The 490,562-nt window shown below is 49.5% G+C and overlaps 11 protein-coding genes, 3 long non-coding RNA genes, 1 other non-coding gene and 2 pseudogenes across 94 annotated transcripts, besides 97 other annotated features; 10 read left to right on the top strand and 7 right to left on the bottom strand.

The window, feature by feature from the left end:
* Positions 7,288-7,337: an enhancer, noted in NCBI's record as "active region_23416". NCBI's record gives its function as "activates an Ori minimal core promoter by ATAC-STARR-seq in GM12878 lymphoblastoid cells {active_cell/tissue: GM12878}" and the evidence as "EXISTENCE:reporter gene assay evidence [ECO:0000049][PMID:35858748]".
* Positions 7,678-7,727: an enhancer, noted in NCBI's record as "active region_23415". NCBI's record gives its function as "activates an Ori minimal core promoter by ATAC-STARR-seq in GM12878 lymphoblastoid cells {active_cell/tissue: GM12878}" and the evidence as "EXISTENCE:reporter gene assay evidence [ECO:0000049][PMID:35858748]".
* Positions 8,366-8,865: an enhancer, noted in NCBI's record as "H3K4me1 hESC enhancer chr5:149807883-149808382 (GRCh37/hg19 assembly coordinates)". NCBI's record gives its function as "activates a minimal SCP1, AML or CMV promoter by ChIP-STARR-seq in primed H9 embryonic stem cells {active_cell/tissue: H9 hESC(primed)}" and the evidence as "EXISTENCE:reporter gene assay evidence [ECO:0000049][PMID:30033119]".
* Positions 8,866-9,367: an enhancer, noted in NCBI's record as "H3K4me1 hESC enhancer chr5:149807381-149807882 (GRCh37/hg19 assembly coordinates)". NCBI's record gives its function as "activates a minimal SCP1, AML or CMV promoter by ChIP-STARR-seq in primed H9 embryonic stem cells {active_cell/tissue: H9 hESC(primed)}" and the evidence as "EXISTENCE:reporter gene assay evidence [ECO:0000049][PMID:30033119]".
* On the bottom strand, positions 12,840-15,126 carry LOC124901106 (uncharacterized). The gene is made up of 2 exons (XR_007058994.1): positions 14,979-15,126; positions 12,840-14,578 (listed from the first exon to the last, which is right to left on the bottom strand). It is a non-coding gene; the product is annotated as an uncharacterized LOC124901106 (long non-coding RNA).
* Positions 23,797-24,706: an enhancer, noted in NCBI's record as "active region_23414". NCBI's record gives its function as "activates an Ori minimal core promoter by ATAC-STARR-seq in GM12878 lymphoblastoid cells {active_cell/tissue: GM12878}" and the evidence as "EXISTENCE:reporter gene assay evidence [ECO:0000049][PMID:35858748]".
* Positions 23,916-24,485: an enhancer, noted in NCBI's record as "H3K27ac-H3K4me1 hESC enhancer chr5:149792263-149792832 (GRCh37/hg19 assembly coordinates)". NCBI's record gives its function as "activates a minimal SCP1, AML or CMV promoter by ChIP-STARR-seq in naive H9 embryonic stem cells {active_cell/tissue: H9 hESC(naive)}" and the evidence as "EXISTENCE:reporter gene assay evidence [ECO:0000049][PMID:30033119]".
* On the top strand, positions 24,275-35,546 carry CD74 (CD74 molecule). 6 transcript variants are annotated; one of them, NM_001025159.3, is made up of 9 exons: positions 24,275-24,560; positions 29,861-30,033; positions 30,225-30,304; positions 30,864-30,926; positions 32,005-32,100; positions 32,418-32,505; positions 33,873-34,064; positions 34,560-34,622; positions 34,935-35,546. In NM_001025159.3, the coding sequence occupies exons 1-9, from the start codon at positions 24,436-24,438 to the stop codon at positions 34,943-34,945; spliced, it is 891 nt and encodes a 296-aa protein (NP_001020330.1). In that variant the 5' UTR covers positions 24,275-24,435; the 3' UTR covers positions 34,946-35,546. The 6 variants fall into 6 exon arrangements, 5 of the variants coding, with proteins under 5 accessions (NP_001020330.1, NP_004346.1, NP_001351012.1 ...); NM_004355.4 differs by lacking the exon at positions 33,873-34,064; NR_157074.3 differs by lacking the exons at positions 32,005-32,100; positions 32,418-32,505.
* Positions 25,907-25,956: an enhancer, noted in NCBI's record as "active region_23413". NCBI's record gives its function as "activates an Ori minimal core promoter by ATAC-STARR-seq in GM12878 lymphoblastoid cells {active_cell/tissue: GM12878}" and the evidence as "EXISTENCE:reporter gene assay evidence [ECO:0000049][PMID:35858748]".
* Positions 26,557-26,606: an enhancer, noted in NCBI's record as "active region_23412". NCBI's record gives its function as "activates an Ori minimal core promoter by ATAC-STARR-seq in GM12878 lymphoblastoid cells {active_cell/tissue: GM12878}" and the evidence as "EXISTENCE:reporter gene assay evidence [ECO:0000049][PMID:35858748]".
* Positions 29,537-29,596: an enhancer, noted in NCBI's record as "active region_23411". NCBI's record gives its function as "activates an Ori minimal core promoter by ATAC-STARR-seq in GM12878 lymphoblastoid cells {active_cell/tissue: GM12878}" and the evidence as "EXISTENCE:reporter gene assay evidence [ECO:0000049][PMID:35858748]".
* Positions 29,927-29,976: an enhancer, noted in NCBI's record as "active region_23410". NCBI's record gives its function as "activates an Ori minimal core promoter by ATAC-STARR-seq in GM12878 lymphoblastoid cells {active_cell/tissue: GM12878}" and the evidence as "EXISTENCE:reporter gene assay evidence [ECO:0000049][PMID:35858748]".
* Positions 30,927-30,976: an enhancer, noted in NCBI's record as "active region_23409". NCBI's record gives its function as "activates an Ori minimal core promoter by ATAC-STARR-seq in GM12878 lymphoblastoid cells {active_cell/tissue: GM12878}" and the evidence as "EXISTENCE:reporter gene assay evidence [ECO:0000049][PMID:35858748]".
* Positions 31,867-31,916: an enhancer, noted in NCBI's record as "active region_23408". NCBI's record gives its function as "activates an Ori minimal core promoter by ATAC-STARR-seq in GM12878 lymphoblastoid cells {active_cell/tissue: GM12878}" and the evidence as "EXISTENCE:reporter gene assay evidence [ECO:0000049][PMID:35858748]".
* Positions 31,957-32,176: an enhancer, noted in NCBI's record as "active region_23407". NCBI's record gives its function as "activates an Ori minimal core promoter by ATAC-STARR-seq in GM12878 lymphoblastoid cells {active_cell/tissue: GM12878}" and the evidence as "EXISTENCE:reporter gene assay evidence [ECO:0000049][PMID:35858748]".
* Positions 35,067-35,336: an enhancer, noted in NCBI's record as "active region_23406". NCBI's record gives its function as "activates an Ori minimal core promoter by ATAC-STARR-seq in GM12878 lymphoblastoid cells {active_cell/tissue: GM12878}" and the evidence as "EXISTENCE:reporter gene assay evidence [ECO:0000049][PMID:35858748]".
* TCOF1 (treacle ribosome biogenesis factor 1) lies at positions 36,892-79,488 on the bottom strand. Of its 50 annotated transcripts, none has more exons than XM_005268502.5 (28): positions 79,331-79,488; positions 75,974-76,029; positions 72,933-73,072; positions 69,268-69,341; positions 68,283-68,469; positions 67,583-67,656; positions 64,949-65,179; positions 62,799-63,011; positions 62,374-62,568; positions 62,022-62,231; positions 61,631-61,846; positions 61,276-61,464; positions 60,855-61,103; positions 60,565-60,762; positions 58,143-58,280; positions 57,777-57,956; positions 57,453-57,653; positions 54,013-54,123; positions 49,097-49,283; positions 47,162-47,298; positions 45,528-45,641; positions 45,009-45,228; positions 44,395-44,480; positions 43,633-43,813; positions 40,343-40,903; positions 38,734-38,831; positions 38,115-38,163; positions 36,892-37,375 (listed from the first exon to the last, which is right to left on the bottom strand). In XM_005268502.5, exons 1-27 carry the CDS (start codon positions 79,436-79,438, stop codon positions 38,137-38,139), a joined length of 4,581 nt encoding a protein of 1,526 aa, XP_005268559.1. In that variant the 5' UTR covers positions 79,439-79,488; the 3' UTR covers positions 36,892-37,375; positions 38,115-38,136. The 50 variants fall into 50 exon arrangements, with proteins under 50 accessions (XP_005268559.1, XP_005268561.1, XP_005268560.1 ...); XM_005268504.5 differs by having other exon boundaries at positions 44,395-44,477; XM_005268503.5 differs by having other exon boundaries at positions 54,013-54,120.
* Positions 36,897-36,976: an enhancer, noted in NCBI's record as "active region_23405". NCBI's record gives its function as "activates an Ori minimal core promoter by ATAC-STARR-seq in GM12878 lymphoblastoid cells {active_cell/tissue: GM12878}" and the evidence as "EXISTENCE:reporter gene assay evidence [ECO:0000049][PMID:35858748]".
* Positions 37,047-37,136: an enhancer, noted in NCBI's record as "active region_23404". NCBI's record gives its function as "activates an Ori minimal core promoter by ATAC-STARR-seq in GM12878 lymphoblastoid cells {active_cell/tissue: GM12878}" and the evidence as "EXISTENCE:reporter gene assay evidence [ECO:0000049][PMID:35858748]".
* Positions 37,697-37,766: an enhancer, noted in NCBI's record as "active region_23403". NCBI's record gives its function as "activates an Ori minimal core promoter by ATAC-STARR-seq in GM12878 lymphoblastoid cells {active_cell/tissue: GM12878}" and the evidence as "EXISTENCE:reporter gene assay evidence [ECO:0000049][PMID:35858748]".
* Positions 38,047-38,206: an enhancer, noted in NCBI's record as "active region_23402". NCBI's record gives its function as "activates an Ori minimal core promoter by ATAC-STARR-seq in GM12878 lymphoblastoid cells {active_cell/tissue: GM12878}" and the evidence as "EXISTENCE:reporter gene assay evidence [ECO:0000049][PMID:35858748]".
* Positions 38,837-38,936: an enhancer, noted in NCBI's record as "active region_23401". NCBI's record gives its function as "activates an Ori minimal core promoter by ATAC-STARR-seq in GM12878 lymphoblastoid cells {active_cell/tissue: GM12878}" and the evidence as "EXISTENCE:reporter gene assay evidence [ECO:0000049][PMID:35858748]".
* Positions 59,952-60,474: an enhancer, noted in NCBI's record as "H3K27ac-H3K4me1 hESC enhancer chr5:149756274-149756796 (GRCh37/hg19 assembly coordinates)". NCBI's record gives its function as "activates a minimal SCP1, AML or CMV promoter by ChIP-STARR-seq in naive H9 embryonic stem cells {active_cell/tissue: H9 hESC(naive)}" and the evidence as "EXISTENCE:reporter gene assay evidence [ECO:0000049][PMID:30033119]".
* Positions 60,998-61,520: an enhancer, noted in NCBI's record as "H3K4me1 hESC enhancer chr5:149755228-149755750 (GRCh37/hg19 assembly coordinates)". NCBI's record gives its function as "activates a minimal SCP1, AML or CMV promoter by ChIP-STARR-seq in primed H9 embryonic stem cells {active_cell/tissue: H9 hESC(primed)}" and the evidence as "EXISTENCE:reporter gene assay evidence [ECO:0000049][PMID:30033119]".
* Positions 74,417-74,556: a silencer, noted in NCBI's record as "silent region_16509". NCBI's record gives its function as "represses an Ori minimal core promoter by ATAC-STARR-seq in GM12878 lymphoblastoid cells {active_cell/tissue: GM12878}" and the evidence as "EXISTENCE:reporter gene assay evidence [ECO:0000049][PMID:35858748]".
* Positions 79,061-79,280: a silencer, noted in NCBI's record as "silent region_16508". NCBI's record gives its function as "represses an Ori minimal core promoter by ATAC-STARR-seq in GM12878 lymphoblastoid cells {active_cell/tissue: GM12878}" and the evidence as "EXISTENCE:reporter gene assay evidence [ECO:0000049][PMID:35858748]".
* Positions 79,361-79,700: a silencer, noted in NCBI's record as "silent region_16507". NCBI's record gives its function as "represses an Ori minimal core promoter by ATAC-STARR-seq in GM12878 lymphoblastoid cells {active_cell/tissue: GM12878}" and the evidence as "EXISTENCE:reporter gene assay evidence [ECO:0000049][PMID:35858748]".
* Positions 79,765-83,912, top strand: LOC105378226 (uncharacterized). Of its 2 annotated transcripts, XR_944407.3 has the most exons (4): positions 79,765-80,679; positions 81,515-81,617; positions 82,022-82,210; positions 82,905-83,912. It is a non-coding gene; the product is annotated as an uncharacterized LOC105378226 (long non-coding RNA). The 2 variants fall into 2 exon arrangements; XR_007058993.1 differs by having other exon boundaries at positions 82,022-83,912.
* Positions 80,301-80,470: an enhancer, noted in NCBI's record as "experimental_82342 CRE fragment used in MPRA reporter constructs". NCBI's record gives its function as "activates a minimal promoter by MPRAs in K562 erythroleukemia cells, with activity observed for both the introgressed and non-introgressed 5:149736363 variant alleles {active_cell/tissue: K562}" and the evidence as "EXISTENCE:reporter gene assay evidence [ECO:0000049][PMID:34662402]".
* Positions 86,578-86,707: an enhancer, noted in NCBI's record as "active region_23400". NCBI's record gives its function as "activates an Ori minimal core promoter by ATAC-STARR-seq in GM12878 lymphoblastoid cells {active_cell/tissue: GM12878}" and the evidence as "EXISTENCE:reporter gene assay evidence [ECO:0000049][PMID:35858748]".
* On the top strand, positions 96,530-102,303 carry LOC105378225 (uncharacterized). The gene is made up of 3 exons (XR_944406.2): positions 96,530-96,659; positions 96,777-96,947; positions 102,088-102,303. It is a non-coding gene; the product is annotated as an uncharacterized LOC105378225 (long non-coding RNA).
* Positions 119,081-120,280: an enhancer, noted in NCBI's record as "BRD4-independent group 4 enhancer chr5:149696468-149697667 (GRCh37/hg19 assembly coordinates)". NCBI's record gives its function as "activates an origin of replication core promoter dependent on BRD2, P300/CBP, MED14 and CDK7 cofactors, and independent of BRD4, by STARR-seq in HCT116 cells {active_cell/tissue: HCT116}" and the evidence as "EXISTENCE:reporter gene assay evidence [ECO:0000049][PMID:35650434]".
* Positions 119,645-119,939: an enhancer, noted in NCBI's record as "tiled region #14436; HepG2 Activating DNase unmatched - State 5:Enh, and K562 Activating DNase unmatched - State 8:EnhW". NCBI's record gives its function as "activates a minimal TATA promoter and a strong SV40 promoter by Sharpr-MPRA in HepG2 and K562 cells {active_cell/tissue: HepG2 | K562}" and the evidence as "EXISTENCE:reporter gene assay evidence [ECO:0000049][PMID:27701403]".
* Positions 127,006-127,639: an enhancer, noted in NCBI's record as "NANOG-H3K4me1 hESC enhancer chr5:149689109-149689742 (GRCh37/hg19 assembly coordinates)". NCBI's record gives its function as "activates a minimal SCP1, AML or CMV promoter by ChIP-STARR-seq in primed H9 embryonic stem cells {active_cell/tissue: H9 hESC(primed)}" and the evidence as "EXISTENCE:reporter gene assay evidence [ECO:0000049][PMID:30033119]".
* Positions 127,640-128,273: an enhancer, noted in NCBI's record as "H3K4me1 hESC enhancer chr5:149688475-149689108 (GRCh37/hg19 assembly coordinates)". NCBI's record gives its function as "activates a minimal SCP1, AML or CMV promoter by ChIP-STARR-seq in primed H9 embryonic stem cells {active_cell/tissue: H9 hESC(primed)}" and the evidence as "EXISTENCE:reporter gene assay evidence [ECO:0000049][PMID:30033119]".
* Positions 133,408-133,947: an enhancer, noted in NCBI's record as "H3K4me1 hESC enhancer chr5:149682801-149683340 (GRCh37/hg19 assembly coordinates)". NCBI's record gives its function as "activates a minimal SCP1, AML or CMV promoter by ChIP-STARR-seq in naive H9 embryonic stem cells {active_cell/tissue: H9 hESC(naive)}" and the evidence as "EXISTENCE:reporter gene assay evidence [ECO:0000049][PMID:30033119]".
* Positions 133,948-134,488: an enhancer, noted in NCBI's record as "H3K27ac-H3K4me1 hESC enhancer chr5:149682260-149682800 (GRCh37/hg19 assembly coordinates)". NCBI's record gives its function as "activates a minimal SCP1, AML or CMV promoter by ChIP-STARR-seq in naive H9 embryonic stem cells {active_cell/tissue: H9 hESC(naive)}" and the evidence as "EXISTENCE:reporter gene assay evidence [ECO:0000049][PMID:30033119]".
* Positions 134,280-140,842, top strand: ARSI (arylsulfatase family member I). The gene is made up of 2 exons (NM_001012301.4): positions 134,280-135,122; positions 138,573-140,842. Exons 1-2 carry the CDS (start codon positions 134,812-134,814, stop codon positions 139,969-139,971), a joined length of 1,710 nt encoding a protein of 569 aa, NP_001012301.1. The 5' UTR covers positions 134,280-134,811; the 3' UTR covers positions 139,972-140,842.
* Positions 134,489-135,029: an enhancer, noted in NCBI's record as "H3K27ac-H3K4me1 hESC enhancer chr5:149681719-149682259 (GRCh37/hg19 assembly coordinates)". NCBI's record gives its function as "activates a minimal SCP1, AML or CMV promoter by ChIP-STARR-seq in primed H9 embryonic stem cells {active_cell/tissue: H9 hESC(primed)}" and the evidence as "EXISTENCE:reporter gene assay evidence [ECO:0000049][PMID:30033119]".
* Positions 143,068-143,648: an enhancer, noted in NCBI's record as "H3K4me1 hESC enhancer chr5:149673100-149673680 (GRCh37/hg19 assembly coordinates)". NCBI's record gives its function as "activates a minimal SCP1, AML or CMV promoter by ChIP-STARR-seq in naive H9 embryonic stem cells {active_cell/tissue: H9 hESC(naive)}" and the evidence as "EXISTENCE:reporter gene assay evidence [ECO:0000049][PMID:30033119]".
* Positions 143,649-144,230: an enhancer, noted in NCBI's record as "H3K4me1 hESC enhancer chr5:149672518-149673099 (GRCh37/hg19 assembly coordinates)". NCBI's record gives its function as "activates a minimal SCP1, AML or CMV promoter by ChIP-STARR-seq in naive H9 embryonic stem cells {active_cell/tissue: H9 hESC(naive)}" and the evidence as "EXISTENCE:reporter gene assay evidence [ECO:0000049][PMID:30033119]".
* Positions 147,055-217,694, top strand: CAMK2A (calcium/calmodulin dependent protein kinase II alpha). 5 transcript variants are annotated; one of them, NM_001363989.1, is made up of 20 exons: positions 147,055-147,290; positions 147,462-147,621; positions 164,026-164,120; positions 172,170-172,229; positions 179,568-179,622; positions 180,354-180,419; positions 180,540-180,612; positions 183,639-183,741; positions 185,120-185,203; positions 185,341-185,435; positions 186,375-186,497; positions 186,876-186,959; positions 189,371-189,413; positions 191,984-192,024; positions 197,449-197,481; positions 198,437-198,485; positions 205,805-205,880; positions 208,899-208,993; positions 213,968-214,196; positions 214,472-217,694. In NM_001363989.1, the coding sequence occupies exons 2-20, from the start codon at positions 147,560-147,562 to the stop codon at positions 214,473-214,475; spliced, it is 1,470 nt and encodes a 489-aa protein (NP_001350918.1). In that variant the 5' UTR covers positions 147,055-147,290; positions 147,462-147,559; the 3' UTR covers positions 214,476-217,694. The 5 variants fall into 5 exon arrangements, with proteins under 5 accessions (NP_001350918.1, NP_001350919.1, NP_057065.2 ...); NM_001363990.1 differs by lacking the exon at positions 197,449-197,481; NM_015981.4 differs by lacking the exon at positions 147,055-147,290 and having other exon boundaries at positions 147,412-147,621.
* Positions 150,050-150,159: a silencer, noted in NCBI's record as "silent region_16506". NCBI's record gives its function as "represses an Ori minimal core promoter by ATAC-STARR-seq in GM12878 lymphoblastoid cells {active_cell/tissue: GM12878}" and the evidence as "EXISTENCE:reporter gene assay evidence [ECO:0000049][PMID:35858748]".
* Positions 171,962-172,497: an enhancer, noted in NCBI's record as "H3K4me1 hESC enhancer chr5:149644251-149644786 (GRCh37/hg19 assembly coordinates)". NCBI's record gives its function as "activates a minimal SCP1, AML or CMV promoter by ChIP-STARR-seq in primed H9 embryonic stem cells {active_cell/tissue: H9 hESC(primed)}" and the evidence as "EXISTENCE:reporter gene assay evidence [ECO:0000049][PMID:30033119]".
* Positions 179,559-179,742: a silencer, noted in NCBI's record as "fragment chr5:149637006-149637189 (GRCh37/hg19 assembly coordinates)". NCBI's record gives its function as "represses an EF-1alpha promoter that drives an FKBP-Casp9 reporter gene in an ReSE screen in HepG2 liver carcinoma cells {active_cell/tissue: HepG2}" and the evidence as "EXISTENCE:reporter gene assay evidence [ECO:0000049][PMID:32094911]".
* Positions 208,648-209,209: an enhancer, noted in NCBI's record as "H3K4me1 hESC enhancer chr5:149607539-149608100 (GRCh37/hg19 assembly coordinates)". NCBI's record gives its function as "activates a minimal SCP1, AML or CMV promoter by ChIP-STARR-seq in primed H9 embryonic stem cells {active_cell/tissue: H9 hESC(primed)}" and the evidence as "EXISTENCE:reporter gene assay evidence [ECO:0000049][PMID:30033119]".
* Positions 209,210-209,771: an enhancer, noted in NCBI's record as "H3K4me1 hESC enhancer chr5:149606977-149607538 (GRCh37/hg19 assembly coordinates)". NCBI's record gives its function as "activates a minimal SCP1, AML or CMV promoter by ChIP-STARR-seq in primed H9 embryonic stem cells {active_cell/tissue: H9 hESC(primed)}" and the evidence as "EXISTENCE:reporter gene assay evidence [ECO:0000049][PMID:30033119]".
* Positions 225,634-226,205: an enhancer, noted in NCBI's record as "H3K27ac-H3K4me1 hESC enhancer chr5:149590543-149591114 (GRCh37/hg19 assembly coordinates)". NCBI's record gives its function as "activates a minimal SCP1, AML or CMV promoter by ChIP-STARR-seq in primed H9 embryonic stem cells {active_cell/tissue: H9 hESC(primed)}" and the evidence as "EXISTENCE:reporter gene assay evidence [ECO:0000049][PMID:30033119]".
* Positions 226,122-247,123, bottom strand: SLC6A7 (solute carrier family 6 member 7). Of its 7 annotated transcripts, XM_017009767.2 has the most exons (15): positions 246,825-247,123; positions 242,274-242,457; positions 240,338-240,469; positions 239,909-240,143; positions 238,132-238,242; positions 237,819-237,957; positions 235,962-236,096; positions 234,735-234,838; positions 234,482-234,606; positions 233,406-233,518; positions 233,147-233,278; positions 232,554-232,653; positions 232,258-232,358; positions 231,562-231,729; positions 226,122-227,779 (listed from the first exon to the last, which is right to left on the bottom strand). In XM_017009767.2, exons 1-15 carry the CDS (start codon positions 247,098-247,100, stop codon positions 227,570-227,572), a joined length of 2,265 nt encoding a protein of 754 aa, XP_016865256.1. In that variant the 5' UTR covers positions 247,101-247,123; the 3' UTR covers positions 226,122-227,569. The 7 variants fall into 7 exon arrangements, with proteins under 7 accessions (XP_016865256.1, NP_055043.2, XP_016865258.1 ...); NM_014228.5 differs by lacking the exon at positions 238,132-238,242; XM_017009769.3 differs by lacking the exon at positions 246,825-247,123 and having other exon boundaries at positions 240,648-242,453.
* Positions 227,046-227,589: an enhancer, noted in NCBI's record as "H3K4me1 hESC enhancer chr5:149589159-149589702 (GRCh37/hg19 assembly coordinates)". NCBI's record gives its function as "activates a minimal SCP1, AML or CMV promoter by ChIP-STARR-seq in primed H9 embryonic stem cells {active_cell/tissue: H9 hESC(primed)}" and the evidence as "EXISTENCE:reporter gene assay evidence [ECO:0000049][PMID:30033119]".
* Positions 227,564-228,763: an enhancer, noted in NCBI's record as "P300/CBP strongly-dependent group 1 enhancer chr5:149587985-149589184 (GRCh37/hg19 assembly coordinates)". NCBI's record gives its function as "activates an origin of replication core promoter dependent on BRD2, BRD4, P300/CBP, MED14 and CDK7 cofactors, with strong dependence on P300/CBP, by STARR-seq in HCT116 cells {active_cell/tissue: HCT116}" and the evidence as "EXISTENCE:reporter gene assay evidence [ECO:0000049][PMID:35650434]".
* Positions 230,718-231,344: an enhancer, noted in NCBI's record as "H3K4me1 hESC enhancer chr5:149585404-149586030 (GRCh37/hg19 assembly coordinates)". NCBI's record gives its function as "activates a minimal SCP1, AML or CMV promoter by ChIP-STARR-seq in naive H9 embryonic stem cells {active_cell/tissue: H9 hESC(naive)}" and the evidence as "EXISTENCE:reporter gene assay evidence [ECO:0000049][PMID:30033119]".
* Positions 250,355-251,295: an enhancer, noted in NCBI's record as "NANOG-H3K4me1 hESC enhancer chr5:149565453-149566393 (GRCh37/hg19 assembly coordinates)". NCBI's record gives its function as "activates a minimal SCP1, AML or CMV promoter by ChIP-STARR-seq in naive H9 embryonic stem cells {active_cell/tissue: H9 hESC(naive)}" and the evidence as "EXISTENCE:reporter gene assay evidence [ECO:0000049][PMID:30033119]".
* CDX1 (caudal type homeobox 1) lies at positions 252,627-270,407 on the bottom strand. Its single transcript, NM_001804.3, has 3 exons — positions 269,864-270,407; positions 254,272-254,417; positions 252,627-253,711 (listed from the first exon to the last, which is right to left on the bottom strand). The coding sequence occupies exons 1-3, from the start codon at positions 270,306-270,308 to the stop codon at positions 253,505-253,507; spliced, it is 798 nt and encodes a 265-aa protein (NP_001795.2). The 5' UTR covers positions 270,309-270,407; the 3' UTR covers positions 252,627-253,504.
* Positions 275,350-276,259: an enhancer, noted in NCBI's record as "H3K4me1 hESC enhancer chr5:149540489-149541398 (GRCh37/hg19 assembly coordinates)". NCBI's record gives its function as "activates a minimal SCP1, AML or CMV promoter by ChIP-STARR-seq in naive H9 embryonic stem cells {active_cell/tissue: H9 hESC(naive)}" and the evidence as "EXISTENCE:reporter gene assay evidence [ECO:0000049][PMID:30033119]".
* Positions 277,046-277,115: an enhancer, noted in NCBI's record as "active region_23399". NCBI's record gives its function as "activates an Ori minimal core promoter by ATAC-STARR-seq in GM12878 lymphoblastoid cells {active_cell/tissue: GM12878}" and the evidence as "EXISTENCE:reporter gene assay evidence [ECO:0000049][PMID:35858748]".
* Positions 278,634-279,422: an enhancer, noted in NCBI's record as "H3K4me1 hESC enhancer chr5:149537326-149538114 (GRCh37/hg19 assembly coordinates)". NCBI's record gives its function as "activates a minimal SCP1, AML or CMV promoter by ChIP-STARR-seq in naive H9 embryonic stem cells {active_cell/tissue: H9 hESC(naive)}" and the evidence as "EXISTENCE:reporter gene assay evidence [ECO:0000049][PMID:30033119]".
* Positions 281,340-323,346, top strand: PDGFRB (platelet derived growth factor receptor beta). 4 transcript variants are annotated; one of them, NM_002609.4, is made up of 23 exons: positions 281,340-281,788; positions 300,132-300,177; positions 301,307-301,630; positions 302,169-302,435; positions 303,177-303,304; positions 303,425-303,599; positions 304,243-304,435; positions 305,091-305,206; positions 306,523-306,646; positions 307,217-307,428; positions 310,571-310,665; positions 311,608-311,740; positions 312,354-312,458; positions 312,825-312,935; positions 313,984-314,143; positions 315,145-315,305; positions 315,863-315,981; positions 316,175-316,297; positions 317,062-317,173; positions 317,619-317,718; positions 318,333-318,438; positions 319,335-319,567; positions 321,239-323,346. In NM_002609.4, the coding sequence occupies exons 2-23, from the start codon at positions 300,138-300,140 to the stop codon at positions 321,420-321,422; spliced, it is 3,321 nt and encodes a 1,106-aa protein (NP_002600.1). In that variant the 5' UTR covers positions 281,340-281,788; positions 300,132-300,137; the 3' UTR covers positions 321,423-323,346. The 4 variants fall into 4 exon arrangements, 3 of the variants coding, with proteins under 3 accessions (NP_002600.1, NP_001341946.1, NP_001341945.1); NM_001355017.2 differs by having other exon boundaries at positions 302,169-302,469; NM_001355016.2 differs by lacking the exon at positions 300,132-300,177.
* Positions 283,580-284,099: an enhancer, noted in NCBI's record as "H3K4me1 hESC enhancer chr5:149532649-149533168 (GRCh37/hg19 assembly coordinates)". NCBI's record gives its function as "activates a minimal SCP1, AML or CMV promoter by ChIP-STARR-seq in primed H9 embryonic stem cells {active_cell/tissue: H9 hESC(primed)}" and the evidence as "EXISTENCE:reporter gene assay evidence [ECO:0000049][PMID:30033119]".
* Positions 284,100-284,620: an enhancer, noted in NCBI's record as "H3K4me1 hESC enhancer chr5:149532128-149532648 (GRCh37/hg19 assembly coordinates)". NCBI's record gives its function as "activates a minimal SCP1, AML or CMV promoter by ChIP-STARR-seq in primed H9 embryonic stem cells {active_cell/tissue: H9 hESC(primed)}" and the evidence as "EXISTENCE:reporter gene assay evidence [ECO:0000049][PMID:30033119]".
* Positions 289,952-290,478: an enhancer, noted in NCBI's record as "H3K27ac-H3K4me1 hESC enhancer chr5:149526270-149526796 (GRCh37/hg19 assembly coordinates)". NCBI's record gives its function as "activates a minimal SCP1, AML or CMV promoter by ChIP-STARR-seq in primed H9 embryonic stem cells {active_cell/tissue: H9 hESC(primed)}" and the evidence as "EXISTENCE:reporter gene assay evidence [ECO:0000049][PMID:30033119]".
* Positions 299,084-299,595: an enhancer, noted in NCBI's record as "H3K27ac-H3K4me1 hESC enhancer chr5:149517153-149517664 (GRCh37/hg19 assembly coordinates)". NCBI's record gives its function as "activates a minimal SCP1, AML or CMV promoter by ChIP-STARR-seq in naive H9 embryonic stem cells {active_cell/tissue: H9 hESC(naive)}" and the evidence as "EXISTENCE:reporter gene assay evidence [ECO:0000049][PMID:30033119]".
* Positions 300,106-300,617: an enhancer, noted in NCBI's record as "H3K27ac-H3K4me1 hESC enhancer chr5:149516131-149516642 (GRCh37/hg19 assembly coordinates)". NCBI's record gives its function as "activates a minimal SCP1, AML or CMV promoter by ChIP-STARR-seq in primed H9 embryonic stem cells {active_cell/tissue: H9 hESC(primed)}" and the evidence as "EXISTENCE:reporter gene assay evidence [ECO:0000049][PMID:30033119]".
* Positions 300,618-301,127: an enhancer, noted in NCBI's record as "H3K27ac-H3K4me1 hESC enhancer chr5:149515621-149516130 (GRCh37/hg19 assembly coordinates)". NCBI's record gives its function as "activates a minimal SCP1, AML or CMV promoter by ChIP-STARR-seq in naive and primed H9 embryonic stem cells {active_cell/tissue: H9 hESC(naive and primed)}" and the evidence as "EXISTENCE:reporter gene assay evidence [ECO:0000049][PMID:30033119]".
* Positions 301,128-301,639: an enhancer, noted in NCBI's record as "H3K4me1 hESC enhancer chr5:149515109-149515620 (GRCh37/hg19 assembly coordinates)". NCBI's record gives its function as "activates a minimal SCP1, AML or CMV promoter by ChIP-STARR-seq in naive H9 embryonic stem cells {active_cell/tissue: H9 hESC(naive)}" and the evidence as "EXISTENCE:reporter gene assay evidence [ECO:0000049][PMID:30033119]".
* Positions 304,805-304,974: an enhancer, noted in NCBI's record as "experimental_82275 CRE fragment used in MPRA reporter constructs". NCBI's record gives its function as "activates a minimal promoter by MPRAs in K562 erythroleukemia cells, with activity observed for both the introgressed and non-introgressed 5:149511859 variant alleles {active_cell/tissue: K562}" and the evidence as "EXISTENCE:reporter gene assay evidence [ECO:0000049][PMID:34662402]".
* Positions 306,647-307,257: an enhancer, noted in NCBI's record as "H3K27ac-H3K4me1 hESC enhancer chr5:149509491-149510101 (GRCh37/hg19 assembly coordinates)". NCBI's record gives its function as "activates a minimal SCP1, AML or CMV promoter by ChIP-STARR-seq in naive H9 embryonic stem cells {active_cell/tissue: H9 hESC(naive)}" and the evidence as "EXISTENCE:reporter gene assay evidence [ECO:0000049][PMID:30033119]".
* Positions 308,894-309,395: an enhancer, noted in NCBI's record as "H3K4me1 hESC enhancer chr5:149507353-149507854 (GRCh37/hg19 assembly coordinates)". NCBI's record gives its function as "activates a minimal SCP1, AML or CMV promoter by ChIP-STARR-seq in naive H9 embryonic stem cells {active_cell/tissue: H9 hESC(naive)}" and the evidence as "EXISTENCE:reporter gene assay evidence [ECO:0000049][PMID:30033119]".
* Positions 315,870-316,777: an enhancer, noted in NCBI's record as "H3K27ac-H3K4me1 hESC enhancer chr5:149499971-149500878 (GRCh37/hg19 assembly coordinates)". NCBI's record gives its function as "activates a minimal SCP1, AML or CMV promoter by ChIP-STARR-seq in primed H9 embryonic stem cells {active_cell/tissue: H9 hESC(primed)}" and the evidence as "EXISTENCE:reporter gene assay evidence [ECO:0000049][PMID:30033119]".
* Positions 318,438-319,025: an enhancer, noted in NCBI's record as "H3K4me1 hESC enhancer chr5:149497723-149498310 (GRCh37/hg19 assembly coordinates)". NCBI's record gives its function as "activates a minimal SCP1, AML or CMV promoter by ChIP-STARR-seq in naive H9 embryonic stem cells {active_cell/tissue: H9 hESC(naive)}" and the evidence as "EXISTENCE:reporter gene assay evidence [ECO:0000049][PMID:30033119]".
* Positions 323,137-323,915: a promoter, noted in NCBI's record as "0.77kb promoter fragment". NCBI's record gives its function as "drives expression in BeWo chroriocarcinoma, Molt-4 lymphoid leukemia cells" and the evidence as "EXISTENCE:reporter gene assay evidence [ECO:0000049][PMID:1531036]".
* Positions 323,137-324,576: a biological region, named in NCBI's record as "CSF1R promoter E1". NCBI's record gives its function as "regulatory_interactions: CSF1R".
* Positions 323,760-323,807: a protein binding site, noted in NCBI's record as "AP-1/GRE element". NCBI's record gives its function as "mediates induction by dexamethasone" and the evidence as "EXISTENCE:protein binding evidence [ECO:0000024][PMID:11891846]".
* Positions 323,760-323,807: a protein binding site, noted in NCBI's record as "AP-1/GRE element". NCBI's record gives the evidence for it as "EXISTENCE:protein binding evidence [ECO:0000024][PMID:11891846]".
* CSF1R (colony stimulating factor 1 receptor) lies at positions 323,820-383,890 on the top strand. 7 transcript variants are annotated; one of them, NM_001375320.1, is made up of 23 exons: positions 323,820-323,924; positions 345,624-345,728; positions 350,578-350,806; positions 356,161-356,418; positions 356,849-357,133; positions 358,937-359,073; positions 359,750-359,909; positions 363,692-363,884; positions 366,614-366,729; positions 366,883-367,003; positions 367,122-367,312; positions 368,855-368,970; positions 375,336-375,462; positions 375,590-375,694; positions 376,213-376,323; positions 377,323-377,485; positions 379,593-379,681; positions 379,801-379,898; positions 380,844-380,966; positions 381,048-381,159; positions 381,849-381,948; positions 382,755-382,863; positions 382,961-383,890. In NM_001375320.1, exons 3-23 carry the CDS (start codon positions 350,758-350,760, stop codon positions 383,114-383,116), a joined length of 2,919 nt encoding a protein of 972 aa, NP_001362249.1. In that variant the 5' UTR covers positions 323,820-323,924; positions 345,624-345,728; positions 350,578-350,757; the 3' UTR covers positions 383,117-383,890. The 7 variants fall into 7 exon arrangements, 5 of the variants coding, with proteins under 5 accessions (NP_001362249.1, NP_005202.2, NP_001362250.1 ...); NM_001349736.2 differs by lacking the exon at positions 323,820-323,924 and adding an exon at positions 344,563-344,648; NM_005211.4 differs by lacking the exon at positions 345,624-345,728.
* Positions 323,827-324,576: an enhancer, noted in NCBI's record as "H3K27ac-H3K4me1 hESC enhancer chr5:149492172-149492921 (GRCh37/hg19 assembly coordinates)". NCBI's record gives its function as "activates a minimal SCP1, AML or CMV promoter by ChIP-STARR-seq in naive H9 embryonic stem cells {active_cell/tissue: H9 hESC(naive)}" and the evidence as "EXISTENCE:reporter gene assay evidence [ECO:0000049][PMID:30033119]".
* Positions 325,287-325,799: an enhancer, noted in NCBI's record as "H3K27ac-H3K4me1 hESC enhancer chr5:149490949-149491461 (GRCh37/hg19 assembly coordinates)". NCBI's record gives its function as "activates a minimal SCP1, AML or CMV promoter by ChIP-STARR-seq in primed H9 embryonic stem cells {active_cell/tissue: H9 hESC(primed)}" and the evidence as "EXISTENCE:reporter gene assay evidence [ECO:0000049][PMID:30033119]".
* Positions 326,845-327,139: a silencer, noted in NCBI's record as "tiled region #12786; HepG2 Repressive non-DNase unmatched - State 22:ReprW". NCBI's record gives its function as "represses a minimal TATA promoter and a strong SV40 promoter by Sharpr-MPRA in HepG2 cells {active_cell/tissue: HepG2}" and the evidence as "EXISTENCE:reporter gene assay evidence [ECO:0000049][PMID:27701403]".
* On the bottom strand, positions 342,071-342,900 carry RPL7P1 (ribosomal protein L7 pseudogene 1; annotated as a pseudogene).
* Positions 344,099-344,699: a DNaseI hypersensitive site, noted in NCBI's record as "-6197 to -5988 DHS region; the nucleotide coordinates are approximate for this feature". NCBI's record gives the evidence for it as "EXISTENCE:in vivo cleavage assay evidence [ECO:0001075][PMID:20436485]".
* Positions 344,099-344,732: a biological region, named in NCBI's record as "LTR-CSF1R promoter". NCBI's record gives its function as "regulatory_interactions: CSF1R".
* Positions 344,376-344,732: a mobile genetic element.
* Positions 344,413-344,574: a promoter, noted in NCBI's record as "-142/+14 core promoter". NCBI's record gives its function as "drives expression in Hodgkin/Reed-Sternberg (HRS) cells of Hodgkin's lymphoma" and the evidence as "EXISTENCE:reporter gene assay evidence [ECO:0000049][PMID:20436485]".
* Positions 350,326-350,758: a promoter, noted in NCBI's record as "CSFR-430 promoter fragment". NCBI's record gives the evidence for it as "EXISTENCE:reporter gene assay evidence [ECO:0000049][PMID:7964503]".
* Positions 350,326-355,647: a biological region, named in NCBI's record as "CSF1R promoter/intronic regulatory region". NCBI's record gives its function as "regulatory_interactions: CSF1R".
* Positions 350,544-350,559: a protein binding site, noted in NCBI's record as "C/EBP site; -88 to -73". NCBI's record gives the evidence for it as "EXISTENCE:protein binding evidence [ECO:0000024][PMID:8622667]".
* Positions 350,544-350,573: an enhancer, noted in NCBI's record as "region II (-88 to -59)". NCBI's record gives its function as "enhancer when multimerized" and the evidence as "EXISTENCE:reporter gene assay evidence [ECO:0000049][PMID:7969146]".
* Positions 350,557-350,573: a protein binding site, noted in NCBI's record as "PEBP2/AML1/RUNX1 site; -75 to -59". NCBI's record gives the evidence for it as "EXISTENCE:protein binding evidence [ECO:0000024][PMID:7969146]".
* Positions 350,575-350,602: a protein binding site, noted in NCBI's record as "PU.1 site". NCBI's record gives its function as "positive regulation of promoter activity" and the evidence as "EXISTENCE:protein binding evidence [ECO:0000024][PMID:8264604, PMID:8628293]".
* Positions 350,601-350,628: a protein binding site, noted in NCBI's record as "Pu-ets site". NCBI's record gives the evidence for it as "EXISTENCE:protein binding evidence [ECO:0000024][PMID:7964503]".
* Positions 350,601-350,628: a protein binding site, noted in NCBI's record as "PU-ets site". NCBI's record gives the evidence for it as "EXISTENCE:protein binding evidence [ECO:0000024][PMID:7964503]".
* Positions 354,847-355,647: a DNaseI hypersensitive site, noted in NCBI's record as "DHS-FIRE; the nucleotide coordinates are approximate for this feature". NCBI's record gives the evidence for it as "EXISTENCE:in vivo cleavage assay evidence [ECO:0001075][PMID:12773394]".
* Positions 354,900-355,541: an enhancer, noted in NCBI's record as "FIRE; 4143 to 4785 from exon 2". NCBI's record gives its function as "orientation-independent enhancer in macrophage cells" and the evidence as "EXISTENCE:reporter gene assay evidence [ECO:0000049][PMID:14530429]".
* Positions 355,231-355,440: an enhancer, noted in NCBI's record as "active region_23398". NCBI's record gives its function as "activates an Ori minimal core promoter by ATAC-STARR-seq in GM12878 lymphoblastoid cells {active_cell/tissue: GM12878}" and the evidence as "EXISTENCE:reporter gene assay evidence [ECO:0000049][PMID:35858748]".
* Positions 358,970-359,190: an enhancer, noted in NCBI's record as "CSF1R fragment used in the pGL2-Promoter reporter construct". NCBI's record gives its function as "activates an SV40 promoter by reporter assays in HEK293 embryonic kidney cells, with higher activity for the rs2228422 G allele in the absence of RORalpha {active_cell/tissue: HEK293}" and the evidence as "EXISTENCE:reporter gene assay evidence [ECO:0000049][PMID:25913741]".
* Position 359,070: a transcriptional cis regulatory region, noted in NCBI's record as "rs2228422 single nucleotide polymorphism affecting enhancer RORalpha responsiveness". NCBI's record gives its function as "allelic activity of the CSF1R enhancer in HEK293 embryonic kidney cells, where the A allele is sensitive to RORalpha presence and preferentially associates with RORalpha {active_cell/tissue: HEK293}" and the evidence as "EXISTENCE:reporter gene assay evidence [ECO:0000049][PMID:25913741]".
* Positions 368,538-369,248: an enhancer, noted in NCBI's record as "H3K4me1 hESC enhancer chr5:149447500-149448210 (GRCh37/hg19 assembly coordinates)". NCBI's record gives its function as "activates a minimal SCP1, AML or CMV promoter by ChIP-STARR-seq in primed H9 embryonic stem cells {active_cell/tissue: H9 hESC(primed)}" and the evidence as "EXISTENCE:reporter gene assay evidence [ECO:0000049][PMID:30033119]".
* Positions 370,175-370,224: an enhancer, noted in NCBI's record as "active region_23397". NCBI's record gives its function as "activates an Ori minimal core promoter by ATAC-STARR-seq in GM12878 lymphoblastoid cells {active_cell/tissue: GM12878}" and the evidence as "EXISTENCE:reporter gene assay evidence [ECO:0000049][PMID:35858748]".
* Positions 372,175-372,350: a silencer, noted in NCBI's record as "fragment chr5:149444398-149444573 (GRCh37/hg19 assembly coordinates)". NCBI's record gives its function as "represses an EF-1alpha promoter that drives an FKBP-Casp9 reporter gene in an ReSE screen in HepG2 liver carcinoma cells {active_cell/tissue: HepG2}" and the evidence as "EXISTENCE:reporter gene assay evidence [ECO:0000049][PMID:32094911]".
* Positions 377,372-377,574: a silencer, noted in NCBI's record as "fragment chr5:149439174-149439376 (GRCh37/hg19 assembly coordinates)". NCBI's record gives its function as "represses an EF-1alpha promoter that drives an FKBP-Casp9 reporter gene in an ReSE screen in K562 erythroleukemia cells {active_cell/tissue: K562}" and the evidence as "EXISTENCE:reporter gene assay evidence [ECO:0000049][PMID:32094911]".
* HMGXB3 (HMG-box containing 3) lies at positions 384,057-436,446 on the bottom strand. Of its 3 annotated transcripts, NM_014983.3 has the most exons (20): positions 436,006-436,446; positions 432,196-432,334; positions 430,538-430,712; positions 426,577-427,074; positions 424,832-424,930; positions 418,488-418,619; positions 412,505-412,923; positions 410,304-410,479; positions 410,068-410,165; positions 406,346-406,444; positions 404,582-404,731; positions 400,248-400,549; positions 399,658-399,785; positions 396,306-396,437; positions 395,216-395,400; positions 391,500-391,719; positions 389,428-389,561; positions 388,500-388,616; positions 386,724-386,933; positions 384,057-385,460 (listed from the first exon to the last, which is right to left on the bottom strand). In NM_014983.3, the coding sequence occupies exons 2-20, from the start codon at positions 432,330-432,332 to the stop codon at positions 384,993-384,995; spliced, it is 3,879 nt and encodes a 1,292-aa protein (NP_055798.3). In that variant the 5' UTR covers positions 432,333-432,334; positions 436,006-436,446; the 3' UTR covers positions 384,057-384,992. The 3 variants fall into 3 exon arrangements, with proteins under 3 accessions (NP_055798.3, NP_001353430.1, XP_047272919.1); NM_001366501.2 differs by lacking the exon at positions 426,577-427,074; XM_047416963.1 differs by lacking the exons at positions 384,057-385,460; positions 386,724-386,933; positions 388,500-388,616; ... (3 more) ...; positions 399,658-399,785; positions 400,248-400,549 and having other exon boundaries at positions 396,312-396,437.
* Positions 401,589-401,798: an enhancer, noted in NCBI's record as "active region_23396". NCBI's record gives its function as "activates an Ori minimal core promoter by ATAC-STARR-seq in GM12878 lymphoblastoid cells {active_cell/tissue: GM12878}" and the evidence as "EXISTENCE:reporter gene assay evidence [ECO:0000049][PMID:35858748]".
* Positions 401,919-401,968: an enhancer, noted in NCBI's record as "active region_23395". NCBI's record gives its function as "activates an Ori minimal core promoter by ATAC-STARR-seq in GM12878 lymphoblastoid cells {active_cell/tissue: GM12878}" and the evidence as "EXISTENCE:reporter gene assay evidence [ECO:0000049][PMID:35858748]".
* On the top strand, positions 407,733-407,836 carry LOC124901207 (small nucleolar RNA U13). The gene has a single exon (XR_007059171.1). It is a non-coding gene; the product is annotated as a small nucleolar RNA U13 (small nucleolar RNA).
* Positions 415,135-415,654, top strand: RPS20P4 (ribosomal protein S20 pseudogene 4; annotated as a pseudogene).
* Positions 435,552-435,631: an enhancer, noted in NCBI's record as "active region_23394". NCBI's record gives its function as "activates an Ori minimal core promoter by ATAC-STARR-seq in GM12878 lymphoblastoid cells {active_cell/tissue: GM12878}" and the evidence as "EXISTENCE:reporter gene assay evidence [ECO:0000049][PMID:35858748]".
* Positions 436,519-437,307: an enhancer, noted in NCBI's record as "H3K27ac hESC enhancer chr5:149379441-149380229 (GRCh37/hg19 assembly coordinates)". NCBI's record gives its function as "activates a minimal SCP1, AML or CMV promoter by ChIP-STARR-seq in naive H9 embryonic stem cells {active_cell/tissue: H9 hESC(naive)}" and the evidence as "EXISTENCE:reporter gene assay evidence [ECO:0000049][PMID:30033119]".
* Positions 436,531-444,067, top strand: TIGD6 (tigger transposable element derived 6). 3 transcript variants are annotated; one of them, NM_001412172.1, is made up of 3 exons: positions 436,531-436,711; positions 436,869-437,257; positions 440,756-444,067. In NM_001412172.1, the coding sequence occupies exon 3, from the start codon at positions 440,837-440,839 to the stop codon at positions 442,400-442,402; it is 1,566 nt and encodes a 521-aa protein (NP_001399101.1). In that variant the 5' UTR covers positions 436,531-436,711; positions 436,869-437,257; positions 440,756-440,836; the 3' UTR covers positions 442,403-444,067. The 3 variants fall into 3 exon arrangements, with proteins under 3 accessions (NP_001399101.1, NP_112215.1, NP_001230182.1); NM_030953.4 differs by lacking the exon at positions 436,869-437,257; NM_001243253.2 differs by having other exon boundaries at positions 436,531-437,257.
* Positions 436,712-436,791: a silencer, noted in NCBI's record as "silent region_16505". NCBI's record gives its function as "represses an Ori minimal core promoter by ATAC-STARR-seq in GM12878 lymphoblastoid cells {active_cell/tissue: GM12878}" and the evidence as "EXISTENCE:reporter gene assay evidence [ECO:0000049][PMID:35858748]".
* Positions 446,295-446,354: an enhancer, noted in NCBI's record as "active region_23393". NCBI's record gives its function as "activates an Ori minimal core promoter by ATAC-STARR-seq in GM12878 lymphoblastoid cells {active_cell/tissue: GM12878}" and the evidence as "EXISTENCE:reporter gene assay evidence [ECO:0000049][PMID:35858748]".
* Positions 449,785-476,427, bottom strand: SLC26A2 (solute carrier family 26 member 2). 2 transcript variants are annotated; one of them, XM_017009191.3, is made up of 4 exons: positions 476,206-476,427; positions 458,834-459,557; positions 455,360-456,892; positions 449,785-455,256 (listed from the first exon to the last, which is right to left on the bottom strand). In XM_017009191.3, the coding sequence occupies exons 2-3, from the start codon at positions 459,530-459,532 to the stop codon at positions 455,372-455,374; spliced, it is 2,220 nt and encodes a 739-aa protein (XP_016864680.1). In that variant the 5' UTR covers positions 459,533-459,557; positions 476,206-476,427; the 3' UTR covers positions 449,785-455,256; positions 455,360-455,371. The 2 variants fall into 2 exon arrangements, with proteins under 2 accessions (XP_016864680.1, NP_000103.2); NM_000112.4 differs by having other exon boundaries at positions 449,785-456,892.
* Positions 476,372-476,491: a silencer, noted in NCBI's record as "silent region_16504". NCBI's record gives its function as "represses an Ori minimal core promoter by ATAC-STARR-seq in GM12878 lymphoblastoid cells {active_cell/tissue: GM12878}" and the evidence as "EXISTENCE:reporter gene assay evidence [ECO:0000049][PMID:35858748]".
* Positions 477,408-478,011: an enhancer, noted in NCBI's record as "NANOG hESC enhancer chr5:149338737-149339340 (GRCh37/hg19 assembly coordinates)". NCBI's record gives its function as "activates a minimal SCP1, AML or CMV promoter by ChIP-STARR-seq in naive H9 embryonic stem cells {active_cell/tissue: H9 hESC(naive)}" and the evidence as "EXISTENCE:reporter gene assay evidence [ECO:0000049][PMID:30033119]".
* Positions 477,532-477,611: an enhancer, noted in NCBI's record as "active region_23392". NCBI's record gives its function as "activates an Ori minimal core promoter by ATAC-STARR-seq in GM12878 lymphoblastoid cells {active_cell/tissue: GM12878}" and the evidence as "EXISTENCE:reporter gene assay evidence [ECO:0000049][PMID:35858748]".

Below are 490,562 nucleotides of genomic sequence, written 5' to 3'. Positions count from 1 at the left end.
TTTTTCTTTCTTTCTTTCCTTTTTCTTTTTCTTTCCTTCTTTCTTTCTCCTTCCTTCCTTCCCTCCCTGCCTGCCTCTTTCCTTCCCTCCCTCCTTCCTTCCTTTCTTTTCTTTCTTTTTCTTTCTTTCTTTCTTTCTTTCTTTCTTTCTTTCTTTCTTTCTTTCTTTCTTTTTTCTCTTTCTTTCTTTCTTTCTCTTCCTTCCTTCCTTCCTTCCTTCCTTCCTTCCTTCCTTCCTTCCTTCCATCTTTCTTTCTTTTTCTTTATTTAGAGGTGGGGTCTTGCTATGTTGCCCTCACTGGTCTTGAACTCCAGGGCTCAATTGATTACCCAACCCAGCCTCCAAAATGCCGGGATTATAGGCATGAGCCACCGCACCCGGTCTGAAGATTTGTATTTCTAAGTTCCCAAGTAGTGCTGATGTTGATGGTTCAGAGACCACATTTTGAGAACCACTGGGCTTGGTGACTACTGGACTTTTCCGTTCAGGTCACTGCTGTCCCAGCACCTGAGACAATGCGTACCTGGTATCATATAAATATTTATGACTCATATTACAAGTATTACCTCATTCAGTCGCTTTGAGGTAAGTACTGTTATTATCAAAATTTAACATGTGAGGAAACTGAGGGTCAGAGAGGTTAAGTGACTCGTCCAGGGGCACACAGCTGGAAAGGGGCAGGAGCAAGGATTCAAACTTACATACGCTTGTCTATAACCACAGACCGTGCCCTTAATCGCCACACTCTTTCACTTCTAGCAGGCTGGGGCTCAGTGCAATCAGGCTACCAAGGAAGTCGAGGAGGAGGAGGACCCGCCCTGTCTCAGCATCTCTTCAGAGGGCTGGGAAGTACACGGTAGCAGAGTCCTGCCCCTGAAGGGAGCCCCGTTGCCGTGGGAGCTTACATCAGTCATATATAGGTGGCCACCAGGTGGCAGCATTGTTCTGACAGGAAGCCGCGTGCTGCCTTGCTGTCTTAGTTCTGATCTGGGTTCTGCCACCCCTGGTTCAGTGGCCCTCAGCCTATCCATTTCTTATGTGCCTCCGTTTCCTCATCTTTACAAAAAGGAGATTGCATCTCTGTGATCTCTGAAGAGCCCTTGCACCTCAGATGCCATGTAAAAGAGAAAGGTGCAGCCAGTGGAATTCAAATGCTCCCAAACCAAACCAGATCTCCTCCCCCCCACTGAAAACAACAATAAAACCCACTAGAATTAGCACCAAAGAAATATGATGCAAGCCACAGAAGTGAGCCACAGGTGTAATTTCAAATTTTCCAGTAGCCACACTGATAAAGTATCACAAAATGACATTAATTTTAATAATATATTTCATGTAACCCAATATGTTCAAAATATTTTCATTCCAACATATAATCAATATAAAAATTATTAAGATGTTTTACTTTTTTTGTGTGAAGTTTGAGATCCATTGTACTTTTTTTTTTTGAGACGGAGTCTCTCTGTCACTCAGGCTGGAGTGCAGTGGCACAATCTTGTCTCACTGCAACCTCTACCTCCCGGGTTCAAGCAATTCTCCTGTCTCAGCCTCCCAAGTAGCTGGGATTACAGGCACCCACCACCACACCTGGCTAATTTTTGTATTTTTAGTAGAGACAGGGTTTCACCATGTTGGTCAGGCTGGTCTTGAACTCCTGAACTCAGGTGATCCACCCGCCTCAGCCTCTCAAAGTGCTGGGATTACAGGCCTGAGCCACTGAGCCCGGCTGGTCCCTTATATATTTCCACTTATAGCACACTTCCATTTGGACTAGCCACATTTCAAGGGCTCAACCACCATGTGTAGCTAGTGGCTGCCATGTTAGACAGCACAGCCTTAGATATTAATGCCAAACATTTATTGAGGTAGGTACTATGCCGAGTGTTTTACATGCATTCTCTTTTTTTTTTTTTTTTTTTCCGAGACAGAGTTTCGCTCTGTCACCCAGGCTGGAGTGCAATGGCACTATCTTGGTTCACTGCAACCTTCGCCTCCCGGGTTCAAGCGAGATTCTCCCCTTCAGCCTCCCGAGTAGCGAGGAGTACAGGCACCTGCTATCATGCTGGCTAGTTTTTTGCATTTTTAGTAGAGACGGGGTTTCACCATATTGGCCAGGCTGGTCTCGAACTCCTGACCTCATGATCCACCTGCCTCGGCCTCCCAAAGTGCTGGGATTACAGGTGTGAGCCACTGCGCCTGGCTGCATTCTCTTAATCAATCTTCACAACATGCTATGAAGCAGGCAAGATTATTATTATTATTAGTCCTGTTTTGCAGATGAGAAAACTGAGGCTTGCTTAGGGAGACTAAGTGCCTCAGCCAAGATCACACAGCAAGTAAGTGGAGGAGTCTGGATTTGAACTTAGCTCTGCCTGGCTCCGGAGTCCGGGCCCTTCATCATGACATCATCCTGCCCTGATGGCAGATGCTTAGGGTATGCTGTCAGAGAGGCCTACCGACAGGGATTCCAAATCCAAGTAATGCAAATTCCTGGGAGTAAACAATCAGGCCTGTCAGGGCAGGAGGGGAGGCCCTGAAGCTACATTCTCCCACCCGCCGCAGTTGTGTGTCTGGCAAAGTTGAGCTTGCCTGGCAAACAACCAATGACTCTGACAAGAAGAAACCATGATCTTGGGGAAATTATGTTTGCATGATGAAAAATGGAACTTGCAAAAAGAAAATCTGGCATCAAGTGGCCGGGTGCAGTGGCTCAAGCCTGTAATCCCAGCACTTTGGGTGGCCAAGGCAGGCGGATCACTTGAGGTCATGAGTTCAAGACCAGCCTGGCCAACATGGTGAAGCCCTGTCTCTACTAAAAAAAAAAAAAAAAAAAAAAAAATTAGCCAGGTGTGGTGGCAGTCATCTGTAATCCCAGCTACTTAGGAGGTTGAGGCAGGAGAATTGCTTAAAGCCAGGAGGTGGAGATTACAGTGAGCCGAGATCATGACACTGCACTCTAGCCTGGGCGACAGAGGGAGACTCCATCTCAAAAAAAAAAAACAAAATAAAACCAAAAACTCTGGCATCAGGAGAAAATTAAAATTGAGAAATGGACTAGGGTGGCTCACGCCTGTAGTCCCAACACTTTGGAAGGCCAAGGTGGGCGGATCACTTGAGCCTAGGAGTTCGAGGCCAGCCATGGGGAGACTCTGTCTCTACAAAAATACCAAAATTACCCAGGCATTGTGGTGTGAACCTGTTGTTCCAACTACTCAAGAGGCTGAGGTGGGAGGATGGCTTGAGTCCAGGAGGCAGAGGTTGCAGTAAGCTGAGATGGAATCACTACACTCCAGCCTGGGTGATGGAGCAAGACTCTGTCTCAAAAAAGAAAAAGAAAAATTGAGAAATGCAGAACAATAGGAATAACCTGCAGGTGAGTGCGAAAGAGGGTAGAATTCCAAGGGACAGAGCTAGACCTAAAGTATGGAAGTTACAGGGAGGCAAGCTGTGGTGCGACATTAGGGAAAATAGCACTAACTAGACTGACGATGTTATACAGCTGAAATTTATTAAGCACTTATCAAGCAACTTAAATGTAGCAGCTTATTGGCTGGGTGCGGTGACTCACGCCTGTTATCCCAGCACTTTGGGAGGCTGAGGCGGCTGGATCACCTGAGGTCAGGAGTTTGAGACCAGCCTGGCCAACATGGTGAATCCCAGTCTCTACTAAAAATACAAAAGTTAGCCAGGCATGGTGGTGCACACCTGTAGTGCTAGCTACTCAGGAGGCTGAGGCAGGAGAATCACAAGAACCCAGGAGGCGGAGGTTGCAGTGAGCCAAGATGCCGTTGCACTCCAGCCTGGGTGACAGAGTGAGACTGTCTCAAAAAAAAAAAAAAAAGTAGCAGCTTATTTAATTCTCATACTCACAGTAGGAAGTAGCATGCAAGTAGACCATCAGAGGTGTAAGGAAGTAGATACTGCTATTATTACCCTTTTTGTTTTTGTTTTTTTAGAGACAGGGTCTTGCTCTGTTGCCCAGGCTGGAGTGCAATGGTGTGATCACAGCTCACTGCAGCCTCAAACTCCTGAGACTATCAGAGATGTGAGGAATTAGGTATTGCTATTATTACCTTTTTCTATTTTTTTTTGAGATGGAGTTTTGCTCTTGTTGCCCAAGCTGGAGTGCATTGGCACCATCTCAGCTTACAGCAACCTCCACCTCCCAGGTTCAAGCAATTCTCCTGCCTCAGCCTCCCAAGTAGCTGGTATTTACAGGCGTCTGCCACCTTGCCCAGCTAATTTTTATATTTTTAATAGAGACAGGGTTTCACCATGTTGGCCAGGCTGGTCTCGAACTCCTGACCTCAAGCGATCCGCTCACCTCAGCCTCCCAAAGTGGTGGGATTACAGGCGTGAGCCACCACACCTGGCCTGCCTCTTTTGGTTTTGTTTTTTCAGAGATAGGGTCTTGTTCTGTTGCCCAGGCTGGAGTGCAGTGGTGCGATCATGGCTCACTGCAGCCTCGAACTCCCAGGTTCAAGTGATCCTCCTGCCTTAGCTTTCAGAGTAGCTAGAACTATAGGCATACACCACCATGCCTGGCTAATCAAAAAAAAATTTTTTTTGAGATGGAGTCTGGAGTGCAGTGGCGCAATCTTGGCTCACTGCAAGCTCCGCCTCCCAGGTTCACGCCATTCTCCTGCCTCAGGCTCCTGGGATTACAGGCGCCCGCCACCACGCCCGGCTAATTTTTTTGTATTTTTAGTAGAGACGGGGTTTCACCGTGGTCTCGATCTCCTGACCTTGTGATCTGCCCGCCTCGGCCTCCCAAAGTGCTGGGATTACAGGCGTGAGCCACTGCACCTGGCCTAATTTTTTTGTTTTTAAGAGATGGGCGTCACCCTATGTTGTCCAGGCTAGTCTTGAACTCCTGGGCTCAAGGCAATCCTCCTTCCTTGACCTCCCAAATTGTTGGGATTAGAGGGATGGACCACTGTGCCAGGCTGTTATTACCATTTTACAGGTGAGGAAACTGAAGCACAGGATGCTAGTAGGCAGCAGAACTGAGATTCAGCCAAAGCAACTTAAGAGCATAGACTCTAAGCTGTCATGCAAAGCCTACTGCCTAGAATGGGTTACTCATGGAGATAGTGAGCTTTCTGTCTCTGGCGGCATGTAAGTAGACCGTCAGGCATGTGAGGAAACGCTCAAAAAGCATCATTCCTGGGTAGGAAGGAAGCCTGGAGGACTGATATTAAGTTTGTCTCGAAAGTACTAGAGGTAGGAATTGCCCATAAGAAACAATGATTGGGAAGGAATCCCATCTGCCTGCCTAATCCATCCCCTTGGGAACAGAGATTGCAGGTGACCTGATCCTAAGACTGCTCGAAGTAAGAAGCCTGCGGGAAGCAGTATGACATGGGGATTGAGAGGAAGTGCTCTGGAGACAGCTCAGACCTGGCTTCAAATCGTGGCTTTGCCACTTACTAGCACTCAGCTGGTGCTTATGCAGCTCATTTAATCCCCTGAAACTCACAGGGCTTGTTGTGACAATAAAATGAGAAGCCAAGTGGGAATAATTTACACTCAATCAAAGAGGTGAGGCTCAGGAGCCAGGGCCTTTGTGGGATTTGGAAGTTTCACTTTCCCTTCAAACCCAGCGGATGGGAACTGTGGTGGCAGCATTAATCAGAGAGCCTGGGCTGTGCAGGACCACTCACTGATTGACTGATTGACACAGGGTTTCCCTATGTTACCTAGGCTGGTCTCGAACTCCTGGGCTCCAGTGATTCTCCTGCCTCGGCCTCCCATAGTGCTGGCATTACAAGCATGAGCCACCGTACCCGGCCTGGACCCCTCCTTTGCTGCCTCCCCTCGTCAGCATCATTGGCTCTCCCTCCCCACGGAGTCACTCCCTCTGCGGACAAGCATGCTCGCACCCGGGGCTGCATCTTGTCCAGCCACTGCCTCACCTCCTGCCGCTGCTCCCAGTGCTGCTCCACCCATCCTCAAGCAGTTCACAAGCCTGCTCTTGTCAGCTTCGCCGGCGACCTCACGTGCCCAAGTCCACCGGGCTTTCCTCTGCGCTTGTCTGACTGGTCCTCTCAGCGGTATCCGACACAGCTGACCACACCGTCCTTCAAGTCTTTCCTGGGACTATGGTGGCCCCTCTCCCAGGTTTCCTTCCACCTCCCTGCCCCTCCTCCTCACTGATCAGAGCTGCTCCTCCATCCACACTCTTTTTTTTTTTTTTTTTTTTTTTGAGACGGAGTCTGGCTCTGTTGCCCAGGCTGGAGTGCAGTGGTGCGATCTCGGCTCACTGTAAGCTCCGCCTCCCGGGTTCACGCCATTCTCCTGCCTCAGCCTCCCGACTAGCTGGGACTACAGGCTCGTGCCGCCATGCCTGGCTAATTTTTTGTATTTTTTAGTAAAGACGGGGTTTCACCATGTTAGCCAGGATGGTCTCCATCTCCTGACCTCGTGATCCACCCGCCACGGCCTCCCAAAGTGCTGGGATTACAGGCGTGAGCCACCACGCCCGGCCCCACACTCTTAAGTATGGGGGCACGTTGATAACCCACAAAGGTACATGTTCGTTTCTCTCTTTAGGAAGTTTCAGTGTGCATCCTCAGCCACCTACTTGGTGGCTACAGATGAGTGCCACAGCAGAAGACAGCCAGAACAAAACTGGTTTCTACCTACTCCAGAAGGTGTTCTCCATCTCCCCATCTCAGTGGAGGCCAGCACCATGCCTTGCGCAGCCCCAAGCCTGGGCACTACCTTCACCTCCTTCTCCCTTCCTCCCACGGCAAATCCTGACACTTCTGCCTTCAAGACAGCTATGGAATCTGCCCCCTTCTTCTTCTCCACCACCACTCAAAGTCACCACCATCTCTAAACTACTTTGGCCCGTCACTGGTCTCCTGGTCCCATTCCTGCCCCCCAGCCACCCTCCCTGCTTTTTTTTTTTGAGAGGGAGTCTTGCTCTTGTCACCCAGCCTGGAGTGCAATGGCGTGGTCTCTGCTCACCGCAACCTCCGCCTCATGGGTTCAAGCAATTCTCCTGCGTCAGCCTCCCAAGTAGCTGGGATTACAGATGTGCACCACCATGCCGGGCTAATTTTTGTATTTTTAGTAGAGATGGGGTTTCACCATGTTGGCCAGGCTGGTCTCGAACTCCCGACCTCATGATCTGCCCTCCTCCGCCTCCCAAAGTGCTGGGATTACAGGCGTGAGCCACCATGCCTGGCCTCCGGCCCCCTTAAATCTGTGTGCTACGCATAATTTTCAAAGACAAACCAGACCCAGAACCTCCTGCCTGGCCCTCTGAGGGCTTCCCATTGTTCTTGGAATAATTCCCCAAGAGACTACCAGGCTACATGACCTGGTCCCAGCCTGTCTCTTCATCTGAAACGCCTCTCCCCGCTCATCAGATGCACTGCACTCTTTCTGTTCCTCAAATGAACTAATGCCTTCCTGCTTTTATGAATGACATCATCTTCTTTGCCACCTAAACGTAAAAGCTCAGTGGCACCTTGGTCCCACCCCTACCATACACAGTCTGGCCCGTGGTGTGTGGCCTTCTCCTGACCTCCACAGCCCCCAGCAGGCCTTGCCTCTCCAGCTTGACTTTCCACAGCCTCTTGACTGGGCTGCCTGACTCCAGCTGTGACCTGACCCCAGCCCCAGATGGACTCTTGACCCTAAGTCCAACACCAGCCTTCAGTAGTGTGGCCTCTAACACTTGACTCCTGCACAGACCGACTGAGCCCCACCAGAGACCAACTCCTCCAGAGATCAACCCCACCAGAGACCAACCCCACCAGAGACCAGCCCCACCAGAGACCAAACCCCACCAGAGACCAACCCCACCAGAGACAGACCAACCCCACCAGAGACCAGCCCTACCAGAGACCAACCCCACCAGAGCCCAACCCCACCAGAGACCAACCCCACTAGAGACCAACCCCACCAGAGACCAAACCCCACCAAAGACAGACCAACCGCACTAGAGACAGACCAACCGCACCAGAGACCAGCGCCAGCAGAGCCCAACCCCACCAGAGCCCAACCCCACCAGAGACCAGCCCCGAGACAGACCAACCCCACCAGAGACCAAACCCCACCAGAGACCAACCCCACCAGAGACAGACCAACCCCACCAGAGACAGACCAACCCCACCAGAGACCAACCACACCAGAGACCAGCCCCACCAGAGACCAAACCCCACCAGACGAGACCAACCCCACCAGAGACAGACCAAACCCACCAGAGACAGACCAACCCCACCAGAGACCAGCCCCACCAGAAACCAGCCCCACCAGAGACCAGGACTTAGCCCTTGCCAGGTGTCTCCCAATATCTCTAGGTCCCAGCTTCTAGTCCAGATCAGTGCCTGGCCCATAACCGGCACTTAACAAATATTTGTGGAGTGAATGGATTTTCAAGGGAGGACTCAGTCCCCGTCAGCCGCACTACAGCCATCACAGGTCCAAAGGCTGCACTACTTAGCCACCTGCCAGATGGTATTTGCCCTGGGAGAAGAGTGGGAAGTCCCCGATCTTGAATTGGTTGTAGAACATATGACCCTGGGCAAATTATAACCCTCTCCTGAGCTCCACTGACCCTTCAATAAGACGGTTGTGAGCAGAGCCACTCAGCTCTCTCTCCTGGAAGCCCTGTAACCACAGTCAGGGCCTTTTGTTTCTAAGCATTTCCTTGTCCAGTGTCCCCCCGTGACCTTCACAGCAGCCCATGAGGCACGGGGATGATCTGCCCATCTTGTACAGATCCCCCACGCAGCAGCCCTAGCCACCCTTTCACAGCAAGAGTCAGGAGGCGACTCCTCTGCTCAGAGCCTTCCCACGGCTCCCGGCTTCACTCGGCATAAAGCCAAAGTCCAGTGGGTGGCTGCAGGATCTGGCTGCACACCTCGTGACCTCCCGTCTGTCCCTCCCTCTCCCTTTTCCTCTCAGTCGCTCCACCCCAGCAATGCTGGCCTCCTTGTGGTTCGTCAACCAGGCCGGACACATTCCCACCATGGGACCTCTGCTCTGGCTGTGATTTCTGCCCGGTTGTGGGCTTGGTGAACTTCCTCCCCTCCTTCAGGCCTATGCTCAAATCTCACCTTGTCAATGAGGCCCATCCCAACACCCTATCAAAGACTACAACCTGCCCCCAACCCTGCATCTCCAGAAACAACTTTCCTTTCCTCCATAGCACTTACCACTCTCTAACAAAAGTATAATTTACTGACCTGTCTCCTGCCCCTGGAATGTAAACTCCATACGGATGGGGATACTTGTCTGCCTTGTTCATCCATGTATCCCAAGCTCCTAGAACAGTGCCTGGCATAAAGTATTCAATAAATAACTGCTGAACAAGTGAGAGAAGGGATGATGTATACTTGCCTGGGGCACATATGGAAGGTATAGGACTAGAGCCCAGGCCTGCTCCCTCCACACAAACAGCCCCCTTTCCAGCCCCTTATTCGTGGCCAAGGTGTACTGGGGTCCAAGAGGCCCCACACAAGATGGGTGGGCTGGGCCATGTGGGCTGGTGGGCAGGGCTGGGTGCACACTGCCTGCCTGCTTCTTGAGGCAGCTCATCAGGGACTCAGGGACCAAGAAGGAGAATGGGGAAGGGGAGGTCTCAGGAGACTCCACCTGCCCGGCTCACCCAGGGTGAACTGGTAGGAACTCACACCTCTGGGGCCTGGAGTGTCCAGACCAAAAGAGGGCAGGCATCTTAGAGAGTCACTCAGACTAGCTCAGGGGTGACACCAGGGATGAGACTCCCGAGATGAGACCCCCAGGAAAGTCCAGAGAGGGAGGATGAGGCTCCCTCTGGCTCTGTTGAGCAGCTCCAAATCTCTGAACATGCACAGGGTCCCAGATTCAGAATGAACAGGTTTATGGAAAAGAACATATTGCTGAACTCTCTGACATGTATTGCACGCTGTCTCTATGCCAGCCATGTGTGTATTACTTCACTCAATCCTTTCGCAACCCAATGAGATGGGTTCTATTAGCATGCCCATTTTACAGGTGAGGAAACTGAGGCACAAAGGATTTAAGTAACTTGCTAAAAATCATACATCTGGTAAGTGGTTTGACTTAGAATTTTTTTCCTATGAAAATAGAAAACTGGCAGAGTCTCATGTCTGTAATCCCAGCACTTTGGGAGGCTGAGGTGGGCGGATCACTTGAGGTCAAGAGTTCAAGACCAGCCTGGCCAACATGGTGAAACTCCATCTCTATGGAAAAAAAAAAATTATCCAGGCATGGTGGTGGGCACCTATAATCCCAGATACTTGGGAGGCTGAGGCAATAGAATCACTTGAACCCGGGAGGCGGAGGTTGCAGTGAGCCAAGATCACGCCACTGCACTCCAGCCTGGGTGACAGAGCAAGACTCCATAAAACAAAACAAAAACAAAACAAAACAAAACAAAAAAACACAAAACTGAAAAACAAAATAGAAAACTTCTCATAAAGTACTGAGACATTTTGATGAGGATTAAAACACACATTATGGGCCAGGCATGGGGGACCATAATGTAATCCCAGCATGTTGGGAGGCTGAGATGGGCAGATCACCTGAGGTCAGGAGTTCAAGACCAGCCTGACCAACATGGAGAAACCCATCTCTACTAAAAATACAAAATTAGCTGGGCGGGGGCGGCGCATGCCTGTAATCCCAGCTACAGGCTGGGAGGCTGAGGCAGGAGAATCGCTTGAACCCAGGAGGCAGAGGTTGCGGCGAGCCGAGATCGCGCCATTGCACTCCAGCCTGGGCAACAAGAGCGAAACTCTCTCTCAAAAAAAAAAAACCACACACACATTATGTGCCTATGCTGTAAAAGAGCCCATTGTCCCCCAGTTGTCAATATAACCACAATGGGAATGAACAATGTCTTCTTGGCAGTGAGGACAATTCCTGTACAAAGGAAACTGAGTTTGTACATAATTGACTTAAAATTTTTTCTAACCATTTATTAAGAAAAAATTTAACATACAGAAAAATTGATCAGATACCCACCACTTAGCTTCAACTACTATCAATTTCACTTCTCTCTCTGTGTTTTATTTTATTATTTTGTTTTATTTTTTTTTTTGGAGACAGGGTCTTCTCCTGTCACCAAGGCTGAATGAAATGCAGTGGCACAACACAGCTCACTGCAGCCTCAATCTCCTGGGCTAAGTGATCCTCCCACCTCAGCCTCCCAAGTAGCTGGGACCACAGGTACATGCCACCATGCCCGGTGAATTTTTTATTTTCATTTTTTCTTTTTTCTTTCTTTTTTTTTTTTTTTTTTTAACATTTTTTGTAGAGATGGGGTCTTTCCATGTTGCCCAGGCTTGTCTTGAACTCCTAGGCTCAAGGGATCCTCCCATCTTAGCCTTCCAAAGGGTTGTAACTACAGATGTGAGCCACTGTGTCTGACCTCTTACTTTTAATTTTATTTATTATTATTTTTTGAGACACGGTCTCACTTTGTCACCCAGGCTGGAGTGCAGTGGCATGATCTTGGCTCACTGCAGCCTTGACTTCCTGGGATCAAGCAATTCTTCTGCCTCAGTTCCCCAAGGAGCTGGGACTACAGGCACGTGCTACCACATCTGGCTTATTTTTTGTAGAGATGATGTTTCACCATGTGGCGCAGGCTGGTCTCAAGCTCCTGAGCTCAAGTGATCTGCCTGCCTTGATCTCCCAAAGTGCTAGAATTACAGCATGAACCACCATGCCTAGGTCTTTATTTTTAGTTTTTTGAAACAGGGTCTCTGTTACCCAGGCTGGAGTGCAGTAGTGTGATCACGGCTCACTGCAGCCTCCATCTCCTGGGCTCAAGCCATCCTCCCATCTCAGCCTCTTGAGTAGCTGGGACTACAGTTGTTTGCCACCAGGCCTAGATAATAAAAAAAAAATTTTGTGGAGATGGAGTCTCACTATGTTGCCCAGGCTGGTCTTGAACTCCTAGGCTCAAGCAATCCTTCTGCCTTGGGCTCCCCATGTGCTGGGATTACAAATGTGAGCCACTGCATCTGGCCTTTATTTCTATTTTTGAGAGAGAGTTTTGCTCTGTCACCCAGGCTGGAGTGCCATGGCATGAACACAGCTCACTGCAACCTCGAACTCCTGGGCTCCAGCGATCCTCCTGCCTCAGCCTCCTGAGTAGCTAGGACTACAGGCACGCACTACTATGCCTGGCTAATTAAAAAAAAAAATTTAAGAGGCAAGGTCTCTCTATATTGCCTAGACTAGTCTTAAACTCCTGGCCTCAAGCTGCCTTCCCAAGCAATCCTCCCACCTCAGCTTCCGAAAGTGTTGAAATTACAGGTATGAGCCACCACACCCGGCCACTCTCTCTCTCTTCTCTAAACAATGTGAAAATAAGTTCAAACATCATGTCATGTTACCTCCAAGTACTTCAGCCTCATCTCCTAAAAAAATTCTCCTACCAGACTAAAACTTCATTATCATACCTAAGAAGATCAATAACAATTTCCAAATGTCCATCTGATATTCAAATTTCCCTGCTTTTAAAAAAATCTTTACGGCCGGGCGCGGCGGCTCAAGCCTGTAGTCCCAGCACTTTGGGAGGCCGAGGCGGGCGGATCATGAGGTCAGGAGATCGAGACCATCCTGGCTAACACGGTGAAACCCTGTGTCTACTAAAAATACAAAAATTAGCCGGGCGTAGTGGCGGGCGCCTGTAGTCCCAGCTGCTCGGGAGGCTGAGGCAGGAGAATGGCGTGAACCTGGGAGGCGGAGCTTGCAGTGAGCTGAGATTGCGCCACTGCACTCCAGCCTGGGCGACAGAGCCAGACTCCGTCTCAAAAAAAAAAAAAAAATCTTTTATACTTGTTTTTTTCAAATCGTACATCTTACAAAGATTTACAAATTGCATTTGGTTTATTGTTTTTTAAATCCTTTAAAATACAGATCCCCATGTATCTACACACATACACCTTTTTTTGTGACATTGATTCTTTGGAGAATGCAGGTGTTATCTTTTTTTTTTGGAGACGGAGTCTCGCTCTGTCACCGAGGCTGGAGTGCAGTGGCGCGATCTCGGCTCACTGCAACCTCACCTCTCGGGTTCAAGCAACTCTCCTGCCTCAGTCTCCTGAGTAGCTGGGACTACAGGTGCACACTGCCATGCCCGGCTAATTTTTTGTATTTTAGTAGGGACGGGGTTTCACTGTGTTGCCCAGGCTGGTCTCGAACTCCTGAGCTCAGGCAATCCGCCCACCTCGGCCTCCCAAAGTGCTAGGATTACAGGCGTGAGCCGCCGTGCCTGGCAGCAGGTGTTATCTTATAGGCTGTCCCTGGATATATCTGATTGTTTCTTCATGGTGTTATTTAACTTGTTCTTCTACCCCCTGTATTGACTCTAAACTGGAGTTTAGGTCCAAAGCCAGATTCAGGCTGGGCGTTGTGGCTCACGTCGGCAATCCCAGAACTTTGGGAGGTCAAGGTGGTAGGATCATGAGGTCAACAGTTTGAGACCAGCCCGGGCAACATGGCGAGACCCTGTCTCTATTAAAAATACCCACCACCCCCCCAAAAAAAAAGCCAGGTGTGGCTCTGCATGCCTGTGCTCCCAGCTACTTGGGAGGCTGAGGTGGGAGGATTGCTTGAGCCAGGGAGGCAAGGAGGTTGCAGTAAGCCAAGATTACCCCACTGCACTTCAGCCTGGGTGACAGAGTGAGACTCTGTCTCAGAAAAAAAAAAAAAAGGCAGATTCAGGTTAACAATCTTTAGTAAAGATACTGCCCAGCTCATGCTGAGTATTATTATTATTATATCCCATCCAGAGACACATGTCAGATTGTTCCACTATTGATGATGCTAAATTTGATCACTTGTCTGAGGTGGTGACAGCAAGACTGCACCATTTTTTACTACTGTAAAACACCTCTCCCCTTTGGCAACCAGCAAGAGGCTTCAGGTGGACTCTTTGGCATGTGACTGTTCTGTCCTCCCCCAGCCTTTCATCCCAGGGTTCTGACTCCCTGGATAATCCTGTCAATTATTATACGATCAATTATTGATCAATTATTTTACGAAGGGTTACAACAAGATGATTTTCTATTTCTGTCTTTTCTTCTGCAGAAATGCAAGAAGCTTGCACTCTTCTGTAAAGAAGAGTTTTTTTCTCATCAACTGGGATTGAACTACAGCTCCTTCTAAAGAGGCAGGACAAATTATTATTACTATTATTATTATTATTTTGAGATAGGGTCTCTTGCTCGGTTGCCTAGTCTGGAGTGTGATGATGCAATCACAGCTCACTGCAGCCTCAACCTCCTGGGCTCAAGCCATCCTCCCACCTTAACCTCCCAAGTAGCTGGCACTACATGTGTACACCACCACGCTTTTGCTAATTTTTAAATTTTTTGTAGAGACAGGGTTCTTATGTTGCCCAGGCTGGTCTTGAACTCCTGGGCTCAAGCAATCCTCTCGCCTCAGCCTCCTGAAGTGCTGGAATTACAGGTATGAACCACCAGGCCTGGCCAAATTATTCTTATTGAGGCTGGCATTGTTCCGTATCTGGCTGGCGGTGCCCCTTCAAGTTGGCTCCTGGGTCCTTCTTTCAAGCCCCAGGAGTCTTTGAGAACTTCTTGGCTTTCTGGAAAGAAAAAAACAGAGATGTCTCAGCATCACCTGCATTCCCCCATCTCCAGCCCTGAAACCAGCCATTTGGAAGCTGGGATGTGGCCCCAGGCAGTCTGCCTCAAGTTCTTTTGTTTTTCACACTCATGCAAACTGCAGAACAGTTCCAGTTCTGGGGACCTTGCTGTGTGACCTTGGGCCAGTTCCTTTCCCCTCTCTAAGTCATACTTTCTCTGTATGAAACTCTGTGGAGCTGGGTTCCACCTTACTCCATCTCCCCATCAGGGTGTGGCATCCAAGCTCCACTGCTTCCTGTTACTCTGTCTCCCTCCTCCTGTGGTCAGGGGTAGGTGGGACAAGGCTCCTTCCCTGGGCGGTGGAGCCTGTGTGACAAGTGAGAAACTGGGACTTCTTACCCTGTAAGGAAAGATGCAGGGAGCCATTGTCCACGCCCTCTGGGAAACTCAGTCTTGGGACCCTCCCTCTTGGCTGGCATCAGTCTCTAACCTCCAAGGGCACGGGCAGGATGACCGTGGGATTTCCCTCAGCTGTGTCCTGAAACTGCTGCACAGAGAAAAGAGTTCGGACTGCCATTCTATCACCATTGGTTTAGAATCTAGTGACTGTGATGCATTATTCCCTTTATTTTAAATTTAGGCTGGGCGCGGTGGCTCACGCCTATAATCGCAGCACTTTGAGAGGCCGAGGTGGGCAGGTCATTTGAGGTCAGGAGTTGGAGACCAGCCTGACCAACATCGTGAAACCCCGTCTCTATGAAAATACAAAAATTAGCCGGGCATGGTGGTAGGCACCTGTAATCCCACCTACTCAGGAGGCTGAGGCAAGAGAATCGCTTGAACTCAGGAGGCAGAGGTTGCAGGGAGCTGAGATCACGCCACTGCACTCCAGCCTGGTGACACAGTGAGACTCCGTCACACACACACACACACACACACACACACACACACACCCCAAAACAAAAAAAACTATAAATTTAGTTTTACCTTGTATTGAAGTTGTAAATTCACATAGTCTAAAGAATCAGGCCGGGTGCAGTAGCTCACGCCTGTAATCCCAGCACATTGGGAGGCTGAGGCGGGCAGATCACCTGAGGTCAGGAGTTCAAGACCAGCCTGGTCAACATGGTGAAACCCTGTCTCTATTATAAACACAAAAAAATTAGCCTGGCATGGTAGCACGAGCCTGTAGTCCCAGCTACTAAGGAGGCTGAGGCAGGAGAATCACTTCAACCCAGGAGGCAGAGGCTGCAGTGAGCCGAGATCGCTCCACTGCACTCCAGCCTGCGCTATAGAGTGAGACTCCGCCTCAAACAAGCAAACAAGAATCAAATAGTTCTACAAGATTTGCTGTAAAATGAGTAGCAGATCTTCACCATCCTCTTTACATCAGTTTCAAACTTAAAAAAAATTTTTTTTTCCATCTCCGTCCCCAAACCGCCTACCCAATTTAAAACTTTTTCAGCTGGGCATGGTTGCTCACGCCTGTAATCCCAGCACTTTGGGAGGCCAAGGCAGGTGGATCATCTGAAGTCAGGAGTTTGAGACCAGCCTGGCCAACATTGTGAAACCCCATCTCTACTAAAAAAAAAAATACAAAACTTCGCCAGTGGTGGTGGTGGGTGCCTGTAATCCCAGCTACTTGGGAGGCTGAGGCAGGAGAATCACCTGAACATGGGAGGCAGAGGTTGCAGTGAGCTGAGATTGCGCCACTGTATTCCAGCCTTGGGTACAGAGCAAGACTCCATCTCAAAAAAAGAAAGAAAGAGAGAGAGAAAAAAAGAAAGAACTCTAAAGTCATTCTGATTCCTAATCTTCTGATTCCTAATCCTTTGTATCTGTCTTGATTTTTCCTTTCTGGAAATTTGCAGAATCTTCTCTTTGTTCTTATTTTGCTGAAACTTCACAACAGCATCCCTTGCTGTGAAATTGCTTTCACACCTTGTCCTCAGTGCTCACTGGGCCTCTTCAGTTTGGAAATTTATGTCCTTGAGTTCTGGAAAATGTATTGACTTATTTCACTGATGATTTCTTCCCCTCTATATTTTCTGTTCTCTATTTCTGGAACTTGGTATTTGGCTGTTGGGCCTCCTGGACTGGTGTTTAATTCTCTTATCTTTTCTGTCTGATTTTTAAATTTATCTTTGTGGTCCACACTTTGGGAGATTTTAAAAAAACACTTTATCTTCCATCTATTGACTGTTTAATATCTGCCCTCATATTTTAAATCTTCAAGAGCTATGCTTTGTTCTTCTATACTACTTATACTTTTATAGCATCCTATTCTTGTTTCATGGGTGCAGTATCCTCCTTTTTCTCCCTAGGGCTATTAATGACAGTTCATTTCCTCCATAGTGCTTTTTTTTTTTTTTCTGTGTGGTTGTTTTGTTCACTCTCTTTTATGTTAAAGGCTTTCTTTAGATGTCCCAGGATTCTGGATTATCTAAAAAACCTGATTGTCTAAGACAGCTGTGACCCATGAGTAGGACTTATCCACCAAGGGCTTCCTATAGGGTATTCTGGTTGAGTTGTTTCATCAGGAAATTCCCAGTGTCAGAGTCCTGAGGCCTTTTTTTCCTGGGATGGTCATGCTCCACAGAGAAGCTTCCTCCAGGCTGTGGCTTGGGTGAAGGCCTGGCTTTCACACTGTGGGTAGGGGAGAACACTGGGCCTCTCAGCTTCAGTACCAGGCTCACGTTCTTTATTTGTCTGGGAAAGACACTTGCAATTGTCCCTCAAGGAGGGGGACGGGTGGCCCTCGGGGAGGGAGAGGGCGTGGGTATCTCACTGCCTCAGAAACAGACTTCCAAACTACCTTCCTCTTTTTAGTCCCACCTCTACTCACCACCCAGGTACCCGACACACCAGTTCCTGAGTCTGTTCTGCCACCTAACTACGTGGCTTCTCAGCTTTTCTAGCCGCAGGTTTAGGATGCAGTTTTTTTGGGGTCTACTAAGGGACTTAACACTTGCTCACCTGCTTTCCTGCTTCTCAAATTCTATTGTTTTCTCATCTCCTGTTCTCTTTGTTCTTGTAGATTTACACTTAAAACAACCTATGGTCATTTTAGTGACAAAAGCAAAGTGAGAGAGGAAGCAAAAGTAAATGTGTGCTCTATCCATCATTACAATCTTCAAAAAATAAGACCTAATTCATGTACCATAACATTCACCCTTTAAAAACTGTATAAAATTCAATGGTTTTTTGTACATCCACAAAGTTGTGCAACCATCATATCTATTCTAGAATATTTTCATTACCCAAAAGGGAGCCCCATACCTGTTAGCAACCACTCCCCCTCCTTTCTTCCCCACAGCCCCCCAGCAACCCCTAATCTATATTTTGTCTCTGTGGATTTGCCTATTTTGGGCACTTCTCATAAATGGAATCATACAATGTATGGCCTTTTGTGTCTGGCTTTTTTCACTTAGCATAATGTTTTCAAGGGTCATCTATGTCGTGGTATGAATCAGTACTTCATTATTTTTTAAAGTAACAGTTTTATTGAGTATTCATTCCTCTTTATGACAGAGTACTATTTCATTGTATGGATACACCACATTTTGTTTACCTATTCATCAGTTGAATATTTGGGTTGTTTCTACTTTTTTGATATTATGAATAATGGCCCTATGAACATTCATTTGTGGGCAAATTTTTGTGTGGATATAGGATACCATTTGTCTTGACTACACAGAAAATAGCTTAATAAATATTTGAGCTGGGCACAGTGGCTCACGCCTGTAATCCCAGCACTTTGGGAGGCCAAGGCGGGTGGATCACTTGAGGTCAGGAGTTCGAGACCAGCCTGGCCAATGTGGTGAAACCCCATCTCTACTAAAAATACAAAAAAATTAGCCAGGCATGGTGGCGCACAGCTGTAGTCCCAGCTACTCAGGAGGCTTAAGCATGAGAATCGCTCGAACCTGGGAGGTGGAGGCTGCAGTGAGCCGAGATCACATCACTGCACTCCAGCCTGGGTGACAGAGCAAGACTCTGTCTTAATTAAATAAATAAATAAATAAATATTTGAACAGTACAGTTTCACTTTTTTTTTTTTTGGTGGGGGTAATATCCATCATCTCAAACTTTTATCATTTCTTTGTGTTGGGAACATTCAATATCCTTTTTCCAGCTGTTATTGAACCTAGCGAGGTTCTGCTCACATGGCATCATAAGGCCAAATATTTATATCGAGGTTTGTAGTGGAATAAAAGAGGGTATTTATTTGTAGACGACCAAGTAAAAGAATTGGGCATCTCATGCTTAAGAGCTGACCTTGGTTGGGTGCAACAGCTCATGCCTATAATCCCAGCACACTGTGGGGCCAAGGCAGGAGGATCACTTGAGTCCAGGAGTTTGAGACCAGCCTGGGCAATATAGTGAGACACATGGTCTCTACAGAAAAATTAGCTGAGTGTGGTGGTGTGTACCTGTATCCCCAGCTACTCGGAGGCTGAGGTGGGAGGATCCCTTGAGCCTGGGAAGTTCAGGCTGCAGTGAGCCATGATTGCATCACTGCACTTCTTCAAGGGGGACAGAGTGAGACCCTGTCTCAAAAAACAAAACGAAACAAAGAAACCCATCTCCAATGAGTGGCTTATAAGCAAGGATTTTTTTTTTTTTTTTTTTTTTTTTGAGACAGAGTCTCGCTCTGTCACCCAGGCTGGAGTGCAGTGGCGTGATCTTGGCTCACTGCAAGCTCCGCCTCCCGGGTTCACGCCATTCTCCTGCCTCAGCCTCCAGAGTATCTGGGACTACAGGCGCCTACCACCACGCCCGGTTAATTTTTTGTATTTTTTTAGTAGAGATGGGGTTTTGCCGTGTTAGCCAGGATGGTCTCGATCTCCTGACCTCGTGATCCGCCCGCCTCGGCCTCCCAAAGTGCTGGGATTACAGGCGTGAGCCACTGCCCCCAGCCATAAGCTAGGATTTTAAAGGCAGGGGTAAATCTGAGGAAAGCAGAAGTTATAGGCAAAATTCTAAATCAATACATGAAGGTTATATATTGGTTTGACCTAAAAAGGTGGGACATCTTGAAGTGGGGGTCCACAGGTCATGGGTGGATTTAAAGATTTTCTCATTTGTCATTGGTTAAGGACACGAACGTTTGTCTAAAAATCTGGGGTCAGAAAAAAGGAATGTTAGCTCTGGCCTGTGGGCATGACCTCCTCCAGGCCCCTCAGAAAGAAATTTATTTATTTTTAATGTTTAAAATGTATTATTTATTGAGACAGGGGCTCGCTCTGTCACCCAGACTGGAGTTTAGTGGGACAATCAGTGCTCACTGTAGCCTCAAACTCCTGGGCTCAAGTGATCCTTCTGCCTCAGCCTCCCATCTAGCTGGGACTACAGATATGTGCTGCCACACCTGGCTAATTAAATTTTGTTTTGTTTTGTTTTGTTTTTGTAGAAATGGGGGGGTCTTGCTTTGTTGCCCAGGCTGGTCTTGAACTTCTGGCCTCAAGCAGTCCTTCCACCTTGGCGTCCCAAAGTGCTGAGATTACAGGTGTGAAAGGAAGAAATTTAGAGCAAAGATTGGTGGTTAGAGTTTAGTCCTCTGCTCCCCCTTGTCTGAGATCTATGAGCCAGTGGATCTGTTTGGTGGGGGTCTGGGTTTATGAAAAGCAATGCAGGGACATAAGTTAAGATGTTATCTTTAGTTTTTATAGGGAGCCAAATACCCCATGATTCTAACTTTTTTGGCTATTGTCTTAAGTTATTACTATATTTTTGTTTATCAGCTTGCTCATTTACTTCTCAAGGCTAGCTAGGTGCCTGAAATACTTTTGAAGAAACGTAAGTTTCTTTTTCTTTTCTTTTCTTTTTTCTCTTTAGAGATGGTCTTACTCTGTCACCCAAGCTGCAGTACAGTGGCATCATCACAGCTCACTGCAGCCTGGACACTCAAGCCTCCGGGGATCCTCCTGCCTCAGCCTCCTGAGTAGCTGGGACTACAGGCACGTGCCACCACGCCTGGCTAATTTTAGAAAAATTTTTGTGGAGACGGGGGTCTCACTGTGTTGCCCAGGCTGGTCTCGAACTCCTGGCCTCAAGCGATCCTCCCACCTTGGACCTGCTAAAGTGTTGGAATTACAGGTGTGAGCCACCATTTCTGGCCTAGATTTTTCTCTCTTTTTATGTTGGTGGGGTGCTCAGCTGGCCCCTAAGAAGGGTCCCTGCTCTGTCTCACAGCTATTTGAAACTGTATGTTATTGTTAACTATAGTCATCCCACAGGGGTATAGAAAATGAGAACTTAGTCCTATCTAGGTGCAATTTTGTATCCTTTTGCATCCCCGTCCCTCCCTTCCCCCTACCCTTCCCAGCCTCTAGTATCCTCTGTTCTACTTTTCACTTCTATGAGTTGAACTTTTTTTAGCTTCCACATATGAGTTAGAACATTCTGTGTTTAACTTTCTGTTCCTGGCTTATTTCACTTACAAAATGTCTCCAGTTCCATCCAGTTTCATATCTTCAGCATCTTCTATGGTGCGAGGCTCTGGCTAAATGCTTATTTAGTCTAACAGCTCTGCAAGGCTAGTATTACCATCCCTGCATTACAAAGCAGAAAGCAAAATCAGAAAGGTTGAGGGGCCAGGCGTGGTGGCTCACGCCTGTAATCCCAGCACTTTGGGAGGCCAAGGCAGGCGGATCACGAGGTCAGGAGATCGAGACCATCCTGGCTAACACAGTGAAACACCATCTCTACTAAAAAAATACAAAAAATTAGCTGGGTGTGGTGGCGGGCACCTGTAGTCCCAGCTACTTGGGAGGCTGAGGCAGGAGAATGGCATGAACCCGGGAGGCGGAGCTTGCAGTGAGCCGAGATCGTGCCACTGCACTCCAGCCTGGGCAACAGAGCAAGACTCTGTCTCAAAAAAAAAAAAAAAAAGTAAAGAAAGGTTGAGGGACTGGTTCAGGGACTCACATGCCTAGGATGTTTCTGACTTGGGATTTGAACTCAGGTCTGGCCACATCAAAGGCCATGTCTGCTCTTCGCTCTCCTCCCAAAATACATGTACTATCTCATTTGACTCTTGAAATCCAAAACTCATTGAACCTTCGAACCACAAGTCTAAATTTATTAAAAAAAATTTATTAATGCAAATTGTAAAGCACACACAATACATAAAGATTAATAAAACAAATATGGTATATAAAAGGAAACTTGTTTTTTTACACTCACAGCACTTCTGACACCAAATGTGTGGATTTTTTCTACACCAACAACAAATGTTCTAACTCTCTGGACACCAACTGGGCATCCTACAATTCAATTCTGTTCAGACACTATCTACCTGGGGTTAGCATCTGAACCCATAGGTTGAGGGCTCAGTCAGACAAGACTCATCCACTTCAGATGCCAATCCTAAGTCCCGGGACTCCAGTACTTCTGATGAGTTGGCTACAAATTGGGAGTTCCCACGACTCCCTCTTCATACTTGACAAATAGCTACAATGGCCCACAGAACTGAGAAGCACTTTACTTACTATTACCAGTTTATTATAAAGGATACAGATGAGCAGCTGATGAAGAGGTCTATAGCGTACGGCATGTGGGAGGGGTCCTGAACACAGCAGCCTCTGTCCCTGTCCTTGTGGAGTTGGGGTGCACCACCCTCCTGGCACATGGATGTGTTCGTCTACTCGAAAGCTCTCCAAACCTAGTTGTTTGGGATTTTTATGCAAGTTCCATTATGTAGACATGGTTGGTTAAATCACTGATTGAACTCAACCTCCAACCCCTCTCTCCTCTCTGGAAGTCGGGGTGGGGCGGGTGGGGGTGAGGTCTGAAAGTCCCGACCCTCTCCTCACATGGCACCCAGCCTCCATCTGAAGCTCTCTAGGGGCTTTCAGCCACCAGCATTTCCTGAATATATAAAAAAAGACATTCTTCTCACTCTGGAGATACTTTTTTTTTTGAGATGGAGTCTCACTCTGTTGCCCAGGCTGAAGTGCAGTGGTGCGATCTCGCACCTCCGCCTCCAGGGTTCAAGCGATTTTCCTGCCTCAGCCTCTCGAGTAGCTGCGATTACAGGCACACGTCAACATGTCCGGCTAATTTTTGTGTTTTTAGTAGCGGGGTTTCACTATGTTGGTCAGGCTTGTCTCAAACTCCTGACCTCATGATACACCCACCTCGACCTCCCAAAGTGCTGGGATTACAAGCGTGAGCCACCGTGCCTGGTCTTTTTTTCTTTTTTTTCTTGTTTTTTTTTTTTTAGACAGAGTCTTGCTCTGTCACCCAGGCTGGAGTGCAGTGGTGCGTTCTTGGCTCACTGCAGCCTCTGCCTCCTGGGTTCAAGCAATTCCCCTGCCTCAGACTCCCAAGTAGCTGGGATTACAAGTGTGTGCCACCATGCCTGGCTAATTTTTAAATTTTTTGTAGAGACAGGGTTTCACCATGTTGGCCAGGCAAGTCTCGAACTCCTGACCTCAACTGATCCTCCCGCCTCAGCCTCCCAAAGTGCTGGAATTACAGGTCTGAGCCACCACACCCAGGCTTACTCTGGAGACTCTTTGGTTCTTAGTGGTCCTTGTGTCAGGAACCAGGGACAGAGACCAGAGACGTTTTTCACTATGTCACAGCACAGGAGCCTTGCCAACACAGTCCCATCCTCCCAGGCACCCTTTCCCAGGCTGTCCTCTTCCCTCCCAGCACAGGCCCCCATTCTCCTGGATCTGAACCACACAAGGAGGCAGAGGGGTGGAGTGGTTAAAAATGCAGGCGCTACTACTTTCTGGAGGTGTGATCCTGGACAAGAGCCCCTGTGTCCCTATCTGTAAATGGAGATGATAAAACACTCCTCAAAGGGCCTCCGTAAAGATCACAGGAAACAAAGCATGGACAACGTGCCTGGCACGAAGGAGAGCTTGGTAAGTGGAGGCAAGTCTGAGTGCCAGAGCCTTAAAACCATGGACTCTTAGGTTTGAAGGAAATCAAAATATTCCTCTCTAAAAACCTGCGGATTTTAGTTAAAGGTAAAAGGTTAAAACCCAGGGGCACCCTCTGCCCCTTCTCTCTGTCTTGATCAGCTCAGAAGCAGAGCTCAGAGGATCCTGGATCAGACTTGACTGTTCCCATACATTCACCTTCCCACATTTCCAGCCCTTTGGAACCCTGAAGATATCCTCTTCTCTGTCCTGTCACTCTATGGGACTTACGGCTCTTTGTTAAAATACTATTTAAGCAAGGCCCCTAAGCCACTGCCTTGAGAGAGAAATACTTCTCAACTGAGGCCTCTACTGCATAATGGGTACAGCATGTGTTAATCAACTTTGGCTGATTTTTCTTTTGTTAAGTTGACTTTTGTTTCCAGGGGAGCGTGTCAACTAAGAACCTAAACAGGGAAAGAAAAGAAATGTTTTCACCCCTGCACGTCGTCCAAACTTCCTCCTGCGTGTTTGAGACGACATAACGGAGGCCAGAGAAGAGGACTTGTCTGAGCTCACCAAGGGTGCACAGCCCCTTTCTGCACCCACTCATCTGTGGATGAGAAGGGGAGACAAACAAAGGTGTCTTCTGTTTCAAAGTGCTTTCCTGTCTAGGGAGTGGACATTTGCCTGTTTCTTGAAACATTCAAAGAGCCTTATGAATCCAAAGGCCTGCCCAGAAACAAGTGATGAGGGCCCTGGGCAGCCAATGGGATCGTGCTGGCCTTTCTACCTGCCTGGGGAGCCCCCCCGCCCCACATCCTGCCCCGCAAAAGGCAGCTTCACCAAAGTGGGGTATTTCCAGCCTTTGTAGCTTTCACTTCCACATCTACCAAGTGGGCGGAGTGGCCTTCTGTGGACGAATCAGATTCCTCTCCAGCACCGACTTTAAGAGGCGAGCCGGGGGGTCAGGGTCCCAGATGCACAGGAGGAGAAGCAGGAGCTGTCGGGAAGATCAGAAGCCAGTCATGGATGACCAGCGCGACCTTATCTCCAACAATGAGCAACTGCCCATGCTGGGCCGGCGCCCTGGGGCCCCGGAGAGGTATGTGTGAGCACCAGGAAAGGGCACACCGATCCTGGACTGCAGAGCCGTGCGCATGTGCTGGGAAGAAGCACCGGCCAGGAGTCACAGGAAAGAGGGATTCAGGCTCTGACTCTAACATTGACTTTTTGGGTGATTTTGAGCAAGTCTTTGGCCTGCTCTGGGCTCCGGCTCCCTCTCTTGTCAAATGAGGGGGTTCCTTTAAGAGCAGGAGTTTGTAACTTTCCTTGCATCACACCGCCTCCTTCTGAAAAGCAGAAGAGAGCATGGGTTCTCTCCCTAGAGTTTCACATGCTATGCAGGGGCTTTGAGATCCCACTAAAGCTGGGCTGTGAATGCTAGGTTAAAGGCCTTGGAACAGGCTGTGCCTGGTGGCTCCCGCCTGTAATCCCAGCACTTTGGGAGGCTGAGGCGGGCAGATCAGCTGAGGCCAGGAGTTCGAGACCAGCCTGGCCAACATGTTGAAACCCCATCTCTACTAAAAATACAAAAATTAGCCAGATGTGGTGGTGTACACCTGTAATCCCACCTACTTGGGAGGTTGAGACATGAGAATCACTTCAACCTGGGAGGCAGAGGTTGCAGTGAGCCAAGATTGTGCAACTGTACCCCACCCTGGGTGACACAGTGACACTCTGTCTCAAAAAAAATAAATAAATAAATAAAGACCTTGCACCAGATTTTGAAAATGTTCAAGATCCCAGTGGAGAAAGAGTTTCTAAAAGAGGATGGTAGAAGCAGTTCTTCACAGAGGAGTTCCCTCCTAATTACCACGGATCAAGGGAATGATAGTTGCAGGTGTCTGTAGAGTAGATGGAGACATCTGCCATCACAGGAGGGATTGTGAGATGTTGGGGGCAGGCAAGAAAGGAGGGACAGGCTCTGGTTAAATTTCTGGAGGGGGCTCAGGGTTGACGGGGGTCATGTCCTTGCCTGTGCCCCTCTCCCTTGCAGCCAGAGGCCAGCACAGCCATCCAGGGGACACCAGGCCCCCACTTCCCAGCCCCAAAATAGCCTCACCCATGTGTTTCCCTCAAAAAGGGCTAGAAGGCTATTACCCCAATGCCCCTGCTACCCCCAGTCTCCAAAAAGTAATTTGCGATCTACAGGGACTTACAGCTAGGTGTGATGTCAGCTGTTGCCAGGCAGAAAGGGGTTTGGGAGAACCCTGCAGAGATGTTATGACAAGCTATGTTCTGGGGAACAAGGTAACCTGCTGCAGACCATTAGAGCTGTGGCCTGTGAAAACCCCAGGGAATCCCATGGCAAGGAGGGAGACTGTTTTGTGAGGAATGGATTCAGGTCTAGGCCACGCGTGACCTTGGATAAATCACTGCCTCTCCCTGAGTCTCAGTAATAATATAATAGCCATAATAGTTCTCATCCACTGTGTACCTGTCACCAGGCCTCAGCCACTGTTAGTTAGTACTGTGATTATTTACATACGTAAAGGCTAAACTCAATTTTAATTCTTACAGTCACCCTATGAATCAGGTACTTTTGTTGTCCCTTTTTACAGAAGAGGAAATTGAGGTCATATTGGTAAGTGACTTACCCAAGTAATCATAGCTAGTGAGTGGTTGGAGGCAGAATTTGAACCAGGACTAGTCTGACATCAAAGTGTTAGCTCACTCCACCATTTGGCCCCCTTTCAGAGGTGCATTTTGTGGGAAGGGGAGGTGAGACCCCTCTGAGCTCAGACCACTCAGTGATTTACAGACCCAGGTGGGCTCAGTGTTCAGAGTGCATGTCCCCTTGTCTAATCCTTGTCTAGTTTTCCCTTTATTCAGTTACTGCTTCTAAAGCTGGCTATGTGTGCTTAGGCCATTCCAGACTGGAGCCTGTTTTGGAGGCTTTTGTGAATGCTTCTGCCTGGCAACATCTGTGTCACGATTCCTGCTAGCTCTGGTTGGCTCCTGACTTTGGCTTTTTTTTTTTTTTTTTTAATTGCAGAAGAAGGTAGTGTAAATGAGGAAATAAAGAGGGGGGTGACAAGAGTTGGCACTCTACCAGAACCAGGGGACAGGCGTTCAAGATGCATAAAGAGGAAGAAAAGCAGATGCTAAACTTAACTACGAACTCCCCTGAGAATTGCACTGAGTGTAATTTATTTATAGAGTGCTAACAATGTGCTAGGTGTGGAGCCAAGAGCTTTACCCTCATCATCTTATTTAATGTAACAGCCCTTGGAGCAGATGTTTTACCCGATTTTACTCACACAGAGGGTTAATCAACTTAGATGGTCCCAGAACTAACCGACTCCAGAGCCAGGATTCCAATCCAGGTTATGTGGTCTCGTCTTCAGGGTGAATCTCTAGGTTCTTAGGCCTCCTGAGGAACTGTGGTGCAGAGAGGGGAAGGTACTGTCCCATGTCGTGTGTGGGAGGTAGAGCTGGGGCTAGAATTGGGTGTGGGGTTGCAGAAGCACTGAACAGGTGGAGGATGAGGCTGGAGAGCCTGAACACAGGCTAGGCCACCCGTGTTCCTTGAGAAGGCCAAGAAGTAGAATTTGTTTTCCCTTCCTGTCTGGTCTCCCCACTTCCCCCCCGCCCCCCGCCCACCGTCGGGTTTTTGCTGTTTCCTTCCCGAATAACTCTCCCTTGGGCTGGGCCTTATCCCAGAAAGCACAGACTGGCACGCAGCAAGCCAATGAGAATGAGCCAGTCTGTGATGTCATGAGTTACCAGGCACAAGGGACTCCTGGAGCGTCCTAAACCATCCTTGCTGGTTGCTGGAGTAGGCAGGGTGCAGCCTCATCCTTGCAGTTCCCAATGGGTCTGTTTTAGTCCGTTTTGTGCCGCTTTAACAGAATACCACAGACTGCGTAATATACAAACAAACAAACAAACAAACAAAAAACACCCAGAAATTTATTTCTCACAGTTCTGGAGGGGCTTTCTTGTTTTTTTTTTTTTTTTTTGTTATGTTTTTTGAGACAGAGTCTCACTCTATCCCCCAGGATGGAATGCAGTGGTGTGATCTTGGCTCACAGCAACCTCTGCCTCCCAGGTTCAAGTGATTCTCCTGCCTCAGCCTCCTGAGTAGCTGGGACTACAGGTGCCCACCACTACGCCCGGCTAATTTTTTCTTTTTTTTTTGAGATGGAGCCTCACTCTGTTGCCCAGGCTGGAGTGCAATGGCATGATCTCAGCTCACTGCAACCTCCACCTTCCAGGTTCAAGGGATTCTCCTGCCTCAGCCTCCCGAGTAGCTGGGATTACAGGTGCTCGCCACCACGTCCGGCTAATTTTTGCATTTTTAGTAGAGACAGGGTTTCACCACGTTGGCCAGGCTGGTCTCGAACTCCTGACCTCAGGTGATCTACCTGTCTTGGCTTCCTAAAGTGCTGGGATTACAGGTGTGAGCCACCGCGCCCGGCCTAGCTTGCTTTCTTTTTTTTTTCTGAGACAGTCTCCTTCTGTCACCCAGGCTGGAGTGCAGTGACGTGATCTCGGCTCACTGCAACCTCCGCCTCCCGGGTTCAAGTGATTCTCCCACCTCAGCCTCCCAAGTAGCTGGGACTAGAGGTGCACGCCACCATGCCTGGCTAAGTTTTTTGTATTTTTTTGTAGAGACGGGGTTTCGCCATGTTGGCCAGACTGGTCTCGAACTCCTGGCCTCAAGTGATCCACCTGCCTTGGCCTCCCAAAGTGCTGGGATTACAGGCGTGAGTCACCACACCCAGCCTGGTGAGGGGCTTCCTTGATGTGTCCTCATATGGTGGAAGGCAGAAGGGCAAGAGAGAACCAACTCCTTCCATCAAGCCGTCTTACAGGGCACCTAATCCCATTCGTGAGGGAGAAGGCCTTGTGGCCCGATCACCTCCCAACACCTTCACATTGGCAACACCTGGACTAGGGTCTTAGTAGTCCCACCCCTGGGGTCGTCAAAGAACAGATCAGAAACTCCTGGGGTGTAGGGGCAGGATCCTTACATCCCCTGTACTGTAACATATGCATGCACCCCCCAGTCGCATCCAAGTCCCACAGATACAAGGGCTTGCTGAGGTCCGAGGGTCTGGATGGTGAGTCCAGGGAGCATGAGAAATTCATCCAGGCCACACAGGCTCAGGCACCTATACTCCTGCCCACCCCCTGCAGGATGGATATTACCATTTGAAATACTTTGGCGCTTGCAGTGAGATCTTGCTTAAAAGAAGAAACCCACCAAATTCTAGAATCGCAGAGGTGGGGGCACCTATGTGACAAATGAGGGAACAGAGGCACAGAGATTGGCAGGGACATGCTCAAAGACATGGAGAGCCTGGGCAGAGGATGGCCCCAGAGTGGGTGGTGCCTGGCCCTGCTTCAGCCTGACATTGTCCAAGCCTCCCCCAGCCCACTCCTAAAATGGCCAGGCCCCACTTCTTCCCAGGTGGGCTACATTTTCTGCTGTCCCGGTCCCACTTCCTTACCTTTTCTCCTTAAATCTGATTTCACTGTGAGGGTGGGAGGTTGGGCAGAGGGGTGAAAACCCTCTTCCCCTTACTTGGTAAGCACATACAATTTTTTTTGGTTTTGTCAATTAAAAAAAATAACATACCTGGTTGATCCTGCCAGCAGAAAAAAAAAACAAAACAAAAGGCTGGGCGCGGTGACTCACGCTTGTAATCCCAGCACTTTGGGAGGCTGAGGTGGGTGGATCACGAGATCAGGAGATCGAGACCACGGTGAAACCCCGTCTCTATCAAAAATACAAAATAATTAGCCAGGCGTGGTGGCGGGTGCCTGTAGTCCCAGCTACTCGGAGAGGCTGAGGAAGGAGAATGGCATAAACCCAGGAGGTGGAGGTTGCAGTGAGCCGAGATCGCGCCACTGCACTCCAGCCTGGGCGACAGAGCAAGACTCCGTCTCAAAAAACAAAACAAAACAAAACAAAACAAAAACCAAACCTGTTCCCCTTGAGGGCAGCCCTGATCATCAGGAGATCCGCACGGCAAAGGGAGCCTGGGAAGACCCCCCCACCTCAACCCCTCATCGCACAGGCAGGACCCTAAGGTCCAGAGAGGACAAAGAGCATGCCTCTTTGCTCTTCTCTGTTCAACTCAGGCCCGTGGCAGCTGCAGGGTCTCTGCCAGGGAAGACTTCAGGCACATCGATGGTTGGAAGGAGGGGTGGGGTGAGGTCTTCAAGCTGTGTTTCCATAGCCAGCTTACTGTTTGTGCTTCAAATGCATTGTTTATTAGGGGTGGCTTAGGGGTCTAATGGAGATGGGGGTATACATTTCCCCATTCCTAGCCAGCCCTTGGGGCAGCCACCACTGTGGATCCTCCTCTGACCTATCCTCCCCACCTCCCACAGCAAGTGCAGCCGCGGAGCCCTGTACACAGGCTTTTCCATCCTGGTGACTCTGCTCCTCGCTGGCCAGGCCACCACCGCCTACTTCCTGTACCAGCAGCAGGGCCGGCTGGACAAACTGACAGTCACCTCCCAGAACCTGCAGCTGGAGAACCTGCGCATGAAGCTTCCCAAGCGTGCGTGCACCCCTACATCCTGATACCCCCCACCTCCCACCATCCCTCAACTCAGAGACCCGCATCCCTGCACCCAGCTGGGCCCACTGTCCTCTCCCTCCGGTTTGGAATTCCAGCCCTTCCTCATCTGGGTCTGATACCCTCCTCCCTGGGCACCGGGGCCACACTTACCCTCGTTCCTGTCCCCACAGCTCCCAAGCCTGTGAGCAAGATGCGCATGGCCACCCCGCTGCTGATGCAGGCGCTGCCCATGGGAGCCCTGCCCCAGGGGGTAAGGACAGCCCCAGGGTGGTGGGAGGGGCAAGGTTATCCCGCCTGGATGGAGGACAGTGCCAAGGGGAGGGGCAGGGAAGAGAGCCCACCTGGGGAGGGGTCCTGACTGCTGCGGGAGGGACAGTGCCTGCCTCAGGAAGAATCGGGCTCCCCAGGTGTGGAGGGCACAGGTGAAGAGTCTCTTGGTGCCATCCCTGGGAGGAAGGCTCAGCCCTCTACAGTTTACAAAGTGCTTCTCATTTCCTATAGCATCTCACTGTCCTCTCCCATTCTCAAAGACCTTGCTATCATGCATTGACAATATTTATATTCACAATACTGTGCTGTGGACAAAACCCTGGGCAGGAAAGCTTATGCCAGTTTGACCAATGAGGACATTGAGGCAGGAAGCTAAAGTGACTTGCTCGAGCTCTCATGTTTGGAGGTGGCAGAGATGGAACCATTGACCAAGTGCCTGCGATTCCAGTCTCTTACCTAGATCCCAGCAACCGGCTCCTGCTCCATACCCCCTGCTCCAGGGACCAGCTCTGGTAACCTTCTGTTACTTCCTCCCACAGCCCATGCAGAATGCCACCAAGTATGGCAACATGACAGAGGACCATGTGATGCACCTGCTCCAGGTGAGTGCAGGGAGCTAGCTGGGTGGTCCTGCCTGCCCACCCAGGACCCTGGCCGGGCCAAGCTCCAAGGCCTGTATACCTGGCTCATGGCAGACTTTCAACATGTGCTCTCTGGATTACTGAATACAAGGGTGACCCTTAAATGTTATATGTAGTCTGGCCTCTGCATTTTTGAGATAAACAGGCTCGGCTGGGTGCAGTGGCTCATGCCTGTAATCTCAGCACTTTGGGAGGCCTAGGCAGGCAGATCACCTGAGGCCAGGAGTTCGAGACCAGCCTGGCCAACATAGTGAAAGTCTCTACTAAAAATACAAAAATTAGCCGGATGTGGTGGCAGTCACCTGTAATCCCAGCTACTCATGAGGTTGAGGCAGGAGAATCGCTTTAACCCGGGAAGTGGAGGTTGCAGTGAGCCGAGATCATCACGCCACTGCACTCCAGCCTGGGTGACAGAGTGAGACTCCATTTCAAAAAATAAAATAAAATAAAAATAAAAAAAGAAACTGAGGCTCAAAGTTTGGAAGTGACTTGCTCAAGACACCCTTTTTTTCTCCCCAAATTTGTACTGCGTGTCTGTCCTATGCCAGCACTGTGCAAGGCTCTGGGCCCACAATGGGGAGCAATTGGACCCAGCTCCTGAAGCCATGGGGATCCCAGGCTAGTGTGGGAGACAGACAAGTGACCAGGTGATGACAGAAGTGCAGGGGGCTTTGTGAAGAAAGAGGCAGAGGACTCAACCTAGCTGGGGGCAGTCAAGGTTGGGTCCTCACCTGCTGGAGCAGGTAAGACCTGAAAGCTGAGCAGCCATCCACAGGGAGGACACTGGGGCTTGTTGGTAGAGCTGGCCTGGAATCTGGAACTCGACTCGCAACGCTGCAGTCTCGTAGCTGAACAGCTGGACTACCCTTACCCGTACCCTCCCCTCCCCTCCCATCATGGCTGAAGTCCAGGGTTTAGGCTTGGTGTAGCTCTGGTCCATTCCTCAGAATGGAAGACCAAGGGAACGTGGGCTACACATTTCACACTGCCTGCCAGGGAGCTCTTCTTGAACCATCCTTCCTGCCCTGCTACCCTGTAGAATGCTGACCCCCTGAAGGTGTACCCGCCACTGAAGGGGAGCTTCCCGGAGAACCTGAGACACCTTAAGAACACCATGGAGACCATAGACTGGAAGGTCAGCAGGTTTCCCTGCATGGGAACTCTCTCTTTCCTCTGGTGTCTAGGGCAGGGCTAGGAGAGGTGGGGTGAGGGTGGGCTGGGGAAGCCATTCTCAGGAAGCTGAAGGGGTTTACCAGCACTTCCAAAACCTGGATGCTGCAGAGTATGTGGGGTTCAGCCCCAGGGGTCTTTAAGAGGGAACCAGGCTGCAGCTGGACCCGGGTGTTGGGGCCCTATTTGGCCCTGCATGTTTCTGTCCCCAGGGGCAAAGCCAGGCAGTGTAGGGGCTTGGTGGTGGCCATCGAACCTGACCTCCACCTCTATCCGTATTAGGTCTTTGAGAGCTGGATGCACCATTGGCTCCTGTTTGAAATGAGCAGGCACTCCTTGGAGCAAAAGCCCACTGACGCTCCACCGAAAGGTACAGGGAGTGGGAGCTTTAGCGTGCCAGGGCTTCTGGACCCTCGGGGCTCTCCTGAAGCTGCTGAGGCCGGGGCCTCCAGCACTCCCTGGTCCCAGCACCGCGGAATCTCCCATCCTCTCAGCTCTCACTTCTTTCTCACTTCTCTCTCTCTCCTGTCTGTTCCTTCTTGGTTTGGCTGTCCCCCTCCCCTGACCCACCCCCATCTTGTCTAAGGGTTCCTAAGGGCCCACAGAGGCCTGTCACCACAGGGTACAGGTGACCTCTCTCATAGAGGATGGTACAGCACAGGGTGCCTGGGGTAGAACCTGCCCGAAACACTGCAGAAAGGAATCCTTGTAATGACCTTGCCCCAGTGCTGCCCGCAATCCAGTGAGGGCGCCAAGGTCACAGCTGCTGCCAAGAGAGCCTTGGGCGTTTCCCACCTCATGGACAATGCAGACTAGGATGTTTTTAGACCCAAAGACAGAGTGCTGTTTCTATCCCGGTGCTGTCTCTAATTTGCTATGTAACTTTGGACAAGTCCCCTTCCCTCTAGGATTCAGGGTCCTGAAGTAGAAGGTCAAAGGGCCACCCTGCCTGGGGCCTCAGTTTCTGCATCAGATTCATAGAAGGCACCTTACATGCTATCTCCAACTCCTAGCTGATGCTTAAACCCCTCTAAGACATCTCCAACAAACGGTAAACCCCATTTCTACTTGAGAACTCCCAGTAACAGGAAGCTTAGACTTACCAAGGTGCCCATTGCTTTTCTCTAGAATCAGAATCGCAAGTGCAATTCCAAACTGTAATGGTGTTTTTTTGTTTGATTGTTTGTTTTTGAGATAGAGTCTGGCTCTGTCGCCCAGGCTGGAGTGCAGTGGTGCGATCTCAGCTCACTGCAACCTCAGCCTCCCGGGTTCAAGCAATTCTCCTGCCTCGGCCTCCCGAGTAGCTGGGATTATAGGCATGTGCCACCACGCCCAGCTAATTTTTGTATTTTTAGTAGAGACAGGGTTTCACCATGTTGGCCAGGCTGGTCTTGAACTCCTGACCTCAAGTGATCCGCCCACCTCGGCCTCCCAAAGTGCTAAGATTACAGGCATGAGCCACTGTGCCTGGCCCAAAACTGTAATGGGCTTTGAGTGTCAGAAGAAACCATCAACTTCTGAGGTGAATTGGACACATGGCCATTCACTTCCTTTTTGATCTCAGACCTTGTTGGTCTAGGCCTCAGTTTTCCCATCCGTGTGATGGCTGGAGTGAGTAAAGCCACTTGGGAAGAAGGCATTAAGCCCACAGCAGTGGTGTGTGGGTCTTTAGCTCTGCTCAGACCCTGGTTCAGAGCTCACTCACTCACTGTGTCCTCATCATGCCTGTCGCTTCAGTACTGACCAAGTGCCAGGAAGAGGTCAGCCACATCCCTGCTGTCCACCCGGGTTCATTCAGGCCCAAGTGCGACGAGAACGGCAACTATCTGCCACTCCAGTGCTATGGGAGCATCGGCTACTGCTGGTGTGTCTTCCCCAACGGCACGGAGGTCCCCAACACCAGAAGCCGCGGGCACCATAACTGCAGTGGTAAGCAGTGGCACTGTGCCAGTGTCAGAGGACCAGGAAGGACTAGGAAGGTTGAGGGGCAAGAGGTCCCCTCTGAAGCACATGGGACCAGGACACCCAGGATGGCAGCTCCTGGGGGCAGTGACGTAGTCATGCGTCCAGCCCTTTATCCATCCACCCACCTGTGCATTCCTATTTGTCCATTTATCATCTCTCCTCTTACATGCACTCATATTTGTTCACTTATCCGTCAGTCCTTTCATCTGTGAATTTCATCCATCCACGCGCCATCCTCTAGCATCCAGGAGTCCTACAGACCCACCCATCTCATTTCATCACCCCCTTCTCACTCGAGCCCCCATTACACCTCTTTGTTGCTGCTTGCAGCTGTCCTTCCCTGGGTACCTGCTTTCCCAGGCACTAAGCCTGTGGCTAGGTGGGAAGCACTGCCCTCAGGCATCTTGGGTCAGGTAGGCTGCACTTCAAGTGACAAACGGACTTGCTGCTCCTTTGCAGAGTCACTGGAACTGGAGGACCCGTCTTCTGGGCTGGGTGTGACCAAGCAGGATCTGGGCCCAGGTAAGGGCCTTGCAGAGGGGCATCTGGTCACCAGCAGCTCATCCCCAGCAGGGCCAGCTCCTTTGTGGGCAGGTGAAGGAGTGTGACGCTGGGCCACTCTCCAACATTCCTGGGATGTCCATTTCACAGACGAAGGAACAGGGTTGGGGGGCTGTGGGGAGTTACACAAATCCATGATGGTCATTATTGGACCTGAGCAGGGGGCAGGGGAGGGTGGACAGTCCTTAACTGCTCTGCAGGTCCAGGATGTTAGAAAGGGGCAGGGACAACAAATGGGTGACCCCAACCTCAACCTGCTGCTTCTCTCTCCAGTCCCCATGTGAGAGCAGCAGAGGCGGTCTTCAACATCCTGCCAGCCCCACACAGCTACAGCTTTCTTGCTCCCTTCAGCCCCCAGCCCCTCCCCCATCTCCCACCCTGTACCTCATCCCATGAGACCCTGGTGCCTGGCTCTTTCGTCACCCTTGGACAAGACAAACCAAGTCGGAACAGCAGATAACAATGCAGCAAGGCCCTGCTGCCCAATCTCCATCTGTCAACAGGGGCGTGAGGTCCCAGGAAGTGGCCAAAAGCTAGACAGATCCCCGTTCCTGACATCACAGCAGCCTCCAACACAAGGCTCCAAGACCTAGGCTCATGGACGAGATGGGAAGGCACAGGGAGAAGGGATAACCCTACACCCAGACCCCAGGCTGGACATGCTGACTGTCCTCTCCCCTCCAGCCTTTGGCCTTGGCTTTTCTAGCCTATTTACCTGCAGGCTGAGCCACTCTCTTCCCTTTCCCCAGCATCACTCCCCAAGGAAGAGCCAATGTTTTCCACCCATAATCCTTTCTGCCGACCCCTAGTTCCCTCTGCTCAGCCAAGCTTGTTATCAGCTTTCAGGGCCATGGTTCACATTAGAATAAAAGGTAGTAATTAGAACACTCTGGCTCCTGGCTCTTCTGTTGAGATCCAGTTCATTTATCCTAAAGAGGTAACTAAAGACGCTAAATCCAGTCACTGAGGTGGGAGAACGCAGCCCAAGTAACCCACAGAGATGCCTGCGGGGCCAGGCAGGCCTGGGGGGGGGCTTGTAGTCTTTGGACACAGACATACTTGATTACATGTTTAACACACACGAACACTCTACTTCCAAAAAGAAATAGGCTCTTGCCTAGTTTAAGCACAAGCTCTTCTTGGTACAGCTTTCATTTTCCTATGTCCCCAATTTCATTTCTATACTAAGAACAGTGTGAATGTGATGACAGATGGCAACCGACATAGGGCCTCCGTGTCAGGATGGACAGGAAGTAGGGGACTGTGGAGAACTGGGTGCCCATGCCTTACCTAAGGGGCTGACTGCTACTCAGCTCTATCTGGTTGCTGCCAGGAGGAAGCACAGCCCCCGTTGCCAGATGTTATCTTTTTAAGAGGAGCCAGAAATCAAGAACTGCAGTGAAATCACCCCATTTTTAAGTTTAAAGTCTTGCTGTGGGTCAACAAGGCCCAATGAGGACACTACTCTGTAGTTCTGTTCTAGAGCAACATGCTTGAGAGGAGAGAGGCCAGATGGTGGAGGGTCTGGCCCCGGGCCCCGAGTCAAGGGTGCAGCTGGATGCCAACCTGGGTCTCCGACACCTCCAGCCATGCATTCCTTTTCTGCACTGCCTCTGGCTGTTTCCAGCATGAGGCTAAAAGCTCTGGAGACCATCTCCAGGACCCCTGGTGTTCCACATGGCTCTGGGCCCAGGGAAGTGGGCTTCTGCATTTCCAGGCTGGAGCAGCAGACCACCTCCTTTGCTATCCCTCCCCTCCCTCAGTCCACACCCAAGACATCATCCTGTCTTTCATGTTCATCCACTTCTTGCCCTCACCACCACAGAACCATGGTGAGCTCGATTTGAGGGGCAACTCACTTCCGATTTTCCTAGACCTGCTGTGCCTGCCACAGCTGTTCACCAGGCACCTCCAGGGAGCCTGCCCCTAGCTCGAGGCCTAACTCGAGGATTCTCAGCCCCTTCCATTTCTTGTCTTTGGGTATTTACATGACTTACTCTGGCAACAGGAAATCAACCATGACCATCCTTTAGTTCCATCCTTTAGTTTAGATGCCACCTCATCCAGGAAGCCTTCCCCACCAATTCGGCACTCAGGCACTTCACTGCTCACTGCCTGTCCCACTAACCACGGTCACCCATAGCCTCAACATGCAGGCAAGAGGGAATCCCGAGTGTCGGCGAGACAGTCCCTTCCAAGAAACATGTGCCCCAGATGCACTGGGAGCTTGCACCCTTCCTCCAAGTCTTTTATTTTTTTTTTGAGTTATTAAAAAAAAAACAAAAAACACAACCAAAAGAACTGACGAGAGGAAGACAAAGCCTCGGGATCAGCCAGAGACCGAGCGGCACGGGATGAGGCACAGGTCAGGCCTAGCTGGATCTGTGGAGCAAGGTGGTGGGAAGTCCCGAGGCCTTTGGGCATGTGGGGTCTGTGGAAGGAGAGGAGGTCACTTAAAAAAATACATATACTGTACACATCTATATGAAGCGTCCTGTGTTGGGGGAGTGGGGTGAGGTCATGGGAGCTGGTCCACTTTCTCCTTGGACCAGCCTCCCCGCAGGCTCACTGGCTTGGCCAGCACAGGGACCCCTGAAGCTGGCTGTCTTCTTCTGTGGAGCGAGGGAAGGTAACAGTTTAGTTCCAACCCATGGTGGGCAGAGGTCGGTGGAGGTCAGAGGCATGGGGATGGCCACTGCTCGGCTAGGAAATCCCTAGGGGAAGGAAACACATGCAGATGTCAAATTTCCTGACCCTTTTCCCCTGCAAGGAAAATGAAATCTGGCATCTCCAATGCAGGGGGGAGGCATTAACCACAGTGGACATTTTTTAGCACTTGGAATGTTCTGAGAACTGGGCTGAGTCCTTTAGTGTTTAGTTTAGCTTCACATAAGCCTCACCACTGGCCCAGGAGGCGGGCTCTGCATCACCCCCATTTACAGGAGGCTGGGTGACCACAGGGCCAGCAGAGCCAGGTGGAGCAGCTAACTGTCACCACCACTTGGCAGGGCCTGTCCTCCATAGGGAAGCATAGATCCATGGTGATAGCTCATCTTGAGTAAACCATCTTCCTTCCCAAAAGGAAATGCCCCCAAGTTACAGGATCATGAGGAAAATGAACCGCTCACAAGTGAAGGAGGAACCAAGCTGTATCCGACCTCACCTACAAACAGGCTCCATCCCAGGGCACACCCCCTAAAGCATGCACAACCCCTGCACCCAGGTGCACTCGGTGTCACCACTGCCATTACTGTTCTGGATCCTTCTGATGCTGCAGTGCCAGCTCCTGATGTCACCCCAGTGGCCCCATGGACCCTTGGCAACAGAACCTCTTTCCCCAGCCTCCTTTCCCCTTAGAGCCCACCTATCAGGTCTGCCTGGCTCTCTGGGACCACAGGGGACACCAGAGCTGTCCTCCCACCCTGAATGCTCAGGAATGATTGGGAAGCGTACCTGTGCCTGGTGCTGGTGCTCGTCATACAGTCTGCTCTGCTGTCTTCTTCTGTGAGGAGGGAAGTACGAGAGGCTCTCAGACCTGCAGCTTTTCCCCACCCACTGCTGCCCCCACCTCCTGAGGACTAGTGAATTCCCCTAGAATAGATACTGGGTCTGCAGCGACCTCCAAGGGCAGAGGCAAACAGATGTTCAGCTCTCCTAAATACAGCTGAGGCCCTGCTGGCCAAGGTGAGAACTTCATCTGTGTCTGAGGTGCTAAGGCCCCGCGCCGTGAGGACAGCTGTTGTTCAGGGCTAGCCTGCCAGCTGGGGCACACGCAGCCCAGGCAACGTTTCCTTTCACCTGGAAACCTGCCACAGTCTACCTGGTTTCCCTGTGCTGGGGGGAGTCTCTCCTTCCTTCCCCAACACCCTTCTACCTCCGGCAGGCCACTTCTACGGCTTCCATGTGCTCAGGGAACATGCCCTGCCAGCCTCTTCCCTGGTGTGTCACAACCCCTGACGCCCCCGACTGGGCCCCGAAAATGGGAAGGGGGCAGGAACCAGGTCTGGGTGTGTAGGAGGGGGCTTGGGTTTGGGTCTGTTTTCTGGCCTGAGACACCCCAGGAACTCTCTACCTTTTTCTTCTTTTTCTTCTGGGACGGTGACTCAGAATCTTTGGTTGAGGCCTTTTTTGCTTTCTTCTTCTTTTCTTTTTTTTCTTTGTCTTTTTTTCCTAAGGGAAGTAAAGTAAAGTTCCTGAACAACAGATGGTAATCCTAAGTGCTGGGGTCAATGTTGGGAGGTGCACAGGGCAGGGCTCCCAGCTTTCCCCACACCACCAGAAGCCATCACAACAGGCCAGCAGGGCGGGGCGTGGAGGTTCATTCCTGCAATCCCAGCACTTTGGGAGGCTGAGGCGGGTGGATTGCTTAAGCCCAGGAGTTCAAGACCAGCTTGGGCAACATAGTGAGACCTGTCTCTACAAAAAATACAAAAATTAGCTGGGGATGGTGGTGCACGCCTGTGGTCCCAGCTATTTGGGGGGCTGAAGCAAGAGGATCGCTTGAGCTTGGGAGGCTGAGCCTGCAGTGAGCTGCGTTCCTGACACTGAACTCCAGCCTGGGTGACAGAGCAAGACCCTGTCTCAAAAAATAAAAATAAAACAGGCTGGCAGCTGTGGTGATCACCCAGCAGGGCCAGTTCACCTGCCCCCTGGAGGCCAGCTCATGATTTCTGTCCCATCCATGGACCACCTGGATGACTACCATTTTTCTTTAGCTCAACTCACTTTTTAAAACTCCCGCAAATTTATTTTAAATGGACACTATCTATCCCTACTGTAAATGGAAATCTAGCACAGTTCTGAGCACCAAGGGGCTGCAAGTCCTGCTCTGAGGGTGCCCGACTTTTGTTCCAGAACGAGCTGGCTCTTCGGGCGTCACTGGCAACCCACCGTCCAGGGCGATGCTCGAGAGTGCTGCCTAGGTTTGACTCTGGCTCCACCTAGCAAAACTCTGTGGCCCTGAACAGCATCTCTACTTCTCCGAGCCCGAGCCGCAGTTTTCTACCTGCTGAGTCTCATTTCTACCTAAATGAGGTCCTGCTGCATGCGGAGTCTAGAACAGCACTCAGTAAAGGGCCAGTGTTACTATGGAGGGAAAACTGAGGTCTAGAGACAAGATGGGGTTTGGGATGAGGATTCTGACAGTCTGGTTCCTGGTCCATTCTGCACCCAGGAGCTGGCTGGAGAAGCAGGTTCCTCCAAGATCTGCTGCACTGGGCTTGGGGAAAGAGGACATGACTCCTCGTCCTTCTGGAGCATTCCTGGCAGTGCTGACTCAAGTGCTCTGGAATCGAGTTCGGGCTTTGCCACAAGCTGCCCCTGTGACTCTGGACAAACCACTTCTCAGCCTTTTTTTTTTTTTTTTTTTTTGACAGTCTTGCTCTGTCACCCAGGCTGGAGTGCAATGCGTGATCTCGGCTCACTGCAAGCTCTGCCTCCCGGGTTCAAACAATTCTCCTGCCTCAGCCTCCCATGTAGCTGAGATTACAGGTGCCCGCCACCACATCCAGCTAATTTTTTGTATTTTTAGTAGAGACGGGGTTTTGCCATGTTGGCCAGGCTGGTCTCAGCCTCTCTTTTCTACATGGGAGGAATGAGACCAGGTGCTGGCTGAGGGTCCCTCCCGCCCCCGTGGGGTGCCCAGCAGCCCTTGGGGTGGGCTGGGAGAAGCGGTCACTCACTCTTGTCGGATTTCTTCTTCTCCTTCTTGCTCTTTGGGTTGCTTTGATCTCCACCTTCAACCGTCCCCATCCCCTTCTGAAGCTCCTCTTCTGGCTCGTCCTTGGCCCCTTGGGAGCCAAGAGACCCCTTCCCTTTCTTCTCCTTGACATCACCACTTGCTTTGTCTCTCTTTGCTTTCCCCTTGGAAGTCGTGGAGGTCTTTTCTGGGGAAACAGAGGCCTCCCCACCTTCCCCGGCCCCCAGCTTCTTCTTCTTCTTGCTCCTGGGGGTCCTGGCAGCTGGCTGGTCTCCCGATAGCTTCCGCTTGCGGCTCTCCCAGCCCTTCCTGCTGCTCTCCTTGGTGGTGTCCACCACCTTCTTTCTTTCCTGTTCCAGCAGCTCAGTCAGGACCTTCACCACTGAGGCCTGCACCTGGGCCTCATTCAGGGGCCAGGGTTGGCCCAGGAGGCACTGGGTGATGTTGCTTTGCAGCGCCAGGGTTGAGGCTTGGGGGTTCCCAGCCCCTTTCTTGGGCTTCCGGGACTTCTGAGGTGTGGTGCCTGAAGCAGCCTCTTTTCCACCTATGGAGAGAGAATGTGGGGTCACAGATCTGGGAGAGTTGGGGGACAGATCTTATGGTACCTAAGAGCGAAGAGGGTGCAGGGAGTGACTCCATCTTTTCTTACAATGGCACAGATGGGGAGAGCAAGGCTTGGCGGTCACTCTGCCCCAGCTGGTCTCCTAAGCTCACACCTTTCCACCAATTTCACACCCTGACTTCATTTCTAACTTACAGCTTTTCCCTGTCTCTTTATACTAAAAACTCCAGTTAGGGTGGGGGACAGAAAATGACTCCAGAATGTTAATGAAAGGGCCTGAAATCTATCAATGGAATGAAAATTCAGAAAGGAGGGAGATGGAGTCTGGAGCTGGGAGGAAGGAGACCTGGGTTCTAGGTCTGACTTTCCCACCCACTTTCAGTGTGATTCTGGCCAGGACCCATCTCCTCCCAGGGCCTTGGTTTCCCTGTCTATAACGTGAGGGGTGGATGAACAGTAAGGCTTCCTATGATACATTGTAGATTTATAATAAAAGTGGGGGCCATGCAGACATTCAACTGATGATTACCCACACTCGGCCCTTCCTGGTCAGGGGGTCCAGGCAAGGTGGGGAGCTCTGGGTGCAGTGTATATACACGTGGTGGCTGACTAAGCAGGTTTACTGCCTGCCAGAGAGACTTCTGGTGCAGCCTTTGTTTAGAATTTTCCACGCCTCTGCTTGCCTTTGATAATTGTGTGCTGACTACACGTGTAAAAAAAAAAAAACCTTCCACAGCCCCCTCTAAAATGTCTCCTTGTCGCACCGCCTCTCACAGAGAATGTTGGGGAAGAAAGTGAGCAGCAATTCCTCTTCCGACCCAGCCTGGGGCAAGCTGCAGCTGAAAGCCCCATGACTGGGTCTCCTCACCGGCTCTAACTTCCAAGTGACTTGGAGGTCTCTGCCCCATTCTGGGTCTCATGGGCACAACACTCCTGCATGCTGGGCTCTGAAAGGTGGCTTGGTGGTTTGGTCCTGGAGGTGTTTGCCTGGAGGAAGGCCCAGGTGGATACTCCATGTCACACTCTATGTGGTACTCATGTCACACTGAGGCTAGGGCTGCCCCCTGCAGCATGCAGTGAGCTTGGCCCCTCAGCCCCAACCAGGATTTCTGGCGACTTTTGGCTCTAGAGCTGCGGTGGGCTGGGGGAGGTGGACTGGGCAGGGCAGGCCAGGTTAGGCAGAGGGGCCCCCGGGACGGCTGGAGGCCCAATTCCATCCTCTGGGGATTCTTCAAGATGGCAGGAGCCAATGGAGAGGGAAGCTGGGGAGGGCAGTTAGCCCCGGAAACCTCTCTCCCCAGAGCCTACGTTTCTGCTGCTGCCTTTTTTTTTTTTTTTTTTTTTTTTGAGACAGAGTTTTGCTCTGTTGCCCAGGCTGGAGTGCGGTGGTGCAATCTCGGCTCACTGCAACCTCTACCTCCCAGGTTCAAGCGATTCTCCTGCCTCAGCCTCCTGAGTTGCTGGGAGTACAGGCGCCTGCCATCATGCTGGCTAGTTTTTTGTATTTTTAGTAGAGACAAGGTTTCACCATGTTGGCCAGGCTGGTCTTGAACTCCTGACCTCAAGTGAGCCACTCGCCCTGGCCTCCCAAAGTGCTGGGATTATAGGCACGAGCCACTGCGCCAGGCCCACTTTTCTGCTGCTTATCTGCAAACACCCAGAACACCAAGGCTGGGGAAGCCCTGGAGCTGTCCCAAGTGTGCCCAGCTGGTACATATTTGACCCTTAGCTCCAGTAGGGTCAGGGAGTGTGGATGCCCCAGGTTAGGTGAATTGAATAATCCAGTCTGCCCTCCAAATACAATGTGACTATTTTCTACATGTGCCATGCCTTGACACAGACTGGATACATCAACTGCTGTTTTGTATGGTTAAGACACAGAGGTCCAGAGTGGCCAGGGGATTTCCAAGGCTTTACAATGAGTCAGAACAGCCTGGGGCCAGTCTACTGCCTGGGGTCTCCTGCATGTGCTGAGTGTCCTCCAAACGTGACTGTCAGCCTATTGTCTAAGCTATCCTCTGAGGCCCAAGGCCCACACCGTGAGCCTATTTACAGGGAAGAAAAGTTGATGGTGATGGTTGGAGAGAGCCAACACTTGCTCCACAAGCCAAAAGACGCAGCTTCCTCTGAGGCAAGGGCTATCCTACCAGGTGCATCAGCACCACCCAGGGCTGGATACACCCCCACTTCCAGGCTGTCCAGGGCCATGGGAGCCAGACACCTGGGCGTGGGGCCCACCTGTACTTTTTTTTTGAGACAGGGTCTCACTGTACCACCCTGGCTGGAGTGTAGTGGCATGATCATGGCTCACTATAGCCTCAACCTCCTGGCTTCAAGTCATTCTTCTGCCTTGGCCTCTCAAGTAATTGGGACTACAAGCGTGCACCATCACACCGGCTAATTAAAATAAATTTTAGAGATGGGGTCTCTCTGTGTTGCCCAGGCTGGCCTTGAACTCCTGGGCTTGAGCAATCTGCCCACCTCGGCCTCCCAAAGTGCTGGGATTATGGGCATGAGCCACTGCACCTGGCCCCACCTGCACTTTGATGAGCATCTTCAGGTCCAATGCAAGGCCACAAGGTCTCACTTGGAGAGGCTCTGGGGGCAGACAGGACCATGTTGGGAGGACTGTTGCTACAGGAGGGCAAGAAGGGGCCCACTGCCCTGTCCCTCTGTGTCCTGCTATGTCCCTCCTGCAGACCTTAACTTACCTGTTTTAGGGGACAACATGCCTGCTGCCTGTTGGGGCTTTGCCTCCTGCTTGCCATCTGGGTCATCTTTGGCGGCCAGAGTAGAGGAAACTGAGGGGCTGGAGTCTAGCTTGGGAGTGGCTTTTGAGGCCTGGGAATTGGCTGGGGTTAGTCCAGGGGTCATATAACCTGAGAGGAGAGACTGAAGAAGCCCATTGTGAAAGAGGCTGCCACCACCCCACCCCACTGCCATAACCCAGCCCGAGTCATGGCCTGCTGTGAGGAAAGCAGCCTGGGGCCTCTAGGATCACCCTGCCCTATCAGTGCAGAGTGGGTGGACAACAAGGCACAGAGCAGCACTTCAGCCCTTGGCGTGTGCCTCCTGAACTATTTTAATTAATACACTTTCTAGACAGGCACATTTAAAAAGGAAATTTCTTATTAATACAAATGGAAAATTACTAGCTTTTGCCACATACAGATAGTAACCTTAAAATAAATCTGCTAAAGAATGTTTTTGTCCGGACATCACCCAGAATCAAGGTCAATCCCTTCTACAGACCCCAAGGGTCAGCTACTCAGGGCTCTATGAGGGGACGGAGGCAGCCTGGCTGTGGTCTGCTGGCTGGGCCACACGTGGTGCCTTGCAGACAGGACCTTGCCCAAGGCCTCTGTGAAGAGAGGGGACCCAGACCCCTGACCTGAGGGATCGGGTAGACAGGAGCCTGGCCTGGGGCTCCACCCTAAGGCCTATGGGCTGCCAGTCCTCTCCCTTGCAGTTACCTGGGATGGCGCCACCACATCATCCTCGCTGGACTCTGCTGCGGTCTCCTCCACCAGGGTCTCTGTCCTGGAGGGGGTGGGACCTACTGGAGAAGCACAGTATCCTGTTGGTAGCCCCAGGTGGCCCCTGCCAGCCGGGAAGGGCAGAGCCCTTCAGGAAGGCCCTGGTCTCTCTGCAGGTCCCTCACCCCCATCCCCTGCCCCGCCTCACCACAAGTCTTCCTACTGCTTCAACACTCCTTGCACACTTATCGCTAGTCACAGCATGCTAGGTGCGACATTTGAATGCCAAAGCCTTATTTCTAATTCCTGAGGCCCCATTTCTATTTCCCTGCTTTCCACTGTTCCAGAAACATGGCCCTGGAGTTTTTGGGAGCCAGTGAAGGGAGTCTGATACCAAAAAGCTGAGAGTGGTCAAACAGCAAAGTCAGGTCTCTGAAATCATTTGGATTGACTTCCTCATGAAGTTGTACAGGTGGGGAAACTGAGGCCCAGGCTCAGCCACAGGTGCAGAATGAGTCTGAGATATGGAGCTGAGGCCAGAGCTATGGCTCCACCAGGCCACACAACACCCTCTTCCTGGCCCACCCTTGCCTTTCCCCTGGCACCCTCACCCAGCGTGTGGGCTGACTTGGCCCCCTGGGGCCCTTCACCATCTTCCTCACTCCCTGAAGAACTGTCGCTGCTGTCCTCACTGTCATCTGAGCTCTCAGGGGCTTTGGTGGCCTGCTGGACCTCAGGAAGCTTAGGTTTTCTGAGCTTGTTGGTCCCTTTGGCCTGGACGGAGGTGCTCTGGGGACTTGTTGCAGGGAGTGTTCCCACAGCACTGTCAACCTAATTCGGTGAAAGGAGAAGGAATGGAAGGAAAAATTAGGGCAAGTAAGACCTGGTCCTTCCTGAACACTTCAGTAGGGCCAGGAACTGTGTTAGATGGGGCACACATGCAGCCTCATTTGATCCTTCCAACTACGAAAGGTACTGTAATTCCTTCTTACAGATTAGGCCACTGAGGCCGAGGGAGGCAAACCAAGTGCAGAGGTCATGGGGCAGATGAGTGCTGGTGCCGCGATGCAGGGCCACGCCTGCACCTTCTACGCTCCGTGGGCTTGCTTCCCCTGGCTCCCCAAGCTCACCCCACTTGAAGGCTGGGTCCTGGCAACAGGAGGCTGAGCCTCACTGGCTTTCTGGGCGAGGACCTTCAGGGCAGCCTGGGTCAGTGGGAGGGAAGCTGGGTTCTTCTTTGACACCTGTGGGTGGCAAGAGGTAGCCCTCAGACTCACAAGTCCTTGGGATGCCAGCTGTGCCACACCCTGGTCAGATGCTGTCTGGCTGGGGTGAGGGCTGGAGCAGGGACTGAGGGGCAGTCAAAGGGGCAAAACTGGTGGCAGGCTTCAGGTTATGAGCGAATCACATTGTTCTCAAGGAGCAAGGGACAGTTCCCAGCCCAGGGCAGGGAAGCAGCTTAGGCCCCACTACTCAATCTGCACCTTCACTGGGGATAATCTCCAACCTGGTGGACCCCCATCTCTACTTCTTATAACCACTAGCAGTCAGGGAGAGTGGTGGGCATGGAAATTGGGCATGACCCCTTGCTGAGAGCCTTCAAATGTGGCGTGGCTCTTGCCACGGCCTGGCTCATCTCCTCTCCCCCAGCTCCTCATCCAGCTGTCCCCACCTCTCAGTTTCCCTCATTCCCAAGCGCTTCCCCCGAAGACCTGGTACCTGCAGTTTCCCTGCCTGGAGGGTGGCCCAGCTCATCCTGTGACTGGCTGCTTTTTCTGCTTAAGCATCGCTGTCTCAGGAGGCCTTCATATAGCAGGTCACCCCACTATTCTCTAGTTTTTATTGTTTCCTCTCCTACCAGCTGGTGAATACTTTTTATTTATATGTGGGTTTCCTTGTTTAATCGCTGCCCCTCACCACTCCCTGACTGGCCTGGGAATTCCTTGTCCCTGTCTTGGTTCCTGCAGTATCCCTAGGGCCTGGCAGGAACCGATGCTCATGGATGCAGTGACCACAGCCTGACTTCCCATCCGACACCCATGTTCCCAGAAGTTTTTGACCTGGAGCTTGTGATGAGCCCAGGGAGTGGGTGGCACACCAGCCCCACCGCCCCCCAACACCCCCTTAGCCCACCCCTCAGGAAGAGAGGTCAGAGTGTGTCATGGACTTCATCCTCTCAGTGGGATGGGAAACCAGACTGATATGGCCCAAAGAGCAATGAACTGGGTCTCAGAAGACCCGGGTTCCGGCCTTGCTGAATGCTGGTCACATCGCAGCCCTTGGGGTGGGGATGTGTGCTAAGTTTTATGATCTAAACAATGCACCAGCCATTAACCCTAAAATGCCCAGCTTTTAGATTCAGGCAAGGACCAAATAAAAATGCACTGAAGATGGTAAAGGCTTGGAAGAATGCTGAAGTCACTATTACAAACACCAAAAAAGGGCAACTTTTGTTCATGGCATTTCAAAACTGGAAGAAAAAAAATCAAAAGCCCCACTACGCTGGAAAATCTCATGAGGGACTCGAGTGCTGCAGGGCTTGCTTGGCCAGGAGGCTGTGTCCCCAGATTACTCTTCCTCATAACTCAAAGGTGATTTGGGGGGTTGTAGCTAGGAGGCCAGAAAGCCTCTGGCTGTGAGGCCACGACCTCTGGAGTGTGGGCGTGACAGCAATTGCAGGCCATCCCATCAGCACATGTGGGTAAGTATGGAAGTAGGGCCCCACCCCACTGGCCTGCATTACCCTCCCTTGCCCACCAGGTACCTGAGTGGCTGGTCCCTCCTGTTTCTTGCCATCTGATATCCGACTGGACTCCTTGCTGCTGCTGGCCCCAGCCATGCTGGCTTTGGGGGCTATTCTTGGGTGGGCAGTGGGCATGGTCACCACATTGGTTCTGATGCCTGAAATGGAGCGAGATGGGGGCACATCAGGGCACAAAAGCCCCATCGCCTCCTCAGCAGCGGCAATAACCCAATTTACCGGCCTGTGCTGGTGATCTAGAGCTGTGCTCAGGGCTTACAGAGGTAGAAGCTTGTTTACTTCCCTCTCCAAGCCTCCCAGGCAGGAGATGTCATTATGTCATTTGACAAGGCTCAGGGAGCTCAAATGGCTGCTCTGGGGGTGACCCCAGGCTTCCTCATCCCCTCCCCTCCCAACTGGTCGGGCTGCCACTCCTGAGCAATGGGCCAGAGCACCGGCACCAAACGACTCTCCTTGCAGTTAAAATCGTCTCTCCTAAGAGTCCCCGTGGTTATCTGCAGAGGCCTGGTTACATGCATGTTCTTCAAAGCACTGTTTATAACAGCCAACTCCCTCACCCCTCCACCCTGAAACAAAACCCTCTGCTTCCTCCAACATGGTGCTGGCTACACACACTGTAGCATGTCCACCCAAGGGATTTCTCTGTAGCCATTAGGAATTGTGCTGCAAATATGTAAAGATGAAAAAAACCCGATGTCATAAAATATCCAGTGAAGGTTACTGAACATTAGATACAGTATGGTCTTGCTTTAAAAACACACGTATATTTTAGGTTTTTATAAAGTTAGCATTTGTCAAATGTTAACAGTAATTATTTGGGGCAGAATTACAGGTGATATAGTTTCTTATGTGCTAATCTGTATTTTTATTAAAAAAATATACACACACATACACACATATATGTATAAGTATATGTATATGTACATATGTATGTAGGTAGGTAGATAGGTAGAGATAGGGCTCTCACTATGTTGCCCAGGCTGGTCTTGAACTCCTGGGCTCAAGCGATCTTCCTACCTTGGCCTTCTAAAGTGCTGGGATTACAGGTGCGAACCACCATGCCCAGCAGTAATCTCTATTTTGCCTGCTTTCTGTTTTTTTGAGACAGTCTCACTGTCGCCCAGGCTGGAGTGCTGTGGCACATCTCAGATCACTGCAACTTCTGCCTCCTGGGTTCAAGCGATTCTCGTGGCTTACCCTCTCAAGTACCTGGGATTACAGGCGCCCGCCAGGCTAATTTTTTGTATTTTTAGTAGAGACGGGGTTTCGCCATGTTACCCAGGCTGGTCTTGAACTCCTGATCTCAGGTGATCTGCCTGCCTCAGCCTCCCAAAGAGCTAGGATTATAGGCGTGAGCCACTGCACCCGTCTGCATTTTTAAATTGTCCTATCAGGATCAGGTATTATTGCTTGTAAAACTGTTACAATAACTGTAATAGTAACATTAACCCTTTTCCTGTTGTCATTGGTAGAATCACAGATTCTCAGAAGTCAAAGAAACCTCAGATTGGTCCTGTCTCTCTGATAGATGAAATCTATCCCTGTGATGTCTCTGGCTTAGGGATTGCCTAACCTACTTTACATGCCACCAAGGACGGGAAGCTCACTACCACCCTGACCACTTGTTCCACAGGCAGTCAACTGATACAGAATTCTTTCTTAGACTATGTAGGAACCTGGTCCCTGCAGCTTCTAGCCACTGGTCTGGGCTCCATGACTGGGGCTGCCACAAAAAAGCTCTGGCAACTATTCCCCCAGAACTGCAGGTCTGAGCCAGGCCCTAATCAGAATGGCTAATGCAGGGCCCAGAGACCTGACCCCAAGCCCCTCCCGACCAACACCTTGCTATGTGACTCAGCCAGTGTCCTGTCCCTTCTGGGCCTCAATGTGGGGCAGTGCTGGCAGCCCCTCCCACCACTGCATAAGGGCTGCGCTCACCAGGAGTCAAGCACTGTGTAGCGGGGATCACGTCCTCATCCTCGCTCTCGGAGGAGGAGCTCCTGGCTGTGCTCTCCGAGGCTCGGGCCTTCCTCGGGGTGCTTGCAGCCTGGGCTTGTGCGGGTGTAGCAGCTGGGCCAGCTGGACTACGATTAGGGTCGACAAAAATCAGAGGGGGTTTAATCACCTTGAAAAACAAAAACAAAACACCCCCCCAGTGATTAAAGGCTTGGCCAGGGAAAGGAGGTGATGGGGTTAGGGAGTGTTTTACAAGGCAAAGGGTCCACTGAGCTCAGGGGCAGCTGGGCACAGAAGCCATTCCAGCTGCCCAGGGTGCCCCCTCCCACCCCACACATCTGCTAAGACCCAGCACAGCACTTCACAACTCCCAGAGCCCACCTGACCCTCACAGTGAAGCCCTACATTCAGCAGGATCAGCTCCCTTATACAAAGTGGGAAAACCACAAGCCCAGAGGGAAAGGGAGCGACCCAAGGCTGCTGTCCCTACTGGAAGCAAAGCCACGGCCAGAATGTCCAATTCTGCCTTCTTTCCCCGGCTGGCTTCAGAAACAGTTACTTGCTGAATGCAGGGAGTGGTCTAAGCAGTTTTCCAAGGCTGCCTGGTTGGAATATGCAATTCACCTGGGGAGGTATTTACAGTCTAGTTGCCCCAACCCCAGAGGTTCTGATGCAGCCCTCCTGATACATGGCCCAGGATGAAACTCCCCAGCTATACCAATTCAGTTTCTTCAACAAAAAAATGCACAAGAGAAACAAGGGTTGGGTGAGTGGGTGAGAACCAACAGATTAAGACTTAGAGGATTAATAACTCAATGCCGTACGTGGCCTTTAACTGAACTCCATGAGACAATCAGGGAAATAGGGACACTGACTGGGTAGATCAACTTATTAGGTGTGACACTGTATCGTAGTTGTGCTTAAAAAGGTCCTTATAACTGAGAGCTGCATACTGAAATCCTGGTGGATGAGCTGACATGTCTGAGACTGGCTGCAAAGTAATCCAGGGGCGTTGGGGAACTGAGTGGAGGGTTTGCGTGAAACGAGCCTGCTCAGGAGTTCCTAACTGTTGAGGCTGGGGATGGTACGTGGGGGTTCTTTACATTATCTATCTTTGGGTATGCTTTAAATTTTCCAAGGAAACAATAAAAGAAAAAGCAAACAAGCAACAGCAGCTCCCTGGTATTCTGCAGGCCAGTCTGGTTTTGAACTGCACCATCCCTGAACATGTTCACCGCACACGAGGGCATCTCCAGGCCCATTTCCTTCCTGAACCTCCAGCTAACGAGAACACACATGGTTGTGAGCCAGGGAGCTGGTCAGGTCTACTTTCCATTCCCCAAATGTCAGATCTGGTTTGAGCTCTGCTCCCTCTCTGGCCAGTGAAGAGCTGGAGGGCAGGAAGAGGGAGCTGCCTGAGGCTAAGAGAGGAGTGGAATCAGGTCCAGACTGGTCTCTGTTTCACCATCCTGTTTACCCCCTGAGCCTGACTTAGCACACCTGGCTCCTCAGGGTGCTAAGGTGCTGTGGAGAGGCATAAAGTAAAAAGTAAAACAGAAAGGTGCCTGCCTGAGGGTGGAAGCTTCTCTGGGCTTAGGCCTTTCCTACCCCTGCCAAATAGCCTCCCCCGCGGCTGCTCCGATCTGCCACTTCCAGAGCCTTCCTTCCCACGATATAAAAAAGAGAAGGATGGAAAGTGGGAGAAGGCTTACAGTTGAGGGAGGGGGGATCTATATATATGTGAAGACAGGAACAGATTGTCGGGGACGAAGAGAAGCAACGAACCCACTGAGGCAAACAATAGCGTCTTGGGATGTTAAAAGCAGCTCAGCAGCAAAAGCCTCCTGTTAGTTCCACCTGCCCACGCCACCCCACTGGGCCTCTGGGCCGTAGGAGGGAGGTGGTGCAGGGGGCTTGGCTGTGGGGGGTTGGGGCGGGGCATTAGCCTGTAGAGTTCATAAAGGTGGGCAGTGAAGCTTGCCCAGGGTATAGGAGAAGACCTGCTTCTCATTACGCCTCTCTCATGACTTCACTGTGTGGTCAAGCCCCTCAACTTTCTGATCCTCAGTTTCCCGTTTAATGAAACGGCTAGTAGTTATCCCAGCCTGGGCTCATTCACTGGAGGGGTTCCAATGCACTGTGGAAACTGGAAAGCACAGTATACACAGGAATGTAGTTCTGGGGTCAGTTAGAAAAAAAACTGATGGGAGTGAAGCAGCAAAACCAGCACTGGCCTGAACATTTGGTTGTACCTCCCTATAGGTGCTGGGCAGTAAGGACCCAGAGGGAACCCTGGGATACCCCTCCTACCTGTAGGTCTGATGCCTGCAGAACCAAACCTAGGGGCTTTCTGGACAGTGCTCACCCCATCCTGTCAAAGCTGAGCTCATTCTAACTGTGCCTTCATTCCAGCAAGTCACAGAGTGGGGAGAGGGGGCTGATGGCCTAGGCTGCGGACCCTGGCAAGGGACATGACCACAAAGGCAACAAACACTCCAAGAACCTCTCTCAGAATTGCCTGAGGCTGCTTAACAGATCTAGGCCAGCCCCACTCCAGGGGACTGAGAAATTCTACTCTCTGGGGATGTGGCCTGGAGCCTCAAGGTCCACCCCACCAACCCAGGAAGTCTCATCCCAGAGATTGAGATGAATGAGGCTCAGAGAAGGCAAGTGGCCTCACCCAGGGCAACCAGCAAACTGGTGCCAGAGCCAGGATTAGAAGTTAGTTCTCCAGGCACCAGACTGGAGCTCCTTCTAGAACCAATTATGCTAGGCCTCAATGTAACACCAGAATTTAGTTTCTTACAGGTTTCCTTTTTCTTTGATTCAACCTAAAACTTTGAGAGCAGGGCCTACGTCTTTGACAAACTAATAGAAGAAGTTGGCCTTAAAAAATATTACCGACAAGTGAAACTGCATATATTTGTGGTATATAACATGATGTTTTGATACACATATACATTGTGGAATAGCTAAATTAAGTTATTTAACATATGTATCACCTACTTGTTTTTAAATCTGGAAGCTGTCCTGACCCCAGCACAGACTCTGGCCTGAGGTCTACTCTGCACAACAGGGCGGAGGCACAGTGAGGGGTCTAGGAATGGAGCCAAGGTATCTATCCCTGCCTCCCAGCCTGGGACTCTGCCCACCACCCTGGCCTCAATCCCTTTCCCCACTGATGGGCTAATAAAATCAGACTGAAACTTGTCAATAGAGAGGTGCTCAATAAATGTACAATAATGAAAATAATCATAATTAGTGAGCTGGGGATTAGGAACTAAAAATCTCTCAATCAGGAAGAGGCTGCAGCTTCCCCGGGCTATGCCCGTCTTCCCCGAATCCTCCTGGGGGAATGTACAAACCGCTGACTTCTTTTCTGCTTTTTAAATAGACTCCAGAATCTTCAGGACTAACATACCAATTAAATGGTTCAGTTTAAGCAGGATGTTCATTTTAATTGTGTTAGTCCACCCCCACAGAGAAAGGGGGAGCGGTCCCCTCCCTCCCAGTTGTTTAGATCCCTCAGAGAGGCAGGTGGCCTCGTAAAGGCTCCACACAGAGCCAGAGGGCAATGCCCAAGCCCAGGAGAGGAGAGTGTCGGGGCAGCACCAGGCAACGGGTCAGAATGTGAATGGCCTGTGCTCAAACACCAGGTCTGTCCACTTGTCATCAGCCATGTGATGCTGGGACAGGTCCCTCAACTTCTCTGAGCCTCACTCCCAGTTCCTTAAAATGCAAACAACAAAGGGAGCCACCCTCATAGGGCTGTTGTGGAGATTAAACAGAAAAATGAGAATACAGGGAGTTACCGATGTTGGTGGTGGTTGTTCTTTACTTTTGTAATCTGTGCCATTGGAAAGTGAGAGGCAGTGAGCACCCTATTGCTGGAGGTGTGCAAACAGCATCTGACCTTACTGATGAATTGATAACAATGTGGTATGTGATATTCAAGGGGAGGTGGTTCATGAGACCGCTCTGGTCTGGAGGTTGCAGAACTCCAGGATCTGTGGTTAGGCCCTGGGACAGGGGAGCTGGTGCTCTGAGGTGCCTGGCAGAAGCTTCTGGGAGCTTGGGGCTAGAGGAGGACAAAGGGTAATGCTGTCTGATGGAAGGGCCAGGGTTCACACAGAAGCTTGGACCACACCAGCATGGCTGACTTGGGCCTCTGGAGTACAGGAAGATAAGGTGGGCCTGGTCCCACCCTTGGAGGTGTAGCCTGAGCAGGACTGTGGCTTAAGCTCTGGGTGCAGTGGAGCACATGAAGGTATGCCACAGGTGCTTGAGAGAGGGTCCTGGGCAGAGCTCATGGGATTCAAGAAGACTCCTGGTCCTAAACAGAAAACAGAGAGATACAGGGAGCCAGGGGACCAGCGTTTGGACCTTTCCTCAGCCTCTTATGAATCATGAGAATTTGGGGAAACTGCTTCAACTCTAAGGCTTGATTCCCAATCTGTCAAATGGGGCAACACTCCCTGCCCTTCTCACAGTTAACAGGCACCCTTTCTTAGGCAGGGGACTGTGGCAAGTACCTTGTGTGCTGGCACCAGTGCACAGAGGCAGGAGAGAGGTGCCAGTACTGTCCCCATTTTATGGCTGAAACATTGAGCCTCACACAGGGGAAAAGGCATCTGCCCAGGACCATGGGGCTGTTGGGTGGAAGAGCTGGGCTTCGCCCCAACACCACCTGGCTCTGAAGCCTGTATGTTTAACTGTGTACTGCTGCCTGCCTCACAGGGCTCAGATGAATGTCACAATAGAGGAAAGAGCTCTGGAAGCTGTGAGGTGCTGTTTAAATATGGCGAGATTTTCCCTATGGGCAAGATCTGCCCTCTCCTGCAAGGCCTGCCAGCCCAGCTCTGATCCTGCAGCATCTGCAGAGAGAAGGCATGGCGCACCTGGGTCAGTGGCAGCTCTTCCTCACTGCTCTCCGAGGACCCCTCCGTGTTCCTCTCTGGGGGTGCTGGGGCCAGGGTCTTGCTTCTGGCAGGTTTGGAGTTACTGTCCTTCTGAGGGGACAAGACCTGGATAAGCACGTGGTCGGGGAGTGGGGCATTTGCTGAGGGGGAAACAGCCAGTAGGCAATGACCCTCAGGCACTCTGGTTTCCAGGGGAGGCAGCGTGGCCCCTTCCTGCACATGCACAGGGATACCTGCTGGCCTGACCTGCCCCACAGCCACTGGAAACATGCTTCCACCCTGCTAGCTCCTTCCAGAGCTGACTCCGAACATGAAAGGGATTTATGACTCCGATGCAGCTAAAACCTGAGGGCTGCAGGGCTGTTGGCCCAATGTCTCGACAAGAGGTGACAGCAGCCTGGGACAAGGTTGCAGGCACAAGCCAGTGGTCCCAGCACAGCTCACCTCCGGTTGTAACACCCCCAGCCAAAAGCAGGAGCCACCTAGAAGTGTTCCACTGGCTACCATCCCCTCCTGTTGGGGCAGGTGTGATGATGGGGGCTGGAAGGATGAGCAAGCACTGCAGTCAGAGGAGGACTCAGAGATCTGGGTGGAAATGCTGGTGGTGATGGCAGCTCAGTGGTCCCTATTGGAATGGGGGCCCCCCTTTTCCCTACTCAGCCTAGCCAAAAAAGTAGGACCCAGGCTGCCTGAGCTTCCAATTTATCAAGAGAAGCTGGAAGATTTGTACATGTCATTTCCAATTTTTAAATGGGGCAACTACAATGCACACTGCAGGCTGCCTCCTAACAGCCATGCCCCCATCTGTTCCTTGCTAATAGAACCCTCACTCTGTTCAGTGGCCCCTACCACATGCTTCAGGGAGGGTGGGCCCTCCTCCCAGCCAGTCATGGGAACTACCGGCCTCTTGTCTATGGCTAAGGCGGTAGAACGTCCAGCCTGAGGTCTGAGTAGCCTTAAGTCTACCCCCTAATCTCTTTTTTTTTTGAGATGGAGTCTTGCTCTGCTCACTCTGTTGCCCAGGCTGCAACCTCCTCCTCCACAGGTTCAAGTGATTCTCTTGCCTCAACTGGGATTATAGGCTGGTGCCACCAGGCCCAGCTAGTTTTTGTATTTTTAGTAGAGATGGGGTTTCGCCATGTTGGCCAGGCTGGTCTTGAACTCCTGACCTCAAGTGATCCGCCTGTCTCAGCCTCCCAAAGTGCTGGGATTACAGGTGTGAGCCACCGTGCCTGGCCTGCCCCCAGCACTTTAGGAGATGCTGCAGCCCTGCTATGACCATAAAGCTAGTGGAGTGCAGAGATGAAGAAATCTGGTTACCACTGACGCTCAGCTAAAGGAACCAGCTTTTCAGCAGCTGGAACCTGGGACTTTGTGCACTTTAAGACAGTCAATCCCCTTATTTAAGCTCTTTTGAATGGGGCTTTCTCCTACAGATTAGGCCATTCTGACTAAGAACTCATTGAAAACTTAAAAACAAAAAAACTACACAGCCCAAAATATGGCCGGGGCCTATGTCTTAGTCTGGCATTTAGGTCCTCCATAAATCTACCAGTAACAAGCACCTGGGAGGGCCTACGGCCTGCAGGACAGCTGCCTTCAGTGACCATGTGCCTTCATGCCCAGCCCCTCTGCACACACTGAGGGGCCTTCTCCACTTTTGTGCCTGGTCATCCTTCAGGTTCAGCTCAATCATCTCCTCCTTTTCTGGCCTCTCAGAGACCTGCTCTTTCAGCTGTCAGCACCACTAGCATAGTCTGCGATAATCCGGTCACCTGTCTTGCCCCACAGACTGTGAGCTCCTTGAGGGTGGGGCCAATGTCTTTCACCCCCAGTAATTGTTGGTTTGGTGTATCAAAGGCAGAGGTTAGGGCTAGGGAGCATTCATCTCAGTGCTTGTTTTACTCATGAAGAAAACAAATCTAAGAGGTTATGGAGCTTGGCCTGGCACAGGGACTTCCAGCTTCCCTTAAGAAATGGAAGACCTGGCCACACAGAAGGTCCATCTCCACAGTCATGACTGGCTGAAGCTGATAAGAACTGCCCCTCTGGATGGGGCAAGGGCTCTCCGGTCTGCCCTACTTGCTACCACTATCTACCATCTCTCCTGACATTTATCATCTCTTTTTTTTATTTTTGTGACAGAGTCTCACTCTGTTGCCCAGACTGGAGTGCAAAGCAATGGCATGATCTTGGCTCACTGCAACCTCTGCTTCCCGGGTTCAAGCGATTCTCCTGCCTCAGCCTCCCGAGTAGCTGGGACTACAGACGCCTGCCATCACGCCTGGCTAATTTTTGTATTTTTTTAGTAGAGACAGGGTTTCACCATGTTGGCCAGGCTGGTCTCGAACTCCTGACCTCATGATCCGCCCGCCTTGGCCTCCCAAAGTGCTGGGATTACAGGCTTGAGCCACCGCACCCGGCCGACATCTATCATTCCTGCCAGGCCTGCATCAGTCATTTCCATCACACACCTGTGCCTTGGCAGTGCTGGAGTTTGTCATCCTACACTTCTGTAGGATGTAGCAAGCCCTGCTATCTTCTGCAAGCAGACAGAGGGAATTGTTCAGATTTTCTTTCTCCCCACTCTCCAGGGTCCAGGCTTTGCACTAAGCTAGACAAGCCCTGCCTGAGAAGATGCGCCTGCCTATGTGAGGCTCCGGGCCAAGGTGCAGGATGAGACTTCCTCCATCTCTCCAGGACCTCAGGGGGACCTGTGCCACACTCCAAGCTTCCCTGGGACTCTGACAGGGAGAGTCATTTTGTATAACGTTAACGTATGCACAATAACTAACATGTAGATTCTTGGTCTCATATGCCTTGGTGGGAAATACTGGCCTAGCTTATAGAGCTGGTGGAGACCTCGACCTAGATATAGACCCAGGACACTTTTAGCTACGGAAGTCTTCGTTTGGGGGGTTTTAGTAGCAGGTTTTACCTAAGGAGATGTGGATGACAGCAGACGGAGGAGGGCATGGTGGAACTGGAGCCTTAAGCCTTAACCTGGCCTTCCTTTCTTTTCCTTACCTGGCCCTAAACCCTGGTTTTTCACTTTTCTTTTTTTTCTTTTTTTTTTTTTTTGAGACAGTCTCACTCTCATCACCCAGGCTGGAGTGCAGTGGCATGATCTTGGCTTGCTGCAGCCTCCGCCTCCCAGGTTCTAGGGATTCTCCTGCCTCAGCCTCCCGAGTAGCTGGGATTACAGGCACCCGCCACCATGCCCAGCTAATTTTTATATTTTTAGTAGAGACGGGGTTTCACCATGTTGGCCAGGCTGGTCTTGAACCCCTGACCTCAAGTGATACATCTGCCTCGGCCTCCCAAAGTGCTAGGATTACAGGTGTGAGCCACCACGCCCAGCCCTATACCCCCGTTCTGAGGAGTGAGTGTTGGTGGCTCAGAGGCCTGGCAAGTCTTACCTGGGCAGAGGTCACAGCTGCCGGTGCCTCCCCATCACTGTCTGATTCCTCGCTGCTGCTCCCTGAGTCATCCTGCTTCCCTGCCTGGGCAGCCGAAGGCCCTGTCTTCCCAGGAGGTGTTGGGGCAGCCCCTTTCCTGGGGGACTCCTTGGCAGGAGCCAAGGCAGCTCTGATCTGGTGGGTCTTCCCTGAAGGCTTCACCTGGAGGGAGAAACAGGATGAGAGGAGAGAGCCTGGAGGGTGGACGTGTGAGAAGACAGGAGCTGGATGTGGCAAAGGTGTTACATCCCATGTAGGGGATGATCTCCATTCCCTCCCCCTCACCTGAGCCAGCGTCTCCGCCTCCTCCTCACTGTCTGACTCCTCCTCACTGCTCCCTGAGTCCTCCTCTGGCCCTGTCTGGGCCTGAGCTGCTGTAGCCACGGCCTTCCCCACAGATGGCACAGATGCTGGGCCCCTCGCCAAGACGGTACTGTTCTGGGGGTTTCTCACTGGTGGCTTCACCTGAATTGCAGGGGGATAATAGTATTGGAGGCAAAAGTGATTCCTTTCAGGTCCCACTCCCCACTATGGCACAACTCTGGGTGGGTGGCCTGCCCATGCACGCACCTTCTCCTGGCTGGGCTCAGTGACTGGTCCTCCTCTCTACCCCAACCCTCCACACCTCCTGTGGCTTCTGGCCCCACTTGCCTTGGATGGAGACCTCTGCTTGGCTTGAGCAGCTGCAGTGACAACTTTTCCAGGGGCTGAAATTGTCCCTTTTGCTGAAGGTGCTCTGGCGGCAGCTGGGTTGGCTTTGGCCTGGGTTTTCTTTACTGAGGTTTTCACCTGAGTGGAGAAAAGGGAATTAAGGAGGGAGAAGGTGAGATTGAGTAAAGCAGCTAGCCAAGAATACAGACTCTGGAGCTGGAGCCCGAGTCTGGATTCTGGCTCCTCCATGCAATAGGCGTGTGAACCTGAGCTCATCACTTGATCTCACTGGGCCTCAGTTCAGTCCTCTATCAAATGGAGATAATAATAAGGCCCACCTACGGGTTATGATGAAGACTAAATAGGAGATTCAGAGTTTAACATGATGTCTGGAACATAATAAACACTCAAACTCATTGTGCGTGCCTTCCTTAGCATTAGCTAAGCACAAGACTACCTAAAACAGATGTTTTCCAGGCTCCCTTTCAGCTAGGTGGCAATGTCATTAAATTCTGGCTCATAGGATGTAAGTTGAGTGCCATAAAAGGTCAGAAACATGTCTCTTCCTCCTCCAGGCTAGATGGAATGCTGAGGTCAGAGCTGGAGCTCAAGCAGCCACGGCAGAACAAGATACTTGTTGTTTAAGGTTTTCTTCAGCTTAATCTAGCCTTAACCGATATCCAGAGAACCCCCAAAAGGCCTGTCAGGGATTCCAACAAATAGAAGGAGAACAAAAAAAAAGGGAAATTCCCAGAGTGAGATCCTTAACAGGAGTGACAGCAAGCCTAATGTGAAACAGAATGAGGACTCTGGCAGCATCTCAAGGCCCCTGCCTCACTCAGGGATGGCATCTGGTCAGTGTCAGAAAACAACCCCATCCCCCAGCATTCCTCAAACACATGAGGTCAAATGAGGTGAAGAATCAGGACTTCAAGAAGATTCCCTACAGTGTGGACCAAGTATGACTCAGGCCGAGGTGCTCATCAGTAGAGCACGTAAATCCTCCAGAGGGGAGCCATGTTTTCCACAAGAAACAAGACACAAGACTGACTTGACCTAACAAGTCTCAATACACAAAAAAGGATTTAAATCATACAAAATATGTTCTCCAACCACAATGTGACTAAATTAGAAATCAACAAAAAGAAACCTGGGTAATCCCAGATATTTGGAAATTAAACGGCTTACTTCAAAATAGCCCATGGTTCAAAAAATAAAAATAAAACACCCACCTCATGGTACAGGTGGGAGGCTCAGAAGGGAAGACAAATATTTAAGTGAGCTGCATAATGAAACTCTGTAAGGCATTGGGTCTGGAATGTGCCTGCAGCTTGGGAAAGAGTAGAGGCGGCTCTGGAAGGGGCCCCTGCAGAGCTTAAAAACCTCAATGGAGGAATTCTAGAGCCCTGAGGTCCCACAAGTCAACGAGAGGAGGACAAAAAAAAATCAGTAGAAATGTGTGCTCTGGTACAGAGAAAAAAGAAATGACTAATTTCTGAGTGGTTACAGAAAAAAACAGAGCGACAATTAAAAATAATAAACAGTGGGTGGGTGAGTGCAGGGAGTGAGCCATCTTCTCTCAGCTCTTCCAGGCTTGGAGACCTCACTCCTGATCTGTTCCACATTAGCCTGGCCCATCGTCAGGGTGACAGAGACAACTTGCTGTGTGCAGCTCCCTTGCTGGGTGTAGCAGGTGAGATCTCACCTAAATTCTCACCCAAACCTGTGAGGGCTGATTTCCTGTTTATAGGAGAGTAAGGGCTCTGAGGGCTTACAGCACTTGCCAGGCTGTGGAGCTGAAACTTGAACCCAGGCGGTCTGGCTCTAAACAACTGCCAGCCATCCCACCACAATGTGCCGCCTGTGGCAAGGCACCCAAGCCAGGCACTCTCTCATTCCCTGGCCTCGCACAGACTGCTTCCTCTGCCTGGAACACTCTCCCTGCCCATTTCACCTGGCCAACTCTTTCAGCCCATGGCTCAGATGCTGCCACCTCCTGTAAAAGGCCTAGATGCTCTCACCTGTCATGCTGCGCAGCCCAGGCTCACACCCTCTATCTCAACCCCATCGCTCCACACTGCAGGAGCATGTCCATGCTCCACAGAGACAGGACTTCCCTGAGGAACAGCGCCTCAGCAACCCCAGACAAGGGCAGCACCTGGCAGGGTGGGAACTCCAGAGCTTGTGAAAACCACAGGGAATCAATCAGCAGGAGGACCTCAAAAGGCAAACAAGACAGAGACCCTGGAGCTCTGATGGGCAGAGGAGACATGGAGTGAAAGATAGGGAAGGAAGCTGTGTTGAGGCTACCTCTGAGGCTTCTGCACACCTGCAGGCAACACTAGCCCCCAGTCAAGCCCATCCTCAGCCCTGGCTCAGGAACAGGTGTGGGTGGGATGGGCCTGCTCCTTCTAGGCCTCACCTGTGCTGGAGATGCAGCTGCTTCCTCACTGTCTGATTCCTCCTCACTGCTCTCAGAGTCTTCCTGCTTTTCAGCTTTCACCTGGGTGACTGTAGGCCCCGTCTTCCCAGGGAGTACTGGAGCAGTCCCTTGCCCCAAGGACCCCTTGACAGGCACTGAGGCTGCTTTCACCTGGAGGCCTTTCCCCACAGACTTTGCCTGGGATGACAAGGGGAAGAGAGGTGTCTCCAGGAGTCCAAAGGACCACGTAGGGGCGGCCCTGAGGCCCGCCCAGAAAACACAGGCCTCACCTGTCCCACGGTTACTGCAAGACCTGTCTTCTCTTCCTCACTATCTGATTCCTCACTGCTTGAAGAATCCTCTGCTGGTCTCTGGGTGCCCCCAGCCACAGCTGGGGATGAGCCTGCTGGAGAAGTCGCAGTTCCTGCTTTCCGGGGGGCTTGGGTGCCCACTCGCACAGGGGCGACCTTGGCAGATGCAGTGGTATTGGTTTTCTTTGGGCAGGCCTTGGTCTGAGGAATTTTCAGAGCTGGTTTTGCCTGAGGGGACACCAAAGAAAGGCTGGAGAAGGTTCCTGAACTCAGAGTCCCCCATCTGTTCTGCCCCACCAGCCAAAACCCATGCTCTGCCTGAGGGAGCACAGCTCCCCGGGGGTGCTGACTGTGGTGTGGCAGATCAGGCCATGTAGCAGCCTCCTTCCCCAGGCCTCACCTGAGCTGCAGTCATGGCTGCTGGTGCCTCCTCACTGTCCGCACTGTCCGATGACTCCTCGCTGCTCTCCGAGTTGTCCATGGGCTTTTCAGCCTTGACCTGGACGGCTACAGGCCCTGCCTTCTGAGGGGGCCCCTTGGCAGGACTGGAGGTGGGTTTGGCCTGGAGGATGTTCCCCAAGGACTTTTCCTGGAGTGAGATACACAGGATCGGGAGAGGGAGCCCAGGGTAGGTGTGTGCAGACATTAAGAAACTAAGATTGTAGACAGAGTCCCAGTGTGAGGTTGGGAGGCCACAGGCAGCTCCACTCTGAGTGGGGGGGAAAAAGAAAGAGCCTTACAGGAAGGGGCCTCACCTGAGCCGGGGCCACAGCTGTGGGCACCTCTCCATCACTGCTGTCTGATGACTCCTCACTACTGCTCTCTGAGTCCTCCTCCCACTTCCCCACCTGGGCTGAGGGGGTTGCAGGCCCCACCTTCCCGGGTGGCACTGGGCCGGCGCCTTTCCCCAAGGGCCCCATGCCCATGGTAGAGGCAGGTTTCACCTGGGGGCTTTTCCCCAAGGGCTTCACCTGGGAGACACAAAGGACAAGATTAGGGAGGGAGTCCAGAAGGAGAATGTGAGTGAGGGGAGGAGAGCAAACGAAGCCAGCCGCACAGGGCTCTAGGTTCAGAGAGGAAAAGTCAAAACCACAGGAGGTCTTTTGAGGCAGGGCACAGGCCATGCAGGGCGGCTTCCAGCCTCACCTGAGCTGCATTCATGGCTGCCAGTGCCTCTCTGTCACTGTCTGACTCCTCGCTGCTGCTTCTTGAGTCCTCCTCCTGCTTCCCCACCTGGACCTGGGCGGCTGCAGGCCCTGTTTTCCTAGGAGGTGCTGGGGCAGCCCCTTTCCTGGGGGACTCCTTGGCAGGGGCCGAGGCGGCTCTGACCTGGGGGGCCTTCCCTGAAGGCTTCGCCTGGAGTGAGAAACAGGATGAGGGGAGAGCCCAGAGGGTGGACGTGTGGAGACAGGAGCTGGATGTGGCAAAGGTGGCCACACCCATGCAGGTGCTGGGGTTTAGGCATGGGGCTACTCTCCACCCCTCCCCTCTGCCTCACCTGAGCAGGCGCCTCCTCCTCACTGTCCGATTCCTCGCTGCTGCTCTGCGAGTCCTCCTCCCGCTTCCCCGCCTGGGCCTTGGCAACTGCAGGCCCTGTCTTCCCAGGGGGCGCTGGGGCAGCTCCTTTCCTGGGGGACTCCTTGGCAGGGGCTGAGGCAGCTCCGACCTGAGAGGTTTTTCCTGAGGCCTTCGCCTGGAGAAACAAGACAAGGGGAGACAGCCCAGAGGATGGACGTGTGAGGAGACACAGGACACCACGTACAGAAGACCAGATAGGGCAAATGATGCCACACAGTGAGAGGGGAGTAAGGGGCTGGGGTCTGAGGCACGCCCGGGGCTCTGGCCCAGAGTGGGAGAACAAGTCCTGAGAAGGCCTTCTGGGGACGGGCCTGGCTGCATGGAGTCTCCCTCCTCAGGCCTCACCTGAAGCAGGGCCTTGGCAGCTGGCGTCTCCTCCTCACTGTCAGATGACTCCTCGCTGCTGCTCTCTGAGTCCTCCTCTGGCTTCCCTGCCTTGGTCTGGGAGGCTACAGCCCCTGCCTTCCCAGGGGGTGCTGGGGTAGCCCCTTTCCCAGGGGTCCCCTTGGCAGGGGCTGAGGCAGCTCTGACCTGGAGAATTTTTTCAGAGGCCTTTACCTGGTGAAAAAGAAAGGGCAGCTTGCTCTCCTGCTTGTGAAAACTCTCTGGTGATGCCTTTAGGATAAAGTCCAGAGGCCTTAATGAGGCTCCTAAGACCTCCCCTGCTTCCCTCCCCACTCCCCACCTTGACTGATACTTTGGCCACACTGGCCTCCTGGTTTCTCAAAAATCGATCAGCTTCACACACTCTCACTCCTGGAGCCTCCATGCCCCCTGTTCCATTTCACTTAGCCACTGCCTCCTCTGTCTCTGGCTCCCTAAGAGACACCACTTCCTTAACATGGTTCCCCCTGGTGCCCCAGCACACTGGGTAGTTAGAGCCTGTCCTCTGCTGGGCTCCCACTGGCCAGAGAGCTCTGGAGGCACAGGCACTGGCTTATCGGGAGCATCATCAGACTGGGCTGTGGGGAGGGGGTGTGCAAAGGCCCAGGGAAGGGAAGGAATGAAGAGGCAGTCTGAAAGTGGGGAAGGGACTGAGGGAGGCCCTCACTGGACTTTCTGCACATGGACAGCAGCAGGACCCCTGGAAGCCCACCCTCAGCCTCATGGGGCAAGGTTTGCACACCTGGCCCCCTCTTCACTAACTCCTCGGTGGGGCTCTGCACTGTCTTGGGGCTTTGGCAGGGTGGCTGCAGGCCCTGTCTTCCCTGGAAGGCCCTGGGTGTTCAGCCCTGGGCCAACAACCCTAGAAAACAGCAGCTCTGATCTTCTAAGAAGCTTCTCATGCAGAAAGTGCAGGCTGCTCCACACAGGTCTTGCTTGGCTAGCTCCTTTTTAAATTTTTGAGCCAACATGGAGAAAGCAGATTTTACATAAAAGTTCACATTTATGGCCAGGTGCGGTGGCTCATATCTGTAATCACGGCACTTTGGGAGGCCAAGGTGGGAGGACTGCTTGAGTCCACAGCTTGTGAAACACAGTGAAACCCTGTCTATACACACACACACACACACACACAAGCTGGGTGTGGTGGTGTGTGCCTGTATTCCTAGCTACTCAGGAGTGAGGCTGCAGTGAGCTATGATTGCCGCTACTGCACTCCAGCTTGGGCAACAGAGCAAGACTCTGTCTCAAAAAAAAAATTCACATTTGTGTTCCTTCTCAAAGTGGATGCCCATCCAACACTGTGTAGCCCCCAGACACTGCAAAATAGACAGCCGAGGCGTAGAAGTTCCCTGTAGATGGGGTGGGAACAACAATTTGTCACAATTCGTAGTCCTACTTCTACCTCAGGGCCTTGACACTTGCTGAGCCCCTGCCTGGAATGACCTTCCTAAGAGTGCTTCCTCCTTCTGGTCTTTACTGAGACGCCTTCTCCCAAGGCCAGCCCAGAGCACTCTGCTTCAAGTTGCCATTCCTATGTCCCCCACTTCCTCTTTACCATTTACCAGCAGCTAACGCAGGGGATCTGCTTATCTACTGCATGCCCCCGCCTTGTCCTGCCCCAGGCCTGGGGCTGGGTGGGTGACCCTCACTCTTCCTCCTTCCTGCTCTGACTTCCATTGCTTTCCAGCCCCCCTGTCTTGCCCTTGGGATACACCCAGGGCCTTGGGGCTGCAGCCCTGCCCACTCCCAGCAGATGGGGAAGGGAACTGGATTCCCTTTAGCTAACGTAGTGTTTGCCTGCTCAGGGTCTGGTTTGTCCTGAGAAGTCAGAGGATTAGGCAATCAAAACTTCTCAAGTCCCTCACAGCAGGACTGGCTGGGACGAGGACAGCGGCCCATTTACTAGGCAGAGAAACTGAGGTAAAGTTGGTCACAGACAAAGTGGAGTGCAAGACTCCCCTGTGGGAAGCAGGCTGTTCTTGCTCTTCAACTTCACACCATAGTCCTCCCTCTCCCCAACTCCAGTGGCAGAGGTGCTCATGGCAGAGTGCTCAGGCTGCTGGGGGACCCGCAGGTCCTCCAAGGGGCAGCCCTCCTCCAGGCCTCACCTGGCTTCGTGTCCCTGCAGGGGCCTCCTCCTCACTTTCAGATCCCTCCTCACTACTCTCTGACTCCTCTTCTGGCTTCTTGGCCCTCTTGGCTGGGGGCAGGGCCCCTCCTTTGACCTGGGGTGTCACATCCCCCACCTTCCCAGGGGCTGGGGCCGCCTTTCTTGCTGGAGACTCCTTAGTAGAAACTGATGAGGCTTTGACCTGGGCTGGTTTTACTGAGGGTTTCCCCTGGAACAAGAGGATGGAATTAGAAAATGAATAATAATTACTGTTTCCCCCTAAGGTTCTGTATTAGGGGCTTCAGCAGTTGATAAAGCTCTTTCCTAATGTCACTGGATTTTTAAGCAACTCCCTGAGACGGCTATTAGCTTTAGATCCATTTTCCAGAAAAGTACACAAGGCTTAAAGAGGTAAAATCACTCATGATCAATATGAAGGGACAGAGCCCCACTGGAACCCTGGACTGTCTGACTTTGGAACAGATCTCAAAACCATTACGTTCATCTCCCACCTGGCACACACCGGGCTTGGCCTGAGAGAAGGGCTTGCATCTCAATCAGGAGAGCGCATCCTGTCTGCCCCTTAAACTCAAGTATCTGATCACAGCAGCCCTCCTGAGGGCCAGGAGTTCAGGATGTGAACACCACCTCTGCCACTGGCTTGCCACACCTTGGGCAAATTCCTTCCCTCTGTGAGCTCTTTCCTACACTTCCACAATTCAGACATTTCCCAGGCAGTCAGTGCCCTACTTCTACCTCTGAGATCCATCAGACCCCTTGCGGCCCTGGGTTTCTGGGGCGTCTGCTACTGGAGCTCTGCACAGCCTCAGCCCATTGAGGTTGTGTGTTTATGGAGGGCTGGGAGTGGTCTTCTTCCCTTTGGCAAGGCCTGGGGTGACAGAAGCCAGGGATGTCCTTACAGCTGGTGGTATCTAGGGCGCAAGGGTGAGGACGGAAGGTGGAGGGCAGCCCTTGGTAAGGCCTGGGGTAGATGGGGGTGAGCTTTCAACCTTCACAGGGTTACTGGGCCAGGCAGCACAGTAAAGTGAGAAGTTCCCTGGGCACCAGATCAGTTCATCCCTGACTTGTGCTGGTTTTCCCTTGAAAACATCTTTCCAACTGTGGACACCTTGGTCTCCCAGCCCCCAGCCTCTTATGCCAGTATCAGTATTACTCCAATAGTCTCCTACATGGTCTTACTGCTTTTATTCTGCACTGCCCTCCAACCCAGGCTGCAGCCAGCAATCTTATTAAATGCAAATCAGGCCATCTCTCCTTGCTGGCATGGCTTCTCACAGCCCCTAGAATAAAACCCAAATTCCTTATGGTGGTCCTCAAGGTCAGACAGAAGATCTGGCCCCTGTCTACCTAGGACTTCATCTTGTGTCACTTTCCCCATAATTTATTTGTTTTTTTAAAAAATAACATCTTGTAGAGACAGGGTTTCACTATGTTGCTCAGGCTGGGTTCAAACTTCTGGCCTCAAATGATCCTCCTGCCTTGGCCTCCCAGAGTGCTGCACTTACAGGTGCGAGCCACCGTGCCTGGTTTCTCCCTCTCATTTAAAGATCAAGGTTTTGGCCAGGCGTGGCGGCTCATGCCTGTAATCCCAGCACTTTGGGAGGCCAAGGCACATGGACCACTTGAGGTCAGGAGTTCGAGACTAGCCTGGCCAACATGGTGAAACCCTGTCTCCACAAAAAATACAAAAATTAGCCAGGCGTGGTGGCGTGCACCTGTAATCCCAGCTACTTGGGAGGCTGAGGCACGACAATCGCTTGAACCCGGGAGGTGGAAGTTGCAGCTAGCCAAGATCGCGCTACTGCACTCCAGCTTGGGTGACACAGTGAGACTGTCTTAAAAAAAGATCAATGTTCTTTAAAAGCACCAAACTCTCTTTGCCGCCTTCTCTGCACATGCCATTCCTTCTGCTTACGCCTACTCATCAACGTCAGGTTCCTGCCCTGCGTGGCCCTCTACATTTCCACTTCATAGCAGCCATCACCAATTAAATATCTGAGGGACGCTCCCTTGCCCCATGGCAGCAGGAACTCTGCCTGTCCTGCTCATCACTATATTCCCCAGGTCTGCCACTTAGTAGGTACACAATAAAAAGTAACCTGTGGAGACCTTTTCCAGGTCAAAGTTCACAAACCCAAGAGTCCTGCCCAACTCTAGCCAAGTGTCTAGGCCTGGCATTCACCAGTTGGCCCAGAACCCTCTCAGCAGCCGCAGCCCTAGCCAGACCACGACAGCCACACTGTTGCCTCTGGGCCCTGTTCTTGCCCCATTTCCTGTCTGGAATGCCCTGCCTCCTCCACATCCCTTCCCAGTGAAGCCCACTGTGCTTTGAGGCCCTACTCCAGGGCACCTCTCCCAGGAAGGCTTGTCTAGTCTCACAGGCAGGAGGGTGTCCCTCTCCTGCCCCCAGGGCTGATCTCACACTCAGAGTGCAGCAAGCAGCACCAGACTCCTCTCCCTGCCCCTCTCCGGCTGCAGCCTTTCCAGCTCCTGGTCACCCTACCACAGTTGCTGAACTCATCTGGGCCCACTGGTGTCTGAAGCCCCAGACAGGTTCCTGGAAGGGTTAGAGGCTGGGAGAGGGCAACTCCTAGGGATGGGTGGCAATTACCTCCACGTCTGTCTCATCACTGGAGCTGGAGGTGTCCTCGCTGGAGCTGTCGGCCTGGCCCGCTGACACCATCCCTGAGGATCGGACACGGAGGGGACTGAGGGACTCCCTTTCCAGCCTCACCTGCCCCTCCCCAGCACCTCCCCACAAACCAGCTGCTCATCAAAGCCAGGTGCTGAGCGCTCACCCCTCGTGTGCCTCACATGCACTGAGCTGTGAAGCCCCCTTCTGAGGTGGGTACCATCACCATCCCTATGTTCCCACACATCTCTGAGGCCCTGGGAAGGGCTGTGAGGGGACCCAACAAATATGCACCAGCACCTGACAGTCTACAGAACCTCCATCCACCATCATATCCACTGATGCAGGCCAGACAGATGTCTACTCTACATAGGAAACAGAGGCAAATCAGGCCTTTCAGTTTAGTCTCTGAGCTGCCAGTTGTCCCTGTAACTCACCAGGGAGTCATAAAGCAGAAAATGCTCCAACCACCAGGTGGGCTGTTCAGCCTGAGGCCAGGTCCCTGTAAGCTGACCCTCCCTCGTCTAGGTGATGAGAAAAGTCCTAAGATGCAGGAACCTGGCTGTCCTGGAGACAAACTTTTGATTCCAGAAATGTCCCAGAACTTAAAGCAATGCCTAGGCCTGCCTCACCAGCCCAAGTTCTGGGGACTAGGTTCCTAGAGGTGGGGACTTCTTACCAGGCTTGGCAGCAGCTCCAAAGGCCGGGACGCTGCCCTCCTCCTCAGTTTCTGAGACCAACGTAGTATTTGCTGAGGGCTCTGCTGACTTCCTGGGAGACTTCCCAGAAAGAAGGTTGGCCACCGTCTTCCCAGTGGCAGGGTGTGGCATGGAATTCCCAGTCTTGCCAGCTTTCTCTGTCTCTGCCTACAGAGAACAAGAGTGACAGACACATCTGGTATGGCATGGTGAACTAAGAGCACAGGCCACTTGCATCTGAACCCAATCTTACCACTTCTTAGCTGTGTGAGTTTGGGTAAACTACCCCTTCAATCTGTTTCCCAATCTTTAAAGTGAGGTTAAAAACAGCACCTCCTCTCACCAGAGGTGTTGAGAAAACAGAATCCCAGTTCTTGGGACATGGTAGTTATTTACTAAGTGGTAAGTAGCAGTTTGTTGTTGATCTTATCATTACTTCATAATTACTTTGAGACATTGTTGCTAATGCTCCAGGCAATCGCAGAGGCACAATTCTTTATACATGTATGTATCTAACTCTGCTTTCTGGATTATTAGAAAATGACACCTTGTTTTTTGAGCAGTTTCCAGTTTGGAAAATGCTTTTAGAGTTTCAGAACCACAGATGTCTTGATCACTACGGTGCCTCCACACCTAGCACAGTGCCTGGAACATAACAGGTATTAGTCAAGATCTGTTGAGTGAACGGGTGAACGCAGGCATGAAAGAGGAAAGAAATCGCCTACCCCAGGTGTAGAATGTGCCCAGTGGCCCACTGCAGCAGGCATCATCCTTATCTTTATAGAAAAGTAAACTGAGGCCCAGAGAGGTGAAGGGACTAAGATCCCACAACTGGTGACACAGGTTGAGCTCTGAATCCAGGTGGGGCAATTACTCACAACCCTATCCTTCTCTGACATGTAAGACTGTCCCCTACCAGGCACCTTAAATCCCATAGGCAATAGCTTGGAAGGCAGTCCCACTCACCTTGGCTTTTTCTTTCATGCTTGATGGCAAGTCCGCCCCCAGGACTGAGGAGTTGGTAGATGCTAGTCTTGGGGCTGCAAGAAACAAACATCTGCTAAAGGAGCCAGATGAGCTTTTCTCATCTATGAATGGCAAACAGGTTTCATCTCACCTAACAATTCTATTGGTATTGGCTGCCTGGTGCTGGCATGAGGATCTGAGGCTGAGCCCAGACTTGCAGGAATGAGCTCTGTGATGCATCAGCCAGGTCCACCAGGAGCAAGAGAGAAGAGGATGGTAACATGAAGCTATGTGTCTGCATCCTTGATGGATTCCCAACTCCCCCGCAGCATGAGACGTGGAGGCCCCTGGAGGGAAAAGGACTGGCCCACATTCTTGCTGCCTACTGGGCACTGCACACTGCAATGGGCACCATTCACACAGGCCACCACACTGTAGCCCTGAAAGCTGTTCGGCAAGAAGGGGCAGTGGTCAGGCAGGCAGCCAGCCTCAGGTCCACAGAGAAAGTTGCCTGGAATTCAAATGGCTTCTTAGTGGAGAGGTGGCTGAACCATGCCACCTGGGCCCCGTTAGATATCGATATTCACTGATTCTCAGTGCTTATTTATTTACTGGGACAGAGTCCTGCTCTGTCGCCCAGGCTGGAGTGCAGTGGCACAATCTCGGCTCACTGCAAGCTCCGCCTCCTGGGTTCACACTATTCTCCTGCCTCAGCCTCCTGAGTAGCTGGGACTACAGACGTCCACCACCATGCCTGGCTAATTTTTTGTATTTTTAATAGAGACGGGGTTTCACCGTGTTAGCTAGGATGGTCTTGATCTCCTGACCTCGTGATCTGCCCACCTCGGCCTCCCAAAGTGCTGGGATTACAGGCATGAGCCACCGCACCCAGCTTCTCAGTGCTTTTATACCAGGGTATTGTCTCCTTAAATCTCAGATTTCTTTTTGTTAAGAAGAATGTTGGGCCGGGCGCGGTGGCCTCACGCCTGTAATCCCAGCACTTTGGGAGGCCGAGGCGGGTGGATCATGAGGTCAGGAGATCGAGACCATCCTGGCTAACAAGGTGAAACCCCGTCTCTACTAAAAATACAAAAAATTAGCCGGGCGCGGTGGCGGGCGCCTGTAGTCCCAGCTACTCGGGAGGCTGAGGCAGGAGAATGGCGTGAACCCGGGAAGCGGAGCTTGCAGTGAGCCGAGATTGCGCCACTGCAGTCCGCAGTCCGACCTGGGCGACAGAGCGAGACTCCGTCTCAAAAAAAAAAAAAAAAAAAAAAAAAAGAAGAATGTTGCTGAGATGAATGGCATGATCTAATTCTTTTCCTGGCACTTCACTCCATCTCTCTCTTTCTGTAATTATGGAAAATTTTTAAGTAGTAAATAGAAAGGAAGAACCAGGCAGCTCCAACCATTAACAACTTGTGACCAATCTTTTCATCTCATGTATTATCTCACTCACCCTTCCCCATCAAGCATTACTTTGAAGAAAATGCCATAGATCCTACCACGTTGCCCACAAATACTTCAGCATGTTTCTCTCTCAATGAGGATGCGTTTTTAAATTTTTTTTGAGACAGGGTCTTGCTCTGCTGCCCAGGCTGGAGTACAGTGGCACATTCATAGCTCACTGCAACCTCCAATGCCTGGACTCACATGATTCTCCTATCTCAGCCTCCTGAGTAGCTGGGACCACCAGTGCATGCCACCATGCCCAGCTAATTTTCTTATTTTTTGCAGAGACGGAGTCTCACTATGTTGCCCAGGATGCCAACGAGGACTCTTCTTCCTTTTTTTTTTTTTTTTGAGACAGTCTTGCTCTGTTGCCCAGGCTGGAGTGCAGGCACAGTCATGGCTCACTGTAGCCTTGACCTCCTGGGCTCAAGTAATCCTCCCACCTCAGGCCTCCTAGGCAGCTGAAACTACAAGCACACGCCACCATGCCTGGCTAAATTTTAAATTTTTTGTAGATACAGGGTTTTGCCATGTTGCCCAGGCGGGTCTCCAACTCCTGGGCTCAAGTGATCCTTCTACCTTGACCTCCCAAAGTGCTGGGATTACCGGTGGGTGTGAGCCACCATGCCCAACCCAGTGAAGACTTTTAAAAAAATAAAATTACATACCCGGAGGCTGAGGCAGGAGGATCACTTGAGGCCAGGAGTTCAAGGCCAGTCTAGGCAACATGGCAAGACCTCATATCAAAAAAAGCCCCAAACAAACAAACAAAAAAATGTAATTACACCTCCATTATCACAGCTTATAAAATTGATTAATACCAAATAGCCAATCAGTAAGAAATTTTACCATTTGTGTTTCAAATAGCATGCAGGTCTGTATATATGCATGTAAGAATACATGTTTGAATGAATATAGAGGCAAAGGAGGAAGTTTTAAAGGTTACCTATGAGGAGATGCACTTAGGAATGATAGGGAACAGGGTAGGACAACAAAAAACCTTTAAGTTTTCTTCTATATGCTCTTCTACAGTTCAAAGTGAACTCGTTTTGCATTTATAATGTAAAATTAAGCGATATATAATATATATCCAGGGCGCAGTGGCTCATGCCTGTAATCCCAGCCCTTTTGGAGGCCAAGGTGGGCGGATCACCTGAGACTAGTCTGGCTAACATTGTGAAACCCCGTCTCTATTAAAAAAAAAAAAAAAAAAAAGAAAGAAAAAGAAAACCCACAAAATTAGCTGACAGTAGTGGTGCATGCCTGTAGTCCCAGCTACTCGGGAGGCTGAGGCAGGAGAATCACTTGAACCCAGGAGGCGGGGGTTGCCCTGAGCTGACATCACGCCATTGTGCTCCAGCCTGGGTGACAAGAGTGAAACCCCGTCTCAAAAAAATAATAAAATATATACCTAGTATGATCTCAAACACTTTAAAAGCAGACTCAGGAAGCTGGGCATGGTGGTATGTGCATGGAATTCCACCTACTCAAGAGGCTAAGGCAGGAGGATCACTTGAGCTCAGGAGTTCAAGACCAGCCTGGACAACATGGCAAGACTTTGTCTTGAAAAATAAAAAATAAGTATTAAGAAATGTGTCTTCTATGTAAGCAAAAGAAGATAATACGATGCAAAGGAGACACAGCAATTCCTCTGTAGAGTTATGGCTGCTGTTGGGGAAAGTACAAGGAGCCCTGGGACCTTAGGAGAAGAAGGGGCTATAAAAGCTTTGACTGAGTTACTCCTGCAAACGGTGTAAAACCAGTGCCCAGTACAGCGTTCCAGTGCTAATGGGTACAATTCTAAATGAACATGAAGATCAGCAATTCCTAAAGCATCCCACAGGTCACACAGAAAATGTGTCCGCTAGCTGCTTTCTGAAATCCCTCCAGCAGTACTTCTGAACGTGTGTCTTCTTTCCAGCTAATAAGAATCACCTGGGAGCCTGTAATAGGGCAGCTCCTGGGCCCCATACACCAAATGAGACTGGAAGGGCCCATCTGGTTGTTTTGGTTCGGCCTTGCACCCCCAGAGCATGGAGATATAATGCCTGGCACGGAGGAAGGGCTCAAATACTGCCAAAGATATGTGGTGCCCTCCCAATCTCCTCCCCAGGGTCTTTTAGGTCTTCTAGTGATAAGAGAAGAAGCTGGAGGTAGACTCTACCCTAGAACAATCAATATTCCATAGCCTGTTCCCAAAGCTGCAAGGCTCTTACTGGCTTTGGCGGTTTCGGCTTCTGCTTCTTCCTCCTCTTCCGAGCTCTCCGAGGTGCTGATGGGGTCTGACACACGGGTTTTCTTAGCTTGCAGTGCCGCATCTTCCTCTGCCTTCCGCTTCCGACCAAGCTCTGAGGTTCTGCAGGACAAGGGTGACTGTCTATACCAACTGGGTGACAGAACAACTCCACAAGAATTGACTAGACAGACCTTCCCGCATCCTTCCAGCTCTTAAAGGCAATGTGCATAGAATCTAAACAGTGGTGAAAACACAGTATAGGCACAATTTTGTATTCTGCATTTTCACTCACTTCATAAAGTGCTTTTACAATTCTTGATTAGTCTTTAAAATAATCAGGAATGCTGGATAATGTTATATAACAGCTGCAGCAGCTACCAGTCTTTAAGTGATAGGAGCTGACCCATGCAGGCACCTCACAGAACCGCCCAGGCTCTTCCCCCTGCAGAACATGCTGTGTGTACTGTGCCTTCTTGGAAGACTCTGCCCAGGTCCTCGTCCTTCCCGTCTCAACTTTAATGTAGCCCCCCAAGAGAGGCCCTCGAAGATTGCCCCTCTTCCAAGGCATGCTCTGCCCTGTGATCCTGTTTCATTTTCTTCATAGCTTTTCTCTATCTCCTGTTATTTTACTTACTTCCTAGACTCCTCCCCTACACAGAAAGGCCCAGGGAGGAAGGCAGCTGGCAGCTCACTACAGTATCCTCAGTGCCTCACACATGTCTCAAAAACTGAACAACTAAGTGACTTGCTCATGGCAAAGTGAGTCTAGGGCATGGGTAGGATAAGCACCCAGATGGCTGAGGCCCTGGACTTTGAAGTCTCACGCCCATTGACCCCCATCCCAGGGAGTCACTGTCTAGGCCCCAGGTTTCCCAGCTGCGATGGACTCTGCTCTGTCATGGTTTGGGATGTGATAGTAGGGTCCCTTGTTCCCAGGAAAGCCACTTGTCAGGATTCTCCTGTTAAAAACAGGTTTCATTTTTACATGTATCAATTTATTCTGCCTCTTTTCCCCCAACAAAAATGTTGAGCAGGGATTTTTCTCTGGTTTGTTCCCAGCTATATCAAGAATATTGCTGGGTTGTAGTAGATGCTTAATAAATACTGAGGCGGGTGCAGGAAGTCGGGGAGCCTCCAACCGGTAGTTTTAGCACTTTATATGGAGCACTGTGTCTAACCCTCACAATGCAATGAGATAATTGCCATCATTATTTTCATTTTATAGGTGAAGACAGACTCAGGGAGGCCAAGAAATCCACTCAAGGTCATACATACAGCTAGTTGCTGGGTTTGAACTCTGCAGGGAATTGCTAGGCTAGGCTGCCTTTCGTGGGTTTGAGGTCCTTGTCCCCCTCACCCATAGAAGGGGCCAGTGGCAGGGAAGAGTGTGCAGAGTAGCTCACTGAAGCAGTTTTTTGGGGGAAGGAAGTACTACGAATAACACCCACTCACCTGGGCAAGTCAGGGTGAGGAAGTGTGGGCTGTGCCCTGTGCTCTAAGCTCTCCTTAGCAGCAGAGGACTGAGGGTTGGCAGGGTTTTCAAAGACCTTAGCTCTCCACCAGAGGCTGTAATCCCTTCCACACCATTTTTGCCTTTGTTTACACACCTCTAATGACAGGGAGCCCACCACTTCCACCTAGCCCACCTCATTTTTAGATAGCTCTGATGTCATTATATTCAGAAGCTGAAACCTGTCTTCCTGAAGCAGGTACATTTGGGGCCCACTTCTGTCTCCGGGGCCTCAGAGAACGCACTATTCTTGGTCCTCAAAGATGTGCAGTGGTCCCTCACACCCCTCTCCTGCCTCCTTTCCATCCAAGGCAATTCAGTACTCTCTACCATTCCTCATGGGATATGTCTGCATGTCCTTCACTCCCTTAGTCAGCTGTGGTCAGGCCAGTGCATGAAGAGAACACAATTACTCTCTCCATTTTCCAACCATTCCTCTGTTGATATATCCTTGGATGATTCCCCCTTCCTTGAAGAGTACATAAATTTTACATGTTTAAAAGGCATCTCACACTCAACATGTCATTGAAATCTTTCCCCTCCAAACTGAGTTCCCTTCAAGCTCTATGCATGGGTACACAAGTTAGATGTGGAGTCAATAAGATACTTCCTCTCCCACCCATCCACAGGCCCTGGTTTCATCCCTATGATTCTTGGGAATCCACTTTCTACCCTGTTCTCCCTGTGTCAAGCCCCATCAGCTCTTGCCTGGACGATGGTGACCATGGCCCCACCAGTCTCACCATGGTGCAGAGCAATCTCCTCACTTTTTCACCCTACCATGGCCCCACTGCTCTTGGATAAAGACAAAATTCCTCACCATGGATAACCAGCCCATGCATGGCTATCCATGCGATGACCTAGCCCCATCTGTACTGTCCACCAGCCACAGGACTTAGCATTAGCAATTTCCACTGGCAGGTACACTCCACCTGCCACTCTCTACCCACTGCATAGTTCACTCCTCCAATTCCTATAGCTCTCAAGTCAAAGATCACCTCAGGGAAGCTTCCCCTGGACCCCCAGATGAAGCCAGACTTACCCATTTATGTGGCTGTGGCAACAGATTCCTCTCTTTTGTAATCCTTACTACCACTGTAATTTAACATTCATTTGTTTCATTCTTTGACTTATGCCTACCTCCTTGGCTACAATGTCAGCTGCAGGAAAGAAGGAACCATGTCTGTCTCACTTGTGACAATATTTGCATACTAAGTAAGAACAGGACTTGGCTTTCAGGAGGTGCTCAATATACGTTTGCTGAGCAACTGACAAGCTGGTGAGAAGCTCTTGTTCTTAAGAGATCACAGCTCTCAATGTCCCCTCCCACTACCAGATATCCACACAGAAATACCCATCCATGTGATGTGAGCTGGCTTTCTGGAGGCAACAATGGTGTCCACAGTGGGCTATGGGGACAGATCTTAGACCAGATAGGTATCCCAGCTTATTCCAAGCTGAGTTGCTTGGGGTGTCCGTCCCTACTCCACCCTATAGGCCCCACCACTTACTGTTGCCAGTGTGTATAGATGTCCAGAAGGGTTACGGGCTGAGCCAGGAAACACTTCTGCAGAGAGGTAAAGAGAAAGCCACAATTAATCCCCAGCACAGTAAGGATCCTTCTTGGGCCCAGATCTCCCCAAACTCATGACTTGTATAGACAGGTGGTTCAGAAGAGGGTCTTTTTGGCTGGGCATGGTGGCTCATACCTGTAATCTCAGCACTTTGGGAGGCTGAGGCAGGAAGATCACTTGAGCCCAGGAGTTCAAGACCAGTCTGGGCAACATAGTGAGACTGTCTCTATAAAAAAATTTAAAAATTAGCTGAGAATGGTGGCATGCACTGGTGGTCCCGGCTACTCAGGAGGCTGAGGTGGGAGGATCACTTGAGCCCAGGATATCGAGGCTGCAGTGAGCCATGCTTGTGCCACCGCACTCCAGCCTGGGCAACAGAGCAAGACCCTTTCTTTAAAAAAAAAAAAAAAAAAAAAGAGGGTCTTTTTGCTCTGGGAAGTATGTCTGCTTGGCCCTGCCAGTTCTGTCCCAAACCTTCCAGAGACAAGAAGAACAACCAATCCCAACTAAAACCTTTTTAGACAACCCCTTTGAAAGGCCAGAGGTGGAATGTTCCAAGCTAGCATTCATCCAGCTCCCAGCCTCTCTGGCACTATCCATGCCTAGAGGCCATGAGACAGGGTTTTCCCCACCTTTGACCTTTAAAAAAGCTTTCAAAGACGTGGCCAGCCAATCTTCCCAAAGCACGAATCACAGCCCAGACACCTGAGGCATCCAGGTGGCATGACCACAGTCTACTAGTCTGCTGGGAGAAGACTGGGCCCAAATGGTACCAGTCCCTTGGTGGAAGCAGAGGGAACCAGGTGGAATCCAGGCCTTTGGAGCAGAGGCCAGAGGGCCCAATGTCTCTGTAAATGTCAATAAGCCAGGATATCAAGTACTCTAATGAGGCTAAGCAATGTGGGGCACGGGTGGACTGAACTAATCTCGTCACGTCTTCGAACTTCAGATTTCTTCTTAACATGGGGACAACAGCGATACCTACCTTGCAGGCTGCTATCTGGTTTGAACAAGACCATCTGTCAGTGCCCAGCAGTGAGCCGGTAACACTAAGATTTCAAGAGTCAGTTTCCCTCTGCTCCACCTCAGGCAAAGTGTCCTCCTTGCTGTCCTCAAATGTGTCAGGCCACCCTGCCTCTAACGCGGCCTTGCTATTCTTCTTGTCTGGAATGTTCTCTCCCCTGTTAACTACACAGCTCACTCCCTCATTTCCTTCAGGTCTCTGCCCAAATGACACCTTCTCAATGAGACTTCCTTGACTACCCTACTTATAATCGAAGTCTGACATCCCTTATCCCCCTTGCCTGCCTTTTATAGCAAGCACCAACTATCATTGGATATACTATATCATTAACTTATTAAACTTTTTCTATTTGTCACCTGTCTGCTCCTACTAGAATGTGTGCTCCATGACGGCAGGATATTTTGCTCCAATGAAGATGGGTACTATCTCTTGCTCCCCTTATCTGTGAAGTACCATAGCTGCGGTAGGAAGAGCAAGTGAGGTTCAGAGAAACTGGGAAAAGCATACATAACGTCTTAGGGCCCATCACCCTTTAGTCCCTCCAGGAGGTTCTGAGAGCAAGCATTAGGAGCAGAGCCTACACCACAGGGCAAAGGGATCTGACTACTTAGGATACTGTCTCACCAGTTCAAAACTCTCCATTGGTTTACCACTGCTCTTCCAAGGAAGATCAAACTGCCCACCAGACCACTCCAGCCAGCCCCTGCCTCCATCTCCCCAGGGGCATCTGGCCCTTGTACTTCACACTTCAGCCACTATGGACGTTTTTTTTTTTTTTGAGATGGAGTCTCGCCTTGTCACCCAGGATGGAGTGCAGTGGCTCAGTCTCAGCTCAGTGCAACCTCTGCCTCCTGGGTTCAAGTGATTCTCCTGACTCAGCCTCCCGAGTAACTGGGACTACAGGTGCATGCCACCATGCATGGCTAATTTTTGCATTTTTAGTAGAGACAGGGTTTCACCATGTCGGTCAGGCTGGTTTTGAACTCCTGGCCTCAAGTGATCCGCCTGCCTCGGCCTCCCAAAGTGCTGGGATTACAGGCGTGAGCTACCGTACCTGGCCTGCTATGGACTTAAAAAAAATTTTTTTTTGAGACAGTGTCTTGCTCTGTTGCCCAGGCTGGAGTGCAGTGGCATGATCATGGCTCATACTGTATCCTCAAATTCCTGGGCTCAAGAGAGTGGACTTTCTCCAGGCCAGTGTGTACACAAGTTCCCTCCCACCACAAGGCATTTACACCTCAGCTATTCCTGACCAGGGCAATCTGCCATCCATCTCTCTTTTTTTTTTGAGGCAGAGTCTCGCTTTATCGCCCAGGCTGGAGTGCAGTGGCACGATCTTGACTCATTGCAACCTCTGCCTCCCGGGTTCAAGCAATTCTTGTGCCTCAGCCACATGAGTAGCCAGGATTACAGGCGTGCGCCAACATGCCCAGCTAATTTTTGTATTTTTAGTAGAAACGGTGTTTCACCATGTTGGCCAGGCTGGTCTCGAACTTCTGACCTCAGGTGATCCGCTAGTCTCGGCCTCCCTAAGTGCTGGGATTACAGGCGTGAGCTACCGTGCCCGGCCCATCCCTCTCATTCTTAACACTTATTGCGGTGCTAAGCATATAGTCACTTTTGTGATTCTTTGATTTGTCTACCTTACTAGAGTGTAAGCTCCAGGAGGGCTGAGAGATGGTGCTCACCATTCGAACACCAGGAAGCACCCTGAGTACCGGATTAACAGTTGAATTAATCAAGTAAGAAATGACTGTACCACGAGTTCGAGTACCAAAGCTGACCGTCTCAGTACAGACAATCGCTAAAGGCCTGAGTTCCAGCTCAACTAAGAGGCTGTAGGGTCCCTTTTCCAGGCGCTCCCCCGAGGGGCTGGTCGCAATCCACCCCCGAGACTCGCAGCAACCTCCTTGCCCCAGGGGGGGCCGCGCAGAGCCTAGCCACGTGGCGGGAGACTTAGGAAACTTAAAATACCCGCTACCAGGAAGGGCGTGGAGGTAAGGGAAGCGGGAATTACAAAGTTCGGCCCCTGCGAGCACACTTTCTGGCCCAACCCACTGCCCGGATGAGGAAAGTGAGGCCCAGGGGAACTGAAGTCGCAGTGGGAAGGCAGAGATTGCGGCTCCTCCGGTACCCCTGGCCGCGCCGTCGAGCACTGCGGGACCCGGCTCCGGGCGCCTGCCGGGTCGCCTGGGGACGGGGCGCGGGCCGCGGGCCGCTGATCTCCACATCTTGCACGCGGCCCTCGCACACGGCCCACGAACGCTTACCTGGCCGCTCTGCTCCTTCACTTCCCGCGCCGCACGCACATAGCCAGCCCGCAGCAGATGGTGGTAGATCAGGGGAAGTAGCTCCCGCCGCTTCCTGGCCTCGGCCATACCCGCGACCCCCGGCCGGCCGGCTACCTGCACGCCCCGCCTTAGTCCCCGCCCGCCACTTCCCTCGCGCCCTTAGACCTCGCGCGCCACACTTCCGGCTCCTCTTTCGCTCCGGCCGCGCGGCGCGCCGGGAAACGTAGTCCCCTCTCCGGGAGTGGCCGGCCCCGCCCCTCAAGGCGAAGGGGGCGGAGACTCGTGATCAACAATACCGCCCATTGGCGCGGAGCATGCGGGGCTAGACAGGGACCCGCCCCCGGGGCCGGCCGGGACTTGGACGACTCTCTTTTAATCCTTCCGGCTGGCTTCTTGAAGAGATTTATCTTCCTTGTTAATTCTCTGATGGCTGGGTCTGCGTTTTACTCATCTCTGAACTCCCTAATCTGGATCTTTCTCTAGATCCGAACTTTGTACTGCCATTACCTGCTCATTTATCCATTTCGCACGGTTTTTGGTGCCCATGAACCAGACACGAATTGCCAGTTTATTCATTGATTCATTCGCTAACTGAACAAATCTGTAATAAGCACCTAACTTGGGCTAGCACCCGGCTAGGCTAGGGGGATTCAAAAGATGCATAATACATGGCAGTTGCCCTCAAAGCTCACAGAGACGACTGTCCGTAACCAAGCAACTATAGTTCAATATCTTGTGTGCCTTGTCAGGGACAGATGCAGCCTATGGGCGCCCCAAGGAGGAGCACCGAACCCCAGAGAGATATCTAAGCTGAGGCATAAAGACACCCGAAATTGCTGGGTGCAAAGGAGAGGACTGGCAGAGGGCACTGCATGAGTCTAGGCATGAGAAAACACCCTGCTATTGCCTGGGAACCCTAAACCCAGAACCCCTAGTCTGCGCTGCTGGGCTGTCCAGGTGGGGTGGGGTGAGGTGGGGAAGAGGGAACAAATGAGGGCACATGAGGATGAAGAAGTAGACAAGGCCTACAACTCCCCCACCCCCAACAGAGTTTGGACTTTGCTCTGAGGGCATTAGATAGTCTCTGACTGGCTTTTCCGAGGAGGTTGACCCTGTTTTGTGTTTTTAAAAGATTGCTAAAACCAAAGCACATACCATTAATACTAAATGTGAGGCTGTTGTAGTTGTTGAGGGAAGGATGGCAGGGAAAAGGTGAGGTAGGCTGGAGAATGTTAGAGTGAGCTGTTCTTAACTTCACCGACCCATTGAGAATCTGAGGGCAGCATGTTTCTTACGGGCGCAGGAGTCCCTAACCCTAGGAGGTCCAGGTATGTGGTTATCTTTGTCTTGAACTTGAATGGAAAATGTTATGTGTCTGTACACATTCAACATTTCCCATTTTCTTGAGCAAATATTTATTGAGTACCTACCATTGGGGATGGAATAGTCTCTACTCCTATAGAGCTTACAGTCTAGTGATGGAATTGTCTCTACTCCAATAGAGCTTACAGTCTAACGGAGGAGACACATACTAAACTAATAGTCATACAATACAGTGTTACAAACAGCGGGTAAGTGCAGGAAGGAAAAGGATAGTGTTTTCTTATGTAATAATATAGTGTTTAAAAGCTGCACTGGAGTCACACTGCCTGGGTTCAAATTCTGGCTTTGCCTCATTAACTAGGTGACTTTGGGCAAGTCACTGTGACTCAGTTTCTTTATCTGTACAATGGAGATAATTATAATTTCTACCTCACTGGGTTGTCATAAGGAGTAAATGAATTCTCAGCAGAAATGCTTAGAGGAGCTCTGAACAATAGCGCTCTCTGTGTGCGTGTGTGCTATTATTGTGAAAGCATATAACAGGAAGGAGGGATCTATTTTTTTCTTGGGAGTTAGGGAAGGATTCCCTGAGAAATTAATGGTTATGAGGAAACCAGAACTGTGTGTAAGGGAGAGTCAGAGAGAAGAAACCTGAGCAGAGGGAAGAACCTGTGCAAAGGGCCTAGGGCAGAAGGTACAGCTGAGAGAATAGACACAAAAAGGCCTTTGTAGCATAGTCCGGAGGGAGAGCAGGGGGACTGGGGAGTGTAGAAGGTGGGCAGAGGGCAGACTCCATGTGAAGGATTGGCCACATCAGGGTTTTTTTTCCTCCATCCTAAGAGCCATTGGAAGCCACTGACGGTGTAAGCCCAAGAGGTACAGGATGAAATCTGAATTTTACTGTGACCTGTGTGCCTGCCCAGTGGAGAGTGGAGTGTGTCTGGTGGGTATGAGTAGATGTGGGAAGACAAGTCAGGGTTAGGAGTGCAGGCAGGCATCCAGGGAGAAGACAGTGTATGTGGGGGGGGGGGGCGGGTGGTAGGTGGCGGGGGCAGCGGGGAGGGTGCTGGTGGCAGTGGAGTTGAAGAGAGTGGAAGGTTCCCAGAGTTAATCAGGAACTAAAGTTTTCACAGAGGTGTGTTGGAATGGGAGGGGAAGGAAAAGGCAATGTCAGAATGGACCTTGAGGTTTCTGTGCAAACAAGTAGGCAGTATTTTTCACTGAGATAGAAAAAACTAGAAGAGGACTGAGACAGGGGGGTGGTTTGATTGAGGAGAGGAGGATGTGGACAGAGAGGTGAAAGTATATATTCTATGTTAGACATCTTGAGCTTGAAATGCCTTACAGTCACCACATGCAGATGTTGAGAAGGTTCTTGGAAACCTGGGTTTGGACGTGGCGTGGAGGTCTGGGCTAGAGATGAAGATGAGAAGTTGTCGATAGACAGATGATAATTGCGGCTGTGGATGAGGAGAAGCTTACCCAGGGAGAAGAATGTGGAGAGAGAAGAGAGATGGCCCAGGATGAAGTTTTGAGGTACATCTACAGATTAGGGCTGTGTACAAAAGGATCTGCCTGCAAAGGCTGATCAGGAGTGGCTGGACAGCTTGGAGAAAGCCCAGGAGAGTGGGCTTATGGAAGGAGGCCAAGGGAGACATTTTAGAAAGCTGGGAAGACTTGATGGAGGGAATGCTCTGAGAGGTCAGATAGGAGGAGGGTGCAGCCCTGGGCTTTGGTTTATGGACAGGCGTGGAGATTGTTGGGGACTTAGGGAGGGCTATTTATGTGTGGCATGATGGAGGGGGTCAGATGGCAGTGGTCTGATGAGTGCAGGAGGGATGAGGGAGGCAGTGGGTCTTTCGAGAAGTTTTTGTATAAAAAGGACGAGAAAGATAAAGTGCTAGGGCCAATATGTATGTTAGGGGAGGTGTGTTTCAAGGTAGAAGAAACCTGAGATTTGTTTAAAAGTGAATGGCAGATCCAGGAGAGAGAGGTTAACCAAGAGTGTAAGAAATAGGGGAGATAATCAGCGAGTAAAGTTCTCTCAAGCATGTGCGAGGGGCTGGGATCAGGCATGTGGGTTGGGGGGGTTCGTCTTGGGGAGGAGGAGGGATGAGTTCTCTAGAACCCAAAAGCAGGAACAAAGAGAGGATGGGTGCAGATGTAGATGTAGGTTTATAGTGGGATGTTAAGGGAGATTTCATTTTGAGCTTCTATTTTTTCTGCAAAGTGGGAGGCAAGGTCTTCTGCTGAGAGTGAAGAAGAGGTGGTGAGGAGTTTGAAAGAATGATCATTCAGAGTGTTGAGAAGCAACTTGCCCACAAAATCCCCAATTGCCTGACAGCCTTGGCTCCCCAGTTGAGGTTGGTGGTCCTTAGTGTATGTGTGTCTCGTCCTGTCCTGCTGAGTGAATTCCTCCATCAGGGCTCACCTACCCAGCTGCAGGCTGGGGAGATGTATGTACATAGTGGGATTTATCCAGGCCTAGGGCTTTGCCAGATGGGTGGGGAAAAAAGGGCACAGGAGTCTAAAGTATTGGCAAAGAGATGCTAAAATTCTGGGTCCTGGGATCTACACTGGGTAGCGAGGGAAGCAAGGCAGATGGATGTTTGCAGGGAGAGAGTGGAATCCTTCACGGGCCAGGCCTTATGAGGGACCCCTGAGATCAGAGAGGGCTGGGAGCTGGAACTGGTGGTGACACCCAGGTTTCTGCTTGGGTGGCTGGATGGGTGATGAATGTACATGATGAGCATACAAACCATTGTAAGATCTAAGATTTTTTTCCACCAACACCTCCAGGAACCAGTTTTCATTTCCTCGAGGGCATCAAGGCCCCATTTGAGAATGCATGCCTTAGTAGAATGTAAACTCCCTGAAGGCAGACTTACCTTTGCCTTGTTGGTTGCATTATTTCCAACATTTTGCACAGTGCCTGCATACAGCAGGCACTTAATAAGTATTGGCAAGTGCAGGAATGGTTACAGACCTCTCCTGAAGAAGAAGGGAGGGCAGGGCAGGCAAGGTGCTCACTGAGTTTAGGCCTGGAGGCAGGAATGTGGAAGGCTTTGGAAGGCAGTGGGGAAGGAACTGGATTGTGCATCCTTGGCTGACCCTGGAAGAAATGCAGAACTGGAATTAAATTAAAGAACGAAAACAAAACCACACCAGGATTGTCTAATACCTTCTGTCTGGCAACAGGTTGTTTTTGTTTTGCTCCTAATAAAATTCATTGTCGGCACTTATGCTTTGTCCTCGGCTCCTGGGAGGCTGTCTCTTCTGTGGACAATTTCTTTATTTCCCTCATTTTCCAAATCATACCCTTCACTGAATTGCCTCAGGGCCCAAGCACAAAATTAGAACATTAAACTGATAAAATATAACATGGCAACTATTAAGACAGCAACAAACAAAACAGTGCATTAAAAAAAAAATTAGCCTCAGAGCATTTCTCTACCAGTAAGAGAAAATGCCTTTGTTAGTGGTAGAAGCCAGATGCTCCCAGACCACTGAACTGCGAGTGCCTCTTGGGGAAGCAGCATGCTTTAGTCACCTTGGATTCCCATGCAGGGCACGGCGAGGTCACTTAGGAAATGAATGAAGGAAGAATGAACAACAGAAGAGAAGGAAGCTCAACAGATGGGGCACTCTACCTGTCTCTCCCAGCAGGAATGGCTCTGACACAGAGGTGGGAGGTAGCAGCGATACAGGGGAAAGGTTACTGGGCCTCTCCCCTGTGTTACTGTCAGGAGTCAGGCCCTTTTCACCTGGCTCAGCTGTGTGACCTTGGGCCAGTCTCTTGCCCTCTCTGGTCCTCAGCATTACCTTCTGTTAAATGAAGCTGTTGAACAAAGACCCTTCCAGTAGTGGAACTCTTAAGAGAAGGGCCCATCTGGGAAGGGTGCCCTTCCCAGTAGCTCCCTTCATCCATTGTAACAACAGGTTTTCCCTGGGCCAAGTCATTTTGGCCAGTAGATTTCCCAAGACTTCCTTCCCTTTCGTGAAATGACACGAAATCTTTAATCTCACAGGAGCTTTTAAAGGTTTACAAGTTGTTACTGAAGTAACAAGTTAAACAATTCAGAGATATATTAAGACAAAGTCCATCATTTTTCCCTCCCTCTTAGCCATTCCCTGCCCACTTCTCCACACTAGAGCCTCTTCATTTCCCAATCAGAAAGAAGCCTGGTATTCAATCCCTTCACATCCTTTCTCTGCCCAGACAAACACAGACATCCTTCATAAGGTTTAGTCCTCCTTCTCCTTTTCCTTTTTCACTTCTCTTTACTTCTTTTCTTTTTTCTTTTTCTTTTCTTTTCTTTTTTTTGAAACGGAGTCTCGCTCTGTTGCCCAGGCTGGAGTGCAGTGGCATGATCTCTGTTCACTGCAACCTCTGCCTTCTGGGTTCAAATGATTCTCCTGCCTCAGCCTCCCGAGTAGCTGGGACTACAGGCATGTGCCACCATGCCCAGCTAATTTTTGTATTTTTAGTAGAGATGGGTTTCACCATGTTGGCCAGGCTGGTCTTGAACTCCTGGCCTCAGATGATCCACCCACCTCAGCCCCTCAAAGTGCTGGGATTACAGGCATGAGCCACTGCACCTGGCTTCTTTGCTTCTTTTCTTACAAAAGGGAATCATACTAAACACTCAACTCTGCAACTCTCTTTTTTCACCTAATAACAATACAGCAGAGCTATTTCTCTAGATGCTGGGATCTGCCACACTCTTTTGAGTAATAGTAACAGCTATCATTTGTTGAGTGTGTGCAGTGAGCTGGAGCTGTGCTTCCAGGCTCTAACACTAACCAATCAAAACCTCACAACATCCTATAAAGCATGTCAAATGGTTGTAGATGAGGAAACTGAGGCTCAAGACAGGCTCCAGCTGCCAGAGGGCTCATAACCAGTCCCTCAGTAGGGCCATCAACAGACAGAGATGGGAGATGATATGATACAGGTTATTCGCCTCTAGTTTTTTGGCTAATAGAGTAGTGTTGCTCTAAATATCCTAGTAAATACATCCTTGCAGACTGGAGCTTTAATTCTGTATGATGTAATTGCAAGTGGACCAGAGGGGATGCATGAGTTTTATTTTAATAGCTAAAGCCCAATTAACTGCCAAAAGGGTTGTAGCAATTCATAGCCTCATCAGCATAATTTCTTATTTTTGTGGTTTTATTTCTCAGAGCTAGAAGGGTCCTTGGAGAGCATCTAGCCCAGCTCACTCCTCTTGCTGATAAGGAAACAGGCCCAGTGACAGGAAGTGACTCGACAAGGACCCCAGCAGGTTAGAGGCAGAGGGAACTACCTGTCTACCTTTCCCTGGGCCATTGCCACATCCTCTTCCCTCTGCGCTGCCCCTGCCTTGTCCTTTCCTGTCCACTCTCCACGCTGCACTTGGCATCACATCACTTCCCTGCTCATTAAACCTCCCCTAGCTTAACCGCTGACCACAGGCTCAAGTCACAGCTTCTTCTTAGGCATTCAAAGCCCATCCCAGTCTGTTCTCTGGTGTGTCTCCTATCATCCAAACCAGCAGCTAAATCTTGAGTACTCTCTGTCCTCAGAACATCTCACTCCCTTCACACCATTTGGACAGAACTGCCTTTTTGCTCTTTGAAGTTTGACTGTTTCCTATTTATGTTTCAAAGCCAAGTGCAAAGGCCGCCTCTGCAATGGTGCCTTCCCTGACTGCCCAGCCTTCCAACCCTGGGCAGTCAGTCATCTGTGTTCTGCAACAAGGTGGCCCTGCCTCCACCCCTGGCTGCTTCCTCCCGGAGGTCATGTGTTGCAGAAGAACCAGCCAGGAGAGGGCAGTGCACAACCAAAGAAAGTTCTCTCAAAAGGTCAAGGTCACCAGAGTGCCTGGGGCCTGCCCAGTGTGGCCACCTGTGGATATCAGGTTCCACCCCAGTGGCAGGACCTTTGGCTAGCTCCACCCCTCCGTGGGCCTCAGTTTGCATCTCTGTGCAAAGGCAGGGTTGGACTAGCTCAGTGTTTCTGAAAGTGTGGTGATGCACAAAGTGACTTCAAGAGATAAAAAGATGGACATTTTAAAATGGAAATCATTATGTATTTATTTTAATGTGTATTAGACAAAAAATAACTAGCACATCAAACCTGTTATTTCGCAGATATTATTGCTTAGAATGGGGCTAAAGTAGGCATTCAAGTAAAAAACAGTGAGTCAATGTAAAAGAAAGTACCAATTAAATAATATACAGGTGGTAAGACAGCAGTGAATGGCTGCAATCGGGAAAACATTAGTCTGCTTTGATGTTCTAGAATGCTGTGATTTGCAGACTCCTGCCTTTGGTAGGGGTGGAGACAGGGAGAAGGAGCTGCTCCAGGGCTGGAAGGCTGGGCCTTGGGCAGAGGGTCAGGAACTCAGCAGATGGGCCCTGTGCCCCTGCCCCCCAGACCCTCCTCCACCTGTGGAGGGTACGAGGGCTGGCTCCCCCTCCCACCTTCTTTCTCAGCTTCTCTGCGGTTACTAAGGAGTGGGAGGCTGAAAGGGGCCTCATTCTGGAAGCTCATCTGCTCCCTCATTCTCACCCAGCACCCTGCTTGGCATAAACTATTCAGGGTGATGATGATTAACAAGGATGCAGGAAGGCACTGGGGGTGGGGAGAGAAAATAGGCGATGTGGACAGAGTTTGCTCACATATCTGAATGTCCAACCTGCCACGATTGTCTAATGATTCCTAAGCTTAGCTGTGCAGTGGAATCACCCGGCTAGTCAATGGAAATACAATTCCAAGGCCTCACATCAAGCAACTCCCATTTTGGGACCCCCACATCTGGGCTTTTAAAATCTCTCTAGTGGATTCTGAGGCTTCAAGGTTTCGAAGTGCACACCTCCCTCAGTGTACCTGTCGAGATTCAGAGAGGTTGTGTCACTTACTCAAAGTCACCCAGCAAGTCAAGAGCAGTTGTCCTGACTCCCAGCTCAGTTCTTCCCACTGAGTGTCCCTTGTTGAGCCTAGTCCATGGTTAGCAAAGACAACTCCGCTGAAAAAGTGGTGGGGTTTCTTTGAGCCTCCCTCTGGGCTTGTCAAGGACTTTCTACAGAAGAAAACAGGCTGTATGAGCTACCATCTGCTGAGAAGGCCAGACGGGTGGCGAGGGATGGTGGTGGGAGAAGGTGGAGGGAGATGCCAATGGAGGGGGTGGCTGGGAGACGCGGCCTCCTCTCACAGTTGCCAGCCTGAACAGTCAGCCTGCTGAGGGCAGGAGCTAGTCCGCATGCATGCCATTAGCCATTGGATTTTCACATGGGATCCTTAAGGAAGAGAATTAGGGCCAATGAATGGGAAGTTAATTCCAGATGAAACTCTCAAACAGTAATCAGTGACCTGGAAGACAATTGACCTTAGGGCAACTGTCCAGCTCCCTGATTTTTAATAACTAAGATATTTGGCATGTGAAAAATGCAGGGACACACACATACAGTTCCATGTTCCCATGATCTAGATTTCTTTCTTTCTTTTTGAGACAGAGTCTTGCTCTGTTGCCCAGGCTGGAGTATAGTGGCACGATCTTGGCTTATTGCAACCTCTGCCTCCCAGGTTCAAGCAATTCTCCTGCCTCAGCCTCCCAAGTAGCTGGGATTACAAGCATGCGCCACCAAGTCCAGCTAATTTTGTATTTTTAGTAGAGATGGGGTTTCACCATGTCATCCAGGCCAGTCTCGAACTCCTGACCTCAGGTAATCCAAATGCCTCAGGCTCCTAAAGTGCTGCGAAAGGTGTGAGCCACCATGCCCTGCGTAGATTTCTTTTACTTTTTTTTTTTTTTTTTAGAGACAAGTGTCTTGCTCTGTCACCCAGGTTGAACTGAGATGGTGATCATAGCTCACCGCAGCTTGAAATTCCTGGGCTCAAGCGATCCTCCTGTTTCTTCCTCCAGAATAACTGGGACTACAGGCACACACCACCATGCCCAGATAATTTTTAGAAACTTTTTGTAGAGACAGGATCTTGCATTGTTGCCCAGGCTGGTCTCGATCTTCTGGCTTCCAGTGATCCTCCTTCTGCCTTGGCTTCCTAAAGTGCTGGGATAAGAGGTGTGAGCCACAGCAGCCGGCCTAGATTGTGAAAAAAGACATTTCAAATACATAAGAGCATCTCAGTTCATTTCCCTTCCCTTTGCCCAGAGATAGTCACCAGCCCATTCCCGGAAGTTGGCATGAGTTGTTCCTGCACATGTTTATGTATACATGCTATACATGTATTCATTCATAAAACATAGAAAGTGTTGCTTTGTAGCTTTAAACTCTTTGTAAATGACATAATATTGTGCATAGCCTTCTGCAACTTGCTTGTTTTCATTCAACATTGTGTTTGAAATTTATCCACATTTGATGTGCAGAGCACCAGTATACACATATCCACTATTCAATCAATTTCATTGTAGGGGCATGTACTACAGTTTATCAATCCATTCTCCTGTTGATGGGCATTTGAATGATGTCCAATTTTCCATAATAAAAACCGCACTGCCGTGACCATCCTCATGCGTGTCTTGCATGTGCCTGGGGAAGAATGGCCGGGTGTGTGAGTATCTTGGGGCTCCCTGCCATTGCCTGACTGTATCTGAAAGGGTCAGTTTCTGTGGCTCCACATCCAGACTTGACCTGGCAATAGTCAGACTTTGGGATGTTTATCACTCTGATGGGGGCCAAATGTCTCTCGTTCTTGTTTTTAAGTTCTATTTCTCTGAAGAGTGGAGTTAAACCGTTTTCATAATTGTGCTAGTGGTTTGGATTTCCTCTTCTGTGGATCGCCTCTTGTACCCCCTGTCCGTGTTTCCATGGTGCTGTTCGTGTCTTTCTTATTGATTTGCAGGAGCTCTAATCTTGTGGTCTGCTGCGACTGTCTTTTGTTAGTCTGTGAATTATTTTTTCACTTTATGTATGCAGTCTTGCGATGCACAAAGGCTTTAGGTTTGAATATAATGAACTGCGTCAATGTCTTCCTCTATTGTTTGGGGTTCTACAATCCGCAGCAAGCTGAGGCCATTTCTTGGTGTGGCACCCTCCTCAGGAGGCCTTGACCTCAGGTGGAATGTTAGCACGGGCTTTAGAGCAGGGCCCACTTGGGTTGAAATTCAGGCTGAGTGATTTATAGGCTGGTGAACTTGGGGATAAGTCATTTTACCTTTGGGTTTCAGCTTCTTTACTTGTAAAATAGGGAAGAGAACTGTCTTGAGCTCTCAGGGGTGTTATGAGGCTGGAGGAAGCAGGTCAAGGCACAGTGGGAAGTCTTGAAATCCCCCAGGGAGAGGGAGGACTCACTGAGAAAAGCCTCAGAAGACGCTGCTCCCTGAGAGCCATCCAGTGTGAATGTCCTAATCTTGCCTGGCCCCAAGATTACAGTCTCTTCAAATCTAACTTTGCATCTGCAAGTGGAGCTGAGTCTCTGGAGGAGCTGGGACATGCGAGACATGAGACACCAGTCTCCCTCCTTTTCCCTCCCACCCATGGCCCTGGGTTCTGAGCTGTTCCTGGGGCCATGCTTGGTGACTCTGGAAGCAGGAACTTATGGAAGTGGCATACGTGATGTCTCAAGAAAACCGGAAGAGGACGGAGGATGTATCCCATGGCCTCCATACACCATGGCCACTCAAAGCTGCCCAGTCACCCTCGCAGCAGGGTGGGGAGGGCATCTGAGGGCTCCAAGAGAATATTTGTCTGGGGAAAGAAAAGGACACACGTGCCTGGTGACTCTCACTCATATGTGACCACGTGCCAGCCCACACAAACAGGTCTCTTGAGGCCATGGCAGGGGGCTACCCCATCACCTCTGAGCAGTTCAATCCTGGGCACAGCATACACAGGAACAGGTTTGGAGGGGAGGTGGGCAGAGGCCTCTGGGTCCAGCAGCCTCTTGGACAAGGCCATAGAACCCATGGCAAATAGGTCTGGATGATGCCTCCTTCTTCGTCCCACTTACTGACCGCGAGTCACCCCACCATCACCACCTCTGAAAGGTCAGCCTGCTCACACGGCCAGAGCACTGGATTCCAGTGGAGAATGTAGTTCAAAAACTGAAACCTGTTTTTGGAGAAGATGATGTATACACATGATGCAAACGTGTAAAGGTATGCAAAGGGTACCGAGAAAAGTAAATCTCCTGGGCTCCCATCCTCTGTTCCCCAGCTTCTCGGTTCTCTTCCCAGGAGGATGCAATATTACCAGGGCTTAGATATGACTGCATACACACACACACACACACACACACACACACACACACACACACACAGAGGCACACAATATTGATAGTAGTACATTATATACACCAAGGTAAACCTTGCTTATTTTTTCACCCCATCTTCTCTCCCACAAATGTGGACCTGGAATGTAACAGGCGAGAGTGAATGCAGAACGGATGCATTAGTGGATGAGGTGGTGGAAGGATGAACAATGTCCGTCCAGGTGCAGGCTTTTTCTACTCTGTGTTTTGAGACTCATCCTGTCCCTGAGAGGATCTCTCTCCTTTGGCCCATTGCTGCAGGTGGGTAAATTCAGGCCTTCTTGACCCTGGCACAGAGCCATAATGGGGGAACTAAGTGAACCAGGCAGCTGAACAGCTTAATTGTCATTTCCACCAGCAGATGGTTACCAGGGAAACTCAAAGAATGTTAGAACAGGGACGGGTTTTCAGGCAATGTGGAGGCAGCCTGACAGAATCTCAGAATGGGAAAGGGGACGGTTCCGACAAGTTCTTCAAGAGTTTGATTTTTAATTTTCATTTCAATGATAATCTAAAATAATTAAAGATTTTAACCGGATGCAGTGGCTCATGCCTGTAATCCTAGCACCTTGGGAGGCCAAGGCGGGTGGATTGCCTGAGCTCAGGAGTTTGAGACCAGCCTGGGCAACCCGGTGAAACCCTGTCTCTACTAAAATACAAAAAATTAGCTGGTGTGGCAGTGCGCATCTGCAATCCCAGCTACTCGGGAGGCTGAGGCAGGAGAATTGCTCGAACCCAGGAGGTGGAGGTTGCAGTAAGCTGAGATTGCACCACTGCACTCCAGCCTGGGAGACAGAGTGAGACTCGATCTCTAAAAAAAAAAAAAAAAGAAAAATTTTAGGCCAGGCACAGTGGCTCACGCCTACAATCCCAGCACTTTGGAAGGCTGAGGCGGGTGGATCACCTGAGGTCAGGAGTCCGAGACTAGCCTGACCAACGTGGTGAAACCTGCCTCTACTAAAAATACAAAATTAGCTGGGTGTGGTGGCAGCGCCTGTAATCCCAGCTACTTGGGAGGCTGAGGCAGGAGAATCGCTCTAACCCGGGAGGTGGAGGTTGCAGTGAGCTGAGATTGCACCATTGCACTCCAGCCTGAGCAATGAGAACGAAACTCTGTCTCAAAAAAAAAATTATATTTTTCGATAATTTGAACATCTGCCTTATAACATTGTATGGACAAGTGATTTCAATGCTGTGTTGATGTTTGCCTTTGTGATCACACTGGCGCTGGGGTAATCAATGACTTTACAGCCACCTGAATAAACCAAGATTTTGCTGTAAATCAAACTTAGAAGGTTCTTAAATTTGTGTCTGCAGACTCCTAAGATTTCTGGGCATATTCTTGGGCCAGTGAGAATTATTTTGGAGGCATCTGTATGTTACTCAAGTATGAGAAACCCTGGTGAGGACAAAAGGACCCCAGGCAAGAGTTGGAAGCTTGGATTCGGCTCCTGTCTCTGCCTCTTCTTATCAATTGGGTCACTTGGACTCTTCTGTCTCTTCTGCTTTAATTTTTCCACCAGTAAAATAGGATCAAAATGCCTTCTTCACAGCATATTAAGAACACAAAATGAGGTAGTGAATGTGAAAGTTCTGACTTTGTAAGCATCAAGCATTTCATCTTATAAAGGAGGGAAACAAGACTTGAAGAGGTGAAATGACATCTCTGTTATCAAACCATCATCGGCAGAGCTGGGCTGGGAGCTTGGGCTTCTAACCCTCAGTTGCCCTGGGCACGTTGGCCACTAGCAGTAATGGTGTGACTAATTCTGGAAAGCGTAATAACATCTCAGGTGGGGCCTTTTGCTATTTGGGCAAACATGCTATCTTTATTTTTATTTGTTGAGAAGATTAAATTAGGGAAGCCAAACAAATAAATAAGCACATTGAATTTCCCACAGCTATACCTCTCTTCCTGGAGCAAAAACAAACTCTTTCCTCAGGCAGAAGGTCAGACAGGAGGCATGTGGGGACAAAACACCCAGGTACTTCAGTGTCAGCCTCCTGGATTTGCTGTTTTGCTGGGTTGAAGGGCCACTGAGCCAGGCGTGTGGGCTTCATGTCAGCACCCAGCTGCTCTGAGGAATGTGTTTCAAGGTTGGGGGCACCCAGGGCAGGCTGAGAGTTCCAGAAAGCAGGGACTTTGTGTGGCTACTGCTGTTTCTCCCAAGCTCAGCTCGGTGCCTTGCACATATGGGTGTGCAATCAATATTTAAAGAATAAGGCCGGATGCCGTGGCTCATGCCTGTAATCTTAACACTTTGGGAAGCCGAGGGGAGTGGATTGCCTGAGCTCAGGAGTTCGAGACAAGCCTGGGCAACATGGTGAAACCCAATCTCTACTAAAAATACAAAAAATTAGCCGGGTGTGGTGGCACATGCCTGTAATCCCAGCTACTCGGGAGGCTGAGGTAGGAGAATTGCTTGAACCCGGGAGGTGAAGGTTGCAATGAGCCAAGATCGTGCTGTTGCACTCCAACCTGGGGGGACAGAGCGAGACTCCATCTCAAAAACAAAACAAAACAAAACAAAAAACAAAACATAGGAATAATGGAAGGAAGGAATGAATGACTAGAGTCACAGTCTTTGTGTTAAAATATTTGGAGTGGTCTCAGAGAAGATGTATCTTGCAAGTCCAGGTTCAAAATCAGGAGATCAGGAAACAAGGGATCTCAGGGCAAAATGGTCTTCTGGCCTGGATTTCAGGAATCAGGGAGGTAAGTAGGAAGTGAGGCTCAGTGCAGAGGCTGAAGTCAGTCACAGTGGATCGACTGACTGCTTTGCTGTATCAGTCTGTTCACTGAGCGTCTTCCTCTGTGTCAGGCTCTGTGCCAGTTGCTGGGGATCCCAAGTGAAAAAGGCCCACATGCCAAGAACTCCCACCTATGGTAATGTGCCCCTACTAGTGAAGAAGAGTTTGGACTTTGAAATCACAAAGACATGGGCTCAAACCCCAGCTCTACGATGTATGACGTTGGGCAAGTTATAGTACTTCTCTACGTTTCAGTTTCCTTACCTGTAAAATGGGATTAAGAATGCTAACTGCTACCTTGAATGGTAAATAAGATACAACCCTAAGGCACAGAGTGAGCATGACCATCTGCCTGGGCTTGGATCCCACTAGAAAATGAGCCTATCTCAGGTCATGAGGTCAGGAGTTCAAGATCAGCCTGGCCAACATAGTGAAACCCTGTCTCTACTAAAAATACAAAAATTAGCCAGATGTGTAGTCCTGTAGTCCTGTAGCCAGACCTGTAGTCCCAGCTACTCGGGAGGCTGAGGCAGGAGAATCGCTTGAACCCGGGAGGTGGAGGCTGCAGTGAGCCGAGACCTCACCATTGCACTCTGGCCTGGGCAGCACAGCAAGACTCTGTCTCAAAAAAAAAAAAAAAAAGAGCCCATCTCTTCTGTCTGCCCTGAACCCTGCAGGAGCTTCTTTGAGCTGACAGAAGGAAGTGGCTTGGTTGGGCATCTCCCTTGCATGGACCTGAGGTTATTTATAGTTGTTTGGTTATTGTGGTTGTTGTGGTTATTGTTGTTTCTATTAAGAAGATTGATTCTACGAATAACCTTGTGCATTTCTCTTGGTGCATGTGAGCAAGGGTTTCTCTAGGGTGGACACAATAAAAATAAACAACTGGAGAGGTGAGGGCACTGAGCAATCAGAATGGACGCTGTGGAGCTGGAATGTGGTCCTGGGGGTAGTCTATGGGGTATTAACATTTTAGTTGTTGGATCATGGGGAGTTTGGGTGGATACCTAAAGGAAAGGCTGGGGGCAGCTGGATCACAGGTGGTCACAGGTAAATGGGTGGGGGAGACTTGGAATAGTAGCTATTTACCAACTGGCATGGAAGAATTTCAAGATTCTATCAACCAGTGTGTTCACAATGGTAAGCATGGGTGTGTATGTGCTTGGGAGTATATGTTGCCTAGGAGGGGAACTGTGAGACTGCAGGGAAAGTGATCGATCAGCTTTACAAGATCATACTGGAATGATTTTCCAAGTCACTTATTCCCATAGACATTCCTCCCAGCAGTGTATAAGCATCTGGTTGATCCACATCCTTGCCAACACTTGGTATTGTCAGGCTCTTTAATTACTTGCCAATCCAGTGGGTGTAAAAGGATGTCATAATGGTCTCAATTTGCATCTCTCTGAATTCTAATAAGGTTGAATATCTTTTCATATGTTTATGGGCCTAGAGCTGTTTGCTTGAAAGTCCTGGGTCCTATATATATTAAATATGTGCAGTTTTTGTTTATCAACTACACCTTAATAAAGCCATTAACACACACACACACACAGACACACACACACACACACACACACACACCACAAAGGCCTGTAATTTTATCCCTAATACAATGGCTAACAGTTAATAGGTGCTCAATAATATTGAATTAAAAAAAAGGGGAGCCTGGTTCCCTCACACCACAGTGAACATTCCACTAAATGCCTTGGACAGCAGCCAGGTAGAGCGGTAAGAGCACAGGACAGGGAGCAAGGATACCTGGGTTCCAGCCTCAGGATGACCACACCATAACTCTGTGGCCTTAGGCAAGGCGCATTGTGTTTTCTGACCTTCACATTTAGAATTGGCCAAGTTGAGGAGAGGCTTAGTCTGCTCACAGGGAGGGCAGTTAAGGGATCAAGTGAGATTATGAAAATCGATGTGTTTTGGGGACTGAAAAGTCCTGCACCAGTCAGGGATTAGTGTTCCCTCTCTGAAGACAATTTAAGAGGCTCTGGAGCGCAAGGGAGCAGGAGCAGCCAGCCAACCTCCAGCAGGCAAAGAGCATCAGCACCAAGGCTTAAATGCACATCTTCTTCCTTTACACAGCCCTCACCTCCAGGCACCCATCAAGCAGAGGAGGAGCCAAACTCCATTAACTCCTGACCTAAGCGTGCCTTAGGCTACCCTGAGGGTCCATGGGAACCAAAACTTGTGCCAGCCTGCTCTAATGTGAAGCCAGTGGCTCCCTGGTACCTGGTCCTTTCCTGGGAGACCTGACACTGCAGGCTGTTGGACCCACAGGCAGCCACAAGCTTAGCTCCTTAGGCCGAGATGCAGCAATGTGGCCAAGCCATCAGGTCTAATATGTAGGCTCATGGCTCTGTCCTGTGTTCCTTCTGGCCCCACGTGCCTCACTTGTTCAATGGCACGACTGTTAGCTACACAGGCATTTCTGACAGCATGTGCTTTGTGACATTCACCACTGTGGATGATGGTTAAATGGGGGTGGAGGAGGCATGGATAGGGGAAGTTTCTGTGGTCAGGTTGAAACATTGAGTAAAATTATTTATGCAGCTAACATTTACTGATTGTGACAGATGCTGGGCTAGGCATTTTATAAGCATTGCCTCTTGACGGTTTTTTTTTTTTTTTTTGAGATGGAGTCTTGCTCTGTTGCCCAGGCTGGAGTTCAGTGACGCAATCTCAGCTCATTGCAACCTCTGCCTCCTGGGTTCAAGCAATTCTCCTGCTTCAGCCTCCTGAGTAGCTGGGATTACAGGAGCATGCCACCACACCCAGCCAATTTTTTTATTTTTAGTAAAGATGAGGTTTCACCATATTGGCCAGACTGGTCTTGAGCTCCTGACGTCAAGTGATCCATCCTCCTCGGCCTCCCAAAGTGCTGGGATTACAGGCATGAAGCACTGCGCCCAGCCATCCCTTGACTTCTTACAATAACCTTAGGAAGCAGGAACTATGATTGGCTCCATTTTACAGGTAAGGAAACAGGCTTTGCAAGGTTAATGACTTACTCAAGCGTCCCTCAACTGATAAGTGGCAGAGCCATGATTCAAACCCAGGCAACCTATTTCCAGATCTCTCGTTCTTCACCAGGTTGAATGAACAGGACTTGCTGACTGGTCAGAGTGTGGGGGCTTCGGGAAGGAGATGGAAGCATTCATGTATCTTTCTTTGATTCATCTCAGTGTCAGTGTCTTGGGAGCTGGTAGAGGAAAGTAAGGGAAGAAAAAGGCCGCACCTCTACCCTCCCAGAAAGAACTTCAGGTAAGGAAGTAAGTTCAGCAGAGCATGGAGGCACACTGAGGTTGGTTTTGGGAGACAAGCCTTCCTAGTGTGGTCTCTTCCAAGCCATGACTTAAGGGATCATCAATCACATGAAGATCTGGGGAAATGGAGCATCGGGCAGAGAAAATGGCATGTGCAAAGGCCAGGAGCTAAGGGAGAGAATGTCAAGTCACATACTCAGCTGATTGAGGGGGTGGGGCATGGGAGGTGAGGCCAGATGTCAGAAAAGGCCTTAACTTTTTTTTTTTATTTTGAGACACGGTCTTACTCTGTCGCCCAGGCAGGAATGCAGTGGCAGGATCATGGCTCGCTGCAGCCTCAAACTGCCAGGCTCAGGTGATTCTCCTACCTCAGCCTCCCAAGTAGCTGGAACTACAGGCGCACCCACCACACCCAGCTAACTTTTGTATTTTTGTAGAGATGGGTCTTGTTATGTGGCCCAGGCTGGTCTCAAATTCCTGGGTTCAAGTGATCCACCCCCCTTGGCCTTCCAAAGTGCTGAGATTACGTGCGTGAGCCACTACGCTGGCCCAAGCCCTCAACTTTGAGGCTTCTAGATTGGGGTGGTACAAAGGAGAGACGAGAATGTTGTGAAAGTACCCAGGAACAGTGCAGCTGCTGGCTGAAACTGGGAACATGAGCAGAGGAGTGAGTGAGGGGCTGAGGAGGTGGTGAGAATGAGCTTGGCCCTGATTTTCAAGGGGTCTCTGCTAAGGTCTGTCCCAGTGCTGATCTTCTCAATGTCCCTGGAAGGAAGGCACATCTCACTATGGCCCCTCCACCCCCACATATTCTGGGCAGGAAGGAGCAGGATCTGTTTTGTCAACGCAGCTTGCAATAAAGACTCTCATTCAGAGAGGCAAACAGCTGCTTGACTATTAATAGGCAGGGCGGCAGCCACAGCCTGCTGGGAGGGCCTCCTCATGCAGTTCTGGAAAGGTGAATCGGTTCCTTCTGCCTGTCTGGGTTTTGCAACCCCGTGGTGGGACAATTGGCCAGGTGCATATTCCTCAGAAGGTCAGTTACCCCCAGTCGTTTTCTGGGGCAGCTTGGGAGCTGTGTGGGCTGGCCCTGCTGGGATGCTGACTCTCCCCCAGGCAGAGGGAGAGGGGGCCCAGAGGCCCCAGGCTGACCAGAGCAGTAGGCATCTAGGGTGACTGGGGTTGGGGGTGATGTTTGGGTGGGGTCTCATAGCTGCTCATGTGGAAGATCAGGCACCCACCCTTAAGGGGATCATGAAGAGATCAGGGTTGGGTGGCTGGAAGGGAAGGGTGTCAATCTAGGAGCAAGAGGACTGATGAGAGCAGCTGGGGATAGACAGGGTGGAGGTAGAGCCTGGGATCAGGGAGAACCATGAGGCATCCCTGATCAGGAGCCAGACCAGGCCGAGGGGAGCTTGGAGTCCAGACATGAGAGGGTGAGGCCTAGGGAAGGCCACAGTCTCCTTCTGGCCACCGCCATCATGACGCATGACCTCATTGTGGCCTGGCCAGCCAGATCGCCCATCTGAATGGGCCTGCAGAGAGGGTGGCTGGGAGTGAGCTAACAGCAACCCGACAGGCATCCTGGGCCCCACCGAGGCCAAGTCTTGCTGTGCTAGAGGCCCCGTGGCTGCAGCCCAAGCGGGCGCAGGGCTCACAGGCCCTCGTTGTTATCCGCCACTCAGGTGGCTGCTTCAGGTGGTGGCCACTTCAAAGAAGCCCCATTTAAAGCAGGGCCTTGCCTCAAGTTTCCTAAGGGCCCTGTCCAGGCTAATGAGATCATTAAGAGGCTCCTTGTTAAATGGGTTTAAATAGAGTTTGCCTGTAAGGCCTCTGGCTGAGCCCTGTGCCATGGCTGTATTTTTTTTTTTTAATATATGTGTATTTGTACCTGTGTGTGCACTTAACCACGTGCTGGAAAGTGTAGGCTCTGGACTCAGATGGCAGGGAATCCTGGCCCTAGCACTTTCTGATAGTGTAACCTCTGGCCAGTTACCTAACCCCTCCTTGGTGCCTCAGTTTCCCATCTGTAAAAGCAGACTAATAACTGGTGTTGAATTGTACTGCAGAACCTTCAGTGGCTCCCCATTGCCCTCGGGGAGGTGTCCAAGTTGGACACTTGGAATGGTTAGACTTCTGCGGCTTGCCCTTGGCCCCCTCAACAGGTCCATGTCTCACACCTCTCTCTGTGACCACATGGAGCAGTCCTCTCGGTCCAGCCTTCTGAATGCTGTACATTCATCTTGGAATGCTCCTTCCCTTCACCGTCCTTGGCCTCACCCTTCTTCTTCAGGTGTCAGCTGAAGTGCTTTTCCTGGGAAGCCTCTGTTGATGGGCTGCACTGGTTCCAGTTTGTCCGCCATGACGGTGCCCACCACGCTATGCTGTCATGCCCTGCCATTGTTGGTTTTCTGTGCTTGATGGTAAACTCCATGAGGGCAGGGACTATGCCCCACTCCTCACTTCATCCCTAGGCCCCAGTGCTGCTTGTGACAATTTCAATAAGTCTCTGTGGTTTGCTTCAGTTGATTTGAAGATTAAGGCTCTGAGTCTCCTTCCATTAGCTGTTCCTTGTAGTTGCTCCCTGCTCCTTCCCACCTTCTCACTGGCCTTGACTTAGAGCCTCACTGTAGCGAAGTCTGTACCAGGAATGGGGCACAGGAGGGCCCAGACCTAGATGTCTACGCCCAGCCCACCTGAAAGCACACTACCTTTTCCTTATCAACACCATCCATGATCTCCAACCTCCTGATACTCAGCGTATTGAGAATTCCAATGGAATGCAGAGCATTCCAAGTCTTTGTGATTTTCTTCCAGAGCTCCATAGCAGGTGCCTAGATTGATCCATTTGTATAACCCTGGTGGGCAGGAAGGTAGGGAGGCCTAGGGGGTGATACGTAGCTTTGGTGGGAGGTCTACAGGCTGTCTAGCCAGCAGGAGCTGGGTTATAGTCATTACTGAGGGGGTAAAGCATTTTTCAAGTCAAAGTGTAGGAAAAGGGTAAAAATGGGAGGCAGAGTCAAAAAACAAAGGTTGGGGGCAGGGCAACCAAGAGAGAAGGAAGGTCAGCTTTGAGAAGCACACGGAGGCCAGTAGTTCTGGATCAAGCCTGTGAACAGAGTGAACCCCACATCTAACTTGTTCTACACCTGGGCTAAATACACATCTCTCCATGAAACCAGGAGCTCCTCAAGTGGTGGGACCATATACTCTTCATCTCAGTGTTCCCTTTATTACAGAATGAATCAGAACTCCTTTCAGGAAGTTGGTGCTTAACGGAAGAGTTCTCTCCCCGGGGTGCTTGAAATTGATGATACTATGCTACTACTAATAAAAATAGGTATCATTTGTTGAGCTCTTACCAGGTACCAGGCACTGTGCTAAATACTTTACATTCATCATCTCAAAGACCATCAGATCCCCGAGAGCAGGAACCGAGTCTGCTTTGTCTCACCATTGCATCCCCAGGGCCTAGCACAAGCCTGACACATAGAAGATGTTAATAGATATTTATTGAATAAACAAATAATCGTGCCTGTTATTCCTATTTTACAGATAAAGAGCTGAATCTCAAACAGGCTAAGTAACTAATATTATTCAGCCAGTGGGATAAGGAAGCCAAGATTTGAACTCAGGCCTATCTGACCCCAGAGTCCATGGATTTAGCTGTGCTCTGCTGTCACTGCCATTATTTTGACCTGGGAACCAGCATCATGGCATCACCTGGGCACTTGTTCATGCAGGATCTCAGCTGCATCCGAGTCCTATTGAATCAGAATCCAAATAGTAACAGGATGCTGGGTGACTCAGATATACATTAAAGTGGGAGAAGCTCTCACTCGGGAGTCATCCTGCGCCCACAGTCACTCAGGGGGTCTATGTCCTTGGCTCAATCAAACTACATTGTGCCATTGCGTCCTTTGTCCTTTGCCACGAGACTGCTGAGTGTAATTGTAATGCTGGTGGTGTTGGCCGTGGCCTTTAAAATGATTACCACTTCAGGATCAAAAGCATATTTTCACCTTTTAAATCTTGTTACATGTCCATCAGGTTTCTACCACCCCAAGGAACTCACTCATGAGAACAGAGGCAGGGTTTTCTAGCCATTGGCCTTGCCTCTGAATGGGACCATCTCGGATGAGGTCTCATCCCCACAGGGGCCCTTCTTGATTCCTTGCCTGTCTACATCTAATCATGGAGGTTGTGGATTCTCAGCCTGGTCTCTGTTTGTTATGAAGAGATGATTTAATTCATAAACAATTCCCCAGTGATTTAAGAGGCTCTGCTTGTTTATGTTTTGAAGCTTATGAGTTTAGCCTTCTGAAACAGCATAAAAAATTGCTTCGTCTAGCAGAAGAGACAGAGAAGGTGGCTCATGGCTTATTTCACCCAAGCTTCCCCGTGACCCCTTCTCTCTGATCAAGACCTCTCAGGTCCTGGGGCCATCGATCCCAAAGTGTCTCTAGCCTCTCCTACAAGCTTGTATGGTGCCCTGGTTCAAGAATTCAAGTTAGGGATTTGCTCCAGACTTGCCCGACTTCTGCTTACAGGTTTATCTAAATCAATAGTTCTTAACCTTGATTAAGAACTGTGATGAGTTCTGTGAGATGAACTTGAAGGCCTGTGATCACCTGGCAATTGTATGTAAGATTTGGTGCATTTGGTATGGTAGGAGTGGGGGGAGGCCAATAATTGTCTCAATTTCTCAGTGGGGTCTATGACTTCTAAGAGAACTTTCTTGCCTTTTACTGGTCTCTCCTGCCTCTGAACTTTCAGGACCCACATCTGTTTCTCTCATCGTATTCAAGTTGCTTGGGTTATATCTTTGCTAGGCTGTAAGCTCTGTCCAAGTCAGGATGATAGCCAGTGCCATTCACACCAGAGCTTCTGCCCTTTCAAGTGTGAGGCCCTTATGCAAAGTTGATTAACCTCCTGTCTCCAACATACACAAAAGGAATCGTAATTTTGTATATTATTTACAGATAATGGTTGATGCATAGACTACTTCCCAGACCTCTTAAAAAAATTCTAGTCCCTCTGCTCTGGGAATCTGTAGCTCACAGGTTAAGATGTTGATCATAGATAATAAGAAAGGAAACATCCTTAGATATTAACAAGTCCAACACTCCATTTTGCAGATGAGGATGCTAAAGCCTAGAGGAGAGAAGTGATTTGCCCAAGATCACACAGAGAGTTCCTATCAGAGCTGGGGCTGGAAACCAAGTATTCGGATTCCTCAAATTCCATGCCTGTCCTTCACACTCTTTGTAGCCCCAGCTACACAGATATTCTCAAGTAGAAAAGTTAACTATTGGGTACTGAGCTTAATACCTGGGTGACGAAATAATCTCTACAACAAACTCCCATGACACAAGTTTACCCATGTAACAAACAGCCACATGTAGCCCCAAAACTAAAATAAAAGTTAAAAAAAAGAAGTGTTTGTGGAATCAATGATTGAATACTAGGCAGGGTGAAAAGCTATTAAAAAGCCTGAATATGCCCATAGCTTTGAAGTTTTTGGCTGGGCGCGATGGCTCATGCCTGTAATCCCAGCACTTTGGGAAGCCAAGGCAGGCAGATCACGTGAGGTCAGGAGTTCGAGAACAGCCTGGCCAAAATGGCAAAACCCCATCTCTACTAAAAATATAAAAATTAGCCAGGTTTGGTGGTATGTGCTTGTAATCCCAGCTACTTGGGAGGCTAAGGCACGAGAATTGCTTGAACCCGGAAGGTGAAGATTGCAGTGAGCTGAGATTGTACCACTGCCTGCCAGCCTGGGCAACAGAGCAAGACTCTGTCTCAAAAAAAAAAAAAGTGAGTTTTCTCTAGATAACTAAAATAAGTTAATAGAGCCTTGTTCTCCTCTCTGCCCCCAGCCCCAAGCTCAGGCTAATGCTGCAGTTTGAGCCTGGAGGAAAAGAAAGAGGGGGCTTCTCTCCTTGGAGTTTAAAATCAAGGAGCGTTAACTTGATTGCATTTGACTTCAACTTCAGTTTTCTAATAAGAATGCTTATCATACAGTTCAAGCATACATATATTTATTTGATCATTATTTGTTGAGCAAATTTTATGCATTGACCACCCTGCAGATGTGAGGGTTAGTAAATCACACATGGCCTCTGTCCTCTGGTTGCCTACAGTTTATGGGATAAAGGCTATACACATGGGTCATGGAGCTGATTGTCCCCATTCTCCTGATTCCAAGTTTGACAGGGTCTTCATTGAGCAGTTGACTCTAAGCAGTCAGGGTCATTTCCTTTTCATGGTGGGCACTACTGCATATGTCATTCCCAATGCCACGACTGGAAGGAGCTTGGAGGTCATGCAGTTCAATCCCTTTATTTTGTATGGGGAAACTGAGGTCCAGAGCAGCCAATCAGAGAATCTGGGGCCGAGCCAGGACTATTACTATTACCTGGGTTTTGGAGGTTGGTTCTGAGGGCTGGATCAAGCCATAGGGAGAGAGGAGGACATCGTAGGGGAAGGCAAGAGCAAGAGCAACAGCAAAGGCCTGGAGATGGGACTCTGTGTGGGGTGAAGGGAGCAGGGGAAAGGCAGCCCTGGTTTTTCATATATTGTTCTGGAGTCAGACAAAGAAAGGCTGTCTTCAATGTGAGGCCGATGTCACTATCACAGAGAAGTCATCAGGCCAGCTTCAGAAGCTGAGCCCAGGCCAAGGACTGATGCTGCCCTCAGGCACTAAGGCGCCTGGCAGGAAGGAAAAAGAAATATTGTTATCAAATATACGGACTACTTCTGTGTATGAAAACGTTTCTATATGTTGCCCCTGTCAATGAGAAAATTGTTGCTCATCTCACCCTTTCTCAAAGAATCGTGAAGACCAAATAATAATTATTGTTATAATGATAATAGCAGCAGCCATTTATTTGAGTGAAACCACGTGCTGAAGATAGAGTTGTGAGCCAGCAAGCATTCTTATACCCCTACTCCTTGCAGAGATAGTCAGAGCCAGTATGTGCACCGATTGTACAGAGAGGATGTTGCCCTGCAGAGGAAAAGGGCCTTGCTCAAGGTCACACAGTGGGCCAGCAGCAGGTGGGATTAGAACCTGGGTCCTCCTGCCCACATGTCAAGGCCTGGCCTGATACCACCCTGGCTCTGCAGCCAGCCCCAGAGAGGATGAGTCCAGCCTTGACCCTCCCGGGGTATGCTGAGCTCTTCCAACAGGCTTTTCCTGTAGACCCCCACTCCCGGCTCTGGAGGCCAGCACCCCCAGAGCTGTGTCTGCTCTCTCTGCCCCACAAGCAAAAGCATCACTTGCAGGCCCAGCTGTCACCAGACCTGCACTAAAGAAAGTGTATTTCTGTCCAGCTGAGTCCTGTTGGCAGCTCCAGAACCACTGACATCTCTAACAATCTCCAGGTGATAGGCTTGTGGGGTTTTAGTCTGCCTCTTCTTATCCGGGGAAGACCATGAGAGGGAAGCCCCAGGCCTGAATCTGAGGGACTGCTTTTGCAATAATGCAAAGCTCTTCCTAGCTCAGAAGAGAAGAAACCAAATGGACTCTCTGGACAATATTCGTGTGGCCTGAGAGGTGATAGTTTAGGTTCCTTTACCATGTGGCAGAACAAGGAGTTTTACACTAGGTGAACCTACTGAAGGGACATGCCCCACAGTGAACCTAGGTGATGCCCAGGTACAGCACTGAACAACGTGGAACCACTTACTGAGAAAGAGATGAAAAGTTCAGTTATATTTTCAATCCTTCTCATTATACCATTTCAATTCGATGCTAACGTGTCTTTAATACCTCTCTAAACCTTGCTAATATATATATACACGTATGTATATTAAAACATTTTTTTAAAGAGCAAGCCTTGGACTTGCAGCCTTTGGCAAGCAACAATATCTAGTTAGAATTTAATAGCATTGTTTTTATTGTATTTATTTTTACTTTTAGCTCTTATTTATGGCAGGTGAGACTGGTTTTCCATTTGCAATAGTGATATAAAGTTTCCATTTTAAAGACACTTATTTAAGTTAGAAAGCTTCTATTTAAAGAAAAAATACTAAATGAATAATAATACAGGTGGTATGCAGACGCAGTCTATGTGCTAAAGGTGGTACGGGAACAAGTAAAATCTGGGAAACTCTGACATATGCAATCATGGAATGAAAAAGTCATATACTCTGAGAATCAAAGACCATTGAATTTCAGAAGCTGATGCTTCTAGGATCCCAGAACACAGCATCTTAGCACCATAAATCCTAAAACGAACAATATAATCTATGAGATGCCTTAAAACATAGTCTCTCACAAAATATTAGCATGTGGGAGAGAAAGCCTTGAAGCCATCTGTCAGTTCAATTCCCTCATTTTGATGTGAAGAAACTGAGGCCCCAAGAGATTCAGGACAGAATGAAATAACATATGTGAAAGAGCCTTGTGAAACATAATGTGTTCTTCAAATATTAGGATATTTGTAAAGGTCTCCCAAAGTCACAGGGCTTTCCAGCAGAGATCTGGGACTGAAATCAGCACTCTTGATGCCTTTCCCTGCAGATGGTACTTTCTTGGGGCCCCTCAGCTATGACGAGGCTCTTGAGGCTCAGGCCTGGCCTCTGCTGGAGCTGGGAGCAAATCTGTGGGGGGATGGCCTGCTGGGCCCCCTCCAGAGATGAGAGCAGAGGTAGGGGAGGCCATGTTCAGGGCACCTGGGCAGAGGGAATGGTGCAATGCTGTGTGGAGGGTGTTGGGGACATACTTAGTCTCCTCTATTCTCAGAGCTGTACAGTTCTCACCTGCAAAACCAGTGTGTTGCCAGATGGCCTCCAAGGGAAAATCCATTCTATGACTTGAACTCAGCTTTTGTTCTGAGGCCTCAGTTTCTCCTTTTGTCTAATAGTCAGGCACCTAAGCACTCTTTTCCTGTCCCACAGGGCTGCAAGTGGATTTCTGGGGTCTTATCTGTAAACAGAGTAGGGCCTCATTCCATGGGAGTCTTGGAGAGTCTCAATGGGGACCATGACATTAAGTAAGGCAAGGTCTTGAGAACTGTTGATGTGATGAAGGGAAGAGAAATCCATCACCCGGCTGGGAAAGAACCCCATCTCCCTGCTTCTACAAGCATGGACTTCATTTCTTCATGTACCTGGAATTTATGGGCCTTCCTTGGCCTTGGGGGCAGCTGCCCTGGAAATTAGGGCTTCAGGGTATGGTTCTAAGTTGGGCCATGTGGTTAGGTCAGAGATGCTGTTCTGACTTCGTATTTCTGGGTATCCAGCTTTTAGAAATGCCCACCTAGCCACAGGCACAAAGTGTGGTCCCATCGGGGTCCAGGCCTTCATCGCACCACAAGGAGGGGGTGGGGTCGTGGGGCTGCAGCCGGGCAACAGTTTCCTCCAACCTCACAGCCAAGGGGCCCTTCCTCCTGACGATCAGATTGAAGGGAATTCCTTCAATGAAGTCTCCAGGATGTACAAGACCACAGAATTGCCCCTTTCTTGTGGATAGCACTTCTTGTCTGCCAGGCCCAAATTTTCACAGCCACCTCAGAAGTGTGTTCTCTCTCCCTGTCCCCCAAGAACTGTTTCATGTGGCTGCTGGGAGGGGAAATACCAGGGGTAGTTGCTTCTCTAGAGCTGCCTGGCTGGGACTGCAGCAGCCCCCTCTTCCTGAGGTCACCCGCAGCCCACCTTCTGGGTGCCAGGGGCCCTGGGTGTTCAGTGATGTGGATTCCTGTGCAAGTTCCAGGTGGCCCCGCAGCCGTCCCTATCAACACAACTGACCCTTCCCTGCCACCATTCTCCAGACGGGCGCCTGGGGAGGAGGGAAAAAAAGGACCACTTCTCTTCGCCGGCCCTCAACAGCGTCTAAGCCATTCTCTCCACATTAATCATGGAAAAGACAGCGTGCCCCAGCCTGGGAGGGAGAAAGTGCCTTTTTCATCTGTCTGGCTACATGTGTCTCAACACAAAGCTCAGTCCTGGCTAGGTTCTCACTCCTGACTGCTGTCCCACCGTCTCTAACCCATCTCACCTTCTTCCACCCACACCTTCAAAGTGTAACAAGATTAAGTCAATTTCATTTTTCTGAGAAGCTGATCGATAGCCTGTCTTGTCCACTGTGCCCAGCGGAGGCCAGCTCATGGCTCCTTGGCAGCCGTCTGTGGGCTCTCTGCCCTCCCTGGTCGTCACCCTGGGCTGGGCCTGTTAAGTATTTCCTCATTAAAGCTCTGGCAGCTCAGTTCAGGTCTGCAAGCCAACACCAATGGTTACAACTGCCCCAGAATGTTCGGACAGATTTATGCAGTTACGAGTTTATGAAGTTGAAAGGTTTTATAGATGGGGGACCATGTTGGTGTTAAGGGAGACCATTCCTCCAGAGGCCTGAATCTGCTGTCTTAAGATCTCAGCAGCAGGAAGAGGAGAGGAGAGGGCCAGAAGGAAAACCGGGGGGCCAATCAAGGAGCAAGAATAATAGAGCCAGGTCCCTCCAGCTGAGCGGATCTGCTGAGTTAGAGACAGGAGTGTGGGAGGGGGCACCAAGACATAGTTTTGGCTCCAAATGAGGAAATATAAACTCCGCAAAGACAGAGCACCAAGTCCTGATCACCTTTTACAATCAATGGAACACCCATTTGATCTTTGTTGTCTTCTGTTCTCAGATCTGAAAACCTCAGAGCATGATCAGGGATTCTGGGGTAGGCTTCAAAGGGGGTGGGGACCTCACTGGATGCACAATGTTATGTCTGTGCTTTCCTGAGCAGAGGATCCCTAAATTTCATTATATTTTAAAAGACATCTGTGACCAGAATGATTGAATTCTCCTTACCCTCTAATTGTATTGCTAGGCACATTGAGGCCCATTCAATCATTCATTCATCAAATATTTATTGACTGTCTAAGCACTGAGAACAAAGTGGGGAACCAGACAGTAGGTCATGGGCATGGTGTTCAGTGTCATGGGACTGGAAAGATGGGGGATGTGCAAAGATAATGAACATGAGAACATAGAAACAGGAAATGTTAGATAACAACGTGTGCTGTGAAGACGCTGACATGGGCTCATGGGATAAAGAGCTGTGTAGCTAGGGAAACCTCTCTGAGAGTGACATTTTGGCTCCAAATCCAAAGAGGCAGTCAGGGGAAGGTCTGGGGAAGAGAGTTCCAGGCAGAGAGAACAGCCAGTGCAAAGGCCCTGTTGGGGGAATGAGCTTGACACAAAAGCAGGGAGGTCAGTGTGGCAGGCGGGGCGTGAGCAAGAATCAGGAATGGGAGCAGACAAGGCTGGCAGAATGGATTGTGGAGGACCATGGTAAGGAGTTTGGGGTTTATTCCGGAGGCAATTGGAACCATGGAGAGTTTGAAGCAGAGAGGACAGGGGCCTCAAGAGGGGCAGATATTGCTCACTGAGTATTTCCAAATTAGAGTTCCTCTTCCCACTATACCACCCTGCCCTGCTCCAGATCATCCTGCTTCACTCCCTCTCTGCTGTTTGTGGAAAAGGAGGAAACTCAAGAAAAGGTCTTGGTGGCTGGAATTGCTTCATTGGCTGTTGCAGTCATTGAGCTGTAGACCACACTGTGTTAAAGGGCCCCACTGTAACATCAGGCTCAGAGAGGGAAAGGGACTTGCTCAAGGCCACACAGCGCATGTCTGGCAGAGCAGGGACTAGGCTCAGTTTCTCTGCCAGGGCCATGGTCTTTCTGCTGGCCCACATGCTCTGGTTGATCACAACACACTCTCGTCCTGGTCATCAGCCATTGATTAGAGCCAGGCTGGGGCCCCGAAGTGGAGTGGGCAGGGGTCCAGAGCCAGAGAGATGATAGGCAGAGAGGAGCCAATTGGTCCTGGAAGGGAAGCTGGGGGAATGGCCAGGAAACCCCATAATTCTTTCCTGTCCTACAGGTGAAACTACTAAAACACAGCAAAACACCCACTTCATTTCTATTGTAAAGAAATTCATACTTATATTAAAAAGTAGCTATACAGAAAAGTAGAAAAATTCACCCATGGTCTCACCCTCCAAACAGCCATTGATGAATAATTTGGTATATTGTATATTATACCTGTCTCAATAGGGACATTGTAGATTTTTAGTGAATAGATAATTTTAGGTTTTGCTTCCTCTGTTTAACTTAACTCCACCATCTAATGGAAAGCAGCGGTGAACAATGGCAAGAGCTGGACTCTCAAGCCCAGAAGCAGGGTTGCTGTCATGGGTGTGTGACCTGAGCTGCTGCACAGGCCTGCACTTAGAAGGGCCCCATGCTTGGTTGAACAGTCTGCTGTCCCCGTTTTAAAATTCTCAATAATTTATGAGTAAGGAGCTCCACATTTTCATTTTGTACTGACCTTGCAAATTATGTAGCCAGTCTCACAGAGTGGCCTGGGTGAGAACCCCAGCTCTGCCCCTGATTGCTGCATGACCTTGACCGTGACTTTAACCTTACCGTGCCTCAGTTTCCTTAGATGTCCAATGGGAATAACTGGAGTACACTCATTGCAGGATTGTGAGAAGTAGATGCGATCAGCGTCTGAGGGAGCCCTTAGACACTCAGGTGTCCTTAGAACAGGTTCTGCTGCCTCTTCCTTCCCTCTCCCTGGAGTTCCCCTTGGCTGTGGAGGTGAGGTGGTACCTGCTTTCCACAGCCCAGGGATGCACTCCACCTCTGAGAAGCCTTCCCCAGGGCTTGCATCTGCAGCGACTGCCCCTGAACCATACTCTGCACTTTGGCAGAGTCTTATGAAGGCCCCAGTTTCTACTTCAGGGTGAGATAACATGTGTCCATCTCTTTCTTCCTCCTCAACTGAAGAACTGAGATTTCCCTAACCAGGCACATTCCAAAAGATTAAGAACTGGGAGACTGAGGTAGGATTGCCAACTATTTTCTTTTGCTGAAGACACTTTTAAATAACTTTTGTTTACCGTAGTCACAAATTCCTTAAAGAAAGGGCTTTGGACATCAAACAAAGCAGGAAGGGCATAACCCCCGTAAAAGATGATTCTTTCAAAAGAGGGAATGGAGCTTTGGGAAAATCTCCCTTTTCTTACTGCCCCTTTGCCACAGAGCTAAGAACACGCCCCCTGGACCAGAATTTGGGGCTGTTCCTCATCACATTCAGCCTAAGCAGACCCCTGGCATGGCTCTGGATGATTTTTTTCCTCCAGACCCCAGCAGCTGTGATATTCAAGGGGTTATTTTTTTCACCTTGAAAGAGCAACAGGGTCCATGGATTCCAAAAACTGTTATTAATCCTTAAAAACTTCCAGATTCCAACCAAAACGTGGCTATGCTTTTCAATGTTTGTAGTGCCTCCCTCTCCCTCTCAGCTTTCAAGAAGCGAGGACTTCAAAGGCCATTTCCTTGCTGAAATAAACAATGGGGCTAGAGGGAGGGGAGAGAAACATAGGCTTGTTGAGTGGAAAAGAAAATTGTATTTTTCTTCTGCAAGGGATCCAGACCCATCACTGTGCAAATGGCCTCTAGACTGGAGGACAAATGTTCAGAAGGTTGAGGACAGGGGCTTGGGGTGTCTGTGGGATGTGACAACCCATCCCTTTGTCCCTGTGTGTCCCAATGCTTGGGTTGAAGGTAGCCTGGACAAAGTGCTATATTAGTGACTGCCTGAGAAATGCTTCAAAGGGAAGAGCTTGACTGCAGAGCCTGCTGGGTTCACTTGCAGCTCCAGCACTTAGTAGCTGTGTGGATGAGTTTTCATGCCTCAATTTCCTCATCTGTAAAGTGGGGAGGATAGTTTTTGTGTGGATCGAGCCAGTGAGCACACATGCAATTGCTTAGAACAGTGCCTGGCCCAGAGTAAGCCCCAGGTGAATGTCAGCTCCTGCGATTATTAATATTTATGAGAATATCCAGAGGACAGGATCCCTATCTAATTCCCTTCTCCTGGGTCTTGCTCAAGCTTGGAAAGTTCTATGATTTGAGTCCCCTCTCAACCTATCCCACCCCCTCATTAGAGGAAACAACTGGAGTCTCTGGAAAAGGAGCAGGCCCTGGGCAAGCCCCGCACAGTGTCGTGGAGTAGATGGGCTCTGAGGCCACTGCTCTTCCAGAGAGGCATGGAGTGGAGGGGATGCACAGAAGCACAGAACCCCCTGGGTTGGAGCCCCTGTTCAACTACTTACTATGGTGAATGTCACAGGCTTTCATCTGTAAAATGGGACTAATGAGAGTCCTCATGAGGATGCATGAGATGACACATGTGGCGCAGGGAACACTTTATTATTAAGTGGAGCCCACCCGAAATTGGCTACCTTGGATGTCCTGCAATGTCACCTGGGGCTCACATGGGAAAGAAATGCGAGGCTGCACCTGAGCTCCAGGGAAAGGGAAAAGGTGAGTGAGGCAGGAAAAAAGTGGAAGGATTCAGTGAGATGATGTCCTACAGGCAAGGCTGCAGAGAAAGGAACCCAGTCTGGAAGCTGGTGCCCAGCAGAGACCAGGGACAGTCTCCAGAGACCGACCCCACCATGCATCAAGAGGGAGGGGAGAGGGCTGCTCCCAGGAGGGTCCAGGCAGCCGGAAGTCCACGGCAAGGGAGAGGCAGCTCAGAGGGAAAGGATCTGGCCACCTTGGTGTGCAGAGGGTGGAGGGAGGGCCCTGCCTTAGCTGGGGCAGGGAGGCCCTAGGGTGGGTAGCTAAGGAGAAAGCATTCCCACAGGAAATGATAGCAAAGGCCACAGCTGGGAGGCTGAGCCCTGTCCCTGCACTGCCATGGTCCACACCAGGAGCCAGTCCCACCAGCCCCACCAGCCTCCTCCCCAAACCCTAAGTGACCACCCAGGGCCCACATCACCTGCACTGAGAGGCCCTCCTCCGACCCCTCCCTGCCCCCTGTCCTCTGTCTCCTAGTTACCTACATCCCTGTTCTCCTCCTCCCCTCACTGACCATAGTCCTGGTTACTATGTACGTTAATAAGATCAGAAAGAAGGTGGGGGTATCAGGTTCACCTTCCGATCACCTGGGCTTAACACCATACCTGGGCAGAGCTGGCCAACCGTGCGTATTGGTTGAACAGATAAATACAAGCTAGAAAGACATAGCCTAGCAACAGCAAGGGTGAGAAAGAAAAGGCATTTTATGTTATCTTAGGCTAACTTCATACAGATAGGTAAAACCCTCCTTCCTTTCTCCCTCCCTCCCCACTCCCTCTTTCCTTCTTCCCTCCTTCCCTCTCTTCCTTCCAAAATACATCAAGTAGCTACTAGGTGCCCAGCTCTATGTTAGGCACTGGGGTGCCATGTTGAACAAGTTAGAGAAGATCCCTGCCATTATGGGGCTTATATTCTATTGGTGGGGGGTGGGTGGGGCTGGCAAAAAGACAAAGTACTGATAAATGTGCAGTATGAGATCAGGTAATGATCAGTGTTTAGGGAAAAAGAGTATCAGGGCTGTGTATATGCATGTGACTTTAGGTTGGGTGGAAAGAAGAGGCTCTGCTGAGTAGTGAAAACCTGAATGAAGAAATGCACCGTGTGAACACAGCGGGGAACGGTGGTCCTGGTGGAGGGCATAGCAGATGTTAAGGCCAGGTGATGAGGATGACCATGGCATGTTCCAAAGGTGTTGGCTGTTGGACTCCAAAAAAGCCAAACTGGAAGGGCTTTCATCCAGGCCAGTCTCTTTTGTGATGGCAGGGGAAAAAGCCCTAAAGAAGGGAAGGAATTGGCTGGGCTCTGTGGCTCATGCCTGTAATCCCAGCACTTTGAGAGGCCGAGGCGGGGGGAATCACCTGAGGTCAGGAGTTTGAGACCAGCCTGACCAACATGGAGAAACCCCATCTCTACTACAAATACAAAATTAGCTGGGCGTGGTGGTGCATGCCTGTAATCCCAACTACTTAGGAGGCTGAGGCAGGAGAATTGCTTGAACCTGGGAGGCGGAGACTGTGGTGAGCCGAGATCATGCCATTCATTGCACTCCAGCCTGCGCAATAAGAGCAAAATTTCGTCTCAAAAAAAAAAAAAAAAAAAAAAAAAAGGAATTGCCCAAGCATGTCAGTGGCAGAGCAGGAGACAGGACCAGGCATCCTGGCGTTTGTCTGAACTCCTGCCACCGTGCCTATCCTCAGGTCAGGACCCAAAAGTGTCCTAAAGGACCACCCCAAGCTAAAATCACACAAAAAGAAAGGTGGCAGGGCCTCTCAGATCACCTAAAGCCCTCAGGGTACAGACTGCCGACCAGAAGACTAAGGACCAGAGAGACGGGCCCGTCCCCAAGCCACACAACAAACCACTGGGGTTTCCAAACGAGCAGGGCCCATCCTTTCTGAAGCCTGGCAAGGAACTGAGTGTGGCTGAAGCAAAGGCTGCTAGAGGGCTGCCTGAGTGAAGGCCTGGGGGCTAAGTAGAGAGGCAGTGGTCTCCATGTCCCGCTTTTCTGTATGTCAAATGTGGTATTTCTCTATGGCGATGATGCTTGCTTCAATATAAAATCAAACTAATGAGGGCTGAGGGAACAGCATCAGAAGTGCCTAATTAATAAGGTTGTGTAGAAAAAGTACCCTTGCAGGAACTCTCTGTCAAACTCACGGGTGAAGCGTAAGAGTACAATTAGGGCCTAGGAGAAGTTCTTCTCATCTGTGCATGGTGTTTGGGCTGCAAAGCAATTTTCCTACCTTTACGCTCCCTACCTTATTTGGGTTTCACAAGAACCTATCTGGTGAGCATGGGGGACACTTTTCCTCATCTTACCATGAAGAAGAATGAGCTGAAGGCAGGGTCCAGGTGTCCTGGTTCCCGGGCCAGAGCTCCCCAACTCACCCCTTCTCTCCTAGTTTCTATGACCCCTTCTCTCCTACTTTCTATGAAATGGGGGAAGCCCAAAGGTCCCAGTCTCCTAACTCCTGGTGTTACGGATTGAATTGTGTTTCCCCAAAAGGTACGTTGAATGCCTAACTCCAGTTCTTGTGAATGTGAGATTACAGTCGTGAATTGCGTAATGACGCTTTGGTCAACAACAGATTGCATATGCAACAGTGGTCCTATAAGATTACAATGAAGCTGAAAGATTCCTGTTGTCTGGTGATGTCATAGTACAATGCATTATTTACGTGTTTGTGGTGATGCTGGTATAAACAAACCTATTATGCTGCCAGTTGTACAAGAGTATAACACATACAATCATGGGCAGTTCATAATACTCTTGATAATGACAATAAACAGCTGGTATATTTCTGGTTTATGTATTTACTATATATTATTATTATTTTATTTTTAGTTATTTATTATTATCTTTATTAGTGTTATCAACATCATTATTTTAGAGTGTACTCCTTCTACTTGTACATAAAAAAAATGTTAGGCTGGTGCAGTGGCTCATGCCTATAATCCCAGCACTTTGGGAGGCTGAGGCAGGTGGATCACTTGAGTCTAGGAGTTTGAGACCAACCCAGGAAACATGGCCAAAAGCCATCTCTACAAAAAATACAAAAGTTAGCTGAACATGGTGGCACATGGCTGTAGTCCCAGCTACTCAGGAGGCTGAGGTGGGAGGATTGCTTGAGCCCAGGAGTTCAAGACCAGCCTGGGCAACACAGTGAGATCCTATCTCTAAAAATAATAACAATAAATAAAAAAATAAAAAGTAGCCAGGTGTGGCAGCACATATCTGTAGTCCTAGCTATCCTGGAGGCTGAGGTGGAAGGATTAATTGAGTCCTTCCACTCAGGTGTTCAAAGCTGCAGTGAGCTATGATTGAGCCACTGCATTCCAGCCTGGGTAACAGAGTGAGACCCAGTCTCAAAAAAAAGTTAGTGTAGCCTAAGTGTCCAGTGTTTATAAAGTCTACAGTAGTGTACAGCAATGCCCTAGGCCTTCACACTCACTCACCATTGACTCACTGACTCACCAGAGTAATTTCCAGTCCTGCAGGTTCCATTCACAGGAAATGCCCTACACAAGTGTAAAGTTTTTTTATCTTTTTCATCTATTTTTGTCTTTTTTTAGAGATAGGGTGTTGCCATGTTGCTATGTTGCCCAGGCTGATCTTGAACTCTTAGAGTAAAGGCTGAGTCCCAACCTCAACCTCCTGTAGCTGGAATTACAGGTGTGTGCCACTGTACCCAGATTTTTTTTTCTTTTTTAATTATCTTTTACATGGTGTTTTACTGTGCCTTTTCTGTTTGGATATGTTTAGTTACTCAATTACTTACCGTTATGTTCCAATTGCTTACAGTATTCAGTACAGGAACATGCTGGACAGGTTTGTAGCCTAGGAGCAATGGGCCCTCTCATATAGCCTATGTGTGTAATGGGCTATCCCATTTAGGTTTGTGTAAGTGCACTCTGTGATGTTCACACATGATGAAATTGCCTAACAACATATTTCTCAGAACATACCCCAGCAGTTAACTCACACATAACAATATTTGGAAATAGAGGCTTACAGATTAACTCAAATTAAGATGAGTTGTACTGGATTTGTGGGGAAGTCTAATCCAATGTGATTGGTGTCCTTATAAGAAGTGAGGAGACACACACATGGAATTCCATGTGAAAACACAGACACACAGGGACAATGCCACGTGAAAACAGAGGCAGAGATTGGAGCGATGTGTCTACAAGCCAAGGATTGATGGCCACAACCAGGAAGGAAGAAATTACAGATATCAACAGACATGGTTCCTGCCATGGAAGAGGCAAGAACAAATTCTGCCTAGAGTTTCAGAGGAGCATGGACCTACTGACATCTTGATTTTGGACTTCTAGCCTCTAGGACTGAGAGAATACATTTCTGTTGTTTAAGCCACCCACTTTGTGGTTCTTTGTTATGGCAGCCACAGGCAGCAAATCTACCTGTATTCGGTCTTTCCACCTGAAAGTGAGGGAGAGGGCCCCAGGCTTTTGATGCACTGACTTGATAAGACCAGCTCCTCCCAAGAGGCAAGGCCAACACTCAGAGCCTTCTTGTCCCTGCATGAACCTCAGTGATGCCCAAGGTAGCTCTCCCTACCCTGGACTATTCTGTTCAATGTAACCCCCATTCCTTGGTCCTCCTGTATGCCAGGCCACTGTGGAGGGAGGTGGGGATATCCAGATAATGAAGATGTGACTCTGCCCAAGGAGCTTACAACCTAGGGAGTTTGAAAGCACCAGGCAATTTGCCATAAGAGTGGGCAGAGAGTGCTTCCATTTGGGGGACCTCAGAAGGCTTCATGGAAATGGTGAAATGTGAGCTAGTCCTCAAAAGGTAGGCAGGATTTCAACAGGCAGGGTTGCTAATGATAGCTTAATGCTGATAAATATCTTACTATGTGTGAGACATTGTTCTACATGGTTTCCATATGTTAACACACTAAATCCTCACAACAGCTCTGTGAATAACAGAGTCACGACTATCCCATTTTACAGATTAGGAAACCAAGGCCCAGGGAGGTTAACTGAGGAGCCCAGATCACACAGCTGGCAAGTAGCAGAGTCCACGTCGAAACGCAGGCAGCCTATCTCTTTACCATGTCTCCAACTGGGGCAGAGATGGAGGTATATATCATTCCTGGCAGAGAGAAAAATGTAAGCAACGCTCTGACATGGGGAGAGTCAAGGGCACTTTGGGGAAATGGGTAGTTTTCCAAGGTAGTGGACTTGGGGAAGGAGGCAACAGTAAAGGTAAGAGCATTCCACAAGGAACATTAAGGCTTTGCTCCAGTCTTGGCTTGGTCAATGTCTGGCACAACACAGCAATTAAGACTGTGGGCTTTAAAGAGAGGGGCTGCATCTTTAATGTGATTTTAGATGATATGCTGTATGAGTCAGAATAGCTTAGGTTACGCTGCAGTAAATAAACAACCTGAAAGACTTAATGAATTATAACACCAAGCTTATTTCTTGCTTGTGTTACATAATCACTGTGGCTTAGCTGGGGGCTGTCTCTCCTCTTCACTGACCTCACTCTGGGAACCAGGCTCTGGACAAGAGAGGGCTGGCTGGCCTCACACCAGGAATTAAAATGTTCTAGCCCAGAAGTAATGTGCCATTTAGAAAGGGCCAGAACTGGTCACATGGCCCCACCCAATCACAAAGGAATCAGGAGGTGTCAACCCTCCATGTGCCTGGGAGGCAGAAAGCCAGAAATGTTTGCTGAACAGCACTAATGATGACTACATAGCTAAACCATATTAAATAACAGTGAAGCACGCAGTGAAAAACTGATTCCCTTTTCAATCTCATTTTAGCTTGCAGATTATTTCAAGAGAAATCCTGACTCAGTTCAGTGCTTGTGTATCATCAATACCTTTCTAACATTTGTTAATCTCTCTTGTTCATCAGTTGAATAAAGGTTTCAGATTTAGCTCTTTGAACAGCAACAGTATCCAGCTGGAATTTACTAACATTATTTCCTTTTTTTTTTTTGCTTTTATTTTTACTTTTGCCTAATATGTGTTTCCATTAATAGTAGTATTATAATAAGTTCCCTTTGAGAAAAAATTAATATAAGGAAATCAAACACAATGAAAACCAGAGCGAGCTCTAGAGTCAGAAGGCCGGGGTTCAAATCTTGAGTCCTCTACTTAGTAGTTGCTTGATCTTGGGCTTGTCATTAAACCTCTGAAGCCTCAATTTCTCCATCTGTAAAATGGCAGTAACACGAGTACCCACACCAAAGGTTTGTTAGATGTTACTCAAGCTCTGACCACACCGCCTGACCCATAGTAAGTTCTTGATGTTAGCAATTGTTATTATCTAGCTGGGTGGCCCCGTCCGTCTCTGGCTTCAGAGGATGATCTGTGGCAGGCTGTCTTCCCTGCTTAGGATAGTCAAGGTAGATACAGGTCCTTGAATGCCAGAGTGACTGAACTTTGCAGGCAGGGAGAGGACCCCAGCAAGCCTGGGCAGCCCCCTCCCCTGCCAGGCCCGGTCCCTTCCTGCAGGTGTTGTGCTGAGCCTCTGGCTGACAGCTGTGTTTTCTCTGCTCAGCAAAGGCTTTAACCATAAACAGGAGAAATCGGGTGACCCCTAGTCCCCGGAAAGCCTCACCTCAGGGGCCTGGGTGAGAAAGGGCTCCTTCTGTCTGAGGTAGGGGTGGGCTCTGCATTCCTCAGTTTCAACCATTTGGTCAGATTTCCTCCTGGAATGCAGCTGGAGGGCCCGGCCCCCCGCCAGAAATAGCACAGTGCAGGGTGGCTTTGCTGTGGTCTCCCTGCCTACTTTGGGGAGGGGCTCACTTTCAAGGTCCCTGCTGGTGCTGAGAGGGCTGATGTTCACAGCTGTCTGGATGGGACATGGATGCCCCTCAGAAAGATGGTTAAGCTCTTCTCAGCTTAGTTCTCATTCAGGTATTCGAGAGTCTTACTCTGAACTCCAGCCTACGGAGGCATGGACTTGCATTTAGCAAGAAATGAACATGTTTTAACATGGCCCACAAGGTCTGGCCACTCCCTGCCCACATCTCACCCTGCACTGCTCCCTTCTCCCTGCAGTCCCACTGCCTCCTTGCTGTGTCATCCACAGCAAAGCCTTCTCCTGACACTGGTGCCTGCCTTGACCTCGCCGTGCTTGAGACACTCCTCCTGCCTCTTCACAAGCCCAGGCTCCCCTCATGGCTCAGCCCTCCTGGCTCAGGAAATGCCACCTCTTCAGAGAGGTTGCCCCTGGCCACTCCATCCAAAGTGGCCTCTTCCCATCACTCTCCACTGTATCTGTCATTTTCTTGTTTATTGTCCATTTGTCTATTTATTGTCTCATTTTCCCCCACTAGAATATAAGTTCCATGATGGAAGGAACCATGTCTATTGATATCTGTATTTTCTTTGCTCAACGAAGGGGTTAACCGTGAACATCAGTGATACGGTTAGGCTTTGTGTCCCCACCCAAGTCTCCTCTTGAACTGTAATCCCCATAATCCCCACGTGTCAAGGGAGAGTCCAGGTGGAGGTAACTGGATTATGGTGGGTGGGTCGCGATAGAGTTCTCATGGGATCTGATGGTTTTATAAGGGGCTCTTCCTTTTTTGCTTGGCACTTCTACCTGCTGCTTTGTAAACAAGGTGCTTTGTTTCCCCTTCATCTTCTGCCATTATTGTAAGTTTCTTGAGGCCTTCCCCAGCCATGCTGAACTGATGAGTCAATTAAGCCTCTTTCCTCTGTAAATTACCCAGTCTCAGGCAGTTCTTTATAGCAGTATGAAAACAGAATAATACAATTAGCAATTGGGTGACCGTCAGTCCTCAGAAAGCCTGTTCTGAACTCTGTCCCCCAACTCCTATAGGTACTCAATATATAAATACTCATCACATGAATGAATGAGTGAATAAATGAAAGGAGAATGTTAGAAGAGACCCTGGATAATGTCTACTATAATATTATCTAAATAATAACTACCAATTTCTAAGAGCTTTATCAGTGTCCTATACTGTGCTAAGTGCATTACATACATGATCTCATTTAGTTTTGCAGTAGCAGGCACTGGTTTTCCCAGTTTCCCTTTTTCAGAGGCCCAGAGAGGTTAAGTGACTTGCCAAGGTCACACTGTAAGAAGCAGACTTAGGACTCCAACCCCAAACTAGGTTTGCCTTGTGGCAAAACCCATGCTCTTAACCCTCACCCCAACAGCCACCCGGAGATGGGGTTGACTTGTACTCAAAGGGGTAAGGGAGGTTATCAGGGAAACTTCTCACTGCCTCCTACCATCCCTTCCCAGCCCAGACAGTTGCTGGTACTTTCTGCCCAGTACTACTTCACAGAGTCAGTGTCCAGCTTCCGAACAGCATGGAGGCAGCTCTGAGTCATCCGAATCCCAGTGGCCCCCACAGGTCAGCTCTCAGGCCATGACCCAAGGCCACTCATCCGCTGACTCTTTTACTCCTAGCCTAGCTGGAGGATGTGCCAGGCTCACCAAGGTACAGGGGAAGGGCCCTGAGGTTGAGCTGCGCTGCTCTCAGCCACAAAGAATGCCGCTGACTCACAGCAGTGAGGCAGGCAGACGGTGACTCAGGGGTCACACAGGCACAGCCCCCAGGGAGGAGAAGAGAGGGTCTTGTGGTAGGATGCGGACCAGGCCCCAGTTCATGGCCTGACATGCAGTGAGGGCTCTCTCCATGCCAGCGATTATCATCTTGCTTAATGACTCAGACTGCCTTCCCCTCAGTGGGCCTTGACCTCCCTGCCTGTGCATGGAGCAGATGCAGAGGATGTCCTGTGATGGGATGTCATCTGTGATTAAGGTAATCAAAGCGGGTGAGAACCAGGTGATGCAAAGCTGCGAATACCAATGTGAAGAATCGAGACTGGATTTTCTGGAGGCCAAAGCCCAGACCTGAGAGTTGGGAGTCCTGGGTTCGAGCCCTGCCCTTTACAAGGACTCACTGTATGACCTTGGTAAACATTACCTTGCCTCTCTGAGCCCTGATTCTTGCATCTGTCAAAAGCAAGCTTCTAATGGACAGAGTGTCCTGTCACCAACTTGACTTTGTCTATACTCTGCCCTCTGCTGAGAACGCTCTGGCCACCGTCTCAGCCTCCTGATTCTTCAAGGGTCTGTTTTCAAATGCCACTTCCTCAAAAGAGTCTTGCAGAATCTCCTGTTCAAAATTAATCTCTCACAGATATTAAAATGATGGCATAAATCTACATTTAATGACATAAAAAATGTCCGAAATATATTAAATGAGAAAAAAGCAGGAGACAGAATAAAATGCATTTTAATCTATATATATGTCTATGAATGGAAATGCATAGGAAAAAAAAGGCCTAGAAGAATATATATAAATGTTAACTATGACAATCTCTGAGTCATGGAAATTATGTCGGTCTTTATTTTTCTTAATATTTTTTGAGTGTTTCTAAAATGCATGCAACAAGCATGTTCCTTTTATAAACAAGAGACAATAGAGCTTCTTCCCAATTAAAAACATCATCTCCACTTTTCCTAAACTAAGCCCTGAGTGTTGGTTATGGCTGCGGCCCTAAATTGTTGTGTGTGCTTATATAAGATGCTTCATCTCTCTAGGCCTCATTTTTCTCACCTATAAAATGAAGAAGTCGGCTGGGCATGGTGTGGCTCATGCCTGTAATCTTGGCACTTTTTGGGAGGCTGAGGCTGGTGGATCATCTGAGGTCAGGAGTTCAAGAGTGGCCTGGCCAACGTGGCAAAACCTTGTTTCTACTAAAAATATAAAAATTAGCTGGGTGTGGTGGCGGGCGCCTGTAATCCCAGCTACTTGGGAGGCTGAGGCAGGAGAATCGCTTGAACCTGAGAGATGGAGGTTTCAGTGAGCCGAGATCGTGCCACTGCACTCCAGTCTCAAAAAAAAAAAAAAAAAAAAAAAGTCATACTCTGCAGTCTCTAAATTAATGTTCTTCAATATAACTTTCTGTAATGGTAGAAAATGTCTACGTCTTTGCTACCCAGTTTGGTACCACTAGCTTTTGAAAGGTGGCTATTGTTATTTAGGAATTGAATTAATTTAAATCTAACTAGCCACAGGCAGCTAGTGGCCACCATGTTGATGGAGTAGTTCTAAATTTTCTCCTATCTCCAATGTTTGATTGTGTCACATCTTGTTTATTAAACTATAGTTTAATAAATAACTACTCTTTTCCAAAAGAGTACTCTGTCTTCCACCCTGCAAGAATGTGACTACCCTCAACTGTAGCCACCTGACTCCAGTGGGAGCTGCCCTTTCTTTTGTAAGTGCCACCCTACACCCTGTTGATTGATCATCATTTCAAAAGGAAACCCTCTCCATTCTCCCTTTCCCGTAGACCCTGGCAACCACCAGTCCAGGTTCTGTCTCTATGAATTTACCTATTCCAGATATTTCACACAAATGGAATTGCACAATACACGAACTTTTGCATGTGGCTTCTTTTACTTAGCGTAATGTTTCTGAAGTTCATCTGGGTTGTAGTATATATCAGGACTTCATTTCTTTTTTATGGCTGAATAATATTCCATTGTGTGTATTTACTACAATTTATTCATTTATCCATTGAAAGGACATTTGGGCTGTTTCCACCTTTTGGCTATTGTAAATAATGCTATGAGGAACGTATATTTGAATCCCTGTTTTCAACTTTTTTGGGTATATACCTAGGAGTGGAATTGCTGGGTCATATGGCAATTCTGTGTCTAACTTTGTGAAGTACCGTCAAACTATTTTCCACAGGGGCATTTTACTTTCCCACCAGCCATGTCTAAATTCTCTGATACATTTTAACTTGGACCTAGAGAGTGGCTCTTAGTTCCTTCCTGGTCATGGTGAGGGCTACTTGTCTGGAAGGATGACAATGACGCCCAAAGAAATGTAAAGGTGAAAGGTGGAAAGAGTTCAAGTCATCTCCGAAGCTTGATTCCATCCTGTCTCCTTCCTTGTGGTTACGCGAGTCAGGAAATTCCTCCTTCTTCCCTAAGCTGGCAAGTTGGGTTTCTGTCACCCAAAGAGTTCGGACTGATGCCCGCTCGGTGCTGGGTTCAGAGTCTTGTATTTGAGGGTGCTCTAGGTAGAACCATCTACAATGTCAGCCACCAAATGCCAGCCTGGACCCTGCAACTGAATCACTTTTTGATTCCCTCTGTTCTTCCCCAGGTCCTGAGCCAAGAGCTTCAGACAGAACCCTAAGGAAAACTTGACCCCCGGCAGGTCACCTGAATATGATAGCAAGCCAGAGAGGCTGGTGGCAAAGGCAGGCAGGAGGTGGGTTGGAGGAGGAGAAGAGGGCTGGGGTTCCCCTGAGGACACTGTGGAGCAGGGAAGGGAGCCTGGAGGCCTGGCTGGGGGGAGGAGGAGGAGGAGGAGGATGAGGAGGAGGAGGAGGAGGAAAAGGTGGAAAGAAAAACCCAGTGGAATCGCCGATGTTTAGATGGCCTTTCCCAGGATAATTGAGACAGCTCGTCTGTCCGTGGCCAAACATGAAGGCAACATTTTTTCAGGTTCTGAGAGGAAATAACTCCAATTTCATTTTCTGGCTGGAGGAAAGGAATGAAAAATGATGAAGAAGGGCAGTTTTGGAGACAGAGTCCAGGCCACTCTGACCCCTTAATTCTCTAGAACCTCAAACCTGACATCTGGGCCCATGGGAGCAGAGCCCAGCCAGTTGTTTCTCTAAATAGGACCCAGAGAGCACACTCAGGCACCAGGGAAGTCCTAGATGCAGACAACAGAAAAAAGGCCCAGACTCAGGAGCAGTGTAGTGTTGGGAGGATGAGCACCGGCCACAGGTGTCACCACAGTCTTGACAGGAAAATGGTTTTGTAATCATTTTCTAAACATAGAATGGAAAGATAATCCACTCTTCCCCCTTGCATGGTTAATTGAATTTTTCTCTTTAATTTTTGATGGTTGGAATGCATAAAACATGAGATGTAGTCACTGTGTGTAATGCTGCTGCTGGTTGGTGGGCCACAGACATGGGTTTTCTGGTAAATTCTCCTTCACGTGCTATTGGCTTGCTAGGGCTGCCATAACAAAATACCATAAACTTAGCAAGCGATCTAATTTCTCAGTCCTGGAGGCTAAAAGTTGGAGATCAAGGTGTTGGCAGGGTTGATTCCTTCTAAGGCCATGAGGGAATCTGTTCCGGGCCTCTCCCCCAGCCTCTGGTGGTTTGTTGGCAATCTCTGGTGCTCCCTGGCTTGGAGATGTGTCACGCTAATCTCGCCTTCATCAAAGCTTGGTGTTCTTCTTTTGCACGTCTGCCTGTGTCCAAATTTCCCCTTTTTATAAGAATACCAGTCATATTGGATTAAGGGCCTACCCTAATGACCTCATTTTAACTTGATTATCTCTGTAAAAATCCTATTTCCAGATCAGGTCTACATTCTGACACATTCTGAGGTAGGTGGGGTTTAAACATTTCTTGTTTTTTTATTTTTTTTTTTTTTTGAGGGGTGGGGACATAATTCAACCCATAACATGATATCCATCAAAAAAAGAAAAAGAAAACAGAAGTCCAGGCATGGTGGCTCATGCCTGTGATCCCAGCACTTTGGGAGGCTGAGAGGCAGGCAGATCACTTGAGGCCAGAAGTTTGAGACCAGCCTGGCCAACATGGTTAAACCCCGTCTCTATGAAAAATACAAAAATTAGCCAGGCATGGTGCTGTGCACCTCTAGTCCCAGCTACTCAGGAGGCTGAGGCAGGAGAATTGCTTGAACCCGGGAAGCGGAGGTTGCAGTGAGCAGAGATCATGCCATTGCACTCCAGCCTGGGAGACACAGTGAGACTTTATCTCAAAAAAAAAGAAAAAAGAAAAAGAAAAGTCCTAGCCAGGGCTAGGAAAAAAAAAAAAAAAGAAAGAAAGAAAGAAAAAGGTTTTGGTGTGTGTATTTATAATGATATGTACTGTATTGTAGAATATTCCTGACAGGAAATAATTTCCATTTTGCTTAAGCATCTTTGAGCACTGAGTCTTTTGCTTAGAATTTTACAGGTCTGATAATTGGAAGAATTTTCCACAGCTTAGCTCTTGGCTCCTTAGATTTCAAAATTGTCCCTCTTCTCCGACACATATACTTCTATTGCCGGGGACTGGAAGACACCTTCACGCTGCCATCCAAGCTTGGGGCCTGCACCTTTGTGTCATAATATGTCAAGTGAGTCAGCTCAGCAGACAGCAAGAGCCCTGGAAGACATTTCTATACCGAGACAGCCGACTTAACTGTGCATGTATCCCCAGTTCAACTTCCCGTGAGCCAGACCCCCAAAATGCCACAGTCCTTCTAAAGCCATCTGTCCTGAGGAAAATAACAGTGAAGAGGTCAGAGGCAAGAGTCATTGATCACAACTGATTGCAGTTAAGATGACGGGCTCAACTTTCAGATACGTGATCATGTGAACACAGTGTCGGAGCCCCCCTCAGGGATTAGAGAGGACCCTGTGCTAGGGAGGGGTCTGGAAGCTTAAGCTGTACTAATTTCATGGTCAATCTGTCTCAGAATGGGTGCCTCTCCCTATCTTAAAATAATCGTATGAGCAGGCTGGGCGTGGTGGCTCACACCTGTAATTCCAGCACGTTGGGAGGCTGAGGCTGGTGGATTACCTGATTGTCAGGAGTTCGAGACCATCCTGACCAACAGGGTGAAACCCTGTCTCTACTAAAAATACAAAAAAAAAAAAAAAAAAAAAATTAGCTGGGCATGCTGGCAGGCGCCTGTAATCCCAGCTACTTGGGAGGCTGAGGCAGGAGAATCGCTTGAACCAGGGAGGCGGAGGTTGCGGTGAGCTGAGATCGCGTAATTGCACTCCAATCTGGGTGACAGAGCAAGATTCTGTCTCAAAAAAAAAAAAAAAATCCTACGAACATTCATGAGATACAGACTTACTCATCTACTATAAGCCAGGGTCTGTGCTAGGAACTGAGGAGGCAGAGAAAAACTAAGCCAGCTGAGTGCAAATCCAATTTCTAGGTATCACAACCTCCGTGAGAGACCTGGCCCTGAGAGACTGGGTTTGCCCAAGAGACTAGGTTCTCCCAAGGGTGGGTCATAGGATAAAGGAAAAAACTAGGCTCAGGTTAGGCTATAAGATGGGGCTTTTCCCTTTGATAAGCATATTGAAAATCCCTGTGAGATGAAGCCTCCCTCCAGGGTAATCTTGATGCTGAAAGGCCTCTTCATAATCAGAATTCCAGACCAAAGCGAGTCCACCCATAAAGCCAGGAGCATGGGAATTGACACCCTCAAATGAGACCTTGGAGCCATGCTGCTCGCAGGAAACTATCCCCTGCCTGAAGTCCTGGATCCAGGGGACGAGGGCTCAGCCTCCAGGTCCAACTGCCAGCGTTGGTCTGGAAGCTTCCTGCTGAGCAGAAACTCACTAATCCCTAAACCAGCTCTTCCTGCCAGTGACCAGCCAATTACCACTGCCTGCCTCAGCTCCAGCCCAGCTTCATTCAGGACCGAGGCACTCTTAATCATGTGAAGGACACATATTTTGGGGTGTTCTCCTCTCTGAGCCTCAGTGTCTTCACAAGTCTAAGGGAATGACAATGGACCATCAACTCCAAGAGGGCCAGGTGGTTTGTCTTGTCCATATCTGTAGTCTTAGTCCCAGTGAGTGAAAGGCACATAATAGTTGCTCAGTAAGTGCTTGTTGAGCAAATGAATTGGATAAAGAGATCCTTGATTTCTGTGTGGATAAGACAGCATTCTCGCAGTAGTTGGTACTCATCCAGTAGCAAGTGACAGATGTCAACACAAATTGGTGTAAGAAAGAAGGAACGTATTGTTCCCATAACTGAAGTCCAGGGGAGTAGTTCTAGCTTCAGGTAGGACTGGAAAGGACCCATGTACTCAAATGGTGTTATTGGGAATCTGTCTTTACCTCTCACTTTGCTTTTTTTCTCTTCACTACAGTTAGCTCCAGGCAGGTCCAGGCTTCTAATCTTCTTGCTCCAAGTCTAGCAGCAAAGAGACAATGAACAATCTTGTTCTCAAAAATCCAAACAAAATTCTCAGAATTGAGTCTCACTAGACAGTCTTAGGTCACTTGTGCATTCCTGAACTAATCACTTTGACCAGGGACATTTGATGCTCTAATTGTCCAAGCCTGCTCCTGGAGTCAACCCATCAGTGGAAACCCATCAAAGAAAATCTAGGTTCTGTTTCCAAGAAAGGGGAGCAGCTGCAAGGCAGACAATAGGTGCCCATCACAGTATTTGACTAAAGTCTGAACACCTAGGCAACTCTTACCTTCTCTAAGCTTCAGTCTCTTCATATGTCATTGATAACAATGATGACACTAACAAAATTCCTGCCCCTTTTACATCCCAGAGCTTTCGTGAGGTCCAAACAAGATCATGAGTTATGATAATAATTAACATTTATTGAAGGATCACTGGACATCCGGCCCTGTGCTAAGTAAACCCTTTACACATTTAGTTTTATCGTTACCACAATCCACGTTACTGATGAGAAGCAGGTTGAGAGAGGCTACAAGGCTTGTATACTGGTCACACAGCTAGGAAGGGTGGAGCTGGGGTTTAAAGCAGTACCCTCAAGCATGAAGCTATATATAAACTGTAAATAATTTTACAAGTGTAAGGGATTATTAGTAACGGCCTGTACTATTAATAATAGAAAATATTTAAAACCCTGAAAGGAAATTCAAATAAATTCAAACAAATGTTTGTTTAGCACCTACTATGGGCTGATCACTCACCAGGGGCTCAGAAAGAGACACATAAATAACTCTGAAACAGGCAGACTGTGATCTAATAGAACCATAAACATGCCCCAGGGGACTGTGGAGAGCAAGAGATTGACTGAATAGGGAAGGAAGGGAGGAGGAGGTCTAGAAAAGTCTCTTGGAAGCGGTGGGATTTGAGCTGGGCTTTAAAGATTAAAGGACTTCAACAAAGGAAGGGAAAGGGAAAATCAACTTTTAAGAGACCTGAAAGGATCTAAAGACTCAGAACAGAGTTCTTGGATAAGGGTTCAGCACTTCTATGCAAAATAACTTTAGCACCAGCAGGGACTTCAAAAGTGATTGACTTAGCAGAGCACAGTAGTTGCCATGGGAACAGAGGCAAGCCTCATCCCTGTCATTAGAGAGCATCTCTGGCTTTGAGCAGTCTAGCCAAGGCCAGGAGGCAGCGGGGGCTGGGTTGTGCTATCCCTTAGAAGAAAAACCCAGCAAGATTGCTGCCCCGAGAGACTGACTCTCATTTCACAGGGAGGCAGAGCTGACAGGTGACATCTGGGTCTGAGAACATAGAAAGCCAGAGGAAGCCTCTGCCTCAAGGGGCTTTGGGACATCCTGAAGCTATTGGAGCAGGCAAGGGAGCCTCAAGGAGGGAATGGGAAGGGCAGGGGACAAGCCTGAGAGCGGCTTCCAAGATGGATCAATTCCCACTCAGTCTGGGAGGAGCAGAGCAGTGCTGGAGGCAGCTCCACCCAGCATCCCAGCGTGGCAGGGGGTGGAGGGCGTCTCCCAGAGCATGCACTCATGTCACTCCTAGGCCCACTCAGACCTCTCAGGCCTCTGGGGCCCACTGCCAGGGCATTCCAGTGCATTGGGAGCGTTGGCATCTAACCACTCAAGTGCAGAGGGGACCCCATTCACAGGCTTGGTGACAGGAGAGCATATGGTGGGGACTTTAATGCAGCAGGCAATAGGTTTGACACCTATATTCAAATCATGGCCTTGACACTTTCTAGCTGTGTGACTTTGGGCAAGTTACTCACCCTTTCTGTGTTTCTCGGTTTCTCCATGGGCAAGATGCAGATAATGATAATAATTTTACCTACCTTATAGGTAGGTAAGAATTTAGTGAGATAATAGATATAAAGAGTTACGCATGGTACCTGGCACAGTAGATCGTCAATAAATGTAAGCTATTATATTATTATTATCACTTCCGAATTTCAATTTGGTATCGAGTCAGGTTTTTTTAATTTATTTATTTTTATTTCAGGCAGTGTCTCTTATCATTTGTGCTAAAAGCCAGTTTCTCCAAGTATAGTAGATGATGACAATGACAGCAGTAATAGTAGTGACGGGACCCATTTACCTTCCATATATCCAGTGACATTATCATGAAGAAGGAAGGCAAAGTTCTAGTGCTGAATGCCAGGCTAAACGCTCGAGCTTTTTATTTCAGGCAGCTAGTGGCTATTGAAATTTTGGAGGAGAATAACTTGATCAGGGGAATGTAGATTTTTGCCCTGAGGCTATACACTTGTAGAAATAGAATCTAAGTATAACAACAACAAAGCTTAGTAACAAAAACAATAATAGCTACCATTTTCAGAGAGCTAATTGTATACCAGGCACTGTGCTAAGAGCTTCAGAAGCCTTGTCTGTTGTAATCCTCACAACAATCTTATGAGGTTATATATTTCTCCTTCTCCTTCTCCTCCTCCTCCTCCTCCTCCTCTTCTTCTTCTTCTTCCTCTCACCCCCATTTTACAAGTAAGAAAACTGGGCACAGAGAGGTTAAGTCATGCAGCTAGCAAATGGCAGAGCTGGGCTAGAACACAGGCGATCTAGTTCTAGGAGTCTCACATTTAACCAGAACACGCTTTTTCCTTCCCTGAACCTTGGAAGGCCCTCGTGGTGGGGTTGGGGGGCAGCCTGCCACCCTCACTTTTGGGAGCCCCTCTGTTTGTCTGCATCTGAGCACTGCCACTCTCTATTTGATTCTCTGGGACTTCACCTCTTTCTTTGAAAGTATGTGTGTGTTTGTGTGTATGTGTGTGTGGGGGGTGTTTGTATAAGAGAGAAACTGCAGCTGACCAGTGATGACAGAAGCCTCTGGACATCAAAGTGGGCAGAGCCCTGGATGGATGGGCTGGAGGCAGGCCTGGGTCCCATTAGGCTAATTCCTCTCAAGGTTGGAAGAGGCCAGGGCGGGAACTTCTGAGAACATGGAGAACAAGTCCTTTCATACGACCTCCCTTTGAGCAGGCCTTGGGGTGGGACCGGGGTCGGGTGGGTGGAGGGTGGGGAGTGTGTGGAGAGGTGAGGCCACAGTCAGGCTGGGCAAACAGATTGGGCAGCGGCTGTGAGCACAGAGCGCCCATTGTGTACCCAGAGCTCTGCTTTCAATAATCTTCTCGGAAGAATGTTTCATTGAGCGCCAGAGAAAGGAGCCATTGAAATGCCAGGGCTGGGCCCTATGAAGGGTTAAAGACAAGGAGGCCATGGGTACCTGGGCTCTTGCCTATCCTGGCTCAAAGACCTGATATAGGGATCCTGATCACTAAGACAAGGGCACTCAGTGAGACCACCCAGAGGTCTGGAAGCGAGGGTCAGAGGGGGAGATGTATGTCTGCCCCAGAAAGGCTAAAGTAGGTGCCCCAGTATCAAGGAGGAAAACCCCTGTCTTCCCAGCACCATTTTGCCCAAGTAATATCCAAGAAGATGTTAGATACCTTCTCAGATACCCCTTCAGCCTGCCTTCTGTGGAGAGCAACCCATCGGGCAGACGTGTCTCTGCGTGGACTTCCTGCGTGGACCTCCTGCGTGGACCCATACCACGGGTCCTGCAATCCATTCTCCACAATGCAGCCGTATGGCTTCCTTAAACACCTGTGGCCTTTCCATTAATCAGTAATTAATTATAATGAATGATGCTGAAGCAGAGAGTGTGGGAGTTACGGTAAGAGCCAGTGGTCACTAAACTAGGTGACCAAGGGAACATGTAGAGTTTTCTCTTCCAAATAGAAAGACCTGCTCATTAGAGGGATATGGCCTGGCTGTCAGAGAGGGCACCAGAGTGGGATTCTCTGCTTCCACACTGAGTCCCACGTGTCTTTGCCAGCTACTGAAGCTTGTGGGGCTTGAAGTGTGGGTAACACCATGCTGGCCTCAGTGGGCTGCACAGAGGAGGCAGAAGGTGGATGAGAGGGGCCTGCCACTGGGGAGGGAGAGCACTCTTGTTGGGCAGCTGAGAATGACCTCCGGCACCACCATGGAACCCGCTGAAGATGTTGCTGCCTCACTGAGCCTGTGTCTGCAGAGAGGATGTTCTGCAACTGAAGCTGACCTTGCACTATGAACCGTTCATATTAACCATTTTGGATGGAAACCTTAAAAAACAGATGATGCCTTTCTGGCTTTCTTAAAAAGAGATCCTCAACTCTTAAAAAGAGATCTAAACTCACTTCTGTGCGGAACGGTGATTTGGCGATGTTTCTGGGTCTGTTCAGGTGAATATAGTTCTTGGCTCCTGCACCGATAAACCCCAAACTCCCAGGCTTTTGGAATTCATCAGTTTGAATTTTTGTTTATTCTTTTGTTTCTCCTTAATTTTTCACTGTGAAACATGTAAGCATATTTTACTATAAAATAGGCAAGTGTCTCACTTTCTTATATATTCCATCTGAGCTGCTTCTAATATTCTCGGACTGGGAAAGGAAATGATTGGCCTTATAAGAATTGTGAATGAAGTAAGAGTCAGTAGACTTAAGAGTTAGGAAGGCCTGAGGAGCTCTCCTCTGAGTTAAGTGATTGAACTCTGTGATATTTTGAGTGTTCAGAGGCCTTCTATGTTTTCTTTTGGTCTTTGATTTGATCCTGCCTAGACAAATTGACCCCTAGAGAGAGGACGACAGCATGCATAATTTATGCATAAGGTCTTTGCCAAGGGCAATAAATCAGAAGGAAATAATATTGGTACTTAGATAATTTTAGTTCAAAGATGGCCAAACATACACATATACCTAGCCACTAACATGCACACACACACACACACACATACACACGAATAGCAATGACAGACAAAGCCACAAAACCAACTAACCCAGTTTTTCACTTTTATATCTCCGCTCCCTAAAAAGTTGTCTGGGAACAAATGATTAAAATCTTAACATTTTCAAATGGGAAAGAGCTTTCACAGTCCTTTCATTTTGCTTCCCTCTTTTTAGTTCAGGAATCTCTTCTATTATCTCCTGGATAGACAGGCACTTTAACCCCCTTCTTGCATGGATCCAGTAATGGGAAGCTCAGTACTTTCTGAAGTCTGATTTCATCAATGGAAATCTGTGACAGGAAGTAACAAAACTACACCCTGCCACATCTGAAATGCATTTTGTATGCAGATATTAGGCTTTCTGTAGTGTTGTAATGTGGATGTCGTTTGGGGGTTAAGGGAGGAGATCACATCTGTGAGAATGGGGGGACAGATCTTTCCTGTGTGGGGTGGACATTCCTCTTGTCAATTGTCTTGGAAACAGCTGAGTTCTGAGACAGAAACTGAAAAGGCTAGTTTAGCTTGCTGGAGAGGGAATGTCTGTGTCTCTAAGTCTTAATTCTTGGGCCTGAACTTGAGACATGTTGGAGTTTTGAGAGTCTGTGTAGGTTGGGGTAGGGCTGATGGACATTGTCCCAGGGAAGACGGCAGGTAAGCACCTTGTCTTGTAGAGAACACAAAGGGAAGATAAGTGAGCCAATCTTGAAAGCTATATGACCACGATTCACATTACACTTTGTGTTTATTCCCTCCTTGTCATCCTTGAGCCTTTGGAAATGTCTGGTTTAAATGTTGCAGCCTGGCCTAGCTGTGTAATGGCATCACTGGAATTGCTGAGGGTCAGTGTTTATTTCCTTAGAATGATAGAGGGAGGATAGTGCTCTCTGAGGCCTCTGTGGATTTTGGTGATTATGGAGACTCTTAAGAAAAAAGTGAGTATTGGGGAACAAGAGTTGGGCCCTAAGTCCACCCACTCCCCTCCACATGGTGATTCACCAATCACTGTCATCCTTTTATTAAGCAGGTGGCCGGATTTCTTACAAAAGCAATCCCTTAAATTGGTCCGAAATCTGTTTTCCTGTAACTTTCACCCACAGGACTTAGTCCTTCCTCTCAAAAGCACAGAGAACAATCATCGTAACCATTCACATTCACCAAGTGCTTACTGTGTGCTGGGCACTTTACTGAGCATTGTAGTAGATCTTATATATACTATTATCCCATTTTACAGATGAAGAAATTGAGGCTAAGGGAGGTGAAATAACTTGTGCAAGGCCAGACCCCAAATGAGTGGCAGGATTTGAACTCAAATAGTCTGATAGCAGAGCCCACTGTCTTGAATTCTGAAATACTACTTGTCTCAGTGACAGCCCCACAGAGGTCTGCCGCCTGTGACCTTTCCTCCCTGGGCCTTTTTTGATCCAGGTGGAACCCCCACCCCATCCCCTTGCTGCTTCTCTTTGTGCTTGGAGTAGAAGGGAGGCAGCCCTGCCCAGTTCCTTTTGCCCTGGGGCAATAGAAAGAATGCAAAACCCTAGTCCACCTGACCTCTGGTGACTTGTTCCACTTCGACCCCCCAGGACAGACAGCCTTGTGGAAGCCTCTGGAAGCACCATTTTAGCAGCCTTCCCCTCAGGAGGCTGTATTTTTCCTGTCTGTCCTCAACATGTCTTCTGCCAGAACAACAAGCTCAGTTTTCCCTTCTGATAAATCTGGTCACCCTAAATATGGGGCTTTGAGCAAATGGGAGCGGCTGGCCCCACGCAGCCCTCATTTCAAAATGCAGATTCACACGGGCTGCTATTTTGGAGGTCTGGTTTCTTTCCCCACACGCAGTGGTTTTAAGTAAGAGGGAAGGGATCATGACAGAATCTTGGCAGGGGAAAGATGCTAGGAGAGAAGATGCACCTGGGCAGTCTTTGCTTCCCAAAGTCCCCAAACACTGGCCCTTCAAGAAGCTGGTTGGGGGGTGGGGGGAGCAGGAAAGAGGGTCCATGGTAACATAACACTGGGAAATACAGCCTAACCAGCCCCTCCTGCAGATCAGCAGTGTGCATGTTAAACATTTGAAATCCTAGAAGTAAAGAAGCCTAACTGGTTTTGTTTAGCCCAGTTTTTCCATTTAAAAATGTAGCCTAGTAAAATTTTGCAAAACAATGATGCAGAGCAGAGCTTGCAAACCGGCACCGATGGTCTGATATATTCCTGGGAGAGGTCTGATTTGGCCTACAAAGTGCTTAAATTTTGCTTTCAATTAGTCACTAACATTTCACAATTGGAATAGTTCTCCTAATAGATAAAGAGGGTATTCCTCTTGAAAAATCAGAAGATCTGGAAACACTGGTCCGTATTCTTGCCTGACTGTAGTCAGCTGGAAGCCAGGCTGTGGTTTTTAACTTGCTGCAGCCCCTGTGTCTCCTTAGGGCAAGACAACTATCTCTTGCTCTACTCATTTATGATGCTCATCGGGTTCCAGAGTCCCCCAAGCTTGCCTTCTCTGGTGTGGAGGTTTCCTTGGGTAGGCTGGCCTAGGTGACCATTGGGGCCCATTCATCCATTCACTCATGCAACATATACTGATTGAGCTTATACTGTGTGCTGCACCCTGTGGATACGAGATGGATAAAACAGCCCCTGCCCTCTGGATTCCAGCGCTGGCATTCTAAGATTCTAGTTGGGAACTGCAGAACGAGGAGGAGGGAGGGGTTGAGGAGAGGGGAGCTGGCAAGGCTACAACCAAGCTTCCTGACTTGCAGCCGCGGGGGCTTGCCAAAGTGCTTGCCATTCTCCATCGCTTTCTCTACCGGCTCACCGAAGGGAGCCGCCACTCCAACAGCCACGGTGAGCCTTAGAGACATAGCCACTGACTTGTTCTGTGACTTAGACGCGTTGAGGCTCATCTCCGGGCCTCAGTTTCTCCATCTGTAGAATGACCCGGTTGGACTAGGAAATGATGGGCTTTCCTTCCAGGGCTGGCACTCAGAGAGGCTAAGACTCCATGATCGAGGAATGTCTGACCCAGCCATTCTGGAGCTGTTCCATCGAATTCCAAGCAGCCCCACTCCCTCCTTTCCCCATCCCGGTCAGGGGCGGGCGCTGGAGCCAGCAGGCCGAGAGGGCCGGGGCTTCCCGCCCGGGAGGTGGAGCCGCTGCTCTGCGTCCCGCCCCTCCACCTGGGGCTCGGCCCGGCCCGGCAGATGTTACAACTTTTTCGAATTCTCTCCCGCCGTGTCCCCTCGACCCGCCCAACTTGTGCCTCCCTCCCCTTCCCCTCTGGGGTCCTGCCCACCTCCCTGCAGGGAGCTGGGCTGTTTTAAGGACTCCGGGTGGGGCGAGAGGCCGGGAAAGCAGAGGAGAGAGAAATTAGGAGGCGGGAGAAATCCAGGGCAAGAAGGAAGAGGGGAGTCAGAGGATGGTAGAGAGCACTTTTTGGAAGCTGCCACGCCGCGTCTCAGGCTGGCCGGGCTGAGCTGGGGAAGAGGGAGCAAAGGCGGCGCAGGGCCTGCGCTTAGGCAGCGGGAGGCAGCTCGGCGCGGGCCTGACCTCCCCAGAGCGCCCCGCTGCGGCCGAGCAGATCCGGCCCAGCCGTCCGGCAGCCAGTCCCGGACCAGACACTGGACCGTCCCCGGGGGGCGCTGAACTCCCTCGCAGCATCCGAGCCGGCGGGCCGGTGGTGCGCCCTGGGCGCGCGAGGTGGTGAGGCCCCAGGAGCCCGGCGCGCCGGGACGCGCGGGCCGGCTTGGCGATGCACACCCTCACTGGCTTCTCCCTGGTCAGCCTGCTCAGCTTCGGCTACCTGTCCTGGGACTGGGCCAAGCCGAGCTTCGTGGCCGACGGGCCCGGGGAGGCTGGCGAGCAGCCCTCGGCCGCTCCGCCCCAGCCTCCCCACATCATCTTCATCCTCACGGACGACCAAGGCTACCACGACGTGGGCTACCATGGTTCAGATATCGAGACCCCTACGCTGGACAGGCTGGCGGCCAAGGGGGTCAAGTTGGAGAATTATTACATCCAGCCCATCTGCACGCCTTCGCGGAGCCAGCTCCTCACTGGCAGGTAGGCGTGGCTCAAGGCCCCGGGGCTGGGCATCTAAACCCCAAATCAACCCAGTTGATAGATTTCTCCTGCCAGTACCACCCCATGCTGGGATCTGGGAAATCTCCTGTTGGCTGTGTAATCATTAGTAAGTCCCTCGCCCTCTCTAGGCCTCAATTACCCTTCCTTTACACTGAATGGGCTTCATCATCTTTGAGGTCTTCTTGCTTTGATGTTCCAGGACACTCACATTCCACACAACGTGGAGACATCTGGTCATCCCTTTGTTAGAGGAACATGGCAGCCTCTGACATTTACTGCTGCTTCTATTTATGGACCCCGAGACCCTGAGCAAGTCATTTAATTTCTCTAAGCCTCAGTTTTCTTGTCCATAAAATGGAGCAAAGAACAGTTTTCATCTTGAAAAGGAGTGGCAAAGTTGGAATGAGTTGTGTGTAACCTGCTTGGCTGTCAATATATGGCAGCCTCTATGTCTCCTGAGGGATTCAGGTCCCCATACTGCTTGATGAATACATTGGGAGAAGACCAAGGAATTGATAGGTGGAAGAGAAAGACACATAGGATACCATGACCTGTGTAGCCTTAGGGTGGTTACTTCATTTCTCTGAGCCTCTGTTTTTTCATCTGCAAAATCCTCCCAAGTTGGCTGGGAGCCCCAAGTAGACATGCTGCTTCCTCCACAAGGAAATGTCCACAGGCGAGGCAGCAGGATTACAGGATTAAAAGAGCAGGGAAACAGGAGGTGGGGGTATGGAAGGCAAACTCTGGCCACTTAGGAGAAAATCCTTTGGCAGTGCTGAAGCTAATTCTCCTTGGATGGGGTCCAAGGCATGCTTTCTCCCAAGTTCCACCCAAGAGCCACTAATGTGATCTCAGGAACCAGAAGCCTTAGTCTCCCTGTTTCTTAGTCTCACTATTTCTTGGATGGGAGAAATTGAGGCAAGGACTCAGGGAGGGCCTAGTTTGGTGCCCGTGCCCAACTTCAGGGTCTGTGGGAGATAGGATTGAGAGGCCAGGTGTTTGGCGGGGGTCCCGGAGCTGGGCATCAAATGGCGTCCTTTGTTCCTTCGATCTGGCACCCAGCGTTTAGATCCAGGAATCAGAAGGAGAACAGAAGAAAGAAGGAGGGGTGTGGGGTGTGTATGGGTTGGGGTGGTGGTGCAGGTTAGTGGTGTAGTGGTGAAGACCAATGTTGACCTGCAGAAGAGGGTGGAGGAGTCTGCATTCCCAAGAGTTATACACAACTTAGCGTTTCTGTCCTAAGAGGTGACTTTTGGTTTAAGTAGCGGAATGAGCAGACAGCAGGAGGGCAGTGCTCCAGTCCCCTGATCTGCGAAGCTAACTGAAGGTGGCCGGCCAGTGCCTGCCCTCCCCCACCCTGCAGCTGGCTCCATCTCATTGATGCTTACAGCCCTCGTTAGTGTTTGTTAACACATCCAGTTGTGTTTTGTGACACTGGAGAGAGGCAAAGTTTCTCTTGTGACTCACTTGCAGGTGGGCTTTGGTGACTCTTAGCTGGCCCATCCGCTTTACAAGCCAGCGCTCCACAGCACCCCACCTCTATGAAGACCGGCCCAGTTGGGACTCAGGGCCCTAGGGTGCTTCTCATATCAAATCCAATAATTTATTAGCTTGATTGAGGCCTGGAGAGGCCGTTATCACCAAAAGATTTTGAGCATGACTTGAGTGGACCCAGGTTCAAAGCTTAGCTCCACTGCTTGTCAGCTCTCTGAACTTGGGTCATTGCTGCACTTTCGGGGGACTTGGTTTTATCATCTGTAGAATGGGGGTGGTAATAGACTTCCCTGTAGGTTTTTAAAATGAGAGTTAAATGAGATAATGTATGTGTATGGCACATAGTGTTAAAAATGGCAGTAGTAGCTAATTAGAGCTAACAACAATAACAGCTTTAAGATAAGGAAACCAAAACAGAAACTCACTCCTGTGCTCTGGTTAAAGATGTCAGGTATTCAGGGCTTGGATTAATTTGGATGCCTGGAGGTGAGAAAAAGGTGTGGGATTTTAACATACTTGTGAAGTTCCAGGCTTCTTATTTACTCTGGGACTTTCAAGACTTGAGTAAAGGCAAGACACCATAAGCAGATCACATGGGAGCCTTGACCACAGAAGGGGGAAGATGGGATATGAATGGATAAATGAGGAATTCAGGATTTGCCTAACCATTTACTCCTGCCTCAGGGTGATAGCCTGGATCAAGGGGTCATATGAGCTCACAGGCAGGCACTTGGGAGCTGGTCTTAAAAAACTGGGAAACTAGACGAGTCTTAGAGATTTCCCATTTCAACCAACTCCTATACGGGAGCAAACTGAGGCCCCCATGTGGGAAGAGATACGGCAGCCCAGTTTGCTGAAAAAGAGTCCCTGCTTAGACTCTGCTTGGATTTATGTTCAAGTCCTGGCTCTGTTCCTGACCACCGAGCGACCTCAGTTAAGGCCCTTCCCCTTCCCTTAAAAAGACCTTAGGTCCTTTTTAAGATGAGGTGAGTAAACTAGAGAATGAATTGGGTCCCTTCTGGCTCTAAAACCCTCTTAAGTGTCATTCATTCATTCATTTCATAAATAATTGAGTGCTCTTTGAACATCACTTGGGTGCTAGGAATAGAAGGTTGAATAAAGGACAGTCTCATCACATGTCACTGGGCGCAAGAGCATGTGCAGACGAGTATAATCCCACGGCCAAGTAAGAAAACGATGGTGTGTACTAAATGCTAGGGGAACCCAGAAGCAAAAGTGACTAATTCTTTGGGAGAGTTATGAAAGACTTTATAGCATGGATAACATTTGGACTGAGCTTTGAAGAGTGAGTAAGAGTTTGCCTGGGAAAGCAGGGCTTGCTCTAGGCCCCAGTGCAAGTTAATAGCTTAGAGCTTAGGGATTCCGAAGTCTGGAGCCAGACTGCTTGGGTTATAAATCCCACTCCAACTACTAGCCGTGTGAGTCACCGGGCAACTAATTTAATTTACCAAGCCTCAGTTCCCTTATTTGGAAAATGGGAACAATAATATGTACCTCTGAATTTGTGGTGAGGATTAAGTAAGATAATTCACATAAGAGGATTAGTGTAATGCCAAGCTCACAGTGAGTGCTCGGTATTAGCTATTATTATTGTCATTATTACCCTGGGTTCAACTTTTATCTCTCCAACTTCCTAGCTGTGTGATCTTGGGTGAGTGGCTTAGCCATTCTGAGCTTCAATCTCCTCATCTGTAAAACGACAATATGATCTACTTCCAGTGATTTTGAGGATTCGATGAGATAATGCATTTGAGGTGCTTAGCATAGTAGATAGTACCTGGTGGTTACTGTTATTATTTTTGCTGGTAGTGCTGGGACCACAGCCCACCTCACAGTGGTACTGGGGACTGGATGGCCAGAGCAATGGTCTGTAGCTTACCTGTGCCTTCTGTGCCTTCCCCTCCTCCCCACCAGGTACCAGATCCACACAGGACTCCAGCATTCCATCATCCGCCCACAGCAGCCCAACTGCCTGCCCCTGGACCAGGTGACACTGCCACAGAAGCTGCAGGAGGCAGGTTATTCCACCCATATGGTGGGCAAGTGGCACCTGGGCTTCTACCGGAAGGAGTGTCTGCCCACCCGTCGGGGCTTCGACACCTTCCTGGGCTCGCTCACGGGCAATGTGGACTATTACACCTATGACAACTGTGATGGCCCAGGCGTGTGCGGCTTCGACCTGCACGAGGGTGAGAATGTGGCCTGGGGGCTCAGCGGCCAGTACTCCACTATGCTTTATGCCCAGCGCGCCAGCCATATCCTGGCCAGCCACAGCCCTCAGCGTCCCCTCTTCCTCTATGTGGCCTTCCAGGCAGTACACACACCCCTGCAGTCCCCTCGTGAGTACCTGTACCGCTACCGCACCATGGGCAATGTGGCCCGGCGGAAGTACGCGGCCATGGTGACCTGCATGGATGAGGCTGTGCGCAACATCACCTGGGCCCTCAAGCGCTACGGTTTCTACAACAACAGTGTCATCATCTTCTCCAGTGACAATGGTGGCCAGACTTTCTCGGGGGGCAGCAACTGGCCGCTCCGAGGACGCAAGGGCACTTATTGGGAAGGTGGCGTGCGGGGCCTAGGCTTTGTCCACAGTCCCCTGCTCAAGCGAAAGCAACGGACAAGCCGGGCACTGATGCACATCACTGACTGGTACCCGACCCTGGTGGGTCTGGCAGGTGGTACCACCTCAGCAGCCGATGGGCTAGATGGCTACGACGTGTGGCCGGCCATCAGCGAGGGCCGGGCCTCACCACGCACGGAGATCCTGCACAACATTGACCCACTCTACAACCATGCCCAGCATGGCTCCCTGGAGGGCGGCTTTGGCATCTGGAACACCGCCGTGCAGGCTGCCATCCGCGTGGGTGAGTGGAAGCTGCTGACAGGAGACCCCGGCTATGGCGATTGGATCCCACCGCAGACACTGGCCACCTTCCCGGGTAGCTGGTGGAACCTGGAACGAATGGCCAGTGTCCGCCAGGCCGTGTGGCTCTTCAACATCAGTGCTGACCCTTATGAACGGGAGGACCTGGCTGGCCAGCGGCCTGATGTGGTCCGCACCCTGCTGGCTCGCCTGGCCGAATATAACCGCACAGCCATCCCGGTACGCTACCCAGCTGAGAACCCCCGGGCTCATCCTGACTTTAATGGGGGTGCTTGGGGGCCCTGGGCCAGTGATGAGGAAGAGGAGGAAGAGGAAGGGAGGGCTCGAAGCTTCTCCCGGGGTCGTCGCAAGAAAAAATGCAAGATTTGCAAGCTTCGATCCTTTTTCCGTAAACTCAACACCAGGCTAATGTCCCAACGGATCTGATGGTGGGGAGGGAGAAAACTGTCCTTTAGAGGATCTTCCCCACTCCGGCTTGGCCCTGCTGTTTCTCAGGGAGAAGCCTGTCACATCTCCATCTACAGGGAGTTGGAGGGTGTAGAGTCCCTTGGTTGAACAGGGTAGGGAGCCTGGATAGGAGTGGGTGGGAATAAACCAGACTGGGATGCCTGTGTCTCAGTCCTGCCTCCTCACGGACTTGCTCTGTGACCTCAGGTGACCCACATGAGCTTTTAGCCTCAGTTTCCTCATCTGTAAAATGAGCTCTAATGACTTTGTGACTCTTTGGTGTGGCCCTGGAGCCTGGGGCCACGGTGGAGTTCCTGGCCGGCCTTGCCACTTGACAACTCCTTTAAGGCTTCCCCCTTAACACGGGATCCCTGTGGTGGTGTTTGGGAGTTGCCTGGAGGCAACTCCAAGCCTGGCCCCCAGCTGAAGCATGGCAATCTGGCTGCTCTCTACAGGGACCCCCAAGCGCTGTGGGTGGAGGGCAGGGGTCGGGGGGGTTGACCTTCTTGGGTCTTCACATGGCCTAGGCCAGTCCTCCGGTCAGACTGGTGTCAGGCACCGTGGTGCAAAATTCCTCTTCTGGCCCCTCCAGTACCCAGAGAAACTGGCTGGGCCATTAACTGCTGCAGCACCAAGGGTGGTAGAAAGAGCTGTGAAGAGCCCCCAAACCAGTACCAGGACACCTGGGTTCTCCTGTGACCTGGGGCACAGTTCTTGCCCTCTAGGCCTTGATTTCCCCACCTGCAAGTGGGGATGCCAGCCCTGGCTCTGCCTCCTTCATGAGGCTCTGGAAGACTGGCCAAGGTTGTGGAGGAGCTTGTGAACTTGATTAAAGTGTCGTAACATGGAAGTGAGGGATGCAGTGCTGTCTGACTATGAGCATGTGTGGGTGTGTGCATGTGTGTCCTGGGGGCAGGTATGAGCTCACGGTCGGCCGAGTGAACAGGAGAGGAGGTGGACAGCCTGGCTAGGCGGTGGGGGAATGGGAGTCCTGCCACAGACCCACTATGTGACCTCAGGCACATCCCTGACCCTCTCTGGGCCTCAACATCCCACTATGTTCAGTGATGATCTAAGAGCACTTCCCATTTGGCCATTCTGGGCTAGTGTGCATGTGTGTGTGTTGGGGTGGGGGGCAGGCTGAGTGGTAGCGAGGAGGCCACGGGTGTTGCAGAGCCCGCCTGCCGCCTAGCGCGCCTCCATCCGCACACTGCGTTCTGCATATCTCCCTTCAGGTTCCAGTCGGCGCAGTGTGTGTAGGCGAAAGCCCTGCTGTGAATTTTTAAAATAGTTATTTTTGTCACTGGCAAAGGAGGCCTGTTAGGACTCATCAGCTTGTGGATGAGCAGGATGGGTGGGGTGGGGTGGGTGCGGTATGTGTGGGGGTTCAGGTATTGGTTACAGAGTTCCATCCCCACTGCAGATGTGGCTGAGTCCAGGAGTGAGGGTCTGGCCTGAGGCTGTTGGGTGGAGGTGACCATTCATGCTCTAAGCCCCTTCCTCCTGGCCCTATTCTTTTTACCCCTTATCACCTCCCCCAACTAGCATCTTTCCCTGCCTCTATGATGTTGATTCCCAGCTGTGTCGTGGGGCAGGAGCCAGGATAGGCAGAGGCCTCTGGATTCCAGTGACCTCCAGCATTTCAGTCTGCTCAGGAGGGAGGCTCTGAAGAAGTAAGTCACCTGTTAGGGCGGTGGCCCAGGCCTGACACACCCTGGGAGATGAGCTGTCCGTAGTTCGCCCACTCCTCAGGGTACTCTAGCTCTGCTGGGTGCTTGTCCCAGCTGTGTGGGTGGGGCCTTTCCAGGGTGGCATGGAGCCAAGGCTTCCCTGCCACTCCGGGCTTGCACGAGTTGTATGGAGGCCTCTCCTGTGCCTGCTGAGTCAGCCCTGCCCGAGGCTTACCCTCCAGCTCCAGCCCCCACTTCTCTCCCAGGGCCCCTGCCCTTTGGCACCGCAAGTGCAGGACCGTGAATGGCCCTTTCTGCTGTCCCCTAATCACCGAGGCTTACTGCCTGTGACCAACCTAAACCAAGAAAGACTAGCTGGGGATGGGGCTGGCACCTGTTCCTGGTGCCCTGAGAAGGAGACTTGACCCCAGGTCTTGGTCCAGTCTCAAATCCAGCCCAGAGCTTGCCTAGCTGAGTCCTACCCAACCCAGCGCTCAGCAAACAGCCCGGTGGCCCCACGCAAGCTTGAGCCTGCAACCTGGTCTAGAGGAGCTGGCGGCTGGCCTAGGCCTGAGATTGGTGGAGGGTCTTGGGTGCCCCAGAGCACTCAAGCACTACGATAACAGGCTCAGCCTGTGGTGACTTCTGCTCTTCCCAGCAATCAGCATGGCTCCTGCCAGCCCCCTCCCATCTCCTGTGGCCCAAGTTTCCTCCAGCCGGGGCACCTGGGTCTGGACTCTGTGCCAGGCCGCCAACTGGCACTGCCAGGCAGGTGCTCGTACCATTTGAGCACCTGTGCTTGTGGGGAGGGAAGGGAGGGCAGATCAGAGGCAGCTCCGGTCCCTCGGGCCACAGATCTGGGGAAGTGGAGCCCAGAGATGCCTGGTGAGACCCCCTGTTTCTTCCTTGGCTGCACCAGATGGCAGCTGATCTGCCAGCTGTAGGGGCCAGAGCCAGGGGGCAGCCTGTCCAAGCTGGGCCCTGCCAGTAGAGTCCTGGGCTCTGGTAACCCATTCCCCAAGGGCCAAGTGATAGCCCCACACCTGGATGGAGGGCCAGTGCTCTGGGCTCCATCTTTCTCAGGAGGAAGTGGAGGTTCTACTGGGGAGACCTCCTGCAAGCTCTTCCAGGACTCGAACTCAGGTCCTCTAACTGCAAGGAGTGCTATGCAGCCATCGGCCCAGTAGCCATTGTCCTCTGTCCCATGGCTCTCTGCTTCACTCTCCCCTGCAAGAGTGCCTCCTGTGTGGGAGACCTCAGGGACAGTTCTGCTCCCTGATCCCTGACTTCCCCCACTTCTTCATGTAGGCCTAGCCTTACTTACTGCAATGAATGAACCCAATCTCCCTCCACCCAGACCCTCAGCAGGACCATTTCTCTCTTGGCCCACTTTCCACCAATTCTGCCCCCCATGCTCACTGCCCTTAGTGGGACAGGCCCTGTGGGGACCCTTTGGATGGCACACTTTCTGTGGTGCCTGCCCAGGCCCTGCAGGACCCTGGGGCACTTGGGCATATGTGTGTGGGCTGTGGAAGGTGGGATTTGAGTCAGCTGTCACAATGCCACTGGGGCTACAATCACCCATGCAGGAACCCAGCCCTGGTCACTTTTCATCCCTTCTGTCTCTGTGGAGCACTGCCTGTGTTCACGTGCCAATCCCTATTCTGGCATGTCAGGACTGGGTTCAGCAACCTCCAGGGCTCCCACCCCTGGCGACCAGCCCATAGCATGGAGGCCTGCTCTCGAATACCACACGCGTGTTGCAGATGGGGGCACACGTGCTGCCTCTCGTGTCTGCTTTGGCCCTGGGGAGTGGGGAGTTTGGCAGGAACAGTCCCCCTCCTGCAATCATCGGCTCATTCTCTCAGCGCCACAGAGGCACGGCTGGCTCCTCAGTGCCCGCCACCACCGGGCACAGCTGCTAGCCTCGCGGGCTCAGGGGAGGTGGTGAATTAGCAGTCATGCCTTCTCAGCAGAGTGGCTATTACCCTCAGGAAGGTGGGGGGTGCCTGTCCGAGGCAGTGCCCACACCGCTGAGCTAGGCTCTGGAAGGCTCAGAGGGGTGTGTGTGTGTGCTCATGTGTAAGACTTTCAGAGGGGACTTCTTCCTCTTCTCCCTCCTCTTCTTCTCTCTTCTGCCTCTCCAGCCATCTCTCTGCTATCTGGATCCTGCAGCCCTCAACTTGCCCATCCCCCAGGACCGCATGCACAGTGCAGGCCAGCAGGGGAGGGAGAGAAGAGTGACAGAAAGAGAGGGAGCTGGAAACCAGAAAGGAAGTAAAAAAGATGAGAAAGACGGAGAACTGAGAAGGAAGGATGCAAAAGAGGGAACAGGAAAAATGAGGGAGAGGGGAAGGCAAGAGGAGAGAAGAAAGGAGAGTGGAAAGGAGAGATGGAAGTAGGGAAGAAAGAGATGACAGGAGCGGGGCTGTGCTGGCCCTGCTCCCAGCAGCCACAGAGGCTGCCCCCGTGGTCCACATCACATACAGGGAGAGAGGTGGCCATCTTCCTGCCTCCATTCCTTCACACCTTCCTCTGAGGGACCTGATGCCAGGGTCTTCCCCATGTGCTCTGCTCACTTCTGAGCATGCTCCATTTCATCAGTGGGAATCGGGAGAGGAAACAGGGGTCAGGCCAGCACCCAGCCACGCAGGACTGTCCCAGTTCAGAACATTAGATTTCCATTAATACAGCCTCATAATCTCACAGCATAGTTGCTTTTTTGTTTTACTGTGAATTTTTAAAACAGCATCATCATTCCTTTGGCACCCGATGAGCTGGAGAGCCTTGTGGTTCCTCTCCTTCTAGCTCTAGTTCTTTGTTCTACAGAAATTGCTGCAAACTAGGCTTAGACAAGGTGATTTCCAAACCATGAGCTAAACTCCAGTGCAGACTAAGGGAACAGTGCCCTGAAGTGCTGGGACTCAAGATGATGGTGTGTGCTTCCGTGATTCAGGGAGTGGTGTGTGAGGGGAGAGGACTTTTGAGTTTCTTGATTATAATTTCCCATTTATTGAGCATTTATAGTGTCAGCCACTGTGCTTGTCTCATTTAATCTACAGAACAGCCTGGAGGTAGGGAATATTATTGACCCAATTATGCAGATGAAGACACAGAGGCACGGAGAAGTTAGGATATTCATCCAAAATCACATAGCCCGTAAGTCGTGGAGTCACCCTAACTACTAAGCAACACTGCCTCTCCTGTCCCTGTGCAATGGCAGGTGGCCTTGGTGGTCACTAAGGGCTCTTCCAGCACTTTCTTGTGTGGAAGCCATCCCCTCCTGGGGGACAGGCTAGAGGGTCTGGGACAGGAGGGTGGCAGTGCAGCCCTCCCCCACCTCCCCACATAGGCCTGTAGCTTGGCCACCGTGTTCTGTGCCCTGCCTGCTGCCCACTGGCTGTGCGGCCCCCAGGCATAGGCCTCTCCACTCTGCCTCTGAATTGCAACGTTGGCGGCAGAAGCGGGAAGCATATTGTGCGCAGAAACAAAACTGAGTGGTTTTCCCTTTTCCCAAAGGTGGTAATGGTGCAATTAGTGGCTAAGCCATTACCCCCCTCCTCCCTTGCTCACTTCCCCTCTTCCCCTCTGCCACCCTCCCTCTCCCACCCTCCCTCTCCTCTCCTGGGAACAGCGGCTGAATGGGTGAGCTCACCCTTTATTCTCCCCCACAGCCCACTCCCAGGAAGAAGGGCAGAATGGGAGGGTTATCCAGATGTCTCCAGGGGGCCCCTGCAAGTAGGGTAGTGAGTCAGGGACTTCATGGGGTTGGAGAATACCAACAAGCAGATAACATGTCCTGCAAGTGAGAGGACTAGCAAGGCAATGTGGAGGTTCAGAGCGGGTGGGCTAGAATCCCTGAGGGTCTGGATGCCTGGATCCTTTTATCCAACCCATGCTCGCTGGGGGCAGGTGCTGGCATGAAGCCTCTGCCCATCAAGCTGCGAAATGGGCCAAGGCACCCTTTTTCCTCAGTGGAGAGGGGAAGGGGTATGCAGGGTCTGAGATGCCAAGCCCAAGCTAGAGTGATGGGGTGGTCACGGGCCAGCTTTAAACCTTCATTTTCCTCCTCTAGAGCCTAGAAAGAGGCCTCCTATTTACATAGTTCCCAAAGGCCTTCACAGCCCTTAGCCCACTCCATCTCCACAGCCTTCCCCTGCAGGGCATCTTCATTCCCCTGTTGTGTAGAAAAGGAGCTGGAGGCTCAGAGAGGGTGAGTGACTTGCCCGTGATCACTCAGCTAATAAATGTCCAAAGGCCGGGCATGGTGCCTCACACCTGTAATCCTAGCACTTTGGGAGGCTGAGGCAGGTGGATTGCCTGAGCTCAGGAGTTTGAGACCAGCCTGGGTAACATGGTGAAACCTTGTCTGTACTAAAACACAAAAAATTAGCCAGACGTGGTGGTGTGCGCCTGTAGTCCCAGCTACTTGGGAGGCTGAGGCAGGAGAATCACTTGAACCCAGGAGACGGAGGCTTCAGTGAGCCGAGCTTGCACCACTGTACTCCAGCCTGGGTGACAGAGTAAGACTCTGTCTCCAAAATAAATAAATAAATAAATAAATAATATAAATAATAAATGTCCAGGAATCAGAGCTCAAACTCAGATCCTTAGTCTTAAACTCCAGTCCCTTTTCTTCCTAACTCCAAGACCTTGGAGTAAGATCTTGTGGCTGTAGGTATGGCTGATGCCCTGAAGAGTTGAAGTTGGCAGGGAAGGTGCCCAGAAAATTTTGGATTGAAGATTTCATGGCAAGTCTCTGGCCAGTGGCCTAGCCCGGGTAAGCCATGCTATGCTCACCTCCCCACAGCCCCCTCTCGCCTTTTTTTTTTTTTTTTTTTTTACCTTGACTGGAAGCACAAGCAGAAACTGGGACATGAGCACCAGGAGACCAGATTTCCATGGTCCCGTTGGGGGCATGGGGTTGGGGAGAGGTTGCAGAGGAGGGCTCTGGAGGGGAGCAACTGTCACAGCTGTGAGAGGTGGGGGTGAGCAGGCAGTCAGGGCTGTTCCCTCCAGAATCCTGGGGTGTCCTCTGCACTTCTGCGCCAAGCTGGAGTGCTAGTGTGATGGACAAGGTGGTAAGAGAGCTGAAAGAGCACGAGCATAACAAGAAAGACAGAGGCAGAAGCAAAAAAAAAAAAAAAAAAAAAACAGAGGGCAACAGAGAGACAGTTACAGAGACTACAGTGATCCACAGAGGGAGAGCCATCCCTGTGAATTAGCCATCATTTCCCTGTAAACCTTAGAACCCAGCTGTTGCCAGGGCAACGGGGCAATACCTGTCTCTCTAGAGATGAAGTTGCCAGGGTAACTGCATCCTGTCATTCGTTCCTGGGGACCATCCGGAATGCGGCACCCACTGGCTGTTACCATGGCAACTGCCTTTTTGCCCCACTTAATCCCATCCCGTCTGCTACAAGGGCCCCACAGTTGGAGGTGGGGGAGGTGGGAAGAGAAAAGATCACTTGTGGACAAAGTTTGCTCTATTCCACCTCCTCCAGGCCCTCCTTGGGTCCATCACCCCAGGGGTGCTGGGTCCATCCCACCCCCAGGCCCACACAGGCTTGCAGTATTGTGTGCGGTATGGTCAGGGCGTCCGAGAGCAGGTTTCGCAGTGGAAGGCAGGCAGGTGTTGGGGAGGCAGTTACCGGGGCAACGGGAACAGGGCGTTTTGGAGGTGGTTGCCATGGGGACCTGGATGCTGACGAAGGCTCGCGAGGCTGTGAGCAGCCACAGTGCCCTGCTCAGAAGCCCCGGGCTCGTCAGTCAAACCGGTTCTCTGTTTGCACTCGGCAGCACGGGCAGGCAAGTGGTCCCTAGGTTCGGGAGCAGAGCAGCAGCGCCTCAGTCCTGGTCCCCCAGTCCCAAGCCTCACCTGCCTGCCCAGCGCCAGGATGGCCACCATCACCTGCACCCGCTTCACGGAAGAGTACCAGCTCTTCGAGGAATTGGGCAAGTGAGTTGTGCCTCAGGAAGTCCTGGAAGGCATGGGGGGCGGGGAGGTCAGGGTCTCTAGTGGGGTGTGTGTGCCTGCAGTGCTTGGGGAGCATTCCTTGTACACAGATGAAGGCAGGCTGCATGGGTTTGGGGGCACCTGCCTGTGTACAGAGTGTCCAGAGTCGGGCGTGGGTATGTTTGTGGGTGCACAGATGTGCCAAGCTAGCCAGGCCAGTGTGTATGTAGGGATGAAGGGTTGACAGTGTATGCCAGTGCACACACATACACACAAAATGCACACAAGTACACACAACCTGGATACACACAGATTCTTAGAGACTTAGGGTTAAAAAGGGATTTTCCTAGTCAGCTGGGTCCAAAGCTGGAATTCCTTCTCTAGTTTTGCTTGAGGTGGCCATCCGCCCTCCACTTAGATACCTCCAGTGACAGAGAATTCACCAGCTCCCGGTAGTTCTTCCTGACTTTAGACACCCACAGTGACTGTACAGAGTGGCCAACTTCTCCCTCCCTACCTCCCCTTTCTCAGCTCCTGCCAGGAGTGAGGGCGTCAGTACAGTAGGGGTTAATATCTGAGCATGACAGGCTTCCCGGGTGTTGGGAGGTGGGGAGAGGAAATCAGGAAAGCTGTAGCGGGGAGCACCGCTGTTTCAGGGGCTAGGGTATGAAGGGTGCAGTGGCTCTGGACAAGCAAAGTTGCCCAGCCCAGAGCTCATTTTCTGCCCTGATGACTGCTGTGTAGAGAAGGATGGGAGGATGAGGAAAGAGGGGAGGCCCTTGTGGGTGGCCCAGTAGGGTGTGGAGTGTCAGGGAGGGATTCCTGGATGTCCCCAGCTGGGTTTCTGGAGGATCCTGGGATGGGTCAAGGGTTGGGTGCATTTTGGAGGCAGAGTTTGCCTTGTGGGCAAAGGAGCACCGATGCCCTGGTTGGTTTCTGCTGAGGCAGCAGGAGCACGGGGGGAGGGGCCCTGGAGGCAGGTGTGTATTGGTGTGAGTTCTGAATGTGTGTGTACTAGTGTGCATTTTGAGGAGTGATGTGTGTGGCTGTAGAAGGGCTTTTGAGGGAAATTGCTTGTGACACTGGGGTACGCTGGTGTGCCCTGCCAGGGTGTGCAAGCATTCATGCATGTGCACCAGGAAGAGGTGCTTCGTGTGTAAGGCCTGAAAATGCAAGTGTGCCTTGCAAGGGTGCATGTGTGTGAGTATTACAAGAGTGCTGTTGGCTGGGTTGAATGAGAACAAGGGTGTAAACATGACTCATTAAATGTGCACATGTATGGCAGGTTAGAGCTGTGTGCACATAGGAAGGCACATGTGTGTGAGGTCTAGGGGTGTGTGAGGATGCTCATATGAGATGCGGACACAATGGTGTTCCTGTGAGGTCTTGATATGCACATCTACGTGAAGACTGGGGTCATGCACACAGGATGATGTACGTGTGTGTGCACACGCATGTGTGTGCATGTGTGAGGCCTGGGCTCACAGGGTTATGTGGGAGTATGGGTGTTATAGGCATGTGTGAGCTCATGCTGGTGTCTGCATATGTGTGGGAGGTGGCCCTGTGACTGTATACAGGAAGGCTGCTTGCACACACACACACACACACACACACACACACACACACACAGAGGCTATCCTACAGGCATGCACCACCTCCCTTGAGCACATATACCCCCATGTGTACGTGTGTTCACTCTTATCTGCAGACTTTCAGCTTTTCTGAATGTGCTTTTTTTGCGGGTAGGGGCAGGAACAAAATGTTTGGGGCTGCTCTGGAGGACTGAGGCTGTCTACAAACTTGTGCAGGGACCCCTCTCCAGGTGTTTTCCAGTGCTCGCCTAGAACCCAAGAATTCCCTGATTAGCCATGAAGCTGCCTTTCAGGGAGTGACCAAGACTGGGTCCTGGCAGGACTGCGTCATGAGTACAGTGAGATGGAGTTGAGATGTGACTCAAGTGCTCAAAGTGAAAATAAAAGTGATGTTTTGCCCCAAGAGGAGATGGATATCATTAAGACTGGGTTTTGTGGGGGCAACTTGGTAGAGAGACCCTTCGTGAGCCTTCACAGAGAATTTCAGGGGCAAGGGAGCCCTGGTGTGGCCATGGCAGGAAAACCGAGGGTAGCAGGCATAGCTAGGCCTTGTTTAATCAATTTCAGACTTCTTCCTTCCAGAACCATCAGACTGCTCTTAACCTTTTTTAGGTCACATATTCCTTCAGGAATCTGATGAAAGTCTAAATCTACGTTCCCCAGAAAAACGCACAAACCTACGAAATGTTGCATGCAATGTCAGGAGCTTGCAGGGACATCGGGAAGACTGTGTATGAGCCTAAGTTTGCAGAAGCTTGTGTTAGAGACAAGGGGATAAAGTGGACTGATTCCGCACCCCTGATGTCTGTGTTAAAAAGTCCAGACCACATCATTGAGGAGCCTGGGGCTCCTGCTCTCCACAGCAGCTTCAGTCTGAGCATCCAGTGGTGCAGGGAGGGGCAGTGCCCTGCGTAGCCACTAGGGACACAGGCGCTGTCCCTCATCACCCATAGCTCTGTGACACCAGGCAGGCTATGCTACCTCTTTACCCCCACCTGTAGTCTGGAGATAAAAAGGGCTGTGAGCATTCAATGAGATGGTGCATGTAGAGATGCAGCCTCGAGCCTGGCACATGACAGGCCCCCAGGGCCGATTGCTACTGGGGTGACTGTTGTTGTTCTCAAAGGCTGGGCAAGGCTGAAAGTGAGGAATGGGATCTGCTTGTACCTTTTGTCTGGAGTTGGCCCATCCGGGGCTGGGAGGAGGTTGACCAAACCGTGCTTCCCCCCTGGCTGGCCTCTTCTGTGGGAGGAAGCTATGAGGGTACCTGCAGGGCCCATCCTTCAATTGATGATCCACCGTCCCTGCCAGCTGGGACACTGCAGTCACCACCCAAAAGCTAAGCCCCCGTTCCAGAACCCACTTCAGATCACTAGCAGGGTGACTGGAAAAGGCAGCCAGGTTGGCCCTAAAAGGGCACATGGGAGCCTTTGGGTCTCCTTCAAGGCGTTGGGCTGCCCAGCAGGAGAGGAGGGCAAATCCCTCTGGAGGGCTTCTGGCATCCTGCCCAGTGAGGTCTGGCTCAGGACTGCAGGCCTTTGAGGAGCCCCGGATAGGGCTGGCTATGGATGTGAGAGTAGCTGCTCTTCTCCAGCCCTGGTGGGCAGCCCTCTGGGAACCTGTGACTGGGGCCAGGGCCCCAGGCAGGGCTACTGGAGCCTCTTGATGCTACTCGACTGCAGGTTCCATTGAAGCATATGAATTCAGATGAGTCAAGAACTTGATTCCGGTCTCCTAGAAGGTTGGGGTGGGGCTGTCTCTTGGGATCCAGAGATGAGCTCATCCCTCTTCGTTTGACCCAATCCTCTTCTCTCCTGAGGATGAGAGAAATAAAAGCCCAGATCCTAGCGGCACCGAAGCTTGCAGGAGGCGTGCTGCACCAGCTCCAGGGTTCAGTGTGGACTGAAGTGGTCAGGCCAGAGCTCCCAGCATACCCAGCCTTCTCCAAAGACCTCTCTGAGAAAGGGAAGAATGCTGGTTATTGGGCAAAGGGGTTGCCACGGATGCAGCAGATGGCCCAGGGAAGGGGTCACGTTCAAGGAAGTGGAAAACGAGCCTTTTCCAGCCATTGGCATTCTCCGGGCTTCTGATCCTACCCCCAGGAGAGGTTAGAAAGGTAGAAAGTTGCCCTGCAGCCTGTGTCATCACTGGGCTGTATAGGAAGAGTCTCTGAAGGAGATTTTACTTGAGAGAGGGAGAGAGAGGGAGGAAGAGAGACTAGAGAGAGAGCTCAGCCCACTCTTTTCTCTCTAGAAACAGAGATCTGAAATTGACTCAAGGCAGAGCTGGGGTTGGAGAAGGGGTTGCCAAGGCTGCAGTTGGCCAGCATGGTTGACAGGGAGGAGAGGGCAGCTTCCTCGACCTAAGCTCCTTCTCACCTGGGTTGATCCACAGGTGGCAGTGTGGCCCAGAGGCAACTCCCTGTACTGAGGTCCTGGGGCCTGGGTGCTCAAGTCCTCTCATGGGACCCAAACTCTAACATCTGTAGAATGTGCTTAGCAATCCTGCCTTTCCCAGGCAGAGCTGTTGGGTGGACAATGTCACGTTGGAGAGAGGACACTGGGCATCCATGTACCCAAAGACTGGGGGCCGTGCTTTTCTTCCACCTCTTATACCCTCTCCTATCCACAGCACTTTGGGGCCGGCAAGGCTTTTCATCCATGAGCTCATCTCTGAAGGAGCTGGGCAGGGCTTACTCATCCATCTTACAGATGAGGAGACCGCAGCTTGAGGAGGTGGAGAGACTGGCTCAGGGGATTATGTCCAGGTCTCCAGCACCCAGCATATCGGGGGAAGACTGCTGAGAGGGATCGTGACTGGTGCCGTATCTGGGGAACATCCTCCCTCTTACCCACTAACAGGGGAAGAGGAGCAGTGGCCATGTGGGCAGGGAAACTCTGATGTTGCTGATTTTCCAATCATGATTCTGCCTCTAATTTACTGGGCCATCCTGGGTGAATCACTTGCTGTTTGTGTGCCTCGGCTTTACCATCTGTAAAATGGGGATCATAATACCTCTGGAGATGCCTGCAATGCCCCATTAGAGATGCCACGCTCTGTAGCCTCCCTCTGTGGAGGGCACATATGGGAAATTGCAGACCTCCGGAACATCAGAATTGTAAGGACCATGGAGATGCTCTGCTCATTGCATAGATGGTCCTTGCCTTGGTCTCTGGGAGCCAACACTCAGAGAGAAGTGGTTTGTCCAAGGCCACAGGAGAGAGAGGGCCCAGGCTAGGGGACTAGATGACGTGCAGGGACCAGAGGCCAAAGGATGGGAAATTGAGGGGCAGGACCTCAAGGAAAGGGTGGCAGGAACAGGGAAGGGACGAGCTTTCCTCCCTCTCCTCCAAGCCATCAGAGCGGCAGGCACGCACATGTTCTGGTGCACGCTGCAGCCCTCCGCCCCCGCGCAGCCGCCCCCACACAGGCTGAGACACACTGACACTCTGCTGAGCCTCCCTCCCTCCCTCCCTTCCTCCCCACCTCCCTCCACAAGCACACAGTGACACTGCTGCCAGCATGCCCTGCAGTCTGGGCCATGGCCCTCTCTGTGGGGTGAGGGCAGAGCCTCGGAGTGCAACACTCGCATCCTGTTGCTGATGCATGCGTGCTCACACACACACATGCGTCTTCACACAGCTCACGGGAGCACACACATGCACATGGACACACACACACACACTGGCTGTGACAGGGCATAGAGCACGAGTCCATCTCCCAGTGCAGGGATAGCAAGATGGTGCTAGCAGGGCTTGTCTTTCTCTGTGTTCTTCTCTCCATCTCTCTGGTCTCACTCTGTCTCTGTCTCTCTGGTCTCACTCTGCCTCTGTCTCTGTCCCTCTTTGCTGCAGTCCCCTTCTGCATGTGAACCACCTGTGGCATTCTCTTGGAGCTTCTCTGTGGCACTGTAGGAAGCCTCCTACCCCAGGCAACCTGCTGAGTGCAGGTGCAGCCCAACCTCCTGAGACCCAGCCCAGGTCCTCTAGGTCCTCGTGTGGCATGGCTGTCTACCACGGTGTCAGGTGGGACTCTAAGGCCAGTGAGACTTTCTGTGCTGGAGAAGGTTGAGGGCCTTGGTGTCTTAGGGTCATATAAGAAGAGGAACACATCTGGAATCCTTGCATCCTTTCAACAGGTATTTCCTGGGCGGGGTACTCTGTTCCCAGGCCTAGGTTGAGCCCAGCATGCACCACATGCAAGACTTAAGTAGTCTCTGCCTCACGGGGCTCACAATCCAGTGCAAAGCCAACATTAATTAAATCACTTCAGAAATCATTATTTACATGCAACTGGATAAGGGCTTTGGCCACACACATGGAATTGTGAGCTGCAAAGAGACCTCGATTAGTTGGGGTGAGGAAGGTATCAGGGAAAGTTCCCTGAGGCGGTGACATTAGGGAGCTGGAGGCTGAATAAGAGTTACCCAGAGGTTAGCTGGGCACAGTGGTGCACGCCTGTAGTTCCAGCTACTCGGGAGGCTGAGGTGGGAGGATTGCTTGAGCCCCGGAGTCTGAGGATGCAATGAGCTATGATCATGCCACTGCACTCCAGCCTGGGTGACAGAGCAAGACCTTGTCTCTATCTTAAAAAAAGAGAGAAAGTAAGAGAGAGGAGGAAGAGTTAACCAGAGGGAAGAGGGTGGAAGAGTGTTCCTGAGAGTGGGAACAACCCAGACAAAAGCTCTGAGGTATGTATTTCAGTGGAGCATGTCAGCCCTGGGGGATCTGGGGTCCCACTCTTCTCTGGCCTGTTCAGCCTGACCCCAATTTCCAGATGCTGGGTCCTAGCAGGACTATTAAAAACCTGTAGATTGTCTGGAAGAGGGGGCCAGGCAGGGTGGTGAAGGTCTGGAAGCTGAATCAAGTGAGAGAACACCAAGGAATTGGGGGGCTTTAGCAGACAGAAGAGATCCCTTGGGGACTATGTCTCCCCCTTCCCCAACATCTTATGTCTGCAGAGATGTCCTGGGGCCTGAGGGGCCCTAGAGGCAGAGCTGCCGACTCTGTAGAGTAAGGGAGGTAGCTTTCAGCTCCACAGAAGGAAGACATTCCAATGGTCAGAACTGCTCCTGCATCCCACAGCTGGCTGTGGCCTCAGGAGCTAGTGCTCTGGCAGCAGAGATGTGCAAATTCCCACTCTCATCCATGGCCTTACCTTCCTTGCAGGCCTCCTGCCCTAGGTCCCTACCCTCATCTGGGGAGATGTTTTTCTGAAAGAATGATATGGGAGATGGTTTAGAGCCATGGTACCCTCAGTTCGATTCAGTATATTGGAGGGAAGAGGGCTCCATTGTCTTACAGATGGTGAGCTAAGGCCCAGAGAGGGTGAGGGCGTTGCCCATGGTCACACAAGCCAGTGACACATGAGAACTGGACACTCCAGTGTCTGTCCACTCCAGTGCTTGGCTGTCCTACCCCTGGAGGCCTCTCTCTCTTTGACGCTTGGACCTCTGAAAGCCTTTGTGGTGTATACTCTGGACAGGGACAGGCCATCAAAGACCGAGGAGTAAGTCACCCCTTGGCATGTCCCTTGCCTTGCTGGGCTCTGGCCCTTCCTTTAAGCACTGTAAAGAGAAAATAGAATATTTTTCTGTTTTTCTTTTTGTGACCCATACAAAAAAACCCTTGCACAGCCAAAACAAGGAATATGTTGGAACTTCTGTTGGTTCAATGTTCCCTGCAGCAAACAGATTCTTCCGGTTCCTAGCCCTTCTGTGTCCCCCACGAGACTTCTGCTGGATTGGTGTTTGGGGGCGGGGGGCAGTGTGGGACAGCTCGAGCACACTGCGTCCCTGCAGCATCTTTTAGAGTCTGGGAGTGGGTGGCTGCAGCCTCAGGCGGTCGAGAGGACGGGAGAGGTGTGGTTTCAGTAACAGGTCCTAGGATTTTCTAGCTGTATAATGCTTTGTTCTGTGGAGTTCTGCTTACAGAGCTGGGAAGAAGTGGGGAGAGTCAAGCAAAGGGGATAGTGAGCATCCAGCCCCATCTCCTCTGATCTATTTGCCATTTGAGAAGCTGCATAGCTGTGTTTTGTTTGTTTATTATTAACAAAAGGTACTAATGCCTAAATGGGAAAGAAAGAAAGAGAAGGCTTAAAAATTACTTATCAACAGTTGATTTCACAGATGGGTAAGCTGAGGCCTAAAAGCTTCTCATTGTTTCTGAATGAAACTGACCCCAGCTTTTTAACTGTTTTGGGAATTAGGAGCCCTCAGAGAATCTCAAGTAAGCTGTGGGTACTCTCCCCCTTCCAAAATGCACACTCACTGCAACACGCAGAATGCTGCTATTTTCCACAGGTCCTCCTACTCCAAGCCCAACTATGGACCTCAAGGTCGGACCCCCTCTAACCTGAGAGTACTGGGTATTGGAAAAAGCAATGACTATGAATCAGCAGTCCTGGGTTCAAAGTCTTGGCCCCAGTTTCTTCAGCTTTGGAATAGGAGGGGGTGGACTTCAAAAGTAAGACATTATGGGCTATACAAGGTTCTGATGCAGCCACATGTGGCCCAAACTCTAGCCCAGTGCGTGGTGCTGCCTCTGTGGCCAACCCCAGCTCTTTCTCTTCCCCCAGGCATTCTAACCTCTCTATTCTGGGTTCCACGTCCTGGGTGATCAAATCAGCCAGCTTGGGCTATGTGTTACTGACCACCAAGGGGTTTTGGATGCAGATTCTCTTACAGGTAACAGATCTATCTGCATTTGACCAGGAACTTTCTGAAATACCCCCAGCTCATCTCAGAGAAGTGAAATGCTTAAGTATCTTAACCAAGAGTGGGGAAATTTTGGGGAAGAGACTGGGCTTTGATTATGAGGTAACTGCCATGTAGCATCTAGGCAAGATAATGAGTAGCTAAAAATACGGGGCTAGAGTTCCTAAGACAGGAGGGGGCTCTGGATGTGGATTTCAGTTTTGGGTGATGGTCAATGGCTTTAACTATTTGCAGAGTCATGGACTGCTTTGCAGAGCTGATGACTACGCATCCTTTGCCCAGAACAATGCACAGACACAGAATCATTTTAATACAGTTTTAAGTGGGTTCACAAATGCCCAGAGCCTCCCCAGAGATCACAGCTAATGGCCCCTGGTAGAGGGGATGGGCAGGAGTGGTAAGAGGGTGGGTAGAAAGAGGCCGGGAGCAGCAATACTGAGGGAAGGTGGGGCAGCAAAGGCACTGTCAGTGATGGAGAAGGCTGGGAGAGCACGGCGACCCAGAAACAAAAGGAAGGGCGAGCTCAAAGCTGTGTTCAGTGGGGCCAAATGCTACCTGGGGTGGGGCAGGCAAGGTGCATTAGGCTCCAGCGGGGACTGCAAGGGGTAGTGGTGAGGGTGGGAGGAGGCATGGGTGGGCGAACCTGGCGCAGGCATTTCTTCCATGGAGCCCTGGGGGCGGCAGCCAGATTGTGGTGGGTTCATGGAGTGTGGGAGGTGGGAAGAGGAGGCGGCGGATGTCGGACATTTGTTCTGGAAGTTTGGCAGCAAAGAAGAAGGGAGGAAGGAAACAGCCCAGGCTGCTGGGTCGAGAGAAAGGTTCTCGGTTGTTTTGTTTTATTTGAGGAGAGAGTTTTATTTTTCTGGAAGGAAGGAGACCTGAGCGTGTTTGAGGAAACAGTCAATGAAGAGCAGACACTAAAGACTACCGTAAGGGGCCCAGACAATCAGACCCCCACGGAGAACAGAGTGGAGGGAAGTGTTGGGTGATTGCTGTCCCCAGAAGGCCACGATAGATAAAAAGTGTTCCTGTTTGCTGAGACTCACAGATGTAACGTGGCTCTGAGTGGCTTGGGGTGAAGGTGAAGAGGCTTCCTTTAGAGAAAGTGGCAGCAACCAGTCTTGAGTAGCAGAGACCCCTCACAAATAGCCCCAGAAGGGAGCAGGGCTGGTCGCATCTTTCAAATGAGGAAACTGAGGCCCAGAAGAGTAAGCAAGCTGGTAGCCAAGCTGAGTGAGGGCTCAGGACTTCTGACTCCCCATCTAGTGCTGCTGGAGCTGCACTTGGCTGCCATGTCAACTCTTCCTGCTGTTTCAGGCCAGAGAGGGCAGTGGGCCCCTTTGGGCTGGCAGCCAGCTACACCCAGGCCACCTTGTCTGCCAGGCAGCTAGAAAGCAATTTCCCAGCGTGAATCTTGCTTTTCACAGCCCATTAGCACGTTCCCACATTCTCAGCCATGCGCCGGACCCACTGTCACTGTGCCCTCTCCGTCTGTCTGCCGAAGTGCCGGAGGGGGGCCTCCCTGCCTGCCCACACTCCTGCTCGTCCACCCTCAGGGGCAGGCTACTCAACCCTGGTGAGCAGCCCCTTCTTTACCTCGCTGTGGCTCCCACACACGTCCACCTTGGCTTGCTTCTTCCCCGAGCTTGGCAAACAATGTCCATTTTGTTTCTGATGATGCCAGCTGTCCTCCTCTCTTCATGGATAATGATGCCTACACAAGGCATTGTTCCTTGAGCATTTACTATACCCCAGGGACTCTGCCAAACTCATTGCCTACCTTATTATCTCATTGAATCCTTGAAACAACTGCATAGGGTTGGTACTATTATTATCCGTATTTTGCAGTGGGGAGGAAACAGGCTTACTGAGGTGAAGTAGCTTGCTAGGAAGAAGTAGCTGACCCACAATGTGAACTCTGCTCGGTCTGATTCAGGAGTGCCTGCTCTTCTCTATGTTGAACCGCGCTCTCCAATGTGGCAGTCATTAGCCACATATAGTTATTTAGATTAAATAAAATAAGAAATTTGGTGCTCAGTTCCACTGGTCCCATTTCAAGTGCTCTGTAGCATCTGTGGCTAGTGGCTGCCGCAGTGGACAGCTCAGGGTGTGTGCATCATCACAGGAAGTTCTGTTGAATGGCACTGGTATGAAACACGAGAGCTGAAAAGCCACTGCATTCCTGAGCCTCATCCTTACCCCAGCCTCCACATTGTAGATGAAGAGACTGCGGCCCTCACTGGGGCTGGTTCTTGCCCAAGTCCTCCCAGCAGGGCTGAGGGCTGAGACTTGGTTCCTCCGGTGTCTGCCTGTCTGTCTCTCCCCCCACACACCCCTCCCTGCCTACATTCTGTGACCCTCTGGCTCACGTGGATGCACGCCTCATACCTAGGGTGATATACGTGTGCTTTGTCACACCTACAGCCTCACAGCATCACACTCTTAGGGGCTAGACCAGGTTGCCAATACACGCCTATGGCCAGACACCCGCCCCTTGCACCCAGGAACACTTCCCCCACCCCTCCTCCTTTGCACCCAGGGGCATTCCCCTACACCCCTCGAGGAATTCAGAAACACTTTCACAGGCACTTCCAGGACTGCCCATGGCCATCCGCCACAGCTCTCACACCCAGGCCTCATCCCTTCCTCTTGGGACTCTTGGCCATCGCTTCCCACCCTTGCCCTCCCCAACTTGGCCTCGTTGCCTCTCCTGCCCTGTCCTGTTCCCAAGCTCTGGCCCACCCACCCATCTGCTGGCTGCCTGCTCAGCTCAGGGCCACAAGAGGAGTGGGCTGGCTCTTCTGTTTGCCAAGGTTTCTGGGCTATTGCCACTTGTTCATGCAGGACAAGAATACAGAAACATGCTTTTTTTTTTTTTTTTAAACAGAAGATAAAAAAGGGAGGAAGTTAGGGCTGCCGACTCACTGCCTTCACTCTCATTTTGGCTATGACTTTCCTCTGATCCCCACTGCCATGGCAGGCAGGGATGGAGCCTGGGGCTGCCTAGGTAGCAGCCCAGCCCCTTTCCTTGCCTCATTCAGACCCCCTTCTTTCCCAACTATGTCTCATGTGCTTGGTACTGTGCCAAGTGTTTTGCACTAGTTACCTCACTTAATCTCCCCAACAAACCCAGGAGGTAGAGGCTATTATTGCCCTCTAACAGGAAGACGCAGAAAGGTGATGTGTCAAGTTCAGCGTCACACAGTTGGGGGTGAGCTAGGATTGGACTACAGGTCTTTGTGACCCCAGAGCCTCTGCTTTTGAGGACCACATTCTTCTGTTGTTGGTTGAGTCAGAAGAAAAAGTGCAAGTGACCTGGATTCTCTTCATAGCCTCAATTAAGAATATGCCTGCTCACTTGAGGCCTCAGTTTCCTGATCTATTAAATGGGAGATCAGAATTCCAACTTCACAGGATTGCTGTGAGGATCAAAAGGGTGCTTAGTGGTGAATGTATATTTGAAGGGAAGAAGACTTCTGCGCTTGTGAGGGGCTGGTACCCTCTGGATCAGCAGCTCTAAACTTGTTTTGAGAAACTCCTCTCTCTGAGCATCTGATAAAAGCCATGCACCCTTACCTGCCTCCAAAAAATGCACTTGCTTACATTGGGATGTACAGGGTATCCTTCAAGGGGTTCAGGGTCCCCACACTACCCCATCTACGGCATGGACCTTCAGTGAGGAGCCTCTAATTTACACAAAAGCTTGGTGCTGTTCTGAAGAGGAACTTCAGCACGTATGGCTTCTCTTGTTTTATAGACGTAGCTCTTACGGCCTTGGCTCACTGAGCCAGAGCCCAGGCTCATGGGGCCTGTCAGGCCTCCCTGTGCAGAGCCCCCCTCGCTGGCCCCCATCAGTGCTGATTTCCAAGGGAGACAGGATACACAGCAGGACTTCCCCGGAAGGCGTTGGGCAGTGCTGGGCTGCCTGGGAAAGAATCACCCACAGACAGAGTTAAAATGAAATTACAAATTCCCTGGGCCTACACCCAGAGGTGCTGATTTAGGAGGTGTGGGTGGGACCTTGGAATCTGCTTATTTTTTCTTTTGAGACAGAGTCTTGCTCTGTCACCCAGGCTGGAGTGCAGTGATGCTATCTCAGCTCACTGCAACCTCCCACTCTGGCACTTAAGTGATCCTCATACATTAGCCTTCTGAGTAGCTGGGACCACAGATGTGTACCACCATGCTCAGCAGTAGAGATGGGGTTTCGCCATGTTGCCCAGGCTGGTCTCAAACTCCTGGGCTCAAGAGATTCTCCCACCTTGGCCTCCCAAAGTGCTGGGATTGCGGGCGTGAGCCATCACGCCCGGCCAGAATCTTTTTTTTTAAAGATCCTCCAGGGGATTCTGAGGCAGCCAATTTGATAATCACTGATCTAAGGTCTTTACCTAGAATGGAGTTTTGCCTCTCTAATGGAGAAATTATACTCATCCCTCCCTCCCCCGTCCAACCATCCCTTCCTCTATCCCTCCATCCACCCACATATATTAATTGAGCTGTAGCTCTGGACCAAGCTTTGTCAGGTGCTGGTGAGCAGGACGAGACCCAGCTCCTGCACCCTGGAGCTCACAACCTTCCCTGCTTCCTGCCCTTCTCTTCCTGGAGTTCTCAGAACCTTGCCCAGATGTGGCCACTTTAAGCTTCTTTCTCATAGGGCTTTTGAGAATCATGGCCCCCAGCTAGAGGGGGACCTAAAGGTCTTTGGGGTCCATCCCCATGCCTGGGTAGGGTGGGCACCTTTGAGAGACTAGTTGTCCCCCACCTTCCTTAGATGACTGTTCCTATTCCTAACACCCCATCTGAAAATCTCTTCTCCTGTCTCACTTCAGTTTCTCTCACTCTTGCTGAAATCCACCTCCTTCTCCTGCAAGTAACACTCATGGAGGCTCTATTGGCACTAGACGCTGGGTATTCAAGCACTGGGGGCAGAGAGAAGAAAGTGAAAGTCCTGGCCCTCAGGAACTCACTGTCAGGGTGGGAGAAATAAGCAGGTGGAGGAGCCGCCACCAATCTAAGTTAGATGGGGATGTAGGGTTGTGGAAATCTAGAAATAAATAGTTGGTCATTGTCCCTGGTTCTTGGCACAGAGCTCCCCAAACCCTTGTAATTTTCTAAGTGATGGGGGTACTAACAGCATCTTTTGTTCTAATATTTGGTCTTAGAACCCAGTTCCTGACTGAAAGCTCCCAACTGCCTTGGAATTTCCTGGGTGATGAGAACATCTTTTGTTCTAATGAGGCAGCTTTGGGTGGGTGCCTGTATGGGAGCTGGTCACAGAAAGACCAAACCGTGGCCAGAAGCTTGGAACTTTCAGCCCCTCTCCCCATTCTCAGGGAGGGGAGGGGGGCTGGGGATTGAGTTAATAATCAATCATGCCTAGTGATGAGGCCTCCATAAAGGTCTCTTAAGTACGGAGCTGGGAGACCTTCTGGTTTGGTGAAAACATCCACATACCCCGAAGGTGACACACCCCAACTACATGGGGACTAAAGTTCCTGTGTTCAAGATCCTTCCAGACCTTGCTCTGTGCCCCTCCTCATCTAGCTGTTCATCTGTACCCTTTATCATAACCTTTAATGTAAACACACACACATGCACAACTGGTAAATGTAAGTAAGCGTTTTCCTAGTTTTGTGAGCCATCATAGAAAATGATAAAAGGAGGGGGTTGTGGGATCCCCCAGTCACTAGCTGGGTGGACAGAATTGTGGGTAACCTGAGGACCCACTATTTGTGATTGGTATCTGAAGCAAGGGGAAAGTCTTGTAGGACTTAGCCCTTAACCTGTGGGGTCTGCACTAACTCTAGGTAGTTAGTTTCATAACTGAATTATAGGATACCCAACTGGTGTCCAAAGCATCAGTTGGTGTGAAAAAAAACCCCTTCATAGCTGGTGGCCAGAAGCATGGGAATGATGGAAGAAAAGTGAATTTTTTCTAAGCAGGGGTGCTCTGGAAGCACGGAAGAGGGGCTGCATAGCAGGGGAGAGTCTCAGGGAGGGGACTGGGGTCTTGCTGCTTTCTTCCTGGTAGCATATGGACAGGCTGCACGCCCCAAGGAGGAGCCACAGCTGTGTGAGGCCCTCTGTGTGCCCATGAATTCTGGCCCTCTCTAGCTTTCCTACAAGGTTATATTTCTTGGTCTCTAGTCCGTATCCTGGCTCCTTCCTCCTCATCCTTCTGCACAGTTTCCCAGCCGCTCATTTCCTGCTGCCCAGACATGAAGCCAGTGATACCATGTTCAGGGCTGTGTGCAGAGCAGGCATCTGTGCTAGCCTGCAGGCTTCTTCGGTGCCTGCCAGCATCCTCCTCTGCCTTGTCAGCCTCATCTTTTTGTGGGCTCGGAGCTGCCCATAAGCTTGGGATGGGGCATCCAAGTTTGAAGGATGTGATGGGTGCAGCCATGTCAAAAACCTGGGCATGGCCCAGCATGCCAGGAAGTGGAAGACTTACTTGGTGTGGAAGTCACATACCCAAGAATGCTAACATCTGAGTTCTAGACACAGCTCTGCCTGTTATGAACCATGTGACCTTGGGCAATCTACACTGAACTATACTGGAGCTCAAAGTCTTGAGGAATCATAACCTGCATTTTAACAAGGTGCCTGGGTGATTTCCATGGACATTTAGATTTGGGAAGCCTGCCCAGGAGACTCTCTTCTTGCCATTAGCATGGGGTTAGGGTGCCATAGTGGTGACTACGGTCAGTATCGGGCCCTTTAGGAGTCTCCTCTGTAGATGAAGGGGTTGGAGCACATGGCCTTTTTGGCAAAGAGTGCAAAATGGCATCTAGACTCCAGATCTAGCCCTTAGACAACTTTTGTTTGGCCTAATACCATCCTCAAGTTCTTTTGGAATAGGTGCCAATATTTAAAAATTGGGAAACTTCTCATCAATATCCAGACTTGTAGCTTTTCCTGAAAAATCAAATGAGGTAGGAAATGGGCCACATTCTACATGGTGACAATGTTTTTCCCCTGTGAGCTGGAAAGCTCACAGACCTTGCCCCAAGTTCTCTTATAATTACTAATAGTTTGAGGATAAAATCCCAAGAGCCTCTTAACACATGAAAAGATGCTCAGCTTCACTCTTAATGTGACAATTACAAATTAAATTACAGCAAATTGCCATTTTCCACCTGTCTCTTTAGCAGATATAAAAAAGTTTGATAATACACTGTGTTGACAAGGGCAAAGGAAACAGGCACTCTTGCATTCTAGTGGGAAAGTGAGTTGGTACAATCTTTAATATGGACAATCTCTCATTATCCATTGAAATCAGCAAACAACACCTACCCCTTGACCAGATAACATAAGTTCTGGAAATGTATCCCACACAGACACATGCATACATAGGAGATATAATTCTAATGCACACATACACGGCTAGTCATTGTAGCATTGTTTGTAATGGCTATAGATTGAAACTAATCTGAGTGCCCATCAGTAGGGGACTGGCTGAATAAAGGATCGGACAGCCATACAATTACATACTAAGTAACAAGGAACTCTTATGTTATGATATGGAAGGATGATCTCTAAAAATATATTATTCACTGAAAAAAGGAAGGTGGAGAACTCTATACAAAGTCCAGTCCATTCGTGTGTGGGACACCATCTGTGGAAAGAGACTCAAGGACATGGTAACAGTGGTAATCTCTGGGAAGGGGACCTCAGGGGCTGCAGTACAGGGGCGGGAGGGGGTCATTTTACTACCTATACCCTTATATCTTTTGAACTTTGAACCATATCCACGTTTACCTACTCAAAGAATAAAATCTAAAAATGTTCAGAGACCTGGATTCCACGGTTCTAACACTACGTGATTCTAATGTTTTACAGCATGATGAGCCCGACTTTGATGACGTTGGCAGGCTCCTCTCACTTGAGGCCAAGCTTCTAATCTTCTGCTTCTGGATCCATCTTCTGGGTCTCTCTGGCCTCGCTGTGTCCCTGAGTTGGGTCACAGAAGCCCCTGTGAGCTTGAGCAGCTCTGATGAAGGGCTTCTGTCTAGCGTGGGGCAGTGATGTGAACTCCAACATCTCCTAGGGACACAGCCCTCAGGCATTCCCTCACCCTCTCCACCTTCTCTGTCCTCCTAGGGGAGCCTTCTCGGTGGTGCGAAGGTGTGTGAAGGTGCTGGCTGGCCAGGAGTATGCTGCCAAGATCATCAACACAAAGAAGCTGTCAGCCAGAGGTAGGTGCCTGATTTCTACCCTGCCCACCCTCCAGGGCTCTCCTCTCTCCCCTTACCTGTACTGCTTGGTTTAGACCAGGATCCAGGGCTGAGCCCCTGGGTGATACTTATGGCAGGGGTGGGGGCTGCTCTTCCCGGGGTGTCATGAGAATAGACCTTCCCTTTTTCCTTCTTTTCCTTTTTTTCAAGGCTGGAGAGCACAGACTCGCCCAGACAGGCCAAGCTCTGTGCCTCACGGGTGAGGGCTGAGACACCAGATGGGCCCTCCTTTCCCTACTCTCTTGCCACTTGCCATCACTTCTCCCCTCCAGACCTCTACCCTTGCCATTCCCTCTGCCTGAACGCCATCTCCTGGCTCCTTTCATGAATGGCTGTTTCTCAGCCTTCAGGTCTCAGCTGAAGGTCACATCCTTTGAGAGGTTTTCCTGACCCCTCAATCTGATGAGGCCTCCTCCATTTTCTGTCTCTCTCTCTCTCTTTTTTTTTTTTTTTGAGATGGAGTTTCACTCTTGTCGCCCAGGCTGGAGTGCAATGGTGCGATCTTGGCTCACTGCAACCTCTGCCTCCCGGGTTCAAGCGATTCTCCTGCCTCAGCCTCCTGAGTAGCTGGGATTACAAGCGTCCACCGCCATGCCCGGCTAATTTTTTCTCTTTGTATTTTTAGTAGCGATGGGGTTTCACCATGTTGGCCAGGCTGGTCTCGAACTCTTGACCTCAGATGATCTGTCTGCCTCGGCCTCCCAAAGTGCTGGGATTACACGTGTGAGCCATCACGCCCAACCTATTTTCTCTCTCTTATTACTATTCATTTCCTTTATGGCTTTCCCTGACCTAGACTCATCCTGTTTACTGATTAGGCCCCTTGTTTAATACCCACCTCCCTTTCTGGGCTGTAAACTTCAAGAGTATGGGCTACTCTGCACCCAGCACCTAGGACAGCACCTGGCACTCAGAGAGGGGCCAGTGAACTCCAAGTGTGCTTGGCTTCAGCCACGCCACTCTCGGGTCCTCCAGAGAGTTGGTCTGGGGTGTGATCTGGGTTTTGGAAAAGATGCCCAGATAACTCTAATTTGCAGATGAGTTTGAGAACCACTGCCTTAAGACCTTAGAAGTGGTCCTGGGCCAGCGACATCAGCATCCCTAGCAGCTTGTTAGGAAGGCAAAGCCTAGAGCCCCACTCCAGACTTGAAGAATCTGAATCTGCATTTTAACAAGACACCGGGGTGATTGTGGACGTTAAAATTTGGAAAGCCTGCCCAGGAGATGCGCTTCTTGCCATTACTCTGTGTTTGAGACAGTGATGGTGGTAACCATGGTCAGTGTGTTGGAAAGGGTTATCTTCAGAGAGGCCAGTCCCCACCCTGAATGAAATGGTGTATAAGCTTTCCTTGGGACCGCCTGGTGGTGGAGGGAATTCTGTTGGGTGAGGTGGGTGCAGGTATGGGCTGTACAATCCATGGTTTGTGCAGTGCGGGAGATGTTGTGTGAGGGGCTGGCAGAGTGTCCAGGTGTTTGATAGGCGCAGCTGTGTGGGGCCAGGGCCCAGCAGGTGCAGGTTCGTGGCAGTCCTCACAGTGGCTGGTACAGGAGGCTCATGCTGCTCCCCGCAGGCCTCCCGGCAGGCCTCATGTTGGACTGTGTGTTGCTGCCTTTCTTCTCTGGCTCAGTGTTGCTGGGAGCTCAGCACTTTCTTCCAGTTACCGACCTCCCGCCAGTGTCTTGCAGGTCAAAGAGGATCAGCAGAGGGGGTGGCTGGGGTTAGGGTGAGGGTCTCTGAAGGACCAGGAGCCCCACGTGCTATACAGTCAGTATGAAAAGTCCAAGCTTGTGGAAGGCTGGGAACTAGAGACAGGGTGGGCAGGAATGCCAGCAGAGGTGTTGCCTCATGGCCAGATGCCTGGATTGGCCTTGCCATTGCTGTGTGACTAGCAGCAGTCTGGTGCCCTCTCTGTGCATTGGGTGTTGAGTAACCAAGGGAGATGTCCCAATCCCTGAGATACAACAGGGACAGGGGGTGACGGGTTAAGATTGCCCCAGTGGGAGAGAGGGTCAGGCACCAAGGTGGTCCCTGGATGCTGGGGATCTCGGGTTAGTTCACCACACTCTCGAGGCACATTCACACACACACTTGCACGTTGACCAAAAGAGACAGATGTGTATGGGAGGGTGGAAGGGCCATGGCTCCTGTTTTGGAAGGTGACTAAGCACTCCTGGGACAGTGCAGACCCTGGGCTATGCCAGACAGTCACTGTCCAAACCGCCTCTCTTTGGCAACTTGTTGAGTCCTTGACCTCTTGGAAGGAAGGTGGCCCGGCCTAGGTGAGTGTTGAGGGGGTGGGGAGGTTATCAGGGAACCTTCTGGAAAAGTCTGCCAACTGCCAGCCGCTTTTCTTCCCAGCGGGAGAGGAGGAGCAAAAGCTTCTTTTAGCAGGATTCTTTGTTTGCCGCTCATGGTGCCTCGGGGGCGGGGAGGGGGGGTTAATGCTGAATATTTGGCAACACACTCTAAGCATCTCCTGCTGGTGCTCCTGGGTGACTTCTGGCAGCACCCAGCAGGGGCTGTGCCCACCCTCCCGGGAGCTGTGGCTTTCTTTTGCCCACCCTGCCCAGCCTCTTCTAGCAAGCGGTTCCCAAACCCACGATATATTTGTGTATGTATTTTTAATCTAGTCTTTTAAAAAATGTTCGTAGTATAAACAATTCAAAGAAACCATGAAGAAATGAAGTGAAAAGTGAAAATTTTGCCTGTTCTAATCCCTGCCGAATACCTTTGGGAGCTTTTTAAAAAAGGCAGCTGCCTGAGTTCCACCCATGAAGTTGGATTCAGTAGGTGGGGCCCAAGCCCCTGCATTAAAAAAATCCTATCATCAGTAACAGTAGCTATTAACACCAACCTAATACAATAATACAGGCTCAGTGTTAACCCCCATCAGGTGCTGTATAGCCTCCTAGCTCGTCCTCCCCACTGCACACACAGAGGTAGAATTCTAAGGGCGCATTGGGCACATGCATGAGGCTGGTGCAGCTAGAGGTGACTGGCCTGGGCACTGTGACCTCCACAGGCCCCACTCTCCAGCTCGAGCATGAGGGGGTCACTTCCTCGGCTCCCCAGTGACAAGTCTCGGGGCACCAGGTGGGGAGCATGACAAGCTCATCCAGCCTGCACTAGAGTGTCATTCAGTTCCCTGCAAGGAAGCCTCTGAGGGGACGGCAAGACATGTGCTTCCCATCTCTCCTGTTCTCCTCCCTACCCCTTGCCTGGCACTCTTGCTCCCAGGATCAGGCTGTCCTATGCAGGGAGCAGGTACTTCCTGTTCCCAGACTTCAGGTCTCTTTTCTCTCCTGGCTTGTGTGTCTCCTGCTGGAATTTCGGGCCGCCTGCCTGCTGGAGTCCACTAATTATTAGAATGGGGCTGGGTTTGGTGGCTCACGTCTTTAATCCCAGCACTTTGGGAGGCCAAGTTGGGAGGATCACTTGAGGCCAGGAGTTCAAGACTAGCCTGGGCAACATGGTGAGACCCCCGTCCCTATTAAAAATATAAAAAATTAGCCGGGCGTAGTGGCGGGTGCCTGTAGTCCCAGCTACTCAAGAGGGAGACTGAGGAGGGAGAATCACCGAGCCCAGGGGAGTCCACTCCCTTCTGGAGGTAGAGTCCTGCCCATTTGTGTGATTGAAGGTCTTCCAGGCCTGCCCTGTCCTGTCCCACCCTGCTGGGACTGTCTGGCCCCAGGGACCTCACCCCAGAATGTCCATCCACCTCTGCCTGCTGAGCTCTGCTGAGCCTTGCCATGCTCTTAGCCCCCACACCCTGGAGGTGACCCAACCATCTGGGGAGGAAGCAAAAAGGTTCCCAAGATATCATCATGGGCATTGGGGAAAGCTCCCCCAGGTCCCCAGGCAGGAGGCTGAAGACTTCTAGCTTCCCTCAGATCTCTCACCATCATGGGACTCTGCTGAGCCAATGGATCTATTCATCAATTAATTAATTATTAGAGTGGGGCTGGGTTTGGTGGCTCATGTCTTTAATCCCAGCACTTTGGGAGGCGGAGGTGGGAGGATCACTTGAGGCCAGGAGTTCAAGACTAGCCTGAGCAACATGGTGAGACCCCCATCTCTATTAAAAATATAAAAAATTAGCCGGGCATGGTGGCGGGTGCCTGTAGTCCCAGCTACTCAAGAGGGAGGCAGAGAAGGGAGAATCACCTGAGCCCAGGAAGTAGAGGCTGCAGTGAGCCGTGATCCTGCCACTGTGCTCCAACCTGGACAATGAGAGTGAGACCCTGTCTCAAAAAAAATTATTAGAATGGGAAGCAATATAGTATAGTAGCTATGTACATGGATTGAAATCTCAGCCCTGCCACTTGTTTGCTATGGGATCTTGGACAAGCTGCTTAGCAGCTCTATGCCACGCCCTGGGAACGTGGCAGTGACCAACAGAAAAGGTCTTACTCTCATTGTGCCCATTTTCTGGGCAGTGAGACTGAAAAGAACATTAAACACATATGTCAGCTGGGTAGCTTCAGGTAGTGACAAGTGTTAACCAAGAAAATAAGACAGGGTATGGGGACGTGATGTGGCAGGAGGGACATGCTTAGAAAAGGCAGCCAGGGAATCTCTCTAAGGAGGTGACGTTGTGCCGGGGCCTGCCTGATGAGAAGACCCAGGGAAGAGCTTTCCAGGCAGAAGGCACAGCAGGTACAGAGGCCCTGAGGTGGGAAGGAGCTTGGTGTGTCAGGGCAGAGAGGAGGCCAGTGTGGCTGGAGCTTCCTGGCCGGAAGGTGAGGCCGGACCCAGTGAGGAGTTTGGATTGTGCTCTAAGTATATTGGGAAGCTGTTGGAGAGTTGGAAGCCAAGGAGGGACAGGATTTAATTGATGTTTTAAAAAGAGCTCCTTGGTGGGTCCGGGCACGGTAATCCCAGCACTTTGGGAGGGCAAGGCGGGCGGATCACAAGGTCAGGAGTTCGAGACCAGCCTGACCAGGCCAGCATGGTGGAACCCCGTCTCTACTAAAAATACAAAATATTAGCCTGGCATGGTGGCATGTGCCTGTAGTCCCAGCTACTCGGGAGGCTGAGGCAGGAGAATTGCTTAAACCTGGCAGGCAGAGGTTGCAGTGAGCCAAGATCGAGTCACTGCACTCCAGTCTGGCCGACACAGCGAGACTCTGTCTCAAAAAAAAAAAAAAAAAGCTCCTTGGCTGAGGGGAGGAGTGGGGGGAAGATGCAGGGGTAGAGGCCTCAGAGCTCTGAGTTTTCAGAGTGATTTTGGTGAGTGATTTTGATAAAGGGACTCTTCCTTTGTCAACAGGCCTCAGTTTCTCCACCTATATAACAGAACACGGCCTCGGAGGTCAAAAGAAACATGGTCCCTACATGTCTTAAGGTTCTCTGTATATTGGAAAATGAAAACACTGCAAACAGAGTTACCAGAAATATTGTATAATGTATATGTTTACACTCAGTAGGATGAATGCTTTCAACAGTGAAAATGCAGGTTAATTGTACCATGCATAAGATGATGTAAGATTTATACAATTAGTTCCTAGCATTTCCAGCAATAAGGTCTGGTAACCAGATACAAGTTTACAGTTGCATGGCCAGCGTTTTCTTCTTTCAATCCTGTCAATATTCTCTGCTCCTGGGTAAACTCACAGGGAGAAAACAGCAACATTCTGGATTTGGGGCTTCTGCTTCCTGAATGTATAGCCTAAGCCAGAAGCCTCCTTCCCACTCTGACAGGCCTGACCTTGACCTGCCTGAGTTCTGGTTCTGCTGGAGGTGGGATGGGGGGTAGGGTATGGGACGTGGGGTAGGGCATGGGACGTGGAGCAGGGGGAGGGCCCCGCCTGGTCAGCTCTGGATGGGCATCCCTTCCTCTGCCCAGAAGTCAGCCTCCCCTACCCTGGAGGATATGAAAGGAGCCCACGGAGGGAGGAGGAATCAAGGGATGCCCCCCAACTTGGCCCCACCTCCTTATCCCTAGCTTGCAGCTGGTTTTCAGCTGGGGAGTTGAGCCATGGAAACTGAATTGGACTTAATTGCTTTGCTGGTGGAAAAGCCACCTTTCAGTATTGATTTTGGCTTCTGCAGCCCTTGGAGGACAGCCAGTGATTGCTCTAGTGAAGGGGGCAGGGGAAAGGGGAGCTGGATTCCTGGGAACAAGGGCTGGAACTTTCTTCATTCTCACCACCCCCCCACCCGCATACCTGCCTACTCTGAGAGGGCCATTCAGGGCCAGGGTTCTAGTGTTGGCTCGGTGTCTGAGTGTTGGCATGAGTTTCCTTCTGTGGGTCTTAATTTTTCTATTTGGGAATTGGGGGCAAGTGGAGGTAGTGGTTATGAGCTGGGGCACAGAGAACAGTATAGCCCAGGATTGAAAGCCCAGCTCTGGAGTCTAACTGTCTGGGTAAAAATCATAGCTCCACTGCTCACTGCGGGATTGACTTTGGGCAGGTACTTAACCTCTCTGAAGCTCTGTCTCCTCTTCTGGACAGCCAGAAAAATGATAGTAACCCCCTCAAAGGATTGTAGTGAGGGCTTGAAAGGCATATAAAGCCCTCTGCACAGTGCTTGGCACAGAGTTTTTAAAAAGAGATTTCTTTTTATGGTTTTGTTTGTTAAATTAAGGCGTTAACTACCAAATTGTGAAAAAAGCACCAAAAAGGAAAATGGGAAATGCATTTTCAGTTCCAGCTCTGCCACCACGGAGGCTTCAGCTTGTTCAGGCTGCAGTTTCCTTATCTATAAAATGGGGAGAGTGGTGGTCCCAGCCCAGGATTGCTTGGGGGCACGGAGTAGGATCATGTGTCCCACTGTTCCCAGCAGCTGGAGAATCAGAAGCCACAGTGGCAGATCCTGAACAAGGCCTCTCTCCCGAGTGTGTGGGGAGCCCCAGGAGACTTGCACAGCAGTCCAGAAGGCAGGAGGGAGAGCTCTGGGTGGGCCCCTGCAGATTCTTTGGGGCTCTCTGTGTCCCTGGTCCCAGAGTCTCCTGAAAGGGAGGTGGCTTCTGGGAATCAACACAGCCCTCTGGAAGAATAGCCACTCCCTTAGAAAGGCACATTCATTCAATCATTTATTCTTTCATGTGGTTATTTCTTTTTTCTTTTCTTTTCTTTTTTTTTTTTTTGAGATGAAGTCTCGCTCTGTCGCCTAGGCTGGAGTGCAGTGGCGTGATCTCAGCTCACTCCAACCTCCATCTTCAAGCAATTCTCCTGCCTCAGCCTCCTGAGCAGCTGAGATTACAGGCACCTGCCACCACACCTGGCTAATTTTTGTATTTTTAGTAGAGATGGGGTTTCACCATGTTGTCCAGGCTGGTCTCGAACTCCTGAGCTCAAGTGATCCACTTGCCTCGGCCTCTCAATGTATTGGGATTATAGGTGTGAGCCACTGTGCCCAGCTTCATTCAGTTATTTCTTGAGCACCTAGTATGTGCCAGGTGTTTGGGTAGATGTCAGGGGTACAACAGAGACGAAGTCCCTGCCCTCAAGGAACTAGATATCCATGAGACTGAGTGGGTCATGCTGTTCGGGGGCTCTGAAAGCACAGAGGATGGGCCCCTGCCTGCCGCCAGGGGCCTGAGACTAAGGATTGGTAGGAGTGAGTGATGGCCAGTGAACGGCAGGTGGGAGGTAGAGTAAGTGTTTCAAGCTGAGAGAACCGCATGTGCAATTCTCTCCTGAAGTGAGAGGGCCCAGCGGGATCTGCTTGTAGAGGTGAAGTCGGCCATTTAGTCTGGCTAGAGTATAGGGCCTGAGGAACAGGCCTGGAGGAGTCTCGGAGAAGCCTCACATTTAAGAATCATGGAAACGGAGGCCAGAGAGGGCGAGGGATGTGCTTGAGTCACTGCAACCCAGGCCTCTTCCTCTTTCCACTGCACCCCATGGTCTTCCTGGAGAACTCAGAGGCCCTGGCCAGAAGGTGAGCTTTCCCAGCCCCCAGGGGCTGCCCTGGGAGGTGGAGATAATACGAGGCTTTGAGAAGGGGGAGATGGAGGGTAATGGTTCCTTCCTCACCGGGGACTCACATGAGCCTCTGTGTTTCAGACCATCAGAAGCTGGAGCGTGAAGCCCGCATCTGCCGCCTGCTGAAGCACCCCAACATCGGTGAGCCTTGTGGGATGAGAGGGGCGCAGGGGAGCCAGGCCCTGCTCCCCTGCCCACCCTGGCACGTGGGTGTTTGCGGGTTGGGTGGAGAGCAGCTGCTCTCTTCTCTGGGGATGGAGGCAGCAGAGATGGGAAAGGGGGCGTCTTTAATGGTTTCCACATTCCTCAGAGCCAGCTTGTTTCGGGGGAAGGTGAAGAAAGGCCCTTCCTCCCATCCCACACTGCCGGCAGCCTCCGGAAAAGCTGTTTCAGGAAAACTTCTAAAGCTCTGGGAGAGATGAAAATAGGCCAGGGGGACATGCTTGGCCTTGACCGCTGTGGCCCATTCCCCATACCCACACCCATGCCGATTCAGCCTGGCACCGTGGCCCTGCCCTCCTCCGTCGACCTGGCACCTGCCTGCCTACAGGGTCAAGCTCCAACTCAGGCCCTGGCCCACAGGCCGGGCACAGGCTGCATGGAGAGGCTGGGCCATGGCAGGCTGGGACAGAGCCAGGGCAGCAGAACCCGTGGGGATGGGCTCTGAAACAACACCTCGCTGCCTGGCCCCCCTTCTTCAGCCCTTGTGCAATTGGGGGGCTGATCCCTGCCTATGAGGGTGCTGAGTCATGAGGGCAGGAAGTGTGGCTTTGAGGGCTAATTCTGTCAGGGAATTGCTGTGGGACCTTGGGCAGGAGCACTGCCCTCTCTGAATCACTTCCCCCCATCCTCTGAGGGAAGGTCTGTCTGAACCAGCATCTTGGGCACCTTGTGAAAAGGTAGACTTGGATTCACTGGGCCTGGGATGGGGCCAGGATTTTGCAGTTCTAACACTCTCTGAGTTGATGCCAAGCCTGCTGACTCATAGACCGCACTGAGGAGCAGGGCCTAGGTGATCGCTAAGGACTCTTCCAACTCTGACAGCCACCATGCCTTCTCACAAGGCAGGGAAGCCTCTCTCCGTGCCCAGGGCCCCAAGGGTTAACTCTCCTGCCAGAGAGAAGCATCTCCATCTGCTATTTATACCCAGAAGGCACCTCCCCTTCCCTGCACAAACAGCAGCCAGAGGCTCCGGGACCAGCATCAGAGAGACATCCCTGGGTTGGCAGGGAGCAGCCCTGTTTGAACCCTGGTCCCTGACCTACTAATGTCCTCACCATGTGGCCTTCAGCAGCCCCTGCCTATTCTGGGCCCCCAACCCCCCAGCTGTGTGATGGAGGGGGTTGAGAGTGATCTCTGACTGTAAGATCTTATGGTCCTTACGGAGGCTACCAGCTCCAGTGGAAGGAGGGGAGTGTGTGTTAAGTGTGTGAGAGTGTGTGGAGTGTGTGAGTGAATATGTGTGTGAATGTGAGTGTGAGTGCGAATGTGTGCGTGTGAGTGTATGTGTATGCATGTATGTGTGTGTGTATGTGACAGTGTTGGAGTGTGTGTGAATGTGTGTCTGTGTAAGTGTGTGTGTGAATGTGTGTATGTGAGTGTGTGAGTGTATGTGAGAGTGTGTGGAGTGTGTGAATGCACGTGTGTGAGTGTGTGAATGTGTGTGTGAATGTGCGTATGTGAGTCTGTGTAAGTGTGTGTGTGTGAATGTCTGTGTGAGTGCATGTATGTGAGTGTGTGTGAATGTGTGAATGTGTGTGTGTGTTGCTGCACAACTGCAGCTATCTCAGGTCAACACTGCCTCCTCATGTTCACACCTCCCTCTCCCTCTCATTCCCAGCTATAAAATGGGGAGCAGGAGGTTATGGCTTTGGAGCTGACAGACTACAGCTCAAATCCTGAGTTTGCTGCTTCATTGCTGTGTGACCCTGGACATGTAGCTCCACCACTTTGAAGCTCAGTTTTCTCTGCAAAATGGAAATGATAACTAGCTCATAGGATTGTGATGATTAAATAGACCACAGCACAATGACAGTCATTATCATTAAGCTGCCCCCCTCTTCCCCAACCAACACCTTCCATCAGAACAACCTTGCCTGAAGACATCTTCTTGCCTAAAACTCCATATGATTGTCATTCCTCGGGGCCATGAGGATTTTTAGTGGTTACTGGAGGCACTATATTATATATAACATGGTGGTTAGGAGAATGGGGTTTGCAGTCAGACACCCGGTTTCAATCTCAGCTCTGCCGTTAACTAAGTGTTTGAGCTTGGGCAGACTGTGAACCTCTTAGCCTCAGTATCCTCCTCTATGAAGTGGGGATAATCACAGCACCCACCTTCTAGGACTGTTGGGAGGGTAAAATGAGATAGCGTTAAGTAAAGCACTTGGCACAAAGCCTAGTGTGTGGTAAAAGCTCAGAAATGGTAGCTATCATCATCATCATCATTGAGTCATTTACTCCTTCCTTCATTCACCTGATGTCAGGTGCATCGTAGACCCACCCCATGCCAAGGTCTCTGCTAGGCACTGAGAATGTGCAGGAGAAGTGAGGATGGGGAATGGGAGTGGGGGTGGTGGCGATGCGCAGGCGGGACTGGAAAGCAGAGCTGAGCATCCAGCACAGGAAGACCCCAGAGGAGCTTTGAGCTGCTGTCAGGGCTGGAAGGTTCCTTGGAGGGTGCACTTCCTGATCCTCCAAGCATCTTCCTTCAAAATTGTAATCTTCCCAAAGACGTGCAAAGAGGTACAGATGTGGGCTCAAAACCCGAAAGGTGAGCTTGTGCCTAAAGACACTGGACTGAGTCCTGTTCAGCCTGCTTGGCCAATCTAGACAAGGTTACTACTGGTCGCTGCTTCTGTGTGGCCACTGCTCTGCTCCCCAGGGGTCCAGGTCAGTGAGGTCCCAGGTCAGTCCAGTCCCCAGGGGACCAGGTCAGTGAGGCTCAGCACAGGTCAGTCCAACTGTGTTGTGCACAAAGCATTTACCTCCCAGATCCTTCTTGGGAGAGGTCGGTAACCTGCTGTCTCTACCATCACCACCTGCAGATGAGGGAGACGCCAGAAGGCCACCCCAAGGCACAGGGGACTTGCACTGTGCTAGGGACAACCTGAAAGTTTAGTAGGTGATTTGTGGTGGGGAAGGGAAGTATGGTAGGTCAGTGATGAAGTTGACAATATCTCCATTTATCGAACTCTTCCTAGTGCCAGGTGCTGTGCTAAGTGGCTTACAGGAATCATCACATTAATGACTATAGCAGTCCAGTGGTATTAGCATTACTGTTTGGAAGGGAGGCTCAGAGAGGTTAAGTCATTTGCCCATAGCTACATAGCTTGTAAGAGGTGGATCTGGGAGACGAACTCCGCAAGTCTGACTCCAGAGCCCTTGTTCCCAGTCCTTCTATTTAGCTTTCCAAGTGGATATCACATATATGGTGTCAGGGGGACATGCAAATAAGGGAACAAGTACTGTCCTTCAACCTCCAAGAAAAAAATCCACTGTCGGAAAATCACAGGCATGCCAGAAGTGCATGAATCAAGCCACATAAATAAAAAGCTAGGTTACAGATTTGTTTGTTCTATGACAATATTTTAAACAGTCAAAAGTGACAGAATGACTCAATGGGCACGGACACGTCAGTCACTCCACCAGGAGACAGGACCATGATGATAGCCTATGGCCCTTGAATCTTGGGCTCTGGCTGAGTCGTTCCTCAGGCAGCCTCCACTGATGGAAGGGGAGGCTTTGTGTGTGAAAACGGCCCTGAAACAAGAAATCCTGTCTCCTGGGCTCTGAGGTGTGACTCGACCTCAGGGACTGAAGCCAACTCTAGTACCATCACGTGTGTGGTGCACTGCAAACGTAGGGGCTGAATTCCAACCCATGTGCCCCTTGCCCAGCTGCTCAGAGGGGTAGCCTCTTACCATCAACACAAAGTCACCATCTGAGGGAGAGTCAGCTCTGGAGAAAACCTCCCTCAATTCTGTCCATTTCCCTGAGACCTGAGGACATTCTCTAAAGGGGCTGAGGCCCTGGGTCAGAGGGTAGATCTGGGACTCCAGTCTTCTTGTGGCTCCTTCCAAAGCCTGTTGCCATGGTTCTAAAAGCCCTTTCTGAGATGATTCTAGCTGCAGCTTGGCTTCTCAGAGCTTCTTACACTCAGGAAAGGGAGGTTAGAGATGATGGCCCACCAGAAAGAATAGGAGAGGGTTCACTCCCCAGAGACCACGTGGAGGAAGGCAGGGAGAGGGAAGAGTCTTTTGCAAAACTTTATCTTGATACACTAACAATACAAGTTTATTGCAGATAAATGAGAAGACAAATACTTTTTAAAGTATCTTCTATAACCTCACATCTAGAATTAACATTTAATGATACGTGCTACCATATGATATATGACATATGTGCCTTCTCAAGGACTGTATACTTACATATATCATCTCAGGTCAGGTTACCTGGAAGCAGAGCCTGAGTCAGGGATTCAGGTGCTGTTAGCATCCCGCACTCCAGCACGTGGGGTTTGGATGCACCAACTTACCAAAGGGCTTCTGGGCAGGGCCCAGGTATAGAATTGCCAGATTCTACACACCAAAAATACAGTTAAATACCCATTTACACTTTTTTTTTTTTTTTTTTGAGACGGACTCTCACCCTGTCACCCAGGCTGGAGTGCAGTAGCGTGATCTCGACTCACTGCAAGCTCTGCCTCCCGGGTTCACACCATTCTCCTGCCTCAGCCTCCTGAGTAGCTGGGACTACAGGTGCCCACCACCACGCCTGGCTAATTTTGTTTTGTATTTTTAGTAGAGAGGGAGTTTCACTGTGTTAGCCAGGATGGTCTCGATCTCCTGACCTCGTGTTCCACCCGCCTCAGCCTCCCAAAGTGCTGGGATTACAGTCGTGAGCCACTGTGCCCGGCCAATACACATTTACACTTTAAAAATTAAGCCTGCATTTACTTTGAAATGTACTAAAAATTAAATAAACCAATGGACAGAGGAATGGATAGAAACGTAATAATGCAAGTATAGGAAAACATTAATGATAGAACCTAGGTAGTGGATATCTGGGTGTTCACTTAACTGTATGTTTGAATTTTTTTTATTTTTAATTTTTTTTATTTTTTGAGATGATGCCTTGCTCTGTTGCCCAGGCTGGAGTGCAGTGGCATGATCTCGGCTTATTGCAACCTCCGTCTCCTGGGTTCAAGCAATTCTCCTGCCTCAGCCTCCCGAGCAGCTGGGACTCCAGGCGTCTGCCACCACACCCAGCTAATTTTTGTATTTTTAATAGAGACGGTGTTTTGCCATATTGGCCGGGCTGGTCTCAAACTCCTGACCTCAGGTGATCTGCCCACCTCGGCCTCCCAAAGTGCTGGGATTACAGGCATGAGCCACCGTGCCCGGCCTGAATTTTTTATAAAAAAATGTTGAAAGGAATTAAAGCAGAATTACATGTGCCTTTAAGATTTTGCTTTAGAATATATTTAAAACATCTTTTAGTTATTATTTATAAATATATATCATCATTAAAGAATGTTTTAAAATTTCATTTTATTATTATTGTGATTATTTTGAGACATTCTCACTCTATTATCTAGGCTGGAATGCAGTGGGGCAATCTTGGCTCACTGCACCCTCCGCCCCCTGGGCTCAAACAACCCTCCCACCTTAGCTTCCCAAATAGCTGGGACGACAAATGCCTGTGCCACCATGCCCAACTAATTTTTGTATTGTTTGTAGAGATGGGGTTTCATCATGTTGCCCAGGTTGGTCTTGAACTGCTGAGCTCAAGTGATCCACCCACCTCAGCCTCCCATAGTGCTGGGATTACAGGGTGAGCCACCGCACCTGGCCTAAATTTTTATTTTATTTTATTTTATTTTATCTTATTTTATTTTAGTTTTTATTTTTTTGAGATGGAGTGTTGCTTTGTCGCTCAGGCTGTAGTGCAGTGGCACGATCTCGGCTCACTGCAAACTCCACCTCCTGGGCTCAAGCAATTATCCTGCCTCAGCCTCTGGAGTAGCTGGGATTATAAGCATGGGCCACCACACCCAGCTAATTTTTGTATTTTTAGTAGAGATGGGGTTTCACCATGTTGGCCAGGCTGGTCTCAAACGCCTGACCTCAGGCGATCCACCTGCTTCGGCCTCCCAAAGTGCTGGGATTACAAGCGTGAGCCACCGCTCCCAGCCTAAATTTTCATTTTAATCTGTGCCCCTTCCCTCTCCATCTCTGGTGCCCATCCACCTCTCCCTACTGGCATCAGCTCTGGGGTATCTGATGCCTGCCTCTCTCCAAATTTTATGTGCAAATACGACAGCCATAAACAATTCAGGGGACTCAATATTGAGCCAGAAATATATGCACATGGCAAACATTCAGATGGCACTAGGATTCATAGTGAAAAGTGAGTCTCCTCTCATGACCCAACTCCCCCAATTCCCCTCCCCAGAGGCACCCTCAGTGCCTGCTTGTCTGTATTCTTCCAGAGAGACTTATGCCATATATAAACTTAAATACATCCTTTAAAAAAGTACTACGCATACTGTTTTGCACTTTGCTTTTTCACCAAGCAACATAATTTGGAGATGACTCTGAACCAGTAGATACATAACTGCCGCATTATTTTAGCAGCTGTGCCATTTTCCATTGTGCGGATGAATCGTCATTCACTGAGCCAGCACGCCCCTGCATGGACATTTTTAGGCTGTGGTGCGGGGAAGGATGTGAGCCCTGTCCTGTGAGACTTGCTCTTGACTGACAGGATGTGGTCCCAGAGTCAGCCCCAGGACTCAGGCCCTTCCTTCTAATAGCTCAGGGGTGCATGCTGGGAGCCCTGGGCTCCTGGGAGCTTTGCCTCTGTTCTGGGTAAATGGGGTGTGAAGAGATGACAGCTCCTCAGCATGCCAGAACGCAGGGACCCTTTCACTCCTGCCTCTGGCCTCCATGCTCCATTATCTCCTCAGACTTGGGAGCAGAGCAGGATATTAGCTCAGGCAGCACTGAGTGAGCACCAACTGCATGCCTCCTGGAACTCTCATAACAAGCCTGCAAGTCCAGGAGTTTCATTCTCATTGTCCAGGCAAGGAAAGAGAGGCTCAGAAAGGCCTAGCAACTTGCCAGAAGTCACACGGCTAGTAAGTGGCAGAGATTGGAGTCACAGGCTTTCCATGACTTGGGCCTGCCCAGCAACCAAACAGGGTTTCGGAGAGGGGAGGGCGCTAAACTCTGACCTAAACAGGCATCTTTCATGTTGAAGCCCAGCCCTCTTTCAGTAATGCCTGAGGTCTATTCGGACTCAATGCAGTGAGCCCTTGTTCACCAGCGCTTGTCAAAGCACCTGGCACCTGGTGTATACTCAGTGACTGTCTGGGAGCGGGGGGTGTTGGATATACACGGGAGGGGAGAGAGGGAGGGCGGGCCTGTGCAGCAGTGTGTCCCACTGTAACCAACTGCCTTGCCCCGCCCACAGTCCGACTACATGACAGCATCTCAGAGGAGGGACACCACTACCTGATCTTCGACCTGTGAGTTTGGCCCCGCCCTGGGATGCGCCAACGGTGTTGGGGCTGCCTAACCAGTGATGGCCTCACTGGACCTCTTGGGCTGAATTCCCTCTTGTGGTCCAGAGTTTCCCCAAATGTGGTGGGCCTGCCACCCAAGCAGTGCAAGCTGACTTTCCTAAAACACCAACAAACACTTTTAGCTTTCATCCTATATTTATTTTTGCTTCTCTTCTATTTGTGGCCAGTGATGCTGGTTTTCCATTTTCAGTGGCAATATAAAGTTTCCTTCTGGAATATGTTTAATTTTTTTTTGAGGAGTGTTGATTCAAAGAGAAGCAATAATGAAATGATAGGCCACAGTAGTTCCTGGTATGGCAATGAAAATCAGTGATGGGGCCAGTCTCATCGATAAAAAATAGCCTTTGAGATATTGATCATGGGGGAGGCCATAGGCTTCCTAATGAGCCTAGTGATGTGCTCTGACTTTCCCTAACCTCCGGACTCCAGCCTGGGTTAGGTGGGGAAGAAGGGCCGGGGATGGAGGAGGAGAGGGGACTGGAGTCAATGGAAGGGTGCTCTGGAAGACAGGAAGGGCATTGCAGCAGGGGACACCCCCGTGACCCTGGGGCCCCTCCTTTTGTGGCTGAGGTCCTGAGGTCCCTGGGCCCCATCCTTAGTTTCCTGGAGACTCCTCCAGATGAGGCAGCACCTGTCGCCTCTATTAGAGGGTGATTCCATGCCTGTCTCCCCAGGGTCACTGGTGGGGAACTGTTTGAAGATATCGTGGCCCGGGAGTATTACAGTGAGGCGGATGCCAGGTGAGTGTCAGGTGCTGCCTGGCAATGGCACCCGGGGACAGGGCACTCTTGCCTGCTGTCAGCTTCCCAGGGGAGGCCTGTGCTCACACCACCATGACCCCTTCCTCTCTCTCTCCCTAGTCACTGTATCCAGCAGATCCTGGAGGCTGTGCTGCACTGCCACCAGATGGGGGTGGTGCACCGGGACCTGAAGGTGAGCAACCCACCGTGGGTGTGGCTCACCCCGGGAGCCCCTCTCTCCTCTGCACGTCCCTAATCCTGCAGAGCTGGACATTATCAGAATCGCTTTAATTTCTCTGTGTTAGGCTGGAAGGTGGGGTGGGTGAGATTATTTTCCCCACTGTTCAGATGAGGAAGCAGAGCTCAGGAAGGTAGAGCGTCTGTGTTTGGGCCCCTGCTCTTCCAACTCCCAGCCCACATGCTTTGTGCCAGGATGGGTGAGCTGCAGTTATACTGTCATGACTGGCTACGGTGGGTGGGGAAGAAGGCAGGCTGGGTCCAAATCTCAACCAGGCCACTTTCCAGCCATGCAGCCTTTAGTAGCATGACCTTCCTGAGCCTCAGATTCTTCACAATGGGGGTTGCCATAGCAACCTCTGCAAAGGGTTGGTGAGGATATGAAATGAGATAGCACGGGGCCTGGTATACAGATGCATTCTTAGTCTTGTTCCTGCATCTCTGGCAGGCCAGGGGAGAAGAAAAACCAGACTCTAGGCCCGTGCAGTTCTCCTTTCTTTTACCTGAAGGAGATTGCAGAGTCTAGGACTGGCACCAGCTGCACAGCCTTGCTCCTTCAGCAGGGACTTCATGGATCTCCGCTGCTGATCCTCATGGTATCAGTGGCTGGTAGTTCATATTGTCTCCATTTTGCAGAGCAGGAAACTAAGGCCTAAGAGTTCAAGCAATTTGCCCAAGAACATGCAGTTCAATTGTCCTTAGCTAGGGCGGGGGAATTCTGGCCTTCTAACCCCTGATCCTGTGACCTTGGGAGTCTGGTGCCAAAAGGTCACTCTATCCAGCTCCTGCTTCCTCAGCAGCCCCTTCTAGGGTGACCCTGCCAGATGTCCATCAAACCTCTGCTTTTTGTTCTTCAGTGACAGCAAACTCACTTCCCATGGGGTAGCCCCTTGCACCACTGGGGAACACTCTTCCCTGCTGGAGGGGCTTTGCCCTGAACCTCAGTTCTGCCATTTGGAACCACACAGAGACCAAACCTCCAGCTTGGAAGAGCCCTAGACGGACTCCAGCAGCTTTGTTGTAGCTGCTAAGTCCCCTGCAGGGTGTACCCACCCCTGCCACGGTCCTCCCGGAGTGTGATTTTCAGGCCAGCCTCATCCTGGGCACCTTCCCTGGGCATGCTTCCACTGGTCTGGGTCCCTCTTTGGGGCACAATGCTCTGAAGAGAGACCCTGCCCCTCTCTGACTGTCCTGGGCAGACACGGCTTCTCTCCTGAGCCCTAGGCAAGCTCCCTGTGGCTCAGTCTAGATGAGACGAGTGTGCACTCCAAGAGGGTCTCCAGCCAGACTGCAGGGCACCTCTCCCAGAGGGCCTGTTCCCATTATAGCTGCAGCCCCTGCACTGGAGGAGGAAGGAGGAGAGGCAGCCCAAATTTAGGCCACTCTGGATATAATAATTAGTGACACATTCATCAAATCAGGGCAGGACGGTTACCGAGACCCAGGACATGTTAGGAACATTGTCCCCAGAGGACAAAGGAGGCCTTTGAGCCAGGCGGAGGGAGCTATATTTGTTTGGGTCCAGCCTAGCTTTAGACAGTGAAAGGTCAGAGGTGGGACCCTTCAGAAGTCCCACTGGGAAGGGGATCAGAGGAGGACTCAAAACCAACAGTCTTCAGAGACTCTGAGCCCCTCCCCAAGCCAAAAATAGAAGTACTAACATTTACCAAGCACTTACTGTAGGCCACAGCGAAGTGCTTACACAGATTATCTCAGTTAATCCATGCACCACCCCATAAGGTAAGCATTTTTCTCAGAGGAAACTAAAGCTCAGAGAAGTGAAATAATTTGCCCATATGTCATGGCATAGAGGTGGGCAGCATCGGGATCAGAAACTGGGACTATCTAAGCGAGCCCACAGTCTTAGCGCCCCTCCATCCTGAGTCTCAGGGTGAAGGGACCAGCAGGAAGTGGAGGAATTCTGGAGGCTGAGCCAGTGCAAAGCAGCAGCCTCGATGCCCAGAGGCCAGGTGTGGGACCTTCCCAAGTCAGCTGCTGGCCCCATGTATAAGCCTCATCATCTTTCAGCCTAGAGCAGTTAAGATAGAGTCAGACTTTGCCTCGATTCTGGCTCTATCCCTTACCAGCTGCGTGATCTTGGCCAAGTCACTTAACCTCTCTGAGCTTCAGTTTTCTCATCTTTATATACGTGACAAATACTTATTAAGTGCCTGCTGTGTGGCCCCCCAACCTAGGTGCTGGTGATACAGTGGTGAACAGGACAGATAAGGAACTCACATTCCCCAGGGCTGACAGATGATAAACAAGCACATAGACAGATGGGAGAAAACACTGCAAATTGTGATGAGATCTATGAAGGTAACAACAGGAGCAAAGACACAGGATGCCTGAGGGCTTCCCCTCTAGATAGAGTAAACTTGGATGGCCTCCTCCATGGGGTGACATGAGACTGAGGGCTGGACAAAGTAAAGGGGCCACTTTGAAGCTTGGGGGAGAAAAAATTAGAGGAGGAAAACAGGAAGTGCAAAGGCCCTGAGGTGGAAACAAGATGGACTGTTTCAAGGGGCATAGGAAGGCCACTGTGGAAGATGTAGGTAATAATACCTACCCGAAAGGGTCGTTGATACAAGAGATGATGCACGCAGAACACTTAACCCAGCAGCTGACATATAGTAGGGGCACAATCAATGCTGCTGCTGCTGCTGCTGCTTTATTGTGGTGGTGAATGTACCACCCCGCTCTCACCTCAGCCCAGCCCCAGATCTTGAAGTGGGGAGGGAGGAGTGGCTGATGGAGAAAGGGCCTTTCTGTTGTAGCGGATGGAGGTCTTGCCATAGGATAGTCCCCTCTCTGGGGACTGAGACTCAGGAGCCTGAGGCGGGGCTGGAGATGAAAGCAGGGGCCCCGGAGGGCCGGGCTGTTCTTCCTGTGAGCCCAGGCCCCTAGAGGTGAGGCTCTGAATCTGCTGACTGTCTCTTGGCGCTTTCCTCCCCTTCCTCCCTCTTCTCTGGTCCTGACAAGCCTGAGAATCTGTTGCTGGCCTCCAAGCTCAAGGGTGCCGCAGTGAAGCTGGCAGACTTTGGCCTGGCCATAGAGGTGGAGGGGGAGCAGCAGGCATGGTTTGGTAAGTGGGGTGGGCTGGCAGAAGTGTTGGGGGTCAGCACCCATTTGTGTTGACACATAAGCCTCTGGGAACCCCCTGCCTGAGTGGGTATGGCTGGAGATGCTGTTGGGCCAGCCGGGGCTGGTAGAGCAGAGGCCCTGTCCCACCCAGCCTCTGAGCCAGTGGGCAGCACCTATCTGTGTCCCCAGGGTTCAGGCATGGGACCCTACGGCCTTCCACAGGGCTCCCTGGGGCCCCCTCTCTCCTTTCCTGTCACTCCCCTCCGCCATCTCTCCTCCCCAAAGGGCTCCCTGTGGTTGAAGGCCTTAGGGAAGTTTCCACAGAGCTGCCCTAATAGTCTAGGTGCTTGAGATTATTATCCTGATTTTATAGATGAGGAAAAAACTGGCAGAAAACTTGCAGAAGGTCAAGAAAGTTTAAAAGGGATAGACCAGGACTTAACTCAGATGATCCAGCCTGCTTTGTGATTTTGGTATAACTGGGTCTCTTTAAGCTACCTGGGAGTACTTTTTAGTGGGCAATATTGAGCCATGGTTAAGAACCAGAGTTCTGGGTTCAAATCCCGACTCTGCTACTTATGAGGTATGTGACTTTGGCTAAGTCACTTCACCTCTCTGTGCCTTCGTTCCTCATCTGTAAAATGGGAATAATAATTGTGTGTCCCTCAGGAGTGGTGTCAGAATTAAATGTGACCAGGCATATGAAGTGCTCAGCCCAATGCTTAGCATACACACTCGGTAACTTGTAAGTGTTCTTAAAAGTGCTTGTTAGAATACCTCAGGTGTCCATTATTTGAACTGACCGGCTCAACAACCCTGGGAGGCACTTAAGATAGGAATCCCTAATCCTTCATTTGACAGATGAGGAAACAAGGACTAGAAGATAAAGAGACGTACCCAAGGGGCAAAGTCAGTTAGGACAGGCCTCCCGACATCCCATGACCAACTCCAACAAGGGGGTGCAGAGTGGGCTTAGCTCTCAGCCTGGGGCTGACATGGCAGGTGCATTTCATCTTGAAGCCACCAGCAATGGATCACTAGTGGCTCCTGGAAGAGTGGTGCTGAGAAGCTTATGATCCTGAGTCAGGACCCAGTAGGAAGGAGTTCTGTGGCTGATTACCACTGGCTCTGAAGTGGGAAGTGGTGACAGGTGTGCTAGGTAGTTGTCGATCTGATCTAGAGGCTTTGCTGGCTCATCAGGCTTATGTCTTGGGCCGACTGGGGTTGCACAATACAAGCCCAAGTGCACCTGAGGGGCAGGGGCTGTTTTCCTCAGCTCCAGAGCAATCCTCATCCCCTCTTCCAGCAGGATCTTGCTCCAGGTTACTTACGAGACAACCTCTGTGTATGTGTCTGCCTGTCTGTGTGTCTGGGAGCAGGGTTTGCAGGGACTCCTGGATATCTCTCCCCAGAAGTGCTGCGGAAGGACCCGTACGGGAAGCCTGTGGACCTGTGGGCTTGTGGTGAGTTCATCCTAAGGCCCTTTTGTGCCCCTGGCTGCACCCCGGCCTCTGGGGCCCCCTCTCTCCTTTCCCATCACTCCCCTCCCCCCATGTCTCCTCCCCACAGGGGGTTGAAGGTTCTCTGGTCCTCTTTCCAGGGGTCATCCTGTACATCCTGCTGGTTGGGTACCCCCCGTTCTGGGATGAGGACCAGCACCGCCTGTACCAGCAGATCAAAGCCGGCGCCTATGATGTGAGTGTCGCTCCTCTCTTCAGCTCCCATCATCCTCTGGTGCCCTTCCAGTGAAAGCCAGCGCCAAGCCACTCTCTAGTTCTGGCACAGGGGTGAACCCCAGGGGAGCATGAAGACTGACCAGGGCCAGGTGGTTACCATGCTGTGCCTAATGATTGGAGATTTATCTTGCCCCAGAAGGCAAGAAGCAGCACCAAAATGGAGTGAGGAGTAGGGGAGAGGCGCCTCCCAAGCCAGGGTTTCTCTGTTTCTCTCTCATATATACAAATAATAATAGCTAACAATTCTATAGCACTCTCTGAATGTTTTACACATATTATTACATTTAATCCTCACACCAATCTATGATATAGGTGCTGTTATTATTCCCATTTTACATATAGAGAAGCTGACATACAGAGAGGTCAAGTAACTGCCTAGATCACACAGCTAAGAAATGGTAGAGGTGGGATTTGAACCAGGCAGTCTGGCTCTACCATCCATGCTTCTAACTACCAAGCTATATTGCTTTTATGCAGATAGCTATTAAGCTCTGTGCCGTATGTTTTATATTGTATTTAATTCTCACAACATCTCTAGAGATAGCTCAAGAGGTCATGTGACTTACCCAGGTTACACAGCCCAGGAGGCAGAGCCAGGACTTGAATCCAGGCCTTTTGATTCTGAAGTCTGGGCTAAAGCCACTGACCGGCTGCTCTGCAAATAAGGCACAGTCTCAGAAAGATGGTTGGAGGGAGGCCTCCTTTCCCTCTGCCGTGTTCTGATTTGTATGGGGCTAGGGCCCTCCCCTGCAGTGAGGAGCCCCAACTCCTCCTGGTGTGGATGTCCGAGTGGATGGGCAGTAGGACCCCTGCCTGCTCCCCTGCCAGTCAGGGGCTGGGGGATCGCAGGGGTGGCCTGGGGCAGGCTGGGCAAACCTGGCCTCTCTGCCCCTTCCAGTTCCCATCGCCGGAATGGGACACTGTCACCCCGGAAGCCAAGGATCTGATCAATAAGATGCTGACCATTAACCCATCCAAACGCATCACAGCTGCCGAAGCCCTTAAGCACCCCTGGATCTCGGTGAGCCTTCCTCAGCAGGACTTCTCCCAGGAGCCCCTCCAGACCTCATGATCCAGGCCCCCACAGAGTTCTGGCCCTTCCCCTGGCCCATGGGGCCAAGAGGGCTTAATCCAAGAGACTGCCCCTGCTGTGGTTCTCAGGGGTAATGTGGAAACGAGGAGTGAGTGTTCTGGGTTGGCATACAACTGATGGTGCTACTGGCATTGAATGTCTGGTGCCAGGATGCTAAACACCCTGAAGCATCTCCTAGAGCAATGAATCGTTCTTCCCAAGATGTCAACCACACCTCCATTAAGATGCCCTGCTGAAGGGTACCCTTGGGTGGGCCTGTCTTCCAGCCTGCCTTCCACTCACAGCCCTCTCCCCTACTTCCTCCAGCACCGCTCCACCGTGGCATCCTGCATGCACAGACAGGAGACCGTGGACTGCCTGAAGAAGTTCAATGCCAGGAGGAAACTGAAGGTAACAGGTCCTCACCCTCCACAGTCCTGGCCATGGGACTAGCTCTGCCTGGGTCTCCACAGAGGCCAGGAGACTCGCTCACTAATTCTTTCCTTCATTGATTCAATAAGCATTTATTGAACACCTACTGCATACTGGACAGCAGGTTGGGCTTGGGGAGTGAGCGGTGAATGACTGAGCCCTTGCTCTAGTGGAGAGGACAGACAAGTTCCTGGGGCGTTATGGGGCAGTGGTGAGTGCCATGCCTGGGAAAGCCTCAAGATGGTGGCAGAATGCAGCAGGACAATGGTATTCTGGGTCTGGAGCCAGGGGCGTTTAAGCTGAGACCTTGGAGGATAAGCAGGTATTAGCCAAGTTAGAGTCAGAATGGGAAAGTGTGGCCGGGCGCAGTGACTCATGCCTGTAATCCCAACACTTTGGGAGGCTGAGGTGGGCAGATCACCTGAGGTCAGAAGTTCAAGACCAGCCTGGCCAATGAGGTGAAACCCTGTCTCTACCAAAAATACAAAAATTAGCCAGGCATGGTGGCACATACCTGTAATCCCAGCTACTCAGGAGGCTGAGGCAGGAAAATTGCTTGAACCTGGGAGGCGGAGGTTGCAGTGAGTGAGATCGTGCCATTGCACTCCAGCCTGAGTAACAGAGAGAGACTCTGTCTCAAAAAAAAAAAAACAAAAAAAAGAATGGGAACGTGTTCCAGACAGAGGAAGCAGCCTGTGCAGAAGTTTGGAAGTGCGCCTGACCCCTTAGGGGCACCACAAGTGGTTCAGAGTGGCTGGGGAGAGCTTTTGGGGGTGAGACATGACTGAACGTGAGACCCTGGTCAGGGAGGCGCCCCAGCTGCCCAGTACTGTGGAGGAATGGCTGAGGCACTCAGACAGTGATTGTGGCCCTGAGGAAGCTCAGTGGCACCCAGGTGGTCCCAGAGCTTCACACTCTTGCAGGTTCTGTGTGCTCTCAGGGTGGTGACAGCTCCTGGCCTGGCCTTTGCCAGGCACTGAGGGGCCCCTGGCCAGTGGAACAGAGGAGCCGTCAGCACGCTGGGGATGATGAGGGAAGAGGCGGAGGCCCCAGCTCTTGTGGAACCTCCTTATCTGCTGCTCCCAGGCCTGGAGTGGAGGCTTAGGATGGGGACACAGACCAAGGGGTGGTGGCCAGCATGATGCCAGGAGAACTGAGTCCCATCCCCATCCTGCAGTGGAAGCTGTGTCACAGAGGAAGTCTCAAAATATCAGAATCAGGGATTCTTAACATCATAAGCAGTGGGATTCAGACAGTGTCAAGTCAGGTCTGAATCAGATGGCTCTGGAACAAAAGGGGCCATTAGCCCCCAGCCTGCTTGTTGATGGAGGAGGCTTTCTCTACATTGAGAATCCTCCTGGGATTCAAAAGATTATAAATCATGGTGCTATAAAGACACATGCACACATATATTTATTGCGGCACTACTCACAATAGCAAAGACTTGGAACCAACCCAAATGTCCAACAATGATCGACTGGATTAAGAAAATGTGGCACATATACACCGTGGAATACTATGCAGCCATAAAAAATGATGAGTTCCTGTCCTTTGTAGGGACATGGATGAAGCTGGAAACCATCATTCTCAGCAAACTATCGCAAGGACAAAAAAACAAACAGCGCATGTTCTCACTCATGGATGGGAATTGAACAATGAGAACACTTGGACACAGGAAGGGGAACATCACACACCGGGGCCTGTTGTGGGGTGGGGGGAGGGGGGAGGGATAGCATTAGGAGATATACCTAATGTAAATGACGAGTTAATGGGTGCAGCACACCAACGTGGCACATGTATACATATGTAACAAACCTGCACGTTGTGCACATGTACCCTAGAACTTAAAGTATTATATAATATATATATATATATAAAATAAAAAACTTGGAAATAAAAAAAAAAAAGAGAAAATCCTCCTGGGATTCTCTGAGCCCAGGGGCCATGGAGGGATGAGCTAGTCCTGGAGCAAGATGCTCTCAGCACGGGGCAGAGGGCTAAGAGGTGGAGGGGTTGGGGGACACGAGGTCTGCTGTTGTTGCCCAAGCAAGAAAAGTCCATCATCTTCAGGAGCCTCTGCTGGTAGGTGTCCCTCAAGCTCTTCAGCTTGGGCGGGCCAAGGGGCCCATTAATATCTGCCCCTAGGACGGCCTTGTCCCAGGAGCTGTACTGGCTAAAGCCTAGCTCACCCCGACTTCTCCAGGGGGCGAGGGATGGGCTCTGGGCTGGGGTTGGGGTTGGGACAAATGGAGGGGCAGGGCAGAGGCTTTGGCTTCTTCTCTGAATGCAGCACCTGCCTCTCCTTCCCCGTGGCCCTCCCGTCTCTCTGTCCCTCCTGGGTCCCTTCACTCCGGCCTCCTCTCCCACTGCCCTCTTCTTATGTCTTGCAGGGAGCCATTCTCACCACGATGCTGGCCACCAGGAACTTCTCCGGTAGGTGGCAGGACCTCAGGGTCCCCAGTAAGCCCTGCACCAGTTCGTTGGGGGCACCGTCCTGTCAGATATTGGAGTGCCCCCAGGCCACTGGGCCTGGGGAGAGGGAGTTGTAGAGGACTCTGTGACTAAGGGCTTAGCTCACCTGCCACGGCCTGTACCCAGAAGTGAAGAGAGGTCAAAAGTCAGCAAGCCCAGGGCCCACCAGGACTGGTTACAGATTTAGTCTGGCTGCCCACTCCTACAGCAGTGCTGGGGTTCTCAGGCTGGGCCGCCTAGAGGGGAAGGCTTCTGATTGCAGGGGATTGAGTTCTAGATGGGGTGGAGCCAGGTCCAGGGAGTAACAATATTGCCCACCATGATTGGAGCCCTGTGCTAAGCAGTCCCGTGCTTCCACTCAGGTGGCCTACATGACAAGGCAGCAGAGGGGATGATGGGGGTGCTGCCATCCCTATTTCTGGGATGAGGAAGCAGAAGCTCAGGAAGGTGAGCTCTGACTTGTCCCAGGTCACATGGCTAGAGAGGCAGAGCCTGCATTCAGCACAGGTTTGACCAAACCCAGGGCAAGTGCCTTTAACTGGATTGGGTCACCAGTGAGTCCAGGGCAGGAGCGTCCCAGGCCCTTGGCCAAACTGGGCTGGTTAAGGCAGGGAGTGCCCAATCACCTGAGGCATGTGGCTTTGCAGAGAGAAGGGGAAGGGATTATTGTCAGGGTTTAGCAAGAAGCTCCTCTTGGCACATCAGAGAGGGCTGGGGCCAGTGCCCTCCAGAGGCTTCCTTCTGGGGAGCGCAGGCCGCTGGCAGGCAGTAGAGGAGATATAGATAGCAGATAGAGCAAAGCTCACCCGAGGGGCCCTCTGACTGGGGCTGGGGCCAGCCGAGAAAGCTGCTGCAGATTTGTGGCCAGCACCACAGCAAGAGGGCAGCTCTGAGAAGGGGGCAGCTGGCTGCATTGAGTGGGTCCACCTGCCCATGTAACCAGTTGGGAGGAGTGAGACCCAGAGGTGGGCAGATACTAGAACTTCTGACTGGGCTTTTCCTACCTCGTTAAACTGCCTTCCCACCCTCTCCCTGGACAAGGATCCTGCCATTCCGTAAACTGAAAGATGAGCTACCCAGATAGTCAGAGTCTTTTTTTAACAACTGAAGCACCCTAAAGAACTCTAGTCCTGAGCTCACAAAATGGCGGCCTGTGAGCTGGATTGAATCTCTTGATATGCTTTGTGGAGGTAGGGGTGTTTTAAAAATTTTTTTGAATGAGTTTCTAACACTTAAAAATTAGGAAATTTCATAGAAAACCCCAGATTGCTGTCGTCTCTTGAAAATTAGACGCTGTGGCCTCACTGGACCCACGATCCTGTGACAGTAGGCTGGAGCTGAGAGGGGCGTCTACCTTGAGGCTCGAGGAGAAAGCACTCCCCCTGCCCCACTGCACATCCTAGTCCAACCCTCCAAAGCCTGTGGTGAATGGACAGCCATTCCTGTCAGCTTCGGGATCCAGAGGTGGCCCCTGCCTTGGTTTGCAAGTAGGGAACTTGGAATGAGAGCCTCGAAGGGGTCATAGGTGGAAATGTGGGGGTGACTGGGAAGGTGACCTGCCATGAGCCCCATGCCTCAGAGCCCCTGGGGCATCAGTGGCTCATATGACCCTCCTCCCAACTCCCCCTCTCAAGGCCACCAGGAGAAGTCTTATCATGGCTACCATTTCCTGAGCATGTGCGGCTTATGGGTCAGGTGCTTTGCTAAGTACTTCACAGATACCTTGTTTCATTTAAGGTATTTGCTTAAGTCTGAAGCAGCCGGATGCCTGTGGGCAGGGCTGGACATTCAGGCCATTTCCTGGCTGATGCCCACTTCCAGGGCTCTGGCCAGGAGGTGAGGAGGGAGGTAAGGGGAAATGACAGCAGGGGAAGCCCCCAAAGAGCTGTTGCTCTGGTTGTCCCTGCCACCCGGGCCATAGCCAGTGCCAATATGGGGCTCTGGAGTCTGAGGTTGGGGAGGCCTATATGGCCTGAGGAGAGAGGCAGGGGATGGGTGCTCTGGCAGGGTGGGCCCCAGTGGGGGCATCTGCTTCTTGTCACTGGCAAGACGCAGCCTGCAGCTGTCCGGAGTGAGTAGGCAGGGCTGACACATGACCTCCGCAGCAGCATGGGGCTAAAATTAGAGAGGGCCAGGGTGGGGAGGGCGTGTCCAGCCTGGGGCCAGGCAGCCAGACCTCGGGTTGGCCACCGCCAGCACGGTGGTGACAGGGATTCAGAGGGAATCCCCGGGCTGAAACAGCAGCCCACAGTCCTGGGACATGTTGGACACCTCCCTCAACCCATGAAGCCAGAGGGTTACGCTTGAGATTGCTGAGAAGGCGGGGAACCCAGGCAGTCCCTGGGCCTCCAAGGAGGGAGGAGGAGGAGGAGGAGGAGGAGGAGGAGGAGGAGGCCTCCCCCAGGATCGCTGGGCCAGCTCTGCTCCCTGCAGTCTGCCCTCCGGCTGCGTGTGGATGCTGCTCGTCCTCGCCCTGTGGGCCCTGGTGCCCTGCCTGGCGTTGTTAACCCTCTACTTTTTCTCCTCCACAGGAGGGAAGAGTGGGGGAAACAAGAAGAGCGATGGTGTGAAGGTAAGCCCCTCCAGGAGCCTGGCAGGGCTTGGCTCTGGCAGCGTTTCTGCCAACAGAGACCGGCTTTCAGGCCTGGAGCAAGACCCGGGCCTTGCTGATGGTGTCCTGGGCAGACGTGGGCCACATTTGTGGCCAGGCTGTCTCCAGACCCACGACCTAGGCTTTGGTGCCCACCGTTGCGCCGTGACTGTTGGGGGGCAGATGGGAGAGGGGGGACTGGAGGAGGGTGGAAGTGACAGGTGTGCTGGGGTGGGGGCAGGCGCAAGGAAAGGGGCAGGTCAGAAGGAGATTTCTGTGGTTCTCCGAGGCTGGAGAGCTGGTGTGCAAGAGAGGGTGCAAGGAGAGGACAGAAATGGTCATGAGGGGTGACCTCCGTCCTGCCTATGTGTGGGCTGGATCGGGCCCCTGCCCCGCTGTACACCTTAGTTCCACCCAGAAAGCTCGTGGAGGATGGACAGCCATTCCTCTTGGCTTTGGGTTCCAAGGTGCCCCCTCCCGGCAAGGCTTGCTGGTGCTGGTTCAGTTCCAAAATCCCCTCCCGGCTCCAAGGGCCTGCCCTGTCCCACCCCTAGAGCCCGAGTTACCCTGTGGTCCCTCCACATCCTGCGGTCCTCCTTCCCGTCTCTTCTCTCTTCTCCCTCTGCTCTCTGGGGCCTGGTCCCCTGCTCTCTGCAGTTCCCTCCTCCTCTGCCACTCGATCTTATCCTCTCTTGAGACCCTGCCTTTTTCTGGGCTCAGAGCCCTGCCTGGCGAGGGCCCCAGGGCTGGGATGTGCCCAGGACATTGGAAGGTGTGGGATGCTGTATGAATACAGCCAGATGTGCTGGTGGCTTGATGGCTTTGTCTAAGGAGGCATTTATGGTCTCTGGCCGCTGGTTTTGGTCTGTCAAGGTTGCATGCGAGGGAGTCTGGGCTAGATGTCCAAGGCCAGGATTGGGTCTCCCCTCTGTACTTAGCCTTCTCCTCCCAGCTTGAATTTTCCCCTAAGTACAACGAGTGGGGTGTGGATTTGATGATCATTTCCAAGATTGCAGCTTTAAAAACAAACAAAAAAAGCAATAAAATCCTATCTAATCATTCTCCCTTCTCATCTTGGGTGCTAGAGGAATACATAATTATTTGGTTATTAGTCCAAGACAGTGGTTTTCAAATTGAACTCTTTAGATCCCAAAGGTACTGGACTGGGGAGGCACCTCTGGCAGCGGATGGGGTGCTGTGGGATGTGGAAGGGGGATGCCAGGTTAAATGGTTCTGGGCTTCTCATACCCACTTCAACCAGAGCATGATCATGGTGAAGAGAGCCCTTGGGCTTGCCTGCAGCTGGACCTCGGCTGGGTATTTATATTCCCTGAGCCTGCGCTTCTTCATTCATGCAATGAGGTTAAAAGAGATCTCCACCTCCTAAGCCTATTGGTGAGGATTAACTAATACAATGCGCCCTGAGAGCTTAGCAAGGTGCTGGTATGTAATACACACTCATGAGATGCTAGGCACTATTATCTTTCCTCTATTTTATGTATTAGACTTTTGGGTAAAATTTCTCTTGAAAACCAAGTTTTCTCAAGAATATTTGAAAACCACAGATCTAAAGCCAACTTAATTTATAAAGTTAACAGGCACTCATTCCAAATCCTGTAATGGAATCGGGCATTGAATTTTGGCTTGCCTGCTGTTTTGGGTTAACCCTGAGCCAACCCGCCATCCCTCTATGTGTAGGGGTAATAGAGGGATGTGCAATGTGGGAGCTGCCAGCTTTGGAGTAGCTGGGGCCCTCTCTGACCCCTGTGTGGAGACGCTGAGCTAGGGGTGCTGGGCGCCCTGGGGAAAGCAGACTTCCTGGTTCCGATTTGGGGGATGTGGGGATAGAGACCAGAGACACCGGTGGGTTGTGGCCCAGGTAACTAGAGGAGAAGGAAGTAGAGAGAGAAGCTGCCCTGGTCTGCTTGGCTCTTGGATGTAGCCCTGGTAGAGGCTGGGCAAGGGGTCAGGAGAGGCCTCCATCAGGCTGGTTCTTGGGAAGAAATGCTTATTAGCTCTTTTAGGGCAAGGCCAGGAGGCAGAAGCTGCCAGATGGCAAGGACAGCTCACAGCATGGTGGGGCTCTGCTGGCCACTGCAGGCTTTCCAGTGGGCACAGCTGAACAAAGCGTCACTGCTTCCTGTGGCGCAGGACAGACTTCTCAGGGTGGCCTGGGTGTGGAAGAAGAGGAGCTCAAAGGCAACTCCTGGCCCAACCATCTCTTTGTAGCTCATCCTCCTTCACTCCCTTGGATGGAGGACAGAAGAAGTCCTATTGGAAGATAAGAATAACCTGGGGGCCTGGCCCAGGATCTGGGGAGCCTGGCCTGCCATGTCTTGCTCCCGGAAGGAGTGTGGGGAGAATGGCGGAGCTGGGGGTCCAGGTGCATTTTCAGTACGATTGAAACTGGATCGCAAGTCAAGAAGCCATGGGTTCGAGTGTGGGCCCTACTGTTCTCCCCCTGGGTGACCCAGGCCAGCGATTCTGTTGCCTGTTCCAGGGGAGCACAGCAGTTCTTTGCAGGGGCCTGGTGAGAGGGTCACACCAGAAGGGCCTGGTGGAGCCACATCACAGGCTCCTTTCACTGTCTCACCTTCAGCCCAGCAGGGAGGCACACATTCCTCCTACCGCTGGGCAGCTGGAGACAAACCCCATTTCATCCGGGGCTTAACTGAAGAGGCAGTGATTGGCTTCAGCGCTGCAGGAATGGCAGAGATGTGAAGCTATATTATCCTTTATGGGCCTTGGAGGGCTTTTCGAGGCTAATTTTGACCATACTGTTTCTATCATCCTTGCTAACCTTAGAACCATGCTTCCACATGTGATTCTAAGAGATGCGGTTTCTACTTTTGGTGAAAGAGGGAGATTTCTACTTTCAGTGAAAGTCCCTTTAAATCAAACTAAAGTACTGGTCAATACAAGATTATTAGCATCATCGTTTGTGATCCAGGGAAGTTAAGTCTTTCTATCACCAAGAAGCAACGTCCCCCTCCCGGCCACCCCAGGCCTGGACTTCTAGGAGGAGGGCCGACTGCTCATTCCCCTCAGCCCCACTCACTGCCCCTGTTGGTGTCCCATTGTGCATCGTGACCTCTCTCCCCATGTCCCATCCTGTCACTGTGCGTCCGAATCTGATGCAGTCTCTGCTCTGTGTTTCCTCCTCGTGTCCCGCCTGGAACCTCCTGGCCCCTGCGCGGCTCCTCGGGTTTCTGCTGACAGCTGAGCTGTGTGGGGCCTGGCCCCTTCCCCATTCTGTGCCTGGCCTGGCTCCAGCCAGGGAGGGAGGACAACCAGGGGAGAGGGGAGGGGAGTGGAGGAAAGAGGGGAAGAAGGAAGAGAGAGAGGAGGAGGAGAGGAGAGGGAAGAGGAAAGGAGAAGAGAGGAAGAAAAGAGAGGGGAGGGGAGGAGAGGAGAGAAAAGAGGAAAAGAAGGAAGAGAGGAAGGAGGAGGAGTTGAGGAGAGGGAAGAGGAAGGGAGAGGAGAAGAGAGGAAGAAAAGAAGGAGGAGAGGGGAGGAGAGGAGAGGACAGGAGAAGAGAGGAGAGGAAGAGGACAAGAAGGAAGAGAGGAAGGAGGCAGAGGAGAGGAGAGGGAAGAGGAGGGGAAAGAAGAGTGGAAGAAAAGAGGGAGGAGGAGAGGAGAGGAGAGGAAGGAAGAGAAGAAGGAGGAGAGGGGAGGGCGAGGGAACGGAGTAAAAGAGAGAGGAGGGGAGGGGAGGGGAAGAGAAGAGAGGAAGAAAAGAGGAAGGAGGAGAGAGGGAAGGAGACAGGGGAAGAGAGGAAGAAAAGAGGAAGGAGGAGAGGAAGGAGAGGAGGGAGGAGAGGGGAAGGGAATCGGGGAGATGAGGGGCTGACTGCAGGCTGATGACTGTGGAAGCCACACCATCCAGCCCAGCTGGGGAAAATGCAGGGTCTGTGAGCATTTATGCCCCTGTGAGCACACGGGCATTGGAAGTGTCCAGTGAGCCACCCCATCCCTTCTGTGGAGGCCCCGGATGGAAGGCACAGGGCCTTGAGTTCAAAGGCCACTCCTGGCCCAACCATCACTTTGTAGCTCAGCCTCCTTCACTCCCTTGGATGGAGGAGGGAAGAAGTCCTATTGGAAGATGAGAATAACCTGGGGGCCTGGCCCAGGATTTTGGGGAGCTCACTGGATCTTGGAGTCAGAAACCCAGAATTAGACCTGAGACCCTCAAGGCATATCCAGTGCCTCCCATGGCAAAGGCCTGCCCTGTGGGCTCCTCGAGTCCCTTCTTTCCAGCAGGGAGAGGGGCCTCCTGGCCTCTCTGGTATAAGGGCATCTAGAATAGGATGAGCCTTTGGAGAGGGTCTGACTGTGGGTGCCTGGAGACCTGGACAGAGGAAAGAGCCTGAACGCAGGGCCTGGGTTCTAGCCTCAGCTCTGCTAGTGGCTTGCCGCGAGGCCTTGTGCAGGCCACTGCACCTCTCTGGGCCTCAGTTTCTCATCTGTGCAATGCAAGGGTCTGTCTTCACCTACCATCTTCTGTGAATGGGAGTCTTTAAGACTCCTGGCTTGGAGAGCTGAGGGAAGGAGAAGGTAATTTACATTTGTCCCCCTCTCCTTCTCTTGGTACCGTAGCCAATACAGGGGATGCTACAAATCCCCAAAATGCTAGTGTAAGCTGAATGGCAGGGCCAAAAGACTCAAGTTCTAGACTCAGCTCCACTTCTGGCTGAGCCTCAGTTTCTCCATCAGCATAAAGGGGTGGAATAGGCCAGCCACCAGGAGGTTGTGAATGCAAGCTGGATTGCAAAGGCTACTTAGAGGACTGGCTCCCATGCTTGGCCCTGCTTTGGCATCACCTGCAGATATTGTTTAAAATGGAGATGCTCAGGCCGCACCCCAGACCTAGTTATCAAACTCCTCAGAGGGGACCTGATTCTGTTTATTGTAACGAGTTTCCCAAGTGACTGTGACAGTCAATTGGGAATGAGGTCCTCCTAGCCGAGATGCACGGGGAGCCTAGGAGAAGACATTGGGCCTCACTTCCAGGCCTGAGCACCCTTTGTCCTTCAAGAGCATTGGATTCTGGAGGCCTCCAGTGACTGGCTTCCAGAGCCAGGATTGGCTTTTGCCATCAGAGTTAGGCAGGGTGGGTAGCCCTGGTCCCAGGGAGGCTTGGCCATGAGCTTGGCTGTTAGATCGCTAGACCCAGGCAGTGTGCATGAGGACTCAGAGCTTCAGGACGAGGACTGGCCCCGCCAGGTCAACTGTTGCTGGTGGCCTTGACTCCTTGACTCCTTGTCCCGATGCCAAGCCGACAAAGGACTACAGAGGATGACCCCGAGGCCCATCCTCCTCCCAAACCTCCCCTGTCGTTCCTCTGCTCCCTGCCGTTTTCACGCTGTGTCTTTTCCTGTCCCATCTCTTCTCCTTGTTTTTCCAGAAAAGAAAGTCCAGTTCCAGCGTTCAGTTAATGGTGAGTGTCTGCCGTCTCCTAACGCCGGTAAATGCTGGGCCTCGAACCCTTGCTCCTGCCTCCCTCCTGCAGGCTGCACTGGGAACCTGGGGCGGGGAGAGGGTGCTCAGGGCGTGCTTGGTACGTGTGCCTTGTGTGACAATATGTGTGTTGTGTGTGTGTGTTGTTTGCGTGTTTCTGTTGACACCTCCAACTCCACGGCCCAGACCAGCAGGCTGACAGCAGACCTGAGATCCTCCTCGGGTGTGAAGGTGGATCTGAACCCAGTCCTATGTCCAGACCTTGGCTTCTCGCTTCTCCCTGCCCCTCTGCTCTAGAATTCATCTCAGGCTTGGTTTGTGCCAATCGCGGCGAGGGTGGGGCTTGGTTTGGCCAAAGTAGTAGGTGCCACAGAGGCCCCTCTTGAGCTGGTGTAAGGCTACCAGGCCCGCCGGTGGCAGGGGAGCCACCAGCCCTGCCTCTGTCTAGGGTCCAGTGGTGGCATGGTGGCCCACCTCCCTCTTCTGGTTCCATCGCTGTCTCACTCAGTCGTGTGGTTTTTCTCCCCTCTGAAGAGCCCACCATCTCTCACACTGGGCCTCCCTCTCTCTCTCTTCCTCCCCTGCCAGTGTATGTTCCTCCCCACTCTGCGGCCGCCATGGTGTCTCTCTGCTCCTCCACACCCCTTCTTCACCCCCTCGAGCAGAAAGGACCCAGGACGCCCCTCAGTCCTTCCAGAAAGGCCAGGGTTCTCTTTGCAGCCATCCCTTTCCCCCACCCGGCCCCTGGCCACCTGCTCAGCTGGGCCCTCCCCGTCTTGAGGCTGGAGAATCTGACAGGGTTTTCAGGACAGCATCTGGAAGGCAGAGCCTGTGAGGCTCACAGAAACCAGCCGCGTCACCAGGCAGCCAGGGCCTGGCCATGCCTCGTCCCGCTCCCAGGCAGGCCTCACCATCTCCTGTATTCTCTTTGGCAGGAATCCTCAGAGAGCACCAACACCACCATCGAGGATGAAGACACCAAAGGTAGGGAGGGGCCTTCAGTGTCGGGACCCCTTAGACTTCTGGAACCAGCTCTGAGCAGACCTCTTTTTCCTGACAGCTCCCACGTGCCAACCTCATTTCTTGCTCATCTACAGAGAGCTTCGCTCTGGTGCCTTATAAACTGGGCACACTGGGAGGCATCATTCCCATGGAGGGCGGGGGTGGTACTGGAACTACTGCTGGTGTGTAGATAGGTTTTCTTATTTTATTTATTTTTATTTTATTTTTTTGAGATGACGTCTCGCTCTGTCGTCCAGGCTGGAGTGCAGTGGCACGATCTCGGCTCACTGCAACCTCTGCCTCCCAGGTTCAAGCGATCCTCCTGCCTCAGCCTCCCAAGTAGCTGGGATGACAGATGCCTGCCACCACACCTGGCTAATTTTTTGTATTTTTAGTAGAGATGGGGTTTCACCATGTTGGCCAGGCTGGTCTCCAACTGCTGACCCCAGGTGATCCTCCTGCCTCGGCCTCCCAAAGTGCTGGGATTACAGGCATGAGCCACTGCACCTGGCCAGTTTTCTTATGTTAGAGGATATATATTATATGTGTATTAGAGAAAAATTTAACATGTTCAAGTCATAAGTGTTTGGTAATGGTATACATGTTCCTTTTGAAGTAAGTGTTTTTGAGTTTTTTTGAAAAGTGAATTGATTTTAAAAACAGTAATAACTGTAAAGGAAGGGAGAGCAAAAATCCAGAAAGCTCCAGTGGCTGGAGTATGGGAAACACTGCCTAAGACCCACCAAAGATGCCGGCGCCACTGGAGCTAGTGGCCAGCAGTCCTCAAAAGCTCTCAGGTGGGGGAAGCAAAGCATCAGGTAATTGATTGGATTGTGAGTAAGGATAAAACAAAAATAGTAATAAGGGCCGTCATTTATGGAATGCTTGCTGTGTGCTAGCCCCGGTCTCAGCACCTTATCTGGACTGACTTCCTGGAGTGTCACTATAGCCCATGAAGTAGGTGCTGCTGTGAACCTCATTCTACAGCTGAGGAAACAGAGGACAGAGAGGCCGGGTATGTTGGCCTGTACTCTGTCGTCCCGTGGCTCACAAGGATGTGGCTAGGGTTTGAACTCAGGCAGTCGGATTCTAGAGCTTGGCTGGTAACCGCCACTCTGAAGGCCTCGGTGGTGGGAAGTGCCCTTGGAGCTTGGAGGAAGGGGCAGGGATTGCTGACTTCTGCCCTGGGGACACCAAATCCTCCAAGTGTTAGCAGCCAGACCTCCTCCTTCCCCAGGACAGGGAGCTCAGTGGTTCACACACTCAGGTGTGTAGCAGAGATGCCTGGTGGTGGTGGTAGTGGCAGGGGGGGGTCTCTGAAATATAAAAAAAGGCCGTTGACCTCGAGGGAACTCAGCAGTACCAGTTTAGATATTTTGCCTTAGAAAACAGAGATGGGAAAAAGAGCATTGTATTACGTAGGAAACATTTTTGTAAAATTGTGATTCAGGCTTTAAGGCAGTTTTGACGCACCACATACCAAGGCTGCCTCCTGACGCTGCCAGGATGCCTGGAAGATGAGACCCGCCCCGTGTGTGTCCCTTCCTGGTCATTCCCAACCTGGGCGGTGGTGGGTACTCTATCACCACAACCTGGCCCTAGAGCAAATCCATCTTCTGTGATGGCACCAGGGACAACTTATAAAAATACATTATCTTGAACTACTCAGGAGGCTGAGGCAGGAGGATCGCTTGAGGCCAGGAGTTTAAGGCTGCAGTGACCTATGATGGTGTCTGTGAATAGCCACTACACTCCAGCCTGGGCAACATAGCAAGACCCTGTCTCTTAAAAAAAATGAATGAATGAACGAATGAGAAAATACACTATCTTGAAGAATTCCCTGGTAGGGTCAAGTCAGCATTCTAGTTTCACAAAAGTCCAGTGTTCTAACCACATTCCCAGCCCTGCCCTGTGAATTATGACCCCAGGGGCATGTGGCAGGCCAAGAAATGGTGCTTCTAAGCTGTTCCCCTTATTTGAGGCTAGCTGCCCAGTGATAAGAGTTGGGCCCTGGGATGTTGAGGAGACTGGATAGATATAGCCACATAATCCTGGCCTCAGAACAGGCAGGGACCGTGGAGGTAATCTGGCTCTGTCTTCTCCACTGGAGTCCATTTGCTGAATGACCTCAGACAACTTACTCAACCTCTCTGAGCTTCAGTTTCCTTCACAGTAAAGAGGTAATGAAAATAGTACCAACCTCAGAGGATTGCTGTGCAGATGAAATGAGAAGATGCATATGAAGTGCACATGTAGTGTTTGGCCCAGAGAAGCTATTTAATCAATCTCAATTTCTTTTTTCAAACTGTAGTTCGTGGTTGAATGACAGGAAGCCAGGTGACATTTTCTTGGAGCACCAATTTTACTCAAAGATTATTTTAAGACAAATTTAAATGTTAGAGAGAGAAATATTTGGAATACAATACCAAATTTGTATGCACTATTAATGTAAATTAGGAGCCATCAAGGACGTTTTTTCTCTTGGGGTAATGGCTTTGGGCTGCATCCCTGAGGTCTCACATTTGCCGTCATTATCCTCTGCTTTAGAGCGATCAGGATGGGGTAATTTGCAAAGTCTTGAATTTTGGCTCACTTTCCAGATTTTCCCCCTTTCCAGAGGGAAATTTGAGGCCTAGGGAGGAGAAAGGGCACATATGGCTTATTAATGGTAGGACTGGGACCCTGTTTCCTGCCTCAGTTTCCCCACATGTAAAAAACCCCAAAAGCCACGTCTGATGGAAGAAACGGTCAGCCAGGAGCTTCTCCCCGTGTTTGGCAGGAAAGAGGAGTCCTTGTGCCTCCCCCAGCCTCTCCCGGCCTCAGAGAAAATTTCCAGGGAACCGTTTTCTGGTGTTAATTTGTTAAGTCTTCTTACTAAGTGAGAATAACAGCTGGTGGGGTGGACTCTGACCTGACATTAAAGTTAATTAGAAATGTCATCCTCCAGGGAACATCGTCCCCTGAGGAGAGAAAGAGACATTAATATTTCAAAGCCCCTCTGGCTCACTGCACAGGCCTCTTGCCCTCCGAGCTGCCTGGGGCTCTGCTTCCTTCCCACTCCCCCATCCCTCCTGATTCGCTCCTTGAAAAATTAATTTCCTCTCCAACTAAAGAGCTACCTCTGCCTTGGGCAGAGACATTCTGGGAAATATCAGTCAGGAATGCTGATCCCGTTTCAGTCTTAGCATGCTGTATGATCTTGAGAGAGTGTCTTAACCTCTCTGGGGTTTGGGCTTTCCCATCTGTAGGGGAGCATTCCCGGATTGTCTGGGTGAACAGCTGGCAGATGAGAAAGGCCAGTGGTTGCTACTAAGCAGCTGCTGAATGAACACAGCAGTGGGGCTGCTGAGGGCATAGTAGAGGCCCAGAATCAGAGTGGACTTTCCAGATGTAAGAAGCACCAGGCCCCCAGATCTTCTGTCCCACAGAACAAAGCTAGGGAGATTCCTGCCCACTAGGCTTTATTGTTGGTAACTTGGTGTCCCAAGTAGCTGGAGACACAGCCAAGTCAGGCACTGTCTCAGGCTACATTAATAGAGGTATAATATCCAGAATTGGGGAGGGGATAGAGAGTGCTACCCCAGACATGATATTCTGCATTATTCAGGCCACACCTGATATTGTGTGCACGTACTCAGAGAGGTATCTAGACAGCTCCAGGACTCTCAAGGATTAAATGGCCAGCTTGAGTCAGTACCACAACCTGGAGGCCTTCAGCTCTGAGAAGAGAAGACTAGGCATAGAGGCTGGGGAAGCAGGTGTTCACTTCGGGGCCCCAGAAGGCAGAAAGAAGACAAGAACTGTATCTAGCGGGTTTTGGAAGGACAGATTTCAACTTGAAAGGAGAAGGAAGTGAAAATAGCCAGGGCAGTCCAACATTGCAGCCAGCTTCCGGGCAGGCCACAAGCCCTGGGTTCCAACCAGAGCTACACCCCCTCATATCAGGCTGCTGGGAAATATCCCTGCCCTGACTAGAGACTCCAGGATGTCCTCAGGAGGAAGTTCCAATTCAGAGATTCCCAGATGATAATAACCACACTCTCATTTCCCAAGAGCCAGGCACTGTGCTAACTTCTTTACATAATGCAGCATCCTTTACATAAGTGCTTTGATCTAAAGGACTCGGAACAGCAACTGGCTCTCTGTGAGGACCATGTACATGTTAGCTATTTCTATTGACATATTCTTAACTCAATCCTTAGAACAACTCTACAAGGTAAGTACTATTAGTATCTTCATTATACATATAGGGAAACTGAGGCACTGGAAGTTCCCTTGTCCAAGGGAACAGCTATTAAGTAAGTGGCATAGCCAGAATCCAAAGCCAGGGACTTTGGCTCCAGAATCCATGACCTCAGCCACTGTGCTAGACTCTCTGAGATGGCAGGGAGAAGCAGACCTCAGGAAACAGGCATTGAGCACAGGCTCCTGGAACGGTGAGCCAGAAGGGTCTTAAAGTCCATGCAGAGAAGGCAAGGAGAGTGACTCAGGTCTCACATCAGGAGCACGTGGGTTTGCTCTGGTTGTCACCCCTGATTCCATGTGGGAGTGGCAAGAAAGAGGTAGCTCTGGACTGGGCACAGTGGCTCACACCTGTAATCCCAGCACTTTGAGGCCAAGGCGGGCAGATCACCTGAGGCCAGGAGCTCGTGACCAGCCTGGCCAACATGGTGAAACCTCATCTCCACTACAAATACAAAAATTAGCTGGGCGTGGTGGTGCATGCCTGTAATCCCAGCTACTCAGGAGGCTGAGGCAGGAGAATCGCTTGAACCCACGAGGGGGAGGTTGCAGTGAGCTGTGATCACACCACTGCACTCCTGCCTGGACAATGCAGAGAGACCCCATCTCAAAAAAATGAAAAACAAAAAACAAACAAACAAAAACACAAACAAACAAAAGAGGTGACTGGCTGGGCTAGGCTTCTTCCCAAACTCAGTTTCCAGCTTCTGGGAAGGAGGGCACAGGTGATCAGGAAGCCAGGTTCTGGGTCTCCTAGGGACAGTGGCTACCAGGCAACTTGGGCAAGTCCAAGGGGCAGGATGAAGATAGCAGTCCAGACTCTGGTTTGGTCCCATTCACTCATTCATTCATTCACTCAACACGTATGTATTGAGTGCTGCCTCTGCCCCAGCCCCAGGAAAGTCCCCAGAGAGAGAGGTGCAGCAACACCTGTGTGACCCGGTGGCACTCATGGTCTAAAAATGGACTCATTCCCAGCCCAGGTGATTCTGACTGGAGCCAGGAGGGAGAAGGGAATTAGCTGTTCACAGTGGTGGCTGACGTTGAATGATCACTGCTACATCTACCATGTGCCAGGGGCGGTGCTGGGTGTAGTGTGGGAGAATGTGATGGGCTTTAGGGCTGCAAACTCTGATTAGGGTCCCAGCTCCACTGGAGCTAATTATTTAGCTTCTTTCACCTTCAGTTTGCTCATCTGTGACGTGGAAATAAAGTTGTGCTGTGAGGCTCTGGAACTTGGTAGACTAAGCACATAGCACATGGCCTGGTACACTTATTCATTCATTCAGTGATAAAGGCTTATGGGGCCAAGCCTGTTCCAGGCTCCAGGACGCAGTGAGCAAGGGATGTCACAGCCCAGCCCCCAAGAGCTCATCTATGAGCTGGGGCATAGATAAAGCATTCGGGCAAAACAATTGCGTGAGGTTAGTGTTAGGACAGACAGTGAGCTGGGGCCTCAGGGGCCTATGGAAAAGGCCCTGGGCGAGGAGCCAGGCTCTCCACCTGGTATGTGCCATGTCCTTGGGCAAATCACAACCCCCTCACTGGGCCTCAGTTTCCCTAAAGTTTGATAAGGAGGCTCTGGCCTCCAAGGGTTCTTCTAGCCTGGATGTTCTATGATTCTGTGTCCTCTGGGCCTGAGGTGTGCTCCTGTGTGGGGTGGTGTGGTGTGGGCAACTGGTGAGGACAGGGCTGGTGAGGGCCTCTGCTAGGCTTGGGCTCCCTCCCAGGCTTCCAGACTGAGAAATGCTGAGGCCAGGCCTGAGCTTGCAATCCTGGCAATGTGTTCATCTATTCACCTGAGACAACTCCAGTGGACCAATGAGCTGGCCAGGTTTAAAGCCAAGCTTAAGCCTGTGGAAGGAGGGAAAGGGGCCTGCCTCTGGGAGACGGAGCAAGGCTTCTGTTAGGCTCTGCCAGGAGCCAGGACACCTGGCTTCAAATTCCTCCATCACTGAGGCTCAGTCACCTTGTATGTGAATTGGGAGGAAGCTGACCTTGCCTACCTCCCAGGGTATTAGTGAAGAGCAGAGAGGCAACCCCTGGCAGGGGCCTAGGGAGGCAGGGCATGGTTGCACTTATGAGGTGCACCCACTATGTGCCAGGCTTTGGCCAATGCTTTGTGTACATCACATCACCCCACCCTCATAACAACCCTCGGAGAACACTATCATCTCCATTTCACAGACCTTCAAACCACCTTGTGGCCCGCAGTTGCACAGCTTGAGGACCTGGACAGTCATTTAAATAAACATCTGTCTAAGCTGAAGCTTGGATTCTGCTCACTATGTATTTGGCTTTGAATGAATGAGAGGTGGTGGTGTCCTCATTTTACAGATGGGAAAACTGAGGCTCAGAACATCACACATCTAATAAGACGGCCATCTAACTCCACCAGAAAGACCAGCTGTTTGTGGTGTTTCAGTGGCAGATAGGGGAGGGCCAGGTCTCAGCAAATGGGATTCATTATGCCTAGAAAGTTCTGGACAGCTCTGTGCCTAATTCCTATCGGCACCCAAATAGAGCAAGAAGCTCATCTAGGCTCAAGGGATGCGTATACCCTAAGATTTTTCTTAGTGGTGCTGGTTTTGGCCATAAGAAAGCCCCTGGCTCATGGCTATCAGTGACAGTGCCACAGTTGATCCTGTTTTGATTTACATGGCAAAGCAAAGGTGGTAGGAATAAGTATTTGGGAGCCAAGACCTGGATTTACATCAGGCGTAGATTCAGAATGTCCACCATGTATTAGAGGCAAAGACCGCCAACAGAGACACTGGCTCTGGCCTTTGTAGTTGAGGAACTTTCACACCTTTTTTTTTTTTTTTTGCCTTTCTGGGCCTCAGTTTCTTCTGTGAAATGGGGGTGATGATGCCTAGCCCCCAGCAGCAATGCGAGGATAAATGAGATCATCTGCATGAGGTCTTCAGGTCCCAGCACAGAGTCTGGCACATGATAAGGACTCAAGAAATGGTAGTTGGTGCTTCATTACCATCACTATTATTATTATTATTATTATTATTATTATTATTATTATTTCTGTGTCCCCTTCTGCCTTACAGTGCGGAAACAGGAAATTATAAAAGTGACAGAGCAGCTGATTGAAGCCATAAGCAATGGAGATTTTGAGTCCTACACGTGAGTCAGCTGGGCTCATTCTGCATGTCCTGCCTGGATTGTTGTTCAGGGGGTACCAATGGCTAACTTTGGGGGTCCTTGTCTCCGATCCTCATCCACTCACTTTGCATGTGCTGTGAATCGGGCTGAACTCATATTTCTATTTTGCATCCGGACTTGATGCTTCTATTGAGCTTTCTGTTCGCGACACTGCTCTATATGTCAGTCCTCCTCCTCCTCCCATCCTTCCTCCTCCTCACATCTTGTTCCCTGGGAGGAACTCCAACAAAACTCCCTTGCTTCCCCAAGGAAAGAGGGGGTGGACAGTATCACAGCATGGGCCTCCTCAGGAGATGAGCTGGGAAGGTGGGAAGGGAGGCACGTTCCCTTCATTCCTGCCCAGTAGGCCTGAGTGCTCACCCTAGACTCCCTTGGACCTCTGACCTCAGATGGGCAGGAGCAAGCAGGATCCACAGGGCACGTCCCTTCAGTGAGCAGGCATGAGCAGAAGTAATTCTAAGCAGAATCTGAACTCCTCTGAGAAATAAGGCAGCTTGCACAAAAATAACATAAAATGAGACATCACATACACACCTGGACTTGCCTTTGGAGGGGCAGCTGTGTGTGCATGGGCTGAGCCAGAGCACCCTGTGCTGTTCACTCACACCTTTCCTGGCCTGGCCCAGAAACAGACTTCACTTGGGCCCTCAGCTGGCCCCCGGGAGAGCAAATATTTTGGGCTTAGTCCTCAATATTTTGGCCAGTGCTGACAAGGCCTGGGCCTAGAGACCAGACATAAGCTTTTTGGAGGACAAAGACTGCCAGCCAAGGCAGAGTTATTTTTGCCTGTTGGGTTAAATTGAGTTGGGCATAACCTGGCTGGGGTTTGCTCCTTGGGCAGCCTGTTCCTGATTTCCAATGTGCCCAGAGCTGAAGTTTGCCTCTCAAAGGCTTGGCAGACCAGGTGCATTCTTTTTTTTTTCCCTTTTTTTTTTTTTTTTTTTTTTTGAGACGGAGTCTCACTCTGTCACCCAGACTATAGTGCAGTGGCACGATCTTGGCTCACTGCAACCTCCGTCTCCCGGGTTCAAGTGATTCTCCTGCCTCAGCCTCCTGAGTAGCTGGGATTACAGGTGCACGCCACCACGCCCAGCTAATTTTTGTATTTTTAGTAGAGACGGGGTTTCACCATGTTGGTCAGGCTGGTCTCGAACTCCTGGCCTCATGATCCACCCACCTCAGCCTCCCAAAGTGCTGGGATTACAGGCGTCAGCTACCGAGCCCGCCCGGCCTGCCAGGTGCATTCTAATTGTGGGAGAGTTTTCAGGAGCAGCAGGTGGCAAAGCCCCCTAGAAGGTCACTGGCTCCCTCTGGAAGAACAAGGGGCTTAGAAGATGCATGTGTGGAACTGAGGGTGATGTGTACATATGTGTATGCATGCACTTGTACACATGTGTGCACGTTTAAAACTGTGCACAAGGAGGGTGCGCAGGTGCGTGTGCATGTATATACCTGAGTGTTGCATAAAAGCATGGAAATAGGCTGTTAAGCTGGTCTTGCAACCAGTTCTAGAAAGAATGGACTTGGAATGTATCATGCCAGTGGCTCTGGAAGGACACAGCCAGGGAGTGAAGGAAAGAGAGGTGGCCCCTGTGGTCCCCAAGCTCCTCAGTGGCACTTCTGGGGGTCCTGGGGAACCCCTCCCACCTATGTGATGTCACCTCCTCTGACATCTGCAGCCTGCTCTAGGTTCTGACCCCTTGTCATGACCTCTGGGGTCCAGGATGCCCTGTGTAATCTTGAACATGTTCCTTCATCTCTCTGAGCCTCAGTTTCCCCATATGTACAATGGAGTTGGGGCAGATGGCCTCCAAGTCCCTTCACTCTAGGAGGCAGGAACACCCAGGTGCCTCCAGGGTTGGGGCTTCTTCAGTGGGGGCGCTCAGTCTCCCACATGTCCAGACCCCCACTCTTGGGGGATTCTGGAGCTGGAAGGGTCCTGGGCATCCCGTTTGGTCTGAGCACAGTCCCCCAGCCCCAGGCTTAAGCCATCTGGAGAATTTGGGGTCATGAGTAGAGAAGCAAGTTGTCTGGGGTCACCCAAACAGAAAGGACAGAGCAGGGACAGTGCACCCTGTGAATGCTTTCTCCAGCTCAGACGGTGCTGGGCCTGACACCTTCTCCTGGGTGTCTCCAATTCTACCCTGGGTTGGGAGCTTTGCTTGTCCTGGGACATTTCCTGCCCCTGGCTTCATTGCTATTGTCACAGGGGTCCATGTTATACCACAAAAGATCCCACAGACCTGGAGATGGGAAAGACAGCTTGTTCCCTTCCCCTGCCTGGCTGTCAGGATCTCCGAGAAGACTAAGACCTGGAAGGGAATAACAGCTGAAAATACACAGCCTCCGTCATGCCCTGTGCTTCTCCTCCCAGATATTACCTCATCTAATGCTATTTTTCTCATCTTACAGAAGAGGAAACTGAGGCTCACAGCCAAGGCTGCTGTTAACAATAGGGCACCTTTGTTCAAATTAGAAAACTCGCCCCTTCCAGGTATATACCTGGCTTGATGAGCAGAAGTCACTTTTATGTGAAGGAAAAGGCAGTGTCCCCCATCCCGACCCCACAGGAAGACAAATTAGAAAAAGCCCCCTCTGGATCCACTGCCCTGAACCAGGGAGTACAATTTGGAGAGTAGAGAGCAAGCTGAATTTCCTCCCCACCAGCACCTTTAGTGCACTGCACAGCCCTGTACACTATTCATGGTGCTCTTGCTTAAAGGGATTAAGCCACTTGCTTGGGGTCTCACAGCCATTGGCAGAGCCAGGGCCTGAACCCAGGCTTCCCGGATCTAGATGGCACCAACCAGTCAGTGATATCCCATACTTTATAACTTGCAAGCCCCTGGCCCCTTCCCATCTACTAACTTCAATGATCCTGTGAGGTAGGTGCAATCATTCCTATTTCACAGGCTCACCCTCCAAGGGTCCAATGAGAAGCCGCCCCAGTCCCTCTTCCCTCTGGCTTCTTTCCCCCAGGAAGATGTGCGACCCTGGCATGACAGCCTTCGAACCTGAGGCCCTGGGGAACCTGGTTGAGGGCCTGGACTTCCATCGATTCTATTTTGAAAACCGTGAGCAATTCCTTCTCTCTGTGGTGCCTGTTGTCTGCTCTCGTTCCATGTCCTGCTGGATGGCACAGCAGGGTGACGGGCAGGGCCCCAGGGGCGGCTCAGGAGCCAGCGAAGAGGAAGCTCCCGTGTGGACTGGGGTTGGTACCCTCTTGGTTCCCTCTCCTAACCCTGGCCCATCAACTACCAGCTGCCCCTCCTGTGGTTGAAGATGGGGCAGGCGAGGTCCCAGAGACCAGGGACACACAGGACAAGCCCTCCCAGGCCTCTCCTGCCCATGACCCTGGGAGGGGCCTGGGGAGGGCCTTGATTCCCATATTATAGATAAGGGAGGCTTCCCACTGACACACACACCCGAGTTACAGTCATCTTGATGCCTGGGGCCATCCCAGCTGCCCAGCTGGTCACAAGCTGGCTGGTGGGTTGTTACGCAAGTGCCCTCTGTGGGTGGGCAGTTTGGGAAAGAGGAGGACAGAGAGCTCACACTGCTGTGCCCCTGCCTGTTTGTCTAGGTCTCTGTCCTGCATGTCTGTCCTTCCTGGGCCTCTCCTTTGCAGGAGAGACCTTGGCAGCTTTGCAACCAGGAGCTTCAGGGGGTTGAGGCTGGGGCTGACCCAGGGTGCTTTCTGCCTGTGTCTGTCTTTCCCTAGGCCGGGGGTCAGATAGGGATGAACCAAAACGCACACAGGTTAGAATCATGCAGCTTAGGACAGGGAGGAAGGACCTAAGAAGTGGTATATTCAGGGTCCCCCAAATCAAGGGCGTGTACCACTGAGGCTACACAGTGATTTAGGGTGTATGTGGGCACCACTTAAAACAGCATGGGTTTGCACAGTGAGAGAGCTCTTTCCTTCTTAATTCTCTCTCAATACTCTGGCTCCATCAGGGGGAAAGACTCTGCTGGGTGCTAGCCTGTTTTCAACACCTCTCTGCCACTTTGTAATTTCCCTCTTTATCAAAGAGAAAGCAAATCTCAGGCTCAGATCTCTTTCAGGCAGGAGCATGGTGCAAGGATTATGTAACTTTCTTTCATTTTCACAGGCCTTATTATTAGAACTTTATTCATGATACTGATTGTTCATCAATGACTATGTCAATAAGTTTTCTTTTAAAATAAATCTATAGCCGGGCGCGGTGGCTCACGCATGTAATCCCAGCACTTTGGGAGGCTGAGGCGGGCAGATCACTTGAGGTCAGGAGTTTGAGACCAGCCTGGCCAATGTGGTGAAACCCCATCTCTACTAAAAATACAAAAATTAGATGGCCATGGTGGTGGGTGCCTGTAATCCCAGCTGCTCGGGAGGCTGAGGCTGCAGTGAGCCAAGATCGCACCACTGCAATCCAGCCTGGGCGACAGAGCAAGATTCAATCTCCACAAAAAAAACACAAAAAACAAAAAACCTATAGAAATTAGTAAAGTCAATCAATTCAGGAAAATCCCCCCCCCCCCTTTTTTTTTTTTGACTGAGTCTCACTCTTGCCCAGGCTGGAGTGCAGTGGCACGATCTTGGCTCACTGCAACCTCCGCCTCCTGGGTTCAAGCAATTCTCCTGCCTCAGCCTCCTGAGTAGCTGGGATTACAGGTGCCCGCCAACACACCCGGCTAATTTTTATATTTTTAGTGGAGACGGGGTTTCACCATGTTGACCAGGCTGGTCTCAAGCTCCAGACCTCAGGTGATCTGCCTGCCTCGGCCTCCCAAAGTGCTGGGATTACAGGTGTTAGCCACCAAGCCCACCCCAGGAAATACTTTAATGAAGTACGTACAGTGGCACTTGTGAATGGCAAAAATAACAAAGAAGGTACTTCAGTGACTGAAGTAGGATCTAGTCCAGCTCTTCATCATACAGAGGGGAAACTGAGACTCAGAGAGAAGTGACTTGTCTAAAGGAACCCAGGAAGCCGGTGGCAGAACCTAGACCTGACTCACCCCAGTGCCCTTTCCCTTCCCTGTAGCACCTGCTGTATCTGCACATTAGCAAACCCCACTGGGACTGACACTCCTACCCTGGCTTGCACCCTCTCTGACTGAACTTTGTAGAGTACAGAGGCCAAGGACACCCTCCAAAAAGTTGTGAAGAAGAAAACAACATCTTCCTTTAATAAATCAAATGAATTCTCCAAGGCTAACAAGGAAGATTGAATTCTCGGCCGGGTGCGGTGGCTCACGCCTGTAATCCCAGGACTTTGGGAGGTTGAGGTTGGGAGGATCACCTGAGGTCAGGAGTTCAAGACCAGTCTGGCCAACATGGTGAAACGCCATCTTTACTAAAAATACAAAAATTAGCCAGGTATGGTGGTGCACACCTGTAATCTCAGCTACTTGGGAGGCTGAGGTACGAGAATCACTTGAACCTGGGAGGCACAAGTTTCAGTAAGCTGAGATCATGCCACTGCACTCCAGCCTGGGCAACAGAGCAAGACTCCATCTAAAAAAAATAATAATAATAATAATAACAATTGAATTCTCATGCAAGGAGAGGTAGCTGGACCCCATATGTCCCTATCACCCTGGAGCTCCCTCACTGATCATGGTAGCCACCATCTTACAGTCTGTCCTCTGGGGGCACTGGTCCCCCAGTGTGAACTTACAATCCCCACAAAGCAGGGACCAGGCTAAGGCCCAACTGTAAAGGCTCAGCGATGGCAAAATTGAAATAATCACAGAGAGGAAGCCATGCAGCCCTTGGCCTGCCTCTATGCAGCGGGCCCCATCTTAGTGCTGGCCCCCAGACTCCAGGCTTAAACATCTGCTCACCTCCAAGGCTGAACCCACAAGGGCAGACCCAGAGTAAGTGCTCATTCCCGGCCAAGTTCCACCCTCCAGGGCCCTATTTTTTCCTGTCGGGGACTTGGTTCTCTCCCACCCTATGCACAGGGGTAGATATTGGAAGCCACCTATCTTTTCAAAAGACACCATGTCAGGTGGCTTTTCTTTACAAATGCCTCCTAGGACTCCAGCCCTTGCTGACTGCAGCAAGGCCCAGTGCCCCCAGCAATGCTAAGCTCTGTTTGTCCCTTCTGGGATTGTTCTAGATTGTTCTAATGCAGTCTCACTTGGAAACTGACTTTTTTTTTTTTAATTTTATCTATCCATTGTCTCTCTCTCTCTCTCTCACTTTCTCTCTCTCTCTCTCTCTCTCTCTCTCTCTCCCTACCTACCAGGTTATGAGACTGGCTATTTTTTTGTATTTTTTGTAGAGACTGGGTTTCACCTTTTTGCCCAGGCTGGTCTCAAACTCCTGGGCTCACGCAGTCCACCTGCCTCAGTCTCCTAAACTGTTGGAATTACAGGAGTGAGTCACTGCTCCCGGCCAAAACTGACTTTTAGATTCCACTGCGTTTTTTTCAGGAATTAGCCCAGCTTGGGACGAGTCAGATTGCTTCTCTGGACCTGAGTTTGCATATCTGTGGAATGGATATGTTGGTCTTGTATGCCTCCAGCCCTGAATGCTGTCAGGGACGCTTATAGAGCCCTTCTCAGATTCTATAGTTCGGCTGCTGGGTGACCTCTGACCTCTGAGGTCACTCCCAAGTCTATGACGCTGAAACCCTACATTCTGTATGTCTGAGAGCCCAAATTCAAAGTCTGTTATTCTATGGTGCCTAAGACTTGGTGATTTTAAGTCCTTATTCAAAGCCTGGGTGTAGCGTGCTTCTGATATTAGGGGATGGGTGTTATTGGATATTTTCTGCAATCCTGAAAAAAAAAGACATTTTACATTTTTCAGGAAATAAGTGGCTCACAAACCTGGCTTGGCACCAGGATCAAGTGGTAGGGAAGGAGAAGGGAGATTTTTAATATTAGAGATTCTTGAACTGGGCTCTCTAAGGGTGGGGTTGGGGAAGCTGTGTTTTAAGTCAGCACCTCACATGATTCAGACCTATATTCGGGCTACACAAAGGGAAGGGCTCCTCTCAAGCCCAAGATACAGATCACCACTGTCCAACCCCTCCCTGGGTCATTGTCTTTCTATGCTTTCATTTCCTATCTTGAGGAAAACATCGAGTTTCTAGAATTAATATAATAATAGTCCTGGAGATGCCTCATGTTTCATCTGGTGGAAGCTGGTGTCAGGGACTTTGTCAGCCCCATCATGATTCCAAGAGCTATGCATCTCTCCCTAACGCTGGAAAGTCCCATGACCTCACCCCATGACCACCAATACCATCCTTATCATTTCAAGGTTCTAAGATTCTACAATTTTCATATTCCTCCACGTTTCCACAATTCTGTATATCTACAGTAGAAGTAGATATACAGTAGAAGTAGATATACTTCAGACAGGCCCACGGGCCGTGTCTGAACTGTAGATATGTTTCACTTGGCTTGCATGATGTTTTAAATTTGAATTAGATGCCAATACTAAAAAATGAAGAGTTTTCATATAAAAATTCAGATTTCCAGATTCTCTTGAAAAACGAGGCACGTCAACACTGGTCTCACTCACATGGCAACCACCAGGGAAGCTGTGTGCAGGATGCCCTCTTTAGGTGGGACAAGACATTCTATTCGCCACAGTCCCCATCACTCCCTATCGCCTCCCTGACCCAGAGGCAAAGGGTCAGTTGTCATTTAGCATCTTATACCCAGCTCAGCCCCCGTTGTTTATGTGCCTGCCTGGTACCTGGGGGGATCCGGATTTGAGACTGTGCTCACAGCTCTTCTGGTTCTATGATCCTCTAGGCTTATTCCATGTGGCTAACGGTCATGATTCAAACATTCCATTTTCTCATGTTTGATGAATTCTGCATGTCTGAACTCCACTGTATCTAAACTAGGATGTGATGTCCCCATCATCTAGAAGTTCTACCTTGATCCCAGGTAGCTGAGTCCTGCCACACAGGCCCCTTCCCTGCAAATGAGTCAGGCAGGGCGCCTCCATTGAGAGGGCTGCTGGGAGTGGAGAAAGTGAAGAAAGTGAGACAGGAGGCCCCCGGTTGCATCTCCTCTGCCCCTCCCATCCCCTCCTCCAGTGTGGTCCCGGAACAGCAAGCCCGTGCACACCACCATCCTGAATCCCCACATCCACCTGATGGGCGACGAGTCAGCCTGCATCGCCTACATCCGCATCACGCAGTACCTGGACGCTGGCGGCATCCCACGCACCGCCCAGTCGGAGGAGACCCGTGTCTGGCACCGCCGGGATGGCAAATGGCAGATCGTCCACTTCCACAGATCTGGGGCGCCCTCCGTCCTGCCCCAGTAAGAATCCCTCCTTCCTGCCTCCCAGGGTAATGTAAAGGATGGGAGTGTTGCCCTGGAGGGGGTTACGTCGGGGAAGCTGCTGCCTTCAGCTCTGAAAGGCTGCAGAGTGGGGTGGGGAGACCCCAAGAAGGGGGCCAGGCCTGCAGGTCTGGGGGAAGAGCTGGGCAGGAGCCACCAGGGACCGCATGGACTCCATCTAAAGCGGCAGGGTGGGTGGGTTGCCCAAGCAGGAAACACCATGCCCTGAGAAGCACCCCGTGTGTGTCTTACAGCTGAGGGACCAGGCTGGGGTCGCTGCGTTGCTGTGCCGCAGAGATCCACTCTGTCCGTGGAGTGGAGCTGCTGGTTCTCCCAGGTGGATTTTGCTGGAATTCTCCCATGTCATCACCCCACCACCGTCACTTCTGTACCTGCATCAAGAAAACCTGCTTGTTCACAAAAGTCATCGCAACTTCAGAGCGAACGGCCACATCTCCCCACCTCTCACCCCCACCCTCTCCCCTGCCAGGCTGGGGCTTCCTCAGGCATGGGTGTCCACAGCACTGGCCCCCTCTCCCCAGCCTCAGCTGCTGTCCGCCTGATCTGTCTTGGGCTGTAGGCTAGAATGCCCGGGCTGGTGCCCACCAGGGGCTGGGGAGAAGGAGGGGTGGCATGATGAGGAAGGCAGCATCCGTCCGTCCCTCTCCCAGACCTCTCCTCTTCCAGTGTCCCCGGGGAAGGGCAGATGACACTCCCTTCCCCCTAAGCCAACCGCACTGAAGGAGTGGGGAGAAGAGCATACGCCAGGAGCCTCCTGCCTCAAAGTGCTCCCCTAAGTCTTCTTCCTCCTGTGCTGACCTCAGGGTGGTCTGACCCTTCCCTCGGTGTGGGGGATGTGGCCCTCTCAGGTGCCCCTACTTGCTTTCTGCTTCCTTCTGGTGAAGTCCACCTCCAACATTAACCTGCCCACCCCACCCCCGTCATCCCTGGAGAATTCCAGCTTTGTCGTATCTCAGAGAGGGAATCTAATTGTTTTTGGGGGGCAAAAGAAAGCAACGTTTAGGTATCACTTCTACTTGGACCGCATGCCTTTTTATAGCCAAATTTCTGTGTATTTCGTAAATGGATTTCGCGTTAATGGATATTTATGTAATAACTAGACTTCTCAGATTATTGTGAGAAGGGTCAGGTTGGAAGGGGTGTAGGAAGAGGGGTGAGGGGTAGTTTTTTTCTGTTCTAGTTTTTTTTTTTTTTTTTGTCATCTCTGAGGTGGACCTTGTCACCTGTGGTTATTGGGGCCAAGGTGGACTCAGCTCCGGGGAGAAGGGCCTCTCTGCCATTTCGGTCCCAAGGTGAGCTGACACAGGCGTTCCTTTTGGGACTGTGGAAGCATCAGATGCCAGCACTGACTCAGGAACAGCAAGTCAGGGCAGAGAGGAGGAGGGAGGCTGTCAGGATGGAAATACCTGGACTTTTCTTTGCTTCCCTCGCAAACTGGGGTCTTCTCTACCGAACTTCCCAGGATTTCATCTCACCATATCTGTGTGCCGCCCCCAGCACCCCCCACCCACCTCTGGGGGGCCCGTGAGCGTGTGTCTTCATTGCCTCTCTCCCCTTGGCGTCTGATGACCACAGCAAAGCACTGGGAATTTCTACTCTTCATGCCTCATCCTGCAGCCTCGGGTTCGCATTCTCTCTTTCTTTTCCTCTTTCCCTCTTTCCCTGGGATTGACTCTGAGTGGAATACCTTGGCACATCCACTAGGATCTACTGTCTGCACTGTTTTCTTTGCATGACTTTATACGCAGTAAGTATGTTGAAAACAAACAAAAAGAAGAAAACACTCAACAAAACCAATCTACATGTTTTGGACTAAAAAAAAAAATAGAGGTTGTATTCTCAGTGTCCGACTCGGAATTATGTTGCTGCCTCTCTGTGCTTTTGGCCTCTGTGTGGCCGTGTTTTGCCAGCATGAGATACTGTCCCCTCTGGAGGATTTTAGGGGAGGAAGAGCCACGTCCCCAGGGATTGGAGGAGGCTCCGGTACCCTCGACCCTCCTGGGTGTTGGTTGGAGCAGAACTGGTGAGGATGTTTGATCCGAGATTTTCTGAGCTCTCCCCAATCACCAGCTGTCTGCTGGGTTCTTTTCTCAAGTCCTGCTGCCCAGGCCCAGGTGAGACAGGCAACGCCAGGTCTGCAGGCCAGGAGAGATGCTGCCCAGGCCTCCTGGTTTCCAAGCTGGTCCATCACTGGCCTCTGTCCTTGGCAGAGACCTTGCTGCCCAGGCCCAGGGGCAGGCTCTTGGCCTGCCCCAGGCCCAGAGGGCTTCCCAGTAAGGCCCAGTGATCCCATTATCCCAGGGGCAAAACCACCTGTCCCCTTTTGAGCTGCCAGTTCCCTACAGCCATCCCCAGTCAAGGGTGAGGGTGTGGCCTTCACCAGGGGCTGCTGTAATTACCGAGCAAGGTCTGAGCTCTTCTTCAGCCTCAGTTCCCTCATTGGTTAAAAGGGTTCTTTGTTCCCATCCAGCCGATGAAGGAGCAAACGTCTGGCTATGTGAAGCCTAATTTACCTGCAGGAACTGGCAGGGATAGTCACTGGCTGGACTCCTGTTTACTTCTAGACCTGGTCAGGCTCCATCCCCTCCCCCACCTGCCCCTGATTCCCCTCGTCGGTGCCTGTCAACTGCTTTTCAGCAGTGGACTGCAGGGGAAAGAGCAGTGATTTGGGGTGAGTAGGCTTCAATTCCCAGCTCTGACCAGACTTGCTGTGTGACCTTGGGCAAGTTCCTTTCCCTCTTTGGAGCTTGGTTTCCCTGCCAGAGGAAACTGAGCTGGAGGAGCCTGAGGTCCTGCCTTTCATTGGCTGACACACCTCCTGTCCACTGTGTCACTCTCCAAGTGCCAGAGAAGTGGAGGCAGATCGCTACCCCAGGCTGAGATGGCCCCCACTGTGAAGGCCACGCCTGTGGGTGGGCAGCCACCTGGTGCCACCACAGGGCACCAGGGATGATCCTGATGTGGCAGGCAGGGGAGACTCACAGAAAAATCTGCCCAGAGCCTACCCTCACCAGACAAACTCTGTGCTCCTCCAAAACATCCTTTAGATGCAAAATAATAATAATAATAATAATAAATAAATAAATAAAAATCCAAACCCAAGTCAAAACCTTGGCTCCAGCATGAAAACACGTTTACAGGAAAGTGTTCTCCTGGGTTTGTGCCCACCATGGTGCGAATCCTGACCCAAGGCCTCCTGTCTCCCTTCAAAGGGAGACCCTTTTGGGGGATGAGTTTGCCAGACTCCCCGTGCTGGTTTCTTTGTTACTATTTGTTTGGGGTTTTGTTTTAGTTCTTTTTTTTTTTCTTTTCTTTTTTAAAAATATGTGGCTGTGAACTTGAATGAACACTGCTCAAACTTTCTGCTATTGGGGGGGGCGGGTGGGATGGGAAGAAGGGGCGTTTGTTTTATTCTTGGTGTTTTCAGTGCAATAAATAGCTACAAACTTCTGTGCACTCTGTGTGTCCCTGTCTTGGTCAAGCCCCTGAGCTGGGAGGTTTTTGTTAGTTTCCAGTTCCAGATCTGCCCCATGGCAAAATAAAAGTCCTGGTCTTCATTCTGATTGGACCAACTGTGGTCACATGCTCAAGGCTGAGCCAGTCACTGTGGGATTATGCCTGGACCACATGCCCCACCTGTAGAGCCAGGGATGGGGTCAGCTTTCTCCCAGGCACATGGGGGTACCCTCAACAAGAGCAAAGGGGTGGCTATGGGTTGCCTGAGCAGCCAAGAGCTAAAGCCTCTCTTGGGCCCTGGGGCAAGGTTCTTCTCCTCTGGGCCTCAGTTTCCCTGTACAATGTGGAGGTTATTCCACAAGTCCCCCACCCATTCTCTTCCCTCAGCCCAGCCTCACAGATGAGTGCTCAGGACTCACCATGCCAGAGAGTGCTTTAAAGAATGGGGAAGGGGAGGAAGGGTCTCTTTACCCATAAACATATGTCTGGACCTAGTGCCTGGGACACTTTGGTCCTTGGAGCCCGAGCTGCTGGCTTCTGGCAGGGCAGAGCCAAAGTGGTGATGCAGAGGCTTTGGCCACCTTCAGGCCACGGTAGAGTGGCCAACCTTCCCAGATACCTGTGTGAGATTTTCAGTGCTCAAAACAGGACAGCACCAGGCCAACCAGACAAGCTGGTCACCCATCCATTGCCCAGAGGCCTGGATGCCACGGGGCCAAGGAAAGGTGCCCATCGGAGCCCACAGTTCCCTCTAGACCATACTCCGGGTGCCTGGCACTCCAGAATCCCTGCACCAGCTGCCTTCCGGGTCTATCCTCACTGCTGGTGTGTGGAATGGCCAGGGGCAGTGTCTATAGGGAGTGTGCCCCTTGCACACAGGGGAGGACCTTCACAGTAAGAACACAGGCCAAGGCTGAGAAAAGCAAGAGAGGCTTGGGGGCTTCCATTTGCCACCTTTGCGGATGATGTTTTAAATTTGAATTAGATGCCAATAGTAAAAAATGAAGAGTTTTTTATTATTGCGGACATCACCGATGTCCTCAAGGGTTTAGTGGCAGGCGTCCTCCCAGCCCTGCCTTCACTTGCCCCAGTGGCTCCTGCCTGGCCCCTGCAGAAAGCTTTGAGGGCTTGGGTGGTCATTGTGTCCCTTCACCAGCAGGTGGCAGCACAGGAGCAGGTTTCAGGCAGTCCTTGGCCCTAGTACGTCTACCATGCCCTGTGAGATATCCTTTAACTCTCAAAAAGTACCGACTCCACTTAAAACACTATTATTATCTCACAGGAGAATGATGCTCTACAGTTCACAAAGTGCTTTCACAACACCTCTTGTCCTAGTTACAACAGTCCTATTTTGAAGATGAAAATGATGAGACTCAAAGGCAAAGAGACTTCTTGCAAGACTCTGACCAGTGCTCACCCCAGCCTTCTAACTCAGAGCACAGTGCTCTGTTCCCTCCAGGGGCCTCCCCTGCCCTGGTCGGTGCTGCCCTGTCCCTGGTCTCTGGACAGCCAGCGAGGAGTGACTGGGATTCTTAGGACCTCCTCCCCTTTTGACACTCTGTCCCCTTCCAGCTACTGTCTTCTCTCTCGGTTGTCTACACCCACAGTCTCCATACTCCAAAGGGCACTGCAGAGGGCCATTTCCCTTGCATTTTCCCACTGAGCGCACTGTGACACCTTCTCACCCTTCAGGACATGGCTCCAGCATCTTCTCTGGGAAGTTCCCTCACCCTCCCCAGCCTCCCCCGTCCCTGGGCTAGGTCCCTCCATGGGCTTCCACAATCTGCTCCACCTTCCTCACCACAGATCTCTGGTTTGAAGTCACCTAAGCAAGTTTCTGCAGAACTGTGTGCTCCTTGAAGGCAGGACAGCATCTTGTCCGTGCTCCGGATGTACGTGGCAGATACTGTCATTCTTGCATAGAGAAGACCCCTAGCAGATGTGCCCCTGGAATGAAGGAGGAGTGGAGGCTGTGTGGGCATGAGTATTCCACCCACCCAGAAATAACAACGGTTAACAGTGGGAACTGACTGAGTGCCAGGCACGCCCCACCTCTTTTATAGGTGCTCTCTCAATCTTCAGCATACCCCTCCACTGAGGGCACTACTATTCTCTTTATTCCGTTAATAAGAAGGTGCCCAGAGGAAAGGAACCCACCCAAGATGGCCCAGGGCACGAGGGAGGGAGGTGAGATTGAGGCTCTCAGCTGCTGTGAACACCTGCTTCCCACACCTGCTTCCCACACCTGCTTCCCTGGGGCATGCTGTGGCTGGGCTGGGCTCCAAGGAGGGCTCAGTGATAAGCTAGACCTGTCTCATGACTTCTGTCCCCCAAGAATCTCTGATGCCATTCCAGACAGTGAGAGACATGCAAAGAGCAAGAACTCAAGGAAGGCTGGGATGGGGGCTGGATCTGGAGGTGCAAAGTGTGCAGGAGCCCAGAGGAAGGAGAAGGAGAGATGGTGACTGGGCTGGATAAAACTTCGTGGGGTGCTTGATGGGATGGAGGCAGGGAGAGTGTGGAGGCCAGAGCAAAGGCTGGGAGCCCAGAACTGTGGCGGCAGGGTGAGCAGAACAGGCTTGGGAGGAGGCCATGGGGGCCGGAGGTGTCTAAGGGCTGAGTGAGCCCCGAATCTGCCATGATGTGGTGCCTTCTCAGGGCATGGGTTGTGCTAAATCTTTCAGGAAACATCCCCTGGCAGGTGCTGGGGGGTGTGCATAGGGCAGGGTGGGGCAGGTCCAGTCCCGTGGAAATGCCCTCTCCTTGTCCTTCCTCCTGGGACCAGCCCTGCCCTCCCTTCTCCACCCAGGGCCACCAAAGTCTCAGAGGCCACTTCCCTCAGGACGCCCTGGCCCAGCCATTCCTTCCCAGACCCAGGGCCTCAACTGGAGGTGGAGGGAGCTGGAGGGGGATGACTCCTTCCTTCCAGGAGAAAAGGGAGGACTGTCAGCATCCTCTCCCAAAGTGACCTTGGAGGAGTCACATCCCCTCTCTGGGCCTTCGTTTCCTCATATTACAATGACACTGAACCTGTGGGCCCCATATGTGAGAACTGAGCTGGCTGCTGCAGATTCACCAGGGAGTTTGCTAAACACACAGATGTTTTGGGCCCCACCCTCACAGAATAAGAGCCATTCTTCTGGGCAGGGGTCCAGGCAGCTGTAGTTTTAGTAAAAGCCCAGGTTTGGGAATTTGCATGGAGCATCCCTTCCCCCTCCCCGCATTGTCCCCACCCCGTTTCCACAGTCACAATGGCAGCCTGAAGATGCAGTTATCAGGGAGCCCCACCCCAGGCTTCCCACTTCCCTGTCCTCCCCTGACTCAGCTAGATCAATATTGACCATAGGCCCCTCCCCTGCCTCTAAGTCCTACCACCCTAAGCCCCAAAGCTCTCTGAGACCCTGACCTCGGATCAGCAGAATCAAGGTCAAGCCAGGCTTGGGACTGTGATGATTTTATTGCTGTGCCCACGCTCACCCTGTATCCCCCTACTCCTAGTGATTGGGCAGGGCATTTGGCTCACTGGAAAAACCTTCAGGGCTCTGAATCCTTAAACTCATTCTGCAAGAGAACTGAGACTTCCTTCCTACTAGGCAGAGCCAATCCCAATCCATCTCCGAAGAGGGGTGCTGCTCCCCTCCCTAGCTCCCGTGGCATGGTCCCCAGCAGAAGGCTGCATGGAGTGGGTGGGAGCAGAGAGCTCCCTTTTCCTCACCTCCCTCCACCAAGGCACCTCTGCAGAGCCCTCTGTCCTTGTTCAACCCACTTGTTTTATAGATGGGGACACTGAGGCTGGGTCCTCAGGGCACACAGATGGTGCTGGCAAGCCTGGGCCTCCAGTTTAGCCTGTCCCTGGCTCCAGGCACACCAACTCCCAGCCTCTTTCTCCCCAGGCTGGTTGGAGGTGGGAGCTGAGCCTCAGTTTCCTTATCTGTACAAGGGAGAGCTGGCTAATGAGATGCATCCCATCTAGAGGGTTCCTGCATGCCACATTTTGTGCTAAGCACTTTGATCACATTTTAAAAATATGTATTGAGCATCTAATTTATCTCATTTAATCCCCTGCCAAGGGAAAGCTATTCTCCCCTTTCACATCTGAGAACACCGGGGTTCAGAGAGGTGAAGCAGCAGATTCAGAGGGGCCATGGAGCCAGGGTTCCACTCTGACCAGCAGATGCCTAAAGCCTCCTTGGCTCCTACTGCCCACAGTTTTCTTTTCTTTTTAGAGAAGGTTCTTAGCCTGTCACTCAAGAGATCCTCCCAGCTGGGTAAGGTGGCTTAAACCTGTAATCCTAACACTTTGGAGGCTGAGACAGGAAGATTGCTTGAGCCCAGGAGTTCCAGACCAGCCTGGACAACAAAGTGAGACCCTGTCTCTACAGAAAAAAAAAAAAAAAATTGCTGGCGTGGTGGTGTACACCTGTGATCCTAGCTAGTAGGGAGGCTGAGGTGGGAGGATCGCTTGAGCCTGGGAGGTCAAGGCTGCAGTGAGCTGTGATTGTGCCATTGCACTCCGGCCTGGCTGATAGAAGGAGAACCTGTCTCAAAAAAACTCCACAAAACAACAACAACAAAAGCAATCCTCCCACCTCAGCCTCCTGAGTAGCTGAGACTACAGGCACAAACCACTAAGCCTGGCTTCTAAAAAATGTAGAGATGAGGTCTTGGTACATCGCCCAAGCTAGTCTCGAACTCTTGGCCTCAAGCGGTCCTATGGCCTCTGCCTCCTGAGCAGCTGGGATTACAGGCACCAGCCACTGAACCTGGCTCCCTGGCTGCAATTTTCTAGGGTTGCTGCTCACAGAGCCTATGGACTTGAGCAGGAAAAGGCTTTCTTTCCCAAAACAAAAAGTGATTCTGAATGGGGGTGCTGAGAAAAGGCCTCCCTGTGGCCAGAGGGGGCGGGCTGCTGCTCTGTCCTGGGGGAGAAGGCCAAGGCAGCAGGAAGTCAGGCGGAGACAGAGCAGGGGGGACTGTTGGCCAAGGATCCGCAGACGGGCAGCCAGCCCTGGATGCCCTTCCAGGGCAGGACCAGCTTCAGCGAGGACTCAGGCCCCAGAGGGAGTGGGCTGGAGCTCAAAGAACCAAACTTTCCATGAGCCACCAGCAAAAAATGAGTCTGGAGGAGCCTGTCTACCGCAGACCCTGGGGCTCAGCAACTAAGGGTCACGTGGGATTCTGAGGGGCCTGCAACTGTCTTAACTCTTTGCTGGATATCCCTAGAGCCACCCAAGAACTGTGTTCAGTTTGATGCTTCATGGTGCAAAGCTGTGAACCAGCCTTGTGGAGTCACTGGGGCGACTGAGAGATGAGGAGAGTCCAGTCTCTGTCCTGGAGGAGTTGGTAGTGGGACAGAGATGGTAGACACAAGTGTGTTCCTCCAATCAATAAATGTGTATCACATGCCCACCAAGCCAATGGGTGATGCTGCTACGTGGTAGGAGCTGTCATTGCCCACATTTTACAGGTAAAAGAATGAGAGCTTAGAGAGGTTAAGTGACTTCCCCAAGACCACACAGCCAGGGAGGAAATAAATCCAGATCAGTGTGGCTGAGCAGCCTGAGGCCTCTGCACCATGCCCTGCTGTGGCCCCAAAGCACTCTGGGGTCCAAGGAGAGTCTTCACTATGTGGAAACAAAATGCACTGTCTCAAAAGGATGTGAGTGCCCTGGGCAGGCAGGGCTGGGCTGTCAGGACTCACCAGATGTCGGGCTGAGTCAGACCCCCTGAAGATTCTAGGCGTCCACATCTGGTTAGGGAATTGAGGAAGGCTTACAGGGGAGGGTATATTTAGGAGGGACTTAAAGGATGGCTAGGATCCCAACGGGTGGGCGGGAAGACACTGGATCAAGGCGGAAGGCCCTGCCTAAGCCAAGGTTGGAAGGCAGGACAGCCGGGACCTGCTCAGGAGCATAAGCTGGGCTGGGGTGATGGACAGGAACACAGGGCTCAGGGCCCACTGAAGACCAAACACTCAGGTAACCAGTGTGACCCCTGGAGCCTGTTGACCCTCACTTGGCCTCGGGAATATGGCTGACCTAATGGTGTGGGTAGGAGCCCCTGCCCCTCCACTGCCTTCCCTCCTTCCCCGCCACAGAGACCACACGTTGGCAGTGGCTGTGTATAGCCAGGCTTCTCATCTCAGCATTTCCTGGTGCCCAAGGGCACCCTCTAACAAGCCCCAGAACAGGAATGAAGGGCCCCGGGGCAGCCTACCCCACACTCCAGCCAGGCACGTACGATGCCTCCCAAGGCTCCACACCAGCCTCCCAAGTTCAGGGGTCCATGGACACACAGGTCAGATGAGACCGGACATTAGAGGACTGAGTGAGGGTGGAGAGCCCTGGGGTCCGGCCTCAGCTCCAGAACATTCTCCCCATGGGACCTGGGTAAACCCTCTAGGCTGCTCATCCCTTGAGACTGCAGAACAGTCAGCCTGCAGAGAGGCTGACAGGAGGCCCTAACTGAGCTGGGCTTACAACTTTTTTTTTTTTTTTTGAGATGGAGTCTCTCTCTGTCCCCCAGGCTGGAGTGCAGTGGCATGATCTCGGCTCACTGCAACCTCTGCCTCCTGGGTTCAAGCGATTCTCCTGCCTCAGCCTCCAGAGTAGCTGGGACTACAGGCACGAGCCACCGTGCCCAGCTAATTTTTTGTATTTTTAGTAGATGGGGTTTCACCGTGTTAGCCAGGATGGTCTCGATCTCCTGACCTCGTGATCTGCCCGCCTTGGCCTCCCAAAGTGCTGGGATTACAAGCGTGAGCCACCCCGCCCGGGCTCATGCTTACAACTTTTAAATCAGTCATCCACATTGCACATTGGGAAATTTCTCATAAAAATCCAGATTTCCAGCTGCCCTTAAAAAGCCCGGAGATCTGGCAGCCTGGGCCCACACTTCTGAGAGGTGGCCTCCCTCTTAAGATAGGCGTGCTTTCTTCTCTAGTTCACCACAGTCCCTACCACTCCCTCTTGCCTCTCCAGCACTCACGGAGGGTCAGTTGCCACATATTCTCCCGCTCATACCAACAGCTTTCCTCACCCAGGTTCCTGGCTGGCCCTGTAGGATGTGAGTTTGCTGCCGGGTAGGACATTCGAGGTTTGCAGGGTGGGATCCTACTCCAGACAGGGCTGATGTTTTCTCTGAGCTGCCTGCTATGCTGTCGTGGGTTCCCCCAGCTGGAGCTGCCTGTTCCCCAGTCAGTTCCCACTGTAATCAGGGCCAGGCTGGGGGCTGTTCTGAGCCAGGGAGACCTAAAGTCAATACAGGGATCAGGACCGGAGCAGTTGGGAGATGTTGCCGGCGACGGAGGGAGGAGAAGGTAGAGCGGCAGGAAAAGCTGTCTGAGAGTAGAGGAAATGGAAAAAGCAGGAGAAACTGGAAGACTGGGCCAGGGAGGGCAGGACAGGGACCGCAGGCCCGGTGGCAGGAGTGGGCAGGGGTTGGGGAGGCAGGAGGAAGTGAAGCTGGTGGGACCCATGGACTCCTACAACCCTCCAATCTCACACTTGGAATCTGAGGAGAAAGGAAGCCTAGACTCCCAAGATGCTCCTTTCCTGACTCCCAGGACACCTGGCTGCAGCCGAGAGGCTGGTGAGGAATATTCGAAAGTCCATGGCCCCGTGTCCAGGCAGAGAGCACCTCCTCCCCAGACAGGGCATGCTGAGAAGGCTGAGTACCAGGGCGCTGCCAGCAGGGCTGGAGCCTGCCCCGTGGGAAGAAGCACCTGAATTCTGAAGACCATTCTCACACGCTTTGCAAATTAGCAAATTCATCTCTTTCCCCTCACCCAGAGCCCCAAACAAAGAGGAGTGGGAGGGGGGCCTGGCCCTTTGTTAGGGGGAATTTATTAATATCTGAAATATGCAGCCGCCCTTCCTTTCCACCCCCAATCAAAGCCTTTGCAAACACCTGGGCCTCGCATTTGAAAGGCCCTGGGGCTCTTTTATATGACAAGGCCCTGCCAGGAGGGGGTGGGTGGAACCCAGAGATTCTTCCGGCCTGGGAAACTCTTGGCTCCTCCTAGCCCTGGTCTTCAGCTCCAGCCTTCACCTGCAGGCAGGGCTGAGGAGGAGTGGGAGAGGGAAGGAGGCAGCGGGCTCATGGGCTCCGCTTTGCTGGCCCCTGCTGCCCCAGGCTCTGCCCGGCTTGGCTGGGTAACCTTGAGCAAGTCTCTTTCCCTCCGTGGGCCTCGGTTTGTCTGTCTGTATAACAGGGAACTAAGTAGTCTGTAAGGGCCTGGAGTTGTCTTCCTTTCTGAGCCCCACCCACCACCTACTGCCACAGGGAAATGTCAGACCCAGGGCAGAAGCCAGGAGAGCCGGGGAAGGAGGGAGCAGAGCCTGTTTCCTCCCCTGTCCAGTGGGAGCTGGGGAGCCCTGTGCTGCCCACCTCACGGCTCTCAGCAGTAAGGAGACGGGGTAAGGAGCGTGACCTCATTTGATATTTATTAACAATGAACCAATAGAACACAAGGGGTTGGGGGGACGCAGCGAGAGACAGGCAGAGAGGCTGGCCACAGGGAGGCCTGTTGCATGAGGGAACCCTGCCCCACGGGAGAATGCTGTGTGCATGAGCCATGCTGAGGCATTTCTGCACCCCACTCTCCTCTTTGAGGGACCCACAGTACCAAGGGCTACCCTCTGCCCTCTGCGTCTACCCCCACACCGGGCCCGGGCCCATGTCCTGGAACAAGGTGGGTGGCCTCAGGACCAGCCAGCCATGTGTATGGGCCACCTCCTAGTCCCATGGTTGCCCTGTCACCAACAATGAAGGCCAGCTTCCCAGCAGCTCCTGGAACTGGAAGAGACACTGAAGGCCACCAGGACAAGGGAGATGGGAAGAGAGGGGCCCTGGGCCCTCACAGTGACCCTTCCTACCTCCCCAGCTTTTGCGGCTTGGGGTCCAGTGGGTGAAGGGGTGGTCTTTGTCTGAAGTGCTGGGGCCTCCTTTCCCCACCCGCAGCCCCAGCACCCTGGCTCAGGCCACCGGCAGCTCTTTCCCACTTTGCACAGGCCTCCCCGCTCCACCCTGTCCCGTCCGATCCGCTCTGCACAGATCTGGAATGATACTCCTCATCATGCAAATCCCCTGCCCACCCCATCATCCCTGGCTCCCCCTCTGTTAGTTTTCCTTCTGTCTTGAACCCTCCTGTAACCTGGTAAAACTAGTGTCTCCAACCCTCTTGGTCTCTGCCCAGGCAGCTCAGCATCCTCTGGCCCAGAGCTCCTCCCCACCCTGCCCTCTTCTTCCTCTCTCTGCAAACCTTCCCCATCCTCCAGGGCCCTCAGCTCCCACCTCCTTCAGGAGTCCTGCATACAGGAGCCCCCAGGGATCTTTCTCCCCACCTAACTCATTGACCTTTGATCCCCAGGGCCTCGGAGCCTCAAGAGCCTCTGTAGCCCTGACCTTCCCTGCCCAACTCAAGATTCTGGTTGTGCTAAGGTGTGTGGGGACAGGCTCCCCCCAAAAAGGGAGGGGTGTAGGCCCTGAATAGAGATGAGAAGGTGGTGCCGGCTGCCCCATGGGAAAGGGAGCTGGCTGGTCAGGAGGCGTGGGTTCAAGTCCCCTCTGCCATGCGACCTGGGGCAAGTCCCTCCCCTCCTGGCCTTAATATGTCCATCCGCAAAGTAGGGCTGAGTTGGATCATTCTCAGCTTTGAGTGGGTCTGAGTATGCCTGTGTGTGTGTGTAGGGGGTTGTCAGAGGTTTCAGGAGAGGCAGAGGCTGCAGAAGGGACCCCCACTGGGGGACTGGCATCCCTATGGCAGGCCCCCCCATAGCCTCTCAGAATCCCAGAGGGCACAGCTGACCTTTGCAGGCTTCTAAGAAGGGACTGTGAGGTCCCGGGCAGGGCCTTCTGCCCGCCTGCCTCCTGCCTCACATCATCGACTCCTCCTCCTCTGCAATCTCACGGTCCACCTCGATGGCCGTGTTCTCGAAGCTGGTGATGCCCCCGTACTTGCGCATGTGCACCATCAGTGGCTTTGGTGACTGGCTCCCAGCCAGCGTGGCCACATACATGCCCGTCCGGTTCTCCTCCAGCGATGGTCCCCAGTCCATGGCCGGCCGGCTGGCCTGTTGGAGCCGCTGCAGCAAAGCAACGAGAGCAGTGAAAACAGGAAACAGGCAGCGCTGGTGGAGGGTTCACTGTGGCCAGACACCCAGCAAACACCTGACCACATCACTGGGGGAGTCCTGGCCACAGCCCCCTGGCGGGGAAGTGGGGGGCACTATGACTTCCCCAGGGGAGGGATCCACCTGCCTGGGTGAGAATCCTGTTCTACCACTTGCAAGCTGGATGGCTCTTGGCAATGCCGCTCGGCTCTGGGTGCTCTGCTTCCTGGTCTGTAATTCGGGAATCCCAGTCCTGTCACAGGGTTGTTGTGAAGGCACTGAGATGACGCACTTAGCAGGGTGCTGGGAACAGGGTAAGGCCTGGGAAGTGGCGGCTGTTGCTATAATTACGCGGCGGGCCCCTCCTCAGAGTGTCTGAATGCCAATCCGGGAGCCTTCCCCTAAATGCTGAATCTTAAGGAGCTGGGGGCTTTTGGAAAAGAGCCATGAACCGGGAGAACTGCGGTGGGCTTGCAGCTGGCTTTCCCGGTTTCTTCCAGCCCCGACCTGCCTCCTTCTGCCTCTGACCTTTCCCTTGTAGAGCCCCAGTTTCCATGGACGGAGTCGGGGTGACTAAGATAATGACTAAGCCTGGAGATTCCAGAGTTCCTTCTTCCTCAACCACATTCCCAAATCCCTCTGCCTGTCATGCCAGGGAGAAGAGGGAGCCCCTGTGTCCTTAAAGAAAGGAGGCAATTAACATTTGGGCAGCCCACTGGGCAGGTTCCGAGGGAGATACCATGTGTGATGCCTTTAGCCGGGGTCTCCCACAGCTCGGTACTCACAGCACAGTGATACTTAGGAAGATGTGTTGAACGCATGCTACCCCACTGCTCAGAAGCCTGCCAATGGCTGCACATCTCACTGGAAATGAAATCCAAAGTGTGCACCAGGGCCTCCAGCTCCTGGCCCCTGCCTACCTCCCTGATATCAGCTCCACCAGTTCTCTCCACCCCCTCTGCTCCAGCCGCAGCACTGGCCTCCATGCTGTTCTTAAACATGCCAGCCCCCAGCCTCAGGGCCTTTGCACGTGTTGCCTTTCTGCCTGGAATGCTCTTACCCTAGATACCTACATGGATCACCCTGTCCGGTTAGTCAGGTGCCACCTCCTCAGAGAGGTCTTCTCTGACCATCCTGGCCAAAGTACCACTCTCCATTTATTCCTGTACTCCTTTTTTTTTTAAGTGCAGAACTTACCTTTACATATTTCTTTATTGCCTGTCCCCCACAATAAAATACAAGCTCCCTGAGAACAAGGACTTAGGTTTGTTTCCAGCTGAAAACGGGGGTGCTCAGACCAGTTTCTTAACCTGAGTGCTCCTGACATTTCGGTCTAGAGGATTCTGTGTTATGGGGGCTGTCCTGCGCATGGAAGGTTGTTTAGCAGCATCTCTGAACTCTGCCCACTAGATGACAGGAGCACCCCTCCTTGTATCCCTCTCCCCTCCACGACAACCAACAATGTCTCCAGACATTGCCAAATGTCCCCCAAGGGCAAAATCACCCCCTGTGAGAACCCCTGGCCTAAAATTGAGCACCCAGTGCACTCCAGCTCTGTGCTAAGCATTGGCTAATTTAATCTTTACAGTGTCCTAATGAGAGGGGTATTAGTACTTTTACCATCCGCCCGCACTGATATTATCTGAGTATTAAAGCTCAGAGAGATCAGTTAAGTTGGCCAAGGTCACACAGGTGGGAAGTGGTGGCGTTGGGATTTGAACCCGTCCTGACTCCATCCTGAACCTTTAAAATATTTTGCTTTTCTGCCTTTCACAATGCAGACTATATTGATAAACTTCTTTTCTTCTCATAACAGGCCTAAAAGTAGGTATCACTCTCTCCATTTTAAAGACAAAGACACTTAATCCCAGCACTTTGGGAGGCCGAAGTGCGCGGATCACTTGAGGCCAGGAGTTTAAGACCAGCCTGGTCCTGTTTCTACTAAAAATACAGAAATTAGCTGGACGTGGTGGCAGGTGCTTGTCATCCCAGCTACTTGGGAGGCTGAGGCAGGAGAATCACTTGAACCCGGGAGGCGGAGGTTGCAGTGAGCCCAGATGGCGTCACTGCACCCCAGCCTGGGTGACAAAGTGAAACTCTGTCTCAAAACACAAACAAAAAAAGACAAAAAAACCTGCCTATTGGATACTATGCTTACTGTCTCCACTGCACTGCACTCCAGCCTGGGTGACAGAGCAACACTCTGTCTCAACAAAAAAAATAAATAAAATAAAATAAAAATAAAGACAGAGAAGCTGAGGTTCAGGGAAGTGCAGTAACTTGCTTAGGGCCGCGAGGCTGGCAAATGGCAGAGGCAGGATTCTGATCCTAGGGTCAGTGCTGGAAGCCCTGGCCTCTGAAGCTGGCATTCCTGAGCTGGGGAATGCCTCTTCCGCAGTGCTCACCACAGCTCTCGAGCCCCCCAAAACATGCCCCTTCCACCTGGCTGTGGGACAGGGCAGCAGGGCAGCAGGGCAGCGGGGCGGTGGTGACTGCTGGAGAGCCCAGCACTCCTAGTGGCTCATTAGCAAGGCTTGGGGACCATGAGCTTCCTGGGAGCTGGAGCCTCCCCCCTAAGCAACTCCCCTCTCTTCCCTCCCTTTGCAGGTACCCTGGCTCTCAAGCAAGGAGCAGAGGTGGAGCTCCTGAGGTTCAGAGAAGGGAAGGAGTTTGCCCCAAGTCACACAGCAATTGGAGGCAGTGCAGAGGCTAGACTCCAGGGTGCCCCTGTGGTCTGGCAGCAGGATGGGGGAGGCATAAACCACTTCTGCCTCCTGAGCAACCCCTGCAGGTGGAGCCTTGTGGTGGGGGAGCTGAGGGGCAGGAGCTACACGGGGGAAGTGGAGGAGAGGCAGTAGTGTGCTGGTAAGCAGACTGTGGGGTGGGGTGCAAGGGAGGCCCGCTTTGTAGCCATTTTCTGTGGTGTAAATATCTCCACCATTGCCAATTCCTAGCTACCAATGGTTGAACACCTAGCTCACACATTCCTGAATATTTAAGGATGAACCAGTGCTAGCTGGCTCCAGCACACTTCTGGTGGGATGTGTATGTTGTGGGTGCCTCCAGGCTCTCTCTGGATGCCATCCATCGGGCTCACTAAAGCTGCATTCATGATGATGGTCTCTTGCCACCGGAGGACTCCACACCAGCGGCGGCAGAAGTGCTGGCCTCAGTGTTCAGAGGGTGCAATGAGGCTCAGACCACACCACTTCTGCTGGCCCACAAAGGGTCACTACTCCTCTCTTCCAAGGCCTCAGACCCTGTGGCAGAGTGCACTCTCTCTGTTTGTCTGAGTCCCTCCCCAAAACCCTAGGCGTGGGCAGGGCTCACACCATCATTCTATCCCGGGCCACCAGTGGGACACAGCAGGACTCCTGGGCACGGGAGTAGGGTGATAGCCTGCCCTCTGGGGTCCCTCACTGTCGCCATTTGACCCTGAGTTCCAGAAGCAAGCTCTGGGCTGGTGACCTGAGTTCAAGACCTGACACACCCCCAACCCACGGTGGGACCTGGGGCCAGTTCCTGGTTAACAGTGGTCTTTAGATTGTGCCACCCACTCCCCTAAGGCTTCATGTGGTACAAAGTGCCACAGGGCAGGACTCCAGCCCCTGAATCTGCCTCAGCCCAGGCAAGTCTCCTCAGGCTAAAAGAAGCTGGATAAGGGGTGGGTGCATATGTTTTCTGTTCTAGCAGGGGGACCTAGGGTCAGGCCACAGGTCAGGAAGGCTGAGAGTGGACAGGGTGGGCAGACTCACCTCCCAGAGTGAGCCCTCTTCTCGAAGCACAGCCACCAGCATGCCAGCTGGGATCATGAGGCAGGACAGCAGGCCCATCAGGATGCCCAGCAGCTCAGCCCAGGGCGGGAAGCGGTAACTGCCATACTCCGAGGGCTGGTACTTGACGATGCTATACACCATGAGGGCCTGCAGAGTGGGGACTCCCAGCATCACTGCGGGCTTTTGTCTAAACTGCTTAAGGCCCGAGGTAGCCCAGCCTAGTGCCAGCCCAAGGCCTGAGACAGTCCAGCCCAGAGCTACCCAGGATCCTAAGCTGTACCGAACCCTGAAGTGGGCCATCTTTGGAGCCTTTGAGGGTTTAGCCAGCCCATCTTGAAGCTGACCCAACACCAAGGCCTGCACAAGCCATTTCTGAGGCACCCCAGACCCTTAGCTGCTCTAACCCCAAGACAGAAATCACAGCCTAAAGGCTCCAATCCTGAGGCCCTGGGGCCTGGGAAAGACCCACGCATTTAACCAACTGAACTAGGGCCAGGCCCAGCACAGCTACAGAAGCTGGGAACATCAGGGGAGGGGATGGACTAGGATTCTGGTGGCCACCCCACAGCCCTCCACTGCGGGCCAGGGTGGCCCTACCAGACTGAACGTGCAGAGGGGACTCCCGCTTTCAATTCTGGGGCCCCAGCCAGAAACCCTCCCGCCCTCCCCAGTTACCAAGAGCGTGGCTGGGGACAGGAACAGCCAGCAGGCCCTGAAGTAGAGGCCCGGCTTGAAGCCCAGCATCATGTGGATGTCTCGGCAGAACCTCTGAATGCCTGCACAGGGGAGGGGAGGAGGAATGGCCCCACCCGCCGGCCCCACAAACGCCAGCAGCCCCTCCTCTACCCCAGCTGCCCCCACTGGAAACCCTGGCCCTTGGGACCAGGGACCCAGGTACTGGGGCTCCCCAGGGTAGACTCCCATTCTCCCACTGCGGAGAGCTCGACTCCACTTCCCACGGCTCTTCTCACCATACACCCGTGTCACGGCAAGGCACGTGGTGATAACCACCACCATCAGCCCGAAGCTGGCGCTGTAGTCATCCAGAAGGACCAGCCAGTACATGCCCCCCTAAAACACAAGCACAGTTCTGGTGTCCCCTTCCTGGGCCTCGTTCTCTGCTACAGCCCCTTCTCCTGGCAAGAAGTGAGCAGGAAGCAGCCATGCTGACAGCACAAGATGACAGGGTGACCACTGGCTGCCAGCCCAGCCCTTCTAGGCCTTGTCTTATCTGAGTCCCAAGACAGCCGTCTATTATAGAACCCTCCTTTTACTGATGAGGAAAAACAATCTCAGGGAGGGGAAATCATTTATCCTGAAGCCCCCTCAGCAAGTGCAGGAGTCAGGTTTGAACCCAGATCTTGCAGACTAAATCTCCACAGCCAGGACTCTGGATCACAAGGCCAAACTGCCTCCCTTGGGAGATAGGGCCGGGGAGGGACTGGGTTCCTTGCAAAGAGGAAGATGGAGGGGGCCCAGCAACTGCTCAGCTGGGCCAGAGATCTCGTTGCAGGCGTCTGCCCTTGTCCCGCCCACCTGCCATCCTCCCTGTAGCGCCACTCACATCAGTGGTGAGGATCAGCCCCATCAGGTACATGGCCACGCAGATGAGCCCTGAGAACACCGCCTTCTTGGGCCGCAGGTAGTATGGGAACTCATCTGTCACAGCTGTCACAATGGTCTCCAGAAAAGCAAACTGAGGAGAGAGGAGGGGCTGGGGGTCAGAATTCTATCCCCAACACACACACACACACACACACACACACACACACACACACACACCACACACACACGGGGTGCCTGCTGCCACAGACGAGACTCACCTGGCTATCTAGGCCGAGAGTCAGAAGCATGAAGAAGAAGAGAAAGGACCAGAAGGGTGACAGAGGCAGCATGGTCATGGCCTGTGGGTAGACGACAAAGGCCAGGCCAGGGCCTGGGCCAGGGGCACACGGGGTCAGCAGCTTGGGTCATGCGGTGGGCTCCCATACGCACACTCAGACACACACGGCCACTTACACTCATTTGGGCCATTTGTTTAGCCTAACCCAGAGATGCCCACTTAAATGCACCCTCTGATACTTCCTTAACTCCCAGGACCTACACCAGCACATTGTAGGTGCTCGATAAACATAGGTTGATAAACAAACACAAGACCCCAATATAAAACCTCATTGAAATATACTTATGTATACAATTATTGGTACAAATAACCCCACTAACACACACATTTACATGCATCCACTGGCAAAAGACACAGTGATTCACAAGATCATTCTCACCCTTTTCACTTGCACATAGACACCTCCACACACAATATGACTTATTTGTGCAACCAAAGCACAAAATGTGACAATCTTGCACAGAAACTCATTGGCCTCCAGACATGGGTTAATGCACACTCGTTTGCTCACCCATCCCCTTGCACATGGACCACCAGAGACCAGCTAGGACATGTTCCTTTGCACGTACATGTGTGCATATGCACACACATGACATACCCATCCACAATCTTTTTTTTTTTTTTTTGAGGCAGAGTCTTGCTCTGTTGCCCATGCTAGAGGGCAGTGACCCAATCTTGGCTCATTGCAACCTCCACCTCCCGGGTTCAAGCGATTCTCCTGCCTCAGCCTCCTGAGTACTGGGATTACAGGCATGTGCCACCACGCCCGGCTACTTTTTGTATTTTTAGTAGACACTGGGACTCACCAGGTTGACCAGGCTGGTCTCGAACTCCTGACCTCAAGCGATCCGCCCACCTTGGCCTCCCAAAGTGCTGGGATCACAGGCATGAGCCACCGCGCCTGGCCCCCATCCATAATCTTGCTGGTCCACTGGCCCAGCCCCATCTCTACCCAACACACATGCTCACCCCACTGAGGCCTGGCAGCCTGCCCACCTGCTTTGGCTACTTGGTCCACAGGCACGCCCAGCTCCTGAGACATGTAGCCCAGCACGGAGAAGATGGCAAAGCCAGCCAGGATGCTGGTGATGGCGTTGCCCAGAGTGACGATGAAAGTGTCTCTACCAGAAGAAGTCCAGGTGCGGGCCAGGGTGAGTGGGCCTTCCTTTCAGCCTCTGAGGCCCTCCCTGGCCAGCCACTCTCCTCCCTGCTTTGGACCCCAGGGTCTGGGAGGCTGTGGGACACTGACCTATAGATGTTCTGGTGAAACGTGTTGTAGGAGGCAAAGGTGAGGAGCCCCCCGAAGCCCACACCCAGGGAATAGAAGATCTGAAGAGCAGCTTCAATCCACACCTGTGCCGGGAAGGATGGAAAGGGAGGGTGTGCGGATGGTCAAGGACAGAGAAGGAAGGCAGTGAATGAAGATGGTGTGACAGCTCCAGGGATGGCGTGGTCACGAGGGATGGCGTGGTCATGAGCCTGGCTCACAAGTGACGTGGACCAGGAGCAAAGCCTCCCCCAACATTTACACGGTGGGACATGGGCAAGTCCCTTCCCCTCTGCGGGCTTCAGTTTCCCACCCAGGATCTAGAAGATGGTCTCTAAGCTTGGTCCAGTTCTGAAGGACACAGAGCCTAATGTAAAGTGTGCAGGAGATTTGTATTGGCAGTAAGCCTGCATAACCCCTTTACTTCCTTTCTGGAATCCTGGCACCTGGATTTGGACCCCAGCTTCACCATTTTCTAGCTGTGCAGCCTGAACAAGCCAGGTCACCCCTCTGGACCGCAGGATCCCTATCTGTAACGAGGGGATAGGAATAGTGCCTACTTCATGGGAGGAGGGTGGGTTAAATCACTACACACATGCATGTAAAACACTAGGGCAAGGTCAGGCACAGTCCCCAGTCAATAAATATTAACATTAGCTGTCAGTACCATTGTTATCACCATTGTCACTAATGCCCTCCTTGGGGTTTACAGTCACACAAATCTGGGCTGGGATCCCTGTTCTTCGATCCCCTAGCTGTATGACCGTAAGCTTGATAAGAACCCTTTTGAGCCTCAGTTTATTCCTCTGTAAAATGAGGATAGTGTTTCCATGATTGTTAATAATAATAAATGAAGTATAATATGCAGTTAGTGACAATATATCGTATTCTTGGAGAATGCTAAGAGAGTGGATGTTAAGTGTTCTCACTACAAAAATGATAATTATGTGAGATAATACATATGCTAATTAGCTAGATTTAACAGTTCCCCCAGGTACATATGCTTCAAAACATCATGTTGTACATGATAAATACATAAAATTTTACCTATCAATTTAAAAATAGAAAAAAATAACAATAATAATAAATAAAAAAGACGCAAGAAGGGCTGAGCAGAGTGCCTGGTACTGCGGTGTCCCAGGGAGCCCTCTTTCCACTCTCCAGCTCAGGCCTGGCCCCTCCCTCTGCACCCCGCCCTGAGGGGCTCACCTTGGAAGACAACAAGTGGTGGAACTGGGGGGTGAGATAGAACTGGATGCCCTTCCAGGCCCCTGGGAGGGTGACTCCGCGGACCAGCAGCATGAGCAGGATGAGGTAGGGGAACGTGGCCGTGAAATACACCACCTGAGAGATGATAAGTGAGGAGCTGATGGCATCGGGGACCTTGACTCAGTGCCATTCCTTGTAAACTCATCTGTGTCACTTGCCTCCCCAGCCTTTGGGTAGCCCAAGCCAGGAACCGGCCTTCATCCTTGAGGCTTCCCTCCTCCCTTCACACACCCAGCATCAGCAAAGCACCACCACCTTGCTTCCCAAGGCCATGTCCACTGCAGCCCCTGGTCCAGGCCGCCATTGTTGGTTATAAAAGCCTCCTCCTCCCCGTGTCCACTCCCTGCCCCTGCAAACTCACTCTGCATCATCCTCAGACATTCAACATTCCCAAACTCACTCCTCCCTCTTTCCTTCTTTTCCCAAACCTCCAGCCACCGCTTCAGCAAACACCATCAAGTCTCAGCGTCCTCACTGCCTTGGCTTTGACCATAACCTCTTCTCTCTTTCTATATGGTTTCTACCCTGTCTTTTTTGTCTTAAATGGCTCTGTTCCTTGTAAATGATACTTCTGGTATCGTCTGCACCTTGCAGAGGAAACAAGTTCTGATTTACCAATGATTGGGCAAGCCATCTTGAAGGTTTCTGAGTTTTTCTTTTTTCTTTTTTTTGAGACGGAGTCTCACTCAGCCTCCCAGGCTGGAGTGCAGTGGCACAATCTTGGCTCACTGCAACTACCGTCTCCCAGGTTCAAGCGATTCTCCCGTCTCAGCCTCCCGAGTAGCTGGGATTACAGGCACCTGCCATCATGCCCGGCTAATTTTTGTATTTTTAGTAGAGACAGGGTTTCACCATGTTGGCCAGGCTGGCCTTGAATTCCTGACCTCAGGTGATCCACCCACCTCGGCTTCCCAAACTGCTAGGATTACAGGCTTGAGCCACCACCTCCGGCCCCAAGTTTTTTCAAAATGGCTTTATCGTCCTTTCCACCCCTTCATCACCTAAAGTAGACATCCGTGGCTTTGTCTTCCAGTCTCTAGTTTACCTTTTTCAGATAACAGTACCTGACTTTCCCACCATGGAGCTGACTCTATTCCCAGCTCCAGGGGTGGTTACATGACCCACGCCCAGCCAAGAAAAGCATTCCATCCTCCGGGCCACAGGGATTAATTTAGGGATGGGTGCACAGCCCTGCTCATCCAATGAGACTCAATTCTAAAATAGTTGCAAACTGGGGAAAGACAACCCTTTACCAAGCTTAGATGTACGCCTAGAGCTGCTAGGGTGACCTCACGAAGAATGAAGCCTCAGAAGGAAGCCATCCTGGAAGGAAGCACTACTGACAGACCCAGAGAACCAGCTTCCTGATGACACTGATTGAACCCCTAGACCCAGCTGTGCCTGAAGCACACCCTCTGGACTTTCCAACTGAGTGTGATAACTGGGTTCTGGTCACCTGCATCTCAAAGAGCCCCCTAACTCATGCACTCACACTCTAAGTGTTCAACAAACTCTTGCTGAGCTCATTCAAAGTGCCAAGCACTGGGTCAGGATACAGCTGAATGTAGACCCTGCCTTGGTGAGCTTCCAGTCTAGTAAAGCAGCCTTGCCCCCGTGCGTCCTCACCTCCATGTCTCTCTTCAAGCAGCCCTCATCCCCCAGTCTCAAGGCTCTCTCCCTTCCCCTCTGCCCAGCTGAAGTCTCTTCATCTTCTCATGCTCAGTCCAAGCCCTGCCTTCTCCAGGAAGCCTTCACCCCATCCAGCCCCTCAGGCCTCCGGGGCCTCCCAGGCTTCACCTTGCCCGAAGACTTCACACCCTTGAGGATACAGAGGAACACGATGACCCAGGCCAGCAGCAGGCAGAGGCAGAGGTTCCAGCGGATCTCCCCAGGGCTGCCGATGCCCTGGCTGCCTTGGATGTGGAGGACGTAGCGGCTGTGGGAGACAAAGGTCTCAGTGTCCCCTGGTCACCCCACCAGGCTCCACAGACATGGAGTCAAGCCATGTCCAGCCCACAAGGCTCTACTGCTGTTCTCCACTTGACGCCCTCTTGATCCCTCTCCATCCTTCTCCGACCAACTCTGACCCAGGAGGCTGGCCTCACCAGACCTTACCCCTTCCTCAGCTTTGGGAGGCTGAGGAAGGAAGATCACTTGAGGATAGGAGTTCGAGACCACCCTTCCTCTTCTTCCTTCCTCTTCAGCTTCCGTGTGGGTTTGGCTAATGGGAGGCAACAGTGGGAGACTGTAGTGAGGGGAGGAATGAGGGGTCTGGGTATTTGCATATACATGTGTACACCACACACACACACACACACACACACACACACACACACACACACACACACACACCATCCAGGGCCTGGCCATGACTGTGTTCTTTAGGTAGCCCCTCTTCCAAGGCTCTGATTCTCTCCTGGTTCCCTCCCATTGCCTCCTAGGTTCAGGGGTGGTGATAGCTGTCCCTGTTGCTAGTCACTGATGCTTCACTTTTTGCTGTGGCTTCCATGACCCTCTGAAAAGTCCCTTCACTAAACTCCCTTCAGTGAAACCCTCTGACAATCCATCGGCCTCCTGCCTGCATCCTGACTGATGCAGTGGGCTGTGGCATGGCCATGGAGAACCACCCTGGCAGCTGCCAGTGATTGTATCAAATCCTTTGGCTTTAAGCTGCAAACTCAGGCTGATTCTTTCCCACTGGTCAGATAAACTCTTCAGCAGGTGCGGACACTTCAGATGGACTTGAAGTGGACAAATGAATGAACTATGTACTACAGGCAGGTTAAAGACCAAAACATTTCAAGACACGGAGCCTATCTGGGAGAAATCTCCTAACAGCAGTCCTTTATAGGTAAGGGATGGGGGTTATAGGGTCTGTGTTCTCTGGCCAGCCAACAGTCCCACCTAGGGACCAGGCTATTTTAGAATGTTCCAGAACAGGATCAGGACTCAGGAGTCCTTAGTGTCAATACCATCTCTGTCACTAATTACTGAGCAATACTGAGCAAGCCTCTGGGCTTTGCTTTCTTTCTTTCTTTCTTTCTTTCTCTTTCTTTCTTTCTTTCTTTCTTTCTTTCTTTCTTTCTTTCTTTCTTTCTTTCTTTCTTTCTTTCTCTTTCTTCTTTTAAAGGCAGAATGCAGTGACAAGGCTTTGTTTTATTGACCATAAAATGGGGCATTGGGATAGGCTGATGAGTGCAACGTCCTTCCGACACCCACCATTCCCAGGACCCACTGTGTGCCCAGCACCGTGATAATGGTTTCACCTGCATTATGTTGTTTAATTCTGATGACAGTCCCTTACTCTATTATAGTCCTATCTCTATTAGAGGAGTCTGAGATGGTCCTTACTATGTACGTCCTGGCCTTATGCTAAGTGCTTTACCTATGATATAGCAGTTGCTCAATAAATATTTATTAAAAGAATGAATGAGTGGGTAAATGACTAACTGGATAACACCTTATGAAGCAGGTACTGTTACCAACCCCTGTTACAGAGGAGGAAACTGAGACTCCATAATGTTACTATTACTGTTATCATCATCATCATCATTCTCAGCTAGTATTTATTGAGCACTTACTATCCACCAGACTGGACTGCACAATTTATTAATATATGCTTTCTCTCCTTTAATCTTCACAACAACCTTTCTGAGATACCTAGTATTATTGCCCTCATGCTACAGATAAAGCAACAGAAGCCAAATAAATTGTTTGAGGCCACACAGCTGGTCAGGTGAAGAGCTGGGATTAGAAGCCAGAGTCCACCTGCCATCACCACCTGAGCTCATCTTGGCGGTACATGCTGAGACTGTGGGGGATGCCCTCTGGCCACCCTCAGCAGTGCAGGGTCCCCTCAGATGCCGCGGGGCCAGCAGCTGCCTGACCTCCAGTACTCCTCGCTGGGGCTGACGGTGCAGGTGAGGTTGAGGGGCAGGGCCCCGTTGCCGTCCTTGGAGACTCTGTGCTCCAGGCAGAGTTCTGTGTTCCACCAGTTGCCACAGTGCTCCCAGGGTAGGTCGCTGGTGAGGGAGGCGAAGAGGTAGAAGAGCACGTAGGCGATGATCATGTTGTAGTAGATGGCCACCAAGCCCACGATGAGCAGCATGGCTGCGCCGGCGCCTGGTGTGGGGAGAGGCTGCTGGGCTGCCCAGGCCAAGCTCTCTGCCAGCCGGGTGGAGTGGCTTCTGGGGAGCTGGCAGCTATCTGGGCTTCACTTCCACCTCTGCCTGGAGCTGGCAGGGGTTCTGGGGGCAACCTCCCTGCCTCCCCCAGACCCTGAGCCCTTCCCTCCCTGGGGACCACTGAGGCCTCACCTTTGAAGAGAGGGCTGATTTTCCAGACAGCCAGGGGCCCTAGGCTGGAGAACTGGCCCAGGGAGAGCTCCAGGAAGAAGAGGGGGATGCCACAGATGGCCAGCATGAGGAAGTAGGGCACGAGGAAGGCGCCTGCCGGGAGCGGGGTGGTCAGCAAGGGCCTTGGGGGCAGCTCCCCCAAAAGCCCAGCTCTAGCCCCGCCCCTCCCCTGGCCTGCAGATGCCCCCTCAGACCTGATGGAACACTGTAGGTTTCTTTTCTTCTATACCAGACTGCTGAGGGCCAGAGTGGCCAGCAGGGATTTACTCACCTCTGGAGCCCCAGTGCCCAGAACAGTGCTGGGCTCAGCGCAGACGCTGAGAAACGCCTGCTGAGGGAGTGAATGAATGAATGAGGGAGAGAATGTGTGAATTTCCTGCTGAAGAAAGTGCAGACTCCTCAGTACAGAAACCAGCACCCTTCAGAATCCGGCTCCCCTCTATCTGCCTGCCCCTCCCCACCATGCCGCCTCAGACACTTGTGACTGCCACCTGTGGTTCCGTGGGCCCAATAGCCCTTCCCCTTTGGTTCTCACATTGGCAGTCACTTCTTTAGAGAACTGCCCACCACCATATGACTCTGGAAGGGCTGCCAGTCACATCAACCAACCCCCTCCTAGGCGACCTTGGGCAGAATTAGTTGGAAGTGTTTTATCATAACCTGGGGCTGGAAGGAGGGGGTTCACCGCCCTCTCCTCCTTCCCCCGTGGGCACCTATCCAAAGCCAGGCCTATCAGAGGCCTTCCCTGCAATTCTGTATAGATTCATTCAGACAGAGCAGTTCTGCAAAGCTCTTGGGTTGCTAAACCCATTGGAGGATGAAGTCATTGCAGAGTTGTCTGTGGCCACCTCCCCCCAAGGCCTGTCCCCCACCAACTGCGGGGAGGAAGCCTGTCTCAGGACAAAATGAGGTCAGCACACAGAGAGGAAGAGTAGGGACATGGGGAGAGTGCTTGCCGAGAGACACCATGGGTGTCATCAAGGTCCTAGAGCTTCAGAGGCCAGCTCCAGTCCCACACATCCTAGTCATGTAAATTTATCCTTTCTTTGCTTCATCTAGCTTTATTTGGATTTCTCTCACTTTCTCAATATATGCTTCCTTCAGAGTTTGCTAGAGACAGAAGGAGATACGAGTACTGGTGAGAGCACACTGGCTAGGGAGGAGATAGTCCTGGGTTGGAATGTTGGGTCTGCCACCCTGTGACCTTGGGCAAGGACGCTGGTGTCTTCAAGTTTCAGCTACCTCATCGTATCCATGGTGCCTACCCAATAGGGTCATCACCAGGGTTAAATGAGATGGGCACAGCAAGCACCAAGCCCAGGGCCTGACAGGTGGTAGGCGCTCAGCCCCAGCTTTTGCTAATGAGACTTGGAACCGTCACTTGATGGAGAAGCAGGGATGAAAGGAAATTTGTTTAAGATGGGAGAGACTTTGTGTTTGCAGCCTGAATGGAAGGAACCAAGAGAGGAGGAAAGATTGGAGACTCAAGAGAGGGAATGATTGATGGAGCACAGCTCAGGAGGAGGTGGAGGAAGGAGGGGGTGGGGAGAACACTGAAAGTGCAGTGATCATCGGCAGGCAGATACAGCTCCTTATCACGAAGCAGAGGCAGCTCCCTCTGCCCACCGTGCAGGGCGTGGGGTGGCCAGCCTTAGAGAGGGAACCATGTGGGTATCCTTCCTGGGGATGAGAGGGAGGAAGGAAGGGCTTGGGTGATGAGAAGGACAAGACAGGGTAAACTCCTTCCTCCCAGCCCCAAGTTACTATAAACCACTTTCAATGAGTTCTGCCCAAGGTCGCCTAGGAGACAGTGGCTGAGGCCACCTAAAAGCTCACTGTACCCCAGGGCCTTGGCCCATCACCCCAGACACCCTCCGACAGGACCTCAGGCCCATACCTCCTCCATTGGTGTACGCTCGATAGGGGAAGCGCCAGACATTCCCCAGGCCTACACAGTAGCCAATGCAGGACAGCAGGAAGTCCAGCTTGCCTGTCCAGTTCCCCCGGTGTGCAGCAAAGTCCACATCCAGGTCGACATCGCCCTGGTCACTGGGGGTCATCAGCAGGTCTGGGGTGACAGGCTGCCAATGAGAGAGACCAAAGAGGTTGGGGAGAAGACTGAGGCCAGGCCAGAAATGTGACCTCAAGACAAGACTCTGGAATTGAACAGGGCTAAATGAAAAGACATTCTCAGTCCAGATAATCAAGTGCTCTCAACTGGACTAACCTTGTCATATGCAGGAGAGCCTCAGGATTTTAGGCGACCAAAACTTACTGGGCCAGCAGGGTAGCTTAGGCACTAACAAAGCTACCCTGACCTTAGTCTGGCTAACACAGATGCCAAATCAAGGGATAGTCCTTTTTTTTTTTTTTTTTAATTGAGAAAGAGTCTCCCTCTGTTGCCCAGCCTGGAGTGCAGTGGTACAACCTCAGCACACCGCAACCTCCACCTCCCGGGTTCAAGCAATTCTCCCGTCTCAGCCTCCCGAGTAGCTGGGACTACAGGCGCCCACCACCACGCCCGGCTAATGTTTTGTATTTTTAGTAGAGACAGGGTTTCACCGTGTTAGCCAGGATGGTCTTGGTCTCCTGACCTCGTGATCCACCCGCCTCGGCCTCCCAAAGTGCTGGGATTACAGGCATGAGCCACCGTGGCCGGCTGGATGGTCCTATTTTGATGAGGATGAGGATGACGAAGATGAAGAGCATGATGATGATCTTAGTAAGTTACTGTATATTGAGCACTTACTATGTGCCCACTGCACTAGACATCTCACTCACATTACCTGATTTCATTCTCAGAACAACTTTTTGAGCTCAGTATTCATCTAAGCTCCATTTTCGTCATGAGGAAAACTGAGGCTCAAAGAGGTGTCATGACATACCCGAGGTTTCTACCAGGTTGGTGAGTGGAAGAACTAGGTCTGGAGCCCAAGGCTTCCTGATGCGAAAGCCAGGTCTCCTTCACCCACCAGTGCTGGAGTTTTGTTCCTCCGTTCCGGGCACCATATTTTAAGAAAGATGCAGACAATATGGAGCATGTCCAAAGGGCAGGTGGCCAGGCTGGAGGGTGTTCAGGAAAAGAGGTGATAGGAGGACAACAGAAAGAAGCTGGGAGCCCTCAGCATAGAAAGGAGAGGACTTGGAGGGACCTGGGGGTTCCCCTGAGGGAGGGAATCCACTGATGCTCCGTGGCTCAAATGGGGCCTACTAAGAACCAAGGAGATCTGACTCCTTGGTTAGGACTGGTACTTTTCAGTCACAAGCCAGAAAACTTCCCCAATACTCCCCCTCCCCGCATGCTGACAGCTTGGCTGGGGGGGTCAAACCCCACCAGGCAAGGTAGGGAGAGCCTGAGGGCTGGGTGAATTTTGTGAATTTTGGCTCATGAGCAGGAAGAAGGTACTTAAGCCGTGATCTGTGTCAGAAAGTCATAATCTTGCTGTCCCTGGAGAGGAGATGCATGCCCAGAGGGGAGCGGAGGCCAGCTGTTCCTAAGGTCTCCTTTCATGCTTCAAAGTGGGTGAGAGGTCCATGGGGCATTCTCCCTTAGGAGACCCTCAGTGATGGTGACCACAGTGGTGATTTTGCCAGAAACTGGCTATTGGCCACAGGGGCCGTGGTGACAGGAACAGCCAGACATTATTATGGGTGACGATGACAATGACAGAGCATGAAGAGCTGTTTTTAAAGTAACTAGGCTGCAAGGGGTGAAACAAATACATGCCTGGAAGTTCTTTAGCTGTGATCATGGACATGCTGAGGTGACAGGAGCAGCAGATCCCAGACTTAAGTGAAACCCACCCTTCCCCTCCAATGCCCCGTTCCCTGAGGCTGCCTCTCCAGCTGGGTGAGCATCAGCCTTCAGCAACCTCTCACCCCAGGTGAGCTCCGGGAGGAATGGTTGCCACTGTTCCTGGTGTTGGGTGGTGAGCAGGCCTGTTACCCTGAGACACCCCCCGCCCATCCCAGCACCATTCAGGCCAGTTAGCAGGAGGTCCCAGTAATGAGGATCCTCTGATCCCTCCAGAGAAGCTGCCCTTTCCATGCTCATGGAGCGGTCCCGGTTCTCTGTTTCCATGGTGACTAGAGTTCCAAGAGCAGGATGCTGCCAGCTCGTCCCCCTCCTCCCCCAATCAGAGGGAAGCCTGCTTCTGCTCCAGGGGCAGGAGATAGGGTCCTCCAAAGCTGAGCCAATCAGGAGCCCAACTGGAGTTCCCAACCCCACCATGGGGTGAATCCCAGGAGGCTGGCACAGTGAGGATGGGGCTGGTTGGGAGATGGAAGAAAGCAATCAAATAGCTGGGGCAGGGCTGGAAGCTGAATGAGTTGCTTCATACTTCTTCCTGGGTGTAAGCCTCCCACTCCTGAATCTCCCACTCCCTACCCCAGGGGCATGCAGGAACACACAGCTGAGTTTGTCAGACCTGCATGCTCGCCTTTAGGGACTCACAGCAGGGGCTGGGAGACTCAAGACTGCCCAAGCCAAGACTCTTCAGGACAGAGAGAGACAATAGGAATCTGGGGTCCAGCTTCATCATTGTGCAGATTAGGAAACCAAGTTTCAGGAAGAAGGGATGAGCCCAAGGTCAAACAGCAAGTTAAAGGCACAGCAAGACTTGGACCTAGATCCCCTGACTCTAAGTCCAGTGTTCATCTCTGAGCAATGCTGCTCCTTTGCGGAAATCTGGCATTTTCTCATTCCCGCCCAATTCTGCTTGAGAAAAGGGAAAGGACCCTGAGAGGAGGTAGCAACCTAGAACCAACCCTCTGCCCTGTTGGCTCTAGGTTGCCTAGCCTGCCAGCAGGTAAGCAGTGAGTCTCACCCCTCTGTGCCTCAGTTGCCTTATTTATAAAGTGGGGCTACTAAGACCTAGCCCCTGGAAGTGTTAAAGGATTAAATGAGATAAAGCTTGCTAACCCCCCAGCCCAGCACCCAGCAAGAGGGACAGGGCCTCTTGTGGGGAGGGAGGGCAGAGAGGGAAGAGAAGGAGAGTGGAAAAGAATGGAAACAGGACCCAAGAGACTCACAAATGGTCTCAAGAAGTCACTCATGTCAGTGAATAAAAAAGACATACCAGCTGGGCGCAGTGACTCACACCTGTAATCCCAGCACTTTGGGAGGCCGAGGCGGGCGGATCACGAGGTCAGAAGATCAAGACCATCCTGGCTAACACGGTGAAACCCCGTCTCTACTAAAAATACAAAACATTAGCCAGGCGTGGTGGCGGGCGCCTATAGTCCCAGCTACTCGGGAGGCTGAGGCAGGAGAATGGCGTGAACCCGGGAGGCAGAGCTTGCAGTGAGCCGAGATCACACCACTGCACTCCAACCTGGGTGACAGAGCGAGACTCCGTCTCAAAAAAAAAAAACAAGAAAAAGAAAAAAGACACACCACAGTGGTTCCAAGCCCAGCTGCCCCAGAGCAGAGAACTTGAATGAATGAGTGTGTGTGTGAGTGAGTGTGAGTGTGAATGTGTGTGTATGTAGGGAGGTTGATAACACCAGCCCCTGAGAACAGTCTTCTCACATCTACCAGCCCTTTAGCATTCTTCCCCACACCTCACACACCCAGTGGGGCCTGTTTTGGTGCCTCCAGGCTAGGGCTTAGCCAGAGGAGGTTCAGGTTAGAGAATGAACTTGTCCAAAGTCACCAGGCAAGTGGCAGCGGCAGAAATAGTATTCAGGAGATCTGACTCCTTAGTTAGGACTGGTACAAGCCAGAAAACGTCCCCCAGTATTCCCCCTCCCCATATCCTGACAGCTTGGCTGAGAGGTCCAATCCCACAAGGCAAGGTAGGGAGAGCCTGAGGTCTGGGCCCACAGCCACTCTCCCATACCAGCTTCCATCTTCATTGATCATATCCTCCTGCCTCCGATAGCCCCCTCCCTGTCTTTGCCTCCCTTCAGCCCTGCTGAGGGGCAGCCTGGGGTCTCAGCAGGCAAGCTAAGGGGGCGGGGAGGGAGCAGGCAGGAAAGAGGAGAGTCTTCCCGCAGGCTCAGGGAGCCGGCTTCAGTATGGATGACCGCCTCCCACTCCCCACCCCTCAGATGAGTCCAGCTCAACGCTCAGGTATTCCAATACCCCCCACACCCGGCAATCAGCTCCTGGCGGGGAGCAGCAGGGTGGAATTGGGGAAGAGGTGGGTGCCTGGCCCCGGCCGCCCCTACCCCGCGCCTCCGGGGACTGCAGACACCTGTTCATAGGCCTGGCCCAGTGAACCAGGACTCCCCTCATACTACATCCCGAACCCCAGATGGCAGGGGCAGAGGTGGGGGCGCAGACCGTGACCCTGACCCTCCCTGTTATCCAGCTGAGTCGGGCCTTCCCCAGAGCCCGAAGCTGGTCTGGGTGCATCCTCAGACCTTCCCCAGGGGCCTCGTTGGGGGCGGGTCTCTCCAACCCTCCTCCAGGTGCACCCCCAGCGCCCCCGCCCTCGTGCCCTACCTTGCGGAGGTGAGCTCCCTGGAGCTTCTTCATCTTGGAGAGCGGGTGGCCGGGGCTCAGCTGCCCCGGAGCGCAGAGAGCGAGGGCACGAGAGATGGTCCGCTGGCCACTGCGCCTTTGCCCCCGCGGCTCCCGCGCACCGGCTGGGGCGGGCACGGACGCAGGCGCTGCCGTCTGGCGGCTGCGGGCGTGGAGCGCGGGCAGGGCGCTGCGAATGCCTTGTCTGTCCCTGCGCAGCGCCCGAGGCTGGGGAAGGGTGCACTGCTGCGCCCGCATAGACACCCAGACAGACAGCTGACGGACGGACGGCGGGGGGATGCGCGCGCCCCCGCACGCAGAGCTGCGGATTGGAGAGCCCTGAGCGAGTGGGGAGGGGGGTTCGCGACGGAAACCCTCGGCTTTCTGCGTGACCTTGGGCAAGCGACCTGCCCTCTCTGGGACTCCCTTTCCACAGTTGGGCAAGGAACACTAACAGCCCACCCCCCTGCGTCGTCTTTGCTGTGCGACCTTAGGGGATAAGAATCTCTCCTCTCTTACAGGAGTGTGAGCAATTCAGGAAGATGGAGCATAGAAAACATCTAGCACAAAGAGCCTGACACATAGTAGGTGCTCAGTTAACATTTATTCACTGACTGTGGGTTGCCCACGCCACCATTAGTCCAATTATTCAATCTATCAGTATTTATTGAGCACCTAAAATGTGCCAGGTCCTGAACTAGGTGTCCTATTTTCTCAACCTGGAGAGACAGGTGTCGTTACTCCTATTCTACAGATGAGGAAGCTGAGGGACAGGGAAGTTAAGTTACTTACTCAAAGTCACGGGGCTAATGAGTGACACCAGGGACAGAGTCAGGCTTCATGGACCTTTAGGCTAGTAGAGTCTTCAACTCTCCTCCTTTCCTTAAGATGAAAGCAAAATGGGGAGGTTTGGGTGAGCAGAAGGGACAGGCAAGTGCCACAGTGTCACTGTGATCTGTGACTTAGATGATTAGTAACTGGTTTCCTGTCCAGCAGCAGTATGGCTTCTGGAAAGTTCTAATTTCATATCTGTAAAATGGGCCACGAGCCGCCCATGCATTGTTGCCTCAGAATGTTCTGAGGGTCCAGTGAGCCTGTGGCTAGGATGGGAAATGATGAGCTGGAGCAATGGCACACGTTGGTTTGCTGGGACTGACTGATAGACACTAGCGGATCAGTATATACATTACAAATTGTGTCCTTTTCACCCTCGCAAGTGTCCCAGTTTAGACATTAACCATACATCTGTTTGGCTCACTATCAGTTGACACGGTGGGAGGCCTTTGGGGAGAGATGAGAATAAGGTTCTGCTCTCTCCCACCTCTGGAGCTTGAAAAAAGGTTGGAGGGGTTTAAGTCAAAGCATGGACTTGGGTAAAGGCCTGGCCAGGCTCCAGTCCACCCCTTCCCCTGCCCAGGTCCTGTCAAACTTCTCTCCCCTTTGAGCCTGGCCACAAAGGGCAAACCAGGGGCTCTCCAGACCCAGGAGGAAGGTGTCTCCTCTGCCCCCTGCCTGCTGACCCATATGGGGCCAAGAGTGGCTGTGAGTGTGAAGAGAAGGAGCATTTATGGAGCCCTACTGTGTGCATTATGAAGGATTTTTGCATCCAACATCTAATTTTTAATTCTTTCCAACTGTCTGGGAAGACATGTTTGTGCATCTCATTTTACACCTGTGGAAACTGTCCCAGAGGAGTGAAGTCATGCACTGGGCGTTGGGGATGAAGCCAGGAAAGCTGTGGGTCATGGCTGGGAAAGGCAGAAGCCAAGGGCTCCTGAATCCAAGGAGGCCCAGGCAGGAAACTTCCCCATCCCTCACCCAAGGCTTGTCAATGCATCTTGTACAAAAGAGGCTCAACCTTGCTCAACCACTCCCTCCCATTGGCACTTGGGTTTCATGAGACCCTTTGGAAGGCACAGAGGGCCACAGGGACAGCGAGCAGGGATGAGGCAGTTGGCTCAGGAGCCAAGAAGACTGGCCTCTTTATGACCCTTCCTAGCAGCACCTGCTCCTCCCACTTCACGGACCCAGCCCTGGGGGAGAAGAAGGGAGTGGACCAGGGCTTTAGCTTCCCTTGAGCAGACACATCAGGGGGTGACCACTGAGCCACTGTGGCAGTCACTGGGACTGTGAGGTGCAAATGGATCTAGGCCCATGCCTTTCAGATAGGGAAACTGAGACCCAGAGGGGCAGGATTTGCAAAATCACTCAGTGATTCAGTAAAGACAGGATCATGTCTATAACCTAGGAGTCTGACCTCACCCAGGCTCTGCCCTCTAGCTCATACCTCTCTGCCACCATCACCTCCATCCCCACAGCCCTGGTGGGGAAAGTCTGCCCTTTCATAAAACAAACAAAACTCAAAGATTTTCTTTTCTTTATTTTTTTGAGAGAGATCTTGCTCTATTACCCAGGTTGATGTGCAGTGGCTCCATCTCGGCTCACCACAACCTTCGCTTCCTGAACTCAAGCTACCCTCCCACCTCAGCCTCCCAAGCAACTGGGACTACAGGTGTGTGCCACCATGACTGGCTAATTTTTGTATTTTTTTGTAGAGACAGGGTCTTGCTATATTACCCAGGCTGATCTTGAACTCTTGAGATCAAGGGATCTTTCTGCCTCTGCCTCCCAAAGTGCTGGGATTACAGGCATGAGCCACTGTGCCCAGCCAAAACTCCAAGATTTTCTAAAAGACATTATCCACATAAATCAATCTACCCACTGAAGCTCCAATTTTATGATCATACAACTGGCCAGGAGTCTGGCAACCAAGCACATTTGACAATTGCTGTCACCACCATCTCCTCTCCCCCATTCCAGAGGGGGTTTGATTCATGGCAAAATGACTGCTTAGGAATCCAAATGGTAAATATTCACTCTCCCTTTCCCCCTTCTCTCCCTGTTGTGGTCTCATATCAAACCAGAAGTGCAATGGAGATGTGTGTGTGTGATTTAAGGAAAGTGTCAGATGAACTGTACTTCCTTTTATTATATAGGGAGATATTTTTAAATGTATATAAATAAACATTTTTAATTTGCTTAAATATTCAGATTTTATCACTGTAGAGCATGTGTTTTGTCACACTAGGGAGTGACGACTGTAAAAAACAAGGTTCCAGGCTGCTAGTCCATCTGGAGTGGTTCAGAGGAAGTGATCCCAGAGCTGCCTGGTTGGAACGGGATTGCCCTCCAAAGCTGCCCTGGCGGAGGCTGGCTGTGCTCCCCAGCTCTGCATCCCTCTGGCAGATCATCTCAAACACTCAGAGCCGGGCTGATTTCCTCAGAGCTCCACAGTCCTCCTGTTCTAACCCTTGTACCCCTATCACAGCCCATTACACACACACAGACACACACACACACACACACACACACCCTTGACTGCTGGAGCCCTCCTCAGAACACTCCATTCCCCACCAAGTCCCTCCCTAGAGTAGTGCTGCAACTGTTCTGCTCGGTCCACACCAATCTCTCGGCAATCAATGATGGGATTGGCTTTTCCATAAGACAGGTTCTCAGCCCAGGGTTAGGAGTCTATGGACTCCCTGAAATTGTATGTAAACAGTGTTGACATGCACAATTCTGATTTGCTAGAAGACGTAAGCAGTCTGTGGGCCTTGGAGGGCCAGCACAAAGTCACTGTACGCAAAGCAGCATGGGCCATTCCTGATACGAGAGCTGAACACCTCTTACCCCTGGGGTGGCTGTAAGATTTGACTAGACTTGAAGGGTCTCTTTCCTAAGCCATTACAACACCCCAATCTCTGGTGGAACTCTGGGTGACAGGGAACTCACCAGGCACAAGGCAGGAAGTTGCACTGCTTGGAAGTTGTCTTAGATGAGTTTCCTTTTTCATGGGGCTAAACACCCATTGGTAGGTGAGCACCAACCCAACCTGTGGGTCGCATCCAACCTCCTGACCTCCCATGTGGGCAACTGCTGCAGCTCACCCTTTGATGTGGTAATGCGCCGCTGTGACTCTATCAGAGGAGTGGCCACTGACCTCCTGCCGGGCAGAGGTCTTCCTAATGCGGAGACAGGCTTGTCCTCCTTCAGGTGGGTAGAACATCAGCCACGCCTGCCAGCCTCTCACACTGGGATGCAGCAGCAGCCCCGTGAGCAGGTGGCTCAAAAACAGGCACTTCTTATGTGCTGGGCCCTGAGCGAAACACAATTCTAAGCTCAGTTAGACTATTTTATTTCCATTTGACACATGCGGAGGCCGAGGCTCCAAGAAGCTAAGTAACTTGCCTGAAGTCTTGCAGTTTGGAAGTAGTCACGCTGAAATCCAGGCCATTTGACGACAAAACCTGCTGCTAAATACTGAGACACAGAGAAGGTGAGGCCCTCCAGCCTGAACATCCCAGCACTGCAGAGTGTGTGGAGTTCAGTGGGATGCTCGGAGGTGTGAGTAGGGGCCTCCTAGGTAGCAAAGCACGGGGAAGGCCAGATGAAAGAAAATTCAAGGGGTTTCTTTGCTGTGGGGCTTGTCAGAGACTTTGATGTGCTAATGGCCCACTGTGACTCTATCAGAGAAGTGGCTTCAGCAGGATTTCCCAAACTTACTTGACCAGAGTTATTTCTTTCTGGTAGACAACTTCCCCAAGTTTACAGATGGGGCAATGCGGGCCCAAAGAGGGGAAGCAGTTACCCTAGGGTCACAGAGCATATTTTTTTGAAGATCAGAAAACTCTATTCAGTCCGGGCCAGCCGCCTTTTCACCAGCCCCTCCCCCTCTACTCTTGGAACCCTGGTTCTTTCCCAAGCCTCAGGTGTCCACCATTACTAATGAATGCCCGCTGTCTCCCAGGCCACTGGTAGGAGGAGAGAGAGAAGTGCCTGCTGCACTTCAGGGGCCTGTGCCAGGCCAGGATCCACCTTGTGCACTGTTATCATGGGAGCAAAGGGCGATGTCAGGCAGGCTGTGCACACTTTTTATGGCCTGGCCACCTCCCAGAACAGTAAACAGAGGGGCAGGCAGCTGGCACCAGAGCCCCCGGGGAGAGAAGGCCCCGGGTAGTAGACTCCCGAGTTCAAAAAAAATTATACTTTCAGTCCATATTGCTCAAGTTCCTTTTCTCCTTTATTCCCTTCTTGGCCTGATCCATACTCGCTAGTCCTTTTCAGTCTCAGTTCAAACATTACCTACTCCAGGAAGCCTTCCAGGATAAGCTAGGCATGTGCTCTGCTCTCGTTGGATGCCCTGGCTCCCCTGACGCTCAGATTGGCCCTTATCCTGTTATATTAGTGTCATCTGTGTGCATAGCAGTCTTCCCCACTGGACTGGGGACTTCTGCAGAGCAATTCAGGACCCCTGAAGTCAGACCCTGAGGGGGGCTTTGTGGCTTCTCTCCTGCTCCAGCTGCCCAGACCACATGGACTCTGAATGCATTCTCCCCCTCTAGATCTTGCTCTCCTACCCTGGAGATGCCCTTCTCTGTAACCTTCCCCCTCCACATCTTCCCAAGACATGATCTCGCACCCCTTCTCCAGTCTAGGGGACAAGGACTGTGTGCTTCCCAGGCCCAGCCACGCGTAGCACATGGGGTGAGCAATGAATGTCATTATTGAAAGAAAAACCTGAACTGAACATATCTGAAAAATTCAAAAGACTGATATGTTGAGTCTGATGAATCTGCTTACAAAATGGACTCACATTTTTACGTAGTCTCATAGACCTAAACGAATGGTGTTCTGTTTTGATCTTTCAAATGTATTTTAAAGGTGACCTTGTTGTGGGCCTAAACAAACGGGAAAGGAATACACAATTGCTGGGGAAGGTGAGGATGATTTGTACTTCTCAAAAATGTTTCTTTAATGCTATGTATAATGATTTTTATACATTTTTGAAAAGAGAAGAAAAATTTATTCTTGAAGCTGCATCCAAGAGATTCCACTCTATATACAACACCTGTCCAGCTGTGAGCTCTGCTTGGTCCGAATAAAGTCCTCTGGGGGCTCCCTGGGCCCTGATGGGCAGCCTGGCGGGGGTGTAGAAACCTGGTAGGGAAGACTCTGCCCCCTTCTCTCCTCCCAGGGCCTCCCTCTCAATCCAGAGCCCTCACTGAGAATGATCATGAGGGCTGTGATTCTGTAACCCAGTGGAGCAGCCATCAGAGCCCAGTGCTATGGGCTTTGTGCTTAGTATCCAGCCTGGGAAGGGCTCAGTGCCCTTATGATGGGGGCAGGTAGAAGTGAGGCTGCAGGAAGAGGCAGGTGTGAGTTGACCACGTTCCTCCCTCCTCAGGTCATGCTCTGCAAGCATTCCATCTTTTTCAGCTCCATCCCTTTTCTCCAGGATCAGTGTGGTCCCCACAGCAGCCTCCAGCTGCACCTCTGAACGTATGGAGGAGGAGGTGGGGCCTGGAGCCTTGTCTAGGCCCCTCCCCCAACCATTTGGGGCTTGAGATGCCCACGGGAGATTGAGATCATCCACCCTGGACTCCCTTATCCCCCAGAGGTCTAGAACACAGGAGCTGGAAGGTCTTTATCCAACAGGCTTACTGCACAGATGGGCCAAGGGGATGCAGAGGGTGGATAGGTGACTGTCCACCATGTCCCAGAAGGTCAGGGCTGAGACTCGGACCAGACCTCCTGGGCCCACAGGAGCCACACTCCCAGCACCCGAGTCCCCAGGTCCCCCGGCGCACAGGCTGGGCATGGGGCTATGGCAGAAACTCCTCTTTCACAGGCATTGGAGAGGAGGTGGCCAGGAGGCTGGTGTTGCTGGGACACAGGCCCCCCAGGGATGGCCCGGCTGGGGTGGCCGTGATGTCGTGGGCCATCGGCGGCTGTGGGGGCTGTTGCTGCTGCTGTTTCTTCTTGTTCACTTTGCGCTCCTTTGCCCGCCGGTTTTGGAACCAGATCTTCACCTGTGGGGTTGGAGGACAGAGATGGAGTGGGCAGCAGGGAGAGAGTGAAAGAGAGAGTGCAAGAAGGAGAGACGAGGACAGTGAGCCCCTATTTCTCCATGTGGCTTTGTGGCTTATCTCCTCTCCAGCCTCCCAGACCACATGGACCCTGAATTCATTCTCCCCCTCTAGACATTGCACCCCTACCCTGGAGATGCCCTTCTTTGTAACCTTCCCCCTCTCCATCTTCCCAGGCCACACTTCTTCCAGGAAGCCTTCCTTGTTATCCCTGTGACTGCTCCCCTAATGTAAATAGCACGTGCACCTCCTACAGCACTAATAATAGCCTGCTGTAGCCTGTGGCTAATCAGATCCCCTTACCCCTGCCTTTGGGGGCAAGGATACTGGGTTTTGTTAAGGGAGGGTGCTGGTAGCACCTCAGTTTCTGCTGTGCTGTGTGACAATGGCCTGGAGACTCAACCTCTCTGTTTTCCTTCTACTGAGCTCTGTACTCTGCCTGGCAGCCTGGAGACCAGAGTCCTCGCACTGCTCCTATGGCTGAGATAGGAAGACAGACACACCTGCCGTTCAGTGAGCCCCAGATTGGCAGCCAGCTCTGATTTCCGCCGGATTGTGATGTAACGGCTGTAATGAAACTCCTTCTCCAGCTCCAGGCGTTGGTGGTCGGTGTAGACCACGCGGTACTTGTCCTTGGTCCGAGTCTTACCTGAGAAGCAGAAGGAGCCGGGAAGGAAGGTGAGTTGAGAGGAGGAGGCTACAAAAAAGGCCCAGGCAGGACCCCCAGGAGGAAGACAATCCAGGCTCCCTGAAGTAGGACCCTGAGGTGGGGAGAGACATACACTCCAGGTTCAAGGGAAACAGTCATTTCCCAGACTCAGACCCACAGACTCACAGTCTGGGAGGCAAGTACTCCTCCCATGCCCATCAGGGAGGCAGTGAGGTAGGCAAAACAACCAGCTCAGGGTTACACAGCAGGCTGCTGACGGAGCTGCAGCTTCAGCCCAGGTCTCCTGACCCAGAGCCCTATTCTGAAGGCCAGCTCCAACAACTTTAAACCAGCAGCTTCCAGATGTGGCTGCACAGCAGCCATTCTCCAGGAGCTTGTGAAGAACACAGGTTCTGGGCATCCCTGACCAGTTAGTCAGAAAGCCTGGGGGTGGAATCTGCATTTTTAACAAACTCTCCACTCTGTGGTCAGATATCAGATAGGTTTGAATGCTGGAGACACGGAGGGGATATCGGGCAGGCAAGGGTGATCAAGACTAATGAGATGGCAGCTGCTCCTTCCTCCTGTGCAAGAGAAGAGAGAAGGGAAGAGCCACCACAGGTAGAGGTGGAAGCAGAAAGAATCTGGAACTGTCCCAGGTGTGGGCTCCCTAGTTCTTGCCGAATGCCTGGGGATGGCCTCAACATCAGACAGGGAGGACTGGGGCTGCTGCTGGACCCCTAGGACCTGCCAGTTACCTCAAAGGCTCTGGCTCACGATACCAAGCCCTGAGCTGGGCCTGCACCAGAGGCCGGAGGCTGGTCTGCCCAAGCCGTCCACACATCCCCCTGTGTCCAGGCACCGGGCAGGAGAGATGCAGCTCATCCCACAGATCCTCACTGAGCTCCTGCTGTGAGCCAAGCTCTGGGCTACAGCACTGAGCAAAATAAAACCCCTGCCCTCGTGATGCTTAGCTTCTAGGGGAGGGAGATGATGAAAAGAAAAATAAACATAAAATATTTGATACACTAGTTGATAAGTGTTTCAGAAGAAAAGGAGGCAGGGAAGGAGGACTGGGAATTTAGGGAGGAGGTGGTCTGTGATTTTAAATAGAATGGGCCGTGAAGGCCTTGCTGAAAAGGGGAATTTCAGCAAAGGTGTAAAGGAGGTACAGGAAAGAGTCATGTAGGGCCAGGCGCGGTGGCTCACACCTGTAATCCCAGCACTTTATGGGAGGCTGAGGGAGGTGGATCACGTGAGGTCAGGGGTTCAAGACCAGCCTGGCCAACATGGTGAAACCTCATCTCTACTAAAAAATACAAAAATTAGCCGGGCGTGGTGGCATACATCTGTAATCCCAGCTACCCAGGAGGCTGAGGCGGGAAAACAGGAGAATTGCTTGAACCTGGGAGGTGGAGGTTGTGGTGAGCCAGGATTACACCACTGCATTCTAGCCTGGGTGATCGAGTGAGACTCCGTCTCAAGAAAAATAAACAAAAAAAAGAGTCATGCAGACATCTGGGGAGAGGCTTCTAGGCAGAGGGAACAGCAAGTGCAAAGGCCCCGAGGTGGGGCATGCCTGCTGTCTGCCTGCTGTCTGACAGTGAGGAGCTGTGAGGAAGCTGGTGGAGCTGAGGTGCAGTGAGAAGGGGGACGGGACAGGAGACAAGGGGAGGGACTCTGGGTTTTCCTCTGTCTGGGACAGGAGCCATTGCAGGATTCTGAGCAGAGGAGACATGAAGTCTGATGTAGGTTTTAATATTACTCTGGCTACTGCATGGAGAACAGATTTGCAAGAGGAAGGGGAAGTGCAGGGAGAGCTGCCGTAACCCAGGAGAGAGGGCGGTGCCTTGGCTTCTTTATGAGGCTCAGCCTGGGGCCCAGAGCTGGATTTGAGGACCAGCTGAGGTTAATGTCAGGACTTTCTTTGGGACTGGGATCAGAGGTCTGTCTGGAGAGAATACTAAGAGTCATGCTTGGCCTGGGCTTGTGTGGGGCCTGGCTAAGCACCAGTTTCCTTTATAAGAAGCTGAGCACGTGGCTATAAATAGGAGGCGCACGCAAGCACTTCCAGACCCGCACACGCTCCCACCAGGGCATGGCGGGTCTCTGAAAGACCATCAACCCCTCCCGCCTCTCGCAAGTGTCCCCACCACAGCCCAGCCTTCATCTTCTTGGGTTTCAGCCCTGGCCCTGCCTGTCCCTCAGCACCCCTGTACTAACCACTCACCCGCCCCCATTCTGACGCCTGTCCCCCTCCACCAAGCCCACGCAGCTTGGCAGGACAGCCACTGGGCTCTCCGTGAGCCAAATGGCTTTGTGGAGAATGGGAGGCAGCAGATGTTCCTGGGCAGCTTTTCCCTGGGTTTCCTGCCAGAGCAGAGGAACCACACTGGACGCTTCCATGTCCACTGACCTCAGTCCGCTGCCCAGCATAGCACGGGATAGCCTCGGACTTCAGCCAGGTTTGGCCCCAGGAAAGGGATAAGGGAGTGGCTGCCCAGGCCTTGGCTCCAGATTGGGCCCCTCCTTGGCCTAGAAAATGCAACGCCGGCTCAAAAACAGTTCTGCCTAATGCCACCAGCACTGGAGGCCAACATGGCTCTGAATCCACAGACCCATTGGGTTCACTGGGCTAAAGCTGGAAGCGGTTGTGAGAGTTTAGTCTCCTCGCACTTTACTGAGGAAGAGATCGGGGTTCACAATGGTTGCATGGCAGCTGGAGGGCCAAAGAAGAGGCCTGGTGAGCCCTTCCAGTCCTACCTCCCTGTGTAGTCAGGGTCACTGAGGCCCAGGCAGGCACGGGCCTGCCCAAGGCCATGCCCCATGCCCTAGAGCTCTTGCTGCCTCTCCAGGGTACAATTCCGCATGCTGCCAAATTTAGGGCCCACTGAGCCTGCCATGGAGCCCCCAAAGTGTTGGTAACAGAAGCTTAAATAGCAGACCACCCCTCCATTGCTACTTCTGGGAAAGGAGAGCCCAGACCATGGTGAGGGAAGGCTACTGAGAGCCCCAGGCTGGGGGCCCTTAAAATGCCCAGAGGACTCACAGCCACCCCCAGGAGGACAGGCCTGAGGTAGGGCATGAGGCTCCCTGCCCACCCAGACCTTCGCCTAGGGATGACAGGCAGTGGTCCTGAAGGTGCTTTTTCCTTAGAGTCCTAGCACCCACTCCTGCCTCTTCTGACGAGCAAGCCCAGACCCATGAGAGCCATTTCATAGGTGGGGGGAAATGGGCTCAGAAAGGGCACTTGCAGAGGGCTGTCCTGACTGGTCATGGTATGAACCAGGACTCAGGTTTCTGACCTCAGGCCCAGCTCTTCCACAAGGGAGGGGGTCAGGAGTGAGACCAGATGGAGATAGGGTTTAGCTGCACAATTACTCCTCTCTCTCCTGGCAAGGCTGCCAGTGAAGACCTGGCCCACAGGCCTTGTCACTCCTCTCTGGGCTCTGGAGAGGAGCTGGTGGGCTCAGGAACCCATTGGCCAACTTCTCTCTGGTGGAGCTGCTTGAAACACACAATTTTCGTGCAAGAAAATGGCTCTGCCAAAGAACAAAATGTTTGCTATCACACCGTGTGGCTCAGAAACCAGGGAATCCCATATGCTGTTCCAGGAGTGAGAACTGAAACATCCTCCTTAGCGCCCAACTTGGCGATATCTAGCCTCATTTAACAGGCACATACCCTTTGACCGAAGAATCCCACTTCCAGTAACTGATCCGACCAAGAGCTGCCCAAAGCTCCATCTGTTTCTGATAACACAAGACAAAAAACAATGTACACGTGTACAAGCAGGGAGCTGGTGAGAGAAGGGATGGTGCATTCGTGGAGAGGAGCATTATGCAGTCATTAAAAAGAAATTTCAAAACCCCATATATCCCAGTATGGAACAATTTCTAAGACGTGTGAAAAAAAAAGCAAGACAGAATAGTGTAAATAGTATGTTACCATTTGTGTATAAAAATGGGGGAGACACACACATACCCAAACATAGTTCTTTCTGAAAGAATATACAAGAAGCCAGTAATAGGGGCTGCCTCTGGAGAGGGCACTGGAGGTTGGAAAGCCACAGGTAGGAGGGAGACTTTGGGTTTTTTAAATCTTTATCAAGTGTATGTGTTAATTTGTATTTTTAATGACAGCCCCAGGAGCCCTGGGCTCCAGTCCCAGCTCTGGGCTGGAACTCCCAACTGCCCCAAGATACCTCTGGAGCCTGGGAAGGAGCGGGCAGGGAGGTGTGTGAGAGCAGTGGGGTGGGGAGAGGGCTGGGGATGAATTATTTACAGGCCCCTGGGACGCTGGAGCTAAGGGGGAAGTCCAGGCTCCTATAACAGGTGTCTGCTGAGGGGCGGGCCACTCCCAGCCACCTAATAAGTAATCCTCTGGGCCAGATGCCAGTGTGAATGGGTGGGAGGGAGAATGGGGAGCCCCCTCAGCTCTTCAGGGGTGAGCACAGAGGGGAAGAGCCTTGGGTAACTCACCGAAATGGGAGGCTTTCTCTCTCCAGTTTTGGGATGCGCAGAATGTCCCATCCATGTGGATTAGGCCACCATGAGAGGTAGCAAACTCCCGTCCCCTAATGCATGCACGGTACAGGCCAATGGCTCCCAGTGCCTGACCAGCAGCCTTGGAACTGCCTGGGAAGCTTTTTCACAGTGCAGATTCTGGCCCCAGAAATTCAAATTTAGTGGCGCTAGAATGGGTCTCAAAATTTGGTACTTGAATAGTTTTCCAGGTGACCCTAACGTGTGGTTGGTTGGGCTTTAGCTCCATAATTACTCCTCTCTGTCCTGGCAAGGCTGCCGGTGAAGACCTGGCCCACAGACCTTGTCACCCTTCTCTGGGCTCTGGAGAGGGGCTGTGGAGCCCAACAGAGGTACACTCTGTGACTCCAGAGGTGTCTCGGGGCAGTCAGGAGTTCCAGCCCAGAGCTCCTGGATGTCATTAAAACTAAACCTCTGGGGTTGTGGAGTGCAGCTGCTCACTGGCTGGGTAACCTAGGACAGTCTCCCCACCTCTCTGAGCCTCATTTTCTGTATTTGTAAAATGGGGAAAATTAATATTCTAATAATAGCCAACACATCCATGTGCTGGGCCCTTTGTATACATCTCTCAATGACCCGTGGAGTTGGGCAACTATCACTCTATTTTACAGATGAGAAAACTCAGGGTCAGAGAGGACCACGCATCAGGCAGGTGGGATTCAAAACCAGGTCTATCTGGCCTCAGAAACAGCAGTAGAACCTATCAATCAAATGGTACAAGGTTTCTTGTAGTTCTCTCCAACCCTGCGGCATACAGGGGCTCACTTGAGATAGATGGACAATGTCTAGCATGCAGGAGGTGCATGGGGAAGGGCAGATCTTACTCATTTCCAACAGTTGTGGGATGACCATCTGGCAGGAATGCCAGGGAATGGATCTGTGCAATGGGCGGTCTGCTAGAAATGACCGTTTACTTATAAGGTCCCTTCCAACTTGGAAACGTGAACCTCCCAATGTTTGTTGATTCTCTGATTGTGTTTGTTATTGTAGCTGAAAGAATTCTAAGACCAATTTCAGTCTGAGAGTCTAGACACTGGGCCTGCCCGGGGGGAGGATGGGGACAGGAGCCACAGTGGCCTGCAGTGGGGGCTCCCCATCCAGCCTGGGCCAGGCAAGGACAGAGTGTGGCCTCTGCTCCAGCACAATCAAATGGCCCCTAGGTCAGCACTTCCTTTGCCCTCTTCCTGCCGGGTGTGTGGCCCTGGTGGATGACCAGCTTTGGCCCCCCAAGGCCTGGACCACAAATCCAGCTCTGAAAACCTTTGTGACTCCTCCCTGGGTGGTCCAGCCCCAGCTGGCTGTGCTTCAAGATCCTAACCCCAACACACACATGCAAACAGGCATGCACGTCTGTACACACAAGGGCTTGCTGAAAATGCAGATTCCCAGGCCCCACTCCAGATCTACCACATCCTAATTTCTCTGTCATCTTTAACGAGGCCCCTGTGGATTCTAAACCACCAGCTAAAGTCAGTGGGTCCTGGTCCCAGTTCCATGCCATCTGTGTGGCCTAGAATTAGTTCCTCCTCTCCTCTGGGCATTGGTTTAGCCTGTGCACCAGTCCAAGTGCCCTCGAGACTCTGCAGTTTTGAGCCCTTTGTGCAGCTTTGAGCCTTCCCTTAAAGATCAGACCTCCTGGCCCCCCCTGCCACCTTGCTGCCTGCCACCCCAGGCAACCCCCACAGGGAGCACCTGCCCCACACGCCCTCCAGCCAAGTCCCTCAGAGACCCACACTGCATGCAGCAACAGGCGATGGGGAGCTCACCCGTGTCTGTGATGCCAGCCTAGGAATGACAAACGAAGGGCATAGGGCTTTTGGCAGGAGGGGGCTCAGGGGAGGTGGGAATAGGGTAGCCATAGAATGCTACTGCAAAGAGCCCCCTTTTCCAAGATAAGGAAGCAAGTCCAGAGAGCTTATAGGTCACTTGCTGTGGATGACTGCAAGGCCAATAGGCAAAGGAAAGGGTGGGAAAGAGGGGCTCAGGAGGACTGATCTCACCCCAGATAATACTTGTAGGAGCGCTGCAAGGGTGGCAGGCTGTGGGCCAGCTCAGAGGTGGTGGCACTTCTGGTGAGGGGCCTAAATTGTAGCAGCGTCACACTCTACTGAGGTTTGGGAAAGGCTGGGTGTTTGGGGCGAGCTTCTAGACCTTGCCTGGTGGCAGAGACCTGGACTGTGGTCCAGCCTGGTCATCTTAGTTGAAGGACTTGACAAGTGACTGAATTTCCCTGGGCTTTCCTTCCCCTGCCTGGGGAACAGAATGGCTGTGAGAGCAGTCTGGAAAGGGTAAAAAGCTATGGAGACAAAAAGGAGAAAACAGCTATTTGCAGAAGTGAGCATGTTGGTGGAGTCCCTCGTGAGAGAGAGGAATGTCGCCTAATGGGGAGCCATAGGGCCAAGAACACACTGACCTGGGAGTGGGGAGATCTGGCCGGCCCACCAGCTGGACATGTGATCCCTTATTTGGGCCTGTTTCCCCATCTGTACCACCAGGGGGAGGGCTCTCCACTGTGCCCTAACCTCACCAGCTCTACAATGGATGGATACCCTTCCTGGGACATCAGGCTTTCTGCCTGACCCACAGTTGGGTCCTTGTCTTGGCTGATCTGGCAGTCCCCGGCTGCTAATATCATGGTTCCTCACTCAAGCCCTGAGCAGGGATGAAGCTGGCATGGGAGCGGGGAAAGGGGGACAATGGCCAGGCCAGCCATTTTGGGAGTCCTACAGCCTTAGCCAGATTCTCCTCCCCACTGTCACCCTCCTTCCTAGTTAGAGTTCTTCATCATCTCTGCACCCTCCTCCTCCAGGGCCACCTTTGCATCATCTGCTGCCCTATCTTCTTCATCAAGGTCCACAATCTGACCCAGCTTTGGGAGGTAACAAAGAGGAAGGGACTTTAGAGTCAGACAGAGACCGGTGGCTCTCCCCCAGTCTGGCCATGTGCCAGTGGTATGTCCCCAGGCAAGTTGCTGGACCTCTTTGAGTTTCAGTTTATTTATCTTTAAAATGAAGACATGAATACTTTCTTTATATGGTAGTTATGGAGACCAAAGTAATAACCTACTTAACAAAGTACTTATTAATAAAAACTATGATGATGATGATGATACTACAGAGACAAAGAAGCTGAAAGAGGCAGGAGAGAGGCCAGGCGAGGTGGCTCATGCCTGTAATCCCAGCACTTTGGGAGGCTGAGGTGGGTGGATCACCTGAGGTCAGGAGTTCGAGACCAGCCTGACCAACATGATGAAACTCTGTCTCTACTAAAAATACAATAATTAGCTGGGCGTGGTGGCGTGTGCCTGTAATCCCAGCTACTCTGGAGGCTGAGGCAGGAGAATCGCTTGAATCCAGGAGGCGGACGTTGCAGTGAGCCGAGATTGCGCCATTGCAGTCCAGCCTGGGCGACAAGAGCAAAACTCCATCTCAGGAAAAAAAAAAAAAAGGCAGGAGAGATTCCTCAATGCAAGAACAAGGAGCTTATGCAGAATGGATTTCCATTCTGGGAACTCTTGAGAGAGATTTTTCTGCACTGTCCAATATGACAGCAACTAGCCACATTAATTAAATAAAATATAAAATTCTGTTTCTCAGTCACACTAGCTGTATTTCAAGTGTTCAACAGCCATGTGCAGCTGGTGGCTGCCTACTGGACAGCACAGATACAGAGCATTTCCATCCTGGCGGAAAGTCCTACTGGACAAACGCTGCTAGATCAAACTCCTACCAGGGTCCGGACGCCCACACTGCAGCACACGCCTACTAGCTGCAAAGCAGCCAGTTCTTGCATCTGCCACCCATTTATATCCTTCCTGAGTTTTTCCACAGGGGCACCCTGAGCCCAAGACAGCCATTTAAGATTTACAAACAGCAACTGCATCCCTTCAGGTCTTCTCTGAGGCCGAAGAACTTGAGGCCTCTCTGAACTGTTTCCTGGTGGAGTTTCCAGGCCACTGCCCCCCTGGCCATCTTCCACTAGACTAGTCTGAGAGTGAAGCCCTTGCTACTCCACTGTAGGTGTGGCTCCCGAAGTCTCACGTTCGAGGTGGGGCTGCAGTGAGGGGCTCTGCCTCCAGCCCCTTCCTACCCCTAGCTGGCTGTGTGACCTTGGTGAAGACCCTCCCCTTAGGCCTTGGCTCCCTGAATGCTCTTTGAGGGTAGGGCCATGCCATTTAGCTCACCAGCACCTATCACGTGCCTGACACACACAGTGAGTACTTGATGAATCCTTGGTGAATACATAAAACAAACCTGCTACTTCCTCTGCTTCTTTAACTCAATAAACAGCACCTCCATCCTCCAGCCATTCAGATCAAAAGCCAAGGTGGCACCTCTCAGTCCTGTCTCCCTTGCTCCCCAAGTCCACTCCAGCAGCTGGTGGCTCAGCCTCCAAAGCACAGCCTTCTGTCCATCTCCATTGCTCCTAAAGCTTAGTCCAGCCACTCATTTGATGGAGAAGAAATGTGCTGTTCCGGGGACAGAAATCTTGCATTTGAAAAAATGCTGAACACACTGAGCACCCAATAGATGCTGGTTCGCATTATGATTACCATAATAACTGCTTAGTACTTATTTGATAAATAGTTCATTATCTCCTTCATGGCAGGGGAGGTAGATTAAAAACAAACAAATGAAATAATGACAAACTGGGATTAGCAGCAGGAAGGAAAGTGAGCAATGAGCTAAACCGACTGGTGAGGTGAGGGGAAGAACGCTACTTTACTTAGCTGGGGGAGGTCTCCAGGAACAGGCCACATTTAAGCCAAGACCTGAGGTTGAGAAGGAGGCTTCCATGTCATGAACAGGGAAAGACATTCCAGGGAGAGTGAGCAGTAGGTACAAAGGCCCCCAGGCAGGGAGGAGCAGAGTGAGGGCAGAGAGGGCAGCTCTCTGCATGCAGGTGGACCCGTCTGCCTTGTTCAGGCCATCATCTCCAATGCCTAGGAGCAAGTTCAGGACAGAAGACACTCACTCAGAGAATATTACTGCTTGCCTGCTTGAATGAATGAATGAATGAGAGAGGCACAAGATGGGGCTGGAGAGGCCAGCAGATTCTGTAGGAGAGGGATATGGATTTGGTTTCAAGAACAAAAGGAAGCCATGGGAGGGTGTGGAGCCTAGCTTGCTCCCTCTTTCTGTTGATGGGGGGGATCCATGTGGGGTGCCCCCACAAGCCTGAGGGGTGAGCGTGGCATGGGGAGGGTCTGGCATGCTAACATGGTGACGGCCTTGACTCCAGATGTGAATGTTGTTTCCATATCCCAGGAGCTCCAACACAAAAACCTGAGAGGCCGGCCCATTAAGATAACTTCCTATGGACACACCAGACCCTGCTGCTAACAAACCATTTTGGACCTTCACAATGATTCCCCAAGCTCTGAGCAGCAATATCTGCCAAAGCAGCAGGGAGAAAACACCCAACCAAAAAAAAGCCTTCTGCCACCTTCTAACTGGGTCATTCCCTTTCCCAGCTATATCTGAGCGATGAGGTGTCAAATGTAGCTTCTGCCTGGAGAATCGGTTCTAAACAGCCAGGCCCCTGCTGGGCCCCCTCCTCCCCCAGCCTCTTACAGTACATCCCCTGCCTGGCCTCCTTTCCCCCCAACCTGGCTGGGATGCCCATGGGGAAGGGGGGGTCTCAGGCTCCCCTTCGTGAGTGTGTCTTTATTTCACAGACGATTGCTGGGCTGTAGACTGGGTGTAAACACTGTGCTGCCATGTCCTAGCTGTATGAGCTTGGGCAGGCCACCTTACCCTCTCTGAGCCTCATTATCCTGATCTATAAAATGAGTATACTAGATCCTTACACCACTCAGGGCTATCATGAGACTTAAGTGAGATCACCCATGCAAAGTTATTGGCACAGTGCCTGGCACACAGTAAAGATTTAGCCAATGCCACAGTTATTTGCTTTATCACGAGCTCTTACTATGTGCAAGACAGGGTGAGGATGGGACTGATTAGGACTGGTCCTTGAGGGACTACAGATGGTCAGTGGCAGGGATAAACAAGACAATGAAAGTAGACAGGCAGTGGTAAGTGTCATGAAAACAAGGGCCTGATACAGTGCTTGGGAGGAGGAATCAGGGAGGGCTTCCTACAGGAGACAGCCTCGGAGAAGGAGCAGCATTTGAGCTGGTGAAGATGCAGGAGAGGGAAGGGAGGGCAATGCAGGCCGAGGGACCAGACTAGAGAGGCTGGGAGTGTGAGGTGTGTGCTCCAGTGCACCTGCTGAGGACTGGTAGAGGTGGTCACAGGCACCGATGCCCTAAGCACCTACTGTGTGCCAGCGGCAGGGCGGTGCTTTACAGGCATCTCTTCTGAGATGCAATCCTATTATTATCCTGTTACAGCAGAAGCAGCCCAGGCTCCGAGAAATGATCCAAATTAACTTGTCCGAAGCTATACAGCTTCTTATGGAAATGCAATCCCAGCTCTGAGACTCCCAAGCCCTGGCTCTTAACTTGCCTTATCTAGGCAAAGTAGCAGGAGAATGGCTTCAATAGATGGTTGAGGCCAGTTCTCAAGAAGGCTCTGATTGCCATAGAAATGGAGCTGGATTTTACAACAAAGAAATGGCATAAAAGGCCGGACACGGTGGCTCACGCCTGTAATCCCAGCACTTGGGGAGGCCGAGGCGGGCGGATCACGAGGTCAGGAGATCGAGACCATCCTGGCTAACACGGTGAAACCCCGTCTCTACTAAAAATACAAAAAAATTAGCCGGGCATGACAGCGTGCGCTTGTAGTCCCAGCTGCTGGGGAAGCTGAGGCAGCAGAATGGCGTGAACCTGGGAGGCGGAGCTTGCAGTGAGCCGAGATCGCACCACTGTACTCCAGCGTGGGTGACATAGCAAGATTCTGTCTCAAAAAAAAGAAAAAAGAAATGGCATAAAATGAAATGGCAATTCCATGTCAGTAGGGAGCCACAGAATGCTCTTGAGCAGGGCATGTGCCTTGAGAAGGTAAATATGGCAATGGTTTTAGAAGATAGCTGGAGCAGTACAGAAAGGCTGAAGGTGAGACAGCAGGTTGGTGGCTGTGGCAATGGGCCAAGGGAGAGGACCTGCAATGTGGGGGGAGGGGAGGATTCATATCCTTCATGGGCCTCAGTTTCCCCATCTGAAAGTTGACAGGGTTGGACCAAGATCTAAACCTTGCTCCCACAGTCTCATCCACGTGAACATCTCCCCAGTCCTGAGACCTCAGCCACCCCAATGGGCCATTAACCTGTGGAGCAGCTTTATTCAAAGGAATTGGAGGCTGAGCCTTCCACGGAAGGATGATGCGTAACCATCCTAATGAAAATGATGATATTTAAAACCCTCCTCATGAAAATGCAAAGAGAAAAGGAAAAAAAAAGAACGTCTTGTAGTCATTTCCTATCCTGGCCTCAGTCAAATGATGCTGATCACTCATAACTGATTAATATTGTCTTTTGGAATCGGAGACTGATTGAAGCCCAACAGCCTCTCTCTCATCTTTCCCATTGTCACTGCCCCCTCCTTAGAAGAAACTGAAGTCTTAGTCCCAGCCTCAGCAACCCCACTTCCCCAGGTGAGTTGGGGTACCATCCAAGTGGAGAGACAGAGGCAGCCAGGTTTCCATTGACCTGAACTGCTTGGCTTGACAGTCACAGGTCCCAATCCTAGGGCTGGGACCTCAGAAACCTGTGTGAAAGCCAAGATCTCACCCACTCCCCTGTTCCCCAGAGATGCCTTTTGTCCCTCACACTTGCCCTGTTCATTCACTCAACAAAATATATTGAGCACCTACTAAATGCCATGCACTGAGCTGGGTGCCAGGATGCAGTAGTGGGTTAAGCAGACATAGTTCTGGACCTCACGGGAATGGACAACATACAAACAAGTGTAAGGAAGTGAGTAGATTGGAATTAGTGCTCTGAAGGAAACACAGCAAAGATTCGTGATGGGTGTAGTGGGGAGTCCACTTTGGGAAATGATGGAGGGCTTCACAGAGGAGGTGATGATGAAACTAAGATCTGAAGGGTAAGAAGGTTCCACTCTTGCAAAGAATCAGGGGAAAGAGCTTTCCTGGAAGAGAGAACAGCATGTGCACAAGATCTGCAGTAGGACTTGGCAGGTCTGAGGAACTAAAAGAAGTCTGGAATGGCTAGAGCTTGGAAGCCAAGGTGAGAGCAGCCGGGGATGAGGTCAGGGAGGCAGGCAGGTGCAAATGCTGTAGTCTTGTAGACCTCAGGAAGGAATGTGGGGTTTATCCTACATATGATGGGAAACCATAGGAAAATTCTAAACCAATTCTTCTGACATCTAGCCCAGCTCAGCCCCGCTTGTGTGAAACTGGAACATTCTTCACAGTCTCTGTACCTTGGTTCCCTCGTCTACATGTGTGGTCTCTAACTGTCCAGTTTGTCCACTCTCGAATGCTGGAGGCTCAGAAGTGGGGCAAAAGGGGGCTAGCCAGGATTGGTGGCAGGCTGAAGACCTGGTGGCCAGTGCCAGTGGGGATTAGGAGGGCAGTGGCATGCACTGATCCTCCTTCAGCTGTCCTGGACAGCAGCATTGCACAGGAAGCACCCCTGGAAACCCTATGCCTTCATTGCCCAGAAGGAGAAACTGAGGCCAAAGACAGGAGGGGCTTGGCCTCTCTCTCAGGGAGAGTCAACAGTGCCAACCCAATTCTGCCCCCACTTCAGGAGCACTGAATAGACAGTCAGATGCCCTGGGAAGACAGGCAGCACCTTCTGGCTTCAAGAAGGTCAGGGTTCCTGCATCCTCTGCGGAAGAGGGCTAACCTGGCTCCAGGGAAGTCCCTTTCCTGGAGCCTTGGGAACCCCCAGACCTCCTTCTGCCTTTCCCTCTACTCTCGGAGAGCAAGGAGGGGGAAATGCTTTTTTGCCTGGGGTAGACTCATCTGCCTGCAGACAACAGTTTTCAAGCGACTTTTGAGACCAGAGGATGAGCCAGGTTCAGCAGCTCTCGTGCCCAGAGACACGAGGTGATTTGTATGGAAGCTCCTGGAAACTCCTCCAGGATACCCAGTCCCCTGACCCCCACTGACACACTCCTTTTCCCTTACACAGTGATGGCCTCTCTCCAAGTCCCTACCCATAGGGAACCTCCCCATTCATCTCCAAAGTCACCCCATGAGCAGGAAGCAGAAAGTGGAACACAGGAGCAGGAAACACAGGCTTCCTTCTCCAGAGCCTCACAGACTGGGAACTGCAGGATCCTGAGCACTGGTGCTGCCACCACCTCCTCTCATAGAACACAGGGTTCTTAACCCCGGATTTATGGATAAAGCTTCTGGTAGCCTCCAGAACCCCTGAAATTGCCCAATGATGCAACATTTGTACCTTTCAGCAGATTTTTCAAAGGAGTCCTTTTGTAACTTAAACAAGGGTACAAACCACTGCATAATCTCCCTTCTCTCTAATTTCACAGACAGTAGAACTGAAACCCAGAAAAGATGACTGATTTAAGAGGAGCTGTTGTGTAGAGAATTAGAGCACAGACTTAGTGGTTAGTCCACCTGGGTTCAAATCCCAGCCCCACTAGTTACAGGTTATATGGCCTTGGGCAAGTACTTAAACTCTCTATGCCATAGTTTCTTCATCTTAAAATGGGGGTGATAATAGTACCTACGATGATGTTTTAAGAGTTAAAGGAGTTAATGCATGCAAGATCTTACTTAGGTCATGCCTGGTCCGTTAGTTAAGTGTTCCAAAACATTAGCTGTTATTTAATCAAGGCCACAGAAGCAAGTGGCAGAGTCTGGTTCCCTGCATCTCCCTGGAGGCAGATAGGAGGTTATGTATCCCCGGGACTTCCAAAAAGGGGATATGATTATGGCCAGAACCCGTAGCTCCTGATCAAGGCCAACCCAGCATCTGCCCCGAGGCAAGCTGGGTGTGTGTGGGGAGATGGGGGTGAAGAGTGCGAGGAGGTGGGAGAAGTCCCAGGATTATTCGCAGCTGGGGTAAGGGGAGGAGGGGCTGGACATCAAAGGGTGGGCAGGCCAGCTTCCCGCCCCCAAGGCTAGGTGGCCTTTGTCAGGACAGGCCGGACACAGTCCGGACAATGGAACGTCGTGTTCACTTTCCGGCCAACAGGAGTCACTACCGAGCCAAGGCAGAGCCAGTTGCATGACAAAGGGGGGACCCATAACGGAGGTCAAGCCGCCCCTCATTAAAGTTGGGCCCTTTGTCCTGCCCCCTACCCTGCCTTTGAAGAGGGCGGATCAGAGAGGCCTGCCTGGGGGCAGGAGGTTCACAGGCTCAGGAGCCAAACAGTAGCCCCCCTTCCCACTGCTCCCGCTTCCCCTCCCCCGGGGTCAAGAGTTCAGGGAGGACCCTGAGAAGGTAAGGTACAGACCCCTTGCCCCAGTCTGGCCAAAGAGGGCTCTTTTTCAGCCTGAAGGATATGACCCAGCAATGTCTTGACTGTGTGATGGGGAGACCCAGCCCTGGCCAGGAAAGTCACCTGCCCTGTTCACACAGTTAGTTAATCGTCCCTTCTGGGGCGAACCTGCCGCCTTTGCCTAGGGCTGGGTTAGGAGTGGAAGAAGCAGATGAAGAGCACGGAGTCGGTGTTGCTAAATGAGTGTGGGACACGAGTCTGGGAGCCTGCGTTCTAGTTCGGGTCTTGCTCCGCGGCCGCAGGCGCATTTCCGCACTTCGCAGGGGGTCTCGGTTTCCCTATCTGTACAGAGAGAGGGTTAGGCTGTGCTGCTGAAGGCTCCGATAGCCTGAGACTGAGGAGAGGGAGCCAAAGAGCAGCCCCCCAGGGCGAGAGTGGACAGGAGGGCCACACTCCCGGGAACCCGAGCAGGGCCGGAGCAGAGGTCAGACAGGGGGCGGCCTGGGCCGCGCCCGAGCACCTGCAGGTCCAGAGGCGCAGGGCGAGGGAAGGGTCCTTACCGCTGCCACCGCCGCCTCCGGCCGCCACGCTGCGCCGCATCCACTCGTAGGGCGTCGGCCTCTGCGCTCCGGGCGAGGACGGTGTGCCCGGGCCCCCGAGGGGCTGCGCCAGGAGGCCCGGGCCGGGCCCAGGGGGCGCCGGCACCGGGCTAAAGTCTGGAGGGGGCCCGAATGCCAGCGAAGCTGGGCTGGCGGCAGGGGCCGCGGGGCCCGGGCCGTAGGCGGCGGCCCAGTCGTCCTTGGGCGCAGGGAAGGGCGCCCCCCAGGCCGTCGGGGGCGCGGGGGCCGGCTCCACGTGAGAGTAGCTGGAGAAGTCGGGGTACTGCGGGGGCGCCGGGGGCGGGGCCGGGGGGCCGTAGGCTTGCGGGCCCAGGCCGAGGCTGGCTGGCCTGGCTGGGCCGGGGTACACGGGCGAATCCTTGTCCAGCACATAGCCCACATACATGGTGGCCGCGGGGTCCCCCGCGCATGCTGGGCCCTGGAGCCGCCGCTGCCGGCCGCCCCGACGACGAGCAACCGCTCACCTGAACTCGGCTGTCCTGCCGCCGCGCCCGCCCCACCCAGGCCTTTTATAGCTCCGGGCCGCCCGCGGCCCCAGCCGAGGCGGGTTTGCATTTCAAAGCGGGGGGAAGCCTCCGGGCCGCGAATCAAAGGGGGAAACCCGTCGGGGGCGGGGGGTTCAAAAGGAGACAAATTGCCGCCCCAAGCGGGAGGTGGACTGGCCAGGGCCTGGAGGGGGTGGGGGCGCGGAGGGCGCGTCTTGGGCGAGGGTCGAGGCCGCGCTGCGAGTGGGAATCGCTTGCCAGGGAGCGGCCTAGCGGCCTGAACACCTTGTCCTTCCGGTGGCCGCGTGGACGGCCCTGCAGCCCCATTTTACAGGCGGAGGAACAAGCTCCCAGGGGCCGGGGGATTCTAGGCCAACTTCACACAGTGACCAGCTTGAGGTGAGGGGCAACGCAGACTTCAAACAGGGCTCCGGTCTGTAGGATCGCAGGTCCTTAATCTTTTGGCGGGGAGGGGTCACGACCCCTCTCGTCATGGAAGCTGTGGATGTTTTTCCCTGGGGAAATGCACATATGCACATACATACACGAGTCTTCCTTACAGTTGGGGGACTGCCTGGGTTGGCCTTCTAGAGAAAGTTCTCAAAAGGCAGTGTGTGTGTGGGTGTGTGTGTGTGTGAGTTAGGGGGGTCTTCTGGGGACATTACAGGAAACTTTTAGTAAATTATCTTGATGACTCTCTACCCTCTTTTTTTAATTGAGAGGTTTCAAGCATACACAAAAGTAGAATTGTATAATGAACTGCTGTGTACCCATCACCCCGCTTCAACAACTATTAAGGTTTTGTCACACTTATTTCACCTACTCCCCGCTTTTCTGAAGTATTTTAAAACAAATTCCAGACATCATGTCATTTTACCCCTACATACTTCAGCACGCATCTCTAAAACACATGGACATTTTCTTACATAATATGCCATTATCACATCTAGCAAAATTAACACAAATTCCTGGGTATTACCTAACACACAGTTCGTATTCAAAGTACTCCAATTGATTCAAAAATGTCTTTTTAGCAGTCTGTTTGTGTGAATCGGGATCCAAAAGCCCTGATCCATTTATTATGGCTGGAGCCCCCTTGGGATTTTAAATGCATCACGTGTTCCTCCACTCCATATGAAGGACTGGCAAACATTTCATAGCTACCTAAGGGGGAGTGGGGGCTGGGAACACTTGAGGGGGTGTCAGTGAACTGGGAGTGGGGACAAGGCTGAGGGATTTGGGGAAGGGTGCATGAAGGACAGGGCTCTGGGTCAGGAAGTCAGATGGGGTCCCTCCGCACAAGGGCTTTGTGCCAGGGAGCTGTGCAGAAGCACCCTGTGGGATTGGATGGGCCCACATTTCCTGGGTTCCTCTCATTGTGCAGGGATGTGTGGTCCCCAGAAGAAGGTCAGAATCAGGGTCTTATCTGTTCAACCCGTCTCTCTCTTGGGTCACCATATTAGCCGGGGGCTGGTCAGTATCATCTCAGGGCTGGGCAGATGTTTCGGGATCAGGACATAATTTGCAGGGCCGGGAGCAAAATAAAAAATATAAGGTCCCTTGTTCAAAAATGATTAAGGATTTCAGGATGGTGGCAGCAGAGCATTCACCTGAGCCCGGGGCCCTTCCACACACTGGGCTCTGTGTGACTGCAATGGTGACCCGCCTGGGAAGCTGGCCCTGGTGAGACTCTTGCTCTTCTGGGGCTCTGATATGTGATAGAGCCAGAGACTCAGCCAGCACAGGGCTCCCTCCGCTTCCTGCTCAGAGGAACCCTTTCCATTGCACAGGTAGAAGCATTGAGGCTCAGAAAGGAAAGGAGTAATGCCCAGTGTTTGCTGCAACATGAAGGCTGCTTGTAGGAGAGGGGAAGGGAAATCCTGGCTGTTGCTGACCGGGCGGAGCCCTTGGCTACCTTGCAGGAGCACATGGCTGTCCACATGTGTGTGGATCAGCACATGACACAGATGAGCACATGGCTGCCTCAGCAGGGAAGATCCCACTTTCCCAGGTCAGGAAGTGGATGCGGTGCTGAAATGTTTCTCTGGAGCTCTGGGCTCTGCTTAGGACTCAAGTTTTCAAGGGATTGGTGGGAAACTGGCAAGTACACAGAGGAGGGAGAAGAGGCCCAAGAGGACTGAACTCCACTTTCTGAGCTGAGAGAACTGGGACTGCTTGGACTGAAGGAAGAGAAAACCTGGAGTGGGGTCTGAGTCTGGGGAGGAAGACAGGGCAGACTTGGGACCTCAGGGAGGAAACTGCAGGCTACAGATGTGGATTTCAGCCCACCCATACGTAAGAAAGTGCTCTGTAAGGGGCCATCTGTCAGGAAATGGGCTGTCATGAGAGAGAGTGAGCTCATGATCACAGGAGGTATGTAAGTGAGTGCTGGAGGTCAGTCTCACGTTAGGGATGCTGGGGGAAAGGATGCCTATCCCGGGGGAAGGGTGCTCTCTAAGTGCCCTCTAGTTTCAAGAGTATGCTCTGTCAGGCCTAAATGGTAGGCTTAAAGGTTGGAAATAGGCATACAAATTCATTTCTTTATGTATGTATTTATTTGAAAAATATATATTATTAACACACCTCCTTTGTGCTGACACTATGTTAGGTACTGAGTGAGGCCCTGCCCTTGCAGTAATTACAGTTGGGGTCTGGCGGGGGTGGACAGGTATGAATCAAATAATCACAAATAAAGGTAAAGTTACATCTTGGCAAGGGCCAGGAATAGGGAGATTTGACCCAGAGGGAGGAGTCAGGGAAGACTTGCAGGAGGAAGTGACACGTGAGTCAAGGCCCTGGGGAGTGGGGAAGGGCGGCAGGGGTCAAGGGTCAGTATGAACAGAGGCCCTGAGGCCCGAGGGGACACTTGTTCCCTTAGCACTTAAAGGCCAGTCTGGAGTGGTAGGGGCAAGAGAGGAGTCCGGCAAGGGGCAGAGCAGGCCCTGGTGGGACAAGCCTGATGAGGGTGTGGAAGGGTATTATCTAGGGGTAGAGTGGCGGAGGGCAGTGGCGGGAAGACAGCTGTGGCTGGTGTGTGGAGAATGAGCCAGAGGAGAGGCGGGGCGCCAGAGAGCAGCAGGAAGCCGGGAAGGGGTCCAGGAGTGGTGGAGATGGTGGCCAGAACTAGGTGGTGGCTGAGAGATGGGGGCCAAAGCGGCAGTCCCTTCCCAGCGGAGCAAAGTCTGTTGTCCTGATCAGGCAGAGGGCAGAGCCAGGGACCCGCACGACCTGGGGAGCCCCTCCAGCTGCTCTGTGGTCCCCTTAGTAGTGTGCCCTCCCAGGGTGGATGTCCCTCCCACTCCACGGACACATCCTGGATTGGGCCCCCACACTTCTGTGGATTCCCCTGTACTAGGCTTTCTGACTCCTAGCTCAGTTCTCTCTGAGATTTCAGGGTTTGGCCCTTGACATTTTGCTGGAGTAATAATAACAACAACAATAGCACTGCTGTGTATTAAGCATTTACTAAGTGCCAGGCATCATCCCAAGCCCTTTGCATGTGTTATCTCAGTTCCTCCTCACAGCAGCACAACGAGGTGGGGTTGATTGTTAGCCCCATTTTGCAGGGAGGAAGCTGGAGCTCAGAGAAGCAAAGTCATCTGCCTGAAGTCACACAGAAGTCAATATCCTAGCTGGAAGGTTTTTTTTATCTTTCTTTTTTTTTTTTTTTGAGACAGAGTTTTGCTATTGTTGCCCAGGCTGGAGTGCAGTGGAGCAATCTCGGCTCACTGCAGCCTCCGCTTCCCGGGTTCAAGCGATTGTCCTGCCTCAGCCTCCTGAGTAGGTGGGATTACAGGTGCCCGCCACCACGCCCGGCTAATTTTGTATTTTTAGTAGAGATGGGGTTTCTCCATGTTGGTCAGGCTGGTCTCGAACTCCTGACCTCAGGTGATCCACCCGCCTTGGCCTCCCAAAGTGCTGGGATTACAGGCGTGAGCCACCGTGCCGGGCCAAAGTTTCTCTTTCTTCTACATCTGGCCCCCGCTGCCAGGATAGCGAGCTGTGTGTGCCTCCCTGCCCCCTAGTTTGTTAGTTGGGATTTTGCTTAAACAAATAGCTGGTTCCTCTTCCTCCTCTGATTTCTTCATGCAAAAAAGCCTCTGCTCTCCCTTTGCCCTCAACCCTAGGTGGACCCCCTGTAGAAGTCCTGAGCCAGCCCCGATGTGGCATCCCCAGTTTCCCCCCAACCAGGACACTGTAACCTTGTTTAAATGACCCAGGCTGGGAGTCTGAAATTGCAGGTCTTCCCACCTTGGCTTCTGACTCGCCTTGTGACCCTGAGCCCCTGGGCCTCAGTCTCCCCCTGTGCTCTCTGGGACTGGGATAGCAGTCCAGCATGGCTCTGTGCGTGGAGAAGGCCCTGTCTACCCTGTCCTGTGGGCAGCCTCTTCCTCTCTGATATCGCCTGCCCCTAGGAGTGGCTGTTTATTGGACCCCTCCTTCCTCTGGCTCCTGGGTAGGCCCCTCTTCCCCCTGGAAGCCCTCCCTCCAGGCTGCTCTCACACACCCAGCCAGGGCCTCCTGGGGTGGGGCACAGAGCTGATGGCCTCATAAAGATCTTAGTGATAACTTGGTTTTTCAATCAGGTTTATGGCCCTAGAAGAGAAAAGTTTCTGGGCTCAGCTTTCTGTTGCAAATAGTTTGCCTAAGAGAAGCTGGTGGGCACCAGGGCCAGTGTTAGGCCCACTGCACTGCACTGCCAGCCTCTTGAAGCTCTCTCTGGACTGTAGTCCAAGGGCTTTGGATGGGGGGCCCATCCCAGCCAAGCCTTAGTCTCGCTCTGTGACCTTGGACACATTAACTCCCCTCTCTGAGTCCCTGCTTCCACCTCAGAATCGGGGATCTTAATTCCTGCCCTGCCCACCTCCAGGTAGGGACAGATGCGGGGGACTCCTGTGAGGCATCTTTGCCTTCCAGAGGCCTCTCTCCTCCCAACACCTTTCTTCTCCTCCTACCCCTCCAGGGGCTGGGGCCGCCACCTGCTGGCACTCCTGGGTACTGCTGGAGGACTCGCCGTACTGTTGCCTTGTCTCAGTAATGCCCGGATGCCACTGATTATCCTAGGGAAACAGAGGGGTAGGGAAGGGTGGCAGTCCCCAGGACACAGACACTTAGGTAGTAGAGGGGATGCTAGAACCAGAGGCCCAGGGCATAGATGTCCTTATCAGAGAAGCACTGTGTCTGACCCACCGTGCTGAGGAGGGTACAGAGGCCAGGGAAGGAAAAAGGCCATACTGTGAGTCAAGTGGCCAGGCACAGGCTGGGACACAGAAGCCCAAACTCCCTGTTGAGATGCATTCCTGCAGCCTCTCAGGTGGATAAAGAGTTGGGGGCAGCACGGAGTACGGGTGTGTGTGTGTGCAGTGTTCAGTCCATGATCGGCCACTGCAGCCTCCACACTCGTCCCATGCCTCCCTCCTGCCCCCTTTCGTCCATCCTCCACAGTGCACTTGGGTGACCTGGTCTCATCAGTCCCCTGTTTAAAATCCTGCAGTGGCCCCTACTGACCCTCAGGATAAAAGTCAGACTCCCTCGAGCCCACAAAGCCCTGATGCCTGGCCACTGACCACCTCTCCAATCTTCCATCCCACTGCCGGCTCTCTGCCTCAACCATTCTTTTCTCTTTGTTCGAACCCATCAAGATCTCTCTGGCCTCCAAGCTTTTGCAGATGCTTTTCCCCCTGCCTCGAACACTGTTCCTACTCCTGAATGTGTGTGGCCTCACAGGCCTGCTTCCTCCCCACAGAAGCCCTATTGTACCTGAACAAGAACTCCCATCCACCCAGCTCATTATTCTCTTTGTCTCTTTCATCACACTCATCACAATTTGATATTATTAATTTGTGGTTTCCTCGGTGTTTGCTTGTGAACTCTGTGAGGACAGGAGGACAGGGCACATAGTAGGTCCTCAATTAACTTCTATCGCATGGATGGATGGTTGGAGGAACAGTTATCTTAGTGATAACTGGGTGTTAGATGGAGAGGCCCCACCCTAGGCCTGCTGTGTGCCCTCAAAAAAGTTCTGGTGCTCTCCAGACCTTAGGAGCCAGTGTATTCAGTGAGGGTGAGGGCCCTGCTCTTCTGGGGATCTATGAGCCATCTGCGTGTACCAGATGGACACACTCAAGTTGCCCACGGTCCTGGGGCTGAGAGGGAGGCCAGCAAGGGGGCAAGGAGAGGCTGAATGGGCAGTGTCTTGAAGCCTTTATCTCCTGGGACCCTGGCAGACCTCGGTGGCTACAGTCTGGCTCAGTAAGACAGTCCTAAGAATCTAGGGAGGGAATGTGGCCCAAGGCCCCTGCTGGTCTTTTGCCCACTCAGAAAGCCACTACACTGAGTGTCCAGGAGGTAGGGGGACAGTTCCCACTCTGTGCCTCTCTGGCTCCCCAGCCACAGGCACAAGGATCTACGTGCTCTGCTCAGGGCATGCATGGGTGGAAGGACACTGAGCTGGGGATCAGGAGTCCTGTATTCTAGCTTCCCTCAGCCCCACCGTGAACCTCAGACAAGTCCCCTCCACTCTCTGGGCCTCAGTGTCCATGCCAGCAGAAGGGACATATCTTAGGGTCCTGACGTCTAAGATGACTGTGTGAGCGCCTGGGGTATGTGTGCTGCTTCCTCATCACCCCCCACCCCCACCCCACAACTCTGCCTGGGGAGCCTGGGAGTGGGGGCAGAGCCAGGAGCGTGGGAGAGCCAGATGTGGTGGCCGCTGCCCTGCCTGAGTGAGGGCTGAGCGGCCTCCTGGGAATTCTCCCACTCAGGCTCCCTTTCCGGTTCCCTCCCCCTGCCCCACTGAGAGCAGCAACTTCCGGCTCTGACAAGCGTGGGTGGGGGAGGGGGGTCTTAGCACGGGGGTCTGTTCAGCCTGGTTCCCTCCTCTGGGGAAGAGCATGGGCTTATGAGTCTAGACAGAAAGCCTCGGTTCCAGTCCCAGTCTGTGGCTGACACATCACAAGGCCTTGCACAAGTTCCTTTCCATCACTGGCCTCAGTCATACCGGCTGTGTAATGAGCATGTTGGTGAGCTTCCCTCCAGCCCTGATGGTGGACTTCTATGACAGCAGCTCTTGGTAACACCTGAGGATCAGTCACCTTTTTTTTTTTTTTTGAGATGGAGTTTCACTCTTGTTGCCCAGACTGGAGTGCAATGGCGCCATCTCAGCTCACCACAACGTCTGCCTCCCGGGTTCAAGCAATTCTCTGGCCTCAGCCTCCCGAGTAGCTGGGATTACAGGCATGCACCACCACACCCAGCTAATTTTGTATTTTTAGTGGAGACTGGGTTTCTCCATGTTGGCCAGGCTGGTCTCAAACTCCTGACCTCAGGTGATCCACCCACCTTGGCCTCCCAAAGTGCTGGGATTATAGACGTGAGCCACCGCGCCCAGCTGGATCAGTCACCTTTTGTGGCACTTTCTTGTTTTGCTCGAGGCTTGACAAAATGCCTGTGGGCATGGCTTATTCAGGTCTCTCCACAACCCTGTGAGGTAGGCACATGTGTCCCCATTTCACAGTTGAAGGTACTGAGGCTCAGAGAGCTCAGGTCATATCATCTCCCAGCGTCACATGGCTGGGAAGTGGTGGAGCTGGGTTGGAGCTGCCAACATCAGAGTCCAGACATTTAACTCTTGAGTGTGCCACCGTGCTGTGGGGGAAGGCAGTGTGGAACCCTAAGGCCCAGAGCCCCCCTCTCCCACTGTACCCCATCCCAGTCCACTTCAGGCAGGGCTCCCCACATTCCATGCTCTGCCCACCTACTCTCAGCCCAGGCTTCCCCAAGACAGCATTGTCCAAGGCTGGACTGGGTTCCCAGTATCTGTGTAGGTGTGAGGATGTTCATAGCTTGTCCTGTCCACAGTGGGGCTGGGGGCCATGCTGACCACCCCAGGGTGATGGTGCTGCACTGCCCATGTGCCCCGTCCATTGCCGCTGAAGGCAGAGTGCACAAGGGGAATCCAAGACCCAGAAAAGGGAGGCTCCGCCCAGGAAGACACAGTGATGGAATGCTGCTCGAATGAGGAAACTCACTATTTCAGTAATAGTGTACACTTAGTACACTTCGAGGCAATGTACTAAGTCCTTTGTACAAACCGAAGAGTCTTATGAATCAGTCTTTGACTTGTCTCCATTTTCCAGAGGAGGAAACCAAGGCCAGGAGTTTAAGTGACTTGCCTAAGCTCATGTAGCTTGAAACTGGAGCAGCTGGGATTCGAACCCAGCTCTATCTCTAGCTCTCCAACCTCCTCTGTCAATCATGACAATTTTGCCCCTTGGTGAGTGCCCTGGGTTGCTCCCTGTAGCTCTGCACCTCCCACCCATATCTCAGTTGAGAGGAGGAGTGACAGTCCTGGTGCCCACCAAGGGTTAATGGCAGTAGGGGCTAAGTAATTCCAGATGGGCCTCAGGACGGCTGGGCTGGCCGGAAACTGGAGGCCGCCAGCTTCCCAGGGGAGCCACCGCCAACTGCCCCTCCCCTTTGTGCTGCATCTCTGGCCCCAGCTGTACCCCTGCCCTAGGGCCCACCAGCCTCCTCTCCCTTGCTAGAGTCCAGCTCTAAGGGAAATTGCAGACGGACCATCCCAAGGGCCTTGTAGCACAGTGAGTCCACAACTGTTATGTACAAATAGGGAAACCGAGGCTCAGGCAGGGCAAGGGACTTATTCAAGTTCTCCTGATAAGTCTGTGGCTGGGTCTTCTGACTCCCAGACTAGCTTCTTTGGGGACTAGGGGGTTGGTGTGTCTCGTGGCCTCCCCCAGGCTGGCCTGGCTGCAGAGGGTCAGCCAAGGATTCAGAGGTGAATGGCCCAGGCAGATGCTAGGAGGGGAGTCGTAAATTTCTGACGGAATCTTTGGGCACAAGAAATCCCTGTGCAAGCCTGACCTTGTGGCCTGTGGGATCTTTTCACATTCCCCTATTTCCCTGTTGCCACAAAGACCTGGCCAGGCCCCCTCTCTCGGGGTACTCTTATGGTCCCCAACCCGTGGCTGGGAACCAGTCTGAGAACACTTCTCCTTCTATGTGGTCCAGCCCAGATGCTCTGCTGGGCAATCCCGATTGGGACTAGACCAAGAAATGCAAGATAGTTGACTGTGGTGGGCATGGAATCCCAGCTCACGCAAATCCTCTGCTCTGTGAACAGGGGTCTGGGGGAAGCTGAGGAGGAAAGACTTAGCGGCGCAGAGGGAAGGAGGGCAGAGCCAGCCTCTACCTGTGTCACCTGGGACAGCTTTCTTCACCCTCTGGAATTCAGTTGCCCTGTGGGTGCAGTAGTGGGAGCAGGGGTGGTAAGCCCACTCTATATGCCCTTCTAAAATAATGCCCTTTGCCATCTGAGGGCTAGGAGTCTGTAACTGGAGATGTCTTCTGATCTGAGAAGCTGAGGGTGGAAGAAGAGACCCAGCTGGGGGAACTGGAGGAGTCTTGGCAGACCCTGGTAGGAAAGGAGAGCCAGAGAATGGAAATGGAACAAAACGGATACTTGAAAGTATCTTGTTGAGGCTGGGTGCGGTGGCTCAAGCCTGTAATCCCAGCACTTTGGGAGGCTGAGGTGGGTGGATCATGAAGTCAGGGGTTTGAGACCAGCCTGGCCAACATAGTGAAACCCGGTCTCTACAAAAAATACAAAAATAGCCAGGTGTGGTGGTGTGCGCCTGTAATCCCAGCTACTTGGGAGTCTGAGGCAGGAGAGTCACTTGAACCTGGGAGGCGGAGGTTGCAGTGAGCCTAGACTGCGCCATTGCACTCCAGCCTGGGAGACAGAGCAAGACTCCATCTCAAAAAAAAAAAAAAAAAAAAAAAGAAAGTATCTTGTTGAGTGACTGAATGAAAGAGCCACAGGGGGAACCTAGGAAGAAAGCAGGGCAGGGGGTTCATCTACACTGGAATAGGGGTCTCGGGTGGGGGTCAGATGACTTGTGTCTCTTCCATCATGTGTCTCATGAGACCTAGTTCTGCCCCAGCTCTGCCATTGCTGCGTAAGCTTGGGAAGCTTATTTTGCTCCTCTGGGCCTCAGTGTCCCCATCTATAAAATGGGGCAAATAATCCTCTCCTTGCACCCCAGGGGCTTTGAGACGTGAAAAGGAATGTATCTGTCAATATCCAGAGATATCCAATCTGTGCTGGATGACCTTGACCAAATCACATTCCCTCTCTGTGCCAATTCACCCCTGGGCCTTGGTTTGTCCTTCTGAAAAACGGCTGATCATCTTGGAGGATCTTTCCATCTCCTCCATGTCACCTCTTCTCAGCAGTGCTCTCTGATTCTCTCAGGCTTCCGTTAGGGGTCCTTCTAAATGCACTCTCAGCCTCCTGTCTGCCGACCGGGCACCTGCTTGCCCAATGAATATCTTGCTCACTAGCCTGGTGCTTCTGAGGTCAGGACCACGTCTTGCTACTGTCCCCTGCACCCAGTACAGTGTTAGAATGTAGTAAATGCTCAGTATGCTTGTTCAATGAATGAAGGTTGACTGAATCAACCACAGAGATGATCAGAGTCTCCTTTACAGATGGGGAAACTGAGGCACTGAGAAATGATCTCCCTGGGTGCCATGGCAAGGGGAGGCCGCCACCCGACATGGGCATCGGGAAAGTGGGGCCGAGGCCACTCTTTGACAAAAGTGACTCAGCAGCTGGCGGCTGGCGTGGGCTGTGGAATTTCTAAGCATCCCCTCACATCCTGAGCGAACGGGCGATGGGAGGGAGTAAGCAGAGTGAAAAGAAGAAAAACAAGAAACTTGGGGGAAAAGAAAGAGAGAGGGGGAAAAAAACTGAAATTGAAAACAGACGCACGCGTCCACCCTCCCTGCCCCGCCGCCCCCCCTTCTCCCAGCTGGGCCAATCAGAAGCCACCCTGCAGCCTTTCCCCCAAAGTGGCGGGGGAAGTGGGGGGGCATGGAAGCCCATAGTGGTGTGAGCTCCTGAGGCTGCCAGCAGCCAGCAGTGACTGCCCGCCCTATCTGGGACCCAGGATCGCTCTGTGAGCAACTTGGAGCCAGAGAGGAGATCAACAAGGAGGAGGAGAGAGCCGGCCCCTCAGCCCTGCTGCCCAGCAGCAGCCTGTGCTCGCCCTGCCCAACGCAGACAGCCAGACCCAGGGCGGCCCCTCTGGCGGCTCTGCTCCTCCCGAAGGATGCTTGGGGAGTGAGGCGAAGCTGGGCCGCTCCTCTCCCCTACAGCAGCCCCCTTCCTCCATCCCTCTGTTCTCCTGAGCCTTCAGGAGCCTGCACCAGTCCTGCCTGTCCTTCTACTCAGCTGTTACCCACTCTGGGACCAGCAGTCTTTCTGATAACTGGGAGAGGGCAGTAAGGAGGACTTCCTGGAGGGGGTGACTGTCCAGAGCCTGGAACTGTGCCCACACCAGAAGCCATCAGCAGCAAGGTAAGTGCTGGAAAAAGTGGGAACCCCAGCCCCATGCCCTGTCCCTTTGCCCTAACCTGCATCTCTTCGAGTAGGTAAAAAAAAAAAAAAAAAAAAAAAGGGAAGATATTTTTAACAAAACAAGATGAGAGGAGGCTGGGAGACTGTGGGTGATGTCAGGGATGGAGGAGCCAGTTTTCTCCTTTCCCCTGCTCTGGGGTGAGTGGCCTCCACCTCATCATCCCTGCTGCTCCTGCCTTCATCAAACAATCCTCAGGGGTTTCTGGGTGCTGACTGGGGGCCTCCAAAGCACAGCACAGTCAATGGGGAGTGGGGAGAGCTGGGAAGAGCGGGAGAGGGGAATTGGGAGAAGGTAGGCAGGGTACACAGAAAGCAGGGGACTGGGGACCTCAGGACCATAGCCGCTGTTCCTTGGCCCAAGCCTTGTTTCTAAGAATCAGTCTGGCTTTAGGCCAGTCAGCCGCCAGGCAACCTCTGGGGATTTAAATGGATTTGCAAATTTTCTAGATTCTTAAGATATCCTTCTAAACCCCCAGCAGCTAGAAAAGTTTGAGGGCTAGGAAAGTTCGAGGGTGATGGGCGGCCATGGCAACCCCCTAGCGGTCATGCTGCTGGGTCTGGGGGCTGGGACCTGGCTGTCAGATCTGGGGGCTCCTCTGTGAAGAAGGGGTCAGCCACTGGGCCATTTCCTTTGGTCCCAGGCAGCTGCTCAGGCCTCCTCGTTGTCTCCCTCCTTCTGGACTCTACCCCTTCTCCATGCCATTCTAAAGCATAAATCCAATCACACCACCTCCCTGCCCAGGATCCGCCTATGGCTCCCCAGTGCCTGGAGAAAGTCCCAGCTCCTAACAGAGGCTGCCACTGCTTGACACTTACTGCACGCCGCAACTGTGCTGAGTGCTTTATGAGACTGATCTCATGTAATGCTCACCAGCAACCCCAGAGGCAGTGACTGTTTTTACCTCCGTTTTATACATGAGGAACTTGAGGCTCACGCAGCCACATAACTGTAGCCACACAGCTAGTAAGTGGCACAGCCTGGAGAGGTTGGAATCTCCCCGTGCCCCATTACTCCAAACTTGGGCCTTTTGTTCCCGCCAGTCAGATCCCAGAATTCCCAGAAGGAATGCGCACCATCCTGCTTGTGGGCATTTGCCCTCCCTCTTCCCCCTTTCTGGAATGCCCTTCCTCATCACTTTTCTTTCAGGGATATTCCATACACCACCTCTTCCAGGCAGCCTTCCTAGGTTCTTCCTGTCTTCCAAGTGCTAGCCATGCACTTTGTGCTGAAGCCATGTTACTTGGCCCTCCCCTGTTGGTGATCTGTTTATGTTCTGTTTGTTCATCAGAGATTGTTCAGGCCCCAGCAGTCAGAACTGAGGCCGCACTTTCTGCTGGGGAAAGGTTTAAGGTTTCCCCATCCTGTGCTCTTCCCCCAGTGCCCAGCCCTGGATAGGCAGTGCGGCTGAAAAAATGTCCTGGTGAAAGGGAGGAGGAGCTCACTGAAGACCTTCTGCTCCCAAGTGTGAGACTAGAACCCAGGCCTCCAGCCTTCTCACAGGTGCCCTTCCAGGACATCGTGTGGCTACTCCAGGCAGCATTCCTCCATTGCAAGCAGGGAGGAGTATCTCTGCTTCCCTCTGTGACCTCCCAATTGCACAGAGGCCTCTAGTGACAAGTTCTGAAGTCATGCAGTCCTCCCCTGTCTCCAAGCAGGAGACCCTGAATCCACAGCCTTCAGGGACATACAGTCCCTGAACACCTACCTCATGCAGGCATAGAGCCTGGTACTTCACACACCTTGGAGTCCTCATGGCAAGTTTTTGAAATCAGTGTTATTACCTACTTTTTGTAGATGAGGAAGCTGAGATCTGGAGAGGCTAAGTGACTTTCCCAGGGCCATACGGTGAGTTAAGGTGGTGTTTAGGCTGAAGTCTGCCTGACTCTAAAGGCTTACCTCGTGCTCCCCGGGAAGCTCCCAGTCAGAGGGAAGAATCTCCATCCTCCTGCAGAGCCTGCTCCTGGCTTCAGCACCTTCCCCAGCAGAAAGTGCAGCCTCAGGTCTGACTGCTCCAAGGTCTGCCCGGGCCCTGGCTTGGTCTTGAGAGAGGAAAGAGACCATCTGGTCAGCACCCTCCTCCCAGACAGCAGTTATCAGCAGCCCCCCTCCTCTGCGGGAAGAAGAGCTGGGACTTATAATTGCCCACACATGTGGGGCAGGCAGTGGAAAGCACCGTGGATCCAGAGTCAGGAGACCCAGTGCTTGCCCTGGCTTGATTTAAATCCACCGTGTGGCCAACCTCAGACCCCCCACATCCCATCTCTGGGCTCCTTCCGCAGCTGGGAGGCAGTGAGCGCTGTGGGTAACCAGCACCAGGCTTGGGCATCAGATGACTATGCATTGACCCCGAGTCAGTTTCTGGCTGACTGTGTGACCCCGGGGCAGCACCTTGCCTCTCTGGGCCTCAATCTCCTTCTCTGTGAGCAGCAGGACCGTGTGTGGGCTCCATGAGACAACAGCATTGGCAAGGTGCTTACCACAGTTCCTGCACTTCACAGCTGGACCTCTGGCCACTGGCTGAGAGAACCACTGCTCTCCTGGCCTCCTGCATTGGAACACTTGGCTGTGAAATTAATCTGCAACCTGCAAAAGGCTCTGCCCACAGAAGGGACCTGGACACCATGTATGTTCCAAAGATCCGTGTCCATCCTCCAGGCACAGGCCACAGTCTGACTCTGAGACCAGCTGCCTTCTAGGCTAAAGGAGGGTGCTCTGGGCATTGGCTCAGAACAGGCTGCTGCTGAATGCAGTGGGAAGGGAGAAAGGGATGAAAAGGTCTTCTGAAATGCCCACCCATTTCTTGCATTTGATTCAGAACCCAGTGGGCAGTGGGTTCTTGGAATGGGAATCTTTTTGGTGCCCCCTGTCTTCTGACCCAGAGCGTTAGGAGGGAAGGGAAGGGGTGTTGGGCCCCTTCCCAGGGTCAGGGCTTGTAGCACCTCAGCTGGGAAGCAGTGTGAGCATGATGATATAACAGGAACCAACTCGTTCTTAGCACTTTCTGTGTCTACTTCAATTGTGCTTTACATCTGTTACCTCAAAGTTGCTGCTGTATTCCTCAGCACTTGGAACATGCTGGGCATTCAGGACATTCTTAGTAAATATTTACTGGATTAATTTAACCATCGAGGCTGGGCACGGTGGCTCACACATGTAATCCCAGCACTTTGGGAGGCCGAGGCGGGTGGATCACCCGAGGTCTGGAGTTTGAGACCAGCCTGGCCAACATGGTGAAACCCTGTCTCTACTAAAAATACAAAAATTAGCCAGACGTGGTGGTGCGCACCTGTATCCCAGCTACTCAGGAGGCTGAGGCACTAGAATTGCTTGAATCCAGGAGGCGGAGATTGCAGTGAGCCTAAGCGACAGGGCAAGACTGTCTCAAAAAAAATAAATAAATAAATAAATAAACCGTCACAGCAACCTCAAAATTAGATATATAAACTCTCCCCACTTTTTTTTTTTTTTTTTTTTGAGATGGAGTCTCACTCTGTTGCCCAGGCTGGAGTGCAATGGTATGATCTTGGCTCACCGCAACCTCCGCTTCCCAAGCTCAAGTGATTCTCCTGCCTCAGCCTCCCAAGTAGCTGGGATTACAGGCGTGTGCGCCACCATGCCCAGCTAATTTTTATATTTTTAGTACAGATGGGGTTTCACCGTGTTGGCCAGGCTGGTCTCGAACTACCTGACCTCAAGTGATCCGCCTGCCTCAGACTCCCAAAGTGCTGGGATTACAGGCGTGAGCCACCGCACCCAGCTAAACTCTCCCCATTTTACAGGTGAGAAAGTGCGCAGAGTCAGTTGCCTAAAGTCCCACAGCTCGGAAGTGGCGGAGCTGGGATTTGCACCTGGGTGTTTCTGACTCCAGATCCCCTTGATGAGAGGCTGGATGGGGCCTGGGATGCCCCTGGGGATCCAGTGTAAACCCTGAGAATGTGCCTCAGCTGTGGGGGCCCTCAGCATTCCAGAGGTAGTCATCAGACCCTAGAACCCTATGGGACTGTGCACAGATCGTTCCCTTCTGGGGCCTCAGTTTTCCCATCAGTCAAACGAGGAGGTTGACCCAGATGATGGTAAATCTTTCTTCCAGCCCTAAAACAATTTCAGGATTCCAAGCCATGCCAGCCCAGATTGGCAGCTGCACAAGCCTTGCTGTGTACTCAGGGATCATGCATATTTAATTTCACAATGAAAGGGTTTTTTTCTTACCCTTTTTCTACACATTACAGAAAGAGGTCAGGATCGATGACCACTAATGGAAAACTTTAACCTGCAATAACAATGAGGAACTTTCTGACAATTAGTGTGGCCCCTTAACGTGCTCAGTTTCTTGAGGAGCTCAGAGGGCTCCTACAGTTCCCACATGCCCATTTTCCTGAGATACTGAGCAGGGAGGGTCGGGGAGGAAGGCCCACTAGGGGCTGTGTGTGGATGCTGTAACCCTTTAGGTCTCTTCCAGTGCTGCGTTTTCAAACCTCATATGCTCTAATTTCAAGAGGAAGCAAGGCTTTGGCCCAGATGAGTGATGGGATCCAGAGGTGAGGGGGGGAATGGACACAGGGACCTACCTCTGGTGGGAGTGGGTGTGAAATTCCCATGCTTGTTGCTTCCAGTGTGGAAGCCCACTTCACATCCCTCCTGAGCCCTCAGGCCCAGATCCTCAGGATAAAGTCTTCCTGAACCTCCAAGCCTTAGCCCCAGAGCCCACCCTGCCCCCGCCCCCTACATCCACCAGATGCTTCCTGGGGTAGCCCACCCCCAGCCTGGTGCAGGAGGCTGAAAATCAAAGTGTACTGCTTTAACCGCATTAAAATCCCCTCCTCTCCTCAATTCAGATCAGGGCTATTTGATGTCTCAGGTGCCTGAAACCTTTTATCTGCCAGAGGTACCAGCTTCTCCGCCCTGTGATGGAGAGGGCTGTCCCTTGGGAGGGTCAGGGGGTCTGAAAGTTCCTGAATGTCAGAGATGAAAAGGACTTTTGGGGGTCACCTGATCCAACTGCTTTATTGTATGGATGGGAACTAAGGTCCAGAGAGGGGAAGGGTTGCACCTAAGGTCCGTACAGATCATTGGTGATGACGCTGAGCCTGGGACCTGGGCTCGCCTTTGTTCCACCACAGGTGCTGGGTCTTTACCATCTCTCTGAAGGCCTGGAGAGACCCAGCTCCACCTCTGTGGTTCAGGGCTCAGCCTCCAGGTCTGTCTGGGCTATGGGCTGAAAAGGAGCAAAGCCGTCCCAACAAGAAATGGGAATCTTCCTGGGTGGTTTGCTGGACCCCCGAGCTTTTGGCCATACCACTTCTTCATTCTAATCATAGTTTCCTCTTATAATAAAGTGGGGAGAAGCCAAGGGAGAAGTTTAGTGGCCCCCAGAGGTCCATCCAGCTCTGCCCTTAGCCCCTGAGAGTTCCTACCATGCTTCTTGTGACTGTTTTGCCACATCCTCATTGCTGCTGCTCTGTTACCTTCCCTTCTGAGAAGTGGAAACCCAAGGGCAGTGACACCACCAGCTTCTTCACTTCTGAGGCTGAGCCTCAGTGGTTATAGGGTGGGGCAGGGTTTCCAGTTAGCCTTAGAGGGGTAGGGCTCAGCTTTCTAAACATGTCACAGAAGCCCTGGCCCCTCCTGGCCCAGAGCATTGAAGGTAAAGGTGCAGGTTTGACCTGGTGGACTGTGGGTGGCTCCCATCTCACCTGTATTTGTGTCCTTATCAGTGTCCAACCCAGGGCCTATCTGCTGAATGGATAGTGAAATAATCACTAGATAAATAAATGCATGTAGAGATGCATAAATGGATTGGTGGGTGGGTGGATGGATGGATGGATGGATGGATAAATCGATGGAGACAGACAGATGGCCTCCCCTTTAGTCCAGGGCACAGAGATGGCTTCATGAGTACTCATCCTCCTGAGGGCCCCATGCTTAGAAGGGCCTATGTTTGGTTTAATGCTCTGCAGTCATCATTTTGAAATTGTTAATAATTTTTAACAAAGAGCCCTGCATTTCCATTTTGTGCTTGCCCCACAAATTATGTAGCTTGTCCTGCCAGGGAGTTCAGGCTGAGTTTGGGACGGCTTCATCCCCAACACTGGCCTTGCAGCCTCCACTGTCCCCATCCTAATCCACAGCCTCCCACTAAATGCCAGCCTGCTGGTGTCATCCTCCTGCATGGAGGCCCCCTCCCCACAGTGCCTGGAGTTACAGCATTGCCCTGCCAAGCCAGCAGCTACTACCCGCCATCACTATCAACACCTTGAAAAGTTGGTGGTCCAGAGAAAATCCTCACACAGCACCGCAGACCTTTCCTGAAGTCTCCCTGCCTCCTTCCCTGGCCTCCTGCTGCCTCCTTCCCAGGCCATCACCTACCTGTTTGCTGAAGAGCCCCAGTTTCTAGCCCAACAGATCTCTCCCTGCCATTTCTCCCAGATGCCTTTCATCTCTCACAGAGCCCTGGCCATACCTTTCCCTGGCATCATCTGCCAAAAAACTCAAGAAACCCTGGAGGCCTAGCTCAAGGCCACCTCCCTCAGGAAGCCATACCCGCTCTCCCCACTGGAGTAATCATATACTGTTGTTAGTCACCATTTACTGGGCACCTATGATGTGCCAAGTGCTGTGCGTCATCATCTCTGGCCCTCCCAGAAATGGAAAAGGAGGTCTCCCATGCCATTTCCCAGGAAATTGGGACTCAGATAAGTTAAACTCAGAGAACTGGGGCTTGGACCCAGGAATAAGTGGCTTCCAGCTGGAACCACTGCTCCCAGCCTGGCGGGGCTCCCATCCCTGCCCTGGATGGCATCAGGCGCAGCCTGTTGGCTTCAGAGTGCCATATGTCTGTTCTGCCCTCACCAGCTCATCTCCATCACCTCCCTGGAAGGAAAGAGTCACCATTGCCTATCCATGCCAGTTCCCTAGCCTAGTGAATCCTGTGTTATTAGGAGGCAGCCGAGGGCCCAGGACTGAAGAGCTGACCCTACAGAGCCATTTAATCTCTCATATCGTGTAAGCGTTTACTGAGCACCTACTGTAGGCCTAATTCCATATTAGGAAGTTGAAGAGAGTCCAGATCGTTGTTAGGTAGGTATCCTGATTTGTGGGAAGTCATATTAAAGGACTAAGACAAAAGTTCAGGAAAGAAGTAATTGACAGACAGTGGTGATTAGATGGGTCTGGCCTTAGGTTGGCCACCGAATCGCCGAGTGTGCTAGGATGAGACACTCCTCACTGAGCCTCAGGACACTGAAAAGGGCTGTTGCTACTGATTGTACCAATAATCAGCAGCTACCTCTTCCTGAGGAGCGTCTTTTGGGAGAGGCCTTCTTGCACCGTCTCATTTATCACATGCATCACTTTGCTGAGAAGCCTAGTCCCGTGGAGTCTTGGCTGTGCGCGCAAGGCCGAGTGAGTGAGTGACTTCTTCTCCCTTGAGTGAATGAATAATAATAATGTGGCCACCAACTTTGCAGAGGGCTGTGTGCCAGGCCCTATTCTAAGCATTTTGCTTGTGTTAACTCCTTCAATAGCCCTGACAACCCAGTGATGAGCCCCAATCTACAGATGAGAAAACTGAGGCACAGAGGGGTGGTTAAGTGAATGACCGAAGACAGGGGTGGGAGGACAGATGCTGAGACAGTGAGAGGGTCAGTGAAACATGGGGGTTCTCTGCCCTCCTGCTCTGCCGCCCAGGAGGGCTCTGAGGGGAATCTCAATGTTTGGTAATTGGCACTGATAAGTGAAGGGTTTACTCATTAGCTAGCTACCCCTCCCCTATTTGCAGGCCCTGGGCCTGTGGGGGAAGGCTGTGTGCTGGTGGGTCAGTGTGAATGGCCCAAGGCCTGCCTGTCCCCTGCCCACTTGGCTCTGAGAACCCATTCTATTTGCGGCCCCCACCCCAGCCCATGGCTGCTCCGGGCTGGCAGCAGCCCGGGGAACAGAAGGTTTGCTTGTCTGCGCCTGCCGCACCCCCCTCCTCAGTCTCAGCCTGGGACCCCTCTCAGGGGCTCCTTTGGCTGCCAAGGGCCTGGCACTCCCTGTTGCCATGGCACCGGCCGGAGATGAGGCTCTGGGGGGTGGGGATGGGGAGGGCAGCAGCAGGATGGTGGAGGCCTGGAACTCTGCAGCTACAGAGGCCCTGGCCCTCTGCAAACAGTGGAAGGGGGTGCTGGGGCCCCCACAGGGGCAGGCCTGGACCCTGTGCACAGCAGGCCTGTGGCAGAGCCGGCCACACACCTGGGCTGATTGCCTGGATGCTGTATCCCGCAGGAGCACTGCCCCTGCCAGACCCTGGCTTTCCTAAGCAAAAACTCTCTCCTCAGCCTTGTGTGCTCACCCTCAGCCTCTGCAGCGAAATTGTGGAGTTCTATCCCTAGTCCTGGGTTCTATCCCTAGCTCGACTTTAAAATTATTGGTGACCCGGGGCAGGCCTCCCGCATACACTGCCCCTCAGTCAGAGCAGAGGCGGGACCCAGATCCCTGAGGATCTTCTCATCCCTGAGATCCTGGATTCCGTATGGACGCCATTAGAGGGAGAACGTTTCTCTGTGGACAGATGGACAGAACTGTTTCTGGTCAGGAGACAGACAGTCTGGCATGACGGGCAAGAATTCAGGTTTTGGCAGTTGTGGTGATGCGCACCTGTAGTCCCAGCTACTCAGGAGGCTGAGGCGGGAGGATCACTTGAGCCCAGGAGTTTGAGGCTATAGTGAGCTGTGAGCTATGATCATGCCACCACACCACTGTACTCCAGCGTGGGCAACAGAGCGAGACCCTGTCTCTAAAAAAAAGAAAGAATATAGGCTTTGGAGTCAGGCCGGCCTGAGTTTGCATTCCCGTTCCTTTGCATCTTACTTATTGTGTGACCTTGGGAAAGTTACCAAAAGTCTCTGAGACTCATCATTCTCCTCTGTAAAATGGGAATAATGAGTGTACCCCCCTCACAGGGTGGTCGTGAGGATGAAACAAAATCTCCAGATCATCTCATTTAGCAGAGTGCCTGGCTCTAAATTAGTAGGGACTTTTGTTTGTTTCCAGATTGGGGGGGATCAGAACAATAACTAGAAAGATGTCCTGTATTTGGGGAGAGGGTGGTTGGTGGATAGAAGCAAGACCAATAAGCAGAGAATACAGTGAGATAAACTGTACTCAGTGTAATTAACAATTCTCAATAGTCTGCCCTCTGAAGATTCTAAGCTGGCTAAGAATGAAATGGGCCACAGGTGAGGTGGTGAGAGCCCTGTCATGGGAGGTGTGCAATTGCAGAGAAGGTGGGGGAGATGTGAATAGAGGGAATGTACTAAGACTGTAGGGCTCTGTGAAAAATGGAGTGACTGTTTCCCACTCAAACTGTCAGCTTCAGCTTTACCCAGCTCAAAAGACAGCGTGAAAGAGTGAAAGGAGAAGTTGGGACAAAGAAGGCGAAAAGATAAGGCTGACGACTTTATTTTTTAATTTATTTTTTTGAGACGGAGTTTCACTCTTGTTGCCCAGGCTGGAGTGCAGTGGCGCGATCTCGGGTTCAAGCAATTCTCCTGACTCAGCCTCCCGAGAAGCTGGGATTACAGGCTCCCTCCACCACGCCTGGCTAATTAACTTTTATTTTTTTTTATTTGAGCTTGTTCTGTGCCAGGTACTGGGCTGTCCTTTTTGCGGGGCTCCTTATCTTTGCCTCCTGCCACAGAGGGGCTGTCTCATGGGCATTGGGCTGTGTGCTCTGGAGCCTGTCTGCCCAGTATTAAACACTGGAGACACCACTGGCAAGCTTTTGGGCAAACAATGTAAACAGTCTGTGCCTCAGTTTCCACATCTGTAAAATGAGGAAGCAGTACTGATGTCATGGGATTGTTCTGAGGACTTGGTGAGATCATTCATATAAGGAGCTTAGCATAGATAGTGGGTGATAAGTACAGCAGACCCTTGAACAATGAGGGGGCTGGGGACAGCCACCAACTGCAAAGTTGAAAATTCATGTATAGCTTTTGACTCCCCAAAAACTTAACTGCTAATAGCCAGCCTACTGTGGGCCTTACTGATAATGTAAAGTCAATTAACACATATTTTGTCTGTTATGTATATTATATACTATGTTCTTACAATAAAGTAAGCTAGATGAAAGAAAATCACAAGGAAGAGAAAATACATTCAGTTTATATTAAGTGGAAGTAGATCACTGAAAAAGTCTTCACCCTTGTCTGCACGTTAAGTAGACTGGGAAGGAGGAGGAAGAGGAAGGGTTGGCCTTGCTTTCAGGGGTGGCAGAGGCGGAAGAGGTGGAGGAGTGGAAGGGTGGGAAGGAGGTGGATGTTTCACATGTGTGGAACATTCACGTGTTAGTGGACCTGCACAGTTCAAACCTGTGTAGTTCAAGGGTCAACTGTACTAAATCAGAGGTAGCTATTATTATTATTGTTATTTTTAAGGCTGTTGGAGGCCCAGATGGGGCCGGGGTGGGTGGGGGGACTCAGGGCCAGGAATCCACAGGGCCCTGGGGGTAACCCTCAAGGCACCGCAGGAGGCAGGAAGTGCTTGCTCTGCAGCCGGTGGGCAGGGGTGTGCAGCAGGCCTCCCTCCCTCACTGACCTCCTTCTCAGGCTGCTTCCCAGCCTTCCTGGGGACCCAGGCCCCCTCCCTTGGGCCCCCAGCAGCCGTGAGGCACACACTGAGCGCTTTCCCACGCACTGTTCCAAGTAGCCAGCCGCATCGCTGCCCCCACCCCCAAGCACAGGCACTCTGACGGGTGAGGGGGTGTTTGCTGCAGGAGAGCGGGGCTCGGGCTGGGGAGATCAGCCCGTTCTTTATCAGCCTGGCCCCATTCCAGACAGATGTTTCATCTTATTTTGGACTTCCAGAAAATAGGTCATTTCTTTCCATTGTGTTCCCTGGGGAGGCCTCATGGGGAGAGGAGCATGCAGTGAGTGACGAGTGTGAGGGCCTGGCTTGGGCCCTGGGGAGCTGGAGGGGCAGCCGCCTTCCTCCCTCAGTTGTGAGGGAGCTGTCAGGGCCGGGCCGGAAGATTCTGAAAGGCTGGGCAGAGAAGCCAGCCTTTGCCTGAGGGGGATGGAGAGCAGAGGAGGGCCGGAGAGGTCACATAGGTATTTCAGAAAGGTCCCTCTGGCTGGGGTGTGAGAACAGGTGGAGGGGACAGATTGGAGGTGAGGAGATTGGCGGTGGGATAGCCAGAGGCAGCCGAGCCTGTGCTGGAGGAGGGGGTGCAGGGGGCTTAGCAGCCTTCCAGGGAACCAGCGCTATTCTTCCATCCAGTTTGGACTTCCAGAGCAGCGGGAGCACACGCCAGGCCCCATCTTAGTCGATTTCTGCTGCTTTGTTCAGGGGACTTTGTAGGTACCTGGAGAAACATAAAGAGGACCCCGGGCCTAGAAGCAGCGTGGCACAGAGAATGGCTCCAACACCGAGTGGGCTGCGCCGGGCTGCTCTCTTTCTGTAGCCCTTAGAGTGATCCCGAGGCTGGTGGGGAGGTTCGTGGTGCAGGGGTGGAGCACTGAGCCTTCTCCAACAACTGGAAGTGGAGCGAGCATAGGATTGAAGGGGGCGGGTGGGAGCCTCGGCCACTTCCCCAGTTTCTCCCCTCCACCTGTAACTGTCTCCTCACCCTCCGATCCTGCTCTCTTCTCTGGCTCCCAGGATGGGGCTCCCTGATCACATGACCCAATCACACCCACATCTCAGCCTGCTTGGGGACAGCCACATGGACCAGACTTGCCGCCAGGCCCAGGCTGTGCTGCTATCCCTTTCCTACTCTTTAGCTGCTGGCGGGAGGACTTCATCCCTGGCTCCAGATGCCTCTTGCCCCCACAGACTCCCAGGCCTGGAACTGGCAGCCTTCTCTGAGCTGAGTCATGACATGGGTCCCTCCCCAGCACCCCCACCCCGAGCCCAGCATTCCAGCTCAGCACAGCTGCCTTCCCAGAGTGGAGCCCTGAGGGCCACAGCATGTCAGCCCTGAAAGTGCTCCCAAGACACTCTTGCCCACCCTTTTGCACAGATAAGGAAACTGAGGCTCAGAGAGGGTCAGGACTGTACAGTAGTCACCCTTAGCTGCAGTTTCACTTTCTGAAGTTTCAGTTACCCCAGATCAACTGTGGTCCAAAAACATTAAATGGAAAATTCCAGAAATAAACAACTTACAAGCTTTAAATTTTGTGCTGTTCTGAGTAGTGTGATGAAATCTTGCACTGTCCTGTCTGTCCCGCCCAGGAGTGAATCATCCCTTTGTCCATATACGCTACCCACCTGTTAGTCATCAACAAAGTCCACTACTGACATCCAGCCATCAACACCATCATGGCTCGGTGGTCCAGGATCACTTGGAGCAGATGACCTGATCCTTCTGATAATGTCTGGAGGTCAGTAGTAGCCTAACGCTACTTCACAATTCTTACGCCATCACCTCACTTCCTCTTATCACGTAGGCACCGTGTCATTCCACGTCTTCACAAGAAGAGTGAACGATACAGTAAGATATTTTAAGAGAGAGAACACAGTCACATGACTTTTATTACAGTATATTTTTATCATTGTTCTATTTTATTATTATTGTTGTTCATCTCTTACTGTGCCTTATTTATAAATAAAACTTTATAATAGGTATGTATTTGCAGGGAAAAGAACATAGTATGTATGGGGTTTGGTTTTATCCAAAGTTTCAGGCATCTACTGGGGCCTTGGAATGTATTCCCTGCAGATAGGGGGGACCACTATCCTATAAGTGGGTGTCACAGCCGGGACTAGAGCCAGGTCTTCTTACTTCCCACCCCAACCCCCCTCCAAAGTCTGTCCCAGGCCTGTAAAGTGCCCCGGTACGGAGAACAGAAGACTGGACTGGGTCAGGAGACTGGAGTCTGTGGCTCACTTCTCCCAACAACTTAGCAAATTACCTCCTCTGAGTCTCAGTCGCCAATCCCTGCCTGGCTGGGCTCGTGCAGAGAATGTGACTTTGAAACAAAGGTCAATGTGTGGCAGGACAGAGGTGTGCTGTGGAGAGGGCAGGGGCAGCTATAGCCTGAAGCCTGGGGCCTTGAGCCACCAGCCTCACATCTTAGCAGGGGCTGGAGGCGGGGAGCTGCGCAGCCAGGTGAGCTTCAGCCCCACCGATCACCCGAGCCCATCTTGTCTAGGCCAAAACAATGGGCCCTCTTGCTTTCCTTCCCTAAGCCTCAGTTTCCCCACGAGCACAATGGAGCACAGGAAGGCAGTTAGATCAGATAGATGATCCCTGAGGGCTCTGGCGTGCTGACATTCCAAGACTCTGACCCCATAACCCCATGGCCAGGCCTCCTCCTCCCTCAGGCATTTGGTTTATTCAGAGCATCCCAGGCCTGAGACTGCCTGCCCCCAGCACCCCCCTCTCCCTGCAGCATGGCCCTCTCTCTCTCATCTCACTGCTGTTTCTACCCGGCCTGTTCCTGGCCTCCAGACTGAACATCCCACTGTCCCCTCAGTGCCCACAGACCCTCCCTATCCTAAACCTGCTCAGTTGCAGCTCTCACTCCTGCTCTTTGACCTCATTCTCATCTCAGAAAATGGCATCGTCCCCTCAGCACGTGCGCGTGTACACACACACACACATACACTTCTGCCTCCCAGTATTCCAAGCCAGATACAGAGGTGCATACCTCCCTCTCCAGCCCCTCAATATTAAGTCACCCAGTCCTGTTGATTCTCAGCTAAGTAACTCTCAAATCCATCTGTTTTTTTCAGTCCCCACTGCCTTCTCCCCAGACCCAACCAAACATGCACGTTGGTCAGAGAAGCGGTGGAGCTGGTGGCATAGAACACAGAGTCACACCACTTCACTTTAATCTCTGCTCTACCCCTTCTGGCTCTGTGTTCCTAGCCCAGTTATTAAATGCTCTCTGCCTCAGTTTCCCCACTGTAAAATGGAAATGATCACTGTATCTACCTCATAGAGTTGATGGAGAATCAAGTGAGCCAATACGTGCCAAATGCTCAGAATGGTTCCTGGTGCAGTAACACGGGCTTTCTGGCTTGTCTGTTCATGCATATGGCTGTGTGTTCAGGTGAATTTGGGGTTCTATGTGCACATGTTCTGTGCATGTTGTATGTGCTGCATACACATGTGAACTGTTGCACACGGGTGCATCTCCACGGGTGCTGGGCACAGTGGGAGCTGCGCACATGTGTTTTGTGTGGGTGTGTACATGTTTAGTACCTGCATGAGGGCTTGGCACCCACATGGCCTCTTGCATACGTATGTGTTTCAGAGGAGTGTGCGAGGAAGTGCGTAGGCAGGCATCTGTGCATCTGTGCTGTGTGTATGTGCTGACCATGTGCAGGCTCCCCCCATCAACCCCCGCAGCAATGCAGGGCCCCCTCCCTGGCCTGCCTGTGTCGTGGGAGCCTCAGGACCCTGAGGGAGGGAAGCTGTTGCTGGCGGATGTGGCCAAGATGGGCTGGATTTATTTAGATTAAGGCGGTGGGAAAGGAGTGGAGAATTGTACGTGCTGGGAGGAGGGAAGTCTGGGGCTCTGAGAATGACTCCCCAAGCATGCTTGCTCTCCTGGACTTGGGGCACCCACTCCTCTCCCCTGGACTTGGGGTCCTTACTCTGCTCCTTTGACTTGGGGTCCCCACTCTGCTTCCTTTTGACTTGGAGTTCCCAGTCTGCTCCCCTGGACTTGGGGTCCTTACTCCGCTCCCCTAGACTTGGGGCCCCCCACTCCTCTCCCCTGAACTTGGGGTTCCACTCTGTGCCCCGGACTTGGGGTCCTCACTCTGCTCCCCTAAGGGGTCCCTCTGAGTCACGTGAGGAGCTGGGCATGATCTCCACTTTGGGCCTCTGAGCCTACAACCTGGCCAGAATAGGAGGAATCAGGAGGGGTTCCTGGCACATAGCACTCTCTTCATGGGCAAAAGGGGGACACCTAGGGGTGCCCTCCCTCTCTCTGCTCTAGAGGCCTCCCTGGGCAGGAGAGTACAGCAGATAGGGGGAGTGCCTGCTCTCTGACTGTGACATCCAGCTTGTCCTAGGTGGCCCTTCCCTAGAGTACAGTCCTCCTAAAGAGGGGAAGTTGTCACAGGCAAGCCCACTACCACCAAGTCAGCTGCCTGGGCCTCCCTGGGATTGGCTGGAACCAGAACAGCCTCTGGGAAGCACAAAGAGGCCTAACACATTTGGTGGAAAATGTGGGGTATCAGGGAGTCATCCAGGATGGCCTGGGAAGTCATGTCTGGGTGCCCTAAGCCCTTCTCTGCCCTCCCTGGCCCTCCAGCCTCTTGTCCCTACCACTCTTTCCTTGCCACCTCCTGGGGTTCCACGTCACCAGCGGAAAGTCCCCTGAAACACTGTTGAAACACTGTTGTCTAACTTTTTTTTTTTTTTTTGAGACAGAGTCTCACTCTGTCACCAGGCTGGAGTGTAGTGGCGTGATCTCAGCTCACTGCAACCTCCGCCTCCTGGGTTCAAGCGATTCTCCTGCCTCGGCCTCCTGAGTAGCTGGGACTACAGGCACTTGCCACCATGTCCAGCTAATTTTTGTATTTTTAGTAGAGACGGGGTTTCACCATGTTGGCTAGGTTGGTCTCGATCTCTCAACCTCGTGATCCGCCTGGCTCGGCCTCCCAAAGTGCTGGGATTACAGGCATGAGCCACCATGCCCAGCCTTGGTCTAACTCTTAATTGTATAGATGGGGAAACTGAGGCCCAGAGAGGGAAACAACTTGTCAAAGCCCGCACAGCAAGTCTGTGGCTGAATAGTCATGGAAATTCCTTTCGTGGAATGAGATGGCTGGTGGATTCTTATGTGACTCTAGCCTCAGGAATGTAGCCCCCTCCTGCTTACTAGCCCCCACCTCCTCAAAACACCCCGGTAAGATTCGTGGTGACTAGAATCTTCTCTTTGGCCTGTCAGAAAGGCAGAGCTTCACCATAGGGACAGCTCTTTGAGATGACACCTGCCAACCTCTCTATATGGATGGGGACGCAGAGTTCAGAGAGGCTGGAGACTCGCTCAGTCTCACAGTGGGTCCCAGGGTGCTTATGAGGGGAGCTGATTGCTCTATTCATAGTAAAGCCAGTCCGAGATCCCTGGGGTGCCTACAACCTCCCTACGGCATCCACACTGCCTGCCTGTCCTCTCCCCACAGCTTGAATCTGCCTTTTTGCTGTGTGACTGGGGCATGCTTCTGTCCTTCTCTGGGCCTCTGCTGCCCATTCAAAAAGCATACCTCCTAGCTCAGAGTCTCTAAGCCACCCCCAGCCCCAGGCCCAGCAGAAGAGAGCCTGAAGGGGAGAGGATGGAGTGCCACATGGGAGGAGGGTCGGGGGCTGCATGCCATGAAGGCCCAGCCCACATAGCCAGCCCAGCCTTCCAGAGCCAGGCCAGCCCCGCTGCAGTGACCTCCCTTCTCCTGGCCAGCCGGCCAAATTCCTCCTTTAGAATAATAAACAGTGTGGCCAGCCAGGGAGACTGGGAGAGGAGGGGCAGGGAAGCTGAAGTGACCCCCTCCCCCAGCCTCTGCTAATGATTTTCTTTGGCTGAGATCTCTAGCAGGAAGGGGGCAGCCAGAGGGGCACCGACGGAGGGGCAGATGGGCCTCTGTGGGGGCTGCTGGCTCCGCCTTGGCGCTGCTCCCTCCTGACCAAGGAGGCCTGGCATCCAGCTGGAGGGGCTGGGGCAGAGGAATGGTGGGGAGCAGAGGCTGGAGGGGGCGTCAGAAGGGCTGGGCTTTGAGTCAGGAGCAGTTCAGAGAGGGGAGAGGAAGAAACGAGGAGACCTTCAGGCAGGCAGTCTGAAAGGGAGGAGGGAGGAGAAGAGCTGATTTGCTCAGACTGTTTCTTGGGGTGTTGGGAAGAGCTAAGATTGGGGGTCCATAGGCGGGAGGAGCCTTGCCTATGTCCCACCCCTGACATGTGAATGCAGCCCTGGTAGGTGAGGTACTCACCATCATCCACTTCCAGAGCTGGGGACTTAGGCCACAGGGAGAGCGATGGCACAAGAGGTGGCATGCTGGGGCCTGAACCCGGTCTGCAGACCTAAACTGAAAACTAAAAGGGGTGAGATGGGGAGGTAGGGGCAAGCTGGGCATGGCCTTCAGAGGCAGGCCAGGCTGGGCAGCCCCACAGCCAGAGGAGGCTCCTTGTTGCCTCATCATGCCGTCACCTCCCAAAGCTCATGCTCTGCGACCCCTGTCCTCTGGCGTCCTTCCTGCCAATGCTGCAGGCAGACTCTTGGCATACTTGGCTCCTGGTGGTCTCTTGGGACCTGAGGTGTGTCTTCCAAGATAGAGGAGAGCAAGGGCCACCCCATTCAGTCTGTCTCTGTCTTTGTCCTTGCTTCTGTCTCTGTCTTTGTCCTTGCTTCTGTCTCTGTCTTTGTCCTTGCTTCTGTCTCTGTCTTTGTCCTTGCTTCTGTCTCTTAGTGCCTCTGGTGCTGTCTCTCTGGGCACCTCCTCTCTGTCTCTGTGTCTTTGTCTCTTTCTACTTCTATCATTCCAGGTCTCTTTCTCTCTGTCTCCCTCTCAGACAGGCTCTGCTGTGGAATCTTGGGTAAACTTCTCACCTTCTCAGAGCCTCAGTTTCCCCATCTGCACCCTGGGGGTGGGGGTGGGGGGAGCCTGGCTTCACTGGTCTCCAAGGACCTGTGAGGCCTGGCTGCTCGATGGGACCTCTCCTGGGCCCAGCCCCTAGCCGCTGTCCCCTGGGCCTCCCTGTATGCTCTGGGCTGAGTAAAGGTGTCCAGGCCCACCTCCCACATTCCACAGCCCCGGCTCCCCGGCTTCCCTTCCCACAGCCCACAGCCTCCTCCATTTCCTGTTGTGCTTGTGGAGCTGCGGGAGTTCTCTGGGTTCTGGCCTCCCCCCTCCTCCTCCCATCCCTTTCATCACACTTTCCCAAATATTTGTCCTGGCAGATAAGAGCCTGGTATTGGAACTGTCACCCGGAGGACAGGCTGTCAGAGCTGGTAGGCTACTGGATACCATCCAGCCCAACTTCCCCTCCCTCACTGTACAGACAGGGAAACTAAGGCACAGAGAGAGTCTGGGGACGCAGCCGAGGCCACGTGAGAGTCACAAGCAGAGCCAAAGCAAAGGCCAGGACCCCAAGGCTAAGTCCGGGATGGAGAGGAGACAGCCTGTGGTCATGAGTGCCCTTTCAGGCTTGGGACGTGGTGGCTTTTGACTTCAGCCCCTCGGACATGAAGGCTGGGTGGCCCAAGCTGGGGCTCATTCTGCAGGAGCCAGGTGGTGAGATAGCCCCTGTCGCTGCCTCCACCTGCCCTGGGCCCTGACTCCTGTTTAACTCTGCAGGACACCATGCGGCTTCCGGGTGCGATGCCAGCTCTGGCCCTCAAAGGTGGGTAGATGGGAGATAAGGTAGGGGACCCGGGGGGCTGCGGAGTGGAACCCTGGAGCTGGCAGGGGTGATGTGTGCTGGTGGCAGGGCGTGAAGCACCAGGCACACTGCCCTGCCCTTCAGCTTTAGTTTTCAGGATTTCCAGTGGGCTCTGTGGAGGCCTCCAGCTGCCAGCCCTTCAGCTCAGAAAGCGTCAGTGGGCCCCTGCTTGTCCAGAACCATCAGCTCAAATCCTTTGATTGGCCCTCCAGACCCCATCCCACCTTCTGGCCCACACCCCTGGCCTCCTATCCTCGGTCTGGTGGATCTGTGGCACTCGGCTTGGACCCCTCATTGGCTGGGAGCTTCCAGGTCCCTGCTGGGCTTCTCAGCACACCCCACCCCTCACTCCTGCCCGTTAACATGTCTTCAGCTCTGCAGGGGCTGAGCGACTGACCCAGCAATTAATGACCAGCCAGCAGCCTGCCCGGCAGCTGGCCATAAGATGGACTGGCTGCCTGACCGCCCACCTCCCCTCCTGATCTGTATCACCAGGGGGCATGGAGGGCGTGGCCTGAAAAATCCTTCTCCAGGGGATGTCGTGGAGGGGGACCAATCACTTGACACACACACACCCCCAACCCCAGTTCCCTCCAGCCCAAAAGGGCCTCAGCATCTTTTCTGGCCCCCCTCTGAGCTACCTAAGCCCCTCCCTCCCATCTCTCTCCCACCCAGAGCCACCTCTGGGCCTTGGGCAGAACCTGGGCAGTCGGGGGAGGGGGCAGAGAGCTGTAGGGAAGAGGCTCAGAAAGTGACCTGGGAAGCAATGCAGGAACTGGAGGCCAGGGAATTGCTTCCCGAGGATTTCCTGGCCCCTTCTGGTGCCTACTGCCTACACATGGCACTGCTGAAGGACTCAGAGGCTGGGGTCTAACGGGACTGACAGAGGCAGTCCAGAGGAATCCCTGGGGCCTTGGAGCTGGGCGAGCGGTCCTCAGAGCCATGGCTGGAGAGCCCCAGTCTGTCGGATAAAGGAGCTGTGCTCCTCAAGGACCTGAGGGCTGTGCATACGTGGCCTCCTCGCAGGCTCAGCCTTGGGAGAGGTGCTGAAGCCCCTGTTTCCTGATGTCTGATACCTCCTCTCCCAAAGGCGAGCTGCTGTTGCTGTCTCTCCTGTTACTTCTGGAACCACAGATCTCTCAGGGCCTGGTCGTCACACCCCCGGGGCCAGAGCTTGTCCTCAATGTCTCCAGCACCTTCGTTCTGACCTGCTCGGGTTCAGCTCCGGTGGTGTGGGAACGGATGTCCCAGGAGCCCCCACAGGAAATGGCCAAGGCCCAGGATGGCACCTTCTCCAGCGTGCTCACACTGACCAACCTCACTGGGCTAGACACGGGAGAATACTTTTGCACCCACAATGACTCCCGTGGACTGGAGACCGATGAGCGGAAACGGCTCTACATCTTTGTGCCAGGTAAGGGCTCCCAGCCTGTGTGCCCACTCCTTACCCCTCTTGTCAACTGGAGGCATCAGGGGAAGTCCAGAGAGTGCTTTAGTTTATTGTGAAATGCAGCCATCCTAGAAAAGCAGACAATCATGGAACCAGCCTGGCTCAGTCGGGGAGTGTGTTCGCACCCACTCCTTGGTCTGGGTGATCTGCCTGCTCCCTGCCAGTCACCCTATTCCTGCCTCCCAAGAACTCTATATTCTCAGCTGCTTCCAATCTGCTCCCTCTTGACCCCACATCCCTTCTTCCCCATTCTCCAAGCTCCAGATATCAGCTGCATTTCAACTTGTGACTTGCCTTCTTTCTTACCCTGGCACTGTCAATATCAAACATTAGAGCTGGAAGGGACCAGCTCTAACATTTGATTTATGCTCTTCTGGGAGCATCCCTATTCTGTAACGGGGAGACAGAGGGCCAGAGATGGCAAATGACTTGCCACACAGCAATTCAGGGGATGGCCAGAAACCCAGTTCCCCTGATTTATTCACGGCTCCACTCCTGGCAGATCCCACCGTGGGCTTCCTCCCTAATGATGCCGAGGAACTATTCATCTTTCTCACGGAAATAACTGAGATCACCATTCCATGCCGAGTAACAGACCCACAGCTGGTGGTGACACTGCACGAGAAGAAAGGGGACGTTGCACTGCCTGTCCCCTATGATCACCAACGTGGCTTTTCTGGTATCTTTGAGGACAGAAGCTACATCTGCAAAACCACCATTGGGGACAGGGAGGTGGATTCTGATGCCTACTATGTCTACAGACTCCAGGGTGAGCCCCCTTTCTGGCCTGATGCTCAGCAGAGGCAAGTATAACCCTCCACAGAGGAATAGCCCTTTACAGTTTACAAAGTGTGGGACTCCACTTCCCAGTGGATTCTCACCACAGCCTTCGAAGGAAGATAGTGTTTTCCCCATGTTACAGAAGAGGGAAACTCAGGCGCAGAGAGAGGATGGAGCTTGTCCCCTGTCGCAGAATTCGATAGTGGCAGAGCTGGCCTGTGCAACATGGTCGGTGAGGGCACAAGCTTCAGAGCCAGCTGGGTCGAAATCCCAGCTTTGCTATTTCCTGTCTGAGTGACTTTACACAAAGCACATAATCTCTCTGAGCCTGCTTCCCCTCTTGTAACGTGGGGATAACAATGGCTGCCTACCTCATAGGATCAATTGTGAAGATTAAATAAAAGATGGAGAGTACCTGGCACATGTTATGTGCTCAATACATTTCTCCTGTACATAGATCTCCAGAGGGTACTTTGATTTCCAGACTGTTATCCCTTCTAGAACGTCAGCTCCATAAGAACAGAGATTTTGTCCACTTTGTTCACTACTGTTGCTCCAGTGTCCAGAATAGTACTTGGCATGTAGTAGGTATTCAGTAAATATTTGTTGAATGAATGAATCTTCTACATCAGTCATCCTTTCCCTCTCTAGCCCCCTACCCTATCCCCAAGCTGAAGTGCTAGTGGCTGGTGGTGACTTCCCCAGACCTAAGCCAATCTCTCTCTACCAGTGTCATCCATCAACGTCTCTGTGAACGCAGTGCAGACTGTGGTCCGCCAGGGTGAGAACATCACCCTCATGTGCATTGTGATCGGGAATGAGGTGGTCAACTTCGAGTGGACATACCCCCGCAAAGAAGTAATGTGGGGCCAGGCAGGGGTCGGAGGAGGGGCCAGGAACGGGTGGATATCTGGCTTGCAGGCTGATTTCTCCCCGGCCCCTCCTGATTTGGGGGGCCTGCCCAACCTGTTGCTGCAGAGTGGGCGGCTGGTGGAGCCGGTGACTGACTTCCTCTTGGATATGCCTTACCACATCCGCTCCATCCTGCACATCCCCAGTGCCGAGTTAGAAGACTCGGGGACCTACACCTGCAATGTGACGGAGAGTGTGAATGACCATCAGGATGAAAAGGCCATCAACATCACCGTGGTTGGTGTGTGCCTTGGGCTCAGCCCAATCCCCAATTCCTTCAACGCTCCCCACCCTCACCCACTTTGCTGGGTGCAGAGTGATGGTGAGAGTTGCATTTTTGATACAGTGATCAGGGCTGAGCTGGACCCAGTGCCTGTCACAGCCCCGGGGTATAGTCAGCCACACTCCAGTGCAGCCCTAGCTAGCCTCTGTGCCAACCAAAACCCCAATTCCAGGATAAACCCCAAACCAAAATGTAGTGTCAGCCCCAAATCCAACCCTATCTCAACCTAGACTTTCTGACTAGCCAGAGCCCCAGCCCCAACCTGACTTCCAAGCCCAACTGCCATCCCAGGTCCGGGAAGCCCCATCCCCAAATTCAACCTTATCACTAGTCCCAGCATCAGCCACAGTACTGACCCAGAACAGAGAACTGTTAGTACAACTCTGTTCCCAACCTGGGAGCTGGCCCCAGCATCCATATTAGCCCCAAATTCGGCCCCTTCTCCAGGCCCTGTCCCCAGCCCAATTTCAACCTCAGCTCCGGAAACTCCATGGCTGGCACGGTCCCCAGGCCTGAAGCCCCACCCCACAGGCTGGCCTCCTTTGGGATTCAGTTGGTGCCCTGCCCCCAGGGCCCCGCCCCTGACGGTCACCCCTTGCAGAGAGCGGCTACGTGCGGCTCCTGGGAGAGGTGGGCACACTACAATTTGCTGAGCTGCATCGGAGCCGGACACTGCAGGTAGTGTTCGAGGCCTACCCACCGCCCACTGTCCTGTGGTTCAAAGACAACCGCACCCTGGGCGACTCCAGCGCTGGCGAAATCGCCCTGTCCACGCGCAACGTGTCGGAGACCCGGTGAGCAGCTCGCTCTCCCATCCCATTCTTGAAGTTATTTTTCTTTGCAGCCGCCAGGCAGCCCTCGGCTTTCAGCCACAAACCTAGGCCCAGCTTTCTGAGAGCATATTAGGTGCCAGGTGCTGGGGATGCTGCAGCGACCAGAGCTGACAGTTCATCCCTCCTAGAGTTTCTAGTCTAGTGGAGGAAACAGTCGCCGGTCAGATGATCACCCAGATGTTTAGTTGTCCTTGTGATGGGTGGGGCCAGCAGTAGCAGCCAAGAAGTAAACGGGCAGATGACTGGGGAAGAGGGTGCCAGGCAGGCCACTCATGGCCTGTGGTATCCCTGAGGCTGGAGATTTGCTGGCTGACAGAGACTGTGGTAGGTTAGGATGGAGCAGTGTCCACCTTTCTGAAGGGGAGAGAAATAGGACTTTCCTTCAATGCTCCCCACCCCCACCCACAGTTCATCTCAACCCTCCCTCTTGGCCTAGGGGAACTGCCTGTGGGTGAGGATTTACGAGACCTGGTTTGAGTCCCGGCTCTGCTACCAATGCCGAGATGACCTTGGCAAGCCCTTCCCCTCCCTGGGCCTTGTTCCTCTTTATACCAGGAGGGTGGGGAGAACTGTAAGAGTCCTTCCGACTCTGACAGCTGCCTTTCCTGCTCCCCAGGTATGTGTCAGAGCTGACACTGGTTCGCGTGAAGGTGGCAGAGGCTGGCCACTACACCATGCGGGCCTTCCATGAGGATGCTGAGGTCCAGCTCTCCTTCCAGCTACAGATCAATGGTGATGAGCACGCCCCTCGCCATGTCCCTGCTCCTTCCCCTCCCTGCCCCCGTTCCCTCTCCCTTCCTGCACTGTCCACCCACCCATGGGAGGAGTGGGAGAGGGAGCCTGGAACTCAGGAGATGGATTCTAGGCCACTGACCCACTGCCGTGTGAACCTGGCCTCTGGGCCTCAGTTTCCCCAGCTGTATAAGGAGGCCATCTGGCTAGATTGGTGTTTCCAAAACTTCAGGCACTTAGGTACCAAGGCCATGATTTTCCCTTCTCACATTCCACTTATACTGTACTATTAACTCGATAGGTATTTATTGAGCAACTACCATATGCCTGTCTCTTCAAGGTTCTTGAACTTCCCTCCCTGCCTTTGTGCAGCTTGCATCCAAGTAGGGGAAGACAAACACTAACAGTAGGGAGGAAAACCCCAGCAAATTACATAGGTTAGAAGGTAACTAACACTGCGGGAGAGGAAAAACAGGGGCCGGGTAGGGAAGGTTGAGAGTGCTGGGCACAGAGTGATGGTGTGAGTTGCATTTTTGATACAGTGATCAGGGCTGAGGAAGTGACATTTGCATGAAGACCTGAAGAAGGTGAGGACATTAGCTTAGTGGATATTTGGGGAAAGGGTACCTCGGGCAGTGCAAAGGCCAGAGCAATCACTGAAAGGCTTGTGTGGTTGGAACAGGGCTGTTGGGGAGAGTGGTGGGAGATGAAGTCAGAACGGGGATAGGGCAGTGGGGGCTGGGAGAAGGGCAAATCGCATAGGTCTTTGTGGGCCTGGTGCAGACTTTGGCTTTTACTATGACCGAAATGAAGAGCCATGGCAGGGTTTTGAGCAGAGAAATGACATGATAATGACTTAATGTTTTGTTAATTGACTTTCTAAAAACAAATTTATTTTGAAAGACAAAATGTAACCTCTCTATTGTAGGTGGAAAATCGGCATCACATGTCATAAATATAAAGCAACCACTAAAATAAACTCAGAGAAGACCAAACAATGCTATTAAATGCTGGCTTCATGAGCTTGGTGGCCCAGGGTTCTGAGCTTGAGGCCTAGCCTCCCTTTGTTAAAAGGGAAGATTAGCAAGTCTCAGAGAGGTGTTAAAGACAGACTAGCACCCTGCTGAGGCGTTCCCTTTGAAGTACCCAGAAGGGAACCCATCGGTTTTCACACTGATTCCTGGTATTTAATGTTCACCTGCAGTCTACAGCCCTCCTCCCCCAAGAGAGTCTCTGGGCCAGGTCCTCCCCTGAGGACCTGTCCTGTTAACTGTCCTGACCCTCCCGCCTCCTAACTCAGTGCTCTCTCCATGCAGTCCCTGTCCGAGTGCTGGAGCTAAGTGAGAGCCACCCTGACAGTGGGGAACAGACAGTCCGCTGTCGTGGCCGGGGCATGCCCCAGCCGAACATCATCTGGTCTGCCTGCAGAGACCTCAAAAGGTGAGCAGACCTGGGCCTCAGTCTCCCAGTGTCCCCAGCTGGCTAGAAAAAGCTCGTGAAGGTTATCTAGTCCCGCCCGTTCTTCTTGGCATATTGTTCCGGGCATAGAGTTGCATCCTAGGAGGCCAGGTCACCACCTCCTTGGTCCTACTCTGTATGACCTAAATGGTCCCTTTTCCTTACCTTTACCCCTGGGCAGTTTGGCCTAGCAAAGTGCAGGGTCTGAGCCCCAGAGACCTCACCCGCCCTGTAGATCAGTTCTGCACTCCTGGCCAGGTCGATTCTAATGCAGTGGACAGAGGCAGGATTCAGTGCAGGTTCTGCCTCTACCCCATACGCCGTGTGACCCCGTGGGTCAAATAAGAATGGATTTTGCAATCCACGTTGTCAGTTCTGGGATGGGAGCACCCCCTGCTGACCAGTAGAGGGAGCACAGGAGGAGCCCGCTCGGAAACAGGCAGTGGGACATAGGAACTGGACACGTCCTGCCTCCTTCCACCAGTTTCTCCTCAGTTTCCCTGTCTGCAAGGGGAAGGGGCTGGCAGCCAACCCTACCGGCTCTCCTGGCAGGTGTCCACGTGAGCTGCCGCCCACGCTGCTGGGGAACAGTTCCGAAGAGGAGAGCCAGCTGGAGACTAACGTGACGTACTGGGAGGAGGAGCAGGAGTTTGAGGTGGTGAGCACACTGCGTCTGCAGCACGTGGATCGGCCACTGTCGGTGCGCTGCACGCTGCGCAACGCTGTGGGCCAGGACACGCAGGAGGTCATCGTGGTGCCACACTGTGAGTCCCCAGCCTCAGTGGCCCCTGACGATCCCAATCCCTACCTTAATCCTGCCTAATTGGTAATGTGCCCATGTACCCACAGCAGGCCAAAGGAGTTAGCATGCCCAGGGGCAAACAGGAGCATTGTGAAACCCTGTTGTGTACATGCATAGGAACACATTCTGGCAAACACAATATGGGTACACACGTGTACAAACACAAGTCTGTAAGCCATGGATATGAATATCCTTCAGTGTGGTGTACATATACTATATGTATGTCGTAAGCCATGTACATGAGCATGCCTGTTCCTTGAACATAGGTGCAAATCCTCTGTGTGTAGATATGTAAATCGTCTACTGAAGAATGCCCAATCTCCAGTCACTCCTGTAAAGCTAGAGTGTATGTGTATAAGCATACACCTGTGCACTATGCCTGTCCATGTATGTAAACCCACCACGTGTTTGTAAGCCATGTACATGAGCATGCCTAATTCCCAGACATCTGTTTAAACCCCACAGTGTATGTCTGTATGCATGTACCGGTGGGTACACAATTCCTGTACATGTGTACAAGCAATGCATGTACAATTCCTTTGCATGCATGCAAACTGGCATAGTGCATGTCTGTAAGCATATAATTGGAGCACACCTTTCTAGAAAAGTGTACAAGCATAATTCCCGTACACATGTGCCTGCTGTACAATGTACATCTGTTAGCAGGTACACATACACGTGTAATTTCTGTGCGTATGAACAATGCCTACCAGTGTCTTGATGCTTTTGTGTATCTAGCTGCCCGTCCTTATGCATACATGCACCTGTATGAGTGTGCTTCATTTATTCACCTTTCTTCTTCATTCGATAAATATGAGGACCCAACTTCTCATTGAAGTATAAAGGTCAAAGGGCTCAGCCCTGCCTGGACCTCCTAGTACCCATAGTCCAGAGAGAGAAGGCAGACAAGGAACTTGGCAATTCCCTCCGGGATCACCACATTAGGGGCAAAGCCTGGAGGGAGAAGGGGTCCCATGCCCAGCTATGGGATTCAGGAAAGTATTCTAGAAAAGGAACCTTTAGGTGAAAACCTGAAAAATGACTAGAAGTTAGCCTGGTAAGGAATGGTGTCCCACTCAGAGGGAATGGCCTGTGTAAAAGCCCAGAGGCAAAATGAGTTCCTAGAAATGAAAAGAGTTCAACTCAATCTGGCTGGAGGATCGAGTGTGTGGATACTTAGGGGCTGGAAGGGTGGCAGATAAAGGGGAAGGAAGTGCTATGGGATGGAGCTACAGGGGTCGGCAGATCTAGAGCAGGCAGGGCTCCAAAGGCCATGTGAGGCATCTTGGTCTCTGTGTATGCAGGTCCCTGGGCATGTTCAGGCACGTGCCTGTCTAGAGCTGCCTCCTGTCCCCTGCCCTGTGGTGGATGGGTGGGCTTCTTTCATCCCCTCATTTCACCCATGCTCCCACACATGCATACACATTCTCTGAGCAAGTGGGTATCTGGGCAGACAGTGTGGACAGCCTGAGTGGAAGACCAGCTCTGAGCCAAGGCAGATGTGACACTTTTGTGTGACTAAAGCCTGAGCGGGAAGCTGAGCACCAGCACACAGGGCCTAGGATGGCTGCAAGAGGGCTCCTTCATGCCTCCAGCGATGGCTGCCTAGAAGATGCAGGCTTCCTTCCCAGGACCGAGATGTGTGATGAGCGGGAGGAGGGAGGAGAAGAGGGATGTTGGTCTGGGACCCTGAGGAGGAAGGCATGGCGAGGATAGGTAAGGGTAAGGGAGAATGGATAAGGGGTGAGAGACGAAGTTGGAGAGGGAAGCAGAGGTAGAGTCATGAAGCCTCTGCCTTATGTGCCATTTTAGGAGTTTGGCCTTTTTCCTTTACTGATAACATGGGGAAGCATCCAAAGTTTTTTTTTTTTTTTTTTTTTTTTTTAAGATGGAGTCTGGCTCTGTTGCCCAGGCTGGAGTGCAGTGGTGTGATCTCGGCTCACTGCAAGCTCTGCCTCCCGGGTTCAAACAATTCTCCTGCCTCAGCCTCCCAAATAGCTGGGATGACAGCAGTCCACCACCACGCCCAGCTATTTTTTGTATTTTTAGTAGAAATGGGATTTCACCATATTGGCCAGGCCGGTCTTGAACTCCTGACCTCGTGATCCGCCCACCTTGGCCTCCCAAAGTGCTGGGATTACAGGCATGAGCCACTGCACCCAGCCTCCATCCAAAGATTTTAAGCATAACAATGGCATTCACTTAGTAATTCAACAAATAGTACCAGCTACCTACCATGTGCCAGGTGTGGTTTTAGGGACTGAGGTTATAGCAATGGATGGGGAGGAGGAGGTGGGACAGGACTCCCTAGGGAGCAAAGAAGCATAGATTGGGGACAGAAGAGGAGGGAATGAGTTCCATAGGACCTCATGGGTGGCCAGCAGGGCAGGGCAGGGGAGAGGCAGGTCTGGCGGGGCTGGATGAGGAGAGTGGGAAGCTGTACAGCGAAGAGGCTGAGGCCTTGAGGGTGGAGGAGACTCGAGGCTTGTAAGGGCCAGTGTGAGCCCCACTTTGTTAACTACCGTCACCACTCCAACCCCAACTGGGCCCTTTGGGTGAAGTGGGGAGAAGTGGCCTCCGTGCTGAGGTCTGGATTCATCAGGCTGGGGGTCTCAGCCATTGCTCCCTCAGTGGCCACTCACTCAGTCCACCGGCCACTCGGTCAGGCATGGAGCTTGGAGTCTGACCGAGCTGTGGCAGCCCCAGCAAGGGTGTGGACTCAGAGGAGAGGTAAGCCACAACCCAGCCCTCAGGGGCTCCAGGGCTAATGGGAGGTCCAGGCAATGGACAGGAACTCAGAACAGGATTTGCACCCCGTCCAGAGCTCTGGCAGCAAGGCCAGACTGACTGGCAGGGCTGAAGGGACGTGGAGGCCAGCAGTGATCTGAGTGGGGGTAGTTACTGAGGGGATGGAGTATTTACAGGACAGTCTGAACGTGTGGCCTAGAGCGAGATGCTGAGGGTCTGACACTGCAGGCTGATGGGGAGGTGGGCGCTTCTATTCTGGACAGGATGTGTACGGAGGGATCTATGATGCCAAAGATGGGGTGAGGGGAGGGTAGCTGCCCAGTTTGCTCATGGCCTGCTCTCATCTCTGCCTCCAGCCTTGCCCTTTAAGGTGGTGGTGATCTCAGCCATCCTGGCCCTGGTGGTGCTCACCATCATCTCCCTTATCATCCTCATCATGCTTTGGCAGAAGGTAAGCCCCTCCCTGGCCCAGTGGGTGAAGACTGGCACATCATTATTTTGCATAAATTCCACCCCTCTGCCCTCCTTGAATGCTGCGTGATCTGGCCACATGCAGGGCTCAGCATGGAACTCAGGTGGGGACTTGTGACGCTGGCTGTCTCAGCTTCCTCCACCCCCAGCAGTCTGGGCCAACCTGAGCCTGGCCCGAGCTATCCAGGATTCCCTTCCCCTACTGTGTCATTAAGTCCCCGGGTCCTGCTGAGACACCATTCCTCTCATCCTAGCCATGGAGCATGGGACCTTTGAGGTGGACTGCATGGGCTCCAGGATTCTTCCAGGTCTCACCCATGGAGAACCTGTGATTCTACTGAAATGCATTCTGATCCTATTAGTCTGTAATTTCAGTGTTCTGCTTTGAGATTTTACCATTCTGTGATTCCAACATTTTAAGCTTCCTGAATCAGGATTACAGCACCTCATGATCCCATCTTTCTAAAATTCCAGTCCTGTGGTTCCAACACCTTAAGATGTCAACATTCTAAGCTTACATCTTTCTGACTTGCCCAGCACTGGGGAGGGCCATCCGCATCCAGCCGAGTACCCTACCTGGTGTCACTTTCTGGGGTCACCTGCTCTACTACTTCCATCTGAGGAGCAGCGAAGGCTGGGAGAGAAGCTAGAGAGGAGGTTCTCATGAGCCAGGCCCTCAGCTGCCAGTTGCTCCTCAGTCTGCCAAGTCCTGAAGCCTCCTCTGGGGCCCCTTGGTCCCTGTTCCCTCCGAGCCCACGAAGACCTTGGCTCAGTTGAGCACTTGCTGTGTGACTTCAAATATGCCCCTGCCCCTCTCTGGGCCTCAGGGTCTCCTGCCCCATGTGTCCTAGACGGACGAACCTAATGGGGCTCAGGGCCTGAGACTCCCTCTGATAACTAATTCCTGGGGTTGGTCCTCCAGAAGCCACGTTACGAGATCCGATGGAAGGTGATTGAGTCTGTGAGCTCTGACGGCCATGAGTACATCTACGTGGACCCCATGCAGCTGCCCTATGACTCCACGTGGGAGCTGCCGCGGGACCAGCTTGTGCTGGGTCAGTCCTGAGAGGCCTCATGTGGCAGTGTGGGGACTCAAGTTGGGTGGGAAGACTCTCTGAGGTCTGGTCCCAGCCTTGCCATGACTAGCTATGAGACCTAGGGCTGGTGTCTTGCCTTCTCTGGCCCTCCATCTCCTACTATGTACAATGAGAGCAAGACCATCCCCCAGGAACTGCCTAGCATTGAGGTTCTATGATCCTGTGACCCTGTGAGACGGGATCCCTATGTGGCAAAAGTGGAAGGATTGAGGACAGGCTGAGTAGCAGGCCTGGTCTGGCTGGGGAAGCTGAGGAGGTACAGAGAAGCGTGCTCCCTTGGGAGGGAAGAAACTTTCCAGAGATTAAAGATGGGGCAGAAAGCAGGCAGGACTTAGATGAGATACCAGGAAAGACAGGGAGGTATTGTGGTTGCAGGAGTGTGTTTAGGGAATATCCTGAGTCCAAGGTGGTTTAAGTAATGTCTAGGTTGACCTAAGAGAGTGGCTCTTTCCCCTCACTGGGCAGGAAGGGTGATAGCGGCCGGGGGTAGGGGAGTGGGGGGAGGGGGGCAGCTGGGGGAGCGGTGCAGCTTCCTGGTAGGCCAGGAGCTAATGGATCATCTCTGCACCAGGACGCACCCTCGGCTCTGGGGCCTTTGGGCAGGTGGTGGAGGCCACGGCTCATGGCCTGAGCCATTCTCAGGCCACGATGAAAGTGGCCGTCAAGATGCTTAAATGTGAGTAGTCCTTGGAGCCCTCCACATCTGGGCCTTCACCTCTCCCTGCCCCTCCCCACACACTTAGCCTCTCCCAGGGTGGCCTGATGCTGATTTGCAGGCACTAGAGGGGCCATCACACTGCAGCAGGCACTGCTCCCGAGTCTGGGTCTGGTTTGGGAAAGAGCGTTCCTCTCCCTGGCCTCCTCGGCCTGCTTCCCCCTACCCTGGCCTCTTCCCCTCCTCAGAGTGTGGGTGCTCACCCCCGCCAGGCTGCCTGGGTCTTGCAGCACAGGGCGGGGCAGAAGAGTCAGAATAGGCTCCTGTGGTGGGGCCTCCATGGAGCCTCCATGACTGGGCCTGGCCTGGGGCCCCCATTTTCCTCAGCCACAGCCCGCAGCAGTGAGAAGCAAGCCCTTATGTCGGAGCTGAAGATCATGAGTCACCTTGGGCCCCACCTGAACGTGGTCAACCTGTTGGGGGCCTGCACCAAAGGAGGTACCGAGCCCACTGCCCCAGAGGCCTCAGGGAAAGTGCCCACCACCAAGGCCAGGCCCCGCCTACCCCCCCCTCAGGCCTTGCACAACAGCACACTCCTGCTGGAGGGTCCGTGCCCACCCGCTCCAGCGCCCTCACTGCGCGGTCCCAGAGGGCGGTGGGGTTTAGAAACTCACAAAATCACAACACCTTCAAGGCTGAAGGATTAGTCAGGTCACCAGTCCCAGCAGCTTCCAGACCATGGTGTTGGCTGACACTTTTTTATTTTCCCAATACATTTTGAAAACCAATAAATAACAGCTCACATGACATTAAGATGAGTTATATGCCCACCATTGGAGACCACCAGCTTGCTACTTGGGAGCTACCTTCATTTGATCATAGAAGAAAGTCTCTGTGGCCAACTGGGTCTATTTGAAGCTCTGATTGCCAGTTAGGCTGAAAAAAAATGTTATCACCATTTGCAGCTGCTTATTGTGAGATTTGGGATTTTCCTCAGCATTATGCAACCAAAATAAAATACAGAAGTATGTTGGGTACATAGACTTATTCACGTTTGCAATGATCGCTCATTTCAACATTTTCGTTTGTGTAGATATCTTCAAGTTCTCACTGATTGACTTTAAGTAAATGCATTGTAGTTGAATTTAACTACTAAAGTGATCGTTGTAAACAGTGGCCTTTATCTGCTTTCTATACTGGGCTCCAAAGTAAGCTTTAGTTTGAAAACATATCAATAAGAGCCAACACTGCGAGCTCGCCACGTGCCCAGCCAATAAAGACATCATCTCATTAATCCTCATGACAGTGCTTTGTGGTGGGTTTAATTAGCCCCACTTAACAGCTGGGGAAGGTAAGGCTCAGGGAGACTAAGTACCTTGCTCTCCACCACAGAGGCAGGAAAAGAATCCAGATTTGCAAGGCACTAAAGCCTCCTAGCCGTCATGCCAAAGTGTCTCTCCCACATCCAGCCCCTGATTAGCCTCATGGCCTTGAAGGGACGCCTGAGGCCTCCATAGGGACTGTCCCTGAGCCTGTCCCTCTGCAGGACCCATCTATATCATCACTGAGTACTGCCGCTACGGAGACCTGGTGGACTACCTGCACCGCAACAAACACACCTTCCTGCAGCACCACTCCGACAAGCGCCGCCCGCCCAGCGCGGAGCTCTACAGCAATGCTCTGCCCGTTGGGCTCCCCCTGCCCAGGTACCAGGAGGGAGGCCAGGGACTGAATCTTTGGGATACCTGAGGAGCACCGCTCCTTCCCCTCCTTTTGTCCAGGAGGGGAAGCTGAGGCTGTGACAGGGCAGGGGACAGAATCACTCCTGGAGCTAGGGCTGTTCCACAAGATGGTCCACCCCAGATGAGGGAATAACACTAATGCCAGGCCCTGTGCTGCTAAGCCCTCTACAGATGTGACATGCCATCCCTGTGTCGTGGGTGTTTGCCCTTCAGTCCAGGGCAGGCAGTGATGGAGGAAGGGGCAGAGGCTGTGGTGAGATGAGAGCCAAGCCTCCCAATTTGCACAGTGGTGCTCCAGGCTGTGTTCCTCTCTGCAGCCTCTACACATCAGCCTCCACACTGCCTCTCAGGGAGCTCAACTCCAGTCTTTGTCTTTTCCAAAAAGAACACTTCTTAGTTCTGTTGCTGATTACAAAAACAAAGACAAGAGTAGCTTCAGAAAAGCGTAAAAGACCTTAAAACCCACTCATGTCCTCTCCAATGTTTTGACATTCAGTCTCCCAGGAGCCAAAGGGCTTCTCCCATCTTTTTCCTGCCTATAGAGACAGATGTGTGTAGAGCCCCACAGCTCTTTGGGGAGCTGATGCTACAGGCATAGGTAGCGGGGTGAATCCTGGCTGCCTATGCTGGGTTGCAGTCAGGCACTCCCATGGCCAGGTGGCGCTGGGGAGGCCACAGGAAGGCGCCTCTGAACACACCCGTCTTGTGACCTTTGCCCTGGGGTGCTGTAATCGCCTCTGGGTGTGAGCTCTCTGGGTTCTAACTGTCATTTTGGTAGCCTCAGTGCCCAGCTTGGCCCAGCAGGTTGGTTGAAAAGTCTTGATCCACAGGCTTTCCTACTGGGATAGACTGAAGGAAGATGAGTGAGTGTGTGAGTGAGAGAAGAAATTCATGAGTGGCAAGGGGCAGGAGGGGAGGGGAAGGCAAAGCCTGCAGGCTCTCCTGTGATGCTCCTTTACCCCCAGCCATGTGTCCTTGACCGGGGAGAGCGACGGTGGCTACATGGACATGAGCAAGGACGAGTCGGTGGACTATGTGCCCATGCTGGACATGAAAGGAGACGTCAAATATGCAGACATCGAGTCCTCCAACTACATGGCCCCTTACGATAACTACGTTCCCTCTGGTGGGTGGACATAGTGACATAGTACCCCACATCCAAACAGGCTGATGCTCTTCACATGCCCAGCCTTGCCAAAAACCCTGAGAAGAAGGGAGCCTCGTGCCCATTTCATAGATGTAGAAATTGAGGCTAGCCACCTGGCCAAAACTGATCTGTAGTGGACCCCTAAACGGAAGCCCTGTTTATGGATCCGGAAACATGCGTAGAACCCTCAGGGAGGGAGAGAGCAGGGATATGGGAGGACCTGGCCTTTTGTCGTGGTAGGGAAAGTGATCTACTCAGCTTCAGCCCCAGGCTGGTCTAGTGTCCCTGAGAGGCAGGCAGGCAGGCCAGGCTGGGCAAAAGTGGCCCAAGGGCTAATGCCAAAAGGCCAATGAGGGCACTGATAAAGCAGGAGAACTTTGAGTTTGATATTAAGAAATCATTCTCCTTTTAGGGGAGACCTAGACGATCAGTAGCCACCTGTCTTGGACATTCAGTCTCCCAGGAGCCAAAGGGCAGGGGTCCTGTGGGCCAGAAGGAGATATAAGATAGCAGGTGACCCTCTGCTTCTCCTCTAGCCCCTGAGAGGACCTGCCGAGCAACTTTGATCAACGAGTCTCCAGTGCTAAGCTACATGGACCTCGTGGGCTTCAGCTACCAGGTGGCCAATGGCATGGAGTTTCTGGCCTCCAAGAACGTACGTGTGGTGTTGGTGGGGCAGAGTGGGGGCTGTGGGGAGGTGGGTCACCCAGCCAGCCAGCATCCTCCAAGAGCACACCAGGGTGGCCTCTCGCACATGGGCAGTGTTGTATTTTCCCAAAGCCCTTGACATGAAGGGTCTTTCCCCACAATTGTCCCCAAGGCCTCAGCTCCCCTCTCCCCAAACCCAGTGCGTCCACAGAGACCTGGCGGCTAGGAACGTGCTCATCTGTGAAGGCAAGCTGGTCAAGATCTGTGACTTTGGCCTGGCTCGAGACATCATGCGGGACTCGAATTACATCTCCAAAGGCAGCGTGAGTACCTTCCCTGGCCCCTGCAGGGCAGTCACAGTGCCTGTGACCGCAGGAACAGATTCCCTCCTGACCAGTGTGGCTGCAGCTCATAGGAAATCTGTGTGGGGCTCCTTGTGGCCTGCCCTGACAGCAGTGATGGGCTGTGCCTGCCCAGCTATGTGTGCAGGGACAGGATGGGGAGCCGCCCAGGAGTGCATGGAGCAAGTATAGCGGCGGGGAGGGCTGGCTATAATGGGTCCAGGGTGGGGGAAGGGGGAACAGGCCGAATGTGTTGTTCCAGTGGTGGTGGGCAGAGGAAGAAGCCCAGGTGACAGGGCAAGAAAGATGAGCAGGTCACATGCAGTAGCAGGGATTGGTCTGGTTAAAACGTGATCATCCTGCCTGTCTCTCATCTCCCCACTTTTCCGCAAACCCCAGATGGAGGGACGCTAGGCCCAGAGATCAAAGGCAGCCAGGATAAGAGCTTGGGGGGTGCCTTGACAAGTCCCTGGCTCCCACACTTCACTACTCAGACCCTGGGGCTTTTCCCCAGGGACAGGGGCTGCCTTGTCCCCAGCTAGTGAGAAAGGAAACAGCCTCTGGTCCTCTGACCAGCCCTGGGATGGACATGGGAACTGTGCTGCGCAGAGACCAGGGCCCTCACAGGGAATGGGACGGAGAAGTGGTTGTGGGTGGGAGCTGCCAGATACCCTCCTCCCATCCCAGGTGCAGAGTGGGGCTGAGGTCCTTCCTTGCACTCAGCACCTGTCCTGACCTCCCTACAGACCTTTTTGCCTTTAAAGTGGATGGCTCCGGAGAGCATCTTCAACAGCCTCTACACCACCCTGAGCGACGTGTGGTCCTTCGGGATCCTGCTCTGGGAGATCTTCACCTTGGGTATGCTTGCTTCCTCCTCCAGCCCTCAGCATCCTGGCCTGGTGTCTACCTCGACCACTCATGCCTCTGGCCTGGTGGGGCTATGGGACGAGCCCTGATACAGGGATCCTGGTTCAGGTCCCAGCTCTGCTACCTTCTCCCTGCTGTGTGATGTTAGCAAATTCTTTGCCCTCTCTGGGTCTCTTTATCTCCCTGTCTGAGCATTGACAGGTTTGAACAGTGACATCAGAAAGCCTGCTTGGCTCTCACATTCTGGCTGTCTATCCTGGGGAGGGTTGTGGTCTCTGTTCAGAGCCCATGAAGGAGCCCACAGTTCCAAATGCCAGGGGCACTGCCCCCTTACCCATACCAGGGCCAGCATGGCTCTCCTTGTCCTGTAGAAGAGGGTGCCCTGCCACTTTTCCACCCCTGAGCCTGTGTATCTCTTGTCTCTGCTCCCCAACAGGTGGCACCCCTTACCCAGAGCTGCCCATGAACGAGCAGTTCTACAATGCCATCAAACGGGGTTACCGCATGGCCCAGCCTGCCCATGCCTCCGACGAGATGTGAGTGGAGTCTCATGCATTTGGGAGGATTTTGTGCTGCAAACAATAGATATCCAACTCTACTGGCTTAAACCAAAGATGAGAGATTTGTTAGCTCAGAGATCTAGAAAGCCTTGGTGTAACTGGATCCAGCCATTCAAAGGATGGCATCAGGAACCTCTTGTTCTAGCCCTGAGCTCTGCTTTGCTCTGTGTGGCCTCATTTTCAGGCCAGCATTGCCCAAATGGCTACCAGCAGTGCCAGTCTCATGTCCTACTGCTTGCTCCATAGTGCCAGCAAAAGTCCCAGAGCTGACCTTCAAGGGCTCAGGTGGGGTCACATGCCATCAAGAACCAACCGTGGAAGCTGCAGGGCTGAAAACTGTTGGCGAAGGTTGGCTCCTGTGCTCACCCAGGCGTAGTCAACCTGTGGAACCATGTGGAATGGGGGCTCTGCGAGGGCCTCCCAAGGGAATATCCAGAGACAGGACCTCTGGATACACCCAGCCACCACTTCCCTCCAGCTCCTTTCCATGGCTCACCTTGTTCTGAGAGGCAGCAGCCTCCTGCTCCCCCAGCCCTGCCTTGTCCCCTGAACCCTGGGCCAGAGGCCCTGACCCTTCTCCCTATCCCCAGCTATGAGATCATGCAGAAGTGCTGGGAAGAGAAGTTTGAGATTCGGCCCCCCTTCTCCCAGCTGGTGCTGCTTCTCGAGAGACTGTTGGGCGAAGGTTACAAAAAGGTATGTTGAGGCAGGGTAGGGGTGGAGCACGGAGAGCTCTGGTGCAGAAGTCAGACACCGAGTACAAGGCTCTGCGTGATGGGCTGGCATTTAGGGGACCACCCTTTGTCCTCTCTGGGCCTCAGTTTCCCTGCTGGTTCTAGGAGGGGATGGGCTGGCGCTGTGAGTTTATTTTAGCAGCAGAGAGCTTTATGAAATGGAATCCTACATGGAAGCTGATCGATTAGATGCAGGGAGGGGGCCTAGAGCACTGTCTGTCCTGCTGCCTCCCTCAGGCCTTTACCTCCATACCGAACCGTGGGGCTCCTTCAGAAGTGTGAATAACCCCAGGTTACATGACCATGAACCGCCTGACCACTTGGATCCTGTCACAGGATTGTCCAAGGCCCAAAGAGCCAGTAGGGCCCTGAAACCCTGCCCCGTCCAACAACACGGGTCCAAGTGAGGAGGAAATACACATGGCCTTTGACACAGAGGCAGCTCCTTCTTTGGGTCCATTTCTCACCCCCACTGCCCCCCGGGGATGGTCCCAGGGACCTGGGAGATGGAGTAAGGTCATCACCACTTCACAGCAAAGGAAACTGAGGCCCTGAAGAAGGACGCTGAGGCAGCATGAGAGCCTGTGCCTGTCTGCTCTGAAGTGGGGGAAGAGTTAGAGTCCTGGGTGCTGGTCTGATAACTGCCCCTCCCTGGGTGGTCCTGAGCTCACCATGCCTTGTAAGATTCTATGTGAGGTAGGAGGGCAGCTCAACCATGTGGCTTGGGCAAATCCCTTTCCCCTCTGAGCAGCGGGGGTCTTATTTATACAAAGGGGGATGGGCTCGGTTAGAAGATCCCTGAAGGCATTTCTGGCCTGACCATCCCTGTTTCTTTGGTTCTCCCTGCCCCGGGAGCAGAAGTACCAGCAGGTGGATGAGGAGTTTCTGAGGAGTGACCACCCAGCCATCCTTCGGTCCCAGGCCCGCTTGCCTGGGTTCCATGGCCTCCGATCTCCCCTGGACACCAGCTCCGTCCTCTATACTGCCGTGCAGCCCAATGAGGGTGACAACGACTATATCATCCCCCTGCCTGACCCCAAACCCGAGGTTGCTGACGAGGGCCCACTGGAGGGTTCCCCCAGCCTAGCCAGGTAACCACCCTGGCCTGGGGCCAAGGAAATTGTGCACAGTGTGTGTGTGTGTGTGTGTGTGTGTGTGTGTGTGCGCGCGCGCGCGCGCGCTGCCAGGTTTGCCTCAGAGGTAAGTTACGTAGGGTAAGTACTTATCCCTACCAATGAATAGAAGACAGAATGGAACTCATTTGAACTTTGATGCCCTGAGGTGGAAAGGGCAGGCTAGTAAAAACAAAAGTATGGGCTGGGACTTACTTGCAAGGTAGCTATTTCCTTTAAGGGAGCCCCCAGAGGTTATCTATACTCTCTTATCTCTAGGTCCTGTCCTAGCCCCAAAAAGAAGAAGCAAACCTACTTAGCATCCCCAGCACCCCAGCTGTTACTCATGGCCAGCCTGAGGCCTATGTTCTGTTCTTCAGCACCACGCCCTGGGGCCAGAGGGAGCCTGCTTGGTTGTAGGAGTCAGAGGTGCCTAAAGGAATTCAGGACAGAATTCAGACTGGGAAGGAGATTCGTGGTTTTCTTTTGCCTTGGGAAGTGGTGAAGTTACAGCCCAGAGGGGGCTTTATAGGAGGACCCTGCTGTTGTGTGGACTTGATGTCCACGCAGGATCTCCCCTTAACTGGAGAGAAGGGCTCCCCATGAGGCCACGCCCACCTCCAAAGCGAGATCCAGCCCAAGGTGAAGTGGCTGGAGCCCCAGGCTGGGGTACTGTCCCAACTCTGCCACTAGCCGCTGAGACCTGGGAAGGCTTCTCCTCTGCGAGCCTCAGTTTCTCCATATGTGCCAGGAGTGCACACCGGCCTTAGAAGGCTCCGAAGGCCCTCATTGCTCTAACTGTTGAAGAGGCCAACCATCCAAGAGTCCCAGTGGATGGTGCAGAGGAGTGAAGTGCAGCGCTCACACAGCTTGAGGTGTGAATGCTCACCCTGTTTTGTGCCCTCAGACAAGCTGCTTCACTGTCTAAACATTGGTGTCCTCTTCTTTTTTTTTTTATTATTTTTATTCATTTATTTATTTATTTTTGAGATGGAGTTTCGCTCTTGTTGCCCAGGCTGGAGTGCAATGGCGCGATCTCGGCTCACTGCAACCTCCACCTCCCAGGTTCAAGCAATTCTCCTGCCTCAGCCTCCCGAGTAGCTGGAATTACAGGCATGCAGCACCACGCCTGGCTAATTTTGTATTTTTAGTAGAGTTGGGGTTTCTCCATGTTGAGACTGGTCTCAACCTCCTGACCTCAGGTGATCCGCCTGCCTCGGCCTCCCAAAGTGCTGGGATTACAGATGTGAGCCACCACGCCCGGCCAGTGTCTTCTTCTGTAAAATACAAACAGTAAAAGTACTTCTATTAGGCGGTCATTGCAAGGATTAAATGAGATAGCATACACCTTTAGGAGTGCAGAGGAGGGAGATGCTGGTGGGTGAGAAACGAGCTTTGGAGCCAGCTGACCCTGCTCCGAAGTTCCAGCTCCTGCACTTCCCTGCTGTGTGAAGTGGGGCAGTGATATAACCTCTCTGAGCCACACTTTCCTCACGGTGCAGGCCTTGCATAGTTTTCACAAGAGTTAAATGAGCCGGAGTGTGTGAAGCCTACGGTGCAGGGGTGGACACACCGAAGGCTCTTCATGACTGCTGCTGGAATCCTCCTGGGCTCCTTCCTAGCCCCTCACTCACTGCCTCTTTCCTCTAGCTCCACCCTGAATGAAGTCAACACCTCCTCAACCATCTCCTGTGACAGCCCCCTGGAGCCCCAGGACGAACCAGAGCCAGAGCCCCAGCTTGAGCTCCAGGTGGAGCCGGAGCCAGAGCTGGAACAGTTGCCGGATTCGGGGTGCCCTGCGCCTCGGGCGGAAGCAGAGGATAGCTTCCTGTAGGGGGCTGGCCCCTACCCTGCCCTGCCTGAAGCTCCCCCCCTGCCAGCACCCAGCATCTCCTGGCCTGGCCTGACCGGGCTTCCTGTCAGCCAGGCTGCCCTTATCAGCTGTCCCCTTCTGGAAGCTTTCTGCTCCTGACGTGTTGTGCCCCAAACCCTGGGGCTGGCTTAGGAGGCAAGAAAACTGCAGGGGCCGTGACCAGCCCTCTGCCTCCAGGGAGGCCAACTGACTCTGAGCCAGGGTTCCCCCAGGGAACTCAGTTTTCCCATATGTAAAATGGGAAAGTTAGGCTTGATGACCCAGAATCTAGGATTCTCTCCCTGGCTGACAGGTGGGGAGACCGAATCCCTCCCTGGGAAGATTCTTGGAGTTACTGAGGTGGTAAATTAACTTTTTTCTGTTCAGCCAGCTACCCCTCAAGGAATCATAGCTCTCTCCTCGCACTTTTATCCACCCAGGAGCTAGGGAAGAGACCCTAGCCTCCCTGGCTGCTGGCTGAGCTAGGGCCTAGCCTTGAGCAGTGTTGCCTCATCCAGAAGAAAGCCAGTCTCCTCCCTATGATGCCAGTCCCTGCGTTCCCTGGCCCGAGCTGGTCTGGGGCCATTAGGCAGCCTAATTAATGCTGGAGGCTGAGCCAAGTACAGGACACCCCCAGCCTGCAGCCCTTGCCCAGGGCACTTGGAGCACACGCAGCCATAGCAAGTGCCTGTGTCCCTGTCCTTCAGGCCCATCAGTCCTGGGGCTTTTTCTTTATCACCCTCAGTCTTAATCCATCCACCAGAGTCTAGAAGGCCAGACGGGCCCCGCATCTGTGATGAGAATGTAAATGTGCCAGTGTGGAGTGGCCACGTGTGTGTGCCAGTATATGGCCCTGGCTCTGCATTGGACCTGCTATGAGGCTTTGGAGGAATCCCTCACCCTCTCTGGGCCTCAGTTTCCCCTTCAAAAAATGAATAAGTCGGACTTATTAACTCTGAGTGCCTTGCCAGCACTAACATTCTAGAGTATTCCAGGTGGTTGCACATTTGTCCAGATGAAGCAAGGCCATATACCCTAAACTTCCATCCTGGGGGTCAGCTGGGCTCCTGGGAGATTCCAGATCACACATCACACTCTGGGGACTCAGGAACCATGCCCCTTCCCCAGGCCCCCAGCAAGTCTCAAGAACACAGCTGCACAGGCCTTGACTTAGAGTGACAGCCGGTGTCCTGGAAAGCCCCCAGCAGCTGCCCCAGGGACATGGGAAGACCACGGGACCTCTTTCACTACCCACGATGACCTCCGGGGGTATCCTGGGCAAAAGGGACAAAGAGGGCAAATGAGATCACCTCCTGCAGCCCACCACTCCAGCACCTGTGCCGAGGTCTGCGTCGAAGACAGAATGGACAGTGAGGACAGTTATGTCTTGTAAAAGACAAGAAGCTTCAGATGGGTACCCCAAGAAGGATGTGAGAGGTGGGCGCTTTGGAGGTTTGCCCCTCACCCACCAGCTGCCCCATCCCTGAGGCAGCGCTCCATGGGGGTATGGTTTTGTCACTGCCCAGACCTAGCAGTGACATCTCATTGTCCCCAGCCCAGTGGGCATTGGAGGTGCCAGGGGAGTCAGGGTTGTAGCCAAGACGCCCCCGCACGGGGAGGGTTGGGAAGGGGGTGCAGGAAGCTCAACCCCTCTGGGCACCAACCCTGCATTGCAGGTTGGCACCTTACTTCCCTGGGATCCCCAGAGTTGGTCCAAGGAGGGAGAGTGGGTTCTCAATACGGTACCAAAGATATAATCACCTAGGTTTACAAATATTTTTAGGACTCACGTTAACTCACATTTATACAGCAGAAATGCTATTTTGTATGCTGTTGAGTTTTTCTATCTGTGTACTTTTTTTTAAGGGAAAGATTTTAATATTAAACCTGGTGCTTCTCACTCACAGACTTTGTGGTCTCTCTCGGGTTTGGGTTCCTGCCCATAGGGAGTGTGGAGTGGGGCACATGAGGCTCACCCAGACGCAGACCCCCAGACAGGTCCCTTCAGCTCTGAGTCTCATTTCATTCATCTGTAAAGTGGGGATTTTCGCTCTCCCACCCCTCGCTGGAAGCTGGGGGGCCTAGACCTTGGGCTTGGTTTCCCAAGGTGGGAAGCGAGCAGGCTTTTCTGGCTCCACAGAGCCTGGCCTTGAGTCGGGCAGGAGGGTGTGGGGCTGCAGGGCTGCTCCAAGGCTCTGGTGCTGAGGCGTCTCACTGCCTCCACCATGTGCTTTGGCTTTGGCTATCAGCTGGGACACCCTCCCCTCCACTCCGCCCACAGGCCCGGATTGAGGCCGGCGTGCTCTGTGACAGGCAGCTGCTAGAGCCCAGATTCCAGGTCCAGGTGAGTCATGATCAGGCCCCAGGTAGGAGAAGGGCAGACAGAGTGTCCAAAAGCGTGAGAGCACGAAGTGAGGAGAAGGTGGAGAAGAGAGAAGAGGAAGAGGAAGAGGAAGAGAGGAAGCGGAGGGAACTGCGGCCAGGGTAAGGACAGGGGAGGGAATAGGGTGGCGACCAGGCTGTGGCTTTGAGGGCAGAGAGGTGTAGACCTGGCAGGACCCAGACCCCTCACGGCTGCAGCATCTCAGGGGTTGTGGGGCCGGCATGAGTCATAGGCTCTCCTGCCGAGCCCAGGCCTGTGGGACCCCGGCAGCAACACAGGGCCAGGGGCAATAGGGTTGCTGGGGGCAGGGGACAGAGTGCTAGGGCCCTCCCACCTGGGCCCAGAGTCCTGTACTTGGCTCACTTGAGGTGGACCAGATGTCAGCCTCAGATCCATCACTGTGTGTCCTTAGCCCCTCCCTTGCTCTCTCTGAGCTGGGGAAACGGCATCTTCATTTGAGTGGGTGCGGGAAGGACCTCATTTTGGAACCACAGGCCTCCCTGGACTGCCTCCAGGAGTCTGGGGCTGTGGCTTCAAGTGGGGAAAAGAATGGAGCCATGGGACAGCTCTGACTCACAGGCCCAGCCGCCAACTCAGGGGCAGCTGAGCCACACCAGGGAAAATACCCGACGGCTATAAGGCCTGGCCATACAAAGCCCACCATCCCAGGGATCCTGGCTTCAGAAAACACCCAGAGCCTGTGACTTCTCTTCTAGCTGTGGCAGGAGTTGAATGAGGTGATACCCGGATCTGCCTTGTAAAGAAAATAACTAGCCCACATTCCAGACAGGGATTATCTTTGCTGGTGCAAAAGCCTCTGTCTGGAGGTCAGAAGATCTCAGCTCCCTGTGTCTCAGGCCTGCTCCTTATGGGAACTTGAGTGGATTACACCACATCAGGCCTCAGTTTCCCCAGGGATAAATGGAGCTAGATGCCACACTAAGACAAAGGTTGATAAAAATCTGACTACCACTATCCAACAGTTACTATGCCCCAGGGCTGTCTGGTTGCTTCACACACATTAGCTCATTTTACCCTCCCAAAAGCCCAGTGACCTGAGTCCTACTATTATCCCATGTTACAGATGAGACACCAGTCCAAGCTGTTGTTGTTTTGTTTGTTTTTGTTTTTCTAGTTAAAGAAGTTTATTCAAGGGCAAAGTGTGAGGGTAGTCGTCAGGAAACAGGAAAACCAGAGAATGGTGATCAGTGCTTCCCTGTGTGGGGCAAGGTGAGGATGGTTTATATAGCCAGAAACGGGTGGGTAACACAATTACATTTTCCATACAAAGGTTAACGTAGAGCTACAAGATTTGATTGGCTACTATTGACTACACTTTAAGGGGGCTGCTTAACACTCATTTGTAAAGAGGTAATGATCACCAGCGTGTCATTTAGTCCAGGTTTGAATAAAGAATGGGGAGCCCGGTTAAAGTATAACATTCTCAACACAAAAATCAAGAGGCAATGGTCAGAGAGCAGTCCTGTGATGTGACTCAGTTTCCAGGGCTTAACTTTTCCCATTGGCATAATGAATTGGGGAGCTCCTGAAATTTTATTTTATTTTCACAATTTTGATTTGCATTCAAACCAAATCAAATGTGCATTCAGGGAGGTTTTGAAGTGACTTGCCCAAGATCATCTGGTCAGTGTGGCAGGGATGGGAGAGGAGCCCAGGTCAGACTGACTCCCAAGTCAGCACTCAGGGAGGTAAAGCACCCACCCAAATTTGCAGAGCTAGGGACTGGGGAAGCCTGCGACAAAACTCCTATCTTCTGTCTCCAGACCTTCTGGTACTGTGTTTCCCCAAGAGAAAGGATAGGAAAGGACTGGATGAGAAAGGAAAGCTAACATCATCTGAGAGCTAGAGAAAAATAATAAAAACTCATTTGTGGGAGGGCTTGGGCCTCTCAGGCCCCTGTGCAGAGGGCAGGCAGGGTCTGGGGTAACCACAGGTCAGCCCCTGCTGGGCTCCTGCCTCCCAGTCTCTCCCCTCAGGCGGGCCCAGGGAAGACGGGTGAGCTGGGATTTTCCTCCCAGACAGATGAGCCACTTGGACTGCACAATTCTTCCGCCACCCCACTCACGGCCGGGGTTCTTGTTCCTGGAAAAAGAGGGAAAGACTGAAAGGAGCTATTTCTGCCGGGGCCCTGACCTGCAGCTGATGAGGGTCTCACAGCTCCCATTCACGTCCCTTCTTCTTTGAATCAGGGCACCGTCTCTAACAGGCCCCTTTTATTTTAGTTATAATGTTCGGTTTTGCAATTAAAAATTATTTTTAATGGGCATCAGGATATTTCCTTCTGTCTTTGAATATGCCTTTTGTTTCTAATTTGTGCAACTATAACTTCACGTGAACCTCATGGATTCTGGCTTAGGCAAGTGGCTTCTATGTAATTAGCAGTGATTCCATCTTAATAAGGTCCTGTGATCTGACAAAAAAAAAAAAACTACTTGATACAAGTATTTATGTCATATATGCCTGTATTTAAAAATCCATTACCAAAATACATAATATAGAAAGAGAAGGTCTTCTTTGAGTATTTTTATATGTTAAATGCAGTAACATTTTAAATCTTTATTCTCTTTATTCAGCAACTCTGTGGTACAAATTTATCTTGTTGAAATTCTGCCTCTCACTATAAATAGTTTAGTTATATTTTTCAAAGTTGTTTTCTTTATATCCATACTAATATTTGTATCTGTACCTATCTACATAGAATATAGCTATAATCTTCAACAAAACTCCCATTTGTCATTGTGCAACTTTTTGTTTTTCACTTAACAATATATCATGGGCATACTCATAGGTCCATGGGAAATACAGATATTAATGCATTCATTTTGAGAGATGCACATAGTTTAAAAGCAAGCCTGTGCCAGACATTATTTAACCAATGTCAGAAATGCAAAATGCTTGTTCCCCAGTGCCACAAAGAAATAGCACTCGAACATAAATTTAATTTCCTCAGCAAGGCAATTTTTACTTTCTGCAGAGAGGGTGCTCCTGGCAGATGGAACAATGGCGAGAGCACACCTTGACAGGGGAGGGGAAGAGGTTCTTATTCCTGACACAGGCAGCCTCTACTGCTGCATTGTTCCCCTATTGGCTAGGGTTGGACCGCATAGTCTAAGCTAATTCCAATTGGCTATTTGAAAAAAAAGAGCAGGAGCATGAGCTGGAGTGCCGGGGTGAGTAGTTTGGTGGGAAAGGTGGATACGAACAGGTGGCTCAGGATGAGTCAGGATGGAGCAGGTGACTCAGGTCAAAGCAGGTGACCAGGGGAACAGATGTGAACTGATTAGGACTGGTGGGAAAGTTGTTTACTGAAACCAGAAGCAAGGGGGCGAAGAGATCCAGGAAGTTAAACTTTAAAATGGAGAATCAAAGAATAAGAGAGCTGAACATATTGACATACTGATTCTTTGAAGAGAAACTTGGGGTTCACTATATTTAACACCAATCTCCTACTGAGGGGCATTTGGACTATTTCCCATTTTTTAGAGTTATAAGTTATGCTACAATGGCCATTATTTATAAAATATGTTTGTTTTTGCATATTTAAGTATTTGTTTCCATAGCATAAATTCCTAGACATTGAGTTGTTGAGTAAAGAGAATAAACATTTAAAATGTCACTGAAGTCTAAAAATTCCCTTTTAAGTACATATAGTGCCCTGGGCGGCTGAGAAAATCAAACATACAAACAACAGAAACAACGTTATTTAATTCTAGCTAAGTACTCTGGACTGGTGGAGGAAGTATGGACCCTCTTTGGTTTATTGAGAAAAGTCATAAGTGGGTGACAGAGAAGAGTTGAAGACAGAAATGCGCCAAGCTGAAACATTCTCCTTGGCATAACCAGAAACACCCAGAGGACTTGGCAAGGCAGGAAGCTTCCCACAGTGCCATTCAGTGCTGCTGCAGCTCTACTAATCCATCATCCCACATCTAGACAGGGCATCCCACCCGTCGGGAAACCCAGCCTTCCCTCACCGCCCTGCTCTGCCCCAGTCCCTCATGGTGTAGGGTGTGCTCCTACCAGTGGTCCCATCGGATCCTCACGATTAGCCTGTGAGAGGAGCCTCCAGATGAGGAGGTTGAGGCTCAGAGCCATCAAGTGGCTTGGCTACAGTCACTGCAGGGAGGCTCTTGCCTTCCAGCCTCCCTGCTCCTACCTTCCCCGGGGGTGTCTAGGTCCAGTTCCAGATCTCAGAGTGGCCAGCAGGCTGAGCCCTGGGGTCAGGGGCCAGCTGCCTACACAGAATGTGGCTCCTGGAATTTCTTGGGTGGTGGGGGGGGGGCGGGCTTCTCCTTGGGATGGGGTTCTGGGGCCGCTCTGGGCCATGAAAGTTTCCCACAGCTTGGAAGAAAATCTGCCACCACTGTGTAGGGGTCTGGCGAGGGACCATTGGCCTGGGGCAGGGACCTGGGGACATCACAGAAGCCGAACTGTCTCCCTGTACCACCCCCTCCCAGCTGGCTCTTCCCTCACCCACATGTTCTTGGCATACAGGTCTGCCCTCTCCAGCAGCTCCCACCCCCCACCTGCTCAGGGCTCCTCGCCTTCTCCTGCAGGGCTTCACAGCAGGCTGCCCTTGCCCAGCTCCCCTTTGCAGATCCACAGTCTCTGGTTTTAGATTTTGTGGGTCTTCACTGCAGGAACTAGAAAAGTCACAAACATGGGGAAGTAACACAGTTTCTGGAAAATCACAGAATTCTAAGTCCCTTTTTTCCCCTCTGAAGAGACAAGAGGGAAGCTTCCACATCTGAAAATTTTTCTTTTTCATTCTTGATCTTCCTGAAGCATAGTGATGGTCTTGGTGTTCCCTTGCTCAAACATCTTCAGTGGCTCCCCGTGGCCCAGCAAAGTCGAGACTCCTTCATGGAATCTTTAAGGCCCTCCCTGATCTGATTCCAACCTCTCCTACTGCCTCTCCCACATCTGCCCTCCAAGGTCCATCCACCTTGTGTGGGCCACTAGCTTCCTGACCTCTGCCCCTTTTTTTGGTGCTACCGTCACCACCTAGAATGCCCAGTCTTTTATAGCTGAAGGTCAAAGTCTTGCTCAAGCTTCCAGCCCAGCAAAAGCTACTTTCTCCAAGAAGCTTTCCTCATTCTTCAGCTGAAAATGATTTCTCTTCGCATTCCTTTGTCTGTGCCTCTTATGGGCCCTCACATCTGTTCAGCATTCTTAGCCTCCCATACCCTGTGCACTCTTACGCCTCCAGGCCTTTACTGTGCTGTTTCTCCTTCTTGGAACATTCCTTCCTCCTCCCTGTATCTCTCCCCCAACTCCTCACCCTTCTCACTTCCTCTCAACTCAGATAGGGCCTTCCTTGACTCTTCTCTCCGGTGATCCCAGGACATCTTGCAACTCCCCCAGTGGCCTGGTTCCTCTCCTGGCTCTGACAATAGGCTGTGAGTTGCAGAAGGGAGGGACCACAGCTGACCTGTTCACCACCATGTCCCCAGGGCCAGGGACAGTGATTGAGAAATATCTGTTGCATGCCCTTCACCTGCATTATTGTCTCACTGGATCTGAGTCAATAGCCCCTTCCCCATTTTACATAATGAAGAAACAAGGCCTTGAAAGGCCGGGGACCTGGCTGTGGTTAGGAGTGGGGAATGAATTCCTGGTCTATCTGGCTCCAAAGCCTAGGCTGTTCCCCTTTACCCTCGATCCTCCTGAGAGCCCCTGCCATTGATGAAAGACAGTGGTTGAACATGTGGGCTCTGGCTCTGGGTTCCAGGGTTTAAAACCCAGCTCTGCCACTTAGCTGTTTAACTCCAGGCAGGTTACTTACCATCTTTGAGCCTGTCTTTCTTCATCTGTAACATGGAGTAATTACAGCTTTCCCCTAAGGTGGCTGGGAGAATCAATGAGATGATCTGTGCAAATAGCTCAGTCCAGAGACTGGCATGAAGAGTGTGCCCAATGGATCAACCAGAACAGTCCTTCTTCATGCCCCTGTGTTAATGCAATTATTAATAGCACCCCTTCCAGTCTCAAAGGTTCCAAATTGGATGACAAATCATGTTAATGTCCATAGATGTCAGATATTATCAGCTGCACTGTATAACACCACTTAGCTACTTGCCTTACCTCCCACCAGGCGGTGAGGTCCCTGCATGCAGGAAAGTGCTCTGAGCCTTGGCCTTCCTGGGCCCAGAACAAGGCCTGACACATGAAGCATTTGCTGAATAAATTGCTTTTGGAGGGTGGAGAGCTTCTCCTTGCTCTTCATTTATTCATTCATTCATTGGATTGTTTATACATTTCTTCATGCATCTGGCATTGACTGAGCACTCATCTGCCAGGCAGGGCCAGGTGTAGAGGGTATAAAGAAGACCGGAAGGGAGACTGGCCCTACCAGGAAACTCCTGCTGCAGAACAAAGGGGTCAGAATGACATCACACCAATAACCACTCTCATAACTGTGCTTCTGTTGACAGCGAGAAGTGCCAGGAAACTCAGGGAGCCACGAGAGACTATAAGACAGGGACTCAGTCAGGCAAAGGGAGGCTTATGGGCCAGGTGGAAGCAGAAGTATGTGGAACAGGAAGAAGGAGTGTGGGGGTGTATGCAGGAGCTGCAAGTGTTCAGTACAGCAGGGAGGGTGGATGGAGAGAGAAGAGGCAGAGATCAGATTGCAAAGGCCCCTGTAAGCCCTGCTACAGGGTATGGCCTTGATCTGCTCTATGGAGCTGCAATAGTAATGGGAGCAAATACCCCATAGTACTCCAATTCAGACACTAGAGCTCAATCCTCAGGCCTAGAGATAGGTGTGGTCGAACCTTTGTGGTCCAGGGTCAAAGAGGAACCAGTTGCCAAATTGCCATTATTCTGTCTGGGTCCCTGGCTCCTAGCTTGGGCCCACTCCACTCTCTGGTGGGGAACCTCCTGGGTCCCAGGGCATGGGCTGCAGTTGGGGTTAACTGGGCAGGAGGGTGGGGGCTAAGCTGTCCTTGACCTGGGGTCTGGAGGTTCCAGGGTCCAGGAGTCAGGCAGGGAGATGAAAACTAGGCTCTCAGTATGTGAAGTGTGACATGGCCCACACATTTCTTCAGAGTTTCCTAATCCTTGGGCTGTCATGCAAACTCCTCTCAAAGTTCCTCTGCCACAGGAAGGGGTAATGTCAATCTGGGATTCTTGTTTGTCACCTTCCCGGCAGCATCACCAAGGCTTCCTCAGTCAGGGCTTACCCCACTGAGTCCCATGGCACTTCCCCACTCTGTGTCCACTAGCGGTCAGCACACCCACTGCTGGGGGAGGTCAGGATCGCCCTGTGCAGTGTGCTGGTCATTAGCGTAGGCTCTGCAGCCAGGCTGCCTGCTTCCAGTCTCAGCTCTGTCATTCCCTGGCTCTGGGACTTTGGGCAAGTGAACTAACCTCTCTGAGCCTTGGTTTCCTCATCGGCAAAATGGCGTAATTAATAGAATCAGCCTCATGTGTTAAAAGCACTAAATTAGATAAATATGGAAAGAGCCTGCTGTGGTGCCTGGCACATAAACAGCACTCAGAAAATATTAGGGAGTCCAGTGTGGTGGCTCACACATGTAATCTCAGCCCTTTGGGAAGCCAAGGCAGGAGGATCGCTTGATGCCAGGAGGAGTTTGAGACCAGCTGGAGCAACACAGTGAGACCCTGTCTCAACAAAAAGAAATAGAAAATTAGTCAAGTGGGCGGTGTGTGCCTGTAGTCCTAACTACTCAGGAGGCTGAGGCAGGAGGATTGCTTGAGCCCAGGAGTTTGAGGCTTCAGTGAGCTGTAACTCTGACACTGTACTCTAGCCTGGCAACAGAATGAGACTTGCCTATAAAAAAAGGGAAAAAGAAAAAAAAGAGGCCAGGTGTAGTGGCTCACGCCTGTAACCCCAGCATTTTGGGAAGCCAAAACGGGCAGATCACTTGAGGTCAGGAGTTCGAGATCAGCCTCGCCAACATGGTAACCCCGCCTCTATTAAAAAAAAAAAAATATATATATATATATATATATTTTTTTTTTTTTTTTTGAGACAGAGTCTCTCTCTGTCACCCAGGCTGGAGTGCAGTGGCACAATGTTGGCTCACTGCAACCTCCGCCTCCTGGGTTCAAGTGATTCTCCTGCCTCAGCCTCCTGAGCAGCTGGGACTACAGCCACGTGCCACCACGCCTGGCTGATGTTTTGTATTTTTAGGAGAGACAGGGTTTCACTGTGTTAGCCAGGCTGGTCTCCATCTCCTGATCTCGTGATCCACCTGCCTGGGCCTCCCAAAGTGCTGGGATTATAGGTGTGAGCCACTGCACCCAGCCTCTGTCAAAAATATTAAAAAATTAGCTGGGCGTGGTGGTGGGTGCCTATAGTCCCAGCTACTCAGGAGGCTGAGGCAAGAGAATCACTTGAACCCAGGAGGTGGAGGTTGCAGTGAGCTGAGATCACGCCACTGCACTCCAGCCTGGGTGACAGAATGAAACTCCATCTCAAAAAAAAAAAGAACAAATGAACAAAAGAGTAAGGATTAGGCCTCTAAATGCCATTTTTTCCAGGAGGACAGAGTACCTTCCTACTCACGGGGCTTTGGCATACAGCATTCATTCATTAATTCATTCACTCTTCATACATCTAAAATCAGTGGATCAGAATGGTCAGGTATACCTGTACCATAGGAGGCAGAAATGCCCTCACCAGCTGTGTGATCTTGGGAAAGTGACTTAACTTCTCTGAGCCTTGGTTTGCTCTTCAGTAAAACAAGGATAATAACCACACCTACCTCTAGAGTTGAGGATTCAATGAGAAAATTCCAAAGAGCACTGGGCGTGCTGCCTTTCACATAGTGAGCACCTGATAAACCTTTGAAGCCTGCCATGCAAGGAAAATGCTGGGATGCGGTTGAGCCCAAAAGGCCTGGGATGCATAATAAGGATACCTGCCCATCTGGCAGGAACAGGGAGGCTTCCAGGAGGCAGCGAGTCTGAAGGAGCTATAGGAATTAGCTGGATGGATAGAAATGACAGGACAAGCAGCATCCTTTGATCGTGGGGACAGAGACAGGTCCTGCCAAGGTGGCCTAGGCCATCCCTCAGGACTACTGTAGCCTCCACCCCTCTTGCTGGTTATACCCCTCCTCCACCTAAACATGTTCCACCAGAGAGGGGTCTCTGCCAGCCTGGGTCAGGGACTTGGTGAGAATTGCATGAAAGCTGGGCAAGATCACACACAAACTTTGCATCCGTGTTAGGGGTGCCCAGGTTTCCTCAAGGCCATCCAGGGACTCTCAAAGGCAGTGGCCTCAGCCAGAGGGAGCATGAGAATCCGCTAGAGAGCTTGTTACCTGTGCAGGTACCCCCCTCCCACCCCTAAGTCAGCAGGCCTGGGATGGTCCTGGAGTCTTCATTTTAACAGTTACCCCTGTGATTCTGAGGCTGGGGTCCCTGAACTGCACTTGGAGGTGCACCCCTCTAGAGGCCTCCAGGCCATTAAGGACCCATGGCCTATAGGATCAAGCCCTGGCACCCTGCCAGGTTGTCAGGTACTCTTAGTACTTGGACCTCACCCCCTTTCTACTCCCATCTCCACTCCATTCCTTCACACTCTGGTTGGCCCCAGAGAGTCCTGATTTTTCACCCTCTCTGCCCCTATGCTATTCCCTCTCCTGGGATTTCCTTTCTGCCTGAAGGGTTGCTGCTCCTCCTTCAAGGCCCAGCTCCAATGCCACTGCTCTGGAAGGCCTCACAGACTCTCCATCTTCTGTTCCCCAGCGCCATCTGATTGTGCTTATGTTACAACACTTAGGGGCTTGCTTCCAAATGTGTTGGACTTTAAGAAGTTAATGTCACATTGATGACCTTGCATGTTGTTGATCTGATGAGAGTAAGGGAGGCCAGATGTGCTTGGAGACCATGTCCCAGGAAAGACTACTAAGAAACCAGAGTGCTCACCCTGGAGAAGTAGTACCTCCGGGGACCACAAGTGCTGTCTGCATCACTGGAGGCCTGTCGAGGGACAGGGAACAGAGCTGCCTGAGGGTCCAGAGCAACAGGTGGGTGTCACAGAGAGGCAGATCTGGGCCAGATAGGGAAGCATGGGCTAACTGCTTCCCACAACAGATGGATGCAGGTGACCTGTCAGAAATGCGCCAAGGGGCACAGGGAATGGTATTGGCCAGACAATCCAAGTAGTGGGGAGTGGCGCCCAGCTACCTAGGCCTTCGACTCAGAAAATTCGGATTCTGGCTCTGAGTCTTCCCCAAAGTAGCTGTGTGAGCTGAGATAAGTCACAAACCCTCCTTGACCTTCCTTTTTCTTATCTATGCAATAGAGCTATGCACTTCACTGATTGCCTGTGACCCAGGCCTGTATGAGAAAATGGAAATGAAAGTGCCTCGTAAACAATAAATGGCTCAGCCTTCCTAAACAAAACATGAAACCCAGAAGTCAGAAATGAAAAGACAACAGATTTGACTACACACAGTAAAAACTTCTGTGTGAATACACAAACCAAAAGAACATTAGCAGAGAAGTGGCAAACTGATGGAAAATATTTTCAGCATTTCTGATAATTGGGTTAGCAGACATAATACAGATAACGAATAGTTCAATAAGCTGGGTGCAGTGGCTCATGCCTATAATCCCAGCACTTTGGGAGACCAAGGCATGCAGATCACTTGAGGTCTGGAGTTCGAGACCAGCCTGGTCAACATGGTGAAACCCCACTTCTAGTAAAAATACAAAAATTAATTGGCCGTGGTGGTGGGCGCCTGTAATCCCAGCTACTCGGGAGGCTGAGGCAGGAGAATCGCTTGAACCTGGGAGTCAGAGGTTGCAGTGAGCCAAGACTGCGCCACTGCACTCCAGCCTGCGTGATAGAGCGAGACTCGGTCTCAAAAATAAAGAAATAAATAGTCCAATGAATCAATAAAGACAAAAAAACGGACAAAGGATATCTGTAGAAGAAATACCAATAGCCAATACACACATGGAAAAAATGTTTATTTCATCACTCATACAGAAAATGCACATGAAACCTCAACGAATTAACATTTTTTCCTACCAGACTGCGAATAATTTTAAAGATCAGTGATATCCCATGTCAGCAAGTGTACGGTGATGCTGCATTTCTCACACACTGTTGGTGAGAATGCACATCCTCACGGCCTTCTTAGGGGAACAATTTAACAATATCTCCATGTTTTAACGTACCTACCCTTTGACCCGGCGATCCCACTTCTATGAATGGATCCTGCTCCAATGAGAGTGTATTTACACAACGATTCATGTGCAAGGATGTCCACTGAGCATTGTTTGCAATGGAGAAAAATTAGAAGGAACTAGAGTGTCCATTTGTTAGAGGAATGGTGAGATAAATTATGGTACATCCATACGATGAGATACAGTGAAGCAATTTTAAAAATATGGTAAATCTCTATGAACTAATATGGAAAGATTTCTAAGATGTGTTGAATGATTAAATAGCATAGGATACTATTTTTAAAACTATAAAGTAGGGATGGGATGGATGGGTGGACAGATGGATGAGCTCGTCTGTGCCCAGGCAAATGCTAGGAAGAGTATACACACACTCTTACAAGCAGTTGAGGCGGGGAGAGAGGCTGTGATTAGGTGAATAAGGGTTTGGGGGGCCTTCCATTTATGGGGACAGTGTATCTCTTTATGGATGAATATCTTACAGTGACCACTAGTATTAAAAAAAAAAAAAAAAGAAGGCAAGGAAAGCAAGCAAGGAGTGGGAGGGGATTGCCAGCACCGCCACTCTCTGCCTGGGTCCCGTGACGGCTGGTGGCAGACTGGTGGACCTGCTGATTGCCTTTGCTGTTCATTTCTTTTCAGATGCCCTTCTTTCTCTTCCCTGCCTCTGCCTGGCAAAATCCAACCTTCCCAGGCCTACCTCTTCCCTTAGCTCACTCTATCAGTTAGCTGTTGTTGCATAGCAAACAACCCTACAAAGCTGCAGTGACATATACCAATAAACACGTATTTCTCTCTCATCTACAGTATTCAGCTGATCTGGCTGGATTGCTAGGGTTTTCTCATGCATCTGGGGCAACTGGGGACTCTGCTTTAATCTAGCCTTGGCTAGGATACCTTAGCCATGCCAGCTCAGGCGCGTCTTTCTCATAGTGATGTTAGCAGCATCCGCAGGCAAGGAGAAACATGCAATGCCTCTTGTGGCCTAGGCTTGAAACTGGAACACCCTCACTTCCATCTCATTCTATAGGCCAAAGCAGCACCTGCACGACCAAGCCCAGATTCAAGGGGTGGAGAAATAGGTATCACCTTTTTTTTTTTTTTCTGAGAGCAACTGCTAAGTCACATGGCAAAGAGATCGGGTACTGAAAGGAATGAAGAATTGGGACCATTCATGCGATCTCCTTTGGATACCATAAAGAGGGGAGAGACAAACCACAGAATGGGAGAAGGCATTTGCCACCATGTAACCAAGCATGCGTATAATTGTGCGTAGCTGTATTTCACTTGTTTATTTGGTTTATATTATACTATTATATAAATACTACTTTTTACTATTCTATTATTGATGGATATTTCATTTTTTTTTCCAGTTTGAGCTATTATGACAAATGCTGCTATGTATCTTAGTACACTTGTGCACACATTTCTATTGCACGTATGCCTGCCAGGGAGTAGAATTTGTTGGATGGTAAGATATTGCATTTTCGTCAATCTAAGTAAATAATGCTAAACTGTTTTCCCAAGTGGTTGTATCAATTTATACCCTTACCAGCAGTGTATGAGATTTCCTGTTGCTCCAAATCTTAGCCAACACTTGGTAAGGGAGTTCATTTCTGTATATGTTGTATAGCCGGAAATGAACAGTACTTTTAAAAAATAATGGTTAGCCACACGGTGAAAGCCCGTCTCCACTAAAAATACAAGAAATTAGCTGGGCGTGGTGGCGGGTGCCTTTAGTCCCAGCTACTCGGGAGGCTGAGGCAGGAGAATGGCGTGAACCCGGGAGGCGGAGGTTGCAGTGAGCCGAGATTGGGCCACTGTACTCCAACCTGGGTGACAGAGCAAGACTCCGTCTCAGAAAAAAAAAAAAAAAAAAAAAAAGGTTAGCCAATGATCTTAGGTTCACTTAAAACTGTCTTTCCCTCCCCCATCCCCACTGGTTCTATCATCTGTCAAGTGTCCATATGATCCATATCTAGGAATTTTTTTTTAAGAGATGGGCTCTCACTATGTTGTCCAGGCTGGACTCGAACTTCTGGGCTCAAGGGATCCTCCTGCCTCAGCCTCCTGGATAACTGGCACGGGTGCGTCCCACAGTGCCCAGATACTACGATCTTTATTTTGTACCACCAGTCTATTTGTCTATCTGTGAGCCAACATCAAACTGTCTTAACTATCTTTATAATATTTCTTGATATCTATTATAGAAAGACTTCCCTTTTTTCATTTTCTTTAAGACTGTCTTGGTTATTCCTGGCCCTTTACATTTTTTTCCCATTGTTTTATGAAAATTTAATTTACACACAATAAAATGGACCCTTTTTAGTCTACAATTCTGCTACTTTTGACAAATGTATATAGTCATGTTTATCATTGTCACAATGAAGCTATATTTCCATCACCAAAAAATTCCCCAACCCCCCACCCCCCTGCCGGTTCTTTGAAGCCCTCCCTCCATCTCCAGCCCCTGGCAGCCAATGATCTATTTTCTATCTGTTTACAAGAGTGTCATATGAGTAAGATCAAAGAGTATGAAGCCTTTTGAATCTGGCTTCTTTCACTTAGCATAAAGAATTTGAGAGTCATCCACATCGTTGTGTACATCAGAAGTTTGTTCCACTTAATTGCTGAGTAGCGTTCTATTGTATGGATATACCACAGTTTATTTATCCATTTAACAGCTAAGGGACATTTGAGTTGTTTCCAGTTTGAGCTGATTACAAATAAAGCCACTAAAACATTTGCTTAGAGGGCCTTTTGTGAACATCAATTTCCATTTTACTTGGAATGCCTAGGAGTAGGATTACTCAATTATGGTAGGAGTTTTCTTTTTAAAGTTATGAATTATGGTAAAAGTTTCCTTTTTAACTTTATAAGATACTGCCAGACTGATTTCCAAAGTGGTAGCTCTTTTGCATCCTGACTACCAATACATATATGAGAGTTCTATTAATAGTTGTTCGTGGCCAGGCACGGTGGCTCACGCCTGTAATCCCAGCACTTTGGGAGGCCGAGGTGGGCAGATCATCTGAGGTCAAGAGTTTGAGATCAGCTTGGCCAACATGGTGAAACATGTCTCTCCTAAAAATACAAAAAAAAAAAAAAAAAAAATTAGCTGGGTGTGGTGGCGGGCACCTGCAATCCCAGCTACTTGGGAGGTTGAGGCAGGAGAATCGCTTGAACCTGGGAGGTGGAGGTTGCAGTGAGCCAAGATCATCCCACTGCACTATAGCCTGGGTGACAAGAGCAAGACTCTATCTCAAAAAAAAAAAAAAAAAAAAGTTGTTTGTATTCTCATCCTTATCAGCACTTGAAACTGTCAGGTTTTCTGATTTTTGGTTTTAGCCATTTAATTAAGTATGTAGTGGTATTTCATTGTGGTTTTAGTTTGTATTTTCCTAACAAATATTGATATTGAGCATCTTTTATATGGCAAATTATCTTATCATTTATATATATTATTTGTTCAATGTTTTCCTTGTTTTTACTGAATCATTTATTTTCATATTGAGTATTGAAAGTTCTTTATATACTCTTGATATAAGTCCTTTATAAGATATGCAATGTTGAATATTCTCTCTTGGTCTGTATTTTGTCTTTTAACCATCTATTTAAAAGAGTAGAAGTTTTAAATGTTGATGAAGTCCAATTTATAGATTTACTTTTTAAGGTAAGCCAAGTGAAACAGTGGGAGTGGAGAAGGAACAAAGAAACCTGTAACTGGTTGTGATCAATTTGTTGTAAACACCACTGCACTCAGACAGCCTATTTTTTTTTCTTTTATGGATTATATGGATCTTTTTAAATGTTGTGTTTAAGAAATCTTTCCATAACCCTCAAGGTCACAAAGATTTTCTCTATTTCTTGTAATAGTTGTATGGTTTTGCATTTAGGTCTTTGATCCATTTTGAGATAATTTTGTATAAGGCTTAAGTTAGAGATCAATGTTTTCTATGTTTGTTTGATTTTTATTTTTTTCTTTTTGCATGTGGATAGCCAGTTGTTCCAGTACCACTTTTTGGAATGCCTATTCTTTATTCATTTAATTACTTTTGCAACTTTGTCAAAAATCAATTGGCCACATATGTGCAGTTCTATTTCTGGACTCTATTCTGTTCCATTGATGTACATGTCTATCCTTTCACCAGTACTATATTATAGCTTTATAGAGTCTGTCAACCAGGTAGTATGAGGGCTTCAACTTTGTTCTTTTCCTAAATTATTTTGGCTAATCTAATTCCTTTATGCTTCCATATAAATTTTAGAATCAGCTTGTCAATTTACACAAAACTTCTTGCAGAGATTTTGATTGGCACTTTGTTGAATCTGTAGGTTAACCTGGAGAAGAATCAGCATGCTCAAAAATATTGAGTCTTCAAACCCACAAACATTGTATATCTAACCATTTATTTAGGTCTCATTCATTTTCTTTTCTCAGTGTTTTGTACACAGTATGCAGATCTTGCACATATTTAGTAAGATTTATACCTAAGTGTTTCATGTTTTTTTCAGTGCTATTGTAAATAGTATTTGTAAAAAATAAATTTCACTTTTAATCTGATTTTTGATATTGACCTTGTATTCTGTGATCTTGCTAAGTTTACTTACAGTTCTAGTAACTTTTTTGTAGATTCTTTGGCATTTTCTATGAAGACAATCATTTCATCTCCAAACAGAGACCATTATATTTCTTCTTTTGAACTCTTTTTCTTTCACTTTCTTTCTTTTTTCTTTCTTCTTCTTTTCTTTCTTTCTTTTTTCTTTCTTTCTTCTTCTTTCCTTTCTTTTCCTTCTTTCCTTCTCTTTCTCTCTCTTCCTCCTTCCCTACCTCCCTTCCTCCCTTCTCCTTCCCCTTCCCCTTTCCCTTTCCCTTCCCTTCTCCTTCTCCTTCCTTCCTTCCTTCTTTCCCTTTCTTTTTTTGAGACTGAGTGTCACTTTGTCACCCAGGCTAGAGTGCAGTGGCATAGTCCCTGCTCATTGTAGGCTAGACATCCTGAGCTCAAGTGATCAGCCTTCCAAGTAGCTAGGACTATAGGTGTGCATCACCATGCTAGGTTCTTTTTAAATTTTTTTGTAGAGACAGGGTCTGCCTATGTTGCCCAGGCTGGTCTCAAACTCCTGGACTCAGGTGATCCTCCTACGTTGGCCCCCCAAAGTGCTGAGCTTACATTGTGAGTCACCACACCTGGTCTATTTCTTTTTTTGCCTTACTACAGTGTCTAGGATCTCCAGTACACTGTTGAATAGTTCAGTATAATGTTGAACAGACATCCTTGCCTTGTTTCTCATCTTAGAGGGAAAATATACAATCTTTCACCACTAAGTTTAATGTTAGTGGTAGGGTTTTTACAGATGCCCTTTACCATATTGAAGAAATTTCCTTTAGAAATGAACATTGAATTTTGTCAAAGCATTATTCTGCAGCTATTAAGAAGCCTATGTGATTTTTAAAATCTTGATATGGTAAATTATAGTGCTTGATTTTTGAGTGTTGAACGTTTCAACCTTTAACTCTTATAATAAATACCACTTGGACATGATGCATTATCCTTTTTATATATACTTAAATTTGATTTGCTAAGATTTTCTTCAGAATTTTTGCATCTATTTTCATAAGGGATATTGGTCTATAATTTTATTTTCTTGCAATATCTTTGTGTGGTCATGATATTGGGATACTGCTGGTATCATACAATGAATTAAAAAGTCATCTCTCCTATGCTATATTCTTAAACAGTTTTTGTAGAATTGGTATTCTCTCTTTCTTTCTTTCTTTCTTTTGAGATGGAGTTTCAGTCTTGTTGCCCAGGCTGGAGTGCAATGGCACGATCTCAGCTCACAGCAACCTCTGCCTCCCGGGTTCAAGCAATTCTCCTACCTCAGCCTCCCAAGTAGCTGGGATTACAGGTGCCTGCCACCATGCTTGGCTAATTTTTGTATTTTTAGTAGAGATGGGGTTTCACCATGTTGGCCAGGCTGGTCTCGAACTTCTGACCTCACATGATCCGCCCGCCTCGGTCTCCCAAAGTGCTGGGATTACAGGCATGAGCCACTGGGCCAGGTCAGTATTATTTATTTCTTAATTGTTTGGTAGAATTTGCCAGTAAAACCACTTGAACCTGAAGAGTTTTTTTGTTTGTTTTTGGTTAGAAGGTTTTTAACTACAAGTTTAGTTTTTAAAAATAGATACAGGACTGTTCATGTTATCTATTTCTTCTTAAGAGAATTTTAGCAGTTTGTACCTTTCAAATAATTTGTCCATTTTATGCAACTTAGTGAATTTGTTGGCATAGAGTAGTTCATAGTATTCCCTTATTATTCTTTTAGTGTTGGTAGGGTTGGTATTGATGTCCACTTTCCATTCTTGATATTTGCAATTTGTGTTTTTCTTGTTTTTTTTTTTTTTTTCTCGGTAAATGTTATTACTTTTTTTTCCAGTGAAAAAGCTTTTGGTTTTATTAATTTTCCCTAACTCTTTTGTTCTGGATTTTATTGATTTCTGCTCGTGTCTTTATTTCCTTCCTACGGTCAATTTGGATTTAATTTGTTCTTCTTTTTCTAGTTTCTTAAGGTGGTAGCCTTAGACCATTGTTTTCTTATCCAATTCAAAATATTTTCTAATTTTTCATGTGACTTCTTCTTTGACTCTTGGGTTGTTTATAAGTGTGTTTAATTTCCAAATATTTTCAATTTCCCAGATACCTTTTTGTTAATAATTTCAAGTTTGATTCTGTTGTGATGCAAGAAATACTTTGCATAACTTATTTAAACTTTTAAAGATGTATCTTAAGTGATAGAATATGGTATATCTTGGTGAATGTTCTATATGCCCTTGAGATGAATGTGTATTCTGCAATTGTTAGGTGGATAAAAATCAATTAGGTCAATCATTTACGATTTTATTCAGGTTTTCTATAACCTTGCTGATTTGCTCTCTACTTGTACCACCTACAACTGGGAGAAGGGTGTTACAAGAGATTTTTATATCTCTCCTTTCGGGTCTATCAGTTTTGTTTCATGTAGTTTGAAGCTCTGTTCTTTTTTTTTTTTTTTTTTTTTCCAATTTGAGAGCAGGTACTGTTTATTAACCAACCAGCTTAGAAAAATAATCATGGTAGACACCTTAGTTCATTCTTCTAATAAGCCTGTTGATCTGGTCCTCCCTGTTGCCAGCATCTCCACCTTCTACAAAATGGGTGGTCTTTTTCTTCATTCCACCTCGTGGAGAAGACAATTTGAAGGGCCACAGGAAGTTATTTGCCTCTTTGAAGCGTTTTCCAACAGTATAGATCTCATGAATCAAATCCTCCACGCAGATGATGCCGTATTTACCAAGAGATCGAGCAATCAAAGCGTTATCTGTCAAAGCAATTCGCTTCTTATTGATTTTGCCATAACCACGCTTGTAGATTAGTTCATTTACTGACTTCAGATTGGGGTACCCCCATGCAATATATGGCTCTACAATCCTCAGCATGTTAATCGAAGCCTTGTTGAGCTTCACAAAGGTTCCATTGAAGATTTGACGAAGGCGAAGAAGCTGCAACACCTTTCGAACCTTTGGGCTCACTCCATTGATACCTCTGATTCTGATGACAAACGCCAATTTGGGTTCTGCAGGTACATAGAAGTTGCCAGCTTTTCTTGCCATCCTCGCCATTCGAATTTCAGTCCTGTACATCTGCCTATATTCCTTGTGATAGTGCTTTGCTTTTTCATAGATAAGCTTCCTCCTTGCCTTTCGAAGCATCTTTTGGGCAAACTTCTTTCTCAGGCGCTTCATCTTCAGCTCTGCGAAATTCCTTCGCTTTTTCTTAAGGGTTTCTGGCACAGCAGGAACCTCCTTCTTCTTCTCTTCTACACCCTCCATGGTTCCAGCCGGAAAAAAAAACTGAAGCTCTGTTCTAAAGTGCATATACACCCAGGATTGTTATGTCTTCTTGTAAAATTGATTCTGTCTTCACTATGTAATGTCCCTCATTATGCCTGGAAATATTTCTTGTTCTGAAGTCTATTTTGTCTGATATTAATACAGCTACTCCAGGTTTCTTCAAGTTTTATTTTATTTTTGATTGACACATAATAATTGTACTTTTTTTTTTTTTTTTGAGATGGAATTTCACTCTTGTTGCCCAGGCTAAAGTGCAATGGCTTGATCTTGGGTCACTGCAACCTCTGCCTCCCAGGTTTAAGCACTTCTCCTGCCTCAGCCTCCCAAGTAGCTGGGATTACAGGCACCTGCCACCACACCCAGCTAATTTTATACTTTTAGTAAAGACAGGGTTTTGCCATGTTGGTCAGGCTAGTCTCGAACTCCTGACCTCAGGTGACCTGCCCACCTTGGCCTCCCAAAGTGCTGGGATTACAGGCGTGAGCCACTGTGCCCGGCCTCAATAATTGTACATGTTTATGGAGTACAATATGATGTTTTGATACATGTGTATATTGTGTAATGATCACATCAGGGTAATTAGCATGTCTATTGCCTTAAACATTTATGATTTCTTATGGTGAGAACATTCAAAATCCTCTCTTCTACCATCTTGTTAGATGTTTTCTATTCATTCTATCTGGTCTTCTTTCTTTCCATCTTTGTCTTCCTTTGGATTGAGTATGTATTATGTCTCCATTTCATTTCCACTATTGGCTTATAATTTATACCTCTTCAAAAATTTTTAAGTTATTAAAAAGAGAGAAAAATTTTTAGGGAGTGTCCTGGGTTTTACAACTTACATCGTAAATTAATCAAAGTCTACCTTTAAATGATAAAATGTTACTTTAAATATAGCATGAGGGCCGGTGCTGTGGCTCACACCTGTAATCCCAGCACTTTGGGAGGCCGAAGCAGGCAGATGACCTGAAGTCAGGAATTCGAGACCAGCTTAGCCAACATGGTGAAACCCTGTCTCTACTAAAAATGCAAAAATTAGCCAGACACGGTGGCAGGTGTCTGTAATCCCAGCTACTTGGGAGGCTGATGCGTGAGAATCGCTTGAACCTGGGAGGTGGAAGTTGCAGTGAGCCAAGATCACGCCACTGCCCTCCAGCCTGGGTGACAGAGTGAGACTCCATCTCAAAAAACAAACAAGAAAAATAAATATAGCATGAGGACCTGACAAGAGTAGACTGCACACCCTTTCTTCCCGTTTTTCATAGTGCAGTAGTTCCCCCTTATTGGCAATTTCAGTTACTTGTGATCAATCCATGTCCAAAAATATGAAGGTACTTTGAGAGAGAGAGAGAGACTACATTCACGTGGCTTTTATCACAGTGTAGTGTTATAATTGTCTTATTGTATTATTAGTTATTATTGTTGATCTCTTACTTTGCCTAACTGATAAACTTTATCATAGGTATGTAGGTGATATGGTTTGGCTGTGTCCCCACCCAATTCTCACCTTGAATTGTAATAATTCCCACATGTCAAGGGTGGGGCCAGGTGGAGATAATTGAATCATGGGGGCAGTTTTCCCCATACTGTTCTCGTGGTAGTGATTAAGTCTCACGAGATCTGATGGTTTTATAAATGGGAGTTCCCCTGCATATACTCTTTTGCCTGCCATCATGTTGGATGTGATTCTGCTCCTCCTTTGCCTTCCACTATGATTCTGAGGCCTCCTCAGCCATGCTGAACTGTGAGTCAATTAAACCTCCTTTCCTTTAGAAATCACCCAGTCTTGGGTATGTCTTTATTAGCAGTATGAGAACAGACTAATACAGTAGGTATAGGAAAAAAACATGGCATATACAGGGTTTAGTACTATCTGCAGTTTCAGGCATACACCAGGGTTACTGGAATGTATCCCCTGTGGAGATTGCTGTAAATGCATATGTGAAAGTGAAATGTATGACAACAATATGTTTCACTTTTAATCTGCTATAAATATACAATGCATTGCTACTACTTTTGCTTTAAATCAGAGATTGGCAAACTATAGCCTGTGGACCAAATGTAGCCTGCCTCCTGTTTTTGTAAATAAGGTATGATTGGAACATAGCGTGCTCAATAGTTTATGTATTGGCTATGGCTGCTTTTGCACTGCAATGGCAGAATTAAGCAGTTGCCCCAAAGACCGTATGGCCACAAAACCTAAAATACTTACTATTTGGTCCTTGACAGGAAAAAAATTTTTCAATGTCTGTTTTAAATAGTTATCTTTTCAAGCATTTAAAAAGCAATCATATTTTTTATGCTTACCTTTATTCCATTTCCAGCACTTTTTATTTTTTAATGTATATCCAACTTTCTAGCTGGTATCATACTCCTTTTACCTAAAGAACTTCCCTTAGGATTTTTTTTTTTTTTTTTTTTTTTTTTTGGTAGTATGGGTCTGCTGGCAATGAATTCTCTTAGTTTTTGTTTGTCAAAGATAATCTTTATCCCTTCTCTTTTTTTGAGATAAAATTCACATAACATAAAATTAAACATTAACCATTTTAAGGTGTACAACGGCATTTAGGACAAATACAATGCTGGGCAGCCATCACCTTTATCTAGTTCCAAGACATTTCATCACCCCAAAACAAAACCACCTCCTCATAAGCAATCACTCCCCATTCTCCCTTGCCACATCCCCTGGTAACCACTCGTCAACCGTCTGCCTCTACAGGTTTACCTGTTCTGGATGTTTCATATAGATGGAGTCGTATGACATTTTGCTACTGGCTTCATTGACTTAACACAGTGTTTTCAAGGTTCATCCACAGTGTAGCAGGTACCAGTATTTCATTCCCTTTATAGCTGAATAATATTCAATTGTATGGACACACCACATTTTGTTTAGCTGTCAACTGTTTCCACCTTTTGGCTACTGTAAATTGTGCTGCGTTGAATATTTGCGTGCATGTATTTATTTGGGTCCCTGTTTTCCATTCTTTTGGTTTTACCTAGAAGTGATATTTCTGGATCATATGACAATTCTATGTTTAACTTTTTGAGGAATTGTCAAACTGATTACCATAGCAGCTGCACCATTTTTCATTTTCACCAACATTGTACAAAGGTTCCAATTTCTCCACATCCTCACCAACACTTGTTATCCGATTTTTTTTATTATGATGATCCTAGTAGATATGAAGTGGTATCTCAAGGTGGTTCTGATTTGCACTTCCCTAATGACTAATGATATTGAGTATTTTTTCATGTGCTCTGGAGAAATATCTATTCAATGTTTTGCCTGTTTTTTAAAAAAATTATTTTAGACTCGGGAGTAGATGTGCATGTTTATTACATGGGTACATTGCATAATGGTGAATTTGGCTTCCAGTGTACCCAGTACCCAAATACTGAACACTGTACCCAATAGGTAATTTTTCACTTCCTTTTTGCCCTTTCCCCTTTCCTTCTATCCTTCCACTTTTGGAGTCTATTCTTTCCATCTTTATATCCGTGTGGACCCTTTGTTTGGCTTCCACTTATAAGTGAGGACATGCAATATTTGAATTTGCCTATTTTTAAATTTAATTGTTTTTTTGTTGTTGTAGGCAACACTACAACTTTCATTCTTTTTTAAAATTTATTTTCCCATAAATATTTATTAATTGTGAGGGACAATAGAGTGGCTTTAGCTACATATTGCGTGATTCTACATACATTCTTTAGCTACACACTGTATGATTCCATTTATATGACATTATCCTGTAAAGCACAAAGACATTGTGGAAAAGGCAAAACTGCAGGGATGGAGAACAGATCCGTGGTTGTTTGGTGTAAGGGGTTTGGGGAGGGCTTTACTATAAAGGAGCAGCATGAGAAACATTTTCTAGAGTGATGGAGCTGTTCTATATCTTGACTACAGTGGTGGTTACATTGTTATATATATTTGTCAAAACTCATAGAACTATGCACCAAGAGTGATTTTTGCTGAGGAAACACTACAACTTTCATTCTGTATATATTCTGGATATATTTATTTATTGTGGATATAAATATTCATTCTGTGTGTTTTTATTCTCTTGACAGTGTCCTTTGATGCACAAAAATGTTTAATTTTTATTATGTCCAATTTTTCTTTGGTTGCTTGTGCTTTTAGAAACATATCTGAGAAATCATTTCCAATTCCAAGGTCATGAATATTACCTTTATGGTTTCTTTTAAGGTTTTAATAATTTTAGCTTTTATATTTAGGTCTTTAATTCATTTTGAGTTAATTTTTATATGTGATGTAAAATAAGGATTCAACTTCATTCTTCTGCATGTGACTATCTAGTTCTTTTAGCACCTATGTTGAAAAAACTGGTCATTCTCCATTGGATGGTCCTGCCACCCTTGTTGAATATCAGTTGTCCATGAATGTGAGAGTTTACTTCCTGACTCTCAATTTTATTCTATTGATCCATATAGTTATTCTTATGCTGATACCACACTATTTTGATTTCTGTAGTTTTATAGTAGGTTTTGAAATTGAAAAGTGTGACTCCTCCAAGATTGTTTTGCATATTCAATGTCCCTCGAGATTCCATATGAATTTGAGAATCAGCTTTTCCATTTCTGCAGAAAAAGGCTGTTGGGATTTTGATAGGGATTATATTGACCCTATAAATCAGTCTCACTTTGAGAGTACCGCTGTCTTATTAAATCCTCCAACTTATGAAAACAAGGTGGTTTTTCATTTATTAAGGTCTTCTAAATTTCTTTCAACAGTGTTTTGTAGTTTTCATTGTAAAGTCATGCATCTCCTTAGTTTATTCCAAAATATTTTATTTTTGATACTATTGCAAATTAAATTGTTTTCTTAATTTCCTTATTGGAGTATTATCAGTACTATAGAGTTACGTATGTTGATCTTGTATCCTGCAGGTTTGCTGAATTTGTATATTAACTCTAATAGTTGCTTTTTGTAGATCTTTTAGGATTTATCTATATATAGGATCATGTCATCTGTGAACAGAGATAGTTTTACTTCTTCTTTTTTAATTTGGATGCCTTCTGTTTCTTTTTCTTCCTGATTGCTCTGGCTAGGACTTCCAGTACTATGTTGAACAGAAGTGGCGAGAACAGGCATCTTTGTCTTGTTCCTGATGTAAAGGGACCAGCTCTCAGTCTTTTACCATTGAATTAGTTGTGCTTTTTCACATGTGCCCTTAATCACGTTGAGGCTGTTCCCTTTTATTGCTAGTTTGTTGGGTGGGTTTTGTTTTGTTTTGTTTTTAATGAAAGCATGTTGGGTTTTACAGTTACATCAAGTGACATGATCATATGAGGATTTTTTTCATTCTATTAATGTGATGTATTACCCTGATTTTCATGTGTTAAACCACTGTTGTATTTCTTGGACAAATCCCACTTCATCATGGTATATAATCATTTTAATATGCTGTTAGATTTGGTTTGCTGGTGGCTGGGTGCAGTGGCTCACGCCTGTAATCCCAACACTTTGGGAGGCCAAGATGGGCAGACTGCTTGAGGTCAGGAGTTCAAGACTAGCCTGGCCAACATGGTGAAACCCTGTCTCTACTAAAAATACAAAAATTAGCTGGGCATGGTGGCGCATGCCTGTAATCCCAGCTACTCGGGAGTTTGAGGCACGAGAATAGCTTGAACGCGGGAGGCAGAGGTTGCAGTGAGCCGAGATTGCTCCACTGCACTCCAGCCTGAGTGACAGAGTGAGACCCTGTCTCAAAAAAGAAAGAAAGAAAGAAAAAAAAAAAAAGATTTGGTTTGCTAGTACATTTTTGAAAATTTTTGCTTTCTATATTCATGCATTTGTATTGGTCTGTAGTTATCTTTTCTGGCAATGTCTTGGTCTAGCTTTGGTACCAGAAAAATGCTGGCTTCATAGAATGAGTTGAAAAGGATTGGTATTAATTCTTCTTTAAATGTTTGGGAGAATTCACCAGTGAAGCCATCTGGTCCTGGGCTTTGCTTTGTCGGGAGGTTTTTGATTACTGATTAAATTTCTTTTCTTGTTATAGGTTTATTTGGATTTTCTTTTTCTTCTTGAGTCAGCTTTGATTGACATTCATGATTGCTAAAGGTTCAAAACACTTTTCTGAAAAAGAAAGTACATATATACACTCATAAATATACATACAAACACACACATACACACCACACACACACCTGAGTACACGGGAATGATCATTTTCCTGGATCAATGTTATATCAGGATTTTTCAATTTCAAGAAGGAACTTTAGGCTGGGTATAGTGGCTCATACCTATAATCCCAGTACTTTGGGAAGCCAAGGTATGCGAATCACTTGAGCTCAGGGGTTTGAGACCAGCCTGGACAACATGGTGAAACCCCATGTCTACCAAAAATACAGAAATTTGCTAGGAATGGTGGCACATGCCCCTGTAGTCCCAACTACTCAGGAGGATGAGGTAGGAGGATGGCTTGAGTCCGGGAGGTGGAGGTTGCAGTGAGCCGAGATCACACTACTGCACTCCAGCCTGGGTGACAGAACCAAACCCTGTCTCAGAAAAAAAAAAAGAAAAAAAGAAGAAGAAATGACCATGTTCTTTAGAGATAAGAAGTAAAATACTAAGCGAATCAACTAAAAGAGGTAAAAGCAATTGCCTCCAGGAAAAGAGGGAGCAAAGGAATGCTATATATTTTAAGAATTATGCAGAACAATTAGATTCTTTGTAAAAATAAATAAACAATGTAAGTAACGCACAAAAGATAGTTTTATAACCAGACTGCTGGGATCCAAATCCTATCTCCACCATTTGGTAGCTGTTTGACTATGGACAAGCTTAAGGCATTTGATCTCTCTGAGCTTTAGTTTTCCCATCTGTGAAATGAGAATGACAATAGTACTTACCTACATAAAGTTTTGCAGTACTAAAGGAGACAGTGAATGTAAAAGGTTTGGCTAGTAAATGTCCTGTAAAAGGAAGCTTATTGCCAATATTATCAGGCTCTCCCAGACCAACCTGTATACAGGAAGAAAACAAACTCCGTTTCTCCTATAGTCTCACAACACAAAATACTTCTGACCCCAGATGTAGAGGATGGGGCATATTTCCCCATACACCAAGCAATCAACCAATTGTTCAGATTCTGCAGCAGACACGAATCTGGTGCCCTCCGATTCAATTTGAACACTATATTTACCTAGAGATAACGTCAGATCTCACAGCTTGAAGGCTTGAGCCAGGAGTTTGAGGCTGCAGTGAGCTATGATCGAGCCACAGAGCTCCAGCCTGGGCAACAGAGTGAAACTGCGTCTCTAAAATAATAATAATAAATTTTTAAAAGATATGCATTACTTTGGAGATTCCAAGGATTTTAGGAGTTGTAAGCCAGGACATCAGGGTAAAGAAAAAATATATATGTCACAATATCATGCAACCTAACTTCTCTTTGGGATCTGCCAGAGCCACCTGATCACTCTGAAGACCCTCATTTGTGCTACTGACTAACGGTCTGGCTGCTCTTGGACATGTCTCTTCTCCCAAGACCCCTTGAAGATGGCTTTAGAAGGGCCCCAAACTTAGCTAGCTCCCCCCAAGCTCAGGCTGGCCCTGCCCCAGACTGCGACCCCTCCCTCTTGGGTTCAAGGCTTTGTTTTCTTCTTAAAGACCCAAGATTTCCAAACTCTGTGGTTGCCTTGCCTAGCTAAAAGGGGAAGAAGAGGATCAGCCCAAGGAGGAGGAAGAGGAAAACAAGACAAACAGCCAGTGCAGAGGAGAGGAACGTGTGTCCAGTGTCCCGATCCCTGCGGAGCTAGTAGCTGAGAGCTCTGTGCCCTGGGCACCTTGCAGCCCTGCACCTGCCTGCCACTTCCCCACCGAGGCCATGGGCCCAGGAGTTCTGCTGCTCCTGCTGGTGGCCACAGCTTGGCATGGTAAGAGCAGAACGGGGGGTGGGGGACTTTGTTGGGGTGTGATGGAGAAGACCCCTGTGAAAGGATTCAGTCCTTGCCCCTCACTGGGTGTCCTCAGGCTGTTTTAGTCTCCCCAACACTGGACTGCAGGCTTGTGGGTATCTGCTTTGGAGAGGTAGTGGGGTGAAAAGAGATGGGTGTGGTGGAACTGGTCCACCTGGTGCTGTGGATCTGTCCCAGCTCTGCCAGCGACTCACTGTGTGTCCTGAGCAAGCCTCTGATACTCTTGAGGCTTCAGTGTCCACTTCTATTCAATTGCAGGTGTTGGGGGCAGGGGGACAGTGATAGACTAGACCAGAGCAGTGCTTTTCATACTTTCCTGTGCATACAAGTTACCTGAGGATTTTGTTACAATGCAGATTCAGACTCAGTCGGTCTCAGGTGCGACCTGAGATTCTGTATATCCAACACACTCCTGGGAGATGTGAGATGCCGGCACTGCTGGTCCAGACCTACACTGAGTTGGGAGGACCTGGAGAGCTCCTGATGGCTCTGGCAGCTCTGCCAGCCTGTGATTCGATGATTCTATGCAAGATCTGATTTGGAAGGGCCTGATAGGGGTGGTGGTTCTTCCTTGGGTGGCTTGTGTAAGGGGTCAGAGGGGAGAGACAAGAGGTTGGCCTCTCTGGCCCAGGGCTCAGGAGAGGGGAATTCGGGGTGAAATAGGTATAGGGCTAGAGGAGGGATTGGGAAGAGGCCAGTGAGGGTCTCCTGGACCAGAGCCCTCCCAGACACAGGCTGCCAAGTCTCAGGAGGTCCCCAGGCTGTAGCAGTTCTGCAGAATTTCCATCTGGGAGGGAACATGACTAGAGGTGAGGGGCTGCTGTGCTTGGCTTGTTGGCCCAACAAACACATTTCTATTGCCTGCTTATTCAAAGGGACCTTGGGGGAGGATGGGGATTGAAGGGGAGAAAGGACAGCCTCATACTGGCCTCTTCACAGAAGGACCCTAAGGCCGTGGCGCTTCTGGTCCCTGATGAGGAGGAGATGGCCCACTGACCATCCTTCTCTGGCCCAGGCAATCACACTGAGCTTGAGTATTTGGGTTTTTTTTTTTTTTTTCCTGAGACAGAGTCTCTCTCTGTCACCAGGCTGGAGTACAGTGGCACAATCTCGGCTCACTGCAACCTCCACCTCCCGGGTTCAAGTGTTTCTCCTGTCTCAGCCTCCCAAGCTGGGATTACAGGCATACACCATCATGACTGGCTAATTTTTGTATTTTTAGTAGAGATGGGATTTCACCATGTTGGCCAAGCTGGTCTCGAACTCCTGACCTCAGGTGATCCACCTGCCTTGGCCTCCCAAAGTGTTGGGATTACTGGTGTGAGTCACGGCGCCCGGCCTGGACTTCTTATTTTGCAATGTAACTTACATGCAGTAGAAAGCACAGGTTCTTAAGTTCAATGAGGTCTGACAAATGCACACACAGTGTACCCGCCACCCCCTTCATCTCAGAGAGTCCCACAGGTTTGATTTCACTGCCTTGTCCTATCCTTACACCCACAACCTGCCTGTGGGGCAAAAACGGAAAAGTATCTGAGCCAGGTCTCAATTTAATTTTATTTTTTTTATTGAGATGGAGTCTTGTGGCCAGGCATGGTGGCTCACACCTGTAATCCCAGCACTCTGGGAGGCCGAGGCGGGTGGATCACAAGATCAGGAGTTTCAGACCAGCCTCGCCAATATGGTGAAGCCCCCTCTCTACTAAAAAATACAAAAATTAGCCGGGTGTGGTGGTGGGTTCCTGTAGTTCCAGCTACTCAGGAGGCTGAGGTGGGAGAATCACTTGAACCCGGGAGGCAGAGGTTGCAGTGAGCTGAGATCATGCCACTGCACTCCAGCCTAGGCGACAGAGCAAGACTCCATCTCCTTCCTTTCTTTCTTCCTTCCTTCCTTCCTTCCTTCCTTCCTTCCTTCCTTCCTTCCTTCCTTCCTTCCTTCCTTCCTTCTTTCTTTCTTTCTTTCTTTCTTTCTTTCTTTCTTTCTTTCTTTCTTTTTTCTATCTTTTTGAGACCGAGTCTTGCTCTGTTGCCCAGGCTGGAGTGCAATGGCATGGATCTCGGCTCACTGCAACCTCCGCCTCCGGGGTTCAAGCAATTCTGCCACTCCTGAGTAGCTGTGATTACTGGTGCCTGCCACCACACCCAGCTAATTTTTTTATTTTTGGTAGAGACAGGGTTTTATCATGCTGGCCATGCTGGTCTCGAACTCCTGAACTCAAGCGATCCCCCTGCCTTGGCGTCCCAAAGTGCTGGGATTACAGGCATGAGCCACTGTGCCTGGCTTCAATCAATTTAGAAGTTTATTTTGCCAAGGTTAAGGACATGCTGGCGAGAAAAAAACATGGAGTCACAAAAACATTCTGTGGTCTGTGCCATTCTGGATGAATTCGAGGGCTTTAATATTTAAAGGGGAAAGTGGGCTGGAGGGGAAAAGGGGAGGTTGTGGTAATCCACATGTTGCAAAAGAAAAGCAGCAGGTAGGGGAACAGTCAATTATCTCGGTTCAGTAAATTGGCTCTTTACATAGGGAAAGTGAACATAGAGGAGCTGCCTGTGGGATATTTTACCTTTTATCTGTCGCTATCTGCTTAGGAATAAAAGGCAAGGCAGCTTCTTGCATGACTCAGTTTCCAGCTTGATTTTTCCTTTTGGCAGAGTGAATTAGGGTCCCAAGTTTTTATTTTCCCTTCACAGGGGCATGGTGTGTGGGAGGGGGGCCAGATGGTTTTCCAGGGTCCAGTCCCAAGAGAAAGAAGAGATGGGGAGGCTGGAAACCTAAGTTTTCAGCCCAACAGACCAATGATGAGTGGATGAGGGGCCACTGTGAGGAGACTGGGGATGGTATTGGAGGACCCTAGAGAGAGAGGGGGGCTCTCTCTTCATTACTGCGATGAGATCCTGGGCTGAAGAGGGGCTGTGTCCAGCCTTAGTGTGCAGTGTGTGTGTGTGTGTGTGTGTGTGTGTGTGTGTGTGTGTGTGTGTGTGTGTTGGGAGAGAAGAGTAGAGATTGGGGCACATTCTGGAAGTGATGAGGGAGGGGCTTCCAGGCAAGTGGGAGCTAGTGGAGAGGTGTGGGGCATGGGGAGAATTGGGGAGTGGAGATGAGAGGGGGGAAGAATGGACAGGCACAGAAGGGGACCTCAGTTAATGTTCATAAGCCCATGCCCCCACCCCGAGGAGGATGGGGGCCAAGCCGGCTTCCTTCCCTGCTAGCCAAGCCAGCAGGGGAAGTTGGCTGCGGAAGTTGCGGGTATCAGCCTTATCCTGCGTGAATACCTGGGACAATAGGATAGGACAAAATAGGGCAGACACCGCTCCCTGACCACATTTCCTGGAGGCCAAGGCAGGGTCTAGAGAGACAGGCTGGGGGAAGGGATGGGAGAAGCCCACTGTAAGGTGTGAGGCAGGTGTAAAAAAGGAACAAATGGAATCACAGAATCCAAGGTTAAAATCTTGAGCGATCAGAGTTGGCCCAGAAGGGACATTAGAAATGTAGCAATTAAAGCAGGTGCCCAGGGCAGGAGTAGTTCTATACATCATCTCACTCAACCTTCAGCTGAAGTTTTTGGGGTGGGAGCTGGGATTATTCCCATCAGACAGAAGAATAGCCTGAGGCTCAAAGAGGTTAAGAAACTAACCCAGCTGGTAAGGGAAGAACCAAGATCCAAACCCAAGTTGGTGTGAGCCCACACTCCAAGCTGTTTCCTGCTATAAAACCCCGGCCTGGGGGCCCTAGATTGCTGCAGCAGTGATAGGGCAGCCCCAGCTCTGTTGAGATTTGCTAAAAAGGCTGCTAGAAATGACACTTGTCCCTCTTCCTGGCAGTTGCACTGCATAGGAGGGCTACAACCCCAGGTGGCAGGCTTGGCAGTATTCACAATTCACTCAATCTCGTTTGCTGATCAGAGTCTTGGGGAGAAGGGATGCACATTCTGATGAATACAAAATCAAAACGTGAATTAAGCCATCCTGAAAGGACTTGAGAGAGGAAACCTTTCCAATTCTGGGCTCTATGGTGGGGCAGGGGGAATTTCCATTTCAAGGGGGTTTGCAGAGAACAATGGAGATACCCTGAATTCACCGAAAGCCCTCGGGGCTGGCCTGTCATTGTGCCCCCATCACTGGGAAGAGGAAGGGCCAGAGCTGAGGAGTTGGATGGCCAGGGTCAGCCAGTGGGTCAGCGTCAGAGCCCAGCCTCACAGCTGCCCCGCAAGTGGCACTCCCTCTCCCTGCCTGGAGAGAGGAGAGTGGCTAGGAGGCTGGGGAAGCAGAAGTGAGAACATCCCTGTAGAAGGGCCACAGGCTGAGCGGAAACCGGGGGCTGAGCCTGACGCCAACAATGTGTTTCCGCCCACACAGGCTGGGGGGCGCCTGGCAGCCCCTCGGAGGCTTGAATCAGCTCTCACTTCCCTCCTTTGCCCCTATTTTAGGCCCTGGAAAAATGCTGACGCTGCAGAGGCAACGGGCCTTCTTCCCGGACAGCCTGATAGGGGTTTCAAGTTCTCTTTTCTCCTTCAAGAAAATTTTCCTTAAAAGAGATTGGCTTCCCAGTAAACACAGATGTGTGGGGGTGCCGGGGTGAGCTGCTGGGTGTAGACTAGGTAATAAACATAGTGACTAACTCTTACTGAGCCATTTATTTGGTGACAGGTGATGTTCTAAAGTCTTCCCATGCATTTAAAATGCCTAACATACCAATGAGTGGGTACGATGATTGTCCCTGTTTTATAGGTGGGGAAACTGAGGCATGGCACCTCCCCATCCCACTGTGCTGCAGACCAGATGTCCATTGGTGGGAGCGGGCACACCAGGAGATTCTTGGGACCTCTCTAACTCTGCTGGGCTAAGATCCTACATCTCTTTTTTTTTCTTTCCCATATGAATTAAGCTGAGGACTTGGCCGTGAACATTCCATTCATTTGTTTCTTCATTCGGTGGTAGAAATACGTCCACTTTGTACACAGGGTTAAAAGAGTCCATTCCTGGGGAGTAGAAAGATGGCATCACAGCAGGGAAGACTGAGGCAGGAGGCTGAGGACCCCAGGGGGACAGAGGCCTGGGTGAGAGGCTGAGCAAGCTGCAAGCCCCCTTTCTCAGAGGAGGGACCTCCTGGACATCAGAGACATCAGTCTGTCCCTGAGCAGGTTGAGGGTTAGGAGCTGAGCAAATGACCAGGGGGCAGGGGCTCGTTCAAGGTGGTCCCTTGATGGCACAGCACCATCCCTGCCAAGCTACCACCCATCTCAGAGTCAGGACGGCCCAAGGGGCGCATCCTAGACCTCACTTCTGTCTGCTGTCCCTCTCTCCCACCAGGTCAGGGAATCCCAGTGATAGAGCCCAGTGTCCCTGAGCTGGTCGTGAAGCCAGGAGCAACGGTGACCTTGCGATGTGTGGGCAATGGCAGCGTGGAATGGGATGGCCCCCCATCACCTCACTGGACCCTGTACTCTGATGGCTCCAGCAGCATCCTCAGCACCAACAACGCTACCTTCCAAAACACGGGGACCTATCGCTGCACTGAGCCTGGAGACCCCCTGGGAGGCAGCGCCGCCATCCACCTCTATGTCAAAGGTGAGGAGTCTGAGCCTCCTCCCAAGAGGCCTGACCCGGCAGGCCCCACTACAATGGGCCCTAAAATTAACAATCGTAACAATTCAGCTCTGCATTTACTGAGTGCTGGCTATGAGCAAGGACCTGGAAGAGCTGCTAATGTAATGCAGTCCTCACAACAACCCTGCAAGTCGGGTCTATGATGATGCATTTTCTAGAAGTGCAGGGAGGTTATCCAAGGTCACACAGCCTCACATAGTGGGACTAGACTGGAGCCCAGGTGCGCCTGACTCTGGAGCCACCACGCTGAAGCATCCGCTGAACTGTCCTGGCGTGGTGTGACCTCAGATGAATGATCAGCCTCTCTGAGCTTCCTTGTCACCTATGTCCAGGTACTCCTTGGCCCAGTGGAGGGAGGGCAGTTGTAACCCTGTGCCCTCCTCTACTCTAGACCCTGCCCGGCCCTGGAACGTGCTAGCACAGGAGGTGGTCGTGTTCGAGGACCAGGACGCACTACTGCCCTGTCTGCTCACAGACCCGGTGCTGGAAGCAGGCGTCTCGCTGGTGCGTGTGCGTGGCCGGCCCCTCATGCGCCACACCAACTACTCCTTCTCGCCCTGGCATGGCTTCACCATCCACAGGGCCAAGTTCATTCAGAGCCAGGACTATCAATGCAGTGCCCTGATGGGTGGCAGGAAGGTGATGTCCATCAGCATCCGGCTGAAAGTGCAGAAAGGTGCGTGGGGCATGGGGACCGGCAGCCAGGCCTGAAGAGTGGGGACAGAGAGCCGGCGGCCACATGGGTGGTGACTGGGGACTGGGTGTGATGGGGGGCAGTGGGATGTCCTCTTTCTTTCACTTCTTCCCCTCAATGGTTCCACGATCATCTATGGGGCAGGACTGACAAGGTGTCGGGGCAGGGAGACAAACCACATGTGAGCAAATAACTCAGTGGGCAAGGTCATCTCAAGTCATTGGACATGCTACAAAAATAAACATTCAACATGGTAGCTGAATAAGGAGTGTGTAGGGCGGGGAGCCTCACTGAGAAGGAAACACTTTATTAGAGCGGAAATCTGAATGACATGAAGAAGGTGGCTGTGCAAAGATCTGCTTCAGCAGGGGGACAGTGAGTACCAAGTGGTGAGGTGGGGACAGGCTCTGAATGTTCTAGGTATGGAAAGAGGACGGAAGCTCAGCCTCAGACATGGATTTCCCACTGGGGGCCTGCCTAAGGCCAAGTGCTGGGCATGTGTAGGAGGGATGCTGAGCCAAGAGGCAGGGAGGAGATGGTGGGTGCGTGTGATGGCTCTCGCGGTGGCCAGGTAACAGTGGAGGTGGAGTCTCACCCTGCTGGGATGGCAGGCAGGATTCTGGTTTCTGGGAGGACTGGTGAGAGCAAGCAGGACCCCAGCCTGAGGACCTGGGCTTGAGACAGCAATCAGTCCCTGTAACAAGGGCCAGGGTCAGAGTGAAGCAGCTAGCCCAATGCCACTGGGATCTGAAGCCACTAAACCTGCCCAGGGGGTCAAAGGACCCCAGCTGTGTGGGCAGAGGAGGCCATTAGGGCTCTTTCCTGGCATTTCATCCTGCAGAGCCCTGGGCTGGCCAAGAGCCAAAGGTCCTGGGCCCTAGTTCTGCCTTGACACCCCCTCAGGGACCTTGGGTGAGTCCTTTCATGTCCCTGGGCCTTAGGAATCTGGATTAGATTATCTTTCAACAGCAGCAATGGGCATAAATATGAATTCAAGGCCTACTGTGCATCAGGCATCTTGCTGGCTGCTGGAATATTCCTGTCACGGATTTGACATTCGACTAGAGTCTAACTATTAAATAGAAAGTAAATACAAATGTGATGAGCAAGAAACCAAGCTGGGGAGTGGCGGGCATGGAGGTGCTGGGGAGGCTAATTCATATCAGCTGGTCACAGAAGCCTTGCTGAGGAATTTTTGAGCTAAAGATCTGAAGGATGAGAACAGCCTCCCATTTGAAGTGTGGGAGGAAAGGCATTCCAGGAGGGAAAGGTGGGTGCAAAGGCCCTGTGGTAGGAAAGAGGTCCAGCGGGCTGCAGTGCAGTGAACAAGGGGTGGGGTTATCAGGGCGGTCAGAAACAGGTTGGGCTGTGGAAGGACTTTGACTTCTTTTCTGAGAGTAATGGGAAGCCCCAAATGTTTACAGAGGAGAGAGGCATGGTCCCATTTATATTTGTAAGAGGTCACTTTAGTGAAGAATCTAGGTGTGGGGGGCTTGGAGGGAGGCAGGGAGGTCTCTGAGGAGGCTGGTGCAGAAGTCCAGAGTGGAGAATGGTGACGGGACTGGGGAGGGGTAGAGGTGATGGAGAAAGTAGACTTTCCAAGGTCTCTTTAGGACAGGCCTTGCAGTGGGGGGACTGGGAGCATCAAGGCTGCCTCCCAGGATTTGGGATGGGGCAGTGATGGGGACCCTGGCCTGTGTGTCCTGGCCCATGGCAGGGAGGAGAGCAATATCTCTATCATGTTCAGGGAGCCTGGGTGTTCAGGGGTCTCTCCCCCGGTCTCAGTCATCCCAGGGCCCCCAGCCTTGACACTGGTGCCTGCAGAGCTGGTGCGGATTCGAGGGGAGGCTGCCCAGATCGTGTGCTCAGCCAGCAGCGTTGATGTTAACTTTGATGTCTTCCTCCAACACAACAACACCAAGGTCAGTCCCTGCAGATCACAAGGTGAAGTCTGGCCATCCTCCCAGCACACCAGGTTTCCCATGGTGGAGTCCTGGGCCCCCAACTCCAAACTGGCTGTCTTAGCTGAAGGCACAGCTCAGACTCCAGAGAGGGGTGCAGACTCACCCGAGATCTCACTCCCAGTCAGTAGCTGACACAGAATCAGGACTCATGCTTGTGCCGCTGAACTTTGTGGGGGTGGGTGGGGGGAGGTGGTTCTCTGTCACCTTGACACATGGCCTTTGCCCCAGCCTTTAGACAAAAGCCAGAGGTGAGCTCACTTCTGATTTAGCAAGGGTTTCCTAGGCCACCATTGAAGCCCAGGAATATAACAGCTATTTCAGAAAGACATTGGGAGAGAGGGAGGAGGAGGGAGGATTCCAGGAGGGACTCACGTTGGGCTGCCTCTAAGAGCCCCCTCCCTTCCCACTGCACCTGCCGTGTTCCAGACACAGCCCTAAGCCACTTGCATGCATATCTCATTTACTCCTCACTACAGTCTTGGGGCAGGGAGCCAGTATTAGCCCCATTTTACAAGTGAAGCAACAGGCTCAGAGGAAAGGCAGATAGTAATCCTTAAAGGCTGAGGATTGGAACCCAGATCTTTCTAATCCCTAAACTACCTTGGTATAACATCTCCATTCCTTCTGGCTGCAGCTCGCAATCCCTCAACAATCTGACTTTCATAATAACCGTTACCAAAAAGTCCTGACCCTCAACCTCGATCAAGTAGATTTCCAACATGCCGGCAACTACTCCTGCGTGGCCAGCAACGTGCAGGGCAAGCACTCCACCTCCATGTTCTTCCGGGTGGTAGGTAAGCATCAGGGTGGTGGTGGACAGTCGGTAGGGATCCTGCAGGAGTGTGAGCAGAAGGGTTTTGAGGAGGAAGCTGATGTCAGGGAAGGAGACCTGCTGAGGATATCTCTGCTGGAGTTTGTTTATCCAAGGCCTGGCTAAGGAGCCACTCTCCAGGAGCTTTCCCTTACCCTCTCCTGGGATCTCTCTCCCATCTTGGAGCTCTTACAGTGCATGGCTGCATTGGGTGCACCTTAGTGCCATTTTTTGTTTATTTGGGGATTGGGGTCCAGTAGCTCCCTACTGGACTTCATTTGTTCATTCTTTCATGCATTCCTTTATGGAAACATGAAAAGACAATGATCACCCAGTGATTATGGGGGAAGCACAAGGTGTCCTGGGAACACTGAAGAGTCCCCCCAACCCAGGCTTCGAGAAGGTGGCCTCTAAACTGGGATGGGAAGAATGAAGGTGAGTTGGCCGGGCAGAAGGGTGGGAAAGGAAGGGGAACAGCGCTTCTGGCAGAGGGAGGAACATATGCAAGGCTCAAAGGCAAAGAGAACATAGATCATTTGGAACACTGAAAGAACTTGACAACAGCTGGGATGTGGAGTGGTGTGAGGAGTGGCCACAGGGGAGCAGAGGAGGTGGCAGAAGCCGGAGGTAAAGGTGTCTTAAAGTGAGAAAGAATAACTGCATCTTAACCTATTGGGAGGTCATTGTAAAGAGGAGAGTGATGGGGTCAGATTGTACAGAGGAGGCACTTCGTGGTGGTCAGGAGCACACACTCCAGGGCAGTGTTCCAACCTGAGTCTGCCAAGGACTAGCAGGTTGCTAACCACCCTGTGTCTCAGTTTTCCTACCTGTAAAATGAAGATATTAACAGTAACTGCCTTCATAGATAGAAGATAGATAGATTAGATAGATAGATAGATAGATAGATAGATAGATAGATAGATAGATAGATAGATAGGAAGTACTTAGAACAGGGTCTGACACAGGAAATGCTGTCCAAGTGTGCACCAGGAGATAGTATCTGAGAAGGCTCAGTCTGGCACCATGTGGGTTGGGTGGGAACCTGGAGGCTGGAGAATGGGCTGAAGATGGCCAGTGGTGTGTGGAAGAGTCTGAGATGCAGGGATGAGGAAGAGAAAGGAGATAAGGATGACCTCCAGGTCTCTGGCTATGGTGATTGGGTGCAGGCAGTGGCAGTCACTGGACTCAGACCCTGAAGCAAGGCAGCAGCTCATCGGAGTGGGAGCAGGCTCTGAGACATTTAGGTCTGGCCGTGCCTCATGTGTTGAATGTTATGGGAGATGGAGGTGGCGAGGAGCATGAGAATCATGAGCATCACTGCCCCTAGAGTATGTGCAAGGCACTGGACTTGCAGCAGATTGTGAGCTCTGCTGTGGACCCCAATCTGCACTGGGAGCTTTGGCAGGGTAAAGGGGAAGAAGAGCAAAAGCACAAGAATTCAGTTACGGCTTCTAATCCTGTCTGCTTTCTAGTACAGGCATACAGTCATCACTCAAGAAATGTTTATGTTCATTCACACTTTGGGCCAGACACTGTTCTAGACATCGAGGATACAGCTGCAAGTGAAACAGATACAACAACCCCCGACTCATGAAGTGTGTGCTCTAGCTGGGAGTGGGCAAGCAATGAGCCAAGTAAATTATTAAAAAAACAAATTATATAGCATTTGCAGCTTCAGATAGGGTGTTCACCAAGGAAGATCTCACTAGAAAGCTGATATTTGAGCAAAGGCTTAAATTGCTGAAGGAGCAAGCCATGCGGCCATTTTGGAGAAGGGAGCTCCATCCTGCAGCGGGACTGTGCTTGCCATGTTCAGGGGACAAGTGGGCCAGTGTGGCTGCGGGGAGAGAGTGAGAAAAAAAGTGGTCTCAGATGAGGTCAGAGAGCTAAAGTGGGAAGGTGAGATGAAAGGAGGCTACCGCAGTGGTCCAGGCTGGAGCTGATGGTGGGTGGACTAGAGTGGTAATGGTGAAGGCAGCAGGAAGTTGTTGGTGTTTGGATGGATGAATGGACTAATGGATGGATGAATAATAGATAGATGGATTGTTGAGAGAGACAGAGAAGAGAAAAGCCTTGCCCCCAAAAGCTCACAGACTACTTGGAGAGAGAAGAAAGCTACCTGGAGGGAGAACCAGATGCATGAAGCAGTGCAGATGTGGTGCCTAATGAGTGTGTAGTCTGGAAGGGCAGCAAAAGTCGAGTGGAGTGAGAGGTTCCTGTGTCCTGGAGCACTGAGTAGAGACTCCCTCATGGGGGTGAATCTTAAAGGATAAAGGGGCCTCTATAATGAAAAGGAGGAGGATGGGATTTCTGGTAGAGGAAATTGCTTGAGCAAAACCTCCAAGGTTGGAATGACTATGGTGTGTTCAGGGATGTTAGGAGACCCAGATGGGTGGAGCGTTGAGTGTGTGTGTGTAGGAAGGAAGAGGGGAGGTGGCTGGATGAGCACAGTGAGACCTGATTTGATTGAGAGCCTTGAACGCCACGCTGAATAATGGAGGCAATGGGACTCCATAGAGGGCTTTTGAGTAGACATATATCAGTGTAGAAGGGTGAATTTCAGATTTTTAGACAGAATAGAGTAAGGAGAGGAGCTCTTAGAAATCATCTAGTCCAGGGCTTGTGGCAGAGCCCTGAGGTTTTAAGAAGGCATGTCAGGGGCTACCATGACAGGCACGGAGAGGCTGAGTGAATTGGGGTTCTTGCCACAATTCCCTTGCCTGAGATTCAACAAGAGCAGCTGTATTACAATCTGTGCAAAATGTCATTAGGAGAAACTAGTTAGTAGCTGGGCGTGGTGGCATGCAACTGTTGTCCCAGCTACTCGGGAGGCTGAGGCCGGAGAATCGCTTGAACCTGGGAGGCGGAGGTTGCAGTGAGCAGAGACTGTGCCACTGCACTCCAGCCTGGATGACAGAGCAAGACTCTGTTTCAAAAAAAAAAAAAAAAAAAACTAGTCAGGACTCTTTCAGATACAAGTAATAGAAACCAACTCAAACTGGCCTAATTAAAAGGATTTTTTTCCTTATAGCTAAAAAGCTCATGGATATCAGCTTCAGGAACACTTGGATCCAGGTGTTCAGCTGATGCTGGAAAGAATCTATGACTCCCCAACTCTCAGCCCTGCCAGGAAGGCTTTCCCCTTGTAGGACTCCGACTATCCGCCTTGTAGTATCTGATCCAGCAACACCAGTAAAATGAGGGCTTCTCTTTTCCCAGAGTCTTAACAAAAATCATGGAATTGAGTGTTATGGACTCATGGATTCATGGTAACCCAAACCAATCACCGGGCCAGAGGGGACAGAGTACCCTCACTGGTTGGCCTGGGTTACACACCTACTCCAGAGCTATATTTGGAAGCCGCATTGACTAATTTATGACCAGAAGAAAGGGAAATGGATGAGGACACGTGAAATTGTGTGTGTATGTGTGTGTGTGTTTTCTTGCTGCCAAAAATTTTTCAAAAACTTGGAAAATCACAGATATATTCAATCTCTTCATTACACAAATAAGGAGATGGAGGCACAAATGGGGATAGGGATTTGCCCAGGTTCTCCTAGGGCTTCAGTGAGAAAAGTTTTGATCCAGGGATTCTGAAGGGGGTGGTGAGAAGAGGGGTGTCAGAGGACCTGTCTTGGGTGGTGGGGACTATGTACCTGTGACATAGCTGCTCAGGGACTGGATCAATGGGTGGATGACAAAATGGACAAATAAACAAGGACATCTTCCCACTAATGCCAGATGCTTGTGTGTTCTGCTTTCCAGAGAGTGCCTACTTGAACTTGAGCTCTGAGCAGAACCTCATCCAGGAGGTGACCGTGGGGGAGGGGCTCAACCTCAAAGTCATGGTGGAGGCCTACCCAGGCCTGCAAGGTTTTAACTGGACCTACCTGGGACCCTTTTCTGACCACCAGCCTGAGCCCAAGCTTGCTAATGCTACCACCAAGGACACATACAGGTACCACTTATCAGCTCCCGTCTACACAGCCCGACAACCAGATGGGGTATGCTTCAGCAAGCATCAGGACGCTTGGCTCATGTCCCAACCTTGGTGTATGACCTTGAGCAAGTCCCTGCCCCTTTCTGGGCTTCGCTTTCCCTGACTTCATGGAATCCCAATATTGGTCATCTGTGTTTGAGATCTAGATGAAATTGACCTACCTCTCCATCCCACATCCTTGGGATAGTCAATGCCCCACCCAAGGATTCTACCATTTCTTGGGAGTGTGCATTCTCATTGGTCCCTCAAGAACCCTCAGCCTCATTCATTTTCCTCTCTTGGGGCCAATCCAAATGCAGAAAACAGCCCCACTCATAGACACACTCCTGATAATGACTGCACAAGTTATCTGCTACATACAAAAGCTTGGAGGGAGGGGAAGAGGGAATTAAGATCACACAATCACAGATACATGAAATGTTCTTTAAAGGATTGTGATCACCCAGCCCCAAGAATTTCTCACTGGCTGCTCTTCTCTGTAAGCTCAAAACTCTTCCCATGAAGTGCAATCTATAATAACTCCACACCCCTCTTCTTCCGTCTCTCCACTCCCACAATCCTGTGTATTCCACACACATTTTAGAAATCTTTTTCCTGTCTGCTTGTGAACTGTGTTCTTGGGGTCTTGCTTTCTCATCCAAAGTGGCTTAAGCAGGTAGGTTCTAAATAAGAAAGCTTTGTGCCTAAGAGGAACACTCATACCAGGTATATCAGGTATTAACTCAGGTATTAAAATAGTTCCTTCTTTTCTTTCTTTTTATTATTTTTTTTAGATGGAGTTTTGCTCTTGTTGCTGGAGTGCAATGGCACAATCTCGGCTCACTGCAAACTCGGCCTCCCGGGTTCAAGTGATTCTCCTGCCTCAGCCTCCCGAGTAGCTGGGATTACAGATGCCCACCACCACACCCAGCTAATTTTTGTATTTTTAGTAGAGACAGAGTTTCACCATGTTGGCCAGGCTGGTCTCGAACTCCTGACCTCAGGTGATCTGCCTGCCTCGGCCTCCCAAGGTGCTAGGATTACAGGTGTGAGCCATCGTGCCTGGCCTGAAATAATCATTCATACCCTGCCCTTTCAGAGGGAGACAGTACAGCTTAAGGGCAGCGAATACGTGGTGTGCATGCCACACTCACTCTCATTCTTGTTTCTGCAACTCTGTTCTGCAGAGTGTAGATGCGGCCTCAGAGTCCTCCTCAACACAGGTCCCAGGCAGTATTTCCAGCATAGTTGGCTCATGAGAGATCTGTTTGTCATCCCTGTGTGGATCCCTTAGACAACTTCAAAACTCTTTGGGATTCTCGTTCTAGCTCTGGAAGCCCAAACCTCATTGATTCCCACAATCTTGCTTGTCAATTGTCAGAAGCAACAAGGATGTTTTCTTGTCCTCATCTTCCTCCTCTCAGTTCCCTTCTGGTCCTTTCTGGCCAGGTCTCTGTCTTCCTCTCATTTAAAGCAGAAGTTCTGAATCTGGAATGTGTAGGCCCTTTGGAGGGGGCTGGTCCATGGATCGGTTTAATGGGTCCATAAGCCACAGAGACATTGAGGAAAGGAACACGAGATCCCCTAAAACACAGTAGTCTGGGCCCATTCAGCACAAGGCAGACAAGCCTGGACACCAAACAGCCACAGAATTTTAGTTCATGTGATGGGTTGTTCATAATGGTGACTTTCAATTATCCAAAAAAGTCAAATTATTTTTAGTTAAAGGGGTTAGTTATCTCAAGAAGTGACCTGGGCAGAGGCCTTGTATATGCCCAGGGTCTGGCTGGATGAGACTGCTCTCTGAATACCATAGATTTTAGTCTAGTAGTAGCTGCAGACATTTCCCAAGCAAGAACTGGCCATTTGCTATAATTTTTAAAATTTTATTTATTTTGACAGTGAACTGGGGGACTTTTTAAAAAATGTATTTATTACCTAAACAACACATGTTCATTATGGACAAATTGTAAAATAGAGATTAAAGAAAGAATAAAACAAAAAATTTCCCAGAATCAGCCAAAGATGATTTTTATTGTTAGTTTTTGCTCCAGGGCCTTTTCTGTAATAAAGGGTACCATTGAATTGAGTGCCCACAAAGATTCAACTTCTGTGTCAAGCACCCTAAAAAGGTCCTTTAATCCTCAAGCCAAGCCTGTGAATTAATAACCATCGATATCACTCTCACAGCAAAGGAAGTGAGGGATCAGAGAGGTTAAGTACTTGTCTAAGATCACACAGCCAAGAAACAGCAGCACCAGGACTTGAACCCCAGTCTCTGCAGCAACATGGCTCAGAACCCAGGGCCCTACATCCTGCCTCTTGTCTCTTTCTCAGTCCCTCTTGGCAAGGTTGGCACTTCAGGGATTTGTAGCAGGGATTGCAGCTTTCATGAAAGCTTAGTCCAGTGACAGTGGTCAACGTAGGCGACCTGTGATAGGCCTCCCAGCACCTTGAAGACATCACCTCTATTAAACCTCGGGAAAAAAACACTTTCAGATAAGAAAACCAACTAAGGAAATGGGATTGGTGGTTTTTGCATGTCTCAATGGCACCCTGTCTGAGTATCTGGCTTACCCAAGGCCGTTGGGCCCTGAATATTTTACCAAAAATAAAATAAACCCCTTTAAGGCTGTTATCTGACTGCAATCCTGGCAGGGGCCATACTAGGCTGGGGCTCACCAACACCACCTGATTCTCTCCTGCAGGCACACCTTCACCCTCTCTCTGCCCCGCCTGAAGCCCTCTGAGGCTGGCCGCTACTCCTTCCTGGCCAGAAACCCAGGAGGCTGGAGAGCTCTGACGTTTGAGCTCACCCTTCGATGTGAGTGCTGGGGCCGAGCGCCACCTGGGGCGGAGGCCCTGGGACTGCCTGGAGGGATGGGGTTGACTGGGGCAGGGCACAGGGAAGTAGGTACTGGGAGATTGGGAGGTGGCGGGGAAAGTGTGACTTGGGGCCTCCTCCTTTCTTCCTCAGACCCCCCAGAGGTAAGCGTCATATGGACATTCATCAACGGCTCTGGCACCCTTTTGTGTGCTGCCTCTGGGTACCCCCAGCCCAACGTGACATGGCTGCAGTGCAGTGGCCACACTGATAGGTAAGTGGGCTCCACTCACCTCCCTCACCTGGGCTCAGGGGCTGGGCACCCTGTGAGTGGGAGGGACATGCTGGCGCTGGGAACCCTGAAGCTCTGAGCCACATTCTGCTTTTGCCAGGTGTGATGAGGCCCAAGTGCTGCAGGTCTGGGATGACCCATACCCTGAGGTCCTGAGCCAGGAGCCCTTCCACAAGGTGACGGTGCAGAGCCTGCTGACTGTTGAGACCTTAGAGCACAACCAAACCTACGAGTGCAGGGCCCACAACAGCGTGGGGAGTGGCTCCTGGGCCTTCATACCCATCTCTGCAGGTGAGAGGGAGCCTTCGCACCCGCACCGCCCCCCCGCCCGCCCCCCGCCCCTGCTCCTTTAGGCGGCTCCTCCCCCACCCCCCACCGAGGGAGCTGGGGTTGGCTCCACCTTTGGAGCAGATCCTAGCAGTACCAAGGTCCACCTCTCTGGGCCAGTCCAAGCCCCTCCTGCCTGGCAGGTCCCCCGAAGCAGTAGGACGGGGTAGTCTCTGAGAAAGCAGAGAGAAAGCAGCCTGAAGAAACTGGCCCCCACTCTTGTCCCTGCACTCTAACTCATGCATCTATTCACAAGTATGTGCAGGCATTATGCACCGTGTGCCAGGGACGTGCCCTATGCAGGGAAGCAGTGCCTCCCCAGAGCTCAGAGGCTGATGAGGGAGGCAGGCAATGAGCAAGGAAACAGTCCATCTCCAGCTCGGGGCCAGCTAAGGACGGCCTTCTCCAACTCTCCCCTCTTGCTCCAGACACAGTCTATCCATTTGAGGTTGCTGTGCAAGAGGCTGCCCCGGGGGATGATGCCCGGCCCTGTGCACAACACAGGCTGCCTCTCTGCTTTACACAAAGGCTCCTTACCAGCTAGTTCTGTGATTCTCAGAGGCCCACAGCATCCTCAGGCTTTTGACAACCAGGCTCTGGCACCCACTGTGTGCCAGACCCTGGCATCTGCCTGGCTCAGGGGTGGTCACTCACGTCCCCAGCTGCTGGCCTTGGAGCAACTGCTACCAGGGTCCAGCTGCAAGCAGGAGCCTGCGGCCGCGCTGGGCCTCACTGCTGGAGGTTGTATATTATAATAAAGCCAACATTTTGTTGAAGGCTTCTGCTGCGCCAGGCACTGTGTTAAGCTCTTTGTGGGGATTATCTCGATTAACTCCTACAAACCTAGGAAATAAATAGAATTTTCCCTAGGCTCAATGTCACACAGCTCCCAAGTGGCACAGGTGAAACTTGACTGCAGATCTAAGTTACTGATCTGAGCAAGGAAGTGGAAATTATGTTCTCCAAAACATCACTAGAACTAGTAGTATAGATTCTGGGAAGAGGAGACTCAGGGGCCACAAGCCTGGCTTGCTAGACCCTCAGAAGGGCTGTATGATTCCAAAGGCATGTGGAGAAGCTGCAGGGGAAATGCAGGAGAGGAAGGTTGCAGTGTGACCTCCAGAAGGCCTTTCTGAACGAGCTTCCTGGAGGTGTAGTGCATGCAAGCCATGGCTGGGCACCAGGCCAGGCCGCTGCAGAGAGGTTTCTTGCACTGGCAGAGGGTGAGACTGCATGACCCCAGAGGCTCCCTACCCCCAGCCACAGGAGGCTGTGACTCTGGACAGGGTTTGGGGCTGGGCATGAGCAGAGCTGAAGAGGCCGTCCTCTCTGCCTTTCTCGGGGAGGGTGTGCAGGAGAGGCTCCAGAGGCTTCCAGTGGAGGATGCTTCATTCAGTCAACAAGCATTTATTGAGCACCCACTGTGTTCCAGGCAGTGTGCAGGCCTGACCTCAGGGGGCTCGGAGGCACCCCTGCCTGCTCACTGCTTTGCTTCATGCCTTCCAGGAGCCCACACGCATCCCCCGGATGAGTTCCTCTTCACACCAGTGGTGGTCGCCTGCATGTCCATCATGGCCTTGCTGCTGCTGCTGCTCCTGCTGCTATTGTACAAGTATAAGCAGGTGAGCCGGAGCGGAGTGGGGCTGCCAGGTGCCTGAGTGAGCCAGATTTGGATGGTACCCCCAGGCTGCATGGATTCACCCTTCCTCCTCCTCAGTCAGTCCATCAGCTAACAGCTCTTTAGTGGGTGCCTACTGTATGCCAACATGAGTCAGCTGCTGGGTGGCCTCTGAGGCTCTGCCCTAATAGCGTTTACTGTCTAGTGCGAGAGACAGGTGCTAATCAAATAGCCATTAAAGCAAGGGCACACCTGTAATCCCAGCTACTTGGGAGGTTGAGGCAGGGGGATTGCTTGAGGCCAGGAGTTAGGGACCAGCCTGGGTGATACAGCCAGATCCCAGCTCAAAAAACAAACAAAAAGCCGTGAAAGCAAGAGCATGGATTATAGAGTGAGAGGCTATGAGGAGAGGAATGGCATTCTGAGGCAGCGCAGCCCTGGGATCCTGTCTCAGCCCAGGGGTGTCCTGGCACCCAGCACGGGGCAGAGGAAATGGATATACAAGCGTGGTGTCCCCTGGGCCAGGCCTGAGCCCTGCCCTAAGAAGCACATGGTCTAGTGAAGACGAGGGCCTGTGACCATCATCCTCTTCATTATTTCATGTTACTGTCCTATTAGCCAAAGCCACAATTTAGTGCATGTTGCGTATAGTGTGCTTCCTGTCACTGTCTGCTCAGTATATGACAGTGATTTGAGGGGCATTTTTCTATAGCATGTTACCTACATCATCTCATTTAATGCCCTCAGCAACCACTGTATGCAGCTAGCATTAGTCTGTTTTACAGAGTTGTAAACTGAGGTTCTGAGAGGTTGGGACAGTTGCCCTTGTCTACAGCTGGTCAAAGGCAGAGTCTGGTTTTTAACCCTGAAGGAGGACTCACTCCAAAGCATGTCCCAATCATTATGTGAAACATTGACTCATCTTATTTTACCCTCACAAGAAGCTGGAGGCAGGAAGTATACTAGTCAGTATCTTACCCATCAGGAAGCTGAGGCTCAGCAAGGTTAAAAAAAAAAACCCCAAGGGGCTGAGGGATAGGGTTGGCACTGGGCCCCAGGGGCTTCTGTCCCTAGAGCCCATGGCCTCCACTGCCTGCCTGCCCACACAAAGACCATGTGCAATGTGATCAGAAGCTGAGAGGACCAGGCCAGAGGGCTGTGGGAGTTCAGAGGTGGACGGACTTTTCAGGCTGGTGGGTAAGGGAGACTGCCTGGAGGAGGTGGCTTGGCATTGGTGGGACGGGCTTTGGAGGATGAGGATGCAGCAGGGGAGATGACACTAAGGGAAAGGGTACCTCTGGGGGAGAGGGCAGAGTGTGCAGAGGTGCAGGTGAGGGAAGGACCAGGGTGGGGTTGGGGGTCTGAAGGGTTGGACCCCACCCTGTCGGTCCAAGGCCATCAGTGGGTTTGAACAAGGGAGTGGTGTGATCAAGGACTGAATGACCCATCTTGTGTCCCCTTGGCTACCTTTTCTTCCCCACACCCCCTTGGGGCTTTTGTGAGAAGAGGGCTTGAAGTGGGCAGGGTGGGAAGGATGTTGGGGGAGCCCCAGGGGCACATGGATCGGGATCTCTACTCCTGCCAGCACTCAGCATGAGAAGGCTGCTCTGAGGGCAGCCCCGGTCAATACCTCCGGATCTAGGTCCAGCTCTGACACTGTTTTGCCATGTAACCTCAGCTGACTCGCTGTCCTCTCTGGGCCTTAGTTTCCCCTCTTATACCATGGGTCTGGGTGTTCTCTAACAGCCCCTCCTCCTCTGACATGCCAAGAGCCCACTGGTGGTCTAGTTTAAGCACCAGAAACTTGGACTTCAGTGAATCTGGGTCCAAATCCTGCCTCTGCCAAGCTCTGGCTATGGGATGATGAGAAAGTTGGTGTGTCTGAGTCTCTTCTCCATTTGTAAAATGGGATCATTAACAGCCTGTTGTGAGGGATTCCGTACCACAACGCACATAGAGGACTGAGCGGGGTGCTGGACGAGACAGTCTCTGTGATGGGAGCTGCACACTCTTGTCCCAGGAGGAAGTTCGTTGGGGAACCAGAGTTAGCTCATGCCTCTTGGGATGGTGGAAGGAGGGGGAGGTCTGAGGTCGGGCATCATCTCCTTGACTACACACCCAAAGCGGTTGTTTGGCCCAGCCCACCCACCTCCAGGGACAGGACCTTACTCACTCTCGGGGCCACCTGTTCCTTCTCTGAGCAGCTCCAATGTTTGCAAAGTTCTTCCTTACATGGAACTGAAAACTGCCTCGCAGTGCCCACAGAGCTGCCAGGACAGTCATGCAGAGATTCCAGAGAAGAGCCTAGGGCCCCCTGCGGCCCTTTCTGCCTTGGGCTGGCCAGCCCCCTTGGCTGTGGTTTAGGAACTCTGTATCCCCTCTCCACGGGACCATTTTTGGAACATGTCACCTCCACACTTCCTGTCCAGGAAATTCAGCTGCCCCTGGAGCCCATGCAAGGCTGCGAGAAGACTTGCAGCTACCCTCCTCCCCTACACCCATTCACAGACCCTTTAGCTCCAGGCCGAGGTGTCCACCCATGGGAGCGGAGGGGGCAGGATGGTCATGCCCGTGCTAAGTGCCTGCCCTCCCATCCTCCTCTGCCTTGCCCCATGAGGTTCGGAGCCTTGCCCCTTCACTGGGGACTCAGCCCAGCCTCTCCTCATTGCCCAGGCCTGGGGAAAGAAGTGGCCTGTCTGTGGGGAGTGTTTGTTCTGCCTCAGGGCTGAATCATCACCTTTCTGTCCCCCAGAGTGACCACAAGGGGGGCCGTGGGGGAAGAGAAAAGGGCAGGAGTCAGCAGGCTCCCCTGGAGGAGGAGGCGCACAGGGAAATGGCTGAGGCAGCAGGGAAGGGAGGGTCCAGGGAGGCTGCTGGAAAGACTACGATTCTGGGGGCTGGAACTGAGCTCTGAGGAGCAACAGGAGGGTCCCCAAAGATTCCACTGGGAATTGTTCAGATCTCCACCTTCCTGGGATGGAGAACATCCACTCACCCAGAACCAGCAGGCCTAGATGGGGAGGGGACCGGGACTTTGTCTCCATGCCCCCTTTGGTGGGGAGGATGGGAGGAAGGGAAGAAGTCAGGGGGTGGGCCTGGGGCTTAGGCCCATTGCAAGGAATGAATGGGGTGATGTGCTTCAAGCATCTAGCCCAGCGCCCCACTCCCAGGAAGAGCTCAGGAAGAACCCGCTGCCATCATGACAATTACGTCCACCCTTCTCAGGGAGCCTCGCCCATCCCCACCTCTTGATCTCTCACTCATAGTTCTTTGGAAGAGAGGCTGCCTCTGGGTAGACGCCCATGAGCCCTTTCCAGGGATGGCACAGGTGCCCTGGGAGGTTTACATGCCCAGCAGGGGCAGGGGAGGGTTCCTGAGGCAGGCAGAAGGCAGCTTGGTCCGCTTCCAGAAATTAGGAGCCTAGGATTCAGAAATCTGAGAATCCAGCCAAACCTCCATCCTCCTTGATCCCCTCCCTTTCAACAGTGCCCCCTGCCCAGCTGGGGGCAGGGAGGGGCTGACTCAGCCCAGCTGCAGAGGGACAGAGGAACAAGAAGTGGTAAGAAAAAACAGTCTTAGCCACAGAGGCTCCTAGAGATGGAAGTGGCCAGGAGAGGCTGAAGAATCCCCTCCTTGCCTTGTTGCTGTCTTTTGGGCTGGGAAGGCACCCACGGGCAGGATTTGGATCCTCAGAGGCTTGGGAAGTTCTTCTCCCTGGGTCCCGTTTCAGACTCTCTCCCAAGCTATAACGCAGAGGCTCTGAAGTTCACCTGCAGTCCGCCCTTCCGAATCAGAGCCTGGAAGTTAGTTCCTTCTCATTTCTAATTGCAGTCTTTTCTCTCTAACTACCAGCTAGAAGTTCTTCCTGATGGTTAGCTGGAAGCTTTCTCCCTGTCTCTCTCTTTAAAAATGTCCACATTTTATTTTTGATTCAGGGGATAGACGTACAGGTTTGTTGCATGCGTATGTTTCGTGATGCTGAGCTTTGGAATATGGATCCCATCACCTGCTACTGAGCATAGCTCCCATAGTTTTTCAACCCTCGCCCGCTTCCACCCTCCCTGCTCTAGTAGCCCCCAGTGTCTGTTGGTGCCATCTTTATGCCCATGCACACTCAATATTTAGCTCCCACTTATAAGTGAGAACATGCGGTATGTAGGTTTTCTGTTTCGGTGTTAATTTGCTTAGGATAATGGCCTTCAGCTGCACCACGTTGCTGCAAAGGACATGACTGGAATCTTCTCTCTCAACCAGGACTTGCAGCTAAAGGCCAGCCTCCTCCCTAGCACCGGTCCACACTTCCTTTAAGTTTCTAGCTCGGGTGCCCAGGGAAGGAGCCCAGCTGCAGGCACAGCCAAGCTTGTCCCATCCCCAAGGCCTGGCCGGAAAGAGTTGCTCTGCTGACCCAGGGCCTCAGTGTCCTCCACCGCCCCAGCCCAGCTTCCACTTTCCCCCTCAACTTGGTCTTCCATCAGCATTTCTTGTGGGCAACCCTTAGCATGGTACTCCCCCTCAGCAGCTGACCCCTGGGCAAGAAACAGGGGCAGCCATTCCTCCTCCCCACATCCCAGGGCTTGCCTCCCCTGGCTGGGTGGTAACAGCATGGAGAGCCTAAGGAAGGAAATCAGGTCTTTCCAAAGGTGCTGGTCCTCCAGAATCTATCTAGTGGGCAGCGTCTCTCTTTCTCTCTCAAAAAGGTAAAGTCAAGGCTGGGTGCGATGGCTCACGCCTATAATCCCAGCACTTTGAGAGGCCAAGGCAGAAGGATTGCTTGAGCCCAGGAGTTTGAGCCTAGTGAGCTATGATCGTGCCACTGCACTCCGGCATGAGTGAAGGAGCAAGACTCTGTCTCAAAAAAAAAAAGTCAGATGGCGACTCACCTGTGTCAAACTCTCAGGGTCTCTCACTGCCCGGCCAGGCATGGTAGCTCATGCCTGTAATCCCAGCACTTTGAGAGACCGAGGCAGGCAAACTGCTTGAGCTCACGAGTTCAAGACCAGCCTAGGCTGCGACAAAGCCCCGTCTCTACAAAAATTAGCCAGGTGTGGTGCCACATGCTTGTAGTCCCGGCTGCTTGGGAGACTGAGGTGGGAGGATTGCTTGAACCTCGGGGGTCGAGGCTGTAGTGAGCCAAGACTGCCCCCACTGCATGCCAGTCTGGGGGACAGAGATCCTGTCTTGGAAAAAAAAAAATCCCAAAAGGGAACCCACTCACCTTATCATAGCCCTCAAGGCCTTCCTGTTTCTGGAATCTGCCCCCCACTTCCCTCAAGCCATGATGGCTGCCTTCCTATAGCTCAAACTTGCCAGGATCATTCCCATGTCAAGCATACAGCATTTCCATGCACTGTTCCTGGAAAATTCTTCCTCTGATGGTCACATGGTGGGCTCTTTAGGGGCCTTCCCTGACTTATCTTACTTTATTTTCTTCATAGCACCACTTGAGAATCTCCTAGATACATGTTTATTTGCGTTTAATGCCTCTCTCAGCCACTAGAATGCAAACTCCATGGAGGGGCAGGGACTTTGTCCTGTTCAACTCTGAATCAGCGGTGCCTGACACAAATAGATGTTCAAGAAAGTATGTGGATGGGCTACTATTATTCAGCCTTAAAAAGGAAGGGAATTCTGACCTGTGCTGCAGCATGAATGAACCTTGAAGACATTATGCTGGGTGAAATAAGGCAATCTCAATAGACACATGCTGTGTGAGTCCACTGAGGTGCAGTGCCTAGAGCAGTGCAATTCACAGAGACAGCAGAATCATGGTTGCCAGGGGCTGGAGGAGGGAAAGGGGAGTTGCTTTTTAACAGGAACAGAATTTCAGTTTTGCAAGATGAAAAGAGCTCTGGAAACTGGTTGCACAAGGTAGAATGTAATTTACTTAATACTACTGAACCATACACTTAAAAATGGTTGAAATGGTAAATTTCATGTATGTTTTATCACAATTAAAATATATATATATATTTGGATGGGAGGTTGGGTGGGTGGATGGATGGGTAGATGGATGGACAGATGAACGGATGGATAAGATCTCAAGTTCCACCCTCCCTCCTGGCTCAGGAATTACCAGATTATCAGAGATATCAGGGCCCTCAGAGGTTGTCTTGTCCAAGGTCTTCAATACACAAATAGTGAAACAGGCTTGGAGAAGGGAAGGTCACACAACAAGGCAGAGTCAAGCAGGAACATGCTCTCAGTGCTATGTTCATGAGACGACCTCTCTCAGCCCAGAGCAGGCCTTGCCCTGCCTTCTCCCACTGGGCGCCTTGGGACTGCCCACACCCCTGCTCTTGGGGGTCAGAAACAAGGTCCAGGAACTGCCTGCCAGCCCCGACTGCCACGTGCTCCCTTCCTCTTCTGCAGAAGCCCAAGTACCAGGTCCGCTGGAAGATCATCGAGAGCTATGAGGGCAACAGTTATACTTTCATCGACCCCACGCAGCTGCCTTACAACGAGAAGTGGGAGTTCCCCCGGAACAACCTGCAGTTTGGTGAGATGGCAGCTCATCACTCCACAGCTTCCTATCACAGGGCCTGTGGGGGTTGCAGGGAGCCCATGGGCCCTTGGACAGAGGCCCTTTGGTGCCCAGGGACTTAAGGGACCTGTGTGCGTGGCAGGTAAGACCCTCGGAGCTGGAGCCTTTGGGAAGGTGGTGGAGGCCACGGCCTTTGGTCTGGGCAAGGAGGATGCTGTCCTGAAGGTGGCTGTGAAGATGCTGAAGTGTGAGTGAGGGGAGGGGATGAGGGAAGGGATGGGGGGTGGTAGATGCTGGGGGTGGGCTGGCCCTGGTGTCACAAGAGGCATCACACACATTTCAACCTGTTGAAGCCTGGGGGACAGAGCTCAGGGGTGAGGACTTGGGTTTTCTTGTGAGCTCCAGGCACCCTCTGACTCCCGGCTCCAAGAAGGTCTAGGTCACCCTTTAGTTGTGAAGGGGCTCCTGACTGAGCTCCAAAAAGTCTGGGGGTGCAGAAAGGCCACCTATGGCCATGGCCTGGCCACAGTTTGGCTTCCTGTCACCTGAAGACCAGCTCAGTGACAGGCTCATCCCTCCTCTCTCTCTCTCTGCCATCTGTGTGTCTGCATTTTTCCTTCTCCTTCTTTTGGCTTCTGGTCACTCCGGGTCTTGGGGTATGCCCTGCTTTCTCCCCTGGGTCTCTGCATTTGGTCCCCATGTATCTGTGTGGTGCTCTCTGTCCTGCCCTCTCCCTGTCTTTGGGACTGTGGTTCTTCCTCCCAGCCACGGCCCATGCTGATGAGAAGGAGGCCCTCATGTCCGAGCTGAAGATCATGAGCCACCTGGGCCAGCACGAGAACATCGTCAACCTTCTGGGAGCCTGTACCCATGGAGGTAAGGGCCTTGGGGTTCCTGGGGCCAAGGTCTTGGGGCCTCTGGGGAATCTCAGGGCCCCAGGGCTACCTTGTTCCGTCTTCTCCTTCTCAGGATCCTACTGCTCCAAGTGTCAGGGGGATCCCGGTCACAGCATCCCTTAAACTCCTGGGCCCATCTCCTGGAATAGTCAGGAGCTGCACGGGCAGCTTGAGGTATAAAGAGAGACTGATAGGGAGCATCGGAGCCCTTGGAGGAGGAGATGAATGTGCAAGCTCCTAGGCCCTGCTTCCAGGGAGCCGGATCCTCTGGGTCTGGAGTGAAGCCCCCCGCCTACCTCTTATGAAGCTTCCATTCAAGGATGCTTGGACACTCTCCCCAGGGCCCCCAAAGGTGCCCCGGGCTTTGCTGGGACTCCAAGTGCCCCACATCCTCTTCACTGATAGCAGCTCTGACCTACAGTGAGCCGCCATAGCTTTCCTTTGAAGAAATAATTCTTGGGCTACATTTTTTTTAAGGTTGTCTTTTTTTTTTCATTTTTTGTTTTTTTTTTCTTGAGACGGAGCCTCACTCTGTCACCCAGGCTGGAGTGCAGTGGTGCGATCTCGGCTCACTGCAACCTCTGCCTCCCAGGTTCAAGCAATTCTCCTGCCTCAACCTCCTGAGTAGTTGGAACTACAGGCACATGCCACCATGCCCGGCTGATTTTTTTGTATTTTTGTAGAGATGGGGTTTCACCATGTTAGCCAGGATGGTCTCGATCTCCTGACCTCGTGATCCACCCACCTTGGCCTCCCAAAGTGCTGAGATTACAGGCATGAGCCACCGTGCCCCGCCAAAGCCATCTGTTTTAAACAAATGGAACTACTGAGGCACAAGGAAACTTGCTCACAGAGCCGAGGTTAGAACTCAGCTATGCTGAGTCCAAGTCCAGTGGCCTCACTGCCCCCAGTCTCATGCTCCTGTTCATGGAGGGGAGCACTCAGCACCTCCCTCACCCCACACCCTTGGCTGCTCTAGGCCCTGTACTGGTCATCACGGAGTACTGTTGCTATGGCGACCTGCTCAACTTTCTGCGAAGGAAGGCTGAGGCCATGCTGGGACCCAGCCTGAGCCCCGGCCAGGACCCCGAGGGAGGCGTCGACTATAAGAACATCCACCTCGAGAAGAAATATGTCCGCAGGTAGCCCCTGGCAAAGGACAAGAAAAAGGCCAGGTCTGGGAGGCAGGATCCGAGTCTGTCTTCAAAGCCAGCTCAGGGTTGGATGGCTCATGAATGGGTGGCTATGCAGCCCTCACCTGCCACCTGTGTCATGGGAAGTAGCCACCACAGGTTTTATGGCCATCTCTTGTTTCTCTACTCCTTTTCCCCTTCATTCAACAAATATTTGAACACCTACCGTGTTCTGGGAGTGTGGAGGGCAAAGATGGGCAGCTCATAATCTGGTGGAGATATGCATCAATGAAATCACCACCCAGTGTGTGTAAAAGATCAACCAAGATCTGTGCCTGGAGCCCTAGTAAGAGATGGGCAGATGTGGCCGGGTGCAGTGGCTCATGCCTGTAATCCCAGCACTTTGGGAGGCTGAGGCGGGCAGATCACCTGAGGATGGGAGTTCGAGACCAGCCTTACCAACAAGGTGAAACCCCGTCTCTATTAAATATACAAAATTAGCCGGGCGTGGTGGCGCATGCCTATAATCCCAGCTACTCGGGAGGCTGAGGCGGGAGAATTGCTTGAACCCAGGAGGCAGAGGTTGCTGTGAGCTGAGATCACACCATTGCACTCCAGCCTGGGCAACAAGAATGAAACTCCGTCTCAAAAAAAAAGAGAGATGGCTCTGTTGTCCTGTTGCTGTGATTCCTGGAAGCCATCCAGAACAGAGCCATCCAACAGACAGAGCCACATGGGGAACCAAAGAGAGGAAGTGGGGAGATTCATGTCACACATGAGTCAGGGTTAGAGGTGGAGCCTGGACTAGAATCCTGCTCTCTTGACTTCCAGTCCAGGAGTCACCCAAGCCACACTGCTGTCCTGGAGGTCTCTGTCTCAGGGGCTTGTGGGGTCAGGACAGGATCAGAACAAGAAGGGTGTACACTGCGCCCTCATCCTAGATACTGTCAGCTGCCACGCCTGGGGAGGCAAAAGAGAAGGAGGCCATCTCTTCACCCAGGGCCTTAAAAATGGGGGCCTGGCAGCATCACTTCCTCTTCTGATTCCCTGACACTTCTATGAGGGTGGCACACACTAGGCCTCTGAAGATCAGATCAAAATGAGCACCAAAGGAAAGTATTAGCTTCCATCTTCAAATACGCAGATGGGGAAAGTATTCCCAGAGTGGGTAATTTCGAGGGCAAATGGCCTGTAAACCAACTCTGTCAAAGGATTCCAGGCTGTTAACGGAAGCATAGTTTCTACAAGGGAGCGGAAGGTTTTTTCGGTTTCTCCTTCTGGGAACACTAGAATATGGACATTGTCAAGGTACACATCTCTAGCGCAGAGGGGACAGGAGGGAGAGAGAAATCCTATCTGGCTGGAACGTTAGGAGCAGTAGTGCTTCAGTCTACAGTAGTGCTTCTCAAATTCTCTACCCCAAGTGTGCTCTCATAGGCATCTCTTGAGGACTGTTGGAAGTGCACCACCTCAGGCCCATCCACCCAGGCCTGCTGATTCAAAATCTGCATTGCAGAGATTCCCGGGGTGATTTATCTGCACATGAGTTGCAGCGTAAGCAGCACTGCTCTAGACCAGTGGGCCTCAGCTTAGGCTGTACTTTGTGATCACCTGGGGAGATTTAAATCTGTGAATGACTGTTTTGTCCCTAGAGTTTCTGAAGTATTAGTAATTAGCCTGATCCTAAAAGCTCCCGAAGTGATTTTAATGTGAAGCCAGGGGTGTGAGGCACTGTCCAGAGAAGAGAGGGCACAAGGGGCCCTAGAATATGCCCCAATTCTAGTAGGGCTGTTATGGGGAAGAGGACTCCAACTTCTCTGTGGCCCTTGAGGGTAGAGCAGGGGCTAGGAGGAAAATCTCAGGGGTAGATTGGCATTAGGAACAGTGAAGAACTTTCTCACAGGCAGAGCTGCCCAAAACCAGAATGGGTTGTAAGCTCCCTCACCGGGGACAGCCGAGCAGAGACCAATGCTCACTCAGATGGAGTGTGGCAGGAGGGTTTCTTATCAGAAAGGGAGGTTCCAGTTGACCATGGGGTGGTGGGTGGTCAAGGCCTGAGCTGAGCAGTGCAGTGATGATGAGTGACCTCTGCCCCCCAACCCTCTCTCCTATGTAGGGACAGTGGCTTCTCCAGCCAGGGTGTGGACACCTATGTGGAGATGAGGCCTGTCTCCACTTCTTCAAATGACTCCTTCTCTGAGCAAGGTGAGGAGGTCCCAGGGCCAGGCCCCATTTGCTTGATAACAAGGGAAAAGGAGAAGGGGCTGCTGGGGTGAGGGGTGGGGAGTGTGGCAGGGCTGCCCTGACGCCTCTTCCCACCCTAGACCTGGACAAGGAGGATGGACGGCCCCTGGAGCTCCGGGACCTGCTTCACTTCTCCAGCCAAGTAGCCCAGGGCATGGCCTTCCTCGCTTCCAAGAATGTGAGTAGGAACCTGGCCCTGGCTCATAGCCACCCAGGTCTGTGCTCCGGGGAGGCTGGATGAGTGACGATGGGGAGGAGGAAACGGGAGCCTGTGAGGGGGTAGGGGAGGAGACAGAGTATGAGAGAGTCATTTGGGCAGCAGCTGCAAGGATGAGTGGGAGAAAGCTGTGCCCAGGGCTGGAGCTCTGGGGCTGGGCACCTGTGTCCCCAGCGTGAAGATGAGGAAGGGTACCAGGCTTTCTTCATTCGTTTTTACTAAATAGTGTATGAGAGACAACAGTTGTCTCTGCTCATAAAGCACGCGGTCTGGTGGGGATGATAACGGAAGCTTCCTCAGAATTTTGGGGATATTAGATAACGTATAAAGTGCGCTCGGCCTAGGAAGAAGTGCCAGGGAATGGGAGCTCTTGCCATCTTCCTTAGAACAGATTCGGGAGTCAGTGGTTTGATTGTTGGCTCTGCCACCTGCTCCGTGACTTTAAGCAACTATTTAAATTCTGTGCCTCAGTTTCTACACCTATAAAAATGGGCATAACGATTGTTGAAAAGAAAAAGGGTTCAATGTGTGCAGAGTTTAGGGAAGGGCCTGGCAGATAGCAGCTGCTATGATCAGAAGTAACGGTAGGGTTTGGAGACTGCTCTCTGCACGGAAGCCCTTCGCTTCTGGGGCCTGAGCAGACCAGTCAGAGGACAAAGGGTGAGAAGGGCCATGGCTGCTCAGGGTAATGGGGGTTTCTAAGCATTAAATGATCAGATCACGATACACATTCTCAGATCCTGGGCCCTGGTAGAAGGTATAGACAAGGGTTTGTGGTAAAGGACCAAAACTGTTGTTCACTCCAGCAGGGACTCCAAAGCCATGTGGGGCCCTCCCTGCCATCCTCCTCACCTCAGGCTCAGGTAGGAGAAGGCCCAAGACTAACCCTGCAGTGCTTTCCCTCAGTGCATCCACCGGGACGTGGCAGCGCGTAACGTGCTGTTGACCAATGGTCATGTGGCCAAGATTGGGGACTTCGGGCTGGCTAGGGACATCATGAATGACTCCAACTACATTGTCAAGGGCAATGTAAGTGCTGGGAGGGCTTGGGCCAGGCTGGGGAGGGGGTGAAGAGTCGGGGCCCAAAATAACTGGGGACTGTCATCCCAGGCCCGCCTGCCTGTGAAGTGGATGGCCCCAGAGAGCATCTTTGACTGTGTCTACACGGTTCAGAGCGACGTCTGGTCCTATGGCATCCTCCTCTGGGAGATCTTCTCACTTGGTGAGCCACTGGGCCCACTCCAGGCAGAGCCTGGGGCTGGCTCCTCTGGTTGCCCCACTGGTGGACAAAGCTGTTTGGTGCCCAGGACACAGCGAGGGTTGGTGAGAGTGCAGGAATGGGCAAGGGCTCTCGAAACCCAGCATCGTGGCTCCTGCGGGACTCGGCAGACCCTCTGCCCCTGACAGGCGCTCCTTTCTGGCTCTTCCCTCGTTTGTCTCTGCTCAGTTGCTGTTACCTGTTACCCTCCTTTGTCACTGTTTCCCTCCTTTGTCTGAAATCTACAGACCCTTGAAGATGCAGCTCTCTACTACTAGGCTCTAGTAGAAAGAACTGCTATTTCCCGAGGACTAGGCACAAGGACTTGTACTCAGTTCTTAAATACGCTGCTCCTATACCCTCATAACCACCTGACTGTCCACACTTTAACGATACACAGCTGAAGCTTTGGTCTGATTCCAAAGCCTGTGCAAGAATGTTTGGTGTGATAAGGCCTGGATAGAGGCTCACACCTTCCTAAAGCCTAAGCCTGCCACACACTGGCTGGCACACAGGAAGCACCGGGTAAGAGTAGCTGCTGTTGCAGTGTTGTCAAGTGGGACCCTTTAAACCCAGTCTAAGATGTGTGTGGGTGTGCGGGAATGGGGAGAAGACAATGGGCATGGCCTCTTACCTGATCTTGGCCTTTGCAGGGCTGAATCCCTACCCTGGCATCCTGGTGAACAGCAAGTTCTATAAACTGGTGAAGGATGGATACCAAATGGCCCAGCCTGCATTTGCCCCAAAGAATATGTAAGCGAAGGGATCCCAGGGAGGGAAAAGGACACCCCAGGCTTTCGCTGGAAAGGGATGGAAGGCCGTGTGGCCCTGATCTTTCCCTGTCCAAAATGTTCCAGGGTCAGACTTTATCTCTCCCATAGTGGACACAACAAGCCCCTTTTGAGTTCAAGCTATGGGGGATGTTCTCAGAGAAGCAGCTGTTCACTAGGGCTGGTCCTAACCGACCACTTTTCCTTTTTTTTTTTTTTTTTTTTTGAGACAGCATCTTGCTCTGTAGCCCGGGCTGGAGCGCAGTGATGTGTGCAATCATAGCTCACTGCAGCCTCAATCTTCAGGGCTCAAGCAATCCTTTGGCCTCAGCCTCCCAAACAGCTGGGACTACAGGTGTGCACCACCAAGCCCAGCTATTTTTAAAAAATTTTTTAGTAGAGATGGGATCTCACTATGTTGTCCAGGCTGGTCTGGAACTCCTGGCCTTATGCAATCCTCCTGCATCAACCTCCCAAAGTGTTGGGATTACAGGAATGAGCCACTGCACCTGTCCCTAAACAGACTTTTAAGAGATCGTTATTACAGTTACCCTGAGGATACCAAAATGGCCTCATCTGTCAGAATGAGGGTGATGAGAGTACCCTTCTGCAAGGGTTACTGTGAGGATTAAATGGTAAAGCATGCCAAGGACTTGGCATAGGTTTTATACTAAACTTACTTTGACTGGGTTTGGGGACCTCTGCTGGGTAGGTCTCTCTAGGGGTGTGTGTTAATGGCCCCTGGACCCTAGGGAGCTGCCCATGGGCATCCTCTGTCCTATCTCCCAGATACAGCATCATGCAGGCCTGCTGGGCCTTGGAGCCCACCCACAGACCCACCTTCCAGCAGATCTGCTCCTTCCTTCAGGAGCAGGCCCAAGAGGACAGGAGAGAGCGGGTGAGTGGGGTGAGGCTTGGGGTGGGTGGCCGGTAAAGCACGTTGGGCTGGGCCTGATGGATCTGGACTGACAGTTTCTGGTCCCTCCCACCCTCAGGACTATACCAATCTGCCGAGCAGCAGCAGAAGCGGTGGCAGCGGCAGCAGCAGCAGTGAGCTGGAGGAGGAGAGCTCTAGTGAGCACCTGACCTGCTGCGAGCAAGGGGATATCGCCCAGCCCTTGCTGCAGCCCAACAACTATCAGTTCTGCTGAGGAGTTGACGACAGGGAGTACCACTCTCCCCTCCCACAAACTTCAACTCCTCCATGGATGGGGCGACACGGGGAGAACATACAAACTCTGCCTTCGGTCATTTCACTCAACAGCTCGGCCCAGCTCTGAAACTTGGGAAGGTGAGGGATTCAGGGGAGGTCAGAGGATCCCACTTCCTGAGCATGGGCCATCACTGCCAGTCAGGGGCTGGGGGCTGAGCCCTCACCCCCCCCTCCCCTACTGTTCTCATGGTGTTGGCCTCGTGTTTGCTATGCCAACTAGTAGAACCTTCTTTCCTAATCCCCTTATCTTCATGGAAATGGACTGACTTTATGCCTATGAAGTCCCCAGGAGCTACACTGATACTGAGAAAACCAGGCTCTTTGGGGCTAGACAGACTGGCAGAGAGTGAGATCTCCCTCTCTGAGAGGAGCAGCAGATGCTCACAGACCACACTCAGCTCAGGCCCCTTGGAGCAGGATGGCTCCTCTAAGAATCTCACAGGACCTCTTAGTCTCTGCCCTATACGCCGCCTTCACTCCACAGCCTCACCCCTCCCACCCCCATACTGGTACTGCTGTAATGAGCCAAGTGGCAGCTAAAAGTTGGGGGTGTTCTGCCCAGTCCCGTCATTCTGGGCTAGAAGGCAGGGGACCTTGGCATGTGGCTGGCCACACCAAGCAGGAAGCACAAACTCCCCCAAGCTGACTCATCCTAACTAACAGTCACGCCGTGGGATGTCTCTGTCCACATTAAACTAACAGCATTAATGCAGTCAGCCTCTGGTTCTTTGTGCCACATGAGTACCTGCAAATTCCCTGGAACGTCTTTCTTTCCTTCCCTCCTTCACATGAAGTGACGAGCTCACAGCTGTGGAGCTTGACCACACTGTGCCCCATACGATGTGCACGGAATTGACTCCTGCTACACCAAAACCAGATAATTTAATAAACTTTATTCTTGTTGGGGGAAGAGGGAGGGAAAAAAAGCCACCTACTCCACTCAATAAATTAACACATGGCCAATTCCCAGGCCCTAAACAAACCTTGGGCACTTGAGCCAGTCCTGCTGTTTCCTTATGGCCCAGTCTGCTTCCCCTTCATAGAAGGGAGTTTTTCCTACTGCTGCTAGGTTATGTCATGACCAGGGACCACATCCCCTCTGTGGAGAGGGTCCCAGGCCCAGAGAGGATATTGGCTGCAGCAGCAGTGGCCAGGGAAAGGAGGAAGGGGATGCTCTTCCTCAAAGCTTGGGGTGGAGAGGACAGTGCTGGAAGAGAGCTGTGGCTGACTGTTCCTCCCTCCTCAGCTTCCCCCAAATGTGGGTACAGGAAGAGCAAGAGAGAAATGCATCCCTCCTTCAGGGAGAATCAAGAGCCCAAAGGGACCCCTAGAGTTAATGAGGCCACCCAGGCCCCTAGTCAAAGGCAACAGGCTAAGCAATTCATCAGACTGAGGGGGCTGAAACCAGGGCTCCTCAGGGGTGGGAGAGACCTCAGCAGCCTTCCCACCTAGTGCTGGGGCTCACGCCTTAGCCCACCCAGGACCTCCACCCTGACCCACACCGCAGGCCCCACGGAACCCACCAGCTACGAGCCTTTCCCTCAGCCTCCCCTCCATTAAACATACCGTGTCCCCCAAGTGCTCTCTCGGGGCCAGAAGAGGTTTCCTGGTACCACTCCTGACCCCTGGAGGGTTGAGAACTGAGGACCCTGGGTCCCACCATGCTCAGGGAATGGAAGCTCTTTGGTCAGTCCCAGCAGTCAGAGGCCCTCCCCACAGGAGACCACTTCTGCAGGTCCCCTGGATAGCTCTGCCTCAGGCAAGGGCCTTACTATGGCTTGAGAGATGGTGTAGTCCCTGTACAACAGCCTGGCTTATTCTGCCACTGCGGCCACCTCCTCTTCCTCACCCTCCTCCTCTGTCTCTGTCTTGATCTGAGCAACCCCAAGGCGGTAGAGGGTGTCACGAATGACCACCTCACCAGGCTGGCAGCTCTGTACAATGTCATGGATCTGACGATTGACAATTTCGCGGCTGGTGAGGAAGTCCATGAGGCGGTTGTAGAGGTAATAGTGAGTGGCATTGTCGAAGGCAATGGGCCGCTGGCGGACACCGTTTGGTTTGCTGTCCACGATGGAGGCCAGGATGGTTGCGTAAGGTGCCAATTCAGGGCACAGGGCCAAGGAGTGGTGCCCAGCACTGGGGTCACCAGGATTGGGCTGTAGGCCTGCATGGACGATGCGCCGCGTGGCAGTCTTGGTGACTGGGTGCTGGATAGAGTGCTCAGTTTCTGTCATGTCCACAGTATAATGCTGGTCCAAGAGCTCTGGGCAGGACACACTCTAGAAGAGAAATGAGAATGCATTTTGATAAGAAGGAATGACTAAGGTGGAACCCATCTGGTGACGAGAACACTCTAGGCTCAGCCAGCCCTCTTTGAATCCTAACATCACCATGTACTGTGTCTCCTAGGCCAACCCCTGCCCGCCAGTGCCTCCATTTCCTCATGTGAGAACAGGGACAGTAACAGTGGCCACCTTCCAGAACAGATGTTGGATTACTTATGCTATTATTGCCCCCGGTCCATTCAGGCCAGTGGCTGCAGGGGAGCAGAAAGATCAGGCTCTGACTGAGGTTAAGACACTTTTCTGGAGTCCCCAGCATGCTCATGGAGCCAGTGAGCCCCAGGGAGTAATGACAATAATGACTCCTCCAAGGCAAAGCCAGAGGCCTTCACTTCCTATAATGCATCCTGGCTGGGGCACTCAACCTTTGTTATTCTTCCCTTCTTCCTAATTATCAGTTCTGACATCTATTTCAGCAAAGGCCAAAGGCTGGCCTGCTGGCCTTGGAGGGTACATGACTGGTGAGAAATACTGTCTGGTACAATATACCAAGACACAGAGACAAGGGCTCTGCCACTAATCTGCTGTGGGACCCGGAAAAGTCCATTTCCTCCTCTGGGCCTTAGCTTCCCCTTTTAATAAAAGGAGAGGGTTGGATAAGATGAGTGTTTTCTAAACCAGTGTATCTTCAGATCACAACAGGCATGCCATACAGTGTTATCCATGGTCAACTAAATGTAAGACATGGTGAATTAAACTAATCCAGGGCTGGCTGGGGCCTTTAATATGTCAGTGTGCACAATAACTCTCAAAGGTGGCAACTTTCTAGGCTTCTCTGGAAGGCAACCTCTTTTAACACAAGGTTTGGGATATCCTGGGCACACTAAGTGATATACTGTGGCCTCAAACAGAGGGCTTGGTCAGTAAAAACTTACGGAGTAGGCTGGGCGTGGTGGCTCATGCCTGTAATCCCAGCACTTTGACAGGCTGAGGCATGTGGATTGCTTGAGCCCAGGAGTTTGAGAACGGCCTGGGCAAAATGGCCAAACCCCATCTCTACTAAAACACAAAAATTAGCCAGGTGTGGTGGTGTGTGCCTGTAATCCCAGCTACTCGGGAGGCTGAGGCACGAGAACTGCTTGAACCTGGGAGGCAGAGGTTGCAGTGAGCCGAGATAACACCACTGCACTCCAGCCTGGGTGACAGAGCAAGACATGGTAGGCTTGAGGAGACATGGCAGTTCCTCAGGAGGTGACTCACCACAGGTGGCTCTGTGGGGCTAGAGAAACAGCCCTGGTTCCTCCCCCACATCTGGTTAGTCAGCTCTGGGTAGCAGAGGTCAGCACACAGGGCCACTGACGTGGCCATATCTACCACATAGACAGGCGGCCAGTGGCGGGAAGAGGCAAGCAGGTCCACATGGTCACGGGCACTCTCACCTCGCACAAGATACTTGGAGCCGCAGACCACCTGGGAGATGAAGGGTGGGGGGCGCAGGGTTAATTAGGAAGCCAGTCTGCAGAGAGTGTACAGTTCTCACTCGCTTCTTCCCAGGAAGATGAGCAATCAGCTTCAGGGCCGAAGCCATGGCCATCCTGCCAGAGCCCATGGCATGCTGCTCCCTTCCTACTTCTGTCCTTAAATGAAGTCACCAGCTCATCCTTGCCCTTCTGAGAGACAGCTGGGAGCATCCTGTCCTCAACTTAGGCTGAAAGGCACCTCAGAACATCTTTCAAAACCCCACTCTCTCCACATCACCTACCAGTTCACTATGCTAGCTACATAGCAGCAGCAGCAGCTAAGAGCTGGTTAAGAATGGAGATGCCTGGGCCCGAGGTCAAACCTAAGAAACTAAGGTCTCTGAAGTAGGGTCTAAGCATCTGTATTTTGAGCAAGCTCCCCACCAGACCCCAGTGGGCTTGTTGCCCAGATGGGAATCCACAATGTAGCCTAGTAAACACCTCCACTGACAGGGCCCCCCAAGCACCATTCCACAACTCTGGGTACACCCACTTGGCTGTCACCTCCAAGTGATGCCACTCCCATCACAGCCCCCAAGATCTACAGCTCTCCCCGTGCTGTCAGCTGCTTCTCATGAGATGATCCCCTGTCGCATGAACACAATTCCCTGAGCAGGCTCTGATCTGCCCAGAGTAGAAGCATTAAGCATCTCCTTCAGACACAGCTTCTGTTAAAGTAGTTGGGAACTGGATTCTCTTTTTACAGCTAGATCCCCCTGCTGACTCATGTGCTTCAGTGAAGGCTCTGATAAGCCACCTCTCTCCCATTCAGTACCTGTTAAGGGGGGGGGTTTCCGTTCCAAGATCTACCTGGGCCCACTCTGTCATCTAGTACATAACCTGTCCTGGAGCTAACCCAGTGCCACCTTGTCCATACCCTTCCACAGATTTCCCATTCAAAACCATCCAAAAGGTCCCTCATCAGTCAGAATAAAATACGAACTGTTACTCTGGCCTAGAGAGCTCTATGTGATCTGGCCCCCCGGGGGAGCCCTCCAACACCCCCTCCTCTCAGCTCACTCTGTCTCCCCACTCACGGCCTTGGTGGTCCCTTGGCTGTGACACTCCTTCCCTGGCTTACCAATGGGCTCCTCCCTATCCTGCAGGTCTCAGTCTTCTCTGCCACCTCAGACAGCAGGTTCCTCCCTGTTACTTTCTATCTTAGGCCCTTATCTAATTTCTTCAGAGCCAATGCCACAAGCTGTGGTGACTTTATTTCCCCACTAAAATATACGGTCAACTAGGGAGGAACGACATCTTTGTCATTCTTTATACAAGCTCGCCCTTATACCCTCAACAGCTGATGCCCAGGATGTGGTAGGGTGCTTAAAAAATACTGACAGAAGACCCAGCCTCCCTCCCTAGCCCAGGGGGTAGCACCTGACCCGTGGGCAGCTATGCCGGAGGTTGCCCAGTGACCTAAGTCTAGCCCCCCAAAACTGAGCTGGATCAGTCCCTGTATGGGAAGTTCAACATTAGCAAATTCACTCCAAGCTCCCCCTAGTTATTTTCTTACCTGATGGGGGCACACCTTGTAGATTTTACCACCTGTGAAGTGACGTGGGGGCCGTATAGCTCTAGCTCCATTCTGTACAGATTCGTAGAGGGCCAACAAGGAGAAGCAGAGCTGGTCCTGGAGTAGAAGGACAAGATTAAAAACATAAGGGCGAATGCTAAGGGACCACGGCTGGTGCTCAGCATCACACACTCACCCAACACCCAAAGCAAAAGAATAAACTGCCTGGGTCAGAGCGGGCCTTGGAGCCTCATCAGCCCAACCTCCTCTAGGTACAGGTAAGCAATCGGAGGCCCTGAAAGGATTAGGTCACAGACAAAGCCAGCCAGACTGCTGATCAAGCTGCCAGACTCTGAGGCCTGAGTCCTTTCACTTTTTACAGGGCAAAGAAACCATCAAAGGGGAGCTAACATTTGAATCTGATCTTGAAGGAAGCATAACATTTTCAACAGCACAGAAATATGAAAGGGAAAGTAAATAATGTATGAATAAAACACATAGACACATACACTATGTAACAGTAGGCATTTTCTAAGAGCTTGCATAGGTAGTAACCAGACACTGTGTAAAGTGCATTCCTTACAACAATCTCACAAGGTTAGTATTTTGGTTATTTCCATTTTACAAACAAGGAAAATGAAGCTCAAAATATAAAGCAGCTTATCCAAGGTCACACACAGTAAGGAGGAGAGCCAGGATTCCTGACCCCAGAGCCTAGGCTCACAACCTTCAACAGGAGGAACTGTTAGAGGCCAGGCCCCACATACATGTCACATCTAGCTGTTGACCATCTCCTAGGCATCCCTGACTGCCAGCACCTTGTGTCCAAGGCAGATGCCATCACAGATATTCATATCCCTGACCTAAAAAGTGGACCAATCAGCCTACTCCAGAAGCCCCGATATCCACCACTGCCCTTGACACTCACCTTGGAGTCTTCTGCCCCAAAGGGGATTCCACACTGCCTTAGCAGGTGCTGCAGCTTCTCTTCACTGTAGGAGCCAATCTCATCAAGCTTGCAGGTGCCCTCCTGGAGCAGCCTCACCAAGGCACTGCCACTGCCTGCAAGAGACAACAGTGCTGGTGGGAGGGTGCTGCCGCCAGTCACCAGAGGCCAAGGCTAGGCCCACAAAACAGCAAACAGTGGAAGCCAGCTCTGCACCAAGCCCTCCCCCAGTGCTGGCAGAGGTGGAACTCAAGTCAGGTCCACGCTTTCTGCAGATATTTGAAGTCTATTACAACTGGCTTTCTGCCCTGGAACATCTGAGTGAGATATCCTGCATACCGCCACTGAAAAAAACCCTAAAATAAGTCAGCTTTTAATCCAGTCTTCTAAGGTTTTTCAGAACCAAGACCTCAGATGCTTACCATGACTGCATCAATAAGAAAAGAACAGCAGCTCTCGGTTTAAAAGTGCCCTCTACACAACGTTCCTGAACCTGGCTAGCACAAGAGAACTATGTGGGGGCACCTTAAAAAAATAATCCCTGGGGGCCGGGTGCAGTGGCTCACACCTGTAATCCTAGCACTTTAGGAGGCCGAGGCAGGTGGATTATCTGAGGTCAGAAGTTCAAGACCAGCCTGACCAATATGGTGAAACCCCATCTCTTCTAAAAATACAAAAAATTAGCCAGGTGTGGTGGTGTGGTGGCGTGCGCCTATAGTCTCAGCAACTTGGGAGGCTGAGACAGGAGAACTGCTTGAACCCGGAAGGCAGAGTTGCAGTGAGCCCAGATCACAACACTGCACTCCAGCCTGGGCAACAGAGCAGGACTCCGTCTCAAAAAAAAAAAAGATGCCTGGGCCCTTAAAATATTAGCAGGAATATGAGGTGGACCTCAGTATCTTTTTATTTTTATTTATTTATTTATTTTGAGACGGAGTCTCGCTCTGTCGCCCAGGCTGGAGTGCAGTGGCGCGATCTCGGCTCACTGCAATCTCCGCCTCCCGGGTTCACGCCATTCTCCTGCCTCAGCCTCCTGAGTAGCTGGGACTACAGGCGCCCGCCACCATGCCCGGCTAATTTTTTGTGTTTTTAGTAGAGATGGTGTTTCACCGTGTTAGCCAGGATGGTCTCGATCTCCTGACCTCGTGATCCGCCCGCCTGGGCCTCCCAAAGTGCTGGGATTACAGGCGTGAGCCACCGTGCCCAGCCTCAATATCTAATATTAGGAAGCACTGTTTGAGAACCAGTGGATCACAACATATTAAGTGATTACAATATCAATTGAGTGGGTCATATCCAAAAATTCAAAAATGAAATAAGATAGAAAATAAAGAAAAATACTGTTTTGGGAATGTTGTTTCAGTTATACACACTTGCATATGTACGAATATCATTCTGCGTCATGACACAAAATGTATTTCTCACTATGGGTTACAGTTAAAAAAGGCGGCTATCACTCTAACCGCATTAGCTCACTTTATCTTCAGTGATCTAGGAAGTGGGTAGCTATTATCGCACCCTCTTTGTAAAAGAAGCAACAGTGGCTTAGGGCAATGATGGGACCTGACAGAGGGTCACACAGCTAAGTGGCAAAGCTGGGAATCAAACTCAAGCTGTTAGAAACCTATCCTCTTACCCGCTAGTCCAGGGTTTCTCAATGTCTAATCCATAAAACTAGCTGCAAAACCCTCTGGGAGGCCTGTTTTGAAGGCAGATTCCTTGGCCTGCCCCTACACTTGCTCAATGAAAACCTTTGGGGATGGAGCCTTATCAGCATTTTTTATAGGAGTTCTGCTACTCAGTGTGTGTATCCCAGAAGGCTGACAATGAGCTGTGCGCCCCTGCTATGTAAGATGGAGGACAGCTCTTCAAAACTCTGCACCACAACTTTAAACTCTAGGGGATTTTGACACGGGCTGTTATTATCTTTCTGAAAGGAGTCCTGCAGCGGGGCCTGGCCCTCTCGCTACCACTGTGCTATCTTGCCATGGACAATGTCCCAGACTCTTGACTGAGCCCTTTTTTGACCCCAGTCAGCCACCAGGTGGCCTTACCAGGTACTGGCTGCACATCCAGGTTTTTGTCTTTCTCAGTGTTGACGACCACAGCTCCTCTCATGAGTGGTGGGAAGAAGGGGGCAATAACAGACGCATCAAATTTGGTGATAGGGATGCTGGCAGGAAATGCCACCTGCTCAATCACCTCTGTCTCCATCGTGGCCCAAAAGTCCTCCACATTTACCTCATTAGAGCCCAGGAATTCAGGCCAGGTGAACTAGAAGGTCAGGATAAAGAAGGTCAAACTGTGGGAGTCACAGAACATCAGCAACACAACAGCCTACCCCGTCATTATACACACAGGGAAGCCAAGGCTTGGTGAAGGGAAGTCAGACAGCCAGGCACTGCCACAGGGCCTTGAATTTGACAGCTCTGTACCCACCTGCCTTTTGGTCACATTTCTTTCCCTCACACCATAGTACTCTCCCAGACATGAATAGTTCCTAAATCCCTTCTGTTTCTATACCTTTGTTTATGTCATTTTCCCTGTCTTACAAAGAAAGTGGAGCTACCATTTGAGTACCTGTTATGTGCCAGACACTTTGTAATGAACTACTAAAAAACAAGTCTGGGGATGGCTGAGGTGAGTATTCAAGCACTCGAAGAGACAGAACAATCACGTCAACACAGGTCTAGTTCCAAAGCCCAAACCCTTACTGCTGATACCAGGCTGGCAAGAACGAGCAGAATCCTATTGAGTAAAATTCCAGCCATTTTCCAAGGCCCTGTGGATTGCCGACATCCTCCCACACATCATCAGCACACAGCTATCTCCTCTACCCAGGGCAGCATTTACTTATCTCTTATAGACATCTATTAATAGCGCTTGTGCTACTCAATTTTTCTTCTTGCAATGCCCTCTTATATGGCTCTCAAAACGTGACCCGGATCCTAATACCTCAATCACAGTTGTATAGCTTACTTATTAGAAATGTAAAAACCTTGGCCACATCTTGAGCTGTATGAACTAAACTCCTAATTTTGCATTTAAAAAAGTTTCCTCAGAGGAATGGTTCTCAAAGGGTGGTCCTGGACAAGCAGCAAGAGTATCATCTGACAACTTGTTAGAAATGCAAATTCCTGGCCCCACTCCAGATCTCCTGAGTCAGAAATCCTGTGGGTGGGACCCAGCAAGCCCTCCACTGTAAAAAGTTGTGAGAACCACTGCCCTATGTAGTTCTTATACCCACTAAAGTCCAAGAACCACTGCTCCCCATAAAGGCTCCTCTCCTCACCTTATTCCTCTTTGTTTGCCACCTCACAGGGGTGCTTAGTGCATGCTCTGTGTAAATGGCACACCTAGGGGAATGAGGCCAGCTGAGTCTATCCTCTCCACAAGGAGCAAGGGAACAGGAAATGCCAACCCAGTACACAAACTAACCACAGGGTCCTCCTTTATACAACTCCGAGAGAGGGGCTGACAAGTCTCTTCATGGATAACAGCATATTTAAGTTTTGTTCAATAACTTCCTGTTTTAGTTCACAGACTTCAGGATACTCTCTCCCCACACATACCACACTACTCTCCACACACAAAACAAAGAAGTACCTCTATGAAAGAAGTACCTGGTACCACTGAAGGAAAGAGACAAGCAAACTGAGAGTGAAGGGAATGCTACTCCATTCTGGGACAGAGGAGCCTTGATTGGGACAGGACGGGTGCCAGGCAGGACTAGGAGATGGCACCTTTGCAGGGAGGTGGGCCTCTGTCTATTCTTGGAAACCATAAACTTGCTGTGGCCAGATATGATCAGAAGAAACAGAACTCAGAGTCGTAGGAGGTACTGGTGAGAATGGCAGTGCTTAGGGTGCAGACTCCACAGTCAGCGGCTGAGAAAGAGCAAGGTCAATCTCAGCCCCACCCTTCTCTGGCTGGGTGAGCTTGGGCAAGGCCCTTGGGCTTCAGTGCCTATGTCTATAAAAACCTCATGGGGTTGTAGGGAAAATTAAGTCATATAGTAAAGCACTTAGCACAGATTAAGAACTTGGCATAGTAATAAAATGCTCAATAAATCTTAGCTGCATTATTATTAACACTACTACTAGGCAAGCGGATTTGAATCAATCTGGAAACAGCCTCTAGATGAGATAACACAAACAAAATGGTTTAGTTGCCTGGTTTCTTACTTGGGAAGTAAAAGACAGGACTATGCATTCAACCCTTAATATGTCTAGTGGTCCTGCCAGAATACACCAAAGCTGTTCTCTACAGGTTCTGCACCTGCCTGATCAGTGAACACATGAGATGCAAGTCCAGTACCTGAAAGTCAGCTCATGTCCCAGGCTCTTGTTTACTATGGTAGAGTTCAGAGATGGAAACCTCACACTCCTATGCAACTACTGGCATATTCAAGGCGCAGTCCCTGCCTGTGAGTGTAGACCAGACCTCATAGCATGATCACAGGGAAAAGTAATCTATGGGATTTTTTTTTAAACCCTAAAGAAGGTTAAGGAAGATTTCCTACTGTTCTGTTTGCTAAAAGTTTTATCATAAATATGGGTGTAGAATCATACTGGACAACTTTTTTTTCCCCATACATTTAATGAAATTATCATATAGGGTTTCCCCTTTAATCGGTTAAGTAGTGAATTACATTAACATATTTCCTACTGCTGAAACAACCTTGCTTTCCTGTGTTTAACTTTGTCATGATGCATTACTGTGTTAGATCTGATTTGCTATTATTTTATTCAGACTTTCATCTATATTCATGAGTATATTCAGCCCCAATTTCTTCTCTTACATCAAATGTCTGATTTGGTTTCCAAAGTTATACAACCTTATATGATGAGTTGGGGAAACATGCCCACTTTTGTTACTTGCCTATGTTTGGAATAATATTTCTTGGATATTTGTTCTAATTAATCTATGAAGCCATCTGAGTTTGATGTTATTATTGTGTGAAAATTTTTCAGTTCAGAACCTAAGTTAGCTCAGGTCACTCTTTTCCTCCAACCCCTTCAGTGGCTCTCCATTTCACTCTGTGTAAGTCCTTAAAATAGCCCATGTTACCCTACATAGCGTCGGCCTCCTGCACTGTCTGGACCTCATACACCCCACCACTCCCTCCCTCCCTCCCACACTCTGAGCTGCACCACTGGTCTCCTTGCTGGTCCTCAATCATACCCAGCAAGCCTTCCTCAGACCCTGTTCGAGCTGTTCCCTCTGCCTGGAATATTCCTCCACAAAGCCACATGGGTTTCAGATCTCTACTCAAATGCTACTGTATCAGAGGGGCCTTCCCCCCTCACTGCCCTCTATAAAATACAAATGCCCTTTCCCATGACACTGTTCTCTCTCTCTTACCCAGCTTTACTGTGCTTCACAGCACTCACTACTCCTGGACAGATATTTGTTTCCTGTGTCCTCCAAACCAGAAAGTGAGCTCCATGAGGACAGAAACTTTGTTTAACTACTATCTCCCAGGTGTCTAAAACATGCATTTAGTTTATGTTCAATATATTTACTATATATATTTTTTGATACTTATTCACTGGATAAATACATTTTTCAAGTGAGTAACTGAATAAACAAATGCCTCCATTTCCATCTGGCATTCCCTAAATGAAATCTTGGGCTGTGGGAGGAAAAACTCACTTGCCTCACCTAGACAGGACTGGAGCTATCCACCCCCTGGGGATATCATATAGGAAGGGAGGTGCCAAAATGAGAAAATTCCGCAGGTCCCTCACGGTGGCTAAGAGGCACTTACCTCCACGCTCTTCAGTGCTAGCACATTCTCTTCACTCCTCTGAGCCATTTCCACTTTGGGGGCCACACCACAGATGCCACAGATCATGTCATTGTAGTCTCGGACAGTGAGGCACTCAAAGGCCCAATAGCCATTGCACAGCAGCTCCTGCAGCTGGCTCAGCTCCTCCGAGGTCAGAGTCTTCTCTGAAAGAAGAGCAAGAACACTGAGAAGGGCACAGAAAAAGACACTGAAGCCACTAGGGATGAGCCAGTGGGTAGTAAGTAGAGCAATTCTGCCAGACTGATTCACCTTAAAGAACACTCCAGTGTACTACCTACCCTGAGGGTCAGGGATCTGGCCTGCAAGTGCTCAGGTGGCAACCCAAAGAGCAATTCCCACTGGAGTGATAGCTGCCTTGTACTAAGTACTAGATGCTGTGCTGAAAGCTTTGGATATGTTATGTCATTAATCTCACCTCAATTTAATTCTTTATGAACGAGGAGCTATTATCCTCATTTTATAACTGGAGAAACAGAGGCACAAGAATAACTTGCTCAAAATCACACTGCAACAGTGGCAGAGCCAAGACTGAAACACAGGCCCATGTAACTCTAGTAGGCTCTACTCCATCTGTTCTCACAGCAGGTAAGGTAGAGGGGGATTGGAGCCTATAGGAATGGGATGGGAAAAGCACAAATAGGAGTAAAGAGGGCATGGAGGAAAAATATTCTAGACAGAAAGGATGGTCCTCACTCTTAGGTCTTGGCATGAGCCTTGGGACTGGAAGCAGATATCCAGGAGCTGTGTGGTCAGAATGAGTCTAACATGCAATGGGGCCAAGTCTCCCTATGACCAAAGAAGGTACTTCTACAAGTCACTCGTAATCTCTTGCTAAGGGTCCCTGGATGCACAAAAAGATTCATGCTTTCCAAAATTAGTTTGGCATTTGTAAAATTCAAAAGGAAGAGTGTATTAGGAAGTCAAGAATGTCTCCTTTTCAAAATAATCAGACTCTTCTTCAAAATGAGTCTTTTAACCAAATGCCATCACTGAAAATTCCGAGGGAGCTTAGGACTAACCTTGGGAAAGGGAAGAAAACAACTTTTACCTGTCTGCTCCTGCACCGACTTCAGAACAACATTGATGGACACTCTGGGGTCCTCTCCGAGCTTGATCTGATTTCTGATTGCAAAAAGCAAGTCCAGGCTTACCAGCAGCTTGTTCCCCACATTAAAGAGACCTGCAGGTTAAGAAGAGGCAACAAGGAAATTAATGTATCATACACAATGGCAAAAAATAGAATACACACCAGCTGGGTGCGGTGGCACGTGCCTGTAGTTGCAGGCACTTGGGAGGATGAGGCAGGAGGATCGCTTGAGCCCAGGAGTTGTCGACTAGCTTGGGTAACACAGTGAGAGACTCCATCTCAAAAAAACAAAACAGGCCAGGTATGGCCTGTAATCTCATGCCTGTAGTCTCAGCACTTTGGGAGACCTGTAGTCTCCCAAGGTGGGAGGATCGCTTGAGCCCAGGAGTTCAAGACCAGCCTGGACAACATAGCAAAGCCCCATCTCTATTTTATTCAAGTTATATATCTTGAAAAAGGCAAAACAAAAACCCCACAACTAAATGCCCATCAATAGGGAAAGGGTTAATTAATTTATGGTGAATTCATAAAATAGAAAGCATTAAAAAGAATAAAGTATTCCAACATGGAATCCATTTTTTTTTAAAAAGAAGTAGATCTAACTGTTCTGACGCAAAGTTGCCTATAATACATCATTAAACAAACAAACAAAAAATAATGAAATAGTACATATAGTAGATCTTTTTCCCCCAATAAAAAAAAGGAACACTTTCTTCCCACCCAGCTCAGTCCTCAGGACCAAAGGTATCACTCTTCCTTTACACCTCACACAACTTCACCTGGGGAAAGGCCAGGAGCATCCTTTAGCTCATGAATGTGTAAGGGGTACAACAAAGGCTATGAAATCACTCCAACACCAAATCCTGAAATGAATGAATCTGAGGAATTTAAGCGCAGTCAATTTAAGACAAATAAAAGTGGGTGATTTTATATGTGCACAAAACATAATGCACTAATCTGCACAAAAGCAAATTTTGGAGTATGTGTTCCCAGTGAAGAAGGGTAAGGAGAAGTGCAAAGGCTGAAACCACAAGGGAGAGCAAAGCTCTGGTCCCATACAAATATTTTTTAAAAAGCAAAAGTCATGACGCCCCCAGAAATCACCAGGTACAAATGTAAAAGACAACTGATATCACATTCTGACAGGCTAGAGGTAAAACTGAATAAATAGAGCGATAAACTGGGAGAAAACTGTCAACAAAAAAGACCAAAAGAAGAATGAAAACACAAAAGAAATTTACTATAGAAAAAAACCCATAAAGGATCATAAAAAGGACATATACTCTACCTACTACAAAGAAATACAACAAATTACCTGATTATACACAAGTTTTTACCTATAAAATTGATAAACTTAAAAAAATTATAATATTTACAAAAACAAAGTCAACAGACAAACTTAATTATACTTCTATACTAGCAATGAATAGCTAGAAATTGAACCATGTCATTTAGCACTGAAAAAAAAAAGTAAAATACTTATATGTAAGTCTACCAAAATATGGGCAGGACCTATATGCTGAAACTAGAAAAACTGACAACCTATTAAAATGGAGAGAAAGACTATGGACTGGAAGATTCAACATTGTTAGGCATGTCAAAATTTCCCAAATTGATGTGTACAGATTGAACACAATCCAATTAAAATTCAAGCAGGACTTTGTAGATATTGACAAGCTGACTCTACAGTTTATACGGAGACACACCTATTAGAATGGCTGAAAAACAAAAACAGATAATGCTAAGTACTGGCATGTAGAGCAAACTGTAACTTTTACCCATTGTGGGAAGGAATGCAAAATGGTACAGCCACTTTGGTAATGCAGTTTTCTTATAAAATTAAACACACACTTACCACATGACCCAGCAATCTGACTCCTAGGTATTTACCCAAGAGAAATGAAAACTTAGGTTCACACAAAAGCTGGTACACAAATATTTGTAGCAGCTCTATTTGTAACTGCCAAACACCGGTAGCAAACCAAATATCCTCCCATGGGGAACAGCTAAACAACCTGTGGTACATCCACACCACAGAAAACTACTCCACAATAAAAAGGAATAAATCACTGATAAACACAATATGGATGACTCTCAAAGGATTAACTTACTGAAAGAAGCCAGACTCAAAAGGCTACGTGCCATAATTGCTTTCACATGACATTCTGGGAAAGAGAACACTATATGGATAAAGATGAGATCAAACAGTTACCAGAGGTTGGGGGAGAGGGATGGGTTTAAATACAAAGGAACAGTAAAAGAGAATGTTTTGGGTGATAGACCTGTTCTATATATTGATTGTGAAGGTAGTTACACCACTTAGTGCATCTGTCAGAACTTATGGAACTTGGAGCAACACACTTAACTACATGTAAATTTTAAAATACATGTTGACTAAATAAATATATAATCCTGAGTACTAGCCTGGATAGACAACAGGGTAATAGGCACTTTTGTTAACTGTTGGCAAGAGCATAAAATAGTACAAACTCAATCTAATAATATAAGACATTAAAAACATGAATTCAAAATAAAGCACCATTAAGTTCTAAGACAAAGAGAATACATCAAAAATACACTTTCATCTTCAGCACTCAATTCTACAAACAAAACTTAGGATTCAACCAAAGTCTTAAAATGGCTGGTACACGGTGAGTGTTCCACAAATGCCTGATGTTGATGAATAATAGGGGAGGAAAGGGTAAATGTGCAGCAATTCCACTTCTGAGTATTTGTCCAAAAGACAAATTAGGGCTGTACACAAAGACTGAATCACAAAAGTGTAAACTGGAGCACCATACATCCCTATAAAAATGGTCATGTACTTCTCTACTTGCTGGCACAGGAAGATGCCCACAATGTACCCCTAAGTTTAAAAAGCACATTCCAAAACAACATCTAGCACAACCGTACTTTTGTTCAAAGAAAGACTATAAACCTATACATCCTATAATTTCTTATATTCTGCACAGATGAATAAACATTTCTGGAAGATTGATCACACTGTTAAATAAGTGTTTATCTCATGGCAGTAGCAATGCTCTTGATTTTTTGTTTCCTCTTTTTATTTGTCTGCATTTTCCAGCCCTTCCACAATGAAGATCTGTTATTTTAAAGATCCCAGTTGAGAGCTTCAACACTTGAGAGGTAAAAGTCATCTTGTGGGACTAAGACATTTAGGAAGAAGACTCCCCCTTCCTCAGAAGCCCCATCTGAGAAGGCCCAGTCCTCAAAGGGCCAGAGGTCTCATCCATAGAGGCAGTTCCCAAGCCTGCTTTGGGATGCTCTGAGGGAAGAGAAGGTTGGCACCCACCTGTGTAGATGTCTATGAAGCTGTGCAGGGCCAGACAATGGGGGTTCAGACACATCTTCACCTGGGCAGTCACTGTCTGCAGACGGCTGGCTGTCAGCAGCCAGCACTCCTGGGGCCCAGCCAGGGAGCTAGTACCAGAAACATCACCAACAAAAAAAAAGAAGGGAAAGAGACTTCTTTATGGAGTTCCAGGGCTCAGTGATCAATGGCAAATTCTCATTTGCTGGAGCTTAGGATTTTCTAGGTAGGTATTTCCACTTTGTTGGAATCTGTGGAATCATCCCTACAATTAATGTAACTCTGAATTTATTACATAATTTAACCAATCCCAATGAACTCCCAAACCTAAACATTGTGTGGGGCAGTCCAGATGTAAACTAAATCCTAATCTGGTGATAACTTTCAGGCATTTCAACAGAAATGATAATTACCAATTATTACTTTACTTTCAGCAATCAGAAAGTTAAAGGAAGCCTAAAAACGGCAGAGAATAACATCTTCACAGTTATAGTTTTAATGTTTTCTGAAGAAAAGAGCAGTATGAGCCAAATGGGATGGGGTAGCTAGGGGCAGAGTTAAGGGGTGCTTACTTTTGTCCCCCTTTGAATAATGGGCTGCTACAGAGAAGGCACTGCGTGGACGGAGACTCATAATAATTCGACCAAGAGGTTTGCTCGATGGTGACTGTCTCCTCACTCACGTTGGACAAGATAAGTCGAGAGCTGTTGAGTTCATGAATCAAGGCGAAGACCTCAGCCAGCTCTGACTCATTCTCAGGAATCTGCAGGACTTTGCGCAGCAGCTGCAGTGTGGACTGGCGCTGGATCTCCCTCTGGGCTGTGCTCAGGGGCTCTGTGGCATTCAGTACATCTGGGAGTGGTGAGCTCACCTCCTGGGAAGAGAGTGGATTGATCACCAAGCACTCAGAGCAGAAAGAGCCAGCTTCAGGCTAAAATAATAAAAGTCTGGGAGCAGCAGACAGATGGGGCCCATGACTGATAGGTGGCAAACCTAGGTTCCTAACCAGCTCAGCTAATAACTCACTGTGTGACTAAAGGCTGGTTATTTTTCTCTGTGGGGCTCAGTTTCTCTACAGGTTGAGCACCCCAATCCAAAATGCTCTGAAATCTGAAATTTTTTGACCACTGAGACAACATTCAAGGGATATGCTCATTAGACATCTCAGATTTTGAATCACTGGATTAGGGATGCTCAAGCAGTATGTATTCTGCAAATATTGCAAATTATGAAATAATCCAAAACACTTCTGGTATCAAGCACTTCAGATACAGGATAGTCAACCTGTATCAGTAAATGAGAGGATTATATACAACTCTTGGTAATGGATTCAACACTTAGCTCTCATTCATCAGGTATGGGGTTTAGAGGATAACAGACCCAGGTTTCAGTTCTGGATATGCCACTTAACAGCTGTGTATGTGGGACCCAAGGCAATTTACTTAATCTTTCTGAGTCTCAATTTCCTCATCTGTGAAATGGGGCATAAAAATAGTAATCTCTTAGAGCCATTATACAGATTAAGTAAGATATTATAAGTAAAGCACTTAGCACAATGCCTATGGTGCAATGAAGGCTCTATGAATGATAGTTTTGATACATAAACAAGTATCTGCACTGCTTAAAGTTATCTGTCTTTAATTCTCGGTGGCTTCTGGGTACAAGGTAATTTTGTATACCAGTCAGAGGCTTCCAGGAACAATGTTCTGAAATACTCATTAAAAATAGGTCTTTCTCAAGCAGGTCTCTCTTCAATGGAGCTTCTCCCTGATCCTTTTTGCCAAGGCAGCATAAATCACTCCCCGCTTTGTGTTCTCTGAGTGCACCCCTTGACTGCAGAATTCATCATCTGACAGCTGCTAAACCACCACCCTCCCCGCTTCAGTAAGGGTAGGATTCTGCTTATTTACTGATTCCCAACCAGCATGATGCCTGAGACACACATAAGATACTGATTCATATGTGATGGACATATTATACATGGCTCTGTAGAAGTTAAATGCTTAATGCTATAGTTTGGATGTTTACCGTCTCCAAATCTCATGTTGAAATGTGATCCCCAACGTTGGAGGCAGGTCCTAAAGGGAGGTACTTGGGTCAGGGGGGCAGATCCCTCATGAGTAGATTATCGTGGGGCAGGAGCAAGGGAGGTGGTGAATGAGTTTCGCTTCCTTTTTCTGTATGTGATCTCTATGCATGCTGGCTCCCCTTGCCTTCCACCATGAGTGGAGGCAGTCTGAGGCCCTCACCAAAAAAGATGTTGGTACTATGGTTCTTGTACAGACTGCCAAATTATGAGCCACATAAACCTCTTTGCTTTATAAATTGCCTAGCCTCAGGTATTCTTTTATAGCAACACAAAACAGACTAGGACACTTAATAAGGAGCTTTTTATTAACTCCGCATACCTATGACAACTTTCATTTGTAATAGCTTGGTTATCTTTCTCTCCCACTAGACTGTAAGCTCTTCAAGGGAAAGGGCCACGTCCTATTCATCTCTGAAAGCCTGGCCCATAGCAGGCATTCAATATAGGCTGGCTGAGAGAATTAATTAATCAGTGGCTACAGAAGAGCTGACTAACACTAGAATGAGCTGCCCCGAGAGGCTGTGTGTTCTCAGTCATGACTATGAAACCACAGCTGGAAGACCACTTGGCAGGAATACTGTCCCGTGACTCTCGCCAGAGATGAAGGATAGAAAGGACTAAAGACCATTCCATCTCAGAGATGTGAAAACATCTGGCTACCAGGGGGCTCCAAATGACAACACACAAGAAGATCCCTGTGGTTCTGACCAGTGCTTTATTTTCTGGAAAGCAGTAATTACACTGTATTTCTCCAAACTTTAGGAGATTGGAAAGTGATGGAAGGTCTGCAGATGAGGGTCCTGGGGGTGGGCAGTTCTCAGTTAACCAAATACAGATGGATATAAGTTTAAGAGTGGGATTTGAAATTGGCAAGAGGTCCCTAGATAATTTCCTATGTCACCTGAGAAGTTAAGTTCCTTCATCATCCTAGATCTAGAGAGTAACACCCACTTCCACTGCAAACCGCGCAAATAGCTAAAATGAACTGGAAGGAGAAAGGAATGCTCAGAGCTTCTACCTACACAGAACTCAATTCTATCTCCTAATTACAGATAGACACACTTTGTATATGTAAGCTCCAGGGTTAGAAGGTGCAGGAAAAACAGACATACCTGCCCTAGAAGAGATTGTGGTCTCATAGGGAGTTAAGAAAAGCAGTCAATATGGGGTGTGATCAATGCTATGGCAAGAAGAGCACTTTGAAACCCACTGAAAATCCGGGAAGAAAGCTTACTTCCAGCAGCAGGCATCCAGTGGAGCAAGAGAATCTGATGAAAGCTACGGACCCATTTTGCATGCAATTTCAGGGATTTATAAACTCCTTAAAACTCAATTATCAGTCTTCTCTAAGGCTCCTGTCTCTTAAGAGTAAAATGCCCAGATCTAATCTACCTTGCCCACCTTACTTTACCAATGGAGAAACTAAAGCTCGGGAGAGGGAAGCTTCCAACTCAGGGTCACTCCCAGCCCCAGTGTTTTTCCCACCAAGCCATTAGTGCCCACATACTTTGGTTCCACTTTCCTTTCTCACAAGGACAATAACCTCAGAACATCACCTCAAGCACGGAAACAGACTCTGGAGACCAGGGTGAGATTCATCATCAAAAAGGCCTCTCTCCATATACAAATAAACCTCTAAGCTTGAAGCAGTTCTCCCCACCTCTGTAGTCCTGTCTACTCCCAAACTCTCATCCCATAAATTCCCCTCTTGAAATAACTTTCCTCTAGGCCTCTCCCCGGCTCAAGGACATTCAGTAGGACCCCACTGACTAAAGAACAAACTGACAAGACCTTCCATGACATGGTTCCAAGATGCTTTTCACGTCTTATTTTCCGTAACACCCCTTCTCCCACCCCATGCCCCCACGCCATCTCCTCCAGCCAAATGGAACACTCTTCATGTTCACTCACACTTATCCTTATCACTCACACTTATCCTTATCCATACTCACACTTCATGTTCACTCACCAGACTACAGTCTAGTGGGAGAGACTTAAGTATGGCATGCCTTCCCCTTCCATTCAAAACCTGCCTGCCTTTCAAGGTCCAGCCTTGATCTGGAGTGACCAGGCTCCATCTCAGGTCCTGACCTGTTCTGTGTGCCATCCCCTCTTTCCCCAAGGCAGACCAGTGACATTTCTCTTCTCATCCTTATTTTAGTCCTTCCATTTGCTGCCTCAAGTGCCACCATTTTCTGTTCACTTTAAAAAACTCATATGGAAATTCTGGGGACCTCTGAAAATGCCCATTTTTCCTGGTAATAGTAATAATAATAATAGCAGCCCTAAGGAGCCAAGTGGAATGTATTTTACTACCCAAGTAGTTTGGCCCAACTTCAGAGAGGAGGGCTGCCTAGACTGCTAGAAATAAAGCTTTGATTAACTAAAAGCTTTCCAAGGAGCCTGAGAAAGCAGCGGTGGTCTAATCTGCAAAGTCTCAGGTTGGCATTCTCTATTTACCGAAACAGTAAATCAACTTACAGGTCTTGTATCAGGCCTCAGCGGTAAGAGGATGCAACCCTTTCGTCCCTCTCCTTTCACTCCTACTTAAGGCCTGTGCTACATCATTCTCTGCAGTGAGTGAACTCTTGGTTCTCAGAGATCAAGATACCTAGTCAACCCCTTCACCCTGGCAATGGGGACAAGGAGGCTCAGAGAAAAGGCGGCACTTGCTCAGGTTCAGAACCCACCAACTGGTTCAGTTTGGATGCTCTAACTACCACCATGTACTTTAAAAATCTTCTTATTTCTACTAAGACAGGTTCACTAACAGAGCCCAGAACAGGCCAGGGGATGTGTTTGGGGGAAGGAACTCACGATAGCCTTGGTGGTTTTCTCAGTCCGGTCTTTGGCAAGGTTAACACCACAGCTGGGACAAATTCGAGGTTTGTGCCTGTTGGTGTAGACATAGCTACAAGAGGGATTCTTGCACTTTCCCCGGCCTCTTGATGTAGCCAGGCCCAAATCCTAAAAAAGTAAGACCAGTGTTCAATTCTACAAAAATTAAGTTAAACCTGGGCAGAACCCAGAACCAGAATGAGCAGCTGCCAGTAAATCAGAGAAGAGAGTGGCAACTGCAAACCAGATTCAGCCTAACTTCAAGAGCCTTAACCTTTTCTGCAGTTAACTCTTTTACTTTTAATACAGGCTGTAAATTTTTGGCAAATCCAGTCCAGTCCTTCCCTATCTGTGAAACAGGAGAGTTGACTCTCAATGGTCAGAAACTCAAATGCCTTCAGGGTCCAGGCAGTTGGTGGAGTAAAGCAGGTCTGTTTAAACAAAGAGTGCTTGAGACTGGTGAACTAAAGAGTTCAAGCCCTGCCTGAAGACAAACTGTGACTTACAGACTATTAAAGCTCAAAGCTCTAGCATCTAAGCTCCTATGACAAGTTACTATCTAATCAGCAGAAGAGAGGGTCTACTCAGGGGTAGTTCCCCCTAAATGGTAAATCTAGTTGCCTCCTGTAGCCAAAGGGAGTGGTGAGTGAAGGCATGGAAAAGGTAGTGATTATATTTAGGTCACAAGAGAAAGAAACCTGAGCAGATCTCCAGGATAAGAGACACATTCTCCTTATGGATCAGGTCAGGCCAGACATTAACCCATCACATTGTGCTGTCTTGTTTGCTACTGAATCCCCAGTACAGATCCTAGTACAGAATATGTGCTCAATAAATATTTTTTGAAGGAATGAATGACCCTTTCTGAACCTGTCTGCCATTATGAGGCAAGACTTTTTAAAAATCTAGCTGTTCTCTCAAAATCTGTTCATCTTAATCAAATCAGCTAGAGAAACTGCCAAAAGACATCTTGCTGGTTGATACTTTAAGCATCAACAGAATTAGAGAATGTTGAGAGTGACAGATGCCCCAAAGATGTCTAAACCAATGCAGCACTTTACAGATAGTGAAACTGAGGACCACAGAAGGAAAGAATCTTGCCCAGTGGCATATGGCATGCTAGCAGCAGAGCCAGAACTCCTTTTGGACCAGGTCTCTCAGCTGTCTAGCATTTATTTCCCTGCTCTATGCTGCCTGCCCTACAAAAGGGTGATCCCAATGTCACACATTTGTCCATTAGGACGTTAATATGTGTTATGTTAAAAATAAAGGGAAAACCCTGTGGGAAACACTAGGCTAAACAAAATAAGCTGCTTTACTAAAGTACTTCTCTATTTTACTTTAAGATACTCGTGTTGAACTGGACTCTGTTTTAGGGAGAAAAAGGCAACGTTGCCTAAATGTAACTGTGGAACACCCTTTCTAAGCTAAAAGGTTCCAAGACAGCTAAATGTTAAATCTGGACTAGATTCTCATCTCTGGCAACTCTCAATAAAAATACACTAATCTCAGCTGTCCTACACTTTATAAATCTCACCTGGAAAGAGACCAAAACAACCCAGCAGATTCATCCAGTAGCTATTATTTGCATCAGGGATGGGATCTTCATCATTAACAATCTATACCTGACCCTGTTCTCCCTCCCAGCTACCACCACCCTCTCCCCCAGCCTCCTACTGACCTTCAACCACAAAATCAAAACAACCTCCATGTCAACCCACCACCACCTAGCTGCATACTTACCAATGTGACAGTGCAGCTGTACTTATATGGAGGAAACATATCGGGCTTGACCTCCACAACTTTCACCTGAGAAGTCCTGTTGGATGGGCCACTTGGTAGCTGTGGATCAGAACAAATTATTTAGTGCTTTTGAACCTTAGCCAAACTCCTGAGCTCCCATGTCCTGAAACGACTTGAGGGAATGCTTTCCCGGGGAATTTGTAGAGCTATTCTCCAAATGAGCCCTCTGGACTGCCAGTTGGCAGTCACAAGCCCACCAAAGGCTGAGTGTCATGTTCAAGTCCAGGCCTTGCCACATGCTTCTGTGCAGTTTCTAATACCATGTATTAGAAACACCATGAATCAGATTTACAACTACTACTGAGTTATAAAAGCACATAATAGCTTTTATACATATAAATACATGGTTGAACAACTTTGCATAGAAAGATGTCTGAAAGACTATTCACTAAAATGTCACAGGGTAAGAGGACAATCATGGTTGTTTCTCCCTCTTTACCACTATCTACAAAATTTGCTTTTTTTTTGGTAGCGATGTGGGTCTCACTATGTTGCCCAGGCTGGTCTTGAACTGCTGGACTCAAGCAATGCTCCCACCTCAGCCTCCCAAAGTGCTGGGATTACAGGCAAGAGCCACCATGCCTGGCCTCAAATGTTTTATAAGGAATGTATATTTTACTTATATAGCTAAAAAAAAGAAAGAAAAGATAAAGCATACAAAATTAAAATTATTCTATAATAATGAATTTAAGTTGATTTTCTGAATATCTCATGTACCTCTTTACTGGTTTAAGACTAGTAAAAGAGCTTGTGGCTTTTAACAAATACCCAATGTCACCAATCAAAAGGAAACTATTTACAGAGAAGACTGGGGTTTACCCAAGTAACAGAGTGTACATGAAGGGAATCTAGGGGCTGGAAATATACAAAACTACCGACGCTAACCAGATACCTTCCTTCTACACCGCAAGATCACACATACACCCAGAGCTGCCACATCTGTGTGGAAAACAAAACAGTTCTCAAAGTAAAAGCCAGTTGATATTCCTGTCAGGGCAAATGTAAAACTGTTAAAGAAAGGAAGTTAACTGACAAAGAACACATGACAGGGGAGATGGCAGACCCGTTTTCCTATTCCAACCTGGTCCATGACACAGTTTTCAAACTACAGGTCACAATCCAATGAGGGGTCATAACATTAATTTAATGGGTTGAAACCAGGATTTTGCAAATAGGAATGAGAAAAAAAAAGTGACTGCATATAGTAAGGGCACAGCTTCATTAAACCTTTAGTATATATGTTTACTGGGCAGTAATAAAAAATATGCCTGTTACTGAAGGTCATGATCAAAAGCTTGAAAAATGCTAACTTAGGAAATTTTGAGAGATCCTTTTATAGCTCACAAGTATGACAATCTGGTATTCATGCACATGGGTGAGATGTGCCTCCCTCAAACCTCATTATAACGTCAGCACATTACCCATTTGACATGAAAAAAAAAAAAAAAACTTGATAACTATTCTAGCTACATATAGCCAAAAAACCAACCAACCAACCCCACTAATCCATGGAATTTGGACACACAGAAAATTTTTAATATCTGTATCACTAAATGAAGTGAAAAATATAAGCCACAAACTAGTATATGGAGTAAGAGCCAAGTTTCTGATTTTTAAAAAACTGTATTAAAAAATAAACACACACAAATTCAGGAAAAGACCTGAAAGCACATCGGATGGTCATTCTGGGTGGCAGGATCATGAGGGACTTTTCTTTCTCCTTTACCTGAATTTTCTATATTTTCTACAACCATGCATTCATTTTTAAAAGGAAGCTAAAGAGACATGACAACTAAACGTTAATATCTGATCCTAGACTGGATCACAGACTGGAGAAAAATATGCTATATAAAGGAACTGTGCTAGAATAGGAGGGGCTTTAAAAATATACAATAAAATAAAGAAGACACTGGGGAGGTGGCTAATGCCTGTAATCCCAGTACTTTGGGAGGCCGAGGAGGGAAGAGGATCGCTTAAGGCCAGGAGTTTGAGATCAGCCTGGGCAACATAGCAAGAGACCCCGTTTCTACAAAAAAAATTTAAAAATTAGCTTGGTATGGTGGTGCCTGCCTGTGTACCCAGCTACTCAGGAGGCTGAGTTGGGAGGATTCCTTGAGCCCAGGAGTTCGAGGCTGCAGTGAGCTATGATTGCACCACTGCACTCCGGCCTGGGCAACAAAGCAAGACCTTGTTTCTGGAGGAAAAAAAAAAAAAAAAAAATATATATATATATATATACACACACACACACACACACACACACACACACACACATACATACATATATATACATATATATATCAAACACACATATATATACATATATATATACACACACATACATATATATATATACATATATATATATATAAAATCGGGTCTGTGAAAAGAAAATAAATCTTGGGGCCCCCAAATCTCTATGCTAAATGGAAAAGTCAAGCTGGGAACTGCTTAGGGCCAACCTGCCTCCCATTCTATTCAAAGTCACCCTCTGCTCACTGAGATAAATGCATATCTGACTGCCTCCTTTGGAAATGCTAATCAGAAACTCAGAAGGATGCAACCACTTGTCTCTTATCTACCTATAACCTATAAGTCCCCTCCCTGCTTTGAGTCTTCCTGCCTTTGCTTCCAGTTGTCCTGCCTTTCCAGACTGAACCAATGTTCATCTTGTGTATGTTGACTGATGTCCCCCTAGAATGTATAAAACCAAACTGTGCTCTGACCACCTTGGGCACATGTCATCAGGACCTCCTGAGGCTGTGTCCCAGGTGCATGTCCTCAATTTTGGCAAAATAAGCTTTCTAAATTAACTGAGACCTGTCTCAGATTTTCAGGGTTCACAGGTCGAATTGACACAATTTGGAATATGAATGGGAGAGTAAAGGTATACATCAATGTTTCAGTAAAAGAATATTCCTATTCTAGGCCAGGCGTGGTGGCTCACCCCTGTAATCCCAGCACTTTGGGAGGCCGAGGTGGGTGGATCACTTGAGGTCAGGAGTTCAAGGCCAGCCTGGCCAACATGGTGAAACCCCATATCTACCAACAATACAAAAGTTAGCCGGGCGTGGTGGTGTGCTCCTGTAATCCCAGCTACTCAGGAAAGGCTGAGGCAGGAGAACCACTTGAACCCAGGAGGTGGAGGTTGCAGTGAGCCAAGATTGTGCCACTGCACTCCAGCCTGGGTGACAGAGTGAGACACTGCCACCAAAAAAAAAAAAAATCCCTATTCTTATGAAATACACAAACAAGCATAAAGGCATAACTTACCCTATAATGTGTATTTTACACACATGCAATGTGTACACACCCACATATGGTGGGGGGACACACATGAACATAAAAGATAAAGCAAAATGGGCTAATACATTAACAATAGGTCACTATGGGTAAAGAGTATATGGGTGTTCTCTGTACTATTTTTATTTTTGTGACTTTTTTCTAAGTTATAAATTATTTCTAAGTAAAAGGTTTAAAAACATGTATTCACTTAAGTTTTAAGAAATTACTTAAAAAACAGATAAATCATTCATGTTAACCTCCACCCAGAGGTCTGCCAACGTGTAAGAAATGGGATGTGCCTTTACCTATAGCTTTGATACATTACATGGAAGCAGCCAGACCCTCAAACAGCTCCCACTCTGGAAAATGGGCCTTACCTTCACCTCACCAGGGCCAGATGGCTGTTGAATGGGCTGGCCCAGCTGCTTCAGTGTGCTTGGCTTCAGACCACAAGTCCTCACAGAGGGAGTCTTATCTGAGAGAACCAGGAGCCAAACTGGTGACTTAAGTGCATTCAGAGTCTCCCCAAGTCTCTATGTCCGTTCTCAACCCCCCACTCCTGTCCCTTTCCTGTCAGACAGCCCCTCCATCCCAGGTATGTCCCAGCCCTTACCACTCAGGGAAAAGGCCTGCCTGGCCCTGGGCAGTCCCATGCTGCTGCCTCGCCCCACGTTAACTGGGGCTGGCAAAATTGCTCTCATGGGTCTTGCTGCAGCCAGTAATGAGGGCTTGCCCCGTGCTCTGCCTTTAAGCTCTGGAGCTCTGGACCCAGGGGTAAGCAGGTCAGCTCTGAAAAGAATAAGAAGAGAAATCTGGAAATTCTGGAACAAAGGGAAGAAAACCAAAGCGCAATCTCTACATAGTGCTTTCTTAGAGGATAGTATTGGGGTTAAACTGTCAAGCTTTAGACAGATTGAGTTCAAATTCAACCACTAAATAGCTGTGTGGCCCTGGACAAGTAATTTCATTCTTCTGTTAACTTCAAGTTTCTAATATGTAAAATGGAACAGTAATTACCTATACAGTATGGGGTCATTGCGAAGACACAGAAGTGTAAAACGATGTCTACAGCGTGTAATGCCAATCGCTATTATAGCTGTAACATCTAATCTACCTCTAGTTAGAGCATATACTTATGACAGCAGCTTAGAGACCCTAGAGAACAGAGTCCATGTTTGCTTCATCTTTGCAGCACCAATGTTGAGCACATGGCCTATACCACAGAGGAGGCCTCAATAAACATTTGCTAGAGTGATTTACGTGTCTCAAACAAAAGGTCTAAAGTGCACAGCTTCATCCTTTAAATATACAAAACCATCGCCAAAGTATATTGCTACATGATTTTTTTTAAAAAAAGCAAGATGGGGCCGGGCGCGGTAGCTCACGCCTGTAATCCCAGCACTTTGGGAGGCCAAGGCGGGTGGATCACAAGGTCAGGAGATCAAGACCATCCTGGCTAACACGGTGAAACTCCGTCTCTACTAAAAATACAAAAAATTAGCCAGGCGTGGTGGCAGGTGCCTGCAGTCCCAGCTACTCGGGAGGCTGAGGCAGGAGAATGGCATGGACCCGGGAGGCGGAGCTTGCAGTGAGACGAGATGGCGCCACTCCAGCCTGGGCGACAGAGCGAGATTCCATCCCAAAAAAAAGCAAGATGTATTTGGGAGGCCAAGGCGGGCGGATCACCTGAGCCCAGGAGTTCAAGACCAGTCTGGGCAACATGGCAAAACCCCATCTCTACAAAAAAAAAAATACAAAAATTAGCCAGGTGTGGTAGTGCGTGCCTGTAGTCCCAGCTACTCCAGAGGCTGAGGTGGGAAGATCGATTGAGCCTGGGAGGATGAGGCTTCAGGGAGCTGTGTTCGCACCACTGCACTCCAGACTGAATGACAAAGAGAGATCCTGTCTCAAACAATAAAAATAAACATAAAAATAAAAAACAAGATGTAGAAGTATGTATGTTGTGCTATGATTTGTGTTAAAAAAAAAATGGGAAAAATATATATACACACACACACATACATATTTGCATACAAGGTATACAAGGTATTCTTATTTTTCCAGGAAAAGCCAGCCAAAGTTAAAAGTGGAATTGGCTTCTGGTGTTCATTGCGGGCACAATTGTTACCAGTTGAGAACCATTGATACAAATAAGGGTCTTCAGTTACAAGAACACAACTTCCTCAGGGAAGGGATATACACAGAATCCAATTAAGCATTTAAGGAGGAAAAGGGGAGAAAAAGATAGTGACTTCCTCCGACTTGCAAGGTACTTGGTTGCATGTTTTATATACAATCTTCAGTTTGTACAGTCAGCCTGTGAGGATAAGATTTTCTAATATCCAACTCAAGATTCTTCAGAGGAGAGAACTGAGGTGAAGAGACATGAAGTGACAATGCCCAAAGTCAAACAGAAGCCAGAAACAGTCAGAACCAGTACTGAGTTCTCTGACTATAAGGCCAGAACTCTTTCTACAGGATGCTTTAATAAAGATTCTCTTTCCAAATCCAGTATCCAGGACTGGTAACTCATAGTTTTAATACTGCCCAGAGCCTATACCAGCAAGACTCTAATTAATGCTTTAGGGAGACTGACAAGAAGAGATGTGTAAGTAATCTGACAGCAGTACATGAATAGCAGAGTCCGGGGGAAGGGACAATCTTTATATATCTCTAGGCCTTGGTTTCTGTATCTCTAAAACAGGAACCATTGCCTGGTCTCTGCTGCCTCTCTCAGGCATGCTGTACAGACATGAGATAAAAGAAACATGGGGCATTTCCAAAGCCCTATATTATACAAACACACTGACTTACCCTGTAGGTTTTTTAGGAGCAGGGAGTGGACTGGAGGTACTTGTCCCCTCGGATGGTGTTGGTACGTCTGCTCCAGGACTGTCATTGTCAGTTGTCCCCAGAGTGACCTCAGGCTGCACACCACTTTTGACGACTGGCGTCTTAGTGACTGCTGTACCACAATTCCCGGGAGCTTCCTTAACCAAAACATGGGCATCGGAGATGATCACTTCCTCCCACTCACTCTCCTCACCTACTTCTCTGGGAGGAGCTACGTTCAGGAGCTGGCTTACAGCTTCCGAATTCTCCAGAGTCAGTTTGGAGGCATTTTCCTTAGAGGAATTTTGCTCAGTGGTGACAGGTTGCTGATTTCTTTTCACCACAGAGCCTTTGGAAGAGACGCCAGAAGCCAATTCCACTTTTACTTTGGCTGGCTTTTCCTAGAAAAATAAGAATACCTTGTATACATAAGGGATTTTACAGTTGATGACATTCACAAACATTCTCTCATTTTTAATAACATATGGGCAATAAATAAGGAAACTAAGGTCCATGAAAGGAAGAAGTTAACTTAAGATCTCAAGTGTAAAACTAGCCTGAATCTAAGTTTTCTGGCTACAGGTTCCTTTCACTATAGCATTAAATGCCTTCGTTTGAATAAAACTGTTCATCTTCTAATGAATTCTTATTGAAAAGCTTCTCCAGGTTTCATCAACCAAATGTTGGCATTTTTTAGGTTTACATTTAGTTTTACATTATTCAAAGGCTACTTCTGTGTGTCTAGAAAGAGGGTGACATACTGCCATACAGGGCCTAAAAGCCCTAAGTTGTTCACCTTGGTGGTCCTTTTATGAGATTCAGTTAATCCCAATGTGGCCGCAACCTCATGTGGACAGATTCAAATTTTCCCATCTCCTTTGGGAAAAATTCTGTTTTTTGTCCCAGATTCTTTAAGGAGAGTCTTAAGAATGACTTGCACATATGTCACATACTTTGCACTGGATCAAATTAACTCATGCATTATTATGTGCTACAAATATTCAAACTCACTAAAAATGGCAGCTGCTATTTCAGCTAGACCTGGCTTTAAAAAGTCCTTGGTGTCTTAGCTTTTATCCAATTAGCACTGCAGTGGAAATAATAGTATTATATATACACACATACGCTTTTAAAAATGTTTTTAAATAGTGGTTGTCTTCAGAAAGGTTTTCTACCCACCATGTATATCATAAAGGGCACTGTAAACTAGGAAACATAAAGGCTGGGTTCTATCAAGCTTAGCTCCACTCCTAATTAGTTATGTGGTATAAGGCAAGCTTCAATTGAATCCTCATTTCCCCTTATGAAATAGCAAAGGGTTGGGCTCTCAGTATTTGTCAACAGGAGCCAGACAGCATTTTGGGTGACCTAATTCTATAGTGTGTAGGACCTCCCTGCACATTACAGAAAGTTTAGTGTCTGTGCCAATGTCACTAAATTTCAATGATTTATCTCCCAGTCGCTTACTACCCAAAAACCCCTCAACATTTCCAAAGCCATCTGCATACTGCACTTCTAGTTCAGAACTGGTAACAGCCAGGCGTCATGGCTCATGCCCGTGATCCTAAGTCTTTGGGAAACTGAGGCAAGAGGCTCACCTAAGCCCAGGAGTTCAAGACCAGTTTGGGAAACATGGCAAGACCACATCTCTACAAAAAAAAAAAAAAAAAAAAAAATTAGCCAGGCATGGTGGTATGCAGCCTGTGTGCCTGTGTTCCCAGCTACTCGAGAGGCTGAGGTGGCAGGATCACTTGACCCCAGGAGGCTGAGGCTGCATGAGCTGTATTCATGCCTGGGTGACAGAGCGAGACCCTGTCCCTGTCTGGAAAAAAAAAAAAAAAAAAAGAGCCAGTAACAGGTGACCTCTTAAGAGCTCTTTGGTAAAGCATTCTCAGATTCTAACACATAATAGCCCCTAAGAGTGAGTTAACATGGAGAAAAATTCCAAGTCAAGTGCACAGAGCTTATTTACTGCAGGAGAGGGAAAATTTAGCAGAAAAACAGGAGACTAAACTCATTTTTTGAGATAAGATTTTTGAGCAAACACTGCCTACTAAGTAGGCTATTTTAGACAAAAATCACCACAGAAAGATTGGGTAATTTAAGCAATCTGAGCAAAACAACTCTACCTGGTGATCTCACATTTCATTAACTCAGCCTACTCATTTTAGATGTTACTTTCAAAATTCTCTGAGGCTGCAGGCTCAGAGAGACCTCAACTGCTGCCATCAGAGAGCCTTAAGAATGAAGCCTTGAGCTAAACAGCCTTATATACTATCTTTTGTTTTATCCAACTCATTGGGAACTATGCCACATATTTCTTGGGCTAATTTTAGCCAGTATGAACTCTAGAACAATACAACAAAAGGTGAGTCATTTCCTGGCTGGCACAAACACACTTGGAGCTTTTAGAGACAAATTATACTTGCTGCCTCAAAAATCAGAATTCAAGAAATCTTATTAATAGATCGGGGTGTCCAATTTTGGCTTCCCTGGGCCACATTGGAAGAACTGTCTTGAGTCACACATAAAATACACTAACACTAACAATAGCTGATGAGCCTAAAAAAATAAAAATAAAATAATCACACACAAAAAAATATAATGTTTTGCTCTTTGAGGAAGACACAGTCATAGGTGGTGCGGAGCTGCGGTCCGCCCGCTCCTGCCCGCTCCTGCTCCTGACTCACCGCTGTTCTCTCTCGCCAAGGAACAAGTCGGTCAGGAAGCCCGCTGCAGCCAAGGCTTTTAAAGACACCGGAAAAACACCCATGGAGCTGGAGGTGGCAATTCACCGAATTCAAATCACTCTAACGAGCTGCAACATAAAATCCCTGGAGAAGATGTGTGCTGACTTGATCAGAGGAGCAAAGGAAAAGAATCTCAGTGAAAGGATCAGTTCGAATGCCTACCAAGACTTTGAGAATCACTACAAGAAAAACTTGTGGTCAAGGTTCTAAGACATAGGAATGTTTCCATAGGAGAATCCACAAGCAACTAATTGACTTGCACAGTCCTTCTGAGATTGTTAAGCAAATTACTTCCATCAGTACTGAGCCAGGAGTTGAGGTGCAAGTCACCACTGCAGATGCTTAAGTCAACTATTTTAATACATTGATTACCAGTTGTTAAAAAACAAAAAATCTCAATGTTTTAAGATAGTTTATGAATTTGTGTTGGGCTTCATTCAAAGCCATCCTGGGCCATAGGTTGGACAAGCTTGTCTTACATTCTGCAGCTAAACAGCACAGCAATGCCTGAGAAGTGTGGTTTAGTGGAAAAGGCAATGGGATAATTGGCTGTGTGAATTTAGTAAGTCGCTTTTTCAAAATCTATTTTTCCTTAGCTGGAAACTCAAAAGAGTTGAAGTAGCTGATAATCAAAGTCAATTTATTTCTAAAATTCTAAGTGCACTGATGGTAAAATGTTACCTGTCTTCTCACACTCATTCTGTTTCTATAAGCTTTAGAAATCACAGTATCTACTCTTGACATGGTAATCCTTGCAGAACACATTGGTAAATTCTGACTTAGCAAGTCAAGATGGGGGAAGGTAGCTAAGAAAAAAATTGTTTTCATGCCATGAGCTTGATCTTAGTAAGAGAACCATGGCTCTAAAGTTTTTCAGGCTGGGCACCATGGCTCACACATGTAATCCCAACACTTTGGGAGGCAGGTGGATCACTTGAGGCCAGGAGTTCGACACCAGCCTGGCCAACATGGTGAAATCCCATTTCTACTAAAAATACAAAAAAACCTAGCTGGCTGTGGTGGCACATGCCTGTAATCCCAGCTACTCGGGAGGCTGAGACATAAGGATCACTTGAACCAGGGAGGTAGAGGTTGCAGTGAGCTGAGATCGTGCTATCCAGCCTGGACAATAGAGCAAGACTCTATCTTCAAAAAAAAAAAAAAAAGCTGTTTCAGTTAAAGCCAGGTATGATGGTATGATGTCATATGCCTATAGTACCAGCTACTCAGGAAGCTGAGGCAGGAGGATCACTTGAGACCAAGAATTTGAAATGGGCCTAGGCAACATAGCAAGAGACTCTGTCCCAAAAAAAAAAGTTATTTCAAAGTGGAAAAAAAACCACACATACAAGAAATGAAAAAGAAAGCCACACATACAAGAAATGAAAAAGCCAAAGTAAAAATAGCCTGAAGGAGGGATAAGCCCACAGTGATCACTGACAGTCTTTCATGTATAAGCACAGGAAATATGGTCATTTGAGACCTGTTTCGCATTGGTCAAGAAAGGCCAAGGAAGATTCTGACTACTATCCAGTTCAATCTCCCCACTGCAGTTAGAGAACTGCCTTTTTGGGGAATACATTGTGAATACACTGATGGCTTCAGAGAGGCACATCAGAGAAGATGGCACAAGAGCCTTAGACAAAACCCCCTGTGAGACATTAGCACTAGGCCCTTCCTGACAACATGAAGAGCAATAGTAGGGCTAATAATTACATTGATGTCTATCATGATGATAGCAGGACATTCACTGAGGATTTAATATGTACCAGAAACTGCCATTTAGTCTATATGGATAATCTTATTTGACCCTGCTAACATCCCTAATGAAGTAGGTACTAACTTCCATTGACAGATGAGACAAAACTTAAATCCAGGAACAGATATAGAATGTCTTGACCAAGATTACATAGTTAAAAACCTTGGGAAGCAGGGGTCTGAACTGAGGTAGCTAACTCCAGAATTGTGTTCTTAATTATCCTGTCTCCTGGAATTAGTGCTACCCTGAACTTAGCCAGAAGCCAAAACACTCATCCAGAGGGCAAAAGTCACCATCCCAGTATTTCTCAAAGAGATGTGAAAATTGCCCCAGAGAAGTTTAAGGTATGCTGCTATACAAGGTTTTTCTACACATACAAGTTTGGACCATGCTGAGTTAAACATGTGATAATCACGAACCTAACCTAAGCCATTTTCACTAAAATAATGTCCTCTCTTTCCTTTTCTACCCACCCAAATTCTGTTGAATCTTCAACTCTCTCTCTTCTATAATACCTTGCCTGTCTGTCTCAGTCCTTATAAATGTCTCTCCTCTCTGAACTAGGTGAGAATTTACTGCCTCTTCCATCCATTTTAGCCCTTAAAATGTATAGTTTCATATAAAAAATGTGGCAAGTATATATGTTTTATCTAGTTCGCACCAAGCATACACAGGTGACAACATGTTAAACGGAACTTCAGAAGGGCACAGCAGTGATGCTCATTTATTTATTGAGTGTCTTCTATGGGCAAAGGCTGTGGGAGATACCAAGGTCATTAAGGAACTCACAATGTGACATAAACAGAAACATTGTTAACTGATGATGAGTGTTAAATAAAAATGTTAAAGACATATAGATACAGACATCTCTATATACAGACGGGGGGATGACAGAAACAAGTAAATAAACATGGTGTAGTAGTTCATGGAAATTATGAAACAGGTACTATTTTGAAGACTATTTAAAGGCATGATATGTTAAATTAAAAAAAGCAAAATATTATAGTATTGGAGATATCCACGAAAAAACAGAAAGAAAAATAAAAGGGAAAACAGTGCTCACAGTGCTGTAATCCCAGCACTTTGGGAGGCCGAGACAGGAGACTGTTTGAGGCCAGAGCAACAAAGGAAGACCCCATCTCTACTGGAAAAAAAAAAGAAGGGAAAGAAGAAGAAAAAAACAGATACAGAACTTATTCACAGAAAAAAAGACTGGAAAGAAGTACACCAAAATGTTAATAATGGCTTTTCTTTGGATGGTATATGAGTTTGGATAACAATTTATTCCATTTTTCTTTTGTATTTTTTAAACAAACTATATACAATGGAAATGATTTACTTGTATAGTCAGACAGTAAAAACAAATGTTAACTTTTTAAAAATCACCTGTTCCTAATGGCAAACAGAAAGTCTATTCTGTGAGGCTTCCAAAGCAGCAACAGCCAATGGACCTTACCTTTGGGATCCACTTCCCTCCTAGGAAGTTACCACAGGTAGGGCACTTAGGTGGCTTGTGCCTGGTGACATATGTAAAGGAGCACCCTGGGCTGGTGCATGTCCCATGGCCCCGGCGGGTATATGTAGTGGTCTGTAAATAAAGAGCACATCAGAATCAATAGAACAACCTCTCTCAGACTGATGACCACTATAATCACAGCAACACCAGGAGGTCACAAGCTTGTGGAAAGATAACCAATTCATAATCATATCATAAAAGGTCAGTGTTGGAAAGGTCCTACAATACAACAAATTCACTCTTTAGAAATGGAGAAACTAAGTTCAAATGGGGAAAGACAATTGCCCAACATTACAGTTAGGTACCAGAAGAATGAAGAAAGTGATAGTTGCTATGCATTGAGCTAGGCACCACACAATGCTAAACACTTTACCAATATTTCATTTAATACTCTCAGCAATCGTATTAAGTACGTATTATTACTACTGAGGTTTAAATGCTTTGCCTCAAATCATCAATCAAGGGCAGAGCTAGACCTAGAACCCATATTTCTCTATTCTTGGCCCAACATTCCTTCTATGCATCCAGCTGCACCCTCTGGCTCTAAATACTTCAAAGAATTTGCTTCATCTTCATTCTTCAGACAACCAAGGACCTGGGATTCAGAATAAAAATAGATCCATGGTCACTGAAAAAATAAGGGCAGTTCAGGACTATAAGCCAGGCCCTATCCTTTGATACTCAACAGAATGTAGTTATTTGCATATTAATATATATAGCCACTGGCTCTTATCATCTCCACTGATCTCCCTTTGAGCAAAATGTATTACTATGGGTTATAATATTTCAGCTACAAATAAAAACGACTCATTCATTAGTCATGCTCCGCTTCTAGATTAAGGCTGGAAAAAAACCCATTTCTCTGTCATATTTGTTCTGTCACATATGAATGTTTACTCAGCTATTAATCCCAGCTTCCCTAGCCCAGCCAAAACGCAAAAAGCTTCCTTGGGGAAACACCAAACTACCATTAGCTACCTCTGCAAGGAAGCCTAAGGAAAAGGCTTCAATTATGGCTTCCAATTATGACAGTGGTATTAAGTCAAGGATGAGCGTGAAGTGGTATGGCACCAAAAAGAGGAAGACCAGGCTTTGGGTTCCAATTTTGCCACTAATACACTGAGTGACCTGGTGGTAAGGAACCTTAACTCTTGGGCCCTGAGTTTCTTCCTCTGTAAAATCGCCTGTTCTTCCTATTTTATAGGCGTGTCTTGCTGAGAAAGTGAGATAAGAAATGAGAAAACATTCACTTAGATTCTACATGCTTGTGAGAGACTATTAATAGTGGAATATAAAACATCTCTGATCCTTTCTCAGGTTATGGCCAATGTATAATTCTCATTCTGAACACCTCAAGAAAGCAGAGTAAAAATTTAAGATAGGTTAGTTTCATAAGTAAATTACCATGGACTTGGAAATTCTTAACATTGTTAAGTAGGCTAGAGAAATGACTTTAGGAAAAAAAGTGCTAATGTTCAAGGATGACGTTTCAGTCCTAAGTATTAATCATAAAACACTTTTCTAGAAGTGCTTGGCTGACATTTATTAGAGCATGAAAGAACAGTAATTTCCAGGAGAATAAAGACTCAGGAGAAATAACCAGTTTCTCCATGAGTCAAAGCTGCAGGCTGTTCCTATTTTAAAATATTGCAGCTTTATTATCTACAACATATTGTTTATCTCAGTAGAGATCTCTGAAGATAAACTTATAAGTTAAAAATATGTACTTTAGCCCTAAAGAAACTACTAAAATAACCAAAACAAAGTCAATAGCTAATAAGCCAATAAAAGAAAGCAGATCCATAAAAAATACTTATATCAGAAGAAGGCAGAACAAAATTGATGAGACAAATAATAATAGATCTAAATGTAACCATATCAATAATCACATTAAATATAAATGGCTTAAACCACCTCTTTTAAAGACAGAGACTGTCAGAGGGTCTTGCTTTTATATTGAAACTATATGCTATCTACACAAAGCAGAACAAAACAAAAACACTTTATGTAGATATAAATTAGTTAAAAGGATGGAAAAATAGATTTCTTGATGTAACAATAATTTTTAAAAGCTAGATATTAGACAAAGTAGATTTCAGAGCAAAGATTACTAGAGATAAAGGTCATTTTGTAATAACAAAGGGGCCAATTTATCAAGAGGGCACAACAATCCTACATGTTTACATACTTCGCAAGAGAGTCAAAATTTGCGACACAAAAATTAAGAGAACTGTAAGAAACAGACAAATCTACAAGGATAGTTAAATGTCACCTCCTTTTTTTTTTTTTTTTTTTTTGAGACAGAGTCTCACTCTGTTGCTCAGGCTACAGTGCAGTGGCACGATCACAGCTCACTGTATCCTCCAACTACTGGGCCCAAGCAATCCTCCCACCTCAGCCCTGAGTAGCTGGGACTATAGGTGTGTACCACCACACCCAACTATTTTTTGCTTTTTGTAGAGACGGGGTCTCCCTGCCTTGTCCAGGCTGGTCTTGAACTCCTGGGCTCAAGCAATCCTTCTGCCTCAGTCTCTCAAAGTGCTAGGGTTACAGGCACATATCACCGTGCCCGGCCAGATGCCTTCTCTTATAATTGATAGAACAAGTAGACAAAATCAGTAAGGATATAAAAGGGTTGAACGTTATCAATCAACTTGACCTAATTAGATATGTATAGAACATTCCACCCAATAGCAGACTATGCATTCTCTTCAAGTGTACATAACATTTATCAAGACAGACCACATTCTGGGCCGTAAGACAAGTCTCAATAAATTTAAAGGGATTCAGTTTAAATAAATCAAAAAGGTCAGGCCACAGTGGAATTAAATTATTAATCAATAACAGAAAGATATCTGGAAAATCCCCAAATATTTGCAGAGTAAATAATACGCTTCTAAGTATCTCATAGGTCAAAGAAGTAAATTAGAAAGTATTTGAATTGAATGAAAATGAAAACACACCATATCAGAATTTGTGGAATGCCACTAAAGCAGTGCTTAGAGGGAAATTCATAGCAGTAAGCACCTACATTAGAAAAGAAAGAAAGAGCTGGGCACGGTGGCTCACGCCTGTAATTCCAATACTTTTGGAGGCCAAGGCAGGAGGATTGCTTGAGCCCAGGAGTTCTAAGACCAGCCTGGGCAACACAGAGAGACCCCCATCTCTGCAAATAATTTGAAACAATTAGCTGGGTGTGGTGGTATGCACCTGTGGTCCCAGCTACCTGAGAGACTGGGGCAGGTAGGTGGATCCCAGGAAGTCAAGGATGCAGTGAGCCATGATTGTGCCACTGCACTCTAACATGGGCAACAGAGTGAAACCTTATTTACCAAAAAAAGAAAAGAAAAGAAAAGAAAGGTTTTGAATCAATGACATCAGCTTCTACCTTAAGAAACTAGAAAAAGAACAAATGAGAACTACCAGGGCAGTGAAGAACACACGTGACCATGGCCATCAGCTGGATAACGACTGTCATCGTGCCCTGCTCACCTTTGAAGTCCTGCTGGTTCACAGACTGGATGGCCGCAATACATTCTCCTGTATCTCCATATCTGTCCCCCTTTGGCTTTTGTTACTAACTTTAATGACCACAACATTTAGGCCAAAAAGGGGCAATCATTGGTGGTTTGGTATTCGCAGAGACTTCTGCCAGTTTCTGCTTGAAATTTTCCCATTTTTAAGAGAATATGGGAACATTTCATATGATCTCCATCAGGAAGATAGCGAAGGTGCTGAAGAAACATTGGTTCCAGAAGCTCCGAAAATTGCTCCAGTGTTTGGGAAGACCAGGTAGTTTTAATCCCTGGGAAATATGTTCCCCCACCTCCCAAGTTAAATATTGATATGCCAGATTAAACTCCTAGAGAGGGCCCATACACAGACTCCACCTTGCCTTTGCCTCTTGTTCATTCATACCAAACCTGGAAATGGAAACAGGCACCAAACACTGTCATCTCATACCCTGTTTGAGATTGATGCCTCATCAGCATGCATCATAAATGGAGACTGTTTCAGCATGTGGGTGTGTGTGGTGTGTACCTGGGTAAGAGAACTTGCTTTCCACATTCGTGCTTTAGATGTAGCTGGGGGCAGTAAGTTGAACTGTTTTAGTAGGTCCTCAAAAGGAATAACTACACAGTGGTTTTCTTTAAAGTGCTACTGTACCTATCGAAAGTATCGTTTAAAAGTATTTTTATACACTGCTAGTACAAAATTGTATTTCAGATTGTGCCTGTTATGACATAATAGCAAACGTAAAGAATTCTCTGTTTATAAACCTCACAGTTTGTTTAAACTGCATATTGTCTATTGCAGATGTCTTTAAAGATTGCATAAAACAATATGTGCCTGGTGTGGAGCTTACCCAAGTACTAGACATGAACATAGGGACTGCAAATCCCATGGGTGTTAATATTTAGGTGTTAGTAACCGAGGTCTGCACTGTGTGAAGGTCTCTGGTAGTATCCGTTAGTAGAGGGAGCAGCCACCGCCCTTGCGAACTTGTGACATGCTCTAGTGTAGTACCAGGCCATAAAGTGACACTGTTGTTTAGCACCCTGAATTTTTCCACACAGGTAGTAACTGTCCAGAAACAATCAAAATAAGCAACAAGTGGTTTGTCCATTTCTAAGAATCTTAGAATATTAGTTGGTTGTAATGTAAAGCATTACCTGTCACTGGAAAGCTGGAGAGAGTGGCCTTAACCAGAAGTGGCCAACAATCAGGTATTATTTTAAGGTCTAAACTTTTTCATCTGTCAGCAATAGGGAAACAACAGTTCAAATTATCTTTGTAGATAAGTACATTGTTTATTACAGGGTAATAAGGGAATGTTATGAACAACTTTATGTCAATAAATTTAACAGCCTAAATGAAATGGACAAATTCCTTGAAAGCCAAAATACCAAATGCTCACTCAAAGAGACAGTCTGAATAGTCCTATACATATTTTTAAAATTGGGCTTGCAGTTAAAAACCTTCTCACAAAGAAAACTCCAGGCCCAGATGACTTCACTGGTAATACTACCATTTAAGGAAAAGAACTGAGGTGGAGAAAATACTTCCCAAGTCATTTTAAGAGGCAAGCATTACCCTGATATGAAAAGTGGACAGAGACTGTATAAGGAAATTCTGAGCCAAATTCTGAGCAAACTTTTTAGCAAATGAAATCCAACAATCTATGAGAGGGATACTACATCACTGTCAAATGGGGTTTGTCCCAGGAATACAAGGGTGGTTTAAAATTTGAGTAATAGTGAAATTCACCACCTTAACCAACTTCCGGAAAATTCTTATAATACTCTCAATAGACACAGAAAAAGCATTTGAAAAAATCCAACATGCATTCCTGATAAAAGCTTTCAGAAAATTAGGAATAGAGGGAACTACCTAAACATGATAAAGGGCATGTAGGAAAAACCTATAGTTAATATACTTAATGAAGAAGGACTGAATCCTTTCCTCCTTACATGAGGACAAGACAAAGATGTCTGCTCTTACCACTTCTATTCAGCATTGTACCAGAAGTCCTAGACAATATCATAAGGCAAGAAAAAGAAGGAATTCAAATCAGAAAGGACATATAAAACTGTCATTACTTGTAGACAGCATGATTAACTTTGTAGGAAACCCAACAGCATCTACAAAAGTTACCAGAACTAATAAGTGAGTTAAGCAAAGTTGTAGAATACAAGCCCAATATACAAAGCAATCAATTGTATTACGATATACTAGTTGTAGGCAATCAGATATTGAAAATTTTCTAAAAATGCCATTTATAATAGTGTGAGAAAAAGATAAACAGGGATAAATCTCAGCCCCGATGCTGAAAAAAATATCAACTGGGAATCAAGAAACGAATCCAGTCTGACTTGTCTTGTAACCTTGAACAAGTCCTTTCTCTCCTATGGCCCTTTTCCTAATCTGTACGATCACAGTATTGAATTAGATCAGTGGCTGCTCATTTTCCTAAATCATGTATGCTTACGAAAATTTTATAAAAGTCATGGAATCCATTCCAGGAAAAAAGTTTGTATAAAACTTGAGGTGAGTTCATGGATCCCATGGAGATCTATCTACAACCCCCTCACCCCCATTAAGAACATATGGACCACATAATCCCTGAAATCTTTGCCAGTCCTCGCATCCTGAGGTTCTAAGACTTTTAGAAATCTTCTTGGTCCTACAACTGGTAGCTCAGAAAGAAAAAAAGACAAATCTACTTAGAAAAAAAATGCTTATGACACCCTAATTGCCATCAATCCCCCACATACAGTACTGACCAGTTTGATGGAGGTGGGGTTCTCCACAACCGAGTAGGCAGGCAGAGGCAACATGATGAACTGTGTGGCTGGTGCAGAGGAGCTACTCTCACTGGAATCCTATGGGCAATGAAGAGAAGGACAGTTTCACTGAAACAGAGTAATAAAGAACACCCAGGCCACTCAACACTGGAAGCCTGGATTAAGTTTAATAACAGACAGTGTACTCATCCCAATGTGCTTATCAAAAGGAATGAATTTATGATTATCTCAAAAAGTTTAAGAACAAAGAGAAAACTATTTCCACAGGAAGTGTGCTATGTTTATTTTATAGATGAGAAAACTGAGGTTCTAAGACATTTAGGACTTCTAAGATCACATAAGCAGTTAGTGAGAGAATCCAATTCTAACCCTTTCAAGTGTTCTCAGCACCCTATTTACCTGCTTTAAACAGGCTAGTGGCGGCCGGGCACGGCGGCTCACGCCTGTAATCCCAGCACTTTGGGAGGCCGAGGCGGGCGGATCACCTGAGGTCAGGAGTTCAAGACCAGCCTGGCCAACGTGGTGAAACCCTATGTCTACTAAAAAAAAAAAAATACAAAAATTAGCCAGGCGTGGTGGCGCATGCTTGTAATCCCAGCTACTTGGAGGCTGAGGCAGGAGAATCTCTTGAACCCGGGAGGTGGAGGTTGCAGTGAGCCGAGATTGTGCCACTGCACTCCAGCCTGGGTGACAAGAGCAAAACTCCGTCTCAAAAAAAAAAAAAAAAACCAAAAAAAAACAACCAACAACAACAACAACCGGCTAGTTGCACGCTTCATTATCATAAACAGCACTGAGGCAACAAATAAGGATTTAGCCCTGGGACAGATTGCAGGGGTACTTGTTCTCTTCTGCCCAGGCCATAAGGGCTACAGCAAGCTGGTCCTCTTAGCCTGCACAGAAAGACTCCCATCTCTGAGAATGCTATCCTCTCCAAGGTTATAGAGGACAGGTTATATATTATACTATGGCATGGTAGCAGTTTCTCTCCACTTCCACTTCTAGGGGATGAGGTTGTTGGGATCACTAAAAGTGCTGTTTTCCCCTCAACTGAGAATGACACTTAGGCCACTGTAGAAACTTGCTTCCTCTTTCTCAGAGGTAAGTCCCATCAACCTGGCCTTGAAGATAACTTTTTTCTTCCTACCCCATCTGAATCCAGGAAGACCTGGGTACAGGTCTTGTGTGAAAATTCTTGTACACAGCTCAAGGTGCCATTGTTTGCTGAAATAGTCTTCAGGGAGCCAGTGTGATGGACAAGCCTATAATCCTGGCTACTTGGGAGGCTGAGGCAGGAGGACTGCTTAAGCCCAGGAATGCAAGACCAGCTTGGGCAACAGAGTGAAATCCCATTTCAAGAAAAGGAAGCAGTCTTCAGAAAACATAAAATCCTGACTGATACTAAATTGCCTGACAGATCCTAGCTTTGACTCGTGGATAATTCAAATACAATTTGCAGCTTTCTTGCTAATGTAGCTTATGAACCATCTCATGTGAAGAAAATTCTGGCTAAGCTGGGCAAAGAGTTGGTAAGAGTGCCTGAGAAATTTCAAGGAACTCTGGAGTGAGCCCAGGGGCAAGACACATTCAAGAGAACTGCAGTATCAGTAAGTGCCACACCAGTACTCTTGATTACCACTGCTCTGGAATCACACTGTATGGTGCTAGCTGCCCTTTAAGTAACTCCAGACAAAGCCAAAGACTTCAGTACCAAAGCCACTTACCCTCATGACTGTTACCACTGATACACTCTCCCCAACCTGGGGGTGGGGCACAGCCAGGCTTCCAGTGGGGAGGTCTGGTGAGCCATTCACCAAGGTCTCTTCAATTACCAGGCTTGTCTGGTAAGGTTGGTGGCTCTCCCCTACTTCTAGGGAAGCGTCCTCTAGGAGCACATCCTGGCTGAGGATCTCTGAGGTGGCAATCTCCTGTACAGCACCTGACTGGGTAAGGGCTCCCACCTCCTCAGCCAGGGCCTCCACAGCCAGGCACTGCTCTGCCATGCCTGCATGGCTGGGCACTGTCTCCGGGGCAGTGTTGGACACAAGAGGAGGTCCTTTCGGGGACATCTGGTTCTGAGCCACACATAGCTCTAGCTGAGGGCAGCTCCGGTCCTCCTGCAGGCTGCTCTTGGGGATGATGATATAATCTGAGCGTGGGAGGATCTTGCGGAAACCTGGGATGTCCGGAACCACAGCAGTCAGTGCAGAGAGCTTAGAGTTCTGAGGATGAGGAAGCCAGGAAGGGGGAGACAAGCAGAGATAAATGGACTAAGACCACATGGAGAGAGAAAGATATATATATATGTGTAAGTTCTTTTTTTTTCCTGCAAAAGGGACTGGAAAAACTCTACTCTCTTGACCTAATTCAGATAAGGTCAGCCCCTGTCAACAGCAGTGTCATCTTCATTTGAATCACACTTTAGCCAATGTAGCTTATTCACTCAGTCACACAGGAAACAGCATGGACTGAACTCTGGAAAGAGCACTGGTCTTGCCATATGAAACTGTGAGCTAGAACCTGAGGTCTGGCATAGCCTTGAGCAAATCCTTTCCCCTCCTGAGGCCTCAGCTGCCCCATCTGTAAAACAAGGGAGCTGAATCTGGCAATTTATGAGTTCCTTTTGAGCTCTGATACTTTAGGATTCCAAAGCAGCATAAGATTCAAACATTAGAATGTATAACGCTCAATAAAAACCCAAAAAGCATAAAATACAAGTTAACAGGCTAAGATGAAACTCAAGGCAGCAAGTAAGCATTCTGACCTCACTGGTTTTCCCCAGACTTACAAAGAAGAGGATGAACAGATCACAAAGCTAAGGGTCTTCATTAGAAGGCTTCGTGACAGAAAGTATATATAGAAGGGGTTATGTGACAAGGTCCTGAATATACTACGGAAAAAAATGTGAATATTAACAATGACCCAGTACCTTCAGGTTTAGAAAATGTTTTCAAACACATTATCTGATTTTATCTTAAAAACAACACTATTATGTTAGATAAGATTATTATTCCCATTTAACAAATGAGAAAATTTAGGATGAAACTCAGGGAGGTAAACTTTCCCTAAACACAAAATTAGTAAACAGTAAAGCTGGGACTCCAGGCCAGGTCTTCTAAGTATCAAGAAGGCCAGGTACTAAAAAGCACAGTCCTGAATGGCTAATTGGCACCAAGAAAAAGTCATTTATGTTTTATTTTTTCAATTTAAACTTAAAGGCACCCAATAAGGAAAACAGAAAAGTTCAAAGTGAACAGTTAAATGAGACCTAAAATTAAACAGAACAAAAAAAAATTTCAGAAGTATCTTTTAAAATGAACACTAAAGTCAACTACAAAAGGATTCTTCAATAAATCAAAAGCAAGAAGTCGATGAGACTACTTAAGGCATAAAGGAAGCACTCAGAAATGAAAAGTTAAAAGCAGCACTCAGATGAAACATAAAAGCAGATGGACTGAATCTTTTATGGAGCCTTTATTGGAGAGGTAATGGGGAAATGGCATTCTCAAGCCACCCTTTGAAGCAGCCATGTTAGGAGAACAAGACTAAATGGTGGCAAATACACACAGCATGGCCTGGACTTAACAAATCCAAGCACAAAGAAACCTGGAAGGCCTGAATGATACTCATTTTATAGACTAGAAGGCATATCACTGGAGCCTGCACTTGGCAAGAGACCTGAAGGGCTGCTAAGGAGGACAGCCTGCCACAGGGCTCTGACAGGCTCCCAAGGTATGTGGGCATTGAGGGTCTTCCCATCACACCAGGCAGTCTGGGAGAGGTCAAACACAGCACATAAAGCTTCACTCAGTCTTACTACATTCCAGGTACTCAATAAATGCCACTTTTCCTTATTATATAGTCAATGAATGTTTAATCTACTAAAGGGTAATATTTATTATGTCAGTATTATCAAGAATTCAGCTAGGTGATTTACATTACCTATTTTAAACATTATGAGAAGAGACTACTGCCATTTTACAGATGAGGAAACCAAGACTCAAAAGTTAAAATGGTCACTCAGCTATTATCAGAACTAACCTACTCATGTTCTTGGTGGCAGTGGTAGAGATAGTGGTAGATAGAAATAAGCATGTAAATAAGGAAGAATCATTGCAGATGATTTAAATTTTTTTAAAGTCTTGATAATGATCTACATTAGTGTGTAGTTTTAAAAATCAAATCACTCCAGGATTACGTAGGATTTTATCATGCACAAAAAGATTGCTGATTTGTGTGTGTGTGTGTGTGTGTGTGTGTGTGTGTGTGTGTGTGTGAAACAGAGTCTCACTCTGTTGCCCAGGCTAGAGTGCAGTGGCACAATCACGGCTCACTGCAACCTCCACTTCCCCGGCTCAAGTGATCCTCCCACATCAGCTTCCTGAGTGGCTGGGACTACAGGTGTATGCCACCACGCCTGGCTAATCTTTTCCTATTTTTTGTAGAGATAGAGTTTCGCCAACTTGCCCAGGCTAGTCTTAAACTCCTGGGCTCAAGTGATCCTCCCACCTCAGCCTCCTAAAGTGCTGGGATTACGGGCATGAGCTACCACACCCAGCCTAGACAGCTGATTTTATTATAATAAGGAAACCAAAGGGAGTAGATAAGCTTTTCTTAGACTCCATCTCCACTCCACTATAGGGATTATTTCCCAGATTCACTGTTAATAAACAAATCACCTAGAGGAGGGAGCAGAGAGTAGCATCTCCAAGCCTGTAGGTAAGACAAAGCTCTCCCAGAAAGAAGAATGCCAGGCCAATAAGCACAAAATAATTTAAATGGCAGTAGCTGATGAGCTCCAATAAGGGAAAATACAACCTGTTCTGCTATAACGTAGTTGTTGCTGTTGCTCTACATTACCAAAATAGAAGTTACAGACAACTGTTTCTATTGAAATAAGGAGTTAAGGATAAAAGGTTCCAGCCTGCAACAGCAAGGTTATTCTTCCTGCAGGAATTTCAGTTTAAAAAAACAGCAGTTTATGCCATGACAGGGATACTCTCAAAAAAACAAAAACCCAGCAGTTTAAATAGCTGTCAGTGTATTTTGTTACTGTGAACTAGAAATAAGAAAATGCTGACAGACATAATTCTAAATGCTTCCTTGTTAGTCCTTTAACCCAAGCACCCAAAGCCTTGGTCTCCTCCACCATCTTTGGCTTTACTTGCATTTTTGCTTTCAGCATAGTTTCCAACCACCAGTGCTAACAAAATAATGTGGTACTGTATTACACAAGCAGCTCTATCTACCTCTAAACATGCAAACCTTATTCCTGATTATAACTGATAGCAGTTAGTACAATATACTACATTCAATCTGTAATATGAAAACTCATGGCGTAGGAGAAATGCCTATATAAACTACTATATTAAAGTTTACTACATTAAAGCTACTATTTATAGTAACTATGAGGGGCTCCAAGTTACACTAAAATTTAGAAAAGGAACCTAAGGCTCACTGCAGAAAACACAAAAAAATGTCAGCTCCACGTATTGCTGCAACCGAAGAGGACAAGAGAGTGCAGGGCATTATCAAAATGGAAACAAGCAAGCCCAGAGTCAAGAAGGATAAAACGATGAAACTTTTCCCAAAAAAAGAAAAGGAAACAGAACAAGGGGCTTGGTTTTCCCAAGGCCTTCATCACTGAACCAGTGGAAAAAATAGCTGGAAAAAAAAATTACTTACAGGATCCAAACCTTCCTTCTCTAGTTTGGCTTTCTCCAAGTAGTAACTCCTCTCGGCCACGCTGAGAAGCCTCCAACTCTCACTAATCTTCTTATTGATCTCAGACTGAGGGAGGTGGGGGAGCTCCTGCTGCACTTTCAGGTAGATGTCGTAATAGTACAGAAGGTAAGCAGACCTGAGGAAGCAATGACTTCTTCAGGCTTTCCCAGTAATGGCAATGCTGGCAGAAATCCCTCCACTTCCCACTCCCCATCCCTCGACCCAGGACTTCATTCAACCAGTAAGTACTACTATGCTAAGATATGGGTAGTCAAGAGGTTGATAAAACCTAGCTTCTCATTTCTAAGCATTTATCTAAATAGGGACTGAAAGTCAAGCAAACAAACATTTAAATAACATCCTCAGATGGTGTTATAATAAGTTATAATCTTATTCCTGATTATAACTGATAGCTGTCAGTACAACACAAATTATATTACATTCAATTTGTAATATAAAAACTCATGGTATAGGAGAAATGCTTATATAAGCTACCATATTAAAGTTACTACATTAGAGCCACTATATTACAGTCAGGAGTAACTACCCAGGAAGATAAGGGGCTCCAAGGGAGGAGGGGAAAATGAATGGTAAAGATAGCAAGTGGCTGTTTCCCCTTCAGAAACCTGGAAGCAAAGGCTCATTTGACTGGCTTTCCTAAAGATCGCTTTTTGTGCAGGAATGATTTTAAAGCAAAGATAGATACAGGTGTCCTGTCCTGTCATTCCACTCTCAGGGAAAGCTTCCTCAAGGGGCTGGTTATCACTCACACTCCGTGCTCCTCTACGCAGCCTTTGGTCACCAACCTGGTCAATGGCACCTCCCCAAGGATGAGAGAGGGAAGCAAGCAGACCAATCAAAATGACCAATGCTGGTAGTTTCACAAGTTTGAGGTATTCACAGTCAAGAGTGAAGTTAGAGCTACAATTTGGATATTCTGTACAGATATAATTGGTATTATTTCTTTTTGTGTGTTTTTTTTCTTTTTCTTTTCTTTTTTTTTTTTTTTTGAGAGGAGTTTCGTTCTTGTTGGCCAAGCTGTAGTGCAATGGCACAATCTTGGCTCACCGCAACCTCCGCCTCCCAGATTCAAGTGATTCTCTTGCCTCAGCCTCCCAAGCAGCTGGGATTACAGGTGTGCGCCACCACGCCCGGCTAATTTTGTATTTTTAGTAGAGACGGGGTTTCTCCACGTTGGTCAGGCTGGTCTCGAACTCCTGACCTCAGGTGATCCACCCGTCTCAGCCTTCCAAACTGCTGGGATTACAGGCATGAGCCATCACGCCCAGCCTTATTTCTAATTTTGTAATTTTATTAATGCTTTGTTTTAAATGTTTAAATAACAACAATGGCATAATAATAAATAATGTAGCTCTTTTGTACCTAGCTTCTACCATCAGTATGGTACAATTTCCTGTGACAACTTGAAAACAAAAGCAAAGTCTGGCCAGTAATGGCAATGCTGGCAGAAATCCCTCCACTTCCCACTCCTCATCCCTCGACACAGGACTTCAATCATAACACTCTTTTTCAAAGAGTCTTAAAAGTTTTCCTCAATGCAGCTCTCCAAGCAACTTCTGTTTATAAATGCTAGCAGCAACCAAAATGTGTTGGCTAACCTGGGTTTCTTTGTCTTTTCTCCATGTATTTTATACTTTTTCTTCTTCTTGGGTGGCCCAGGAGAGGTGTAACAATAGGCTTCCTCAATTTCCTCCATCACGACAGTTACCTCAGTACCATCATATGATGCGTCCATGGCTAAAGGAAAGGAAAGTCAAAATAAAGTTTCCAGAATCTCCCCTAAGAGGGGCAGCAGCTTCCTGATCAAATAACCCCTTACCTCTGCCAGTGCCTTAAGGCTTAGACATTTCCCAAACCCAATATATCCTAAGAAGCACCTGGCTTGGTTGTTTAACACACAAGATTCCAGAGCTCCACTTCAGCCCTCCTGGAGCAGAATCTCCCGAGGGTATGGAAATCCACATGCTTAACAAATGCCTCAGGTGATTCCTCAGACCGGGCAAGTTTGTGACCACTGCCTTAGAAATACTTTTCACTTATATTCATGGGATACAGTACCCACCCACCCCTTTAACACAAAGATTTATTAGCCCCAAATTATAACAATTCTATATGGAAACAGGTTAAAAAAAAATGCTTGGCCAGGAATCAGAAGTTCTGGCCCATTCCTCCTATGTTTCATCAACTTAAGCAAATCCCTTCATTGATTCACTCAAACATGTAGTAAGGGCCTGTATGTAAAAGATTTCTTTATACTCTGCCAGCTTGTGCAATTTTGGTCAGGTCTTTTAGCTGCTTTTTGTTCAGCTTTCTCTCTCATGTATAAAAAAAGACATGTCTCAACTACCTTCCCACAGATTTATAGTGATAAGACTCAAAGGATACAATAGACACAACTCTATTTAAAAATAATTGGATGGGCGCAGTGACTCACGCCTATAATCTCAGCACTTTGGGAGGCTGAGATGGGAGGGTTGCTTGAGGCCAGGAGTTTGAGGCCAGCCAGCTTGGTCAACATAGTGAGACCCCATCTCTATTAAAAAAATAAAAATCTTTTTTAATTAAAAAAAAAAAAAGAAAATAGTCAAGTGCTATGCAAATGAAAAGGGTTTGTTTTTGGGTTTTTTGTTTTTGTTTTTTGAGACAGGGTCTCACTCTGTCACTAGAGAACAGTGGCACACTCTGGGCTCACTACAGTCTTGACCTCCTGGGCTCAGCAATCCTTCCACCTCAGCCTCCTGAGTAGCTGGGACTACAGGTGATGTCATCACGCCTGGCTAATTTTTTGGAGAGATAGGGTTTTGCCATGTTGGCCAGGCTGGTCTCAAAATCCTGGACTCGGGCGATCTGCCCACCTTGGCCTCTCAAACTGTTGGTATTACAGGCATGAGTGGGATTACACTGTGCCCTGCTGGGTTCATTCCTAAAGTCAGGTAATTGGCAGAAAAAAAAATGGAAGAGTTCATTAAGTTTTTTTTTTAATTTTATATAATTTAAAAAATAATAATAGAGATGAAATCTCGCTATGTTGTCCAGGCTGGTCTTGAACTCCTGGGCTCAAGCGATCCTCTTACCTCAGCCTCCCAAAGTGCTGTAATTACAAGCGTGAGCCACCACATCTAGCCTCTGTTAAAGACTATTATCTGTGTCTGAGATGCTTAACAACCTTCCCAAGGCCACCAAGCCCAAGCAGGGACTTGAGAGATAGATTTTTAACTCAAAAATCCAACTCCCTGGGCCTTCTTTCATTATGCTACACTGCTATCCATCTCTACTGGCAACCCTCCAAACCAGCACTGTTCAATAAACTCTGATGATGGAAATGTTCTACATCTGTGCTGTCAAATATAGTAGCCACCAGCCACATATGGCTATCGAGCACTTGAAATATGGCTAGTGTGACTGAAGAATTGAATTAGTTTTATTTTTAAATTTATTTATTTTTAAGACAAGGTCTCACTCTGTCCCCTGGGCTGCAGTGCAGTGATGAGATCCTGTCTCACTGCAGTCTCCACCTCCCAGGCTCAAGTGATCTTCCCACCTTGGCCTCCCAAGTAGCTGGGACTACACATGTGCACCACCAAGTCTGGCAAATTTTTAAATTGTTTGTAGAGATGAGATCTCATTATATTATCCAAGCTGGTCTCAAACTCCTAGGCTCAAGCAATCCTCCTGCCTTGGCCTCCCAAAGTGCTGGGATTACAGGCATGAGCCACCACCACACCTGGCCAATTGTAATTAACTGAAATAGCAACATATGCTAGGAGCTAGAGACAGCACAGATCTAAACAGTCATCTGACCAACCAACATCAGCTCTCTGGTGCTGGGCTAAAAAACAGAGAATCTACTAACAGCTTTTATGTCTAGGAAAAGAGGCATAAAAAACTTAATAACCAGTTCAAGAAGAGTTAGTTTTTTTTGTAGCCAAGTTCTAAATTGGACTTTTACCACAAGTCTCAATCCTTGGAGGGAGAAAGGCTCACAGAAACCACTTGAATTTTACAAGAGGAAATAACATAGTTGCCCCTGAAAATCTGTCAGGAGGAAATTTAGAATTCTGGGAAGAGGCAGTTGTGGTGGTAAATATGGGACTGATACGTGCAGTACAAAGCCCACACACCTCTCATTTAGACCTCACTCCACAAATAAGGTATAATGAGCACTGCATGTGGAGTCAAGAGACCTAAACTCTAACCTTATGATCTCAGAGAAGTCTATTCCACATCCTAAATTTCAACTGTTTCTACTGTGAGAAAAGGATGAACCCAGTGGCTCCTAGTCTTTTGGAGGCAAGAATTCTTTTGACAATGTTGCGAAAGCTTAAAAAAACAAACAACTACAACAACAAAAAACCTCTCCTAGAAATTGCAGACACACTGTATTTCACCTATAATTTTCAGGATATACCCCAGGTAAAGCACACATTATTCCTTAGGTTCTTCCTAGTTCTCTGTCATCTCTAAATGATTCCTCTTCCTATTAAAAACAAAAACTAAACTAACAAAGAAAAACAAAACAAAAACCTACATTCTAACTGCCATAGTGCAACCCAGGAAGAGAACACAGTCTACAACTTGGCTGGGTAAGCAATAGGCCAGTAAAGGATAAGGGAAGCAGTAGTTCAAATCAAGGCTACGTGGGGACTGCGCTTTTTTGCCCTGAATTGACTTCTGGGCGGCTGAAAGCCTTGTGGAGAAGGGCAGTAACTGCAGGAGAGCATCTGTAATGAATGGCATATAGGGTACTAAGCACCCTGCGCAAAACGGGTTAGGAAACACTCATTACAGCCACCTTGGGCTGAGGGCAGGAAGACAACACCCTACGGTTTTGTTTGTTTTATTACCCTGTTCTAAGCCTGAGTACAAGTTTGTTATCAGACTCGAGGCAGCAGTATAGCAATGCAAAAAAAGGCAGGACAATTTAAGGTTAAAAACGAAGGGCTCTAGAGGACAGAAAATCCGGGTTCTAGTACAGACTACACCAGTCGCACCAGCACGGGGACCTCTGACCTTAAGCAATCTACTTACCCTAAGTCTCCGTTATTTCATCTGTAAAACAGAGTTAAGGTCAATACCTGAAATATGCGAGACACTTTCTCTGTCCCATCAGATCCTCCTTGGAATCTCACGAGATTGCCTTTGAGGGCTCAGCCATGGGCCACAGTTTGACTCTGGGCTAGCTCCTTTCCCTCATTCTGGGTCATGAATGAAGCAAGAGCCAAACCAGACAAAGTCTTGGTCAAGCTAAGACGTCTGGGACATCCGAATGTCCCATACGGATTGCGGAAGGAGGACACTAAGGCTCAGTGGCCCTACTTTGTGGAAGACTCAGTAGAGGCTCAGAGAGCCGCAGCATCCAACTCGAGGTCGCCCAGCGGCTCGGCGCGGCCCTCGAAGGCGGGACTTACCCGGAGGAGCGTGCAAGCTGCGCCGCTCACATTCCCGGAGGCGCTTGGCCCGGCGGCTGGACGAGGGGGATGGCTGGCGCACTCGCGCTCCCCGCTGTCGGCGAGAGGCGGCTCCAGTCGTGACAGCAGCAACAAGGAAGTGGAGGCGAGGGCTCGCGCGCGCATCCCGGGGGCTGAAGGAGCCCCGGCCCCGCGGCCCCGCCCGGCGACACACGGCGCGGAGTCGCGACAGCCCCTCTCGCTTCCCCTCCTCGGAGTCGCGATATGGGGTCCTGAAGGGCAAGAATAGGAGCACAGGTTCGCTCCGCAGGCTCCTCACCGATGCCTGCCGAGGGCCCCGGGGGTCAAGCCCCGGGGAGCTCGAGGAAGACGGCAGGGACACGGTCGTCACCGAGGCACCGGTTTGGCGGCTGCACCGGCAGTAGCGGCACACCACGGATCGCCAGGGAGACCCGTCCCGGCGGCCCTCGCGGCGCACCGGAAGCGGTCGGCAGCGCGTGACTGCATGCGACCCCTGGCGCAAGCGCAACAGCCCAGCCCTAGCTTGGGAGCGGACCCACACGAACTGCTCAAAGGCTTGGAGCGGGTCTAGTAAGGCGAACGGACTGCTTCCGGCCAGAGGTCCCGGGCGGAGGAGGAAGCTGTGGCTGCCGGCGGTGGGACGCCCCGGCCGCTCAGCCCCCGGGCACTGCTGTGGGGCGTTCAGGTAACAGGGGCGGGGCTGTGCTGAGCGTGAGGGATCTAGGCCCCGCCTCACCTTTCAGAGCCACGTCGGGCGCTGGGAAGCCTACAATACCACCCTCTCCTCAGCACGACGTTCAAGGCCTGACCTCAGCCTGTCTCAGTCTTTCCCTCTCATTCAGGATCGGGTTCATACGTAGTGCCGCATCAAGTAGCGCCTTCATCACTCCAGTGATCTGCCCTCAATCCGTCTCTCCCACTGGCCCACGAATAGTGATGGTAGTGAGTTCCTGGAGTGACTCAAGCTGAGCTGAATGACCGTATGGAGAGCTTCCGTAAATCAAATAGGGATTGGATTGGATTGTCCTTTCTCTCCAGTGTCACAAGTTGTCCACATTTGTACAAGTTCCCGCACAACCCTCACTGTATTCCAGTCTGCCTACTTCTCTGCATCTACCGCCATCACCAACCTTCTAGCCACCATCATCTCCTGCCTGGACTGATGTAGTTCTCCCCACATCCCCTCTACAATCCATTCTCCACGAAGCAGTCAGATTGATCATTTTGCACTGTAAGTCTGATCAAGTCACTCCCTGCTTAAAACCCTCCAGTGTCTCATTCACTTAAAATAAAATTCAGACGTCTTAGCTTGACCAAGACTTGTCTGATTTGGCTCTTGCTTCATTCTCTTTCTATGTCTCCTCTCAATATTAGTAGTTCCCAGAACCAGCTATATAGCACTCTGTAGTGTTTGGAGTGCTAGCTTTGTTGTGAGCCTCCTGGGTTTGAATCCCAGCCCTGCCACAAGTAAGCAATATTAAGCAAGTAAAGTGCTTAACAAATGAGGTTTACGCAGTAGATCCTCCCACCTCAGTAAATGGCACCATCATCTGCTGGATTCCTCAGTGCTCAAACCAGAAACCTGGGCGTTATCCTTGACTCCTCCTTCACCTCACATCCGGTCCAGCACAGGGCTTGCAAAAACATAGCCCCAGACTGACTACTACTCACCATCTCTCTATTACTACTCTAATCCAAGCCACCATTATCTCATGTGGACTCCTGCTTTTTTCTCTGATACCCTTCCATTCTTTACACAGCAGTCATCTCTCCTTCCTTAAAATCCTTCAATAGCTTCCTATTGCACTCAAATTAACATCCAAACTGTATATGGCCTACTGGTTTAGCCTGCTTTTATCTTCAGATTTAAGGCCATCTCTTAGGAAAATCAACTTTACCCATTAGGTTCTCTACCCTGCAACCAAAAGACTATATTGTAAATCTGATCATGTCATTCCAGAAAAACAAAACCAAAAAACCGTCAAAAGCCTCTTAATGCCCCCAAAGCAAGCTAGAAACCTGACTAGGACTTCCTGTGATTTGGTCCTTGCTTTCTTCTCCAAAGAATTTTTTGTTCCTGACCAGGACATTCTATTTCCTATATAGTATTTCATTGCCTTTCATGTTAAATATTTCCTTTCATCTCATGAGTTCCTATTTGTTTATTCTTTAAGGCCCACCATATTATTCCCTCTTTGAAGTGCACTGCCCATCCATGCTCCATTCCAGTTGATTATCTGCACATTTATGTTCCAGTAGTACTCCGTAACCTCTGATTTAGTTTTCACATGCTCTAGTGTTTGTCTTCCCTGGTAGGCTCCTCAAAGGTGGGCACTATGCTCCATTCATCTCTGTATGGCTGGCATCAAGCATACTGCTTAATACATAGTACATGTCATGAATGGATGGATACATGTATGGAGGTGATAGTAAAAATCTACCCTTGAGAAGGGACAGTCATAGCATAAAGTCACAGCAGGTTCTCTTGTCCTTTAAGGATTCTCATGATAAAATGCCTACGAAGGCAATTACCCAAAACTGCTACTGCTGGATCATGTTTTGTTGGACCAGCGTAGGGCAGGGGGACTGTTTGTTTTAAATTCTGAATACTTCTAGACAGGATACACCACACCATTCTCCAAATACTTCAATCCCTGTTTCACTCACTTACGCCACCATCCTGGCCCCTAAAGGCATTTGAGTTTGAAGCACCTATCTAGGGTCCAAGACTTAAATCTGGAAGGACCTTAGGCATCATCTGGGCTTGTGGTTTGCAACCATGGGACTTTTCAAAAATATGTATTAAAAAAAAAAGGAAAAAAAGAAAATAGGCCCAGAGAGGGACTGTACTACAACCTGCCCATCACTTCTGCCATAATCTGTCACCTAATTGGTCTCTTTGCCTCTTTGATCCATTTTCCACAGAACAGCCAAAGTGATCCTTTTAAAATGCCTGAAAACATCCGTGGATTTCTGTTGCACTCAAAATACCAATTCTTTACCATGGCATCTTTGTTTGTTTGTTTGTTTGAGATGGAGGCTCGCTCTGTCGCCAGGCTGGAGTGCAGTGGTGTGATCTTGGCCCACTGCAACCTCCGCCTCCTGGGTTCAAGCGATTCTTGTGCCTCTGCCTCCCGAGTAGCTGGGATTACAGGCATGCGCCACCACACCCAGTTATTTATTTATTTATTTTTTTTTGAGACGGAGTCTTGCTCTGTCACTCAGACTGGAGTGCAGTGGCGCGATCTCAGCTCACTGCAAGCTCCGCCTCCCGGGTTCACACCATTCTCCTGCCTCAGCCTCCCGAGTAGCTGGGACTACAGGCGCCCGCCACCACGCCCGGCTAATTTTTTTTGTATTTTTAGTAGAGACAGGGTTTCACCATGTTGGCCAGGATGGTCTCGATATCCTGACCTCGTGATCCACACGCGTCGGCCTCCCAAAGTGCTGGGATTACAGGCGTAAGCCACCCCATCCAGCCTACCATGGCATCTTTGAATGGTCTGGCCACCCACCTTTGTCATATACTTGGATTCATGCAAATATTTCAGTTCCCTGAATACCTCAAGCTATTTTCGGTGTGTGTGTTTTTTTTGTTTTTTGTTGTTGTTGTTGTTTTTGAGACAGAGTCTTGCTCTTGTTGCCCAGGCTAGAACGCAAATGTACGATCTCAGCTCACTGCAACCTCCGCCTCCTGGGTTCAAGTGATTCTCCTGCCTTAGCATCCCAAGTAGCTGGGATTACAGGCACCCGCCACCACGCCCGGCTAATTTTTGTATTTTTAGTAGAATCGGAGTTTCGCCATGTTGGCCAGGCTGGTCTGGCCGCCTTGGCCTCCCAAAGTGCTGGGATTACAGTCATGAGCCACAGCGCCCGGCCTATTTTTGCTTTTGAGGTTTTGCTGATGCTATGTCTTTTGCTGGACAGCCCTTTCCCCATATTCTTGGAGATCTCAGCTTCAGTGCCATCTTAGTGAGGACATCCCTGACCACCCTTTGTATAATAAGTAGATCTTCCTCTTTTATTCTTTGTCATAGTCTTTATTTCCTTTATAGCACATATCACCCTCTGTAATTATCTGTTTACTTTTTATATTTCCCACCACATTTTATATTTCATAAGAACAGGGACCTTGACTCTTTTGTTCATTACTCTACCCTTAAAGCTTGGCACCTGTAAATATAAAATGAATGTATGGCTACCAGAAACATCTTCCCACAGTAAAAATCTTTCCAGGCCAGATGGTGGTAGAGCTTTGAAGATCTCACTTTGGTGGAATTTCAAGCAGGACCATGGCCTGGCAGAAATAGTAATCTGAGTTAAGAAATCTAAGCTGCATGAACCCGGGTAGGCCCCTTCCCAGGGCCCCAGTTTCTGTGTCCATCAAAGAAGCTGGAGAATAACTCGGAATGTATACAGTGCAATGCTATTTGCCAAGCTCTTTCACTGCCTGTTATTTCAATCTGTTCTCATGGTAGGCAGAGCAAACATTGTTATTCCCATTTTTATGGAGGTTCAGAATGTTTAAGTAAGCTAGATAAGATCACTTCTGTTTCAAACATTCTGAGTCTTTACAAGTAGCCTCTACAAAAAGTCAGTAGCATGAATCCTATCTTTTCTTTACTTTGACTGTAAATTGTCCTTTCCTAATACAATTTGTAAAAATCCTGAACCATCTTTTAGGGGAAATCCATTGTTTCCTGATAGGTACTCCATTTTGTCTTCTCAGCTTTCCACACTTGGGGCAAAGCAAGCCGCGAGGAGGAACCAGACAGTCCTGTTAGTTGTGGCCAGCCCTCATTCCCTGGAAATGGCAAACAAGGGGAACAAGAAGCGTCGGCAGTTCTCTCTGGAGGAGAAAATGAAAGTTGTGGGAGCTGTAGACTCAGGCAAGAGGAAAGGTGATGTGGCAAAAGAATTTGGTATCACTCCCTCTACTTTATCTACATTCTTAAAGGATCGCACCAAATTTGAAGAAAAGGTGCGGGAGGCATCCGTGGGACCCCAGCGGAAAAGGATGAGGAGCGCTCTTTATGATGACATTGATAAGGCTGTTTTTGCTTGGTTTCAAGAAATCCATGCCAAAAACATTCTTGTGACTGGTTCTGTCATTCGGAAAAAAGCACTAAACTTGGCCAACATGCTTGGCTATGACAATTTTCAAGCAAGTGTGGGCTGGCTGAACAGATTTAGAGATCGCCACGGAATTGCTTTGAAAGCAGTCTGTAGAGAAGATAGTGACAGGTTAATGAATGGTCTAGGAATAGATAAGATTAATGAGTGGCATGCAGGGGAAATTATAAAACTGATTGCTGACTACAGCCCAGATGATATCTTTAATGCTGATGAGACAGGAGTGTTTTTCCAGTTGCTTCCCCAGCACACACTTGCTGCTAAAGGAGACCACTGTAGAGGGGGCAAGAAAGCAAAGCAGCGGTTGACAGCACTCTTTTGTTGCAATGCCTCGGGGACTGAAAAAATGAGACCATTGATTGTTGGTAGGTCAGCCAGCCCACACTGCCTCAAGAACATTCATTCCCTCCCTTGTGATTACCGAGCCAACCAGTGGGCTTGGATGACAAGGGATCTGTTTAATGAGTGGCTGATGCAAGTGGATGCCAGGATGAAGAGGGCGGAACGCCGGATCCTCTTGCTCATAGACAACTGCTCTGCTCATAACATGCTTCCACACTTGGAAAGGATTCAGGTTGGGTATCTGCCCTCCAACTGTACTGCTGTCCTGCAGCCACTGAATCTTGGCATAATTCACACCATGAAAGTACTGTACCAGAGCCACCTTCTAAAACAGATCCTCCTCAAGCTCAACAGCAGTGAGGATCAAGAAGAGGTGGACATCAAGCAGGCCATCGACATGATTGCTGCAGCGTGGTGGTCAGTCAAGCCATCCACAGTGGTGAAATGTTGGCAGAAGGCAGGCATCGTCCCTATGGAATTTGCAGAATGTGACACAGAATCAGCAGCCAGTGAACCAGACATTGCCATTGAAAAGTTGTGGCACACAGTGGCTATTGCCACCTGTGTCCCAAATGAAGTAAATTTCCAGGACTTTGTTACTGCAGATGATGATCTCATTATCTCTCAGGACACAGACATCATCCAGGACATGGTGGCTGGCGAAAATACCAGTGAAGCAGGAAGTGAAGATGAAGGGGAGGTATCTTTACCAGAGCAACCAAAAGTCACCATCACAGAAGCCATATCAAGTGTACAGAAACTTAGACAGTTCCTTTCCACTTGTGTAGACATTCCTGATGCCATTTTTGGACAATTAAATGGCATAGATGAATATTTAATGAAAAGAGTGACACAAACCCTTATTGATTCCAAAATTACAGATTTCCTCCAAACAAAATAATGCAGGAATTTATTTCAGAAAATGTAGTTTACAAGAATAAAGATTTCTTTAGATAGGTTGTTGAGCCAATTTAAGTAAAGCAATGTTATTGTGACAACATTCCAGTACTCTGAAATAGCCAGGAAACTTCTTTGAATGGAATTTGACTAATATGTGTGTTTTCTTTTCTTTTGTTTTTGGCTGTCTCTGGTCCTTGATTCAAGATGTATTTTGATTCATCCAAGGGTTTCCAAACTTGTCTGCAAATTAGGATCACTTGAGAATCCTTTAAAAATTCCAAAGCTCAGGCCATATCCCAGGCCTATTAAATCACAATCTTTGGTGACGGGTCACAGGCATTGGTAGTTTTGAAGCTCTCCAGGTGATTCCAATGTGCAGACAAATTTGAAAACTGAACCAACCACAGGAACATCAAGTACACTGTGGGCCTGGGTCCAGCTTCTTTCCAGTAAGTGTATCTCAGGGGCTTCCAAATTTAGCTTACATCAGAATCACTTGGAAGGCTTGTTAAAACCCAAGGCTGCTAGGCCCACCCCCAGAGTTTGATACAGTAGACCTCAGGTGGGACCCAAAAATTTGCATTTCTAACACATTCTCAGCTGATGCAGTCCAGGCTCCATGCTTTGAAAACCACTGGTCTAGCTTTAGATAGGATATTGAGCCAATTTAAATAAAGCAATATACTGGTCTAGCTGAGTTCTAGAACTTCTCTCTTTAGCTGGCCATCTGAATACTCCCCCATCACTAATTGTTAAAAAAAGAATCAACTGTTCTTACTCTAGAGCTCTTTTTTCCTTTCTGCTGATTTGCTGGAAGCACTACAAGACTTCTGTTTGTTCGTTCGTTTGTTTGTTTGTTTGTTTTTAAAGATGGGGTCTTGTTATATTGCCTAGGCTGGAATGCAGTGGTTATTCACAGGCATGATTATAACACACTACTCTCTCTAACTCCTGGCCTCAAGCCATCCTCCCAAATAGATGGGACTACTGATGCACACTGCCATGCTGGCCTTACGAAATGTTTTAATAGGCATTTCACTAATAGGGATCTGGAGTACAAGGAAATACAGTGCATTTAAGACATAGGCTGGGCATGGTGGCTCATGCCTGTAATCCCAGCACATTGGGAAGATCACTTGAGGCAAGGAGTTTGAGACCAGACTGGCCAACACAGCGAGACCCCCATCTCTAAAAAAAAAAAAATTAATAAGACATGGATACAACCAGGGAGGGAGGTTATAATAATAGAGCATCCTGTTAATCAGAATCATGGGGGAGAACATACAGCCCAGCGTGCCTCTCACTTTCCAGAAAGGGTGAGAGGATCATTAGAGAGTTCATTAGAGAGTATTTATTCCTAATAAGTCAGATAAATGTCAGTTTCATTTTTAGAAGTTTCACACAATACCTGCTAATGGTGTGATGTCATTTTTCCCCCTGCTTCAGGTTAATTTTTTGGATATTTCAGAAACCCATAGCAATTCAGTGATTTTTCTTTTTGTAGTAGCTCAGTCAAAACAGGTAACAGCAGATTAATCATAGAAAATGTTGCTTCCACATTAACAAAACAATCACTGAAAAACAGCAGATGTTTAAATAGATTATTTTATAGCTTATTTTGGATATTTTTTCTTTTAATAAACTAATATGATCATTTGAATTAAAAGTACTGTACATATTTTAAATTCTTAACATGTGGGAGAGGCAAACTCTTCTGGCTAAGTCCTGTGGTTGTATTTCTTTGTCAGCTCCTTAATTGCTGTCATCATCCTCTCGTGTCAGGATTACTGCCACAGTATCTAATTCCTTCCCTCACCTTTCTCCTGCAGTCCATTCTGCACATATTGTTTGATCTATTGGCATCACACCATTTCCCCTGCCCAAGTGTCTGTAGTGGCTTTCAAATGCCTACAAAAAAAACTATTCAGCTGAGTTTTAGTATCCTCTATAGTTGACTACAACCTGCATTTCCAACTTGTTAGCTCGATACAATTCTGTGTACATAATGCTCCCTGAAGAGGCCATTGTTTTCTTTTACTGCATACCGACTTCTGCCTGTGTGCCTTGCCCAAATGCCTCATCCTGTTTTCTACTAAGCTAGGCCCTACACATTCAGGAACTAACTGGAATCCTCTTTCTTCCAGGCTTTCTTGGAGACTCCAGCAACTACTCCACCTGTTTTCCCCTCATCTTCTCCAAACTTCTTGTCTGTACCACTCAAATACTTAGATGTTTTCTAGATGTTCTCTGGCTCTTTAGACTGTAAGTTCCATGACAGCAGGGATCAGTCAACCTTTATAATCTTAATGGTGCCTAGGACTGTGCTGGACACATCGTAGGCACTTCAAAAAACATTTGTGTATAAATTGATAGACACGTACAATGTGTTGAAGCCACCTTATTTTTAAAGCTGTATTAAGCATTGATTCTACTAGAAATGGCTTGGAGATAAGGTAGGGTTTTATTCCATTTAAAAGGGTTTGCAAAATTTTTCCATGAATATAGTTGCCTCAAATATAATTCCAATCCAGGTTATAATCTCTGTTCTTTGATAATGAATTATATATAATGTAATTTGATAAGTATATAGAATATATACTATTTATAGTTGAACCCATGTCCCTCCACCAAAAAGTCATTGCAGGACTTCTGTTGGCTTCCATTTATACACACAAGACTTTAGTATGAAAGGGCTTGTCTAAGTGCTTTGCATATAGTAGATGTTCAGTAAATATGTGCTTAAACTTGCTTTTTTAAAAAAACAAATTTAACATCCCTGGCCGGGCATGGTGGCTCACACATCCCAGCACTTTGGGAAGCCAAGGCAGGCAGTTTGCCTGAGGTCAGGAGTTAGAGACCAGCCTGGCCAACATGGTGAAACCCTGTCTCTACTAAAAATACAAAAATTAGCTGGGCATGATGGTGGGCACCTGTAATACCAGCTACTTGGGAGAGTGAGGCAGGAGAACCACTTGAACCCTAGAGGTGGAGGTTGCCACTGCACTCCAGCCTGGGTGACAGAGTGAAACACCATCTAAAATAATAATAATAATAATAATAACAAATTTAACATTCTTGATTTACTTAATATATCATGATTTAGATCCTGGACTTCCATCGGAAGATGGAAATCATCCGAAAAAGAAAATTTTTTAGTTCAGTTTACACTGGCTAACACTTCGATTCTATTGGATATCAGGGGTTTTTGGTACTTTGTTAAGCTAAAAGAGGTTGATATTATCCCTCGTCAGGCTTTCTGTGGCTTCTCCGTGCCTCTTTGGTCACTCCAACCTCACTTGAGTGGCAACCCCACTTCTGCTCCAGTTGACTAATCCTCTCTGTAGGCCAACATACTATACCTAGGCACCTACCTCAATTGTGTTGTCATGAGGATAAAAAGGTGTACCTGAGACTAAGTGTTCTATAAATGCACTCTATTGTCATTCCATCCCTATTTGGAACATAATGAGTATCATCTAGAGTCAAGGACCTGCCTTATCAGCCCTTTTTTCCACTGACAGGTCTTGGGGTTCAGTGTTTGAGAGCCACCAGCCTAATCAATAGATGATAATTCAAGTTTTCTGTGCCATTACTCATAAGGGCCCTGATTCAAAAGCAAGTAAGCTAAGATTTATTGTCTATTATATTTCAAGCACTGTTTACTTATTATTTAATATTTTTAGTAAATCATAATACAAAACCACAGTAGACTCAGATAATTTAATTCCAAGGTTGTGGACCTATTAAACTGCTGTTCATGCTACCTGAAGCCAGACTTATCTTTAAAGTGGAATGTGGTAGCATACTGTGGCCACCAGAGGGCACAGGTGGACTACATAGGGAGACAGCGTCAACTGAAGAAACCTTTGGAGCTGCCACTTGTAATTTCTCTGATGTGGTACAGATTGAGAGGGAAGGCAACAAGGAAAGAAGGAAGAGACATAGGATGTTGGACTTGTTCAAACAATTTACCTAGAAGTAACTGCCTGGGACCACCTAATCCCCTCCATTACATACCATCTCTTCTCTAGAGACTTTTCCCAACCTATTAATAACCATAGGCCAGGCTGAGCATGGTGGCTCATGTCTGTAATCCCAGCACTTTGGGTGGCTGAGGCAGGAGGAATGCTTGAGCCCAGGAGTTTGAGAGCAGCCTGAGCAACATAGCAAGACCCCGTTCCTACAAAAATGAAATTAGTCAGATGTGGTGGCTCATGCCTGTAATCCCAGCTACTCGGAAGGCTGAGGCGGAAGAATTACTTGAGCCTAGGAGTTTGAGACTGCAGTGAGCCATGATTGCGCCACTGCACTCCAGCCTGGGTGAAAGAGCAAGACCCTGTCTCAAAAAAAGGCAAAAACCCAAAACCAAAAAACCATAGGCTATGTAACTGATCGTGGATAGACACTCAAGCTCTGGAAATGAGGCAGTATTAGGGAAATAATTACCCAACAAACATATCCATGTTTGCAGTAATAACTTATTTAACCTTATAAACCCACTGCAGGTCATAGGAGCTCTAAGGATGGAGCACATGGCCCTACTCTCAAGAAGCTTAGTAGAAGAGATAGACGGGACGTGGGGGAGTGAGTGGTAAATGTCATTTTTGAGAATATGCAAATAATATATTTTACTCTTTATGAGTGGTAAATGTCATTTTAGAGGATATGCAAAGATATACAGGAGTATAGAGGTGGACCCTAAAGGAGCCCCTGAATGAGAGAAGAGGAATTCAGTAGGAAATGTTGCTAAGGAAAAGGGACATTTGATAAGTATCTGGAAGGAAAAGTAGGGAGTTAGGGAGATGGGGCTGGGAGGCAACTCCTGGCAGAACAGCATATATAAAGGCCTGGGGTATTTTTTTTTAATGGCCCATTTGGGAGCACCTAAGGTTGGTGGGTGGTAAGCCAAGCAAAGGATGTGTGGTAGAACGAAAGGCTGGAGATGTAAGGGCAGAGTTTTTTAAGTCTTGTGGGTTAGACCATTTATTTTGAACTTATCCTAAAGGCACTAGAGACCCCTTCTACTTGCCCTAAGTAGCAATGGTCAACTTCTTTTTAATTAAAATAATTGATAACTAGTATGGAGGTTGGATTGTAGAAAAGCAGATAAACTAGTTAGGCTGTGGTATAGTACTGAAGAGAAATAATTAACACTGAGGGGTAGGAAAAACATGTTGGATTTGAGAGGCATTTACAAGGTAAGATGGATTTAGTGTGGGAGTTGTAAAGGGAGATTTCATGAAATTTCAGGTTTCTGCTTAAGTGGCTGGGTCGTGCCAGGATCAAAGTATGTTACCAGGAGAAAGGAAGACAAGTTTGAGGGTCATGTTACATGTGAGATGTCTCTGGGCATCCAGGCAGTTGTCTGTTAACAACCAGCCCTGGAGATTTATATACAGACAGATAGACTGTTTGGCGTTCTAGAATGGTTAGGCTAGAAATATTTTTTGGCTGCCACAGATAGCACGGTGATTGAGGACATACATGTGGATGAAGTTATGTAGAGTGGGCTTATAATGCAAGGTGTTCAACATATGGGAGTCCATGAGCCAACCTTTTTAGAGCTATACGTGTATACCTGCACATGTGGCTATTTCCCTGAGTCATACTTTCATCAGCCTCAACTGGATCTGAAAACAAAATACTTAAGCAGTGGTATTAAGTGAAGAGAGAAGAGGCCAAGGACACAAGCCCTGAAAGGACAGATGGGGAAGTGAGGCCCTCCAAGATGGCTGACAGAGATGCTCCAGAATGACTGAGTGTACCTCACAGGGCTCTGGATCCTAGGTGCTGCTCACAGGCAGGAGTGCACACTACGGTAAGACTGGAAGGACCCTTAGACTATTCAACTCCTTCACTCTGTGAGGTGGGAATGAGGTTGGGAGAATGCTCAGGGTTACTGCAAAAGGAGGACTAAAAACTGTCCTTAACCCTGTACCCTCATGAACTGAGCGAGGCATAAAGAGGAGGACATTCTGGGAGAGGCTTCATGGCATGTATAGGGTGAGAGTAGTGCTCTATTTCCTTACAAAATGGTGTGCTCCAATCAGGAATCTACTCCTAGTTCTCTCAGTCATCAGAAGGTGTTAGCCTCTATTTACTGATGGAAAAAAAATGTGGCTCAAAGGTCACTTGCCCAAATTCAGAGTTAAGATAGTAGTAAAACATGATCCAAAATTGGGCTTTCTGATCCCAGTACTGTATGGAATAGGAGTCACGCACGCCTATAATCCCAGCATTTTGGAAGGCCAAGGCGGGAGGAATGCTTGAGCCCAGGAGTTCAAGATCAACCTGGGCAACATGGTAAAACCCCGTCTCTACAAAAAATAGAAAAGACTAGCCGGAGTGTAGTGGCACACACCTATAACCCCAGCTGCTCAGGAGGCTGAAGCAGGAGGATTGCTTAAGCCCAGGTCAAGACTGCAGTGAGCCATGATTGCGCCACTGCACTTCTAGCCTCAGCGACAGGGCAAGACCCTGTCTCAAAACAAACAAACAAAAAACAGAAAGGGTCCTCAAGCAATCTAGTCCTCCTCCCCTCTTCACCAAAGGTTTAAGTGACTCATTCAAGACCATAAAGGAAAAAGAATTGGATTTCTTTATGTCCTTCTCCGAGGACAGATCCTTTTGTTATGACTGGGAAACATTAATGACTGAATTACTCTCCAAATGTAACAGATGATTTTTTTTTTCTTTAGATGGAGTTTCGCTCTGTCGTCCAGGCTGGAGTGCAATGGCCTGATCTTGGCTCACTGCAACCCCTGCCTCCTGGGTTCAAGCAATGCTCTGCCGCAAGCCTCCCGAGTAGCTGGGATTACAGGTGCCTGCCACCACGCCCGGCTAATTTTTGTATTTTTAGTAGAGACGGGGTTTCACCATCTTGGCCAGGCTGGTCTTGAACTCCTGACCTCGTGATCCACCTGCCTCAGCCTCCCAAAGTGCTGGGATTACAGGCGTGAGCCACCGTGCCCAGCCTAACACATGATATTTTATTTTATTTATGTATTTTTTTGAGACAGAGTCTCGCTCTGTCACCCAGCCTGGAGTGCAGTGGTGTGATCTCGGCTCACTGCAACCTCTGCCTCCCATGTTCAAGCAATTCTCATGCCCCAGCCTCCTGAGTAGCTGGGACTACAGGTGTGCACCACCAAACCCAGCTAATTTTTGCATTTTTAGTAGAGACGGGGTTTCACCACGTTGGCCAGGCTGGTCTTGAACTCCTGACTTCAGGTGATCCACCCGCCTGAGCCTCCCAAAATGCTGGGATTATAGGTGTGGGCCACTGAGCCTGGCCAACAGATGGTATTTTAAAACTCACTGGGGCCTAAATGTGTTTTAGTCAGAACCCTCCTTGCACTTAAATAATTTAAATACAGAGTAATGTATTATTAGAGTAACAATTTATTAGCAGACAAAACAAATGAAACCTCTAAATCTCAACACACATACAGGATCTTACATAATAAACAGCATAAAACATAAGCTTCTAGAAGAAAAGTATCTGCTATTAACCAACTCCCCCTCCTTTCCAGTAGGCTGCAATACATTAATAACTCATCCTCATCCCATAAGAGGGTTAAGCAATGATTTACATGGAATTACATCAAGGCACTTGCTTTAATTAAAAAATACAGTATAAAACATGTTCCTAAAAGTCATCAACCTTGAATAATTAAAGAAAAAACAGGCAGTATACTTTTTTGGTGAATAGACAAGACTGAGAATTTAAGTTCATTCACCTGTCACCCTGATATTGTCTTGGTTTGTGTACAAAGTTCCAAAGAAGACAAAAAAAGGTAGCCTATTACATAGATTGGTATGTTCATACACACTCATTTCTGAGAAACAGAAGCCATGGCAGCAACAGGACTCAAACCATAATTTTCCAACTGATTTGTGTTGAAAAGGCAAGGGCTATTTGATCCCATGTATCTTATTATTTTAGGGATGACGCATGAGATAAGGGAAGAGAACATCTCCAAAATAAGTTGATTAAAGCTTCAGTTGAAAGACCTTTTTGGCTTAAGTTGCTTAGCTATAGACTTACAAACATAGTATCTACAATAAAGGCATTTAGTGTCCTTCATTATTCCAGTTTTTAGACTTCAGTCCATTCTTTTCCAATTTTCAACACTGAGATAAAAAATACACACCAGAGAATCCACTATTTACTACAATGCTTACTTTTTAACTGTACTTAACATGTTTACTTTAAAATTTCAGTTGCAAAACTTTTTTTTAAGTCCTTATCAGGATAAAAATTACCTTATAAAAATAAATCTCCCCACCTCTGACATCTAAATTCTCCATCCCTGTAAGTTACTAAATTTTTTTTAAACCTTAAAAATTTACCTTTAACGTATTTCAATAGTATTTTAATACACGGACTATAATAACAAACCAGCTGGTATATTATTTTGTCCTTTTCCATTATAATTTTCATTCTTGTAATTAGCAACCAAGTTAATGATTGCATTCAGGATTATCTAAACTGTTTTTACAAAAAAAAACCCCACGAATTAGGAGCCTAACAGCTTTCTATTTTTTTAATTAAAAAAACTGATTCTTTTTAATTTTTTCTTTTTATTTTAGGCTCAAGGAAACTTCCCTGCTAGTGAAACTTCACTCTCAACACCACTCAATGATCTAACAGCTTCCTAAATCCAACTTCATTCTTTTTGCAGTTTAAGCCCAGTTTCAAATAAGGCATCACTGGGATGGATAAAGAAAACACTGAGATGGGGGATAGAAACATTAAAAAGCAGAAAAACTAAGCAAAATCTAAATCCTGTCAATTGGATGTTTACCATTTCACACTGAAATCTTTCCCTGAATAGACCAGGGACATCACTGCCTCCTGCTCAGATCTCAAAGCTTCAACATGCTCCACAAAGCACCTCCCTAAGTACCCTAGTGTGTTCCCTGGGAGAGTTGCTACACAGCCCATCTACTGGATTTAGTACCATAGTCCCAGCACTTGGCCCAGGGTCCTAGACTGCTGGGTAGGTCCTCAGAGGTATCTGAAGTCATGTCTACATTGATACAAAGAAACGTATGGCTCATCTGTAACAATACGTAGAGAAACACAATTAAGAACAATAAGGATCACAGAACTCGAATGGATCATTATAACTTCAAGACTCAGTTTAAGTTACCAAGAAATGCACTGTAGCCCTTTTCTCACTTTTATATTCAGATCAGGGCTAACCCTAACATGTTCTTAAATGACCACTTATGGTCATTTAAGTGGTCAATGGGAATATTGCAGCAGAGAACTGCTGTTTTGTTTAAACGTACTAGCCATTAGCATTAAAAGAGTCTAATGAACTCATCTAACACCTGGACACATTTTTAAAGTTCATCATTTACCATATGTAAATTTGACAACAATTTTGACTTGCAATGTCTGTTGTTCAAAAGCAAAGTCAGACTATCTAAATCTTGTTTTCCTTTGGTCCTACTTAAAAAAAAATTAGACATCTTGTCAGTTTTATTACCATCAGAGGCACAGATAGTACTACAGTCACTCAGTTTAGAAGGAAGACACCGTGCTCCAGAGTAGGTCAGCCCAGGCTACCATGAGCTCCTCAGCCCTTTCAGCTTTGGTGAATCTGTGACCCTGTGACCCTCCCCTTCTAGAAAGAGAAATTTGCTCTAGAAAGATACCTTGCTCTGGGAGGTATGGCTCCTAATCCTTGTCTCCCTATTATTGTGTAGAGGCTAACCAGGGATTGGATCCTATTCAACTGGGTTCCTCTCTTTTCTGCCTCCGCTGGTCAGATAATAGTCTTTTCAATGGTCTGTTCTCTTCACTCCTCTATAATGTTTTCCTTAGTCTACCTGTGCACTGGCACACTCCAACCCTTTGGCTGTAACAAACTTAAAAATAAATAAGGCTGTAAGAGTTCTAACCATCAAGAGTATACCACACTACGTTTCAATTAAATAACCATTTTATGATACTCAGAATCTTGTACTGAGAAAAAGCTTCATTTAGACTCTAAAGTTTAGAGTAAGCAAGATATTTTTGTATCAATATAGTGTTTAAAATAATGCTTAAAGAACTAAAGTCCTATCCTTTGGTCAAGAGAGCAAATGAAAACAGTTTTTTGTTTGTTTGTTTGAGACGGAGTCTCGCTCTGTCACCCAGGCTGGAGTCCAGTGGCACAATCTCTGCTTACTGCAACCTCCGCCTCCCGGGTTCAAGTAATTCTCCTGCCTCAGCCTCCTGAGTAGCTGGGACTACAGGCGCGTGCCACCATGCCCCGCTAATTTTTTGTATTTTTAGTAGAGACGGGGTTTCACAGTGTTAGCCAGGATGGTCTCGAACTCCTGACTTCAGGTGATCCACCCGCCTCGGCCTCCCAACGTGCTGGGATTACAGGCATGAGCCACTGCACCTGGCCGAAAACAGTTTTTTTATCGGCAAATTAGGCTTTGGTTCCAGGTTTCATTCCTCTGAATATCAGCAACCAAAACATTTTAACAATATGCAAGTATAGGCAACCTCAACCCAAGTAGAGAGGATGAAATGTAAATTCTAGTGACATCTTAAATGTTTCTACAGATGGCTACCAAAAGCAGAATCTCTTGTTTGGATGGATGGGACAAGTACAAACCAGAACATAATTCAAGGATTCGCTAACTGCATGCATAACGTTCCAGAACTGTTTACATCCACATATGGACAGAAATCGCTGGTAAAGGTCAAATCCTGTTATCCCTCCTTCTGAGGGATTTTCCAGAATCTTTGGCTGGAATTATATTTTTTGCTGTGTTGGTGTTGGCTAATTATAACATCTTAAGCATGTACTCATTACTCTGTCACAGGTTATTAGACACCTATAATAGTCTCAACTTAAGCCTGCCTTGGGAGAAGGGCAAGAGAGATTAAAAATAAATAACTTGGCCAAGTGCAGTGGCTCACGCCTGTAATCCCAACACTCTGGGAGGCTGAGGCTGAAGGATTGCTTGAGCCTGGAGTTTGAGACCAGCCTGGGCAACACAGTGAGACCCTCTCTCTAGAAAAAAATTTAAAAAATTAGCAGGGTGTGGTGATGCATACCTATGGTCTAGCTACTCAGGAGGCCAAAATGGAAGGATAACTTGAGCCCAGGAGTGGGAAGCTTCAGTAAGCTATCATCAAACTGCACTCTGGCCTGGATGACTGTCTCTTAAAAAAGAAAAAAGGAAAAAAATAAAGACTGACCAAGATACTGTGATTTTACTGCTATTATTCATAAGGCTGGATAGAAAGGGCAAATACTGGCTAAAAAACAAACAAGAACAAATACAAGCAGCAATTAACATTTCTGGAATTCCAGACCCAAGTTCTAAAAGGATGTCAAAATTCAGGAAGCCTACACTTGATTATAATCACCTATAAGACAGAAATCACCTATAAGACAGAAATCTAGACTTTCTACTGAGCAACTGCTTTGTTGTGATAATGGAAAGGTATTTTCCATGTCACCAAATGGGAGAGCTCTACCAACAGAAAAGCAACACTGGCAGCTTATGGAGCTAACAATAAAGCTAAGTTACATATATCTATATAGGATAATATAGATATAATAAAATATATATGCATTTTAAATATACATATTAAACATGTACATACTTAATATATGTCTAAAAGCATCCCACTCCAACAGATGCCCTACACATAGGGTTTGCTTCTCATAAATATTTAAAATTGTTTAGAAACTGGGAACAGATTGAAAAATGATTTTGTACTTTTGCAGTTTACTTTTTTTTTTTTTAAGATGGCTGTTTCATAAATTAGTTCCCTATTCCTAACTTTGGAGAACCTGGTTTTTTCTTACCTTTCAAGGTCCAAATATAAAACTATAAACTTTCAGTGTTGGACATTCTTGCTTTTTGAAAGCAAATTCCTCCTCAATTCATGACCTGTGGGCCAGCTATCATGAATAATACACCCATAGCACTTGGGTTTTATGAATGTGACTTCTAAATCCTCCTGCATAATAGCTTTAGGTGACTTGAAGAGTTAAAAGCTGTCATTGTCATCAATATTTACTGTACATCAAACTCATTTAAAATGCTGTTAGAAATTGCTGACTGGCAAGACTGTCACTGACAAAAACACCAGTTTAGGACAGATTCCATGGGAAACAAACTAGAATAACTGAAAGCTAAAATAGAGCTTAATGGTAGAGAAAGTCTCAGAAACAAGGACAGAGATCACAGAAAAGACAAGGAAGGACTCCTATTGTTTTTTCTGATTTTGAAGAGCTCTTTGTGCTTACCTATTTATCCTAAACAAAAAGGCATGAGTAAAAATTTCCAATGTATTACAAAGGGTATTCTGTCTAATGTCAGGCTGGCTCTCAGGATGTTATAAACCTGCCCAGGTATTAGACTTCTGATGAGACTGTGCCTTAAGGACAGGAATGGCACTTTCCTACTAAAAACTACTGCCATCTGGGGAGCAAAGACTGGGGATAGAAAACTACAAGAACAAACCTGTCTAGTTATGACTTTGTGATCCAGAAGCCTCTTGACCTATGGTACTAGAGCAGGTGCAACATTCTTTCCCTCTCTCCACTGAGCCACATAAAGAAGTCTACAGCACTTCCAATGTAAATCCCAACTTCACCGCTTCATCTCTTGGAGAATGCACAGTCCAAATGTATAACCCCTAAAACAGGAGAGTAATTAAGTTTTGGAGCTACTTTACAGTACAGTTCAATACATACTTATTGCATTCCAAGAATACTTCATATCTGCAAGAAAGCCTGAAACCGTATTTTCTTCTTTTTGACTCTGTCCAGCTACAAGCTCTGCTGCAGTGTGTATATACAAATGCCATTAGCTTCAAAGGAGGAATAATATCTAGCCACTTGGTTAAAATTTCAAGTGTGCAAAATTTCCCACTGTGGAACTGGGAAATGTTGGACACTTGAAATTTTAACCTATTGGCTAGACATTCTTCTATCTACCTTCTCAATTAATCACTACTAAGACTCAGACCATTGGGAACACATACTCCTTTCTGATTTTTAGATACTTCTGCAAAAGCCATCGCTTCATACACACTATAGAAGAGAAGGTTTTCTTCTTCCTTTTTGCAATATTCTCCGTTGGTTAGGGAATCCCTCACAGTGGGATTGCACTGAGCCAGCAGAACCTGGATTCCAATGGCTTCATAATCTCTGCGAACTTCTTTCAGTGTGTGGATCCCTGCTGTATCTAAAAATTGAATTGCACTGCAGTCAATCACTATAGTATGCAGCTCCAAGGGATCATGGGAAAGTTGCACTGACATTTCATCCTGGATTCCACCAAGAGTCACTACTTTTTCTTTGATCTTTCTCTTTGCTGCCTTCTTCCAAGCCACCTTTATTAAGATTGGGTTGACAGTTTGTTTGTATAAAGCAGATTTAAAGCATTCTTTGTTTATGTAGTAGAGAGGGGCTACAAAGCGGAAAATCTTGATGCCTGGCTTAATCTGAAGGTTCTTGTAAGCAGACACAGATTCAAAGACCTCAGACTCTTCCACCAAGCCAAGCAGTGAACTCTTTGGCTTCTGAGTGCGGAGGATGACACAAAATATAGAAAAACAAACCCCAACAAGTAGGCCTATTTCAGTACTTAGCAGTGCAGAGGACAGCATAGTAACAAACCAGATAACTGTATCCATTCTACTAATACTCCACATTTTGGGAAGATCCCTAAATTTACGAAGGGCTCCCCGTAGATTTACAATTGTGATCACACCAAGGACACTTTTTTGAAGGGAATAGAACAAAGGAGCTATTACTAGGAGGACCAACAAAAGAACCAGGGCTGTTACCACACCAGAAAGCTGAGTATGGCAGCCTGTTGATTCTTTAACCAATGTCTTTGCAAGAGCTGCACTAGTAGTAAAACAGTGGAAGAAGGAAGGGATGATATTACAAAAGCCAATGGCATACATTTCCTGGTTTGCTTTGACTGTGTAACCATGTTTCTTGGCAAACATCTCAGAAAGTGATACAGTGATAGCAAAACCAATGATGGAAATAGCTATTGCATCTACAGCCACACTAGGAATTAGGTTCCATTCTGGTACTTTGGGTGGCATAAACCCAGTGGGAATATGTCCAGCAATACTAGAATTATAATTTTCATGTAGTTTTCCAAAATGAGAGGCTAATGTGGCTGCTACAACAACAACAAGTTCAATAGGAATCGGTGCCTTAAGCTTGGATTTGAAGTGTTCATTGAGTTCTTTGGTTGGCAAAAGAACCAAAAGGCACAAAAGGCTGGTGATAAGATCACAGAGATTGGTCTTATGGATGTTTCTGAAGACATGTATCCAGGTAGTGATGAGTGAGCCCACACCATTAGTCCGAGGAAGGTTGAGCCCAAGAAGATACTTGGCCTGAGATGTAAGAATAGTGAAGGAGGCACCAGTGACAAATCCACTCAGCAAGGCATCTGAGAGGTAGACAGAAACAAAACCCACTTGAAAGAAGCCCATCGCTACCTGGAAGGAAGGATATAGAAGTGTTAAATATAAATGGAAAAGAACTTCTAAATTTTATATTATCCTGACATTTCTTGCATGGAGACATATCATCAGAGCATCACAGAATGTCAGAGCTAGAATAAACACAATCATATATCAATCTTCTCATTTTACAAAGATGAAAATTATGTTTAAAGGGCTAAGCAACTTGCCCAAGGTCACACTGTTACTTATTAACCCAGGTGAGACAGGAACTTTGGATTTCTTTCTTTTCATACGTTTCTTAAACTTGAATAAGGTTCATACCTCTTTTTTTTTTCATTCTTCCCATCACAAAGAACAGACCTCTTTTAAAAGAAAAACATTCTCAAGGATCCACAAGAAAACTTCAAATTGGAAAAAATTATTCTAGTTAAGAAACCAAGTATTTTCCTTAAATTACAAATCACTACTGTAAAAGTGAAGTCTTACGGCTTCTCAGCCTCTTGGCTAAGAGCAAGTGTACAAGTGAAGTTTTAATTGGTAAAACAAAAAATTAGATTTACATCAAAGTAGAATCACACTTTAAAAATTATTGTAGATTATCTTTAACCTCATACTAAGAAACCATTCTCATGCAGTATATATGTACTTATGCCACACTGTCTCCCATATTAATAAAAATTCTGCATTTTTACTTCTTTATATTTTCCTCTGTCTAATAAGTTTTCAGAATTGTTATGCCTTCTTCCTTCTTGGTGGGACATACTAACAAAAAGGCAAAAGTTGGTTGGGCGTGATGGCTCATGCCTGTAATCCCAGCATTTGGGGAGGCAATATTGGGAGGATCACTTGAGCCCAGGAGTTTGGTCATAGAGAGACCCTGTCTCTTTATAAATAAATGAATAAATAATAAATAAGTAAGTAGACTTATTATTTACCATTATATATGAGTAGACAGCTCATCTTCACACCATCTTCACTCTCCCTCCCCACTCATCTGAGCACCAACTAAAGTGAGCTACTCTTCCCCTTCCCTTGTTGGTTTGAAATGCCTGCATTAGAGAAGGTTTAATCCTGGCACTGACTCCTGGATGCCAAAAGCCAGGGGCATGATGATAATGACAGATTAGTGGATTCTATGGGAGACTCAAGAATTTGATTTCTTATCCTTTCTCCTGGCTGATAATATGAAACTGTGGTCCCCAACTTTTTCCCTCCCTCCCCAACAATCCAAGACAACCACTACCTTTAGTAAGAGTTGCTCAATAGATCAGCAATTTTAATGGAAGGTAAGAGACATTTAGAATTTGAGGCTGGGTGTGGTGGCTCATGGCTATAATCCCAGCACTTTGGGAGGCCAAGACGGGAGGATTGCTTGAGCTCAGGAGTTTGAAACCAGCCTGGGCAACGTGGCAAAACCCTGTCTCTACAAAAAATAAAAATAAAAAATAAAATAAAATAAAATAAAATAAAATTAGCCAGGTGTGGTAGCATGTGCCTGTAGTCCTAGCTACTCAGGAGGTTGAGGTAGGAGGACTGCTTGAGCCAGGGAGGCGGACGTTGCAGTGAACTAAGATAGTGCCACTGCACTCCAGCGTGACAGAGTGAGACCCTGTCTCCAGAAAAAAAAAAAAAGTGAGAAACTCCTGCACTCTCAACTCCATTCTGTTACCCACTTGCCTAACTGCTAATGCTGACTCTGCCAATAACCAGCCACAAATAATCTCAAGCAAAGCCAAGATTTTCTGACATGTAAAATTAAGGAGTTGTACTGGGTGGTGGAGGTCCAGTGAACCAGCCTTATATTACCTGTGGAGTCAGGTTAGGGTTTGAATTTTGCCTCTACCCTTCATATATCCTGAACTCTCAATAAATGATACCTTTAATTATTGTGATTCCTCAGATCCCTTAGAGATATGAGATTTCATGTACTAGATTACTTTTCTAGAAATAACCAATTGTTTCATTGCTGCTTACCTGATAAACTCCAGCTATAAAGGTTACAGTGCTGCCAACCATAATTGCATAGCAACTTTTGTCACATATCCTGTCTGATGTATGATTTAATAATGTGCTCCCATTTGAAACCATTCCTAAGGAAGGAGCACTATGGGCATTGTCATAGCCAGCTTTCTGTAGTTCTCGGTCAACTGTCTCACCAATCATAAGGCACAGTACTCCAAAAATGCCCACAGAGATGTGACGGGAGGTACCCAAGAGAAAATAAATGATGCTGGCAAAAAAAGATGTGTACAGACCATAGACAGGTTCTTGGCCAGCCAGCAGGGAATAAGCAATGGACTGGGGCACCAATAATATGCCCACAATCAAGCCTGACATCACATCCCCTAAAATGTTTTTCTTTAGGTCGTATTTTGGGAGCCACTGCAAAACAGGAAGGAAACCTAAAATCATATTTTTGGCTTTGGCTGGACTGCACTGGCAATTCTTCTGCAGCTTTTTAATAACAAACTCCTTGAAGTTTGTATCTGATTTCTCTTGACGCTCAATAAGGATCCTATGATAAGGTCTGCATTGATCATTGGTCTCAAATTGCTTGAAGTCAGTACTTGATTCCCTTTGAAGTTCCAGATGGATCCCAGATGGATAACTGTCATTTCCTTCAGCTGAGTCTCTGGGTGAAACGTTATGTTGCTCTTTACTTTCTGAAGACATTTCTGGAGATAGATGGTTCAGCTTCCTACACCAGAGAAAATACCAGTGTTCATCAATAAAGTAATTCTCAGTGCTCACATATACTAACAATTCTATTTGTCATTTCATGAGAGTTAAAAGGAATTCAGTTTTGGAATAGGTATCTTATGTCCCTTTTCCTTAATTGAGCCTCATTTGTCTTGGTTAGGGGGAAAAAAAAAGACCAGAACCAGACCTTAAACAGCCAAGTCAAAGCAAATAACTGGCTGGGTACAGGACTTCCCAAGAGTATAAACCATTAAGGATTCTTCTCCATATATGCCTGGCTCCCCCTGGCAGTTTTTCCTCCTGAAAAGATGTAAGGGCAGCCTGTCTCCTTTCCATACATATGCTACCAGCGGTCTTCTTCCCAGGTTTTTCACCTCCCAGGCAGACTGCAAAATAGGATCTGGTCTTAACCCCTACCTTAACCTTAATGCCTGCCTACCAGTCCCTGAAACAAGGAAGATGGTCCTGTTTTATTTTTTGGTCCCTTTTTAAACAACCTGCTAAATGTTGAAAATAAATAGAAAAGTAGGTTGTAGGGTAAAGATAAATGTTTTTAGCAATAAAAAGAAACTAGGGCAGAATGCATTTGCGTCTTTGAACAGTACTCCCTTGCTTGGTAGGAAAGAGGAGAGAGAAGTCAATATGAGGGTGCTGAATGTAAAGGGCATGAAGAGGGTCGATGGGCCAAGTGTCTCATACATGCTGTAGAAGGTTTTTGTCTATTCCACTATGTTCTAGTATGGAGTCATCTGCCCTGTGGGCAGGGCCTACATTCATGCAAGATTCACTTTACTATTCTAAGTACACACACTGAAACACAGGTTAAATAGAGAAATAATGTTGCCCTGCACTTCCACTTGGAGGCAATACAGGTGATCCTTCATCTCTGTGTCCTAGACTATAAAACTAATGCCATAAGATCTACCATGAGGAACTATAGGAAAACAAAGGAGGTAAAAATAGCCAGAAAAAGAGAAAGGACAACAACAAATAGTAAGTCTAATAACCGGAGTAAGAGAAGAAAATGAACCAGGCTCTCAAAGGAATAGAACATAAATTGTTTACCAAATGCTTCATGAATTAGTGCCTTTACATAAGCTGTTTACTTAGCTTAGAATGGCCATCCACCTCTTTGCCTGTCAAGATCCTAATAATTTTTTAAAACCCAGTTACAATGCTACCTTTTCCAGAAAGCACTAACCAATCTCCCCTAGCCCAAATGAAATACTACACCCTCTGTGTCCCATAGCATGTTGCACCTCCATTAGAGTACTAACCACACTCTTGTATTAGTGAAGTAGGAATCTCTCTAGCTCCTGGAGGAAAGACATCTTGTTCATCAGTGTAATCTGAATGGAATGTAGTAACGCTGAGATAGCAGGCTTACAAAACATTTGAATGAATGAATGAACAAATGAACAAACATTTGTGACTGTGGCCAGATAGAGACATTTTTTTTTTTTTTTTTGAGACAGAGTTTCACTCTGTCGCCCAGGCTGGAGTGCAGTGGTGCAATCTCAGCTCACTACAACCTCCACCTCCTGGGTTCAAGCAATTCTCTTATCTCAGCCTCCTGAGTAGCTGGGATTACAGGTGCATGCCACCACGCCTGGCTAATTTTTGCATTTTTAGTAGAGACAGGGTTTCACCATATTGGTCAGGCTGGTCTCGAAGTCCTAACCTCAGGTGATCCATCCGCCTCAGCCTCCCAAAGTGCTGGGATAACAGGCACGAGCCACTGCACCCAGCCGAGACAATATATTTTAGATGAAGGACTCAGGAAGTTTCTTGTTTTGGAACTGACAGAAAAATGGGCCCTTGTGAAGTTCTATAAACCTTACGTTACCAAACTGCCAAAATCCAGGACCTATGACTTATTCAAGAACACAAGATATGTAAAAGTAACCCATATTCATTTTGTTTAGGTTTAACATGAGTAAATATTTTGATGGTCTTCTGAAGTAGATAAGGAAAGAAAGAATAGACTTAGGTGACCACTGACCCTGAGAAAATCAATCAGGTTGATGGATACACCCAGCAGCTCTTTGCTCTACAATGCAACCAGTCTGTGACTCTCCTGTCATTTCCTGCTTTCTAGAGCTAGCTTGAGTGCACCAACGTCCTATTTTGGAGAGCTCTTGGTGATTTCTGGGTGAAAAGGTTTTTCCAAACCTAAGATATGCAAAAGAGACATAAGAAAAAACTAAGGGAATCCAAATCTTGCCCAGTATGGCTGCTATCTGGGAAGAATATAGATAAAAATTCACATAGAAAGTAAAACAAAGAAATGGAAACTGTAAGAAAAAATCAAATAAGGAATGCTAAAAGTGAAAAACACAGTAACAGAGATGATGAATGCCTTCGATAGGATCATTACTAGACCTGAAAGCCAAAGAAAGAATCGATGAACTCAAAAAGACAGATAAACAGAAATTAGCTAAACTAAAACGCAGAAAAGTTTAAATAACGAAACAAAACAAAAAACCCCCAATATCAACAATGTAACATAACATCCAAGAGCTGCGGGACACATCAAAGTATCAAACATATGCATAATTAGAATACCAAAAGAAGAGAGAGAATGGGCAGAAGAAATATTTCAAGATATAATGGCCAAGAAATTTCCAAAATTAATAAGAGACATCAAAATATAGATCCAAGTAACCTGAGGCCAGGAGTTCAAGACCAGCATGACCAACATGGTGAAACAGGGTCTCTACTAAAAATATAAAATTAGTCAGGCATGGTGGCACACGCCTGTAATCCCAGCTACTCGCGAGGCCGAGGCAGGAGAATCGCTGGAACCCAGGAACTGGAGGTTGCAGTGAGCCGAGATCACGCCATTGCACTCCTGTCTGGACAGCAAGAGGAAAACTCCTTCTCAAAAAAAAAAAAAAAAAAAAGGCCGGGTGCAGTGGCTCACACCTGTAATTCCAACACTTCCGGAGGCCAAGGCAGGCAGATCACAAGGTCAAGAGATCAAGACCATCCTGGCCAACATGGTGAAACCCCGTCTCTTCTAAAAAAATACAAAAATTAGCTGGGCATGGTGGTGCGCTCCTGTAGTCCCAGCTACTCAGGAGGCTGAGGCAGGAGAATTGCTTGAACCTGGGAGGCGGAGGCTGCAGTGAGCCAAGATCGCGCCACTGCACTCCAGCATGGTGACAAAGCAAAACTCTGTCTCAAAAAAAAAATACATATATATATAATATATAATCTATCTCCAAGAATCTTAGAGAATTCCAAGAAGAGTAAATATAAAAACAAAAAGAAAACAAAAACCCTCACCTACACATATGATATTCAAGCTGCTGAAAACAAAAGATAAAGAGAAAATCCTGAAGACAAAGAAAAAACATATATTACTTATACAGAAACAAAAATAAGAATTATAGCAGACTTCTTATTGGAAATCATGGAGGCCAGAACATGATGGAGTGGTATCTTTGTATCAAAGAAATATATATCTTTTATAGAAATAGGGTCTTGCCCTGTTGCCCAGGCTGAAGTGCAGTGACATGCAATTATGGCTCACCATGGCCTCGAACTCCTGGGCTCAAGTGATTCTCCCACCTCAGCCTCCTGAGTAGTGAGGATTACAGGTGTGCACGACCAAGCCTGGCTCATTTTTTAATTTTTTTTGTAGAGACAAGGTCTTGCTACTAAGCTCCCCAGGCTGGTTCCCAAACTCTTGGCCTCAAGTGATCCTCCCACCCTGGCCTCCCAAAGTGCTAGGATTACAGGTGTGAGCCACCACATCTGACCCCAGAAATATAACTTTTAACATAGAATTCTTTACCTAGAAAAAATATTTTAAAAGATAAGAGGCCAGGCATGGTGGTGTGTGCCTATGGTCCCAGCTACTTGGGAGGCTGAGGTAGGGAGACTGCTTGAGCCTAAGAGGTTGAGGCTGCAATAAGCCATGATCACACCACTGCACTTTAGCCTGGGTGACAGGGAGAGACTCTGTCTTAAATAAAATAAAATATGAAAAAGAAATAAAAACTTTCTCAGATAAACACTGAGAGGATTTAAGGCCAGCAGACCAGCACCATATATATGTGGGGGGAACGGGAGAGAGAGATGAGGGGAGACAGGGAGAGAGACAGAGAGGGAGTGGGAAGGAGAAGAAGAGATGGGGAAAGAGAGAGAAACACAGAGAGAGACACACAGAGAGAGAGAGACAGTTTCAGGAAGGTTCTTTAGCCAAAAAGAATACACCAATCAGAAATTCAGTTCTACATAACAAAGAAAGTCCAGGAAATGGAACAAATGAAGATAAAGTAAAATTCATTTTTTCAATTAAAAAATGTTTAATTGCTCTAAAAGATAACTGTTTAAACCAAAAATGGGAATGTACTTTATAGCATATGCAAAATAAATGTGTGACAACAACCACACAGAATGGGAGGGGGAATTGGGAATTTTAAAGTCTTTTTAAAATTTTCTGATTATTATTATTTTTTTTAAATAGAGATGAGGTCTCACTATGTTGCCCAGGCTGGTCTCAAACTCCTGGGCTCAAGTGATCCTCCTACTTTGGTCTCCCAAAGTGCTGGGACTACAGGCATGAGCCACCATGCCCAGCAAACTGTAAGGTCTTATACTAGATGTGAAATGGTATCTTATTTGAACATAGGCTCTGATTAAACATGTACATTTAAACCTAAGAGTAACCACTACATTTTTAAAAAGGTATAAGTAATAATAGTAGAGATAAAATAGAATCATAAAAAAACTCTCAACTCAAGAGAAAGTAGAAAAGGAAGATAAAACATAAAAAACAGATGGAACAAACGAAGACAGCCAGTAAGATGGTAGAGTTTAATCCAAACATATCGTATTAAATATGAATGGTCTAAACATGCTAATTAAAAATGGAGACTGTCAGATAGGATTAAAAAATAAGACCCAAGTATATGCTGTCTACTTGAAACCCACTTTAAATATAAAGACATACATAGGTTAAAAGTGAAAGGACTGGCCCAATTTAGTAATTTATTCAGCTTATAAATGACAGAGCAAGGTAATAAAATGCATATTTTGGGATCCCAAGAATAGATCCTTTTTTAATATGGTACTACTCCTACCACCTATCTATAATTAGCTTCTCTAATTTCAGATATTTCTGAACACCTTAAAATTCAGCTACTCTACACATTCCAGTTTCACCTAGCTGCTACACAAAGTGATCCAGTAATAATATCAACAATGTTGTTCCCAACTCTCCCTTTCTCTACATTCATGGCCATGGTCCTTTCCCATCTCTAGCTCTTAGAAACTTATGTATTCACTCAGAAACAGTCCTACAAGTATGAACCCACAAAGTTCCATAATCATGCTTTGGTTTACCTCTGTATGTATGCTACAAACTCACTGCTAAATAAAACTAGAAGCTGCTGACTACTATGATTATGGCATCTAAGCAGGGGAGAAATATGAAAGAGTTTAAGAATAGTTTGTTTAGAAAGTTTTCAAGGGAGGAACATATCTAACCTGGGCTCTGAAGTCTAGTTCAGGTTTGAAAGGATGAAAGAAGACTTGGAATATGGGTAAGGGAGAAGAAAACACAAACAGCAATAGTTCTAATGTTGGAGGAAAAGAATCAGAAATGAGAATGTTATGTTTAAAACAGAGAATGGTTATGGGGGATTAGTGGGAGGAGCTTACAAAGGTACCTGAGGGGGATTCTGGAGGGCCCTTTATGCCGGGTTAAGAAAGCTAGACTTGAATCTGCAGGCAATGCATAGGCCCTGAAAGATTTTGAGAAAGTCACTTACTATATCACTCATTTGGCAAATAATCATATATCTTCTGGTCTGATGTTATATTATTTCATTCTTTTTCCACTAAAGCAACTAATATTTTACCTTTTGTCTTTTACAGATAAAAAATAGTTGAAGGTGGTTTTAGAAAAACAAAACTAGGCCAGGCACAGTGGCTCACACCTGTAATCCCGGCACTTTGGGAGGCTGAGGCGGGTGGCTTACTTGAGGCCAGGAGTTCGAGATCAGCCTGGGCAACATGATGAAAACCCATTTCTACTAAAAATAGAAAAGTCAGCCAGGCGTGGTGGCGCACGCCTGTAATCCCAGCTACTCAGGAGGCTGAGGCAGGAGAATCGCTTGAACCTGGGAGGTGGAGGCTGAAGTGAGCTGAGATCACACCACTGCACTCCAGCCTGGGTGACAGAATGAGACCCTCAGAAAAAGAAAAGAAAAAAGAAAAAGAAAACTAAACTATAAACAGGTACAACCAAGACAGATTCTCCATGTATATAGTACCATCGGATCCTCTAACTCACTGTTGTCAGACAAGTCCAGGGAAGATCACAGCACTATAAAGGCCCAGGGATGCCAAGGATGAGCAAAGCCTTCTGTATTCCTCTCCATTTCATTCACTGATGCCTACAACCAGGATGGCACAGGCTACTTTCCAGGCCCTTGCCCTAGACTGAGAAGTTAATACTGTGAGAGGAAAAGGATCCTTTGGAGGAAAAGACAACAACTCATCAGAGGAAAACTCAGATCCATCTGTGTTAAATGGGCCTGCAACCCATGCTTACTCCATTAATGTCCTCAAGTGTCAACAAGCCTTCTCCAGCTGGATTGGCTAACTTTTCTATGTGAGCTCCTAGAGGTTGGGTACTGGTCTTCATTAAATTACACACATATTTTAAGCTCCTACTATAAGCTAACCACTGTGCTAGACACAATGCATCAGAACCTAGACCCCAAACTTAGGTGTCAATCTTTCTTTCCCCTATGCCATGCTCCCATATATAATCCATCAGTAAATCCTGTCTGTTGTGCCTTGAATAATATATTTATCCTCTCCCCACTGCCCAAACTATTTGTAATCCAATCCCTTCTCACTATTGTCCTACCATCCTCTCTCACCTGGAATACTCTAATAGCCTGCAAGATCTGAACACTGCCTCCCTTTTTGCCCTTATTTCCTACTGGCTTTTTTGCAGTTGCTGGAACATGCCAAGTTGATTCCATTCTTAGGGTCACTGTACTTGCTCAAGTTGTCTTTGCCTAGAATAATAATCTCCCAGATCTATACAGGTATGTTCTCATCCTTTGGGTCTCAGCTTTTATTTTTCTTTTTTAGTGACAGGATCTCACTCTGTCACTCAGGTTAGAGTGCAGTGGCATGGTCATAGCTCACTACAGCCTTGAACTCCTAGGCCCAAGCAATCCTCCCACCTCAGCCTCCCAAGTAGCTAGGACTACAGGTACACACCACGATACCTGGCTAATTTGTTTTTATTTCTTTGTAGAGACAGGGTCTTGCTATGTTTCCCAGGCTGGTCTCGAACTCCTGGGCTCAATCAATTCTTCCACTTCTGCCTCCCAAAGTGCTGGGATTACAGGTGTGAGCCACCATGCCTGGCCTCAGTTTATATGTCACCTCCTCACAGAAACCTTCCTTGACCATCCCAACCAAATAAAATAACACCTCCTTCCCAGCATTCCCTATATCCTTATCTGGCTTTATTTTCTTCATAGCACTTCAGACTTCTGAAATTATATTACTTATAAGCAAAACTATTATTTACAGTCTTTCTTGTACTTATTATATTTCCATTATCAAGAACGATGCTTAGCACATACAGTAGAGGTTCAGTAAATTCTTGCTAAAATGAGTAATAACCCAATTTCTACCCAAAATCAGTGGATTAAGACAGAGTTTTAAACAGCATTCTAGGTACCATAACAGAAAGGTTTAGAGTATTCTGAGAGTGGAGAATACACTGCAGGCCAACGTGAAGTAGGAAGCTGCAACGTTAATAGAAAGGGAAAAGGTAACTCAGGCAAGTGAAAGATCACAGTATAGTCCAAGACCCAGGAAAAGGTCACACTAGGTTCCAAGGGTGAAGTTGTAGGAGATAAGGCTGGAGTGAAGGATTAGTTTTTATGCAATTCCAAGAAGTCACGAGTTCATCCTCTAAGCTACAGTTACCAAAGGCCTAACTTCCAAGGCAGGAAAGGGCAGGAGGTTTGCCATTTCAGTGGTACAACTAGGTAAGAGGTGGTGCTTAAAGGACATACACAGACAAATCTAAGATGAAATCTGAGAAGGATCACACAAAAGGAAGGATGATATACAGGAAGATGGAGAAGAAAATGGAAAGATAGGAAGCAGCAAAAAATCTGACTTTGGGTTTTTTAGATTTGAGATTTTTATAATATGTCCAGATGGTGTGTCCAGCAGGCAATTAGAAATGTGGTTCTCAAGTACAGGAGAGAAGCCAAAATTGGAAAAATAAATGGGGCAGAGTGAAAGGTCTACAGTACCTCATTCTCTGCTGAATTCCATTTATATGTTCAATAAACGTTTGTTGAATATGTGCTTTATCTTCCTAACTAGATTAAAATTATTCAAGATGTTCTACACTTTTTGTGTACTATCATAATACCTAGCATAGAATTAGGCACATACAGGAAGTATCTAATAAAGTTTTTGATGGACAGAATGGTTTTTATTTTAAAAAGTTATTTTAACAAAAACTTTTCCAAGAAGAATTAGCTTTGACTTTTGTTGGACAAAAATTTTTGTTTCTTTAAAAGACATTTGAGGCCGGGCACAGTGGCTCACACGTGTAATCCCAGCACTTTGGGAGGCCAAGGCGGGTGAATCGCTTGAGGTCAGGAGTTCGAGACCAGCCTGGGCAACATGGCAAAACCCTGTCTCTACCAAAAATACAAAAATTAGCTGGGTGTGGTGGTGTACACCTGCACAGCTGTAACTCAGCAAGCTGAGGCACAGCTACTCAGCAAGCTGAGGCACAAAGAATCACTTGAACCCAGGAGGTGGAGGTTGCAGTGAACCAAGATCGCGCCACTGCACCCCAGCTGCGGCAACAGACCGAGAGTCCGTCTCAAAAAAAAGACAGTTGAGGCCGGGCACGGTAGCTCACGCCTGTAATCCCAGCACTTTGGGAGGCCGAGGCAGGCGGATCACAAGGTCAGGAGATCAAGACCATCCTGGCTAACATGGTGAAACCCCATCTCTACTAAAAATACAAAAAAAAAAAAAAAATTAGCCAGGCATGGTGGCGGGCGCCTGTAGTCCTAGCTACTCAGGCAGCTGAGGCAAGAGAATGGCGTGAACCCAGGAGGCGGAGCTTGCAGTGAGCCAAGATTGCGCCACTGCACTCCAGCCTGAGTGACAGAGCGAGACTCTGTCTAAAAAATAACATAAATAAAATTAAAAAAAAACAGCTGATACATTTGATACATTGCTGGTAGAAATGTAAAATGGTGCCAACACTGTGAAAAACAGTTTGGTGGTTCCTCAAAAAGTTAAACACAGCACTGCTATATGACCTAGTAATTCCGCTTATACTCAAAGGACTAAAAACTGTAACTCGAACAGATATTTGTATACTAATGTTCATAACAGCACTATTTACAATAGCCAGAAGGTGAAAACAATCCAAGTGTCCATCAACAGATGAACAGATAAAGCATGGTATAACCATAAAATGGAATATTATTTGACTATTAAAAAGGAATTAAGTTCTGATACTCTTCATCTACAACATGGAGGAAACTTAACACCCTTATGTTAAGCAAAAGACAGACACGATGCAAACAAATAAAAAATAAAAAAAAAGAGCTGGATCTAAAAAAAAAAAAAGGACACAAAAGGACAAGTATTGTATGATTCTACCTATACAAAATATCTAGAAAAGGCAAAATGGGCCAGGCAGGGTGGCTCATGCTTATAATCCCAGCACTTTGGGAGGCTGAGGAGGGAGGATTGCTTGAGCCAAGGAGGTCAAGGTTGAAGTGAGCTATGATCATGCCACTGCACTCTAGCCCAGGTGACAGAATAACAACAACAACAACAAAAATATATATATACACAGAGAGAGAGAGAATAGGCATATACATAGAGAAAGAAAATAGAGTTTACTGGGTACTGGGGGAAGTGGTGTTACTGGTTACAGAGTTTCCATTTCAAGTTTTGGAAATAAATAGTAGTAATGGTTACACACCATTGTGCACGTACTTCATGCCACTGCATTGTACACTACATTAATATTAGATGAAGGAGATTTCAGGGACAAAAACTTTACAAAATGCAAACTAATCAGTCCTCAAGTTCATTTCCTGACACCTCCACCAAAAGAAAGAAAGAAAAAAAGTTTATACTAATTTATAGTGACAGAAAGTAAATCAGTGGCTATTTCGGGATAGGAAGTAAGGTGGGGTAGGAGAGAGAGATTACAAAGGGGCATGAGGAGATTTTGGGGATTGATGGATATGTTCACTATCTTGATTGTGGTGACAGTTTTATGTATATATATAGAGAGAGTACCTTTGAAATATGTACAGCTTATTGTATGTCAATTATACTACAATAAAGCTATAAAGTCTAATTCTTATCTGAAGGGGAAAAGAGTAGCTTGAATATAACCTGTTACATAATTTTCTTTTTCTTTTCTTTAAGAGACACAGTCTCACTCTGTTGCTCAGACTGGAGTGCAGTGGCATGATCATAGTTCACTGCAGCCTTGAACTCCTGGCCTCAAACAATCCCCCACTTCAGCTTCCAGATTAGCTGGTATTATGGACACACGCCGCTGTGCCCAGCTAAGTCATTTTGTTTTCAATTGCAGTTTATATTTCAATTCCTAAGAAATCGTCACTGAATGTTCCAATACTCTGGATACGCAGCCTTGGGAAATGTATTTCTTAAGTCCCCAGACACACACAACTTTGGGAGGAAGTATCTAAGCAAGGTTTTATTTCTTTTTGTAATATTTTTCTAAAAACAGTTATATTTAGTTTTAAAATATGACAGCTTCATTGGATAGATTTGATGACATATTAATCAGATACAGGTTGAGTATCCCTAATTCAAAAATCCAAAATCAAAAATGCACCAAAATCTGAAACTTTTGAGCACCAACATGATGCTCAAAAGAAATGCTCACTGGAGCAATTTGGATTTCCAGATTAGAGATGCTCAACTAGTAAGTATAAAACAAATATTAAAAAAAAAAATTCAGAAATTGGAAACACTGCCAGTCCCAAGCATTTCAGGTAAGGGATACTCAACCTGTACTGGGATTTTCCTAAGAAATCTAGGCCATTTAAAACTGAGCTTCACAACCTGTTGTAAATATGGTGTGATATGCATGTTTGTGTATGTGTGTTTAAGTAACTGCTTTTAACACATAACACAATCTAAAACCATAGGCAGTGAGGGTCAGTAGAAAAAGTAACCTGTTGTCAGGAGCCCTGGACTCCAGGCAAGTCATAACCCTCTGTCCCAACCATGAGACAGTTCAAACTAAATGATCAAATCATTAAGTGGTAGTTTTCCTGAATTACAGGACTTTAGAGCTAGACAGAGATCAAGAAATCCAACCGCCATGATTTTTTGGTAAGAAATAAGAGTTCAGCTGGGTACCAGTGGTTTACAACTATAATCTCAGCACTTCGGAAGGCCGAGGCATGCGGATCACTTGAGCTCAGGAGTCCAAGACCAGCCTGGCCCACATGGTGAAATTCTATCTCTACTAAAAATCCAAAAATTAGCCAGGCGTGGTAGCACATGCCTATAATCCCTGCTACTTGGGAGGCTGAGGCACAAGAATCACTTGAACCCAGGAGACAGAGGTTGCAGTGAGTTGAGATTGCGCCACTGCACTCTAGCCTAGGTGACAGACAAGACTCTGTCTCAAAAAATAAAATAAAATAAATAAATAAAGGTTCAGATTAGTGAAATCATTTGCTACTTAAAGGCAGAGATGGATCCAGAACCCAAGTATCCTGACTCCTAACCTTTTTCCTCTAATAGATTGCCTATGCCAGTCTCTGTAAGTGTATATACATCAGATAATTACAGGAAAACTAGAGTCGACCTAAAAACAACCTAAAGATCTCAAGTTTGTGGAAAACCTGAAGTCTTAACATTAACCCAGCATTAATGTGAACAAGTCAACAACCAAAGTAAGTCTCCTCTCTTATATGGAAAAATCTCAGACTAGACTGGTAAGAGCTACAGTGTAAGAAAAAAAAATAATTAAAAATATATTTTTAATAAAAATAAACTAGACTAGAATATGTAGTTTAGAAATAATTTTCCAATACTTCACACAGCTTTTTTTTTTTTTTTTTTTTTTTGAGACAGAGTCTTGCTCTGTTGCCCAGGCTGAAATGCAGTGGTGTGATCTCGGCTCACTGCAACCTCCATCTCCCAGGTTCAAGCGATTCTCCTGCCTCAGCCACCTGAGTAGCTGGGACTACAGGCGCCTGCCACCATGCCCGGCTAATTTTTGTATTTTTAGTAGAGACAGGGTTTCACCATGTTGGCCAGGATGGTCTCATCTCCAGACCTTGTGATCCGCCTGCCTCGGCCTCCCAAAGTGCTGGGATTACAGGCGTGAGCCACCGCGCCCAGCCACACACAGCTTGTAAGTAGGGGAATCATGACTTGAACAAGCCTGCCTGATTCAAACGTATACTGTCGCTTGATTGCTTATTTTGAAGCTGTTTTTAAATCTTCAGAAAAGTTGAAAGAATGATACATGGAACACTTCCATACTAACAATTCACCTATTTAGCAATTTTACAGTTCATAAGATGTTAACACACTCTCTCTCCATACTTATATGGGTTTTGTCATTATTGTTTTTCAACTATTTGAAAGTTGCAGGCATAGTTCAGCCTTAAACACTTTATTGAACCTACATTTAAAAAAAATTTTTATTTTGAAATAACTGTGGACTTGCAGAAAAGCTGTAAAAATAGTACACAGTTCCTGTATAATGGTCACTCAGTTTCCTCTAATATTGAACCTACATTTTTTTTTTAATTTTTTATTTTTGAGACAGAGTCTCACTCTGTTGCCCAGGCTGGAGTGCAGTGGCACAATCTTGGCTCACTGCAAGCTCCTCCTCCTGGGTTCATGCCATTCTCCTGCCTAAGCCTCCCAAGTAGCTGGGACTACAGGTGCCCGCCACCACACCTGGCTAATTTTTTGTATTTTTAGTAGAGACAGAGTTTCACCGTGTTAGCCAGGATGGTCTCGAGCTCCTGACCTCGTGATCCGCCCGCCTCGGCCTCCTAAAGTGCTAGGATTACAGGCGTGAGCCACCACGCCTGGCTATTTTTTATTTTTATTTTTGAGATGGGGTCTCACTCTGTTACCCAGGCTGGAGTGCAGTGGCATGATCTCAGCTCACTGCAACCTCCACCTCCTGGGCTCAAGCGATCCTGAGTAGCTGGGATCACAAGTGCACGCCACCATGCCCAGCTATTTTTTTGTATTTTTTGTAGAGACAGGTTTTCGCCGTGTTGTCCAGGCTGGTCTTGAACTCCTGAGCTCAAGTGATCTGCCTGCCACGGCCTCCCAAATTGCTGGGATTATAGGCATGAGCAAAGGAAGAGCCCAGCCTGAACCTACATTTTTAAAGCACTATGCCTCTTCTTCAAAAGAAGCATTCATTAGCAAGATGAGGTCAACCATTTGGATATGCTCCCCAAAAATCTGCACTGGCTCCCTATCTCCTACCAAATATGGTCTAAAAACATTGGTATAAGCTTCTATGCATGAGCCTAAAACTGCCACTGTCTTGCTTCCTCCTATGCACTAGTGTTCCAATCACCAGTCCATGAAAATATCAAGCAGCCTTTGCCCTTGGGGCCTTTGCTCATTGCCCAACCTCAAATGACACCTTATATAAATCGGTCCCTTCCTAGATACAATATATAAAACAGAGGCCAGGCACAGTGGTTCATGTCTGTAATCCCAGCGCTTTGAGAGGCCAAGGCAGGAAGATCACTTTGAGGCCAGGAGTTCGAGACCAGCCTGGGTAACATAGCAAGATCTTGTCTCCACAAAAAAAAAAAAAAAAAAAAAAAAGTTAAACAAATATGCAAAATAGCAGGCCGGGTGCAGGGGCTCATGCCTGTAATCCTAGCACTTTGGGGGGCCAAGGCAGGTGGATCACCTGAGGCCAGGAGTTCGAGACCAGCCTGGCCAACATGGTGAAACCCCCTCTCTACTAAAAAATACAAAAAATTAGGCCAGGCGCGGTGGCTCACGCTTGTAATCCCAGTACTTTGGGAGGCGGAGGCAGGCGGATCACGAGGTCATGAAATTGAGACCATCCTGGCCAACATGGTGAAACCCCGTCTCTACTAAAAATAAAAAGATTAGCCGGACGTGGTGGCACATGCCTGTGGTCCCAGCTACTCAGGAGGCTGAGGCAGGAGAATCACCTGAACCTGGGAGGCAGAGGTTGCAGTGAGCCAAGATCACGCCACTGCACTCCGGCCTGGAGACAAAGTGAGACTCTGTCTCAAAAAAAGAAAAAAAAAAAAATTAGCCAGGCGTGGTGGCATGTGCCTGTAATCCCAGCTACTTGGGAGGCTGACAAAGGAGAATCACTTGAACCCAGGAGGCAGAGATTGCAGTGAGCCAAGATGGCGCCACCGCACTCCAGCCTGGGCAACAAGAGTGAAACTCCATCTCAAAAAATAAATAAATAAATAAATAAATAAATAAATAAATAAATATAGCACCACTGCCATTGCTGCCATTTCCATGTCTTCCTCCTGGGCCCAGCCCTGCCTTGCACTCCTATGCCCTTTATTTTTCTCCATAGCTCTTCTCACCATTCCATACCACACATTGTTAATTGTCTTTCACATGAGGGCACTGACTTGCTCTGTTTTGTTCAAAGCTGTATTCTCAGTGTCTTGAACATGTCTTGCACCTAATAAATGCTTAGCAAGTATCTGTTGAGTGAATTAGAATTTAACAGCTATATGATAAGGAAAAAGGAGTTACTTTCCCCATTCTCACTTAACTCTCCAACCCCACTCTTCCGCCCCCACATGCCAAAACCAAGCTTATGTCAAGAAATTAAGCTTGGCAAGCATCTGCCTGGGGGTTTACATTCACTAAAAGCGTGATTATCCTTCTGTCAATCATGGGGGAAAATAAAAAATAAAAGTGTGGGCAGGGCACAGTGGCTCATGCCTGTAATCCCAGCACTTTGGAAGGCCAAGGCAGGAGGATTGCTTGAGCTCAGGAGTTTGAAACCTGACTGGGCAACATGGTGAAACACCATCTCTACAAAAACTACAAAAACTAGCCAGGTATGGCAGCGTGCACCTGTGGTTCCAGCTACTCAGGAAGCTGAGGTGGAAGGTTTGCTTGAACCCACGAGGTCAATGCTGCAGTGAGCCTAGATCGCGCCCCTGCACTCCTAGCCCGGATGACAGAGTAAGACCTGGTCTCAAAAAAAAAAAAAGTCAAATCAGAAATTAAAAAAAAGTGATTTTTTTCCCTCAAAAATTACCCCTAGCCCAGAGTATGTTCACCTCTAGATCTTCCCCTAGGAGGCAGCACATTACAGTACAATAATTGTCAAATACAGAGAGCCGTTAGCTTCTTAGGACCATCCCTGCAAATCCAAGGATGAGATCCAGGACTCCACACGCTAGATGATGCTGAACGAGTGAGCTTAGGACCACACTTGGAGAATCACTGGATGTGTTCTGGAAGTCAAACAGATCTCTGTTCAGATCCCAGCTATACTGCTCAGCAGTCATATGGCAATGGTTTTGTAAAACTTCACTGTACTCAGCATCAATTTCTGACCTGTAAAATGGGGTAACATTACCTAACTTGCTGGTTTGTAAGGCTAACACAACTACCTACCACAGTGCCTGGCACATAGCATTTACTCAATAAACGACAGCTATTAGTCTCTGTCCCTTGCTATATCCTGCCTTGAGATTCCTGATTTTAAAGGGTCCATTCCTTTCCCACAGCTTTGGCCCTCCATTTCTTATTGATTCAATTTTCAAAAACAAAAAGTTCTGCTTAATCTAGTATTGCATATCACATTAGTTGTAGATTTCACATAAAGAACTGTTGGGGACAAGGAGAAAAGACAGGTTAACTAGAATGGGCGCCGGAAGGCAATTTAAGTTCTGAATGTTTCTAACTCACTGTGATCCCCAATCTGTGCAAGGAAGGAGCCCAGGCTGATAGTCTATGAGTTTGGAGAGCTGGGTACAAGTCCTAGCTCTGCAAAAGACTTGCTGTGTATTTTTAGGCAAGGCTCTGGGCCCTCTCTGTCTTCTCAGTGTTTCCATCCATCCAGTGAAATAATACCAACTTAGTGTGTGAGTCCGAAAGAACAGGTCCTGATTTTGTACTTAATCGGGTGTGTGATTTTTAATAACCAAGATAACCAAGCCGTCTCGCCTGTGCCGGCCTCAGTTTCCCCATCTGTCCGAGGTGGTGGTGGCTCCTATCTCCTCGATCCCTATTCCAGATATCTAGGTTCGAGACGGATCAACGAGGACTGGAAAAGCAGCGGAGTGCGTGGCACCCGGCGAGATACGGCGAGATACGCGGGATGGAGGGCGGGTGGGCAGCCGCCAGCCAGACGGGCAGGCCCGGATCACCAGGGTGCAGTGCCACTCGCCCGGCCCCGGACCACCCGGGAAATAACCTGACGCACGCCCCGCTCCACGGCGGCGACCCCTGATCTGGGATTCTACCGCGCGGGGACCCAGGCAGAATGACTCTGGGAGGGGCCCGCTGACCGCTTGGCGGCCAGCACCGCTCCCTCCCTCTTCCCTGGTCCGCTTCCCTCTTCTCACCTCTCGGGTCCGGGCCGCTGCAGGCAACCAGGCGCCGCGGCACGCGTCTTCCACCGTGGCCTGACTGAGGTGGACACCGCGGCGCCGACAGAGCTATACCTGCCTGTCCCTTTCCCCGCCCATCGCTCGGACTCCGAAGGAGGCGGGGCCCGGCTGCCGGGACCTACGGGCGCGGCGAGGACGCACCGGCGAAGAGATGCCGGAGGCAGAGCCAGTGTAAACGCCCGCGGCCGAGGCCGTCACGTGGTACTGCCGGGCGAGCGACGCTACCACCAGCCAATAACTCGGCCCAGACCGGGGAGGGTGCCGCCCTCTGACTACTCTCCTCCTCGCGATTGGCTGCCCTGGACAGAAGAGCACAAGCTGGAAGGATTCTTAGAGAGGTTCCGCCGCTGCTTCCGTGGCGTTGACTCCTCCGCGGAGAGAGCGGATGACCGGCCTCGGCGGCTAGCCTGTGGCCAGGGTGAAATAGCAGGAGAGGCGCGGAAGCGCTCTGCCCAGAGTTTTGAAGTGCTCAGCGTTTGCGATCGGCCACCTCTTTATCCAGTACTACTTGGGACCCCGTTCCCTCCCACCCGCCTTTGTAGAACGGGAAATTGAGGCCCCGAACGGGAAAAGAGCTCCTAGAATGTTAGAGGCTCTTGCCTCACTATAACTCATTCCCCATCAAAGATTCCAGTAACCGGAAGGCTAAAATGTAAATTAAAAGGCCGGGCGCAGCGGCTCACGCTTGTAATCCCAGCACTTTGGGGGACCGAGTAGGGAGGATCGCTTGAACCCAGGGGTTCGAGATCAACCTGGGCAGTATAGCCGAACCTTGTCTCTATAAAACATAAAATGTAAATTAAAATGTAATTGTAGTTTTTGTTAAAATCCTTAGTGGGTTTAATGGCATTTGTAGGTAAAATCAAACCCTCCCTATGCCAAGGTACTGTGTGCTTCGGGCACTCATCTCTGCCCCCCTCCCTCGCTGATCTCCACCCATACTGGCCCCCTTTGCTCGCCACGCTTGTTCTCTTTAGGGACCTAAACATTGGTTCTGGCCATCAGATTTCTTCTGGTCTCTCAGGTCTCAGCCAAAACACCAGCCCTCTCCATGGCGAGGCCGTCCCTGACCACCCTGTGTAAACTAGCCACAGCCAGTCACATCCTTTCAGGTCATCTTGATTTAATTATCTGCCTCGAACTGGCCACTATTGAGTATGTATTAATTTGTTCATTCCTCACCTTGTTTGTAGCTTGCATGTGCCCACTAGATGGGGGTGAAGGAGGGCCTGTGAAGGAAGCATGATTAACTTCCTTTCCTTCCCTTTCCGGTGAACGTCTTCACAGTCATTCAAGGAACTCCCTTTCTTATCTAGAGATGATCCCCAAGTTTCTGTCACCCATCAGATTCAGAGTTTCCAAAACGTCATAAGCTGTCTTGGGAATCAGAACACAAACACTTGGGTTCTACTCCTGATGCTGCCCCTTGTGGCTGAAGACAAATCATTTCACCTCAATGGGCATCAATGTTTTCACCTTTCAAAGGGTAGTTAATGCCCTAGCACCCAGAGTCCTGGAGAGGGTCAGGTAAGGCAATCAGTGTAAAGTACTTTGTTTAAGCCCTAAAGACTGCACAACAAGCAGAATAAACAGTTTCTGGATGTTTATCACGTGCCTGCGCAGAACTCTTCACATTCATTACATGAGTTAATCCTCACAACAGCTTTAGAGGAGGTGCCATATTATGATTCTTCTTTTTTTTGGTGAGGAAATGAGGCTCAGAGATGTTAGGTGATCTGCCCAACGTCCCACAGTTAATAAGTGACAGTAGCATGATTTTAACACAGTCACGTCTGACTGCAAAGCCCACTCTTAACCACTACACTCACTGTGCTATGCAAATGCAAGAATCCACTCCAATCCTTGCAGCTGACATTTATTCATTTATTTGTTTGTTTTCTTGTCTGTGTGGGGAAGCCAGGACCTTGCATATAACAGGCACCAATAAAGATTGGCCAAATTTGGCCGGGCATGGTGGTTCATGCCTATAAGCCACTTGAGCTCAGGAGTTAGAGACCAGCCTGGACAACATGGTGAAACTCCAACTCTACCAAAAATAGAAAAAAGTAGCCAGGCATGGTAGCATGTGCCTGTAGTCCCAGCTACTCAGGAGGCTGGGGTGGGAGGACAGCTTGAGCCCAGTAGACAGAGGTTGCAGTGAGCCGAGATCGTGCCACTGCACTCCGGCCTGGGTGACAGAGTGAGACCCCATCTCAAAAATAAAAACAAAAGCAAAAATAAAAAACCAGACCAGTCAAATTTAATACTGCCTATCATTCTTTGATTTTATTTCATACATATTCATCTGCATCACAGACGAAGAAATTGGGGCTCAGAATAGTATTACTTACCAAGTTTATTCAGCTAACAAGCAGTAGATTTTGAGATGGGATGGAGGTGGATTTTGACCTGGGAGCTGTGACATGCCAGCACCCAAGAACATGCAAGCTATGGCCCGGGGCCAGGAGAAGGTGCTAGTAAAGAAGCTTTAGGTTGGCCATTGGTGCCTCTCTGCCTCCTAGTTCAGCATCCCTGGCTGCTGTTTACTGTTGTGGTCCCTCGCTGATCTCCACACACACATCCCAAGGAGCTCCATGGAGCCAGACTTTGGTCTGCCATGCTACTTTCCCTTCACCGATGTTCCAGTGCTCCACAACAGGAATCAAAGGCAGCGGGTGGAGGGGTGGGGTGGGGGGTGGGGGTGAATAACTAAATCCCTGCTACTGGAAAGCTGGCCAATAATTAGCTTTTCCTCGATGACATCACATCAGCAGCACTTGGATCTCTTTACGCCTCCTAGCCTGGGCATTTTTTCCCTCCTGTTGGTCTCAGGGTTCACAGAGGTGACTGGCAGCCGGAGGGCCACATTTTATAGCCATTACTCTTCCCAAACAGCTTTTCCAAAGCGTAACTAATGATGTATGCACTGGAGGCATGGTGGGCCAGCAAATAAGTCCTTTCAGGTTGGGGCCACTTCAGGATTTACCTCCTCAGCATTCCTGACCACCCATTCTTCCCAGGTGGGACTAGTCACTTCCTCTGAGGCCCCACTGGACCTTGAACTCCCACTGGATTCCCACTATTGAATGAACTATTCCTAGTGTGCTATTCAGGCTTCATTTTCACTGCTATAAGTGTCTTTTTTTTTTTTTTTTTTTTTTTTTTTAAGAGACAGGGTCTTGCTCTGTCACCCAGGCTGGAGTGCAGTGGCGCAATTATAGATCCCTCTAACCTCGAACTGCTGGACTCAAGTGATCCTCCCACCTTAGCCTCCTGAGTGTCTAGAACCACAGCCGAACGCCACCACACCCAGCTAATTTTTTATTTTTTTGTAGAAATGGGGGTCTCCCTATGTTGCCCAGCCTGATCTCAAACTCCTGGCCTCAAACTCCTGGCCTGAAGTGATCCTCCTACCTTGGCCTCCCAAAGTATTGGGATTACAGGCATGAGACACCATGCCTGGGCCATTTTACTTTTTTGCAAAACATTTTGTAAAATGTTAGCTTGATTGTTCTTGGAAATAGGTAACACAAAGTAAACAAATTAAAAAGGTCAAGGGTTTACAGTAAAAAGTAAATCTTCCTCATAGCCTATTCTTACCCTGGTGTACCTTTCTAGAGGCAAACACAGCACCCATTTTCCTGTGTTGCTTTCCAGGTTTATTCTATACCAGCAGTTCTCAGTTCTGCACAAGGTCAGGAGTTCGTGACCAGCCTGGCCAACATGGTGAAACGCTGTCTTTACTAAAAATACAAAAAATTAGCCGGGTGTGGCAGTGGGTGCCTGTAATCTCAGCTACTCAGGAAGCTGAGGCAAGAGAATCACTTGAACCCAGGAGGTGGAGGTTGCAGTGAGCCGAGACTGCAACATTGCACTTCAGCCTGGGCAACAAGAGCAAAACTCCATCTCAAAAAAAAAAAAAGAGTCTCTTGGGGAACTTTTAAAAAAATGGTAATGTTTAGGTCCTACTACCAGATATACTTTTATTGGTATTGACTCAGACATTGATAGTTTTTAAAAGCCTGCCATGCAGCCATAAAAAAGAACAAAATCACGTCCTTTGCAGCAATATGGGTGGAGCCGAAGGCCATTATCCTAAGAAAAACAACTCAGAAACAGAAAACCAAAGACACATGTTCTCACTTATAAGTGGGAACTAAACAATGGGTACATAAGATCATAAAGATGGAAATTACAGATACTGGAGACTCCAAAAGAGGAGCACGAGGGTTGAAAAATTACCTGTCGGGGCTGGGCGTGGTGGCTCACGCCTGTAATCCCAGCACTTTGGGAGGCCAAGACGGGTGGATCACCTGATGTCAAGAGTTTGAGACCAGCCTGGCCAACATGGTAAAACCTCGTCTCTACTAAAAATACAAAAATTAGCCAGGCGTGGTGGCGGCCACCTGTAATCCCAGCTACTTGGAAGGCTGAGGCAGGAAAATCACTTGAACCCGAGGGGCGGAGGTTACAGTGAGCCCAGATCATGCCACTTTACTCCAGCCTGGGCTAAAGAGTGAAACTCTGTCTCAAAAAAAAAAAAAGAAAAATTACCTGTTGGGTACAATGTTCACTATTTGAGTATTTGGGTATTGGGTACACTAGAAACCCAATTCCCTCCAGTATGTATATACCCATGTAACAAACAAGCACATGTACACCCTGAATCTAAAATAAAAATAAATTTTAAAAATAAAAGATAAAAAAAGCTATCCAGGATATTCTTTTTTTCTTTTTCCTTTTTTTTTTTTTTTTTTTGAAAGAGGGTCTCACTCTGTTGCCCACGCTGGAGTACAGTGGTGCAATCATGGCTCACTGCAGCCTCAACTGCCCCAGGCTCAGGTGATCTTTCCACCTCAGCTTCCCAAGTAACTGGGACTACAAGCATGTGCCACCACACCTGGCTAATTTTTGTATTTTTTGTAGAGGTGGAGTCTTGCTATGTTGCCCAGGTTGGCCTTGTACTCCTGACTCAAGCAATCCTCTCACCTTGTCCTCCCAAAGTATTGGGATTACAGGTGTGAGCCACAGCTCCCAGCCCCACTAGAGATTCTAAGCACACCTAGGTTGGCAAACCACTATTGTATGCATATATAAGACTCTCCCTATATATTTTTTAAACAAGAAGGGCATAGAATACATACCATTCTGTTGCTTTTTAAAAATTATGTGGTGAAGATTATTTTATATCAGTGCATACAGAGCTGCTTTCTCTCTATTGCTGAATAAATCACTCCAAAAGGTAGAAGCTTAAAGCAACAATAATCTTTTTATTTTTTTCTCAGTTTCTGTGGGTCAGGAATTTGGCAAAGGCTTGCAGGGTGGTTCTGGCTTGGGATCTCTCAGAGAGATGCAATGTGACTCTAGATAGTGGCTAGAGTTGGGACAGAATCGGGGCTAGAGCAGCTGACTGCCTTCTGGACAGCTCTTTCCTCCTTCATACAGTCGCAGGGCTTCTCCTTATGTCTCTCTGCAGGGGCTAGTTTAGGCTTTCTTAGTTTTGGGCAGTTTGTGATTAAATGGTAGGTGAAGGCTTCAAGAGCCAATGTCCCAGCAGTAACAGGGACGCTGTATAACCTTTAAGGATCTAGCCTTAAAAGTCACAGAGAGAAGGTGCAGTGGCTCACGCTTGTAATCCTAGCGCTTTGGGAGGCTGAGGCAGGAGGATTGCTTGAGGCCAGGAATTCAAGACCAGTGTGGACAACATAGCAAGACCTGGTCTCTACAACAAATAAAAAAAAAATTAGCCAGGCGTGTTGGTGTGCACCTGTGGTCCCAGCTACTCCGGAGGCTGAAGTGGGAGAATCCCTTGAGCCCAAGAATCCGGGGCTGCAGTGAACTATAAAGATGCGATTGTATTCCAAGTTGGGCAACAGAAGGAGACCTTGCCAAACAACAACAAAAACAAAAGCCACAAAGCTTCACCTCCGTTGCAGTCTGTTGGTTAAAAGTCATAAAAGCCTGCCTGATTTTAAGGGGAGGGGAATAGGCCTCAAGTCTCAATGGGCAAAGTGTACAAGTTGCATGGTAAGAAAGGGATGTGGGACAGGAAACATTGGCCACAGCAGCCGAATAGTATTCCATTGTTTGCATGTATCATCAATTATCTAAGCATTGACAGACATTTAGGTTGTTTTTACTCTTTTAATATTACAAACAGTGCTCTGAATGTGAATAGTTTTCCTCTGCCCCCTCTCACCCAATCCCTAGAGGGGGCTCGGCCCTTCATGACCACTTGTATGTCAGAGCCACTGTGGCAGGGCAGAAGGCTACCATGCCCAGGCTCAAGAAAGCAACTAATTTTTTTTTTTTTTTTGAAATGGAGTCTGGCTCTGTCGCCCAGGCTGGAGTGCAGTGGCGCGATCTCGGCTCACTGCAAGCTCCGCCTCCCGGGTTCATGCCATTCTCCTGCCTCAGCCTACCGAGTAGCTGGGACTGCAGGCGCCCCCACCACGCCCGGCTAATTTTTTTTGTATTTTTAGTAGAGACGGGGTTTCACTGTGTTAGCCAGGATGGTCTCGATCTCCTGACCTCGTGATCCGCCCACCTGGGCCTCCCAAAGTGTTGGGATTACAGGCGTGAGCCACCGCGCCCGGCCTTGAAAGCAACTATCTATTCCTGCTGTTGGCCTTGGAGGGAAATTAGGCGGAATTGCTTCAGAGGGAGAGAGAATGGAGGGCCAGGTAATCGAGAAGAAAGATTTTTGAGAGCCTTCCCCAAAATGGAGACAGGGTCTGGGCTTTGCAGTATCCTTGAGTGAAAAGAACCCGGGCCACTCTCTGCCCTGGAGAGCGGGGAGAGCCTCCTATGAGGGTAGCTGTTAATGCCCCGGGAGGCCGGAGCCTGGGAGTGGGAGGTCCCAGCCATAGCAAGGACCCCCGATGTCTGGCTAAGAGCAGAACTGCTGGCCTTTCCGGGGCCATACCAGCTTAGATGTGGGGTGTGTTTGTGGTGGCAGAGCGGACCAAAGGCAAGATGGATTTTATGAGGCTGGAGTAAGGCCAATAGACCTTCACATGACCCTGGAGTGGGACATCGGTCACAATAATTATTAAGATTGAATATCCTGCCAGCACTGCGGGGTAGAGGCTTACAGCATATAAAATTTGATTTAGTCTGGTTGAACCCTGACTTAAAAAAAATAAAATTAAAATTAAAAATTGAAATAAAATTTGATTTGGAGAAAGAAAAGTAATGTGACTCTTACACTCAGGGTGAAGGAGTACAAATCTCTCTTGTTATAAATATTTAGGTACAGAAAGCGATCTGTTATCTGACATTTCACAGCAGTCACAAGCCCCACCATTCAGATCTGTTCTTTCAGATACATGGGCTAAGAGCTGTGGGAGATGGTCATTCAAAACGAAACATGATCTTTGCATCAAAATATTGACTTTCCTATTATTTCCTTATTCCTTATTTAAATTCAGATTTCTGGATAGCCAGGACAAGATCTTAAAGGATCACCTTGTTCTGTCTTTCTGGTCAAGTTTTTGATTAAGAAGATAAAAAAAAAATCAAGCAAGTGGGCAAAGATTTAACTACACAAATGTTCATTTAAAAAATGAACAGTCAAAATAACCAACAGTTGAAAATATGTTAAATAAGTTACAGTACATCCTCCCTATGGAAGTCTGTGAGGCCATAAAAAAAACACTTGATAAAAGAATATTTAATAGCACAGATGTTTACATATATTTTATTTTTTTTCTTTTCTTTGTTTTGAGACAAAGTTTTGCTCTTGTCGCCCAGGCTGAAGTGCAGTGGCACAATCTTGACTCACTGCAACTCAGCTTCCTGGTTTCAAGCGATCCTCCTGCCTCAGCCTCCTGAGTAGCTGGGACTACAGGTGCCCACCACCATGCCTGGCTAATTTTTGTATTTTTAGTAGAGACGGGTTTCACCATATTGGCCAGGCTGGTCTCAAACTCCTGATCTCGTGATCTGCCTGCCTCGGCCTCCCAAAGTGCTGGGATTACATAGGTGAGCCACCGTACCTGGCCTATTTACATATTTTTTAAACAAACAAAATGTGTATTGCAAAACCATAGTTGTATTTTTTAAATTACATGATTGGAAAAAAAGGATATATATTAAAATGTTTCTCTTGGTGGTAACTGTTATATTTCTGTTTTGTTTACTTGTATTTTCTCAATTATCTGCAACACAAATATATATTACCTTATTTTAAAAAGATTTTTGGCTTGCCGGGTGCGGTGGCTCACGCGTGTAATCCCAGCACTTTGGCAGGCCGAGGCAGGCGGATCATGAGGTCAGGAGATCGAGACCATCCTGGCCAACATGGTGAAACCCTGTCTCTAGTAAAAATGCAAACATTAGCTGGGCGTGGTGGCACGCATCTGTAGTCCCCACTACTCAGGAGGCTGAGGCAGGAGAATCGCTTGAACCCCGGAGGCAGAGGTTGCAGTGAGCCTTGATCGTGCCACGGCACTCCAACTTGGCGACAGAGTGAGACTCCATCTCAAAAAAAAAAAAAATTTTTTTTGGCTTAAAAATAATAAGAAAATAAATATATCTATATTACTTCTTCTTTTTACCAAATATCACTGCCTCATATTTAGCTTACATTATCATTATTAATAGCATAATTGATCAAGAGCTGGCCATCAACCAGGTTCAATACATACACTGCTTCTTCCCACAACAGCTCTATAAAATAAGTATCATTGTTTCCCACAATTTGCAAATGAGAACATGAAGACCAGAGAGTACATAATGTGCCTAGTGTCAAAATTATAAATTGTGGGAAAAGGATTTAAACTCAGCTCTCTCTGATTCCAATGCCTAAGCATACCTTCCTGCCTGTTGCCTTTCTTTTTTTGTTTTTTAGACAAGGTCTTGCTGTGTTGCCAAGGCTGGCCTCAACCTCAACTCCTGGGCCCCAGAAATCCTCCCATCTCAGCCTCCTAAGTAGCTGGGATTACAGACATGCCATATCATGCCCAGCCTAGCTGTTGCCTTTCTGTGACTATTGCCAAACAGCATGTTTTTGGGACCTAATTTTACCTGACTTTTCAGGATTGCTCAAAGTTCCCAACTCTTTTTGAGTATAGATTCCTTTCATAATCTGGCTTTAAAAAAAGGACGTAAGGTTATAATGCACATAAGGACGAACTTTTTCATGGCTCATCTGCAGATCCAGATTAGATCCTTAAGGTAAAACAAAGAGAACTTCAAAGATTAGCCAAGCTTCAGGGATACAGACCCAATGGGTCCCATGTAGCCAAATAAAATCACTAAATCAACAGGCGGCCAGACAATGTGGAATTGACATCAACTCTAGATCAAGGGTAAGCACAAATGAGATGTGGGAGTGTGCTAAGGTAAGTATAGAATGAGGGTGGAGACCGAAAAGGCTGTTCTGGCAGTTCTAAGGGCTGGTTCACAAGGGAGACTGTCTTCCCTTCTGTGGCTTCCCGGAGGAGGTAGGGTTTGGCAAGCCAGGAGCAGAAAGGCTTCCATTAGGAAATGAAGGCTAAGTTGACATTTAACTCCAGTGAAATGTCCAGAACGGGGACACTTAGTGCCTCTGGGATGTCCTACAGAGGCTCAAGGACACACAAATCACACAAGCTTGCACCATTCTTTCTCATGCCCCCTCTCCTGGTCAGCCAGCGTAGCTTCCACATTCTACTTCTTGCTTCTAACCCGCTCATTTCTCTCCATTCTTTTGCCTCCTATCTTGGGCCAGGTCCTCATTACTCCAGGAATATTGCAACAGCCTCCTTATTGACTTGCTAGCCCCAGATTCATCTTCTTATATAAATATTGATATTTGATTCCTCTTTGCCATGTTCTCTGCTCTCATACCTTCAATGACAGGGAGGTCACTACCTATGAGGTAATTCAGTTAGTCTTTGGTAGTGGCAATAACTAGTAATGATTGATTACCTATGATTAAATTGAACAGTATGAAATTGTCATTTGTGCAGAATAAAAATAATCATTGGCAGTTTTATATGGTTTAACCTAATACTCACCAGGTGCATAGCTTTGCATTATATTTACTATATTATCTCATTTAATCTCCAAACAACCATGTCAAATAATTCTAATTTTACAGACAAGCAAAGTGAGGCCCAGGAGAAATTAAATAATTTACACAGTTAGCAAATAACAGGCCCCAGGTCTAACTCTCAAGCTCTACCTCTTAAGCACTCTGGGTACTGTCTTCTTAAAACAACCTGTACATCTCATCTGCTGGCTTGTCCTGCTCTCTGGAGCCTTCCTGAACAAACTGGCACCCTCCCTCACCCCCAACAGCCTTTCAGAGCTTCCTCACAATTGAATACCCCCAGTTCCTTCACCATGGCTATTTGCAAGAGTGATGAATGGCCTGTGGAGACCTTTATACCCCACACTAGAATTTGTGGTGGCCGATCATATGCTGACCAGCCTGTTCACATTCTAGTAGGTCCTGAATTTCAGAGTGCTATTTTTTCCAAAAAGGGACCTTGCAAAACATCTCTCCTTGATCCATTTGATTCCTTACTTGGTCCTGTTTCTTTTCTTTATTCCCTCTTCTTTACCTCCAAATTTGCAGTCTTTTTTTTTTTTTTTTTTTTTTTTTTTTTTTTTTTTTGAGATGGCATCTGGCTCTGTCGCCCAGGCTGGAGTGCAGCGGCTCGATCTCGGCTCACTGCAGCCTCTGCCTCCAGGGTTCAAGCAATTCTCCCATCTCAGCCTCCCGAGTAGCTGGGATTATAGGCGCACGCCATCTTGCCTGGCTAATTTTTGCAATTTTAATAGAGACCGGGTTTCGCCATGTTGGCCAGGCTGGGCTCCAACTCCTGACCTCAAGTGATCCACCTGCCCCACCCACCCAAAGTGCTGGGATTACAGGTATGAGCCACCGTGCCTGGCCCAACTTGCAATCTTAAAATCACCTGTGGAACCAGCAGTTCTGCTTCTGGATATATACCCAAGAGACATGAAAACATATGTCCACACAAAGACTTGTACAAGAATGTTCATAATAGCCAAAAAGTGGAAACAACCCAAATGTCCATCAACTGATGAATGGCTAAACAAAACAGGGTATATCTATGCAATGCAACATTATTCAGCCATAAAAAGGAATGATACTTTTCATTCAAAAAGGAATGATACATTTCAGCACAGCATGGTGAAAAAAAGGAATAAAATACTGATACATGCTGCAACATGTATGAACCTTGAAAACATTATGCTAAGTGAAATAAATCACACAAAAAGCTACATATTGTATAAATCCATTTATATGAATGTCCAGAATAGGCAAACCCATAGAGAGAGAAACTGGATTAGAGCTTACCAGGGGATAGTGGGAGAAGTAAGGTTGGACTGATTGCTAATAGGTATGACGTTTCTTGTGGGGTTGACGGGAATTTTCTGGAATTAGTGGTGATGGCTGTACAACACAGCAAATACGATGGCCTCCCTCATTCAAAGCCCACCTGGAGTCACAGAACTGGGAGTATTAAAGATAAATTATTCAACTCCTTTGTTTTGTTGATAGGGAAATCAAAGCCTTGAGAGAGGATGGGACTTTCTCAAAGTTACAAAATGAGTCGTTGGCATTGCTGGACCTAAAATCTCGTATTCCTCTTTCTAGTAGTACATGCACTTTTCTAAACTAGATTACACAAGACATCTCCCCAAACTCTACTGGTAGCCCCTATTGCCAATAAAAGAAGCTTCAGATTACCAGTTTCTTCCCTGACGTCTGAAATCAGGTCCATTTCATAAGTTAGTGTTAGGCGTTAGGTGACTCACTCCAAATACCAACTTATTTGTACCTACCTAGCAATTAGACTGAAGTTTTTCAACAGCCTTGCCTTCCTCATTCTGGCATGTTGAAAAATGAGATAAAAGTAGATTTTTTGGCAAACTGTTGCTTCTATTTCTCACCAGAACTTGGTGGTTCTGGTGGACATGCTACGGAAAAGGACATGTGCTGAGCTCTTTGGGAAATCTCTTTTTAAAGACAGGGTCTCATTCGCTCAAGCTGGAATGCAGTGGCATGATCATAACTCACTGCAGCCTAAAACTCCTGGCTTCAAGTGATCCTCCAGCCTTAGCTTCCTGAGTAGTTGGAATTACAGGTATGAGCCATCATGCCTGGCTCTAGGAGACATTTTAAAATGGGCCAAGTTTTACTTCTATAGTTCAAGGAGTTTGTCCTTGATGAAAGTACAGGTGTGCAGAAATAACACAACCTGAAATGTAGAAACTCCCCTTAGAATGGAAGGAAACCAATAGTTTGGGAGTTGTGAGTAGAAAAAGAGTTTAGTTGGTACATCAAAGAAGAATCAACAGAAGTAATGACATTCGGACAGGGTGGTAAGGGACAGGTGGAGGGCACAGCAAGAATGAAGAGGCAAAACCGAAAAAGAATGAAAACATTAGGGTGAAGCTTGGAATATGTGTAGAGAAATTGTGGAAAACAAAATAAGAAGTGTTGGGGACAAATTCTAGAGAGCTATTAATGCCAGGATTAAGAAAAAGTGTTTAATTTACTAGGCAACAGGATGTTGTTGAGGGGTGGGTTAAGGGTTAGGGACAGACACTGTCATTCACACTGGTAAAGCCTTGGAGACAAAATTTGGCATTATTTATCAAACTCCTTAGACAGCTGCACACTCTTTGGACCTGGAATTTCACTTCTAGGTATTTTCTACTAAGAAATATAAGGATGTTCATTACAACATTGTTTCTAATATTAGGAAATTAGAAACAACCTAAATATCTAACTATGGGATAATGGTTCTCAACTGGGGCGATTTGGAAATTTCTGGAGATATTTTTGGTTGTTACAACTTGAGGTGGGTGTTATTGGTATCTAGCGGTAGAAATTAGAGTAAACATCCTGCAACGTACAGGACAGCCTCCCACAACAAAGAATTACTGGACCCAAAATGCTGATAGTGTCAAGGTTGAGAAACCTGGCTGTGGACGGTAGTACTGTGGTGTTCTGGTACCTCCATACAGTGAAATGCTTTGCAATCATTAAAATGAATGGGACAGGCTGGGCATAGTGGCTCATGCATGTAATTCCAGCACTTTGGGAGGCTGAGGCGTGTGGACCACTTCAGTCCAGGAGTTCAAGACCAGCTTGGGCAACATAGTGAGACCCCTAGCTCTATGAAAAATACAAAAATTAGCTGAGCATGGTAGTGCACACCTTCAGTCCCAGCTACTCAGGAGGCTGAGGTGGGAGGATCGCTTACGTCCCCGAGGTGGAGGTTGCAGTGAACCGAGATCACGCCACTGCATTCTAGCCTGGCTGACAGAGTGAGATCCTGTCAAAAAAAAAAAAAAAAGGAAATACCTTTGAAAGGTTTTCATGATATAGAGTTCATAGCCCTGCCACCCTGAATGTGTCTGATGTCTCCTGATCTTGGTAGCTAAGCAGGATTGACCTGTTATTATTCGAGAGGAGACCACTAGCTGGCCTCCAACTTCTGGGCTCAAGTAATCCTCCCGCCTCAGCCTCTTGAATAGTATAGGTATAGCCCAACTCACTTGGATCTTCTAATTCAATTAAATCCTGACATTTTCTACCTGGAGATAGCCTCAGATCCCATAGGTTGAGAGCTCAGTCCCACAAGACTGTTCCCCTGTGCCTCGCCTTTGGGCCTGCAGAACTTCTGACCAGCCAGTTTCAAGTTGGGGTTCCCATGACACCCTCTTTGGGTTCAATTAATTACTAGAGTGGCTCACAGAACTCAAGGAAATTTACTAACCTTTACTGGCTTATTATAAAGGATATCACAAAGGATACAGATGAAGAGAGGCATAGGGTGAGGTGTTAGGGAAGGGACTCTGGGCTTGCACGGTCCCTGGGCTTGCCACCTTCTAGGAACCTCCTTGTGTTCAGCTGTCCAGAAGCTCATCTGAGCCCTGTCCTTTTGGATTTTTATGGAGGCTTCATTACACAGGCAAGATTGATTAAACCATTGGCCACTGATGATCAACTAAAGCTTCAGGCCCCTTTCCCCTTCTTGGAGGTTGGAGGATGGGCTGAAAGTCCCATCCTCTAATTGTGGTTTAGTCTTTCAGGTGACCAGCCCCTCAGCCTGAAGCTACCTAGGGATTACCAGGCACTGGTCAATCATTGGTATACAAAAATACATCACTCTGGAGATTCTAAGGATTTTAGAAGTTGTGTTACCTGGAAATGGTGTTGAAGACCAAATACATGTATCACAATATCACAATACTGAATACCAAGGATGTGTCAGGCACCCTTGCAAGGCCTAGGGAATCAACACTGACAGGTCCCTGCCCTCATGAAGCTCACAGTATAGTGG

The sequence above is a fragment of the Homo sapiens genome, chromosome 5 (genome assembly GCF_000001405.40).
Source record: "Homo sapiens chromosome 5, GRCh38.p14 Primary Assembly".
NCBI lineage: Eukaryota > Metazoa > Chordata > Mammalia > Primates > Hominidae > Homo > Homo sapiens.
The sequence above is the reverse complement of the archived record's forward strand: the minus strand, read 5'-3'. Positions and strand labels throughout refer to the sequence as shown.

Excerpts from the sequence above, each read along its gene's own strand:
- CD74 (NM_001025159.3), top strand. The coding sequence starts at position 24,436 with ATGCACAGGAGGAGAAGCAGGAGCTGTCGGGAAGATCAGAAGCCAGTC. Across the intron at positions 30,305-30,863 it reads TGGGAGCCCTGCCCCAGGGG|CCCATGCAGAATGCCACCAA; the intron begins GTAAGGACAGCC and ends TTCCTCCCACAG. Across the intron at positions 32,101-32,417 it reads TGGAGACCATAGACTGGAAG|GTCTTTGAGAGCTGGATGCA; the intron begins GTCAGCAGGTTT and ends TATCCGTATTAG.
- TCOF1 (XM_005268502.5), bottom strand. The coding sequence starts at position 79,438 with ATGGCCGAGGCCAGGAAGCGGCGGGAGCTACTTCCCCTGATCTACCAC. Across the intron at positions 76,030-79,330 it reads TGAAGGAGCAGAGCGGCCAG|AAGTGTTTCCTGGCTCAGCC; the intron begins GTAAGCGTTCGT and ends ACCTCTCTGCAG. Across the intron at positions 49,284-54,012 it reads AAGAGCTGCCACTGACCCAG|GTGATTAAACCCCCTCTGAT; the intron begins GTGCGCCATGCC and ends TTGTTTTTCAAG.
- ARSI (NM_001012301.4), top strand. The coding sequence starts at position 134,812 with ATGCACACCCTCACTGGCTTCTCCCTGGTCAGCCTGCTCAGCTTCGGC. Across the intron at positions 135,123-138,572 it reads AGCCAGCTCCTCACTGGCAG|GTACCAGATCCACACAGGAC; the intron begins GTAGGCGTGGCT and ends CCTCCCCACCAG.
- CAMK2A (NM_001363989.1), top strand. The coding sequence starts at position 147,560 with ATGGCCACCATCACCTGCACCCGCTTCACGGAAGAGTACCAGCTCTTC. Across the intron at positions 198,486-205,804 it reads CGAGGATGAAGACACCAAAG|TGCGGAAACAGGAAATTATA; the intron begins GTAGGGAGGGGC and ends TCTGCCTTACAG. Across the intron at positions 208,994-213,967 it reads TCGATTCTATTTTGAAAACC|TGTGGTCCCGGAACAGCAAG; the intron begins GTGAGCAATTCC and ends CCCCTCCTCCAG.
- SLC6A7 (XM_017009767.2), bottom strand. The coding sequence starts at position 247,100 with ATGCGGGCGCAGCAGTGCACCCTTCCCCAGCCTCGGGCGCTGCGCAGG. Across the intron at positions 231,730-232,257 it reads TGTCCCCAGCCACGCTCTTG|GCCCTCATGGTGTATAGCAT; the intron begins GTAACTGGGGAG and ends CCCACTCTGCAG. Across the intron at positions 227,780-231,561 it reads AAGAGGGCTCACTCTGGGAG|CGGCTCCAACAGGCCAGCCG; the intron begins GTGAGTCTGCCC and ends GCTTTGCTGCAG.
- CDX1 (NM_001804.3), bottom strand. The coding sequence starts at position 270,308 with ATGTATGTGGGCTATGTGCTGGACAAGGATTCGCCCGTGTACCCCGGC. Across the intron at positions 254,418-269,863 it reads CGGAGGCGGCGGTGGCAGCG|GTAAGACTCGGACCAAGGAC; the intron begins GTAAGGACCCTT and ends TCTGCTTCTCAG. Across the intron at positions 253,712-254,271 it reads TGGGGCTCACTGAACGGCAG|GTGAAGATCTGGTTCCAAAA; the intron begins GTGTGTCTGTCT and ends CCAACCCCACAG.
- PDGFRB (NM_002609.4), top strand. The coding sequence starts at position 300,138 with ATGCGGCTTCCGGGTGCGATGCCAGCTCTGGCCCTCAAAG. Across the intron at positions 315,982-316,174 it reads AGTTTCTGGCCTCCAAGAAC|TGCGTCCACAGAGACCTGGC; the intron begins GTACGTGTGGTG and ends CCCCAAACCCAG. Across the intron at positions 318,439-319,334 it reads TGGGCGAAGGTTACAAAAAG|AAGTACCAGCAGGTGGATGA; the intron begins GTATGTTGAGGC and ends CCCCGGGAGCAG.
- CSF1R (NM_005211.4), top strand. The coding sequence starts at position 350,758 with ATGGGCCCAGGAGTTCTGCTGCTCCTGCTGGTGGCCACAGCTTGGCAT. Across the intron at positions 359,910-363,691 it reads CATGTTCTTCCGGGTGGTAG|AGAGTGCCTACTTGAACTTG; the intron begins GTAAGCATCAGG and ends TCTGCTTTCCAG. Across the intron at positions 379,899-380,843 it reads CCTTCCTCGCTTCCAAGAAT|TGCATCCACCGGGACGTGGC; the intron begins GTGAGTAGGAAC and ends GCTTTCCCTCAG.
- HMGXB3 (NM_014983.3), bottom strand. The coding sequence starts at position 432,332 with ATGGACGCATCATATGATGGTACTGAGGTAACTGTCGTGATGGAGGAA. Across the intron at positions 410,480-412,504 it reads GCTCCTAAAAAACCTACAGG|AGCTGACCTGCTTACCCCTG; the intron begins GTAAGTCAGTGT and ends TATTCTTTTCAG. Across the intron at positions 389,562-391,499 it reads GGATGTGCAGCCAGTACCTG|GCAGTGGCAGTGCCTTGGTG; the intron begins GTAAGGCCACCT and ends TGTCTCTTGCAG.
- TIGD6 (NM_030953.4), top strand. The coding sequence starts at position 440,837 with ATGGCAAACAAGGGGAACAAGAAGCGTCGGCAGTTCTCTCTGGAGGAG.
- SLC26A2 (NM_000112.4), bottom strand. The coding sequence starts at position 459,532 with ATGTCTTCAGAAAGTAAAGAGCAACATAACGTTTCACCCAGAGACTCA. Across the intron at positions 456,893-458,833 it reads TTATAGCTGGAGTTTATCAG|GTAGCGATGGGCTTCTTTCA; the intron begins GTAAGCAGCAAT and ends CCTTCCTTCCAG.